The sequence below is a fragment of the Fusarium vanettenii genome, assembly GCF_000151355.1.
Source record: "Fusarium vanettenii 77-13-4 chromosome 8 genomic scaffold NECHAsca_11_chr8_3_0, whole genome shotgun sequence".
NCBI classification, from domain to species: domain Eukaryota; kingdom Fungi; phylum Ascomycota; class Sordariomycetes; order Hypocreales; family Nectriaceae; genus Fusarium; species Fusarium vanettenii.
The window spans coordinates 53,610-569,641 of record NW_003315873.1 but is presented as its reverse complement, the minus strand read 5'-3'; the positions used below and the strand labels follow the sequence as shown (position 1 = coordinate 569,641).

The 516,032-nt window shown below is 52.2% G+C and overlaps 154 protein-coding genes across 154 annotated transcripts; 72 read left to right on the top strand and 82 right to left on the bottom strand.

Moving 5' to 3' along the window:
• Positions 1 to 4,776: 4,776 nt before the first annotated feature.
• On the top strand, positions 4,777 to 6,351 carry NECHADRAFT_84094 (uncharacterized protein; the record flags this gene model as incomplete). Its single annotated transcript, XM_003048499.1, has 6 exons — positions 4,777 to 5,247; positions 5,303 to 5,327; positions 5,486 to 5,511; positions 5,550 to 5,565; positions 5,964 to 6,109; positions 6,295 to 6,351. 6 exons carry the CDS (start codon positions 4,777 to 4,779, stop codon positions 6,349 to 6,351), a joined length of 741 nt encoding a protein of 246 aa, XP_003048545.1.
• A 198-nt stretch (positions 6,352 to 6,549) lies between these two features.
• On the bottom strand, positions 6,550 to 8,079 carry NECHADRAFT_95779 (uncharacterized protein; the record flags this gene model as incomplete). Its single annotated transcript, XM_003048308.1, has 4 exons — positions 6,550 to 6,613; positions 6,701 to 7,602; positions 7,740 to 7,888; positions 7,965 to 8,079. The coding sequence occupies 4 exons, from the start codon at positions 8,077 to 8,079 to the stop codon at positions 6,550 to 6,552; spliced, it is 1,230 nt and encodes a 409-aa protein (XP_003048354.1).
• Positions 8,080 to 10,270: 2,191 nt separating this feature from the next.
• On the top strand, positions 10,271 to 12,075 carry NECHADRAFT_71364 (uncharacterized protein). The gene is made up of 3 exons (XM_003048498.1): positions 10,271 to 11,608; positions 11,658 to 11,737; positions 11,786 to 12,075. Exons 1-3 carry the CDS (start codon positions 10,724 to 10,726, stop codon positions 12,003 to 12,005), a joined length of 1,185 nt encoding a protein of 394 aa, XP_003048544.1. The 5' UTR covers positions 10,271 to 10,723; the 3' UTR covers positions 12,006 to 12,075.
• A 720-nt stretch (positions 12,076 to 12,795) lies between these two features.
• On the top strand, positions 12,796 to 15,312 carry NECHADRAFT_95777 (uncharacterized protein; the record flags this gene model as incomplete). The annotated part of the gene is made up of 13 exons (XM_003048497.1): positions 12,796 to 12,820; positions 12,878 to 12,910; positions 12,978 to 13,065; positions 13,116 to 13,164; positions 13,216 to 13,256; positions 13,308 to 13,335; positions 13,392 to 13,420; positions 13,528 to 13,679; positions 13,711 to 13,745; positions 13,823 to 13,995; positions 14,091 to 14,109; positions 14,160 to 14,888; positions 14,938 to 15,312. 13 exons carry the CDS (start codon positions 12,796 to 12,798, stop codon positions 15,310 to 15,312), a joined length of 1,776 nt encoding a protein of 591 aa, XP_003048543.1.
• A 2,301-nt stretch (positions 15,313 to 17,613) lies between these two features.
• NECHADRAFT_63097 (uncharacterized protein) lies at positions 17,614 to 19,851 on the bottom strand. The gene is made up of 4 exons (XM_003048307.1): positions 19,668 to 19,851; positions 19,123 to 19,619; positions 18,969 to 19,071; positions 17,614 to 18,921 (listed from the first exon to the last, which is right to left on the bottom strand). The coding sequence occupies exons 1-4, from the start codon at positions 19,789 to 19,791 to the stop codon at positions 17,912 to 17,914; spliced, it is 1,734 nt and encodes a 577-aa protein (XP_003048353.1). The 5' UTR covers positions 19,792 to 19,851; the 3' UTR covers positions 17,614 to 17,911.
• Positions 19,852 to 21,360: 1,509 nt separating this feature from the next.
• On the bottom strand, positions 21,361 to 23,630 carry NECHADRAFT_63095 (uncharacterized protein). The gene is made up of 3 exons (XM_003048306.1): positions 23,416 to 23,630; positions 22,737 to 23,342; positions 21,361 to 22,683 (listed from the first exon to the last, which is right to left on the bottom strand). The coding sequence occupies exons 1-3, from the start codon at positions 23,532 to 23,534 to the stop codon at positions 21,693 to 21,695; spliced, it is 1,716 nt and encodes a 571-aa protein (XP_003048352.1). The 5' UTR covers positions 23,535 to 23,630; the 3' UTR covers positions 21,361 to 21,692.
• Positions 23,631 to 24,963: 1,333 nt separating this feature from the next.
• On the bottom strand, positions 24,964 to 26,031 carry NECHADRAFT_47684 (uncharacterized protein; the record flags this gene model as incomplete). Its single annotated transcript, XM_003048305.1, has 3 exons — positions 24,964 to 25,197; positions 25,248 to 25,675; positions 25,734 to 26,031. The coding sequence occupies 3 exons, from the start codon at positions 26,029 to 26,031 to the stop codon at positions 24,964 to 24,966; spliced, it is 960 nt and encodes a 319-aa protein (XP_003048351.1).
• A 1,748-nt stretch (positions 26,032 to 27,779) lies between these two features.
• Positions 27,780 to 28,774, bottom strand: NECHADRAFT_63091 (uncharacterized protein; the record flags this gene model as incomplete). Its single annotated transcript, XM_003048304.1, has 1 exon — positions 27,780 to 28,774. One exon carries the CDS (start codon positions 28,772 to 28,774, stop codon positions 27,800 to 27,802), a length of 975 nt encoding a protein of 324 aa, XP_003048350.1. The 3' UTR covers positions 27,780 to 27,799.
• Positions 28,775 to 29,364: 590 nt separating this feature from the next.
• NECHADRAFT_47815 (uncharacterized protein) lies at positions 29,365 to 30,428 on the top strand (the record flags this gene model as incomplete). Its single annotated transcript, XM_003048496.1, has 7 exons — positions 29,365 to 29,408; positions 29,467 to 29,486; positions 29,566 to 29,616; positions 29,664 to 29,972; positions 30,010 to 30,011; positions 30,053 to 30,260; positions 30,310 to 30,428. 7 exons carry the CDS (start codon positions 29,365 to 29,367, stop codon positions 30,426 to 30,428), a joined length of 753 nt encoding a protein of 250 aa, XP_003048542.1.
• A 73-nt stretch (positions 30,429 to 30,501) lies between these two features.
• NECHADRAFT_101404 (uncharacterized protein) lies at positions 30,502 to 31,885 on the bottom strand. Its single transcript, XM_003048303.1, has 3 exons — positions 31,427 to 31,885; positions 31,030 to 31,375; positions 30,502 to 30,984 (listed from the first exon to the last, which is right to left on the bottom strand). Exons 1-3 carry the CDS (start codon positions 31,617 to 31,619, stop codon positions 30,537 to 30,539), a joined length of 987 nt encoding a protein of 328 aa, XP_003048349.1. The 5' UTR covers positions 31,620 to 31,885; the 3' UTR covers positions 30,502 to 30,536.
• Positions 31,886 to 32,813: 928 nt separating this feature from the next.
• DCL2102 (uncharacterized protein) lies at positions 32,814 to 37,209 on the top strand (the record flags this gene model as incomplete). Its single annotated transcript, XM_003048495.1, has 6 exons — positions 32,814 to 32,918; positions 32,969 to 32,997; positions 33,048 to 33,096; positions 33,146 to 33,395; positions 33,448 to 35,889; positions 35,939 to 37,209. 6 exons carry the CDS (start codon positions 32,814 to 32,816, stop codon positions 37,207 to 37,209), a joined length of 4,146 nt encoding a protein of 1,381 aa, XP_003048541.1.
• Positions 37,210 to 37,291: 82 nt separating this feature from the next.
• On the bottom strand, positions 37,292 to 38,237 carry NECHADRAFT_63086 (uncharacterized protein). Its single transcript, XM_003048302.1, has 3 exons — positions 38,044 to 38,237; positions 37,884 to 37,989; positions 37,292 to 37,830 (listed from the first exon to the last, which is right to left on the bottom strand). The coding sequence occupies exons 1-3, from the start codon at positions 38,181 to 38,183 to the stop codon at positions 37,324 to 37,326; spliced, it is 753 nt and encodes a 250-aa protein (XP_003048348.1). The 5' UTR covers positions 38,184 to 38,237; the 3' UTR covers positions 37,292 to 37,323.
• A 1,061-nt stretch (positions 38,238 to 39,298) lies between these two features.
• NECHADRAFT_84083 (uncharacterized protein) lies at positions 39,299 to 40,476 on the top strand (the record flags this gene model as incomplete). The annotated part of the gene is made up of 2 exons (XM_003048494.1): positions 39,299 to 39,669; positions 39,723 to 40,476. The coding sequence occupies 2 exons, from the start codon at positions 39,299 to 39,301 to the stop codon at positions 40,474 to 40,476; spliced, it is 1,125 nt and encodes a 374-aa protein (XP_003048540.1).
• A 641-nt stretch (positions 40,477 to 41,117) lies between these two features.
• On the top strand, positions 41,118 to 41,829 carry NECHADRAFT_47813 (uncharacterized protein; the record flags this gene model as incomplete). Its single annotated transcript, XM_003048493.1, has 2 exons — positions 41,118 to 41,466; positions 41,513 to 41,829. 2 exons carry the CDS (start codon positions 41,118 to 41,120, stop codon positions 41,827 to 41,829), a joined length of 666 nt encoding a protein of 221 aa, XP_003048539.1.
• Positions 41,830 to 42,035: 206 nt separating this feature from the next.
• On the bottom strand, positions 42,036 to 43,744 carry NECHADRAFT_95767 (uncharacterized protein; the record flags this gene model as incomplete). The annotated part of the gene is made up of 2 exons (XM_003048301.1): positions 42,036 to 43,007; positions 43,058 to 43,744. The coding sequence occupies 2 exons, from the start codon at positions 43,742 to 43,744 to the stop codon at positions 42,036 to 42,038; spliced, it is 1,659 nt and encodes a 552-aa protein (XP_003048347.1).
• A 326-nt stretch (positions 43,745 to 44,070) lies between these two features.
• NECHADRAFT_84080 (uncharacterized protein) lies at positions 44,071 to 46,566 on the top strand (the record flags this gene model as incomplete). Its single annotated transcript, XM_003048492.1, has 2 exons — positions 44,071 to 44,176; positions 44,231 to 46,566. 2 exons carry the CDS (start codon positions 44,071 to 44,073, stop codon positions 46,564 to 46,566), a joined length of 2,442 nt encoding a protein of 813 aa, XP_003048538.1.
• A 101-nt stretch (positions 46,567 to 46,667) lies between these two features.
• NECHADRAFT_71351 (uncharacterized protein) lies at positions 46,668 to 47,723 on the bottom strand. Its single transcript, XM_003048300.1, has 2 exons — positions 47,528 to 47,723; positions 46,668 to 47,478 (listed from the first exon to the last, which is right to left on the bottom strand). Exons 1-2 carry the CDS (start codon positions 47,704 to 47,706, stop codon positions 46,836 to 46,838), a joined length of 822 nt encoding a protein of 273 aa, XP_003048346.1. The 5' UTR covers positions 47,707 to 47,723; the 3' UTR covers positions 46,668 to 46,835.
• Positions 47,724 to 47,889: 166 nt separating this feature from the next.
• On the bottom strand, positions 47,890 to 48,915 carry NECHADRAFT_84078 (uncharacterized protein; the record flags this gene model as incomplete). Its single annotated transcript, XM_003048299.1, has 3 exons — positions 47,890 to 48,233; positions 48,312 to 48,577; positions 48,635 to 48,915. The coding sequence occupies 3 exons, from the start codon at positions 48,913 to 48,915 to the stop codon at positions 47,890 to 47,892; spliced, it is 891 nt and encodes a 296-aa protein (XP_003048345.1).
• A 9,109-nt stretch (positions 48,916 to 58,024) lies between these two features.
• On the bottom strand, positions 58,025 to 59,012 carry NECHADRAFT_84077 (uncharacterized protein; the record flags this gene model as incomplete). The annotated part of the gene is made up of 3 exons (XM_003048298.1): positions 58,025 to 58,266; positions 58,316 to 58,587; positions 58,642 to 59,012. The coding sequence occupies 3 exons, from the start codon at positions 59,010 to 59,012 to the stop codon at positions 58,025 to 58,027; spliced, it is 885 nt and encodes a 294-aa protein (XP_003048344.1).
• A 12,023-nt stretch (positions 59,013 to 71,035) lies between these two features.
• On the bottom strand, positions 71,036 to 71,628 carry NECHADRAFT_84076 (uncharacterized protein; the record flags this gene model as incomplete). The annotated part of the gene is made up of 2 exons (XM_003048297.1): positions 71,036 to 71,446; positions 71,530 to 71,628. 2 exons carry the CDS (start codon positions 71,626 to 71,628, stop codon positions 71,036 to 71,038), a joined length of 510 nt encoding a protein of 169 aa, XP_003048343.1.
• A 5,775-nt stretch (positions 71,629 to 77,403) lies between these two features.
• Positions 77,404 to 78,841, bottom strand: NECHADRAFT_84075 (uncharacterized protein; the record flags this gene model as incomplete). Its single annotated transcript, XM_003048296.1, has 2 exons — positions 77,404 to 78,329; positions 78,376 to 78,841. The coding sequence occupies 2 exons, from the start codon at positions 78,839 to 78,841 to the stop codon at positions 77,404 to 77,406; spliced, it is 1,392 nt and encodes a 463-aa protein (XP_003048342.1).
• A 3,076-nt stretch (positions 78,842 to 81,917) lies between these two features.
• On the bottom strand, positions 81,918 to 82,915 carry NECHADRAFT_84074 (uncharacterized protein; the record flags this gene model as incomplete). Its single annotated transcript, XM_003048295.1, has 5 exons — positions 81,918 to 82,143; positions 82,244 to 82,306; positions 82,455 to 82,501; positions 82,548 to 82,630; positions 82,789 to 82,915. The coding sequence occupies 5 exons, from the start codon at positions 82,913 to 82,915 to the stop codon at positions 81,918 to 81,920; spliced, it is 546 nt and encodes a 181-aa protein (XP_003048341.1).
• Positions 82,916 to 88,078: 5,163 nt separating this feature from the next.
• Positions 88,079 to 89,532, top strand: NECHADRAFT_84073 (uncharacterized protein; the record flags this gene model as incomplete). Its single annotated transcript, XM_003048491.1, has 5 exons — positions 88,079 to 88,214; positions 88,252 to 88,520; positions 88,622 to 88,921; positions 89,056 to 89,270; positions 89,331 to 89,532. 5 exons carry the CDS (start codon positions 88,079 to 88,081, stop codon positions 89,530 to 89,532), a joined length of 1,122 nt encoding a protein of 373 aa, XP_003048537.1.
• Positions 89,533 to 95,694: 6,162 nt separating this feature from the next.
• On the bottom strand, positions 95,695 to 96,526 carry NECHADRAFT_84072 (uncharacterized protein; the record flags this gene model as incomplete). Its single annotated transcript, XM_003048294.1, has 5 exons — positions 95,695 to 95,838; positions 95,881 to 95,922; positions 95,978 to 96,029; positions 96,070 to 96,268; positions 96,511 to 96,526. 5 exons carry the CDS (start codon positions 96,524 to 96,526, stop codon positions 95,695 to 95,697), a joined length of 453 nt encoding a protein of 150 aa, XP_003048340.1.
• Positions 96,527 to 96,782: 256 nt separating this feature from the next.
• Positions 96,783 to 97,903, top strand: NECHADRAFT_84071 (uncharacterized protein; the record flags this gene model as incomplete). The annotated part of the gene is made up of 3 exons (XM_003048490.1): positions 96,783 to 97,549; positions 97,607 to 97,831; positions 97,864 to 97,903. 3 exons carry the CDS (start codon positions 96,783 to 96,785, stop codon positions 97,901 to 97,903), a joined length of 1,032 nt encoding a protein of 343 aa, XP_003048536.1.
• A 1,123-nt stretch (positions 97,904 to 99,026) lies between these two features.
• Positions 99,027 to 100,064, top strand: NECHADRAFT_84070 (uncharacterized protein; the record flags this gene model as incomplete). Its single annotated transcript, XM_003048489.1, has 3 exons — positions 99,027 to 99,316; positions 99,435 to 99,614; positions 99,761 to 100,064. 3 exons carry the CDS (start codon positions 99,027 to 99,029, stop codon positions 100,062 to 100,064), a joined length of 774 nt encoding a protein of 257 aa, XP_003048535.1.
• An 8,096-nt stretch (positions 100,065 to 108,160) lies between these two features.
• NECHADRAFT_63081 (uncharacterized protein) lies at positions 108,161 to 109,591 on the bottom strand. Its single transcript, XM_003048293.1, has 2 exons — positions 109,022 to 109,591; positions 108,161 to 108,969 (listed from the first exon to the last, which is right to left on the bottom strand). Exons 1-2 carry the CDS (start codon positions 109,475 to 109,477, stop codon positions 108,289 to 108,291), a joined length of 1,137 nt encoding a protein of 378 aa, XP_003048339.1. The 5' UTR covers positions 109,478 to 109,591; the 3' UTR covers positions 108,161 to 108,288.
• A 3,280-nt stretch (positions 109,592 to 112,871) lies between these two features.
• NECHADRAFT_101401 (uncharacterized protein) lies at positions 112,872 to 114,946 on the top strand. The gene is made up of 5 exons (XM_003048488.1): positions 112,872 to 113,081; positions 113,356 to 113,383; positions 113,537 to 113,734; positions 113,813 to 113,947; positions 114,045 to 114,946. The coding sequence occupies exons 1-5, from the start codon at positions 113,014 to 113,016 to the stop codon at positions 114,201 to 114,203; spliced, it is 588 nt and encodes a 195-aa protein (XP_003048534.1). The 5' UTR covers positions 112,872 to 113,013; the 3' UTR covers positions 114,204 to 114,946.
• Positions 114,947 to 117,071: 2,125 nt separating this feature from the next.
• NECHADRAFT_95762 (uncharacterized protein) lies at positions 117,072 to 118,983 on the bottom strand (the record flags this gene model as incomplete). Its single annotated transcript, XM_003048292.1, has 4 exons — positions 117,072 to 117,100; positions 117,203 to 117,775; positions 117,829 to 117,991; positions 118,087 to 118,983. 4 exons carry the CDS (start codon positions 118,981 to 118,983, stop codon positions 117,072 to 117,074), a joined length of 1,662 nt encoding a protein of 553 aa, XP_003048338.1.
• A 934-nt stretch (positions 118,984 to 119,917) lies between these two features.
• Positions 119,918 to 122,008, bottom strand: NECHADRAFT_101400 (uncharacterized protein; the record flags this gene model as incomplete). Its single annotated transcript, XM_003048291.1, has 3 exons — positions 119,918 to 120,618; positions 120,671 to 121,763; positions 121,826 to 122,008. The coding sequence occupies 3 exons, from the start codon at positions 122,006 to 122,008 to the stop codon at positions 120,299 to 120,301; spliced, it is 1,596 nt and encodes a 531-aa protein (XP_003048337.1). The 3' UTR covers positions 119,918 to 120,298.
• Positions 122,009 to 125,189: 3,181 nt separating this feature from the next.
• NECHADRAFT_47308 (uncharacterized protein) lies at positions 125,190 to 126,221 on the bottom strand (the record flags this gene model as incomplete). The annotated part of the gene is made up of 1 exon (XM_003048290.1): positions 125,190 to 126,221. One exon carries the CDS (start codon positions 126,219 to 126,221, stop codon positions 125,190 to 125,192), a length of 1,032 nt encoding a protein of 343 aa, XP_003048336.1.
• A 290-nt stretch (positions 126,222 to 126,511) lies between these two features.
• On the top strand, positions 126,512 to 127,241 carry NECHADRAFT_84064 (uncharacterized protein; the record flags this gene model as incomplete). Its single annotated transcript, XM_003048487.1, has 3 exons — positions 126,512 to 126,601; positions 126,650 to 126,836; positions 126,892 to 127,241. 3 exons carry the CDS (start codon positions 126,512 to 126,514, stop codon positions 127,239 to 127,241), a joined length of 627 nt encoding a protein of 208 aa, XP_003048533.1.
• A 708-nt stretch (positions 127,242 to 127,949) lies between these two features.
• Positions 127,950 to 129,138, top strand: NECHADRAFT_105135 (uncharacterized protein; the record flags this gene model as incomplete). Its single annotated transcript, XM_003048486.1, has 2 exons — positions 127,950 to 127,969; positions 128,082 to 129,138. The coding sequence occupies 2 exons, from the start codon at positions 127,950 to 127,952 to the stop codon at positions 129,136 to 129,138; spliced, it is 1,077 nt and encodes a 358-aa protein (XP_003048532.1).
• Positions 129,139 to 129,412: 274 nt separating this feature from the next.
• On the bottom strand, positions 129,413 to 131,288 carry NECHADRAFT_47616 (uncharacterized protein; the record flags this gene model as incomplete). The annotated part of the gene is made up of 4 exons (XM_003048289.1): positions 129,413 to 129,809; positions 129,853 to 130,922; positions 131,001 to 131,137; positions 131,243 to 131,288. 4 exons carry the CDS (start codon positions 131,286 to 131,288, stop codon positions 129,413 to 129,415), a joined length of 1,650 nt encoding a protein of 549 aa, XP_003048335.1.
• A 917-nt stretch (positions 131,289 to 132,205) lies between these two features.
• NECHADRAFT_47750 (uncharacterized protein) lies at positions 132,206 to 133,843 on the bottom strand (the record flags this gene model as incomplete). Its single annotated transcript, XM_003048288.1, has 1 exon — positions 132,206 to 133,843. The coding sequence occupies one exon, from the start codon at positions 133,841 to 133,843 to the stop codon at positions 132,206 to 132,208; it is 1,638 nt and encodes a 545-aa protein (XP_003048334.1).
• Positions 133,844 to 134,626: 783 nt separating this feature from the next.
• Positions 134,627 to 135,890, bottom strand: NECHADRAFT_47760 (uncharacterized protein; the record flags this gene model as incomplete). Its single annotated transcript, XM_003048287.1, has 4 exons — positions 134,627 to 134,743; positions 134,786 to 135,690; positions 135,746 to 135,814; positions 135,863 to 135,890. The coding sequence occupies 4 exons, from the start codon at positions 135,888 to 135,890 to the stop codon at positions 134,627 to 134,629; spliced, it is 1,119 nt and encodes a 372-aa protein (XP_003048333.1).
• Positions 135,891 to 136,311: 421 nt separating this feature from the next.
• NECHADRAFT_84059 (uncharacterized protein) lies at positions 136,312 to 136,986 on the top strand (the record flags this gene model as incomplete). Its single annotated transcript, XM_003048485.1, has 5 exons — positions 136,312 to 136,404; positions 136,452 to 136,510; positions 136,564 to 136,666; positions 136,745 to 136,823; positions 136,880 to 136,986. The coding sequence occupies 5 exons, from the start codon at positions 136,312 to 136,314 to the stop codon at positions 136,984 to 136,986; spliced, it is 441 nt and encodes a 146-aa protein (XP_003048531.1).
• Positions 136,987 to 139,347: 2,361 nt separating this feature from the next.
• On the top strand, positions 139,348 to 140,254 carry NECHADRAFT_47748 (uncharacterized protein; the record flags this gene model as incomplete). The annotated part of the gene is made up of 2 exons (XM_003048484.1): positions 139,348 to 139,789; positions 139,839 to 140,254. The coding sequence occupies 2 exons, from the start codon at positions 139,348 to 139,350 to the stop codon at positions 140,252 to 140,254; spliced, it is 858 nt and encodes a 285-aa protein (XP_003048530.1).
• Positions 140,255 to 141,083: 829 nt separating this feature from the next.
• NECHADRAFT_84057 (uncharacterized protein) lies at positions 141,084 to 141,668 on the bottom strand (the record flags this gene model as incomplete). The annotated part of the gene is made up of 1 exon (XM_003048286.1): positions 141,084 to 141,668. The coding sequence occupies one exon, from the start codon at positions 141,666 to 141,668 to the stop codon at positions 141,084 to 141,086; it is 585 nt and encodes a 194-aa protein (XP_003048332.1).
• Positions 141,669 to 145,684: 4,016 nt separating this feature from the next.
• On the top strand, positions 145,685 to 146,518 carry NECHADRAFT_84056 (uncharacterized protein; the record flags this gene model as incomplete). Its single annotated transcript, XM_003048483.1, has 1 exon — positions 145,685 to 146,518. One exon carries the CDS (start codon positions 145,685 to 145,687, stop codon positions 146,516 to 146,518), a length of 834 nt encoding a protein of 277 aa, XP_003048529.1.
• Positions 146,519 to 147,659: 1,141 nt separating this feature from the next.
• NECHADRAFT_84055 (uncharacterized protein) lies at positions 147,660 to 149,894 on the top strand (the record flags this gene model as incomplete). Its single annotated transcript, XM_003048482.1, has 5 exons — positions 147,660 to 147,821; positions 147,911 to 148,330; positions 148,378 to 149,207; positions 149,264 to 149,459; positions 149,511 to 149,894. 5 exons carry the CDS (start codon positions 147,660 to 147,662, stop codon positions 149,892 to 149,894), a joined length of 1,992 nt encoding a protein of 663 aa, XP_003048528.1.
• A 975-nt stretch (positions 149,895 to 150,869) lies between these two features.
• On the top strand, positions 150,870 to 152,513 carry NECHADRAFT_95752 (uncharacterized protein; the record flags this gene model as incomplete). Its single annotated transcript, XM_003048481.1, has 1 exon — positions 150,870 to 152,513. One exon carries the CDS (start codon positions 150,870 to 150,872, stop codon positions 152,511 to 152,513), a length of 1,644 nt encoding a protein of 547 aa, XP_003048527.1.
• Positions 152,514 to 152,852: 339 nt separating this feature from the next.
• On the bottom strand, positions 152,853 to 155,365 carry NECHADRAFT_84053 (uncharacterized protein; the record flags this gene model as incomplete). The annotated part of the gene is made up of 3 exons (XM_003048285.1): positions 152,853 to 155,113; positions 155,166 to 155,302; positions 155,352 to 155,365. 3 exons carry the CDS (start codon positions 155,363 to 155,365, stop codon positions 152,853 to 152,855), a joined length of 2,412 nt encoding a protein of 803 aa, XP_003048331.1.
• Positions 155,366 to 155,675: 310 nt separating this feature from the next.
• Positions 155,676 to 157,394, top strand: ARP2105 (uncharacterized protein; the record flags this gene model as incomplete). The annotated part of the gene is made up of 2 exons (XM_003048480.1): positions 155,676 to 156,085; positions 156,134 to 157,394. 2 exons carry the CDS (start codon positions 155,676 to 155,678, stop codon positions 157,392 to 157,394), a joined length of 1,671 nt encoding a protein of 556 aa, XP_003048526.1.
• A 435-nt stretch (positions 157,395 to 157,829) lies between these two features.
• On the top strand, positions 157,830 to 159,329 carry NECHADRAFT_95750 (uncharacterized protein; the record flags this gene model as incomplete). Its single annotated transcript, XM_003048479.1, has 1 exon — positions 157,830 to 159,329. The coding sequence occupies one exon, from the start codon at positions 157,830 to 157,832 to the stop codon at positions 159,327 to 159,329; it is 1,500 nt and encodes a 499-aa protein (XP_003048525.1).
• Positions 159,330 to 159,607: 278 nt separating this feature from the next.
• Positions 159,608 to 161,024, bottom strand: NECHADRAFT_95749 (uncharacterized protein; the record flags this gene model as incomplete). The annotated part of the gene is made up of 2 exons (XM_003048284.1): positions 159,608 to 159,675; positions 159,731 to 161,024. 2 exons carry the CDS (start codon positions 161,022 to 161,024, stop codon positions 159,608 to 159,610), a joined length of 1,362 nt encoding a protein of 453 aa, XP_003048330.1.
• Positions 161,025 to 161,485: 461 nt separating this feature from the next.
• NECHADRAFT_71336 (uncharacterized protein) lies at positions 161,486 to 163,994 on the bottom strand (the record flags this gene model as incomplete). The annotated part of the gene is made up of 4 exons (XM_003048283.1): positions 161,486 to 162,342; positions 162,392 to 162,773; positions 162,826 to 163,125; positions 163,175 to 163,994. 4 exons carry the CDS (start codon positions 163,992 to 163,994, stop codon positions 161,994 to 161,996), a joined length of 1,851 nt encoding a protein of 616 aa, XP_003048329.1. The 3' UTR covers positions 161,486 to 161,993.
• A 2,431-nt stretch (positions 163,995 to 166,425) lies between these two features.
• Positions 166,426 to 168,224, top strand: NECHADRAFT_63067 (uncharacterized protein). Its single transcript, XM_003048478.1, has 10 exons — positions 166,426 to 166,496; positions 166,560 to 166,589; positions 166,657 to 166,753; positions 166,806 to 166,828; positions 166,905 to 166,923; positions 166,972 to 167,094; positions 167,147 to 167,169; positions 167,232 to 167,407; positions 167,461 to 167,880; positions 167,933 to 168,224. The coding sequence occupies exons 1-10, from the start codon at positions 166,473 to 166,475 to the stop codon at positions 167,961 to 167,963; spliced, it is 966 nt and encodes a 321-aa protein (XP_003048524.1). The 5' UTR covers positions 166,426 to 166,472; the 3' UTR covers positions 167,964 to 168,224.
• Positions 168,225 to 169,682: 1,458 nt separating this feature from the next.
• On the top strand, positions 169,683 to 172,950 carry NECHADRAFT_47331 (uncharacterized protein; the record flags this gene model as incomplete). Its single annotated transcript, XM_003048477.1, has 2 exons — positions 169,683 to 169,882; positions 169,941 to 172,950. 2 exons carry the CDS (start codon positions 169,683 to 169,685, stop codon positions 172,948 to 172,950), a joined length of 3,210 nt encoding a protein of 1,069 aa, XP_003048523.1.
• Positions 172,951 to 174,846: 1,896 nt separating this feature from the next.
• NECHADRAFT_47297 (uncharacterized protein) lies at positions 174,847 to 176,021 on the top strand (the record flags this gene model as incomplete). The annotated part of the gene is made up of 2 exons (XM_003048476.1): positions 174,847 to 175,194; positions 175,245 to 176,021. 2 exons carry the CDS (start codon positions 174,847 to 174,849, stop codon positions 176,019 to 176,021), a joined length of 1,125 nt encoding a protein of 374 aa, XP_003048522.1.
• Positions 176,022 to 176,666: 645 nt separating this feature from the next.
• On the bottom strand, positions 176,667 to 177,725 carry NECHADRAFT_95744 (uncharacterized protein; the record flags this gene model as incomplete). The annotated part of the gene is made up of 2 exons (XM_003048282.1): positions 176,667 to 177,526; positions 177,587 to 177,725. 2 exons carry the CDS (start codon positions 177,723 to 177,725, stop codon positions 176,667 to 176,669), a joined length of 999 nt encoding a protein of 332 aa, XP_003048328.1.
• A 424-nt stretch (positions 177,726 to 178,149) lies between these two features.
• Positions 178,150 to 182,030, bottom strand: NECHADRAFT_71329 (uncharacterized protein; the record flags this gene model as incomplete). The annotated part of the gene is made up of 3 exons (XM_003048281.1): positions 178,150 to 181,109; positions 181,157 to 181,671; positions 181,725 to 182,030. 3 exons carry the CDS (start codon positions 182,028 to 182,030, stop codon positions 178,301 to 178,303), a joined length of 3,630 nt encoding a protein of 1,209 aa, XP_003048327.1. The 3' UTR covers positions 178,150 to 178,300.
• An 862-nt stretch (positions 182,031 to 182,892) lies between these two features.
• Positions 182,893 to 183,471, bottom strand: NECHADRAFT_95742 (uncharacterized protein; the record flags this gene model as incomplete). The annotated part of the gene is made up of 3 exons (XM_003048280.1): positions 182,893 to 183,039; positions 183,096 to 183,262; positions 183,315 to 183,471. 3 exons carry the CDS (start codon positions 183,469 to 183,471, stop codon positions 182,893 to 182,895), a joined length of 471 nt encoding a protein of 156 aa, XP_003048326.1.
• Positions 183,472 to 184,315: 844 nt separating this feature from the next.
• On the top strand, positions 184,316 to 185,326 carry NECHADRAFT_84043 (uncharacterized protein; the record flags this gene model as incomplete). Its single annotated transcript, XM_003048475.1, has 1 exon — positions 184,316 to 185,326. One exon carries the CDS (start codon positions 184,316 to 184,318, stop codon positions 185,324 to 185,326), a length of 1,011 nt encoding a protein of 336 aa, XP_003048521.1.
• Positions 185,327 to 185,401: 75 nt separating this feature from the next.
• On the bottom strand, positions 185,402 to 188,312 carry NECHADRAFT_84042 (uncharacterized protein; the record flags this gene model as incomplete). The annotated part of the gene is made up of 5 exons (XM_003048279.1): positions 185,402 to 186,695; positions 186,755 to 186,840; positions 186,900 to 187,512; positions 187,614 to 187,930; positions 188,259 to 188,312. 5 exons carry the CDS (start codon positions 188,310 to 188,312, stop codon positions 185,402 to 185,404), a joined length of 2,364 nt encoding a protein of 787 aa, XP_003048325.1.
• Positions 188,313 to 188,686: 374 nt separating this feature from the next.
• Positions 188,687 to 189,735, top strand: NECHADRAFT_84041 (uncharacterized protein; the record flags this gene model as incomplete). Its single annotated transcript, XM_003048474.1, has 3 exons — positions 188,687 to 189,064; positions 189,155 to 189,171; positions 189,234 to 189,735. The coding sequence occupies 3 exons, from the start codon at positions 188,687 to 188,689 to the stop codon at positions 189,733 to 189,735; spliced, it is 897 nt and encodes a 298-aa protein (XP_003048520.1).
• Positions 189,736 to 189,950: 215 nt separating this feature from the next.
• On the bottom strand, positions 189,951 to 191,522 carry NECHADRAFT_2446 (uncharacterized protein; the record flags this gene model as incomplete). The annotated part of the gene is made up of 1 exon (XM_003048278.1): positions 189,951 to 191,522. A coding segment is annotated over one exon (1,572 nt), but the record flags the coding sequence as incomplete, so codon positions are not given.
• Positions 191,523 to 192,011: 489 nt separating this feature from the next.
• On the bottom strand, positions 192,012 to 194,973 carry NECHADRAFT_71326 (uncharacterized protein; the record flags this gene model as incomplete). Its single annotated transcript, XM_003048277.1, has 2 exons — positions 192,012 to 193,129; positions 193,177 to 194,973. The coding sequence occupies 2 exons, from the start codon at positions 194,971 to 194,973 to the stop codon at positions 192,200 to 192,202; spliced, it is 2,727 nt and encodes a 908-aa protein (XP_003048323.1). The 3' UTR covers positions 192,012 to 192,199.
• A 1,007-nt stretch (positions 194,974 to 195,980) lies between these two features.
• NECHADRAFT_47390 (uncharacterized protein) lies at positions 195,981 to 197,757 on the top strand (the record flags this gene model as incomplete). Its single annotated transcript, XM_003048473.1, has 4 exons — positions 195,981 to 196,213; positions 196,264 to 197,294; positions 197,342 to 197,594; positions 197,643 to 197,757. 4 exons carry the CDS (start codon positions 195,981 to 195,983, stop codon positions 197,755 to 197,757), a joined length of 1,632 nt encoding a protein of 543 aa, XP_003048519.1.
• Positions 197,758 to 197,918: 161 nt separating this feature from the next.
• NECHADRAFT_84037 (uncharacterized protein) lies at positions 197,919 to 199,123 on the bottom strand (the record flags this gene model as incomplete). The annotated part of the gene is made up of 3 exons (XM_003048276.1): positions 197,919 to 198,332; positions 198,689 to 198,724; positions 198,779 to 199,123. The coding sequence occupies 3 exons, from the start codon at positions 199,121 to 199,123 to the stop codon at positions 197,919 to 197,921; spliced, it is 795 nt and encodes a 264-aa protein (XP_003048322.1).
• Positions 199,124 to 200,719: 1,596 nt separating this feature from the next.
• On the top strand, positions 200,720 to 201,541 carry NECHADRAFT_84036 (uncharacterized protein; the record flags this gene model as incomplete). The annotated part of the gene is made up of 1 exon (XM_003048472.1): positions 200,720 to 201,541. One exon carries the CDS (start codon positions 200,720 to 200,722, stop codon positions 201,539 to 201,541), a length of 822 nt encoding a protein of 273 aa, XP_003048518.1.
• A 397-nt stretch (positions 201,542 to 201,938) lies between these two features.
• Positions 201,939 to 203,996, bottom strand: NECHADRAFT_47710 (uncharacterized protein; the record flags this gene model as incomplete). Its single annotated transcript, XM_003048275.1, has 5 exons — positions 201,939 to 202,306; positions 202,361 to 202,558; positions 202,611 to 202,676; positions 202,761 to 203,148; positions 203,199 to 203,996. 5 exons carry the CDS (start codon positions 203,994 to 203,996, stop codon positions 201,939 to 201,941), a joined length of 1,818 nt encoding a protein of 605 aa, XP_003048321.1.
• A 1,314-nt stretch (positions 203,997 to 205,310) lies between these two features.
• Positions 205,311 to 206,246, bottom strand: NECHADRAFT_47568 (uncharacterized protein; the record flags this gene model as incomplete). Its single annotated transcript, XM_003048274.1, has 2 exons — positions 205,311 to 205,954; positions 206,021 to 206,246. 2 exons carry the CDS (start codon positions 206,244 to 206,246, stop codon positions 205,311 to 205,313), a joined length of 870 nt encoding a protein of 289 aa, XP_003048320.1.
• An 883-nt stretch (positions 206,247 to 207,129) lies between these two features.
• Positions 207,130 to 207,899, bottom strand: NECHADRAFT_84034 (uncharacterized protein; the record flags this gene model as incomplete). The annotated part of the gene is made up of 3 exons (XM_003048273.1): positions 207,130 to 207,284; positions 207,335 to 207,490; positions 207,542 to 207,899. The coding sequence occupies 3 exons, from the start codon at positions 207,897 to 207,899 to the stop codon at positions 207,130 to 207,132; spliced, it is 669 nt and encodes a 222-aa protein (XP_003048319.1).
• Positions 207,900 to 208,888: 989 nt separating this feature from the next.
• NECHADRAFT_84033 (uncharacterized protein) lies at positions 208,889 to 210,586 on the bottom strand (the record flags this gene model as incomplete). The annotated part of the gene is made up of 1 exon (XM_003048272.1): positions 208,889 to 210,586. The coding sequence occupies one exon, from the start codon at positions 210,584 to 210,586 to the stop codon at positions 208,889 to 208,891; it is 1,698 nt and encodes a 565-aa protein (XP_003048318.1).
• A 298-nt stretch (positions 210,587 to 210,884) lies between these two features.
• On the top strand, positions 210,885 to 212,382 carry NECHADRAFT_84032 (uncharacterized protein; the record flags this gene model as incomplete). The annotated part of the gene is made up of 4 exons (XM_003048471.1): positions 210,885 to 210,936; positions 210,990 to 211,379; positions 211,426 to 211,834; positions 211,887 to 212,382. The coding sequence occupies 4 exons, from the start codon at positions 210,885 to 210,887 to the stop codon at positions 212,380 to 212,382; spliced, it is 1,347 nt and encodes a 448-aa protein (XP_003048517.1).
• A 72-nt stretch (positions 212,383 to 212,454) lies between these two features.
• NECHADRAFT_71324 (uncharacterized protein) lies at positions 212,455 to 213,605 on the bottom strand. Its single transcript, XM_003048271.1, has 3 exons — positions 213,193 to 213,605; positions 212,964 to 213,140; positions 212,455 to 212,909 (listed from the first exon to the last, which is right to left on the bottom strand). Exons 1-3 carry the CDS (start codon positions 213,559 to 213,561, stop codon positions 212,556 to 212,558), a joined length of 900 nt encoding a protein of 299 aa, XP_003048317.1. The 5' UTR covers positions 213,562 to 213,605; the 3' UTR covers positions 212,455 to 212,555.
• A 575-nt stretch (positions 213,606 to 214,180) lies between these two features.
• Positions 214,181 to 216,807, bottom strand: NECHADRAFT_84030 (uncharacterized protein; the record flags this gene model as incomplete). The annotated part of the gene is made up of 7 exons (XM_003048270.1): positions 214,181 to 214,189; positions 214,291 to 214,763; positions 215,003 to 215,361; positions 215,413 to 215,498; positions 215,547 to 215,710; positions 215,792 to 216,324; positions 216,389 to 216,807. The coding sequence occupies 7 exons, from the start codon at positions 216,805 to 216,807 to the stop codon at positions 214,181 to 214,183; spliced, it is 2,043 nt and encodes a 680-aa protein (XP_003048316.1).
• A 675-nt stretch (positions 216,808 to 217,482) lies between these two features.
• NECHADRAFT_84029 (uncharacterized protein) lies at positions 217,483 to 218,844 on the bottom strand (the record flags this gene model as incomplete). Its single annotated transcript, XM_003048269.1, has 1 exon — positions 217,483 to 218,844. The coding sequence occupies one exon, from the start codon at positions 218,842 to 218,844 to the stop codon at positions 217,483 to 217,485; it is 1,362 nt and encodes a 453-aa protein (XP_003048315.1).
• A 797-nt stretch (positions 218,845 to 219,641) lies between these two features.
• NECHADRAFT_101392 (uncharacterized protein) lies at positions 219,642 to 222,026 on the bottom strand. Its single transcript, XM_003048268.1, has 2 exons — positions 220,399 to 222,026; positions 219,642 to 220,346 (listed from the first exon to the last, which is right to left on the bottom strand). Exons 1-2 carry the CDS (start codon positions 221,838 to 221,840, stop codon positions 219,887 to 219,889), a joined length of 1,902 nt encoding a protein of 633 aa, XP_003048314.1. The 5' UTR covers positions 221,841 to 222,026; the 3' UTR covers positions 219,642 to 219,886.
• A 1,688-nt stretch (positions 222,027 to 223,714) lies between these two features.
• Positions 223,715 to 225,402, bottom strand: NECHADRAFT_95735 (uncharacterized protein; the record flags this gene model as incomplete). Its single annotated transcript, XM_003048267.1, has 3 exons — positions 223,715 to 224,320; positions 224,384 to 225,171; positions 225,255 to 225,402. 3 exons carry the CDS (start codon positions 225,400 to 225,402, stop codon positions 223,715 to 223,717), a joined length of 1,542 nt encoding a protein of 513 aa, XP_003048313.1.
• A 520-nt stretch (positions 225,403 to 225,922) lies between these two features.
• NECHADRAFT_47576 (uncharacterized protein) lies at positions 225,923 to 227,222 on the bottom strand (the record flags this gene model as incomplete). The annotated part of the gene is made up of 2 exons (XM_003048266.1): positions 225,923 to 227,133; positions 227,180 to 227,222. 2 exons carry the CDS (start codon positions 227,220 to 227,222, stop codon positions 225,923 to 225,925), a joined length of 1,254 nt encoding a protein of 417 aa, XP_003048312.1.
• A 1,593-nt stretch (positions 227,223 to 228,815) lies between these two features.
• NECHADRAFT_47315 (uncharacterized protein) lies at positions 228,816 to 231,942 on the top strand (the record flags this gene model as incomplete). The annotated part of the gene is made up of 2 exons (XM_003048470.1): positions 228,816 to 228,995; positions 229,147 to 231,942. The coding sequence occupies 2 exons, from the start codon at positions 228,816 to 228,818 to the stop codon at positions 231,940 to 231,942; spliced, it is 2,976 nt and encodes a 991-aa protein (XP_003048516.1).
• A 725-nt stretch (positions 231,943 to 232,667) lies between these two features.
• On the bottom strand, positions 232,668 to 236,739 carry NECHADRAFT_84024 (uncharacterized protein; the record flags this gene model as incomplete). The annotated part of the gene is made up of 4 exons (XM_003048265.1): positions 232,668 to 234,339; positions 234,388 to 234,730; positions 234,778 to 236,495; positions 236,582 to 236,739. 4 exons carry the CDS (start codon positions 236,737 to 236,739, stop codon positions 232,668 to 232,670), a joined length of 3,891 nt encoding a protein of 1,296 aa, XP_003048311.1.
• An 887-nt stretch (positions 236,740 to 237,626) lies between these two features.
• NECHADRAFT_101391 (uncharacterized protein) lies at positions 237,627 to 238,903 on the top strand (the record flags this gene model as incomplete). Its single annotated transcript, XM_003048469.1, has 1 exon — positions 237,627 to 238,903. The coding sequence occupies one exon, from the start codon at positions 237,627 to 237,629 to the stop codon at positions 238,776 to 238,778; it is 1,152 nt and encodes a 383-aa protein (XP_003048515.1). The 3' UTR covers positions 238,779 to 238,903.
• Positions 238,904 to 244,490: 5,587 nt separating this feature from the next.
• NECHADRAFT_84022 (uncharacterized protein) lies at positions 244,491 to 245,104 on the top strand (the record flags this gene model as incomplete). The annotated part of the gene is made up of 3 exons (XM_003048468.1): positions 244,491 to 244,514; positions 244,573 to 244,730; positions 244,840 to 245,104. 3 exons carry the CDS (start codon positions 244,491 to 244,493, stop codon positions 245,102 to 245,104), a joined length of 447 nt encoding a protein of 148 aa, XP_003048514.1.
• A 1,214-nt stretch (positions 245,105 to 246,318) lies between these two features.
• Positions 246,319 to 247,047, top strand: NECHADRAFT_84021 (uncharacterized protein; the record flags this gene model as incomplete). Its single annotated transcript, XM_003048467.1, has 1 exon — positions 246,319 to 247,047. One exon carries the CDS (start codon positions 246,319 to 246,321, stop codon positions 247,045 to 247,047), a length of 729 nt encoding a protein of 242 aa, XP_003048513.1.
• Positions 247,048 to 247,591: 544 nt separating this feature from the next.
• Positions 247,592 to 249,417, top strand: NECHADRAFT_63053 (uncharacterized protein). The gene is made up of 3 exons (XM_003048466.1): positions 247,592 to 248,468; positions 248,520 to 248,729; positions 248,775 to 249,417. The coding sequence occupies exons 1-3, from the start codon at positions 247,724 to 247,726 to the stop codon at positions 249,230 to 249,232; spliced, it is 1,413 nt and encodes a 470-aa protein (XP_003048512.1). The 5' UTR covers positions 247,592 to 247,723; the 3' UTR covers positions 249,233 to 249,417.
• A 1,286-nt stretch (positions 249,418 to 250,703) lies between these two features.
• On the top strand, positions 250,704 to 252,156 carry NECHADRAFT_101389 (uncharacterized protein; the record flags this gene model as incomplete). The annotated part of the gene is made up of 1 exon (XM_003048465.1): positions 250,704 to 252,156. One exon carries the CDS (start codon positions 250,704 to 250,706, stop codon positions 251,490 to 251,492), a length of 789 nt encoding a protein of 262 aa, XP_003048511.1. The 3' UTR covers positions 251,493 to 252,156.
• Positions 252,157 to 252,929: 773 nt separating this feature from the next.
• NECHADRAFT_47816 (uncharacterized protein) lies at positions 252,930 to 255,024 on the bottom strand (the record flags this gene model as incomplete). The annotated part of the gene is made up of 2 exons (XM_003048264.1): positions 252,930 to 254,829; positions 254,891 to 255,024. 2 exons carry the CDS (start codon positions 255,022 to 255,024, stop codon positions 252,930 to 252,932), a joined length of 2,034 nt encoding a protein of 677 aa, XP_003048310.1.
• Positions 255,025 to 255,309: 285 nt separating this feature from the next.
• NECHADRAFT_84017 (uncharacterized protein) lies at positions 255,310 to 257,998 on the bottom strand (the record flags this gene model as incomplete). Its single annotated transcript, XM_003048263.1, has 4 exons — positions 255,310 to 256,830; positions 256,883 to 257,555; positions 257,616 to 257,865; positions 257,914 to 257,998. The coding sequence occupies 4 exons, from the start codon at positions 257,996 to 257,998 to the stop codon at positions 255,310 to 255,312; spliced, it is 2,529 nt and encodes an 842-aa protein (XP_003048309.1).
• A 678-nt stretch (positions 257,999 to 258,676) lies between these two features.
• On the top strand, positions 258,677 to 260,492 carry NECHADRAFT_95726 (uncharacterized protein; the record flags this gene model as incomplete). The annotated part of the gene is made up of 5 exons (XM_003048464.1): positions 258,677 to 258,830; positions 258,880 to 259,367; positions 259,421 to 259,678; positions 259,731 to 260,348; positions 260,394 to 260,492. 5 exons carry the CDS (start codon positions 258,677 to 258,679, stop codon positions 260,490 to 260,492), a joined length of 1,617 nt encoding a protein of 538 aa, XP_003048510.1.
• An 81-nt stretch (positions 260,493 to 260,573) lies between these two features.
• Positions 260,574 to 262,655, bottom strand: NECHADRAFT_84015 (uncharacterized protein; the record flags this gene model as incomplete). The annotated part of the gene is made up of 6 exons (XM_003048262.1): positions 260,574 to 261,033; positions 261,088 to 261,381; positions 261,430 to 261,791; positions 261,844 to 262,243; positions 262,294 to 262,383; positions 262,435 to 262,655. 6 exons carry the CDS (start codon positions 262,653 to 262,655, stop codon positions 260,574 to 260,576), a joined length of 1,827 nt encoding a protein of 608 aa, XP_003048308.1.
• Positions 262,656 to 264,069: 1,414 nt separating this feature from the next.
• Positions 264,070 to 265,635, top strand: NECHADRAFT_12569 (uncharacterized protein; the record flags this gene model as incomplete). The annotated part of the gene is made up of 1 exon (XM_003048463.1): positions 264,070 to 265,635. A coding segment is annotated over one exon (1,566 nt), but the record flags the coding sequence as incomplete, so codon positions are not given.
• Positions 265,636 to 266,685: 1,050 nt separating this feature from the next.
• On the bottom strand, positions 266,686 to 268,575 carry NECHADRAFT_47830 (uncharacterized protein; the record flags this gene model as incomplete). The annotated part of the gene is made up of 2 exons (XM_003048261.1): positions 266,686 to 267,963; positions 268,012 to 268,575. 2 exons carry the CDS (start codon positions 268,573 to 268,575, stop codon positions 266,686 to 266,688), a joined length of 1,842 nt encoding a protein of 613 aa, XP_003048307.1.
• Positions 268,576 to 269,271: 696 nt separating this feature from the next.
• On the bottom strand, positions 269,272 to 270,552 carry NECHADRAFT_95723 (uncharacterized protein; the record flags this gene model as incomplete). Its single annotated transcript, XM_003048260.1, has 8 exons — positions 269,272 to 269,305; positions 269,351 to 269,770; positions 269,817 to 269,954; positions 270,000 to 270,037; positions 270,088 to 270,242; positions 270,290 to 270,331; positions 270,393 to 270,490; positions 270,530 to 270,552. The coding sequence occupies 8 exons, from the start codon at positions 270,550 to 270,552 to the stop codon at positions 269,272 to 269,274; spliced, it is 948 nt and encodes a 315-aa protein (XP_003048306.1).
• A 1,052-nt stretch (positions 270,553 to 271,604) lies between these two features.
• On the bottom strand, positions 271,605 to 274,093 carry NECHADRAFT_95722 (uncharacterized protein; the record flags this gene model as incomplete). The annotated part of the gene is made up of 6 exons (XM_003048259.1): positions 271,605 to 272,157; positions 272,208 to 272,373; positions 272,426 to 273,123; positions 273,465 to 273,672; positions 273,787 to 273,867; positions 273,931 to 274,093. 6 exons carry the CDS (start codon positions 274,091 to 274,093, stop codon positions 271,605 to 271,607), a joined length of 1,869 nt encoding a protein of 622 aa, XP_003048305.1.
• A 950-nt stretch (positions 274,094 to 275,043) lies between these two features.
• NECHADRAFT_95721 (uncharacterized protein) lies at positions 275,044 to 276,051 on the bottom strand (the record flags this gene model as incomplete). Its single annotated transcript, XM_003048258.1, has 2 exons — positions 275,044 to 275,840; positions 275,892 to 276,051. 2 exons carry the CDS (start codon positions 276,049 to 276,051, stop codon positions 275,044 to 275,046), a joined length of 957 nt encoding a protein of 318 aa, XP_003048304.1.
• Positions 276,052 to 277,350: 1,299 nt separating this feature from the next.
• On the bottom strand, positions 277,351 to 278,797 carry NECHADRAFT_95720 (uncharacterized protein; the record flags this gene model as incomplete). Its single annotated transcript, XM_003048257.1, has 3 exons — positions 277,351 to 277,410; positions 277,461 to 278,044; positions 278,095 to 278,797. The coding sequence occupies 3 exons, from the start codon at positions 278,795 to 278,797 to the stop codon at positions 277,351 to 277,353; spliced, it is 1,347 nt and encodes a 448-aa protein (XP_003048303.1).
• A 1,593-nt stretch (positions 278,798 to 280,390) lies between these two features.
• Positions 280,391 to 281,950, top strand: NECHADRAFT_84008 (uncharacterized protein; the record flags this gene model as incomplete). The annotated part of the gene is made up of 1 exon (XM_003048462.1): positions 280,391 to 281,950. The coding sequence occupies one exon, from the start codon at positions 280,391 to 280,393 to the stop codon at positions 281,948 to 281,950; it is 1,560 nt and encodes a 519-aa protein (XP_003048508.1).
• Positions 281,951 to 285,523: 3,573 nt separating this feature from the next.
• NECHADRAFT_84007 (uncharacterized protein) lies at positions 285,524 to 286,909 on the top strand (the record flags this gene model as incomplete). The annotated part of the gene is made up of 4 exons (XM_003048461.1): positions 285,524 to 285,594; positions 285,651 to 286,403; positions 286,455 to 286,523; positions 286,621 to 286,909. 4 exons carry the CDS (start codon positions 285,524 to 285,526, stop codon positions 286,907 to 286,909), a joined length of 1,182 nt encoding a protein of 393 aa, XP_003048507.1.
• Positions 286,910 to 287,907: 998 nt separating this feature from the next.
• NECHADRAFT_63052 (uncharacterized protein) lies at positions 287,908 to 289,282 on the bottom strand. Its single transcript, XM_003048256.1, has 2 exons — positions 288,619 to 289,282; positions 287,908 to 288,566 (listed from the first exon to the last, which is right to left on the bottom strand). The coding sequence occupies exons 1-2, from the start codon at positions 289,237 to 289,239 to the stop codon at positions 288,150 to 288,152; spliced, it is 1,038 nt and encodes a 345-aa protein (XP_003048302.1). The 5' UTR covers positions 289,240 to 289,282; the 3' UTR covers positions 287,908 to 288,149.
• Positions 289,283 to 295,262: 5,980 nt separating this feature from the next.
• NECHADRAFT_84005 (uncharacterized protein) lies at positions 295,263 to 296,111 on the bottom strand (the record flags this gene model as incomplete). The annotated part of the gene is made up of 4 exons (XM_003048255.1): positions 295,263 to 295,526; positions 295,632 to 295,706; positions 295,853 to 295,889; positions 296,050 to 296,111. 4 exons carry the CDS (start codon positions 296,109 to 296,111, stop codon positions 295,263 to 295,265), a joined length of 438 nt encoding a protein of 145 aa, XP_003048301.1.
• Positions 296,112 to 296,399: 288 nt separating this feature from the next.
• NECHADRAFT_8975 (uncharacterized protein) lies at positions 296,400 to 297,009 on the top strand (the record flags this gene model as incomplete). The annotated part of the gene is made up of 2 exons (XM_003048460.1): positions 296,400 to 296,660; positions 296,731 to 297,009. Coding segments are annotated over 2 exons (540 nt in total), but the record flags the coding sequence as incomplete, so codon positions are not given.
• Positions 297,010 to 299,279: 2,270 nt separating this feature from the next.
• On the top strand, positions 299,280 to 299,646 carry NECHADRAFT_84003 (uncharacterized protein; the record flags this gene model as incomplete). The annotated part of the gene is made up of 2 exons (XM_003048459.1): positions 299,280 to 299,376; positions 299,438 to 299,646. The coding sequence occupies 2 exons, from the start codon at positions 299,280 to 299,282 to the stop codon at positions 299,644 to 299,646; spliced, it is 306 nt and encodes a 101-aa protein (XP_003048505.1).
• A 908-nt stretch (positions 299,647 to 300,554) lies between these two features.
• Positions 300,555 to 301,400, top strand: NECHADRAFT_47658 (uncharacterized protein; the record flags this gene model as incomplete). The annotated part of the gene is made up of 1 exon (XM_003048458.1): positions 300,555 to 301,400. One exon carries the CDS (start codon positions 300,555 to 300,557, stop codon positions 301,398 to 301,400), a length of 846 nt encoding a protein of 281 aa, XP_003048504.1.
• A 243-nt stretch (positions 301,401 to 301,643) lies between these two features.
• NECHADRAFT_47646 (uncharacterized protein) lies at positions 301,644 to 305,115 on the bottom strand (the record flags this gene model as incomplete). The annotated part of the gene is made up of 6 exons (XM_003048254.1): positions 301,644 to 301,883; positions 301,940 to 303,165; positions 303,218 to 303,428; positions 303,477 to 304,803; positions 304,870 to 304,951; positions 305,079 to 305,115. The coding sequence occupies 6 exons, from the start codon at positions 305,113 to 305,115 to the stop codon at positions 301,644 to 301,646; spliced, it is 3,123 nt and encodes a 1,040-aa protein (XP_003048300.1).
• A 657-nt stretch (positions 305,116 to 305,772) lies between these two features.
• NECHADRAFT_101386 (uncharacterized protein) lies at positions 305,773 to 306,909 on the top strand (the record flags this gene model as incomplete). The annotated part of the gene is made up of 3 exons (XM_003048457.1): positions 305,773 to 305,840; positions 305,990 to 306,087; positions 306,174 to 306,909. 3 exons carry the CDS (start codon positions 305,773 to 305,775, stop codon positions 306,548 to 306,550), a joined length of 543 nt encoding a protein of 180 aa, XP_003048503.1. The 3' UTR covers positions 306,551 to 306,909.
• A 1,417-nt stretch (positions 306,910 to 308,326) lies between these two features.
• On the bottom strand, positions 308,327 to 310,247 carry NECHADRAFT_63046 (uncharacterized protein; the record flags this gene model as incomplete). The annotated part of the gene is made up of 2 exons (XM_003048253.1): positions 308,327 to 308,923; positions 308,973 to 310,247. 2 exons carry the CDS (start codon positions 310,245 to 310,247, stop codon positions 308,426 to 308,428), a joined length of 1,773 nt encoding a protein of 590 aa, XP_003048299.1. The 3' UTR covers positions 308,327 to 308,425.
• Positions 310,248 to 311,360: 1,113 nt separating this feature from the next.
• On the top strand, positions 311,361 to 313,097 carry NECHADRAFT_2566 (uncharacterized protein; the record flags this gene model as incomplete). Its single annotated transcript, XM_003048456.1, has 3 exons — positions 311,361 to 312,758; positions 312,811 to 312,961; positions 313,015 to 313,097. Coding segments are annotated over 3 exons (1,632 nt in total), but the record flags the coding sequence as incomplete, so codon positions are not given.
• Positions 313,098 to 314,663: 1,566 nt separating this feature from the next.
• NECHADRAFT_83997 (uncharacterized protein) lies at positions 314,664 to 315,530 on the top strand (the record flags this gene model as incomplete). Its single annotated transcript, XM_003048455.1, has 2 exons — positions 314,664 to 315,227; positions 315,261 to 315,530. The coding sequence occupies 2 exons, from the start codon at positions 314,664 to 314,666 to the stop codon at positions 315,528 to 315,530; spliced, it is 834 nt and encodes a 277-aa protein (XP_003048501.1).
• Positions 315,531 to 317,252: 1,722 nt separating this feature from the next.
• NECHADRAFT_101384 (uncharacterized protein) lies at positions 317,253 to 318,078 on the top strand. Its single transcript, XM_003048454.1, has 2 exons — positions 317,253 to 317,385; positions 317,445 to 318,078. The coding sequence occupies exon 2, from the start codon at positions 317,488 to 317,490 to the stop codon at positions 317,833 to 317,835; it is 348 nt and encodes a 115-aa protein (XP_003048500.1). The 5' UTR covers positions 317,253 to 317,385; positions 317,445 to 317,487; the 3' UTR covers positions 317,836 to 318,078.
• Positions 318,079 to 318,172: 94 nt separating this feature from the next.
• On the bottom strand, positions 318,173 to 318,961 carry NECHADRAFT_47567 (uncharacterized protein; the record flags this gene model as incomplete). The annotated part of the gene is made up of 1 exon (XM_003048252.1): positions 318,173 to 318,961. One exon carries the CDS (start codon positions 318,959 to 318,961, stop codon positions 318,173 to 318,175), a length of 789 nt encoding a protein of 262 aa, XP_003048298.1.
• Positions 318,962 to 319,302: 341 nt separating this feature from the next.
• NECHADRAFT_47739 (uncharacterized protein) lies at positions 319,303 to 320,703 on the bottom strand (the record flags this gene model as incomplete). The annotated part of the gene is made up of 1 exon (XM_003048251.1): positions 319,303 to 320,703. One exon carries the CDS (start codon positions 320,701 to 320,703, stop codon positions 319,303 to 319,305), a length of 1,401 nt encoding a protein of 466 aa, XP_003048297.1.
• A 1,647-nt stretch (positions 320,704 to 322,350) lies between these two features.
• NECHADRAFT_83993 (uncharacterized protein) lies at positions 322,351 to 323,819 on the top strand (the record flags this gene model as incomplete). The annotated part of the gene is made up of 3 exons (XM_003048453.1): positions 322,351 to 323,253; positions 323,316 to 323,463; positions 323,512 to 323,819. The coding sequence occupies 3 exons, from the start codon at positions 322,351 to 322,353 to the stop codon at positions 323,817 to 323,819; spliced, it is 1,359 nt and encodes a 452-aa protein (XP_003048499.1).
• Positions 323,820 to 325,080: 1,261 nt separating this feature from the next.
• Positions 325,081 to 325,766, top strand: NECHADRAFT_83992 (uncharacterized protein; the record flags this gene model as incomplete). Its single annotated transcript, XM_003048452.1, has 3 exons — positions 325,081 to 325,174; positions 325,245 to 325,387; positions 325,596 to 325,766. The coding sequence occupies 3 exons, from the start codon at positions 325,081 to 325,083 to the stop codon at positions 325,764 to 325,766; spliced, it is 408 nt and encodes a 135-aa protein (XP_003048498.1).
• A 2,025-nt stretch (positions 325,767 to 327,791) lies between these two features.
• NECHADRAFT_71309 (uncharacterized protein) lies at positions 327,792 to 330,257 on the top strand. Its single transcript, XM_003048451.1, has 4 exons — positions 327,792 to 328,430; positions 328,481 to 329,070; positions 329,121 to 329,234; positions 329,286 to 330,257. Exons 1-4 carry the CDS (start codon positions 328,325 to 328,327, stop codon positions 329,802 to 329,804), a joined length of 1,329 nt encoding a protein of 442 aa, XP_003048497.1. The 5' UTR covers positions 327,792 to 328,324; the 3' UTR covers positions 329,805 to 330,257.
• Positions 330,258 to 331,022: 765 nt separating this feature from the next.
• NECHADRAFT_47370 (uncharacterized protein) lies at positions 331,023 to 332,387 on the bottom strand (the record flags this gene model as incomplete). The annotated part of the gene is made up of 5 exons (XM_003048250.1): positions 331,023 to 331,476; positions 331,533 to 331,573; positions 331,624 to 331,988; positions 332,045 to 332,067; positions 332,122 to 332,387. The coding sequence occupies 5 exons, from the start codon at positions 332,385 to 332,387 to the stop codon at positions 331,023 to 331,025; spliced, it is 1,149 nt and encodes a 382-aa protein (XP_003048296.1).
• A 2,335-nt stretch (positions 332,388 to 334,722) lies between these two features.
• NECHADRAFT_83989 (uncharacterized protein) lies at positions 334,723 to 335,442 on the top strand (the record flags this gene model as incomplete). The annotated part of the gene is made up of 1 exon (XM_003048450.1): positions 334,723 to 335,442. One exon carries the CDS (start codon positions 334,723 to 334,725, stop codon positions 335,440 to 335,442), a length of 720 nt encoding a protein of 239 aa, XP_003048496.1.
• A 367-nt stretch (positions 335,443 to 335,809) lies between these two features.
• Positions 335,810 to 336,436, top strand: NECHADRAFT_47654 (uncharacterized protein; the record flags this gene model as incomplete). The annotated part of the gene is made up of 1 exon (XM_003048449.1): positions 335,810 to 336,436. The coding sequence occupies one exon, from the start codon at positions 335,810 to 335,812 to the stop codon at positions 336,434 to 336,436; it is 627 nt and encodes a 208-aa protein (XP_003048495.1).
• Positions 336,437 to 336,938: 502 nt separating this feature from the next.
• NECHADRAFT_105122 (uncharacterized protein) lies at positions 336,939 to 340,160 on the bottom strand (the record flags this gene model as incomplete). Its single annotated transcript, XM_003048249.1, has 6 exons — positions 336,939 to 338,129; positions 338,185 to 338,499; positions 338,551 to 338,850; positions 338,907 to 339,560; positions 339,614 to 339,804; positions 339,869 to 340,160. 6 exons carry the CDS (start codon positions 340,158 to 340,160, stop codon positions 337,650 to 337,652), a joined length of 2,232 nt encoding a protein of 743 aa, XP_003048295.1. The 3' UTR covers positions 336,939 to 337,649.
• Positions 340,161 to 343,603: 3,443 nt separating this feature from the next.
• On the bottom strand, positions 343,604 to 346,135 carry NECHADRAFT_47711 (uncharacterized protein; the record flags this gene model as incomplete). Its single annotated transcript, XM_003048248.1, has 1 exon — positions 343,604 to 346,135. The coding sequence occupies one exon, from the start codon at positions 346,133 to 346,135 to the stop codon at positions 343,604 to 343,606; it is 2,532 nt and encodes an 843-aa protein (XP_003048294.1).
• An 867-nt stretch (positions 346,136 to 347,002) lies between these two features.
• NECHADRAFT_101381 (uncharacterized protein) lies at positions 347,003 to 350,417 on the bottom strand (the record flags this gene model as incomplete). Its single annotated transcript, XM_003048247.1, has 4 exons — positions 347,003 to 347,607; positions 347,656 to 347,764; positions 347,817 to 350,252; positions 350,336 to 350,417. 4 exons carry the CDS (start codon positions 350,415 to 350,417, stop codon positions 347,010 to 347,012), a joined length of 3,225 nt encoding a protein of 1,074 aa, XP_003048293.1. The 3' UTR covers positions 347,003 to 347,009.
• A 353-nt stretch (positions 350,418 to 350,770) lies between these two features.
• Positions 350,771 to 353,804, bottom strand: NECHADRAFT_63039 (uncharacterized protein). Its single transcript, XM_003048246.1, has 5 exons — positions 353,584 to 353,804; positions 352,345 to 353,515; positions 351,940 to 352,290; positions 351,112 to 351,889; positions 350,771 to 351,060 (listed from the first exon to the last, which is right to left on the bottom strand). Exons 1-5 carry the CDS (start codon positions 353,664 to 353,666, stop codon positions 350,915 to 350,917), a joined length of 2,529 nt encoding a protein of 842 aa, XP_003048292.1. The 5' UTR covers positions 353,667 to 353,804; the 3' UTR covers positions 350,771 to 350,914.
• Positions 353,805 to 355,216: 1,412 nt separating this feature from the next.
• Positions 355,217 to 359,231, bottom strand: NECHADRAFT_71302 (uncharacterized protein; the record flags this gene model as incomplete). The annotated part of the gene is made up of 2 exons (XM_003048245.1): positions 358,316 to 359,231; positions 355,217 to 358,263 (listed from the first exon to the last, which is right to left on the bottom strand). The coding sequence occupies exons 1-2, from the start codon at positions 359,121 to 359,123 to the stop codon at positions 355,217 to 355,219; spliced, it is 3,855 nt and encodes a 1,284-aa protein (XP_003048291.1). The 5' UTR covers positions 359,124 to 359,231.
• A 3,073-nt stretch (positions 359,232 to 362,304) lies between these two features.
• Positions 362,305 to 363,764, top strand: NECHADRAFT_95702 (uncharacterized protein; the record flags this gene model as incomplete). The annotated part of the gene is made up of 4 exons (XM_003048448.1): positions 362,305 to 362,506; positions 362,592 to 363,291; positions 363,346 to 363,653; positions 363,709 to 363,764. The coding sequence occupies 4 exons, from the start codon at positions 362,305 to 362,307 to the stop codon at positions 363,762 to 363,764; spliced, it is 1,266 nt and encodes a 421-aa protein (XP_003048494.1).
• A 3,942-nt stretch (positions 363,765 to 367,706) lies between these two features.
• NECHADRAFT_105118 (uncharacterized protein) lies at positions 367,707 to 369,136 on the top strand (the record flags this gene model as incomplete). Its single annotated transcript, XM_003048447.1, has 2 exons — positions 367,707 to 368,702; positions 368,774 to 369,136. 2 exons carry the CDS (start codon positions 367,707 to 367,709, stop codon positions 369,134 to 369,136), a joined length of 1,359 nt encoding a protein of 452 aa, XP_003048493.1.
• A 382-nt stretch (positions 369,137 to 369,518) lies between these two features.
• NECHADRAFT_83980 (uncharacterized protein) lies at positions 369,519 to 371,395 on the bottom strand (the record flags this gene model as incomplete). Its single annotated transcript, XM_003048244.1, has 3 exons — positions 369,519 to 369,862; positions 369,924 to 370,633; positions 370,722 to 371,395. 3 exons carry the CDS (start codon positions 371,393 to 371,395, stop codon positions 369,519 to 369,521), a joined length of 1,728 nt encoding a protein of 575 aa, XP_003048290.1.
• A 3,375-nt stretch (positions 371,396 to 374,770) lies between these two features.
• On the top strand, positions 374,771 to 380,160 carry NhNPS7 (uncharacterized protein; the record flags this gene model as incomplete). The annotated part of the gene is made up of 4 exons (XM_003048446.1): positions 374,771 to 374,874; positions 374,990 to 374,991; positions 375,023 to 378,045; positions 378,139 to 380,160. The coding sequence occupies 4 exons, from the start codon at positions 374,771 to 374,773 to the stop codon at positions 380,158 to 380,160; spliced, it is 5,151 nt and encodes a 1,716-aa protein (XP_003048492.1).
• A 682-nt stretch (positions 380,161 to 380,842) lies between these two features.
• On the bottom strand, positions 380,843 to 382,871 carry NECHADRAFT_71298 (uncharacterized protein). The gene has a single exon (XM_003048243.1). The coding sequence runs from the start codon at positions 382,668 to 382,670 to the stop codon at positions 381,294 to 381,296; it is 1,377 nt and encodes a 458-aa protein (XP_003048289.1). The 5' UTR covers positions 382,671 to 382,871; the 3' UTR covers positions 380,843 to 381,293.
• Positions 382,872 to 386,431: 3,560 nt separating this feature from the next.
• Positions 386,432 to 390,114, bottom strand: NECHADRAFT_83977 (uncharacterized protein; the record flags this gene model as incomplete). Its single annotated transcript, XM_003048242.1, has 4 exons — positions 386,432 to 387,765; positions 387,802 to 389,470; positions 389,521 to 389,865; positions 389,944 to 390,114. The coding sequence occupies 4 exons, from the start codon at positions 390,112 to 390,114 to the stop codon at positions 386,432 to 386,434; spliced, it is 3,519 nt and encodes a 1,172-aa protein (XP_003048288.1).
• Positions 390,115 to 391,869: 1,755 nt separating this feature from the next.
• Positions 391,870 to 393,154, bottom strand: NECHADRAFT_83976 (uncharacterized protein; the record flags this gene model as incomplete). Its single annotated transcript, XM_003048241.1, has 3 exons — positions 391,870 to 392,106; positions 392,166 to 392,290; positions 392,323 to 393,154. 3 exons carry the CDS (start codon positions 393,152 to 393,154, stop codon positions 391,870 to 391,872), a joined length of 1,194 nt encoding a protein of 397 aa, XP_003048287.1.
• A 2,020-nt stretch (positions 393,155 to 395,174) lies between these two features.
• NECHADRAFT_95697 (uncharacterized protein) lies at positions 395,175 to 396,369 on the top strand (the record flags this gene model as incomplete). Its single annotated transcript, XM_003048445.1, has 3 exons — positions 395,175 to 395,283; positions 395,383 to 395,553; positions 395,588 to 396,369. 3 exons carry the CDS (start codon positions 395,175 to 395,177, stop codon positions 396,367 to 396,369), a joined length of 1,062 nt encoding a protein of 353 aa, XP_003048491.1.
• A 212-nt stretch (positions 396,370 to 396,581) lies between these two features.
• Positions 396,582 to 400,505, bottom strand: NECHADRAFT_47333 (uncharacterized protein; the record flags this gene model as incomplete). Its single annotated transcript, XM_003048240.1, has 2 exons — positions 396,582 to 398,701; positions 398,807 to 400,505. Coding segments are annotated over 2 exons (3,819 nt in total), but the record flags the coding sequence as incomplete, so codon positions are not given.
• Positions 400,506 to 402,081: 1,576 nt separating this feature from the next.
• NECHADRAFT_63029 (uncharacterized protein) lies at positions 402,082 to 403,591 on the top strand. Its single transcript, XM_003048444.1, has 5 exons — positions 402,082 to 402,223; positions 402,292 to 402,304; positions 402,385 to 402,774; positions 402,842 to 402,922; positions 402,991 to 403,591. The coding sequence occupies exons 1-5, from the start codon at positions 402,203 to 402,205 to the stop codon at positions 403,122 to 403,124; spliced, it is 639 nt and encodes a 212-aa protein (XP_003048490.1). The 5' UTR covers positions 402,082 to 402,202; the 3' UTR covers positions 403,125 to 403,591.
• A 325-nt stretch (positions 403,592 to 403,916) lies between these two features.
• Positions 403,917 to 404,960, top strand: NECHADRAFT_47804 (ribosome biogenesis protein BRX1; the record flags this gene model as incomplete). Its single annotated transcript, XM_003048443.1, has 3 exons — positions 403,917 to 404,038; positions 404,098 to 404,315; positions 404,365 to 404,960. The coding sequence occupies 3 exons, from the start codon at positions 403,917 to 403,919 to the stop codon at positions 404,958 to 404,960; spliced, it is 936 nt and encodes a 311-aa protein (XP_003048489.1).
• A 1,036-nt stretch (positions 404,961 to 405,996) lies between these two features.
• On the top strand, positions 405,997 to 407,336 carry NECHADRAFT_95694 (uncharacterized protein; the record flags this gene model as incomplete). The annotated part of the gene is made up of 2 exons (XM_003048442.1): positions 405,997 to 406,779; positions 406,830 to 407,336. 2 exons carry the CDS (start codon positions 405,997 to 405,999, stop codon positions 407,334 to 407,336), a joined length of 1,290 nt encoding a protein of 429 aa, XP_003048488.1.
• Positions 407,337 to 408,518: 1,182 nt separating this feature from the next.
• Positions 408,519 to 410,889, top strand: HDA2102 (histone deacetylase; the record flags this gene model as incomplete). Its single annotated transcript, XM_003048441.1, has 5 exons — positions 408,519 to 410,038; positions 410,093 to 410,156; positions 410,205 to 410,297; positions 410,347 to 410,518; positions 410,567 to 410,889. The coding sequence occupies 5 exons, from the start codon at positions 408,519 to 408,521 to the stop codon at positions 410,887 to 410,889; spliced, it is 2,172 nt and encodes a 723-aa protein (XP_003048487.1).
• A 2,184-nt stretch (positions 410,890 to 413,073) lies between these two features.
• NECHADRAFT_47657 (uncharacterized protein) lies at positions 413,074 to 413,871 on the top strand (the record flags this gene model as incomplete). Its single annotated transcript, XM_003048440.1, has 1 exon — positions 413,074 to 413,871. A coding segment is annotated over one exon (798 nt), but the record flags the coding sequence as incomplete, so codon positions are not given.
• A 640-nt stretch (positions 413,872 to 414,511) lies between these two features.
• NECHADRAFT_63028 (uncharacterized protein) lies at positions 414,512 to 417,156 on the bottom strand (the record flags this gene model as incomplete). The annotated part of the gene is made up of 1 exon (XM_003048239.1): positions 414,512 to 417,156. One exon carries the CDS (start codon positions 417,154 to 417,156, stop codon positions 414,847 to 414,849), a length of 2,310 nt encoding a protein of 769 aa, XP_003048285.1. The 3' UTR covers positions 414,512 to 414,846.
• Positions 417,157 to 419,081: 1,925 nt separating this feature from the next.
• Positions 419,082 to 421,508, top strand: NECHADRAFT_47393 (uncharacterized protein; the record flags this gene model as incomplete). Its single annotated transcript, XM_003048439.1, has 2 exons — positions 419,082 to 421,337; positions 421,392 to 421,508. 2 exons carry the CDS (start codon positions 419,082 to 419,084, stop codon positions 421,506 to 421,508), a joined length of 2,373 nt encoding a protein of 790 aa, XP_003048485.1.
• A 6,445-nt stretch (positions 421,509 to 427,953) lies between these two features.
• Positions 427,954 to 429,804, bottom strand: NECHADRAFT_47891 (uncharacterized protein; the record flags this gene model as incomplete). The annotated part of the gene is made up of 2 exons (XM_003048238.1): positions 427,954 to 429,678; positions 429,730 to 429,804. 2 exons carry the CDS (start codon positions 429,802 to 429,804, stop codon positions 427,954 to 427,956), a joined length of 1,800 nt encoding a protein of 599 aa, XP_003048284.1.
• A 685-nt stretch (positions 429,805 to 430,489) lies between these two features.
• On the top strand, positions 430,490 to 432,920 carry NECHADRAFT_71291 (uncharacterized protein). The gene is made up of 2 exons (XM_003048438.1): positions 430,490 to 431,139; positions 431,244 to 432,920. The coding sequence occupies exons 1-2, from the start codon at positions 430,876 to 430,878 to the stop codon at positions 432,519 to 432,521; spliced, it is 1,542 nt and encodes a 513-aa protein (XP_003048484.1). The 5' UTR covers positions 430,490 to 430,875; the 3' UTR covers positions 432,522 to 432,920.
• Positions 432,921 to 433,001: 81 nt separating this feature from the next.
• Positions 433,002 to 441,524, bottom strand: NECHADRAFT_105114 (uncharacterized protein; the record flags this gene model as incomplete). Its single annotated transcript, XM_003048237.1, has 4 exons — positions 433,002 to 433,922; positions 433,978 to 434,373; positions 434,429 to 434,548; positions 435,021 to 441,524. The coding sequence occupies 4 exons, from the start codon at positions 441,522 to 441,524 to the stop codon at positions 433,002 to 433,004; spliced, it is 7,941 nt and encodes a 2,646-aa protein (XP_003048283.1).
• A 1,049-nt stretch (positions 441,525 to 442,573) lies between these two features.
• On the bottom strand, positions 442,574 to 444,798 carry NECHADRAFT_47519 (uncharacterized protein; the record flags this gene model as incomplete). Its single annotated transcript, XM_003048236.1, has 3 exons — positions 442,574 to 443,570; positions 443,628 to 444,316; positions 444,367 to 444,798. The coding sequence occupies 3 exons, from the start codon at positions 444,796 to 444,798 to the stop codon at positions 442,574 to 442,576; spliced, it is 2,118 nt and encodes a 705-aa protein (XP_003048282.1).
• A 657-nt stretch (positions 444,799 to 445,455) lies between these two features.
• NECHADRAFT_47622 (uncharacterized protein) lies at positions 445,456 to 447,198 on the top strand (the record flags this gene model as incomplete). Its single annotated transcript, XM_003048437.1, has 5 exons — positions 445,456 to 445,703; positions 445,757 to 446,151; positions 446,205 to 446,266; positions 446,315 to 446,890; positions 446,944 to 447,198. The coding sequence occupies 5 exons, from the start codon at positions 445,456 to 445,458 to the stop codon at positions 447,196 to 447,198; spliced, it is 1,536 nt and encodes a 511-aa protein (XP_003048483.1).
• Positions 447,199 to 447,769: 571 nt separating this feature from the next.
• NECHADRAFT_47779 (uncharacterized protein) lies at positions 447,770 to 448,685 on the top strand (the record flags this gene model as incomplete). The annotated part of the gene is made up of 3 exons (XM_003048436.1): positions 447,770 to 447,998; positions 448,344 to 448,546; positions 448,596 to 448,685. 3 exons carry the CDS (start codon positions 447,770 to 447,772, stop codon positions 448,683 to 448,685), a joined length of 522 nt encoding a protein of 173 aa, XP_003048482.1.
• A 332-nt stretch (positions 448,686 to 449,017) lies between these two features.
• On the bottom strand, positions 449,018 to 450,879 carry NECHADRAFT_47433 (uncharacterized protein; the record flags this gene model as incomplete). Its single annotated transcript, XM_003048235.1, has 2 exons — positions 449,018 to 450,104; positions 450,155 to 450,879. The coding sequence occupies 2 exons, from the start codon at positions 450,877 to 450,879 to the stop codon at positions 449,018 to 449,020; spliced, it is 1,812 nt and encodes a 603-aa protein (XP_003048281.1).
• An 850-nt stretch (positions 450,880 to 451,729) lies between these two features.
• On the top strand, positions 451,730 to 454,734 carry NECHADRAFT_63014 (glycoside hydrolase family 13). Its single transcript, XM_003048435.1, has 8 exons — positions 451,730 to 452,072; positions 452,141 to 452,265; positions 452,319 to 452,418; positions 452,471 to 452,583; positions 452,645 to 453,336; positions 453,391 to 453,726; positions 453,776 to 454,406; positions 454,458 to 454,734. The coding sequence occupies exons 1-8, from the start codon at positions 451,985 to 451,987 to the stop codon at positions 454,494 to 454,496; spliced, it is 2,124 nt and encodes a 707-aa protein (XP_003048481.1). The 5' UTR covers positions 451,730 to 451,984; the 3' UTR covers positions 454,497 to 454,734.
• A 1,440-nt stretch (positions 454,735 to 456,174) lies between these two features.
• On the top strand, positions 456,175 to 458,458 carry NECHADRAFT_63013 (uncharacterized protein). The gene is made up of 7 exons (XM_003048434.1): positions 456,175 to 456,253; positions 456,355 to 456,490; positions 456,573 to 456,594; positions 456,670 to 456,755; positions 456,809 to 457,362; positions 457,486 to 457,529; positions 457,582 to 458,458. Exons 1-7 carry the CDS (start codon positions 456,243 to 456,245, stop codon positions 458,271 to 458,273), a joined length of 1,545 nt encoding a protein of 514 aa, XP_003048480.1. The 5' UTR covers positions 456,175 to 456,242; the 3' UTR covers positions 458,274 to 458,458.
• A 1,022-nt stretch (positions 458,459 to 459,480) lies between these two features.
• Positions 459,481 to 461,010, bottom strand: NECHADRAFT_47731 (uncharacterized protein; the record flags this gene model as incomplete). The annotated part of the gene is made up of 1 exon (XM_003048234.1): positions 459,481 to 461,010. The coding sequence occupies one exon, from the start codon at positions 461,008 to 461,010 to the stop codon at positions 459,481 to 459,483; it is 1,530 nt and encodes a 509-aa protein (XP_003048280.1).
• Positions 461,011 to 465,043: 4,033 nt separating this feature from the next.
• Positions 465,044 to 468,100, top strand: NECHADRAFT_47330 (uncharacterized protein; the record flags this gene model as incomplete). Its single annotated transcript, XM_003048433.1, has 1 exon — positions 465,044 to 468,100. The coding sequence occupies one exon, from the start codon at positions 465,044 to 465,046 to the stop codon at positions 468,098 to 468,100; it is 3,057 nt and encodes a 1,018-aa protein (XP_003048479.1).
• A 299-nt stretch (positions 468,101 to 468,399) lies between these two features.
• Positions 468,400 to 470,804, bottom strand: NECHADRAFT_101368 (uncharacterized protein). The gene is made up of 2 exons (XM_003048233.1): positions 470,396 to 470,804; positions 468,400 to 470,341 (listed from the first exon to the last, which is right to left on the bottom strand). The coding sequence occupies exons 1-2, from the start codon at positions 470,532 to 470,534 to the stop codon at positions 468,540 to 468,542; spliced, it is 1,941 nt and encodes a 646-aa protein (XP_003048279.1). The 5' UTR covers positions 470,535 to 470,804; the 3' UTR covers positions 468,400 to 468,539.
• A 1,618-nt stretch (positions 470,805 to 472,422) lies between these two features.
• NECHADRAFT_71273 (uncharacterized protein) lies at positions 472,423 to 475,939 on the top strand. Its single transcript, XM_003048432.1, has 2 exons — positions 472,423 to 475,033; positions 475,085 to 475,939. The coding sequence occupies exons 1-2, from the start codon at positions 472,429 to 472,431 to the stop codon at positions 475,627 to 475,629; spliced, it is 3,150 nt and encodes a 1,049-aa protein (XP_003048478.1). The 5' UTR covers positions 472,423 to 472,428; the 3' UTR covers positions 475,630 to 475,939.
• A 183-nt stretch (positions 475,940 to 476,122) lies between these two features.
• On the bottom strand, positions 476,123 to 477,478 carry NECHADRAFT_47465 (uncharacterized protein; the record flags this gene model as incomplete). The annotated part of the gene is made up of 1 exon (XM_003048232.1): positions 476,123 to 477,478. A coding segment is annotated over one exon (1,356 nt), but the record flags the coding sequence as incomplete, so codon positions are not given.
• A 505-nt stretch (positions 477,479 to 477,983) lies between these two features.
• On the bottom strand, positions 477,984 to 479,486 carry NECHADRAFT_95677 (uncharacterized protein; the record flags this gene model as incomplete). The annotated part of the gene is made up of 4 exons (XM_003048231.1): positions 477,984 to 479,180; positions 479,241 to 479,255; positions 479,311 to 479,425; positions 479,467 to 479,486. 4 exons carry the CDS (start codon positions 479,484 to 479,486, stop codon positions 477,984 to 477,986), a joined length of 1,347 nt encoding a protein of 448 aa, XP_003048277.1.
• A 1,958-nt stretch (positions 479,487 to 481,444) lies between these two features.
• NECHADRAFT_101365 (uncharacterized protein) lies at positions 481,445 to 482,692 on the top strand. The gene has a single exon (XM_003048431.1). The coding sequence runs from the start codon at positions 481,537 to 481,539 to the stop codon at positions 482,434 to 482,436; it is 900 nt and encodes a 299-aa protein (XP_003048477.1). The 5' UTR covers positions 481,445 to 481,536; the 3' UTR covers positions 482,437 to 482,692.
• A 272-nt stretch (positions 482,693 to 482,964) lies between these two features.
• On the bottom strand, positions 482,965 to 484,482 carry NECHADRAFT_83951 (uncharacterized protein; the record flags this gene model as incomplete). Its single annotated transcript, XM_003048230.1, has 2 exons — positions 482,965 to 483,603; positions 483,652 to 484,482. The coding sequence occupies 2 exons, from the start codon at positions 484,480 to 484,482 to the stop codon at positions 482,965 to 482,967; spliced, it is 1,470 nt and encodes a 489-aa protein (XP_003048276.1).
• An 802-nt stretch (positions 484,483 to 485,284) lies between these two features.
• On the bottom strand, positions 485,285 to 486,561 carry NECHADRAFT_95676 (uncharacterized protein; the record flags this gene model as incomplete). The annotated part of the gene is made up of 4 exons (XM_003048229.1): positions 485,285 to 486,103; positions 486,156 to 486,305; positions 486,355 to 486,428; positions 486,483 to 486,561. 4 exons carry the CDS (start codon positions 486,559 to 486,561, stop codon positions 485,285 to 485,287), a joined length of 1,122 nt encoding a protein of 373 aa, XP_003048275.1.
• A 1,579-nt stretch (positions 486,562 to 488,140) lies between these two features.
• On the top strand, positions 488,141 to 490,229 carry NECHADRAFT_47306 (uncharacterized protein; the record flags this gene model as incomplete). Its single annotated transcript, XM_003048430.1, has 4 exons — positions 488,141 to 488,180; positions 488,238 to 488,860; positions 488,917 to 489,210; positions 489,267 to 490,229. 4 exons carry the CDS (start codon positions 488,141 to 488,143, stop codon positions 490,227 to 490,229), a joined length of 1,920 nt encoding a protein of 639 aa, XP_003048476.1.
• A 1,913-nt stretch (positions 490,230 to 492,142) lies between these two features.
• On the top strand, positions 492,143 to 494,610 carry NECHADRAFT_47769 (uncharacterized protein; the record flags this gene model as incomplete). The annotated part of the gene is made up of 2 exons (XM_003048429.1): positions 492,143 to 492,200; positions 492,254 to 494,610. 2 exons carry the CDS (start codon positions 492,143 to 492,145, stop codon positions 494,608 to 494,610), a joined length of 2,415 nt encoding a protein of 804 aa, XP_003048475.1.
• A 9,703-nt stretch (positions 494,611 to 504,313) lies between these two features.
• On the top strand, positions 504,314 to 506,026 carry NECHADRAFT_95673 (uncharacterized protein; the record flags this gene model as incomplete). Its single annotated transcript, XM_003048428.1, has 4 exons — positions 504,314 to 505,130; positions 505,292 to 505,299; positions 505,406 to 505,598; positions 505,683 to 506,026. The coding sequence occupies 4 exons, from the start codon at positions 504,314 to 504,316 to the stop codon at positions 506,024 to 506,026; spliced, it is 1,362 nt and encodes a 453-aa protein (XP_003048474.1).
• A 735-nt stretch (positions 506,027 to 506,761) lies between these two features.
• NECHADRAFT_71267 (uncharacterized protein) lies at positions 506,762 to 509,194 on the bottom strand (the record flags this gene model as incomplete). Its single annotated transcript, XM_003048228.1, has 2 exons — positions 506,762 to 507,224; positions 507,295 to 509,194. The coding sequence occupies 2 exons, from the start codon at positions 509,192 to 509,194 to the stop codon at positions 507,079 to 507,081; spliced, it is 2,046 nt and encodes a 681-aa protein (XP_003048274.1). The 3' UTR covers positions 506,762 to 507,078.
• Positions 509,195 to 510,784: 1,590 nt separating this feature from the next.
• NECHADRAFT_47644 (uncharacterized protein) lies at positions 510,785 to 513,645 on the bottom strand (the record flags this gene model as incomplete). The annotated part of the gene is made up of 5 exons (XM_003048227.1): positions 510,785 to 512,506; positions 512,557 to 512,742; positions 512,795 to 513,301; positions 513,366 to 513,420; positions 513,485 to 513,645. 5 exons carry the CDS (start codon positions 513,643 to 513,645, stop codon positions 510,785 to 510,787), a joined length of 2,631 nt encoding a protein of 876 aa, XP_003048273.1.
• Positions 513,646 to 516,032: the final 2,387 nt, after the last annotated feature.

Here is a 516,032-nt window from a genome sequence, read left to right as displayed (position 1 = left end):
CTCTGTCTTTGCGACTTGGTTCTTGTCGAGGAACTGATCTATTGAGTGGCCAGGCTTCTGGATCAAGAGTAGGCAGAGGGCGATTTACCGGGGGGGGGAAAGGGTCAAGTACTTGGGGCGCCCGCTGGGAAGGCAACAGGCAACTTGCGAACCAGTGTGCAAGTCGTTCCCTTAGGTTGGGTTAAAATTGCAGTGGAAATGAGTCGCCTTGCAACGAGCCAGCTAGCTGACTGGGTCGCACCGAACATATGAAGGTTTCCAGAGAGCTAAGATTGCAGTAAAGGTGAGTTAAACCCAAGCCTTGACGAGGCTTACGTGTTTTGGGGGGTTAATTAGCTAGGAGCAAATGAAGAAGCTGCTCAAGCTTCTATAACAGTGATGTCCTGTCCTCAATACAAGTTACCTCTTAACTGTAGCAACTAGGAAATGGTTATGTGGAGATGGTGGTGATCTACCATAGTCTTTGACAGGGCTTAACACGGGGAACTACCAGCTGGATGATATGATGTTTCTTCACAGGTTAATCTGGAATACTATCTATCACGGCGCGGTGGAGGGCCACAACACCGTGATTCCCTGAGTTGAACTTGGCAGCTGTTCGCCCTGTATACAGGAATGAAGTGCGTATAGTCATAAACATGCCAAGAGTAGGTTGCCTCTCTCTCCATCTGGGTTCTTTGCTTCTGGGCTCTATCAATAACTTATTCTTGGAGGTGTTGCAACAAGACCCTCTTGGCTATGGATTTGGGAGCCCACTGGTCCAAGACTCAGTCAAGTGTGCGAGCGTTTCCTCGGGCTGGGTTAAAGTTGCAGTGAAAAATTGACGGATGAGTTGTCAATGAGATTGAAGAAGCACTGCACTGATTGGTTTGGCCATGACTTCCAGCTTGCCTCACATAAGATCACCTTGGACGGTTGACCAACAACTGGGCTGCTCTGAGCTCTGAAGGCTCTTGGGGCGGGTTAAAATTGCAGTGAACAAAAGGCCGGTGGTTCGTAAGGTATGGAGGTCTATCTCAAAAGTTTTGTCCTGGCCCTTAAGCCACACAAATACACGAGCCAATCAGAGGTCATTTTCTAAGCCCAGTTACATCGGTACTTATGATCCTCTTTCTTTGCTTTTGAAGCCCCTATCTTCTAAGGATGCAGCTCTCTAAGCATCACTAGATTTCCCCCTGGGCTTCAATAGCCCTCCCTATAGCTTTAGGGAGTAAATAACTAAAGAGATTCGCCCCAAAGTACCTCAGGTACCGACAGGGATAAGTGGCCTTGGCGCTGTTAGCTCCTGGACAAAACTTTTGAGATAGACCTCCGTACAAGACTGCCTCATGCAAGGTTGCCTTGCGCTGGCCAAGACTGAGGTGGCCCTGAGCGCCGGGGGCTTTTGAGGAGGACTGACGTCGTAGTGCAGAGAATGTGGAAGGATGCAGAATACATCAAGCCTCAAATCTTGATCCAGAATGGGTTGTCTGCCACGGCTTAGGGGAATGAATAGTGGTGAAACCGTCCTTCTCTAGGTAGTTTAAACCTGCCATTTTCCATGCCCAAGTAGAAAGAGTACGTACTCAAATGAGTATATCCCGCTTGGTTTCTCTGTGTGGTCCTGTCGTTCCAGGGAAAGACAATTAGAAGGCAGCTGAAGAGCCCTGCCAACACTATGACCGGGAACCTGCCGGCAGGCATCCATGCCGGGGTTCTCTTGTGAGAGGTTAAAATGCAGTGAAGGTATTGCGACGGATATGGGAGGGTTGCTTCGAGCTTTAGAGTCTCTCAGAGAGATTTAAAAATGCAGTGAATCCTCGATTGCGGAGCCACAAGCTTGGGTGTTTACATAGATGATGCCGGCGCCCATGCTGGGATTTCACAACATACAAAAAGCGACGAGATGGGCTATTATCCCCTGGGTGAAACATGTTGTTTTCCTTATACTAGGAGTCTGTCTATGACTTGGCTTTCGGTTGAGCCTTTATATTCCTATTGTCAGTGATTCAACAGCTCCAAGAGATCCCTCTTGACGGTGTAAGCGTAAACATGCCGGCTGGTGTAGGAGCATCGCCCTGTGTATGCACTGTAACCCTCGGTGTATGGGTGGACAGGCTGGCATATATGGGGGACTTCTGGAGAGCTCCTGTGAATGTGGAATGAGTCTGCGGAGCGTCAGAAGTATAGCGAAGAACTCATAGGTTGGGCTATGACCTATTTCCAGATAAATTTGCTTGTGTTGGCAAACACTCTGACGGCCAGTCAGTTGAGCTTCGAGGGCTCTCGGGGCTAGTTAAAATCGCAGTGAAGGTAGGGAGGGGGCCAGGCTTCAGCCGAAGCACAACCACCCTGCCAAGCCAGATGCTCGCATGTGCAAGTGATGGCCACAATAGTAAACCTATCATGGGGTTCTCTCAACTGAATACCTTCGCAGGGTGAGGTAGTGTTGGTTGCACAGAGAAGAGTCTGTAGCAAAGTCGATATTCGCTGGGCTGAACCGGCTACTTACTTACCTTGGCTCTCAGCTAGGGTATCTAGCTTCTAGTTCCATTTTCAGTAACTAATTCTAGGAGACAGTGAGAACAAGAGGCTTCTTGCAGGGCGATATAATTGTGAACCTGTTGACTAATGTATGAACGTCCCCTTTGGTTAGGTTAAGAATGCAGTAAGGAAAAGATATTTCGGTCAGATTTTCAGACACACGAAGCTGCATTTTAAGCCATGGTTGCCTTATGCAGGCTTTGGGCAGGTTGACCAATAGTTAAGATGATATCCTTGGAGTTTGCCCCCGAACGCTCTGGGGGTGGGTTAAAATTGCAGTGAAGATTTCTGAACAAGGATGGCGAGGCTGCCATGATTGTTAGCCCATCGCATCGAAGAGAAGCGCAACTGCCGTTTCCCATTTTAAAACCAGCCTCTCTCTGCCTCAGAACCAGCATGGAGGACAAGTGCTCATATGAGAATGTCTACAACTAACTTGCTGGCTATCTCTGGCTCATTTATATTTGTTGATAAGATTTTGCTGTTGGCGATTTTCCATTTCATTTGAAGAGCCCTGCTGTCAGCTTGATCATGAACCTGCTGGTAGTGGAGTTGTAAGGCTTACGTCTTCGGTAGGTTCAACCATGCAGTGAAAGGACCATAGACTATTTTCCAGGCATATGTAAGGCTGCTTTGAGTTGGGGATGTTGGCTAATAGACCGGCGGACGAGCCCTTGGGGTGGGTTACAATTACAGTGGAGGGAACGTACCTTCTGACTGCGTCTTGTATAAGGTACCTACCATCTTGGCAAAGGTCCCGTAGGCAGGTTAAAACTGCAGTGAAGGAAATGGGAGCCAGGAGGCGCCATGCTACTCAGCCAAGCCATGTCCCTGTATGTGCAGATGATGGTGGCAATGGTGAGCCCAGTATCATAGGATCCTGCCAACTAGATGCCTTTGCGGGCTGACGGAGAGTTGACTCTTTTCCACGGTACGCGTAGAGAAGGATGGAAAAGCCGCTGTTCCCTATGATGAATACCACCCGTGTGCCTCGTCCATGTCACAATGGAGGGCAGAGTAGCTCTTTATTACTGGCTTTGATTTCTATTTTTAAGATCGGCCTCTTCTTGAATATACTATTCCGTTTGAAGAGTCCTACTGTTCATGAAATCGTGAAGCTTTTGGTAGCTGTGAGAGTACCCCCTGGGCAGGGTTGTCAATGGGGTGAAAGGACGAACCACTTTTCCAAGCCTTTTTCCTCTGCTTCAAGTTACCTTGGGAAGGCCGTCAAACAGAGAGGCGCGGGAGGTAGCTACTGTCTTGGTAAAGGCCCTTAGTGCGGGTTAAAATTGCAGTGAAGGGGACGAACACCTGTCGACTATGTGTCCGGATACGGTAATACAAGCCATGGCCCCTAAAGTGCGCCCGCAGTAAGATTCTGCCAGCCAGATGCCTTTACGGGTTAACTTAGAGCCAGTTCCTTGCCACACCACGCAAAGAGAAAGATGGCAAAACTACTGTTCCTCGGGTCGAGTCTACTGTACTGCCTATTCATCTACGTTGCTGATGTGGGAACGGAGGTTGAGGGATCACATGAACACGTATGCCCCCAAGTTAACTCTCTAGCTTCAGCTCCTTTGTTTCTATTTTTAAGAACTTGTTCTAGAAGACGGCTTGAATTGCATTTGAAGAGGTAGGTCAACTTCAAACACAACGGCGAACCCGCTTAAGTGTGTGGGTGCGTAGCTCTAGACGTGGTCAGGATTGTAGTGAAGATGATCTTGGAGAACAATGAACATGTGCCAAAGCTGCAACGAATCAGGTCCCTATTCACCAAGGTGCACATGTAAGTGAAGGAGTCAGCAGCGAGCACATAATGAGGAGCCGTGAATCGGTTAGAGCGACGCGTTCTTTGAAGTTTGATCCATGGTTAATTCATAACATGCCAAGATAGACAAAGCCGTTGTTCTCTGGATCAAACCTCTTATGTGTCCAGTTCACATGATAACAATGTGTGTGGAGGACGACCATTGTTGCTCATGAACATCTCCACCACTCAACTCTTTCTCCAAGGGAACTCTTTGTTCCTATTATGAACCACGTACACTGATCGAGAGTTAGATCGAAGGAATTAAAATAGCCTCATCCCCTCGCTCATCATTCAGAATCATTCCAACCAACATCAATTCACAAACTCCCCTGTTCTAATTGTTCCAATTAAACTGATTCACTCATTATCCAGGTTATAAGAGCAACCACCCAGTTTCAAAAGACAACAAGTAAGTAATACACCCTAAAAAGAAATAATTCATCATGGCAATGTATATGGATCTCGACTACAAATGGGTACATCCCAGCGGCGACTGGACCTGCGAGTCGAGGCAGTTTGACCGCGACAACGACTACGTCAAGGTAAAGCTTCGAATCCCGTGGATCAGATGGCCCGTGTTCGAGAAAGACATCGGGAGGGAGAACAGAATCCCCGGGGCAGAGATCTACAACAGGGCTGTCCGCGCCACCGACAGCTGGGCCCTCCTCCTGAGGGAAAAGGTCGACGGCGAGGAGTTTCCCCGGCACGAGGCCATGTCGTGCATCATCCAGATGCACGAGACGCTGCTGCACACTATCTGCACGCTGCCTGTTGAGTTTCAGTATCTTAGGTTGTTTTACGGCTTTGTTGCTGATCACGTTGCCAAGCTTAGCGAGGTGACGGGCTTGGATCTGGGTCAGGTTGTCTTTTTTGAAGATGGGAGGTTTAGGATTGAGGAATTCAAGGGGTACAAGGTGCGACTCAGGGCAACTTGAGAAGCCTTTGATAGGATCATACATCTCTCCCTAGCCATGCAAGGGAGTGAGGTCAGAGTGTGAGTGTCACCTTGATGGTGACAGAGCTACGAGTTAGCTCGATTATATATATACACCAATCAATTTGGTGAGCTCCATGTGAGCAGTCTGCAAGATTTCCTAGTTTTTATAAATATATTCTGCTCCTGGCGTTGAGTGGTTGAACTGATTCTTTGAGGTGACGAGAAATGGTACAGCGTATACGTAAGTATCTGCAAAGAAGACTGTACTCCTTGGAATAGATACCATACACATATAGTAAGATGTTGAAATATCTTTGCCGGGAGCGAAAACACACACTGGGCACACGCCCTTCTGTATTGTTTCTCTGAAGCCTCGCGACTCTGTTCTTCCACTATACGAGTGAGCCTCACTTTGCTCACTTCAGACCAGATTTTCCATCGAGTAACCAAAAGACAAGTGCAATGATATTTCCTACCCATGACCAAGACTCCCGTAGAAGTGTTTTTGTTCCATGTACATGCATGCATGCTGCTTTGCCAACAATAAAGCCACCCGCAACCAATCCTCCTCCAATTCATTCATGCCCCTTCCATTCCCTTCATTTGCTCTGCATCATACAATGAGCTTCCGCCTCCGTAAAATTCCGTCATCGTCCCCCGATATAATATCATGTAGTGATTTCAATGTTACAGCTCCGGCTCCTTCACTTCCTAAACATGCGCATAACAACGCGCTTGGCCAGGCTGTACAGAGCGTCGAGGCTCGCCGACAGACCGGCTTGTACACGGATCGGTTCTTCAGGTTGGGTGAACCAAAATGGCCGTCCGTGATCCTGGTTGTGTGTATCGTCTTCTCCCGGCTGGAGTTGTCGCTTTCCTCCATTTTCGAATATCCAGGTGACCTGTGCATTCCGATTTAGATGGTATTGCCGTGGGCATATCGACGTTGGCGACTTGGGCTGCCTGAGCCGCCTCGTCTTGTTTATAGTAGTAGTAGTAGTAGATAGTGTTGATGTTGATATAGCATGTCTTTTTGCTCTCGTCTGTGTTTTGCTCCGGCGCACGGTTCTGCCGCGGGTGACGATGATTCCCTTTTCCAAGAAAAAATCCATTAGACTTCCTGTGGACTCGTATAGTTGCTTCGCGGGGGCGCGTTGACCACCGCCTCGGCGTCGCCCACCTGTTTCCGTTCCGAGACCTCCCGGTTCCGGTTCTGTAGTCGTTTGCGGAGAACCCAAGGGGGAACCTGAAGGTTCTGTGCGCCGGGGGCGTCTAATTGCTATTGGAGGGGCTCGGACGACGAGGACAGGCGGTTCAGGTGGAGGTAGACATCGGTGCCGTATCTGGAGAGCGTGTTAATCATGAACTTGGGTCGTCATATGCGGGGGAAGAGTGGAGGTCATGATGGGGCCTCTGAGTTGCAAACTTACCCTTCCATGCTGATGAGCTTTAGATCTCCGCCAAAGTAGCGCGCGTATAGACGTGAGATGGGCAATCCGTATCCGAATCCAGCCATTGGGGCCTTGAAGTCGCTCTTGTCGAAATCAGGGTCCAGGCTCGGCGTGCGGTCGACAGTGGTGTACATGTAGGTCCAGACGAGAGGAATGGCGCTTCGAGGGATACCACCACCCTCATCAGAAATCTTGATGGTAATATCCTCCTTGCCCTCGGCCACAATAACCTTTGTCACAGGGAAGGCCTGCTTGTCCATGCCGTGGGTTTCGACGACGGCGCGCAGCGAGTTCTTGAGGGTCTCAAAGAGCATGTGTGACAGGTGACCGGGAACGTACATAAAGTTGAGGCTAGGGTTGCAGACGAGCTGGACCTTGGGGGCTTCAAAGAGGCCGTAGTGATCTTCGCAGACGAATCGGGCGTTCTCAATGGCTTCTTGGGCGAGGTCCTGGACGTTGGTCTTTGTGCAAATGATTCCGACGTAGGTAGGATCTCGGTGATGGCTCTGGTCCGTTAGGGCGATGTGTTGGCCGATGAGCATACGAATACCGATACGGGACATGTAGAAACGGTCGAGGAAGGACTGAATGGTGCTGTCGATTTGCATTCGCTGGCGACGGCGCTTGTACTCGAGAATACCCTGGGCCATAGTAGTGACGACGCCATCATGACGGCGCTTGATGTCGTGGAGAGTCTGGGCGAAGCGTTGGTTGTAGAGGTGCAGGTCGGCGGGCCAATCGCCCGTGTCGTCGACGACGGCAAAGTAACGCCGCGTCACGGCCTTCTTTCCGTTGCCGTTTCCATTCTGGAGACCTCCCCATCCCGAGGATTCACCCTCGTCAATTGAGGGATTGGGGGTCGCGGGAGGGAGGCGGAAGGCCTGGCGGCCGAGGGTCTTTGCAGGTTTCATGAGGCGGGTGCGTACATCTTGGGGGAGCTGTGGCCGGGGGAGTTGGGTGATTTCCTGCAGCCAAGTCAGTTTGGCGCTTTTCAAGGGATTGGCTTGTGATCGCATACCTCAAAAGACTGGGCGTACCAGTCCTTGACCTTGATCACCGAGGGCATCTCATTGAGACCATCTGGGAGCTCGTCAAGCTCTTGCACGCGGTGGGCCAGGCGAATTGGTAGCTCCTCGGCGAGGAATTGGGAAGCTCGGAATAGGGTTCCTAAGAAAATCAAGAGTCAGCGTGCCTGTGAAAGGTCCGGGGGCCCTCAATGGGCTTGAGGCGAGTAGAAACATACCGACCGAGGGCTTCTCGCCAAACTGCACCATCTGGCGCAAGCTGACACCAGTGGCGGGAAACCTGGCATAATGCCGGATGGTATCCATCAAACGTTCTGAAGCCTTCCACGACATGATGGGCAGTGGATTTCTATGTAGTAGAGGCGGGAGAGCACGAGGGGAGAGAGGATTCGGACTCGGAGGCAGGCTCGGACGGACGGAGGGAGAGACCGGGATCCCGCTGCGGAGGGCGTCCGTGAGAGTTGCAGACGAAGGACGAACTCACGGCGTCGTCATTGAAGGAGAGCCCTCTATGTTGAAGCAGAGTAGACGGCGGGCGCGTGTCGTGAGGGAAAGGAATTGGCCTCGGCTGCGGGGGAGAATGGGAGAGTGAGTGAGTCAAGGATTTGGAGGAGGAAGGGTAGGTAGGTATCAATTGAAGGCGGCCCCGCGGTGACTAGACTGGAGGTGTGCGAATAGCGGGAGAAGCCGAGGCAGTCCGGAGGTACGTATTTCTTCGGTCAGCGGCGTGTTCCCTGCTTTCTTCTTCAGATGGAGAATGGCAGCTGCGGTTGAAAAAGAAAATATGGCAGAAATTGGTGTCGCGTGAGACTAGAGAAACGATAGACGCGCACAATGGAAGATCCCGGAAAAAATAGAGACGAGGTGAGAATGGGGAGCAAGAGCAGGTGGAAGAAGACGGGACTAGTAAAGCCCAAGGTCAGGTGCGGGAGTGCTCGGTTGATGAGCACCTAATGATGCTTTCGGGGTTTGGGGGGCCAAGCAGTAGCAACACACATTGCCGGGGATAGCTACGGGATATGCATTGCTATGACAAGGGGAAAAACGTCATTGAGACCTCCCATCTTAGAGAGGTACCCAGGACCGGCTGCTCCAAAGTGGGATCGAGTATGGGGAAGCCCATCCATTTTCTCCCTCTGAGGGGGGTACATGATGGAGACGCTTTTACGGGGACGCGGAGCTGTGCCTTTGCTTCCCGGGGTGAAGGATACGGGCCTACGGGACTTTAGAAGAAAATGTATATTTGCTTAAGAAGAGGTATCTGCAAGCGGTCAATCTCTAGCAGAGGCATCTTGTTGAATGGGCGTGTAGACTTTCTTTCCTTTTTACGGGGTTGACAATCTGAACCTTTTCCCCGCCGGTCTCCGAGCTCAGATGTCGGGGTACGGTCGACTCACCTCGGGGAAATCTCCGGGGGCCCGGGTCAGGCCATGGAGGCATGAACGGCGCACCACAAATCGAAGAGATCTGGCTACAGGCCGTCACTTTTAAGGGAGAGTTAGGGCCTGGACCTTGCTCGCCGGGGGGAAGAACCGCGACTCGCAGCGGCAAGCTCGGGGTGAGTGGAAGATGTTCTGCGTCGGAGACAAGGGTTGGCGAGAGGGTCGAGAACAGAGGCGAGGCGCTGTTGCGAACATGGCGTCCAAGAGACGTGTTGCGTTGCTCGTCTCGAGAACGGACTGCCTTTTTCGGATATTTTGAATCAATATTTGCCCGATCCTACTCCTGTCTTTTGATTTCCTAGAAAGGTAATCCGCTACTTAGGTGCGTAAATCATGAGATACACTCAACTATAAACTGCCCATCTATGCTCCCGGCAATCAAGTTCCCCAGACTCCATCGAGCATCCATCGTTGGAGGCGCCGCCAGGCCCTTTCACAAGCCGTCTCGGTACCCCACACCCCACCTCCAATCAGGCTCAGCTCGGTCACATGCCGACCAACCGCTTCTCAGTTTTTTCAAGAACAATGCAAAGGGCATGTTGCCGGGGCAAAAGACCAGCTGTTGTCAGAAGGAGGTGCGCCGCTGTTGATCCTTTGTCTCTGGTGTTGCTTTCGTCTTCGTTTTGTAAATCAGGTGACTTGTCACGCGGGGAAGAATCTCGCTAGGGGCCTGAGGATAAAAAATGAACAGATTGGAAATGAGACCCTCGAATGTCTAGGTATCTGTGCTGCAGTAAGGGGGTAATTACGACAGTGCTTTTTCCTTAATCGCGAGAGTGCATCCATCGGAGTATTTATGTCTCACCACTTTTATTGTCACCATTGTTACCGCTGAAATCCCCATTCCCTCTTCAGAGTCGAGTTTTAGCCACAACCTTACAAGGCCAGGCGCTTGGTGGCCGATACTTGTGTCGCAGCCAAAAATAGGCGAAGCATGACGTATCTCGATTTGATGTTACGTGATTGGTCCGGATTAAATATGGGGCTGGCCCCGACCTGCTTAAGCGCAGCCAAACAGATTCTCCTCCTCCACTGACTGCATCAACCCAACCCAAATGACTCGACCCAAAGCCAAAGGGAGAGACTGAGGCCGCACGCGCGACAGAGACGCAGATTTCCAGGCCTACCTCGTGGGCGCGAGTAGTCGATTCATCGTCTTACTTTTGACGCCCTTGCTTCGCTTCTCTCTTTGCGCCCCCTTTCTGGGGCCTCCTGTGGCCCACTGGGCCCTTCATTTGGCAGCCCCCCCGGCCGACCAAGTTTGAGGACCACGCCCAAAGCTACGTCTTTGGTTGGTGGACGGTGCTCCAGCCTCCCGCTTCTCCAGGGGAGTCGGTGAGGCTTAGTGCTGTTTTTTTTCTCTCGTTTGTGCGATCCACCCACGGCCACGTCGTTCGTCTCCTTTAGGCGGGTGTCTTGGAAAGGTTCTGGTTCTCAAAAAGGGCTTGTGAGGCTCTGGTGAGCTGTACAGTCAAGCCAGGTCAGGTCTCGCTGCACATACCGACCGAGTCCCTCTATTTTGTCCACTCGCAACCATGGATCTCGCTGCCATCGACGAGGATCCTGCCGCTGCCATCGCTGCAGCTGAAGCCGCCGCAGCTGCATCTGTCACCGATGAGCAGCTCATCTTTTCGACGCCTGATCGCAAGATGCCCATCTCAAAATCTTCGTCCGGCGCGACGACCCCAGCCACCGGGTATTTTTCCTATGGCAACGACTACCGCAGCGACTACCGCCATCGCTATCACGACGACCATGACTCTGTCCCGGATCAGGACCTTCCTGGCATGAGGACGCCCTCATTACTGTCTAGTCCGAGTGTTGCTTCTAGTCTCGGCTTCTCCACTGGACGTTTGAGCCCGCTGAGGAGGGAGCTCTCCGGTTCAAGGCATTCTTCTCATCACGACCAAGAGCCCGATGACGCCTCACCAACTGCCCGACGGGGTGCCCGTCTCAGCCGGAGCAACCGCGACACCCTCGCCCGGCGTCTGAGTCAACTCGCTCATGAACTCACATCCGGCAACGATGATGTTGATGATGTCGACGTCGACCTCCTCACCGCCCAGCTGGACCACTTGGAAGCATCCACCAGAATGAAGAAGACAGTCTCATTCTCATCTAACCCGTCCACTCCCTCACCTCGTCCCACTCCCCGACGGCCCCTGAGCGTCGACATGCGCAGTCCCGGTGACTCCTTGTTCAGCTCTCCGGGTTCATCCATCTTCCGGACCCGCTTCTCCGACTTATCAGCGTCTATCCGGAGGGACCCCGAGCCGGAGCCGGAGCCGGAACCTGACCCTCCACCCAACATGGGCATGACGGTGGCTCAGGCCAAGAAGGTTATCCAGGAAGTGACGCAGCTCAACGAAGAGATGTCTCAACTCGTCGCCAATCTCAAAGCTCGCCAGGAGGAGTCGGAAGTAAGCTGCAGTTCTTATCTTTGTCCCACCCGTCCTAACATATTCGCAGCATATCCAAGGTCTCCTTATTGAGCGTGCCGAACGTGCCGCCCAACGCATCATCTTTCTTCAGAACCGGGTATCTCATCTGTAAGAACCCCGGACAGCCTTCTGCCCTTCTTCTCTAACACAACGCAGTGAGCAAGAGCTTCGCGAAAACGACGACGAGCTCCAGCATCTACGGATTTGTCTCAAGGCAGTTGAGATCCAACTGCCTCCTCACCCGGACAAGGAACTTCAACGATGCCTCTCTTCTTTCAAGCAGGACTACCAAGCCATGAAGCGCAAACGTGTCAACCGCACTAGTATCGCCAGTCTTTCCAGTCTTGGTTCTCCGTACCCTGGTTCGCCAGCATGATGAAGTCCACGCTTTAAAGGGCAGTGGCACGCGCAACGCTATAACGACTTTAACGACAACGCATTATTCTACTACATCTCACGCGCCCAGCGACTGTTTACGCTTGCCATGGTTCACTCATGTCCCACGACACCGGCCTCAAGGTCGCCCATCTCATTATCCACATGTCATATCAATGTCATGTTTACACGCTCTGTCCGCGTCCTGCTCCCGAGCACCTCTACTAGCACAAATCACAGATACCCCCTTTCTCAATGCAAGCATTCACATTCACATATTTTTTCACCCTTTGCATAGCACCGGTGTAGACGGCACAGCAATGTTTTTTCCCAACTCGTGGCACAAAAAGTCCAGTACTGATCGAGTGGAGCCTGGCTATAGAAAGTCTTGTTTTTTTCCATTGTTTTTTTTCGGTGAGACAATAATTTTGGTGTTTGGTTTGAAGCATGAGGGACTGCTTCATTGGTTCATCATAGTAGTGTCCTGTGAAAGGATAAATTAACTGTTTATTCCATTGAGTTTCAACGTGAGGCAGATGAATCTGTCAGCTTCTTGAGCAAATCGGTATTGCCGAAAGTCAAAGCAGAGCCTCAAGGCTGACGATTCATGGCATCGAGGGAGAGTCAGCGTCGAGGTTTGATGCCCAGTGCACTCTGTGCTCGCACACTGTGCAGCCCCACCCGTATCTAATCTGTGCCTCTATGGAGCCTGGCAAGCGTCGAAATTTTTCAACTTTCACGAATGCTTCATCCGTCACCACCAACAAATCAGCTTATCCCCGACCGACAAGATGAAGTACGTTCTAGTTTCTGGAGGTATGTACTGAATTATTGTCCCATCTATCGAAATCCCCATATTAACTTGATCGTCAGGTGTCATCTCCGGCATTGGCAAGGGCATCATTGGTACGAAGTCAAAGCAACACCGTGCCCCTCCTTCACCGTAACTAACCTCTTGTTATCTACCATGCAGCCTCTTCGTCGGGCCTTCTTCTCAAGACCCTGGGCCTCAAGGTCACGGCCGTGAAGATAGATCCTTATTTGAATATTGATGCCGGCGAGTCCCCAACAAATGTAGTTCCCCAGGCAGAGCTGTCCTGCTGACTGGGAGTCAAGGCACCATGAGTCCCAAGGAGCACGGTGAATGCTTCGTCCTCAACGTAATGCGCCCCGCTCCATTTCGGACGCGCAACTCTTGCTGACTGGGTTAGGACGGTGGTGAGAGTGATCTTGACCTGGGCAACTATGAAAGGTAAAATCGCTATATTCGTGACCGAGAATGCCGTCTGACTATCGTATCAAGATACCTGGGCCTTAATCTCACAAAGGAGGTAAGCTCAGATTACGCCCACGTACTCTTGTATTCTCCTCTAACCCGGATCCGTAGAGCAACATTACCACTGGAAAGATTTACAAGTATGTCTGCGAAAGAATCCCTGGCCTTGAAAGTGCCAAGACTAAACCCTGTCAGCTTTGTGCTATCAGAAGAGCGAAAAGGTATACCGACCCAGAAAGACTTGCAGCCATCGCGAAGCTGACAAGTTTTGTAAAGGCACCTATCTCGGAAAGACTGTCCAAGTCGTGCCCCATGTCGTAAACGCTATCCAAGACTCGATTGAGCGTGTTGCCAGAATTCCCGTTGACGACTCGGGAGATGAGCCTGATGTGTGTATCGGTATGTTTTGCACCACAGGCTATAGATGAAGTGCCTTTGCTGACCATGTCCAAGTTGAGCTGGTATGTAACCACGAGCCCAGGCGGGGTCCTATGCTCTAGGACGCTTCGCATCTTGTGTTACTTGAAACTTACCATCCTTAGGGAGGAACCGTCGGTGATATCGAGAGCATGCCCTTCGTTGAGGCGTTGACCCAGTTCCGTCAACGAGCTGGCAAGGGCAACTTTGTCAACATTCACGTTTCCTACGTTCCCGTCATTCACGGAGAGGAGAAGACCAAGCCTACGCAGCACTCTATTCGTGGAGCCCGTCAAGCGTGAGTTTGCCCCGTTGTGGCTGGGTTCTTGAGTTTGCAAACTCGCCCTAACAACTCACTACATGTTTGAACCAATTTGCTAACTAGTGTTCCAGGGGTCTTTTGCCAGACTTGGTTCGTCCTTGGGACTGCATTATTTCCGGAATAGTAGCTAACCTGGGTAGATCGCGTGCCGATGTGAACGACCTCCCCATGAGGCCACAGTTGCCAAGATTGCCAGCAGCTGCCACGTCGATATGGAGCAAGTTATTGCCGTGCGAGATATGGAGACCGTCTACCAAGTTCCCCATCTGCTCATGACTGAGGGCCTGCTCCAGCAGCTCAAGACGGGTCTGCAGCTGGACAAGCTGACCATTCCCCCTGCCCTCGTCGAGAAGGGTGCTCAGCTTTGGGAGGTGTGGCAGAAGACTGTCAACCCCCGACAGCACGTCGACCGGGTTGAGATTGCTCTGGTTGGCAAGTACGTCGAGACGCACGACACTTACCTCTCGGTCACCAAGGCTCTCGAGCACTCTGCCATGCGATGCCAGAAGGCTCTTCACATCAAGTGGGTGGACTCTGAGCACCTGGAGGAGTCGACGCAGGACGCCGACCCCACAAAGTACCACAAGGCCTGGCATGAGGTCTGCACCGCCGACGGCATCCTGATCCCCGGAGGTTTCGGTTCCCGTGCCACCGAGGGCATGGTCAAGGCGGCGAGCTGGGCTCGCACGAGAAAGATTCCCATGCTGGGTATCTGCCTGGGCATGCAGGTGGCTGTCATTGAGGCGGCGCGCAAGCTCTGCAACCTCAAGGATGCTGCTTCGGAGGAGTTTACCGCCAACGCTGAGCACCCCGTCATCATCTTCATGCCTGAGGGTAGCAAGACCGAGAAGGGTGGCACCATGAGACTTGTAAGGAGATTTCGTTTCTACAACTAACACCTGCTGACTTGATATATAGGGATCTCGAGCCACTCACTTCCAGCCCGGCAGCGAATGGAGCAAGCTCCGAGCTCTGTACGGCAACGCAGACGTCGTCCACGAGCGCCACCGACACCGCTACGAAGTCAACCCCGACTACGTCGAGCAGCTTGAGGGCGCAGGCCTCCACTTCATCGGCAAGGACGACACGGGCAACCGCATGGAAGTCGTCGAACTCAAGGACCACCCCTGGTTCGTGGGCGTCCAGTACCACCCCGAGTACCAGAGCAAGGTCCTCAAGGCATCTCCCCCCGTCCTCGGTTTCGTCGCCGCCAGCTCCGGATGCCTCGAGCAGATCACCAAGGAGATTCTCCTGGAGTACCAGAACGGCGTCGGTGAGGGAGTGCAGTTTTAAAAACCTAGACTTTGTTTGATTCCCGGAGGAAAATGACTTTTTCGGCGTTTGAAGATTGTCAACTGGATGCAAAAGGGGGTACTAGATGAGAGCATACAGGAGGGAGAAAATGTATTAGAAATGACCCTTTTTTGTTTTAATAGGCTGAGGTTTTTTGTGCTTTGAGGTGAATGGTGGTGATTGAAACCACCGAGTTAGACAAAGCTATAGATGGCTGGGCACTGAACCTCTCGCGATTTTTTCGCGATGATGAATATACCATGTATCAATTCGATCGGATAGACTTGCTGTGGTGTATGCTCGACTTGGCTGAGGTTCTAACAGCCCGCTTACATCTGACCTCTATTGCCTTGGGCGGGGTTAAAATTGCAGTGAAGTAGGTGTTCGTTGGTAATGCATGGGACAGCCTCCGGCTTATGAATTCCCTTTCCCAAGCACGCTACCTAAATTAGGGGTATCGGAGCTACAGGCTGGATTGCCTATAGCCGGAGTAGAGACTGAAGAAAGAAGACGCCAAATGAAGGGGGAGGGAAGAGGTTGACGATATGAACGAGGAAGAACGCGAGCGTTACTTGTACATATAAAGGCGACAAAGTCAACATCTCGGTCTTGTATGTGAATATCTATCCGGCCGGATCCAATGTTAGGCCATGTTGAAAGGGTGGTACAAGCACACAGGGGTTGCTAACCAAAGGGATACAGAGGCATCGATTCAGGTGTATGTTTTCGTGTAAGTGAAGTCGTTATCGTGAACATCATCCAACACCCAATCACTAGAGCTTCCCTTGACGAATCTTCATTGGTGTTCTTACATCTCTTTATCTAACGATAATTTAAGAGTAGGAGAACAGAAGCTCACGTTTTGCCTTGTACTACCGCCGCCTTGGGCGGGGTTAATATTGCAGTGAAACAAAATCCCCTCTATGTATCCGTCAGTCATGCTGAAACGGCGCCACAAACACACAAGCGTCATTTGCTAAAACAGTAAATGAAAAAACGTCGCAGTCCATATTCTCCATCGTTTAAATGTAGCTGTTGTAATGTCCCGTAAAGCTCTTCAACACCTAACCTCTAGGGTTGTCTTTAGTGAACTCGTCAATCGTTCTTCACCCATATCGTCACTGCTTCAGAATGAGAGAAGAGAAGCCAAGGTAGATGGGAATTCCTACAGAGTTCTTCTTGGTCATATATGTGATAGCTATACTCCCTGGGACATAGGCCGTAAACGTTCAACAGTTGGTGTGTCACTTCTACCCTCAGGCCTTTCCTCCATTTCCCTAAACAGCCCCCCTCGTCAAGGCCACTTTGATGTGCTGAATCTCGTTGATATTCGACAAGGTGAATTTGGGCTCTGGTTTGTTCCCGCGGCTCAGGACTCATGAATCAAGTCATGAGTCCAGTCTTGCTCTGCCGTGGATACCCTTAACCATGCCCGAGAGCAACCCCATCTTTCCACCCTCACACTCGGCTGTGTCGCAAGGCAGGCGAATTTTCAATCAAGGAGGCAGCCTGATCCCATGATACGAAGTAGATCCCTTATAGAAGCCCAATTCCTGGGATCGCCCGTTGATGTTGGTGGGAAACACTCGCCACCCGAGAAAGTGGTGTTGTGTCGTGTTCATCCGGTTCAACTTACACGTTGTCACCTTTCCATCGTCTTGACCCTTTTCATCTACAAAAACAGTAGAGCCTACATTCATTACATCACCCACGACACATAACTGGCCAAAACACCATGCTATCGATTAAACTCTGGTCCCTGTCATGCAGCGGCTACATCCGCGCGACGCCAACGACGTGGTCAGCTTCCCTAAAACGCCATGCAGAATGTCCAACATGGGTGCACCAGGCAGGTGATGGGGGCCAAGGATAAGTGCATGGTCATGAAGGGTTACGATCTTCGGCTGGAGTGGCAGGGTTCAAGAGTGTTGTAGAGGAGGGGGACGGAAAACCTGATTTGACGAGGTGGCGATAAATTGGATGCCTGTTGACAGCACCTGGGTAATTGATGGTGTACGGAATGTATTGATTCCCAAGTACCTTAATTTAGCAAACTGGTGATGGCCTCAGTAGAAATTTTGATGAAAATGCGACTGTCAAGATGATGATGCCTGTTTGTGAGATGCTGTTGCTATATCAACACAAGTCAACATTGACAACAGTGACTCAAAACGATACACATCAACCCATGAACATCTACCCCTGACACAACATCGGGCGCATCACAGTTTGACTCACCATAAGACCACGTGTTTGTAAAACGTTTCCAAGAGGAACATGTGTATGTATATGTGTGCGTGTCAAACGTACAACGAAACTTGTATTCCATGACTATGAGCCTCCCCCCCAAGTGCAATCTCATGATTGATCTAAAAGTATTGTCCCAGTAAACAAAAGAAAATCGTTGAATCGTCGTCAATCTCGTAATGTAGAAAAGTAATAACCCAAAGGTCAAACTAAATAGTGATATGGTAAAGAAAAAATTAGGAAAGAAAATAGAGATCCTTTAATGAGGATCTTGAAAACCCCTTTTAAAAATGTGGTGAAATTACATCCCAAAAACAAGATCTTCCATGGATCTTTTTTAGTTAAAAACATATTAGCGAGACCTTTCATCAGTCCCGTTGGTGTGAGTCCGATAGTGGCCTCCATCGTCCACAACCACGTTTCTCATGGCTCGTGGGTTAAGACGCATGTATTCATCGTATGTGAGACCATGAGGGTCTCTTTCACTGCCCTCGACTATCGGGCTTCGTCGCTCACTTTCTCGGCGAGGGATTGAGCGTGGTGTTGCCTCTGTTGAGGTCTTTGGTTCCCGACCTTGGTAGTAGCGGTACTCCTTTTCTCGGTTTCGTCGACTGCTGGGGTACCCGTTTCGGTGGCTTGATGAGACGAGGTCGTACGAGTCTGGAGGGCTGGAACTGCTTTCGATAGCAGATGTTGAGTGGCGGTAGCGGTTTGACATGGGACTGCGAGATCGGTGGTTTGATGTTGTTGTTGTTGGGGGTGGGGAGTGTTCCTTGGATGGCTTCACCGTGTTATCCGAGTTGGCACGGGGAACAAAGCGACTTGAAGAATCGGTGCGGGATGATGATGACTTGTAGTTGTCTTTTGAGCCGCGGCGATACTTGGACGAGTCGTGGCTCCGATAGTCGTCAGGTCTGTACCGTCCTGTGCCTTCATCTCTTGAAGAGCTAGACTTGTGAGATTCATCAAAGGAAGCTCTTCGATACTCGATGTCGTTCTCATTGGCCATCTTGATCCAGTCAGCGATAGCATTGACGACAAGATCGTGTGTCTCTCTCTGTCGATCCGCAGGCAAAAGATGTCTCGAAAGCTGCTTCGGCAGGCGCTCTGGCTTTCCATCGACTAGAGGTCCGTCGGCGGTGATGGGCAGGTCAGCGATGACACGGTTTAATCGCTTGGCCTCTTGATCAGGAAAAGCCTGGATCTGGCAGACCATCCAACGCTCAAAGCCGGCTGGAGTAAGGGAGGGGATGTGAGGCATGCCAGTTGGACGTCTTTGGATGAGGTGGTTCTCGCAGCGGAGGTGTTGATAGAGAGTCTCCAGGTTATCGAGAGCTCCGTGAGGATTGCAGTCGAATATTTCTAACCTGTGTTAGAGGAGGTGTTGTCAAGTGTAAGTGAGTACTTACGTTGGAAGGGAAATGCCTCGGATTCGAGTTTGTAGGTGGCGTAGAATTGGTTGAGTTTCTCTGGTGTGACGACAAGAGAGTTGTGAGGAGCGTATTCAGCAATCTGCACAAGTTAGCACTCACTCAATCTCAAGACGCAGTGAGGGAAACTCACCAAGTAGTTGGCAATTCCTCTAAGAACCTGACCAAGCCGGGCAGTCGGTTCACCCCTATCATCAAAAAGCCTCCCCCATTTCTGGTCCACCGCGGACAGAGCATTCCCCTGCTTATCAACCACCGGAGGCTCCGGCCGGGGCACCTCGGAGCGGGTCGCCGGCCGAGCGTTCAAAATAACGGGCGCTTTATCGGAGAAGCGCACAGACTGCCGGATCTTGGGACTATGCTGGGGTGACTCGCTCGGGGAGTGGTTATGGTTGACGAGGGAGGGCTTTGTCGGTTTGGTCTCGGAGATGAAGGATGACGTAGGGCTGCATGTTGATGCGGCTGAGCTCCGGTTCGAGCTTCTTCTGCTGGACTCAAAGGATTGTGCCATTGGGTCTTCGGGATCGTCTTCGACTGTTGCTTGGAAGGAGGATCTCCGGTCGATGGGATTGGACTTTGGGCTTGATGGTTCTGATGAAGATGGAGTATCTGGTGAAGGATGCTCGACGACTGCAAAACGTCAGCAGGACATACAGACTAACTCGAAAGACAACTCACGCTCAGACTTGACCTTGGCAAAGATCTCGTCAAACCACTTGGTCTTCATCTCATCAATAGTAAGCTTCCTCACCAACTCCTCCACCTGCTCCTTGGACATGTCTGCACCAAGTCTCTTCTTCATCTGCGCATCGCTTGACCCCGAATCAACCGAAGAGGCATCATCGGGTATTTGAATCCGTTCGCGGAAGGCCGGCTTGTGCAAACCTCCTCGGTCCACGCCGCCTCCGCTCCGGACGGGATACGACGACGGATCGGAGAGCATGGTACGGGATACACGGGAAAGGCAAAATAAACGGTATACGATAAAAGGGTCCCTGCACGGTGCTGGGATACACAAAAGGGCAGAAATGACGGGCAGCACAAGAAAGGCTGCACAACAGTTTGAAAGGAAAAAAAGTTGAGGATCAAGTGAGGCGAACAGAATGGAAGGGCACAAACGGGCTTTTACATATTACGACTTGAACTCTCAGAGTCCTACTAGTCTCCCGGGCACACACATGCAGACACACGCACCGATTAACAAAAGAGTCGACCGATTGGGGTTGCTCAGCAGCCTCGATTGAGGCCCCCGCCTTGGGAGGAGGATGGGATGGCCGAGTTGCATGAGCCGGGCGCAGGAGGATGGATACCCCCTCCCTTGTCGATGCTTCTCTTTGTGCGTCAGGTCAGGCTTCAAAAGTTAAGGGTACTTATATTACAAGGCGTTTTATCTTGTTGCCCAGACTGTAAGAAGACGTGTGTGCATGTGTAAGTGCCAAGTAGTCGTCTCACACCAACCTCTCAAACTCACAAATCAACAATGTAAAAGTCAATCTTGACTGTCTCGGATACTCCCTTTTCACTAAGAAAATCACAAAAAAGGGTTCTATTTTCTACTCCCCCAACCCATCAGAGGAAAACACTCCCCCCTCCTCCATTGGGCCGCAATGTCCACGAGGGGCCGCCAACAACTGACAAGACCAACCCTGGTTCGCGCCCCGCGATCGCCAACGTCTTGTCCGCCTTATTCTAAACCCCCTTCTCCAATTGAACCAACGTGCCCCTCCCCCCGGTGCAGTCGTGCAGCACTGGAGCCGGGCGTTGGCTGTGTTGTGTATGGGTGGGCGTATTTGATCAACGGGAGGCAAAAAGTGGTAAACTGGGACCTTTACGAAACAGGGTGTGTGAATGACATGACTACTTCACCTGAGACAGTGAGGCTCCCCTCGTTCGTGAGAGACGTTACTTTGGGTTGCACGATGGGGACGGGAACCGTGTCGACGCGTAAGATGAGAATATTTCATAGGCAGCGGCTTATTGATGGCTTGCATGCGACACTATCGGGACAACTGCTCAAGAACAGAAACGGAAGTACTATTTTTGCTTATTGCCAGGTTTCTCGTGACTTGTCCTTTCCATGTCTTTCGATATGATGACTTTTCGAGACGCATGTTTCGATCGATCTGGAAGAAAACACATTTGAGTTGTTGAATCGAGATTTGACAAGTGTACAATCAAGTCAAACAAGGACTTCCCGTCTCTACATATACATATACGCATAGATGCCTTGCCCGGGTTGTCCGAAGGGGAGCGTATCTAACATCAACAACTTCAAATTTTCACAACGCAAGGAGACAAGACATGCATCTGCCGAAACACGACAACAGCCGAGTTGTGCAGATAAGCACAGGAAACATTGCACAAAAGCAATGCGTTAACAACTGCTTTTCGATTCGATATCATTGATTGTTGCCGACAGGAGAGAAGAGAGGATGCAGTTTCCCACCCCCAGACAGTGATAGAAAGTGAAGGAAACAAAAGTGAGGCTAACGATGTGTGTATGACGGTCCATCCACAGTACCTTATACCGTGTACCTGGTCCTCTGCCCGTCGTGATATCCCTTCTATCCACCGTATCCAAGGGATAGACAGCGCTCTCAAACATTACAATCAACACCAAACAAACGCCAACTCCAATAACCATAGTAAAGATGAGATATGTCACCAGCATTGCGCTCCCGTTTTCGCCAACCTCCCATCAACTTACGCCTTGTACAGCAAATCCAAAAAGCCAGTCGCAAGGTCCACCACCACGCTCTTGTTTGGCAACGATCCCGCAACTCCGTACAGTGCCGATGTGTCACCCATGGCCTTTCCGTGGGCCGTCTTTCCCTCGACGATTCGCACACGTTCCTTCTCGCGCTCCTCCTCGACGACCGCCTCCAGGTCGGCAATCAGCTTCTCCCAGACCTTGGTGATGGGCAGAGTAACAGCGACGTGAATAGCAGGGGGGTTCTGTAGAGCATTGAGATGCCATCCCTTGGCACTCATGCCGTCGGCAATATCGTAGACGTTAAGGTTACGGGCTGTAAAGGCAACCACCGAAACAAGGGGCTTGCCAAGAATCTCGAGTTCGCCACCAAGAGGCGTGCTCTGGATGGCATTGGCAATCTTCTTGGCGGTGCCGACAATGTTGGTGCAGGCCTCGATATAACCAGTCTCGCCAATCGTCATCAGACTCGCCCAGCAGCCGGCAATGAGCGCGCCAGGTCGAGATCCGGCGATGCCAGGAGAAGCGTAGACACCGCCAGACCAGTCAGGGGACACAAAGTACTGGTAGGTTCGGAGCTCAGCGGAGCGGTAGAGACAAGTCGAGTTACCCTTGGGCGCGAATCCGTACTTGTGGGTATCGCAGCTGATGCTGGTGACACCCTTCAGACGGAAATCAAAGAGCTGAGACTCGAAGCCCGCCCTCTCAAGGAAGGGAACGAGGAAGGAACCCAGACAGCAGTCGACGTGAAGCCAAATGTCCTTCTTCAGAGCGAGCTTGGACAGGGCAACGATATCGTCAATGATACCGTGAGGGAAGTTGGGTGCGGAGCCGACCAACAGGATGGTGTTGGGGTTAATGAGACGAGAGACGGCGCGAACATCGACCTGGTAGTCAGGACCAGGGCAAGAGACGAGGTGAATCTTGATCTTAAAGTACTGAGCAGCCTTGTGGAAGGCTGTGTGAGCCGTCTCGGGGAGAATCCTATCGCGATAGGTCAATATCAAAGCGCAATGGCTGCCAAGAAAACAACTCACATCTCGGGCTCCGTGACTCCCCGCTCGTGGTACGCCCTCTGGCGCGCCGCCAGACAAGCCATGAGAATACTGTCGGTTCCTCCGCTGGTGGAAGTACCAGCAGCACCAGGAGGCGCGTGGAACATGCTAAGGACCATGCTCACAACTTCGGCCTCCATCTTGCGAACACCAGGGAAGACATCGGGATGGATGGGATTGGCGACGGTGAACTTGCCGAATGCCTCTGTCTGCAGCTTCAGCAGCTCATCCTCACCGTGATACACGGCACCAGACACGTAGCCATCCTCCCAGCGCGTATGGTCCATGTTGGCGAGGTTCTCGAGCTCGGAGCGGACAGCGTCGTGAGGAAGACCGTCCTTGGGTAGGGTGAGGTAGCGGATCTGGTCCTTGGGGACCATCTTGTCGGACATTTTGCGCAGAGTGTCCTTGACCTGCTTCTGGACCTTTCCGCGCACACCGGGAGCGCGGAGGAAGTAACCGTAGAGGATGCGACGGATGTTGGTGTAGAGCTCGACGATGGAGCCGATGAGGCCGCGACCCTTGAGCTGCCAGAAGGTGCGGCGAGTCCATCGCAGGACAAAGAGGAAGAAGAGAATATTTCGCAGTCTGTGTATATCAATCGTTAGCTATCTATATCAATCGCAAACCCGCGCGCATTGCAGAATGCGATTCTACTGACAAATCGAGGTTTAGAAGCGACCAAGAAACGTCGTGTCTCCTGCGCTTGACAGACTCGAAGCTACCACGAAGGTTCGCGGGCAGACGAGCAAGGCCCGACATGGAGGGATTTGAAGCCATGATTAAACAAACGTAAGAGAAGCGATGCAAAGAGAAACAATGAATAAAAATGAGTGACAGAGTGAAAAAAGTATCACGAGAATTAGTACGGGGAGGAGCTCTCTAAAGATTCCGAGAAAGGGAGCTTGACGTCGATGATGGAGATGATGGCGGGGGGCATGGACGCTACTTGGATATTTTTTAGCGGGGGCCCACCTCCCGGGGACCATCACATGCGAAGGTCCCCGGGGGAGGTGTGGGCCTCCATTCAGCGCTCAAGCCCACTACAGATTAGGGGGGCCACAGGGCGTTGGAGGCGGCCGGTCCTTTCCACTGAACGTGGTCAAGAGCCGAGGAACGTCTGCAACTAATCCTGCAGAGGACGTGCCATTGTACATGATGGTTACTGCTTGTGGCAAGCCAGACACCAATTCGACAAAGATTCCCTCCTACTAGCTTCCCTATTCAGGGCCTTGTCCCGGCGCAAGCAAGCGTCTCGTCTCGTGTTTCTGGCGAATTGGTTCGTCGCTGCGTAGTCTGGATTCACGGAGGGTCCTCCGGCCCGTCAGAGCGAGCAAGCGATGGGTCAGGGTTAAGACGGTGGAGGGTTCCAGGTTGATTTGGTGGGCGTGACAGGGGTGTTGTGAACTGGTGGACGATGATATCAAGGTCGTTGAGTTTGCTCAAGATATGTACAACGTTGTTAATGGGAGGCTCTACTGCTGACATGAGTAACTATTAGACGAGCGTCTTGTGTATATAAAAACATTCTCATCAATAAGAAATCATCTTGAAAGCCATCAATCCAAGTACAAACCACCCCCCTGGTCCCCCGGCACCATCACGGCTCCGGACCCGGACCCTACAACAAAACCCCGTTCCCGTCCTCCTCTCGTCGGTGTTTAATCTACCAATGAGCTTCAACCTTTTATGTCCGGCAGCAAGCGAGCATCCCAGATTAGTGATGCATCTACTGCAGGACGCCCCGGCCAGCTTCCAGAATAGAATCCTTGACCTGCACGGGGTGACTCCCTGGGCTACGGCTAAAGTGCCTGGCCACATTGGTATCCCAGTCGCGCGATGCGAGGGTTACCGAGATGATGGGCTAGACCACAGACGAAAGATTGGTGATATCGTTAACCCATACAGAGGTCGTCTATCTGCCCACCATAGGGTAATGGAGACATGTTCCTGAAAGGGGAGTGGTTGAGGCTATTGGAAGGTTAATGCAGCTTCATGTCCACCTATGAAACAAGACTTGAACACCTCGACAGTCGCATCCAAACCAGAGTATACCCTTGGATGTGACTACATGGATTCAAAAAGACCGTCAACGCCATGATACTACACAGATACCTCGTAATTTTTCCACCTCCAGATCCCCCAAGAAAATCCACCAAGTCTATCGAAAAAAAGATCAAACGCCTGAATCACCGCGCTTCAGAAATGCTCATCTCCTCGCCGCCCCAATGTCACCGTACTTTGTCGTCAGCTGCTGCTGGTAGTAATGCGACAGCTTCTCGCAGGACATGGCACCCGAGATGGTGCAGTCCACCATGAGCGTGACAAAGTCGCCGTCCCGGTACGCGTTGCCCTCCTTGTTGCGTCCGTACGAGGCAAACGTCCGCTGCGGCACGAGCGCGAGTTTGGAGAGGATCGTGGGATGCCATTGCACAATGTGCTCCTGTAGAAGGGGGTCAGAACGTGGTTTCGGGTTGGCAAGATACTACTTACAAGAGCGTGTCGCTCGGCCTTTTGAAAGTTGTAGCTCTGGTACAGAGGATCCATCCAAGTCTCGATGAAGAACTTGGCCCAGTCACCGTTTCGGAGGACGTAGCTGTTAGTTACGAGCCCTGTATCGTCCTGGCTGATGATGAGAGCTGCATCACCTCCCTTAAGATGGCTAAAAGTCTTAATGATGCTATCCGGGGGCACAACTGGCCAGTCCTTGATCATCAGGCTTTCCAACTTGGCCGGCGCCATGACCTGCGCTTCCAGAGTCCGATCGAGGTCCATGATATAGGCATTCTGATCCAGGAACCAAATAAAGGTGGCATCGGGGTACTGCGACAGTGCATGGCGCATCGCGATGATCTTGGCCCACGATCGGGGAGATTTGCCAGTGTTGTAGTCTGTCGCCTTTACGACCATGGCCTCGTATCCTATCCGCCACCTGTCAGCACACGCGATGCGCAAATCCAAGGTGAGAGTTCGCCTTACCGTGCTTCGCCGCATACTGCTCGCGGTTGTTTTGGATCGACTTGAGGTATGCCGAGCTGTATTGCCTATTATCGAGGACCGTCAAGATCACCACTGGAGGGTTTCCTGATGGCACATGCTCGCGGTATGGTGTCTCTCCCCGCGATCCAAAAAGCAGCCATAGACATCCAATAGCTCCTAGAAGAAGTAGCACCAGTGTTCTCGGGCGAGCTCGTCGTAGAAACGGTGGTAGCTGTGTGGCTCTCGGTCGGAAAGGTGGAGGGTTCGAGTTCTTGCGAGGGGGGTATGCGAACTGCATCTTGAGCGAGCGAACCGATGCGATAAGGTCGGCAGTTGGTTAAACGTCTTTATTCAAGAGTCGCGATCGGTAAGAGGTTCAATTTCGAATCGCCGAGTCACTGATATGGCCAGCGCGACTGAATTAGGGGATCGGCGGTTGCTGACCCTCAGTAAGGGAGACCAAGGGACCTGTGTAACGTGCAAGAGGGCGGGCAGTCGAATATCTCGCGCCGAAACGAGGTATAATCCGTCGCAAATAACAGCAAATAAACGAGCGACGTCGCAGGAGTCAATCCGCAGCGATTCCAGAGGCAATCAGCAAGCCATTGGTGTTGCGGTTTTGGTGATAGATGGCCTTTCGATTCAACCGAGTTCATGAGGCGCCGGCCCACATGCCAGGCCATTTGGCTGCAGGGATATGAGAACACCACTCAAGTTCCAACGTCATCTCGGCTCGGATTCACAAATATCCGACCGAGACATTGACTTGAAAGAGTCTAGAACCAAGAGAAGATGCACTTCGAACAAGTCTGTACAGATGGCTGTGGAAAGATATTGGCAATGACTGCATTGCATATTACTTCTGGAGGCGTCCCTAGGTGGTTTCTGGGCCCTACGAAAATAACCAACAATTGAGATGGTAGATAGCAAAGAGTTATTCATGGGAACACTCAGAACACAATCATTGTAAATAGCAGCATGGTTCAGGTTGCTGATTATCTAGGTATCTAAGGTGAGTGTAGCCAATGGCTATCTACCCCTGAAGATGAAATATCCTAATCATTCTCATATCATCGTCCACTCTCAGGTACGGATAGTAGGAAATAGAGGATGCCCTGTGTTCCAAGTCGAACTAGTTTATGCTGTAGATGACAGCCACGTCCTCTTCAGTACGGTCATGGTCTTTATCCTAGTGGCTATTGACCACATATATAAATAGGAGTGCTTCGTTCATGCAAATCAGAATAGAGCACCCATTGAGGTTGCTCCTCGCTGTCGCCATCCCTTGCAGTCTTGTAAGCAGCTGGCTTAAAAGAGGCTGTGCCAAGGAAAATGCAATCACCCACCAGCAGACTAAATCACATATAGCCCCTTCCAGACAGCATCCCTTCTGTTCAATCATGCTTGAAGAACAGGGTGGCATAGGGAAATAGCAAAATGGATGACAGAACAGCGCGGAGAGAATTCATGAAGCAACAACAAGTCCTTTGCACTGTTATTATATATAATTTTCATATCATCTAGAACGAAGGCTATGTCTCGGCATCTGGGCAATAACAGCCAGAGGGCTGATATGCCCAGACAAAGACGGAAAACCGGCAGTGAACCAAGCCGTGGCTTGTCTCAGGACATGAAGCTTCTAAAACACTACCGCACAAAGGCTGAGACAATAGCCGCACATGCAAGGCGGGGATTTGCTCCGTATGGTAAAAGGAATGCCGACTTGACAGTCACGGACTAGCATGTATCAACCATCATTCGGCCTCTGCTCACTGCGCTGTACTAGGAGTGTACCCAGCAGATGCCTTACATCGTCTTGGACGCCCAAGGGCGACCCGATGCGCAAAGGATGGCTGATAATCTCAACCTGGCCGACGAGCAAGGAACCAAAACGGTCTTCGCTCAAGGCACAGGAAGAGCGTAGATCTTTGCACACAGACTAGTTGACTTGACAAGGAAGCGCAAGATCGAGGCAACTTAAGAGTGTGCAGAACAAGCATACATCAATAACACGCTTTCACTCTAATCGTGAGTAATGCTTCAAAACAAAAGACCCAAACTACCGTTCATTGATCTTTCTTACTCTCTTGGCTCGGCCCGTCGTTGGCATTGTCCCCTTCATCATCATCACCGTCGTCTTCTCCAACATCGAGAACTCTGTCGCTCACATTCTTGAGCACGCGAGCACTCAGCTTCTGAACACCTTTCCAGATACCCATGAGGAAAGTGGCTGCGCCAATGAGTACAAATATCAGGTTAATGTTTTCGACACGGTTTCGACCAGTCCCTTGTCTTCTGCCGCCGCCTGCCATGCCGCTGTTTCGCAGTTGCCACCAGTGGAACGGGTTGACGGAAATCATGGTCTTGAACAGCCCGACAATCCCCAGAGAAAAGAAGCCCTTGGTGAAGTGCTCGATCCATGACGTAGGCTCTGACGGTGGAGGTGGCTTCAGGGCTTCGATATCTGTTACCACGCTTGTGACAGTCTCGCCAATGGTTCCAATTGGGTCGGACCAGAGGTCAAAGAGAGGATCCGCAATGAATCCGAGAATGAAGATGCTCATGATGCAGAAGAAGACAGTCAAGCCGACCTGGGCCCACTTGCTGCTCAAGGCTGAACCCCAGTGTAGTCGAGAGATGCGATACGTGAACTTGCAAGTCGGACACTGCCAATAGTTTCTCGCCTCCATTGGATTTGCGAGTCTCCAAGCGTTGAGGCACCCTTCGTGGACGTATTTCTGCGAACCCTTACACTTGCATGGTGATAGCAATCGACCCAGTTCCGGATCATCGGACACGTAGGTCGGTCGAGACGACGACGTAGCAATGCCAAACGTAGTGGTCGGCTCGGGAGGAAACTTGGGCTCTTCGGTGTCGAGACAGATACGACACGTGCGTGTGCCATAACGCCTGTTTCTAGGCGCGGCTCGGGGCTCCGGGTGTGGTGTCGTGTCTGGGCGCCGTGCTTCAGGTTCTGCCGGATGTTGCTGAGCAGAAGTGTCCCCTACAGAGGACCAGTTCCATGTCGGGCGTGCATCCATGTTGATTGATGTAGACCTGCGGAGGTGAAGATGAAGACAGGAAAGGGGTTAAGTAGTAACCGGAGAACAAAGGAATTTGCTGAGTGATCATCGGCCGTACCAAATGCGTACGAGGCGCAACCTACATGTTTCTGCAAGGCTTGAAATAATAGGTATCAAACAAAGCCAGCAAGAGAGCGGGGGAAGCACCAGCCAAGATCATCACGGAATATGTGAAAAGGCCAGCTCAGCTTTCCGCAGCAGAAGGTCCAAGAAAGCAACCGAACCTGCCGAGCGAGCGAGCAAGCATTGAAAGCTGGCTGTGCAAAAACGACGGGACCATTTTGACGAGGGTGTTTGTGTGAGTGGAGTCGGGAGGAGCTTCCTTGTCCGGAGAGCGGATAATCTATTTCTCCGACCACAGCTCCAGGCGGGTGAGCTCGACGCGCAGCTAGGCCGTGCCTAGAGGCGACAGCTGCTTGGCCAAACACCAAAGCTCCATTTGTAGCCTTGCTTGCTTGATATCTCCCTGCCATTCCCACGAATTCCTACTCAACCGACGGCGGAACCAGAACATCACATCTGATTCTAGAAGAGCAGCATCTTGAGCGATGGCGGACCGATACTCCTTCTCCCTTACAACCTTCTCCCCCAGGTATGTCTATGGTGACGACACTGTTGCCGTGGGAGCATCATCACTGACAGAGTCGCAGCGGAAAGCTGGTGCAGATCGGTACGGATCACTTGGCATTTAGCATCTAAATGTTAAAGGCATGGACCCTGCAATAAACGAAACTGACATCCCACTTCAGAGTATGCCCTCAACGCCGTAAACCAGGGTATCACTGCCCTTGGTATCAAAGGTTCGAATCTCTCTTGACTTTGATGAATTGCTATTGACCTTGACAAGCTACCAACGGTATCGTCCTCGCCACCGAGAAGAAGTCCTCCTCCCCCCTCGCCGACCAGAGCTCCCTCGCCAAGATCAGCAACATCACCCCCAACATCGGCATGGTGTACTCTGGCATGGGCCCCGACTATCGAGTATTGGTGGACCGCGCACGCAAGGTCTCGCACACCGGTTACAAGCGCATCTACAACGAGTACCCTCCCACCCGGATATTGGTGCAGGATGTTGCGCGAGTCATGCAGGAGGCCACCCAGTCTGCTGGTGTTCGACCTTACGGTGTGAGCCTGTTGGTCGCTGGTTGGGATGAGGGTATCGAGCCTGAGGAGGAGGCCGCCGAGGCCGAGAGTGGTGAGAAGAAGGTCAACAAGAAGACTGGCGGCATCCACAAGGGCGGCCCCATGCTTTACCAGGTCGACCCCTCTGGCAGTTACTATCCCTGGAAGGCCACGGCCATCGGCAAGAGCGCGACCAAGGCAAAGACATTCCTGGAGAAGCGATACTCGGAGGAGCTCGAGCTTGAGGATGCTATCCACATTGCGCTCCTGACCCTGAAGGACAACATTGAGGGAGAGATGAACGGAGATACCATTGAGATTGGTAAGGCTCTTCTGCTCCTGACTTGAGGTCTCGTTCTAACATGACGCAGGTATCGTTGGTGCCCCCGCGGAGCATCTTCTGGGCCTTGAGGGTGTCGAGGGGGCTGTCGGACCCCGTTTCAGAAAGCTGACTCCTCAAGAGATTGAGGATTACCTGACGAGTCTATGATTACTTCTACGCGGACGATTACTAGGAGAAGCCTTGTACAATAGAGAGGGTTATTGGGCTCAATAGAGCTGGTTCCGGTAGAAAGGCGGCTCCTATGAGCTTTGACATCTATTTTGGCTTTGCCTTTGCCGTGACTATGAATGATGACCTAGGGCCTGCTTCGACGCCGACAATGTTCCAGCCTTGGGGGCTGTTGAAGGGCACTTTGAGCCAAGATTCGACTGGGCTTTTGGAGTCGCTTCCCAGACCAAGTTGGCCGTTTGTGTTGTCACCCACGACATAAACACAACCGTCGGTGGTTAGGGCGATGGCGTGAGACTCTCCAAGTGCAATATCCTGCACATCTTTCTCTCCGTCAACCTCTACATAGTTGGGTATTCCACTGAGATCAGCAAAAGCCTGGTGCCGACTTTGTGAGCCAGGTGATTGCATGCCCCAGAGGTACAGCCCACCACCCTCCGTCAAAGCAGCGAGGGTGTATCCCCCAGCCGCAACCATCTTGATAGGCTCACCAATGTCACTGAGGTCTGAAACGAGGCCGGGTACATCTGCAGGACTATGAAGGTCAGCCATAGCTCATGTAAAGGATATGGGTAAGTACTTGGACTCATCGACTTCACGACCTAGACAATCCCCAAAGCGTGGATCTCCCATCGTTGACAAAGAGGCGTCCTCACGTAGAATGACGAATCCTCCATCATAAGCAGCTATTTGACGGACACCAGACTCGCTGGGCCAAGAGTGTGTGCTTCTGTTGGCTCTCCATGCAGCCAATGCCGGATATTCCACGATAGCCTGGGACGGCCTTCCGAGGCCCTCCACCGTGAGAACTCTTCCATCTGCAGATATTGCGCTCGAATGATCGAACAGGTACCTTTGGTCGGCGTTTCCAGAGACCAGTGTGCCTGGGGACAAGCCAGCTAATGACCATGTGCCCTCGCGTTGCACTCGGCTGCGTTAACCAAGAGCTGGCAGTGATCATGGGGTGGAGAATATACCTGCCGTGTAGCACATCTGGGATACTACTCTGTCCAATCTTTGTGTCCCTAGGATCTTTGTGAAGGAAAAGATATCGTCCGGCTCATCTTTGACTGTGGATGGGTCGAAGGTGAGCTGGTTCCAGGCGTTGAAACCGGTTGCGTACAGCTCCATGGCATCTTCTGCCTGAGCGATACGCACCGGTAGCTCCATGAATGCTCGGCTCTAGCTCCTGTAAATGATTCGTGTGCGCCTTGGAGCTTTGTAGAAACTGAGGTTGTCGAAACCTTTCCGTGGTATGGTTGTGTCTAGGGTGTGAGGGGTGTGGAACGATGCCTACCTACCCTACTTATGGAGTGGTTTCTTGTTTTTTTTTCTTGTTTCTTCCTATTAAAGAAAATGAGGTCTTTTTGTCTTAGGATAGGGTATTCATTTAAATAGGTAGAGAGTGTGCATACAGGAGATAAACAATGTGTTGCCACCGGTGCAATGCATTGTGGTTATAAAAGTCGTGACGGGGAGCGTTCCCAACACCTCCATGATGGCAAGGGCACTGTTGTTCAGTACAGTGTGGATACCCCATCAACTCTTCATCAATATCTGAGCACGACTGACTCTTTTAGGGTGACCTGATGCTTGACGAGAAATAGCATTTGAATACTAACTTGTGATTTAAAAGAATCATGTGAATTAGCAGGGTAAAACAATTGCTGAGCTATCCTTGTAGAATCCTCAATTGCTCACCACTTGTGCACAGTGCAGAGTCGGGAGGAGACTGTGGACTCAACCTCACCACAACCTCATATCCACTTCAATACCACTGCACCTCACATTGACAGTGAATCATGGTCTCCCATGAGAGCTGGTCGGCCTCCCGCAGGCCTATTTCTCAGCCAACACCATAAAGCGGCCTCCCGCGTTCTCCCCCGTGCGTATATGCCTCGCCGGCCCAGCCCTTTCTTTGTCCAATGACTGGTGGGCCTCCTCCGATTTGACCTGCAGCGATATTCGCCCATGAATAGGCGCTCACAACATTGCTTTCTCACACGCTTGAATTTCAGACTACCATCCTCTTGGCCGAGAACCCTTGCATCCCATCTTTTGCCCTCTCTTGTCTTGCACCGTCCGACTCTTTCATCCTATCGTTGCGCGGGTGCCCAATCCCGTCGAGGTATCTTGACCTCGTGTACGAGAGCCACAAGGGGCACCCAGTTACCACTCTCTGTCATTTCTCAGAGGAGATTAATCATGACGACTCCGAGGCCACTATCCCCCGAGGATGGGAGCTCTGACTCCTCATCAGTTGAGAAGCTACCTGTTGACGAAGCTGCCACGTCTGCCCCGGAGATTGTAGAGAAGGTTTCTGTCATCCCGGCGGACGACATTACAAAAGCCGGCGGAGATGAGATGCTTGAAGACAAGGAAGAGTCGCCCGCACCAGAGATCATCAACCCGAGAGCTTACCAAAGAGAGATGTTGGAACAAAGTCTGGAGCGGAATGTCATTGTCGCTGTCAGTTCTTTGTCTCCTATGCTTTGCACCGTTTAGCTGACTCTGTGCAGATGGACACGGGAAGTGGAAAGACTCAGGTGTAAGACTTCGTCTAGATGTTCTTAGGATTTGGTTATTGACTATTCTCAGAGCCGTTCTTCGCATTCAAGTTGAACTAGAGAAATCCTCGCCAGACAAGGTGCGTATCCCACGGGCCCCCCAGTGAACACTCCATGAATAAGACCTAGATCATCTGGTTCCTCGGAAAAACCGTCAGCCTCTGCGAGCAACAATTCAAAGTCATCCAGAGACAGAACCCGTCAGTGTCCATGAAGATATTGACTGGGCAGCTCAACATCGACGCCTGGTCACCGGAAGTTTGGCCCAAGATTCTCAATGGTACTCGCATTGTCGTGTCGACCTTTGAAATTCTTCACGACGCCCTTACTCATGGCTTTGTGAAGATGAGTATGCTCTCGCTTATCGTCTTTGACGAAGGTACAGAACCTACCATTCCGACATCCATGGTTTTACTAACCATGATTTGTAGTTCACAACTGCGTCAAGAGAAGTTCCGGACGAAAGATTATGCTGAACTTCTATCACGAAGACAAGAATGCCGGGTTACCCGTCCCTGCTATCCTGGGACTGACTGCCAGTCCTGTCATATCATCTGATCTTGCCAGCATCGAGACACTCGAGAACACAATGGATGCGATCTGCACCACGCCGACAGTGCATCGGGAAGAACTGCTCCAATGCGTCAACAAACCACATCTGGTTCGCTCGGTATACGAGTATAAGAAACGTTCCGAATTGACGAACCTGATGCGGGCACTACACACGGCATACCAGAATATGGATATCACAACCGACCCTGAAGTGCTCAGGTTTAGCCGCTGCAGAAATGAGGAGAACCTGAAGAGACTCCGAGATGCCATTATGAGGAACGATACGTTCTCTCAGAACCAGATGAAAGGCCTTTGGAATAGGAGTAGGGTCATTCTCGAAGAGCTTGGTAGCTGGGCGGCTGATCGATACGTCTCGAGATTGATCGCCGACTTTCTCTCTCGGGTCGACGCACCTGACGATACCTGGTCCAACGAGAACAGAACATACCTTGCGGGATACCTGCGTGGGGTTCCGATCAGTTCTCTTGGGAACGAACCGCCAACGGCGACAGATCTCTCGCACAAGGCTGCAAAGCTGATCCATGAACTCCTGGCAGCCGGGGACGACGTCGTGGGAATAATCTTTGTCAAGGAGAGGACCACGGCCAATGTGCTGTGCGACCTCCTGAACAGCTCCCCACCCGTCCGGGCCCGGTATCGCGTAGGCGCAATGGTCGGCACCTCGAGTTCTAGAAGTCGGACACAGAACATGTACGAGTTCAACAATGGCACTAGTACTCAGATCCTCGAGGATTTTCGTTCTGGAGTAGTCAACCTCCTTGTAGCCACCAGCGTCCTAGAGGAAGGCATCGATGTTCCTGCCTGTAACCTAGTGGCGTGCTTCGACGAGACGACAACACTCAAGTCCTTCATCCAGCGTCGTGGCAGAGCTCGCATGCAAGAGTCAAAGATGATTGCAATGGAAAGCTCTCTAACGAGCTCCCGCACCTGGGAAGAACTTGAAGAGGGCATGAAGAGACGGTATCAAGACGACCAAAGAGAACTTGAGCGACTGGATGAACTGGCAAGGTCTGAACAGACAGACTCGATTTACTACATCATCAAGTCTTCTGGCGCGCGACTGGATCTTGACAATGCTAGACAGCATTTGGAACATTTCTGTCAAGTTGTGTTCAAGGCAGACTACGTCGACCGGCGACCAGAGTACATCTTCCAGAAAGAGCAGAACGAACTCGGTGAGGACATGCTACGAGCAGTACTCACACTGCCATCCGGCTTACCGGCCAATCTGCGCAAATTCAGGAGTTCCTCCTCATGGAAATCGGAGAAGAACGCCATGAAAGATGCCGCGTTCCGAGCCTATGTGGCCTTGATTGAGGAAGGACTCGTCAGTGAGAACCTGCTGCCCGTCAACTTTAACCCCGGCGCTAAGGAAGAAGACCCGGAGCCGCTTCCCGAGCCCCTATTCAACCCTTGGATCCATGTGGCACAGAACTGGAAGAAGACCGAAGACAAGTGGTTGTACGGGTTTGAGTTCTGGGATGAGGGGCTTGACTATCCCGTCCGTTTCGACATTGTCCTCCCCGCCGAGCTACCACAGCTTCGGGATATTGGACTGTTTCTTGATGCCAACTACCGCTGGACCGTCAAACATGTCTCGACAAAGAAGATTTCTCACGACGAGAACTCTAGTCTACCTGACCACACTTCGACACTGCTCGCGTTTCAATTTGGACATCGATGGTTGGTGGAAGACCGCGAGCATGTAGTCAAGGTCATCTATGAGGACAGAGACATCTCCAGGAAGCACATTGGAGGTATGCCTTTCCTAGGGAATGAGGATAAGGCAGCTAGCGGGCTAGCTCTCGTTCGAGATAACTCGATATGCCCCTTCTACTACATCAAGACCATCCCATCGAAACCTTCACCAGAGGAAGTCCAACATCCGTTCTACGAATATGAGCTGGCGCCGCAGGACGAACCCTACCTCGTCGTTGAAAAGTGGACGCGACGGGCAGACCTGCTTCATCCTCCCAACAATCCTAACCAGGAGCAAAAAGTCAACACCAAGCCATACGGCCGTGTGCTCCCCATTTCATACACGACTGTCGATATGGTTCCGAAGAGAGTTGTCAAGGTGGGAATGCTGATACCTTCGATCATCCATGAGATTGGGGTTCAACTCGTTGCTTCAGAGCTATCAACTACCTTGCTGCAGCCCGTGAACATCAATGACTTGCAGTTGGTGCTTGAGGCGATTAGCTCCCGAAGTGCGCATGAACCTGTGGATTACGAGCGACTCGAGTTTCTGGGAGACTCGATTCTCAAGTACTGCACAGTTATTCAGGCTTATGCAGAGCGTAAGTCTTTCTATAGTACCACCCATGACCACCACTGACTTGATCATAGACCCTCTCTGGCCCGAAGGTCTGCTCGTGCCCTTCAAGGATCAGTTGGTTTCCAACAAACGACTTCACCGTGCTTGTCTGGAAAGCGGCCTTTCCAAATTCATCCTCTCTAAGGCATTCACTGGAAGATCATACAGCGGTAAAAAGTGGAAGCCTCTTTATCTCGACGACTTTCTTCCGGAAGAGAGTGTTGAGCCTCTTGATCGTATCACAGGACACAAGAATCTTGCCGACGTGGTAGAGGCACTTATTGGGGCCTCTTTCCAGGACGGAGGCATGGACAAGGCCTTGAAATGCATTTCAGTCTTTTTGGGCGACAAGTGTCACTGGCATGAAGCTGGTAGAGGGAGGGATATTCTCTTTAACTCGGCTCTTGATGGTGTACCTCTTCCGCCTACCCTTGAACCTCTTGAGGAGTTGATTGGATACTCTTTTCGCAAGAAGTCGTTATTGATTGAGGCGGTAACTCATGGATCGTATGCGGGCGATACTCACCAGCGATCCTATGAACAACTCGAATTCCTCGGCGACGCGGTCCTCGACTACATCATCGTCACCAAGGTGTTCAACGTCAAACCGCCCCTCCCTCATTCAGACCTCCACCTCATTAAGACGGCAATGGTCAATGGAGAGTTTCTTGCTTTCGTCAACTTGGAGCATCGACTGCGTCGGGTAGAGACCGACGTCAACGCTGACGGAGTTACGGAAGACACCATCAAGACCTTGGCTCTGTGGCAGTTCATGCGCTACACTTCACCAGCAATCGGTAACGAGCAGGTTAGAACCGTGGAACGTTTCGAGACGCTGCGAAGGGAAATCGTCGATGCCATCGAGAACGGCACGCACTATCCGTGGACGTTGCTGGCTCGCTTTCAGCCCAAGAAGTTCTACTCGGATCTTTTCGAGGCACTCATCGGTGCGGTTTGGGTTGACTCAGGGTCTACCGAGGTTTGTGAGGGTGTCTTCCATCGATTTGGCATCCTGCCTTACCTGGAACGCATCATCCGTGACAAGGTGCATATCAAGCACCCCAAGGAAGAGCTTAGCGCTTTGGCTGTGGAAAAGAAAGTCGAATACAACTACACGGTGCTCGATGGAGTGCAACCCGAGTATGTGTGCCGGCTCAAGGTCGGGGACCGACTGATGGCGGACGTGAGAGGGGGATTGAACAAAGAGGAGATCATGACCAGGGCTGCTGAGCAGGCCGTGAAGGTTATGAATGAGGAGAAGAGAGCTGCGGAACTTGGGGCGGAGCCAATGGATATGGAGTAGATGACTTGGCTGATGAAGTTGAGGATGCACGGGATAGTAGGCGAGTGCTTGCATTGGATGCAGCGCAACCCCGGCTTTAGTAGAACTGGCATATCCAAAACTTTGAGGCATCGACTAGATCTGCCTTTTTAGTTCATCCAAGATGGTATCAACAGTCCACTCAAACGTCTTTTCAATATCCCCATCAGCACCAACCTTGTCCTGCACCTTGACCCTCTCCTTCTCTAAAACATCCATCTTGAACTCACCCTCCACATCACCGCCCTCAAACATCCAAGTATGTTGCTCCACATAGTTGGGCCAAACAATCTTGTCCACATAACCAGGCGGATCAGCCCAGAAGCCCTCTAGCGTGACATATCCGTCTCTTGCTTCTCTCCTCGCCTTGGCCTTTGCGTAAGTGGTCCTCAGGAATAGCTTGATATCCAAGTTTGGTTTTATCGCAGCCATTGAGGGCGAGTAGAGTAAAAATCCGTCTAGGAGACATAGACGGAGGGTTGAGCGGAGGGGATGGTTTGGACCGAGTGCTGCTTCGACTTTGGCTCGTTGGGCGGCGATTGTGGACTCTGAGACGGGACACTTGCCCACAGAGTTTTGATCCTCTTTCGACTCGAGAGTTGGCTTTAAGAGAAAGTTGGTTTCGTGCTATCGTAGTTGAAGAAGAGGAGACTTACAGGGAACGAGGCATGCTGACGGATATAAGCCAAGGAATCAGCCATGCCAGGGATGTCGATAGCCTCGGGACAATCCCAGTCCAGGAGGCCATCTTTCATAGGCAGTCTACGATCCAATGTCAGCTAAATCTTAGTTTACCAACGAATAGGATTGCCGCACTCAGCCTCCGGTCTGTAAAAGTCATCCTCATGCAAGATAAACGTGTTGGGAAAGATGTCCCGCAGCAGCCGAGCGAGAGTCGTCTTGCCGCTAGAGGAGCACCCAGAGATGGCGACAACGAGGGCCCTGTCCCCTGTCATGATGAGATCTGTAGGTGTGGATTGGCTGCAAGTTGTGTATCGTTGATGCTGTTGTTTGGTTCGTGAGTGACTTTTGAGATCTCGCTTGGTGGTGTACGGGATCTGCGAGACAACCCCACACATGCACGATGGCGTGCGCTAGATCCGGTGGCTTGGTCGCTGAAACCGGGAACTTGACGCGTGTCGTCTTTCTTGACATTTTCATGGTGTTATAATACAGATTGGAGAGAAATATTGTTCAAGTTGACTTTCTACAAACTAATTAACCCACTGTGGTTAAGAGAATCAACCTATGGCAAATGGTCTGCTCTCAAAATCAACGTGGACTCCGCCTTGAGCAAGATCAAGTTTGATCTCGGCTTTGAAACACCCCTGCACCAATCCCGCCCATCCACGGAGAAAATGCCTGATGGTGGTAACAAAACAGGGGATGGCAACGTCATCGAAGTTTGAGGAATTGATTAGGGACTGTTTGATCCACGTATACATTTTCCATTAACAGTTTTAAGTACAGAAATAAACTTGGATGATAGTTAAAAAAACACCTCTTTTTGACCATCTCCCACCATGTTGGTAGAGTTAAATCCATCTCGGTCTACGGAGTAAGCCCACTAAAAGCAAGACGAACCAACCGCAACAAGATCAACTCGCATATCCATCTGCCGGGAAGGGCTCGGCAAGAGCCAAGAAACTGACAACGTGTATCCACGCCACATTGCATCATTCCCCCTGATGATCTTCCCATGGGACCCCAGTCTAGGAAGAAGCAACGAGAAGGTGGTCTGGGGACCATGAAGCAGCGGACGCGTTTTCAGGGGGAGGGGGAGGTCATGAATGTCGGGCATATATCAGTTATATGTGAAAATCTTGTTTTACTATCTGATCTCGCCTGCTCCAGTTCTTGCGTCCTCCATCTCTCTTGTTGGCTCCTCTTGAATACAACAAATCGGAGCAAGCACCGAAGAACGTACCTGCCGATTCCAGTCAAGTGGCTGGGGTTTATTCAACGGGCATCCCACGAGGTGGAGTTTGGAAGGTGCACACCTTATTTGTGGTTCCTTAACCCCTTCTTCCAGGCTTCAACTCCGAGCATGATGAAGTCGCAAGAAATCAACATGGAGTCCGTCAAGCCGTTCAGATACAGGGTCGAAGAGTCTTGGAGGAATTTCACGTCCAAGGTGGAACTCAACACAAGACCCTTGAGAAGAGAGATTGACAATAGGACGCAATGGCTCAGGACGAATATCCCGCTGCTCGTCAAGTCTCGTGCCTTTCAACGGGCGGCCACACTCACGACGACATTTATCCTCACTGTCGCCTTCATCATTGTCACCATTCGCCTTACAAATGCGACCGCTCTCATTCCTCAGGTTATCAGCAAAATGACCAAGTTTCCTACTTGCTCAAGTATAAACTACACGGGCACACGAGAGATTTGGGACAAGTCGCGAAAGAAGTATGAGCATCTGGCAAATGACAAGTTTACGTACGTTGACCGCGCATTACTACGACCGATAACCTGACCTTAGTCCGATTTAGCATTGCTATGCAGACTTATCGTCGACCCAAGGAGCTTGAGAATACCCTCAAGGCTCTTTTGACCGACAAGATCCCCTCTCTTCAAGAAATAGTCGTCGTCTGGAATGACCTCGAGGCTGAACCACCAGAGAGCTACGTATCCAAGCACGGCGTACCAGTGCGATACCGAAAGTCAAAGAAGAACAGCCTCAACGAGAAACTCTGGCCGGACCCCGACTATAAGACGCAGGCGATCCTCCTTTCAGATGACGATGTCTACTACCGACCCAGCGATCTCGAGTTTGTCTTTCAGACATGGCGCAAGTTTGGTCGGAATCGACTAACTGGAGCCCTTGCGCGATGTTCTCCCGTTGATTTGTACGGAAATAGCGAGTACACATTCTGCAACACCGGGAAGAGCGAGGACAGATACTCAATGGTTCTCTCCGGGTTGGCCTTTTCGCACATGTCATTCCTCGATTACTACGCCTCCAACGACACCGCCATGAACCAGATCAGAGACTACGTGGATGAAGGTTTCAACTGCGAAGATATTGCCCTTAACTATGTCCACTCTATGCTGACAGGCGAGGGACCACTGCTTGTTAGTGGTAACGAGAAGTACGTCAACTATGTGCCGAAGGAGGGTATCAGCAGGAAGACGGGACACATGGATGCTCGCAGTGCGTGTCTAAATGAGTTTTCAAAGATGCTTGGGTGCTTCCCGCTGGTCGAGGAGACGGCATACATTCAGCGAGGTGTTGTGGTCGTGTAAATGGATGGCACGGAGTACATGATACTCTCAAGAACATGTTTGGTCGGCGTTGGGGAAAACCCCGGGGATGGATTCCTGTTTATCGATTCATAATCGGTTTTATATTTGAATAAAGAAACGGTCGCGCTCAAGGCAACATGGGTCATGGCCCTTGAGTTACCGAGTGCCGATGTCCACGTTCAGCGAATGGAGACGAGGATAAGGCCAATGGAAGCACCGGCTATGTGCGACGCTTTAGACCGGATCGCCCGGAGATTTTACTCCATCTTGTCTCAAGAAAACACTTGGCGGTTTCTTGTGTTCTTAAGAACCTGTTCCCTGGACTCCGGACTGCTCATGAGCTGTAGGTGCATACGCAACAACTTCGAGACGCCATTGAGCAACGACAACGTAGGTCCGGATAAATTCATGACTAGTAGTAAATCGATGAGGAGAAATAAAAGTGATCCAAGCAAACTTACAGCACTGAATCACAATTTTTATGGTATAATTTATCCAACAAAGCACCCATGATGCCATGCCGCACTTTGAAACACATCGCCGCCCCACGTGATATGACCAACACCAACCTAGCTCCCTCACCAACCATCCAAAACCACACCCTCCAAAAACCAACCACACAACCCCAAATCGAACACACAATGGCAGACACAGGCGGCCAACAGACGGGTTTAATCCTCTCCACGGCGTTCACCGCCCTCCTAACCGGCTACGCCTTTGGTGTCTGGACCATCCGCGGATACCTCATCTCCCCCGACCTCGTCGAGGAGCGCCGACGAAACCTGCACGATCCTGAGGAGAGCGAGGAGAGCGATGTCGATGAGGATGATTCTCTGCTGGATCATGCGCCTAACTGGGCTAATGGCCCTGACGCAGACCGCAGACAGGGATTGAAGGCGGAGGAGAAGAAGGAGGAGCCGGTTGTGAAGGATAACGGCGAGGAGTGCAAGCTGGTTCTTGTGGTCCGAACTGATCTGGGCATGACCAAGGGTATGTGCCACCCTTCAAATTGAAAACTTCGTACTGACTTTCTTAGGCAAAATCGCCGCGCAGTGCTCCCACGCTACCCTCGCATGCTACAAGACCCTCCTCCGAGCCCCCGCCAACTCTCCCCAGCGCAAGATCCTCTCCCGCTGGGAGCGCCTCGGCCAGGCCAAGATCGCCGTGCAAGTCAAGAGCCAGGATGAGATACTCGAGCTCCGACGCAAGGCGCGCTCCCTTGGGCTCACGGCCGAAGTTATCCAGGATGCCGGACGAACACAGATCGAGGCTGGTAGCATGACGGTGTTGGGTGTTGGACCTGCCCCCAGAAGCCTTGTCGACCAGGTCACTGGAGGACTCAAGTTGCTGTGAAGCACGGGAAAATGGGGGGTTGTATCATATGGGATCACGGATGAAAAGTATAGAGCACGGGAACTGGACTGGGTTCATATAAACGTTTGATGAACATATAGACCTTCAAGGAGTTTTTGGCACACCAGATTACATCTACCACCACTAGACGACCGTGACTTGAGCTTGGGGTATTATTCGCATTTTTAGTATAAGCAAGCCTGCTGCTACTCCTTTCTCGCAAACCTCGACAGCGCCGGTCCCAGATCCGCCTCGACCTCCTGTTTCTTCTTGTCCTTTTGCGCCTGCTGCTCCTTCCAGATCTCGTCGACGTGCAGCCTCTTCTCGTCGATGATGTTCTTCTTGCGTTGCTTGCGCAGGTATTTCTTGAGGGCGCCGTTCTTGCCCCTTGCGCGCTTGCGGATCTCCTCGGCCACGTCCACAGCTGGTGCGTCGAGGTCCCTCTCGGCACGTCGCTGCTTCTCGGATCGCAAGTCTAGGTTTCCGATAAAGTTGGGGTCTAGAGCAATCATGTCGGGTGAGAGCTTGTTGAGCAAGCCCTTGACTTCGGATTCCTGTCGTTGCTTGGCTGTCTCGAAGGGGTTCACCTCGAAGGCGTCGAAGTTGGCTTCACCAGCACCAGGAACGATGATGGACGAGAAACCAGAGTCGTGGCCAATACCGAGAACATCTTCAAAGGGGCACCAGCGCACACGCTCGATGCGCTTACCCTCACCGCCCCAGGCCATATAAGGGCTCTGGACCTTTTCTTGCACGGGCTTGTTCTTATCGAAGAGGCCCTTCCAGATGGTGGTTTGAGTACCCCAGCCAACGGCTGTCAAACCCGTATCTGAGATAGACACTGATGTTGCAGGTTGTCGAGTGAAATAGTTGTTGACCTCGCGGAACATTCTAACATCCCAGACCGCCATCTTTTGATCCTGACCAGTTGACACCATATACCGGCCTTCACGGTCCATCGCCAGATCTCGTACGGGACCTCGGTGGGCCAAAAGCTTGACGAGAGGGTCTTGAGAATTGGGCGACCATAATGTGACGGTTCCGTTTTGGTGGCCGACGTGTAGGATAGCGTTCCAGGGGTTCTGTCCCAGAGAGGTCGGTTGTCCTAACTTGGTCGGGATTTCGGCGACTAATTGACCTGTCGAGGTGTCTTGATATTTAAGAACGCCTGTAGATCCCTGAGATTCGTTAGTGACACATGCGACAGATTGGTTCGTACAACACTTACAATTGTCGCCAGGAGGAAGTGATACGGCAAAAACTCCATGTGGCTCACTTCCTGGTGTTTCCTCAAGCTGTGCAGCTCGACGCCATTGGTGTCGTAGATGTAGACGTACTTCTTCTGCGCCACGGCAAAGTACTGGTTGTTGTGCAGCCACTTGACGTCGCGCACCGTCTCGTTCAGCTGAAGCTCGCAGCCCAGCTTGCCCTCGCGCCAGTCCATAGTCGCGACGTGACCCTTGCGACCTCCCAGCAGTAGATCCCGACCGTTCCTCGAGTAGTCGAAGCAATAAGGGCCCAGATCATCAAGCTTGAGTTCAAATCGCTTCTGCGCCGTCTCCACCGCCACCTCCTTGGTGATGTCGTCCTGGCGCACCTTGTATGTCCGTTCGAGTTCGTCCTCAGCCTCGAGGAAGCCGGATGTGTTCTCGAGCAGGATTTCGGCATCCTTGGCCCTGATCGTGGCATCTTGGTACTTGTTCTCGAGGCGCTTCATATTGTTGCGGAGCTTCTTGTCCTTGATACCCCTTGTGTTGATCTTCTTTCCTCGACCGTAGGCCTTCTGGGCTTCGCGGTGCCGACGAGCCTTCTCCCGCTCATGGCGAGGGACAAGCTCTGTTCGAGCGCTCTTAACAACGAGGGCCCCATTCTCCTGCAACTTTGTTCGGGGTTCGTCAATCGTGTCGACCTCCATCGTTTCGTCTCGTCGATTCGCTGGCTGGGTTGAAAGGCTGCTTCAAGAGGCGGGAAGGATTGGCATAAAACAAAATTTCCAGGACGCCAAGAGTCGACTGTTATCGCTATAACACTATTGGCTGAGAATCGACCCACTTCTGTTATCGATAGCGCACAAAAATTTCCAGATAACCACAACCCCGCCATGACCGCCTGCGATAATCGAAGATATTGCCATCGAGATTTACCAACAACCTTGACGGGCACTTTTTTCCACCCTCAACCTTTTGTCCGTCCAATCTGGCCTCTCTACCGTTCAGATTCAAAGCCGGTGGTGACAGCAAGATGCCTGTCGCTGTGGCTCACTCGCATCGGCCAACGACAAAGGTCACGCACAAGGCGTTCAAGTCGAGGGCTGCTTCCAAGCATGAGTTGAGAGACCGTGCCAAGGGTATGAATTTTGTCAAAAATTCGGGTGATTGAAAAATCTGACATGCATGCACAGGTCGAGTCCCCAACGAAAAAGGCCAGCGAAAAACTATCCATCAACAAGTCATGTCCAAGTTCGACCGACGCAACCAGGCCAAGCAGGCCCGCTTGAACAAGCATAAGGAGCACGTCAAGGAGACCTCGGTTTTTGCTGGAAAAGATGGAGCGCCCAGGAACGTTGCGGTTATTCCTCTGTGCGCTGATGGAGACGCAAAGGCCGCTATCCAGCAGTTGAACGGCAGCGTCGATATCGAGGACAGCGCTGTGGATGGAAACTTCCGAGTCACAGTCGACCGATTCAAGCAAAAACTCCAGTACATTCCCCTCGAGCGAGATCTTACTGCCTGTCTGGATGCTGCGCGGGTGGCCGATTTTGTGGTTGTGGTTCTGTCGGCGAATACCGAGGTTGACGAGCTTGGTGAATTGATCCTGCGAAGTGTCGAAAGCCAGGGCATGTCAACCCTCTTCACCCTCGTCCAGGGCCTTGAAGCAATTGAGCCCGCCAAGCAGCGACAGGGAGTTCTTGGATCTCTTAGGTCCTTCATCACACATTTTCACCCCGAGCAAGAGAAGCTCTACAGCCTCGAGAACCGACAGGAATGCGCCAACCTCATGCGATCACTATGCAGCACAACACCAAAGGGCGTCCGGTGGAGAGAGGAGAGAAGTTGGATGCTGGTCGAGGATATCAAGTTCGCTTACTCCGACTCCGACCCCACTATTATCACTGGTGTTGTCCGGGGTAAGGGCCTCAAGGCTGATCGCCTTATTCAGGTTGGCGACTGGGGAACTTTCCAGATCGAAAAGATTGTGGCTGCTCCTCTACCAAAGCACATTAAGAAGAAGGGAGAGGAGATCACAATTGAACCCACAGAGGGCGAGAAGGTTCTCGACGAGCCTTCTGAGGACCGAGATGAGCTGGTTGAGCTGGCTCCTGAGGAGGTCATGATGGATGCTGATGACGATGCCGCCATGGATACTGAACCCGCACAGAAGAAGGGTGTTTTGCTGGATGACCACCACTACTTCTCAGATGAGGAGGCTGAGGCGAGGAAGATTAAGAAGAAGGTGCCCAAGGGTACATCCAACTACCAGTCAGCCTGGTATCTTGAGGATGTCTCTGATGATGAGTCCGATATGGAGGATTTCGAGATGAAGGACGAGGCTGGCGAGGAGGAAGCTCGCCCTGAGGATGGTCTCGAGGGTCGTGCTCCCGCCCCCCCTACTGAGGGTGCCCCTTCAGAATATCCTCAATCGGAGATGATGATTGAGCCCGATGAGGAGGAGGACGCCAAGCAGCTCGAGCAATTCCGAGCAGCACGAAAGCGAGATGAGGTCGAGGATGACAAGGAGTTCCCTGACGAGATCGAGTTGCACCCTCACGTGCTGGCACGAGAGCGTCTGGCCCGATACCGTGGTCTCAAGAGTCTGCGAACCAGTGTGTGGCAAGAGGATGAGGACCGCGCTCACGAGCCTGAGGAGTGGAGACGTCTGCTTCAGGTTCCCAACTACCAGTCTTCGAGGTCTCAGGCTACACGGGAGGCTCTTGTTGGTGGAGTTGAGCCCGGAACCCGTGTTCAAGTCTACATCAAGGGCATCTCTCCTATTGTTGAGAAGACTTATAACCCCAAGTCGCCCCTGACTCTGTTCTCCCTGCTGCGACACGAGAACAAGAAGACGGCCGTCAACTACCTCTTCAACCTCAGCTCTGACTTTACCAAGTCCATCAAGGCCAAGGAGGAGCTCATCGTCCAGTGCGGACCCCGCCGAATGGTCGTCAAGCCCCTATTCTCTCAGCCCGGGCAGACACCCAACGATGTTCACAAGTACTGCCGGTACTTGCACCCCGGCCAGTCAGCTATTGCGACCTTTATGGGTCCTTTAACATGGGGAGCGGTTCCTGTGCTGTTCTTCAAGAGAACTACGGCTGAGGAGGTCGAGACCGAGAATGGTCAACATATTGGCATGTCGCTGATTGGCACCGGAACTGCTCTGCCACCATCAACCTCTCGCGTCATCGCCAAGCGAATCATCCTCGCCGGCCACCCTTACCACATCCACAAGAAGATCGTCACCATCCGATACATGTTCTTCAACCGCGAAGACGTCGAATGGTTCAAGGCGATGCCCCTGTGGACCAAGCGCGGCCGCGGCGGCTTCATCAAGGAGCCTCTCGGCACCCACGGCTACTTCAAGGCGACATTCGACGGCCGCATCAACCCGCAGGACTCGATCGGCGTCAGTCTGTACAAGCGCGTGTGGCCGCGCGATGCTGCGCCTGTCGAGGGCCCGTTGTTGGAGATTGACCCGAGGGCGCTCAACGCTGATGGCGATATGATGATGGATGAATAGGCTTAGACATGACCACCCCAGTATACCTCTCTAGATGAAAATACAGGCGTTTTTGGTTTCTTTTGTTTGACGAATTTTGAGTATTCACTAGCCCAATGTTGAACGGATCGAAGGTGTTGCCATTAGTGTCGCCATCGTCATCGTTGTGATCGTTAGACCACTCAACCACCACCAAAAAGGAGCGGCAGTTTACAAAATTGAACAAGAAGAAGCAATCCCGCATCGTCACGGTGGTTGGCTCAGGAAACATCAGCTTTTGATTTGCGCTTTTATGCGTTGGTCAAGGCCTCCAAGCCCTCAGTCGCCCTAGGTCCTCCCTTGCTTCTCCTCTCCTCCTCTGCGCCGCTGGCCTTCCATGCACTCTTGATCAAGTTGATGATGTGATCCACGCCAACGTCCTTCTTGACCTGCGCAAACACCGTAGGACCTCCCTCTCTCATCTTTCTCGCGTCCCGCTCCATGACGCCCAAGTCGGCACCTACAATCTCTGCCAAATCCGTCTTGTTCACAACCAGCAAATCACTCTGCGTGATTCCAGGTCCTCCCTTTCGGGGAATCTTGTCACCACCGCTCACGTCGATAACGTAGATGATGAAATCCGCCAATTCACGACTATAGTTTGCAGCGAGGTTATCGCCACCAGACTCAATCAGAAGAAGATCCGTCTCGAACTCGCGGTGCAGATCCTCGAGGGCAGCGAGGTTCTGAGAAATGTCCTCTCGGACGGCGGCGTGTGGGCAACCGCCCGTCTCGATGGCTCGGATGCGGGAAGGAGGAAGGGCCTGGTGGCGGGTGAGGAACTCGGCGTCCTCACGGGTAAAGATATCGTTCGTGACGGCGGCGAGAGAGAATTCCTTTCGAAGGGCGAGGCAGAGAGCGAGCATGAGGGCAGTCTTGCCGGATCCGACGGGGCTGTTGACAGTCAGCTCTGCTCCTCGAATTGATGAATGACTGCTCTCACCCTCCAATGCCAATGGTGAAAGCTCGATCCGACCAGTCGCGGCCTTCGGTGATGGGCATCTCGCGACCGAGGTAGCTACCAGGTCCATCGAGGATCTCGTGAGAGTGGCCGTGCTCGGCGGCCGAGAAGCCCTCGTGCGAGTGCGAGTGCGGGGCAGATCCGTCGTGAGTGTGCGACATTGTTGCTGTTGTTGGTGATGTCAAGAACTAGAGGAGTATCTTGAGGAGGGGAGGTTCACGACGTCAGCTCCTTAAAGAGGGGGAGAAGCTTTTATTTGAGACAGTTCAGTTGGCGGCCGGCGGCGTCAGTAACCCTTCTTATCAGTGGACAGCTCCTAGGTCCACTGGATCATGGATGAGGGGCTACAGCTCAAAGCTGCTTCCATGTGGGGGAGGGGCAAGCGCGCCGGCCGCCGCCGCCGGGCCCGCACCGGAGCCGGAGGAGGAGTCCTGAACTGCCCATACTTGTTGCAGCCCAAATGATGACTGAGAAAAGTCCAAGTTACCTTCAAGAATGCTCAAATTTGCACTACTTTGGGATGGCTGAGCACCAACAGTCTCATAAGTGGTATGCATGTTCACTTCTGCATCATAGCTGGGGGCATTGGCTTCTAACAGCCCGTCCTGGACGGGATGCCAATCCACGTACAAGGGGGTTTGGCTGGCTTGAGAGGGTGGTTCATGCGATTCCTTGATGGGCTCAAAATCTGGGCGGGGAGATTAGTTTTAAGAAACGCCGCGGATCTTCGAAATGTCAGTATGTAGCAAGTACACAAGACTCTTACCCGGAGGGATTTCAACTTGGGTGTTTGGGAATATTAGGCGACACAGATCGTCCCAGTTCAAGACCTTGTACCCATTCCGTCGGTCTCTGAGCCTGGACGCCATAGCCTCCGTAATGCCTTTGTCGTATTCGTCAGGAGGCAACGATAAATCGGGGCACTTCCCGAGCTTAGAGTGTCGAGTGAAGTCTGTTTTCTTGAACCACCTCCCGCAGCTGTTGCATTGGGAGGTAAAGTCTTTGGCAGTATGTGCGTTAATGACATGGCGTCTGAAGAAGCAGTCACAGATTAGTTTCCACCAACGCTCTGACGCATGGATCCCTTACTTGACAAGAGTCATGTCGCGGAAAGAGCTCCTGGCACAGCTATAGTCGTTGGGATTAAATAACGCTTTATTCCGTGCGCGGAAGGGGCAGCTGTAGCGAAAGGCGTTTCCCGCGTTTTGTGATGACTCTGCTGGGTCGGGGCCCTGTTTTCCTCTCTCGGTACATTCCAGACCTACAGAGGTGGCGTTGTGCGGGATATTCGAAGAAGGATGTGGCTGAGGGAACAACGGAAAGTCAGGCTGACTGGCCCCAAGGCTTGAATGATCAGATGGGTGAGACATGATTGGCTAATGGAGATGGACAAAATATAGGTAATGAATGTTGATCGTGATGGTGTGGATTGCGGAGTTGGTTGAGGACTCTGAGCTGCAGAATAGGAAGTTCCTCGAGGGTATGAGCTTCGACTTATATATTGAGCATTTGGCCTTTGGGCTCACTCCGCGGTGTGGCCTCCTGATCGATCAACCAGGGTGTATTTCAGTCCAGAAGTATCGCATCGGCCCCGACACATTGGCCATATCTCGAAATAAAGACAAACAATTTCTTTCCACCCCGATGGCGGCCCGTCTCTGACACACCCTAGCCGGCACTGCCAGCAGGGATGCTTGGTGTTGGTTGGACGTCAGCCGGCACGCTCCAGCAGCGAGCTCGGCTTCACAGGGACGGCTCGACCTGTCACTCTAAGCTCCACTTGAGCTGAGCAAACTCGACTTTATCTCTCCCATATCAAAGGACCAATTCAGGGGAAAGCTACGCACGCAGAGACTGGCCAGCGCACGTCTTTTTGAGAACCGACACACAGGCATTTTACCTCCTCCCCAAACAGTGGTTGTCGTCAATTTTTTCGTCGACATCCATAATGTCGACGCTTGTCAGGCAAGAAAGAACACAGAGGTATTAGATTGCTGCATCCTAGAGAAGGCTCGTAGTTGTAGCCAAACATCACCAGCCTGAAGCAACCGAAGGGCATGTATTGCAGTGGCATGGTGGAGGAAGACAAGAGCCGTTCCAGGCCTCAAGGTTTTGAATCGCTACACACAATTGTTTTTGGCAGCTTCTGTGTGAAACAAAACCACCACTTTTCTAGAAGCATGCTCCTCCAGGTCAATTGCGTCAGCCAAGTCACCCGAGTCATCTGGAGCGCAACTGGAACTAAGCCCTACCTTAAATTAAGCCCATGTTGTTTCATTCGCAGGCCAGTGCGTGGGGTAGCATCCGTTGCCATCCTCTCAACAACTAGCTGCGGGGCCTACGGCGCTTGCGGTTCGTTCATACACTGCGAAACCGACTTAATACCTTCTTGACTTAATGGCAGCGGGTTACTGACCCCTTGTCAAAAGCCTCTCATTGGCCACATGCTCGGGAAAGATGCTGGTTGTCCAATTGGGAAGAGAGGCTACCGGGGTGCAAGGTGTATGGCGTTGGTGCCGAGCCGAGCGAGCATGTACAGTCCTCACCTTCTATCCATGCCAACGCTGGGATTAACACCAGACTACTGGCGGTGGACAGGCCGGGGAGCAAGCATTGCCCACAAAAGACAGCACACCAAGCTCGAATAGCCGAAATAAAGGGGCTTTGTAATCGAACGTTGGCCACACGGGATGCACTATTCTTGCGTCCCTGCTCGACTGCACCGTGCTTTCTAGGCGCTACCATGGGGTAGGGGCCGAAGCCCGTGTCAGACGGTGGCACCGAGCCGAAATGAGGTCAACACTACGGAGTACGCTGGGTTCCTTTCTCCTTCTTGTCTTCTTCCTGGTGAAGAGGGAGGAAAGCCATGGCTGATTGGCTAATAAAAACAGATACAGGGTTACCCTGGTCCCAAGATCTGAAGCCAAAGCCGGCCCCAGTAGAGGGGTGCGCCGCCCAGCGCCCTTGGCCTTGCCCATGATCTGCCACTCCAAGTACGCATTGTCCCTTTGGAAGTTTCGCCGAGTTGACGTTTGGGCTGGTACAGCACATTTGATCTGGTCACGGCCCAATCCGCGCAGGCACTGTCGAGATGCTCCCGCGTAGGTGTGGCGCTAATCCACAGAAGCACCGACCTCCCAACAAGCAGTTTGCAAGGACATACAGAGTACAGGATCCCTCTGTAAACCAGATGAACGGGGCCACTCGTGCTGTGATCTGTTGAGTGTCCCGGGAATTAGGGGTTGAGAACCAGACCCATTGGTCTATGGTCATTCCCCCACGAACTTCAGTTGGCAGACACCCAGTCAATGGTGAACAAGTGCAGACTGCCAAATTAGGCAATGCGGGTCGCCTAATAGCGGGCCGAAACGAAGTGCCCGCCCGGTGCGAGGTAGGTACTCGGAAGCTTCTGCTCCTGTGAAAAAGAGAAAGAAGCCATTGATACATTTTACTACAGGGTACTAAACTTGTCGCGATTCTCGGGCACTATGTAGATAGCCACTGCAGCAGTGTTCGTAAGCTCTCAGTTTCGCGTGTTGGGTAGACGTCCAGGTTGAACAACAGTACCTCGTCAAGCCAGCAAGGTCTACCCATCCCTGAGGGGTCCCTGGATTGCTGGTATGTGGCACCCCTCAGACCAAGCGACCACTAAATACTCATCATAACTAAGTAGTTTCACTGCACAAGTTTGAGGCATTTGGACTCGCCGAGATAGGGACAGTAGGTGAACCATAATAGTTGTTGTGCTATCTAGCCACATGGGTTCTGTTTCTGTCTTGTCTCCACCGGCGCATCACTGTCTGCCATCGAACCCCCGCACAATCTTGACTGGATGAGTTGGGTTGACTCCGGAACACTTGTCGGACTTCAAACGTTGCATTGGGGTCCAGTTTTGACAGCCTTCGGCAGAGTTACTCTCTGCCTTCGCCATGTTCACGGACAGGCACGAAATCTGACTCGAGCCATCAGCATCAGTATCACACCGACCATTGGGAGAGGCTTACCAGGGGTAAGGATGACTTGGCTGGTGGGGAAGATGGTGCGCCACAAGCTCTCCCACTCCAACACCTTGGTTCTGTTGCGACGATCCCGCAGTCTGTTTGCCATTTCCTCCGTGATACCCTTGTCGTACTCATCAATGATGAGAGGCTGAAGGCTGGAGCAGGTCTGGTGGCTGGAGTGCTTGTCCAAGGCCCTTTGCGTGCGAAACCAGCCACTGCACGTTCTGCATTGAAAGGTGAAGTCATGTGCAGTGTGTGTAGACTTTACATGACGTCTGGGCAAGTAACAGTCAGATGTGAACCTCACAGAAAATCTTTAGGAATGCAGCTTTTACTTGACAAGAGTGATGCTAGAGAAAGATTTGTGTGCGCATGTTGGAAAGTCGCGGACGTTAAACATTTGAGGGCTTCGCCGGCGGTAAGGGCAGCTAAAATTGCGGCTTGGTGGTGCCGACTCGGGTGGAGGATCCTGTGCAAGCTGATGCTGGCTGTCTGGGAAAAGCGGCGGCCAGTCAAAGTCCACATCAAACAAAATGCTGTCGAGCTCAGAGGAGGGCATATCGCTCAGTAAGGAGAATGGGAAGCTAGCAAGAAACAATTTTGATGATAATGAGTAGAACAATGCAAAAGAACGAAGCAGTTGGACACCAGAGGTCTATATACGCTCATTCAGAGCTTAGAGCACGAAACAAAACCGCAAAACACCATGCAAGAGGTCTCATGAAATCAGGCTCTGACATAGCCAGCGCCGACAGACACGCCTGGGATTCCCCAATCAATAGCTACGCTCGTAACAGGGGTTGCGCCTGGCGTTCTCCAGGCTCTGACAAGCAGCTCACAACAGGGGGGGACCGACAGACACGCCCGACATTCTGGGTGGTTCCCCCGCCCCCGCCCCCCGACCTCAGGCGGGCTTTGAAATCAGGCTGTGACCAGCCCTGCATTCTTGTCCTAGTTCTTGTATTGATTCAAATGGTCGTGCTACTGACTTTCCCTTTCTCAGTTTCTCTGGATATCTACTCATCAAAGGTTGGTCTGTGGCTCTCTCTTTCGCCGGATGTGCCGAACACTTGAGGACAGAGGATGAACAATGACGGGACCTCTCTGGTTCTGGAACTGGTCTGAATCGCACCCAACCCTATGCCGACTCCAGTTATTTCCAATTACCTGGAGTCCAGAAACCCATGCGAATGTAAAAAATCTTCTGTATTGACAAGCGCAAGCCAGCGCGACACTGAAAATTGGCCCATACGACTCACAGAGCACCAGCGCCAGGCCAGCGTGCAACGATGAAGGAAACGCGTTCATCACCCCGAGCAAATACCATGCCATATTGAATCAAGCCTGATCAGCCACGACAAATGTGCAGGCCAAGAGGTTCTATGACTCTATCCTCCGTGATTGGTTGGTACACCACTGAAGCAAACCACGCTGACATGGAGCAGAGGAGACGAGGCCTCCACCTCCACACACCAAAGAAAGAAAAAGAATCCTGGCTGTCGTACAATAAATTGTCTCTACAACTCTCATCTACTGGGAAATTTAAAGGAAAGAAAGCCTTGCGAACCGACCTTGCGAACCGACCTTGCTTCTCTGGCTTCCGGTCTCTCAGGAATGTTTCTGTTACTGTCCCCAATATCATTTTGAACCTCCAGGCCTCGTGCGGGAAAATGAAACCATGTTACTTCGCTACCTGTTATCATTGTGCGACATCCAGCAAATCCCCACGCTCCGCAGGACTCCCGTAGTAACCCCCAAACCGACAGTCAATTCCCCGTGTTCATGCTAAACAGGAGTGCCTCATCCAGCCAGTGGGGCCTCCCAATCCTCGACCTCTCTGTGACATTCGAAATAAAGCAACCGATCCAACGTATAGTGCTTCCAAGCGCAGCAAGAAAGTTTTGTCCTTGGCTGATGAGCATGTGCAGATGCACACGAGCCTCGTGCATCATGGCCTCTGTGGGAATAGAACGACTGTGTTCTCGGAGTCGCTGGAAAAAGTGGCACCAAGTCTCATGAGCCTCAACAACGGGGACGAATTCTGACGGTCGGTCGTATTAGCAAGAGACCGAATCGAGGTCGCATAATCGCATCAAGTTAGGACGAGCAATCGTTCGGGCGGCTTACCGGGACTGGGGATATGATCGCTCTCTGGGAAAATGGTCATCCAAAGTGTACTCCAGTCAGAAACACCATTCCTAGCCCCACGGTCGCGGAGCCTCTTCAGCATGTCCTCAGTGACGCCATTATCATGCTCATCAGAGTAACACGTGCGGTGCCTGAAGCAAAGCCCCGATTCCTGATGCAACTGCCGATCAAGATCCGCCCGAAAAGGAATACCGCAGTTGTTGCAGGAATAGGTAAAATCCTTTGATTGGTGCTTGGACACAATGTGACGCCTAGACTTTTGTGTTAGTCGAGGGAGCGAATGGGGTGTTATACAAAGAAGTGGACTTGCTTCAAGAGGGCGATGGTGGGGAACGAGTGGGTGGCACAGATGTGATGATCTCGAACGTTGAACATCCATGGATTGCGCTTCCTGTAGGGGCAGCTGAAGGATTGGTTGGTCGTCTGCACCTCTGGTTCCTGGGAATGAAACGCAGCACCATCTGCATCTAGTGCAGTGATTGTCGGGTCGAGGGTGTACTGCCTCTTCTCCTGGAAGTAGGATGGTCCAGGCCCTGCAGGTCCAGAAAAGTCTAGACCTTCCCCTGGAAAGGTCGGAAAATAGATGTTGTCACTCATGATTGACAGGTTGCAGCACTAGGCGCTGCAAAGAAAGGGAGAGAGAGGTGGGTGAGTTGTGAAGTAAACATGCCTGGGTGAGAGCAGTCGAGTCAAATATTAATTGCTTTACCAAAAGAGAGAAAGAAAGCCTCAACCAAGCCATGCAAGGGCCGCGTGGCAAACGCCGCCGCCCGTTGAAACAACACTGTCTGAACCTGGGGTAATTTGCCTCTGGGTGGCGAATCCCAATATCACCCCTGTTACGAAAGCCAGCCAGCCCTTCCAGGCTCCAGCTGATTAATGAACCGTTCCCGTTCAGCTGTGGCATACCTGCTAAAAATGGAACTGTTTCCGAAAAGAATCACCTTTTATCAACCGAAGCCTGTCACTCGTTGAATGCTCTTCGTTCGACACAGGTGTGGTTTAGCCGCCTGTGGCGAGAGACGGGGCGTGGTGGCCCTCAACTGGGCAGACTCCAAAGTCCCAATTGGGCTGGGCTGCGATGCATAACTCCGAAGGGCCTCGTTGTAATTACCTACCAGGCAGACACAGCACAGCCAGGAAAGGCTGAATTGCTTGTTTAATGCGTGACCAATCGAGTCTGTCGCGAGGGCCAACAGCTCATGCTCCCTCTCACACAAACCTTATTTCCTTTGACTCGTACATTGGGTATTTACACTGGCCTCACAGGATTGAATCCGTTCTTGTGAGGCCTTCACTCTGTTTACACGTCATCACCCCTCAGGCCTCCGCACTCTCCAGCCCCTAAGTTCATGATGGTTTCAACCCCATCAATACCCTTGGCCACGGCAATTCTTTCCAAAAATCGGATCCCGCGGACTTTAGCGATTAACATGGTAATTCTTTGGTGTGCGGATATCATGTCTTGATGAGCCCGACCAAAGCCCTCGCCAGCGCATCAGTTTTAGGCACCATGTCACAGATGATGCCTATCTACCGTATTTACCGCACGTACCGAATGACCCGGTAATAAAGTCTCAAAATAATTCAATGAACAGTCAGCGGTGCTGACGTGAAGAGATTGATGACCGGGGAAATAGAGATGAGACCCGGTGCCCGAGGATGCAACCACACAAGTCAGGGAATAAACGAGAAGCGAGAAAGCAGAACAATGAAGAAAGCCTAATTAGCATTACATATTAGAAATGAGCTATGTAAAACTGACAAAAATATAAACTAAAATATACTACTAAAATAACTACCTTGTATCGCTCCCTTATATCCCATTGTTCTTGTTCTATCTCTGTTAATACCCTTCGGTGATAACATGAGAATACATTTGTGTCACACCCGGCTTTCGCACCTCACATGCTGGGCACAGAGCGGCGGAGGGTTGGCACGGAATTAGGGAACTCGGCTGGCTAGTAAGAACTGGTCAAGAGTCATTTATTGGCATCGTGTGGCAACAGATGTGTCATGCAGCGAGTATGCGCAACAGACAGACACGCTTTACCTCGAGTACACGTGTAACGGCACGTCGACGGTGTGCGCGCCTGAGAGACACCCTATACAACGGTGTGGGGATGGGCGATTGCCACGGGAATGGGGGTTCAAACAGGGAGATCACCACCATCGTCAAATGCGCAACAATGAATAGTTAGTGCTTAGGCGTAAAAAAGATAATTATTAAAATGATTTTAATTACACAAAAATTCGTCTCCTTGATATGGTTCAAGATCGAGACATTCCTCGTGCACACCACGAAACACCTTCAAAGACGGCTGAGTGACGGGATTGAAGGCTTCATCAATCGCCACACAGAGCGCGTCTAAAACACGCCGGCCTCAACACACGTGTGATCCTACAACACAACGCCTGCAATAAGCCTAGGGGCCAAGCAAGTTACGGTTCGACTCTTGCCGGCCCCTCCGCACCACCCTGATTTTAATGCAGGAGTGTATGAAGTCAAAGGGTGTAGAGCCTCCTTTACAGCCGAACTTCCCCAGGCTCCCTATTTAATAAGTGCTCCCTTTCCCAACACTGTTCCTTTCTTTCTCATTTCTATCCAAGCATGGAGATAATTCAGACCGCGATCCCTGTTCCCTTATTTTCAATACCGTATTATCATATTATTACTCTCAAACACCCTCCTCCTCTCTCGCCTTGACACTTCATCGCCTCTGCCCCGACTCAACGGCGACTCTATCACATTTAAGAAGACACCGACTATTCTTCTCCACCTTGACACTTAAACTCCCAATTGCCTCCAAAACGGTCGCGTTTTTTCATCCTCTCGTCGACGACTGTCAACGACACAACGTAAGCCGGCCTCACATGGCGATGCCGCTCAACACCGACACTAACACTCAGCCGCAGAACAATGGATACCACCAAGATGATTGAGCCCTTCATTTACGATGCCTCCGCCGTTCAGGAGCGTCTGATTTGGGGCGGCGCACCCCAGCCCGGCCCCTCTGCTGCGGCCCTCGCCGCCATCGACAATGTGTCCAAGCGCTTCACAAATGATCAGCTGAAGCCGGCCCCCAACACCAACAACGCCGAACAGCAGGGCACCAAGAACAGTTCTGGAAAGAGCAGGCTGTGACTAATGAAAAGGTTATTTTTGGCTTGGGTAATTTGAGGGAGCGGTGAACCAACTGAGATGGCCTCCTGCGAGGCCCAGGGCTGATGTTCTGGAAATGTTTAATGTTTGATGTTGCTGGCCTGGAGCCAACCTAATGACGAGATGACGGTGGGATTGGGGGAGGCTCTCAACATCGCGAATGCGAGCGCCGGACGATGAACGAAATGGGATAGATGAGTCAACTTAATGAGACTCGATTACGCGCTCAAATTATCTCTTTTGTCGTGTGAAACTGTTGATGCCCGATGGCGGTGGGAGACGAACAATGAGACGGGGTCGAGCAGGCTCGGCATGCCCGGCAGAGCCGGACAACCACCACGAAGAAAAGATGGTGTCCGAAGGCAACGAAACATGAAACGAAACATTGAAACAATTCGAATACGAGGCAGCCTGCCGAAGGAGTAAAAAGGAGAGGCGCCTAAGGCGCAAGTAAACAAGCGATTGGGGGGCCCAGACGGCTAAGGCGCTTCGGGGACGCGCAAGTGGTCCGCCGAGGACTTGCACATTACCACATTTGAACATGTTGGTGACCACCCTCTTGACGATTTATCAGACGTCGTCGAGTCAGACGCCGTGCTCGTACAAAAAGGGCGCCAGTTACAGAATGGCGCGCGTCAGTTTTGACGCATTGGCCAAGGATGCCATAAATACTGTGAAACGGACCCTCTCTGCCTCTCACGTCAGCCTGTTCGCAGTGTGGGCCAATGGCCACGTCGAGCTGCAGTAGTACGGGTGACCACCCAAGAGGCCTCCTTCTTGAACTGAACTTGAAACCCAGACGAAACATCAGATGATAGAGACGATAGAGGGAGGTTGAGAAAGCCTTTTTTCGTTTGCTTTGACTAATTCAAGGTTTTCGGCCCGGGTGGGGCCGTGCCGTTCCCGGGTGGGACGGTGGATCGCCAGCAATCGTGTCGATTAACCTTAAATTGCATTCCCTTGTTCGTCTAGACTCGGGAACTAGCCCATCCTTGAGGGGGAGGGGTGTTGCTCGAGCCAGGAGGAGGACCATGTTCATCCAGTGTGTAACCTCTTGTCCGTGTGCCCATAGAAAATACCAAGACGTGCCCGCCAACTCCCAACGCCATCTAAAGACACCACCGATACCCATCCTTCGATCCAACCTGTGAACGTCATATGCTTGACCTAGAACCCGCCCCGGCCGCCAATGTAAGTTGTCTCAACGCCAAAATCAGGGAACCTGCCCGATCTCCTCTGCACATCGACCACGAACCCGTACACTCTTCGCAAAGCCTCTCCAAAGTCATCACAGTCGCAACTCGGAGGCATCATTGCCTGTGCGCGATATCTACCCGGCCCGTCAAGGCCGGAAAGACTCCTAAAGAAAAACTCGAGGGCTTCGGTGCCCTCCACAACAGGTCTGAAGGCTACACAAGGGTCAGCGACACTGGACTAGTCGGGTTAGGGGGTTCTTACCAGGACTCGGCACTTCGCCACACCCCGGAAAGATAGTCATCCAGAGATCGCGCCAAGTGAGGACCTGGTAAATGGCCCGGCGATCTCGAAGCTTGGCCTCCATCTCTTGGTCAATGCCCATGTCGCATTGCCTGGCAGATGGGCTAAAATGACGAGGACAAATTCCATTTCGATGGTGCATCATCAGGGCTTTTTCATCTCCAAACCATGAGTGGCAGTTTTCACACTGCTCCGTGCATTTCGACAGGAGGTGCGTGGACATGATGTGTCGTCTGCCGAACAATCAGCAACCAGGTTCTCGGCGGGAATTGGGACGATAAACTCACTTGACCATCGTAATGCTGGGAAATGACGCAGTCGCGCATGTTGGGTGATCGCGCACATTAAAAACCTCAGGATTGCGCTTCCGGTATGGGCAGCTGTAGTTTATGTCACCAGCCACAGTCTTTTTCTTTGGTTGAGGAGACCGAGGGGCCTCTGAAGATTGATAAGATGGCGACTCCAGTAAAAAAGCGTTGTGATTTCTCTTGGCGGGGTGAAACGGCGAGGGCGGCATGCATGGCCCTGAAATGGTAACTGAGGAAAGACACTGAGAAGTCGGGGCAGAAAACAAGGGCTGACCCATAAACTCGTCAAAATCCTCCAAAGACCAATCAGGGGTCAGAGGAAGAATGAAGGAGGGAGCAGACGAGGCCATGTCGGAGGTTCATCGGTAAGCTGGTTGGGTGAACGAGCATGGTAGGCCCGACAAATCGAGGTTCATGACCCAAGATGCTTTATACAGAAGACTCATGGGGTGGCGCGTCAGCTCTCAACCACCGTCATGGTTTGCGATTCAGCCCAACGTAGCTGAGGCAGCCCTGAGCCGCAAGAGGGTTCGTCCGAGACTGGTTCATTCAGATCTGAATCAAATGCCCCGGGTATACGATTCTAGCGTCGGAAACAAAGAGAAATGGAAGGAAAGCGCTGGAAGATTCGAATGGAAACGGATGACGGACTGCGCCTCTCATGGAAAGACGCGAATGTTCCATGACGGTACGTACCCCCATATACGTCAGCACAAAGCCGTCGGCTTATCCTCCTCCAAGGATAGTGGTGAGGATATGACGAGAATAATAAGACAAGAAATAAAATAAACAAAGAGTACTATTCTAATATTTTCTATTATTATAGTGTATTTAGACTAGCAAAGTCTCAAGCAGTTGTCAGTCATTTCCTGATTTGTGTGGTCTACTCACCTCGGTCTCACTGCTTACCCGTCTCATCACTGGCTGTGACTGGATTCAATCTCCGGTGCTCATATGAGGGGGCTGGGATGCGGGCGTCTTCACACTTGCATGCTTTTTGTCGCTTCGCAGACGACGATGATGATCGGCAGTGCCTCCCATGAGAAACCAGCTGAGCACTTACACACACCGACGCCACGTGGATGCAGATATGAGATAGTCTCAACAACAACGTGGTGTTTTGCTTCTTTCCTCTCCCTTTTTTTTTTTCTCCGTGTCACATGGAATCCTGAGACTTGGCGTAGATCGGCAAAGGGCGTTAAAGACCCTCAAGAACAAAAGAAGCAAGTTCGCCAGGGTCCAGCGATTCGAGCTAGTTGCGACGATTGAAGCTTCGGCTCCATGACGTGGCAGGTGCATTTTTGGCCCTTGTCCATCTTAAGTTCGGCATCTTCCTTTCCAGCCAGGATAAACCCTGAAGATTTCACGAGGATAGGACTTGATGGGGCTTGCGGTTCGGCCCCTGGATGCAGACACATGGAGTTTGGCGTCTGCAAGGTCGCCGTGGCGTATCCCCTGGAAGCAAAAAAAGGGTCTAGACTGAGTCTAAAATCCGGGGGCATGAAACGGTGGGAGGTTGCCAGGGAAAACAAAACTCGCAGAAGCGGTACGGACCAATAACAGCAGAAGATGCTTGCCACGAATAGGGGTTTGACGGCCTGCAGAATACAGCAATACAGCTCTGAGGTTTCCGGCATCATTGATCGCCTGTATCACACATCCCACTAGAGTGTCAGTTCAGCCGGACCAACTCCACCAGCTTTTTTCACTCTCCTGTCCCATTCCAAGTGGGAGGTAACAGGGCGTTCCCGTTCAATTTGAATCAGATGCCGCCACCAATAGATCGGCCCCTCAGTTCGGGTCGGACAACCTCGAACTCTGGCTGTCGCAGCTTGCTCACATCTTCCGCGGACAGTACTTGTCCCTCTTCTCAGAACAAGTTCAGTATGGAGCTGTTGAATCCATATTCCTAAGTAATGTGAGTTTGTTCCATTTCGATGAGGGCCAGGGGTTCATCGTTTGACTCGCCTCGTACTCTCAGGTGTCTGGTTTGCGTGACAGGGTGGCGTCCACTTTAAACACCCGAGTCACATGCAGAGATCTTCCGCCAACTCGTCACAACGTCAGCCATGCAAGCCAAGGGTGTGCCACACAAAAAAAACGTTGTAACGGCGGCTCGACTGCCCAGGTCGGCCTCTTGCGTCTACAACCCACCATATGAAAGTGTCCGACCCCAAGCGAAGTGCGTCGGGCAGCCCACTAAGGGGAAGCCCATCAAGTAGAAGTCTGTAGGTCCCTGGAGAGGCAAGCTACAAGCCGCGCTTGGCTCCTCGACGGCGAAGAAGAGGGTGTGAACTTTGTTCCATGCCCAGTGGGAGAGGGTGGGAAAACATTGGGGGGTTAGAACCATGGCCAGCCTCCGAGCGAGCGCATCCTTGCTTTCCCATGGCAGCTGAAAGCAGTTGCCCCTTCTGAGACTGCTACGCTGGCTTTGTTTTTTTGGTCCACTGGGTGACCCTTGTCCGTCAGTCTTGCACCAGATCCTAAGTCGGACCTTGGTGGCAGGGTTGGGTGCTACGCAGCAGAGCCAGGCTTGCATTTCTGCTTTTCCCCCCTCTTTTCCTGTGTTGTTTCTTTTTTTTGCTTTATATTACGCTTTCCTCCCTGGAGTGTTGATTGCAAGATCCATCCCTATTTATGACGTTCCTTCAGCTACAGCCACATCCAGCACATGCATGTGTTTTGTTGCGTTGCTTTTCATAGCAGGCAATTTAACAAATTCAGGTTGAAAACACAGGCGACGATTGCCCTTTTCTTCTTACTTTTGGCTGTTAGACACCTCATATGTGGGCTATCCAGACATTGTAGTCGTTGAGCTGTCTCCCTTTCCACACGCTGGCTTGCCCGGCGCCAGCCGGACCCGTGGACCTGAGTTACAAACGCCAAACCTTCAAGATCAGGATGGGCCTTGAGTCGTGCCAAGTTCCAGGAGGCGGGGATGACAACTGAGAACTACACTCGTAGTAAACACTTCACACCGAATACTCAAACTCGTGACACTTGAAGAGCGATGAAGGACGAGCTTGGAAAAAGAAACAAACTTGTTGGGCCTCAATTGTCTCGTCTATCCCACTAGCACACCTTCACACGCTCGCCTCCGCGACACCCCATGTGCCCCTTGCCGACCGATGTGTGCAAGCCGTCCAGTTACCCGCCTATGCCGCCCTATCTTCGCAAGTGGCGGCCAGTCTCACATCGTCAGTTATCACCTCGATGGGAGTGCTGCCCGTTTCCCGGCTTCTCCTTCCAAGGGTCTCAGGGTCCATCGCGATCACCACCAGCGGGCGTACCTGGGCCAAATGAGATCCTTATGCACCATTACAGAAAACGGTAGGGCTCGGTGCGACAGAAGTCCATTTCAGATAGAACTACACCAGCTTCACCCCCCTCTCACCCAGGGATCGGGCATTGCTTTTTCATGGACAGCAATGTTGATGGTTGTCTCACAACCTCCACGGCTTCCATTTCGGCCATTTCTACAAGAGAAAACAGAGGAGGAAAAAACATGCCATGATGATACAGTCCGTTCAGCCGTATATGAGATGTGCCTTTTCTAGGTCCAGTTCAAGACAGTTGCCTCATTACACCCAAGGTGGTCTACCTCTATCCAGACGCACAATCAAGACAAAACAAGCAAGATCATAATATAATACCATAGCCTCTCGCACTTCATTTTCGTTCTTTCCAAAATATTCTCCAAGTAAATCTGGATTGGATTCTGCCGTCATTGAAGTTGCATGGTTCCTCTTCATCTAGTTTGAGTTCTATCACACTGGACTTCCAGACCATCTTCCTCGTCTCTAATTCACGAGCTCTATCTGGGTATTCTCCAACTGCCCTTGCCACTCAAACTTCGTCTTTTGGCTGTTAAAACTTTCCTCTCTGCGAGACAGCAGGAATTGCCTACCATGGCTCCCAACCCACCATCAACCCACACAGACAGTGTGAGCGGAAAGGATAAGATGTCAGTTCATGGCACTTGACACGACCATTGACCGTACCTAATCAAAATTTATAGATCCGGTGAGAAAGGCTCGATGCTTTTGCGGTACCTTCACGACAATACCGCCTTTTCGGACCGTTTGGTCGAGCTGACCGTCAACCATCCCGCCACCAAGGGCCAAGCAACTGTCCCTGATAACTCCAATGCCGATACGGCCCAGCAGAAGAAGGACGACGACAAGGCTCCTGGTACTTGAGTCTGTCCCCGACATTTCTCACTGAGGTTACAGCAGACGGAGGGGCGTGTCAAGGTCTAGGGAACAAACGGTGATAATGTATACGTTACACAGAGGAGGGTTAAGCCTACGAGTACCTATCTTCTCGGTTTCATTACTATTTATTAAAACAGAAGCTGTAATCTTTCACTCTCACTCTCTCAAGTTGCAAGGCAGATGGTTCACACACTCGATGTACTGATGAGTCGACCGCCAGTTGAGAGAACGATCTCCTTCTTACCTGTCGATCAGCAACACTCCTGTGGCTTGCTCCCTCTTTAGCCTAAAAGACCATTTCGCTGCCCTTGCTTTTTTCTTTCTTTCTCCAGCCAAGGTATGAGAGTCGAAATGTGTCATCCGCTGATCGAGTTCATCGGGCTCGGCGTCCTCGTCTCATCACTCCTTCCACACCGACGTCTTTGATCTCACGAACCCACCGATTATGTGTCGGCTCATACTCTCTGTGATATTATCTGGTCTCTAGAATACCTTTTCTTATCGTGCGAGGATGGCTCACTTCTTGTTCGCCCCTACCCTGGCGTCCTTGATCTCCCAAGTCCGACGATCCTCACATGAACAAGCGGTCATGCACCGTCCTGAGTAGGGCTTGCTTTTGATCGGCAATACCACTCACCCTTTTGTGGCTCCCATTTCAATGAAATCTGTCTCTCGAGTCTATTGGTTTATAACGAGTGTGCGCAATCGCGATGATACATGCGTCGCCCAGGGTCAGCTCTTCTCCACCCACCGAGCCAGCATACCTCGACCGGTGTACACCCACCCCATGGCAAACCGATGGTTTCATTCCTTACAAGAAAAAAGTAAGGAGAAACAAGAATATTTGTTGGACGGGCGATAGATCTCTTTGCGAAAGCAATAAATTAACTTTAGTGCATGGGAACGGCTGGAATCCGCCTTGCTCTGTTTGACTGCCGTGTTCAACTTCTGAAAACTTCATACCTACAACAAGGGTGCCGACTCAGTAGTAGAGTCTCATCCGGTCCTGGGAGTCTTGGGCTCCTGTAGATCAACGAAAGACGGATGAGTGTCATGGAGCTCATGGGATGAGGCCCAGACGACAAGCAACCCCACGCTCGGACAGACTGTTCCTGCGACAAATGGAGAGGGATTTTGAGGAAGATCTACTTTGAGGCAAACAGTTCGCGAGAAAACAGCTGAGTTTGTGTGGAAAGAAACGCACAGCCTGGTCAGGCTGTCTGAGTTGCGCCGACGTTCGGCTAATTTGGTAAGCCAGCGCATGAACAGGGGCATTTACTCGTTCAGATCTCAGGCCAGCCAGGAGAAAACATCGCATCGACGTTATTAAGCAGCCGGTAGATGCGCTACTGACCTTCCCCGGCTGAGACGGTGACCCTAAACAGTTTGCAAAGTCAGTGGGTGTGGACAGGGGGCCTCGATTTCACCCCAGCCGCCGACCGTGTCTGGCCCAACACACTCTCCGAGGAGTCTTCTTGATGTCGCAGCCCGCTCTCGAGTGATGACACGGTGAGAGGCGATAACATAATGAGCACTCATGTAGTATTTGCTAAGAGACTGCTATCTGGCGTTCTGTAGAGCAAACATGAAGCCTCGGTCGAAGCTGGCAGTAGGTCATCTCCCACCTCAATCATACCATGAGCGCTCGAGTGTTGTATCCCTTGTTTGCTATTCAACTGACGAGATCGTCTGAGATGGAGTATAGAGAGAGGCCTGGCGCAAGAAGGAGCCCCAACAGCTTCCAGCCTCGCCCATTCTCCTTCAAGATATCTTACGCACCGCAAAGGAAGCATTCGTTCCGCCATTCCTCCGAGCCTCTGCATCCGTCACTCGTCTGTAGGGTCGAAGAACTGGGACCCTTTATTCCTGGGTTGTCAGTTGCCCGGAGAATGTGTAAGGCTTATCGCTCATTGATCAGCGTACCCAGGGTACGCTTATCCCCCTCCAAGTTCACGTCACTGCCGATGCCGGCACCAACGCAAGCTCCCAGGTACCCCTGTTGTCGCGGGGGCTTGAGGGGCGGGCCGAACTGTCCATCCCTAGATCTCTTGTCCTCTTTGGCGCTAGGGATGATATTTTAGTTACGGGTCTGGCGTTGCGCGCGCCCGGCAGGGATTCAAGTCCATGTTTGACAACAGCACTTGAGCACCTGAAAAGCACCACCGCCAAGGCTCTGTGATGGCAGCTACTTTCTTCCAATTTCTAGACCCATGCTCTGCGTCGAAATTCCCTGCTTCATTCTCGGTGATATACAGACGTCTGGGACGAAACGACAGGTAGGTAGGTGTAGATTTGGTTGCAGGAGCTCGCTGGTGGTGCCCTCTCTCACCCATAAGAGTCGTGTCTTTCTTGAGGTATACCTAGGCTCTGGCCTACTGTAACTTATGGAGGTCGCACTGACCTTGACGAAGGGAATCCAAGTACGTACCTATGATGTCTATACTCGCGGGAGCTTAGCCCCTGGGCCTGACGACAAGTTCTGTCAAGTTGTCTCTTCTCTCGGCTTCCGAGTACGAGATTAGACTGTGACAAGGACTCTTCCAATCAAGGGGCAGAAGATCGCCGCTGTTGGCAGACCTGGTGTCTGGTCACGGGGAGTACGTAGAAGCGAATTCTGGATTGACATGCGAAGGACGGGATCCATGGAGGGGAGGGAATCAGCCACAGCCCCAAACGCCAAGGAACAGACCACGTGGAAAATTAACCTGTGCGCGCCCAAATGCCAAGCTTGCGCGCGAAAAAAAAAAAAACTGGGCCCGCGCAAGCTTGACAATGAAGCCTCCAGCTGCGCGCGCGCCGAAATGGTTCAATGTCAAGCTTGCGCGGGCCCAGTTTTTTTCGCGCGCAAGCTTGGCATTTGGGCGCGCGACCAGTGGACCCAGGTTTCTCGAGCGCGCGCACGGTGGGGCAGATTTGCGCGCGCACAGGACCTTTCAAGCGTCTAGTCCCCTTCTGGATTTTCGTCTCAAATTTTTAAAACGATCAAAGATCCGTCCTCGATCAACGGTCATTCGAGTCACCTGACCCTTAACCGTACCGCCATGCTCAAGCCAATGAAGTCATTAACAAAGACAACATGTGATACATACCATCAGAGATAGGGGAAATAATACATGAGAAATATTAACCATTATGAAGTATACTGTCTTGTGGTGGAACGAGGCTCTTGGTCGATTGCAAAGCTGTTCTGCACCTATCGCCCTGGTAGTCCCGAATCCGGGACTGCAGGGTTTCTCCCGTCCAGATTGCCGGGGTGTACGGAATAGTCCATAAGTGAAAAGAGGAAAGGCGAGCTGACAGACACCCCATCGAGGTATGGCCAATACGCCTTCTGAATTGGGCCTTGCTACGTCATCACCCCAATATGCAGCGTGAACTCGATTCCATCACCAGGTGTGTGAACTTCGCGTCGGTCGATGTTGACCTGCATGGTCCCGGCCAAGCTTGACCGCCGCAATCCTACCCTTAGGTCTGATCTGCCACGCGTGTGCAACCAAGGCTCGCGACCCCTGAAAGCTCAACGACGCTGGTCCTAACTTTCATCTTGGGGACCCAGTGCATAGCTGTCCCGGCTTCTGTGGGTCTTGTTGACGGGAGCGTGGAGGTTTGCCAATTGCTCGTCTACTTATCCAACTGGCCAGCCAAGCTCAATCTGGGCCTCCTCCGCTTTTTCTGCATCCTGTCTTGGAAAATTGGGTCAAATTGTCCGGGAAATAGCCATGCATGTGTGAGCTCCCCAGATTCCCTAGGCCCAGTTCCTCAAAGTAGACAATTATCGGTGCGGAAACTCGGGCTGGAGATCATGTGAAAATAGGTGCTGGCCCGGTTACTGAGCGGCTACAGTCAACTCCAAAGGGGGGCCTCCCTTCTTTCTTACATCCCCAACGCAAACTTTTGGCTCACATGGTATATCGATCTCTCATCCACAGCCAGGGGAGCAAGACGGGCGCCGACCGTTCAGCCTGGCCAACAGTTGATTCTAACACCAATCATCCATCCTTGCAGGGTCTTGGGAGCGGCATGAACATTAGCACTTGAGCCAGTGAGCCCTTGAGCCAGTGAGAGTGAGCCATTGAGCAGATGAGCAAATGAGCAGATGAGCAAATGAGCAAATGAGCAAATGAGCAAATGAGCAAATGAGCAAAACGAGCGACAGATCACTGCAGCGCAGGCAGTTGGGACAGGGGTCTGATTTAGGTCATGACTACGCATCTCTCCCATGCAGTCCATTGGCAACGGATCCGGAGTCCAGGGACCGTAACGACGGCGCAACAAAGCAGGAAGACATCCATCACAACACCACGATTTGGTAACTCTGTACCTCCCGCAGCAACTTTTTCTTCGTCCCTAGGGCCAAGCTCTGCGGGACATGCGGTGGGTAGCCAGGCCAAGGTGCCTTGCTGCAGGAGACTTGACCCGTGCACTACACCAGCCTGACGGCGAAATGCCTGTTTAGGAAGGACGAAGCAACACCACGCTTCTTAGCACCTATCTTAACCTTTCCACATGGGCAAGCAAATATTGATGGCTTGTTGTGTCAAACCTGATAAGCTGTATGTCCGTCTTCCGACCAGGCTCAAGGCAACAACTCAGAGCTGAGTCTGCGGCGGGAAATGTAGACTATTATCATTACACAGAAACGATGAATGTGCTCGTGCCAAAATTCTCGTTGTGTTGTTAGTATTCCTGGCTCTTCAGGCGTTGGTGTTACTCACTGGCGACCAGCGTGCCCATTGATTCTTGGATCTGGCAATGACTTTAGCAGCCGCTCGCTAACCTGGGTCTTGAGGTGATGTCGTTGTTGTCAATTGCAGATTCACGGGGAAGCGACCCGAGCCGACCAGGGTCACAGCCAACACCAGAGAGTCAGATGTGGCTGGGTCTCACGTCTTGCGCAGAGGTCGTTGTAGGCGGGTCACTCCAACATGTCGGTGACGGCCACTGTCGGCGCCAGCAAGCGAGGCGCAATCCAGATCCGTTGCCGTAGGGTAGTGAGTGGGAAGATCTGCCATCTCGTTCAGGCTCGGTAGCAGGGGGGAGGGGTCGGATTTTGGAATGGAGGGGGTCAACAACAAATATTTTTAGCGTGAGGAGACGAGAGAATCCAACGGCAGTACTGGAGCTTGGCTGGGCTATAGCGTGAGGAGACAACCCCAAGTCGAATGAGATGTTTTCCGGTCGTTGCAAGGGTCGTTCGTACCCACCCAAGTCTAACCACCGTCCCACACCCCTCGCAGAGGCTGATTGGTGTTGACCGACTTCCAGTCAAATGCAAAGTTTGGTATGGGTGACAAGGGGACTATCATACATGCGAATTTTGGACAGCGGGTGGTCCTTCATGGGGTCCTCCATACTGACCAGCCGAGCGCATTGGTGCTGCAAAAGTAGTTTCCTGCTGCTCATGCAGCTAAATATCATCGTCTTGCTGTCGGAAGGTTGCCTCTTCTTCAGGATCACCTTGGCCTGACTAGAGAAGAGGCGTACCGCGGAGACAACAATGTCGGTCATTGCCATATAAAATCCATCGCCTCCCTCTGGCTTCTTCCATGCTTTTATCAGACAAGCAGAACTGGAACATTCCATCATTGAAGCATTGTGTGATTCCTCTCTCCTCATTCAGTCAAACTCCTCTTGTCCTGCCGTCCCTTCCGAGCCTTGCCCATTTCCAGACCTTACCTTGTTGTCTTTGGTATTTCCCTTTGCCTATCTAAACCACCAAGACCTACCAGCACTCCTTGTTCTCTCAAAGACAACATCGACTGCCCCTCATGGCCAGCGACTCGGCTTCCACTGATACTGGCCGTGTGAATGGCGACTCTGGGTCAGTTAATTACCCTCGGTAAGGCCGAGTCTTGTGTCATATTGATATATCCATAGGTCCGTTAGTCACTCCTCGATGCTCCTGCCTTTCATCTACGACACATCTTCTTTTTCTGATCGCCAAGTCCAAGTTGTCAACGGTGGTGCTACCCGCGCAGCGACCCACGAACCTGACCCCAGCCGTCCCAACACCAATGCGAACATTGATAACAAGAAGACGAAGGACTGCAAGCCTGTGGATAAGTGAATATGTCTCTAGGTTGACCATGGCTCATGGAGAGATGTTTCAGTGTCGAGGGTGGGGAGCAAACTGGCAATGGGGGTTAGAATGACGGGAGACACTTGAGTTTATATCACGACCTACTCTTCACACTCATATAATGTTGACTTTTTTTGGAGTTGGAGTCGACTAGGATCAAATATCTTGGAGTCAATCGAGCGGTAAAGCTCAGAGATCCTCTTCAAGGCGGGTCTGTAGAGTCTAGGATGTACCTCTGGACGCGGTGTAAGTGGAGTGCCACGCGGTGAGCACTCTAGCCTAGCGCAGCCGTGGCCGTCCAACCCAACAGCGACACAAGACAAGCTCGTCCGACTGACGCTTTTCCGTATGAGGAGCATGGTGATGGCCGCGAACTAGAACGAGGATGATAGCAATATAAAAACCACCATTTCTCGCGCTTTACTTTGCTATTTTTTATGGAATGACTTCCCCTCAAGTCATGATTGGATCATTTCATCATTGAAGTATTGTAAGATTTCTCTTCATCGTCTCGTCAGAGTCTAGTCGTGGACAACGCCCAGCCTTCTTCTTCATCTTGATCCCATCAGACCTTCTAGGATACCCTCGTATTTCTTCAACCACTCTTTCTGTCTTTCAGGACTAGCTGGTCTGCGAAATAGCATTGTTTTCGAACCATGACCTCCAACACAGCTCCTGTCAATAGGAACTATGTAGGTGGAGAGGATGTGCTGTCAGTCTATTGCCCCTTCTTGATCAACGGTATCCCATGTTGATCTTCTAGGCCTGTTTCTGACCCCCCGATGCTGATTCGATTCCTCTACGATACTTCTTCCTTCCCGGACATCGTAGCTCAGCTTACTGCCGGGAGCTCCACGCCGGAGCACACGGTCGTATAAAAGCTTGAGACACCAGGACGGATAATTACGCTTAATTAACTCAATAAAGAGTATTCAATTAAAAATATAATTATGAGCTAAATAAGAGATAAGAGGGGGGGGGGGGGGGGGGAATATACTAAATCTTTGAGTATTTTATTAATTATATTTAGGGACTTTTATTTGCCTCGGAAAATGGAGATCGTTGACTCTGTGTCTTATATTTTTCTGCGAACGCGTGGGAGCCCGTCCCGGAAGAAGACGATGGACTCACCACTGAACGCACCGGTTCTGGTGCGACAAAGAAGGGGGAAAGGAACAAACCCGCGGGAAGTTGAACCTATCTCGGGAAACTTTGGTTAGATTATAGCAGATGGAGTAGCTTTTCAATGTCTGAACGGTAATAAATGACACAGCGAACATAATAGAGCCATAAGGCTTAGATTTGGTGCTTCCGGGATGACTGGCCACCGCCTCATTCTACTAGACTACACATGCGGAGGAGAAACAGCTTCGGCAACAGGATTGTTTCTTTTCTGGCCTCTATATTCTTTGGGTTAAAAGGTGAGACCAACAGACTTCGTGTGGGTTGGTCTCAAATTCACAACACCGACAACACGTGAGAGCCAAGGGAGGGCCTTTTTGCGAAACAGTGAGGAATAAGAATGCCTACAGGTGTTGGCATGAACTGGCAGACGCTCGCTTCTATCGCCGTCTCTTTCCCATATCATCTACGTGAGCTTTCAACTCACCAGAACGTGCCATGGAGATTGTGAGAAAGAAGCTCCCCAAGACCCTGAGCGTGACACCCATGGTCAACGACTTGATCACCAAGGGATGGATGAGTGAAGCTTGGCAGTTTTGTATTATGGCAAGTCTCGCTGCGGAGTACAACTGAAGTGAGAGCTGGGCAGCTAACATGGTCTAGGGACAGGCCGCGTGTCGATGCCGGCTTCGCGAGTTGGCTTTTTTCTTGACTGTCTGGCGCGCAATGAGGCTGAGGCAACTTCCAAATGCATCCATCAGGTTGAACACTGATTGCGAACGAGCCCACCGAACTTTCTTGTTTTAGAACATTGCCGCAATGCAGAAATGAAGATGCTCCTAACAAATGTACTTGGGCAAGGATTTTGGTTGTGCCGTTGACAAATCTTTCCACCTACCTACAGCAAGCTGTTCTGGGCTTAGTCCGATTCATTGGCGATTCAGGCATCCATTAACTCTTATTTCCGGAGATGGCTTCCACGATCGCCCACCAAGAAGGGCCGTTGAGCGATGGAGCTACCGCCAAGTGTGGCATCAACTGTGGCAGTCAAGGCGGCAGTCAGGGCGACGGTCAGGGTGACGGTCAGGGTGGCAGTCAGGGTGGCAGTCAGGGTGACAGTCAGGGTGGCAGTCAGGGTGGCAACCGGGTTGGTAGTTAGGCGGTAGGCGTGGGGGGGTTTACAGCTCCACGACCCTGCCTGTCTTAAAGTGCCCAGGGTCACAAGCAGCATGATGGGACTGGGGAAGGTCGGGTGGTCGGACGGTCCATTCTCTGTTCTGTAGAGTAGTGGTGATTGTTGAGCGGTCGGGTTGATAGCGGTACCTTTACCGCGCCTTCTTTGACCACCCAAGCAATCCAACGGAAATAACTGTGACCTGAATCAGTGCCCCCCTGTCGGTACTGATAGCGGAAGTCTTCCACACTCTTTTGAGCCTCAACTGCGGAACTGACCGATGTCGCATCGACGTCAACGCAGGGATTCTGGGTATCTCCCCACACTACTTGTGCGAAAATCTGGAAATACTCACGATTTGACCACAAACTCGTCATGATGCCAGCACGGCGTCGAGTTGGATCAGGTGCTCTGCGAAACCGATCAGACTGACCATAGGTCGTGAACGAGTCACCTCCGAAACATTGTTATGATGTGGGAATGGGGATATCTCCAATGAATACTCAAGAAAGCGTCTTGCTTGTGTCGTGGAGGCCCCTCTCACCAGCAAGTATTTCATGCATCGACACTCCCCACCGGTGACCAACGTACCCATAGATTGGGTCTGGGGATGGCCGAGCTAGAAGTGTGTACTTCTGGGGAGACTCTGTGGCCCCTTTCGCCTCACTAGAGGCGGCCGGGGGTCATGCCCAACACGCTGGATTCTGAGGCGAGCCGATCCCACATTCTATGTGCGTCCTCCAGGCTTACCCTTTGTCTCCGGGCTTCTCAGCCTTGTTTCTTAATACTAGCGACACGTCCCTCGGCGAGGGTGTGCTGTGCTGCAGCGTTTTCTTGGAGTTTCTCTCTTGCAGACGCTCAACTTGATTTAGCAAGTGCCGAGGTGTTCACGTCGAGCCAACAAAGATGATCATTGATATAAATCTGTCACCCCCGTTGGTTTTCTTCCCTTCGCTCACCAGACAAGAGCAACCGTAGTATTTCATCATTGAGCACTCATGCGGTTCCTGTCTCTTCATTCAATTAGACCCTGAACGTCTTGCCCTCCCCAAGTCTTATCCTTTTCCACACCTTACTGAGCCTTCTCGGATATTCTCCTTGCCCTCCTAACTATTTCCTACCTTCCGTCTTCCGTCTTCCATTGCAAGATAAAATTGATTCCCAATCATGGCCGTCGATTCACATTCTTCGACCACGAGCTTCGGGGTCGGTGACTTGCCGTTAGTCCAGTCCATTACCTTATTGAGGCCGCACTTTGCCTCGTACTAACCCATTCACAGTTCTGTCACTCACCCCTCAATGCTTTTGTCATTCATCCACGATACCTCCTCCTTTTCCGATCGACAAGTACAAGTTGCCAACACCGCCGCCTGCGTGTCGACCATCATGAAGGGCAACGGAGCTGCCCCGTGTTGTCCCAACACCTCGACGAACCATTACACGGAAGGGCAAGGGGCTCATAAGTCTACAGACAAATAATTGCACTCAACGTATACTCCAGTTGGGTCATGGCTCCTGAAGGCTTCTTTTAATGTTGGTGGCGGGGAGAAGCCTCAAGTCAGAGGCACTTGAGTTTGTCCGAGTAGCTATTTTTATCTTCATCAAACATTAAACTTTCCTGGATCTGTGAAACGGCAATCATTCTCATCAATTGGAAATCCGTGGGCTCATGGACTTTGTGTACCTGAGCTGCATGTAAACAACGAGTGTCCTAAAGTTTTGCGACTCGCAAGCCTGAGCATGATAACTCTCATGTGCCATTCCCTACTTGAGTCTATCAAACACTCGTCACCTCTGTTCACTTTCCTTGAAGCCTTGCCTCTCAACCCCAGGTCTCTTGTGGATATTCCCCTCGCCTTATTCACTCCTGCATACATCTTACTGGGCCTTCTCTGAGCTTAGTAGAGTTTAAGTTAGCTTTACAGTTGTGTGCGATTATCTATGTTGCTCACCCACATCCTAAGCTTTGGCCATGCTCAACCAGACAATAAGCCGCACTCCTGAGAAAATGGTGGAGTGATGCCATACCTTCGGGATGTACCTCCAGGGGCTGTATTGGCCCGCTGGCAGTTGCTAACTACGCATGGCGTCTCCGAAGAGCATGGATGATTTGATTTATAGCTCGATGCTCGAAGGAAGGGGTTGGGGTATGATCGTGCTCCGGTATGTAAACCTTTTGGTCACAAGCAAGGGCGCATATGTACACCGACTCCACGTATGGCTTACGCATACTAGCAAGACACAGTTTCATCACTGAGATTGTTTCATTTATACTCTCGTGCGGGTGGCGACAAAAAGCGACACTGATACGAAAGTGCCGGCTTCTTTCCACGGGTAACTATACAAAGCACATAAAATTGGTGGAATGGAATATAAAAGATCAAGTATACCTGGTTCCGTTGTTGTTGGGATAGCTCTCTTGCTGTCCGAGTATCCTTGTGAAATAAGTTTCATGATATGGATCTGAGGACAGTTTTCGTGGCCGACACACGTTGATGGCTCACACCGCAATCCCGACCCCTCTCATCTCATCTACACCGTGATGGGTAAACTCTTGGTGTTCACAAGGATGAGTACTATACCCGGCTAGTGGGATCCCTGCGGGCACTTCGAGTTGCGTCTACTACGAGGCATCCGCAGTGCCGTCCCAGCATTCGTCAGCACACCGAGCCTGATTCAGGTCGGTATCCTGCATTTGGTCCAAAGTTTGGGTTCTTGAGGCGGCCAGCCATGGTCACGAGTCTTGAACCATGGTTGTAGGGCATGGATTCAGTGTTCCGGATTGATGAATTAGCTCCTAGATTGCCCGCATCATCCATCACCTGGTGTATCCTGTCAGCCCTGCTCAATAGTATCGTCGCGATATTTGAACATGCCGCGCGATTCAGTCCCGCCAGCATTCGTCATGGTCCTGCCTTAGGTGGAAGGAGGAAACGCGCCGGGAGACGCACGAGGCTATCAACAGCTACACTACATGTGGCAGAAATCATTCATGCAAGTCATGTCACACACACACCCAGGAGACATGGCTATGTGCACGCCTCCAACGGCAACCAACTGACAAGCGGTAAACGGGCCGCCCTTAGCTCCCCACCATGTCTCCAACGGCGACAAAGAGTTCCATATTGGGGAATCCTACAAAGCGGCCGTTGCTGCCGGCGGCTGAACAGTATGTGGAGGCTGTTAAACTCTAATATATACGCGAGCTGATCTTGGCTTCTCGAGACGAGCGGGGCCACGCCCAGCCTTACTTTTCCAGTCTCGATGGAATCCTGCCCTCGCCATCCTGTCAAACCGAACAGATGACGAGAAATCCTTATTGATATAGCTGATTCAGTAGCACTGAAGCTGTACCTTTGATGCCTATAGCCTAGGACATCCAGGGATTGGAGGTGCCTCATCTCGTGGAAGGAGGACCTGCGCCTATGTATACGCGCGAAGAACAAGTATAGTGACAATGCGAAATTAATCCTCACGCTTCGCTTTCATGTCTTTTGGAAGAGCTCCTAGGAGTGTGATTAGAATACATCATCATTGAAGGATTGCAAGGCTTCTCTTCACCTAGGTCGTCAGAGTTCCATCGTGCCAAGGCCTACCTTAGGTCAACAATGCAACACACCGCCAATTGCTTCCCGTCTCTGGGAAAGCTTTCGTCTTTCAGCCTTAGTTACAAATAAATACCCCCTACGCGCAATTGCGATGGCCGAGGCAGCACAGCGTCCAGGGTCAAGTCTTCCGCACAAACAACCTGCCGCAGCCTATCTATACCTCGTGGCTTGCTGGCACAACTCCCACCTTCCTTGCAGGGAAGCAAGGAGAACAAAAACAAAATCTCCCTTAGCGCATTAGCAGGGTGTATTTTAAGGATTGGTCAGCAAATGAGCCGTAGCGTTCGGTTGTGGTGCTCCCAGGATGGCTAAAAAGTACCTCGCCTTGCTTGACTGCCTCACACTCCCATCTGACACTTCTGTCAAGGGATGTCAGGTTCTCAAGGTACTCGGCTTCAACTTTCACAGCGTCGTGCTTTTGGTAGATCAAAGAGACACAGATGTGGTTCATGGAGCTCGCGACTTTTAAAGACCTGATGCACAATGCATATTAGTCTACCTTTATAAGGATAGAACACTGACCAACACCATACACAGACGAAAAGTTCTTAGGACGGATTAATGAGAAGCACTCATCCATTTTGAGGCAAATAGTTCCCCAGAAACGACTAGGACCGGTGAAGCAATCAGTGCGCAGCCTGGTAATGCTCCTTGCCTAAAGCAACCCTGCCCTCACCTGATCCAGAAAACTCACGTGTGAGCAGGGACACACGGCTAGGAAGTGCTCAATCGAAAAGGCTGCATGGGGATAGGAAATGCATCAGATGGGGCTGACACACATCATTTTGTCGAGAGGAAGACCCAGGTCCCCGGACTACGGACCCGTGCATCCGACAGGGGGGCTCGATCGGGATCAGGGAGAAAAAAGACATATCATAAACGCGATTGGAGATTATGCACTTCATTAGTTGATCTACACTATCCATGGAGGCTACTCGATGTCACCACCCACAGTCGGGTGCGGAGGATGATATGAGATGGACGTCACGTTGCAACGAGCACTCGTATTTGTCATTTTCAGTGAAGCAATGACTCCGAATCCTTGCATAACAGACACTAGAGTTCGGTTGAGGTTGGTGCTGAAGCAGCTCTCACTTCACTCTACCACATCGTCATGTATATGTTGCCGGCCAAGTGCTCAGCACCCGTTGCTTATCGCCCGGCCAGCGACATACCTTCAGATGAGGCAAAGGGACAGACCTGACATGACGTATGATCCTGACATGCAGGTGGTCCGCCTTCACAGACCAGCGAAGGTGGAGGGGGTGCTTCAGGACAACCCGCGGGAAACAAAAGAGGCACTGCGCTCAGTATCTCAGAGACCCTGAAGCCATTTTTCGTCTGTACGGTTAAGAATCGGATCGTTCATTCCAGGGTTGCCTCTGGTTTGGTTGGTGAGTGTGCAAGTCGCCTTATTGTGAATGGGAAGCTTCAGGGTAGGCTCATCTCACTTCATGTTCAAAGCCTGGACAGGCTGACTGACCTCTTAAATCGGTTGAAGGTAACAATTTGTCTCCCTTCGTCTCTACATTGTTTACATTCGGCCCAACTTATTCATTTCTCACTTCTGTTCTTGCTTTGTTGTTGCGGCCTCCTACATATTTTGAGACATGTCCCCCTTTGAACATGAACATGTGAGTAGGAGGTCCCCGCTTGGACTGATGCCCCCGGTGCCAGCTTACATTTTGTTGGTTGCGAGAGGGAACCGTCGGCACTGTCAAAGTTAGCTAGAAGAACTGACGCGGGGAGAGTACTTGAGTAGGTAGGTAGTATAGACTTTACCAAGCTGTCATAGACAGGTCCAAAGGAGCGCCTCTTTGCGGAACAGGGTTAATAATAAACATTACGTGTGCTAGTACTCGTCGATGCTCGCTCCCATTACTATCTCTTCCTCATATCCTCTACGTGAGCCTTCAACTCACAGACAGGCCGTGTGTCGATGCCGGCACCAACACAAACAAGCTCCCCTGCCGTCGCGGGAGCTTGACAGGCGACCCGAACTGACTATCCATCTAGCGTCATCTTTAGCGTCAAGAATGACACTTCACACGTAGCAGGGAATCATGGTCCATTCCCAAAGCGGCTGGGGCCACAACTAGCACAACAGTTGAGAAGGCTGGGTGGCCGGATGACACATCGTCTGTTCTGTAGAGTTGAGATGCCAGCGATGTGATATCAGTTAGTTATGGTTGTTCAACAGTCGGATTCCATGATAGCAGTGCTTTGCGGAGAGAAAGTACGAAGTACCGCAACTTTCATGGAGTACTGTCTCCCTCCCGATTTATACTTTTTCTCAGATGCCCAATATGTATGATATTCGACTTTCACTTTGGAAATTATGTGTTATCGGTAGATCAACGAGATGTCAATGAGTGTCATGGAACTCGCAGCATTCGGATTATCTGTTCATAGGTAACTGGGAGACATGAGCCCTGACGCTTGCCAACATCATGCAGCCGACTGAGCCTAGCCAAACAAACTGTCCAAGAACCCCCCTTGATTCCACCGCCCACTCTCGAGTGTTGATGATGGGGAGAGGCGAGATCAGTCCGGATCAAGAGGGAGGCTTATCCAGATATAATAGACCCTGCTTGGTATTGACAGCGTTGTGCCTGGTCCTAGAAGCAACCCAGAGCTATTGCACCACGTAATATCCTCCTTAACAGCTCCGTAGGTCAATGTTATCGTGACTTTCTCAGTGGTTGGGATAGTAGGTACGAGGATGCAGAGCCATCCATTAGGAACCCTCATTGCACCAGACTCGTGCCGAAAGTAAAATTGGTTCCCATGAGCAAGCCCTGAGCTTAGGATATTCGATTTCACCTCATTCGTTAGTTTTCTTCTTGACTTCGCTGGTGAAAGGCGACGTACTAATTTACTGTAGATGTGCTTAGCAACGATGCTGAGCCGCGGAGACCAGCGAAATCTAAAAAGAACTACACTGCGCATGTCTGGTTGACGAACACAGTTATCCTGGTCCTCTCCTGCTAAAGCTGCTTCTTTCTGGATGCCCTCTGGGATATCAAATACCTTGTAGCCGGTAATGCGGTTAGGGGTGGTAAAGATGACCTCTGTGTTGAGGTACTCAAGCAGATTAACATCACCGTCAAACCAGACATCCAGGACGGTATTATAGAGGCCCTTTCTTACGGAATGAGAATCTGGGGGGACGCGCGACAGTGTCTTTCTGTTTTCCAGGGCCTCGGCTAGCCTGAGGTGCTCAGACTTCGAAAGAGCACCGACATTGAGGGCCCCGTGGGCTTGTTCGTAGCTATTATAATAAGCCAGACTGTACTTGAGGGGAGGGGAAACATACGTGTATTGCTGAGGGTATCGAAGTACGATTAAGTCTGGCGGGGAGAGAGGAAAATACGCTTGCTCCTCAGATACTATCGTGCTTGTCGGGAAGCATGACTTGAACCTGTCTTTGTCCTGCCTGAAGTACTTGAGTAGGCTTATTTTGAGAGGTGCTAATCATTAGCCCTTAAGCAACCAACAAGTGCTCTTTTTGCTTACCATAAAGCAACATAATCTCAAAGACGCGGTGCTGCAAGATGGGATATAACTCATCCATCGAGGATATTATATCTTGCACCACAGACATATTGCGGTCGATAGTAAGTTCAGAGAGGTGCTCGTTATGAACACGACCCCGATATTTGCTATACTTGGCCTCATCTCCGCAATATCGACCTACGCAACAGGAAGCGAGATGCAAAAACTTCCGCAAGTCCTCGGGTAGTGATGGATCGTCCTTGATTATGGCTGATACCTTTGCGTGGATCTCTTCTGGGGTTGAGAAGCCGTGTCTTTCCCTTGCTTCTCGCCACTGGTCCTCGTCTTGGGGAATACATTCGCGAAGTCTTGTGAATGCCGCTTGCCGTGGATCCTGGGATTCCGAGACCGAGCGCAGGACTCCGGACTGAGACCAGTTGGTGGATCCCTGTCCCGAGCCGGTTGATGTTTGCTGTCGCCCGCTCATCGCTTCAAAGCTGCGCAGACCGAGTGCTTCAACAATGTTGGGAAGAGTAAGAACAAGTTTACGTGACGCGGAGAGCGATAAAGACAGGCCGTTGGTGGTTCAATGCGCATCAGCGATTAGACGGGGGGTTGTGAGCACAAAGAAAAGAATCTTTCCTAAAATGGCCGAATAACGGGGCGGCTGCAAGGATGGTTGGTTGATGGTGCCGTGAGCGCATCTCGCGCGTCCATCACCCTCTCGTGGGTCACGGATCGGCGGAGCGAGCTCAAGCCTTACCTTGATAATAGGAATAGTGGATCGATGCTGGGTGTCCTCGCTCAGTAGATACTGTAGCTTATCGATAAGAACGTACCTTCGACTCAGTGTAAGATGATTGGCCAATCACCCCCATCAGCATTAAAATCACACCACACGGGTCAGGAACCTACCAACTTCTTCCCAGATGTTGGGTGTGGACTACCGGATCCCGAGCCCATAACAAGCTGTATTTTGATGAGCCCTTCCCCGCACGACATGCTGTTCCCTTGCTTAATGACCTCAGAGCCTGAAGGCAACCGTCCTCAGATGACACAGTCGTGCGAACCACGATGGCCGAGGCCAGTATAAAGTCATGCCGAATCGCACAACTTGGCCGTGTATTTTGACAGAACCACGAGCAAGTTGGACCAGAGCATCTCATTATTTGGGCGTTGCAAGATCCCCTTCATCCAACCCGAGCACCATTGTCCCGAAATCCTACCCCTCTCCACTTTTCTAGACCATCAAGTCTTGTTGGACATGCCTCCTCCCACCCAATCCCTACCTTCAAGGACTTGTTGTTCTGCGGAACAAGACCCGTTGCTCCTCATGGTAGCTTCCACAGACACGGACGAAAAGAAGAAGAAGAAAAAGGACATGATGTTGGTTCATGACCCTTGGCACAAGCAAGGCTTCTGGCCCGCTGACCTTCCAACAGCCCTAACGCATACACAATGCTCCTGCCATTTCTCTACGACACGTCTTCTTTTTCTGACCGCCAAGTTCAAATCTCAATCGCTGCAACGACCCAGCCGGCCCTTGAGAAAGGATAACGAGCCCACTCCTCACCAAGCCAATGTCGTTAAGGCCGAGAAGGCACACGGCAAGTTCGTGTCCAAGTGATTCTACCCTATACACATGCTGACTTGCGTATGGCAATAGGGTGGCCTTTCAGAACCTGTGGAGCTAAGGCGGCTGGGGACAAAGTAAAAAGGTGCAAGCTGCTGAGTATACTTGAGTTTGTTCACGAGCATGCATACATTTGGGGTATTACTATTATTATTTGAGCCAGATGGAAATGGTAGCGACTGGCCCTCATTATCACACAGGTAGACAGTCCAAATCCTTGATGAACCAATAATTAGGCGAGCGTCCGAAGAGAAGCCCTTCACTTCTGTGTGCCGTTGAAGGGACCGTTGAGTCTCTGTTGCGGTTTGACCCGGTAAGGAGTCTCGCTGTCTTCTTTGCTCCAAGGGCAAGACGCGAGACTTACAGTGTGTGATTCGCTCCTTTTGTTCGCCAGGCTGCTGGGATTTCGTCATCTTTCCTCTCTCGGAGCCCAAGGGCAATGTCCCCCGGTCATCATTCTCATGGCTTATGCCCCAAACTGTCCTCGGCTTCTCACGCCGTTTGACACTTGATAGAAAGAGCAGGGGTATATCCCCACCAGCGCCAGGTTCGCCCTTACTGGTGCTGATGAAGATGGTGTGATGGAGGAAGACACTTGAAGCTCAAGTGGTCTGGATAGTTCCCCTCGGATTGGCCCATATCTGTCTTTTGCATCAATTCGCCCGGATGACGATTTTGATTCGGTCCGCTGCAAGAGACGATCGTCGGCATTGTCAAAGCTCACTCGAAGAACCGACGCTGGAGACAAAGCGAGAGTAATAGTCCGGCGCGGGCTCTGTTGAGCAGCCATATGCGGGCTTAAAAGAGCGCCTCGCTGCAGAACAGGACGAATAACGGTATTGAAACACAGGTTGAGGAGAGGATGTAAGACTCCACTGTCCTCTGAATGTGGGAGCAGTTCCACTAGTAAGTGTGAGGCTCCACTGTGCTGTGAATGTGGGAGCAGCTCCAGTAAAGAATGTAATGGAGGCTCCCGTCTATCAAGGGGCCAGTACAGGGCACATCCAATGGATGAAGGGTGTGTGTACGTACCAGAGGCGTGTAAACATGTATACCTAATCCCTGGTATCCATCAAGCTTAGCTGCTGTAATCGTATTCAGGAACCGATGGGATCGGTGTCAGTCCTTCCATCCATCTTGAGACGACCTTTTTGCGTGGTGACATTGGATGCTTAGCTATCCTTAATCTGGAAACCCGACCCTCGGCGGACCCCGTAAAGTTCTGAACAAGATGGATGACTTTCAGGTATCCATCGCGGCGATTGACGAGTCGTCGGTGTTGGGCTTTTCAGGTTTCGAAACGACGTCTCTGCTGCGCTCGGGCCAGCAGGGGCCGTTGTCGGGTCTTGGCGTCGGGTACTTTCCAGGGCAGCGCCTTAGAGCGCGTCAATCTTAGCGTACCTTCTTAGCGAACCCACGCTAAGATTGAGGTACAGCAACCAAGGTTCTCGGGGAGCTCTTAGCGTCCGGGCAGACTGGGGAGGCGAGTCCTGGGCATATGCCCAAGAAATACCCAGGAAATAATCCTGCATTACGGAGCACATGGGCAGGTTTCCTGGGTGCCGGCTTGGATTCTGTTGTAGCGACAACCGCTGACATGCTCAAAGTCGGTTCCACAAACCGATGCTTGAAATAGAGTTAGAATTACGGGCCGCACTGAGCGGCCATGGTCAGCTCTGAGAGCGCGCCTCTTTGCGGAATAGGGATGAATGAGAATATCTGTGCGTGCTGACTCTGAACGGCGCTCACGTTACGTCCTTTCTTCCTTGCATAGATTGCCTACGTGAGCCCTCAGTTCGCATTGTCGGAACCGTACCGGGCACGGTTGCTGACACTGACAAGAGCAAAGCAGGACCCCACGTCTATGGTCGCGGAAGCTTGGCGAGCGGGCCGACCTGTCATTTTGCATCGTTGCTGCTTTCTTTTTTCTTCATTGTCCGGAATTCTCTCGACAAAGTTCAATATCTCGCCATCTGCAACCAGGGTAGGAGCGATACACGCGGTGCAGGGTTGCTTTGCCCTGTGGGGGCTCCTTGGGATCCTTTGTCTCTCTCCGTCCCTCTGTTCTCGCTAGTCCCTCTTGTCCCTCTCTCGAGGAGAATGTGGCACGGGAGCCGGTCCCATGGACGTCGCATTGGCGTCGATGAGGGCCGGAGCTACGGAATAGCGTTACTTGGTTTAGAGTCCAGCGGGAAGTTAGGCTGGACCAGGTCCCGAAATGGATTATTGAGCAAGGATCGCCACTGCCAGACTCACGACAAAACACAGCTGGGCACAACAGGAAATTTCCTGGCCCATGCCAAAGCCTTTGGTGACCATCTGCCATTGTAAAAGAGTCGCTTAATTCGATTGGGGAGACAGTCGCTCACTGGACCATTCGAGTAGACTTTATTTGAGCCGTTGACAAGGGACCAGCTCGCAAGCAATCGACCCCAGCGTTGACCTTATTCAAGGGCGAGTGACGTACCCATCAACTCTGAGGTCTGTTGATGACCTCAACGCTCGCTCGCCCACCTGTGCCTGCTCCATAGGAAAGTTATCAGGGGTGCATTCTGCTGACCGCCAGGTCACCGAACAACGGTAGGTTAGGCTGGAAACCACGCGAGCCGCCTAGTTCCAAGCGGGATTGGAGACAAGAGGGCCCTGTCATTGGTTTATTTCTTGCATTTCTTTTTTTTTTTTTTTCGGTTGCCTCATGGTCATGTCCCTGTCGACAATCGTCGACTCTTGGCAAGCTTAGCAGTCCTGTTTGTCTCGCCCCTGCAGCCGAGCCACAATCGATACAATGGATTGGGATGTACTCCATAAGTTGACCGGAACGTCGTCGTCGTCGCGCGTCAGTGATCGCTGTGGAGTGCCGACAAGCAGCGGGGCGCCTGAAGCGAGGGTGTGCCACGCAGCCACGACCAGGACCGTCACCAACGACATTGGGAGATCTACCGCCTCGTCCTGATGGAGAGCAATTCCCTGACCCGGCAGTGGTCAGACGCAAAAATTAAAATACGTACTCGTAGCAAGACGCGACTTTTGGAAGTGATGACCAGGAAGGTGGAGGCAGGAAGTGCACCGACACCATAGTAGCAAGTGGAGGGAGGAAGTGCAACGAAGCCGCCATAGTAGAAGGTGGAGGGAGGAAGTGCACCTACGCCATAGTAGAAGGTGGAGGGAGGAAGTGCAACGAAGCCGCCATAGTAGAAGATGGAGGGAGGAAGTGCACCTACGCCATAGTAGAAGGTGGAGGGAGGAAGTGCAACGAAGCCATAGCAGAAGGTGGAGGGAGGAAGTACAATAGGGGACTTGAATGTTTGTCGGTGTGGAACCAGCGAGTGGGGGCCTAGCAGTACTTCATCAATATCTCAGCATCTAGAGAGAGAGAAAAGAATATAATAATCTAGATAGATAGAAAGTATTATATATGAACTTTCTAGATATTTTTTAATAATCTTTTCGCCTTTTTCGTTAAGAAATTATAGCCTTCTGAACTTTGGTGGCGCTGACCTGCTTCGTACTGATTAGACAAAAATACAGGGGTTGGATTGTATATAAAATTAGGGGGTGTGGATCATCGAGTCGAGGCCCGTGGGGGGGGTATGCGAATTTTGGCCTCCAAGCAGAGCCATAGTGTCAGACACGAATTTTGGGATGCTTTTCGGCCGGTAGTGGCAGAAACCGGGCCAGCCAGATAGGCACAAGCAAAGAGATCCCTACGACTTGTCCAAACGTATCCAAATGACGGCCCCCTTGTCGCGCTGCAGGGCTTGGAGGTTGCCTTCTCTCCGGTCCGCGATCTGTCTGTTGTAGACAAGGCGGAAACAAGACAGTAATGGCAGTCGTCTTGATATAAAGTCGTCACATCTTACTCTCTTTCCGGACCTCTCCCAGCTCTGAAGGACCACAGACAAGCTGAATTGAAGCGTTCCATCCCACGAGCGTTGCCTAGTTCCTCTCTCTTCATTCAGTCAGACCCCATCATCCCACTCTACCAAGTCTTACCCATCCCAAGCCTTACCAAACTTTCTTTGACTCTATTCAATCTTTCAACTCAACTACAACCCCCTAAGACTCTCTATTCTGAGAGACAATAGTTATTGCCCCTCATGGTTGTCGACTCAGCTTCCACTGATGCTGGTGGTGCGAATGGCAACTTGTCGTCAGTTCATTCTTCTTGACAAGACCAAACCTTGTCTCATATTGACTCACATTAACTCATTTATAGGCATGTCGGAAACTTCTCGATGCTTCTGCCGTTCCTTCACGACACGTCTTCCTTTTCTGATCGTCAAGTCCAAATTGCCATTCGCACCACCAACCCACCGGCCCCTACAGAGGGCCACGAACCTACACCCAGCCGTCCCAACGCCGATACGACCGAACATACCGATTCAAAGGAGGGCGACAAGCCCGTTGACAAGTAATTATATCTAGAGTTTACTCTAGGCGAGTCATGGTTCAAAGACCCGGGTGTCAACGTCGGGGAGCGGGGCACAAATGCGGCAGGCCAGAACGGCTGAAGACACTTGAGTTTATACCAATAGCTACATCTTTGCATTCATCCAATATTGACCCTATAAGATATGTGACACCCGGCTCTGACAGCCACGTCCAGGGATGCGATTGAGAGACGGTGTTGTGGACATGGGTTGCGGGCATAGCTGGTTCAGGCACGTAGACACGAGGTGATTTCTTGCCGCTGAGGGGGGATGAAGAAAACAGGTAGAGGATGTGCAGGAGAAAGGAGGACATCGAAGAGAATAGGCTTAATAAATGAGATGTACAAGAGGAGAGAAGATGAAATGCTGAGGAAAAAAAAAGAGTGGATGTAAGTGCTGAATGGTGTCGGGTCGCACGCTCAAGAAACAAAAGCCGGTGGTGGACCACATACTCTTTTCGGTCTTCCTGCTCGCAAGCCACCGTTTGAGTGGGACCGTCTCTAGGAGTTCTGTTCGTTATTATCCGCAAACCAGCAGCGATATATACTGGCATAAGGTGGTCGGCAAAGGATGCGCCTGCTCGGCATTCCCTCGCTTGTACACGGCAGCCATCTTGTCCTCTCTCACGTCGGAGTCAGAATCTCTCGCGTCTGTAAGGGCGATGTCAAAGCTCGCGATATAGGTAAGAGGCTCTGTCTTGCTCTTGAGGTTGGAGTACATGTCTCAGGTTGTGCACCCTGAAAGACATTCCTTCGAAAAATATCCGTGCGGGTCCCATGTGTTGGAAAGTTTGGAGCTCGAGATGGGCGAAGAACTCTTGCACAGGGATTGCTGAACGGATCATGGCCACTCGTATGCTGCACACGAATGAGAGGTGCATGAATCAAGCAATCACTGAGCCGCACTTCCTTCCAGCTCGTCCGCTCGAGGGAATCATGCGTTCTTTCAGCAAGACCCAGTTCAGGCGGGGCTCCGTAACTAGCTGCCGCGCGCCGTTCGGGACGGGCTCGATCTCCGCGCTCGCTTACATCCGCCCGACTTGTGGGGTTGCACTCACTTGGAGACAAAGATCGCCTGGAGGTACGTATACACCCATGCGTGTCAGAACATTGACATGGAAGACATGGAAGCTTATGTTGGGAAAACTAGAGAAGGTCCTCTTGACGCCTGGTACTTGAAGAGAACCGGCAACTTGGCTCTAAGATTACCGGGATCATTGGATAATACATAGACCGCGGCGATATTAGCTCGGCAGGCGGCGTATGGGTCTCTGATCCCTTTACCGGCAATCCGAGGTTTGAGCACCTGTCGCGATCCAATCCCCCTCACGACATAGCGGCTTTCACACCGTTGTGAAGATAGAGAGGGGAGATGGGAGACAGGTGAAATTGCAGGGATTATGGATAGAAGGGAAAGAACTGATGTGAAATTGCCGGGATTACGGAGGAGATGGGCAATTGACAGGGAATAAATATCTGCTGGACATCTACGGATCTATCAGGTCAAGAAAAGGTGGTCTTGCCTACAGCTCCACTCCAGCTGTGTCAACCGACCTCATGGAAAACGGCATGCGAGAGGGCCTGTTCCGGTTCAATCACAGTGCAATCATAGGTCAGGAAATGGATCAATCAATCAAGTTTGCAGGCCCCTCGACTTGCCGAGTCAGACGTGGAGCCGGAAGGTTCACCCCATGCTGAGGCAGAACCTGAGCCACCTGCTCGGGAGATGCACCTCGCTTCATACGACCGGCCAGTTGCTTCGGATGGGGGAACAAGGCGGGCTATTGCTCAGTACATACATCCCACGATCTCTTATCCCGGGATACTACACGGCCGGCACTAAGCGGGCGCGTCCCATAGAGCAGAGAAGAACCAGCCACCCTGCGCCCGTCTTGCCCCTTGATCAGGGTGCTAGGCCAGCTCTTCGACCAATCTCGATAGAGTCAATTGTGCTGGAGTGGATGCAATCACAAACAACATCATTGAGTAACAACTATGTGGATAGATGGGCTGGCTATTGCTTTCTCATGTTTTTGTCGCATCTAAATCTGTTTCTTGCGTCACACATTTGTGACCTCGCCGAAACAAGCCTTGCGTTTTTCTAACGGCGGTGCAGCTGCATGACTGTCGGTCTTTGGGCACACCTGACAGGAAAGACGTTTCAGGCACGGAATTTGGGGGGATGGGCAAGCCACATCGGATTATTACCTCTAGTCTCCAATTGTCTGAACCGAGACATTTGCGTCGTGCTCTAATTCATCAAACCGTCATCTTTACTTCAGTTGATTGCATGACCAGACCACAACCATCAAGCTTGTAGGAGCAAGCCTCCGATGGAAGCTGCAGATTGGAAGCATTAGATACTTACCGTATCGACTCAGCATATCTGGTAGGAACTGCTGATCCCCTCAGACCTGCTCTATGTCTCTTCACTGACTTGCAGAACGTATGGGGCACTGTTATCGTCCTGAAAGGGTTATTTTGCTGATGTGTCAACGAGATATGGACGGGTACCGTAGAGCTCACGGCAAAAGGATCACTTGTGTGCAATGCCATCCAAGTGTCACTGGAGCACTTCCGAAACTATTCTGAGACATTAAATTCTTGCAGAGGATAGAGATTGGGAGCCGAGGGCGGCAAGTTCAAGGAAAACGGTTCGCGGGATACGGCTAAGGTCGAGGCAATCAATCATTCCCCAAACCCGCCTGTGAAAGAGATGCTTGCCGTCAACAAAAGTTTCATCTGGAGACGAGCAAGCATGTAATCCAAGCAAAAATGTTTCAGTGGCTGACACGAACAGTTGGCCAAGTCACTGTGAAATGGATTTGAAACAGGGCCTACCGCTACCTATTTTAACGTCATCTTTGGCGCCAAGGATGAGCATACACGCATACGCGCCTGGCAGGGATTCTTGGCCCTGCCTCGGAGACATCGACTGGGCCACAACTAATGGAAGCTTCCAGGCTCCGTAATCGCAGCTGGGCTAGGTTCAGCGCGCTCAAGTTGCAAGCCTCTCGCTGATCGATATACATTAGGTCTGGGACGAAAAGAGATACATGCAAGTGTAGGGTTGCTGCACGTACAGGAGCTCGTTGGCGATGTGTTATCTTGTCTACAAGAGTCTCTTGAAGTGTAGGATCCGATCCCGTCAGGGCCGCAATGACGCGCGATGGGGGAGTACTAGGCACTTACCTCTACGAACTTATGCGTGAGCCTGGCCTCTCGACCTAACGACAAATTCGCTGTTAAGTTGTCTCTTCTCCGGTCCAGTCGCGTGTCGTTTGAAGTGACTAATTTGAAGTCTAGTCACCACCGCTAAATCAAGCTGGGGCAAGCGGTTTCAAATCTACTCATTAGTTTGGGGGCTGATGGTGATTGAGTCCCCCGACTGCCTTGTTCTGGACAATCGCTGTTATATAGAAACAAAGATGTGAATTCTACTCGTGACGTTGATACCTCTCAATAGCAAGCTTGTTGCAGGCCAGTCCCCTTCTTTGGCGACCGACCCGTTTATAGGCTCTTCACCGACCGAGCTATCTAATTAATGCAGCTGCCATCAAAGCAAGTTCTGGACAGCCACCGTGGAAGAAGGTCCGACTTACCTCAGTACCTTGCTAACGCCGGAGTGGACCTCGTATCAGCGCCACGCGCTGTAACAAACAATGGAAGTTGCAAATGCTATCATCTTGTTCGACAGTGTGGATCAGGGAAATCTTTCCAGCCCGGCCTCTTACCCAAGGCTGACGCTCAGCGTCGTGCCGCAACGTTCGCGCGACCAAGTTCGAGCCAGGTTGCAAAGTCAGTCAAGATGTACCAGAAACACCTAGTGCCAGAGTCACCCTCGTCGGGCTCCTCGCAACAGCGACGGCGGGGTACATCACCGCCGTCGGCAGATCCGCCATCTGGTCTTGGGAGGAAACGAATTCTGGAAAGCGAATTCTGGATTGGCAAGGGGGGATCGATCACTACATCATCGAGGCAGGGGTCCTTGGCGCCGGGATTGATGAGGGCAAGGGTCTGTGCGGCGAGGAAGAAAGACTTATTCAAAAGGCTATACAAGGCCAGGGGGCGGAGGCCTCGGAGCAACTCGACAAAGATAACACAGTTAGAACACAACCAAAGCTTATGCCCAAGCCTCAATAATACAGTGATAAATCGATGAAGTTTGCAACAGCTATAGATGACGCCGCGACGAAGAAAGACAGACAGGGGACAAGGATCCAGGCGTGGACAAGGATCCAGGCGTGGACAAGGATTTAGGCGTGGACAAGGATTTAGGCGTGGACAAGGATCTTCGCGGCGACGAAAGACAGACGGTCGTTAAGTCGAACGGCTTGCGAACCACTCCAGCTTGCAGTGTCAGATGCGAAGGGACAGTTGGGTCGGTAATATTTACGGCGACCAACGGCCAAGCCAAATTAATCATATGCAACCAGAGATCTCTCAGAAGCTCACGCAGTGGCAGGTCGTCTCCTCGCGGCCCCCGGGGCTTGAGGTTGCCTTTGGTAGGTACTGAAAAAGGCAGACAACAATGTGAGTGACTTCAATATAAAATCCGTCATATCCCGCACGCTTTCTTCATATAACTCACCTCTCAAGAACCACAGACAAAAAGAATTAAGGCATCCCATCCTTCTAGCATTGCCCAGTTCCTCTCCCCTCACCCCTATCGTTCCAACGTCCCAAGTCTTCCACATTTACAGGCCATATCACGCCTTCCTGGAGACAACCATTCTCTCTACTAGTCAACTGCTACCTTCCCGTACTTGATTCTTCCGCTGGACAATATCGATTGCCCCTCATGACTGTCGACTCATCTCCCACTGAGACCGGTCGTGTCCATGACAACTTGCCGTCAGCCCATATGCCTTGACGAAGTCAAACTTTCCGCATCACATACTAACCCAATCATAGGGCTGGCAGAGACTTTTCGATGCTCTTGCCATTCATCTACGACACTTCTTCCTTTTCTGATCGTCAAGTCCAAGTTGCCAACGCCGGTACCATCGTCGCGTCGACCGTCGTGGAGGGTCAAGCACCTGCACGTAGACACACCAGCATCAATGCGGCCGACCCTGCAATGGGAAAGAAGGGAGGCAAGGCTGTTGAAAAGTGATTGGATCTGGAGTATACTTCAAGTATGCCATGGCTTAAGGAGCAGTGTTTCAATGTCGGGGCCGGGGGAGAGGGGGAGTCGGAACGACTGGAGACACCTGAGTTTAGGCCAATAGCTACATGTTCACATTCATCTAATATTGACATTCTGTGATTGGCAAAAGCCGCCCCTGACAGCTCACCTCTTGTCTCAAATAGGAAAGAAGAAACTGAACAAGCAAGGCTGGAGCCTGGGCCGACAGGGCCCTGGTCTAGGCCGCAAGGGACTTCTTGGCTGCGTTTGTGAAAGAGGGGCCTGCTGCGCCTCCTGTGATCTGCAGAATTGATGCTTGGAACGGTGCTGGCTCGGAGTACCTTAGTTGAGATATGAAGTCGTGCTGTTGAAGAGGGATCAAGGAAAAAAAGTCAAGGATGGGCAAGAAAAACAAAGGTGGTGGAGGTAAAGAGTCGCACACCAAGGAAAAAAGACGGGGATTGGCCAACGGGCTTTGTGCACAAGCCATTGTTCCAGTGTGTGTTGTCATCTACCACCTCGTGCACCTCTTATTGAGACTTCAAGAGCCTCTGGTCCCGTCCCTTTTGTTAGTCATCATCGATGACCAGGCCATTGAACAGGGATACAGGGGTCACATCGTCCTCCGGCTTTTTAAGACCTACATTAGACGGGCCCCGTATTTAGCTGCCGCGCGCCGTCCGGGACGGACTCCCCACGCTCGCTTACATCCGCCCGGCTTGTGGGATTGACGGGCCCAAAAACGTGGGCCAAGATAGGTACGTACTCCACTCGAGCGTTGACAGTTGGAACCGTGGGAGCTCAGCGGAGCTACAGACAATCTTGAAGTTGAGGAAATGATAAAAGGCCACCATGTTCCCCCATGATGATCATTGCCGACATTTCAGATCGTGTCTGAAGCGCAAGAAGAGTTTGACTTGCGTGGAGAACCTGGCTTCAAGACTGTCATGTAGATCATGCTCATGTTACTTCGGTAGAGGGATCTCCAATCCCCTTGTCAGCAAATTGACGTCTGAGCATCTGTCATGATCCAGGACCCCTCATTATATTGCGGTTTTGCTGTTTTGAAGATGGAGTAAAGAGAGGAGACAAGCCCCCCTTTCTGGGGAACATGTCATGATGTCAAGAAAAGGCGGAAAGCAGCTCCACCGTCTCAACCGGCCTCCTGGGGAAAGCGGCATGCGAGATGGTCTGTCACGGTGCAATCAGAGACGACGCAATGGATCAATCAATCAAGGTTGCAGGCCTCCTGACTTATCGAGCAGGGCGTGGGATGGAAAGGTACTGTAAGTCCCCCCCACGCCGAGGCAGACGAAGATTGAGCCACCTACTCGGTAAATGTATCTTGTTTCATCGCGCTGCGGCCATTTAGTTCGGATGGGGGAATGAGGTGAGATTCTTGGCTACATGCATCCCGCGATGTCTTGTCCTGGGGATCCTGCACTGCCGGCACTAAGCGAGTGCGTCTCGCAGAGCAAAGACGGCTCCAGGCGAGCTCCTCAACCAATGTCGACACAATTAGGTGTGCAGGCATGGATGCAATTGCGGGCAACGTCATTGAGCAATATTTGAATGCATAGATATGTTGGTAATTGCGTTTCCCCATTTTCTTTTTCTTCATACCCCAAATTTGTGGTCCTGCACCACACATTTGTGATTTCACCGAGCAGAACTTGCAACTGCATGACCGTCGATCCTTGGGCACACCTGACAGGAGAGACGTTTCACACCTAAAAGTTGGGGGAGAATAGACACGCGACATTGGGCTATTACTTCCGGCCACCCGATGTTTTTTCTTAACCGAGGCATTTACGCCATGCCGTCATTCGTCAAATCGTCTCTTTCTTCAGTCGATCGCGCGACCATCCGGAGGCATCGAGCTGGGGAGTAGTTAGAGCCTCAATTGCCAAGTTCAGTATCATCCTACGTCTAGGCTCCACTCGATGCCAGCCTACTGGAACGAACACTGGTTCAGAGAATTCATTTGCTGACATCTGGTCCTTGCCAAAGTGTGAATTATCCTCTTCGTATCAGCAGTCGTTTAGGAAAACATTGCTGTGATGCTCATCTTCGTCCCATGAGCAAGCTGAGGCTCACTGCGAAGCGTTCATCGGCCTGCTTCACTGACAGTCGATCGCTGACTAGAGTCTTTGGAGCCCCTAAGAATCTCGTTATAAAAAGAGATAACTTCACTTTTGGGGTCGCATACTTGCGCCGTAGATGTCACTTGCGGTTATTTCGAGCTGAAGCGGTCAGGTTGGGGTGGGGGTTGCTGCACGCTGCGTTTCTGGATACTCCGCACAATCAACGCGACTTTCCTGTCCGAGTCGATGACCAGCAAGGATCCCCGCAGAGGATCCTTGTCAGTTTAAACCTAAGTTTCTCTTCTCTCATGCCCCTCCATGTTGTTTCCTTCTGGCTTGTATACGGCAGGAGCGCGGCCAAATGTGACGTTCGGGGTACCACTCATGCAAGGCGAGTAGGCCTGCGCAGGGAAGCTTCGGTGAGTTAACTGATTCGCTGACCTGGGGATCAAGGCGGTTGCCTCATATCGTGTCGAGGCTGACCTCTGCACCGATAAAACACTCTGTGCGGACAAGAAATCATGAACAAGGGGGTAATATAAAAACCTTGACGTCTCGCGCGTTTCTTCAAGGTATTTTGCACTGGCATTGGGAATTGGAGCATTTCATCACTCAAGCACTGGGATGTTCTGCCTTATCCTGTAACAGCCTCGCCATTCTGAACTCCCATACCTTCTTCATATTTCTTCACTTCAAGCCATCTTGGACATTCGCAAATTGCCCCTACCTCTCGAGTTTCACCTGCATTTTTTTACTTCTTGTCTTACAAGACAACCCTGACTGCCTCTCATGGATCCCAAGCAAGCTTCCAGTGACGTGGACTCTAACACTGAGGAGGAAGTGCTGTCAGTTCATGTCCCCTGACAAGATCGAATTTTTATCTCTTACCAAACCTTGCCAGGTCTCTCAGTGACTTCTCGGTGTTAACGCAATTCATCTACGACACCTCTTCTTTCTCTGATCGTCTAGTCCAACTCGCTATGGATACAGCCACCGAGGCGACCCGTGCAGAGGACCACGAGCCCGCCCCTAGCCTCGTCGAAGCCGAAAAGACTTTCGAGAACAAGGACACCGAGTCCGTGGGAAATTCACTCTATCCCAAACATCTTCTAATTGAGTAGCGGCAAATGGGGTGGCGTTCCAAGGTGCGGGGAGAAAGGGCGGTAAAGTGCAAGTTGCGTGGACGCACATGAGTTTGTAAACCTAGACACTTCCTTGCTTTCTTTTAAAAAAAAATGATGCGATCTTCTGGAAGCTACCAAAAGGGGAAGGGTACCTTCCATGTGCTGCTGTATGTAGTTAAGCTGTGACAGAAGAAAACGGTTCTACCAGGGCTGTGTGTGAAGGTCGCAATGTGTCATCGGCCACTTGATTCGACCAAGCCTCAACGGCGTCCTACATGCATTCAACCAAATGCGTGTCCTTGGTTTCCCAAAACAGCTGGGTCCGTGCCCGTCACTTGCAAATGATACACTCCCGAGACTCAGGTTCGCCCTCCACTCCAATGGCCTCAAGTCCACGCATTTACAGCCCATGCCAAGCGTATTAAAGCGAGCCTCGTTTCTTATGTGCCGAAAAGAGATGAGAAATATATTCTTCTCATCTGGCTGAGGAATTGTTTTCTCCGTGTTATCGAGTGAGTTAAGGTACTGGCATGGTGATTCCGGAATGTCTGGCAATTAAGCGGTACTCACACAGGTCGAAAGATGAAGTACTGTAAGAAAGGTCAGGTCTTTGCACTGGTGCATGTCATTCTGACAGCGCGCGTGGGGGGCATCTCCTTGCCTGCGCGAGGACTGTCAGAGCATATCGATTCCCACTATTAGAGCACTATCTAACCCTCCACAAAACCATACGAGAACGTGTTAATACCTTATCTGAATTTTTGTCAGCCTAGGAAGAGACTATCATAATTGGTCCAGATCCATCCCAGCTCGGTACATAATGACAGTCCCCGCGCAAGCAAGGAGATGGGGCCTCTTCATCATAGAGTGCCTGATGAAGTCACGGAAAATAAGCTGGTCTCAATTGGGCTAGTTCACACAGCAGAGCTTTGATGGCAGGTTCAACGTCCACACCAGCGGCATAAGCAGTACCACGTTTGAGGCCCACGATCACGCAGCGTGGTCCGCGAACATGGCTTCAGCCACGCTGATACATAGCGTACGAGAAGCACCACTGAAAACAGCTGAATCACATTCGACATTCAGATTGGTCAGTATTGCCCGTTCCTTTGACCTTGTCGCAGCTGAGAGGACCCTCCCACGCCTCCCTCCCTCCCTGAACTCCTCCACTATCCGGGCACGCTATGCAGAGACAGGGGTGAGCGAGATCGGGTCAAAAAGCGACAGGTCACAAATCCACATTTTAACCGTTTATCCACCACGCCCGGTTTCTCCCATGGATCTTGTCCTGAATTTTCCCGCATCTCACCGATCATTTCGCGTGTCTGATGATCTGAGACGCCAGGTCATAATGAGCACTCATATATAACATCTGCAAGGACACATGGACGGCTCCCGCGGAAAACTTGATCGAGGCCCACTGAATGAACGATGTCGATTTCCCCCGCTCCCCACGGCTTCAGCCAAAACGCTCATTAGATTCAGCTTCCAAGCTCTTGGTACTGTTTGTTTTCTCGAGAATCGAAGTCTCATGAGACGAACATATGCATGCACACATATACACAGCGCCAATGCAAGATGCCACTCTGCAGGCGCCTCACCCCAGGGTGTGCCTTAGATCCAGCACCTCCTCCCACGATTTGGCTTCCATGTCTAAGACCACCCCGTTCCCTTAGACATCTCAAATCAGAGAATCGGAATTTGATGCATCATTTCTGACACCGCATGCCAGGAACTCAGCTGCCCCAGTCCGTCCTCTCGGTGAATTGGGCCCCACCATTTCCCAGTTGCCTTAAACTGGGTTGGTGATGCATCGTGTGTAAGCCGCCTTGTAGTACGTCCACAAGCGTGGAGTGAGAAGACTTGTCCCCCCCCCCTCGCTTGGGGTTTGTGTGATATGCCACCTCCCGCATATACACTAGGCATTCTTCAGGAAATGGTTCATCGTCTTTTTGCTTCCGAGATGCACAGCCTAACCGATTCCTCCCTTGCCCTGAGTCTTTGCCTTATTATCTCTGGTTGCCTTAATCTTTTCCAGCATCCCAGTCAGCGTACCGTATTGATGTGTCTCTATAAAGAGCCGCATCTTCTCCATTTGGGAGACTTGACTCCTCTCATTCACAACGGAAGAAAGAGTTTGGTTGTCCCGACGACTGTCTATGGTAACCTATGCCCATCATCTCGCGGCTTGACTCAACGCACAGTCATCCGTTCGCCTCTTGGTTGATCACGAATCCGACGGCCACCTCGCTAGTGCTTGATCACATCAAAGCCATCCTTCCAAAACCCGATCGTCTTTTCCTCTCCCTGCTCGGTTCTCGAAGCGTTCAAGATGGACCCCGCTGGCCCTCCCTCCACCGTGTAAGCCGTCCAGTCTGTCCTGGTGGCTTGATATTAACAGTCTTCAGTCCCGTGCAGGATGACTCGATGCTTGCCTCCTTCATCTACGACACTTCATCACTCCAAGACCGCCTGATCCAGGGCGCCCTCATGGCTAGTACGGCGACAGGCGTACAAAAAGTCTCACGGGCCAAGTCTCGAGAGAAAACGGAGAAGAAGACTTCAGAGATGGCCAGACTGTAAATTGGGGCCATGGTTCTGCGAAGCGAGGATGGACACAATGCAGGGATTGATGTAAAGAGTGGATGAGTTGAGTAGAGGCTGCATCTTGCCTGGGGTTATTCCTCTTTCTTCTGAGAATAACATCACATGACAAGTTGAAGGGATACTGACGAGGGCTCCCCCTAAGGTGGATAGCTATTTTCACCGTGGACGAGGTAGCAAGTCTCTTATTTGTCTGGATGTGAGCTAGTACCATTGTTACTCTCTCGATCAGGCAATATCCTATCACCTTGCGTTCTGCTATTAGTGACCGCCACGTCACCGTCCAGAGCGGCTCCTTCGTCCTTCCTGCAGCATCCCGAGGACGTGGTTTTTGCACTTCACTTCAAGCAACTCTCCGGCTTACCGTAGCGCAGGGTGTACCGCTGTACTGATTCATGGACCTTTTCCCCACCAGTTCCAGCAGCAGCAGGACGCAGATATCCGATCGGAGGCATCGCCCGTCCAATAACCCGGTAGATATCCTAGAACAGATCTTTCAATGGCGTCACAAAGCCCTGTCTTACAAAGTATCCGACGTTGTACGTGTCGTTTTCTGGCTCATAAGGCTATTTGCGTCACTTGCATGCAGCGATCCGAGCACCCGCGCAACACGAAGCTCACGCAGAGGCACCGGATATCTCCGAGTCTGACAACCGAACCGGTAGGCGAGAAGCTGCATATGCGTAGGCATGCGAGTTTATACATTGGCCTACCTAATCGAGATGATGCCTGTGAGGTTGCTCCTTAGTTGCGTGGCCTTGGCACACAACAGTTGTGCCAAAGGGTACACAGTCACAACCAACACGCGAAGGTCGGAACGGCTCCGCGGCAGAGCCTCATATTCCATGCCAATCAGAGTTTTTGTACCTGCTTGACTCCGCTTGAGTGGTTCGGTTGAAAGCTCGACACCGACTGCAAACACAAATCGGCTACGGGTTTTCGGAGCGGTGCGATGAGCCGAAGTCACACAGGATTAATCCTACCAAACGGCAACATAGCTGGAAAATGGACTGTCCTACGATCGAGATGTGAAATTAATCCTAAGGAATAAAGTTTATGCAGTGTTAGATCCGATTGGACGAAGAAACACCGTTTTATTACACGCGTATTCAGAAGTGAGTGGTTCGAACCGTTTCCCTGGTCCTGACACTAACCTGCTACATAACACATAGAGGTATTAAATAGTTAAGCTAGCTTTTTAAACATCTATACCCTATTCTGACGCATATTATACTGTTTTAGATGCTCATGGTTCTTGGCCCCATCCCAGCCAAACCTACAGTCGCATGATGCAGGCTTCAACTCTAAGTTTGTCCAAGGTTTATTCCCCCAACAGGGTATATAAAGGCCAGCCGCCTCAAGATTCCTACTTTTCTTGTGTCTTCCAACAATAACATCTCGGTCAATCCCTCAAGCCCTAACAACCATGGTCAATCCCCCACCCCCATCCTACGAAGTGGCTACCCGTCGGGTTGACCGACATTACTTGACTTGTACGCGGCCAGGAAATGAAGAGATCCTCAAGCCCCCCACGAAGTATCAGGTTGGTACCTTTGCTGTGAGAGGCTGGATTGCCAGCAATGGTGGTACCACCGCCGCGGTCGGCCCTTGGTGGATGGATGGAGAATACCGCCAAACCTGGGAGGTTGCGAAGCCAACTCCAGACCAAACCACAAAACCAACCAAAGATCGAAGTACGAAGGAAAAGGTGATGCAAGCACTCCGTGGCCTACGCGGTCCGCGCCCTGAACAAGAGACGGTATCCATTTTCGCAGTAAACGGAACGCCCATACAGCCAGGCGAGATTGAGTATACCATGGACACGACAGAATCAGGCGATTACGACTGGACTGAGAAATGGGGTTGGAAGGTGAAACTCACGGCATATACCTATGCAAAACATGTGAGATGCTCCCAATGGACAATAAATTACACCATGTTCCTTGACGACCTACCATCCCTGTTGCAAGCGGGCGGCATCTCGTGGAAGGATACCATAACAGACAACGGCGAGGATCTCTTCGAACCAGACTTCCTCCCAAAGCGCCGGTGGAACTGGGTGCGTTCATCTTCCTGTTCGCCAGTATCGGCATCTGGGCAAAAGTGGAAAGCTTGTGTTGAGGAAAGACATTGGAAGAAACCATTTGTTGAACGAGATTTCCGGGACCGCCTATCTGCGGAGACAGTCCAAAGGTAAGCACCTTTCTGCAGGCCTCTCTATACTGAGATATGACTAATCTGTGTATAAAGGGCCAAGATATATCAGAGGACGGGTCCCGGGAGGTACAAGTTCGCCATGATGTATGATCTCGATACGGTCTATGGGAACGACATTTCGGGGCAGCGAGTAGACGTCTGGCATGATGGTCTTGCCGAAGAGTTTGCCCATTTTATACGCCCACTAGTGCCTTATGATCCGTATTCAGCGACTGGGTGTGATGTGTCGGATAAAATGGTCGAGAAGAGGAGAGAGCCGTGAGTCGGGGATCCTACCTCACCCCTAACAGGCAATCCGGTCATCTGAGAATCACGTACAGGCAGCAATAACAGAAGAAGACCCAAGTTCCAATCTATTCACCTTTCGTAAAACACCTTCATTTCACTCTTTCAAGGAGAAATTTCGGGCTGTGAAGTCAGCTAATCCCCGAATACAATCCATGTCAATCAAAGCAACGGCCCCCCTAGTTGTGAGTTCATGACGTGGCTGCATACACTTGATTGAGCCTCACAGCATCTGACATTACATAAACTCAATTCATTTTCACACTGATTGTCTCCTTCTGCGGCTGAAGAGCCATCCGCATCAAATGTAACCTTGGATCATCGTCCACATTCGAGGAACGAACTCCTGGTATCCCGTACCAAGCTTGACAACGAGCCTTACTTGTGCACCTTATCACTTGTGATTCTTTCATCTGCTGACATCTCTAAGAGTCTTTCAGTCACTGAATTCTTGGTGTTCTGCTTGTTGAGTGTTGAGTCAACTGTTGCAGACGAGATGAGTCCTTGTCACACTTACCTATTAGCCAAGTTGGTCACGGTGGGCTTGTGGGCCGGTATCTTCGACAGGTGCGGCAGAAGTGCGACGTACCTGGTGTTTGCAAGAGCCCGCTCCATGTCCACGGAGTTGGCTTCACAGTTGAGAGTGATGCTTGGGAGTGTGGACCACTGGCCAAAAGCTCCTGTTGGTCTTGGAAATTTACACACCTGAGAGTTTGTGTTCCAATATCCTTCCGATGAATGTTATAGTGGTGAATAAGAGTTGTTGTATATGTTGACCTGCAGGTGACCTTTCATCTTCGTGTCCCACCGAAGGGTTGACTCTTAATACAAACCTGCCCTGTAGCACAACCATGACTTGATGAAGTATAATCAGTTGCCAACACCATCATTTCCTATGATTCAATGTTTTTCTACAAGTATAAGAACCGCGCTTTCTTCCTCCCAAGAAGAAACTTATCTCTCCCTGCTCCATTCTCTCCCACAAGCGACCAGACTCAGAGACTTCTTGCTTCTCAGGTCACTTCCTACTCCCATACCAACACTCAACGGCCAAGACCTCGTCGGTTCACGATCATTGTGGTTACTTCTTTTCCACAATTATCAGACACGTTTGGGCCTGACCTAAAAAAACCAGGGCGACAACAGGGCCATTGACCACTTGGCAATCATGGCCGCCGACGAGGCCCCCAGCGACCCGGATCCCACAGGCGACAAGACCCCGCCCGCCATTGAAGAAGAAGAAGAAGAAGAAGAAGAGAAAGCAAACCCAAATAAGGACCACAAAGGTTCCATGCTGCCTCGATTCATCTACGACACCTCTTCAGTTACGGAACGCCTTATGCGACGAGCTGATGCCGACGCCAACAAGGACTCCGCACGCGATGGGAAAACTAGCAAAGGGATTGATCCAAACAACACCAAAGCCAAGGACAGCGACCGCGAAGAATCCAATCAGAAGTGACTTGATCTGTCCTGACTCTTTTTGCCATGGCAAAGTCATTCTCAAACACTACCTTGGCCAATCCTCCTCTCTTCATTTGGTCAACTCAGCTTCTGCACCAGCTCTCATCCCAAGATCAAATATGTTTCTTGCTCCTCCCTTTACATTTGCTTATTGGACTGCCTCCGTCGACCCATTTCCTCAGTCTGCACCACGTCCTGGCTGGGCCCCATTCAAGTCTTCCATTCTCGAGTTCACGCCTACCATGAGCTCCCAAGTTGTTTCTTCCAACACGACCTCCGGCAGCCCGTGCAAGTAAGTCTGATTAAGGCCTGGCCCAGATTTCATCTCATCTTTTTTTGTGTCCAGGGGTGATACCATCTCCATGCTCGGCCCATTCATCTACGACACATCCCTTCTTGGGGATAGTTTGATCCAGGACGCCATTACCGCGTCGACAGGAACAATTACAAGGACAGGAGCAGCAACAACAACGACAACTACACTAGCACCAAAAGAAAAGTCTTCGAACAAATTGCTTTCAGGGCCTTTGAGGGGTCTAGGGGATCTACGGCTGAGCTACAAGTCATTAATACACAGTTGATGGAAGATGCACAGCCATCGCTAGATGCTCAATACCATCCATTTCACCATGTGCAGTCTCAAGTCGATGGCTTCTACTGCCTGAACAATCGGATTAGTTGCTCAAGTAGTAAGGGAGAGAAAAATGCTGAAGCCAGACCGCAACATTCCAGTTATCTTTGATCCAACCCCGTGTCTGATGATAGATGCTGTGTGCCATGCAAAGTAATGTTGTGACAAGGCTGTCAATAGGAGATCACCCAATTAAGTTAATCACCAGAACATAATAGCTACACGAGCAGCTTATAATACGCCTGTCCTTGGGAACATGGCTTGTCCAAGATATGGTACTTGGTCACCCATGCTTGCAGCCTTGCCATGGAGCACTGGGAGAACGACTTCCATATTTCCTTCCGAGACCATCGGCTTCCAGGCAAAGCTATTCTCTCCGCTGCAGTATTTGGATCGTGGAAGGCAGCCTGGGATGCTACGGCGGAGGACTCGCTGTAAAGTGAGGGCTATGCTTGAGCTGTTGGCGAGTGTCACCAGATGACCAAGCCCTTTGTTATCGCGAAAAAAAAAGAGGCGAGGCCACTATCAGGTTCAATAAGTGTTGGTAATTACTGTTGGACACAAAATTGGCTTACGTTCATCGCAAGATTAGCAGAAGTGTGCTAAGGATGTGCAGATTGACTGATGTTGAGATAGGTGCCCAGGTGCCCAGGTGCCCAAGTACTCAAATGCTCAAGTGCTTAGGTGCTCAGGTGCTATTGATAGCCGGAGATGGCTTTTCCATCAATATTCAGTCCTGCCACCAGGCTCTGGAGGACCGTTAGATTTGACTGATCCTGGGTCCAGATGGCGTCTAACAATCACTGCACAAATGTCTCACTGCGAGGCTTCTCGCCCTCGTGTATCCTAGGAGGCTATTTGATCTCAGTTTCAGACACATGTGTCTGCAAGAGAGATACTCCTCACGTCCCATTCAGTGTGAGTACTATGAAGGCGGTGATTTTGTCCAATTTTTGTATCCGGCAAGGTTTTCATTGTATTTCATTAACAGTCAACCGACCAGACTTCCGCTCGTCAACACGTAGTACCACTTACACCAGAGATGTACGGTTTAATTGAATAATGTACTTTTCTGGGCTTGGATACTAGTAACGCGCTTGGTGCAGGTACCTCGCAGCCTCGTAGCCTAGGGGGTGGGCATACAGATTCCACCCCTGGCGGGCTGAAGGCGACAAAAGGCAACCAGACCTCCACGACAGGGATTGTAAGGCAATCTGCAAGAGGCGGCATGTGGCATACTCGGTCAGGGACCAACTGAGTTTGTCGTTTCGTTTCTTTTCTTTTTTGCTCGCTTGTTCGAAACGAAAGCGTGTAAGTCATCGCAATCGCGACCGTACCTAGGCTGCTCTGACTTCTTGTTATGCAGTAAACGTCGACATTCGTCGCATCATCAGACCTGGTATCTTGATCGGTTGAGGGAGGGCTTATGGGCCCCATATCGGATAGTAGATAGAGTATGCGCAAACCCCCACGACTGGAGGACGGTATTGAAAGGACGGCGGCATTGTAAGCTCTCAGGAACTGGTTCACACCTCACATAGCAAGGCAGCTCTGTTGGGAAGTGAATTGGTCCGCCAAATCTGAAATAGCCTCAGATCAAGGTCATGGCTGCCGGCGGAGGCTCCCCCCGAGCCGTAACCTAGCCGCAAGCTGTATGGCGAACTGGTTCGCAAAACGTCAAGAGCCTCATATAGGGTTGGCGAACCAGTTCGCAAGCCCCAGGAGGCCCAAGAAATGAGGCTCTGCGAAAAAAAAAGGCAACCAAAACCCGCTACGTCCTTATGCACTCGGGAGCAATGCCTGCGGGCTTAGACGCAGAAACCATCATCCCATGTCATATTACTTGGCTCAATCGAAGCTCACGGGTCAACCCCCCAGTCTCTGGCCCCTCAATTGGTTATGAGTGTAGGCCCTCTGTGCTCTTATGCTCTCGTCTCTCTTCTCGTCATGTCCTTGAGACGCTGGAATCCCGCTCTCTTCCCGGGGTATAAGAGGCCCGGGGTCCCTCGGTGAAGTTGGATCTCCTTCTTGATAGAATAGCAGACTCAGACCTGATCTTTGCACAAGTTTCTCATCTCTTCACTTTGGTACCACCCCAGTCTCTTCCGCTAGGTCCTGACCTGAGACCAATCCCTCTTTCTTATCGCCATTCGATATCCACTCCTCAAGACACCTCCTCGTGTCCTCTTCTTGAGGCAGCCTTCATCTTGACTCAGACGACACCCGTTCGAGCTTTCGCTATCCAGTCAGTACCAGTCATGAGCTCGTCTACTCCTTCTCCCAACACTACCCCCTCTGAGAGTCAAAGAAAGTAAGTTCCCACAAAGTCTTATTCAAGTGCCATCTCACAATGTTTTCTTAGGGGAGACGATAAGCCGTCAATGCTCAACCCGTACCTCTACGATACCTCCCCTCTCCCGGACCGGCTGGTCATTAGGGCGATGTCACCAAAAACATCTACAGCATCTACAACGGCAACGGCAACGGCAAAGACAACAAAGGGAAAGCCCTCTGATGATAATTTAGCGAAGGACTTGGAAGGGACTCAGGAAATCACGGCCAAACTATGAGCTATGGCCGGGCACCAAGGGTGAGGTGGACAGTTGTCACTGGATGTTCAATACCCTAGACGTCACCTCGTGGGCATTCGGACAACAACTTCCGCTTCTTGTACTACTAGACTTATGTATGAAGAAGGAAAAAGGCAAAAAAAAAGTTGAAACCAAATTACCACGGTCAAGTCGGCTCCATTGCCGCCTGACTTCAACAGCACCTAAAGTGAATTGTCACACGACATGTCTAACCGTACATGCGCCACGTCACAGCCCAACTGACATGGAACTGTTTGTGACACTGCCCTGACTGAAGAAAGCTTGTAGCCACATAGGGCAATGCCCTTAACCCTATAACCTTTGTATATTGTGATCTACTCATCAATATTGACGCCGGCGAAAACTGCCATTCCGTTAGAGATTTCGCAAATGCGATAACTTGATGCATTTGCCACCACTACGCGCATGCGCGCCTACTTCTCCGGACTATCTTCATCGTGTTGTAGCCTGATTTAGCCTTGTTTGAGCCACAACTTTCCCCAGAGTTTGAGTTGCACAAACGCAAGATTGATTCTTCTTGACCAGAGTGTTGGGTCTCGTGACACCTGGGCAAAAGGTGCAGAAACCCCTCTCAGAGGACAGCATAGTCACCTCATCCCCGTAGCCACAGTGCAAGCAGACTCAAGGTGTTACCTCGACAGCAAAATTAACGCAGTATTAATACAAAAGCCTTGAGGGGGCCCACGATGGCTGCATCTCCAAATAGTGCCATAATCACCCAAACCGTTTCATATAGAAGCCAACCATAGATGAGAATGGCCCCCTAATAAAAGAGACTGCTCTGAGTGGACGAAGAAACTCTAATACTAAATGTTGATAGGATACTCCAGCTCATAGCATGAAATAGTGTTGTGCCTTGGCCAAGTTTTTGACAACCATGTACAACACTACCCTAAATCATGGGCTGCCATGGTGGGATGCCTTCTGAGCCAGTTGTATATTAAAATGTCAATCATTGATTCAATTCAAGCGAGAAATCGTTTCCTACAGACGTATTGTTAACCAAGAAGACGGCATAAACGCCTCGAAACACCCAGTATCCATCATGTGATAGTCAGACATGGGAAACCACAATTTAGAGTTGTTGACTATTGGATCAAACAGATTTGTGTAGCAGAGCCTGTTAGGCCTAAATGGACTTCCTTTGCGCCGGAGAGTAGACATACGACGATGGAGTGGTATCGTGGTATGACCTTCTCTGCTTCTCCCTGGGGAGGATGAGGGACTTCCAACACCGTGGTCTATCCATAACAGACTCTGCTCTAATTTCCGATTGGCCGCACAACTAGCTATTGGAGGTCTTACGGCGGTTCTCCAGTAGCCAACAGAAGGCTGAACCGAGGAATAGAAACTCGCGGCCTTCTACCCCGTTCGCTGGACAGTGCATTCGCCACAACAAAAAGAGAGACAAGAGGCAAAAAAACATACAACAGCGGGGATTCGCTGGTCGTCACCGACCCAACTACTAATCCGCCCCTCACTGGCTTATCTATGGGAGAGCGGACGGGATCCCGAGTTCTCCAGTGGGTATGGTCGTATGTGGGAGTTTGGGGTGCGCAATCGGCTTATATCATCAGGCCGGGCACCTTTTCCCTGAGAACAGGAGCCGAGTTAGAACACCGTCATAACTCTGAGTTATTTGCCTTCCAAGCCTGCAAGGGGCATGCTGAAGTAGGGGATGATCAGAACCGGCTTAAAAAGATAGCCCCGGTCTGTCTGTGGAACCCCTGACTAGCGCAACTATTCAAGTTGTGACCATTAAGCTGAGGAATGAGACCTCCGAACGTACAGTCTGAACTCTCACGCAGAGCTGCCGAACTCTGTACCATGAGCCATTACATACACACAGCCGACGCCCAAAGCCCTCTTGGCAATAGGCGCCGCAAGGCAAATGGCCTCCGACCTGGGCATGGCTGTCCTGTCGTCACTTTCAGGGGGCAGCGCCATTGTGAAGGCTCACCTTTTCAATTAGGGCGTAATTATCACACTGCTCACTAGATGAACTGCTGCCAACAAAACTTGGTTTGATATCTCTGAGTTTGATAGAGTCTGTAGCGGTGACTATAGTTCCTCTTGATTCGAGGGCCCCTGAACCTTCCCCCTGTGCAAACATTGCCGCCATTGAGGCCCTCAACACCGCAATGAGGACTTCAGATCCTGATACGACTCGGTCATTCACAGCTACTTCTAGTTCAATTGATTCAGTCAATTGCTCCTGCTAGTATAACAGCCAGCATGACACTCGGCATCTGCACGTAGGCCCATGCAAACAGACCCAATCTCCAATCAGTCCTTCGCCAGCTACCGTGGAGGAGATGCCTTTGGCCCAAGCCGACTTGAAGGCTGCACCATCGGCATTGAGTACATCGTGGTGGATAAGAAGCAGACTGGTCAGCCCGCCCACCCTGGCCCCTGAAGTTCCCTTAGCCACGATCACCTCCGAGGGTATCCTCGTCAGAGAATCCAGCGGCAGGAATAAATCAGCCTTGTATACAGAACCCGCCGTCCAAAACGGATACTATCATACACATGAGACGTCAACGGCGTCAACAATAGCACTACGGCGCTGGGCTGTGCTGGATCGGCCTCACTTACACCCAGCCGCAGCTGTGTAACCCTTCGGCATGTCTCGAGACGGCCCGTTTGCGGTCCGTGGCAGGAGTCCCGAGAGTAATACCGGTAGTTTCAGAACATGTCTTAAAAACTCATCCTTGGAGGGTAGCCATGGAGTGTGGGGGAGGGGAGTCCATATAACTTCTTGCATAACTGACCGGGAGCACATGCCCTACGCTCAGGTCAAGAAGAAGACGACGTCTAGATAAGGTAATGCCTGATAATGAGTTGATGGTAGCTATACTAATAACCTCAAAGAAAGCAACCCACAAGGTAGGGACTTACATAAATTGCCTGTGACGATGTGAAATAGAAGTATCCCAGAGGAGCTTACTTGAGTGTCTCGTTTGTTTCTCACTCCGCGTGCCAAGTTACTCTCTTTCCTCGTTCCAAACTTTCCCGGCCTTAGATAACCGACAATAGGCATGCATGACCTCTTGCGGTTACCACCGGGCTGCACTTTGAGCTTTGGGAGCTCTCAACTGGACGGACATCCACCCCCGGTTCATCCCATATTCCATGTGGCTGCCTCGATCCTGCAGGCCTTTAAATCCAAGGCACGGAGAACGAACTACGACGAGTTGGGACAGCTGCACATCCATCCTCGTTCAGCCTGGCCTCGCCACCAGACACAAACGTAGCAATGACGCGTTGAGAGTCCAGGAAGTGCATCTTCTCGGGCGAATGGGCTATTCTTTATTCGACCTGCACAAGCCAACACACTACACTTGGAAGGATGAGGTGTTGACTTACACAACATTCGCCCAAAGTGCCAGCAGGGGATCGACTTGTGTGGTTGCTCAACCTTAGACCTGGATATCATGAATCCAGTCATTTTCAACAACCTCCTCAGACCGCTATTTCCACGATTGCAAATTAGATTGAAAGCAGTGAGATTTAAATCTTCTGCAGCATGCCAGAGCCAACACATTCGTGAGGCCTTCCAGCCCTTTTGCGGCCAACACCGCTACTTGAAGCCTCCCGGTGAGAGATGATCTCTCAGAGCCTCGTCCAAGTTTTAATGACAGCCTGACAGGACGCACGTCAACCGGACATGTCGGATCCAATTAGCTGGAATCTGCAAGTCGTACATGTTCACCGCTTCTCTAAGGCTGCGAGAAATGTCGCGAGGCCTGAATTGGAGGGTGGTTTGCTCTTTTGGATCATAGGGCCGCAAGACGCAACCTACAACGTGGGGGTTTCCATTTCCGGACTGCCCGTGGCACACCCGCACCCTCCTACATTTCGCTGCGAATCATCTTCAATCGACTTGTTTATACCGCTGTTTCTTTTGGACTTTGGGTGCATCTTTGCCCACACACTGAAGTTCTACCACACCTCGTCACCATCTTCTAGAACGGGCTGCCTCTACGCGATGATTGGCTTGCCTGGTCTGAGACTCCTCCATCATGGGATTCATTTCGTGTAGTTGGGCCAAAGTCGCCCAGGAAGTCAGGGACGAGGCTGTTCAGGCACTCACCGAGCACTTTAGCTTGTGATTATGCGGCCTGCTCAAGAAGGCCTCAAAGGAGAATTCTTTTGTCCATAAAGATGTCGAGTTCCCCGGGTTGATGATATTTGGTTTCCATCTCAGGCATGGCGCTTCAAGGCCCAGACACCTCCCTCGTCAACAAACTTCAACCTTCACGACACTCTCTTCCATGATCTTTTGGTCATCAGTGACTCTTTTCATTCCCTCTATCACTTAAAACTTCAACCCAACGGTTGCCTCTCCTTCAACTTGACGTTCTATAATGTCGTCCAACACAACATTCACTTACACCGCGGCAGCGGATATGCCTCAGTGAGATAACAAACTTCCACACGAAGAAAGCCTCCAACAACCAAGTCTCTTTAGGTCCGGTGTCGATGTCGATGTCGATGCCCCGATGCTCCTACGGTTCCTCCATGATACTTCTTCGGTCCAAGATCGCCTCTTCCAGGGGGCCGCCGCTCAGGACACCCAAGCGAACGACGATCAGACTTCCGACATCGAACTCGAGGATCCAAGATCAAAGCTCTAAGACCTTGAGAGCAACTACACGAAACTTTGATGCCGTCTTGTGGCATCTTATATATACTAAGTAGAAAGAGAGGCTCGAGTTACTGCCACTCCAGGGAGGATACATGTCACATAATGGTATACTCTACTGCAAGAGGGCGGTAGCTTTGTCAATATCCTACTCTCTGTAGCTTAAATTACACTCTTTTGTATCTACTTCGCTCCCATGTCTTGCCGCTTGCCCTGGCCTTACCGACCTCATCCGCCGCATCATGCTCAGCTGTTCCTACCATAGCCCTTGCAGATAAATTCAACTTTAATCCAATGGAGCCATCAAATTTATTCCCTAGAGAATCATTATTTCTCGAGTAAATATTCCGTGAATTGCTCCACTCATATCCAACAGAGGCCATGTCAGGAGACGACAAAAAGGGTCAACTCTATCAACTGAGTATGATCAAACTAAGAAGTCAATATGAGAAATACTCATAGCATAATTCTAGCATCTTACTAAAACTCATCCTCAAGTTTTACGATAGTTTTAAATCAAAAACTTGGGTCCCCTTTGCGCTGGTCGCTAAAGGGGGTTGATTGGTTGTCATCTAAGTGCATGAAGGAAGCATGGCAAGTTTACGACCTCAACTCCAAATAACAACGACATATTTGGGTTATAAGATGGTGAGCTGGTTCTTTTATGCTAAGAACCGCCTTGTCACACCGTGCCACTGGTTACACGTTGCCAAGCAATCCTCATTGGAACAGCCAAAGTGATGGGCCAATTCCGTCAACTCCCGCAACCCACTCAACTGCCAGAGAGAAGACCAACAACAACTCAAAACGGGAGCAAGAAATCGCCATGAAAGTGAGCGCGCCTTAAAGGCTGCCCTTTGTATCACTTGGACCGTGGAGCGTGTTCAAGCATGTGCCCAGGAGGTGAAGTCGTCGAGCATAATCAATTCGTTAGGAGAGCCATGATAGTGGACAGGAAATGCGTCTATCTTGCGCTTCGTGATGTACATTGTTACACACATATCATATAAGTACACGTGGTACCATTCCTGGTACATCTTCCCCGTCATCTTCGCCTCGAATCCCATATCCAAAACATTTATTGAGCTGGAGGTGTCGTCTCTGTAGGAGGTATCGAAGAATCCGCCACCACCTCGGACACACCAGCCTTCTCGAGGCCAGCCGCCTTCCTTTCGGCAAGGATGGCACCCAGCTTCTCCAACATCTCGTCGCTGAGCTCGGGCTCGCCCTGGGCGGCACGCAGCTCCCGCTGTTGGGCGTGGTACTCTTGGAGGGGGGTCTGCATGGACAGAATGGAATCCTTTTGTGCCCGTTCGGCATTCGCCTCGTACTCCTTCTGCTGGACGTACCACTCCTCGTGGCGTGTTCGGAACTTGGAGAACTTGTTTCGTAGTTCGTCGATGACGGTTTCGGGCATGGGGGCGGAGAGGAGGTTGTAGTAGAAAGATCGGTTCTCAGCAGCCTCACGGGGAGTGTCGCTGGCGTGTGTCTCATATTCTGGCGCCTCCACTGCGGGCCAGGGGATAATAACGTTGATTCCAGGGACGAGACGGTCATATTTCTTTCCATGCTCCCATCGGTCGAGGGTCATGTTCGGTGACTTCATGTTCGGGGGAACTGCCTTGAGCTGGTTGATAACAACATCCCTGGTGACTCCAGTCTCGGGGTTGGTGATGGGGTAAACGAGGCGGATCGAACCGATCGAGATAGGCATGGGTTGGGACCGGCTGTCGTTGCCAAACATGCCAGCACTGATAGCCTGTTGACTCAATTAGTTCCCGCAGCATTGCCAATGGACCATAATTTCTTACCCGGTGGTGAGTCTCAAGGGTAACAGACCCCGACTGAAGGTTGATTGCCCTGATACGATCAATCTTGCCCTTGTCCGGTCCATCCATAATGACCACTCGATCAGACACAGCTAGGTTGAGCTGCTTCAGACCTCCAGCCCAAGCACATCGCTTCTCAAGAATCTCGGGTCGTGGTGTATAGAAGCCGTAGTTGGACCAATCCGTCCGCACACTCTCGGAGAACATGCCATACTGATTGTATCCCAGATCACGCTTGGGGGCAAGAGGGCCCAGCTCCCAATCCTCCTTTCGGGCCCGGCGGGCATCTTTAAGATTCTGTCGGACCTCAGAGACGGCACCTCGGAAGGCCTGCTGGTTTCGAAGCTTGTAGTTGGTCTGTTCGGTTTTGGCAGCTTTTTGCGCACGGCGGCCGGCCTGGCGCTGGGCCTGGGCCACTCGCTTGGCGAGCTTCTGCATGGCGGAGAAGTCGGGGGAACGAGCTGTGAGGGTCGATTGAGGGGATTCACAAGCTCTAGCAACCCATTGGGCGGGAATGAGCTGCGGGCGCCGAGTTGTCGCTTGGGCGTGACGATGAATTCGTTGTGGAGTGGGCGATTGAGGTGGAAATTCTCAATCGTGAGAACGGAATTAACCGCGGTAGCGCTCGTGCGGGGTTCCATTTGCACTGTATTGGACACTGTCCTGGGGTCGTGATACCCTCATGTCGTTGGAGCTGCAAGTTGCCCTCATTTCGGCTTTACGAGACCACCCATGGAGATAGACCAACTTGACTTCTCCAGGATTGGTGGTGTTCGGTCCTCCGGGACTGGTTGAAGCAAGGCTCACTTCCATTGACCTAACATGACATGCATCAACACGCACCAAGTTTCAAGTCTGCACTCTAAACTTGACTCTCTGGCAGGACACAGGGGGCCTGCCATGGTTCAATGAAACGCCATGTAGCAGATGCCACAGTTTCGAATGAAGCATCATCGCATCCTCGCCAGAAGGGGTAAACATTGTCCTCCGAGATACGCGTAAAGAGCATCCACTTCCGAATTTCCGATATCAGATGGATGTCGTCAGACAACTCCGCTGACTACAAGTTGAGAAGGGATGAAAGATTCACATGACACAATCAGAGCTGCTGTTCTTTCGGCACAGTCCTCCGTTCCAGGGAGGACTTGGGTCACGATGTTGAGACAGGGGCCGCACACGTGCTCAGCTATCACGCTTCAGTTGAAGCGCCAACCCAGGACAGTGAGATAGATCAAACCTCCGTCAGAGGAGGCTCGCGTGTGAGGCCCAGACCGTATCTTTCACCCATGGCCAGCTCACGGTACCGATAGGTCAACAAGGACCCTGACGCCTTCAAAGATGAGGCGGGGGACGAGTCCTAGACTCTTGGGTACCGTAGGACTTTTCTCCCCGTCGCGAGCTCTCTGGCTGGTCCTCCCGTAAAATCTGGTTGGCCCCAGGCCTTGGGGAGCGGGGACGGGATGGCACAGGCGACTCCGCCGTGCATTGCATGACGGACCAGGGGCTGAGAAGCTTGTGCCAGCGTCACTTCGCCCAAAGCTTTTTTTGTCGAGATGGCGCTACGTAAGCTTTTGCCCTGTTGCCAGTGGTTGCTCGGTACGGATATGAAGAGTGAATCAGCAAAGGAGGATACCGGTCAGCAGCAGGGAGGTAAAGACATGCAAGCGAACATGCCTCTCGATTCATTCTCCAAGCATGATGAAAGGCAAGGAGGCCAGCGCAGGGTCATCAACATCAAACGCCGGCCATTTCCCCTTGGAGGCATGACGACAACAAGAGCCGTTGGCATAGCCGCCGGATCCCAGCTGGAAATCTCCCCCAAGACCAGATCCCATCCAGGGAGGTCGGGATCCAGTCTCCGATGCCATGGCCTACAGGCCCAGTAGAAGCAAATGTGATGATGCAGCCCGAGGCTGATTCTCTTTAGTGTCGTGCTGCCCGAATGACACAGGCTGAGCCACGGTTTCAGCCCCGGAGCTATGGATAGAGCCTCCTAGCCTCCCCCTCAAGGTGGCATCGGCGGTAGAAGGACGCAGCAAGCGGCGGCGACGACAGGACTCTGTTTGGTGGGCCAAGGACTGGCTCGCGCACGTCAGGCCGCGTCTGACGGGAGAACGTGTGCAGACGGAGAAGAGCGTGAAGACTCATGCGAATGGCGTGCCGCGGTGTTGATGTCCTCGACGCCTTTGCCGAGAGCTGCCTGTTCCAATCTGATGTAGGTTGTGAAAGACTCATGCAGAGTCATCAGAATGCGCCAAGGACTTTTGTTTCCGTATTATAAGAGCGTGAAAGATGGCGACAGATTGGGCGTGAAAACAGAGGCCATCAAAGCAAAGCTGCCGTGTAATCAACAATCCCTCAATCAAACCGATCAAACAGCCAACCCCATCAATCGTCACCCTTCATATCCTTTGTGGTTCATTCATTCAGCCGGATCTGCCATCTCATCTCGTCATTATCCGGTAATAATCACCGGCATTGTCCGCTCGAGAAAGACGTCGGGTGCACGTCCGCCCTGCAGAGTACAGCACAGCATAGCACAACACAGCACAACAAGGCCGCGTCAAGGCGCCAAACAACAGATCCATCCCACTGAAAGTTTCGCGGAGGGCTCCCCGTGTCGGTCAGAAATAAACTGGGCCAGTTCCATTGTGAGTTTCCCCCTCCTGGCTGGGAAATAGAGGCTTGTGACGATACCCTCGCACTGTTGACGCACTGGGAAGCGACTCCACTAACCGGTCGCTGGATAGGGGACGGTCTTAGCGGTTGTTGCCACCCACCAGCCGACGCCAGGGCCACGCCGTTGGCTGCCTCAGGATCTACCAACCTGACCGGATCAAAGGTACCGATTGTGTGTTGACGCCCGCAAAAGAGTACCTTTTTGGCCTTGCTTTTTCCGTCTGCCCAGCCCGGTCTGTCCAGGGGAAACACCACGCATACATCATCAAAGAGAGCCCAGTCCAGGCCCCAGCAACTGCTGCAGCCCCAGCAACAGAGGACCAAACAACAAAGCGTCGACGCAGCTCATCTGCCGCCGCCCCGTTTCGCTACTGCGAGAGAGCTCTGAGTGCAGTGGGAGCTCCATTGGTGAAGGAGACCGGCCGACCACCTCCCTGGGTGCATCCATTCCATTATCAGCAGTAGCAAACACCATCAGCACTGCGCTGCACTGCACCGCACGGCATCAGCATCAGCCTCCTTCTTCGCGCGGCGTTCCCTAAGAGTAAACAGGATTGGATTCCAAGCCCAACAGGCCATTCTCGAAACAGGCGTCCTAAGCTAGTTCCTCCCGTGTTTAAAGGACCAAAACTCCCTTGGGCTGTCATTTCGTCACGCCCAGCTGCCATTGCACATCACCGACCATCGATTGCACATTGCCCTCTCACTGCCAATCGCCTAAGCCACTTGGACGGCCCATCCCAGCCTGAAAAAACACAGTGCGAATCATAGACGCCCTCGTCCCAACAACCTTGCACCGTCCACTCGCCAACCCCAGCACGACGCCCGGCCCAGCTCAGCTACCCTGACCTCCCTCCCCTCTAGACAGCAGGTACCTGGCCGCTAGAGCTTCCCACCGGTGCGCCAGAGGTACCTCTTGTCCCCGTCCTGTCCACTCTTGGCTGTCCTGAGGTGTCCTATCTGTCCTCCTTGCCTGCCTGCCTGGCGCTGCCTTAACATTTCCTTTCCCTCTCTGCTCTTTTTCTTCCCTCGCTCTCGCTCTCCCACCCGCCGCTACCTTGCCTTACCTACCAACCAACAAAACCCAGGCCCCAAAACCCGAACCCCCTTCTGACGTCCTCTTTCCGCGTCCAACTCTCCTTCTTCTCCATCCCCCATCGACCCGCAGCCGCCGCTCTCCGCGAAACTCACCTTCTGCAACATCGCCCGAAGCTCAAGCTCGCATCCACGCCAGCACCGCCGTTTTCTTCTTCTCATATTTTATTAAACTTCATCACAACCTAACAGCAAACGTCATGGCTGAGATTCGCCGAAAGCTCGTCATCGTCGGCGATGGTGCCTGCGGTAAAACCTGTTTGTTGATGTGAGTTTGCCAACTTCCTCCCGTTGCCTATCATCCATCCATCGTGATGTCGATGGTCGCCGATGCTGCAGCCAGGCCAAGCGCCCACGGCAGGAGAACCCAGCAGCTGCTGGTTATCTGTTGCTTGAATGCTTGGGGATGGCCTCATGCTGTTGGCGCCATCAGCATCGTGATGACCATCGGTTGCCTCCGCGTCCCCTGTCGCCATATCCATCAACATCACCATCACCATCGCCATCGCAGACCACCAGACTGATGCTAACCCCTTTTGCAGTGTCTTCTCCAAGGGCACTTTCCCCGAGGTAAGCATTGGCTCGACGACAACGATGCCTTGAACATGCTCCGTCCTATCGCTCGGCTCCACAACGACGACCCATTCGCGGCCGAGCCTCGTTTCGATCATCAATACAAGTCATCAACATCATCAATGCTCATGCTAACGATGCATCCTTCAGGTCTACGTCCCCACCGTCTTCGAGAACTACGTGGCCGATGTTGAGGTCGACGGAAAGCACGTCGAGCTCGCCCTATGGGATACTGCTGGCCAGGAGGATTACGACCGTCTTCGACCCCTGTCCTACCCCGACTCTCACGTTATCCTGATCTGCTTCGCCGTCGACTCCCCCGATTCCCTCGACAACGTCCAGGAGAAGGTTGGTTGATCCTCAGCCTCGCCCGAGCTGATAACCTGCCCGATCGGCACAGCCTTGCTGACACGTGCTCTTTAACAGTGGATCTCCGAGGTTCTGCACTTCTGCCAGGGTCTCCCCATCATCCTCGTCGGTTGCAAGAAGGATCTCCGATACGATCAGAAGACGATCGAGGAGCTTCGCAAGACCAGCCAGAAGCCCGTTTCTCCCGAAGAGGTACGATCCGATCAAAGGAATGCCCCTGTCCGGCTTCACCCGACCAAGACAGGCATTCCTCCTTGCATCATAAAGTACCATGCTAACAACTTGATAGGGTGAGGAGATCCGTAAGAAGATCTCTGCCTACAAGTACCTCGAGTGCTCGGCCAAGACCAACGAGGGTGTCCGTGAGGTGTTTGAGCACGCCACCCGGGCTGCCCTGCTGTCCCGCAGCAAGGGCGGCAAGAGCCACAAGAAGTGTCTTGTTCTGTAGAGGACGGCGCGAAGCCCCTCTGAGCGAAGCGCAGGCATACGTGCTGCGGCTCGACCCTGCGTTGTAATCCATCGTCGTTCCAGTTCACCCTCAACTTGGCCCCGGCAGTTCGGATGATACGGGTTCGCGACAGCCAAGAAGGCGACGGCTGTCGACATGCATCGGTTTTCTCGGAATCTGGAGTTTGATATCGTCTCGCTCTTGTCTGGTCCATCGGCCTACGCGCCGACCTTTCTCGCTGGATTGATGGTTTTCTTGTCGGCGGAGCCCACGATTTCTTGGACCTCCTGAAGTCTTAGCAGCTGCGGGAGGTTGCTATACCGACAGATACCTCGTCTTTTTTCTTATCACCATGGCAGGCGAGCGGGACCTTTGTTTTATGTATCTGCGTATTGTGTATGGGGGAGGTGGGCCAGATGTCTTTTTTCTTGCTTGGGCTGCCGAGGAGAAGGATGAGGAGTGACTCCCGCCCCCGACTCTGGGGTCCTTTGCCTATCGGCGGAAGCTGATGGTGATGGATGGTCAAGATGGTTGGGGAGGCCATGGGAGGCTCCGTGGGCCGGTGACGGTGACGGCGAGAGCGTTTGTGTGTATGGAATTGGGGTCCGGCTGGGGGAACCTTGTCGGGCCAGGTCATAAATTTTTCATTTTTTCTCTTGAAGCCTCGAGACCGTTATTTAGATCATGGAGATGGGACATCTATTGCGTAGGGCCTGCCTGTTTAATCATTGTTTTTGTCGCAACTTGTTTCTGTGACGTACCTCTGCTTCGTTTGATGGTTATCTGGTGTTGTATCAACCTTGGCCTTGTATTGCTTGACTGCTCCTTATGCTTTGGGCTTTACTTGATACTAAAGAGTCGTCCACTGCTTTTATTATACCTGATGTTACTTTTCTCATCACTTCAGCTTTATCTCATCCTTTTGACTGTCTCCCCATATGTTCTTGGCCATTGTCCCACTGCAGATAGATAGCTCAATCTACAGACAAGGCTTATCTCTTGGACTATCCACGTGCCAGCGGCCGGTCATGTGGTCCATCCCACTCACACCTCCCCCCGTGCTCCCCTCTGATGACGCCGTGCCTGTTTCGGCACTGGTGATACAGGTGATGTAATCCCATCAATCACCACGCAGAGGATGGTCACCCACAGGTGTGGGCGTTAGTCAGGAGCTGCCTAGCTTTAGGTCCGGCAGTGAGTCAAGCGCGGGAACCGAGTGGCATTCATCGAAGGGCATTTCATTCAACAAGTGGAAGTTTGTTTGGATTCATTCTTGATCAACCTTGAATTCCCTCATCTAAAAACTGAGTCGAGTTCGAAAACGAAGGGAGCGTTTAATAAAGATGATTTCCCCGCCCAGAACAAGTTGATAAAAAAAAAAAAGGAGTGGTGCTGTAAAGTAAAGAAAAGCGACCCCCTCCGTTCACATTCATGCCTCCCCATAGTGTGTATCTTTATTTCAAAATTTCTAGGGGTTTTACCCCGTGCTTGAATCAACTCCTGCTCCCATCATGGTTCTCGTCATAAAAAAAGGTGTATCTTGATTGCGTGCTTAGACGGGGCAGTGCTAGAAGAGTAAGTGTCAGCATGATGATGATGATGGATGGAGGGAGAGGGGAGACGTACAGCACCGCAGCTGGAGCAAGTCTTGCCGCCGCCCGAGATGGCAGCGCTGCAAGAGGGGCAAGTGCTGTGGCTGTAGTTGACGGGCTGCATCTTGTCTGAGATGGATAGAGAAGGTGTACAAAGTTTACTTTAAAGGGGGCAAGATAAAAGAAGAAGTTGAGAGTGTACTAAAGAAGTCTAGGAAAGAAGAGTCACAGAGGAGGGGGGAGGTGGTAATATATGTACAAGTTCACACTGCTGCTGGATCGATCATACACACGAGATTTACGTTACGTGAAGCGGGGTCAAACAAAAAGACCCTCCCTCTTCCTCTAGCGGGCTCTCGTTTTTGTTTTACCCCCGCGTGCGATTCGTCGGGTGACACCCTACGGATATGGGGTGTGTGTGATGTCGGGCTCAGCTCACTTTCCGACGTTGGTTATTCGTCACAAATGTATGTGGGCCGGGTATATGCAAGGCTTTCAGATTCGAATAACCTCAACAAGAAGAATGCCCGTGGAATTGTTATCGAGTCTTTTGATGGATGTACTTGGAGCGGGGTGGGGGGATCCCGAGTATATCGTGTGAGCAACATGTCATGATGGTCTGGGCGGTGAAACTTGGGGATCTTGAAGCGAGAGACGAGGAGCCTCTTCTTGAAGATGTTAAAAAGAAAAGTCATTAAAAAAAGAGTATCCGTCAGATTGTGTATAGTGGCAGGCGGGGACTAGGGCAGAAACAAACAGATCATGTTCTAGAACTATCTGGTCATCTTCCTGTAGGTAAGCTAGCGTGAATAGGTGTCATGGAGAGATCAATGCTTCACGATCTTCCCAAAACGACTTGTTGAATAAAACACGCCACACGCCCTCTCTCTCTCTTTTCTTACTGCTTTCCCTATAGTAATACTTGCGTATAACAAGCCCATATCCATGTGGATCTCTTAAAACAACGCGCGGGTTCTCTCCCGTCGTCGATCACCGTCCATCTACTTACATACACATGTTTCTCAATACCCATTTCCACCTTTTGTACATGACAGCCCCTCTCTCCACAGTCCAATAATGTCCCCTTGCGCGTCTCGAAATCGTGCTCGGGCTCAGCAGCCCCCCTGTATATTAATCGTACACCTCCTCCCCGACGAATGGGGCAAGTCTATATGCTCTGTTTTTCGTCATGTTTTTATGCCCAATACATGTGAGGCCAAGTAATGCTTTGCTGGCCTTGAAAGCCAATAACCTTTCCATCCGACATCCCGAGTCTTTATGCGCACACCGCCGGTCCGTCCTTGTCTGGCAGGCAAAAAAAAGTCAGTTCATCGTTCAAGAAACACATGCTGAAAGGACCGACTGATCCCGAGGGATCTCGGATATCCATCGAGTAGGAAGACTTACTGCTTATCATCTTCTGCACTGCCTGGAGCACGCTGATGACCATGACGACGACTCCGAATACCACGACTGCATATGCCATGTATGTCCGCCAGCTCCGCGTCGTCAGCTTGATGTAGCACATGGGTGGTAGGATATACGCCATGGCTACTGCGCTCGTTGCGCCCACCAGCTCAAACACGGCACCCAGATCACATGTCACCAAGCTCAGCACCAGCGCCGCTACCACGAGACTCGTGCTAAACAGCAGATGCCGGTTCATGTTGAAGGGTTCATCCGGGAAAAAGTAGGTCAGCATCACCTCACGACACACAAACGCCTCGAGGGGTAGTGTCGTGAGCATGTTGAGGCCGAAGCAGAGACGCGCCACGTTGACCATTGTGCTGTCGGCGGGAAAGTTGTTGAGAACATTGCCCAGCGTCTTGTCGCCAAATGTGAGGAAGCCGCCTAGTGCAAGGACAAGGCAGAAGAGCATCGACACTCCAGTAGAGTAGTGAGTAACTCGGGAAAAGTTGTCGATGGTAGGGGTCTTGAGAGACCCGTAAATGAGTAATGAGTTGTGATGACAGACAAATGCTACAACCATCAATATGTGCCCCTATATCAATGTATAAACTCAGGGCACTCACCAAATGAAATAACGCCAATTGCTTGAAAGAAGCCATCGTTGACGAGGAGAAGCGAAGGGCTAAACGACCCTCGCTCCGACGCGGGCGTCAAGACACCCTGCACGAGCACAGTCACGACAATGACCACCATGCCGACGAGTGCAAACGTACTCGCCTTTGCCAGCTATTCAGAAGCCATTAGTCCGTTCCTTTTAAGAGCATCACAAGGGAAAGGAACACATCCGACACCCGAAACCCTCCCCCTTTTTTGGTTCTCACCTTGGAAATATCCCGATACAACGTCAACGGGTATCCAATGCCCAGCACAAACACCGTTATAGCCACCTGCCGGTTCGCAAGCAGGCCCAGCACGGGGACGTTCGGTAAGTCTGGCCATATGGCCTTTAACACGTGGGGGATCGTGTCTCCCACGATGACGCCGTACGCCACCATGCCGCCAAATGCAAAAACCCACTGCGCGACGCTGATGGCGATCAAGCCTGGCTGTCCGAAGCAGTGCTCGACCGTCCCCTGGAAGTGGCTCGTCCCGCTGAGCTTGCTGTTGATGACGATAAGACAAATAGTCCAGTCGACCACAATCGTCAAGCCGACCAGTAGCAGGATGCCGCCTACCAAACCGGCCTGGCGCACTGCATATGGCTGACCGATGATACCGGCGCCGATGATGGAGTTGGCCATATTCATAAAAGCCGACTTTAGACCTGACTTTGGTCGGTTCATCTCATGCTCTGCCAGCTCCCCGGGGTCGCCCATCGAGTTGGCGACAGTTACGCTCGGCGCCTCAATGCCCGTCAGGAGCGGCATGCGATGCGCCCGCGCAGGGCTCGCCGCCTCCTCCATATCAAAGTATCCATCGTCCTCGGAGCGCCGCGTTCCATGTCCGCCGAATGCATCGCCGTTGCTGACGGGGACAATCTCGGGTGTCAAGTCGAAGCGCACGCGGCCCGGCGTCCGGGGTGTATGTCCTCCGTTGGCATCCTCGGCCTTGCCGGAGCCGCCCTTTGTCAGGTCCGCGCTTCCGCTGCCGCTGCTCAAGGCATCGTCGTCGCCCACGCCAAAGTATTCGTCGTCGTCAAAGTCGTGGCCGGCTGCTAGTAGACCGCGGTCCTCGCCGTGAGGGTTCGGGGAGCCATTGTCCCTGCTGGCGTGCGTCATTGTCGGGGAAGGGGGGCAGCAGCGAGGTATCGCGTGCGCATCTTCTCCCCGCGGAATTGAAGAGTAGGTATTTTCGTTCGTTCGCTCGTGAAGGAGTAGCTAGCCGCAGTAAATGTATACACACAAAAAAAAGAGACAGAAAAAAAGATCGACAATCAAGAAGCAAAAGAGTTGGAGGTTGGAGGTTGGAGGTTTCGCGCTTTGCCTTGCCTCCCGTCTTTGCTGTCTGTCCTTCCCCCAGATAAGCAAGGGTAGCGTCACTGGACGCGCGAGGGCCGTGGGATGATGGACGCTGGGATTGGCTGCGCCCCCTGCTGTGGAAGGCCCGGAAACTTCCCTAGGGCCCCTGTGGAATCGGGCTCTCGGTGCTGGAACCGCCCGTAGCTCTAGCGTATGCAGGGGCACGGGTCCAGAGGCTGAAGTCGTTTTAGACAAAGAGGTTGAGGAGGAGTTGGTTTCTTTGCCACGAGGAGTGTCCCTTGCTTCTTGTGAGTTGGTTGTGAATAGCTTAGTGAGGCTGAAAGATGATGGCTCTCTAGAAATGGGATACAATAGACATGTTTACTCAGCATTGCCGCAGCGCAAACCATAGCCCAATACGAAGTTGTCGGAATAGGGGTCTAATTTACACCCCGTCTCCTTTTTTCAAGGGTCCAATGGTCCAGTGGGATGGGAGACACAAACTCCCCATTCCATACTAGGACCAGGTGATAGAAATAGTAGTATCGATTTAGTGAGGAGATCCTCATATTGTGACCGCTTTATTATGGCATGGCCACCTTTAGTGTACACTCGCTGCACCTCGAACGACGCTCACCAGATGTGCGCAGCCTCGGGGCCATGTAGTCTCCGACGAAATTTCATGTACGTATGAAGTCTGCCTTGTTAGTTGATGAATATCAATTCACGGGCTATCAATTCACGAGCAAAAACTGATCCAAAGACTTTGTCTATTGAGGCTGCAGGCTCTTCTCTATTAAGAATACCATTCAAGCGTGGCCTCAGCCATCTATTTCCTCCTCCTACTTATGTATTTCCTATCCCTGGGGCGGGTATCTTTGCCATCATGCTCATCTGCCCGTCACACCACGCATCCCGTCATCCCACGCGTCTATGGGGAGGCGACTTGCAACATGTCTATTCTGTCCCATCTGCACAGCTGCCATGTCCTTACACGAACGTCGTCGTGTCGTGTCGTGCATGATCTAAGTGGTGTCCCCCGTGTATATGTATATCCGTATCTGCGCGTCTCTGGTGCGAAATTGTGTGTATCGTAGGTGATATTAAAGAATGTACTGCCGCTCGTCTGGTCCCTTTAGACCAGGAGGGCGAAAAATGGTACTATACAGAAAATGAATGTGAAGCGGGCTTGTGAGAGCAGCCCTGTTGGTGCAGACGAGTCCTTGGTCTCGCTGGACTGGCTCGCGTCCGAGGTGGACGTGCCAGTGGTGATGGATTCCTTGCCGAGGCCGACGTCTGGTCCTGAGGTTGCTGTCGAGTCGGGGAGGGCGCTGACTCCAGTTTCCTCCGAGTCATCAGCAGTCTTTGTTGCCTTGGCTGAAGAAGTTGAAGTTGAGGTCTTGGTCTTGGAACTTTCCTTGTCAGAGCTACCTGTGATGACGTTGCTGGCGAATCCTGCTTCCTGTTAGCTGGTGATATCAAGTAAAAGATGAGTACTTCAACCTACCGATTCGTCGCTCGTCGGCGTCAAAGATGGCATAGACGTTCTTGATGAAAGTATCTCCAAGCAGCCAAGCTCCCTGAACAACCTCGTAGCCGTAAATGTTGCTGGTGCACTCGCCATCCTTGTTAGGGGGCGAGACCCAATCCTTTGGTGAGATGACATAGTCGACGCCAGAAAAGGTCACCGTCAAGTTTCCTTTGCTGTCGCAGGGGACCTTGTATGTCGTGTCGTCACTGCTCGAGGCTCCGGGGATAAGGGCGTGCAGCTTCTTGACGTTTTCAGACGAACCAAACATGAAAGAAGTTCCCGTGTCGATAAACGTGCGGATTCCACCAATGCTGGCGCCCTTGCCGTTGTAGCCCATATCGTCCATCTTGATAGCCCAATCATTGTCCTTGCCGTCAGGAAGAGAGGTGTATGTGATCTTGCCGCTGTACTTGTCGGTGTTGGGGGAACCAAAGCTGATCTCGCCTTCGTTGGTGCCATCAGACGCGCGGTTCAGGGCGATGCAAAAGATGTTCTTATCAATGTTGCCAGATGCTTCCAGGGTGGACAAGAAGTTTTCGTTTGCGCCCTTGTTCATGGCAAGACCCAAGATGCCGTCGAATGCAAACTGAACAAACTGATCCGAGGTGTTCGTTGCCAACCCAAACTGATACTCGAGATCCATGCCCGCCACGTGAATGTTGTCCTTTGCGAGCACACCGCTAACCTTGCCAGAGCCGTACGCAATGTTGAAAGGCTTGTTGATCAACTCCAGGGAATCCGAATCGTCAGGACCAAACGTGTTGTGCATCGCGCACGCCTTGCTCGTACAGTCGGCGCCCATAACCCAACTCGAACCAGCACCCGTGTCGATAAGCATGTACATTGGCTTCTTCTTGGATCCGATGTCGACCTCGATAAAGTAAGAGTAGTCGGTTCCATCCTGGTTGACACCCTCGGTAAACTTTCCCTTGGTCTCAACTGCCTCCATGACATCGTACTCGTTGGCTCGCTTGGCCAGTTCGCTGTCGCTCGGGATGTCTTGGCCGCTGTACTTGGCCACCAGTCGTGCTGCCTCACGGGCAGCTCTTTCGGATATGGGCAGTTTGTTCTGCAGCAGTGATTGGGTTAATGCAAAGGTGACAACAATGGCATTCCTGCAGTGAAACAAACCTCAGCAGCCCTCTGTTTGATCCCCATTCGCACACTTCGACCTTCCTGACCTCGAATGCTCCTATGGCTTCTTGTGACACTCTTCTTCTCTACATCTCGACGCCAATCTGGGTCATAGGGAAAAAAGGCATTGGCGGATGAGGCGCATAGTGCCAGCTGTGCCAGCAAAACTGATGGACGCATCTTGTAGGCGGAGAGTAGAAACCTCGGGAAAGCTTGAAACGCAGGCTTCCCGATGATATATCCGCGGATGAACCGGAAGATGCAGCAGTGAGAGAAAGATCCGAGTGGTGTAGTAAACCGGGCTGGACCAACTCGTCACGGATTGTCTCAGACGCGACCGGCTTTGGAGAGCGAACCGGAGCAGCAGTTGACAATCGAGGGAGCGAAGCCTCTGGAGAGAACCAGGCAAGCGGCTGGCGCGATGTATTAAAGGATTAGAATTATGAGGCCGGCATTGGAAACTGGAACGGCACAATGGTATCCGTATGCCGGATGCCACCAGACACAGGCAAGTAGAGGGATAAGCGAGATGCTGGAAACACACACAAAAGCCCGCACGCAGAGGAAATGCTTGGCTTCTTTGGCGGAGGTTACAAGTGAGACTGACGAGCCTTCTTTGGAACAAGACTTCTCTTGTCGTCGAGGCGGCCTTTTCGGATGCTACCGTCAAGGATTGGGACGGTGACGGAAGTCGGAGTAGGTACTTGGCCGAGGATGCCGAGGGAACGAGAAGAAGTACTTGAAGGAAGGAAAGACAGCAAGATGCAAAAAGGAAAAGAGGAAACAAGAGAGGGCAAAGAAGAAGGGAGGAGAGAGAGAGGGGATTATTACGGGTTAAAGGTAAGTAAGTGAGAGAGAGCGTGAGAGAGTGACGAAGAAGAAGGTGGATAAAGTATGGGGAGAGGGTGGAGGTTAGAGGTGGTTCAAGACAAGGAGGAGGACGAGCTGAGAACAGACGAGACGGGACGGGAGTGACCTGGGTGGGTTGTAGCTATCATCCCAGTCAGGCAGTCGACCTTCAAGGTGCTGATGCCCTATCTCGAGGCGCTCGGGCTACTACAGATGAAGGCTAGGGCCACCTCTTTAGGACCCTCCCCTGGTGAACGATCATCGCCAATGGTACCTGAAGATCAAGTACCTGCCGTCTTTTACTCTGTGCCTGAATCAGCGACGAAGCCTCCTTTTCCGCCTCGTTGACCAACAAGCATCGAACAAAGACAACGGGAAAGACAACAACAAAAACAAACCCGCCCCACGGGCTCCAGAGTGGCTTGTCTCCCGCATCGTCTGTCTGTCCATGCCAGTCAAACGACCGCATCGCCGGGGACCCACGGTGAGCATGGACGCATCTGGAGCATTGCAGCTCTGCCCATCATTCACTGGTGTCCTCCCCCCGGGCCACCGCCGCAATGTTCATCTCTCGCGGGGCCAGGGGGTGTCATTCACTGAGTGGTCCAATTGATGCTAGCCGACTGGGGAGCGACGGTGCGAAAGACAGCCGGGGGGGCATCAGAATGTGGATATTGCGGTGCAATCGGCCGAAGATGCCTGTCCTCGTTGGTCAGGACAGGTGCTTTTGGTATTGATCTCGTATTTTTCTGAGGATACATACGAGTGGTGCAGTAAAAAGAATTGGAAACAATTGCATACCCTTTGTCTGTCCGTTTGCAATGTCTCGCCTCTCTTACCAAGAAACATCCCGAGACGTGAGGCTTGCCGCCCAGAGTCTCACTGCTTCTGCTGCCCCTGACCCGACACGACCGAGTGCATGCAGCTTGCGTATGTTGGATGCATTCTCTCTCGTCTGTCAGTCCCCTCCCTTCTAGAGATCTACAGTGACACAGGTGCTACAACGTGGAGCCCAGCGGCAAAAAAGAGAACAAGCTTTGAGCGAACTTGAATCAGTTTACGAGCCCGTAGAAACAAAGTTTCCTTGGAAGACACGCGTCCCCTGATGAGACATTGAGCGGTCAATTAATTGATAATTGACAGCCAGACATGACCCCGTTCAAACCCCGTTTCAACATTGAGCAGAAAGCTTGATGCCTCTGGCGTTTAACACGTGAAGCAGCCGTTTGAACGCACATTCACCAATTCAAGCTGCAATGGACCAGAAGCTGCCAATGGAAGATAAGCCCCGTGGTCGTCAGTAGCCAGGCCCTCCCCTGTCTCAGCATCGCATCGAAGTCAGCCGCCATTGGACAAAGCGTCTACTGCTTCTCTCAAGTCCATCTCGATGCATGCACCGTCGTTACGCGTAGGTCCACAACAAAGCTGCTAGATCCCCTGACTATTTAGCCGCCAGCCAGCCTCAGTATCCCTCAGCTCTGTCTTGAAGCTCCAATTTTTCAGACGTTTTTTTTTTTTACTGCATGTCGTTACGCGTCGTGGAGACGGAGAGAAACTTCCAGGATGCTGCATGCTGTCCGCTTACTGTAGTAGCTGACATGCAACATCCAGGAGTCCCGTGGTCTGATGGATGCAACGGACCTCGTGGGCGTCAAACCTGGCTTGCCCTTTTTTTCCCCACACGCTCGAACAAAGATATCAGATATCAGCCAAACGACCTCGGCGACTGAGCAGGGTTGTAAGCGGTCAAAACGGTAAAAACTGGCATATCCCTGCGCATAAGACATTGTCCAAGTCAAAGCTTTTGCTGTACGGCATAAGATCCATTCTTAAGGCATTTCTAAATAGAAGTGATTGATCAGAATCCTATGTATAGCGAGACGCTTACAACATCGAGTCTTGGCTCCCAAACGGGCATCGCCAACTTCTTCCGATGTAGCATCAACTCTCGCGCCGCATTTCCACTTGATGAGATGCCCCTATATCCGTACTCCGTACTCCGTACACCTCAGTGTCCTACCACCGACCAGATGACTTCATCAACTCTCAAAACAAGTTTCATCCCACGCTTCGTCTTCCAAAGCAAATAAACCCACAGCTCCATCTCTTACCCGCAACCCAAGTCACTCTTGAAACGACGGAACCCACAAGGCCCGGCCTGGCCTCCGTAGATCTCTAACCCTCACCCCGGCAAGATAGACTCTTGGCCTTCCCCGTCGGTGCAACGCCATCACCTCGGGATCCAATTTCAATGCAAATCGTCCTTCTGCTCATCTCAATGCGTTTGAGCACAGATAAGCATGGTCGATAGATTAATTAATTGCGGGCACGTGGAATGGAAATCTACACTTGGAGGGACGGCAGATCTTCATTTTAATATACCTCCATGCTACGTAGGTTATCGGGGAAGTTGAAACGCTACTCAACATGTTACGCGCCATGACAGCATAGTCCAGCTTGTTTCTTCTTCAGCTTTGTGCATCCTCCATGTCTCACCGAGAGGCATCCAACCTCACGGCATCTCCTCCAGCCCAGCGTCAATAATGGTCAACCCCTGACTTGCCGACAGCCACTTCTCGGCCCTCTGCAGCGTCAGCTGCTCAAACCCATCCTCGGGTGCATTCTCCCACAGCGTCCTCCTCACAAGCTCAAACTCGTCCAGGTCGGCGTTTGTGGAGCCCCAGGCGGCCATGTGCCGGAGAAAGTACCAGACAGACTCGTTGTGCCACTTGAACGACGCCGCGAGGTTGAGCGTCTCGCGAAAGATGGGCGATGTCTCGGTTGGTGGTCGCATGTCGAGGAGGAATATGAGGAACTGCCATCCGGAAATGTCGTCGTGATGGGCGAAGCACCACTTTTGCGTTGCTGAGACGAGGCGTGATAGGACCTCGTTCATGTTTAGTGATGGGGTGATAAATGTGTTGGTTAAATATCTGGCATGACACCAGGCGTAGTAGTTTCGTGGATGTCGCTCTCCGGATACCATAATGATTCTCGTAACGTCTTCCTCGGCAGGGACGTCAAGTTCATGAAGGCGGAACTGGTCCATCAGCCATCGACGGTGATTCCATAGAGTCGGTGACTTGGTATGTCGGTGAAGACGGCTGGTCAGTAAGCTATCCATCAGATGCTTCTCCGTATGTAGTATCTCTTTCACGTTTTCCTTTTCTCCTTGGAGTCGTTTCCTAATGACTCTCTTTCTTGTATTGGCAGCGGTCAAGTGCTCCGGGTCCATCAGCAACATAACTGCTGTGGACCTCAAGATCTCGTCAATCGATATTGTGCTGCCATCTTTTATGTAGCTCATAAATATCTTGTGTGCTACCAAGAAGGCCTGGACTAGCCGTAGCTTTGGAAGTGCAATGGCATTCTCATCCTTTAGGATTATCTCATTGGGATCAAGCACATGGCTTTTGCCTAACAGCTCAATCTCGAGGAGCTCATCAGAAGGTTCTGTGAGGACGGTAGAAATCTCATCAAACACGGCACCGTGATCACCATGCTTGAGAGACTCCTTGACACTTGCATCAAGTGCCCTCGACATCTGAACAAAAGAGAATATGCCGAATAAAGTGGTGGCAAACTGTGAAATGAAGCTTTCCAAGTGACAAGTATAGGGTAAGCAAGAGGGAGGGTTTTTGGTGGTGTGGAGGGGTTTGAAATGGAGCCCTCCATGCAATGTGTCGGGGCTATGACATGGCCCCGACACCACCACGTTGACAAAAGAACCCGACCTTCAACACCGCCAACAGCATCGACGACGAGCTTCACCCGGCGCTCGAGGAACCACGAAATGCGCAGATAGCCCACGATTACTATACTAAATCCGTCAACATGGCTCACCCTCTTATGCTCTCCATCTTCCTCATCGAGGTGGTTGTCCACCTCGTCAACGCCATCGGAGCCAAGGCGATCAATAACCTGGTATGTGCCTCCGAAGCACCATAGGAGCTTCCACTGACTTGCTTTAAGCTCTGGACGCTCATCAACTTCCTCCCCGTCCCGACGGCCAAGGCGGCAGGCGAGCAGCGCAAGATGCAGGCAGAGTACCTCAAGGTCCAGAGGGAGCTCAAGGCCACGAGTAGCCAGGACGAGTTTGCCAAGTGGGCGAAGCTGCGCCGACAGCACGACAAGCTGCTCGAGCAGCTGGAGAAGAAGAGTACGTCTACAGACAAGAATATAGGCTTAGACACAGCTGACACGTGTGCCTACAGAGAACAGCATGGCTGCTACACGATCCAAGTTCGACACTTCCCTCACCGGAGTCCGCATCGTCCTCACCCGCGCGCCCCAATACTTTCTGCCATTCTGGTACGCCACCGAGCCCATGTTCTGGCTGCCGTACGGCTGGTTCCCATACTATGCCGAATGGATCCTCTCGTTCCCTCGCGGACCCATGGGGAGTGTCAGCATCGCCTCTTGGCAGCTGGCCTGCACAGGTGTCATCCTCCTCTTCAGCGACCTGATCATGGGCATCGCGGGCCTGGTGATGAACGCCAAGCAGAGCAAGACCAAGGAGGCGCCCGTCAAGGCTCAGGTCGAGACGGAGAAGAAGGAATTATAAAGCGAACAAATATGTAGATATATCTGTGCATACGCTACGGCGCAAAGAATGGAGCAAAAATTACAGTTGATTTTACGATTGGGATGTATCTCTTTGATAAATTTGACGCAAAGTTCTTCATTGCCGGAGCTGAGACTTTGTAACACGACAGAGAATAACCCTTGGCAGGGTATTTTGGGGTTCATCTAGGCAACATATTGACTCTAGCGACCACGGAGAAGTAGGATCGCAAAAGCTTCGAAAGTGCCAATTGGAATGGAGTGAATATCTGGACGTGTCACTGTCACACGGGACGCGAGTCGGGGACGTGAACAACGGGCGCGTAAGCCATGTGATTGCACTATCGAGCTATGATTAGGAGTAAACAGACAAAGAAGAGAGTGAATACTGAACAAAGAGTGAGAAAGAGGTGCTTATGGTTGGAAAAGTTTGTGTTGAAGAAGAAGAAAAAGTTGACCAAGAAGAAATTCTTCGAGCTTTTTGCTCTCGAAGAAAACGCTCGGCCCCACCTTCAATCTTCCTGGCACCCCACATTTCTCCCGGCTTAGCGACACCTTTGCCTTAATGAGAGTTGTAGGGTACTTGAGTAATCGCCTTCGACGTCACTGGTTCTGCCTTCGCCCTTTGAACACTTCAACCGTGTCAACTTTTAACCAAAACACCAACGGATAACAGAGACTCTCTGACTGAGAGCACTTATCCGCCATCATGGCGATTCCCTGGGATTCGTAAGTTCTCCTGTATCTGACCTTGTGTATGCTGGCTGTTCTCTTCTTGGAACAACGGCCACTTACACACACAAACTCACATGTGCAAGCCCAGCTAACTCTAACGTCCCAGCATCCGTTCCCTCGTCATCTTCTTCGGGCCTATGCTCCTCCCCAAGGCCATCTCTTACTACCGCTCCTTCCGCAACGGCTCGACCTCCCACCGAGTCCCCATCGTCCCCGTCCCGCCCCGCGTTCGCGTCGCACTCGGCCTCCTCGCCTTCCTCTCCTTCACCTACATCCTCAAGTCGCTGCCCTTCCTCGCGCCCGAGAACCTCTTCCAGGCGACGCAGAGCCGGCTGCAGATCCCCGTCGATGTTCTCTTCAACCGTGTTGCTGCTGGAAGACCTGGGAATGCTTTGACGAAGCAGGATGAGGCGCTGCGCATGAGATTCGTCAACCTCGAGAGCAGGCTGTTATATATCCAGTATGGACCTAAAGTTCTGGCCGATTGCCCATTCTGCCACTCCGACGACCCGAGAACATTCTTCTACTACGCCATTCCCCAGCTTGTTTGGCCTCACCTTGCAAACCTCGTCGCCGTGGCCATCGTAACGAGCCCCTCCTTCACAGGCAAGGCAGGTAATCAATGGCGGGCCAAGGCTACAATGTTGGCCGCTGCTATTGCTGCTCTTGACATTTACTTTGTCAACTCTTACAACTATCAAGCCAACGCTCGCGCGCTCCGCCTACCAGAGGTTGACTTTTTCTTCTGGACTTCCCGTGTTGCGCGTCTGGCTGCCCTTGCGGCCTTCAACGCCTCCCTTGCGTGGCTGCTTTACCTGTCCTCAACCAACAGGGCCTTTGCCGAACCCCCTTCGGCAGTTGAGCGTATCGAGTCAACATCCCGCGCTCTGCTATCTGTAAAGAGCAAGCTCAGTGCGCTGGGAATAGTAAAGAACACGGCGCTGCGCGACGACGAGCTTCGCTCGCGTAGCCACGCCTACTGGTCTCACGAGGTGCGCCTCATGGGTGAGGTCATGGAGGAGAGGGACGTGGTGGAGGGCGTCAACGATGCACTGAGCAACCGTATCGACATTGGCACAATCACAAGGGACGCAGATGCGTATGCGCAGAATGTGCTGCAGCCATTGCAGCAAGAGCCGGCGGATGATGATAGTGATAGCTAGTATCTAGCCCGCCAACCCCTTCTTATCCCAACCAATCCACTGAGAAAGAACCTATTCATACAGAGAGGTCTATACCCTTCAAGGGCCTTCTTTGAGCCCACAATAAACACAGCTCGTACCCTTTTTTTTTGCTTCTTCAAAAACCGTCCGGAAATCTTGTGCCCATCCCATTATCCGCCCGTTTGGCCAGCTCCCCTCTCCCCTTGAAACATGCACCGTGTCCACCTCCCTTGTCTTGTGATAGCGTAACACCATGTGAACTCTCCCTAGTTTATTAATTTTTGGAATCTGGTCGCGCCGATTCCGGTCTTACAGGCCCTGTGGCGGCACTGCTTGAGCTTCCCTTTCTGCTCGGCGTGTCTCCTGAGCCCTCTTGGGCGCTGCGTTCTAGGAAGTTGGCCCATAGCTCTGACAGCGACTCCTTGTCCCTAGAGGATGATGGCTCCGAGAAGACGTCGGCGCTGAGCGAGGGCGAGCTGGGTGTTCGTGTGAAGGGGGACATGGGTAGGCGAAGACTGTTGGAGGCGCCGGGGCGGGCGAGGCCGGCCTGTTCGCGCTGCTCATCAGTCCAGTTAAGGTAGCCAGCCATGACTTGGAGGACCTGGAAGCGCTTGGCGTCGCCGCGGTCGAGAGTGAGGAAGTGGAGGAGGTGGTTGGTGACGATTTGTCTGCTCAAGGTTAGTACGAATCGTGACACATCCGTATGCGACATACCTATCGACATTGTCCTCCGGCTTGGTCTTTTTCAGGTATCGCAGTGCCTTGGTCAAGTGATCATTCAGCACAATGGCCTCGTGTCTCAGCTTTCCTATCAAGAGGTTCTTCTCCTTGACCTCCTTCTCGAACGGCGCTGTCCTCTCGAGCTCCTGAGTTAAGGACTGCTTGGCCGTCTCGGCCTCGGTGGCGCGGGCGTCGGCCTCCTGGACCAACTTCTTTAGGCCCTGCACCTGCTCCTCAGTCGTCTCGACCATCTCGCGCAGCTCCCTCTTTCGGGCCTCTTGTATCTCGCGGAGGGCGTTCTGTAGGTTGTCGATGAGGGTCGCCTGGCTATCCCGCTCCGAGTTGGCACCCTCGTAGCCCTCCCTTAGGGCAACGACCTGCTCCTCCAGCTCCGAGACCTTGTCGACGAGGCTCTCCTTGATGGAGCGCTCTTCCATGGCGATGACCTCCCACTCGCCCATAGCGTTCGCAGTCGTTTCCATCTCTTCCTTGAGGTGCTGTACCTGTCGGACGAGCTCATCCTTTTCCTTGCTCCAATTCTGCGCTGACAGGTTGTTGCGACTTCGGAGTGTGTTGAGCTCTCTTGTCGCATCCTGCAGATCCTCCTTCAGCTTGCTGACGTCTTCGCCGGACGACACGGCCGTGTTCCTGAGCTCGTCATTCTGCGCCTCGAGCTCTTCTATCCTCTCTTTAGCCTCCTCTAGCTCTGCCTTGTCGCGCCGTAACCTGTCGCTTAGCGTCTGCTTAATCTTCTCGACGCGGCCGAGGAGGTTCTGATACTGCTCCTCGGCCGACTCCTTTGCGGCGTTGCTCTCCTCGAGGTCGGCCTTGAGCTGTGTGACCTCGCTGGCGTGTGATTCCTGGATGCTCTCGAGCTGCCTCCTCAGCTGCTCGACCTCAGCCCGCAGGGCCTCTCGTTCCTGGCTCATGGCCTCTAGCTTGGCAGAGGTGTCTGAATCGTCGGGCTTTTCGCCATCAACCGTCGGGGGTGAGAGCCCGTTGCTCTTGGGCTCTACGGCATGCCCGTTGCTATCGGCGGGTACGTCTGCATCGACCGGAGTCTCCTGCAAGGGGATATAGGGTCAGCGCGAGGGTGCATTGGTGGAGGTGGACGAGGAGGGGGGTCATGAACTACTACGCACAGGCTGAGTGGGTGTATCTGGCTCCTCCGGGGTGCCGTCGGACGCTTGGTGTGGCTCAGAGTTGTTGGCGGGCTGCTCTTGAGCCTTGTTCTTGTTGGCGTTCTTCTTCTTGTTGTTCTTCTTCTTCTTGGACGAGGCTGCACGTGGAAAGAGGCGAGGCCCCCCATCATCAGGACACGTTCATTCTCCATCTGCGAGCGAGCGATTGGATTGATTTGCAGGGGGACAGGGGCCGCACGCACCTGAATTTGACGCCTGGGTAGGGTCTGTAGTGGGCGTGGACGACATGGTGAGGTTGCGATGCGCCAGTCAGAGGCATCGAGAGGGATCAATGTCGTGCAGAGATGCCCTCTTTTTCTAGTGTAGATGTATGCAGAGGGACGTGTACGTGTTAGGTACGCCTGTCCTCCCTGCGGTTGATGGTGCAGGTCAGGTAGATTGGGGTGGGTGGATGGATTCCAACACGTCAGCTCACCTACAACGGCATTTAGTGGATGAGCACCTGGAGCTGCCCTGGAGTTAGCGGGAGCGGGAGTACAACGGCCGCTGCCAATGTTGAGATACGGGCTGGTAATATCGGCTCGGAAATGTCAATTGCTTGGCGTTGGCCTTATTTAACTGATGCACGACTGAGATGAGGCATGGTTCTTGTGATGTGACCACATACGAGGGGTTTCCTGGTCTGTTATTTGAGCTAATGATGACCCATGGCATTGACTTTATGACACGAGATATCTCGACGATGGAGGGATCCTCTTAATGCTCGTACTCTATAGACGTCCGGAATTAGAATCATCTTTTTCATGTGATTTATATGCTTACTCTCATAACCAGATTCAGCAGCTGGATGAGCTATATTCTGCACATTTTCGTATCCATCCTCATCTTCAATGTGGGCCTTCAAACATCGTATCTCACCCAGGTCATTTACGGTGCTACATTACCTCTACCCCCCCGCTGTCGATCTTGAAAGATGCAGTCTTGGCTCCAATGTTTGATGCAAGATCTCGCGAGAGACATTTTGTCATTACACCATTCGACAGATAAAATGGTATTGTACCTGTTTTTGATTCTTCATCATGCTGGATGTGCAAAGTGTCACCTCGTATAACATCATCACGTGTGATTGTGAAACTCGTGTTCAACACTGTCAGATGTGCTTTATAAACAATTGGTAAATCTCCTGTTACAATCTGACAACGCTTCTAATTCAACACCTCAGGCTTTGCTTGGTAAACCACCTTACCCTGGCTCCAAGTCTGATATACCCTGGCCTCTAGTAGAGACTCTGGCGTCCACTGCGTATCCAGCGTCAAGAAATCCGCCCTCAGACCTGCCTTCAAGCTTCCAGTCCACTCCTCCGCGAAACGAGAGTACGCCGCGCCAGATGTAGCCGCAGTCACGGCCTGAGACAGCGTGAGCGCAGCATCGGCGTTGCATTTGGCGCTTGATGTTGGCTGGAGTGCAGACTTTCTCGTTGTGGCATTGTACAGGTTTGGGAACGGTAGGTGTCGAGCGGTTGGCGCGTCTGTACCGATGGCGACGCAGGCGTGTCCCTCAAGAAACTCACGGTAAGGGAAAGCCCTCTCCCATGTCGCAGGCCTGATGAGCTTGGCGTAGGCAGAGTTGAGTGAAGGATCACTGTGGACGGGCTGGATAGATGCTGTGATTCCCAGCTTACCGAGACGTCTGGCATCTTCAGCACTGGCAAGCTCCAGATGCTCGATGCGATGTCTTCCCCGGGGACTGTTGGCGCTGGCAATGCCGTCGATTGCTTGTGTGATTGCGGCATCTCCAATGGCATGTACCGCACACTGCATTCCAGCTTCAACAACCCGCTTGATGACTCTCTGTAGGGCGTCTCCTGGCCACAACGGCGGAACAATCTCCTTGCTCTTGCCGTATGGGTAGCTCATCGCCGCGGTACACCCATCCACGACACCATCACTTATGATCTTCACTCCAACGACGCAAAAGTCGGGCGACCGTGAAGGATGCCACTTCTGGTTCATGGCGATGGCCTCCTCAATGTGTTTAAGCTGCGCCTCTTCGTCTGACTCGTAAGGGATGAGCCAGTGAGCGGCAAAGTGAACGGGAAGACCCTTGGTTTTGCGATACTCTTCGAGTGCCTCCCAGTAGTTCATGTCCATGGCCATGTCGATGACTCCGGCGTATCCAGCCTCGATGTACGCTTCAAAGGCACTTTGTAGTGCAGCTTGCTTCTCTTCAGTCGTGCAAGCACCAACCAGATGAGGCCAGACAAACGCAGACACGGCTGTTTCAGCAAGCAGGCCAGTTGGATTTCCAGCCTCATCGCAGGTGACGTGCTCTCCACAGGTAGCCTTCATCTCTTCCACAGGCAGCTCTTTCAAGGCTGCTGTGCTTAGCCATGAAGAGTGTAGATCGAAAGCTTCGATGTAGATAGGACGGGGGTCCAGGTCGTCCAACCATTTGGCTAGACCCTCGCCGTCTGTGACGGATTGCATCCAGCCCTTGCATAGAATTCGAGGCACCTCAGGATGCTCCTTGGCGTACTTGGAGATGGTGCTCTGTATATCCTCAAGTGATGCGCATTGTGATACGTCCAGCTTCTTTAACGAGAGGCCAAAGAAGAGTAGGTGGACATGACTGTCGATAAAGCTAGGAACCACAACTCGGTTCTCTAGGTTGACGACATTGGCGCCCGCTTGTTTCGCTTGTTGTACGGGTTCATCGGTTTCCTTTCCAACATGGACAATCTTGGATCCATTGATGATCATGGAATCATGATAGACGGCATCTTCTGTTGCATCTTTTGCGTCACCAAACAACCTTCCGTTGATAAAGATTGTAGACTGTGTCATTGCTTGGGTGTAAGCGATTGATGAGAGCTGTCGTATTGAGGATTGTTGCGAGACTGTAGATGAAACAAGAATCAAGAAGACAGATCATAAACATTGGGTAGCAGAGCTTATAAGTACAAGATCCTCATACACATCGAAGCTTCCCATGAGGCATCATCCGTAAACGGAACCCCGCATAGAAACTTCCCGGCTCCCAGGAACGGATAACTAATTGTCTAGCCATGTTTGGGAGCTGTCTTGCATTTCGCTTCAGACATGTATACGCATATGCATTCCCCTCCAATAGAGATAACCTCACATGAGAAAGTCCTAGCCGTATCTAGTCAATATCTGTCACACCTTGTCAAGGTTTCCCCAGGGTCGCGAGTATTGACCTTCCAGGGCAAGAATAGGCGCGGGTATTCTTAGTCATCAATCTAGGTGGGACCTTGAAGTGATCCTCATTTGAACACTTTCTCGCGCCTCGCTTCCAAATTTTCTCTTCTTCATCTTACATCCCCTTCGCACATCAAATTTTTGAAAAAGACCATTGTATGCCGTGGCTTCTTCATAGTCTTGCGCGAAGTAGACAATCGATCGCCTTTCATAATCCCATTGCTTGCTCTTTTATTTCCTATGAGTGCTATGGGTTCGCTTATGTGCGTACATATCAACATCAAAACGTAGAAAAAGAAAACTTCTCTCAGACGAACATCGTGACAACTGGTCCAGACATGCAATTCATTATGGACTTTTAAACCCTATATCTATGTCGCTGAACTCCTAAATCATTGAACGATTCACTCAAGCCTTTGCCTTGCGGCCCTTTGCTTTTGTCCCCTTGGCCTTCTTTGCCTTGGGGGCTGGCTTTGCCTTGGTCTTCTTGACCTCGGGCTCCTCGACAACAGGCTCAGGCTCAGGCTCCGCAACCTCAGCGGGCTCCTCGACCTTGGGCTCCTCGACCTTGGGCTCCTCAACCTTGGGCTCTTCCTTGGGCTCTTCCTCGGCGGGAGCAGCCTCAATCGCCTTGACCTCCTCTCCGTTCTCAATGGCCTTGGGCGCAGGAGGGGGGACGTCCTTGATCTCAGGCGCCTCAAACTCGTAGCCAATCTCCTTGAGCTTGACAGCCTTCTTTGCTCGCCTGCCTTGCTCCTTGGAAACCTTCTTTGTCCAGCCAGCCTCAGTCAGGGGTTTCTGGAGCTGATAGCCGGCCATTTTGTTCCAGGGAACCGGCTTGAACCGCCGGTTGGCGCCCTTGAAGAGGTCGTCGTGCACCTGCTCCTTGGGGATGACTCGGCACTTGAGGATGTGTCCGAACAAAAGGTAGTTGTCCATGGTCTTTGCGACAATCTCAGCCGTAGTCGCCTCAGCGAACTTGACAAAGGCGTAGTGCTTGCTGGCACCCGTCTTCTTGTTGCGCGAAAGTCGGAGAGCCACAATGGTGCCAAACTGCTCAAAGTACTGTCTCATCTCGTGCTCGTAGAAACCGTGGGGGATTCGGCCGATGTAGATGACGCCAGCGTCCTCGTCGGCGCCCTCAGCGGCCTTCTGAACCGCCTTGGAGACCTTGGGGATCTTGCCGACATCCTGTCCGGGCTTGAAGACGACGTCGCCCTCAGTGATGTCCTCGTCACCAGAGTCCAGCTCCTCCACGATGGCCTTGACCTCGTTGCTCTCCTCGGCTTCGGACTCGGACTCGTTGGGGATGTCGAGCGTGGTGGTTTCCTCCTCCTCAACGACCTTGACCTCCTCGACGGCCTTGCTCTTCTTGGACTTTTGCGCCGGCTTCTCGACCGACTTGGCGGTGACGGCAACCTTCTTGACCGACCTTTGCTTCTTCAGTGACACGGGCGATCCATCTTCGGCGGCTATCGAGATGTATTAGAGACGAGAGGTGACTGCAATGGAGTTGGATGGATTTACCCTTCCGCTTGCCCTTGGCGGCCTTGACAGGCTTAGCAGCGCCGTTGGGCTTCTGCACGTCAGAGACGGCTAAAAATCATTAGCGCATGAAGATTGACAGACGTTCGATATACTCACACTTTCTTTTCCTGAGTTCTGGAGCCATTGTGTCGTGTTGTGCTTGCTGGAGGTACCTGCGCAAAAGCTGGACGGCGGCCGCAGAAAAAAAGATGGAGGCGTGGAAAAATTTGGGATTCTGCCGCGTCTGATGTGGGCGGTGAGAGACCGCCCACTATCAGCGCGGGGGTTGGGGTCCTTTAGTGGCTTGGTCCGCTAAAGGGTCGCCTGCAGCTTCTGGAGCTTGGTGATAGGCAGTCGACGCGACGACCAGACTTACACTTGGAACTGGCAACAATTTGAGTCGCAAACCAGTTCATCGCCCTTGTGAATACTGGAGATGAAGGTAATCTGAATTAGATAAGGCTCGTATATCCTCGTCGGTTCTATCAGCACCACCTCTAGGGCGCCCCTAATCACTTCACGACGGCATATTCTGGACCTGACAGTTGGAGCTCTTGAATCTCAAAATGTCGGCCAAGCAGGAGAACCTGACCCACGAGGAGTTGTGGGACGATTCGGCCCTCATCGACTCATGGAACGAGGCCTTAGAGGAGTACAAGGTAGGTGAGTCTGAGAAGATTGGAGAGCGTCTGCTAACGGCCGATAGAAATACCACAGCATTCACGCGAAAGGCGGCAGTGTTCGAGATCTGGAGTCTAAGAGCCAGTACGTTGTCTCGAGATAGCAGCACTGGTTACTCTACTGACATCTTTTTCTAGGGCTGCGACCAAGCACGAGTCTTCTCCTGATCGCCTTCAAGATGTCGAACTTATTCAGCCTGAGCACCCATCCACTTCTGCGCAAGAAGCTGTGAAAGAGGAAGTAAGCTATCTTGTAACCCCTTCCCATACTTTTTGACGTGAGGAAAACACAGAAATTATTCAGCAGCTAACTAAATAGACACCCTCATCACGCAACGAGCCTCAGGCTACGCCCCAAGGACTCCCCTCATTCCCTGTGCAGGCTGTTCTAGGCTCTGGTAAGTCAACCACACCCGCGAACACCTCTGACCAACGGCTAACAAAAATTTGCCAGTGCAAGATGAAAACCTCAAAAAGCTTCTCATGTCATGGTACTATGCCGGCTACTACACTGGCTTGTTTGAGGGTCAGCAGCAAGCTCAACAGAACCGGGGGTCTTGACTCGACACAATTGTTTTGTGCCCGAGGCATCCGAGTTCAGATACACTGGCAGCCTGTGTGTTGGTGAAATGAAGTTGACCAACAAAGTCGCGACTTCGGGAAGCCAGAGACTCTTGCAAACTCGGCTTTGGACGCCGGGTTGAGACACTACAACTTGGCTTACCCCATGGTGAACATGGGGTGTGTCAATCTCAACAGCCAGCGATCCGAATAGCGACCGGACTGTTGTTTAAATTACACGAGGAAAGAGGGTTTGGGGGTACATGGGTCATAATGGCGATATGGATGGCGAGGAAAGGCTTTGTGAGTCTTCTCCCAGCAATGATAGGAGGCAAATATTGAGTACATTCTGTGAAGGACACTGTAAGTTAAACTAGTAACCCCGAGAACAATAATATCGAAATCATGGGAGAAGTAACACTAAATTCCGGATAGGGCTTCGTATGTAGTCTGGCTGGGTCTGCTCCAGTAAACGGTCGAATGGCAGCGTACGAGGACAGAATTGATCGTGATGCTCGACTGACCCTCGACGTTCTACGAAGAATACATATGTGAACTGCGCGGGGCCCAGCACCACACTATGTTTGCACGCTGGTGCAGCGATGAACTATACCGGAGGATAAATGATGGCCGATTCTGCGCAAGCGAGAATGCTGGCCTGGGAGGACCGAGAAGGCTATTGCCGATCGCCGTATCATAGTCAACGACTTATCCTGGATCCACGATTGCTTGTCAGACCTCATATCGTGGCCGCTCAAGTCAACGGCTCCAGGTCTAATGACGCCCGTGGAAGACTGTCCGTCCTTGAGAGTGTCGGTAGAGATTGCTTGTATACAGGGAGCCACCGTAGAGGGTATACTCGCCTCAACCTAGAGCCTTCTTTCCTGCTCATATACGCAATAAAGGAATTGCATAAACCATCTCCGCCAAGACATGGAGAAGTGGGCAGCCGAGCAGGACATCGACATCGAGCGCTTCAGCAACTGGTACGGCGAGCTGGAGATTATGCAGGAGGATCTTGAGTCAACGAGTGAATGCATGACTGCCTTTATCAGCGTGTCAGATGGTCTAGCTAGGAGGGACGACATTACTGAGGTCACTCGGCGCTTGTTAGCCGGTAAGTGTGGACGGTGCCTGAGGCTTTACCCAAGTCAGAACCGATAGATGAATGGTGAGACGGAGACACGTGGGAATTGATCTGGTCATGAAGTTTACTCCTGGATGGGATGAAATGAGGGAGGGGCTGTTTAATGTGATGGCTGGTCAAGTTTGACTGAACTCGATCATTAATGGCGCACAACTATAGCAACGCGATAACACCTAAGAACGAATTTCTCATCAACTTTTGCAGTTTTGGGCGATATGTCCAATTGAAACTATAACAAACCTCGCTTAAACGGCTATTGTTGGCGACTCGCGTTGAAACACCATCTGTTCCACCCTAGCAGATCTAGACTTGGGCCCCCCTCTTCTCCCCCCCAGGCAAAAAATCGACCACTGCCGTTAAAGGCGACCTATCGGTTCGTTAGCTTGGAAACAACGGGTGAAGAGACTGCCGCCCTTGGCTTGTCGGAGGTGGTGTCTCACCAAAGGGGGACCTGGTCAACCTGGGGCGGGCTGATGCAACTCACACGGTGCTATTAGCCGGCCAAGGATACTACTCTGTAGTTGAGGCTACCCCAAGAAGTGCACGTTACTACCTCAAGACTCTTCTGTGTGGCGGCGGCCAAAGGGGGTCACAACTCAAAACACCAAGCCCAACTTCCGAGACGCTTCTGTCACAGCGGCCTCCCCCGCATCGCGAGCCCGTCTCGAAAAATTTACAATGGGCGGCGCTACGTGATCGGAGGCACCAGCAGCCGAACAGAAGCGAGGCGAGGCGAAGCAACCGGTTGCTGCAGTCGCCGTGTTTCGACCTGGGAAGGGGGTTGTCTTGCCAAACGATCTGTGATGGATATAAGTCTCGGTTGTTCCGCAACCTCAGACGAAATGTTTCTTCATCCTCTTCATCCTTTCTTGCAAGTTCTTCAACTTCCGCGTGCTTCATTCTTTTTTATCGCACTCGAGATAATTTCCTTCTTTACGAGCAGGCCCTCGCCTTTATTTGATCTCCTACCAAATCACTAGGTCTCGACAACCTATCTACTCTCCTTTGACAGGAACTGTTCTCCCTCTCCTTGCGCAAACTTTAATACCCACAAAAAAGACATCATGAAGTATTCCGCTGCTATCGCCATGGCCGTCGCGCCTCTCTCCATGGCTCGCTTCCTCGACATCTTGCCCGGTGGTCAGCTCGACCGACGAACTCACCCTGAACCGGAGAAGCAGGCCTGGTACCCCTCTGGAGATGAGTGGCAGGGCATGAAGGGCCACGGCATCACAAAGGACTCCAAGACCGAGATCATCATCATCTGGGCCAACCCCGGTAACGGTGCTGCTACCACCACCATCAACGAGAAGGTCACCGTCACCCAGACCGTCACCGCCGGTGCTGGCGGTGCCACCGAGGCCCCTGCAGGAGAGCCTGCTGCTACTGCTCCCGCTGAGCCTGCAAAGCACACCGTCACTGTTGGTGGCCCTGGCGGTTTGGTCTTCCAGCCTGAGGAGCTTGACAATGTGCCCATCGGTGACACCGTCATCTTTGAGTTCCTCGCCCAGAACCACACCGTCTCTCAGTCTGCTTTTGATACCCCTTGTGATATCCTCGAGGGCGGTATGGACTCTGGCTTCATGGCCAACCCCAACAACACTGTCTCTCCTCCTCCTCAAGTCGCCATGCAAGTTATGGTTGACACCCCTCTTTGTAAGTCACTCCCCATTAACGCATGTCAACTATAAGCTAACCCTCCCAGGGTTCTACTGCAAGCAGGGCAACCACTGCGGTCAGGGCATGGTCTTCTCCATCAACCCCACCGCCGAGAAGACTCACGCCAAGTTCAAGGAGATGGCCATCCAGCAGAAGGGTACGGGTGAACAGACCCCCATCACCGGCGGCAAGCCCGCTGAGCAGCCCGCTGCCGAGAAGCCCGCTGCCTCTCAGCCTGCTGCCGAACAACCAGCTGCTGAGAAGCCCGCTGCCACCGAGACTGCCAGCGCACCCGAGAACACTGGCTACGTGCCCGGCAAGGGTCAGCTCGGCAGCGATGGCAGCTGCACCTGCGTCGTGTCCTGCTCCGCCGGCTCGTTCCCCGCCGCCAACGCTCAGGGCATCGGTGCCTTTGGCGGCATGGCTGGTGGTCTCCCCATGAAGATGGCCGGTCTCAGCTAAGTTGGTGGCCGTTGTGAAATATGATACCAGGAAAGCTAGGGGTTTCTAAGGTGGACCAGTTTATGATTTAGTGTACCACTTATGGGATTTAGACGGTTCGGAAACTGTACGGGCGAGCCTAGATGGCTCTGGTTCAAATCTTCACGGGTATGAAGATGGGTATAACCGGCGAGTTTAGTGGGTAATACGACAAGTGTTTATGAATAGTCTTGACTCTTTTGCGTGAAGGTGGGACAAGTTCTAATATGGTATCTTTATTCAATTATCCAAGCGCTTGAGACTGTCCCTGATTGTGAGCATTTGTGAAGAAGCACGCAGTAGTAACAGTTCAACCCCTGATCACTCTGAACCAACATGTGTATACCAAGCAATTCGTTAAACTCCAATCTTGAACCATAAAAGCAGTGCGGAGACATCGGGAATTCGTGCGTGTTATCAAGGTCATGTCCTCCCCTTTAGCGCACTTGAAAGAGTATTGTGCCAAGCAATTGCTGAGGTTATCCAGCAACATACACCAGATTCATTGCATCCTGAAGATCGCAAAATGAGTGTTGACAAACTCGTGAACACCACGTGTATACATGTTCACCTAGTTCCATCACTAACTTCCCGGAACACCATTGAGTTCGTCGTCATCATGGATGACAGTCTTGTGGGATAGGTTTGGGAGACTCTGAATTATGGGCTTCAGGACCCTCGAGAGTCAGTACCTCGACTTTCGCAGCACCACCCACGTCTGGTATCACTTTAGCCTGCGCATGTCCCGGTCCAAAGTCGGTATCTGACCGAAGACCCAGATCGTCTCTTCGGTAATGATGGTTCAAGTACTTTAGTAGTATCTGGGGATCGTTAAGGGGCCTGAGCAATGAGCCGAACAGTTCAGGCGTGATGCGGTCTCAGCAATCCGTGCCCTGGGACACCCGGTAATCTCGAACGTGACGTCCTTTGAACAGTCGAACTCGGGTCGCCAGCGGCTGAGGATTCGGAAGAGGTATATGAGCGTCTCCGAGACATTTGATCTCTCATAGGAAAGAAACCTCATGTCGAATTTCTTGCGTGCTAGGTGGTCAAAGGCCTTCACGTCGACGTTGAGCCTGATGTGCTTGACGAAGCACCTCTGTCGACAGACAAATTGCTCAAAGTCGTAGAGAGATACTCGGTCGACGCAAAGGTGGCGGTAGAGAAGCCGTTCGAAAAAGATCTGCCAGGCTCTGCAGACGAGAGAGTACTGGGTCAGTGGGTATTTTGAGAACTTGGTTTTCTTTTTGGGTGCTGGATCATCGGCTAGCAAGTCGAGGACCATCAGTCGGAGCTCCGGCGGGAGTAGTTGCCAGGATTCCATGGTGTATTCCATGGTGTATATAGGTGCAATGTAATGGAGCGCCGAGCGTCTGATAGGTGATTCAGAATGCATGATGGAAGCGTGCAGGCGATGAGTTGGTCAGACAGCTATGGTAGAATCTACCACTTATATGTTTGACAGCGATTTTGACCTCTTCAAGTGGTCGAGAATTGTAAGGATGGTGGGAAGGCTCATGTTGGAGGGGAGCCGCTGCGTGAAGGGGGTTTTAACCTCTTCAGCTGGTCAAGAGGCAAGCTGTTCATTGTGAACAGAGCTGCTTTCAGCGTGTCATAGAAGCTATTAATGATGATATGCATAAACCTTGTTGATTTGAGCGCATTGAGACCTCAGGCTTTAGCCATAGAGCCTTTATTGTTGAGATTACTGAGATGTTAACTAAGGTACTTTGATCCCCATTTTGGGGGAGATAAAGTGATAAAATGCTATATTTGACACGTTCAATTAAAATCCGATACCACGTCTTAACAACCTGCAACCATAAAGCCGGAGGTTATTCTCTAGAGTTCATCAGAGCGACCGAGGCCTGAGTGTGCACGATTGACATGCTTTCAACGGCCCGCAACGTTAATACACAGACCCCAACGCTGAAAATAAGAGATGGCAGTTCTATCATTTGCTGAGAATTAGACTTGCCGTGAACGTGAGGCCACGTCGTTTAAATCACCGAAAAAAGAGTATAGAAACGCCAGAATGAGTCACATCGTAGAAAAAGATGTATTCAAGAGGCTAGTGTAGCTTTATCTTCCAAAAAGGTATCCCATACATTTGCACCACTTCGCCTATGCTGTCCAAAATTGATTCGTCTCGTCGTTGTACAAAAGGAGAGGCTGGTTGTCAAACATTTAATCATGCCCGCGTCTCGTCTCGGAGGTTATGGGAGAGGAGGATCGGTCGTCTGGTCGGGCAGGATGGAGTGTTTTTACAGCATGGTCGCGACATCTATTTCTTGTCCTCGGCAGCCTTGCGGGCCTCGGCTAAGCAAAACATGTTAGTCCATTGACTGTATGGGGGCTGGGCGTATATCGACGGTGTCTCGTGGGATTCGGTGATGGGGTGCGTACCGGCAGCCTGCTTCTTTCGCATGATATCGGCGTTGGCCTCCTTAGCATGCTGCATCTGGGTGCCGCTCATGTTGGTGCCAGACTTCTATAGAAGGTGCAAACAAAACCATGTTAGTCATGTGCTCGCTGATGACATTGGAGGCTGACAACGGACCTTCTTGGCCTGCTCCTTAAGGTTGGCCTGACGAGCCTTTTCACGCTGGTTGCCGCGAGCCATGCTGATGGACACAATAGGGGGGTTGATTAATACAAAACTCGTACAATGGTAAAGATCTAAGGGTGATGGATCGTCAAGCTGTCGTATTCGAGCGAGAGATGGGGGGAGGGAAGAAGAAAAGAGGTGAAACCAGCGGTCGCGACACCAGAGGCGAGACCGTCAGATATAACCTGGGCGACAAGAGGTACCCCCGTACCCATACCCAAGCCAATGGGACAAGGACGGGAGGCTGTGTCCTTGCCCGGTTTGGCTGAAGATTTTGGCAACGGGCCAATCGGAAGGTCAGCCACTGGAGGCCTGAGATGCCCTCAGCATTGGGGCTGCGCGCTCGGTTGACCCGGGGTACTTTGCTCTGCCTGGTGACTCGCATACAAATCCATGTACCCCGTGTCAGCCCGCGAACCCCCACCCGAGGTTTCGCTTACAAAAAAAACTCACCTCATAGATGAATTCTTCCCTCCCAAAAGTATCATGACTTCAAGGGAGCATCATCAACTGCTCTGTTTGTCATCTCGGTCATTCGCGTATATTTGTCAATTCGCTCCGATTTCATCGCATCTCTTATGCCTAAGACGGAAGAGCCTGTTACCCACATTCCTATCCCATCTTTCCCACAAATATCGAGACATCCTCCACTCGGAAAATGTGTTCGCAAGAGTATCTGCTCTATTCTTGTGGATGTACTCTCAAGGGTGAATTCAGCCAATGTGACGAAAAATACAACGCGAGGAGCATTCTTCAGTGTGACAAGACGGACCGAAAGGAGAAAAGCCTACGAAGCTATTGCCCAAAACACCTTATCAAGGAAAGCAAAGCTTCCGAGGCTGTGATAAACATGCGGCGGCAGAGTGGCTAGTTATATAGCCTAGCCGTGTGGACCTAGGAAAGAACACTAGCACAAAAAGGCACCGGGCACATGTATTCCCAACTACAAACACCAAGCAATTTCCATTCCCGAACTTCCTAAACGAGTAGACGCCCAAGGACTGGTTGAGCGCGGTGGTGTAATAATCATGAGATCATCAGCGGCCTCGTGAAGAACGGCCTGGGCTGCGGGTTGTTCCGAGCCCGGCGCTTACAAAAGTCTTTGTCAAAAATAGCATCGATTCGCGGTTACCAGCTGGATGGACAAGCGCCTGGAGTCGACCCGCGCGGCCGAGACGTAAGCGACCAACAGGACACGAAAACGAGAGTCAAAATTACCTACCAAGCTGAGATTAACTCTAAAAACAGATCAAAATTGGGAGAAACACTAAGTATTGTGGGAGTTGGATAGAAATTAGGTATTCAGAACGATTCCAACGGGCGCCTAATTTTCATTAGGTACCTAGGTACCTAGGTAAGGTAGGTAGGTAGGTGATCCCATTCTAGTAGGGCTGGTCTTCAACACCAAACAGTTCTTTGAAACCGAGACCTCGTGTTCCGGTCACAAAACGGATGACTCCTAACAGCCATGAGAAAAGCTCAACGGCCAACTTAGAGCCTCAGGTCTTATTTGTGCATCATGTCGAGCTTCGTGGCACCCAAACGTCCCCCGCGTGTGAGTCGCAGGTCCCCGGAATCTCATGTTCTTCAGTGGCGTGCCACCCCTGTATGCGGCTCACTGCCAGGCCACTTAGCGCTGCCCACGCGGTCCACCTCTGGGCTAGAAGAGCTTCTGAAACGACGTTTTGAAACTGCTCGTCCAATCATTCCCTCCTTCAACCCTGGTCTTGAGATGCGTAGAGTAGCAAACCATCCAGCGACGCCCGCCCAAACATCAAGAGTCGAGCCGCTCGTTGATGAAATCGCCCAAGTCCCAGAGTTAGGCGCTGGCCTGGGTCGACTGGCCCAAGTCGCTGCGACCTGTTGCTGTCCACCCAAGGCACCTCCGTCCCTTCTAGTGAAGTGAGACGGACCTCTCTGTTGGGGAGCGCGTCCTGGGCCTGATATCGCGGCCATGAGACAACAGAGCTGGAAGTTTCTTTCATCCTCTGACAACAATACGGGCCCGAGTGGAGCCTGACACCTAGAATGCACCTCAGAACGAGTCGATCTGGACGAAACGGCGAATCGCGATGCGCCCCTCCACATCCCCCTCCACGCGACACCTCCAAGACTCTGCTTCAGCTGCTGCTTGGTTGACACTGGCGAGCAGGGATGGGGACGCCTCTTCTGCATGCCCGATTTACCCAACAAGGGCGCGTCGACACTGATGCACAATACACAGCTGTTCTTAAAGGCTGCATGAGCCTGCCCGTTCTGTTCAGTGACAGTCAGCCCTCCCTCACTTCCTATTGTTCAGTTCTATTCAAAGCCTCGACAATGGTGTTCAGGAACCACCATTGACGCCACTTTTTTCAATCATTCAAAACTTCCCCTTTCGCTTCTATCGTCATTGTTGGAATATTGACCTTTGGACTGGATCCGTCATCAATACTTATTGCTCTCTTTCAGGCACTTTTCCCCTCTCGCTCTCAAAACCCCTTTCTTTCTTCCGATCTCTTCCTCTCTCCTGATCACTCTCTCTTATACAAACATCAGCTTCACCAAGAGAACATCACTGCTCACGCAAACGCTTCCTGATTCATTCTCACCACCAAGGTCATTTGGTAAGAGCCCATCTGTGAGCTCCTTCTTCTTGTGCTTGTCACTGACTCCTTCTTAGAACCGCACCTTCGCTCCCTCTCTTCAGCCCAACGAGATTCGTTCACGAAGAGCATCTATCAAAATCATCCACATCTCGTCGATCAACGCCAATCGACCAAAATAACACACCACTTTTTCTTTACCAATCTACTACACCCATCATGTTTGCAGGCCTCCGTGGTCCGGGGATGATCTTCCTCCAGATCCTCCGCGGCTTTACCATCATCGGTCTCCTCGCCGCTGTCGTGGCGTGCTGGACTCTTATCATCAAGATCGACACTTCCAACGGATGGTTCTTCTTTGACGCCACCTCTCTCTTTTTCACCAGCACGGCCGCCGTCTTCCTCATCGTTTCCGAGCTTCCTATTGCCAAGTCGTACTTCCGTCAGACCTGGCCTGTACTTTCCGAGCATCATGGCCTTACCTGGCTCGGTGTCGCCATGATCCTCATCGGCTGCAACGTCCTGGGAAAGCTGAACCAGTCCGCCAACTCTGCCGACAACATCGGACTCCCATTTTGGCGACTTGTTCTGGCTGCTGGCATCCTCAGCCTCACCTTTGGTGTCGTGAACATCATTGCCTCCCTCATCTTCCGCGATTCGGCTAACGGCATCAACGCTCGCATCGTCCGAATCGAGGGCGAGCTTGCGACTAGCCGCGATGACGAGTCTTTCCACAAGCCCATGTCCAGCCACAGCAGCTCCCTTAATGAGAAGCCTCGTGCTAAGTTCATGTCGGTCTTTTGGAAGAACCGTGGCGATAAGAACGCCTCCACTAGACCCAACATTAGCCAGCCCATCTCTCGCGACGTCGATGTCGAGCGCAACGCAGGTCCTCACTTCGACCACAGCCACATCAACGGAGATAACGAGTACGAGGAAGAGCGACGCAGCCCCATCGTGCCAACCGTTCGACGCCCCGACACTGCCCTCCACCCCATGAACAGTGGTCGTCGCAGCAGCTATTACTCTGAGGCGCACATGTCGCGGTTCTAGGAGGACAAAAAGAACGAGCTTGGCGAAGAAGAAAGACCAAGCATGCAGCAAGGCTCAGACTGGGAAGAAAGCGAGGCAAGCACGGAGTCAACACTCGTTGCATGGAGACAATGAATGAACAAAGAAAGGCGTTTGGAAGCAAGCAGGGAGTCTGGCTTAATGTTTTAATGAAATACCCAGCGGCTCGTTTGGGAAGGACCATCGGATTTAGTTACGGCTTGCTTTGTCCTTGCCAACAGTTCTTTACTAGTCACCTTTACAGAAAATCGATCGTTCTGAAAGTTTTTGTTCGCTTTGTTAATTGTCGTGATATCGTGAATGGTGCCCAATGGTGGTGTGGCCGTGGAATGTGAGGCGATGATGCCGATCTAGAACAGGTACGTACCGGCAACTTCGACCCGGGAGTCACGTGGATGGGCGCCTTCCAACCTGCGGGCAACGACGGGACGCTTCGTCAAGAACCCAAACTCGTTTCTCTTCCCTCCCTCACATCATCACCGACCGATCACCTTGTCTTGTCACGGGCCTTAATTCGACACCTCGGCCAATACAGCAAACGCGTGACAAGGTTTCCCCTCGACTCATCACCTCAGATAGACTTGGCGTGCGATTTGCAAACAGTCCCTTCGACACGCGACACCTTTGACTCCCCAAGGTCAGCAAAACCCGATAAGCGCCTGTTCGGATCCCGTCAGAGCTTCTCTTTGTCTTGATCGCAGCGCTGCGCACTCGAGAGCCCAAAACAGGCGTGCGCGCGCGTTTATACTGGTGACGTCGGGCTATGTCTGCTGGTTCTTGATTGCAGCGTTTGTTCGTTCGCAAGGGTTGCTCTGGGAATACTGGTACTGGTACTAGGGCTAGACGAGCTGTGCGCGTGCCGTGCCAGGAGGGAGATCTTGTTTGGGAATAAACTTCTGCAGATTAGAACGCACTGTTGTGCCTTGCACCGGAAGCTTCTGCCCCCTGCTGCAAGATCGTTTGGGCGTCTGCTTCTGGAGATATCTTTGTTTTCGCCTTTGACCACTTTCATTGTTGCCACCACTTGGCCTTTTCCCCCTTCCTCCAGACATCCTCTTTACATTCGTACCAATCTCTTTTCTTCTGTCTTGCAACTTGATTCACGCCAGATTCATCCATCATCATGACTTCGGATTCTGCAGAGGTCGCGGAGGATTACCGCCTCGCGCTGGAGGACCTCTCCTCCAACATGCGATTCGAAATCAGCAACTTGACTACTATTGCTCGCGAGAATACTGAGCATGCGCTGGCGATTGCCGAGGTTTTGCAGCAGCACATCTTGAAGGTAGGCAGACCTCTCATGCCAACGACTCGTCTAGATTCATGCGATATTTTTCAATCTCTTGGTGATACAAGGCTAACTTGCAATGGTAGGCGCCCCCGAATAAGAAATTGCCAGCTTTATACGTACTCGATTCGATCGTCAAAAATGTCGGAACGCCCTATACTCTCTACTTCGGTCGCAACCTCTTCAAAACATTCATGGAATCATATGCGGTAGTCGACCAACCTGTTCGCCGCAAGATGGAGGAGATGCTTCGGACGTGGAAGGAGCCGGTTCGTGGATCAATGGACAGCAGGCCTGTCTTTACACACGAGCTGGTGCGTCCTATTGAGAATGCGCTCATGAAGGCACGAGCGGCAAGTATGCCTCAGCCAGGAATGATACCTGGTCGTCCACGTTCGGCAATTCCTCATCGTGATACTCCTACACCTCCTGGAATGCGAGGGCAGCCCGGTTATCCAGCTCAGCAATACCCTTCGAACGGAGGGCAGCCCTTCCCAGGCCAACAGGTAAGTTGTGTATCCATAGTGACAAGGCTCAAGCTAACTCTTTGCAGCCCCCCTATTACCCCCCTCACTCAACACCTCAACCTAACAACTCTGCCCCTGCACCTTTCCAAGCTCCCTATCCCGGGGCGTACGGGGTCGGTGGGACGCCCACCCCCGCTGGGATAAGCATAGAAACATTGAGCAATGACATTCAGAACCTGATTGTGGCGATGCAGGCAGAAGCCTCGCGGAATCCTCAAGATGCTAGTGTTCAGACCAGACTAAGAGCGCTGCTGGACCTCCAGGGCATTGTGAAGAGCACTAGCTTGCCTCCGGACCAGCTCGAGCTCATTAAGAACAAAGTAACTGAACTTGCTGCCGTAAACATGATGGCGCCATTGGCCCAGAAACCTACACCTACACCAACTCCTCCCGTACCCGTCCAGGCACGTCCAATGCCTCCGGTGTCCGTAGCCCCTTCATCAGCCCCCGCGGCTGCGGCACCGGGAGGTGTGACGCTCGACTCTCTGTTGGGCAAGGGTGCGTTGGCGGCCTTGATGGCCAGGCAGTCAGCAACGCCTCAGAACTCGACACCAACACCACAGCCTCCAGCGTATGCCAATGTGGCCATTCGATCACCACCTCCAGTTCATGCTGAGCTTCCAAAGCCGGCACCGGTACCGGCAACCGGGAGTGCGATGAGTCTCCTGGATCAACTTCGACAAGCAGGTTTGCTTCCACCGTCATCTGCGCCGGCTGCTCCTGTTGCGCCGCCCCCAGCACCGATTGTCCCTCCAAACATTGCAAGCCTACTGGCCTCGAGCAAGGCAGCTGGCATGTTGGCAAACTTCAACGCTCCGCCCGCTGGTGGTATCAATGTGGCCGCTTTGAAGCAACCGTGAGTCTTCCGTATCAATATATTCGTTGTAGTGACTAACACCCATTTCTCACCAGATTCCATCCTTCTTTAGTTTCACGTCTCCATGACGAACTTGGACCTCCTTGCACGCAGTGTGGCAGACGATTCCGAACTGATGAAGAGGGCAAGAAGAAGAAGACTGCCCATATGGACTGGCATTTCCGTGTGCATCAGCGAGCCAACGAGGCCGAGAAGCGAGGCATGCACCGGAGTTGGTATGTCGACCAACGTGTAAGTTTCAACCCATCCTGGTTGCTGTAAACCATTACTAACAAGAAACAGGACTGGCTGAAGTCGAGGGAAGCTGTCGACGTGGACCATATCCCTGGGCCAGACGAGGTGGCAGCACAGGCTTCGAAGGCGTCAGAGGCCGCCAAGCCCAAGTATATTCCTGTGCCAGAACCGTCGCGTGGGATCAACACCGTGTGCCCGATTTGTCAGGATCGGTTTGAGAACAAGTGGCTTGACACTGCGCAGGAGTGGGTGTGGCTGGACACGGTCTTGGTAGGCAACCGGGCATATCACGCCTCATGTCATGCAGAAGCAACAAGAGACCGTGAAAGCACACCTGGTCTGGGACGAACACCAGAGCCGGTGCTTGGAAAGCGCAAGGCGGAAACGAGTATTGCATCACCCAAGGTGCGATCGCTGAAGACGTCAGCTTGAGGAGGGATCATCATGTACCCCTATTACGACCAAGACTGGTGGGATATTTTTGGCCAGGGCGATGTGACAAGACTTGCAACATTGCGACAGCATCGAGGCAGCACGAAAAGGCGTTATGGGATGCATTACCAACAAGCATGAAACGGACGGCGGGCGGTCAGCTGCACCTCAGAGGTTTCTAGCATTGGGAGTTGATTTTATTCATGGAGAGGGGGTTGATGCGAAATAATCGGATGGAATGATTTACGTGGTGGATTGAAGAGAGCGGAGTTATACGAGGCGAGAACTCGTTCAAAAGAGAGAATAAACAGACGTTGACATGAAACTACTGAATGGACCAATGAGCTCTGTTTATGGCGGTTGCCTTGGGGGCAAGGTGATCTAGCTGAGGTTGTTAAGGAGGCTTGGTACTCAGCCAGCCAGAGAGAGCCTTCATCCATTCTTTTACCTGCTTGAACCCTGTTGCTGAGGTTTGAGAGGCTGTATTGGGTTGCTGCGGATGGACGAGCATGACATGAACCTGCATGTTTTGTATGCAGTCATAGGGGGTGGAAAGGGAGAAGAAGTGTACAGAATCATGTAAATAAAGGTCTGTGATGTGGATTTAGGCCTCCATTGAATGAATACTCATCTATTCACTCTACCATCCAATATTTCTTCCCTCACGTCACATTCGAGTCTTCTCCTTACACTAACACTAACAATACCGAATCTGTGGAGCCGAAAGCGGCCCGCCTCTCATGGATTGGTCCCCGCGATTCGGTACGTATCATTGGCGCGTCTGCGTCCCGTCCCTGACATTTTACAGCTGCAGCCAAAATTCCTACGCATCGCGTCACTCGAGCTTCAACACCTCCTCCACGAGTAACAGCAACAAAACAACCACCACACAAGACGGCAGCCGCAAAGTCGCACAGCATCTACACCCTCGCCTTTCGTCATCCGGCGATCGGCAAATCATCTTCTCCCCGAACCATGCCCGTCGACTGTCCCATCTGCAACCAGTCCGTAAGGTCGTCCGACATCAACGGCCACATCGACTCGGGCTGCGAGAGCTTCATAGTCGACAAGGACAAGGTACCTACTCCGCCACAGTCGCAGACACCTCAGCCGGGATCGCAAAAGCGCAATGCTTCGAATTTCTTTTCCACGCCCGCCCCGAAGCGACAGGCTGCTTCTGAGAATAGGGTGTCGACGCCTGTAAAGGGAGCTCTGCAGCCGATAACGGGGAGGAAGAGGACTTTTGAGGAAGGTCCTGGGGCTGGAGCGAGTCAGAAGACGGAGAATGCGACGAATGGCAACGAGAACGTGACGAACGGGAGGACAGAGCAAGATGGAAGAGCTATGAAGAAGACAAAAACACAAAGGGCAGCTCCCTTGGCAGAACGAATGAGGCCACGAACACTCGACGATGTTTTCGGCCAAGACCTCGTTGGGCCAAACGGCGTCCTCCGTTCCCTGATCGAGTCGAGCCAAGTCCCATCCATGATCCTCTGGGGCGCCTCAGGAACAGGCAAGACAACAATAGCACGGTGCATCGCCCAGATGGTCGGCAGCCGCTTCATCGAGCTCAACGCCACTAGTACAGGAGTCGCCGAGGTCAAGAAGCTCTTCCAAGAGGCGGCCAACGACCTTGCCCTCACCGGTCGCAAGACCATCATCTTTTGCGACGAGATTCATCGCTTCAACAAGGCACAGCAGGATGTCTTTCTCAAGCCTGTCGAGGCCGGCACCGTGACACTCATTGGCGCGACGACAGAGAATCCGTCTTTCAAGGTCGCTGCTGCTTTGCTATCTCGATGTCGAACTTTCACTCTCCAGACTCTCACCACCGAAGACGTTGTCAGTATCCTTCAGCGCGCCATTCGTGAGGAGGAATCCGTCTATCCTTCTACACCACTCCTCGACGAAGCCATGATCACGTACCTCGCTCGCTTTGCAGATGGTGACGCCCGAACCGCTCTCAACCTCCTCGAACTTGCACTCTCCCTTACAACCAGAGAGGGCATCACGCAAGCCGACATCAAAGCTGCCCTCACAAAGACTCTCGTGTATGACCGCGCAGGCGACCAACACTACGATACTATTTCTGCCTTCCACAAGTCTGTACGTGGAAACGACGCCGATGCAGCCCTCTACTACCTCGCGCGTATGCTCCAGTCTGGCGAAGATCCGCTCTTCATTGCCCGGCGCATGGTTGTGATCGCCTCTGAGGATGTTGGTCTCGCGGACAACACACTTCTCCCCCTAGCAACCGCCACATATACGGCGACCCAGCAGATTGGTATGCCCGAAGCGCGCATCCCTCTCGCCCACTGTACTGTTGCGTTGTGTAATGCGCCCAAGAGCACCCGCGCCTACCGTGCCCTCAACAACGCCTACGCCGCTCTGCGTGAACCTGGCGTCGCAGGTCTACCCGTACCCCTACACCTGCGCAATGCGCCAACACGACTCATGCGAGATCTCGGGTATGGCGCCGAGTACAAGTATCCCCCGAACTATCGCGACGGGCAGGTGAAGCAGACATATCTACCAGACGAACTTATTGGACGACGATTCCTCGAGGAACGAGATTTAGGAACAGAAATTGATCCCGACTTGGAGATGGCCGGCACATGATGCCGTAACTTGTGTAAAAACGGAGTAAGACAAGCGTAGGACAATTGCATTGCATTGGAGTAAGGTTGGGTTTGGATATCCCTACATAGGTTTTTGTAATTATAGTATAAGCCCTTCAGGATAAAGGCGAGGCATCAAAAGTCATAAAATGTACAGATATAGCAAGTCTATTTGTAACTCCCTTTTCGTATGCATGTCATGAGGAATATGCTGCCTTTCAAAAATGCTAGTATCGTGATATCCTTCGCAAACGCCATGATGAATAAACCAGTTCCTCCAACGCCATCACCGTAATGCAACCAATGCCGCTTGTATCATGTATCCATTCCATTCCATTGTTCAATCCTCTTGCGTCAAGTCTATAAATCCAATATCGCTCACTCGTACCACACTCGCTTTGATGCCCCTGCGATTTAGAGCGGCTGTCTCCCTAGCCAGCCGCTCATCACGCTCGTTGGCGTCCACCTCGACCTCTTTGAAGAAGCCCACGTCACTGGCCCGCGGGATGAGTAACTTCTTCTTCCGCGCGGGGGCTGGACTAGGGCCTGCATCTCGCTCTTGCGGGATAGATGGCTGATGCCGCTTAGTGGGGGATGTGGGGGAGCGTGAGATGAGTTCGGAGAGGGGCACGAGGCCATCAGAATCGCTGTCAAAGGGATCGTCGTCAAAGGGGTCAACATCTTTTGACTGGACTGAGGCCTTGGAGCGTGGAGGTGGGAGCTTTGGGGGAGATGGCTGGGAGTTTGAAATGTCAGTCTTGGACCTTTTGGTAAACATGTCCATAGATGTTTGCTTCATCTTCGTAGGTTGAGACCCCTGAGACCCCTGAGACAAGTTCGATAGCTTCGGAAGCTTTGAGCCCCGCGCCGTATTCCTCACCCTCTTCGGAGAGCCATCCGAAACAAGGATTGAGCGTACAGTATCAGGGAGCTCCTGAGCACGAGCCCGAGGTTTTGGGGACGGGGACCCGGGAGGTGAATCCAGCGGGCGGACGGGGCTAGATGTGATGAAAATCGCTTCTTGTTCATCTGCTGGAGGAGGATTTCGCGGCCTAGGCATCACTTGTGAGCTGCCAAGTGTCCAAGGGGTCGTCTGCCTGGCGGGGCTGCCCAAGGTCGAAGACGTGGGTTGGTGCTTACTTGGCTCCAGGGGGGAGGGTATTCGGAGACGTCGCTGCGGCCGGGTCGGCGATGGTCTCATCGGTCTGGCGAGTCCGGCGTCCTCCTTTGTCGTCGTCACTGGAGCAGGTTGCGATTTCGAGATTTTAACGTATTTGTCAAGGGCACCGGCGGGCATTCCAGTCTTGGCCTTGGTTCCAGAGGTCTTGGTACCGGACTTGGACTTTGTTGTGGTATTCTTCCTTTTTTGAAGAGCCCTTTCTCGAGCATTGTGCTTTAGCTCAGCTTCGGCAACAATCTCTGGCACGCTCCTCCTGGCTAGCACCTCCAACGCCCAAATACCATAGCGCTCTGAGGGATCAAACGGCTTAGACTTGGACTTGGAGCCCGAAGCTTCCTCAATATTCTCGGCCTCGTCGATGTCGTCATCACTGTTAAGTGCCAACCCGGTTCGGCCTTGAGTAATCGATTCGTCTGCTTCCTTGGAGAGATCGATTGGTATCATCTCCAGAGGAATATGCTGCATGCGAACTTCAGGAACGAGATCACTCATAACGTGCGATCTAAATCCCGTGATCCCCTTGATGTAGCCAGCATCGTCGTAACCGCCCGCGTCAAGCAGCTTGTTGATGAGCACGGCATGGGAGAGGACCCGAATAAACTTGATCGCGCCTATTCGATAGTCCCAGCCAAATATCTCGCGTGTGAATTCTCGCAAATCCTCGATTTGGATCTCTCGCTCTTGGTAGATGTTGTCGCGGATTTCCCCCAAACTCGACTCTGGCGAAACCACAGGATGCGTATAGTAACGTAGAATCTTGAAGTCGGGAAAGGTGTCTGGGATAACCAGCGCCTTGTTTCGTCTTTTAAAGAAGCCACTTTCATTGGTACGGAGCTCGTGTACCAGCGACTTCTTCCAGGCCTGGATCCCTTCCTCGTCTGACGCTTTCAAGCGACATAGACTCTTGCCAAAGCCTCCCTTGGCAGCCTCAACGGCGACCTTGGGTCCGCATCCTGCGATTCCAACAGGATCGTAGTCGCCTCCGCTCATGAGGGCGACAAGGACCATGCCTTCTCGGTCAAGGCCTTGTTCGACCAGACGCATCTCTTCTTTGTCGATGAGTGACACATGTGTTGGACACGTTTGGCGCTTCGATTGCGGAGACCATTGCCGCAGCATCTTCGTGCATCCAAACATCAGAGTGTCGACATCCTCGCTCATGACGGCGTCGACAATACCGTGCTGTTGCAGCAGAGCGCACTCTGCTTCTGCCTCGCCCGGCGCATCGTGAATGGGGAATCCAAACAGATGGATTAATCGTTTCGCTTGAGCATTCGATAAAGCGTCGCCTCGACCGGATCGCTTATTTCGCTTTATTTTGGGCTTGTAGGGGCCGTCGAATACAAAGACGGGCTTGATGGGCGCTGCCAGAAGTCGAACGAGACGGTAGAAGAGGGTTCGAATCGCAGGGTTGGTGCCGCCTGTAGCGTTGTCAGAAAAGCATATTGTAATATTGTTGTGAGAGTTAAATACCTTGAGCTACCTGGCTCTGGAACTGCCAAATAGCAATGTCAATGGCGATTCGAAAGGGCCGGCCCTCGTGGACCAGAGTATCGGCTGCAAGCTTTGCAAGGGCGACTCGTCTGCCCTCGCCGATCTCCTGGTAGATGCTGCAAGAGTCAGCAAGGCATACCTGGCTATGCAGAAATCAATATTTACCCCTTGATTCCCATCTGGCTCACAGAAAGCCCCCGAAGCGATCTGCTCACGGCATTCGAGGTCGATGATGTAGGTGAAGATTCACGGTGCAGCGCTGCCCCACGTCGCTGCGGTTACCAAGTCGGCGTGTTTTCTTTCTTATCGGCGCATCGGCCTCTCAAACGCCGACACCGACTTCAACACCCAGGCTCTACAGGTACAGGCACCCACCAACCAGCATCTTGCATAAAGCTGTACCCAACAAAGAGCATCGCATCACCATCAACCTCGAGTAAAACACGCTCAGAATCAAAGAGGACAGCCTGGTAACATACTCTTACTACCATGGCCTCGGGGGCAGGTCCTACGCTTGCTCATCGCAGCGTGGCCAGCATCCGAGGAGGTCCTCCTCAGGGGTCAGGCCCCTCCACTCCACACACCCCAAACCGCTCCATCACTTCCACCTACGGTTCACCGTCCACCATACGAGCTGATGACGATGTCATCGTGATTGAGCTGGGGTCACGCCACATTCGGGTGGGCTTCGCCGGCGACGCCTCCCCCAAGGCCACGCTCCAATGCAGTCCTGAAGATCAACGCCGTGCTGGCGACTATCGAGGTTGGGAGCAACCGAGACGGCCACCTGGGTTGGAGTGGTCCAAGGAGCATGAGTTTTGGCGGTTTGATCTGCGAGAAATTGATGTTGGCCTTTTTCAGGACAAGTTGGAGCGCGTTGTGCGAGATGCATTCACCAGGTATTTCTTCATCAAACTTTGGTTGATCCTCACTCACTCTCAGTCTAGATACCTACTTGTCGACTCTCGGCCTAGAAGGCTGGGCCTAGTCTTGGATTCCGCTGTCCCGGTGCCATTACTAACAGCTGTACTGGACACCATGTTCAACAAATTCCAGGCTCCTACTATTTCTCTCATGTCAAGCCCAGTCATGTCCACAGTCGCCGCTGGCGTCCGATCTGCCTTGGTCGTCAACCTGGGATGGTCCGAGACAGTTGTTACCAGTATTTACGAATATCGAGAAGTCAAGAGTACACGAACTATTCGAGGAGGAAGGACACTCCTCGACTCACTCTACGAAGCTATTCAGCCATTACTCCCGGGGGAACATGACGACAAGAAGCAAAGATCCATCACGTTTGAGGAGTGCGAGGACATTATGTGCCGCCTAATATGGTGCAAGTCCTCTGAATTCAGGTCATCTCAAAGACAGTCGACGCAATTAGAAACTGTGGACGAGCAAGAAGAACTCGAGGCCGAGTCGGCACAGGCTGGTGTTCCTACTGGAGTTGCCCAAATACCCATCACCACTGGCACCCGGCCGACAACGATAGAGGTCCCTTTCGAAAAGCTGGCCGAGATTTGTGACGACACCTTTTTTGACCCTTCAGCGAACCGAGCAACCTTCGATGATCACGACCTTCCGGTGCACTTGCTCATATACCGCCATCTTCTGCAGCTTCCGATGGATGTGAGGGCAATCTGCATGTCGAGGATCATGTTTACAGGCGGCTGCTCAAATATCTTGGGCCTTAAACAACGAATTATTGATGATCTGTCAGCTATCGTCGATAAGAGAGGCTGGGAACCTGTCTTTGGCAAGGTCGTGGATCAGCGTCGAAGCACTGTCAGACTCAACCGACAATCCAGCAGTTCATCCCCCAGTGACGGATCCTCATCACCATCGCAGTCCGGGGAGGAAGTGGAAAAGCCTGTCAAGACTGCTGCTGATACCAAGCTTGAGTGGGATCCGATCGGAGCCAAGGTCGCACGACAGCGAGACACGACACCACAGATGAAAGGCCAGATCCGAGTGCTTCATTCTCTCGGACCATGGATTGGGGGTAGCCTCCTCTGCCAGCTCAAGGTGCCATCAATAGCCATAGTTGATCGTGAGATATGGTTGCAACAAGGTGTACAAGGAGCCTCTCGGCCGACGGAGGTGGACCTCAAGGCACAACAGCGACAAAGCATGCAAGCTGGTGGTTACTCTCGAGGCGCTGGAGGACACCACGGCAATTGGACATTGGGAACATGGGGATTCTTGTGAGAAAGCATTGGTGTTTAGAACTTTAGATGTGGAAGCTGAGATGTCATGACATGAAATGAGCTTTATTATGAACGAGTCAAAGCAAAACGTGTTGTGCAGGTCATGAGTTGAGAAAATGAGAGATTTACTAGACACATCAACCATTGAGGAAGGACCAATATACCCCATTAGCAAACAAGATTGAATTTAATTTACCTCATCTCATCTCTTTAGCCCGACAAGATTGGCTCACGAAATGTCAAAACTTCATGATGTCCGAGGCTTGGCCTTGACGATAGTCGGGGTCGGATCGGCGCCGGGCTCGGGTTATTGCATAAGCCGAGTTCCATCGTCGCATGGTCACCCGCCAAAGCTTCGGGGAGAGCCGCAACTACCTCTAGACCTACGTCAAGCCTTCGAATCTCATTGAGCATTGAGGTTAAACCAAGCCCAACCATGAACAGGACATTGACACGCTTGACGTGTCGCAACCTTCAGGCGAGGACTCATCCGGCCTTGGTCCGCCGCTTCGCCGACGTCAAGAGGCCACCCTCGGCTCCGAAGCCAATCGTCGACATCAAGGAAATCCGTCAGAACCCGGACCTGTATCAGCAGACATGCGTCGAGAGGAACTACCGTCGCCAGGCTCAGAACCCAGCTCAGATTCTTGAGCTGCATGCCAAATGGCAGGATCTTCAGCGGCAGGGTCGTGCCCTTCGTGAGCGATCTAATCTGCTGAGGCGCCAGCTTGCGAACCCGGCCACTAGCAGCGACGATGAGGATCTCAAGGAGGTGAAGCAATTGACCCGCGAGCAGATCCAGGAGGAGGCCCGAACTCTTAAGCAGCAGCTTTCTATGATTGAAAAGGGCGAGTCGCAGGCGGTCACCAAGATGGAGGAGCTGGCGCTGGAACTTCCCAACCTCACTCACCCAGATACCCCCAAGGGTGACCAGCCTGAGGTGCTCAGCTACATCAATGATCCTCCTATTTTCCAGGAATCCCCCGAGGATAAGATCTGGCGCTCTCACGTTCACATTGGCTCTGAACTCGGCATCTTTGACTTTGCTGGAGCTGCTACTGCCTCTGGATGGGGATGGTACTATCTCCTTGGTGAGGCTGCTCAACTAGAACAAGCCTTGGTTCAGTACGCTCTCGCTGTCGCAACCCGTCACGGCTGGACACAAGTAGCACCTCCAAGCATGGTCTACAGCCACATTGGCGCAGCCTGCGGTTTCCAACCTCGCGACCAGAACGGCGAGCAACAAGTCTACACCATCTCCCAGTCAGCCGAAGATATCGAGCGCGGCGTCCCTGAGATGTGCCTCACTGGAACATCCGAGATTGCACTTGCTGGAATGAAGGCCAACACCACTATCGACCCCGAGGATCTACCCCTCAAGCGCGTCGCCGTCTCTCGATGCTATCGGGCCGAGGCCGGTGCCCGTGGCGCTGACACCAAGGGCTTGTACCGCGTTCACGAATTCACCAAGGTTGAGATGTTTGCATGGACAGCTGCGGATGAGGACCTCGCCCAGGACCTCTTTGACGAGATGCTCGACATGCAGACCGAGATTCTCTCCTCCTTAGGTCTTTACTGCCGCATCCTCTCCATGCCGGCTCACGACTTAGGAGCGTCAGCCACCCGCAAGATCGACATGGAAGCCTTCTTCCCCAGCCGCAAGGGCAACTGGGGCGAGGTGACGTCGGCGAGCATGTGCACCGACTACCAGACCCGCCGTCTCGGCACACGAACCCGCGTCGACGGCAGACTCTCCTTCCCCTGGACCACCAACGGCACCGCCCTCGCCGTGCCGCGCGTGCTAGCAGCCATCCTCGAGAACGGATGGGATGAGGAGGCCAAGACTGTCGCTGTGCCAGAGTGTCTGCGGCCGTGGATGGATGGAAAGGAAAAGATTGGCCTTGGAGGTCGGAGGTCGAGCGTGGATCGCGTGTAAGCTTGTTTTGATGGTCAAAGTGTGGCCTGCGTGTACGAGTTGAGTTTTGTATGGGACGGTGGCATGAATTGCTGTATTGATGAAAAAGAAAACTTTGATGTCTTGAGTAATAGTTGCAAGGGGAGGCGTAATAATTTAGCCATGACAAATATAGGCACTCTTCTTGCGAAGGATGACTATCTGATCTATCCATCTAATTGTGATGCTCTACAAACAACTCTTACATGAATCTACATTCTGGGTATATAGCAGCTAAAACCATCACCAAATCAAATCCTTCACCTTCTCCTCCCACCCCGGCATCCGAAACTCGATCCCCTGAGCTCCCCTCCAACGATACCATCCACTCATCTTCTTCACAGCACCAACCCATCCCAACTCCCCCTTCCTCCACGCCTTACTCCTCGTTCCATCACCGCGATGCTGTACGACATATACGCCTCCATCAGAAGCAGTCGTTAATCTCGCCTCTCCGCGCTCTGGATCTCCGCCGCTAGTGCGATACTGTCGTCGACGTGGTTGACGACTATAACTCGTGTATCGATTGGCCTGGAAGCGGTTCTCGCTGTGATGGTGGTCTAAATCTAAGCCTTCAAGGACTTCTCCTGCTGCGACTTCCATCCATACATCGAGTGTTCGAAGATGATCTGCGTAGATGACGAGCAACGCAACGATAGAAGATAACCCAGATGCAAGCCAAAACACCCAGAATGCAGATCCTTCAGGACCATATGTTCCTTCGATGGAGAGAATTCCCGAAACAACAGTCAAAGGGAGGAGAAGACCTCCTAGGTATGCGATGCGGTCGAGACTCCGTGAGTTTGTATCCTTGGGCTCGTCATGTACTTCCTGAGATTGTATGCTCAAAGCAATAGTTGCAGAGAGTTGAATCCGTCTTTGAAGACGTTCAGAGAGATATGTCCAATCTGCAGACGTGACAGTACTAAACTCTCCTCGACGCTCCATAGCCCTTGTGGCGTCTGCATTGGTCTCGAGGGCTCGAGCAATCGTCCACTGAACATCCACAGTATCGGATCCCAAAGGCGGCAAAGAGTCGAGTTTCTCAAGCCAAGAGTCGTATACAATCTCTGCTACGAGATCTTCCAAACCCCGCGTGTCGACGAGGGCTTGCCAGAGTGCATCTTCGAGTTCGGATCTCTGTGGTGGACGCTTTCCCTGTGATATGGATTCTGGACGTGTCGTGCTTGGTGGCCTAGTATATTGAGAAGGTCTTGAAGGACGTGGGGGTATTCGTAGGGGAAGGCCGTCGAGTAAAAGGATAGGCAGCCGATTCTTGATCGTGAGCGAGGCGCGACAGATGCGAATGCCTTCATCATCATCCATTCCCCCATCATCATCTTCATCATCTCTTCCACCCCTTCGTCTTCTTTTCTCCGTCTCAGCAAACTCCCACGTCCACCCCCTTCCACTCTTCTCCATCTCCATCTCCAACACAACACCCAAATCACACTCGCCCCTCATAACCACCATCCTCCGCCACCCCGGCCGTTCCGCCGTCGCCATCTCTTCCCTCAAGTCCTCTGCATCGAGAATACCTTTTTGTCGACAGTTTTGCCCGTTCCACTCAAGAAGATAAGGCCGTGATTGGAATTTCTCGGCGCCGGGAATGCCCCGCTCCGAGGACCGCCGACGGGACCGGTGTCGGGGCTCCGAAGCCGGACGATGCCGCGACATGATGAAAACTTGCTTAATTCTTCCTTAAGAGAGTGACTAATACGCAATAGATTGATAAGAGTACAGATGGGAAAAGGAAACTCTGAAACCAATTCTGTGAAACTCGGGGAGTTTCGCCTCTTTTGTGTCTTTCCGTACTATCCCGCCGAGACGTCAGCATAGATCCCATGAGCGCCATACCCATCATGCGAAAAGCTCTCAGGACGTGACTTCTCCATAATTCCATCAGGCAAATGCGGTCTCAACTGAGACTTTGTGCTTATAAAGGGTCTCATCTAGGCAGATGAACCCCTGCGCCTCCATCAGCAAGACACCCGAGAGTGTCTGGGTGTGGTCATGTGTGACTCTCACCGCGCAGATGACCCCTATACGATAGGAGCTTCACCACGCGACTTGTACACGCTTCCACACACCAAAGCTTCACAAGGCTGACTTAAATAAGCCCAAGGCGACTGCTACGTCAAAAGAAAAGATCATTTTTGCTCTATTGATTGATACCTTCATGCACTCGCTCTCCGTCTTGGTTCAAACGGTCAAGACCAAACATATCATTGCTTTCTTTCCCGCTCTTCCCCAAACGCCAGACCAGAAGACGCCAATTTTGACGACAAATAAATGTGGAATGCCGAGCATTTCCTTTCCTACTTTCTTTCTCGCTTCTTTCTTTCTTGAATCTCTGTCCACCGACATATATCAACCGCTCAACTGGTCTCATCTTCCTTCTCCTCCTCCGCTGTCTGTCTTCTCTTGGCTTCTCTTCCGCCCGCTGGCAAACTTTCGTCTAAAGGAGTGGCATCGAGTCGAATCATGGTGCAAATGCGTAACAGGCGTCCCAGTGCAAGAATTTCAATCCGTGGTCCCGTGCGTATACATGTGGTGAAATAGCCAGCCAGTAGCTCAAGTTAACTCGCCATCAACCCCTCCGGCTCTTCATATCAAATCTTGTTTGTTGACTGTTCGTTGGCCCATCTACCGATGGTCGTCGTCACCATCGTGGTGCAGGGTGACGCTGTTGAACTCAAGGAAGGGGTCGGCAATATCACCGCCAGGTGTCGCCAGTCCGCTATCCAATGGCACGCCCTTCATCGCCCTGGATCCAGATAGGTCGACACTCTCGCTCTCCTTCACGTTACGGAAGTTGACTGTATCGATTCCTCGGCCAGCGTGGGGAACGATGGGTGGCTTCATATGGCGGATCAGCGCCCACTGCGTCGTCCGGAAGAATGGATGCGCCTTGATATCCGAAGCACCAGCTCGGGCTCCCAGTCGTCGGTTCTCGTCTTTGATAAGTAGCTTGCGTATTAGTGACTTGCAAAGGCTGCAGTCTTTGTTAGTCGTTATCCGCATCATGTTGACGAGAAACTTACTTGGAGACCTGGGCCGAGCCCGTGTGGTCTGGGAAGGGGATGTCCTCTCTCAAAATGTTGGCAAAGGTGGCATTGCGGTTCTTTCCCTTGAACGGCGTAGTTCCGTAGAGCATCTCATATATGAGAATACCCAGTGTCCACCAATCAACGGCACTTGTGTGTCCGCTTCCCTTGATCACCTCGGGTGCGATATACTCTTCGGTACCAACAAACGAGTTGGTTCGGAAGTTGGCAATACATGATCGCGTATCGATGGTTGGCAAAGCGTCCGTTCGAGCACCATTCTTACCGACAATCATGGTCGGCTTGCCACCAGGGTCTGACTGCTTGGACAAGTCAAAGTCCGAGAGCATAATATGACCCGATTGGTGAAGCAGGATATCTGTTCCAACAGTCAGTCGTGTATTTGTCAGCATTGGGTTTGGTGTACATACTCTCTGGCTTCAAGTCACGGTAAATGAATCCCATGAGATGCAGATACTCCAAAGCTGCTGTCACTTCTGCGGCATAGAAGCGAGCGTCTTCTTCGGGAATGCATTTTCCTGGGCGTGTTTGGAGGGCGCGGAAGAACTCGCCACCACTGCAGTATTCCATGCAGAGGTAGAGGTAATCTTCCGACTGGAACGAGTGGTATAATGTGACAATGAACGGATGGTTACTTGTTGCCAGAATCTCCTGCTCGGCAAGGGCTCGCTTGATCTTGTTGCGCTTGATCATCTCCTTCTTGCTTAGTACTGTGACGGGTTAGTGACGATTGCGGCTTGTAGAACATTTGGGACATACTCTTCATAGCGTAGAGCCTACTACTCTTCTTCTCTCTCACGAGATACACCTTTCCAACGTCTCCCTTTCCAATAAGCTTGATCTTGTCGAAGCTTGACGGGCTGACTTCCACATTTCGAACCTTGATAGAATTGGAGCTGTACGTCCTGCGGAAAGCCATGGCCGTGTTAGGGGCAGGGAGAGCAGCAAGGACGTCTTCCTCAGCAGCCTTGGCCTTGGCCTCAGCTTCCTGTGCCTTTGTTGTCTCCATGAGGCCGAGGGAGCCCGAGCTAGCGTTGGCCAGGAGAGGATCCTTGCCCAGCTCGGCAGTCGCAGGACGTTCGCCGTTAGGGGCGCCCTTTGAGAAGAGACCTTGGGCATTGGGAGCACTAGCAACTCTCCTGAGTCTTCGGGCAAGCTCTTCTTTTGTTTCGCTGGTTGCTTGGTCGACATTGGTACCATCGGGACCCTCTACCTTGAGAGTAGGGGTATCGGGAGGGCTCGGGGGAACAGAGTCGGCATTGTGGTGACGCAGGCCAGGCTGGCCCTGATGAGCAAAATATGGGTTCGCATGGGCCGTAGGGCTCATAGCCTCGTCGAGCTGATTGCCCTCGCTGGCGACGGTGTGTGCGCGCAGGCGACCGACTGTATTACTAAAGAACTTGGTATGGCGGGACTTTGAGCCAGAGGCGGCATCGGGGGTGGTGGCAGCCGAGGTCTTCTCTTTTTCTTTATCGCTAGAACCACTGCCAGTACTACCACCCGTGTTCATGCGGAAGAAGTTGCGCAGGCGATGGCTGACCTGGCCGCCGGTGCCATTGGAGTTCTTGGTGGAGGGCATTTCGGCGGTGTTAAGCCGGCTTTTAACAGCGGCAGTTTTGGAGGCAGGCTTTAATCGATCAGAGAGTCGCTTCCATATTCGACGGAAGAAACGGCGGGAGACAGATAATGGATTCTTTCGATGACGTTGAGGCCGGATACGAGCTCGATGCTGCGTGTGGAGCGGGGAGCGGTTGCGCCGCGGCGAGGGCGCGGATGAAGGCGCCGACGAAGGAGAAGGGGGACTCTGACTTTGACTTGTCTGGGAGAGCCGAGTTCGAGGGGCGACGGTAGAAAGACGAGGGGATTGAGAAAGTGATGAGGCCGCGTGGCCAGTAGTATCAGTATCAGCAGCGAGATCTTGGCCAGTGCCGCTGTTGAAGAAAAGGGAGGAAGAAGGCGAGGCTTCAGTTTGGGAATGACGCTGGCCTTGGGACTGGGGCTGGCTAACGTTATGGGTCTCGTTGGTCTCCAGCTGGGAATGGGATTGGGAATGGGCCACGGGAATGGGGGCGCCCTCGGAAGAGGTTGATGCCTGAGGCATAGAATGAGGCACGGACGGAGCCATCATCCTGCAGGTCCCTCCCGCCGTGGAGCGTCGGCTTCAGTTCTGGAGGAACTTCCACGCACCGCGCGCTAGGGAGGTACAGCGCTGTACCGTATCCTCCGGCTAGGCTAGCGGTCCCCGGTTAGCAGGGTCTCACTCCTCTATCGCCTCTTCGCCTTCACCTTGGCCGCCTCACACCTCGTGGCTCGGCCTCTCTCCAGGGATCCTTGGGCACCCTGCCGGGGGTTCGATGGCCCTTTGCCTTACAAAGCAAAGTTCGGGGGCTCGGTGTCGTCCCACCTCCCGCAGGCTCCGAGGAAGCCAGAAGATGACGCCAAAGCCTCTGGTGTTGGAGCTGCCAGCCAGTGCCAGGCCACTAAGACGCCCCCAAATCCTGGCGCAGCACCGGGGAGCGATGGCGGCCGGGAGGAGCCCCCGCTGGCGTGGTAGCGTGCTGCCGGCTGGTGCGTACGCCTGTACCGTCTGTAGGTTTCAAATCGGTCGTCTCGCTTGAATCAGGGCGCCGATAGCCTTGTTGAGCCCAGAGACAGGTGGTCTTGGCGCGATGGTGTGTGTGGGTGATGGCGATGGCGCTTGATGCTTCAGAGCTTAGTTAGGTTGACCTCGTGGATTCTCAGTCTTTAGTTCCTGCTTGTCGGATCGGCCCCTAAGAAAGAATGCTTACCTAGGTACTCGTGTGCGGCTCTCGTGATGAACAAGTTGAAAGCTGGCCAGATGAATGAGATGACTCGAAATTCGACGTGGTCGGAGGAGGACCCTGTGGGGAGATATGAGACGGGGCTCTGAGAGGGTCCCGGCCTGTCTGTCGAACGACACCCACGATTGCGAAGGCCCGGGTTGAGGACACGACACGATACGGACGGCACGATGGATTGGGAGGAACTGGTGACGGTACCGGCACTGGCACTTTTGTCGGTGATTGATTGATTGATAACACGGCTGGATGTAAGAGATTTAAAACAAAACAATACTTGTTTGTGGAATCCAAGTGACCTGCTCCCAAACTCATTGACGCGTCTCTCTCTGGATGAACAATGAAAGCCACTAACCAACATCCACGGTTGACGTTTCTTATTTCCTCTTTGGGAACTCAAATATGCCAACCATCCGTTACTTCCGGTTCAAGAGAAGATTTCTCCAGTCATTCCGGTGCCTGTGCCTGTGCCTGTGCCTGGTGCCTGCTTACCCATCATCTCAAGCCTTCCAAGGCTTGCTTTCGCCTGTGCTCCCTCGGCTACGTGTGCCATGGGCTACCCTGCAGAATGGGCATGACAAAAGTTTGACCCGTTCGCCAGTGTTTGTCTGAGAATGGTGGCTTTCTCATTTGTGTCCTTATGCTTGTCAATTTGCTTAATTCGCGTCTAGCCTAATGAAAATGCCGCTCTGTAGGTGCGATTGTGTGCAAAACGCCTTGACATTTGTTAGGACTGTAGACAGATGAACCCGTTCGTTCTCCTTCTGTGGCCATGACAAAGACAGGATAGAATGGGTAGATCAAAAAGGAGATAACTAAGATAAATTCCCCTATTAGACTGTGTCTTTAGTTTTAGTATTTTCCATACACTATCGAAAGCGGAAGACGTTCAGAGAAACCAGACCTCAGACAACTTTAGCTCTCATCTATTTCTTGACCCCCAATCTGCATTCAAACTCTAATACTTCTCAGCTCAAGCCCCAAACCACGCTAGACGAGTTGATTCCGCTTAAAACGCATAATCTCCAAAGCCTATTATAAAAGACGATATAAACCTCGTAGCCGCATAATGCCCCTGCCACATGGCTTACCTGCCTACCTGGGGATGGGATGAATGCGAAACCGACATAACCCACGGACCCATTTTGATTCCCCTCCTCACAACATGTGACGGTTCATCCCTCCCACTTACCGAATCAGTTGTAGGATCGACAACAGAGTCTGTGATATCGTTCAAGATGGTAGACGAGCATGAGCATATTGTGAGAACTCGCCTGTTGATCCAGAACAGACAAACGACTTGCTAACCGCTGCCGCTTCAATAGACCGCCGACGATGACTCGGCTCTCGGTGTGGTAGGTTCTGGGTGCCGCATGAACTCTCGTCGCACTGCATCTGCTGACGGTGATTATGCGCCTCTAGAATCTTGAAGAAGAGTCATCATTGGCGTCTCTGAGAACAAGCATCCTGGAACACAAGGAGGAGAACGGTCGGACCTACCATTCCATGAGTGAGGGGAGTATGTATCTCAGCCACCTGTCGCACATGATGGATGAACTGACACGCCACAGAGTACAATTTTCCCAACGACGATGTAAGTCTTTGGCCGGGCAAACCAGAAAGAGTGTTAGTGATTATGTCAATCTCGATTGCTGACATTGTCAATTTAGCAAGAGAATGAGCGCCTCGGTACGTGATCTAGTTAGATAGTTTTTGAACGCGAGCTGATTATCTCAGATCTGCAACACCACATCTGGAAAATCCAGTTCGATGGAAAGCCAGCCCTTAACCCCGGAGCCGAAAATGCAAAGAGAGTCCTTGATATCGGCACCGGTACGGGAATGTGGGCACTTGACTTTGGTGAGCTTAATTGACTCGGAGCATTTCTTCACGATGCTAACATGAGGCACAGCCGACGCCCATCCCGCTGCCGAGGTAGGGATCAGGAACAGTGACATATTCTCCCAGATGGACTTAACCACTAACTACCTGCATAGGTAATTGGCGTTGATCTCAGCCCTGTTCAACCTCATTGGGTTCCCCCCAACTGCCGATTTGAGATCGATGACTTGGAAAAGGACTGGACTTGGTCACAGCCCTTCGACTTTATTCTGTGCAGAGGCATGTCGGGTTGTTTTGCCGACGTTCCAGCTCTTATCCAGAAGGCTTATGAGTAAGAATTTTCTCCTGATATTGGCAATGCAATGTTCCCTAATTCGGTAATAGCAATTTGACTCCTGGAGGATACTTCGAAGTTGGTGATCTGTCCCTCCCAATGGGCTGCGATGATGGCACCGTATCCAGGGACTCGGCTATCTGGAAGTGGCATGATGCTCTCTATGAAGCATCTAAGAAGATCGGCCGCACTATTCAGAGTGTCGCCCACGATACCACGGTCCTTGAGAAGGCCGGCTTCGTCGACATTGTGCACCGCGAGTTTAAGTGGCCTTTTAATAGTTGGGCTCTCGACCCTAAGCTCAAGGAGATTGGTCGCTGGCAATGTGTGAACCTCGACATGGGCCTCGAAGCTTTCTCGCTGGCGCTGTTGACGCGTGTTGCGGGTTGGTCCAAGGAGGAGGTCCTGGCGTCTTGCGCCGAGGTGCGCAAGGATATCCGTAATCGTAGGATGCATGGGTATTGGACCCTGTAAGTGAGCCTGAGACGTTTCGTTGTGAAGATGCTAACTGTGTTTTGATAGCCATGTTGTCTACGCCAGGAAGCCCGAGTAGGCGTACATCGACGACGGCGATGTACTGTATGCCGCCACCATTTATTCACAGCCAGCGTTTATTTCACCGACTTATGATGAAACGGCCTTGCGAGACATTTGAACTGAACATGTGTTTGGACATTTGCATGGTGGCGAGGCGATGGTAACGACAGGCAATTGAGTGGCATGCCGCCATTTAGTCCTGCATTTCCCTTTAATCCCGACTGTTTTTCCCCTCCGAGAATGACTTTAACGAATTGAACGAATATTTGACACTATTACTTTCAGTAGAACTAGTGTTGTGATCCCTGCCTGACGATTCTGTGAAGGAATGGAATGGCCCACGGAACTCATTAATTCGAGTAGCCGGGTGTGGCTGGCCTAGACAATGTCAATTCCATCGACGAAGAAAGACAAGAAGGCATATGTCGGAGCACACCAAGTCTTGTTACGGTGAAACTTATCTAGCAATCGTCACTAGATATGCGTGGTCTCACAAGGGCTCATGCCGAGCTGTGTGGAAAAGGGAACTCCCCATTGGGTGGCACAAAACACTGTATCTTTCACACGTGGGCGGTATGCAAACTGAATTTACCTCAGAGAGTCTGAAGAGTTTCCGGTTACAAACATGCTACATTATCATGTGCATGTATATCAGGAAACTTGACGCTGGACTCTAGAACTCGCCTCGGCTTGTTGAGAGGGAAGTCAGAAGCGAGATGGAGCAGAGAGTGAAGATGAGGGGACATCATACACTAGTTACCGCAAATTCCCTTCTTTTCTCATCATGTACTTCGCAACTTTCATGATAGTTCCCTGCTTCAGCGCCGCTCCCAACTCCGGGACTTGAACCGGAAACCCGCCGTCTGCTAGCACATACGACCATACCCACTGGAGAACTCGGGATCCCGTCCGCTCTCCCATAGATAAGCCAGTGAGGGGCGGATTAGTAGTTGGGTCGGTGACGACCAGCGAATCCCCGCTGTTGTATGTTCCTATTTTTGCTGTCCCTGTGAACTGGATAGTTGGTTCAGAAGAGGACTGAGCTGGATACTCACTGGCTCGTGTGGCCTTGCAGCACCTGCTCTCCTTTTTGATCGGTCTCTGGTTGATATCGCTTGTTGTGTTCCTGAGCCAGCTCTCCACTGTCATCTTGTAAGATGCCGACTTTTGTTTTGGATATTGAGCTCCCTACCACGCTATGGTGGGTCTCTTAGAGCCGATCTAAAGATATTCGGTAAGTACCTAAGCGAAGACGATAACCTACTCCTCTGTACGAACCATAATGAGTATATGTATACGATTTGTATTCCATATCTTTAGGAATTAATGAGTGAGTTGCTGTGCTGTAGACTGCTTAGGTGGTCACGTGGTCCAAGGCATCCCGCCCAGATTCCTTTGATTTGCTCGACCACCACACCATCAAAGCGGCCCGTCCCTCAGCTCAACGGGCTTATACCTTGGCTTATTTTAAGATCAAGACTCTTCAATACCCGCAGCACGATTACTATTGAAATCTGATTCGAGGATCCATGCCAAGGCTGTTGAAACATGGCCCTGCTGCACTCAACCAACACCGGCGCTTAGGAGGCGTCGTATGGTGTTTGAGCCGGGCGCTTAGCAGAGTACAATACTGTTTTAGGCCCGACTCTTTCGACACGAGCAGCTTAAACCTGTATTTTTCAGTTCAAATGAACTATAGCGCTTTGTTTTGAGCTCCAAGCCATATCCTGCGGCCATGCTGTCTTCAATACGGCGTCGGATCTTCCGCAGCAAACCGGACAATGGTCGGACCACCAACGGAGTTACGGCCTCTGAGACCCGGGCCCCCGGCGCCTCAGCCCCTGAAGCTCCGTCCGAACCGCCACCCCGACGGGCCAAATCCTTCTTTTATTCTGGCATAAAGACCCTTCACAGCTCACAGGACGATAAAATTGAGTAAAGACTCGCTAAGAATCACAAGATTTAGATCACCTTCTTCTAACAAGGGTAATAGCATCGTCTTCATCCATGGTCTAAATGGTGACTGTGAAAAGACATGGACCGCTAAAACTGAGGTACAACCTTGGCCAAAAGTTTTCCTTCCATCACAGGTTCCGAACTGTCGTATCCTTTCGTATGGGTACGATGCGGGCTTGGTCGACTCGTCCAAAAATCGAGTTTCGGATCATGCTCACACATTGTTGACATCTCTGGCCTCACAAAGGCAGTCTGACGATACAGCAGAGAGGCCCATCATCTTTATCTGCCATAGTCTCGGCGGATTGGTCTGCCAAGATGCCCTGGTGACAGCGAAACAGCGTCCCGAAGCACATCTCCAAAGTATCTTTCACCTGACTCGAGGGATCATATTTCTTGGAACGCCGCATCACGGATCTAGTCTTGCCAAATGGGGAGAGATGTTATCTCGTTCTGTGGGGATGATGAAGCAGACCAACACCGACATCGTCCAGCTCCTCACGCGCGACTCCGAGGTTCTCGCTCGCATCCAAGATTGCTTTCACACATTGATCATGACCCGAAATAAGGAACAAACCAACGAAATTGACATCACCTGCTTTTACGAAGAGCTGCCCATGAAAAGGATTGGTGTCGTTGTGCCAAAACACTCAGCCACCCTACCCGGATACATCTCAATTGGCATCCACAGCGATCATGCTCAAATGACAAAGTTCGGCAGTCGCACCGAGCCAGGATTTGTGGCGATATGTGGCGAGATTAAACGTTGGATCAAGAAGATTGAGCAACAGGGGCAGGATGAATCAAAGAAACACACTGAGCAGGTTGATGAGGCCACCCCGCATTATCTCATCCCTTACACCAGCAATCCGGACTTTGTTGGGAGATCAGAGGTCATAGAATCATTGAAGGATCAGCTGGGCCACTCGGAGCCTGCGGCACGGAGCAAGGCACACCTCCGTGCTTCACTATGTGGTCTCGGCGGTGTTGGAAAGACACAGGTCGCACTGGCGTATGCCTACTGGCTACAGGAGGCTCAGCCAGACATATCTGTCTTTTGGGTTCATGCCAATAGTGCAGAGCGCTTTGCCCACTCCTATGCTAATATCGCCAGAGAATGCGAGATCCCTGGCTATGATGAGTCAAGTGGTCTCGACAGTCTGTCGGTTGTGAAAGATTGGCTTGAAAGCAAAGCTAGTCGGAGATGGCTGATGGTCATCGATAATGCCGACGACATGCAGCTATTCTTTCCTTCAGACGCGGGAGAGAAGCTTGGCGGCTTCATACCCGATTGTGCCGACGGAACCATTCTGTTCACAACGAGGAATCTGCAGGTGGGGTCAAGGCTTACGAAAGGGAAGCGCCCCATCGAGGTCAACAAGATGGATGAAGACGAGGCAGTTCAGCTTCTTATCCGTGGGCTTCAAGGCATCGATGAGGACCCCAAGGATCTGCTGCGACTTTCATCTCGGCTGGAGTTCCTACCCCTGGCGCTCGTTCAAGCATCCGCATTTATCCAGGAAAATACCATCAGTGTCAACAAGTATTTGGAGCTATTGGAGGAGAGCGAAAAAGGCTTGGTCGATCTACTAAGTGAGGATTTTGAGGCAGCTGGGAGGGACTCGGCAACACCTCGTGCCGTCACCGAAACCTGGATCCTTTCTTTTCGGCAGATCGAGCGACAATATCCCTTTGCAGCCGAGCTTCTCTCCCTCATGAGCCTCTTTGACCGACAATCCATCCCCATGGATTTCCTCGAGTTCTACAGCGAAGAGAAGAAAGGGGAGTCCAGCAGTGCTCTGCAACTTGTTAAGGCTCTTGGAGTTCTCAAAGCTTTCAGCTTCATCATTGCTGAGAAACGCGGCGATCACAACATGCATCGTCTGGTACAGTTGGTAACCCGAGCTTGGTTGAATCGAAACGGTACCAAGAACGAGTTCACAAGATGGGCGCTCCTTGCAGTCTCGGACGCCTATCCTTACGGCCACTTTGAGGACATTCCGACATGCAGCGCATACCTTGCACACGCCTACGCCGTCTTGAATTCGGATGGCATTGATTCACAGACGGAGAAGAAGGGCAGTGACTCAGAGACAGAGGATAAATTGATCAAGGCATCTCTTCGCCATAGGGTTGGCGGGTTTTTCTTGTTCCAAGGCCGATATACCGAAGCAGAGGGGCTGCAGCGAGAGGCGATTCGTACCCGGGAGGAATTGCTAGGACCTGAGCACCCCGAGACGTTGACCGTTATTTCGGACCTTGCCTCTACTCTCTGGCGTCAAGATCGACTGGAAGAAGCAGAGGAACTAGAGACTCGCGTCATGGAGGCCTGGAAGCGAGCAGAAGGCGAGGAACATCCCAAGGTGCTTGATGCGATGAGTAACCTCGCGAGAACAATCAGTGATCTGGGCCGGTCAGAGGAGGCAGAAGAGCTGGAGACACGAGTTTTCCAGACAAGGAAGCGTGTTTTGGGTGAAGAACACCCCGATACACTCATCAGCATGAACAATTTGGCAGTGACTATCCGCGACCAGGGACGATTGGACGAGGCGGCACAGTTGCAGCGGGATGTGATGGAGATAAGGAAGCGGGTTCTTGGCGAAGAACACCCTGACACACTCACAAGCCTAGGAAACCTAGCAGTTACGCTGTACGAGCAAGGTGACCTAGGCGAGGCGGAAGAGTTGCAAGTGCGTGTGATGGAGGTGAGGAAGAGGATACTCGGCGAGGAGCACCCGGCCACGCTTCTCAGCATGCAAAACCTCGCAGAAACGTGGAAGCTGCAGGGTGAATTGTGTGACCCAAGCATGTCTATCAGACTCGAAGTCCTCGGCGATGCCCTCGCCCTCCTGGAGGATTGCTTTCGCCTTCGGCGTCAGGTGCTCGGCGAGGACCATCCGGATACGCAGGAGTCATGTACGTGGCTTAACGAGTGTCAAGAAGCACTCAAGATTGCAACCAAGGAGTTTAATGAGGAGGCAGCGAAGGAGAATAGCCAGGTTGACATTGGTGGGTTTCTAGACAGGACGGATGATGAGACTGTGTAATGATATGTTTTAGATCCGTTTACGGAAAACTAGGCAGAAAGTAACGATTACTATGATGAAATCTTTTCTTACTCCTTCTCACATTTTAGGCTGGTGTTTTGCCCTTTTGGTGTTTTGTTCTTCAACTGCGTGTTAGAGTTGCTATGGGCACTGTACCTTTGGTTTGGTCCTGGCCCGCTCCATCAGAATCTCTACCGGGCTGTAGCTCAGTTCCACCATGTGTCGTCCATTTACTGCCTTTATGATCCTTTCCAAATAGAAGTCCCAGCGGTTCCGGTTCGCAGCAACCTTTGTCATCAGAGATTGTATAATCTTGTTCGTCACCTCAACCATTCTGACGGACCGCTGTGATTTTGATGGACCGGTTACCATAGTGTTTCCCAACTGAGCGGCTTTACTCCTGAAAACCTCCGAGGTGAAGGCGGATCCAGGGTCAGTGTACAACACCAGCGGTGTAGTACCTGCGAAGCTCTGGCACTCGACGGGCATGCCGATGCTACTGTGGAGGCTGAAGGTAATGAGGCTTATCCATAGCAGCCAGGAACACTGTCACCAAGGTCACTGGCGTAAACCTTGTCATCAGTCTGGGGAAGCGTCCCTGATAGTCAGGTCGTGAACAGCGAGTGAGAGGCCGTGGAAGAGCCATGGAACAACCCGTGTCTAATTTCGTACAAAACAGTTCCATCTCTGGAGCCCGAGATGAAACAAGTCCGAGGTAAGAAAAACAAGCTTACTACATACGACGTTGCGTTGGAATGTACCGTTGGGTTGCATAAGGCTTCGGTCCGAAGAGACAAACGATCGAGACGAATCCGATCGCAGTTGTTGTGGGATAGGGAGTCCGTATTTGACCTGATCGGCCATTTAAGCTTGTTGACACAAGATAAAGACGCATTATACTCCAAAGAATGCGAAGATCTAATCAGTAGCTTTCAATAGTTTCGTCTGGTGGTGAATCCTGTTCTTAGAGAGTGGCTGTAAGTCGACATCATGACATCACGTAGCTGCACGGCATCACACTTGGGTATGGTTTCTAGATGAGATACGAGCCTGGAGATTGAGAAGAAGCAACAATCTTACTGAAAACCCATTGGAAGATCCTCCGAGTGTAATCGGATGTCCCAATTGATGTTTGCTTCACAACGCCTTGCTTACCCGTGAGAACCGGTCCCTGACGGAAGGCCCTCCGCCAAGACACATTCTCAGCCCTATTTCCACATTCGGGAAACAGATCTGCCGGAGGATAAACATCCCCTGGCGCTAGGAATCTCCGCCTCAAGGAAACACGATAAGCGCGCCTTGGCAAGCCTACTCTTGCACGATGCACTGCCATGCAAACCATGAAGTTTGTAGGAAAAAACCTCGCAGTGTTGCATTGAACAGCACGCCATTGAGATGCTTATTTCATGTGGGAGGCGTTGAGATTTGCAATTGGCTTTTTCGGCACATGCGGTAGATCCCCTCCCTCCCTCCTTTAATCTGTTTCTATATCGATGACGGCTCTTGAAATACCGAACAAGGATGGAGGTCTAGTACCGTCAGCTTGGAGAAGCCGTGCTAACCGTCTTCCCGTCCGAACCGGGGAAGACCAAGGTCTAGACCTGGAGATTAGTCTTTCCAAATGGAGGGCTGATGCTTCCTTCGGATCTTGCTCAGACCGAAGGATGCCTTTGTTGCATTGGTCATTCTATGTATGGCGTCATGATACTCCTAAAGTAAGCACAGCAGTGCCTCACTTCTCACAGTAAACTCAAATGTTTGATGCACCGGTCTCCTCCGTTTTGGCCACTGGAGGGGGTAACTCAATCTCAACTACATAACCAGACCTCAAGCCCATCCCCTCACTTCAAACCATCATCACTCATTCTCTCTTTCATCATCCATATACAAAACAATATGCGTTTCTCAACACTCTTTGCCGCCGCTGGCATCGTTGGCTCTGCTGTTGCAGGTGCCCTCCCCAGAGGCTTCAGCATTCCCAGCGGTAATGGCTTCCCTAACCCGAATGCTCAGCAGGAGCAAAAGATTTCTCTGCAGGCTGGAGGAAAGCTTCCTGGCGGTCCTCTTCCTACTCAGTTGGGTCCTGGATCTACTATTGCTTTTCAGCTCATCGCCTTTAACGAGCTCTTTGAGACAGCCTTCTTTAGCTCGCTGTTGTACAACATTAGCAACAGCGTCAAGGGCTTCGAGGTTCCCAAGGATAAGCGTTATGAGGCTGAGAACGTCATCAAGACTGTTCTAGCTGTAAGTTGTCCCTCCACTCATACAAATATCACTCACCAACGCCATCACAGCAAGAGGAGCAACACGCCATCGGAGCCCTCGCGACGCTCAAGTCAGCCAACAAGTTTGCGCCTTCGCCCTGCAAGTACAAGTTCCCCACTTCGAACCTCAAAGACGCCATCTCCCTCGCCGAGACTTTCACCGCCGTCGTCCTCGGCGTTTTGCAGGACGCCAACGTCATCTTCAGCAAGGAGGGTCTTCCCGAGGTTGTCCGTCTCATCTCGGCCGTCATCGGTCAGGAGGGTGAGCAGAATGGCTTCTACCGTCTCTACCTCGACCAGATCCCCTCTGAGTCGCCTTTCTTGACCACGGTTCCTGCTGCTTTTGCTTGGTCTGCTCTTCAGGGCTTTGTTGTTCCCGGCTCTTGCCCTGAGGATATCAAGCAGATCAAGCTCCCCATCTTCCCTCCTCTGCTGGTCAACGGTGGTGCTATTGCCAAGATCAAGGCCAAGGACCAGACTCTCTCCTTCGAGGCAACCCTCAAGGTCACCAAGGCTGCTGAAAAGGTCATCGCCTACAAGGCCAAGACTGGTGGTCTGTACATCACCTACCAGACGGGCCTGCAGCTGCCCAAGAGCGTCAAGGCCGAGAACGTGCGCTGGGTCGGCAACACCATCAAGCTCCAGGCCAAGTTCCCCTTCAACGAGCTCGTCGCCGGCGGCTTCACCCATGCCGCGCTGACCACCTCCAACAACTTCCAGAGCGTCGATGATATTCCTGCTCACACTCTGGCCGCCCCTGGTCTCATCCAGGTCCAGGAGCCCATCTCTGGCAAAGGTTACTACTAGACGGCTAAACCGGCCAATCTGACGATCTATTGGGAAAATTAAATCTTGTTTGGTGCTATTCTAATAATATTGTAATTGATTGATTTGCTACGCTCAAGTACCGGAGAGTGACTGTTCCGATGCAGCGTGTAAGCTCCCGCCCCTCCATCTCGGGTAATCGGAGTTGAAGACGCCCCTAAACCAGTGATATGCCGGGGTTGAGATGAACTAGCCAGGGAAGGACTGGGCTAGTCGCGGTTGGGTGAAATCATGTTTCTGTAATTCATCCAAGGCTTGACTTTTTGGCTTCCGCAGGGCTGAGCCTGGAACACAGCCCCCGGGGAGTTGATGGCCGTTTCAACACCAAAAAAAAGCTTCATCAAGATATTAATATTGGGACTGATGGGTATCCTATCAAGCCGAGTCTCTTCAGCCTCATACCAACCGGGAGAATAACCACCGGATCAAAGTCTCCGTATTCATCATCTCGTGTGAATGGTCGATCTTGATGGTCAAGCACAACTTCAAAGAGCAGGGTCGTACCCGCAAGGTCCCGTAACTTTGATCAAGAGAAAGATGGGCGGTTTCAAAAGTAATCTTGATCGATAAATTTCCACGTGCATTGAAAAACGCTTGTGCGCGACGATATTACCCAGAAAACCATCATCATGCAGCGTCGTCGTCGATGATAATGTCCACATCGGGATCGTCTGGGAGGTTCTCGTTCATGCGGATCAGCAGCTCCTTTAGCTTGCGTCGATTCTTCCTCCATGTCATAATATCCTCTTCTTGCTGATCTCGTATTGAGGGCGTCACCTGGTTCCCATTCTCATCTTTTAGATAATCTGGTATCTCGTTCTCGGCGGTTTTCCGGCAGCCTTTGTTGTTTGGTCCATCGCCGACGTGCCATGAGAGCGGTACCATGTGCGCCTCTTCAACATGCTTGTTGAAGCTTTCGTCATCGTCAAACTCGTAAGGTTCCTCTCGACGCCCACACGACCCCCACAGACACTGAATCGAGTCACCGTGAACGACGTAGACGTGCCGCCGTAATGTTTCAAGGTTGTGTAGCTCCGCCTTGCAGTTATTCCACTCACACAGAAAGGCGACAAACGGCACGTCGACCTGGTGGTAAATGTCCCTCGGTGGCGGTGACGGGTTCTTTGGTGGCCGTCCTCTTCGTTTCGGGAAACCGTTGAGATGAGGCCGGGTCTTGATTTGCCGGGCCTGACGGGAGGCTGCGGCTGTGAGCTGTCCATCGCGCTTCTTGAACGAGCCCTTTGGTCTTCCCCGACCGCGAGCGGGAGTGGTTGAGGCTGTGTCGCTGGAAACTGCCGTTGATGGTCCACTCGGACTCGGCACTGCGAGGGCGCTGACTGGTTTGAACAATGTTCTGGGCTCTCCCCGTGGCGTCAAGTCCGAGATGACAGGACCGTCGAGGTTCTCATCCGCAACGTTGACCTCATGAAATGAGTCCCAATGTCCCGGAGATCTGGTCAATACGACGGCGATCTTTGTTTGACGGCCTGGTGTCAACGAGTTTTGTGGTGGGTTGGCGACCTGCTTGACTGGGCTCTGAGTGTGACTTCTCGTTGGTGCATCCCTAGCCAGGGGGTCTTCTGATTCGATACTTCCAATGTCTGAATCTGCTCGTGAAAGGTGTCCTGGTATGTTGAAGGGCTTTCTTTGATTCCCAACGCCGTGGTCGAAGCTATTAAGGTCCATGTTGCGAGCTTCACACGCGCTCAAGCAGCGCGTCGTATTTCAGGGAGACGCGTCGTATGTTGGAGAGATATATACTGGTAGATGAATTCCTGACGGAGAGAATGATCGACAAGGTGTTTTTGAGAAATAATTACTGGTGTGAGTCGACTATTAAGGATGTTGAATGATGAATGGTTTGGTTCTTGAAAGGTGAGTGAGAGAAGGCGATGATTGGTGGTGCGACTCGGCTCACGTGCTCTGAAGCATCTCTCCTTCGGCGGCATCAAACGGGATCAACTTTAAACAACAAACACCCTCCTCACTAACATCTGAGCTCTCTCATCACGATCGAAACACAAAGGAAAATTCATGCATGAAGGGACGAGCTGCTTGCTTTTCATCCCAATCTAATCTCCAACAGTCGGATCACGTGCACACTCGAAATACCTTCAAAGGTTGTGAATCATTCTGCAAGAAGCCTACCGAGCAGTATTGTTACAGGAATATCATAATCATCAATCTCATCCAGCCCAATCCGTTTGCCTCCCCATGTACCCAAACCAACCCAATTACACCCCCTTACAAAAGAAAAACCGTTAGACCTCGGTCTCAACATCAGGCTTTCGCCCATCTAGCGCACCCAGGTTCACCACCTTTCGTACGGCATACTTGGCCTCGTCCTTGGCAAACTGCATGTTTCGCATTGGTCGCCACTGCATGAGACCCCTGTGTCGGCGGTGCATGTCGCGGCTCTCGGCGCGGTAGGACTTGATCTTCTTGATGGGGTTCAGGCTGTGGCTGCTGGCCTGAGAACCGCTTGTCGCGCTCGTGTTAGCAGTCGCGTTGGTGTCCACTGAAGGGCGGCCATTCTCTGAAGGCTCTGAAGGCTCAGTCTCGGCGTCTTGGATGCCTAGATCAGGATCATCATCATCATCATCATCATCGATGTCGTCCTGGTCAAAGTCGTCGTACTCCTCACTATCTTGAGAGGCACGAGCGCGCCTGGCCATCAGAGCAGACGGATCTTCGCCAAAGGCTCCACTCCAATCAGTACCATCCTTGGCGAGCCACTTCGCCTTTTGCTTCTCGTCAGCTTGCGCGAGAATGTCTCGGCCATGAGTCAAGGACTCGTCGTGAAGCTTCTGGATCACAGGAGGAACCTCGGCGTGCACCTCTTGCTGGCGCACACCCTCGGCGTAACAGGCTTCCCAGGTCTCAATCGTCTCGCGTGTATCGTTGGAGCTGACAAACTTGATATGGTCCGAGTCTGTTCCAGCTGAGAAACGGCCTTGAAAACGGACACGGCCAACCTGCTCCATCTCAATATCCGGGACGGTGCGGTAGTTCTCCTCCGTGATGTAGTTCTGGGAGAGTCGCATGCTGTTGTTGCACTTCCAGACGGGGATATCAAAGTCCTTCTCCTCGCCATCAGCGAGCTCCAGAAGCCACAGGACTGCATATGCGTCGGGGCTTCGCTTCCCGCTGGGGTAGAACTCGATGAAGATGGGTGAGCTGTAACGGTGACGAACAGGCAGACGGACGGTCTGGGCACCATCTTCACCACTAATGTCGAACTTGAGGCCGTCACCTTCGCGAGAAGAGGCCTGCTTCTTGACGGTGGCTGATGAACCACCGGTCCTGAATCGGAGTTTGGCCTGGTTGGCGGGGGCATAGTTGGTGGTGATGATTGTGTCAGAGAGGAACTCAAATGTGCCGATGTCCCAGCCAAGCTGAGGAGGGGGAAGACGAAGCTCAACCGATCGGAAGAGGAGCGAGATACGGATACGGCCAAAGCCGATGCCTCCGTCGAGAGGATACCATCGAGTGGACTCACTGCTCGTCAGGAGAATATCGGTCAGCTTAAGAGGCACAACGCCGATGATGGGATCATGCTGTCGGTTGCGCGAGTCGCGAACAGCCACAGTGACGATGCAGGAGCGCCAGTCACGAACAAACTTCTCAGTTCCGGCGTTGAAGATTGGCTGGGAAGAGACAACCTTGGTTCGGGTCTTGTAGACAAGATCGTCGTTGACCAAGATGGTGCAGTACGAGCTGGGCAGAGACTTGGCTTGTTCCTCCTTGACCTCGCCAGCCTCGGGCCGTGCAGGCTCGTACTCCTTGCCCTTCCTCTTGCCCTCGGAACCCTTGATGTTGGCGAGCTCCAGACCAACGATCTGATGGACAACAACACTGAGAACACCAGAAGGCCAGAGGGGGTCGGGAGGAGTGTGGATGACGGCATCTTCCTCCTGGGTATCGATCGAGCCCTTGTTCTCCTGAAGCTCGGGCTTGTCAGCGAGTTCCTTGGGAAGGTTGAGATCTCTGCCATCGGTTCGAAGCGCCTTGCGGAACTGAGTCTTTCCGAAGAAGCCGACTTCCCAGTGGAGTTCACCAGGCATCTCACTCTCAGCCTTCACACCTCGGAGCTTGGAAACCTGGGGGAACATCTTGCCGGGGTGCTGGATCAGCTTCTGGATGCTGAGCTCGACCTTGCCGACAACATCATCGGCAGATGATCGATCGCTGTCCCAAAGTTCAACCGAGAGCTGCTCATCAGCGATGAGAAGGTCGCTGGTGACGAGAAGGCCACAGCTCTCCTCAAAGACGGGGTTGAGATCGTCCTGGATAACACGCGTGCAGAACTGGGGCTTGGAGAACTTGCTCCAGCTGATGGTGATGTAGGGGTCGGAACCACCGCCCTTGCTGCCACGCTGATCCTGCTTGCTGAGACCAACGGCCTTGTGGATACGGATAAACATGACACCAAGTGCAAGGGTCTCCTTCTTGATATCATCACCCTGGAGCATCTTGCTGAGATCAAGGGTCAAGCTCTTGGGCGCCACATACATGGATGCCGCTGCGCCAATAGCCCAGTTGACAAAGTTGGAGATGAGGGGCAGATTAAGAATGTTGACACCCTTCTCAATCATGGGAGTACATCCGGCTTGTACCTTGGGGATGCCCATAAGAGTGAAAGTGAGCGCCTTGAGGAAAGGGGGGTCGGGAGTCAGCTGGACGCGGATTCGAGCCGTCGCAACAAGACCGATGAGCTCGACCCAGATGGGCAGGGGGACACCGAAAAGACCCTTGATACCAAGGTAGAAGACCAGCTGCATACCCATGTTGCGAGCCTTGGAAGCAATATCTGCGCCGGAAGGCTTGGCGTGGTAGGCAATGGCAACTTCGAGGTTGTAGAAGGAACCGGCTTGCTCGTTGGCAGCCAGCTCCTCGGGGTTAGTGTTCTTCTCGTTTTGTCGGTGCTGCTCGTCCTTGATGTCTTGAACGTGGGAGTCGGGCAGAGCTCGCATGCTGAGGATACGGAGGGGGTTGTTGCCCTGCGAGATATCGGCGACGCGAACGTGTTCAATGACACCGGGAACGGAAGCGGCCATGACATCTTCAAGACTGCTTCTGATTAGCATTGCGTATCGCAAGTCAAGGCATTTACTCACGTGTCGGCCACGGCGGCAAACATCTCGGGATTGATAAGCCCCCACATGATGCCCAGCATGGTGTTCATCCATTCAACCGACTCGGGAATCAGGTTCGCGGTAGCAGTTTCACCACGCTCTTGCTCGCTTGACCACTCGAGATCTCGACCTTGTCGAATCAAATCCTTGGTCCAGAGAAAGACGCCAGAAGAGACGCAGAAAGCAAGAGGAACCAAGCCCAAGAGGCGACCGCCAAACATCTTTCCAATAAAGACAACGGCGACAAAGATACCGATACAGAGGATGATGGAGCGCTGCTCGAGCATCTCGAACATGGGCTCGTAGCTGATAGAGGGAGTCTTGTAGAAGAGTACTGAAGTCTTCTCGCTGCGAATTGGGACATCAGAGGTGGCGCCCTCCTGGACGGGGTCTGGGGGCGCGGTGACATCCTGGGCGTAGCGATATTCTTCTCCGGATTGCTTTGACGAGGTCGCGATGGTCGCGGGCTTTCCTAGATTCTCATTGGGGACGGACAGCTAACAATGGGTGTTAGATTTACAATTGCATGTCGCACAGTTACCACACATACCTGTGGGTTCTCGACTGCTTCAGTAAAGTCAAGATCGGCATCCCGGATATCGACATCCTTTCCCGTGACAGGATCTCGCACGTTGCGAGTATCCTTCTTTTGGCGAATGGCCTCGGTTCTATCGTTCTTGTGATCCTTGGTCTCACCGTGGACCTTGTTCTGCTTGAGCTCCTCGTCGATGGCGGCATCGCGGGCCTTCTTGTCCTGGTCCAACTGCTCCATGAACTCGCGAACGTTGGGCACACGGTTCTGGCCGCTGTAATGCTGTCGGCCCGAAGGCACGACCTGCTCCTGGAAGTTCGACATTTGGGCGAACTTGCGAGGTAGAGGGAGAATTAGGTGTAGGTGAGCTCACCAACTCGGGTATAATGATGATGAATAGGAAGAAAGGAAAGAGGAGCGCGCAAGGAGATCAGGAAGAGGAGAGCAGAAATATTGACAGACACCAACTCAGCTAGCGTCACACAACAGCCTCCCCTCTCTCTCCTTCGAGCTTGATTCATCATGGGAAACGCAAACAACCAAGGAAACTCGCATCCATAGCAGGCCATGATGTAAATGTCGATGACGTCGACGCCGCGGGTACGTACCGGAGATAGCTCCAACAGTGGGGGAGCTTTGAGCAGCTTGCGGCCGTGATGGCGCTACACGTCGATCCGTTTTTGGTGCGCGAGGAGCCGCGTGGAGGGGGCCAGCGGGGGCCATAGTGGGAGAGCTCCCTGCAAGACCTTCTAATGTCTGGCAGGGTTTCAGCGCCACGAGAAAGCCTGTGACGTTGATGGAATTATCACCAACGGTTAATCTCCAGCATCAGTTCTTGATACATGCTTCACGCATAGGATAATACGGGTTTAATAGTTTGAATAACCATCAACAACTTGATTCCTGCAGGCCAAGGGCTGAATCAAGTGGGTTCAAGGTCCCGGATTCTGGCCCAACTGGACAAGGAACATGTCAGTTGGGGCTAAAACCAATGATGGCGCGGATCTTGCGTAAATGGCTTGCTACAGTACACACTGCGACGATCGGTGAAACGACGTTGATCTCGATGCATTCCTCTATTCGTCTATTGGCGTGCCCCCAGCCCCCTTTGCACGACACCCACCGGATATCTCCAACTGCACACCAAAATAACGCCAGGTGTTTCTCAAAAAATCACTGACAGCTTCTATTTCTGGGATCCAGAAGATGTGGGCTCGCCTGTTTCTGCATTGATCTCAACGCCTGACAAATCACCTGCCGGCACCATCTTGTGAATGCCGTCAAACTTTTTGTACTTGAGTGAATCAAGGTCCACATCGTTGAACTGTCTCACCTGAAGCATTGTCAGTCTTTGACACAACGTGAACGACTCGGAGGGAGAATACTTACACTGATTCCGTAATATGGCTTATCGGGCTTGAATCTCTCAAAATCAATGCCGATGCTTGCGCCGCATTTGGGACAAAACATGTGGTCGCGCGACTTGGTGTTGAACTCGTAGCGCGACACACGTTTTTCCGAGTCGTGGTGCCATGTCACCTTTGAGTGAAACGGGTCTTGGCAAGTTAACGGCCCGTCCTGTAGGAGAATCTAAAATTGAAGACTTACAAACAAGGAGGTACCCTCCACGACGGCAGATGGAACAGTTGCAGTGAAGGACTTCGTGCTCAGGTAGAGGTGGTGAGAGCGTTACTGAGAGGCTGATGTAGCCGCAGTGGCAGCCTGCCTCGTACGTCGCCTCGGCCTTGGGTTCTTCAGTTGCCATGATGATAATTGTTGCAAAGAAAAGTAAGAGTGAGAATACTGGTAGTTAGAAGTTGCCAAAATGACTGGGCGGGTGGTTATTAACTCCGCCTTGGACTCTGTATTAATAGATCTCCAGCTTCCTATTTGGGACTCCGAAACTCCTGGGGACTTTTACCGACTGGGTCTCGCTAGATAAGGAGGGGTTTAAAAGGATGGAGATCCTGGGTCAATATATAAATGCTGCTGTCCTGCATCGCTTGAGAAGGCGCTGGTCTTTTCCTTGAAAGTTCATCCGTCGGATTCTATATCCGAGTCTGGAACGGCTTCCCGATCACCAAGCCGAGGCGATGAGCAGTGTTCCGAGACGACCTCTGGATATAGCAATCGGAAGTAGCTTATCAATTTGCTCCTTTGGAAGGACCTTGGATTTATTTTTAAGAACCCTCAACATGTCTTGAACACGAAATAGGGAACTGGTGCGGTTTGCAAGACTGATCGTAGTAGATGACCAGCCCACCCTGGACAATATCGCCATCTCAAAAGTTGAGGATGACGACAAGAGGAAGGCGATTGAGAATGAGAACCGACTGTGTTCGCATAGTTTTCCAGTTATTTTTGGACTATTTAAATTCTCGCATTCATTCTTTGCCGTCTTGCTTCACTCCGCATGTCTTTCTCAGCATCATAGATGGCGGGCGCCTCGTCAGCCGTTAGCAGTTCGAGTCTTAGCCAGGCTAGCAATCCAGAGCTTAACATCGACTGGTATAAATATGTGCTAGCGACTTGAGTTCTCTCATCCACTCGAACCTCAAATTCTTTTGTCACACTACTCTTGATTGGCTCAGGAGCTAGGCAGGCGCAAGATGGGCCAGACGACACCAGCGCGGATTGCCAGCCGCGATCTCACCACAGAAGCGTCCCTGGAGCAACTGGAGAGAATTGGGATGAGATTCTGCGGCAGCGTCTGGGCCGATGTGAATTCTTCAGCGAACGAGACTGCTTCATGCATGAAGCGAGAGGATGGCGGGCCCAGCAGATCGATAACTAATGAGTACCATATTCATCGGCTTGTGAACGATGCTGTCAATTCAAATCCCCGACACGCCGCCAGCTTTCGCATACCCCTATGCCGCGGCTTTCTGAACAAGAGCGACACAGACTGGTCAAAGATCCTGCTACGACTGCCACCCGGTTCCACGTCCTGCAACGCGCTGCTTAGCGAGAAGGTCCAGCCTATATCCGAGAATACCCGGAGATTGTTGGCGGTCAATTACGCAAAGGACCATGATAGCGACGTGATTATAGGCGACAAGAAGAACGAGCACTGCCTAATCCGACCGTACCTTGGTCGCAGGAGACATGGTTGGGCCAGAAGGCCAGGGAAGCCTGGGTTCTTCAGTCTGCGGAATTTTCCTCTGCATATCGACCAAATGGAGGAACTTGGTATGTCGATCGAACCATACGCAAAGACAATGGCAGAGGGCCTCGCCTTTCTGCTCTGGGTCGCGAGGATCGATGCTAGCGACGTCGAGTTTGTTCTTGCCCGCCCTCGCCGGTCAAACTCGGAATCTAGCAAGTTTGAAGCAAACATCCTTGGACCTCATTCCATGTGGATCATAGACTTTGACTGTTGCAGCCCGTTGCCTATGGATGAAGAAGGTGTGGAGATTGCTGCTCGGTGCTTCTGGAGGAATGACCCCTTCTATCCACGGCCTGGGAGCTCCAATGTCGCCGATGAGAGACTTTGGGATATTTTCCGGCAACATTTCTCAAGGGTTAGTGAGCGGATGCTTGAGGAGGAGCCGTCAGGTGTGAGGGATCTCCCAGCACGTCTGATGAATAAGATTGTCGAGACTAGAGCCAAGCTTGACTAAAGGGCTAAAGCCAACGACTGTTGCGATTAATCTCTCATATTCTTCCTCATTAGTGTCGCCGTAAGAACAATTCTCCTATCCAGAACTTTCATAATCCTTCTCAAGATCTTGGACCTCTCCAACCTTTGGTTGAGACACGTGCCTGGAAGGGAGGTCCCAGGCCGAGCTTTGTATCAGTTCCCGCAACTCCTTGATGTAATCCACGATGCTCTCGATGACGGTATCCAACTCCCCTTCTTGTACCTGCCTAGCAAGAATCCGATACCATTGGTGAAGACCACTTGCCCATTTTTGCTTCTCTTCGATTAGAGTGTGTAGCAGGGAGCATGCAGTGGTGGTTTCTTGCTGTGATAATGCGTGCAGAACTTGCTCGAGCTGGCTGATGTCTTGCTCAGCTGTCCTATTGCGAATGCCTTCATATAGACTAACAAATGCTTGCTGCTCTGCAATCAATGGACGTCGACAAGAGCCAAGGTGCACTGGAGATACAGAGATGGCGATCTGGAAGATATCCCATGGTGTACGCCCATAGTTGTCGTGATGATTGAGATCGATCCCCGATAAGTACAAACTATCAAGGTACTGCAAAGTTTCTAGGTTGAACAATGACGCAGCATAGTGAAGAAAAGTGAAGCCTCCATTGTCAATGGCTTGCAAAGAAGCTCCTTCGTTTACAAGGAGCCGGATAGCCGGGATTCTGTTGGTGATCGCTGCCATTACGACTGGGGTTTGCCCCAAGTAATTCCGCGATTCAATACCAGCTTCCTGGTGTTTAAGAAGAAGTCGTAGAGTCTTTTGTGCGACTTGCTCATCTTGAATCTGAGTGGCACCAAGAAAATGTAGCGGCATGTCCCCGTCAAGGTTTTGAGCTGTCACTTGGGAGCCTGAAGCAAGCAACAGCTGGACTGCCTCAAACTGGGTAAACATGGTAGCCCGATGCATTGCCGTATTACCGAGCCAGTCTTTCGCTTCTAAGGACGCTTTGGTCCGGGATAGAATGCATATACACTCCAAATTACCCCTTTCTGCGGCTATCATGAGCGGTGTCTGACCCCAGAGGCCCCGGAGATGAACATTGGCACCCATGCCAATAAGGAGCTCAAGAACGTCCATTGGATCCCTTAGATGATAAAGGGCTAGGTGAAGGGGCGGGTTACCAAAAACATCACACACATTGACAGTCCAGGGCTCGTCTTCAAGTGCTTGACGGATGAAGGAAATATCGAGGCCTTGCTTGATAGCTTGGCAAACACGCGTTTCTTCCAAACCTTCATCCGCCGAAGACAAGACCTGGTCTAGCAAAGACTCCAGCTGGCCAGGCAAATCTTGATAGGTTAAGAGTACATCCTTGATGTGTGCCAATAGGCTCCTGTTCAGGAATCAGTCTGTGCCTGGATGTGATGAGGCTTAACCCAACAGGAGTTTTACCGTGGAAAGTTTTGCCCTGGCAAGAGTTGCCTCCACAAATTGAGAAGAAACTCTACATAGTCGAATCTTCTGAAAAGTATAAGGAACTGGCCAGTGTTAATAGTAGTTAGATTACTTTGGATGCCCTCTTTAGTTTGCAACCTACCTCAATGAGGCTCAATTGAACCGCGACTTCGTCATCTGGATAGATGCGTATGGTTTCAGTCCTGATAGCATCGCAGAAATTCTCAAAGGGGCTATCAATAACGGCGATGACCAGGTCTGTCCTTGATAACACTCTCTTTGGGCGTAGAGCGACTCGTAGCCCTGCCGCGTTGTGATACGAGGCCCCGAAAGACATCATACCTTTCCATAGCCATGTCGGTGAGTAGTAATTTAATTCAAGAACGGATTCGGTGGTTGCACTGCAGTGAATATCGCTACAAGCCGTCTGCTGAGTTCCGGGTGCTGATCGGTAGTCGACTAGCAATGATCCAAGGAAAGGGACTGTCCAATTTGCTCTTCGACTCCTTCTCTGGCTGGAGTGGCACCGGCAGCGACATAGCTTAGAACATCTAATTTTTCTCATGGGGGCGATTTGCTGTGATTGGCTTGTACTGACATATGTTGATAATTTGCTATCATCATGACAAGCAAGCTGAGCTTCAGTTGAACTGTCCAGCGATGAAGCGGACTCTGCAGCATCAGTCTCAGACCCTTCAGTTTTCTCTTCACCCGAAAAAGTACTGGGGCTAATTCGTGAAGATGAATCTGACGGTCTGCGACTTGACATGTGTAGTGTAAACATCTCGAACTGATGTTGAAGTGCGTTGACTCTGCTCCGTGTTAGCCAACATCCGCACCTAGATCCAACACTTACTGTTCGCAAACAAGGCCCCTGCTTTGAGAAGTAAGAGCAAAATGAAGGTTCATTTTGGCGTCCATGGACTTTTCACGGAGCTTTTGCAACTTGTCGCTTTGCAATATCCACTTCCGCTTCTTGGCCTTGACTGCGTTGTTGTCTGTTGACTCCTTTCCACAATGTTCCAAGAAGCGTTGAAGCTCGCTGTTGATTTCTTCAAGTCGCTGAGCAGTGCGTTCTAGGAGCATCTCTCCCGCTCTGCCCGATACCGAGCTTGATCCCCATGTGGCAATTCCACTCTGGACATCATTGAGCATTGCTGTGATGAGACTGATCTGTGTAGATGTGAGCATTCTTACGTTAGTTAACCGGAAAGGGTGACCTGCGTCTTGCCTGAGCTCATTGAAATCATGCTGAATGTCTGGAATCTCATGCACAAGCCTGGCGATATGCCGGCCGGCGCCGATCGCTTGGCCAAGAGCCACTGAGCTCGCAACAGCCCCTAGGATTTCCATGGGATTGAGAAAAGCCGCGTGATCTATGCAGCTACCAAAGATGGCCTCAAAGAGAAAGAATGAGGGGAAAGAAAGCAGGCTATGAAAGAAGGTCTTTAAGAGGTCGAATGAACCAAGCTGATGACGCAGTTAGGCTGATTCAACCTACAGTTGCTGTAACACGCAGACTGCCTGCTGCGCCTTGCCTGTAGTAGGGTACCATCTTGGGGCGAATTTAAAGGAAAGTGCATATAATCTTGGGGGTGGCTGTCTGACTCGCTTTGGTGTCGTACAACAGAACTGACGTGGCGATACTTTCAAGCCTGTAAATGAAGATCTTTGGCAAAGGATAATAGGACTATGCATAGCATAATAGGACTGGAGCCGTAAGCCGTTTGTGATTTGAAATGACAAAATGATAATGCAGGTATTGGGCAGGCTGCTGAAGAGCCCCAGGCCGGCACGTGTTTGAGACAGAGCCGTGGAAGGTATGAAGCATCGTCAGAGCCCACCTTGACTGTTTCTCTTCTATTATTTAGATCACTGGTGCATTTCTTGACAACCCTACTTCAATTCAAGCAATGTTCTCTTGTCATCATGGTCAACGTCATCGGCATCCTCGGAGCCGTCGTAAGCGTCTTCACCATCCTCGACACCGCCTTCAACTATGTGCCCAAAGGCCGCAACTCGGTGGTTTCCGTCCGCGCAGCCCTCGACAAGAAAGGAGGAAGCGGTACGATGGGAGGCAAGATCGGTTTGATCCGGACCTGGAACAACAACCAAGAAAAACTGGGGGAGGAGTCTAATCGGAAGATTGGAACTGGGAGCCTCATAGAGGTGGAGGTCTCTCAGAAGACCAGCCAACAAGCAACGTACGTCTCGCTTCATGCCAGCAACGATGCCGTTTGTATTGCGTATGTTGCTGTTGCCTGGGTTGGAGGTGAGAGATACGCCTGGCTGGGTGATTTTGGCAAGGTGTGTGGATTGCCTTGGTATCCAAGCAACGTCTATGTGAGTGAAGCCGAACTATCGAAGCAAGTCAGGGTCTAACTACTCCAATTAAAGGTCAACAACGGGAAGCAGTAAGTCCTCATTTTACCGCGGCTTGATCAGAATTTGATCACAACCTAACAATCGCTCATAGCCAACCTACCTGCACATGGATCGACGGCGACGGTACCAACGGACTCTTTGCAAAGTCTTTCAGCATCCACTTCCCTACTTTTGCCCACGATCCCAAGAAACCATACTCGAAAACCCCCAAGAGCTACTGTGGAATCCATGGCTTCTTGGGATACCGAGACCTTCAAATGCGACAACCTGTGCCTGTGCCGAACAACAGCAAGAAACCCGTCGGCCCTCAACGTCGATCCATATCTGGCACGCGAGTCATCTTAACTAAGGAGGCTGGCTATAATACCACCGAGTTATGCACGTCTGAAACTTCCTGGGGTCCTGACTTTGTCTCCCTTGATGAAGGCCTCTACTGTGACATGGACAGTCGCGAGCTGTTGCCGGTTTGTCACCAGGACAAGGACATTGTTCCATGCTTTGACGCCAAGGCTATGAAGGTTGAGTACGGGGACAAGGTTGAAAGGGATGCAATTCCTCAACAGAAGGAGTTTACTGAGGTTATCCAGTGGTAGACTGGAATTAGTCCATCACGAGGTCATATTGGCCACCACACTCATTTCTTGTGAATGAAGCGCTTCAAAATTGACATTATTACATCTGGAATACTTTCTGAGGGGACTCATTGGGAGCGAGTGTTTGTGACGAGTACCTAGGTAGGAATTGAACAATCCAGTCTGACTTATTGACTTTCACCAATCCAGTTGGTGAACCCAGCGCCCAGCGACTCCGTAGCCTTGTAAAGAGCCTCAATCTCAGATGAATACTCATCCACAGTGAGCTTGCGCTGGACAGTTCCTTTGCCTGCTCTTAGCATAGGCTTGTCGGCGGATGTAAAGATGATCATGTCGTGGTGAATCCTGCTGCTCGGATAAACCGGCTTGTTTGCAGCTTCAACTGACGGCCAGATTATGTCAACCAAATTCTTCCGTTCCTCTTCGTTTTTCGGGGGATTGACAGCCTCCACCAACAGGCCTGATCGAGGGTACCCAGCACCAATGACCAGTGCCGCACTGACAGCAGGATTGGAATTAATGGTGCTCTCAATATCAATCGGGTTCAACTTGGCTCCACTAGAGGACACAATAACATCATCTGTGCGTCCCCGATAAAGCCAAAGGTCCTCTTTAGTCGGGTGCTTTGAATAGAGGTCCTTCATAGGCCACTCGTCCAGTTCAGGAAATGTCTGGAAAAAAGATTGGTACAGGTCGAGCTTTGGGTCCCGAACGACGAAGTGCTCGTACAGGTCTTCCGAGATTTGACGAAACTCTGAACCGATGACATGGCTATAGCTCACGTATTGCCAATCTTCTTTGTCGAGGAGATAGGAGGGAAGAGGACCGCCTTCAGTCATTCCGAGACAGTTGATTAGCTGTGTTCTGCTGGTAATGGCGTCTCCCACAGCCTTGGGAATCGAACCTCCTCCAAAGCCGACTATATCTAGACGACCGAGGTTGTCTAGATACGTTGGGTTCTTGACCAGATCGCTCAGAATGAAGGGGACATGGGCGCATTGCTGCACGTTGCCATGGACGTGAACCGCATTGGCAGTCTCGGCCGAAAGGGGGAACGGCCCGAGGACTACAATGAAACCAGAATAGATGCACAGGGGAAGAATCATCCAAATACCGGCGCAGTGGCAGAGGGGAAAGCCCAGGTAGAGGCGAGCCCCAGCCCACTTGGAGAAATACGTGTGGGGATAGCCCAAGGATGGCAATTGCATGCAGGCATCCACTGTAGCGATCGTTCCGTGTGTCTGGACCAGAGGTTTGGGCATGCCGGTAGAGCCAGAAGTGTGCAAGACGATAAACGGTTCTGACCTTGCCTCCTCAAATGTCTTTGTGTAAGGGTACAACTCAACAGGTCCGTCTTCTAGCCAATGCTGCAACGCGGGCATTTCCAGGACATTCATGCCACGTGCCTGAATGAGTTGTCCCACGATAGGCAAAGGGAACTTGGGAGGGACGAGAAACGTGTTGCAATCAGTCTCTTTCAGGAGGAAAAGACTTGCTTCGAGGGTGTTTCGCGGCGAGAGTAGAAGAAGCTTGTACCCCGTCTTGACACAAGCGAGCGTGAGGATACCATAGACGACATCTTGCGGGCCAATGAATGCGAGGGTTGGAAAGTTTTGACCTCGACCGAGGTGTTTCTCGATATACCAGGCACATTTGTTGACGGCCCGGGCAAAGGTTTTGGCGTCGATGTCTTGGAATCCGTCGGCGGGGTTGTTGGTCTTTGTCATAGAGTAGAAGACACGGTCTGGATCGGATATGGCGATTTCGTCAACGAGAGAAGGCAGAAGACGCCTGCCATGTTGTATTGGTGACATTGTGAAAGGTTGATGGTGAAACTTGGAGAATGATTATCCGAGAGAGGTTGCTTCGCCACTCTTGTCGATGAGGAGATACAGGAGATCTACCAGTTTCTTAAACGCATCTGAAAGAAGCGGGGACTTGGAATTTATATCCCTATGAAGTTACCTATCTAAGTTCAGTGACGCGCTCTAAGCCTTTCTTCCGAAACCTGATCTTACATGCATCTCTATAGACCAAGACGGTTACAAGTTGCGGCTACAATTATGAAGCCCCTGCCCTCTGAGGCGGTGGTCTGATTGAGCGGCCCGAGATGCTACAAGCGATCGACGCCAAGCGAGTTCGTCAGCTTACCTGGGAACTGGGCGCCGTGTGGGACTTGTTTTGGAGAAGTGCTGATGATCTTTTCTGAAATGGAGGAGGTAATTGACTGCCTCAGTTAGAGAAGCATTCGCTGTTCACTAAGAACAAAATGTTTTGAGGCAATACGACTCTTGAATTGAAAGGCTTTTGTATAGCAGCCAATTGCTAGATATACCATCTAGCGTGGCATGGCAGGTACAGGGATGACCTATCTAAACAGTCTCAACGCTGCGTCGTCACCAAACAGGGTATATCTTGACTGTAACCCCCCGAGCCACATCATTCATTCGCAATGCCAGCTCATCTACTCCTCCGGCAATCCAGGTAGTGTCGAGGGAATAGCCTTGACTGGCCACACATAGTTCTTCTCGTAGCGAGTGCTAAACGACCACTTTCCAGATCCGACAACCTCGGTCTTTGGTCCTTCGGGTGCTGGGAGGATAACTTCCATTGTGGTTGTTGGCGGAACGACCACGTCGACCTGGAGTGTGAATGCACCCTTCTCGCCCTCTATCTCCTTCAGGTTCCAGGAGCTGGAGACGATGCCGTATGGTGTTAGGTGCTGTGCTGACGCCCACTTGAACTCGCCTCCAATCTCAGGTTGCACTCTAGTCTTCTTCCAGCCTGATTCCAACTGTTGGAGACCGGCCAAACGCTCGACCATGAACTTGGCCACGGCACCATAAGCGTAGTGGTTGAAGCTCGTCATCTCGCCTGGGTTGATGGTGCCGTCGGGCAACATGCTATCCCAGCGCTCCCACATGGTTGTTGCACCCATGGAGATGGTGTATAGCCATGAAGGACATGTCTCGTTTAGGAGTATTGAGTAAGCGACATCACTGTGGCCAGTTCGCGTGAGGGCTTCGCAGATGAAGGGTGTACCGGCGAATCCTGTACCAACGCAGAAGCCGTTGCGTCGGACAATGTCGACCAGACGCTCACCAGCACGGGCGAGCTGATGTGACTCAAGCAGATCGAAGCAGATAGCAAGACAGTAAGAAGTCTGGCACTCTGACAGAATGCGGCCACTAGGTGCCACGTACTCGCTCCTGAACTCGGCACGGGCGCTGGCAGCTTCAGACTTGTAGCGCGCAGCATCCTCAGTTCGGCCCAGGATCTCTGCAACACGGGCTACCAAGTCGAGACTGCGGACGAGGAAGGCGTCGGCGACTAGATGGGGGTTCGCCTGGGCCTTGTGTGGTGCGTCTGGGGGTGCGGTGGGATCAAGCCAGTCCTATCGCCAGTTAGTTCTGATATATAATCCGGGGAAATAATTCTTACAGCAAGCTGGGCCGAGTTGGAGTCCCAAAGATGAGTAGCACCCGTCTTGTTTCTGGGAATACACTTCAGCCACGTCTCCATGGACTCATACTGATCCGCCAGAACAGTAGGATCCGCCGTCTCCTCCCACAAAGCCCAAGGGGCAAGGACAGTTACATCATGCCAAATGGCACACGGCCATGGGTTTCCCCAGAACTTGTTGTAGCTGAGGATATTAGGTGTCACCATGGGAGGAATACCCTTCTGCTTCTTCTGGTCGGCCCAAACATCTTGTAGCCAGTCTCGCAGGATGGAGACACATCCATAAACAAAAGTTGCTGTGGGGGCGAAGAGAGCGAGATCGCCGGTCCAGCCGAGACGTTCGTCGCGCTGGGGACAGTCTGTAGGGATGGAAACGAAGTTGCCCCTCATACCCCAGCGGACGTTGCTAAAGAGTTGGTTGAGCTTGTCGTCAGAGCAGGCAAATGTGCCCTGCTCCTCCATGTCTGTGTTGCAAACCACAGCTTCTAGCACATCCAGCAAGTTATCCTCCTTCGAAGGCCAGTTATCAATCTGCGCGTATCGGAAGCCGTGGAAGGTGAAACGAGGCTCATATGACTCGCCCTTTTCGTCTCCCTTGAGGGTGTAGACATCCTGAGCTGCAGCAAAACGAAGAGGCCTAATTCCTAGCTCCTCCTTTTCCATGACTTCGGCGTGAGTGATGGTGACGGAATGACCGCGGGGTCCCTTGATGGACTTGATGCGGATGTATCCGACCAAGTTCTGTCCAAAGTCGAGGACAGTCTTTCCAGAAGGCGTTGTGATGAATTTAGTGGGCTTGACAGTCTCAATTCTTCGTACAGGCTCCGAGAAACCAGCATTGAGAGTAACAGAGTCGGAAATCGGCGGGAGGATATCGACGGCCTTCCAGTCTCCGGAAGCAACGCCAGGGCTCGACCAACCGGGGATCTCTGCAGTCGCGTCGTACTTTTCTCCATCGTAAATCTCTGCCAACTTGATAGGCCCTTGCGAAGCTGTCCAAGTCTCATCCGTCACGACAGTGTAAGTAGTACCGTCCTTGAGTTGGACTTCAAGCTGTGCCTGAAGACCGGTGCGGGAGCCCCAAATGTTGCGCTGGCCTCCCTCAAATCCGAGTCGACCCTTGTACCAACCTTCAGCGACATGCACGCCGAGACAGTTCTCCCCAGAAGATAGGAGCCCCGTAACATCGTAGGTTTGGTAGTTCAGCTGCGAATCGTAGCAGTTCCAGCCAGGAGCCAAGAAATAATCACCGACTCGCTTTCCATTGAGCTCGGCTTCGTAGATTCCTTGGGCTGTGATGTAGAGTCTTGCAGATTGAATATCTGCTTCCACCTTGAACTCTTTGCGGAACAGATCTGGAGGCTGGGGCTTGTCGTTGTTGTCGTCTGACCAGGGTGCTGAGATGAGCTTGCTGGTCCATTCTTTTCTGTCAAAGAGGCCAGCCTCCAGAGTCGCTGGTTCGCTCCATGCTGTGGGTTCTGATTGTCCCTTTCCACGGGCTCTGACTCTGACTGTATAAATCTGGCGAGATTGAATAGACTCCTTGTGTGGCCAAGCAACCAGCTGTGAATCGGGAGATGTCCTCTTGACGGAGCAGACCTCCGCAGCCTCTCCTCGAGTGACCTTGCTCAGCTGAAGCTCATACTCTTCCTGGGTAAAGTTCTCGTGCGCATTTTCGAATCGCCATGAGATGCGAGGTTTCGTCTCATGCACGCCCAGAGTGTTTTCCGGGCGGTAATGCTCAAAGCGAACGTCGACGACCTTGAGGGAGGACATGGTGAAGCGGGGTTACATTGACTGGCACTTGGAGTCCAGGAGGGGGATAGTTTGGACGACTTCGGAATATATTTGCCAGATGTTGGTTTTAGCCTAAAGTTCAGTCTCTATTCTTTGTAGAAGTCGTACCTTGTTGTATCGGTTGAATCGAGGCCGAATTATCGTGTCAAGAACGATTAATGTAGTGTCATCATCTGAGCATCAAGACGACCCCTCATGTCAGGTCGGCCTATGATGGCCCGAAACGGCGACCTTCTGAGACAGCAGCCAATCGCCCATTATTCGGAACTAGTAGTGGATCTAAGGTTACAAATGTCTCCATCCTTGTCCCCAGCTGTCGGGTTCTGTCCTTCTCCGCGAACGCTTCACATTGCCTGATACGGCAATGTATGGTCAGATGAGGTTGTTTTTGGTGGATCATGGTTAAACCACGGGAAGGCTTGGAAGCTGATAAACCCGCAGTATCACGCACACAGCGAAGAGGATGCTCAAACTGGATAGTAGAGGATGGCTTGTTCGGTCAAGATGGGCGCGAACGTGGGTTCTTGTATCTGCCATTCCGCTTCGTCCCCACCAAACTAACCATCACGAATCGCGCTGTTTCGGTGGATTGACATGCCGACCAAACGCCAACATAGCGATCTTCATTTCTTTTACCACCCCGAGATTCATTGCCGATGCCATACCCATGTAAAGTTGTCACCTAAGCCCCACGCTCCTCCCCGCGCTGTCTCTTGAGTCTGGGGAACATGACTTATGACAGCATGCCCAGCTCACTGGAAACCTGGGGTTAGACCTGGGGTATCGTTCAGAAACAGCAAAGAGTTGGGCTCTTTTTTCCAAGAATCGCCAAGGTCTTGGGCCGTAATTTAGGCCTGGAGAATGCGTCAAGCTGAATGGCATTACTCATGTTGAGCTTGTATATATAGAAGATGCTATTCCCATTTGTTCAAGTGTGGAGGCATTATTGAGCCACACCTGTTGAATCATCCGTGATAACACCCACAATGACTCGTGAGAGTATCGAGCCTAAGCCCGGCGTCAGTCAGCATGACAACCCGGCTGACAATGAACATGGCATCACTCGCAAGGACCTCGCCTTAGATGCTGCCTCCAAAGGTCAGGGTGTCTCTGGCTATGAGACGCTGTCTTTGTGGGAGACTGTCAAGGCCTTCAAGGTCAATGCCGCCATTTGCTTTGCAGTCACTTTTAGTGCTGCCACCGATGGGTATCAGATTGGGTACTTACAAGCTTTTCCTACATATCGTTCAATCATGTTAACCTGCGTAGCATCAATGGAAACATAATCGCCAACCCAGGCTTTGTCCACCAATTTGCCACAAAGCTCAACGATGCCGGCGAGCCCTTCCTCGCTTCCGACATTCTTGCCGGCTGGAGCTCCATCATGTCGGTCGGCCAGATCATCGGCATGACCCATCTGACCTTTGTGTCGGACCGCTTCGGCCGCAAGGTTGCCATGTACTGGTACTGGTTCATCCTCGCCTGCAGCGTTCTGTGTGAGAGTCTGGCACGGAGGTGGGAGGTTTGGCTTATTGCTAAGCTTCTTGCTGGTATTGGCGTGGGATGTTTGCAGTCTACTATCCCGACTTATATCTCTGAGGTCGCACCTATTCGAATCCGTGGTGGATTACTCATGAGTTATAGTCTTTGGTTCACCGTGGGACAGTTCATGGCACCTGTTGCGTTGCAGGTCCTTTCTCAGACCGACCGCCATGACTGGCTCACGCCTATCTATACCCAATGGGCACAGATCGGCCTCATGATTATAATCTACCTCCTTGTCCCTGAATCACCTGCTTGGTGCGTCAGTCGGGGCAAGCACGAGCAGGCAAAGAGATCTCTTCGAATTCTCCATCACGGCGTCAAGGACTATGATGTTGATCAGCAGTTTCAACTCTTATCCATGGCTATTGATCACGAGCGTACTTTCGCGGCAGAACAGCGTCGTGAAAAGTGGTACGCAATCTTCCAGGGCATAGATGGGCTGCGCACTCTCATCGCCCTGTGGACCTTGCTTACCCAGCAATTCATCGGCCTCACACTCTTTGGAACGTTTGGAAGCTACTTTTTCCAACAGGCTGGCATCTCTGACCCATTCAAGTACACTTGTATTACTTCTGGCATCAATGTCGCCGCCGGTATCGCCTTGATCTTTGCAGCGGATTGGGTCGGCCGTCGCAAGCTTTCTTGCAGTGGCACGACTCTCTCTTGGATCTCGACTACCGCTATTGGCATTCTTGGGGTAGTTCCTCAAGTTTCTGCAACCAATTATCTCATGGTGGTATTTGCCGTCCTTTGGAGTAAGTAATAATGCCTCCAAGATTAACTCTTGCTCACAGACTTGTAGACCTTGGAATGGTCTCCAATGGAGCTACCGGCTGGGGCTTTATCGGTGAAATCTCATCTCAGCGCTTGAGGCCATACACAGCTGGTTTCGGTGCCGCGTCGACATGCGTTGCCGGCGTGGTCATGAACGTCCTCACTCCTTACATGGTCAACACCAACCAGTGGAACTGGGGTCTCAAGACGGGCTGGTTCTACGCAGGACTGGGCCTGCCTTTTACCGTCGCCATGTGGTTCTTGATTCCCGAAACTGCTAGGTTCGTTTGGTCCTTCAATCTGTTAATCTCGGTCTGACATTTATACAGCCGCTCACCTGCCGAGTTGGACGAGTTGTTTGAGAGAAAGGTTCGCCCTTGGCGATTCCACAAGACGGAGACGGCTACCCAGCGCATTGTCAGGGTTGATGAAGTTGATGAATAAGGCAATGTTCGCACAGCAACGAGATTTCTCATGCCTGGTAGTACAATCTGCCAATTAGGAGGTGGGATCAGTGTTGGGAAAAGAAAGCACCCGGGACCATATTATCTCTCTTTTATGCCTATCTCCCCAGGCTGTTCTCCATTTGTGTCAATTATACCTCATCAAACGAACCTGTCCTTGATCTCTTCCGTCTCTGCTTCTCGACCGACTCCCAACAGCCGTTGCCCCTTTCTCGTCAGATGCGTGATCCCATACCGGAGTCGCTCGCCTCTCATCATCTTCGTGATATCTATTGCCGCCATGCCTCCAACTTCAGGCCACAACTCGAGGAACTTGGAGTCCCGCACGGCTGTCGAAGCATAGCCGAGAATCTCAGGACTGTCAGCAAGATGAGCGAAGACCACGCTGAGCACACCACTGCACAGAAGCACGATGCATGACACGAAGCAGAGAGTGATCCAGGGCTTAGATATCGTGTATGCTTGAACCAAGTTGCTGACCTGAAAGGGATCTTGACGTTTCCCCAGAGATCCATACTGTCTGTCTTGGCTGTCGTTGGAGTTAAGAGTAACGCACTGTACCAGTTGCCCAGATATCTGATGTCATCGTCAATAATCCCGAACTCTGGTCCTCCTATTGTCCTTAGCTGGGAAAAGATGGAGGCAGCGTCCGAGTCGAAATGAATAATGGTTGAGTTCTTTACGACGGGTTCCAGACGTGAGCCGAGAATACGTAGCAGAGACTGCCCACCCAGAGGTGAAAAGATCCATATGAAGAGCAGCCCGGCCCCCAGAGGGTTCATTACACAGAGCTTGGCATGGGTCAGAACGGCTGAGCCAACTATCTAGCTTCCCAGGAGCTGCTCCAGCGTGCCGAGGGTGACTCCCTGCTCGAGTTTCCATCGCGCAACCTCGTATACGAAGCGACCGACCGTGGAGGCAAAGATGATGGGGAATAGTGTACCGAGCTAATCGGGGTTGTTAGCCAGCTTTGTTCTGTACACATTGAAAGGGCCACCTACTACGGTGGTCGCGTTGTTCCATTTCGCATAAGAAGTCTCGCTGGCTTCTGAACCGTCAATACATAAAACCATGACTGCGAAGACGATGAGGGCAACTGGTGATGCAACGGCGGCCACGTCTCCGAGGATCGTGGCCAAGTCGAGGCCGTGGCGCTCCATTCGCGGCATTTCACTACCCTGTGGATCCCCATTTTCGTTCTCAGAAGTGTCAGGCTCGCTTGTTATCGGATCTAGATTAGCCTGCTGGCTCTCTTCTTCCTCATGACCCTGTGTCTCTCGGTATGGGACAGGTTGGTAGTAGGTAGTAGCAGGTGCAGAGGAGGAGTGGCTGGATGCGTGATCCATTCTGAAAAGCTTAAAGGGCAAGCGTATGTGTTCATTGAAGACCTCTAAGGGCAGCCGATGGAGGACTACTGCCTTTAAGACATTTTCCAAGCAGGTTTCGGGCTGGCGTGGGCCCTTCGCCTCCAACAAGGCCAGTGGCACACGGCAGGTAGGACAAAAATCTCGCCAAGGCCCGCAGATCGTGGCCTGCATGTCATTACGTTCAGAATGATAGGCTTAGGGGAATAGCAGTACTACCTAATGGGGGAATCATAGCGAGAAGACGTACAGGAATCTTACATTGATTACGACAACTCCGGTTGAAAGCAACGCTTAGCCACAGACGAGTCTCGCAAGCCTTACACCATCAGTAGCAAGATGCAGTGTAAGTGATACAAGCTACTAAGCCGGAAACCACAGCGAGCTTATTATTTCTCACGCAGCACTGCCTGATGTCTTCCCCATGTACACGATCTACGAGTTCAACCTGAATAGATATCCGTTGGAATCAACACCAATCCCCTCCTCAATTTGACCTTCGAACCTTTTCCCCATCAACTCCACATGCCTCACACGCCCACTTTTCTGCCAAAGTATTGGCTTCACATACATCCGTCGAGCTACCGTTGCCTATAGACAGCCGCGTGCTCAGGGTCTATCTCGACATGATCTGGAGGCAAAAAGCTGAGCAATCAAGCATACCATTCTCTCGGAATGGGCACCTTGAAGCGCGGAATTAAAGGTCTCGGAGGGAGTCGAACCCTCGCTGGCGGAATCAGAATCCGCAGTCATGACCGTTAGACCACGAAACCTGAAGGGTTGTAAATACAGGTTCTGAACTGCACTCATGCCATCACCATGTCGGGCCCGAACAGCTATGGCCGGATAGTCAAATAGCAGACTTGATATCACGGCCATCGAAGTCAAAGTGTCTGCAGGCGAATATAGGTAGTTGGCCGCTATTGGGATATCAGAATTTCGGCAATTAATATTTCGAAAGCTCGAGATAAGAGGTTGAAAAGAGTGAGAGCTGTTTTAAATAGCTCCACTTCTTACTGAGCTTATAGGTTTCATATTATCCTTGGCAAGATACCGCTCAACTCAGGGCTGTCTTGACAGAAGCCGACCTCTGCCAGATCGCCACTTGAGCACAAGGAACGCGCAGTCTTGATAATACTCTTTATCTTCCTTCTGCAGACATTCTACCAGAAGACTGTCCAGACCTCATTCTTTAAGATCAACATATCCTAATAACATTTGACTAATCAAGTTGAACCAATCTACCTTGGGGCTGACTAGCTCTGAAACCCCAGGGGACTGGAAGCGCTACTGATATGTAACAGATTGCGTCAGGGGATCTATTCGATCAAGATACGCAGAAATATGGGCCTTGGCCTTATTTTTACAAGTCTCGACTCTTTTAGAGGACGCCTCGCGCCGTGTCTCTCGCTGTGAAAAAGAGGCTATCTTCAACTATCCAATAAACTAGTGATTTCGAAGTGGGCCTGGTAAATACAACCCCTTCCAGCTCTCATATAAGTCTCCCTTATTAATGACGGGTTTATTATCTTGTTTACTTTTCGGAATTTCCGTGAAATCACACAATCCAGCAGCATCATGCAGTCGCGCGTTATCTACGGCTTCATCGCCGCCGCGTCGCTGTTCAGCAGCAGCATAGCTGGGCCTTGTCTGCCATCCGTATCCTCCCTCTCTGGCACCTCTAGCACCGAGAACATCCCATCCAGCACAACCGACAGTGCTTCATCCTTGACAAGCACTACCTCGTCACTAAGTTCCACCGAGGACACTACATCAACTACCGAGATCACATCAGCCACTGGGATCACGTCGAGCACCGAGATCACCTCAACCGCCTCTCAGGAACCATCCGCCTCAACCACCGAGACTACCACCCAGCTGTTAAGCACCTCGCAAGCCACTTCAACCACCAGCTGCGTTTCCAGCTCCACCAGCAGCGTGGAGCCCATCCCCACGTTCTACATTTACGTTGCCAACACCGACGCTAAGAGTGTCAGGGGCGCCAACCCCCTCTACCGGGACGATATTCCCGACTCAGAGATTCGCCTGAACCTTTACTCAATAACGCCAGGCGATGACCTCTACCGGTTCGGCGAGTTCCACGTCCAAGAGTCCACGAACCGCCTCATGATGGGCGACTTCTACGTCTCGGCCAATTCCCAGACGGATGTCACACTCAAGGCCAGGCCACTATCGGATGTCACAGGAGATGAACAGTTCGTCCTGTGTGAGCCTCCTTTGGAGTATGGGCAGAAATTTCTTTGCTCGGTCGACTCGACTTCAAGGACGGCGTGGTATGTTCTCACCGCGCAGACACATGATACTGCCGTCTATCTTTTGGATCCGGGCAATGTTCCCGACGAGTACACTTCCTTTGAGTTCCTTGTGGACCGGATTTGAGACGGCCTCTAGCAGAAGATGATGACAGAGTGAGGTTGGGTTTTTAGGACACGAGCAGGAAAATAACTGGGTTAATATATATGATGCCTTAAAGGAAGCTGTGTTGTACGTTATAAGCTGACTGAATATTTATTTCATAACATAAATTAGATTAATTTTCTTTACCAATGTCTCTTTTTCTTTTCACCTTCCTTGCGTTATGAAGACTGTCTGTCCACATATGGCGCCGTATTATTATTCAAATTGGGTTTCAGGACTAGGATCATGTTGAAACCCACATTTTCTACTCTCTGACTGTCTTTTTGTCTCTGTGGGGAGCAAAGGGGCTGTGTATTTACTCCTGAGGGTTTTGTATGTGTCCTTTTGACCTCACGTTTCCCCATACCACGAATCTAGGTCAGCCCTGCGTACCTAGGACCTTGGAACCTCTTCTCCGAATATTGAGCACAATGTCCAGATGACGCACACCAAGCGGTGCAACTTCATTACTTGCCATGATCCGTGCAGTCTTGATGGCGCTTTTTATTTGCCTCCCGTTAATATCCCACTGCGAGAGGTTGTCCAAGTCCGCGTCATCAAGATCCACAGAGCCTGGAGGTAGCCGACTGATGAAGTTGGACCAGATTTGTCTTCGGGCATCTTGGCTCAGGTGATCGTAAGTCAGTATAATATCGATACGAGACTCGAAAGCTGAATCGATTTCCTCGGTCCTGTTGGTGGTGAGGATGAGAACGCCTTGGTAATATTCCAGTGATGTCAACAACACTAGAGTCAGTCGTTAGCAAAGTTCTTTCTGAAAACTGGGTTTGGTATGTTGACCTGATACCAGCTCGTTTTGAGCTAGTCTATCGCTAGATCGCTTTTCCAGAAACACATCGGCCTCGTCAATGAGTAGCACTGCGTTCCAGTGCGAACATCGACGGAAAGCTTCTTTCAGAGAAGATTCAACATTTTCGGCAGAAAGGCCTAGGTCGCCAGCCCCGACCCTGTACAGGGGCCTCTTGAGCTCTTCGGCTACTACACTAGCAGTCAGTCTCGAACTGGCAAAGCTGCTCTTGAATAGAAGTACTTGATTCGGCGGTCAAAGTCTTGCCTACTCCTGGTGGCCCAGCAAGAAGTAAGATCAACCCCTTTCCTAGATTCCAAGAGGTTAGTACCAAGTTGCATATGCCCGAGCATATAGGTAAACGTGAAGAAAATAATGGTCGGTTTGCAATACCTTTTCCTTCTATAAAGTCATCAAACCCTCCATCCCCCTCCTTGGCAGTATGTGCAACTAGCGCTAGAAGCAGCTGTTTCTCTTCATCTGGGATGACGAGATTGCCCAGTAACTTCTCATTCCAGGTGATGGGAGTGATATCGCTGACGGCGAATTCGAACCACTTCTTCATACTGAGGGCGAATCCCTTGACGCGTGGTACAGCCAACATGCACTGCTTTTCCGTCAGGGCGGTTTTCTGTTGACTCCTCGTGTGAATGCCACCAGGGTCATTAGCGGAATCTGTCTCCTGTTTCCCCTCCTCACTTTCAAGCTCTGTTAGGTTCGGAACCGAATGGTGCTGGAACCTGTAAAAGGCATTGGCGTCGACGATTATGCGCTCCGATATCTAGAGCCAGTAAGTAATGGGCGTGAGAGTAAGAACAGAAACCCACATACAAAGATCGTCTTTCGTTCCCATCCAGACTCTAAATGCACCAACCCATTGTAGTTTTTGACGTGCTGACCGCATAAACCCTCAAAGGCCCTTCCTCTGTCAATCAAACGCTGCTTGATTTTCTCTTGATCTGGATGAGTCCCGAGAGGGAAAACGTTCAGCTCCGTCGCTTTACGGAATCCCTGAAAGTTCTCAATCTTCCAAATCTTTTCTCTGTACCCAAACCCCTTCCCATTCCAATCCAGCATCTGGACCCTGAATATGCATACAAGGCCTCCCATAAACTCCTTCTCGATGGACGCATGCCTCAGGATGCCGGCCGAAAGCACACCATCCTTAGATCTCAGTACGATCTCGCCAGGCATGAATGCCATCAGAATGTTGGGAAAGGTGGTGTAGCCCGTCTTGCGGAACTCCTGAATGGACTGAAGAGAGCTATGCAGCTCCATCTCTAGGGTTTCTCGTAGAAGCTGGAGGAGCTCCTTTGACTTTTCGTTGGCTGCAGTCTTTTCTGCCAGAAGCAAGCGATCCCAACGTTGTATCAGGCCCATGAAAGGAGGTCGAAGCTCAATGGTCGGGGCTGCAGCATCGATATTGACGCAACCAGAAAGTATATCCGCTAGACATCTCTTCAGCTCTGGACTCTGAACAACGATAGAGTCTGTCTGGAGAGTGGCATTGTGGTAGTGGATGATGGCAAAGTCCCTGGCCTCATCCCTTCCGCCAACGGCTCTGCCAAGCTTCTGCTGGACACGAATGGCAGTTGGAACTTTGGTCGAGTAGATCGCTTCTCCGGCCATGTTTTTCTCTTTTGTATCATAAAGGTGCCTTATTTCAGCTTTCCCGCCGAGTTCGTATTCGTCCCCGTTCTCAACTTCGTCTTTGTTGGAGGTAGAATGGTTCGATGAATAGTCCATCGTAGAGGAACGGCTGCTAGCCTCTGTGTCGTTTTCCCCAGTCCTGGTTCCAAGAGATGCATCTATTTGCTTCGACCGGGTCGATTTATTATTGACGGGTGCCTGGGAATGATGGAGATCGTCTTGTCGAACACTGTCTTCAGTTCTAGGCGCAAAGTCGTCATTGTGGCCTATTTCTGATTGGAGCGCCTTGACTGTGAACTTTTCGTCATCAAACACATCTTGGATAGCAGCTAGCCGGTCCTCAAGCCTGGCCGCTTTGGTGCCCTGCATTCTCTGTGATATGCTGTTTGCCAATGGTCTTGGGACTGGGTTCCGGGGTTGAGAGGGTTATCCACAGCGAGCCAGGAGAAAAAAATGGTCGGGAATGGGCGATGAAGATGGGCTTACGGAAAACTTTTGATCAGTTGATTTTCTTTACCCTTAAAGGGGCAATTCTGCTCTTTTCTTTTTCTTTTGGGCCTCAGGCCAGATATCTCAATTCCAGATTGCGATACCGAGGCAGCTGAAGGTCTACTTATTGGGCCACCTGCATGCAGCCTGAACATACCTGAGCACCCTTCTTCCGGGAGATTTCCCAAACCCTTGTTCGAGTTTTATTGAAAACCTCACCCTACTGGCCGCTTTCCGACCGGCCGAGTCAAGTTGAGGCCTCCTGGGATAGACATGCCAGCTCACTTGGCGTACCTCAGCTGAAGCCCGTCCCAAAACCTCACTGGCCTACGGTTCTGTGTTATGATATCATATTGCTTGCCGTAATTGAGCCGTTTTTCTTTTTTATGACCTGTCACATTGGTTAGAATCTCGGAGTTGCATGGATCGTGGATAGCTGAAGAATAACCCTGATCAGCTGATGGCGACCGTTTTCAGCTCTACACCGTACGCCATCTTGGCTCGTCTTACCCTCTTTTCTTATCAGATATCGGTTGTTCCCAGAAGCTTTCATGTAAGAGATTATAGTAACGTCTCACATTCCATACCTCTTCTAAGTGAAAATGGATCTTATCAAAGTCTTAGCCCAGCCGGCTCCTTCTACTTCTGTCCAGGAGACATTCGCCTATGGCAAAACCTAGCTCAGCCCTGATCAACTCTTGGTGCTGTTCCTTCTGACCGAATAGTATGAGAAAGACGGGAAGCTTCGCACGGCAGACCAGATGTAAAAAAACTGGCTCTTGTTTATAACTATTTTGACACAAGCTATAGAAGAAAGTCGCCTCCACTCCGTTTCAGTTCATACTGATACTCAGGCTCAAACTGCAGATACATGACCTCGGGAGTTCCAGTCCCATCTTTAGTGTACTGCGCCTCTTCATCGCTCACCAAGGTCTTGGCCAGCTGCGATCCATCAGGGGCCACGGCCGACTCAACGAGCAGCTGAGCCTGGCACGCCCTCTCCAAGGCGATGAAGAACGCAGCAGCTTCGCCAATGGTGCCTCCTGAAGTCAGCAGGCCGTGGTTCTGCAGAATGATATTTTTCTTGGTGGCACCGAGCGCATCAGCAAGACGGGCACCCTCCTCCTTGGCAAACACGACACCGCCGAAATTGGCGTACACGGCAAGATCCTTGTAGAACATGCAACTGTCCTGGTTGATCATCTCAATCGGTTTACCAAAGGTTGACCATGCGCGGCCGTAGGGGCTGTGAAGGTGGCATGCGGCGTTGATGTCGGGGCGACGCTTGTGGATAGCAGCGTGGATGATGAAGCCGGCTTTGTTGACGAGCTTGTCTGCGCCGCCGATCCTGTTGCCTTCTTCGTCGATGTGGACAAGGTCAGACACTTTAATAAGACCAAAGTGAACGCCGTAGGGGTTGATCCAGAAGGTGTTTGGCTGAACAGGGTCTATATACAGTCGTTAGTATGCGGTGTCTCGGTGTATCACAAGCCTGATCATAACTCGTAGCCTACCTCTCAAGCTAATGTGACCACTGCTTCCATCGGCATAGCCAAGTCTCGCGAAAACGCGAAAGGCTCCGGCCATTTGCTCTAGTTGCCATCGTCTGGTTGCCTCCTTTGTTGCAAACTGTGGAATCTTTTGCAGACGCTTCACCTTGCCATCCTTGTCTGTCGAGACATTCAAGCTGGATTGACTTTGAGGGGCGGCTGTCGCTGTTATGGTTGCAGTTGAAGACATGATTGATAGTCTCACGATCAAAAGGAGTGTGCAGTTGATCTATCTCTATCGCCTGATAGATACGGGAACGATAGAATAGGAAATGTTTACGGACGAGGGGGTCATATATAACCGGTGGCTTCTGAGTGGTGAGTTGTGTTTAGTCACCCGGATGTGTGCCGTGGGTTTTCGGGTATCATCCGCATGTTACCATCTTGAAGGGTATGACGGCATTGATGCTGTGTCCTTATCCGTGATAGGTGCAGACTCAACTGTGGACATATCCGCCCCTTATCCGTGGTTGTGGATGGAGCCTTCTACCGCCCAGTCATAACCCATTTGAGTTCTTACAAAGCTAGTTAATCGCTAGTAGTAGCTGCTTCTCATCAAGATAGATATACTAGTATAGATGGCGGGTTCATTATCACGTTAACATCGGACCTGATACCGCACAGCACTCTATACGCAAGCTCTTCTAGGTCAGGATGAGTTAGATAGAGTCTAGGTTTAACATAGAAGCCTTTTTCAAATTATTATATCGACATCTATACATCCTTTTTAAAAAATTCATCAAAGGTTCGCTAGGAGGGTTGTCGATCGTTTCATGGAAGGCCAATACCTCCCCCTAGTGAGAATCGTTGAAAGTGAAAGGAACAAAAGGACACACTAATAAACGCATGGCATCATCAAAATGTAACTAGAATTGGGGTTCGATGCCGCCATCCTTTTATTGATGTGTTCTCTGATATTGCGCACGACAGAGACGTCTTTTCATTTCAATCAGTTTATTCACTGAGGTTCTATATTGGTCATTGACTTTTCGCGATCGACGCGAATCATATATACTGGCTTTTATGCAGAATCAACACGTAAACTATATACTAGAAGAGACCCAGATACCCGCTTAGAAGGTGTGGGCGGGAATGTTGATCTCGCTGGCAACCCAGGTCTTGCCGCCGTCGTCACTGGTCAGGTCGCCGGTGACGCCCTGGCCCTTGCCGAGGGTCTGGACGTAGTTGGGGTCGGGGGAGTCGAGGATGATCTTGGTGTCAACCCACTCTGAGGAACGTGTTAGTTTTTGTGCAGGTTGATAGGTGGTCAAGACTTACGGTGAGCTCCGATGGAACCACAGTCCTCGGCGCCGCACTCGACGGCACTACCCCAGCCCATGGCGTGGTGGCCCTTGGATGTGCTCAGGGTAGAGACCTGCTGGCCGTTGATGGAGACGTACTGGACGTACTCTTGGGTGGAGTCGTCGAACTTGTCTGTCGGTCCTTGTCAATGTGTTTCTACTCTTACAAGTTGCGGTGTCTTACAGTGCATGGTGATGCGGTCGCCCTTGCCAGCAGGTGTAGGGTTCTCATCCTGAACGGGCATCTGAGAGTTCTCTCCAGTCTTGACCAGAGTGTAGGCAAAGATGCTCCACTTGTCAGACTGCCAGTTGTCGGCGATGGACTGGATCAGATCGCCCTTGTCGGTACCCATACCAACCCAGAGGGAGGCAACACCAGATGATCCGCTAGGGACGTCGGGGAGGACAAGAGTTGAAGTAGCCTCTCGGATCCACGAGTTGGCGCCCACGGGACCGGTGCTGAAGGCAGGGCCCATGGCGGCCTGCACAGAGGCGACGGCCATGGCGGCGAGGGCGGAGAGGATCTGGCTGGAGGAAGGCATCTTGAAGTGATTGAGTCGTAAAGCTTGTTGATGATTTTCGATTCCAACTGGCAAGAATCAAACATCTTATATATATCAGTCCAAGGTAGTTTCATCAATGAACAAACACTAGCCGTGATTGGCGGACCATCTCGACTCTCCACGTCCGAGTCCCGTTAATTCCGGCACGCGAAGCGAGTGGTGGAGTTATTCTCCGAGAGGGCCCCAACCACCAGCGTCTCAGACTGGCCATGTCGCAGGTTACACGCTCCGTTGATCGTCGTTCCTATTCCGGGAGGAGTAATGTTTCAAACAACGTCGCAGCCGTTTATAATACGAGGTCTCGGTGGATTCAATGCCACGAATGACTTGGCAAGGTTGAAACATGGATGAGGCCGACTTATCCAGGAGTCTGGGAACATTTGCCGCTGATCCCACGTGTTTCAAGCCCTTGGCAGGGGTGTTTGAAACTAGGAGCCGTCTCGTCTACGGTTGAGATGATCTTTTGTAGAACGATTTTGGTTCTTAATCATGGCTCCCCTGCCCCTGGGTCACCATATACGGGCGATAGGACCGCGAGGGCCCGAAGTCTCTACAACTGCCGTTAGTCCTGGTTTCCACCAATGCTTAGCAGTTCCGCCTTTTACAACCCTTGAATATGCTCTGTAGCCTGTCCCATGCGGGTGAGGAATATGCTGGCTACCGGAGTCCGAAACTCAGGGCTCTTGATTATTCTCTTTGACTCTATTGGTGCTCTCGTATTCTTGTCTTGATTAACGACTGATCAATCATCGTTTTGCAAAAGGGCGTAAAGGTTTTCCGGAGAAGGACAAATCTTCCGAGCGGTGGTCAACCTTGATGTCCATTTATCCCTGAGGGCCCTGACAGAAGATACTCCACTGGCACTCTAAATGGGACAGTCGGTGAGAGCTTCTTCTGTACGCCGTCATTCTTCGTAACAATCCTTTTCCCAGTATCTACATAAAAAAGTACCCCTGATCCTACATCTCTCAAGCCTTGCACGCTCCGGAGCTCTTGCACTTCGACTCAGTCTCTAATCTACAGAAACAAGACGCATGAACAGGCACATCTGCTGCTGTAACTGCAGCCGAAAGCTTCCCTTCCAGTTCTTTGGCCTCTGACTCTCGACCCAGCTTCAGCAAACACTCATGAACACCGTGGAGAGCCCAAACGTTATTCTCATGCCGCAGCGCACGAGGGAGAGCGTCCGTCATGCCTAGATCGGCCATGTATACCTCAAGAGCTTTCTCAACGTGTCCTTGCTCAAGCAAGAGGGCGCCATATGCGTGCCGTGTGGGTTGCATCCAGCCCCAGGGTTCATCGTAAGGGAGGTTATCCTCTCGATGGATGGCTTTGCGTAGATGCTCGTACGCTGCGTCAAAATGCCCCAGCCGGTATTCCAGTTCTCCATCCAACATGGCTTCGGCAACCTGGAGGATATCCGAACATGTGTTGTTGAAGAGAGTCCGTGATGGTGCTACCTTCTTGACAGCATCCTGGAAAAGACGCCGTTGATTCTCAGCTTCCTTGACTCGCCCCGAGGCGGCAAAGGCAACTCCTTTTGCGTAATGCGTGATTGCCGTGGTCATGCAGTAGAGCTGCTGATCTTCTGGTAGCTCTAGCTTGATAAGGTCCTCCCAGCGCCCAAATCTGATCAGGACATGGGCACGCAGCGTAAGGAATGCCTCCAACCAGTCTGCCATCGGGGGGGACTCCACCTGTAAAAGGCTCTTGGGCATGGAAGATTCCAACCGCTCAACGGTCTCAATGGCGACTTGATACTTCCCAGCAAACATGGCGGCGTAGACGCGGAAATGGTAGTCGTGTGCTCGGTACAGGGTGTAGAAGTTGATCGGTCCAGCCTGGGAGAGAAACCTTTCGTCTGCGACGATTGCATCCGAGTTGGAGATGATGGCCTGTTCGTACTGGCCACAGAGCACGTCGAGATGAGTCGGCATGTGGTGCAAATGGCCGCCATCGGGAACAAGGCCTCGGAGATGGTCCGCGATAGGTAGAGCAGATTCAGGAGACGGAGACATTTCCATGAGGTGGATGTACATGTGCAGCAGTCCAGGATGCTTTAATGCCCCGTCGAGAGTCAAGGCGTGGTCGAGAAGGTTCTTCATCTCGATTGTTCGTGCCCCTTCGGTCGGTTCGCATGTTTTCAGATCCCACATGTTCCAAGGATGTAGATTCATGACGGCGTCGACGTAGAAGGTGATAACATCGAGGTCGTCGGGGAATTCCTTGTATACCTCCTCCATTGCGTCGGCGAAGCCTTGATTCCAATGAACACAAGCCTCCGCTCCTTCAGGTTTATCTGCGGGATATCGGTACTGGACTGCTTTGATGAAAGCTTTTTCGACTGGGGTGACTCCATCGGTGTTTGCCTCGGCAAGCTTGGCTGCTTCATTACCGCGCTGGACGACAGCGGCGAGATCTTTCTCGTCAAAGTAGCTCCATGGCTTGTTGTAGTTGGGACCGACGCAATACGCCAGTCCCCAGTATGCCATGGCGCAGCTGGCATCAGCCTTGATGGCCCTTTCAAAGCAAGATGCTGATTCCTCATGGTTGAATGCGTACGCCCAGATCAACCCGCGGTCGAACCAGATTTGGGCTTCGTCATTGCGCGTGGTGATGCGACGATGGTACGACCCGAGGTCAAAGATGTAGTCCTGAGTGGACATTGTGAAGCTCAAAATTGAATGCCGATCTTTAAAAATCGTTAGCTTGGTAATCCTCGCCTTAAATATTCAGCTCGTATGATAAGAAACTTGACGATGATTGTTCAGAAGTCGAACGTCGCCGACCTTCTCCGTCAAGCTTCCACTTTAGGAAACGCGTCCCCTCTTTGTGACTGATTGCTGCAATTGGTTGGTCGGCCTTCTCCTCATCGGCATCCATCTTCCCAGCTTGCTTCTTTTAACAAACCATGCCGAGCCGTTTCGCGCTGAAGAATAAGCGAGAGACCAAGTTCTGACGCAGATGCCAAATTCGAGTGTTGCCAAGAAAGGGAAGAAGAGGCCCAAGGTCAAGGGTGCGAGAGCCACCGCTGTTGTTTTCGTGGATGAGACTAACAATGGCTGATAGGATGCCACGAATGTGCTCGGCGCCGAATTGATTGTGATCGAAATGAGCCCGAGTGCTTTAAGTGTCGAGCAAAAGGCGTCAAGTGTAGCGGTCTTGGAATCAGATATCGCTTCAACGAGGGTGTGGCTTCTCGAGGGAAACTTGCTTACAAGCTTGTTCCCGACACACTTTCATACAAGAAAGATCCGAATCCAACGGTCAAAAAGGACCAAGAACCTTGTTCACCCGATGACAAGGCTATCGAGACAACGCCAATACCGAAATCAAATTCTCCTGATGCGGATAATATAGCCGAGGATGAAGATATCGCAACAACTGACAGCAAGCTTTGGGACTTGGATTGGGGGCTTGATCACATAGACGGAAGGACCCGTTTCTTTCTCCAGTATTGTAAGTGGAACTTCTACTATAAGGCCCGGGACCTAATATGTCACAGTCTCGGATCACATCGCCCAAATCACGGCAGTCATCAACCTTGGCTTCAATGGCTACCGAGACTTGGTACTTCCCTACGCAGAGCTCGACTCCATGATCAGAAAAGCCATCGTAGTCGTCGCAGAACAACATCTTGCCTTGAAAACCAACAGCTGTGCTCCTTACTCGCCTACTTACGGCAGCCTTCTTCGTGATCTAGTCGAGCGGTCGAACCAGTGCCCGCCAGTTCAAGATGAGCTAGCTCAGACGGCGCTGCTCTTGCTGCACATCAGAGAAATGATCAGCGGGAGTGACAACTTCAAGTTGATATATGGTTCATTACGCATACTTATCAAGAACATGGTTCTCGAGCAGAACTTGGAAAGTGAGAATTTGGTGCTCGGCCGCTTTGTCAAGATACAAATTCTACGGTAGGTCTCATATCGGCTATGATAAAACCGAATGTATCTAATTGTCCTACAGGGTCTCTCTTTTTGGAGAATCACTTTTTGACGAGGCAAACGGATCAGAATTTCTCCTGACTCACGGCGAGGCATGTCTTGAATTTCTGCGATTCTGCCTGAGACTTCATCCCGAGCATGAAGAACTGATGTCGTACATCTTTGATCTCATCACCATGGCCTGCAATATTTACGTCCAAAGAGCAACGAACAACCCTCCAATGGATCAAACAGTCCAATCGGTCGAGAGATTCAAGCAGATCGCAGAAAAGGTCAACATATATGACAATATCATTGGCCGGCACCTCTTAGCATGGGCATACTTTGTCGTCGCAGCCGAGAGTTCCACAGACAGCCACAGGGAGTTCTTCCTAGACCGACTACAGACACTTCACTCCATGACCGGCTGTGGAAACGTTCTCAAAGCGATGGAGCAGATCCGGGGATTCTGGGCTGTTCAAGGAACCACTAGATGGACTCGACTTCTTGGAGGACCAACTCAAGCGTTGATCATGTAAAGTAATACTTGTGGGTGGAATGCATTGTGTCAGAAGTGAGGGCAGAGATGGACACAGATTGTTGAAACGATTTAGCGACGGAGGAGCCATTGTGTTTTTTGAATTTGGTCTAATGATCCGTTCAGAGACTCGATCTCGCAGATAGTCTGCACTAATACTACTCGATTTAACATTTAGTTAGTGTACAGCTCTCGAAGAGTGTCAACCAACTCAACCCGCCCCTGGACAGTGTCATCATCATACACAAAGTCCTTGTCAATAACTCCGCCTGGCAAGCCGGCCGTAGTCATGTCCACAAGTTCTTGCACATAGGGTTCTGGAAGCTGTTTCGCAAAGAACTCGGAAAGCTGATCTCTCTCAATGAGCTTGAGCTCAACCGTCTTCCCAGTAACCTCCTCGACTGCTTTCTTGAGGTCGAGCGCGCTGTAGGATCTGGGACCAAACAGCTTGAAGTAGTGAGGACTGGGCTTGGCGGTCTCTGCGAGGAGAGAGTTTGCACAAATCTCGCTGATGTCCTTGAGGCTCACCTAGTTTGGGATGTTAGCATGCGATTCAGCTGTTGATAGGAATATTTCTCATACCATGGGAATCTTGTGATCTGCAGGGCTGAAAATCGAGGTGATAACCGGTGGGTCTGCCCGTGCTTCCTCAAGCACAGAAGCGAGGTCTTCCTGGAAGTAAGAGGGCCTAATGATTATAACCTCTGGCACTGCATCCTTGAGAATATTCTCAGCGATGTGGTTGAGGCGCAAGATACCCTAATGCCCATTTTGTTAGGAATAAAAAGTCAAAATTGGAAGAGACACTCACAATGCCGTGGTCATTTTGAGCACCGATCGCGGAAAATAGGAGAAGTCGCTTGACGCTTGGGGATGCTTTCAGAGCGTTCTTGATGTTGTTTCCAGCACGAGTAGCAAATTCTCCCGAGTCTGTTCCGTCGTAGATTGGCGGCGGGATGTAAAAGACGGCGTCCGAGGTACCAAAATCAAGTCCGGTGCCGGCTCCAACGTCGCCCTGGACGGCCTTAAAGTTGGAGTTTTGCACAAACTCGGAGGGAGCCTTGGATGCGTCTCGATAGATTCCGCGGACGAGGGGTTTGCTCTCAGAGTTGAGAAGTACACGGATGGTTTCTCTGCCAGCCTTTGTGGAAGCAGGGATAACAGTGATGTGAGGAGCCATGTTGAAAAGAACAGACGATGTTGGTTTTAATGCAGGGTGATTTGAAAGGCACGTAAAAGGTTGCTCAATGAAATTTTAAATGATAGGATGTTCATCCTTATATACCCCCTCATATGAGTTACAATTATGGCGTCAACCAAATCAATCTGAGATACATGAGTCCGAAAGTCCGAAAATCCCATACAAGGTGAATCATTGTCCATATGAGGACAGACACACAAGGCCCGAAAGACCGAAAGCCCGACAGCATGCCAAGAATTATGTTATTAACGATCCTTCGAGCTGAATTCGACCGTCAAGTGGCGGGTCCTCAAGGGTGGTAAGCAGTAAGGATGGGGCCACTCATGGGTGGTCAAGCGAGAAGGATTATAAATCAAATAATCAGTCTTGCGTCACCGACAGAATCTGGAAGAAGTTTTGATCTTCCTGATGAGCATTGTTTGATCCTTTTATTGGAGAAGATCTTCACGTGCATTTACCTCAGTGCTCACACAGGATGCAGCGCTCGTTGTGCCCAAGATCTGGATTAGCTTAATTTTAAGGTTGACGTAGCTCATCGCGATGTCTATTAATAGGTTTTGGCTATTGCTCCTTTGGACCTACTTTGGCACTGCATCCCTCAATATGCCTGGGTCAAGATGTTAGAATCGTTGTTGATAGCATCAGTGCTGATAAACATGACGGCCCTGCCCATTCACTTCAGCCATGCGCCATATCCCTTGCACTCACCTCCTCGAGCCTCTTCGACAGTTCCTTCACCATCTCCTCTTCAGTCACCTTCGGCTCACTCTCAGGGGTAGTCGCCCTCTCAGCCTCCTTATCCCGATCCTCCTCCTCTTCCTGTTCCTTTTCGGCATTCTTGACATCCTCTTGCACCACCGCCTCCGCTTCGTACCAACTCATATCATCAAAACTATACCAGCTCTCGTTCCCACTAGCTGGTGTGGTCGCCCAGCTTCCAGCATCAAAATCCTTGTTCACGATACTTTGTATGAGCCTGTCCCAAGCTCGACGGAAGCCTTGAGGGACTTCATCGCGTAGTTCCACCTTTTTGGCAGGCGTGTGACCATCACAGTTTCGAGCATCCAGATCGAGTCCGTACATACGTGCTTTCGCCAAGATGCTAAGCATTGGGATCTCTCCAACATTGGCAGACAGGTGCAGAATCGTATTGCCAGCGTTGGTCTTGGCCTTGTAGTCAGCTCCAGCTCGAGGAGTAGTGCAGCAGTTTCGACATTGTTCTCTGCGACAGCCGAGAGTAGAGGTCCCTCTCCGAAATCCTCTCCTTCATCCAAATCTGCTCCGGCTTTGATGAGGAATGAGGTGGTCCCTGTGCTGTTGTACTGAGCAGCTACACGAAGTGGCGTGCACCCGTAAGCGTCCTTTTAGTTGATATCCAAGATCTTATTCCCCTAGCAGAAATTCAACAGTTGGTTCACACAGAGTGCAGACGTGCTCTGAGCGGCCAGATGCAAAGGCCCCCAGTTCTCGTTATTGGTGAGAAGAAAAGGATCTGCACCATGAGCAAGCAAAACTGCAACGGCATAGCTGTTACCTCTTCTTGCAGCCCAGTGAAGTGGTGTCCATCCATCAATATCTTTCTCGTTGACAAGTGAATCGTCAACCGCAAGGGCGTCCTCAAGGTTTCCGTCCTCGAGGCCAATGACGATGTTGTGAATGTGTGTGAATCTTCTCTCTTGAAGGTACTCGGTTCCGGGGAAGAGGACGGCGTAAGCTTCAGCTAGCTTAGGCGGCGCCTTCAGATGAAGGATATTGCGCCAAGCAACTTCAACAGGGGACCTGTTTGATATCAGCTCCGTGGCAAGTAATAGAGCGACAATGAAATCTCACGTTCCAGTATTGTCCTCCCACTCTGGGTCAGCACCACAGTCAAGAAGGAACTTGCAAACTTTCAGGCATCCGTGGTCGATCGCAAACTAACATCGGTTTAGCATAGTTCAAAAGCCCTATCTAGAGAAACAAACATGCAATGATGTCCATCCGGCCCTGTAGTCAAGATCATCTGGAGAAGCAGCTCTTGTTGAGAACAATTCCTTAATACCATCAACACCCTCACATCGACTCAGGGCGAAGAGTCGGTTTGCCTCCGAGCACGGTCTTCGAACTTTGATGTTTAGAGAAGGCGTTCCTACACACTGAGAGAGAACAACTGAGATGGAAGTATTGACAAACCAGCGTGGAAAGAAGTAAGTTAGTCTTGTAGAGTTACCTTGCTTCTGCTGGCATGTCTCCAAGTCACAGCTTTGATTTCGAACAGACAGTCCGCTGTACCCAACGAAAAGTCTCCCAATGACTGTTTCCAGGGCAGGGATTACCTGAAAGGTACGGCGAGAGTGACAAGCACATTTGCAGTCGGGAGCGCAAGACAGCCCTTTTGGGGAGACTCGGCTCATTGGTAGAGCAAGCAGTGTCGGTGACACTGACTCTGGCTCCTGCACAATAACGGCCCCTGAAACGGGTTCTGGACCAAGAAATCGGACTCTTGCTGCACCACCCTCTGGAGAAGGTGGCAGAGGAACCACGGTGGCCTCCGAGTCCATTCCTGCAGACAGGCTAGTCCGCTCGAGGAGTGTGATGGCTCTCCGCAGAAGCTCCACGCTTTCTTGAGAGTTGTCGTGGATGGTAGAGATTGGCGATATCTGATCAGATATCGAATCGAGTGAGTCGGAATGACGACGATATATCCTAGCGGTCTCTGAATAGAGCTGCTCGATCTCGACCGAGAGACGCGTCGATACCGAACTAATTTCAAGTCACCAATTGAGTCCCGAATCTTGCACAATCATAGTTAGTATCATCGACGTACGGGGAATTAGCTTCGCTCAGGACAGTCAAATTGGTTCGAATCTCGCAAATCTCTTGCTGCAGCTGCCACGCCTTGGACGATCGCCCCCGCCAACCAATGCGACCAGAGAGCTTGATCTCAACCTTGTCACCCCAGTAATTGGTTTTGCACCACTTCGAAACAGTATTCTCGAGCTGATCAAGCTTCACCCGAGCCTGGAACAACAACGGGCCAAGCTGGCGATCAAAGCTCTCAGCCGTATCTTGGCAACGCGTCAGGTCCTGCACCGAATCGAGCACAAACTTGAGGTTGCAAGTCTCGTTTGAAAGGGCTAAACGTTGATTCGGAACTTCTTTGAGATCGGTGATGATGCCGTGGAGGACGTGTACTATCTTGAGTGCGGAGAGTGCGACGGCTGTGACGCCAAAGGGATCAGCCATGTTTATTACTCAAACTCGGCGGCAGTCCGGCCATAAATCATCCGACGAAATGTTGCAGTCGCAGGACCAACACAAGCGGGGTACAGGAGTATCTGCATGGATCCGAGCCAAAGATATACTTGATGAGGCTCTGGGCGGGAGAGCCTTGGGGGCATTGTGGGAGGCAGTGTAACAGTGACCAGGCTCGGATGTAGCAGTTTCATCTAATTGATTGAAAAGTTATTGCGCCTAAATCACAATTCAGATAAGACTGTTTGCTCTTCAGATCTGCCCGAGTGTTGCGAGCCCTGCAGGCTGTGGCTGGTTCAGAGCCTTACTGGTTCTGGTACGGCACTTGGCCGGGTAAAGTGCAATTGCAGTCAGATTCATGGCTTGATTTTGATCAGGTGGCCATGGATATTTCTTGATCGAGAGGGCGAATTCGGTGAGAGGGCGTAATGTGTACAAAGGGTGCCACTTAGGTGTGACAAACAAGCCGCCCACTCAGTGCTTGACAGATATATCGCACACTCTCATTCATAAGTAAGTCAATACTTCGTAGTCTATGTAGAAGAGCCAGGCTGATCCAGAGCATAAGATTCAAGTAAATCAGGCAAAGGCTCTAGAAGCGTCCAAAGTAACGCCCAGGGCCTTAATGTTGCCTATCGCCTAGCATACTACTCGCCCACTCAGCATCTAAACATGCCTCCTTGTAGCAACCTTTGCCCATCTACAAAAGTCCACAACCTCCAACTCTTCCAACCTCTCATTAGAGTCCTGATAGACAAAAACCAGCCTCCCAAAAATATCAACAAACCACCGATGGGTCCTCCCTCCCTTCCGCAGGATCTTTGAGCCAAGCTCCTCACCATCTTTGGCGTAAATCTTTAGTTCCGCGGGCTTGGGTACCGTGTCTGCTTCTTCGTAGTCAATTATTTTGATAACAGTAAAGAAGAACCGGTCGAGCAGGATACCCGCGTCGAGCTCATAAGGTTCTTCCAGGTTGGAGCTGTAATAGACGGCGTATAGTTCTCCGCCTTCTGGGTCGCAGAGGGTCATTTCCCAGGGATATGTGACCATGGTGCCATCTGAGAACTTGCACCATGATGAATTAGCACGCGTCACTAATTCCGCCCTGGGTCTCGTGACGGGGCTTCCGTCTGTCGTCCAGAAGTCTGTGAACCATATGCCTATGTGGGGTTTGTAGAAGACAATGTTCTGGTGTAGGTCCAAAATGGCACCCGGGCTGTCTTCAGGGGCGTCGTACTCGTAGACGCACTTCAAGGTGTCGAGATCCCAGACCCTGATATGTCTTTCGCTCCCCGTCGCCATGAGATTCTCCCCTGGCTTCTCCAGGTCGTGAAACGTGCATCCGTCTGGATGTACTAACTCTCCACGCTTCACGCCATGAGCATCCCAGACCTCGAATATTGTCTTGGATGTTTCACCTTGTTCAATTACGTGAAAGGTCAAGACATGTCGATCTTGTGTCCACCACTGCTGCAGCGGCCTATAGGGTCCAAATGAGCCAGACAATGACCAATCTTTAATGTTGCGGGCCACTATTTGGTCGTCCTCGTTGCCCAAAAGGCGGGAAGAGTTGTCAAAGCAACTCATAAGGCGCATATTTTTTCCCTTGTGCAGAAGTTTCAAACCCCGATGGTCCAGGGTGTAAATGTCGATTTCATCCTCCACAAGTTGACGAGACAGGTAATGAACATCCTGCTTGCCCATACACACCAAACTATCGTCTGGATCATCGTCGCGTAAATCTATCCGCTTGCATTTAGGGTTTGTCCCGCGGTTTATGGCATCAGCCGAGCGGCAGATACGAAGATAGATATCCCGTGGGTGGTATCTGTCGGTGTACTGATCGATCAAGCTGTCCGCGTAACCGAACCTCCTGATGTACTCTCGCCATGCAGAGACAGGTTCCCTACTTTTCCACAAGGCTTTGGTGATGCCCAAGGCAATAAAAAGGTCCTTTTCTTGCAGGTGATGCACGATGTGCTGCGCCAGCTCCAAGGTGTGAAAGACTCTGTCGGCAGGGTGAGTCATTCTGTTGAAGCGGTGTAACGATTCGAACGATAAGAGAGATAGTATAGGGCCAAAAGAGGTCCCAAGAGTAAAAGATTATTTTGAAATGGAGTATTGGGACCTGAGTAAATGAAAGTGCTGAGAAGCAAGTCAAATTAGGCAGCCAGAGAGGTAAACTTGGTCTTTTGTGGAGGTCAGCTCTGTGGCATCTGCTTACTGACTAGGATGCACCTTAGCTGCGCTAAGACTACAGTAGTGAAGCTATAGCTATGTTCTTACGATCAAGGGAAAATTATAATGTGCGAGTAGAGGCGGTTTTTGGGTTTCTGAAATTGGCTTTGATAGGATAGTCACTGTTACAAGCTGGGTTAACTACCCGAGAGTCAAGGCAGTTTCATGCATGTTATGACAATATAGAGGCCAACAGCAGGCGTTTAGAGCAAAATTGTTACAGAAAAATACGCAGATATTATAACAAGCTCTACTTGAGGGGAGCGCAGTAAATATAGTACAGAACGACGGAACCGGAGCGGCGTTCCAACGACATTGGGTCATGGAATGCAAGTGACTGCGCACAAGGTAACAACAAAACGACAACTCACACAATACTCAAATGTATGAATGTTAGAATTGGATAGATAAGTAAGTTCTCAACCGAGTAATAAACAAGTGCGTGTCTATTATGACCTAGTATAGCGAAATATTAGTTGTGAAGAGAAATGTGCCTGTAACGCAAATTCCCTGAAACATCACGGCAGCTAGTTGAACCATCACACAAAGATTGACCTGTCAAACATAACCAAATGCTTGATCTTTTTATAAAAGTTTGACATTTTTATATAGGGTATTACATTACGTGTCAGTCAGTATACCACCATCTCGCATCATGTTCCCAGACATGACCAGGCGAGATATCGTTTTTTAAGATCCGCTGCCTCCCCCATGTTGCCGGTCCCCATGAACATGACATCATAAAACGCCATGCCTCCCGGCAGATGCCCGACAACTCCGAATGAAACAACATGCTATACAATATTAAGCAAAAAAACAGAGAAACAACCGCTTAGACGGTCTCCTTGTTGGCGTTGCTAGCCACGCTGTCCCGTCGAGCCACACACGAGGCGAGAGCTTCGTTGTTGTTGTTCTCCTTCTCTTCTTCCTCGGACGAAGAAGGAGCGCCCATAGGGGGGCCGGTGGGGGCGTAGTTGCTCTTCTGTCGGATCTTGGCACCATACTTATAGAAGATGAAGGGAATGGGAGCGAGAACGGCGGCGACGCAGCCGAGAAGAGTGGCAGCATACTGGATACCCATACCGTCAAACATCTGACGAGCAAACAGAGGGAATCCAGCACCGCAGAGAGATCGCAGGAAGGTGTTGCCAGCGATGGCGGAGGCGGCGAACATGAGGTAGGCGTCGACAAGATAGTTGAGAGATTGAAGGAAGATGGACATGAGACCGAAACCGGTGAAGAGACCGCTCAGAGCGGGGACGATCCAGTGGACGCTGCGAGTGTATCCAGTCCTGATAATTGTTAGACATTGGGACTCAGTGAGGGAGACAAAGAGTAACTTACCATCCGAACCAGAAGATACCGATAGCAAAAGAGACACCACCAGCCATGACGTTGGGAAGACGCCACTCAGGGATGGGAATGCCATTGTTGGCCGCAAGCTTGCGGAGATACCAGGGCTGCTGAGCAATGACTGAAGCACCAGCAATGAGCTGACCACAGATCATACCAAAGAAGGCCAGACCAGACTCGCCCATGTTGAAGCCGTGGACACCGACAAAGACGAGAGGGTAGGCAGTGAGGAAGAGGTAGAGCAGGCCATAGATGAAGCTCATGTAGATGGAGAGAAGCAGAATGATGGGCTCGGTAAAGAGCAGACGCAGAGGTCGGGAAAAGTTCTTCTGGACGAGCTCCTTGAAGTCAACCTCGATTTCCTCCTGCTTGGCGTGGATGCCCCAGTTCTTGGTGCGTCGTCGCAGATCAGCGGCCTTCTCAATGAGAATCACAGGGGGGTAGGTCTCCTCGAGGAAGATGCAGTCGAGAATCAGAGCAGTGAAACCCATGATGGTGGGAAGGTACTCAGTCCATCGCCAGCCGAGGTGAGACTCAACAATGAAGCCGCCAATGAAGGGAGCGAGCAGAGGACCAGTAAAGACAGCCATTGAGAAGAGTGTAATAGCTGTTCCTCGAGTTCGGTTATCAAACATGTCGGAAAAGACAGCTGCGACGACAGCAAGAGGACAAGCACCAAAGAAGCCACTAAAGAATCGGCAAAGAAGGATAGTCTGGATATCCTTGCCAGTAGCACAGCCAATGGAGAAGACGGAGAAACCAAACATGGAGATGAGCAGAGGAAGACGTCGACCTCGCAACTCGGAGAGAGGAGCCCAGAGTGAAGGTCCAAAAGCGAAACCAAGAACGTAAAAGGTTGTTCCCAAAAGACCAACCTCGGTACCCACGTGGTACTCCTTGGAGACGATCTGAGTAGCGGCGGAGAAGATGGAGGATGTAAAGGCGGAAGTCATGGTGGTGAAGCCAAGCACAGCAGCAGTGATGAGCTTCTTCTTCAATGGCCAATTCTGCGAATGCATTGGGTCATCGGGACCGTCAAACTCGACGACATACTCCTCCTGCTCAGGCAGAGGAGGAGGGTACGGTTTTCCGGCGCCAAAAGCAGGGAGAGGATGTCGGGAGGCACGAGAGCTCGTGCGGGAGCGCATACCACCACCGACGGTGGCATTGTGCTGGCTGCGGGCGGTTGCGATACGGCTCAGCGCCGTGGGGTGACGCTCGAGATCGCGCTGGGTCGAGATGCGGCTGATGGTATTGTATGGCTGGGCGAGAGAGTTGCTCCGTCGGCGGTTCGAAGAGGAGGATGAGGATGATGAGACGGTGGAAGTGGAGAGGACGCGCTCAATCTCGCCGCTGGAGCGCTGCTGGTATTGCTGAGGAGATGCATCGCGCTCGGCGTCGATCATCCCCTGGTCTACGGGATCGATAGGCATGGTGAATGTGGTTCCGCCCAAGTCTGTGTGTATAGAGTGCTCGCTCTCAGAGATGAAGCAAGTTGGAGAGGAATTGGTATGTAGGATCGATTATGTAGTGGAACCGATTCGAGTCGAGAGAGATGGTGTAAAGGCGGCAGAAAGTATAACCAATGTCGAATGGGCGCAGAGCAGAATATACGGGAGCTGTCCCCCTCTTGTTCGTTCGGGTTCGGGCTATGACGCTATAGCTGAGGCCGGTCTGCGCTTTCCGGGTTTAAGGGTTCGCTCAAGGTTGAGAAGGTCGGCCGACGCTACTGTAGAAGGGCGAGTCAAGGACGGATGAAGGATGCCGGTTGCGGTAGAGTAGGTATGAGTGAGATGAACAAGTGTGATGGGTATAGGTAGTCAAAAGACGAGACACGCTCAAGCACTCTTAATTAAACAGGTAAGAAGATACTGTCATGAGATCTAAAAGTAATGGGGATAGCTTGTTTGAGTAAAGTAGGCAACATGATCATGGGGTGATGGCATCTATATAATAAACAGAGTCCAGATTTCTCCAAGCTCCCTCCCCACATGTCAGAGGCAATCTCGTTTTTTTCTTGTCTCAAGCGCGAGGACCCGAAGCTAAAGAACAATTACTAAACCCATGACTGACAATAGCACGAAACCCTGTCAGTCAATTGGCAAGAAATCTCTTCTGTGGCAACCCTTTTGCAGAGCGAGCAAGCATCAGAGGAAGAGAATGCATGGGCCCGGAGCAAGGGACCCCACTCTTTTCTCGGCAGCCGCTCTCGGCACCGGCACCGTCTCCCTCGTGTTTTTTTTTTTTACCAGGGGGTGGAACTCCGTAAGTTGACCCAGCAGATGCAGGACACGCAGGGCCAAGCACTCGATATCCGGAATAAAGCTGCTATATCCGCTTAGATGATCCCATGACGACGCTTTACATCCAGGGGGAAACAAATTCGTCAATTACTCAGCCCTCTTGGTGAGTTGCTCACTCATCAACAAATGCACCTCGCTCTCTCGCTCTCGGCCGCGGCGCTCACCACGGAGCCGAGGATCCGTGATAGACTCACTCTCTTGACCCAACAAACTCGAGAAATCTTGATAAGCCGGTCCCCATTATTGGGCTCCAAAGGGCCGCCTGATTTCAAGCTCCCGAAGCCCCACCGTTCCCCTGGGAATCTCTTAAAGAAAGTGTAGGGAATGAATTCCTCTACAACAGCAGGGGCCAACAGCTTTATCATCAAATCCAGTCAGTTCCCCCGAAGCTTTCATGAACCCCCTGACGGAAAGTATCCTTGCCTGTTCAACTGCCTAAATCCCAAACTTTCAATCATGCCTGTCCGGCTTTTCAACTCAGCAAGCATGGCTTAAACCCGATGTTGGCTCTCCCTTCAAACATACCATGCCTGAAAGCCGTCACGCAAAAGATCGAATGGCTTTAACGGAAGACGCCGAGCGCGGTGCCGAACAACAGGACCCCACTCTTGCAGGTGTCTCACCTTGCAGATTCTTTTTCTCGGCCCTCGCGCGCTCTCGCACGACGGCGATGCACGGTGATGTAATTTCTTGAGCCGTGATCCGCTAACTGCATCCGCCATCCAAAGTCTTGGCTATGGATCGCGGGACTGTCCCGTTTTCGTTCTTAGAGCCACGGGAGCTCCCTCTCCCTTCTTTCTTTGAAACGCCGGGGATTGCCGCTTCTAAGCCGCAGCTCTTCATGAATTTCTTATCTTGGCTTGTTCTTCGAGACGTCGAGATGCTTCTAGACGAGAAGAAGAAGCAACCTCATACCGCCAGTTCCCACAGTTGAAGAATTTTATTGATGTGTCATTCCTCAAGTCTAATTGCAACACGAGTAATATCTAGACCCTGTACAGGTATCATCGTACTCCCCACCCATCATCCAATAACGCCGTCGCTTCTTCTAGAGTTAACCCTGCCGTCTCAGGATAGATTCTCCAAACCATAAAGTAACCAATGCAGCATACCACTGCGTACAGGACAAATGTCCATGACGGACTCATCAGGTCCATCAGCGGAAGAAATGTCAGACCGACTATAAAGTTGGCTCCCCAGCATGTAGCTGTCGCTATTCCACTTCCCAGTGATCGAACAGCCAGGGGGAATAGCTCACTCTGCATCCACGGCACGTTGCCCATGCCCAGCGCGTACGCTCCGACATAGATCATGATGGCCACGAGAATCGTGATGGCTGCAGCCTCGTGTCCAGCGGTAGCAGGAGGATCCTTCTTCTCTGATGGCTGAGCAAGTGTCATGAACGAGAAACCATGTGCCGACAGCAACAGGCCGATGATCATGAAAGGGATCGAATAGAGGAGCACCCTTCGGCGTCCAATACGATCAACAAGTCCCAGGGCAGCAACAGTGCCAAGGAAGTTGGTGACTGCTACCACCAGCGAGGTAAGAGTTGGGCTCTCAAACCCAACAGCCGTAAAGATGGTTGCAGAAAAGTACATGAGTGAGTTCTATCGCATTCATGTTAGCAACCATTCGTAGCATAACTCGTGGTTCAACCGGGGCTCACTCACAAAACCACAAAGCTGCTGGAAGCCTTGGAGGAGACAAGCGATAGCCAGCGCTCGACGGTTCCTCCCCTCGCTGAACAGAGCTTCCCATGCACCCAGCCGCTTCCATCGGCCAGACGTTTGGTGATCCCGTAGCCGTTGCGCCTCGTACTCTTCCCGCGCCTCCAGCTCAATCTCTCTGACCACCGCATCTGCGTCATGTTGTGATGCGCCGCCGTTCACCCGCTGGATCACGTTCTTGGCTTCCACGGATCTGCCGACCTTGACAAGCCAGCGTGGCGTCTCGGGCATGAAAGCAATCATGCCGCCCTGAACTAAAGCCGGCAGAGCACCCAGACCAACCATCCATCGCCATCCCGTCTGTTCAGAGCCGTAGGTTGAGAACAGCCATCCGATGATGTATGCAATCACCTGGCCGCCCGTGACAAATATGATGTTGGTTGTAATCAGCCGTCCGCGATGTGCTGCGGGTGCGACCTCAGCAATGTATAGCGGTACGACAAAGCTCGCAGCGCCAACTGCCGCACCGATGATACATCGCCCAATGGTCATGGTGAAAACCGTAGAGCACCATGCTTGAAGGATGGCTCCCACAACGAAGAGAACATCGGCATAGAGGATGACGCGTTTTCGGCCGAAACGATCAGCGAGGACAGAGGAAAAGGGCGAAATAATAAGAGCGAAGAGGGACGTCGAGGATGTAATGATCGACTTGTCCATCGAGGTCAGTTCGCGGTTCGAGAGGGACGTTCCGATGGAGACGAGGGTAGCCGACACGACGCCGGTATCATCTGGAATTGTCTGTCAGCGAAATATTCCACGACGCAGAAAAGGCACATCCAAAGCCTACATCCAAACAGCAAGCCGCTAATACAAGCAGCAAAAGTCAAAGCCAACACAAACACCGTAGGCCTCTCACTCCCCGACTTGCCGGGCTCGACGGGAGACCCCTCGGCGACATCATACTCGAGCTCCTCGTCGTCGCGGTTGCCCGCAATAAGCGGCGCCTGAGAGCTGTCCATTCTGTCGCTGTCTAGATATTCCGCGCAGGCCGATTCAACTTCCTCAGAGCGAGTCCATGAAGCTGCGCTGCGGGATCATGGAGAGAAATCTGGGGTGTCGTGGATTCGGGGTCCTTATGATGGATGGAGATCAGCACCCCTGGTCACATGGGGATGGGGGTGTCTCGGTGTTGTCTCCGACTAGTCATTTTGATAGTGAGAAACGTGGAACTAAGTCAGGCTCCCGCGGAAAGACATGTATCGCACTATCGTCAATCCCAGCATTCCATGATGTGCAACATCAGCCATCATTCAGCTCAGGTTAGGCCTGGCACGCCAAGTAATACGGGGTTGTGGATAAAGCATTTATAGCTTTCGATGCTTGACAAACAACGCCTTCATTGTTCATTAAACATGTATAACGCAGTTAACTTTATTCTATGAAGTCCCCTCCCTTGCTTGTCCATTGCCCGCTTCTCAACTATCCCTTGAGTTGTTTCAGAAAGTCGGCCATCTATCCGTGATGCTTCCCTTCAAGCCCCTATCTCACCCATCCCCTATTCTTCAAAAAGTAATAGCTATGCACAGCTGCAACACCCAACGGTTGAAGCACCCACGGTAGTTGATGTCTAACATGCCGACTCATCGACACGGCCATGACACTTTGCGGCGCACCGGGGGTCATCATCCAGTCTTGCATCAACTCGGCTGTCAGCTTCTGGACAGGGCCAACCCGAGCAAACATTGTCTCTTCAAACTCCTGGATTGCCTTGTCCAGCGCCTCGTCGTCTTTATCGGCTGCTCCAATGATTGCCTTTGCAAGCAGTGATGCATCGTCGAGGGCCTGGTTCACGCCTTCGCCGGCATAGGGCGTCATGAGATGCGCAGCATCGCCAATGAGTGTGAGACCCGGCTTGTGTGTCCATTTCTCGCCGACGGGGAGCATGAACAGTGATCGAGGTGTGCATCTCCCATCTGCCATCTCTATCGCTCGCTTGAGACGAGGATCCCAGTCTTTGTAGAGACCGTTGAGCAGGGCTGGGGCGACTTCTTTGATGTTTCCGGCATCGTATTCGCACTTCTCAGGTTTCATCCAGTCGGCTTCTTTGATGACGTGGGAGCAATACACACTCAAGGATCCGTCTCCCATTTGTTGGATGGACATGCGCTTTCCCTCCCAGCCAGCAAAGACGCTCCCACGGTTGACGAGCTTGTAGAGATCAGGGGCTCTGTTTTCGACGTCTGTGACTTCCAGCTCCTGCAAGCCTATGCCTGAATACTCGGGCACCAAGTCGGGGTCGATCTCTTTTCGGACCTTGCTCCAAGCTCCATCTGCTCCAACGATAACATCGAAGCCGTCGAGTGTGGTGTGCTCAAAGACAAGTGTTCGTCCTTCAACCTTTTTCAAGCGATGGCCCCATTTGATGACGTCCTCCGGGAGCGAGCTCGATAGAAGCTCACGGAGTTTGCTGCGGTCGATCTCCGGCCGCTCCTGAATCTTGTTGTATGGCCCATCTGCATTTTTCACCAAGAGATACTCAAGGTTCTTGTCAACAATGGCAAGATATTGTCCGTCGTATCGAGCGTGCCTGAGAAACTCATTAAAGAGTTTTGCTTCTTTGAGGGCTGCGAGACCTGTTGCAGTGTGGAGGTCTAGGGTGCCACCTTGAGATCGGAAATTCGGGTGCTCTTCTCCTTCAAAAACGGTGACATCTACACCGCCGAGATGAAGAAGTCTTGCCAGCATGCAGCCTATTGATGTTAGGAATTGAGTTGGCGTTGAATTGGGGCAACTTACCGGCTGGGCCAGCGCCAATAATAGCAACCTTGCGGTTACCCATCTCTAGGGTATTGAGTAGAGTATTGTACAAGGTAGCGAGGTAGTTCAAGGGAAGCTGAGACAGAAGGGAATAAGGTTTCAAATGTATTCAGGCCTAAGATGCAGCTTGCTGAATTATGACGGAATGTTACGACAGGAGACTCCTTTGTCTTAAATAGTTTGACATTTCCACCAGAACTTCCTCCTCGGAGTTGAAGCTTACGCGGTTGACAACACCCACCATTAGCTGACAACCAAACTCAAGAGTCGAGACAAAGCCAGTCGGGTATGCCGGCACCTTGGTTCAGCCAGAGCGCCTCATCGTGAGGACAGAGAATAGTGAATGGAACCAGTGCTTGCTGCGAATACTTCGTGGAATGCCAATGGCACGTTTCAAGGCGCCGTTGCATCACCCACCCAGTGCTGACGACTACACTCGGCTAAACGAGCTTAAACAACGCCTGCTGGAGATTCTCAGCGCCACGGCTTCAGCTCTGGATGGCACACGATGACGGGCGCGTGAGGCTATGCATGAGGGCGTCTGCTGGACCATTCAGCTCGAATTAATTACCATTCGCGGATAGAGGAAGCGGAGGACGGCGTAACCATTCATCCCTGTGGTCATGTTCCATCACCAGGAAGGCTGGGAGAGAGAATGATTATGCGCGTGTTTCGAGATGCATTATTTTACATCCCATCTGCCGGTTTCCAAACAATATGGGGTATAACAGCGATGGGTTTCTTTCTGCGACAAGCCCTGGCTGCGGTTGTCATGCCAGCTTCTAGTCTCTTCAAGCCGTTTCCTCGCCGACAGGGTATGCAGCGATATCCATGTACGTTGACTTGGAGGCTGGATCTGAGGCCATCAGTTCGAGCAGGCTGGTTGAGAGCGACTGAGTTTGGCTACGGCGCAGGTTCATTCCAGAGGATATTCAACGCTCAACGGTCATCTAGCATTGAGAGAATGTATACAACAGTCTAGTAATCATGATCGTGTCGTCAAAAAAGACTCTTTGGCCCCAGAAACTCGCATTCACAGACCCAAGATGCCAAGATACACGCCATGGTGGCACGTGCTGATGCAGGGGTTCACGGGCTGGCGGGTGCCCGTCCACTACAGGTAGCAGGCCCTCTATTCTCAGCTCTAGCGGGCCTCTGCCGCTGGCCTGCCGCTGCCGCATCCGCTTGCTGCCCACTCGCTGGCTGAGGTGCCACTCAGGTCTACAGCACAGCACAGCACATCCACGGCATCCCATCACCATCCATCATATCAACATCCTCCCACCATCATCCTCCCTCCTTCACCGTCAGCCTCGCCCGGCCTCTCGCTGCCTCTAGCTGCTCCCACAGTCTCTTGCGCCCGCCGTATCGCTCCGCCTCCGACGCCGACCTTGCGCACCATCTCGACCTCTTTTTGTCGCTCGTTCTGATGATGCTACTTGCCCCTCGACAGTCGCACTCAAAATCCCATCGTTAAGCGTAATCCTCCGACCGAGCTCCGTCCGCGTCCACCCTCTGGGAACAGGATAGAGCCTGCTATTTGGCCATCGCATCTATCGCCGTCGCAAACACCTTCAACGCCCAGCAGGACCGCCCAAGCCCGATATAACCCGCCATGCAGGCCCCGTCGTCCGGCTCACAGCGAGCCTTTGCCCACCGTCGCTCGCCCGGCGCCGAGCCAGGGCCGCCACCAAATGTCCCAGTCCGCTCCATCTCCCCAGCCCTTCAAGCTCGAACATCGACCGCCTCCACCAGATCTGCTCAGTCCACCAGCTCGCGAAGGATGAATCGTGAAGTGAGTAGTCGCCTCGTCTCGTCTGACCCATAGCCAGAGCCCTCGCAGACGGCGTAGTGAGCGTCACCAAGAGCTTGCCTGTGCCCCTGCCGAGCCCTGCCCCACGTCCACGCCCAATGGCAGCATGCTAACCGCGCTCTGCTCTCTCCAGGGTTCCGGCAGCGGCGCCAATATGCCTCTGTCGCAAATCGAAAAGAGCGTCACCCATCTCCTCGTCGCCACCAAGCAGCTTCTCGAGACTCTGACGCAATGGTCGCGCGGCCAGGCTACCGACAGCCAGGTGTCGGACGTCTATGTGCGCCTGGGCTACGAGTTCAATATGGCCTGCCGCGCATTCACGGCCATCAACGTTGATACATCCGATCTAGGAAATGTCCCCGACTTACTCAGACACATACTCGAGGCTACGCTCAGCCAGGAGGCTAGCTCGGAGAGTCTAGAGAAATACCTACCCAGGATCCGTGATATCATCATCAACCTGCTCCATGGCCTTAAGCGAAAACAACAGAAACTCCGTCAGAAACAGGCCCGGGAGCGCGAAGGACATGCACCTCCCGATAGGACAACCAGCGTCAGCACTGTTGGCAGCGGCCACAGTGGGCTTACAAACATGTTGGAGGAGGGTCTGGAGAATGGATTTCAATCCGAACCTCAACGGACTGAGTCCTTACCTCCGGCCAGCTCGTCTCCGCGCCGATTTGGCGCTCAGCGGGAGCAGTCTCGAGGATCCGTTGCCTCAGAACAGTCATCTCTGTCGAGCAACACGATGCAGAGCATGCCTGTTGTGCCACCCTACCCAGAGGCCGGCGATACGATCCCAACAGGGCCAGGGCCCTCGACGAATGGAGAACTGAATATCGATTCGTTCCCTCCACCACCGCCGCCTCCTCCCGATAACACTTCGAGCGCTCTCGCCGCTTTGCAGAAGGGTGGAGATCTCGAACGACGAGCCTCTCGAAGATACTCGCAGTATCAAATATCTAAACATCTCGGAGGCGCAAATGGAGTCCCGATCCTTCCTCCACAGAACACGCCAGTACCGAACCGCGGTAGGAAAGAAGTGAGGGAATCGTTGCGCGCAGTGCAGGGTCGCCAGTCTATACGACATAACCGCAATACCTCGAGCCAGTCGCTGCGCAGCGCTGCTGTTGAAGCATCCCCTGTCAGGATACCGAGCAGCGTCTCTGAGGAGCCCTCAGCAGCAGAGCCCCCTGCAAAGACAGAGAGCCCTGCTCCTCAGAGCCCAGAGGACAAGTTTAGGGCCAGCGCAACGCTTAGCGGGCCGCCTGTTGACCCCATGTTCTATCAGGAGGATGAGACTAGGGAAGAAACACCCAAGAATGAGCCAAAGGTTGAACCGGAACGTCCGCCCACGCCGCCTCCGAAGCCAGCAGCCGAGCCATCTTACTTCCAGGAGTCTCCTCCTCCGACACCTACAAAGGATCTCACTTTGTTCCTCCAGTACAAGTCCAAGGTGAAGAAGTTTGTTCTGCCAGAGGGTCGGGCCGAGCTTACAATTGGACGGCTTCAACTCGCATTTATCGAGAAGTTTTCGTGGAACACACAACAGAATGGCGCAGATCTCCCAGAGATTTACATTCAAGATCCCATATCTGGTGTGCGACATGAATTGGAGGACCTGGCTGATGTGAAGGACCGGACTGTTCTGGTCCTGAATGTGGAGGCTCTCGATGAGGTCAAGAAGCATATCGATGATGGTCTTGCCTCTTTGACTTCCATCGTGCGTGATGTTAAGCAGACAGTCACGGATCAAGGGGCGGCTATCCAGCGAGTCTCGGATCGACAGCAGGAGGCGGCAAATGAAATGGCTCGATTGGCACTGGCACCGCCGGCAGCTGCTCCCGTGTCTGATGGGGCCAAGCATTCACTTGCCCCTGGAAAGAAGCTGGATAGTGGCCATCTCACGGAGTTGCAGAATCTCCGTCGTGATTTGGCTGTTATGCGTCAAACTTACTCCAAGTTCCAGGCCGAAATTCAGGATTCGATGTCGACTATTCGCAGCAAGGCCGCCAACGTCAAGGTTGCCGCGGCCAAGGCCTCGATTCCTGACGTTGAGGGTGATGCCGGCTATTCATACGTCACCAGCGGACGTAAGCAGCTCAACAATGACTCTGATCGGCTGGTTGGAAAGGTGGACGACCTCCAGGATCTTATTGAGGACCTGCGCAAGGATGTGGTGCACAGAGGCGTCCGACCTCTACCACGCCAGCTGGATTCTGTGGGCAAGGATATCGCCCTCTTGACCAAGGAGCTCAAGAGGATGGAAGATTACATGGACCAGGAGAAGCCCATCTGGACCAAGATTTGGGAGAAGGAGCTCGAAGACGTGTGCCAGGGTCGTGATGAGCTTCGCCTTATGGAGGACCTGTTGGTGGATCTGCGGGATGACCTGGAGAAGGCCTCTGAGACTTTTACGCTTGTGGAGCAGGCGACGAAGGAACAAATGAAGGACAACGGCACTGGCGCAAGCGCAGGATCCGCGCGCCAGTTCTCCAGAGGCCTCAACAGCCTTGGCAACAGTCTCGATCAAAGTGCAGCAAAGGAGGGCGTCCTAGGCGAAGTCAGGGCGCTCCAGCCCAACCACGAAGATCGTCTCGAAGCCATCGAGCGAGCCGAGAAGCTTCGTCAGAAGGAACTTGAGAATCGCCGCGGCAACCCCCTGCACCGTGAGATGGTCAGCTTTGTGTCAGAAGGCAAACTCAAGAAATCCGGTGGCTTCGAAGAGGTGGAGCGAGCACGCAAGGCCAAGGACGACCGCATCCGGAGAGAAGTATGGGAACGACAAAACGGAATCATCCCCGAGAATCCCATCGGAGAAGAGGAAGATGAACAATTCGAACCGGATGAAGAAGTACCAGGAAGTCCTCGACCAGCTTCAGCAGATCAAGAGGTGGATGGAAACGCGGACCTGCCCAACGGCGCCTAGTCAACTTCCATTTTTATACATCAAGACTTTGATTCGGGAATCAATCACTTTTGTTTCATGGAGATAATGCCTGGGGAAAAAAGGGATGAGAAGACGTCCTCTTTGTTTTTTTATGCGAAAATTGTTTGATATGGATCATGGCAAACAAACGATGGAAGAAAATATGGGATGCGTTTCACGGCTGTGGGACATGGGGATGGATGGGATGGGATATAAGCGGGCAAATTTGGCCTCTTCTTTTTCTTTCACTCCTTATTTCTTTTTTCCATAGCTTTTTTTTTTTTTACTTGGTAGTTTTTAGTTGGGTTTTTCTTTTTTTTTACTTGCTTCATAGCGGAGGCGAATGGGAATTGTGGTTTTTTTTCGTCAGTCTTTTTTTGCGTGTGAATAGCCTCACTTACATTGACTAGACTGAACTGGAGTTGGAGCTCCTTTGATCTTGGTTGATAACTCGGCGTTGCGATTTAAGCTCGAATCTATATGCGCCGCCAAGTGAAGTTTCAGGAGTTGTAAGCATGGAGTGTGATACGTTCACTTACGCATGAACACCTCGTCCTAGCATCTTATGCGTCACTTGTATGGTTCATGCAGAGAGAATCCTACTGCCAGTGCAGATATAGAGTGACATTTTATTCAGTGTCACGGCAAAGAGCTTTTCCGTTCCTTAGATACCTTCCCTACCAACCCATCTATCATCATCAATCGTTGAACCTTAATAACAACTCTCATGATCCCAGTAGTGTAAGCTTGCTCAACCCTGTCACTACAGGCGGCTCCAGTTTCTTACCCCGTCCCAGCACGAAATCCTGTAGCACCGCTTCACCCCCTGTAGCCTGCCATGTCGGCTCCTCCTGCTGTGGTTTCTTGTCTTCGCCCTCAGGTGAGTTAAACACCTCTGCAACAGCAGCAGTGCAAGCCTCTGAGACATCAGCCATGAGGGCCTCGGCGGCACGGGCACGTTCAGGCATGTTTCTGCGGACGAGCGCAAACACAAGGCGCTCGACATCAGGGGCTGTGGCGCTTACACGCTCGATAAGACGACGGATACTGTTGACAAGGTACTCTTCCTCGTAGACAGTACCCTTGCGGCCTCTGGCACGCTTCTTCTCTTCTCGTCGGCGGTTCTTGCTCGTTGCACGACTCACACCAGTACCGGCGGTGCCCACACTGCCGGCCTTGCCTGTGTACCGTGTGAAGAGGGAGGCACTGGTGCTGACGCGAGACGAGGCGGCGATGGAGATGTCATCAGGGATGTCACCTCCGCCAGCACGCTCACCCTCGTAGAAGGCCAGGGGGTCCTCAGCGGCCTTACGGCGGAGTTCAGCAACACGGGGTACCTGGGCTTTAAGCTGGGCCTTGCAGTCAGCTAGGAACTCGGTAGTTGTGCCCAGAGCGTCAGCTAGGCCAGTATCGACGGCTGTGGTGAGAAGATCAGGGCGGTTGCGCTGAATGACGATACGGATGGCGTCCGCAAAGTGGTACCCCTTGCAGAGACAACGGACGGCCATGTCGATAGCTCCTAGGGATTCGAGGTGGATATTGGCAGCGGCCGCATAGTCCTTGGCCTCCCAGAGAGCGTCGGCGAGGGCGTTGGCGAGTTCAGCCATTGCATCAGCCGACATGGGGGGTTGTTGCTGTGCTGCGGTGTAGAGACATTCCTGCCAGCATGTAGCACCGGCAGTTCGGTAGCAGCTGGTGGCCTTGGCGTAGTTCTCGAGAGACTCATATGCAAGACCAGCTTCGCGGTATTTCGAGGTGGACTCGAGGTACGCGGCGTATGCATCTGTAAGGGCACGTAGTCGAGGGGGGTCGTAGCGGTAAAGACGGAGGGAGTCATGGTAGAGAGCATGCTTGGTCGTGTAGGCCAGGAGCTCGTCAAAGACATCCAGGGCCTGGAGATGGTTGAGAGCCTTTATACGACGCTCAAGGTGATCGTCGATCTCGAACTTGCGTCGTAGCTCAGGTTGAGCGTGGAGGTGCTGAACAAAGGGGAGGTATTCACGAGGATCGCGCTGAGACTGCTGAGCGACCAAGAGGGCGAGTTCTAGGTTGTACAGGCCAAGAGCGTTTTCGTACAGCCGGTTGACGTCAACCAAGAAGCAGATGTGCTCAACAGCCTTTTCAGCAACCTTTTCATCCTCCTTCATCAACTCGGAAACAAGGAGAAGGCCATCGTCGAGGGCTGGTGGCGACTTGCACACGTGCGCGGTGATGATGTTTTGGAGGTTGGTGTCCTTGCGGCTCTGGAGGGCCTTGATAAGTGCATCACACACAGTGTTGACCTTTTCCGGGGAACCTCTAGGCGCAGGAGGAGAATCAGCTGTGGGGAGAGCATCTGCGTCGAAAGCCTTGGGCCGCTTTGTGTCTTGGTACATGGTCTGGGTGACATCTTCGGCTCTGCTTTGATTAGCCCCTTTTCAATACTTAGGAAATAAGGTAACTCACCGGAGAGAAGAGAGGAACAGATCAATGAAGGTAACATCTGGGATCTGGTCAAGGAACAACCCAACATTGGCCAAGAACTGTTCCGGCTGATGATCATAGAGAATGTTCATATCAACTCGTTGCGTCCGGCAGTAAGAAAAGGCTCGCGCATAGTTCTTCTCATCAATGAGACTGCGGATACCCGCCACAACCATGGCTCTGGGGAAGACGGTCTCGAGGTTTCCTCGAGGCATTTGCAGAATGATGCTCATGTTGGCAGGAATGGCAGTGACAAGACGAGATCCCCGTTCCACGCTTCGGCATCGCTCATCCTTTTCAGGGTCGTCTGCAGGGACCTCGAGTTCTTGACAATGTTAGCGACTATTCCAAAAACAATGGTTGATGACTTACCCTCGACATTGGCAGATAGATGCACAAACTTGACAAAGTGGTTGTTGGTAGTAAAGATGAGATGGCTAGGCGTGAGGACAAAAGAGGTACAGTTCTTTGCAAGGAGCCGCGAGTTGGCATAGATGTGACCGTTCCTCGAAAGGCCAAACGCAACAATCTCGCCGTCAACCTTGCTAATCTCGAACCAGGGCATCTGCATATGGAACCGTACAGGAAGAAGCTGAAGTCCACGGTCGGTGGTGATCTGGAGCAGCTCTCCTGAACTGTTCTGTCCATAGGCTTCAAGGGAAGAGCCATCTTGGTACGTGGTCGTGGCCAGCACAACATCGTCTGGCTCCTGCAGGTGGGGAGGGCTATCATCTCCGGCTCGCCTGGTAATGTGGACGAAGCCCATTTCTTCCTGGGCAAAGATGTGAAACTCATCACCGACGGCGGTGATGCGCAGGGGCACACCATAAGTTGGTATCCCGAGTTCGGGAAAGCTATGCTTGTGGACAAGCTGCGGCTTGATAGACCTCCCATTCTTCATGGGCCACTCGTAAAAATCGACACCCTTGTGATGCAGGACCGCAAAGGTGGTGTTGCTAGGTCCAAATGCGACATCAACAGCCGCTGAGGCAACTGAAATCTCAAACATGGACATGGGCGGGGGTATGTTGGCTGTTCGAAAGGGAGTCAACTTGACTGTTTCGCCGTCAATGACAGCCACGGCACCGTTGTCGTTTGGCGGTTGACAAGATCCCCTCGCTGTGTAGAAGATGTACTCGCCAACTAGCACGTTGGTTGTCGACGCAGCAGCGAAACGAAGGGCCTTTTCAGGATGCCAGGCCAAGCATGTAGAGTCTGGCTGGATAGGGATCTCTTGCTTGAGATACCAGTGGTAGTTTCCCATTGTCCATAGCTGGACCAGGTCCTTGTAGATAACCGCCAGGACAGTCGAGTCTGAGTTCCACTCCAGCCGTATCCTTTCGTGAGCAGTTACTGGTCCTGAAGGTGAGTGGAGTGTAAAATGTCCATGCCGCAGGCCGTTCCTCTCAAAAAAGGCAACATCTATCCGGTCTGGCAATCGTTGAATACCAGCCATGAGGTTGCCAGAGGGCCTCCAGCTTAGACTACCCTCGAGGCCATCAACAGGCTCACTTGCGCTGTCAAGCTCGCCCTCTCGAGAGTACACCCGGATAACACGGCGTTCACCCTCCTGGACAGAGTTGATGGCCACATATGCGCCGTCTCCTCTCCAGCTGATGGTAGTCGAGCCATCTTCATGGGCGCTCGGCAAGCCCTGGTCAACCTTCTCAGGGATGGTGGGATCACGCATAGCCTTGGCACCACGGCCCTGGAACTGCGTCTCCTTCTTTCCCCATCCCACAGAGACGTGCTTTGACGCCTTAAGGTCCTCGGCCGTCATGGTAACCTCAGCCACGGGGTCAAAGGTTGCGCCCATCAAGATGACTGTGCTTGCCTTGGTGACAACGACAAGCAGCTCCTCATCTGGTGACCATCGTGCAGCAGAGATGCCGGCATCGATGGAGCCGACAATCTCTATGTGAGGATCTCCACCAGAGAACTTGTCCTCTTGAACGGTGTAGATGTCGCCGCCTTCAAGGACGATACATGTGGTTGCTGAACCACTCAGATACTGCAAGCTCACGACCTTGTCGACGAGCAAGTCCGGGGTCGGGCTGGGTGCATCCCAACTCGCCACCAACTCGACGGAACTGTATGAGCATCAGCAACCATTTAAGACTCCAAAACACATCAAGGGTCAACACGTGATAAAAGCCCTTGCCTGACTTTGACTTACATGTCCTGATCACCCTTGAACCTCAGCAACTCGATGCTGCTACTCTCCTCGGTAGGCCCCGCGGTGCAGAGAACCTCATCGCTCTCAGGATCCCAGCAGGCAGCTGTGACATGTTGGCGATGGCATCGTCCAAATCGAATGTTGCGAAGGTTGCGCATCTTGCCCAACAGAGAGTATTTTTCTGTGCCTCTGTTTCCCTTTTGTGATGCCTCACAACGCTAGCGTGACAAAATGGCGAGACGCTGGACGCATGCGTCGTTCGACTTTGTTCTTCCTTCCTGATTCTCGGTGACGCCGCCGCCCGGGGACTTTTCTTGGGTAGCAGTTTTTCGCTCTGGGTCGGGTGAGGGTGTGTATCGGATCGGCAGCTGGCGGGCGAGTCGATGCCCGCATTTGAGATTTTCGCCGACGCCTGGTCCGGGGGGTACCTTACGAGGCTGGTGGGGGAAGGTATCTAGCGGGGTTACTCCCAATGTTGGGACGTGGACGGGATCAGCCGAAGTACCTCTTGTGGCTGAAAACACGAGTACCGTTCTTGGTAAAAGATCTGATCAACGGCCTGGCCATTTTGTGAGTAATAGCAGCATTTTACTTGGAAACCGGCGCCTGCACCAGTCTCGATTCTGAACTGTGCCGTTTTTTCTTCGTATGGGATGGGATCGGCTCTTTTCACAAGCACCTGTGGCACTCACTCTAATGTACTCTTTGACACTCACTAAACTAGAAATTGAAAAAACCAACCTCGTCCCTCGGTTGAGTTCAGACGCCTTCATCACCTCATTCTCTTCCTTCTTCTCAGCCACATTCTGCCCTTCTTAAGCGACTTGACTCCCTCGTCCGTGAGATTAGGTTGTTTTCCCTGCTCCATTCCCCTGGTCGCATCAATCGCATCACATGCTCTGCATTCATTAGTCGTCTTTGCCGCTATCGGTGCAATTGAACCCATTGACTCTCTCCATTTGCTCTCAACGACCTCCTCTAGACTTGCATCGTTATATATCAATCATCATTATTCACGATATAAAGAATCGTCCCCTCCATCATCATGGATGTCGCCTATAACCAACACGCCGATCGCGCTCGCCGCAAGAACCGCTCCTCGTCCAGTCTCAACCATCTCTCCCTCGCCCCGTTGACGGCCAAGCTCCCCCTCAACGATGATGAGCTCATCGCCGATGCCATCGCGTCCCATCCTCAATCGCCTGTCCATCCAATTCCTTCGTATATCCAGGGCAAGTCAGCACCTACGACCCCGCGTCTCCTCGCCCGCTCGCCCACCACGTCTCGCTCCCGATCCCATAACCGAACGCCCTCGGTACCCCTTGCCAAGAGCAAATCAACTACACATCTCGCTGCCCCTGCGGTTCGAAAGTCTCTCTCCGGACGCGTTACCCCTAGCAGGCGTAACAGAGATGACCCGACGATTCTAGGCTTTGGCATGCGACATCGCAATGACAGTGACTGGCTGCTCCGAACAGGCGCGCTCATGAGCTCCGAAGCTCGCGAGTCCAAGGGCCAGGCTTGGCTGATTTCGCGCCAGAGCTCCACCAGTCTTGCGGGAATGGATCCTGACGAGGAAGCTTTCGAGTTTGAGCTAGCTCGCGAGCGTGACATGTCTGCTGCGGCGAGCCGCCGCGCCAGTCGCCGTGGCAGCACCGCTCACGCTGACGAAGACGCGTCTCCTTACGCCAGCCGCTTCTCCAGCCGCAATCACAGTCGCAATCACAGTCGCTCACACAGTTTGGCGCGTCCCCGAAGTCAACTATCCCCGCTCGATCGCCCTGGCACCGGTGACGAATCCTACTTCCCCAATCAGGACGATCAGAACGAGCTGCCCGGTCCAGACTTCATCAACCTTGACGAGCGGCTTGAGGAGCTTGAGCGCGATACAGAGCAGGACGATGAAGCTACTGTTCGACGTTTGGTCCGGCGCGGCCAGGCTGGCACAGCAACTTGGTTTGGTAGCGTCTGGTCACTCTTCTCCGTAGAGGAGGACGAGGAAGATTCGGAAGACGATAGCGAGGATTCCCCCATAGATGGGAACTCTCAGCTAAACCGCTCTCGAAGCTCGTCATCGCGATACCTGGCAGGCATTTCGACTGCCCCGGAAGAACGTATGCCCCCTCCTGGGGATAATGATGGTGGCTGGCGGGATGCGGCGTGGCTGTTAAGCGTGGCGTCCAAGGTGATGTTTTAGATCATGTTTTCTGTAATTCGGACCCGGCGTAATATCATAAGAACATACAGGCCGGAGGGGGACAAATGGGCTTCAAGGGTGAAGTACAGGATATGCTCCAACACGGAGCGTTATTGGGCAATCATATCTTGTCATGGTGCAATATGGATAGGTAGGATGACTCGGGGTAAAATGGACTTTCGGCGTGCTTGGCCTACTGGTACTTGGGATATCCACGTCTTGCAAAACCTGTGCCTCACTGGGAACGGGATCATTCCCTTGTTCCCCTACCCAAGCCAAGCCGTATCCTCGGCCGACCGCCAGGCCATCCGGCCGTGTTGTCTGGGCGTTTGTGGATATCCAAAGCTTGGGAGCAGGCATCCGCTTCTGGACCTGTTCTATCCAGGGTCTATTCCACAGTAACTGCCCCCTAGCTCCATCGCAATAGCTCCCGTCGCCGTTGAATGGAGCTCGAGGTCGGCGCATGATCACCGGCCGGGTAGACCCCGGTGAGCTCCGGCGCCCCCACACCCGCTCCGCGGCCGGGGGCTGACAAGGAATGCCCCCGGCCCGCCGGGAAGGACGGGGGTACGGCTCAGGACCGTCTCGAATGCGACTGGCTGCCACGTAAGCTTTGTTTTCTCCTTTCTCAACTGGACCAGAAATGTAGCGCGGTTTAGCGCACTCTCAAGCAGCTGCTAGTCTGAACGAGACAAATATCCACCGGAACGACCAGGCGCAACGTGGTGGTGATGGGAACAGGGGCCTCACGACCATGCTGTGGCGGGCTGAGCGTGGAGTGAGCAAAAACCGGTTTGTCGGGCTGGGCTGTCACCTCGCAGAAGGATCATTGCGGGCCTCGAACAGGCCCTTTGCAACCTCTTCCTTTCCGCATCTATCGGATGGATAAAGAGTCCCGGTCGCCGAGAAATCTCCCATCCCCTCCCCTCCCACCTTTTCGAAATCCAGGGCATCAGGGTGACAAATGGCACGGGATGCTACGTTGTAGACGCAGTATCCGTCCGTACATACTCGCGGGATACTGGATCCTCCTGGTATTAGATGTGGTCCGTGGTTCCTTTGCATTTCTCCGCTTCTCTTTGATCTTTTTGTGATCCATTACCAGAGGCGAGGGCGCTTAACCCGTGCAAGGCAAGTCTTGCATTGCATGCCCGTGCTACATGCTTCCCGGGAAATGGGTCATTGGTGGTTCGACAGTGATGTCGATGCTGGTGATGCTGACGACCCTGTCCTCTTGTTCGACCCTACTTTATCAAGATACAGCCGAACATTGCCGTTTTGTCACTGAGCCCTGTGATGTGACAGCAGTCATCTTACATCGACGCATGTCTGCTCGAGTCTGCGGCTGCGAAACTTGTGCGTCATAGGCTGCACAAGTTTGCGGTGAGGACTAGACAGACTGTGAGTGGAGTCGGCGTGCGGCTTGCATTGTTAGGACAATGCTAACTGACGGTCAATATCAAAAGTGCTGTTTGCGACAGCATGTGTGTAGGCGACGCTCAAGAATAAGACCCTTTGCAGATCCTACGTCGTTGGGACGTTTCATAAGAGACCCGACTTTAAGGGTGATATGTAAAGCCAAACGGACCCAATATCTGGGCCTAGGAGCACCAGTCAACGTGAGACCACAACTATCCCGGCACCGGCACGGCAAACGTGAAGTGGCTGTGTGCGAGTTCAAACCTCGATTCTGTCTCCAAGCTTACCGAGCGGGATGATGCCAAGAGCGTCGCCCCTCCACACTATTGTGTCGGTACAGCACGTGCCGCTTCAGCTGTCATCCAGCCAAGGAGATTACCAAGTTGGTATTTCGAGTCAGATCACCCAGAGACAATCTGAAGCAGTCATGGTGCCGAGGAAACGGTAGGTAGTATTCCAACATCCCAAAGGTTCCTGAAGCGTCTGGGTGTAGCCCCTGCCAACAAGCCATCGAGGAAGTGAGGGACCCCGCCATCAGGCCGTGAACGAGGGGTGAGTGAGGGGTGCGGAACGGGGCCCGTCAAGCTGTGAGATTTGATCAACGGACCCTGCATCAGGACATGGGAAGGGAAACGGCCAGGACTCAACGGAAGCCAGCGCCAACAACGAGTATAGTGTGGCGGAGAAAATGCCGCACAATGCTTGCCCGTCCCGTCAGTTTTGGCAAGCCTCGTGATGGTTGGTGCAGAGGGATGCTTGGCTTCGACAGGTGCCAAAAAGGATGCGACAGCTTGGAGCTCGAGGGGTCTGGTCAAGTGGGAGATGCTGTGTGGGGTGTTCTGGTGGCGTCTTCGGGTTTACTTTTCTCGAATTCAACCGGGCGGTGGGCTGTGGACCAACGGGAACGAGACGCGGCGTTGAGCTGTGGTGTCCTGGGATTTGACTTGACCGCGAAGTCCAAGGCCTGCAGGCAGATAGAACCTTCCGTTCCGTTGGCACGGACAGCCGGAGCTATACAGAGACCAGGGGGAGGCTCTAGAGTCTCGCGGTCGAAACAATCTCGAAATCTTGCGGCCGAGACCGTCGATCATATCCAGGCTGGGCCATGCCAACACTCCAACATGTGGACCGGTGACTCGGTGAGCTCTGTCATGGATTGGGATTCGGCGGAGGGAAGAACATGGTGGGAATGATGACATGTTGGGCTTTCAGCATTCGGCAAGGGCCTGCTCGCCATGCTCGAATAACCACCGAGCATCATGTCTTGACCAGTGGTGGGAGCACTATCGAAGTGGCAAGGTCGTAAAAGAAATGAGAAAGCAGGGCTGAGTGGAACCTCGAATAGAGACGACATGTGGGCACGGCGAGATATTGCCGGCTCTTGGGTGACAGACGATTATGTGGATGACCCGGAACGACGTTGGAGTTGTGAGGCTGGGGATAGGGCGAGTTCCTAAGGCTTGCACGTATGGATGGATGTCTTGAGTTTGAGCTGCACGTGATAGAAAGCTAGAGGTTGAAGTTGTATGCGGAAAGTACAAACCGGTTAACTCCTTCCACGTTATTGGGAGGTACCTTGGAGGAGATTGGGCTGTCGTGCAATGGAGTTTGGGGATCAGCCCAAATCCCGGGAATAGACCGCCTCGAAAAACGAGATAGTAGTGGAGGTAAGGCAAGATGCTAACTTCCGATAGCTCACTCCGTTTTCAAGGTCGTCCTGGGTATGGAGACAAGCCGAGAGGGTCAATCATTGAGTCTCGCTTGACAATAGTCAGGTCTCTTGGCTCTCTCTCAGCCTCCCAAACAGGAGATACCCAACGTCAAATCGGAGTCAAACCGAGGGACAAGTCATAAAGTTGCCTGACTCTTGCTTCTAGCATTGTTTTCGCGCAGTGGTCAGTGACCTGTCTTGCTGGTGGTACATAGTTCGAGACTAGTGTGAGAATGCTTCTGCGCTAGGCGGACGCGGTATTGAGCCCCGGAACCAGAACAAAAAGTCGTTCGTTCAAGGGGCCCGTGGTCAGGGTAGTGCTGTTGGGATAATTAAGCGGTGACATTTTGGATATGAGCATTGCGGGAAGGGCTCAGGGGAGGAATGCTGGATTGCTTGTCTGCTCCCACGGGACAGACTCTCGTGGTCGACTAAGGCTAAGCTGTCGCGTGGCACAGGCATGGCACTGACGGGATAGAAGACTGGCGCGAGGCTTGAAGCAGGGGGACACCCTGGAACGCGTCACGCTCTGTAAATGGGGATGGGGAAGGGGATGGGGGATGGAGGATAACGGCCGATGAGGATGGCCTCAACCTCAGCCTGGGCTGGGCTGGGCTGGCACCATCATCCGGCAAAGATTGTAAAACGGCAAATCACAATCTATGCTCTCGTTGTCTCTCCCTCCCGATGATAGCTCAAAGGAGCCCCAGTTGCATAACCGAAGATCCTTTTCTGTTTGGGAATGGCGTCCCCCATTCGAAGCCGTGGAATCTAGGCGCGTCCTGTGCTGTCTTGTCGGATCCAATGATGCAACCGCTGCCCCTCCCCATTTTTTTCCCTCTCTTCTTCTCTTCTTTTGTCCATGTGGGTTCTCCCACAAAACAACGACGTAATCGGCAGGGCCCCCTCCACGACTGGGGACCAGGACCTGCCTGGGGCTCATGCTCATCTGCATGTACAGGAGGCAGGTAGAGGTAGGTAGGTACTTCTCGCCAGAATAGGTCCACGTCGTTGTCGGCAATAGCCCCCGTACACCGAGTGTGAGCGAGCTCGATTCCAGTGATCTACCTACTTCCACTGTCTGCCTCCCCTTCCTCTCTCCCCTTCTCTTCTCCGTAGCCTCACACCCATCCTGAGCATCCCCTACGGCCTCGTCTCCTTCCACCGTTTGTCGCGCACGCATTCCTGGTGTCCCTGTACCTCCGGCGCTATATTCAGCCACTGTCGTCAGTCGTACCAGAACAGCCCGCTTCGGGATCTCCCGCAGAGCACACAACCTGAACTCGAGACGACACAACTTTTTAGTGACCACGCGCTCGGTCGATAGCTGCACTGCGCTACACACGCAACCAAGGGCTCGCAGAGCACACAAAGGCAAAGGGCACGGACTGAGTCAAGGGACAGCCGAGGAAAGGAATCTCCAGTCTTCCCACTCAGTTGCTGCACTGACTACACCTCTCACCCGCGCTCAACGTTCGTTGGGAATCCAATCCTACCACCCCAGGTCCATCCATAAACCCACTCGAGGTAAGGAACATGTCTCTCCTCCGCACTCAGGGCAGATATTCCCGTCCTTTATGCTATTCTGCTTGTTATTGCTCGTCTCTGTTTTGTTCCGGAACGGCAGCTGCTTGACTTGAATTTTCACACTTCCATGGACCCCGCCAACACTAAAACACCATCCACCCATGGCATCCCCTCCCTCGCGTGGTCCCCAACCGACATTGGATCCTGCCGCCGCCGCTCCTGCTGCCGTTGCCGCCAGTCGACAAGCACCGTCGATGGCTCAAGGTCCACGGACGCCCTGCGTCAGCTAAGGCACTTCAACCCCACTCGACATGGCTCGCTGGCCTGCTCCGAGCCTTGAGGGCTCTTGAATGGATTTGGATGGACCCCCCATGGCTAGCCCCTCATCCATGAGTTGACTGCCCACATACCAGCAGCCGACATCACAATATCACACACATCTCAACCGCCGCCTTCAACTACCACCGAACCACACGGTCAGAAACACCCTCAAGCCATATCTCAGCCTCCCTGGGCCAAGGGTCCAGCTTATTGTACTCACTCAACCGTTACCCGAGCCGAGGGTTGTCATCACTTCTCTCCGCACTCCATACACCTTGCCCATCACGCAGCTTTCCACCCGAGCTCAAGGTCCACGATCTGCATCAGGTACACACAACTCTCTGAATAGTCTTGAACGACTCGTCCTTGGTGGCTTGCTGCCGCCCTGACAGCAAGCGTCACTTCCGCGCCATTTGAACCCCCCCCCGCCAGCCACTCAAATGTTGTTCAGCGCAGCCAAGCCGTCCCAACTTGGCCTTGAGCGCCGCCGACTCTCACCATCTTCTTCCTTTCAACTGGCTCAAACCCGGACCCCGGCTGTCTCATTTGCACCACTCTTTTGTTCTTGTCGTCGGCTCCTCTGACCTTCATCCCAGGTCTCTCCCTCTCTACCCGTGGATCGTTATCCTCCGCCGGCCCCACGCTGTTGTTCCGGAGCTTCTAGCACGGTTCCTCTCCATCCACGTCAATATACCCCTCTGTTATAGGAACACATAGAGATACCCACCAACAAAATGTCACCAGCTGAGGATAATAAGGTATGTGGGCTCTGTTCCAAGATTGAGTCCCAGTGTAGTCCCTGACAAGCCAATACAGCTCAACGAGGGCTCTGACCTCGGTGACGGTGTTGACATGGTTACCTTTAGCCAGATTCTTGAGATGGACGACCCCGATGATCACGATTTCAGTTCATCTATTGTCTTTGGCTTCTTTGAGCAGGCCGAAGAGACGTTCACTCAGATCGACGAAGCTTTGTGAGTTTCAAATCACCATTTGCTAGGCTTTCGGCTTGCACATGGTTGGCATCGATACTTGTACGCGCGGGGTCATGGCTAACCACTTGCCTTCCGGTGTTGCCAACAGGGAGAAAGGAGATCTTGACAACCTGTCTTCCCTGGGTCACTTCCTGAAGGGCTCATCGGCGACGCTAGGACTCGTCAAGGTCAGAGACGGCTGTGAAAAGATTCAACGATACGGAAAGCATGAGAATGTTGACGGAACCCCCGAACCCGACGAACAGGTTTGCCTCGCGGGCATCCAGGCAGCCTTCGATGCAGTCAAGAAGGATTACGCCGAGGTCGAGAAAGCTTTAAGAAAATATTACGATGGGCTCGAGAAGAATGACTAAAGCAGCAACATTTTCACATGGAGATGCTGGAAAGAGACGAGTGGCATTCGCGATATTAGTATCGGGGCAGCAACCGGTTCAGGACGCAACGTTCCGTCCAAGAACCTCTGCCAATGTCTTTGGAGCGGACGATTTCGATTCGACAAACCCCTCATTGTGTTGAAGAGCAAGGGGAAGAAAAGGTTGAGGGTGATTTGAGGCAGATACCCCTGCCATTGAAAAGGCTTGAGACTCGGCGTGGCAGACCAAGTCAAGGAAGGATAAGGAGAGGCATTGCACAGACGGCGCGGAAAAGGGCCAGGGTGCCCCGCGATGAATTGAAAACTATTTCAAAAGATATACTTGTGACAGGTGGCAATGGCCTTGTACGTAGCAGTCTTCACCCAGCCCCTTTCGGCCGTCATGACAAGATTGATGTTGGATAACTACTTGTCAGTATCACGAGGGTGGTGTTTTTCCAGCATTCCTGCTAGGGGTCATGAGAACGTGGCTAGCAGTCCGGTATGAGTTGGGCTCAGGATTCTGACATCGACTGTTCACAGTTATTAACAGACATCAAGATGGATGGGGAGAATTCAGAAGTCTCTGGATGGGCACCTGTTGCTGAACGGTCTCAAAGCCCAAGCCCAAGTAATTGTGGGGTAGGCTCCCTGACAGCTTACCAACGGTGGACGAATTGGGCAGCGTTTCACAACACCAAGACCTGACATCATCCCAACGGTCAGCGTGACACGAACCGACACCGGATACGGCGTGTGCGACTCTCGAGTTCCGTTTTACAGCATCAAATACGTGGAAGGTACGTCAATATACATTTCTAGTGTCTCCTATGACGATTGTCCCGTGAAGGGCTTTGGCTTGCGGAACCACATGTCAGTTACATCAAAGGATATTCTATACCTGCTATCGAGGGGTAGATACTTTCAGGTTTCTATCGTTAGATGCGGGACTTTTTCTGTTCTCTCTCATTTATCTAACGTCATCCCAAGCTAAACAGGAGCCTCGGAGCTTTGAGGCTGGCACATATAGGCAGACAAGCCTAGACTACACTCGCACAACTGAAGACTCGATCTCTCTCTTTCACATCCTCAATCTCATCCAGAGTAACGGGTATACAAACTTGGTTCAAGGTCAATCAGCCCGTTCCCTGAGCCATCTCAGAAGCCTTTCTCGGAGGGAACAAAACGCCACTCCCTTGATCGAGCCGTTTAACAATGCCGCCCAAACCAGCTAGGGCAGCTCCAACACACTTTGTGTGTATACCCCTGGCAGGTCCGCAGCTTTACAGGAGCCTGGCTGCTTTCGAGGCAGATGTCACCAGTCCCATGAGTTTCGGGGTGCCGCCTGATGCGGTTCGCCCTCCAGGCACGATGCATTTGACCCTGGGTGTCATGAGCTTGAAGGATGATGGCATCGAACAAGCTACAGAGGTCTTGAAAAGCCTACGACTACGAGATATGCTTTCCAATGCGAGGAAAGCCTTTCTACAGAGTAGAGCTGTCCAAATGGGCCTTGCTTCTGCAGAGAACAGCTCTACTGCCAGAGAGGGACCGCTTTCTATAACACTTCAAGGCTTACACGCTATGCAAACACCATCCAAGACTTCAGTCCTATACGCACCCCCCGTTGATACGGAGGGAATACTCTACAAGTTCTGCGAGCAGATAAAGAACACGTTTCAGGAGGCCGGGCTCATGGCCGAGGACAGCCGTCCGCTGCTGCTCCACGCAACTGTCATCAACACCATCTACATCAAGAATGGGCGGGGACGGAGACGCGAGAAGCTGACGATTGACGCGCAGGACATGGTCAGTCGGTACGACGACTACGTCTGGATGGAGAATATGCCTCTCGAAAAGGTGACGCTGTGCCGGATGGGCGCAAAGAAGATTGAGGGGACGGATGACGAGGCGTACGAGGTTGAGGCCGAGGTCGAGTTTTAAGCTGTAGCCTGGCGGCTTTAGAGGCATATCCGAGATTGGATTTATCAGCATCTAGCCACGATGGTGTTGAAGACACATGAGCCTTTTGATTTTTCATCTCGTTACGATTTCCATATCACGGGAGCCTAGTTGTGGTTGCGCGTAAGATTGGCCGCAGCAAGGCAGCAAGGAATTGATCTGATATCGATTGGCCGATATTTTGATCAAAAGTGAGTTCAATTAAATGCTAGTCCTTTGGAAGCAACACCCTCCAACTTGAATAATGCGCATAATTCTTTCAACGTTGCAATGTATCGCAAATTCGTCCATGAGAGCGGGAGATAGGCCGGCGGGAACGCTTACATGCCCCGCCACGGCCGCTAAAATCCCCGGGGTTCCGGGGGCCTTCAGTGTCTGACGGAGGTTACGTGATGATTTGACTACGCTCCAGCTCCCCAGGCACCGACTCAACAGCGGACGTCATCAACGGCGCATCCCCGTCAACGTCTCATAACCCCTGGATTGTTTTATCCTTCCTTCATACAATTGTTTCCACTACCTACGTGTACTTGACGACTGCAACCATGCGGAACCAGCTTCGTCTGGCCTCCGACTCAGCCACCAGAACGACTTGACCATCCTCCACCGTCCGTCATAAGCCTAGTCATCCCCTCCGCAGCTCCGCCTCCTCACGACCATGAACACCTCTGAGAAACGCCGTCCTGGGCCCGGCAACTCTTCCGCCCACACCCTGCGCACCGGCGTATCGAATCCCAACCGAAACAGCATGCCCGCCCTCCCTCCACGAGCCGCCATGGCAGCAAACACCGTCTCGAGCCCTGAAGAGAACATCGAGGGCGGTGCGCCGCTGACGGAACGCAAAGAGAAGGATGCTACTGCTACGAGGAGCGGTAGTATCAAGGATAAAGACCGCGAGAAAGAGCGCAAGGAACGAAGGGAGAAGAAGGAGAAGAAGGAAAGAGAGCGTGAGCTTGAGGCCGCCCTCAAGGACAAGGACGAAAGGATTGCATACTTGGAAAAAGAAATGGGCATTATGGAGCGCGAGTTCCACCGCGAGCTGGACAAGTTGAGCCAGAACGAGAGCGAGACGGCCACCTTTTGGCAGGCCAAGCACAGTGCGCTCAACCAACAGTTCCTGCGAACCGACACGGAGCTGCGGTTGCTACGCGCCGAGGTCGAAGTGAGGGAGGGCGAGCGAGAAGAGCTCCGCGAGGGATGGGAGGTTTTACGCCGAGAGCTCAAGGAACGAGATAATGAGATTCGGGGGTTGAGGGGACAGGTAAGAGGGCTGAAGGAGTGGGTGAGCAACAGCACACGAACAGACGGACAAACTTGCGATGAGGTTTTCGGGGATGGGATGGCAAGGTTGGGCAATGGCCTGCAAAATTGGGTCATTGTCAACTTTCGAAAAGCCAAGATAAGTGAGTGACGTTTGCTGTTGCTGGCATGAATAGCTTGCTAACTCCTAGCAGGGCTGGACGAGCTGGACGAGGCGACGCTGGCCGAGATTAATGACCTCGTGCCCATGTACGAAGACCTGGCATCAACAGCCAAGGTACACCTCTTGCAGTCCATCGTATCGAGGATCTTGGTCGAGATGGTGTTTGACGCCTACTTTGTCGGTCTCTCGAGTGAACAGACTCAGCAGTTTCGACAGATGGAGAAGATGCTATACTCATACGGTTCGTCCCCCTGTAGATCTCGGAGCTCAATGCTTACTTGTTTAGCATCTTCTGATGAAGCTATTAACCAATGGCGATCATCAACCCTTGCTTTGCTTCGACGAGATTCGACAGTTCTTGATGAGTCGATTTCATCACTCACTGAAGCTGTACTCGCCCGAATCACACGCATCTTGGATGCCCTATGTGGCACATCACCATCTGAAGCGCGTGACAGCGGACTACGTGTCCTTGTAAACAACTCTATTGAGCTGGCACGCCTACTCGTGGTCCAAAAAGCAGTGCTTCGAGTGCATATGCCAGCGGTGCTACCTCACCAACGGGTCATGTTTGAACCCGAGACGATGGAAGATCTAGGCGGCGAGGATGAAGAAGCATTGGCAGAGAGGGAGATTTGCTGTGTCGCATTCCCCGGCGTGATCAAGCACGGTGACGAGAATGGCGGACACCTGCAGTTCCGGAACATCATAGTCAAGGCGAGGGTTCTGTGTAGCCCTGAGTAGGACATCATGTTGGATCACATGAGCTCCTCGTCGGCTGCTTTACTTTAAAAGGTTGATATCTCCTGTCATGGAGAAACCGGATACAGCTTTCCATCAGGACGGATGAGTTCTTGAGATGGATTTACTTATACCCCAGATGTTGTGATTTAAATTCACAACTGATATACAGATTTATCAAGAGTTGGATACAGATGATATCCACGAATTACAAGACATGACTCGAATTGGCCATTTGCATCATCACATAGCTAAGATTACGACATCATATCATGACCGTATGAGATTCAATTGGTCTAACCCTGAATATCCTCCATCAACTGTACCACCGCACCGTTCGGCATGTCCGTCTACCGTTGCACAGACACCTTCTCTGTCTGGCAATGGATTGGCATTGCATGTCCCCGTTGCCACCATAGGGCTGAGGACGGCGCCCTGTTCCCCACAATATCCATTCCCATGCAACAACGGCCAACGCAGCATCATCCTTTTTGCATTCACGGGATGGCTCTTGTTGGAAAAGATGTAATCTGCTGTAGCCTGCTTGGCGATGGGGACTCGGGGCCGAGGGTGCAGTAGAAGTGGGATGGGTATCGCAATTCGAGCATTCGTCTGTACCTCGGAGGGCAAAGAAACTCTCGATTCAAGGTCGGCATTGATATCGTCTCGATTCTCCGGTCATGAACGAGTCTAGCTCTATCCGTCGATTAGCATCCTTCACAGCCAACTCATCCAACTCCAAACCTCGTCAAAAAAGGAAGCCATCTGACAACCACCACCCCACGTCAACAGAGTAGGGTCATTCCACACCAAACCCCGATATTGACAGAAGCATCTGATCCTTGCTGTGACCCCATTTTGAGCCTCAACCCTCTCACTTTTTCAGGGTCTCTTGGACTCCCCCGCTCTGGTATCCTCCCCCCCTTGTATCCCAAAAGAAGCTTCGTGTAGTGTCTTGTGACGCATCCCTCCATACTGTCCGGGCGAGTTAGCCACATCGACACCACCGAGTTGGGTATGGTGACACACGCAAGCTTGACTTTTCCCAGTAGAGGTATCATCCTCCGTGGTCGTTCACTCAAATAATCTTGATGCACGTCCGTTGACCCTTGTCTTTCACTGCATTCGCTGTCGTTTTTGGTGTGTCGCCGTTCATCGATTTTGGGGGCCGGCGGCCGACGGTTCGTCGAGAAAGAGCTGTCAAATGTTTCGAGGTTTTTCGTAATTGGCCTTGTTGGTGCTGACGCTCGGCGTTGTTAGCAGCAAGAGGGGGGAATAAGTAGATTGACTTTCCCATTCTCATCCCGCCAGCTTCTTTTTCCCAACCCTTGTGGTCTTGAATCAAACTTTATCATTGTCTTGTTGGTATCACAGCTGGTCTGCTCACTCGGGTACCGCTTCCGTGTGCCTGCACTTGCTGTCATTCATCATCGTGAGACGAACGACATACCTCAAGCCCTTTCTTCTCTCCAACATGGTTGCTTCTGACCTCTGCGCCGATGTGAATGACTTCCTCGGTGAATTCAACGCCCACAAGGGTATGCAACTCACTCGAGATGCTTTCCCTGCCGTTCCCGCGAGCCATTATCCTCCCAGTCTGATGATCTCGGATCAGCCCACTGCCATATCCTCCCCTCGCAGTTTCAACAGGTCCATCAGGAGCAATTCAACATACATGTCGTCTTGCTTCCAAACCAGCACATCCATCTCCACTGCCCCTCCTCCTCACGGTCCTCCTCCACCACATCGACAACGTCCATCCCTACCCACGACATCCCTCCTCGTCTGCGAGTTCGTTGGCTTCCAAACATGTGACGCCCTCTTTGACCCTGACGATGAGGAGAGTTGGATCTCACACATTGTCGACGACCATTTAAACAACATCCTTCCCCGCGTCAGCATGTGCTGGTTCTGCAACGACGTACCGCGCTTCAAGGCCGTTTCGAAAAGTCGTGAGGATCGCGAGGTGTGCTTTCGGGAGCGCATGAGACATATCGCTGGGCATTTTCGTCATGGATGTTCGAGGGAGCAGATGCGGCCTGACTTTTTCTTTCTCGATCATGTTTATCAACATGGGTTGATCTCTGAGGAGGTGTTCCAATGGGCAAAGAGGTTTCACGAGGTTCCGCAGATTCCAAATCTCTACCCTGCTGGTTGGCGACCAGGTCAAGAGGAAGAGGTTGTGGTGGAAGCCGAGGTCAATCGTTCGCATCGTCGTCGTCTGTCCGGTCGAGATCGTGGCCCGCAGGGATATTACCGGTAGCCTTCTCGGTGGCTCTTATACGTTTCACGTCAACGGTCCGTCGTCGATCCGGGGCCGATGCCCACTTATTCTCCGTCCGGTGGAGTTCCGTCTCGGCCGGCGATCGGTCTCGGAACCCGGGTTCGGTGCCGGGCAACTCATTACGTTATGGCTTTCAATCAAGCAGGCATGATTCTCGTTTGCGTTTCATCATTTCATCGGTTCGTCGCGTTCATCCTGGGGGTCCCGTGGCATGGGTGGCATATCATTCGGTCGGGGGGGATCTACCAAGGTTAGTGCCCGGTAACCCGGGATACATGGAGGAAGCATGGGAAGGGCAGAATGATTCATGGTATCATCCAAATATTTTGTCAAATGGTGGAGGTTTCGGTTCAAGCATATCAGCGATATTTCATAACGAGTCTGGCTATTGGGTATGGACGAGGAGGTTCTCGGAAGGGAAGCAGGACGCAGGTCTTGTTACGTTCGGTGGGGAAAAGAGAGGAAAAAGAAAGGACAAGAGAAAAGGAGAAGGACTAGGCAGCAGTAAGAGAGGGCTGATGATTTCCTCCTTGGCCGGTCTTTGCTTATTTATTCGGCCGAGACGGAGGAACTGACACGGGGCTTGGAGAATCATGCTGACTTGGAAAGAGAAACGAAACACAACCAAAGAATGAAGCCAGAGCTTGATTTTCTAAAACAGAAGAACACCCATCTCATTTATTATTTATATAAGAAAATTTTCCCTCTCCCAAGAAATCATGTGTCGTCACCGCGGTTCATAGGGCTACCCTCACCTCATTCACGGGCTTACATGGACCGCTGCCCAAACAGAGCTTCGCCTCACTACCTAGCCCAACCACACAGACATCTTTTTTACCCTCAGCCAATGCCATTCAAGGATCAAGGGTATTGGTTTCAGACGTCAAGTAAAAGGTCGACTCTTGACGTTGTCACGAGATGACTCAAAGCGGAGCTTGGATGGCAAGCCGATTGGAGCCAGCGAATTAAACGAGTCATTGCGAGGGGTGAGTCACGCACTATGAGTGTTTGATGCTATTTTTTAATGGCATACTTTGGTATTTTTGAACGTATTTTTCGTGGTGTTTTGGACGACGATGGGAGATTTGATCCAATCATTCGGTGAGGGTTGACAGCCCTGCGAAAGTGCAGTCATGTTGGGAATTTGATTCACCTGGGTTGGTAGATTGACGTTACAATAGGGCTTGCCTTTCACAGATGAGTTATTCTGAGGCGAAGAAACAACACGGCTTCTTGTCTAGTCACACGTCCCTCCGTCTGCCCTGTCAAGTGACGTCTTTTGTCCACCCCAACTGACTCTCTGACATATCCCACATGCACCTCATAATCACTACCTGGTCTCAAATCCATGCATAATTTACAAACCGAGGGTATCCTAGTCTCCATATGCTACATAGTCATACATGTTGTACATGATCATCGCCGAGGTCCATGCTTGCCCATCAACCTCAACCTCTGTCTCCGCGCCGGCCCAAACAGCGGCCGGTAATACGAATGAGACGTCCTCTCTCCCCTGGGGTGATGTCCCAGCAGGGTCTTGTCGACATTTCTGTACCGAACTTCATACTTGACCCACCGCTCCAGACCGGGGATATGGATGCCCAGCGACGGTAGCGCCAGTAGCGTCAACGTAGTTGTCACATGCTGCGAGTAGTGATCCCTCTCGCGTTCCACGCCGTACATGGCCGGCAAGGAATATCGGATCTTGCCCGGTGCGTAGTGCTTAAGCAGCTTTTCAAGCCGAGCCCTCCGCATGGGGGGTAGCGCCTTACGGAAAGCCTTGGCATGTTCTGCTCGATAAGGCTGCACAAGAAACAAAGGGCGATTGTTGTATCCGATCCGAACCCAGTAGCGGCCATCAAACATCTTGGACCTCTTCCAGCCCATGATGCGGGACCCAGGGTTGGCCTCGGCAATCTGCTTGGCCTCCTCCTTGTCGAAGCGAACACGATGGTCCAGAACTCCAAACAGCTTTGCCATAGGTAGAGGTTGATTGGATGTGTAAGGAGCTCGGGAGAGGAGCCACTTGACTGAGTTTCCTTGTACTATCGGATCAAACAAGACACCGGACATGGCAAAAGCCTTTGGGGGGGATGGGCTCGGGTTAGGAGCCAGGTCAGGGATGAGTCGATTCACGACGTTATCGAGGTTAGCCAGTGGTGGTAAATGATACTCGGGAGTGACAAAGTCTATCAGCTTCCGAACTGCAATAGCCATAATGAGTCTCCGATGCTCCTTTCGTAGTTCATTCTCTGGACTCAATGATCGCCTCTTGCGCCGCCCCTTGAAAGGACGTGAGTTGGGAAACTGAATCAACAAAGTTCCAGCATTTGGGTCGAAATCCTTGATGATGGCTTCTCGCACGAGATAGCGATGCGCTTCAGCTTCTTCAAGCTTGGTTCTTCGCTTTGCCCTTTCGGCCAAGGCTAGGATAGCAGGCTTCTGCAGAGCTTTCGGGAGCTCATGATTCCGGACCAGGTATCTGATGGCATTCCGTGTCGTCAGAGTAGGATCCTTGTTAGTCCGGTCCTCAACCCAGGGGATATTGTTTGCCTCGCAGGTGGCGATGAGCCTATCCTTGTCAAACTCAAGCAGCGGCCTGTAAATCGTGACCCCTCCATCTTCGATCTCCAGCGGCTTGAGAAAGGGCCGGTTAGGTTCCCTTTCCGTAGGATTGTGTCCCGGGTATCGCTCAATAAGTTCTGTTCCGCCAAAGGGTTTGAAGCCGTCCCATGATTCGGCCTTCTTCTGGTCTCGAAATATGGATCGTAGGCGCCTCATTTCCCGTATAGGCGGCCTAAAACTGAGAAAGGGGGACTGATTACGCTGGTCATCGATCAAACCGCTCTTGTATACACCGTGCATGTCGTAACACTCGGGGATCGAGTTTGCCTCCCGTATCCCCTGTAGCCCTCGATATCCATGTCCTCCAAGCAATCGCATTAAAACCGTTTCGTATTGGTCGTCTCGATGATGCGCAAAGAAGAGACTCGTAGCGCCTTGATAATTGCAGTGGTTCCCGAGAGCTCGGTATCGATACGTTCGAGCAAGTCCCTCGAGGTTCGGGAGCTTGCGGGGATCGAGACCATTGCGTTTCTCCTCCTTCCAGGCGAGTGCCGTGACGGTGGTCTTGAGGTCGAGCTTCCTCAGCTCCTTTGCGACCTGCATAGCCTCTTCGGTGCTCTCATCGCGCAGTCTGTGGTCGATGACGACGGCAAGGGCGCCGTGGGCAGGATTGTCGGCGATCTTTGCGCGGCGGAAGGTCTGGAGCATGCGAGAGGTGAGATAGGCGAGGGCCATAGAATCAACGCCTCCGCTGATGGCCAGAACTAGCCCATTAATCAGTACAGACACTCAATTAAACGTCGTAGAGCAACATGCCTACGCGCTGAGGCCTGGCAGACCGGGCCGCGGGGAATCGCGGTCGGCACACAGCGTCGACGGCATCTCTAAACTCGGCGATGGAGATGGGCCGAGGGGCATGGTGAAAGACGTGAGCTGCCGTAGTCATTCCATCATATTCCTCGAGGGAGCTCTGAGCCGTGATTGGCCATACGAGATAGCAATTGGTTCGGGCAGGGAGTGCGAAGCTGAAGATCGTGGTTTTAAAAAAAAAGTGGTGATCTCGGAACTGGAGGTTGGTCCGGTCGGGTTTGCGAATCCCGGCGGGGGTGGATGGTGGGGCCGCTGTATTGTTAGTGCTCATCCGCTATCACCACCGGCTATCCTGACTTCCTCTTACACGTTGGCTTTCTCGGATTCATCTATTCATCAATATCCTATCTAACTCTAGCTCTCATATGCCTTTCCACTCCAAAGAGGTCGCCACGTGAAAAAGACTTGACAGCGGAGTAAGTGCGCTGCTATTCCCAACCAACACTTCAAAGCTCCCGCTCTCCATCAACCAAGTCCCCGACGTCTCGTCCCAGATACTCGTGGCATACTTGAGAGGGATGGTGATGTAAGCCAACTTTGTCTCTCCAGCCGGAACAAAGACCTTGGTGAATCCCTTCAGTTCTTTGATGGGTCGCGAGACCTTTGACTCGCTGATCCGCTTCACGTAGGCCTGGCAGGTCTCGCTGCCGTCTATGGTGGAAGTGTTGGTTACAGTGACTGAGATGTGTAACTGACTGTCAAGGCCGGATCCATCCATGGTCAATGTCAAGTGATCCAGCTCGAAAGAAGCATACGAGAGACCGTGTCCAAACGGCCATTGAACAGGTCGTTTGGTCTTTTCGTAGAAACGGTAGCCAACGTGGATATCCTCGGTGTAGTAGCATCTTCCAGCCTCAGATCTGTAGCTGAGGAAAGCAGGCGTATCCTCGATATGCATTGGCCAAGAAAGTGGCAGCTTCCCAGATGGACTTGTTTTGCCCAGGAGAACATCGGCGATGCTGTGGCCGCTCTCGTTGCCGCCATACCACGCCTGCACCACAGCAGGAACCTCGTTCCATGGTCCCGAGACAGGAGTGCCGGATTGGATGACAACGACAACGTTTCCGTTGACGGCGCATACTCTTGATATCAACTCGGCCTGTCGTCCAGGGAGTCCAAGTTCAGTACGATCTGAACCTTCAGACTCCCACTCAGGGCCCAAGCCAACAGAGAGCACAACTTGATCCACTGTCTTTGCCAGCTCCACGGCCTTGTCAAGATCCGATCCTTGATCAACGCAAGGGGCACAACCAATGCGTACACCGCCAGCTCCAAAGACTGGTGCTCCGGCTTTGTTGAGGTTGGAGGTTGCAGCGCTGCCGAAATCGACTCTAAGACGGTACACTTTGCCAGCCTCAAGTTCAGTGTACCCAATCTCTTCCACACTACCCGACCCAAAGAAGCTTTCTCCTCGAATCTGCTTCTCTGCGTTGTCAACGATGAGATTATCATCGAGGTATAACTTGGCTGTACCGGCAACCGTGAGGCCAAATGCATACGTCTCGGCTTGCTCAACCACAAAATCGGCTTCGATGGTAGCAAAGAGAACGTTGTCAGGGGTAGCAGCGTTGCTATAGTCGTATAGGACAACATTTGTGTCATCAAGTTCGAATGTTTCCAGCAGAGTGTGCTTGTCCTCCAATGGCGGTGAGCTGTAGATGCTCATCAAGAAATGGCCGAGCTTCCCGCTCGTTGGACTCCGGACTAGATCCCCCAGAACTGGCAGCATGTTGTAGATCCGCCAGGCTTCAGCATATTGAACTGGCTTCTCTAATTGGGCGTTTAGTCCCTCGAGGATGGATACTGAGCGGTAAGGGCGGAGTGATGCTGATCCTCCGCCGCAGAAGAAGGGTTTCTTCAGGTTGGGCCCAATGACTGCCAGCTGCGTATTTATTAACATCAAGCGAGAAACTATTAAGACCTTGCAAACTTACACTCTTTGCGCTGTCTAGAGGCAGAATGTTTCTCTCATTTTTGAGAAGAACTATACTTTCAGATCCCAACCTCCTCAAGACATCGCGGCCACTCTCAGAGTCAAGACAAATCTCGGGGCCCGACTCTGGGATCCCCGACTTGGAGCACCTCTCAATAAGCTTCAAGACAGAAGATGCCCTCTGGTTGATTGTGTCGTTGCTTATCTTGCCCACACTCATGGCAGTCGACACCTTTTTGCCTCTCCATTCAGTTGGACCTGGCATCTCAAGGTCTAAGCCGGCGTTTATGGCCTCGACTGTCGAGTACGTTCCAAACCAGTCGCTAAGTATGCAACCATCATAGTTCCACTCTCTTCTGACGATGTCTTGGAGTATCTCGGCGTTCTCGCACATGTGGGTGCCGTTGACCCTGTTGTACGCCGTCATGAGGGCCCAGGGGTTGGCATCCCGGATGGCCAGCTGAAAAGGGAGGAGATAGATTTCACGCAGTGCTCGTTGACTAATGCGGCAGTCTACGAGAGTTCGCTCGTGTTCCATGTCATTCGCCACAAAGTGCTTCAGAGATGATGCGATGCCGCCCTTCTGGACACTTGAGATTACGGCACCGGCCATGATCCCGCTGAGAAGGGGGTCTTCAGAGAAGGACTCGAATCCTCGTCCTCCCAAGGGACTTCTGTAAGTTCACCCTTGTCAACAACTTTCAGATGTTGGTTGATGCCCTTCGTTGACGTACCTCTGGATGTTGACCGTAGGCCCGAGCCAAACATGAGCACTCTTGGCATGACACTCGCGAACTATCAAGTCTCCCGCCTCCTTCATCAATTCCCTGCTCCACGTCGCACCCAAGGCCGTCCCGCAAGGTAGGCAGGCAGCTGGAACACTGTCAAAGAACTTGGTGCCCCGAACGCCATTTGGGCCATCCGACATGCGAAGTTTGGGGAGGTTGAGGTGTGGGATGCCAGCCGTATGCCAAAAGTCAACACCTATTAGTCTGTTAGTGAAGATAAAAAGATAGTACAAGGTGCTACTACCTGATAGCAAGGCTATCTTTTCGCTAGTGGTCATGTCTTGGAGAAGTTTCTCCCGGGACGGCGTTGTAAAATGCAGGCTGCCCATGGTGTAACGTAGCTGAGGGTACGAATAGGGGGTGCGTGTTAAGTTGTCAATGAGACCTTCTCACAAGCTACCAAACAATACTCTCATTCACTGAGAAGTAATCTTATTTGCGCAGACTATGCAGCTTGAAGGCTTGAAGAAGGAGTAGTTGGTTCGGGCTAGTTCTGTCCGAAGTGGTGGGAGATGGAAGGGGTCACATTTTATCGAAAGGATTTCCAGACCTTGTGACTTGATAGTCAAGGAATCACTTCAAGGGGTCCCCCACATAAATTTCTTCATTTGCCTCAAATATCAAGCCCTTATTCGCAACATTGGTAGTGTAGCTCCTAGCATGGTGTTGCTTGCCGACGCTCCCCGAACAGAGATCCACCAAGGTGCTAGGATCACGAACGGCGATCTCAGAGCTCCTATTGGGCTGTCAGGGGTCAAAAGACGCTTGCCGACTCTCCCCGAGGAGGATGTTAGTCCAAGTCATTGCTTGCCGACTCTCCTCGAACCAAAGCTAGGTTTCTGGACCAACACTCGAGCTTACAAGACAGTATAATGCGAAAATCTAACCCGGGGGAGCTGGGGTAACAACAGTGGGGCCCCGCATGCATGTTGCAGATATAATAGACATTCTGCTGCACCTTCAGACGAATATTCAACACTCGAATCTTCAGCCAGCATCTCTACGCAATGGGCCTTAAGAAGAACAACGAGCCTTCGGGCCATGCTTTAACAGAAGTGCTTCCCCGTGACTCCAAGCCTTGGTATCGCGTTCCACATCTCCTGAAGCTCAATCTATTACTCCTGATCCCACTCATGTCCTCCTCCGTGGCCGGCTTTGACGGTAACTCTCCTATACCAAACTCATTCCGTTCTAACATTAACATCTCCAGGTTCTTTGATGAACGGACTCCAAGCACTTCCATCATGGAAAACCGACTTCAACAATCCCAAAGGTCACACTCTAGGCTTCGTTAACGCCGCCCAATCTTTCGGTTCCATCCTCGCCCTGCCTCTCTGCGGTCTCCTCTCCGACAAGATCGGCAGAAAGAAGACGCTCCTCCTCGGTGGTGTCGTCATCACTCTCGCTTCGGTCATCCAAGCTGCTGCGGTCAACTATGGCATGTTTGTAGCTTCACGAGTGTTAGTGGGTGTGGGTGCAATTACCATTATCCAGCCGAGCCCGATGCTTATATCTGAGTTGTGTTATCCTACTCATCGTGGTATCTACACGGCTCTTTTCTGGACTTTTTACTACTTTGGGTCTATTATTGCTGCTTGGAGCACCTATGGCTTGCAAAAGCACATGCCGGACAGTGTTTGGGCATGGAGAGGCCCTTCCATCTTGCAAGGTGGTCTTCCAATCCTCCAGCTCCTATTTGTAAGTTCCACAACTTGAACCCGACTGAGACAAGAGGCTAATGTGCTCTTTAGTGGTGGAAGCTCCCTGAGTCTCCCCGATGGCTTATCGCAAACGATCGAAGCAACGAGGCCAGGGCTACTCTCGCGACATTCCACACGGGCGGCGACGAGGACCACCCCCTTGTCACATTTGAGATGAACGAGATCACCAGAGCTCTCGAGATCGACAAGGCAGCCGAAGGTGTCAAGTGGACCGCCCTTGTGGCAACCCCTGGCAATAGGAAGCGAACCTTGATCACCTGTCTACTAGGCTTCTTTTCTCAGTGGGTTGTAAGTAGCTAGATTATCTCCTAGGTTAAAGTCAGGCTAACATGTGCAACAGGGTAACAGCGTCGTCTCGTTCTACCTTACTCTAGTTCTCGACACCGTCGGAGTCAAAGACCCCGACACTCAGACACTGATCAACGGTCTCCTCCAACTCTTCAACTTTGTCGCCGCAATCATCGCAGCATTCTTAGTCGACCGTCTTGGTAGACGAACTCTCTGGAACTGGTCCGGTACCGGCATGCTCATTTCATTCGTCATCTGGACCATATGCTCAGCCAGATTCACTATCGAAAACTCGAGCGGACTGGGAGTCGCAGTTATTGTCTTCATCTTTGTCTACTTCTTCCATTACGACTTGGCATACACCCCTCTTGTCTTTGCTTATCCAACCGAGATTCTACAGTACTCAATCCGGTCCAAGGGCTTAAGTCTTGAGCTTGGTATTGTGTATGGCTCACTTGTGGTCTTGTCTTTTGTAAACCCTATCGCACTTGATGCTATTGGCTGGCGGTACTACATCCTCTTCTGCTGTATCACAGCTGTTTCTGTTGTTGCGAACTGGTTCCTTCTTCCTGAGACGAAAGGCCGTTCTTTGGAGGAGATTAGTGAGTTGTTTGATGGACAGGATGTTGCTGGGGCTGCGAGAGAGGCCACGAAACTTGAGCTTGGAGATGTCAGTCACATTGATGAGAGGGACTTGTCCAAGGCGGATGAGTAGAGCGTGGTTGAATGGGCTACGATAGGACGACAACTTGACTTTATTGGCATCAATGACGTCGCCAAGGGCCTTCGGGCACAGTATCAAGAAGAACAGTGACGGCATAGCTTCATACTCAGCCCAGGGTATTAATATATATCTATAGCTCCATATTCAAGAGATATTCACCTCCCCTACTAGCTACTCGCTCACCGCATCCCATTCCGCCCTCAGAATCTCAAGACTAACCTGCAAATTCCTCGACTCCGGGCTCCAACGACTCAAAACATGCATCGCCTGCTGAACAGAAGCCTTCCACCCCGGCGGCATAGCTATAGAATTCACCCTCGCCGCAGCAAGGAGACACAAGGCAGCTCCAAAGGCGATGCGAGCCGTGTACCAAGTTCCGTGGTGTCGATGATGGTGGGTCGCGTCGTTGATCATCCCCATTGAGGCTTCCAGACAGGTAAACGCCAGAGGTTCAATGTCTTTTCTGTGCTTGAGAATCTCGGTTTGGGGTGCGTGGATCATGAAGTAGAGGAATGGTTGAAAGATCCAGGCTTGGCTTGTGAGGTAGCGACTTCTCACGTGTAGACCGAGCTCGTTTCTTGACTCGAATATCGGTTCTTCAACCCGAAGAGCTTTGGGTAGGTTGTTAACCCTATGATCCCAAAATCAGTGGCTACTCGAAAACAAATACCATTGTGTCGCCTACCAAGCTGTTACTTTCTGGTCAAGCTGTTCTGCTTGTCTCTGCGTAGTGACAATGTCCCTCATCCAGGCTGTGGGCGACTGGTCATACAGATTCCAGATGATCTCATTACCGATTCGTCGCAACGACGTTTCTGAGAGATAATACATCCAACTGTTCAGCTGGGAGCGATTCCCAGGTGATTCATCACCCAACTCGGCAGGGGAAGTGGAAGATTCTGGAGGATGCGGAAAGGCGTAGGGGAATGGGAGATCTTCGAGTCCGGAACTCGTCACGCGAAGTTCGTTTGCTAATTCACTTGGAAGGGTTAGATATTATATATTGTTCATGAGTTAGAAAACATACCATTCTGACTGCATACAAGACCAGTATAGCCTTTGAAGCAGCCGTCCCTCGTCTGTCTGAAACTCGTTGGGCGAGAAAGATCTCGACTGGATATGCAGTTTCAGTTGAAGGCTTGCCTGACTAAACTGCAGCCAAGCATCGACTGGCCGGATCGAGTACATCTCATACACGCCACAGAAGAAGTGACATTGCGTCGATAACAAAGACAGCGGTTGATTACTGAGTATTGTTCGACATCTGGCGAAGCAGCTTTCTCCCAGTTGTCTTGAAGTGCCAACTTTATTAGGGCTCACTGGGGAATACTTATCAAAGCTTGAGGGCGTGTAGGGTGCCGAGATGATTCCAAGGGCACACGCAATGAGCTTTGAACTGTAAGTGACAAAGAAACGAGTTGAGTTTGAAAAAGGTACTTACAACGAGGGCAGCCTGGACAGAGTTCCCAATACCATTTTTAATACAGTCCTTAGCAGCCTCAGCGAGAGTTGTCGGGTCCAGAATGGGATTCTTGGTGTGGACATTGGCAAGAAAATCCTTTATGGCTGATTCGATGACTAAAGAGCTTGGAAGGGCATCTTTGAAAATATCCGCACCGGCTGAGCTTTGCATTTGGCCATGACTTCTTGAATCGACGGGTGAGGCCCCTGGATTGGAAGGAAACTGGTGGTTGTCTTGGTGTATCAAAGCTAGAGATCGACCGTGGAGTTGTAGTCCAAGTCCCTCAAAGACGGGCCATTCGAGGATTCCTTCTGCAGCTGGATACTGTGCTGTAGGAAAGACGGAGGGCTTTACAAAGGTTTCCTCAGGCATGCCGTTTCTGGTAGACCATTTAGCTACCTTAGCCACGAATGTATGTGATTAACCCACCTTTGACTTGCAAGTCCATCGAAGCGCTCCTCCATACGCCTCTCCAGATAATCAAGCCGATTAATAATGTGCAAACTTGCCGAATCATAACTATTTACGACATTCAGTTACAAGTCCACGTCTCTTATCCAGATTTCGTACTTGGAAAAATCCGAACGCAGCTCCTCATAAACGCAGGTTGCGCCTACGCTGAGACAGAAACTACATGATGGCCTCTTGTTGTCGCATTTGCTCTTTCGGCCGCGGCAAACAGTGCAGGCAGTGACTGAGCGTCTTCTTGGGTATGAACTCTCTGTTCTCTGGCGTTTTCTGATTTGTTGGACGGGGTTGGGCGTTGATGATTGGGATGTGGAGTCAGGCATGGTGAAGAATTGGGCTGGAAATTTAAAGAGTTGGATTTACATTCATCTTTGACTAGAATGAGAATAGAATATGCAAAGCAGATGTATAGATTTAGACGAGAGAATGGGGCAGCAGACGATCAGTGGAGATGGTTCGTGCAATCAATCAATTGACTTGAGGTTGTATTAGAGTCGGTCATCTGGCCAAGGCGGTGAGGCCGAGCAAAATTACTACAGTCAAAGAGTAAAAGTGACCCATGCTCCCCGGCTCCTGAGGGTTTTTGAGTTTCCTTGTGGTTTGGGATGGAGTAATCTTGGCGTGGGTGAATGAGTGACTCGAGTGTGCAGCGTGAGAGGTACGGTAGGTACGTCAGTGGCGGGTCTAGAGTGAAAGCATGCAGGGGAATAATTGCAGGGCGTATTATTTATGGAAGAGAGTAAAAGAAAAAGAACGCGGTGTGTGTTTCCGTAAAATCCATGGATTCCCAACGGTGGCCGAGTCGTCGGTAACAGAACATGGGGGCACTTAACATCCTGGTCTACAAGGGGGCGTGATTTTGTCTCCGAGGCACAAGGCACAAGGCACAATCAGAGGCAGCCAGTGGTGAAGTGGTGGATAGCTCATTCTTGGAACACTAGGGCGTGACAGAATAAAGCACTCTCCGCTCTGTCTGCATCCAAAGTTAGGCACGCATGGGAATGACTATGACTATGACTATGCATGGGATGGGTAATGGATGTTGATATGGATTGGACATTAAAGACTCTCTTGTCCCCTTTGTCCCTCCTTTGCCGTGTCCTCGTGCCACGGCCTCTACCTCCACCCATCCATTAGGTATTCACGCCCCCATCCTTGTCACTCCTCCTCTCTGCAACCCTCCCTCTGCATCTCCGTGCAGCACCTCTTTTCCAGTCCATCCGTCTCGTCTCGTCTCGTCTCGTCGTGTCTGTCTTTCTTAGTGCCAGACATTCTGTTTATTTGTTTTGCACATCCTCCTCTTTTTTCTCATCATTGTCTCGTCTCATCTCGGTCACTCCCGCAAAACATTGTCTCTCTTGACACTCAACCTCAAGCTGCCTGAATGAAGTCTGCGCATCAATCAATCACTCTCCTCGACAATAACAAACCTCCAGCGGATGGATCCCATGTGATACATCCAGCCTGACTAACTTGAACCCACCACCGACTTCGCCTCCCGCCATAATCACTCTATCTATTCTTTCTCCTCTAACTCCCCTTCTCCGCAATCCTCTTTTATCCCTCGAGTCTAGTTCGGCAAGCTAAACAAACAAACAAACATTACATCACAATCAACAACCCGCTGCACTTTGCGCTGCGCATCCGCATCCGACCGTACTCATGGTCTCCACACTCGAGCCGCCGGCTTCGTCGTCGCTCTCCCGCCGCGGTCCGTCGTCCGTCGTCTCTCGTCAATCCATCTCGCGAACGAAGCGCTACAATCGCTCCCACGCCGGCGGAACCTCTTACGCGCCCCAGAATGACTTTCCCGTATTTGCGAGCAGCGGCGACGTCGAGATCATAATCACCGCCCGAGAAACCGCACCCGGCGCCGCGCCCGTTCAGAATCGCTACCTTCTTCATCGCCATACCTTGACGCGCTCCAGCGGTTTCTTTGAGGCCAGCACTTCGAACGAGTGGTCCCGCGCCCGAGCTCTGCCTGCTGGCAACGAGCTGTCCCGCATCGGCGAGGACGGCAGTAGCCTCAATGGTAGCGACGATGGCACCTCGTCGTCCCTGCTGGGAGGTGCGACGCCGCCCAGGAAGAGATGGAGATATGAGCTGGACCGAGGCTCAGGTCCCAATGACATACCCATGCTGGTTCAGAGAGACGAACGAGAAGAATCCAATCAGTCCATCTTTGGACCTGCCTCGGCACCACCCACAGTCAACTCTCGAGAGTCACGATCTTCGCTCGCCCGCACAAAGCTCTCACATTCGCACTCTCGATCGCTTTCCAACTCGACAACCGCGAATGGCTTCTTCCGCTCCGTCGCCAACCTCAGCCTATCCTCAAACCAACCTCCAGCCCCCACGCTCTCCCAGGCCGATGAGGACCTCCTCCGCGACTACGACAACCTTTTCCGGATCTTCTACAACTACCCGCCCAACCTAGACGGGGTCAACGTCGCAGATGCATATGTGCAATGCAAGAGCCTCCTCAACCTTGCGGACCAGTACGACGCCCTGGCAGTGGTGGGACCGCGGGTCGACCACCACATGCTCCAGTTCCAGTCCCGTCTGTGGAAGCAAATCGCCAAATACCCCATCTCCTACCTGCGGCTGGGGTTCCTAGCGCGAAGCAGGGTCATCTTCCAGGAGGCGCTGATCCACGTCGTCGGGCAGTGGCCCATGGGAGAGCGCAGCCTGCGGGCAGCCCTGCCCGACATGGTGCTGGACATAATCGAGGACAAGGTGGAGGAGCTCGAGGAGACGGTAGGCCGGGTCGAGGGGCGTCTCTTCCGGATCGGGCTCACCAACAGCCGCGGCGAACGTGTCGGCCCAAGCAACAATTATCTAGACTGGCTGGCCGTGAGCCTGTTCCGCCAATGGGTGGCTGACAACACCTCTCCGCAGCCGCAGCAGCAGCAGCAGCCGCAGCCCGATCAACGCCGGCGGACAGCAGCCGCAGCACCTCCAACGTCTCGCGATGGAGGCCGCAGCGTCGCCACTCTTCCCCCTGCCGCCCCGCCTCTGACTTCTGTCGGTCGCGCATACCGCACCCTTGGCTCGAATAATCCCGCGGCCTTTCTCGGGCATGATGAGTGCAAGAGGTTTCTCAAGTTGACACCGGAGCTGTACAGCCGAGAGAACCTCCGTCGGTTCGAGAAGAGGCTCGACGAGCTCAAGGCCATGGCTCGAGAAGTCGTCCGACCTCTGATGGGGAGCAACCTCGAGCTCGACATGGGCGGAACCTCAAGGACCCCCGACAGCATCACGTATCTAACCTGCACTAACGTCGGGACGAGAGACTTGCCCTGGCTTATGATGGATGATCCGACCGTTGGCCTGCAGATCTCCAATTAATGTCACCGTCCGGAGTGATTCCGGGGTCCTCTGTCAATGTCACCTCGGACTGCATGTCATGGAAAAGAAGGCGAGAGAAAACAACGCTTCATTTCATCTCGCCTCGCCAGACGGACGGACGACTGTGCTTCGACAATATGCAACGATTTTCTTTTCTCTATTGCAACGCGTCACGACGATATGTTCTGATTTTCTTCACCTCTTCTTTTTTTCTGCGGATACCCCCCATGCTTGGACACATTTGATGATGCCCTCTGTGTCGGTTTATTTCATGTTACCCCCAAGGTTGGCACTTGTGTTTTTATGTTGGCTGTTGTGTATTTATCTCGAGTTCATGGTCAAGGGATCAGGTGGTTATATATACATAAGGATAGAGATGTGTTATTCTGGATCACCGCATGAACTGGTTGGACTCTCAACTTTACTCAATCTTGATCTTGAATCTGTGCAATGCATTCACATCTTGTTGAACCAGTTGTGCTTGTGTCTTGTGCATGCCGTGACAAGTATCCGTAGGGCCATTGGCACTGTCATATCACCCAGGCCGTGCTTGGGCTGCGAAGTAATTAGACTCTTCCACGTAGTCGCTGCATGATGTAGGTGTAGGCACATGTATGTACTTGGGTATGGATGTAAGGTATATGTATATGTACGGTAAGTCGACCCAATACTATAAGACGATGCTTGCAGAACTCGTGACTCGTGTCAAATCCATGGGTGCCATGATGCAGAAGGAATCCTTACCCTACCGTACCTCTCTCTCCACTGGGCTGGCCTAGACAGCAGCACCTAGTCATTGGATGCAGAGAGCTAAGACCAACAAATCCCTGGGCAGGCAGGCAGGCATGCATTTGTGTCCTCTCTTCTCATTCATTAATCCATTAATCATCAACGAGCGATATTGCTATCTCGATCCTTTCTAACGAGCGGGTTCATCTGGCCCCTCTTGGGAAGCCTTGCACACAAATCATTACCTTTTCCGCCCAACGCCTAATGCTCAGTTCATCACTCTTCACCCACCAAGACATACTCGTCCCCAGACACGCTAATCACTTCCATCTGCGAGTTTCCTTCTCCCTTGCGTCCCCGGGTGCGTCGAGAAAACGGCCCGCCCTCGTGCGTCACCTCCAACCCTCGCCCGCGGACGTCTTGAGACCCCGAGACCGTCTGCGCAGAGACGTGGCCCTCCCACGACGATGGGTACTGGAGCTTGATGGTTCCGCTGATGGAGTTGTGCTTGGACTTGAGAGCTGACAAGGCCGGTGTCTCATCGCCAGTCGCGGTTGTCCAGAAGGGTTCTAGTATTGTTACTTGAGAGGTTCCGCTCTTTGTGTCTGTTTCCAACGCTGGGGTTGTTGATGAGTCTAGAACCGGGAGGATGCGGAGTTTGAAATCACCGGATTGAGACTCGAATCTTGCGTGGGAACTTGCTGCTACGTCGGCGGTAATGTCTCCGGATGCCGTACCGACGATGACGATGTAATCCCGAGGCGGGAGTGAATCCTTGGGTTGACTCAAAGGTTCGTAAACTTCAATTTGTCCAGAAGCAGAGTGCACATGGAGGGAAGCTGGCTTTGCACCTTCTGCTGGCTTTGGTCCGACGTTTACAGTGATGTCGCCAGAGACGGTGTCAATGTCGAGGAGGTCGTAGAGCGGATACCATCCCTTGACTTTTCCGCTGGCTGTGTGGATGTTGATCTCGCGGGATGATAGCGTATAAGGCACTGTTGCTTTCTTAGGGGCCACGGCTGGCGTGTTGATGTGTCCAATAGCGCTGTGGATTACAGTGCTCTTGAGAACCTGCAAGTCAAAGCCTGTCTCAACGTCGACGTTGAGATGAATGGTGTTGATCTTGAGGGCTTTGATGATGGACTTTTGAGGTACCCAGATAGTTGCACGGATCTGAATACAGGGTGCTTCAGTCGAGTCCCAGTCTATCGTATCCGGCGTAATCATCTTGAACAGCTGCGTCTTTTCATCAAAATGAACATGAACCCCAAGATTCTTGTCATTAGAGATGACCTGCAGTTCAATAGCCGCAGACGAGCTATCCTTTGCAGGTTGCAGGATGACTTCTCCAGAGACATGAGGTCTTGCACCTCTATGACCACGATCCCTTTGAACCGTCTGTACAATCTCGAGGTTACTCGTACGGTCAAATTTCACGGGCGTCGTGGTCTTGGGGAAGTTGTGGGGAGTGTCGAGACAGATCCGTGAGGGATTCCATGTGAACTCGCCGTGACTCCCGATAGGGCCGTCGTTGATGTAGTCGGGAGGTTCCCACTGTAAGAGTTAGCAAAGCTATATATGCATGAGGAGTAAGAGACCAACATTAGAAGAGTCATCAAAGAAAATACCGAGGAGTATGATGATGACGGATAGAATGACAAAAGTACCAAGAATGGTTCTAAACTTTCTCCGTATGTTGGTCTTTGCAACAGAAGTCTTGACTCGATTCCATCGTGATGGTTCCTCATGAGGAGGACTACTCATAGACTCAGGTCCATGATTCAAAAGCGGCTGCTGCTCCTCTCCCCTCGGAAACTGTTCCTGAACCTGACCCATTGGTGAAAACGTCGAGTAATTTGTCGTCGAAGAAGGTGAATAAGCAGGAGGAGCCTCGTGCTGAATCAAAGGCGAAGACATGTGTGTAGTCTCCTGATGACCACTAGAAGATTCACCGGCGGTGTCACTGTTTAATAACTGCCTCTCCCTCTCGGCCTCCCACGCCTTGGACTCGCGGCTCGCAAGGGTAGGATCCTCTACGAGGATATTCGGCACCAGGGGTCGAGGACGTGATGACGCCGACGACGCGTGGAAGTAACCATCAGTAGGCGATAGGGCCTCGGACTCATCGTCGGCCGAGTAGAGGTTGTCAGAGTACGGAGCGGGCATTGTAGGGCTGGTAGGGCTGATTTGGGAACACACGGGCAGTGGGGTGACTCTATTCGCGCGAGCTGCGGCCGTGGCACGAGAGCATACGTGGCCCCAAGAGAAAGAAAGGGAAATCCTGGGGTTGAAATAAGAGAGGGGAAGAGTAGAAAAGTTGGTTGTTGGCTGGGGATTGGGAATGGATGTTATCTGATCATGTAAGGATTGTAGCCGATCACGCTATGGCTGTTTGCGGGAGGTGGTAAGCATGAGGTTTTGGAGGGATTGACCAACAACTGTTTAATGACCACGGACGACAGCATTTTTAATATAGATATATCTCATTTAATAGTATCAAGATGATCATGATAATTCTCACATATCTTCAATTCTTCAAAACCATCAATCCCGTCTTGACTCTTCAAATCTCTCAAAAAGTTGTTATCTCCATGGATATCTCCCCTACAAAAGTCCCCCCCCCCCGCCGCTTGAATGCATCAACTCACACACACACACCACTACACCCCCGCAGCTGCATCCCTCCCCAAGCGACGGACAGATGCGTAAGCCGTGCATCAAGGCCGCGAATGGCTGACGAGTTGCTTGATTTTGATGGCCTGTTTTTGCAGATCTCAAGTTTCGAGTTGATCATGTCTCTACACCAACCTTGATTGTCATGACAACTGCATCTTTCCTTCATGTTGAGCAACGTACTCTTTTTTAAACCTCGGGTTTCCTTGCATAGATTGAGTACCTGTCACAATTAGCAAAGATCAACACGCACAGCAGACAAACTTACACTGGCCAATACGCTTGAATGCTCGTATCATTCAGCTCCCTCCTAACATCAACCAAAAACAGCGTCACCCTCTCTCCATTCCACCCATGCGCCCTCGTAAGCGGTGCCATAGTAAACGCTTCAAGTCCGCCCTCTAGATTCGCCCTGCTCCAGGCCCCGAGCTCTTTAAGTCTCTTGTCTTTTGGCCATGTGCTGATTGGCCATCTACGTCGTGTTTCGACGATGTCTATGAAGCCTATTGCTGCGAGGATGTCTTTGAGAGGGGGGATCTCTTGGTAGGGTCTGCCGGGTTTTACTGAGGCTTCGTACATGAGTTGGAGACAGCGGGGGAGGGCTTGTGTTGGTTGGAGGGTGCCATCGTCTGAGAAGAGGAAGAGGTCGGCTTCTTGGAGTTCAACGTAGCCGCCAGGGTTGAGGTTGCTAGAGAGTATTAGAAACAGCAAGATAGGATGGTTTAGATGCTTACTCGTAGATCTTTTTGAGATAGTCTGGCCAGTTTCCGATACTCGACGTCATCATTCGACTGTGAGTATAGTCGAAAGGCGCAGAATGATTCCACTCCTCGTCGATATCATCGATGAAGAACTCGACCTTGGGAGGCACACTGGAACGTCAGCATAACTTCTTGATGATGGAAATTGGAACATACAAGGTAGGTTGAATAGGCAACAAGTCGACGCCAACGACCTCACAACATCTCAATATTTAACCCAGAACATTTGGCATGCATGATTTACATGAGCTTCTAGGTGCTCGTCTCCAAAGTCCATGGCCCAGATTCCCGTGCCCGTGCCCAAGTCGAGAACCCTCTTGACCTCTGACTTGGCCTTATTTGGCGGTGCGAGACCGAGACTGTCGTCAAAAGTAAGGAGAAAGAGGTGATGCTGGAGATCTAGACTAGGTCAGTCAGCGTTCGCGGTTGCTACATGTTCTGCATACCTAGTCGTTCGGCTTCGAGTTCGTCGTTAGGAAGGCTATACTCTAGACTTGTAAGTATTGACTGAATCCTTTAAGAATGTATAGGCGGTTTTAATTGACTCACTCCCGTCTTTGTATCGATGATATGTCCTTCCGTTCTCGCGTCTATAGTCCACGATGGAGCTACTCAGACTCTGAGTCGAAGAGACTGTCTCCTGCATTCTATGAGCACAACGCTAAATTGTATGAGCAAATGCTTACCTCTCCAAGAGAAGACTCTCCATCTTCAGTCAACTGTCGATTCCCAGAGTTAGCAGTGATTTATGGTATAGTGCCCAGACAAGCCACCCACTGTCTCATCAGGCACAATCTCCGTCTCAGGGTGCTGGGTCGTCATATCAAACACAAACACAAAAGCAAGCTTTTCGAATCTATGAGACAGTCCAAGAGAAAAATCAGGAAGAAATGCAAAATTTAAAATATCACTCCCCATAAGAACCATGCTCGCCCAGAAACCCCCTCTTCTCTCTCCCCACAAGTCGTCTCACATTCAGACAGCCTCGCATATGTACACAGCATGTCCAAAAGAAAAAAAATACCCGCTCTGCACAAAATGCATACATGTCGTGTTGTCTTTGCAGGTTCGGGTCCTCATTCGACGGCCCCGGCGCCCCGGGCATCCGCTCGGCACCGAAGTGCCGGGACGGAGTGGGGATCCACACTTTTGCACGGCGCGGCGCGGGCCGGTGAGGGAATTGAGAGCAGAACGCATCGCATCGCATTATGCCGTGAGAGACCATCTGTAGGATGAATTGGCCGAGGGATTGGTAAATTGCAACGGACTCGAGCCTCCGAGGTTAAGACTTGCATGGCATACATCACAGCCGTGGCACCATACCAGACGTCACCATCCATCACAGTCAATGATATGGAATCAAGAAAGCTCAGCTTCGATTGCGAGATCTCCCTAGCCTCGCCTTGGCCCTGCCTCTATCTCGAGCAACAAAAAAAGAAAAAAAAGGTATGTCATCCAATTCTAAAAACCGCCGACTCCTGCTCCGCCAAAGAAAATCCGAGAAACGTTCGGCGGTAATCCCATCACCTCGTGGCGTGGTGCTTAGTTTTTCATCCACTGATATATCAATCCCTTTCCCAACGCCTTGATATTTCCCCCCCGTCGTAACGCAATGCCCGTCCTCCCGCTAAGATTCCCCGCTTGCCTAAATGTCAATGTGAAAGTTGCGTGCGCGTGTTTGTTGGAGTGTCGGTTCGTGAGAGTGCAGGGGAGACCCCCTAAGTTTTGTGTATAGTCGTCGTCTTCCAGTCGGATTCATCCTCAACTCAAGCCGAGCATTCTCTTCGAATTCTCGTACACCACCCAGGTGATGCTCAGAGCGGGTGCAACCTTGAGTAGATTGGGTGTTAGACCCTTGTAGAGACCTCGGTAACCCTCCCGTTGGATCGTCTTCTTGGTTACATCCCAGATTCCCGTGTACGTCGCAGGGTGCATGGCAGTTCCTTGGGTTTGAAGTCGTGTCCGCACCACGTTCAATGGATAGACAACGCTGGCTCCGAAAGCTCCGGATGTTGCACCGATGATTCCGGTAGCGATATTCCCCGGTTTCACATCGTCTTCGTGCATACCGTCGCGCTTCGCATAGTAGTTCTTGTAAGACTTCTTGAGCAGCTCGAATGTGCCCATGTCGATGGCACTATAAGGGAACATTCCCACCAGTCCCATGGTCAAGCCTCGGTAGCATGCTCGAACACCACCATCTGCGTACATCTTGATGGCCGTCTGCCGAACCAGGGCCAAACCCTGAAGACCGTCTTTAACAGTTTCGCACTGTAGTCGAAACTTGAGGGTATCAAGTGGATATACAGAGGCCCTGCATAGCTGTCAGTTTACTATCAATCCAAGACCCGGACTGAAACATACTGCGCAATCATGCCAGCAAGACCGCCCGAGGTGAATTTGGACCACGAGCTGAGCTTCTTGGGATCTCCATGGCCCTCAAAGTTGGCGAGGGCCCGCTTGGCCGCTTCGTATGAGCCAAACTTGATGGCAGTCTCTGGCATAATCTTGACCACGTTCAGGCCATTTCCTTGGCTTGTCAGCGTCTGTGACCCAATCGTCACGCTGTTACCGCGACCTACCTGCAAAGAGACTTCGAACACCCCCTGACCTGACAAGTTCCCGGATAGCATCGCTGAATGGTTTCGCAGCATTCTTCAAGGCAGCAACGGGTCGCCCTTGCTTGAGCGCCGCGCCCGCCGTCTCGGCGCGAATAGTCGTATTAACTAGCAGATAAACCTTTAATCGATCGAGAGGTGCAGTAGCCGTCCGCGACACCCCGCCTGCGATGGCACCCGCAACAAAGTAGCCTGGATCAGGTACAAAGTCTGTTAGTCTATACTTCTTGTGTACTGTTGAGACTCCAGTGGTGTGTCCATGGGTGCCATCGCCGACGAGCTGTGACAGGGATTCGGCCACTTCCGGCGGCGTCTCGGTAGCCGGGTCGTCATAGTCGGGGTACGGGACTGCGGCAGCGGTGGCCATGTTCTCGGTCGCGTCTTGGGGTTCGTCATCCAGTATCGAGGGGACGGCTGGTTGGGCAGATATCGTCCGGTCGGCAGGGGGTTTTGAACCGTCGAAGGGGAATGCGACTCGGAGAAGAGAGCCGAAAAGGGTTGAGAAAAGGGAGCGGAAGCCGTCCGTACCTAGACCCTCTAATGTTTCCTCGCTCACAAGTGTGTCTCCTTCTGGGGTCACGCTGACCACTGAGTAGTAAAAGTCGAGGACGGCATGGAGCTGAGAATCGTGATCGTGGGGGGGCATAAAGAGGAGGAAGTTTCTGAGGCAGCATGATTAGTGAGTGGCTGCAATGACTGATCTGGGCTTTGCAAATGAATAAAAAGGCGAGATCCGGTAGAAACAAAATCTTGAATAGCGCCGAAGGGCTGCAGTCGAGAACAGAGCATATCGCGATCCGGTGCGAGCTCGGGCTTGGCACATGACGTTATGAGGTTTATCCCCGCCAAAATGACTGACGGTCAGTAGCCATGAGCATCATCTGACGGGGAATGGGTGAATGAGACTCGCAGATGATGCAGTGGAGACGACCAGGGCAGATTTTTTGAAAGAAAAAAAAAAAAAGAAAAAGAAACAGAAAATATGGAAAATGGTGTGACTAACCGCCATTCATCGAAACTGACGTAGCCGTCGTTGTTGAGATCCATGTCGTTGAAAAACTCGGCGAGGCGGCGGTTCGACAATGTGAGACCGGCGTTCTTAAAGGCCGTCTGGAGCTCCAGCTTGTCGAGCTTTCCGTTTCCATCCTTGTCAATTGCCCTGAAGAGGGCAAAGAGCTGCCTCTCTGCCTTTTCGACAAATTTTCGAAACTCTAGAGTAAAGAAAAACTGTGAGCCTGCTTGTTTGTCTTGCGGGTTGAGCTGCCGAGCGAGCTCCGGAGGATCGGGAACTTCGGGCGTAGAGATGGAGATGGAGGCATGCGTACCTTCGTATTGAATCTTTCCATCGCGGTTCCTGTCCACCTCATCCATGATGCGCTTGAGCATGTCGTCGGCGTTCTTCATGGCTGCGATGGCCCATCAGCATGTCGTCGCAGAGGTCCATCTCTTTCAAGCTCCCGCTCGCTTACGATGATCAATCCTCCGGAGCCCCTTCTGCAGGCCTTTGAGATCCAGCTCGCCCGTCTTGTCGGGCTCGAGGCTCGTCCATAGCTCCTCGACGCGGGCATCGCGCGAGTTCTGCGACTCCCTCAAGCCATCTCCGACTTCATTAACCAGCTTGGACACACTCATGACGAAGGAGGCGCCGGCGGCATATCTCGCCGGGAGGTATATGTCCGGCGATTCGATGTTCGAGAGGTGATCGAGGGGCGGTCGCAAGAGGAGTTGTAGTCGTCGTCGTCGTCGACAGAGCGGAACAGGTCAAGGTACGGCGACGGCGATTGTTATCGGGGTTACGGAGAGGACATGGCTGAGCTGGAGGACGGGAGATAGCTGAAGATCCAATGGGGATGCCAATCGACGAGGGTTCGGGAGAGGGTGACCAGGTTGTGACGTTGGTAAAAGAGCCTGAAATCCAATCCAATGCAGTGGAGAACAGAGCACATGCCGTAGAGGCCCCATAGCTGAGGTGCCGTAACAGGGCGTCAGGGCCCCTAAAGGCCCTCCCGCTGCCAACGCCGGGGGATTCAGGGAAGCTCGGCGATCAATCAGAGCCCTTGCATTATGTCTAGCGCCCCGGAAGGACCCGCCGACCTGGCAGAGAAGTCGCTCTGTCTCGGCTCAAGGGCTTTGAACGAATTTCTTTTCAAGCCAAAATATTCGCTTAGCATGCATCTAAACATGCTGTTAGCCCGTCTTGTTCTTCAATTGATGCCCTGCGGTCGGATCCGGAGGCGTTTTCCCATCCCTGCCTGACCTGCAGTTATTCCCTGTCTCTTTGATTGGTTGTGTAGATCCGAGGTACCAAGACCTTGAAGTTGGAGTCCGGTGACATTTCGTGGCTGGTGGTGGCGTCGATTGATTCGATTCAACCATGGAGTCGGATTCGGATCTTATCAAACACCATCCAAGCCATCAGCCTTATAGCGTAAAGTATGCCAATGTTGCATTCTTAATCTATATGCCACAGTATAAACTGGCACGAGACACCCAAACGCCGCATCGATGCTATGTATGTATAATTCCCAAACCGTCCCAAAGCTTCATGTCTCGTTCCTCATGACATCCATGCTAAATCCTGCTTACTTATCCAACCCCCGAGCCTTCACAAACCGGTTGATCTGCTCCCGCGTAAGCTTGTCGTTATATTGCTCATAGCATTCGTAAAAGGAAATGATTTCCTGCGTGGCGTCCACCATGGACGCGATCTCTACATTGCTCTCGACCAGCCAGGCCGCGAACCTCTGTACACGCGATACTCTAGCCTGCTGCTGCTTCTCCTTGGGCTCCGCAGGGCTGGCATCCGAGAAACCTGTCTGTGAAGACTGTCCCTGGGCTCGCAACAGCGCTTGCTGAGCAGCCGCGAGACCCGCCGCAGCCGCAGAGCCAGAGCTTTGTCCAGGTGCCGAATTATTCGGTCGAAGCACCAGGGCCAGCAGGATGGCCACCAGCGCAATAATATGCGGAGCGTATAAAAGGGGTAGGTCGGTCATGTAGTGGTCGTTGATGACCGATCGGGCCAGCTGAACCTCGTCCTCCACCAGCGATAGCTCAGATCGCAGAGCACTGATGCTCCGGTACGGCTGGTGCACGATGAGCTGCGACCGCATCTCGCTGATCATGAAGAACTCGCACTCGCCCAGCTTGGACGTGTCGATGGCGACGAGGTCTCCCCACATCTGCCGGGCCTCTGTCACGATCAGCCTGATGTGTTGAGGCGACTCCTCCATCTTGCATGCCAGATAAATAGCGGTCGCGATGACAAGGTATGGGTTCGTTCGGCGGATCTCGACTTTGGAATAGAATCGCTTCATGTAGACTTGGGCCGTGGCCATGGACTGCTGTCGGATCGTGAGGCGCTTTGCTAACCGTATCAACTCTGCAGAGAAGTCAGCGACAATGTCCACGTAGCCCGGGGTGAAGAACGCACGTTGATTAAAGTAGATGTTTAGATGACGCTGCTGCGGGAGCGGAAACATGCGGACGAGTTCGGCGTTGTCGTCTTCGAGTTTCTGTCGCATCGTTACCAGCTGATCCTTGGTGAACTGCCAGAAGCGACGTTGCGTCGACTCCCAGTAGTTGGCCGACATGGCTTCTCGAGACGCGCCCTTCAAGGCGTCTTTCCGGTGAAGCTGCGGCTCTCGTAGATGGGAGAATGAGACCAGCTGGGAGGCTGATCCGAGGTGAACAGGGCAGGTTGAAGAGGGGAGAGTCCGGTCTCGTCGAGGCGAGGCTGGCGACCGCCACCGCCGATCGGAACATCCGGTGGCTGGTGCGGCGCCAACAAGGCTGAAGGCTGTTGTGGCTGATGCAGGCGCTACATAGGGACATTCACTTTCACAGATGCAAGCCAAACTGGAATGCTTAAAATTTTCCCGAAGTAGAATGAAGGTGCATGAGGTGGCAGGCTACCTTGAAGAAAGATTTGTTGAGGCAATGGCGGTGTGCATTGTGATGCAAACGGGCGATGACAGGTCTCATCACTAATACGGATGACCCTTGCGCCCTTGAATGAATTGATAACATGTTATCCTGGTTTTAGTTCTCCGATGACGGTTTTGGCATTTCTAAGCCTTTTGATTATTTTATCATGTCCTCTTGGGTTACCAAATTGGCGGGTACTGAGTTTCGCCAATGAACAAGACCGCAATGTCAAGCAACACACGCTGAGTGGCCTGTTCAACCAAAGCAAATTTGGAAACTATGCATACGTCAAACAACTTTGTGAATTATGGTTGCTCAAATGCTTTCTGGTATTCGGGCTTAGTTGATACTATTCATATATATCGATCCATTCCTAATCCCAGTACTTAGGTAGCTTTAAGTACGTCGACACTGGAGGGTTCAGTACCTATTTTTCCGAGCCCCTGAGTACATATATACGCCGTGTCATGGCTAATCTCAGCTTTATTATTTTCCATGCTTGAGTTCCTATCGTTCTTTCACAAAATCTGCCGCCTGTTGGGCCCTTTCCGTTCCAAAGCCCTCAACGACGCCAGCACGGTCTCCAGCTCCTCCTGGCTCATCTTGAACTTTCCTTCCGTGCGCTCAACGTTGATCTCGACTCGAATGATGGCCTCCTTCAGGAGCTCGGTGTAGTTCTCGGGAGAATCAGTCACCTTCCAAGCCTCGGGTCCACCATTCTCGCCAGTGTGTTCACGACGTTGACCTCCATATGTCGGGTGAGGGCGTCGATCTGAAAGTTGAGGTATCATAAACTGACTACACGGTATACATACAACACTCATTACAAAAGCTCTGAACGAGAAATCATTACCCGTCCAACAGAACAGATATTCCAAGCCGATTCGCCTTGGCGAAGGGATCATACGAGGCAAGATGATCCTGTCGCTTGACATCTCAGTCATGATGAGACTCTCGACACTAACTCATCGACCAACGCTGCATGAGAAGGGCCTACTGATAGAGCCTGAATCAAACTTTTTGATCTACCAAGCCAATTAGTTCGCCGTATTAAAGTGACAAGAAGTGAACTCACGATTCCCACCACACTGGCATAGGTGCCGATGCAAAAGACTGTGACCCCGAGGATGAACACTGTGAGGTTTGCCATCGCCGTCCAGAGGTTGTGCTTTTCATACCACTTTCCTTCCCTCAGAAGGTAATACCACATAATCGGAGGAATATAGAACGAGGTTCCCGCCACGAAAAGAGCACCAATCAGTGACAGGAGTTCCGAGAAGAAAGGGATCGCCTCAGAAATAATCCAAGCGACAAGGCTAATGATAGTCACAACCACTATCCAGCTAATCCATCCCTTGACTGTATTGATGTATCGTGCGATGGAGTTTTTATAGATTCTCCCATGAATAAACCGGGCAACGACAGTTGTGTTGATAGAGCCCGAGATGTAGATGACTGGGATCGCGAGGCCAAAGGCGATCTTTGAAATTAGGGGACCAGCCGAAAGCAACGCAGGAGACTTGACGTCCTGCCCAACAAAGACGTAGATGAGGGACCCGGTAAGCGTGTAAATGGTGGTCTGGATCACGCCAAAGGTCGAGATGGACTTTGTAAAGTCCTCTGGCGTATGCATCTCGTCCATGTAGGATATTTGTCCAACTGAGCATTCTGGGTTAGTATATCAAGTGGCCAAGGTTTCAAGGACTTACTAGCAAACGCATAGGCAAAGACAATGTTTGAAATTGCAACAAAAGCTTCAGCAAGGCTGATGTTTTCCTTGGGCCAGGCGGACCAGGGGTTCTCTGGCTCAGACGACTGCACCCCTGTGGCGATGACCGTGATTCCGATAGCAATCAGGATAGAAGCAAAGTCTATGTAGCCCAAGATTGCAACTTCTGAGAATGAGGGTGGGATGGCGAGGATCAACAAGATGATGGCCGAAATGGCCCCAAAAACGAGTGAACACACATCGCTTTCTGTCATGGTGACAAAGGCAATGGTGCCAGTTAAGCAATGTGATCCAACAACTAGAGTAAGTACGCACACAAAGATGCTACTGAACAATACATCACCCCACTTCCCCATCAGAAGAGTTCCTACATCGACATAGCTCTTGGCCTCGGGGTACTTGAGTTTGACGAGGCCGATGATATAGCTGGCGTAGATGGCAACAAATCCGAAGACGATTGTGACTATGACTCCTAGAATCATCCCCAACGTTGCGTATGCTGCAGGGAGACTCAGGCTACCGAGGGCGACGGCAGTGACGATGAGAACGACGGTGAGGCGTTTCCAGCCCAGACGATGAAAGTAGGCATCGCCCTGGGCTGTCTTTTCTCCCTCGAAGTCTAAGCCCATGACTTGGCCTAGGGCTTCGTCAGAGACTCGACGAACAGCTTCGATCTTGTCCATGTCTGAGATTTTCTTGTTGTCCGAGGAGCTCTCAGGGGCAGGAGGGGTGATGTATTGATCCATGACGACGATATTAGGCGAATGATAAAGCTGCAGTCCTTGTCGACATGCAACGCAACCGATGGCTTTTTATAAGCTTTCCCAGAAGAGCCGGAAAACTGCAAGACAAGCAATAAGGCGTCCAGGTCATGAAAAGGCGTCCAATGCGAGTCTCGTTATTCCGTGACCCTTGACGAAACCCCAGACTGCGGGTCTACTTCTTCCCCATGGGGGATTAGAATCTCCCCACAGTCCCCGCAAGAATCTCGTGTTTGTAACGAAGAGAGCGGTTTTTTGTTTTTGAGTTCAAGGGAGGTTTTTAGTTTGTTTGTGTGCCTCGTTCATTGGGAGGAGTTGAACGTTGTCAAGTTTTAGCACCACGAACTTCAACTTTGTATAGTGTCTTATTATCTATCATCGAGTATGAACAGAATTCTTGATGTTGCTATCAAGGGAGAATCCAGTCAAGTTGGATGACCGGGCCCGGAAGAAACATCCCGTATCCGCCGGCAGGGACGAGGAAACTTCCCATATAGGAAACAGACTAGCAATGATCAAGGGATAATAACGTAAAAACTATGTCAAGAAACCCCACTCTCGTCTGTTTAGGCAGGTGAATGTGTCTCGAGGCTGTGGGTGCTTCCAAAATGAGTTGTTTCTGCCCTGGTTATTGTGTGGTTTGAGGTGTTTGTTTGCTGCTCAAGTTGAGAGCTCAAATTCCAATGGATCTCGGGTCCTGGAGGGGAAACCATCATGGTGATCAAGGAATGAATAAACAAAAACGGACAGATGTAAACAGGGTGGGATCATAGGGTTCTCCTTCTCCACCAGGTCGAAATGAATGAATCAAGACATGCGAGTTGACCCCTGTGGATACATATCCCATTGTGTATGATATTATCCCTCTTTGTTAAGTGTGTCACTTTCCTTTCCGCAAATACAAAGAGTGTATCGGGCATAGTAACAAAAAACACGGTCTTGATATCCTCCTCTAAAGGGCTAGCCACAAAGGGGACCAAAGTTTCTCACAGATGGCCAACTCAATGGTGCATTAACGCCGGAATATGGCATATCTGCCTGCCTGTGCCTGGTGAACTCTATCCCCGAGGAGTCTATCTCAGATCACTTGACTCAAAACCGCGTCCGTTGATGAAGTGACTGTATTCATGAAGCCTATTCACGGCAATTTTATCGTTTGTACAGGGAACTATAAACACCAACAAGGCAATGTGCTGCGAGACAGAACTCTATGCACTTAAATTCCAACAAGAATAAACAGAGCGTCTCCTGTCAGTATTTCATTCCCTCCTTTTTACTTCAACAAACAAATAAAGCCCTTTTTTCCTCTAATTATTACTTCTTTTTACGAAACATGTTCAACAGTCAGCCTAATCGCTCCTCGCATCTTTTGTTCGACATTACAAACAGGCATCAGACTCTGTTCGCCCACTTGCTCATACTATTTCATCAACCACACACAAGCTCCAGACTCTGATATAAAGCAAATCATCTCAGTCCCAAATGTCTTCCGCATAACCATCACTGAACATCATCATGGAGGGACCCAGGGGTGAGGTCAGAGACCACGCCCTTCACGCCACAAACTTCAACGAGGTGTATCCCCTATACCCCCGGGATCGCAGAGAGAAACGTCTAGCAATCTTTTCAACTTATCCACCGAGACATGCCCATCGTTGCCCCGATGGTGTCCATCCGATTCTGCTTTACCAATCCGACAGACCGTTCAGCTGGAACAGCATCCAGGTCGTCGGTCTCCACGTGGAGACGGCATTTGGATATCACCAAGGAATCCGAGAGCTGTACAAGTGCGCCCGAGAGGTTTTCCGGAGCCAGCCGACTCGTTTATTTGTGCATGGATACTTTGTCTATGGTTCTTCTCTCGAGCGGTGGGTGTTTGACCGATCTGGCATGTACTGCTCTGGGTCAACACCTTTTGACCCAAACTCGATATGGCCCGGCACCATTATAAACCAGTTGATTATCGATGTGGTTAAGAACTACCAATGGATGACCGACATCGAGTTGGGCGTGAATCCAAGCGTTCGCTATGATGGTATAGGGAGTTATATCCCGGCCCATGGTTACTATCCTCAGCCTAAGCTTTACCTGGAACGAACGCCGCTCGTACATCCCCACAAGATCGTGAGCCGATGCACCATTTGCTACCGGGCAAGGACGTTTAGTTCCGAGTACAAATATGTGGTCAAGTTTTCATGGCGTTCGCGATCCCGAAGCCCGGAAGAACAGATGCTACGGCTTGCCGAGCGGCGCAACGTCCAGGGAGTAGTGCGACTAGTCAGCTATCATGTGGTTGACGAATCCGCCAATCGCCGCCAACGTTTGGAGCTCGTAAGGCACAGAGAATTCCCGCGCGCTGATCCAGCGGCTACATCGACCAAGGACTTGGACATGTCCTGCCTGGTTGTCACTCCGTCCGGACGCCCTATATCGAAATTCGACGACATCCCAGAGCTACTCGAGGCCTTCCGCGATGCCCTCGAGGCACATCGGTCTCTGTACTTTGACGGTGGGATACTCCATCGAGATATCTCTACTGGAAACATTATCATCCCCGACGTTGAGAAAGAAGGGGAGCCACGTGGGATGTTGATCGATCTCGACTTAAGCAAGGAGGTAGCAGATCTCTCAACCATATCCGAACAGATTGCTGGGACCAGACCATTCATGTCAATTGACTTGATGAAATACGGACAGCACTCGTGCCTTCATGATCTAGACTCTTTCTTCTTCGTCTTTCTCTGGGTGGTCATCTGCCGAGACGAAGAACCCTCATCAGAGAGCGTGCTCGATGGTTGGAGCGACGGGAGCTTTGATGACCTAGCGAGAAGGAAATCCAATGATATCTCGTTGGACAACTTTCACGTCCTTGTATCCGAGTTCCCGCCCATATTCAAGTGTCTCAGCAGGCTGGCATATGAGCTGCGCGACATGGTTGACACACCGTGGAAATACATTTCCCGCCCTGGTCAGACACGCCAAATTGAGCGTCGATATGATGACATGATCGACGCGTTCGAGGCGACCTTGGATGACTATATGTCGGGAGGGCTTGGGGAGATGGACGAGGATTGAGCTAGCGTTGTGATAAGCCACGACGAATTGACAGGGACTTACAAAGCACGATAGACATCACAACTACCCGTTGGCTCATGTGGGTCTATCGACCCAGGCGAGCCAACCTAGCAAGCTAGGTTGGCCACAAAATTATGATATATTATGGGGCCCTGATTTCCCCCTTAAAAAGCCGCCTTTTTCGGTCTCTTAGTTTTAGAAGCTATCTAGAGTAATTTATAAAGGTATAAAATAGTAAGTTAAAGCTATTAGTAATATCTAAAGTGATAATATTAATGATATTAATAATATTAATAATAGCTATAATAAAAGCCGCTGCCTAAGCCTCTAAGGCCGCCGCTTTCCTAGATAATTCCTTATATAAATTTAGCTATAAGAGCGTCTTTTTAGCCCTCCGGGCTAGCTTCTTATATAGCCCTTATTTATATAATAATTCTCGTGATCCTCTATATCCCTAATATATAGTATTAAGGCTATATTAGGTATAGTATAGAAGGGGGTTTAGGTAGTAAAGATAATAGCCGCGGCGATAAGGGTATAATTAGCGGCGATAAAGGTATTCATAGTAAAGGCTTAAATAGAGGGAGTTCCTTATTATCTTTTTCTTCCTTTTCTTTTTTTTCTTCCTTAGTAAGAGCTAATTTAAGCTAGAAAGTAATATTATTATTACTTCCTATGAGAGCGGTTTAATTTATTACGCTAAGAGGTTTTAAGGTAAAACTAATATTATAAATAGCTTTATTAATTTCTTATAGTAATTATATATTTATTATAAAAGGGTTAGACTTTTAAGTAAGTATTTAATATATAGTTAAATATTATATCTCTATAAAATAATACTTAATATTTTTTTTTATATATTTTAATTACTAAGACTATAATATTTTCTTTTTTATATTATTAATAATAATCTCTTTCTCTTATTATTATTAATCTTTAATTTTTTTTATTTCTTAGATAATAAGACTATAAGTAGTCTAGACCTATATTTTCTCCTCTTTTTATTAGGCTTTAGCGATAACCTCCTCTTATTACTCTTAAATCTCTTATAGACTAATATTATAATTAAAATCCCTTATTAGCTTTACTTTTTTCCCTCTCTTCTTAATATTATATCTCTTCTTAATCTAAGCCCGGCGGTTATTAATATAAGTAGTAATTATAGATTTAAGAATTATAGCTTCTATAATAATATTATATATCTAATAAAGCCTAATATATATAGGGGAGCTAAAGATATTATTATAGCGGTCTAAGAGTTATTTAGCGGTATCTATAGCGGCCTAGAAGCGAGATTTATTAGGGAGAAGGGAGGCATAGGCTAGGTTAATAGCCTATTTTGCCTAAAGCTACTTCTTAGCTAGGTATATTATTACTAGCTTAGGATTTAGTAGATAAATACTTAACTTCTCGAAGCCTAAGATAATATTATATACTATAAATCTTTCTTTAAAAACTTCTTACTTTAACTTAATAAGTCTATTAATATAAAAGAAGAGATATAACTTATCTAAAAGCTATAGATAAAGTTAACGCGGGAGAAAGAGATATTTCCTTTTTAAAGCTACTTATTAAGAAGCTTTTAATAAGTATTCTTTAATAGCTAAAAGACTTTAATATCTATTAGCTATAATATATATATAAAGTAAGGCAATAAAGAAGCTATAATAATATAAAACTTAATATAATACTCTCTAATAATAAAGACCTTATATCCTATAAAGCTATTAAAGATAATAAGTCTCTAGATAATTATATTAATAGCCTATAAGATAGGAGGAATATTATATTAAATATACTTTTATATAAGATCTCTAAGGAACTTATTATACCTAAATTACTCCTTAAATATCTTTCTTATATACTATGCCTTAGCGGATTTAGCCTAAGAATATTAATTAAAATATATTATTTACTTAAGAGTAATCTTATTATTAAAAAAGGCTATATTAGACTAGGTGAAATAGATATTAAGATCGGTATCTATATATACCTAATCTAATATAGGCTATATCTTAAAAATAAGCTATAGCGGTATTATATTACCCGCCGCATTGCCTATACTAATAAGGGTATAGGTCTCCCGGTTAAAAGGGGAAAAAACTTATTTCCTTATCCTCCGCTTTATTTATATAATAAGGACTTTAATATTTTCCCTAAGGATCTTAATCTTAATACTAGCCTAATTAATATTTTAATATTTAGAGGCGCTAATATTATAACTCTAGATAATCTTAATAAGGTTCTTAAATTATTATTTAAGGTTATTAAGACCGCTAGCTTCCTAGGACTTATAAGACTATTTTATAGCTTTAAGAAATACCTATTTAAGCTTAGGATAATTATTATAAAAGCAAGTATATTATATCTTACTAATAAGATCGGTATTAGGGTTCCTATATTAATAAAGGGTTATAGTAATATCTTCTATCTTAGGCTTAGAAGTAAGAAATCTAGACCTTTTTATCTAGATAATAAAGGCTATAATAGCTTTCTCTTTTTTATCTATAAAGACTCTTAGTCTATTAACTTAACGAGGCATAGATCTAATCTCTAGCCTTCTTATAATCCTCTAAATAGAGGCAAAAGAGGATCCAGGGTAGCGGGTATTAGCGGTATAAAGTAAGAGAGGTTAAGTTATACTAGTAGAAGTACTATAATAGAGGCCCTAGGTATACTACATATATAATACTATGACTTCCTAGGCGGCCTTAAGATTTATATTACTTAGCATAATAAAGATAAATATAAGAGAGGTATTTTTTATTAATTAGTATTATAAAATATAGCTAAAATAGGTAGTAATTATATATAAATAAGGATATTACTAAGTGCGGGGTCTATATTATAATTTTGTGGCCATATTATACTTTTGTGGCTAACCTAGCTTGCTAGGTTGGCTCGCCTGGGTCGATAGACCCACATGAGCCAACGGGTATATCGATGAGCAGCATAGGGCTATCGGCTTCCACGGAGTCGAGGTACCAACATTTGGCGGCACAGAGAGTGGCATTGTATATATTGTCTCTGCAGCCAGACATTCATCATACTATTACATTAGATTGCCGAAAGTAATCCGTTCAGGTCTAGACCATTCATTCAGAATGCCGTGTATGTGCTTACCCCCTGCAGATGGTGACAGCCCTTGACAATAGGGCGCAACGCCATGACATGCCACGCGGTGGGTCGCTCCCCACGAACCATTCATCATGATCAGTGGTAACATGTACGGGAATGCGAGCAAGTGATGCTTTGATTACAATCTTATCCAGTAAATACCATAGCTAACGCTTATAAAACCGAGTGTTCACTAGAGTCTTGCTGAGCAGTCATGGTTACCAGCCAACTCGCAAGTGTTTCCAACTAATGGCCAAAATAATAGCCATGACCGAGCCATTCATATGAGGCTGCCCACCTTGTGCAACTCCGGCCGGCGGCCTACCTGGGCCCGGCCCGGTACAGCATGACACCAATGAAAACTAGGCTAGCTATCAGGTATAAAAGCCAAGGTACAACCAAGCATGTACAGTCATGGATTTATCTCGTCATCGTGTCGTCCTGCTCGCTTACACCATGGCTTCCACAAGGTCGTCGACGAATAAACATGAGCCCACGTCACCTGACCTGGACAAGAACCAGAAGAGGTTTGTATTTATCATATCCAAACTTTGTACACACTCGCTCATTCTTTTGTGTCAAGGAAACTCCGTAACCGTCTCTCCCAGCGCGCCTTTCGTCGAAGACAAGCCGAGTATCTCAGAGATCTAAGAAACCGAGCCGAAGCCTCGCAGAAGCCAGACAATGAGAGAGTCGCCGAGCTCGAAGATGAGAACGGCCGTCTACGCGCTCACATCACCGAGCTACAGTCGCGGTTGGAGGGTGTACAGGTCACGCTTCAGATGATAGCTTCATCATCTTCCAAAATCCTTGGTCGATCTAAGAGTTCTCTGCCTCGCCAATCACGGATAGAAGACAGAGACTCGAAGCAGGAAGACAATGAGGCACCAAGGGATGACTCCATTACTGCTAATGAAGCACAGTCTGAAGCAAACCTCTGGCCACCCTTTTCCTCTGCTGCCCTCGAAGCTATCCAAATCCCCGACCTATCCTTTCCAACCAACGTCGATTCTACCATAGAAATCCTAGCCAGTGGCGCTGTTCAAGCGAGATCCAGTCTTGTCCGCGACGTCATGGACAGCGTAGACCCGATCGACCCGAACCTATCCAAGTCTCCTCTACAGCTACAGAGAACGCGGAGTGTCTGGAACTTCAACTATCAGATGGGGAACCAGGCATATATCGATGCTATCGAGTCTTGTGCGTCCTCCAAACCCACGAGCGGCTTGAGATGGATTGATTCCAACTCGCCAATCTTGGACCACAGGCAGATCTTGAGGAGACTGTTGCTGACCGAGCTGAAGCCGATGATTCGCGATAACCGATCTTTCCAGGCGTGAGTCTATTAGCCTCGAAGGCTAACAGATCGCTCTTGCACGTCATATAGGCTCTACCAGTCTGTCTCTGCTGTGCTGGCCATGTTCAACAGCGTCACTCGCCCCGGTGTCATGAACTGGTACGCGAAGACGAGGCTCTATCCACACAATCGAGCGAAAATCTTACCCTGTTCCCTCAGGTTTACATCTGTGGAGCAAACCTCATCGCAAGCATAGCTCTTCAACAAGGCGAAGGCATAGACAACATGGCATCCCTCCCAGCACCCGACATCAAGACACTCTTCTCATCCCCCGAGTGCGCGTACCTCAAGATGAACTGCGGAGCCAGATGAACTGTGGAGCCTTTTACTACAAGATCGGTCCCGTTTTCTTCAGCAAGTACCCCCGAGCTGTGGGATCCATCCGACGAAATAGTGGCCTCGGGGGTACCCCTGAAGCCGGGGACGCAGACGACGTTGGCGAACCCCAACTATGTCGATGCCATGACAGTTGCGACATATTGTAGTTTTATCAATTTTTTCTTTGATGCGGCTATAGCATTATCTCGGTTAGAGTATGTCTGATTAGTGTCTAGCCTTCCAACTGTCTATAGCGAGTTGGAATTAGCAATATTGGCGTTTATGATACCACTCTTTCTGTCATATGAAGGTATTAATACTAAGGTTCATATAGAATAACATATATTTTAAGACGTTGAAAGTCCATAGTGAAGCCATTTGTCAAATTAAGGAATACCTTCATCTTCACTTAACCTCATCGTGTCACTGTCATGCCATATCCTATAACTCTACAATCCCGTCCTAGTCTTGGCTCCCATGATGACTCCCCAACTAATGTCTGACGTAAATGCGCCGCCGGCGGGAGCGTCGATCTCGGACCGACCGCATGCAATATTCAACTGACACTTCTCCGCATTGCGTCAAGTTGTACAAACTACATAGCATGGACTCATCCCCTGTTCAGATCTTTCTCGCCAGATGACGAGTAGGGAACAATCTTTCAGGCAGAGACTACCAATCAGGAACGCCACCGCCAAACAGTCTACTAATAACGGAGGGCGTCCATTGCATAGGGCGCCTGACGTTGACAGTGAGGCGCTTACATCGACACTAGGGCGCGCTTCATGTCGATTCAAGGGCGTTTCTTCTCCACGACTTGACAAGACACGCGCAGGACGTCACAGACATCTCTGGTATGGACTTTGATAATGGCATGGAATTTGGTTTCCCTCGTCCAGATGTTTCATGTAGTCGAGCGGAGTGGAAGCTGCGGTTTGACTCTTACATCTCGGGTCATCAGTATCCTTAAGGGTATATGTTGAAAGTATTTTATACCTCAGAGACGAGATTATCAGCTATTTGCTCTGAATGATTGGCAATGAGAGATCAGTGAAGGAATTTGAGTATAATATATAGCAATGTCCCGAAACAGGAATAATCAAAGAGGGCACATAAGAGATAGCCGATAGGTTCAAGTCACCTCGTGAACCGGAGAAACCATTTTGACTACACCTTTGCATTCTATTTCCGGACTCTTCTGTCTAGGTAGTGATAGTCATCAGATCCCATCCACCTCAGCTTGCCGTGCTGTGAGAGTAGGTATAAAAAAAGTAGTTCAGAGGTAAACCTAGTTACCCAAACTCATAACTAACAAGAACACATCTTTGGTATTCACCTTTTTGTGATTACAATCCAGTCTTCTACCGATGATTTTAAGTAAAATTTCGACATCTCGTTCCGAAATATTCACTTCATAGGGCTGAGGAAGAAGTGGTCGTTTGTCATGGCCGTAGCCCGAAACTTCATCCCAACCTCGATCGTCCCCTCGGCTTTGGGTGCGCAGAGCATTCCAAAGCTCGGCTTAAACTTGAGTCCCGGGTCGATTCTTCGATACTTCATCAGCTGGTTCCAGGGCTGCCGTGGGTGCTTTTCGGCTGTGTCTGGGTCGACATTGGGTACGTGGCATCGCAGACAGCGGCATACGACGTCCATGTCAAGAGGCTTTTGATCCTCGTTGATCCGTAGTGATTTCCAGCCGTCTTCGTTCCACGGGATACTGCCACGGATGATGATGTTGGGGCGGAACCGTTCAATATCAATCTTGTCCTCTCCCGCTTGTGTTAGTCTCTCATTGAGCTCAGTGATGCTCGCCATGGATCCAACCTGTATGTATTAATAAGAGAGATCGATTTGCCGCAACCCCCAATGAACTCACCAGTACAGGCATCATGTCAGCAAACTTGATGGCCTCAGTACGTCCTAGACGATGAGGCGCACCACAACCGCGTAGCACACGAGGTGTCGGCCCCTTGTACACAAGACGAACGTCCATCTTTAGGAATTCCGATATCGGCAGGGTAAGACTCGCGGGATATTCCCAAGCGTCTGTCTTCTCGCCCCAAATCTCGGCCTTACTCAGCTCAGCGTTGCTTTCCAACCACTCAACACTCGGATGAGCCGGTATCTCAATCTTGTAATCATGCAGAGTAATAGTAAGCATGTCTGTATCAGAGTCCCAAGCCGTGCGGATAAGAGTCATGTCCGAGTTCTGCCGGATGGTGATGAATTCACGGTTCACGGCTGACATGAACATCCAGTTGCGATCCAGGTCCAGGCCGGTGCGCAAGAGCTTAGCAGACTTGACTTCAAAACCGCGGCATGATTTAACTGGATACACACGAAGGCCGATAATCTCATCAGGGTCGGGCAGCGGTAACGAGTTTGATGCAGATTGGCGGCGGAAGATGATGAGGATGATGAGAGGCAGAGTGACAGAGGTCACAATAAAGAGAATAGACGCCAATGAAGGGCTCTCCATAAAATCCAGGAGTACCATAGTGATCTCGCCAACGACGTGATGACAAATGGCACCGGTTGTTGTAAGAAGAGAGAGTTGACGTTGAACAGGTTGGCGAAGCGCCGAGTTTAAAGCTCCGCAAGCGCCGAGCTACGGTGGAGACTTGACCGTCATTCCTAAGGCGCAGAGTGACATTGGCTATTCACTTTGAAGATTAGATATATCATGCATGAGGCATACAAGCCAGCTCTACAGATCTGCAAAGAGACAAAATAAACTCCATTGCAGATATCAGACTGACTTGACGACCAGCAACATCGCCACCCGTATCATCACTCCATTCAGGGCCTTTCTAATCAACTCAAGCACAACAACTCGCATATCCCCATGTTCTTCATCTCGAGAGCATATTAAGCATACCAGGTACCCCTACAATAAGTATCAGTCCAGGACTAACCATGGACTCTTGCTTGATCCTCCTCCATAACTAACAAGGACACCCAAACAGGGCCAACCAGTCGACCGATCGTCAGGATCTAATATTCTAGCCGAGAGATCCGGCGACGGTGCTCTATTTCTGAGGAGTTACATAAGTTAAACATCACGTAAGAGTACAATGATGGCCGCGTTCAGTGGGGCCATCCAAGATGTTGAATCAGTGTTTTTTTAATCCAAGTTTGTACAATCATTTCTTATTATCTAAGCTCTAGCTGCTTGTGAGGTATACTTTAAATAGATCCCTATTGTTGAGATACTCCGAGGTGAGAGAGAGCCGCCCACGTGGAGTTTAATTCACACACTACGTTCGCAAGCTTCGGTCTTGATAAAACCTCATAGAAGTCCAAAAGATTAAAAATCTCAAATTATCAAATATCGTAACTTTCATATTGTCCTCTCGTCTCATAGAGGTAGAGCCAACGTGTCTAGAGTCCGCATACTAATAGCATCAAACATCACTATTGATAAAATATTAACATCCATACGAGCCAATTTCACTTATCACTACAGCTAAATATCACTAATGAAATTAAATTAACAGGTCGGAATCCATGCGGTCTTGTAGAAAATATGAAAAACATTACTCGAGGAGTAAATAGTTGAATGTCGCTGGAGGCCTCAGATCCATACCAACCAAATACCTGGATACGAGGTACTCAAACTCAAACGATAAATCCAAAGTGACCGTAATGTATTTGTATTCACTAAATACTCCATTCAGTCGGCTGTCGTACCAGGCAACACGGACCGAGACATATTGGTGCAGGCTGAAACATCTTCAACATTCTTAGCGACGTCGTCAGCCAAGGGAGAAACTGACTTGCCAACAAAAGCCATTACGTGGCACGTCAGTTTCCCCTTGCATTCAGATCGTCTATCTTACATCTCGATCGAAATGCGGTATTTCTCCCTCGGGTCATCCCAAGAACTTGGGATCGCTGACGCCATGGGGCTTGTCTCGCCTCACTCTTGTTCCCTTCGTTCTTACACGTGATGAGATATGCGGAAAGTTCTTCCCTAGTTAATAAATTGCCTCGGGTCTATTATTAGTCCAATGTTCTATGTGAATACGTCGAGATAGGCATTTCAAGGGTTTTCAGACATAGTGCAGGTGATATAATTGCTACTTGATAGATCAACTTGAACATCAATAGTAGCGTTTGGGGCATGTGATAGCCAATCCTAGTACAAAGGGTAAGAATTAAACTGTTTATGGAACGAGAATAAGCAATTCCCGGGTCTTTTCTCAAAATGCTTTGGTATCATCGATCTCACATTTCCTCACCGTCGAGGGCAGGATGATCTCAACTCATCGACGACCAGCAAGCACTGACTCGCTCGTGAACAGGCCTTTCGAGACTCCCAAGGCCCACATAGAAACAATACTCTCAACTAGTTGAAATGACAAGGCAGTTGTCTTGACTGGTTGCGGAGGCGTTTCATGTTGCAAACGGTTGAGACACTTGTAACCTCGAAATTGATCAGTCACCATAACTTCAATTCCATTGTCAATTTGCTAAGCGTTAGGGCCGTTGCCATCTGCTACGGGCCTGGGTAACAGGCCGAGGAGACTAAGGCCGCATTCGGGGTCGCCGCTCACCGGCCTCATGGTTGGACAAAGGGCGACCAACTGTCTCCGAGGCAACAAGACCGTTGACAACGTCGCACAAGTTTCCCGGGTACACGGTACCAAGACACGAGGTGGGCGAAGAAGGTAAATTAACTCCTTTCAAGGAAAGTTTACAATAATAATCGAGAGATATCCAGATGTAATACAATTGTAGGACTCTTTGCTTAGCCCAGGAGCCGGGCTGTTGGTTTCGCTCCCTGGGGGTTTCAACGGGATCAAGTTGGTTGTCTTTAACCTCAAATTTGAGTGCGGATTGGCTGGAGGTGAAAGCCCGCGGGATAAGATAGAGATAAGCAACGGCGGGGCACAACTCGACAAGCCATGGAGCCTTGTGTGCTGCCTCGTCATGCAAAAGAACAGGTTGCGAGAATTGTCATGCTAAAGGGAGACGGCCGTTTTCGGATGGTCGAGTCATATCGGCATGACGCATCTTTTGTCTGCAACCGTTGAAAGCTGAACCCGGATCCATCCAAAGGGAGGCTCATCATGAGACTAATCTTCCAAGGACAAAGCAAACCAGACCAAAAGCAACTGACATCATCTCTCCCTCCCGCTCCCGGATTGTGGCGCGCGGGGTGGCTCGCCTTCTGTGACGGAGTTCCGAGACCACCCCAGCCTCAGCCCAAGGGTGGCTCCGCGTGGGCTGAGCTCGGACTTGCGAACGAAGAAGCGCGTTTTTCCTTTTTTCTCCGCCAGGTGAGACAGGCCAGTCGAATCGGCGAGAGGAGCGCCGTAGCCGACGAGACACGCCATAGGCCGTCCGTCGGAAATGGCGGTGTGGCGATGAAGAAAGATGGCACGCGGTGTGTATCAAATCATGGCTCGTCTCATGTCTGGGGGGAGGGAGGGCACAACTCAACTCGACTCGTGAGTGATGAGGTTTTTCTCTTTCAACACTGTGACTGGACTGGACTGGACTGGTTGATGTGTGCGTGCACTCTTGTGCATGGTCTGTCAATGCAGAGATCACGGACGGAGGATGAGGTCTTGATGTTGTGACTGGTTGCGCTGTGATGCAGCTGGTCATGGTGGTGAGGAGGCTTGGAGGCTTTTCCCCTCATCGAGTGTTCTCTCATGGAGTGATCTCTCTCGCACAGTCTCTCCATTGTGCTCAACATCTTTCGTGGGGTTGAGCCGGCCGTTCACTCGATCCAGTGGGAGCACCTGTCAGTCACCTTGAGTTGTTCAATGCCGAGACCATGTTCGACAACGTCCGAGCAATGCCTGAGACTATGCAGGGATCGTTCTGCAGGGCGCCCAAACGGGACATGATCTCTGTCTCTCTTGTGTCTTCAGGGTAGACAGGATTGCTTCGTCGGTCAGCGCCCGTGTCTGGGCTGTCGCAGACTTTGAGCCTGGCAGGTTTGACTTTTGTGGACAATCCAGTGCAGAGTTGCACCATCCGAGCTCTAGATTCTCCCAGGCTTTGCGCTAGGTGAACTGAAGCACAAAGCATGGCCATTTCGGGTGGTAGTCCCGAGATCTGGAGAGTTCAGGGACGAACAGTTCTCGTAGGGACCACACGTTTGACGGACGGATCGGCGTGGGCGAAGCCCTCCCCCTTCAAGCCCTCCCTTCCCTTCTCTCCCCAACCCCTTGGCCCGGACGACGAGGAACAAAGAAGCACCAGGTTTAAACCTCCGCTAGCAGGCTCAAAGCCTGCCCAAAATAGATAGTGCCATCGGCCAACCCCTCCCCGCATGATGCTCTGGCAAATGACACACAGCGTCTGGGCATGCTCGTGGCGTGGTGGACGGGACGAGGGAAGCCTGACGAGACGCTTGGACGGGGGAGGCCACGATCAAATCATCAAAGACCAGTCCAGTGGCAGGGCATGATAAATCAGTGATGATCTAACCGAGATCGATTGGACGTGTGCGCCAGAGGAGGCGGTGGTTGGTGGTGGCCAGCGAGCAGCATCAGAACTGCCAGAGAACAACCCGACGGCATTCGAGAGGGTGTGGTGCGTGCAGCTGCGCGGCGGCGGGCATGAGAACCCGTTTGGCAAGGCGGCAAGGCAACCTCTCTGGCGTTCTCTACATCTTTGTTTACTTTGCCGCCGTCGTCACTCCTTATCGCAAACGCCCGGTTTTGATCTGATCGTCGACAGCGAGCGATAATCGTTGGAGACGGGACATGTCCCAGCGCACGCACAATCTCACCCGTCCTGCATTGGCGATGCACCCGCTGCACCCTCTAGGGTTGACCTTGACACAGTGAGTGCCCATACACGGCATACAACACTGTACCTAGACGCCCGCGCTGCGGCCGCTGTGGCCGAAGGAGTTCCTGCGTAAAGGTTGCGTGGAGCGTGGGCCGTCCAGGGCGCCAATCCAGGGCACACAAGAGAGAGCGTCCCATCAGAATCCCCTGCTCGGGCAGGGCGAGTTTACAGGGTGCGGGTGCGGGTTGCACGCAGAACCTGCAGGCGTGGGTTGGGTATGGGATGAGACGATCCGTTTCTGGCGGACAGCAGGCCAACTCAGGTACCGCAGGCGATGGCTAGATCCTATCCCTGGCCTTGTCTGGGTTACCCGTGATGGTTGTCAACTCTGAGAGGCTGGTGATGGTTGCTGTTGTTAAAGAAAGAAAAGGTTTGGGCTTTGCTTTGTCCTGCCACCGGATCTGGCATCATAGCGCTACCCTACAGTTTAAGTTAGTACACGGACAGTTCGGCAACCAACATCACACGGCACTTCCAGAAGCCCCAGAGATCAGAAAGCGACAGTTCATCTCGCTCTCTCTCGATTTGCCTCTCGTGGCGATGGCTTGCGAAGTCCCAGAATGGTCCGACTTTTTTGGGGGGCACAATCAACGGCGTCCCATTCGGTGGCTGTCCAGGGCACAGGGTCGCGATCTGCAGAGCGTCTCCCGACATGTCCACAATGACAGAATGGTACAGTGAGAGAGTGACTTTAGTCTTTCATCTCTTCCCTGTCAGCCCGCCACGTTTCCAATGGACCCATGCCCAGACGCCGATTGACACAACTTTGGGCCTCGTTCGCCCGCCGCTCATTCACTGGCACAAGAACCTGGAAGGGTCTCGAGGCCGCCAGTCACGGCCGGTGCCAGCCCTCCATCAGGTGGCCCAGAAGCCGGGAATTGCTCCACGGGCTGCCCACAGTGTAGGTCATGCACCGTGCTGCCCATCCATGGCTAGTGCTCACTGCCTCAGTTGGAGCGAGAGCGAGCACACACACAGACACACCAAGCATCCCACCGCAGCCCACTCGCCATCCATCACACAAGGGCTGCATCACCCCAAACCTGGCAGCCCAGCAGGGTTCACCATTGTCTGTCGCTGGAGCTCAGACCGCGATCGAACGCGAATGGATGTTTCCTTTCTTGCTCGGGGCTGGGCTGTGGGCGTCGGCACTGCAGCTCACCTTGCCTCGTTCACGGCCTCACCTCACACTCTCTGCACGATGCCGTTGGATTGGCAGCGGCAACGATAGCGGGATGATACACTCGACCTCCATCTAGATCGCATTGGATATGTGTGCCGTGGTAATCAAAGATTGCGGGGCACCAGAAGTCAGAAGTCGCAGATGAGAAACGCAGTCCCGTTCCTCTCCCTCACGCGCACTCGCTGTGGATAATAACAATTTCAGAAAATCAACAAACAAACCGTCAAACAATCCAATCAAGGACCGCGACGGGAGCGCTGCACCAGGGGAAAGCGCCTAATTACACGGCTCGAGGGCCCTGAAAGCGCTCTCAGAAAGGGGCTTGCTGCACTAGCACAGGGGAATTAGAGGGGAGCCGGGAGTGCACGCGGCCAAGACGGTGCCTGAGGATGGAATTCTCTAGATGGCTTGCCATCTCTCACCTGACGAACGATGCGAACCCCTGGAAGCCTGCCTGGCAGCCCTGTTGTCGGATGGGATGTTCCAACCATGGTAATTTTGGGGGACGGGAGGATTGTGGATGGACTTCAGGTCGTCAACAAGAGGCGCACGCTTGCACGGTCTAACAGCTTGGGGAACAAAGCTGAGAACCAGCGCCCATTCAGAGCCCATTCACAGAGGCACCAGTCCAGGACAGAACCCGCTGGAGTGTGCTGGGGGCACGCTTCGGCCAAGCTGGGTGCGGTCAAGTGACAAAAGACTGGAATGGGGAACACCGAGAAGGCCGCGTCGACCTGGCACTGGGCGTGCCGGAGTTGGAGGGCATGGCCTGGCACGAGGTCGGGTAGCCGCTGGGTTTCGGATACCACAGGTCATGCATGCCAGCCCCGCGAAGGCCAGGTATTGTCAACAATAGCTGCTAGCAGTGGATGGAGCTGACCAGCCCTTGGACGCACCAGCGACACCGTCCAGAGGTTTCGACTCGTCACTGTGCCGCCTTCAGTAACCCTCCCGGCAGGGACAAGGGTGGCCTGTTAGCATGCCACCAAGATTACACTGTGGCACATGCTAGTTCCAAAGAGATTTAGCGCCCTGTACGTCAACCCAATCATAACAAGGTGGCAAAGCAGGCGGGGCGGGCGTTTGCGGGCAGTGATTCGCTAAATTTGGGGCTTACCCTCATCTCCTTGTCCAGCAAGCGGTTCAGGTGGGTCCTGTGAGTGGGTTTTAGTGGGGTAGTCTGTGGATCCCTTGTCTAAACGTCCCCAACCAACAAAACCCGCCGCCCGCCGTCCCCGGTGCGTCCTGCGTCCTCCCACACTCAGCACCTTCTTATCAAAGCCAGCCGTCACCTCGCACCCTCACCCCTCGTACCTTCCTCGCCTCGCTTCGCTTCGCTCTACTTCCCACAATTCTCCCCCATCCTCCAAAAACATACTTCACCCAACAAACTTGCTTCTCTTTGCATCTTGATCCAAAAAGACGATATTCCCTTTTGTGACGCCTCGCACTTTATCTGTCCATCAACCACCAACGACGATAACGACGACTTGCTCAAGCACATACTTGCCTGTCTGTGTTTATACTCGACTCAATTAATCCCGCACCAACTCCGAATTCCCCTCCACGGCTCTCCAACTTGGCGCAGTCACATCTCACCCGGACGTCTTGGACTTTGACAACACAACACATCTTGAAAGCAATCACGCGACAACAGAATCATAATGTCTGCATACTACCACTACAACGCCCACCCCGCGCACCCTACTCCCGTGTCGCACAACCACCATGGCGGCCGAAATCGCAGAGCCCCCCGCCTGTCCGTCTCCCAGAATGCGCAGCGCCAGTTCCGAGGTGTCCGCAGCATGAAGGAGCTCAACGAGTCGGCATCACTGTCTGCCTTCCGCAACAAGTTTGAGACAAGTCGATCCTTTGATCTCGAAGACGACATGGAGTTTTGCCCTGGTCTGTTGACCGAGAGCGACGTGAGTTACCCTGGCGCAGCGCAATCCGTACCGGCGCATTCGCATTCGCATTCTTACTCACCCTTGGCAGTTGGTCTCCATCTCCAGTTCATCTGAGCGATCCTCACTAGCCAGCAACTCTCCCGACTCTTCCCCTACGCAACACGTCAACACTGTTGCTCCTGGCTTCTCACTCAACTCGTCCTCCCCCGCCTTCATCCCTCCTAGCTACCACCAACAGTCCAGCCTCAAGCTCCACCAACCCTCGGCCACTCGCGGCCGTAATGCCATTCCCATTATCAACCCAGCCACCGGCATCACCATGTCGAGCCCTCCCCAATCCGTGTCACCCGGACGGATGCAACAGCCGCTCCGCGGATGGTAAATGGTTCCGGACCACCCTGCATCACTGCAGGGTTGGCTCGCATGTCACTTCTCCGGAGGTGCATCTTGAACTGTAAACTATGTCCATTCGTTCTTGGCAACTGTTCATCTTGGCGGACACACCAAACGGCCGGGCTTGATTTTTGACATCATCTTCTCTTACGGGCTGGGTTCCTCGAGGCTTTGGATCTCCGCTTGACGCGGTGGTCCTCCCTGTTGGCTCCAACACTACGACAACCACGACTACCACCACATCCATCACTCACATTACTACCTCACCTGTACAAACATCCTTAATCAACATACCCCCCCCTTGTTTCAACCGACAAGTTTCAATGAGGATACAACTGGCGCGGCATGAGAAAGATCGATACCATTTTCGGCTTGGGTCACTTCTGTTTTTTTGCAACAAATCAAATACCTAGGGTTTGGGTGTCCGCCTCGCAAGCTGAGGCTGTCTGACACGAACGGGGCGTTTTTTTAATCCGCGGAGTTTGCATTTCAAGACGACATTGCATCGGTGTTTGACGGCACGCGGACGGGATTCTGATTTCGGCATGGGCAACTGTTTTGCTTTTACACTGAGGGACGCAGGGTTGGCGTCCCTATACTAACCAAAATGTCTTCTCCTCATCGAGGTCATGGGTTCATGAAGTCATCAAGAAGAAAAAGAACAACATAGAAGGAGTGCTTTTCACGAGCGGGGTCTTTACGGGTATTTTGATCGGTCGCATCTGGGAAATATCTTTTGGGCGGGGTGGTTAGGATCGGATTGAGACGAACGGTGTCGGTGCTTTGCAACAACAACTACTACAACAATGCCATCCCTTTGAAGTGGGATGAAAAATCTGGGAAACCATCGGGGAGTTGGTCGAATTTTCGGTTATCCCGCTGCTGCAAATGAACGGGAAAAAGGTCCATTTCTGCCCATTTTCATCCTTCTTTGTACCATTCTGGGACAGCCTATATATTTGTCCTCTTTTTTCTGTCTTCTTACTTGATATTGGTCGGGCTTCTTGAGCGGAATGGACGTGGGCTCATCTTGCTTTGGGGGACGGAGTGCTATGGAGCGTTGCTTGCTTGGTCTGTCTCGTCTCATCCAGGGAGGACGGCTTTTTCTTTACTTGTTACATGTTTGTCTCGCCTTCGCAAGCATCTGGAGTGTTGGGTGGTGGGAAATGACATGATCAGAATCAGTTAAGTTTAGTTGCTGGGATGGTTTTTGGGATTACGGGAGGCCCTCGTGCCTGGTTTTGCACTGCAGCGGTAGACTGCAATGTGTGGCTATTGTTAACTGGGTATTGGCGCTGTCTGGTTGCGACGACGCGGCTTCAGAGCTGCGAGACGAGAATACACGATTGTTCAAACATTTGATCATTCATCTGCTGTGAATTGAATTATGGCTCGAACTGTGATGTGGTCCTTGTAGCTGTCCAGTGAGTTGTGTATGCGTCTTTGTGTTGTATGTGTTGGTGTTGTAAAAATGAGACATGTGAAGATGAAGAGTATTGTCATGTCCTCTTTAAATCTCGAATGGAAGCTATAAAGGTATCCTAAAATAATAATTAATTAGAATATGTATGAGTTGAGTATTAATTAGAATATCTCTGCATTATCTTAGAATTATTTTCATAAAGTTCATGAAGAGCCTGAGCTTGCCCCTTCTGGTGTGTCGTGGAGCACAAAGATTGACATCAGTAATCAAGCAATTGATCTGGTCAATGGCTTTCATTATTCAACAGGAATTAAACTCTAGAAAGATCCTTCCTGCCTGTCTTTGGAGCAATTACTTGCTCAGATGTTCATCCCCCACATGTCAAAAACCAAGCTTTCCACGATCGTGATCATGACAGAAAACACGCTCAATTAGCGCTGGCGCTCAACAAAAAAAGACAGCACTCGATCGAAGCTTCCATTATCCTCGGTAACAATTACGATCGATCTCTTCCCGATTGGCCCGAGCTAACTCCCAAGGGAATGAAGGAAACATGAAGAGTGACGATGATGGTGACGTCACGGACGTGTAAGGGTAAGTGTCCCCTCTCTCCACCGAAAAGACGTAAAGAATGCGCCCGAAGAAAGGTATTAAGCTTGGATGACCGCCGCCTCGTTACTATCAATGATGATTCCTCCTCCTCTTCTTCATACTCATTGCTAATTGCACCTTAATCCGCCCTTTTGGAGAGAATACCCACGTGCAACACACGCGACGTACATACAAGCACCTTTAACAAAATGATGTCAGCGAGATCCATCATGGCAATGCGCACGGCGCACGCCAGCAGGGTCGTCCTGGGACGAGGCTTCTTCATCTCAACCTCTTCACGATTCGGACTCAAAGAGTCATCGACACGTACGTTTTCCCCTGTACCTGACTACCAACGCGCCGCTGACAATTCGACACCCCAAAGCAGACACAGACTTTGACAAGCACAAGCAAGACTCCCTAGCAAAGCAAAAGAAGGGAACAGGCCACTGGAAACCCGAGCTAGCGTCCGACAGCGAAGAGGCCGTCAGGGCGGATCGGTCGGCTGATGAGCCTGCTAAGGATTTGCAGGAGAGGACCAAGAGGGCTGCTGAGGAGACGGCCAAGGCTGGTACGAGCATGAGGGATAACATGTGATGTGGAGTTGGGGGGGGGGAAAGCTACCAAGGTTGTTACATGGGTTGGAGTTGGAGGTTGTAATAGCATCAGTCTGAATATTGCGATTCACCTTTGATTGAGTTGCTGTCATTGCTCATGTCTTGTTGCTTGGTCGTTGAGAGGCGGTTATGCATACATTTATTGACCATTGGAGGGAATAGGCATGCTGGTTTGCCTTTAATAGCACCAGACTGCCATTCTTCGTGGTACGGTATGGCATTTCCCTTGGTATTGCAAGTTCAATTGCGCAGTGTTTCTCGCGTCGCTAATAACTTGGGGTGCTTGTAAATGTGACGCTAACCACCACAGTCATTCACCGGGTCAAGGAATAACGACTACAGTATCTATCTCAATTTAATATAACATGGATGAATAAAGGGGACAATAGGCAAGATATAATAGCTATTGACCGTTCTATTGAGGTTGTTTTTTGGTAGTTTCTCGTGGGTATCATTTGATGCTTCCATACGAGAACTGCATTGAGGCAGAATGGATGAGGTGCACAGTTAAGACGAATCCCTCACAACCGTATCATCCCAATGTCAAGATACAGTCTCCCAACTCCATAAAGTTGTTGAAATGGCCTCAAAATATCCTCTCACTATTTCTAATTAATTAATCTCCTCTCAAACAAGACAATTCACCCAAACACCTCCTCATGCCTCTCCTCCAGGGTAAGACAACGCCAACGCAACACTCCCGCATTTATCGATAAGCAACCCCTCACTAGCTCGAGCCTCGATCCCAATTTATTTCCTCGCCGGTCTCGGTGATAACCTCCGAGGAATCCGTCCCAACCTCCGGCCTCTGCGCTTCTTCTCCTCACGGGGCTTCTCCAGCCCTTTTAATTCTTCTCCCCGAGGGCAAACTCCCCAGTCGTCGTCGCCATGTCGAGTCCTCATCCATCCTTCCAGTCCGCCCTCCTCGCTGGTGCGCTCGCTGGTACCACCGTCGACCTGTCCCTCTTTCCTCTCGATACCCTCAAGACTCGGCTACAGTCTTCGGCCGGTTTCTTCCCCTCGGGCGGCTTTCATGGCATCTACCGTGGTATCGGTTCTGCCATTGTAGGATCTGCACCCGGGGCTGCTTTCTTCTTCTGTACCTATGAGGGTGTCAAGGGTCTGCTCGCGAGGAAGGATGATGGTACGCCCGTGTCGAGGTGGAGGGATCCCCTCGTCCATATGGCCGCGGCTAGTGCTGGTGAGATAGCTGCTTGTTCTGTGCGAGTTCCGACAGAGGTTGTCAAGCAACGTGCCCAGGCCGGTCATCACGGCGGTTCTTCAGGTGCTGCCATCCGCGCTATTCTCTCCAAATACTCGTCCCACGGCTTCTTCTCCATGTGGCGCGAGCTATACCGTGGCTGGGGAATCACAGTCTTCCGCGAGGTGCCATTCACCGTGATTCAGTTCCCCCTGTGGGAGGCCATGAAGGCCTGGGGTCGCCGCCGTCGTGGTGGCCGTGAGGTTACTGGAGCTGAGAGTGCCCTCTACGGCAGCATGGCGGGCGGATTTTCAGCAGCACTTACGACACCGCTCGATGTGCTCAAGACAAGAGTCATGTTGTCCAAGGAGAGAGTTTCAGTCGCAGAGATCTTTGGCCGCATGGCTCGTGAGGAGGGTATCCGGCCATTCTTTGCTGGTATTGCTCCTCGTGTGACATGGATCTCAATCGGAGGCGCCATCTTCCTGGGAAGCTACCAATGGGCCATCAACACCATGTCCGGCTTGGCATGAAACCAGATCATGTCCAAAATCTCGTTTACACCTATACCTGTATGATATGACGCATCAAGCAAGGAGTCAAGAGAAGGGCTGCATGGTATAAAATGGGGAATCGATGCTTGTTTTTCGCGCTAATGCTATCTACTACGCCTCTGGGGCGTCTGACCTCTGTATATAAATGTATACACGATAAATCAACTCGCTGGGGATATAACAAAACGGGCTCCTGACACGACAGCAAATGAGTTGTGCTGATCAGGTAGCTGGAGTCTGCGGCTGAGCTGGTGCCTGTGCCTGTGCCTGGGCATTGTTGTCTGTCTCTTCCGTAGCCGAGCTTTCCTGAGTTTCTTCAGGCTCAGTCGGTTTCGGTTCTGGAGGGGGAGGGAAAGGTCGAATCTCCTTCTTGCCATTGGTCTTGTAGTAGAGGACGATGTCGTTACCTCCTTTCCAGAGATGCGTTCTGAGGGTGGCCAGAGTCGTAACGGGAGATAGAAGCTGAGCAATGTTAGTATTAACTTCGTCACTAAGAGTAAAAAACAAACTTGACTTACCTGATCGTTGCAGTACAGCTCCAAGTACTCCTCTGGCTTGTGCGTCTCCTCCTCGCCCTCCTCCAGTGGAGGCTCAACCCTCTCGGCAATGTATGCGAGAATCTTCCTGACCCGTAGCATGCGATTTGCGTTTAGTCTATTGTTCCCGTCCGCGGCAGTAATGGCAATCAGACTGTCGTCCATCGGGTGCAGAACAAACGAGACCTTGACTGGTTCCTTGATAGGCACCTGGTTGTGTAGGAGCACCTCACCGAGCCACATGGGCGCCTTCTGTTCAATAAGGTCTGCATCCTTGCCAATATCTTCCACTGTGCCCTGGTAGAGGTTCGCGCTACCGCCCGACGTCTCCTCCTGAATCACCACCTTGGTTCCCGGAGGAAGCTTCAACACGGGTGTATCGTTGGGCAGACTGGGTGTCACGCTCGTCTCGACTACCTTTTCAGGAGTTTCGACCAGTGACCGGTCGTACCCTTGTCGGATTTTCTGAATTACGCCGAGGAAGCTGTCATCAACCTCCTTTTCCTTCTCATGAACTGAAGAGGACTCGGATTCCTCTGCTTTCTCCTCGACAATCGCCGGCTTCTCCTGTGTCGCCTGTGACGCCGAACGCGCGAGCTTCTTTGTGCCAAACGACATCCTAAACTTTTTCTTACCGAAAGGCGTGCTTGGGGATTTTGTACTGTCGGCCCTCTCTTTGTCACCGTCCATAGACTTCTTCGAATCTGCATTGTCCTTGTCCTTGTCCTTGTCCTTGTCCTTGTCCTGCCCCGGGGCTGACACTAGACTTGCCGCCTTGACAGCCGACTCAAGCATTTGCAAAGGGCTTGTGAAATAGTCTTCCTTCTCTGTTGATGGTCGACTGACGTGTGATGCTCTCTTCTCTATAGGGCTCATGGGGCTTGAAGCAGCGTCCTCGGGGACTCCAGGCAAGCTGTTAGGGCCTGACATGATGCTAGGGCCAGGTGTTGCTAGACCAATACCAAAGCCGGGAGTGTTTGGGTACAGATTCGGCTTGGGCGTCACTTGGTCGGTATTGTCCCAGTCTGGTACTGCTGGTTTCGGCAAGGTTATTGATAGCGGTGCAGCAGCATCAGGGGCAGAAGCAGCGGCTGCCTGCCTCGCCTCGACACCTTCGTTGATGGTTTGGCGGTATGCCTCATCTCGCCTGATCTCTTCGTCGATGAGGTCGGCGAATAGATATCGAAGGATCCATTTTCCGAGGCTGACTGCGAGAGGGTCAGTCTTGTCCAGTTGCCAAATTTGTGCAATCATACTTACTTCTCTGGTCCTCTCGAAACTCGCTCGTGTCTGGTAGCTCGAGCTCATCGGCATATACTTCAGCATCGAAGCAGTTGAATGGCTCTAACACTACAGTGAGATTGCCTGAACTGAGATCGATTGAGCACCACGGTGCTACAGCCTCTACAGTGTTGACGAGGTGCTCTACGTCTTCCAAATGCTGTTTTCCAAAACTTTGAATAGGTTTGCACTACAGCAGTTAGCAGAAATCACTGACAAAGAGTTTGGTAAAGCAAACCTTGATAAGATCCCACAGAAGAACGTCTCCGGCAGTATCTAATGTCAGGACTCGTCTCCTATCGTTGAGCAACCTGTGCTTAAGCAGACCAAACTGACCCTCGATGGTCTCTTCGGGCTGATCATGTATAGGCTTGACTTCAGGCTCTGGTTGGTCTAGTACAACCTCTGACCCCTTGCGTGCAGTGTTTTCCGTGATAGTGTTGGAATCGGGATCCGGAGCGCTACGCGAAGGCATTGTGGCCGCTGCTGAGACTCGCAAGATGGAATCGGCAGGAATCTCCTTCTTCGACGTCCCATTAACAGTCGGAGGAGAGGCCTCACGTGGCCTGCTCGAGGCATTGGACGTGGCCCTATGATGTCGGAATGACTCTGGAAGCTGGATGTTGACGCTGGTATCAATATCCTCCCATCTGTTGATCGAGGACCTGTTTGTCGCAGTCCAGATATGACCTCCGGCGGCAACAACCTTGCCTACACCAATATGATCCTGTGCCACAGCAAGACTGAGACCGTCGTCCATGTCCTCAAGGCTCCCTCGTACATCGGTCTTGGCTACAAGGCCTGAACGATCGGAACTGTAGAAGACGCCTAGTCTAGGATCGTCTGAGAAAAGCGACCAAACACTTTCGTCGTGCATGGTAAAGGTGTACATGCATCGACCATTCTTGACACTCCACAACTTGATCGTCTTGTCGGCACTAGCACTTAGAATCGTATCGCCAGCGTCGTCAATAAGAATGGCGCGGATATTGTCGACATGACCAACGAGCTTGGAGACCTTTGAACCTGTTCGGGGATCGTATAGGCGTATAGTCTTCTCGGGGCCGCCACTAGCCATAATGTTCCGGCCAACTCGAAGAGCATATACCGATCCCTTCTCGGCAATTTCTTCACCTTTGACGTCGATCTCAAGCGTCTTGCCTGCGCCATTGAGATCCCATAGACAAATCTTGCGATCAAGGCCACCGGAAGCGATCCAGTTCAAGCCCATATCCTGGGGCGGGGTTGTCACACATTTGACGTAGTCGGCATGCTCGCCTATCGTGATAGCGCGCGTATTATCCTCCTCCGAGTAGGGTCGCCAGACCTTGACAGTAAGGTCGGATGAGCCAGAGACGAGGGCGGTATTATTATGGGCGAGGGCAATATCGTTGACCCAGTGCATATGGGCGTGTGTTTGGGCGTGGAACTTGGTCGTGTGCTTGGGTTTTTTGTCGTCCTTCTTTTCGTCCGAGGCGGGGGTCGAATCGACGACATCACTGCGGCCTTTGAGGTCGAGGTTCAGATCCCAAGCGCATACAATGCCGTCTCGGCCACCCGAGTAACTAAGCGGAACATGATATTAGTTCCAGGTCCAGAGGTGGCTGGGGGGTTACGAGGAGAGAGCTCACAGAATGGCGTTGTCAGTGTCGACCGCGAGGCCATTGACACCAAGTCGATGGCCACCAGCCGAGGCTTTGGCGTTCTCGAGGACTGCAGCGCATGTTAGGACTCAGAACCAGCACGTATAGCGCATCCATCGGTTTGAAGCCGATTCCAGGACCTTGTCTCGGCGAGCGGGGTCGCTGGAAGCTGAGAGACGCTGGGGAGGAGCTCTCACCATAGCTGATTCTCTGACGAGCCTTCTTAGCAGCCATGGCGTCACTGGAGAGACCAGACGGTCAAGTATGCGCCAGGGGGCGGAAGAAGGTAACACAAGCAGCGGGAGGGCGCAGTAAGAGGCGAACACGGGACGGGGTGGTAATCGTATTATGAATTTTCGGGTGCGCGGTGGGAAGATGGTGATGATTGCGGGATGTGGAAGCTCGAAAGTGGAGGAACCGAAGACATGGCTGGGCTGGGCGCAATCCAATGTGGATGGTGGAAGGCTAGCTCCAAGTGCCTGCCCAGGTGGCACCTGCCTCCGCGGGTCTGCAGGCGGTGGGCAGGAACATCCCAGGATGTTTTAGTACCTCTACCTGGGCTACTGGCCTGGAGGGAGGGAGAAAGTGGGCAAAATCTGCCTATATCCAGGCCTTCGACAGGGCTGTTGGGCCGTCGAACCGCCTGTCCTCACCTCTAGTTGGCAGCCGACCCTCCATGGTTGCTAATTAGGGCAGGTAAGACCTCGTGAGTCTGGGGGAAGGAATCCATTTATCCAGGATGGGAACCTGGAACCTGGACAGCTTCTGTATGCAACGCAACATTGGATGGACGGCCAGCCTTGGACCCCTTGAACCCCTGTCGCTCACTCGCTAGAATCAAACTCCGAGGTCCAGGTCCGGGTCCAGCCAGCTCCAGGGCGGGGATGGATCATGCCGGAGTTTGCTTCTGGCCCCCCGCCAGCCGTTGGCGAGCTGGCGGGGCCTAGCGCGGCCTTAAGGTGCGTCCTTTGTCCATCACCTGTCTCTCATTTGGCGGGCTGGATTTTTCATCCCAAGTCCACTTCTGTTCTAGAAGAAGTGGACGAACCTGACGACATGGGGCACGAGGGCTTGATTGCTTGCAGCGACATCTCGGGATGTTTCACAGAAGTTCCCTGTTGCTGCAGATTCCCGGCACTAGCAGGATGAGAGTCTGTGTAGAGCTTGTACTTGCGGGTTACCAGCGGAGGGTTGATATTGAGGTAGGTATCAAGTATATTCATTCGGCTGAGTGAGAGTTTTGGTGTTGACTAACTCAATTCTATACACAAAGTGTTAAATATGTGCTCTAGAAACTGCCAATGTCCTGTCCTGGTATCATCATGTCTCGAGACTCGAGGCTTCCTGTTCTCCCCATTACCTAATCGACCGGATCCCTCTCAACTATCCGAAAGTCCGTCTGCCTTTTGTTCTCCGTCTTGATCTCCGTTTCCCGGCGGACACTCATCTCCCGTATCGCGTGCTCTGCTCACTGGCAGACGCAGCATCCAACGCCACACCACCTGGTCGACTTCCAGCGCCCGGTCTTACCCTCGCACTGCGCGCAGTCGTCCTCAACCTTGGTGATGTCTTCACGCCTGCCGGGGCAGTCGTCTTTGTAGCATCGCGTGTGGCCACGCAGAACGCGGTGGCCACAGCGGTGCTCGATTATAACCGTGCTGCACATTGAGGTGATGGCTCTTTGCACCTGAAGATTGTCTATGGTTGTGTGAGTCAGATCGACAGCCAAGATGGGGAGAGACGTACGAATTATTTCAGCTCAATGCTGAAGATGAATAGATTACGTATGTGCCAAGCGATGATGTGAATCGCTTCAAAGTCTTGATGCAGATGACGAGCAAGTTGTATGCCAAGTCCAACAATTCATGATCGGCTGCTGCGCTTTTGTGTAGGATCCAGGTGCGAGACAAAGGCAACTGGCACAAGTCCAATATGATGAGTTGAATGTGAGGTGATGAATGGAAAGATGGTGGTTCAGATTGCTTCCGTCAGCTTAGCCTGATTCTTTCCAAGGCACGCATAGGTAATCAATATGTAAATGTAAAATCGAACGGCGAAAACGGGGGGGGACGGCCGGCAGTTATGTGTGCTGCAAGCCATGCGACACCTCGTAACAGCCTCCCCTCATCAGAGCTATTGAGCCTCAGCTATTAATCCGCCCCCGGGAAGGGAACAAAAAAAAAAAGTGACGTGGACTCGGACTCAAGGAGCGAGTTCGAAGCCCGTGACGCGGCCCGGACCAATAAGTGAATCTCGCTGTGGTGGTGGCCTCGTGCCCGATGACTTTGGCGTTTGCCGAGCCCTCCGGTTGGATACGAGCATCCCGTTGCTCGCCTTCTTTGACTTTTCCGTCCTGGCCAAGGGAAGTTTACGAGGATGTTGACCTTGTTAGTGGGTTGATCTGGTGTTACGTTTGAAAAGTCACGCCAATGGCAAATGAAAGCTCGTTGTTTTCCATTAAACATTATGCTATTTAAGTTGTTCTGAGATTGAGTTCTCCATGAGGTACGTCCTCTATACACCGTTGTCCATCGCCTGCATCATGTCTTGGCACTATTCACCATCTACAAAACGCCGTTATCCTAAGCTTGGCCGTCAAGAATATTCTCTTTGCTGAACGGCACCAAGAGCGGGGCTGCTTCTGTAGTGCATCACACCACCGGCAATTTATAGTGAGTTGTGTCTCAATGGTTTGACTGCTATTGCATTTCCATGGTTGGCGGCACCGAAAGACACGCTTGACCTTGGTATGGCCACAGGCGCAGATATCAACGAGTCGGAAGCACATTGTGATATTATCAGTTTCGGCGTGATTAGAGAGTGGAGGAAGCTTTGGACGAAGGGAACAATTTATAATTCTTTCAGTAGAGAGGCACGAGGTCTGAAGTGGGTTAATGTTCTGAGAACATGTATGATATTGAATCAGGATAAAACAAAGTGCTTGTCAATCTGATGAAAGAACAGGACAAATGGAATACGAGCATCATTTCGCGTGGCTATTTGAACAAAGCGCCGCCTTGCCAACCTTCTCAGATGGTTTGTCTCCGGTCTGGCTGCCTTGTTTCAGTTGGGCTGGCTTCAAGGAAAAGAATGAAATTGGAACAAAGCTTCTATGTAACTAGAAAATGACTGCTTTGAAGAATGCGAGTCTTAGACGTGGTCTACTTGCTCACCCTATGATGATCTACAGAAGCTGCCTACACAATCATGGCTCTACCCTCTCTTGTATCTCAATCCTCGAGGCATTGGATGCATTTGGATGTGAACATGTCCCACCAATCATGCAACTAGTTGCTGTAGTCAATTGCCCAAAGCACGCCCCAATCATCCCTGAACAAATGCGGACAAGGCCTGGGGTCTGAAAGTCAACATAGCACAGCATAGGTAGATAGGCACAAGACACTAAAGAGCAGCGAAACATCGTGGCTTTGATGCGACCACATCTAGGTATAATCATTATATTTTGCATACCCTAACGCCGTGCTAAGAGTCTTCCAATCGGCCTACTCTAACATCTTCCGACTTTTATAGCTGTACCCGCATTCTACCTGGTAAACTTGCCGCCTCGGCCTCCTTGTCGAGGCTGGCTGCCGTACGCCCTGCGACCCTGGTTCTTCTTGTCCCTGCTCATGCTGGCGCCGAGTGTGATCTCCACTCGGGGAGGCACCGAGAAGCCAAAGCTCTTGGCCACCTTGGTCAAGTCCAGCTTGTTGATGTCAAAGACGCTGCGCAGCGAGTGCGAGGCGTATGCGTGCAGGTAGCTGCGATAACCGTCCTTGGCGCTCTTGTTCAGGTAGTAGTTCTGGCTGATGAGCTTCTCGAGCTGAGACTGCACGTTCTGGATCTTCTTGGGGAAGTCAAACTCGACGACGGGGACGCGGGCCGCCTTGAGGTGGGAGAGGAAGCCGACTTCGCTGGGCTGGAGGAACATGAGGGATCGGCCCTTGGAGTTGCTGCCTCGAGCGGTACGACCGACACGGTGGATGTAGTCGCGAGGGTCATCCGGAGGGTCGAACTGGACGATCCAGTCAACGGCAGGAATCTGTCGCTGGTTAGTAAACTGTCGAGAATATTTATCCAGCAATACTTACATCAAGTCCACGGGCGGCGACATCAGTGCAGATCAAAGTGCCCTGCTTCGCGTTGCAGAACTCGAAGAAGGTGTTGGTTCGCTTCTGCTGCTTCTGCTTGCCGTGGAGGTCGAGGACGGGAAGATCGATGTAGTTGAGCAACTCGGCGTGGTACTTGACACATGCGCAACTGCTGAAGAAGACAATGACCTTCTTCTTAATGTTGCGCTTTAAGAACGAAAACAGAAGAAGGAACCGTCTATCGGCTTCGCAGATAACGTAGCCCTGCTCGAGACCCTCGACTGTGCTGAACTGCTTCTCCTCGTCCACGTTGATGTACAGAGGGCCGGGGCGCAGCGAGATGCGCGCCAAATCCTCGACCTTGGTAGTCTGAGTGGCAGAGAAGAGCATAGTCTGTCGGTCCTCCTTGGGAAGGATCTTGATGATCTGTCGCATTTCATCCTCGAAACCGATCTCGAGAATTCGATCAGCCTCGTCAATGACAAGAGACTTGAGGTTCTTGAAGACAAACGGGGTATTTTGCAAGTGATCGAGCAGTCGTCCAGGAGTAGCGATAATCAGGTTGACACCCTTGGAAAGCTTCTCAGCTTCGGCGCGACGGTTTGCGCCTCCAATAACGATGCCGTATGTTTGCGAGTGGTGAGCCATGAGCTCGCGGGCAACGCCAAAGATCTGAAGCGCCAGCTCACGGGTGGGAGAGACGACAATGACACCGGTTCCGTTGCGGGGCTTGAATCGGAGAGCGCTCAGCATCTCAACGACAGGGATCAAGAAAGCCAGAGTCTTTCCAGAACCAGTCTTGGCGGCTCCGAGGACGTCGCGACCAGCCAACGAAGGAGGAATACCTCTCCTCTGAATCTCCGTCATCTTGGTGAAGCCCATCTCCTTGATCGCCTTCATTGTCTTGTCGGAAAGTTTCAGCTCCTCGAACGATTGAGCTTCGGCACCGGCGACGGGAGGTAATGTGAGCTGTCCACCGTCGGGGAGATCTGTGTTGCCCTCCTCGGCATCATCCTCCTCTTCCTCATCCTCATCTCCCGACTTGGCGCCATCCTCTTCCTCGTCGGCCTCGTCACTCTCTTCGTTGTCCTCTACCTCGTCCTCATCTTCCTCGTTGCTGGAAGACTCGATCTCGGGTTCTTCGCGGGGCTCAGGTTCGGCGCGCTTGACTTTCTTCGATTTTTGAGAAACACTGGGGGCAGACCTCTTTAATTTGGCCGCCTTGACGCCATTGGCGTCCTTGAACTTGCGCTTCTTGCTTCCAGTGAAATCCATCTTGGTTGCGCGTGCGGTGGTGATTTGCAGCAACTCTCCTCTCACGGCTCTGTTGGAAATATTTTCTTATCGCAAAAAAAAGTCATGGATAACGCATACAAGTTTTTCCGTTCCTCTCCCATTAAGGCGGAAGGAGCGAATAAGGTTACAACAATTCCCCTTCTGCTGAGTGACCCTCCCCGCAGTGGGCCAGCGGCAAATGTTGCTTTGCGCTTGCCTATTCAGTGCTAGCGCTGCGTCTGAAGGGACGCAGAAACCAAAACCAATTCCTGCGGGCTGGGTCAGGTGATTTGCCAAAATGTGCAAGTGAGAATCGTAGAGAAGCCAGACATTCAAGATACAAAGGTACTATGCGAAAATCAATAGTGAGAGTAACCATGCAGTCTCTTTGACGTAATCATGAGTCAAGTGATCAAGTGCCCAGGTCAAAGCTCAAAGGAGGTCGGAGCAGTTGACAATATCAACCGGTGAGGCCCTCCAAAGGGAGCAGGGCGACCAGGGCTATCACCAGGCGCTATTTCCAATTATAGTTTAGTGCGCAGTCACGCCGCCTCAGCAAAATGGAAGGCTGCACTGCAAGGTACCTACCTCGAGCGCTGGCTGGGTCGTCTCGACTATTCCTTCCCACTCAGATTTCCTTCCTTCGTCACCTGCCCGCGCTCAACCTCCCCAAGACATCAACCGCGAGCGCAAACCGCACACTCCTTTAGCATCGCGGCAGTGTGAACCCTCAATAGGCGACCGTGCCATCTTGTCCGCGACACGTTGCCTTCTGTGCACGCCTTCTTCTCGGTCCGCGCAAAGTCTTTGACCTCATTGTCATCTACGAAAATTGTGACCCCGGCAGATCCGTCCACTGTTTGCGATCACCTACACTGAGCGTCTTTGTTTCGCTGTCGCCTTTGTCTGCTCTTCCAGCTTGAGGCTTTGCTATTAATTCTTCTCACCTCGCCGAGTTGCCTCCCGTTTACTCGCGTGCTCCATCAGCCACACAACACTCTCAGCTTCACTCTTCTGCTTTACCGATCGCACAAATGGCGGAACCACGCCCTGATATCCAGAGTATTCTGGCCGCGCTTGGTATGTTCATCAGACTCGCCTGTATGAAGTTTTCTGACTGACTTGTTCACAGCGTCGCAGCGCCCACCAGCAACGACCCCTACTCAGACACCTCCTGGCGCACCCAGCCAGGCCTACCCCCCACCCGCGTCCACTCAACCCGCGTCCGCATACCAACCGCCCCCTCCTGGCGCCAACAACTATGGCGCTCCTGGATACAGTGGCCTACCCGCCCCAGCGTCGAGCGGAAACGTTGACCTGAGCTCGATCCGACCGGTCAACTCTGGCACCATGAGCATTGCCGATGCTATTGCCCAAGCCAAAGCGTTCGCGGCCGAGAAGGGTGTGGCGTCCTACGATCGCCCGCTCGTTTACGCCTCTGACTCCCGAGGCTCCGATCGAGGCTATAAACGGTCGAGATCGCGATCTCCCGCTCGGGATGAGTTTCGCGATGGCGTGAACCCATATCGCGATGAACGACGTGGCGACCGTGGGGGTCATGGTCGGAACTACGATCGGGATCGCTCTTATTCCCCCGGTCCCCGTGGTCGAAATTTCTCTCCTCGAGGAGGAAACGGACGGGAGAGGTCTCCTCTTCGAGGGGGCGATGACAATTCTGAAACTATTCAAATCGAATCCAGCCTTGTCGGTCTTATCATCGGTCGACAGGGAGAAAACCTCCGACGTATCGAAGCCGAGTCGAACTGCCGAGTGCAATTCTTGACCTCTACCGATGGAGGTCCCTTCCGGCAATGCAAGATTTCTGGTCCGCGACACCGTCGGGCTGAGGTGAAGGAAGCTATCAACCGGATTATCGACGATAGTGGAATGGGCGCCCTGAACCGCCCTGACAAGCCTCGTGATCCCAACAAGGGCGGCGCGGCGGCTCTTCGAGAGGGAGAAGATCATATGCAGATCATGGTCCCTGATCGTACCGTTGGATTGATTATCGGACGTGGCGGCGAAACCATTCGGGACCTCCAGGAACGATCAGGCTGCCACATCAACATTGTAGGCGAGTCCAAGAGCGTGAACGGACTACGACCTGTCAACCTCATCGGCACCCGAGAGGCGGCTGCCCGAGCGAAGGACTTTATCATGGAGATTGTCGACAGCGACAGCCGGGGGGACGCGCCCGCTGCTAAGAGGATGGGAGGAGGAGGTGGCGGCGGTGGTGGTGGTGCCCGACATGATGGCCCTCCGCGAGATATGGGCGGTGCCGGTGGCCCTGACAAGATCAACGACTCGATCTACGTGCCTTCTGATGCAGTAGGTATGATTATAGGCAAGGGTGGTGAAACTATCCGTGAGATGCAAAACAGCACCGGGTGCAAGATCAACGTTGCACAGTCGACAAATCCTGGCGAAACCCAGAGGGAGATTGCCCTGATTGGCACGCGCGATAGCATTGCTCGAGCCAAGCAAGCCATTGACGAAAAAGTTGACGCTGTGGTAAGTGATGGACACATGCCTGATGTTTATAACGTAACTGACAACTTGACAGCGCCAGAAGGGAAGTGGAGGCCGTAGCGGCGGCGGCGGCCGTGGACACCAGGACCTCGACCGGCCGAACTACTCTCAACAGGGATCCGGTGCTCCTACTAACCAGCCAGCTCCAGCAGCTTCAGGTGACGAGCAAGATCCTTACGCCCAATGTAAGTTGCTCCGCGTCATTTACGTGTAGGATCAACAACTAACAAGACGATAGATGGTGGCTACCAGAACTACGTGGCGCTCTGGTATCAGTCCCTGATGTACCAGCAGCAACAGGGCGGACAAGGCACACCCCCGGCTCCTGCACCTGGGGCATAGTGATGTCCTGTTGGCAACTGCACGCTCTCATGCTTGGGTGACCATGATCGAGCTCTCGTCCGCAATGCCGCGGATCGAGTGCACCATCTGAGATGCCTGGTTTGATTGACGTCGATGCATCCTTCTGACGCCCTTTGACTTTTTTCTGGACTGCTCCTCAGAGTCTTTTGACGAGACCCACGACTGTACAGCACCCCTATTCGTTTCTTGAGGATCCCTTCGACTCAAGGTCCAGACTCTTTGATGACGTATACCATTTGACCCGACCATTGACGACATTAATACTGAGGTTCATGAGCGGGGACGACGTCCATGGTTGTCCTGCTTTGGCCTCGCTCGTTCTTACATTGCCGAAAACTCAAGCAGATGCTGAATGCCTCCACGGATGAGGACCTCGGCCTCTCTACAGTTGACGGCTCTACTTCCAAACCACAGACAAACAAACATGATGGACGCGGGAATGCCGACCTGGCTACTCACGACTAACGCGTTGGTGATGACTCGCGACCTTTGATGCACCTCGGACATGAGCATGACGTACATCCTGAAAGCTGCGACTCCAGTCGTGGTGTTTCTTGCCTTGAGGCAGTGAGCCAAGTTTTTGATTGGATTCATTTCATGACATGACGTTTGAGCTTGTGCCTGGTGAGCTGAGCTTGCAAGCCATGGCAGCAAAGCTCGGAACCTGGAACGGTTTAGTTCAGCTGTGTCTATCTGCTGGCCCCCTTTTCGAAGCGACTCGACTCATCTCGTGCGTCTTGGATGATACAAACGTGTCTTCTCTTGCAAGTGGATTCATCGTTTCTATACCTATGTACCTATGCGTCTTGCCTCGTCGTCGTCATCTGCATCTGCATCTGCCCTCTCGCTATCGTCTGCGTTTTTCTCCGGGTTTTGATTCTAGTTCCACGACCCGTATCTGACATTGCATGCATGCCATGAGGAAGGGAATGTATACATGTACTTTTGGTGGCGGTGGGGGAACGGAGTTGGGGATTTGATTGCCTTGTACATCAGTTGACTTGCTTGCTTAGCATAGGCTTTATATACAACCGGTTTATCCAGTAAGCATTGTCGTTGCCGTGAAGTTTGTGTTTCGGGTGGTGTTCGTCTAAACAAGTTCATTAAGATGGATCTTGGATAAACCATCTATCGACTTGTGTCTGCCACTCGGAGTAAGTACTTGGAGAAGTGCCTTCCCAGCTGGGCCATGTTTACTTGCCTGCCTCTCTGGTCAAGTAGGCAGGCACTTTGGGATGAACTGTTAATGATTGCTCTTCCTTTCCACCTGCGAGGCATTGACCCGCATGAGCAACCTCAGACAAGCAAACCTCTAGTCTTTATTCACGCTGTCGACGTGAACATCTTTGTTATCACAGCACTTACCACCGCTCGTTACGCCTATTCTTATACCACGGCATTCTTTTTACTCGCACTCGTTATCCTCTATCCGCCATGTCTGAGCACAACCCCGAGAACGAACTAAACAGCGAGGACGCCCATGACTGGTCCCAAATGGATTAGGAACCCACCGATGAAGCACCAATGGAGGAATACATGCAAGATCTCACGCACGACCTGGACGAGGATGCTTTAGAGATTGAGGATACGCCTGAAGTAGATGACTTGGAGAACGCTCACAGGCCCGACGACGATGTCACAGTTGATGAGCACACATCTTACGAAGATGTCCCTGAAGATGTTGTCGCACCCGACGAGGTTGTCCCGCCTGCACCTACGACGCCTGATCGACCTATCCAGCAACACCCTTTGCCCCCGACGGTGGATAACACTGACTTGAACAATGAACATATTGCAAATCACTGGGCTACTGTGGAAGAAATGCGGATAGCTCAAGCACGACGATATATGGCTGCTGAGTACAGGGATCACCTTCACCGGCAAGCAGGGCCACACATGCGCCGGACTCGAGATGTTGCGGCCAGGGACGACAGGGCCAGATTAAACGCCGAGCTCATCGAAATCGTTGCCAGCGTCCACCCCAACGCTCCTAGAGCTCGGCTCAGAGCGATCAGTAGATACCGGTGCCAGACCTGCGGTTGCTGGACGGGCAGAACGAGGGCCACCCCAACTGAATGTATCATATGGGTATCCGACGCATCTTGCTACTACTGTACCTAGACGGTATCGCTGTCACTTGCCACAGACGAAACACCCGATTTGAGGCAGACCCTCGCCAACGCTGAAGATCATGTGCGATCGGGGCGAGCGGAGTGTGGAAGAGAACGGGACGAAGCCGAGGAGAGAGCGGAAATCTTGCGACACAGAAGGGTGGCAAACGAAAACAACACTGAGAGTCGTGTGAGGGAGCTTAGACACTACAGGCGGGCTGAACACTACGGTCGGCTTGAACAAGAAATGCTCTTGTTCTTTTCGGAAGGTGTTGAGTGATAGGTTTGGAGATGAGAAAGTGTTGGAGAGCGATGCGTATGGCAGTCTAGGTATCCATGTGGAAGCGTGTGGTTTGGGAATGTTATAGGATGGCTTGAGTAGAATGGAATAGAACAGCGTAATGTGATATCATTTTGATAATATGCGGTTCAACGAAACTTGAGATGGGAAGTGTAGGAGCTGAGGCATCCCCTTAACCCTCAGCACTAAGTTGAGTAGCCCTGACATCTAGCCTTGCTTGGGAGAAGCTTAACCCATATACTTATATTGGCGGATATGATAGGGACGATGTTACTGGAGACAGAGTCATAGCTTCTAATCTTCATCTCATCTAGTTTCGTCTCATCGAGGCGTGTCTGGTGCACGGCCAGCACAGTAATCAGCACTGATGTTTTGGAGTCTGCAGTGGCGTCTCGCCTGATGTTGAACCACGACACGACCTGCACAGTACCACTGAGTACCGTGCACCTCATCTACTGCAAATACGATCGCCAAAGATGGCACTGACGTGACGAAATGGTCCTCGAGCTAGCGGCGCCTGGGACATCCGTATTGGAGCTGGTCTGGTGTAACCGAACTCCAGGCACGCAACCGCAACGCACCGCCCGGCGGAAGCTGGCTTGCCGGGGGAGGAGGCTAGGGGGATCCGGGGATCAGTAAAAGGTGGATGGGCGGGCAAAACGGGATCCCGCTCTAGGGAGGGAGGGAGGCGGGCGTTGCCTTGCTGGCTTGGTGCTTGGGAGGGACGGTTGGCGCTGATCGTTGAGATGCCGATGCCTCGGCCGGGTAGTCTCTTGGGGTAGCAGGGGGTGGTTGAGTGTTGGTTACACGAGGGCGGGTATTTTGAGCATGGATATAGTAGACGAGATGTCATGTTGGAACAGTTCGATACAGCATTGGAGTTGTTAGACGAGCACATACATACAGTCCTGTAACGGTGATAAGTAATCATTTCAGGGCCATCATGATGAAGCTAAATAGAGAGACGGCATGTTCCGGAAACACCGGTTCGGCCAGAGGCTTCTCGACCAGGAGACTCCTCAAGAGGCTAGTGGTCCGGTCTAGAACGCGAGACGAAGGCGTTCGGTTCGAGTAAGACTGAGGGGGAGGGGAGAGAGAGGGGAACGAACGGCCGTCAGTTCTTGGTCAAAAGGACAAAAAGCTTGACATGACTTGGCGGGAAAGCTTGTCGCCAGAAGCCGACGAGACGAGACGAGATGAAAGAGGCGAGAGGACGAAGCGTGTGCAAAGTGGTGTTGACGTGATGCGACTGGCTGTGGTACGTACAGTAGCTTAGCTCTCTAATGCCGCCTGAGAAGAGGCGCTAGATCAATTCCTCCTTCTTACACATTCATTGGGGAAACTAACGTCGACGAGGCATCCCTACAAGTGATGAGCACGATGCATCCATATGCTTTTTAATTTCGATTTCTTCTTTTGTCTCTCTTTTAATTCTTTCATCTCCATCTTCAATCGAATAAACTGTCACTACCGGGCTCTCTCCACTGTTTGTCTCCCTGTGGGCCACCATCACCACCAGCCAGACCTAGAACCCCCCCGACCCACGAATCGATACCGCGCGCGTTCTTGGCCCCAAAAAATATGACAAGTGCCTTTTCGCGTCTGGCCTTGATCACCGTTGATCCTTGAGCTGCCACTGCCTGCCTTGTCTGTCCCGTCCGTCTCGTCTTGTTTCGCCGTCCCGTCCGGACAACTCGTGGCATCTTTTTTTCTCAACAACATCATCACCCTCTGAGACAAATCCCTCTCTCAGGCCTTTTTTTCTCTCCTGCGCAATCAAAAAAAAAAAAAAAGCTGATTGCCTCAACCAGAGGCTAAAACGTCTGATCATCAGGTTAGCTGCCTTGGGTCTAATTCAACCATTTTCCCTGCCCACTGACCCTCGAAACTTAGGCTAGACCAAGGTAGGCCATCCTTCTGGCCACCAAGAAAAACCATGTGTCGCATGGTCGTCTTTGAAGGCCTCTGCACGCGCTGCGGCACGCCCCAGACCTGGACAGACTTGACCCAAGAGCTATCCTGCCTCGAGGCCAAGAATAAGGGCTGCTTTGGCCAGTGCTCGCGCGGCATCCACGTCGAGGAGCACGACTTTGACCAGGAATGCAACACGTGCGCCGACGAGGACGAGGGCATCGGCGACCTCGACGAGGCGCTGGCTCCAGCGGGCAACAACTCTTTTCAGCACTCGATGAGCTCTCACCAGAGCAACCCCGGCAAAAGCAACCCCAGCAAGAGGGGCGCTGCCGAGGAAGCCGGCGAGGCGAGCAAGAAGCAGCGCACCTAATCAACTGATGATGTACGATCACGAAACTGGCGGTTTTTTAATCTCTTTGGGATTGGATCTTGTTGTTTACTTGCTGGGCAAGTCTTCTAATGGCGTTGATTATTGGTCTGGGAATGCGTTCTAGCGCAGAATGGTTGGCTTTTTTTTTACTCCAGTGTTTCTGGAATGTAACATTAAACCTTGTCACGACTATGGGCACAAGGAAAGACTCGAAATGAGTATGGAAGGGAAAGAAGAAAGAAAGGAGAATGGGCCCTTTGAGGCAAAGATACCCAAATATATCAGCAGATACAACTCCACAAGAAGATGGAGAAAGAAACTTAATACGTAAGGCTCATCACCTTGTCTTCCCTTCCCACGTCTCCTTGACTACTCGCCAGTATCGTTCTCCGTCGACCCTTGCGTGGGTAACATGCGTTCCCCCTGGAAACATCTCCATCTTGACACTCGCTCCCATCTTCTCAGCCTGCTTTCCATGTTTTTCGACATCCTGCCACATCACTGACTTATCCCCATCTCCATATATATACACCCTCTTCACCTCGCGGGCGATCCTCCCCGCCGTGTTGAGAGCCAAGGCGTTGGCTTCTTGCGGTTCCACTCGTCCCCACGGTATATAACACGCCCACGCAGCACCTAGGAATGCCCAGACAAGAGGAGACGCCCAGAAGGGGAGACCCAGCGAGAGGACGTGGTGATTGGTCTTCCAGTGAAAGACTCCTGGGCAAGAGTCCATCACCACGACGTGTCGAGGAACATCTTTTCCGTCGAGGGCTTCTTCCCAGAGATCCCAGAGCGTCACGGCAGAGCTGACGCCACCGTTTGAAAAGATGTGTAGCAAGAAGCTTGGCTCGTCTCCCGAAGTCTTGGCGAGGTCTTGGAGGATGGGGACTGCGGGGGAAAAGAGACGACGGCGGAGGGAGGGCTGCATGTACATCTTGAGGTTGGAGCGGAAGACGAGGATCGCGGAGCTTGGGTAGAGGACTCGATGCTGGACAATGTACTTTTCGATATGCGACTCTCGGGCATCCATCCACGCCAGGAGGATAATGAGTCGTGGATCATTCTCGTTAGGGGTCGACAAGGGGGATGACGAGTAGGCCACGGCCGAGCTGAGAACATCCATGGAAGGTATCGTCATGATGTCGGTTTTTCTTGACAGATACTGCTACGTTTCTCATCTTTTTACTAGAAAAGGGGAATTTGGTAGAAGAAATAGAGCCTCGAGTGCCAAGACGGGCCCCTTCCGGAGGCGTTCCGTTGCCGTCGGCGTCCAAGAGGGGCCGTGCTCCGCTGGGACCGGAGCCGGCGCGGAGGAAGTGTTGGTTGGAGACGGAGAGGCGGAGAGATTTTAATGCATGCATATGCACAATAATCGATGTAACAATAGTGTATAAATCTAAAAATGAATTGCTAGGATAATGCTCGGTATCTAATCAAGAAAAAGACGCCTCGTAAACTTCCCCATTAAGCATCCATCTCTCTAACCGTCAAGATCTGCCTCTCTACAACGTCAAACACCTTCATAGCCTCATTCTCAATCTTGATCTCCTCGACTCTCTTCTTGAAGCTATCGTCTCCGAGAATTATCTCTACGCCGGCCCTCACTTGCTCAGGGCTTGGCCGTCCGGTGCGCAGGTTGACGGCCACACCGCTCCACTGGCCGCGCATGGCGATCTCGGGTTTGTCTTCTGTCTCGCCCGCGAGAACCAGAGGTACGCCGTTTGTTACGCCGTGGAGGAAGCCTCCGTAGCCTGCGTTCATGACAAAGACAGACGCGTGAGGGAGGAGCACGTCGTAGGGGAGATAGTCGATGACTCTTGTGTTGGCGGGAACCACCACATCGGCAGGGAGACTGGCCTCCTTCATGCCGAGGATGGCCACCACGAGGAGATCGTCACGGTCAGCGAGGGCTTGGATCGCGGGGATGAGAAGGTCGGTGTAGTCTCTGGCGATGGTGCCCTGCGTCACGGCGACGATGCGGCGGTCTCCTCGCTTGACGTCGTCCCACCAAGTGGGATAAACAAAGTTGGCGGGGATGGGCTTGGGGGTTAGACAACCGGCGAACTTGACATTCGAGGGCATGTCGGAACGGGGGTACTCAAGGCTCGGGGGGCACATTTGGAGGGTCACGTCGTGGATGAGCATCCAGTGGTGGAAGGGCACCTGGGGCTCGAGGAGCTCTGTAGTGCCAAGTTGCTTGAGGATCTCGTCCTGGTAGGCGATGGACTCGGCAAAGGGACCTGCAACCATCATCTGGTTGAGCAACTGGTTTCGTGCTCGGCCAGACTCGGATGAGTCAGGAGGAAGACCAGGACCACCAGGGCCTGTGTCAATGCTAGTGGCCACGTAAGGCACGACATGGAGGTTCACCACCTTGGGTCTGGTGGTGTAGCCCTTGGGGAGAGGAGCACCAAGAGAGAGGGGGTTGACACCCATGTAAAAGGTCTCAGGCACAATAACGACCTCTCTCTCAGGATCCTTGGCCCTCAACCCCTCAAGAACCTCCTTGAGGATCCTCCAACGCTCAGGAGTCTGACCGATAAAGATGTACTTCACATCATAGAGCAACCTCGGGATACCTGCAGGGATAGCGTTACGCTCCGCCTCCATCTTGGGGTTGAACATGGGAGCAAGAGGCACAAACTCTGACCCAGTGCCCTTGATGAGGCCCTCGAATTGGGCACCGCCGATAAAGGTTACCTCGAAACCACGACGGACGAGCTCTGCTGCGATTCTGGCAAGGGGGTTTGTGTGGCCATCGGCAGGAGCGGCGGCGAAGACGAGGTGAGGCTTTCTAGAGGTAGAAATGACCGTCTTTTCGATACCGGAGGCCAGTTCGGCCACGGTAGAGGTGTTGGAGGGCATGGTTCTGTGAAACGGGGAAGTAAAGGTGAATGTAGAAACAACTCGCTGTAACTCGCTCCGAATCAGAGGAAGAGATGGAAGAAGCTGGAGAGAAGAGATCTGCAGTCTAGACAAAACGACAGATTAAAGATGCCCACTATATATCATGTCCATCTCAATCTCCAGCCCCGTATACGAAAACCCTCCAGAGCCACTATCAACCTCCAAGGCTGACTTTACCAAAAAAGTCCACATGAATCAAAAATCTGACATGAGATTTTGGCATGGGCCAGCAATGTAGCATCCATTTCACAAGCATACCCAATAAAACGAGGATTCTTACCCACAGCGCGGCGCTATCATGGTCCGGGCATCGTGATCTCCGCCCGTACCATCAGCCCTATCAAAGGACGACGGACGAGGATAACCAACCGCCTTGCCGCTAGGCTCGGCGGTGTTTGGCTCCGTGCTTATGACGACTTGGTTCTAGATGCCGAATGATGTTTTGAATGTTCCTTCGCCGCGTGGCTGTGTTTCCTTTGCTGACTTTGGTGAAGCACTAGCTAAGGGGGGGGGGATTTGTGCAACTTGGCGATGCGTTGGCATTCCGTGTTTGTCTTTTTGTTTAGCGGCAGGCCCGTTGGTAAACGTTTCTGTTTCATCTCGGGCATTTGCTCTCTTGTGTATTAGTTGATAGTGATACCATAGGCATGATCAACCAAGCAAGCAGACGGGTTCGATGCCGCGGTCCCACCCTCTCCAACTGCCAAGTGAGCCTGCCTATAGTCTCATCCAGTCAGACATTCTTGCGGTTATCTACCTGCCTGTAGATGAAACGCGTGGGTGGAAGAGCAGCTTAGTTCGCTGAGGTTGCCAAGTTAGTCGTCAGCAAAGAAATGCGAAAAACTAGTCTTGGCTTACGCGAGCCAAAACAACGCACACCCAATGTTAATAGTCTAATCTTTGCTGACACTTTGAGGCTGAGGTGAACAACCTGCCAAAAACAAATAGAACAAGGGCTTACCAGTGACATTCCATCCCATCTCTCTCGCCTATTGTCAGATGTCAAGCGCTTATCGAAGGGTGGCACACGATCCGGGGTTTGCTTCTTGGTGGCATCTATCAGTTCGGTGACAGTTTTCGGAAGCGTTGCCGAAAAGTCTTGGGGACGGGAAGGTTGGTGCAACGGGGTGTTGTATCGAGAGACAGGTCTTGATCTGCATTTTGAGAGTAGTTGATGATCTTCACTTAACAGACTCTGTTAACTGTTAGTTCATATCTACCATCCAAGTATTGATATATCCACGTACCGTTTCCATGTCAACACGTCATTCTTGTACGAGATGAAGATAGATTCCATCGCACTCGGACTAAAAGCCACGAGTTCAACGTTTCTACCTCTCACAAATCCATCAAAGGCACACGATCAAGTAACGATTGGCTCGGCTTCGTACATGTTTGGACAAGATGCCGTGCCTTCCTCCTCGGCATATCCATGCTGTGACACTTGCCATTTGGGGTGCTCCATGACGGCAGGAACACCATCGAAGTGTCAAAAGGAGATCGTGCCTTCCTCGATTTTCGATGTTATCTCGGGCTTGTTCTGACAGTCGCTGCACGTTTTCCTTCTACCAACTCAACCTCTTTTATCGCTCGTTGTTGTTCAAGATGGCCTGGATTTACCGCTTCCTTCTCTTCATCTCGACTCTCGCTTTCCATGTACTGGCAGCTGCCGTAGAGACCGAGCCAGATAAAGCGGACTTGGACCTCACGACACCATGGAATGGATTTCACCTGAAGCGAGCCGTGCCAATCGTTGCTCGATCCCCTGATGTTCTCAGCACTCGCGTGTCGAAACTCAAGAAGCTCAACAGAAAACATCAACTCCATCCAAGATCTGCCGCCTCCCTACTCGCAAAACGTAACGAGGGACCCTTTTCTCTCAAGAAGGGCATCCAGAACATCTCAGCTGTGGGCGACTTCTCAACCTCGTATGCGATCGAATGCGTATGGGATTCAACCCCCGTCTGGCTCACCTTCGACACTGCGAGCTCTGACACATGGGCTGTCAAATCTGGTTTCCGGTGTGAGAATAACCTGGGAGATAAGCAAGACCAGGACTGGTGCGGATTTGGCCAACCGCACATCAAAGACTTTGGATTAGGAAGCCTGACAGAGATACACCTTCATCGGAGCTACGCATCTGGGGAGAACGTGTCGGGCCCAATGGGTGTTTCCGATATCACTTGTGGCGATGTCGCTGTCCACAATCAGCAGGTCGGACTAGTTAACAGGACATACTGGCACGGTGACAACGTGACGGTTGGTGTTCTGGGTTTGGCGTATCCATCTCTCACCAGTGGCTACTTGGGCGGCCCCAAGGACGAGACGGAGTGGAACAATTACCCCTACACGCCCTGGCTGACCAAAGCCATCGCTCAAGGCGAAACGAGCCCCATGTTTAGCGTCTGGCTTGACCGAAACTCGAGCGATGGGATGCTCACTTGGGGCGGACTTCCGCGGCCCGCTGCCAGCAAGCTTGGGCAGCTTACAACCACCGGTCTCATCATTGTAAGTTTGAAGTATCGCCGACGATTCTACCGAATCAGGTCACTAATTATATATCCTCTTAGGCAAAACTCGACGACAGGGAAAAGACAGCCTGGAAGCCGTCGTTCTATACTATCATCCCGGACGGGCTAAGATGGGGATCAAGAACCGACACGGGAAAGTACCCGTACATTGTCGACACGGCCACAACCATGATTCACGTGCCTCCGCGTAGGTTAAAGTCCTTTCTGAGCTATCATGTCCGCTAACCCCCCATAGCCCTTGCCGAAGCCATCGCGGCGGCGTTTGAGCCGCAGGCTGTGTACCTGTATCAGTGGGGGTCATACTTTGTCCCATGCGACTCAATCGCGCCAAGCTTTGCCATCACCATCTCGGGGCTCAATCTTTGGGTTAACCCGGCTGATATGATATTCAAGGACCTCGTGGATCCTGGGACGGGGTACTGCGCCACGGCCATCACCACCGGCGGATCGGGGCCGTACATCCTAGGTGACGTCTTTCTCCAGAATGTCCTGGCCGTTTTTGACGTAGGAAACGCCGAGATGCGCTTCTATGCGAGGAGGTGAGCGGGCGTAAACTGCGGGCGATCCTGCAGTTGCGTGGCGTGATGATGGCTCGGTAAATCAAGGCATGTGGTCGGTTTATGGGTTGATGGGGAACTGAAGTTGATGGGCAATGTTATGATGATGGAGAGACGATGGAGTAATTGGTCAAGTAGGAGTCATCTCGGTAGTTGAAGAGTTCTTTGTTGTGTGATAATTCATCATCTCAGCTATCGTCGCCGGCAGATCAATACATGCATCCGTGACCGGGATCTTTCACAATGATTTTAACCAAGGCGCTTTTCCGGTGCAAAAAAGGTTTTAGAGTTCCAGATTGAATAAGAAATGAAGCTATTTTACCACGATCAATAAAAGGTGGACTTCTTGAGGGTTGAAGTATAGCTGAGTTGGCTGTGCCACCCCACAAGAGCCAATTCGTAAGTAAACAAGGGACTTGGACAGACAAGGTTCGCTTCAGTCACACATATGTTTTTTTAGTTATTCTTTCACTCTGAGTGGCCAATTGGTCTCGTTATAGCGCCTTCTAGAGCCATGGGTCCATTCGATCAATGGAAGCTTGAAGCGATCAGTTATTCCACCCGTTCCTATCAACTTAGACGGGTACACAGAGTGGGTAATCCAATGCAATCTTAAAGATGTTAGTATGGCGTTAGTATTATCAGAAATTGCATAGACTAGGAGATGATTAGTCCAAGTGTTCTTGTCTGCCCGCCATTCATTCTAGGTTGAACTTGAGCTTTCGGGGACGGGTAGATAGACTACCTAGACATATTGACACCCGGACAAGGAGAGCAATATTGCTTCGCAACATGTTAATGAGCATTGGCATATTTCCTACGTTTGAGCAAAAAAAGGACTCAGATAAAGAACAGGTGGGCGCCCACCAGTCGCTAACAACCAGCAGTTTTTAGCTACCGTTTGTTCAACAAAGACCACTCGGCAAATAGCGACTCACAGACTACTTGCGGGACAATGGTCGAGGCCTCTTTAAGCCAAACTCTTGATGCGAAGGCTTCTTTCAACTCGTTCTACCGAAATAGAAGAACACTCGGTCATGGCCAGCGTCTTTGTCCTAGGACACGTTGAGAGGGCCATGAACATGTCTTGAATCTGTTCAAGTCTCCTCTTATCACTATGTTTAAATACATTGACTTCTCTCCCAGAGCATCTGAAGCGTTCGTTACCAGGTAAGAAAGCATCTTGTTAAACATTTCATCACAACTCCACAAACCACCCCAAAGTTACCTACTATATACCCTTCGAAATGAATCACCAACAGGCTAAACTGGGGCAAGTGGCAGAGATTTTGACCCCGTCAGTCAACACAGCCGTCAGGGCGATCCTGGCCTTTTTAACAAGTAAGAACCCCCCCCCTCCTTTCCCCTTATCAGAGAGTAACTCTTTTGCTAACTTTTGTCTGTCTCACAGTTATGTTTTTGAGAGCTATCCTAGGATACACGATCCTCGCCAAGATCATCATTATCTTGATCTCTGGTGACCTGGAAGCAGAGCACCTCCCGTTTCCGTATCTGGTCATGAGCTTTCTTGTGTATTTCGGCCTGTTTGAATTGGTGTGTTTCTTGCTCAGGTTCTGCAGCAGAGTAGCCCGTCACATTGTGGTCGGGGCTATCAGTGCAACCCTTCTTGCCCTTTTGTACCGGTGGATCCTCGAATAGTTGGGTATTTTGATCATGAATCTGAGAACAACCATGCTGGCATGGCTTGCTAAACAACAATACAACTTACATACTAAGAATTTCATAAATTTAAGCAAATAAGTCATGTTCTAATACAAACCTGTTCTGTGCCTCTTACAACTTCTGTGCCTCTTACCGCAAGAGAAGACATAACTTCAATCCCCTTATCGAGAACGAGTCATGGTGGGATGCTGATCGCGATAGACTCAAGGAAAAGCTCGTGATGTCAGTTAATTACTCCCCATTTCGCTGACCTTGTCGGCTCGGTCACGGGGCTCCACAGCTCCATCCTCACCGAAACAACCGTATCCAAAAAAGGAAAGCAGCTAGCATCACCGAGGGCGCCAAGACGGTCCGTCTCGCGATGCTCACCGACGGATTGAGCATCACGAGAGAGGTCTAAAGAAGCAAGGATTCGGCGGGCAACAGGTTCTCAAAGCTTCAAAAGCGGGATTCTTATCCGGCTTCATCTCGCTCAGGGCGGGCGAAGCCGGTTATTGACAAGGCCTGGGCCTGTCATGGATGCATCATGTTGTCGTTATCGTCAAGAGACAGGGCAAGGCGGTGTGAGAAGGGGAGGAAAACCCCACAGTCACGATGCAAGCAATAGATCCATGGGTATGGGTATTTGCCGTCCAGGTGAGGTAGGTTTCCCCTGGACAAGTCAAGCAAAACCCCCCTGGACCTAGGGAAAATCTGGACAGGTCAGAAGATAGATGACCCAGTCGCGATGCAGGCATCGGTCGAGGGCGGCGTCCGGGGAGCCGTGGTTGACCTTGAAGGACGGCGCTGCGCTGACTGGACTGGACCGGATGGACAGGCGGAAAACGAGGACAATGACACGACAGCGGCGCGAGTGGTGCCAACTCGGACAGACCCGGGAGAGGGGAAGGGGGGTCTCGTGGATGATGTTGGGACTTGGGTGGCGGTTCCTGCAGCTTTTCACCCCAGACTTCTCTGACCTTTTGGTTTTGCTTTGCTTTTTTGGTCCCGGGACGAGATTTCGGATCTGTCAACGGGTGACAAAGTAACCCAAGCCTTCGGCCGGGAGTCGGTGACCGGCGGTACAAGTCCGAAGGTCCCCCAAGGTGTGTGTGAATGCCTGACCAAACATCGCCTTCCCCGGCTCAGACCGGGAGGATCCGGAGGCACGTCACGGGCTGAGCTAAGGTCAAGGGAGCTTTTACTCTGGCAGCTCCTGTGGCTTGCTGTCTTGCTTGCTTGCTGCTGTTACTGCTGCTGCTTGATGTTCCCCCACCCTCGGCAAAAGACACAAATAAAACAAAATAGTGGAGGTTTCTGGGGGTCAACCCGGGGGTTCTTTTTCATTTGAGGGCATCCCCGTGAGAAGCACCGACCGGATCATGAACCGTAACTCGGTTCCAGGGGGTAGACAATAAACCACGAGGTTCACCAAGTGGAAACGAAATGAATAAAAAAGCCAAAAGACGACGACTTGATGAGGCACGAGGGCCCTTATTGACAAATTGCCAAAGGAAAAAAAAAAACCAGCCCTGTAACGGGGACACCTTGCAGGGCATCCGCTTGCCTTCTACGTCTCCCGAGCGGGGGTTTGGCCCGCGATGGTGGATCGCAAACGCGGGCGTTGGCGGGGCAGGGACGTCCTAGGATTGGTTCCCTCTGATGGGTCATCCATCCATTTTCATCGTCATTGGATTCATGATGGAGCCGCGACCACGAGAAAGACGATGCAAGCCGCCGCTAAACAATTTTTTCCTCTTTTTTTCCTCTGCTCGTGTCTTTTCAAAGGAAGAAGAAAGAACCGTAATTAACTGCTGCTTACAGCTTTAGTGGTCTGCTGCCTTTTTTGCTCAGCTGGCCTCGCTGCTCGCCGCTTCTTTACACCGAGAATAGCTCCTCTCCCTCAGCCCGGGAATCACTGACTCCTTTTTCTTTTCCCCGTCCCTTTTCTTTTTCCTTTCTTGCATTGACCTGATATCTATTCATACTGTACAGGGGGGTAACCATAGCTTGTCCATCATCGTATCATCCATCCATCCCGAATTTCTTATACATACGGTACAACGCGCTCCCCATCACTCGCTCACATACAACAACCCCTCATCCCCCCCCCCCGCCTCCGCCTCCGCCCTCCCTCCAAACAGCTTCTTTCCGAGTCCGGTTCCCTTCCCCCGGAGTCTCTGAGTGTGTGTGTGTGCGCGCGTGTGTGTGTGCTGCAGATCACATATCGTTTGATTGTTCTCGTCTTCGACTCAGACTGCTACTGTATTACAGTTTTATAGCTGCAGTCCTGAGGCGTTGCATCCCCACATCGAGAAGAAAGGCGCTGCTGCTCTTATTCTCTGCAGTCGCACCTGCAGATAACAGACCGTACTGTACTGTACCTTCCCTAGGTTCAACTACCAAACGTAGTTGGATCCATTGGGCCTGTCATCGATTTGGGAAAGAGCCATCTTTGCCCGCTTCCGCCTCATCTGATCTCAGCTGAGCTTCTCCCGCGCCTTCCAATTATCTATCGTTGCTTGCTGCACCTCGCCCAGCTTGCTCTTTCCTCCTCTACATCTACATACCCGAGGCTCACGCGATCCCATCTCGTCGCCCATAGAATTCAACCTCCACATTCTATTGTATTCGTTCTCGCCCTTCTCGACTTTTACTCCTTTCGCTCTATGTCTCTGCAGTATTGGAGCTTTCGTACACTCGATCAATCTCCGGCTCGTCTTGCTCTCGGTCCTTGAGCGCTCCCGCTCAGTCGCATTCCTCACCGTCGCCCATCTCCGATAATACCCATTCCACTTACATCACCACTCCCACAAACCAACGCCCACCATGCCTTCTCGAACCAACGGCGTCGGAGTCCAGGTCGAGGACACCAAGATCTGTGTGGTCATGGTTGGCCTGCCTGCCCGAGGCAAGAGCTACATCGCCCAACGAGGTCAGTATTCCCATATCCCCCATCATCCAGCCTCGACTAACCACCAGCAGCCCAGCGATATCTGCAATGGCTCTCCATCCCAGCTCAGACCTTCAACGTTGGCAACTACCGCCGCAATGACGCCCCTCAACCCAAGGCCGACTTCTTCGACACAAACAATCCCGAGGGAGAGCGAAAGCGCCGTGCCGCCGCCGAGGCTGCCGTTGCCGACATGCTCGCCTGGTTCCGCACTGGAGGCACCGTCGGCATTCTCGACGCCACCAACTCGACCCTGGAGCGCCGCAAGTGGGTGCTAGAGGTCTGCAATGCTAACGGCATCGAGGTTCTCTTTGTCGAGAGCAAGTGTGATGACGAGGAGCTCATCATGGCCAATATCCGCGACGTCAAGACTGGTAGCCCCGATTATCGCGGCCAGGATCCCGAGACTGCTGCCCTCGACTTCCGCAACCGCATCCGCAACTACGAAAAGGTTTACTGCACAATTGACGCCAACGGCGAGGAGGCCCACCTGACCTACCTCAAGATCATGAACGTTGGCAAGCAGGTCATCATCAGCCGTATCCGGGACTACCTCCAGAGTCGAATTGTCTACTACCTCATGAACCTTCACATCCGCCCCCGCTCTGTCTGGCTATCAAGAGTAAGACATCTCTCGCCTCATTACTCAGGGATGAATGCTGACCCCTGTAGCACGGTGAATCTCTGTACAACCTTGATGGAAGAATCGGCGGTGACACGCTCCTTTCTCCTCGTGGCGAGCAATATGCAAGGAAACTCCCTGAGCTCGTCCGAAAGTCGGTCGGAGTACGTCCACCCCAACCTCCTTACAGGCATAAAAGCTAACATGACTTTCAGGATGATCGTCCTCTTACCGTGTGGACCTCGACTCTTCGACGAACCATCGCCACGTCTCGCTTCCTCCCCCAGCACTACAACCAGCTCCAGTGGAAGGCCCTTGACGAGCTGGACTCTGGTGTGTGCGACGGTCTGACTTACCAAGAGATCAAGGACCGATATCCCGAGGATTTCGCTGCTCGTGATGAAGACAAGTACAACTACCGCTACCGTGGCGGAGAGTCATACCGCGATGTCGTCATCCGTCTTGAGCCTATTATTATGGAACTGGAGCGAAGTGAAGACATTCTCATCGTCACTCACCAAGCTGTTCTGCGCTGCATCTACGCCTACTTCATGAAGAAGGACCAGTCTAAGAGCCCCTGGATGAACGTTCCTCTCCACACCCTCATCAAGCTGACCCCCGGCGCCTATGGCACCGAAGAGGTTCGCTATGAGGCCAACATCCCCGCTGTCAGCACCTGGAGAGGCAAGGGAAGCACCGCCAAGCACGAGAACCCAGCCCCCGAGGTCCTGTAAGCCAAGAAATGGCCATAACCGAGGTAACCGGATAAGGGCTCCCGACTCGAGCCATCAGTACATATAGCGCCCAGGGAGATGATCACAACGAGATGATCCTCTCTGGTGCCAGTGGATGACACCTTTTTTACGAACTGAAATGAGCAAGCATGTGGAATCGGTTGAGCTGAACGAAGAAACGACAATAAAAAATTGGAGGAGCAGAGCATTCTATGACTACCAGCGAAGGGGAAGGGAACTTCAGAGGTGAATGCTATCCTCTAGGACTATGCCATTGGGCTTCAGGACATCAAAGCATAGATCCATTTGGCCGTCACCAAACGATACCTGGACGGTCCTGTACTGTACAAGAACGGAGGCGTTTTTGCCATTTTGTCAATTTGGGGCGAGGCTGGATAATGACTCTTGGGTCTTGAAAATGATATCAATTGATGAATAAATTCAAACAATTTGACAATATCCCAGCTCACGTTGGTGAAAGCGAGATGTTTAGCCTTGTGATCTTGGGGATGGTTGATGTTGTCTAGACTCGTTGAGAAAGGCTGCAATGATGGACTTCATATCACGATCCTCGTCGAGTTTCCTCCAGAGAGAGCATGGTTTCCGTGTGGGATGGCAGTCTCTCGAAACGGCCTGGTATCTCTCGATTTGGTCATCTGAACATTATCATCAACGCTGCGATGATAGCCTATGTCGTTCATCAACAAATAGTCCTTGACACACTCAACAAGACACATACCAACAGCATGGATCAACAGGGCTCCCGTGAGACAACATGGCCTAGGATCCCTAAGCGCCCTCAGCGCTGGTCTTCAGCCGGGACCAACTGTCCACGGGTGCTCATCAAGTCCTCTCAAGGTCACGCCGGCTGTGGGGATTGCGGGGGAGACAATGCCGGGGTGAGCCGAGCCGGTAGATGAGGCCTGGCCGGTGGGGCCGCCGGTCTGCCGAGCTGAGAGCTGAGTGCGAAATCTGAACCCTCGTTGAGGCCAAGACCTGGTCTTGGCTCTCATCCTCCAAATGGTGAATCTCGGCTAACAGTTGAACACCTTTGTTCTTCTCTGAAACACGGGCGTCCAGAGGCAAAGGGTACCGAAGTATTGGCGACCAATTCGTTTGGAATCAAAATGTGAGTCGCTAGGATGCATGTCCTTCATGACGTAGGTATATCGGGCTTCTCCCGTCGAGATAGGTGAAAGTTTCCATGAATCAGACATCTCAGTCGTTGTGGTCGTTGTGGTCGTGTGTACTTCTACTCGACTGCCCCATGGAACTCTGCAAGCTGGACAAACCCCAATCTGAAGCTTTATGAGCTTCAGGAGTCCAGGTCACATTTCTCGGCTCATTGTCTGCTGTTCTAGGTCGTTTGCGAGGAGGTGCCTCTTGCTCTGACGGATTCTGTACTCGGCCTGCGCGAACTCGACCATCTCTCGGCCAGACCGGCCAGGAGCGGCGGAATCTTCCGGTAGTCGGTGCAATCGTACCCGGACGAGATAGAGAGGTGTGCCTGGGGTGAAGATTGTTGAGGAAGATGCGATTCGCATGGCTATGACAGTTGCAGTGGCAGGACAGGTCAGGGCCCGAGGCCTTGACAATCTTGGCGATGAGTTCAGCCATGGAGAGTTCGATATGAAGTTTGACTAGATATGCGACAGGGTGGAATTCGACGTATCTATAAACACCAATTAGTGAGAGAACATGCCAAGACCTTCGGGACTCGGGACACACAGGAAGGTATACTCAAATGACATGCTCGCAATGATTAGCATCTACAGCTGTTAGTCAAGCATCACCAAGTCCAACGAAGAACATGACCCACATCCATCGAAATAGAAATGGTAACCATGACCAGGTTGTAGCGATACAGCACCACGTACTTGGTGAGGCCGTAAGAGATAAGTGAGGAGCGCACGAGATAGACAAAGTAAAGATTCAATGCCAGATCGATAGCCGCGAATATGCCCTTCTCGACTCGGTCCCAGATGTCGTTGATGTAGATATAAGTCTTGTTGATCTGCAGGCGAGCGGGGAGCCAGACACAGAAGACAGAAATGTTGATGACGACAAGTATAGCGAATGTTCCCCATTTTATTCGACGGACAGTAGTCTGCGAGACTGCAAGGAGAGCGATCCGGTTGATGATGATTTGCATGATGCAGTGAATCTGAAAGACCCAGAGAAAGACTGGATGAATGTCAGCCGGGGTCTCAAGGCAGTCGACAAGAGGAGCTTCGTCATACGAATTGCAAAGTAGATTTCGAAACTATTCAGTGAATGTTAGCCATGTGAAAGGCAAAAAAGGCAAGGTCCATCATACCCAGGAGGAATATTCCCATGAACATAACCCCAGGCAAGTCCTCCGATGATGGCGCTCGAAATTAGCTCCAGCCAGATGAGGACCATGTACGTAGTAACTCTTCGAGCACGTTTCCATTGGCGATATGTTTGGGTAACGACTCGAATAAGGCCAAAGGCAGTCAGGGTGAGAGCCATTCCCCATACGATGCTGACAATGGCCAAGTCTTCACAGCTTGGCTGATCGAATTGGTACCATGGTGGGATTAGGGCGCCCTTTTCCGGCATTGTATCATGATCGTTACTCAGGTTGAAGGCAAGAAGTTGGTAAGAGAAAGCGTGGTGGCGGAAAGTACTGTTGCAGCAAGAGTATCGAAGTGGAGGGCGAGTATATGAAGGAGCAAACTGGACCAGACAGGACGGGTTTCAACATGGGCAAAATTGCAAGAGGTAAAAATATGATCTCAACAGGCACGGGACCTTTCATCTCAATTAAAGCAGCAGCAGCAGCCCTTGGGGTATTTCCCGAGCCCCGACCCTTGTCGAGGAGGCGGGTTAAGCGGTTCAACAGCGCAGGCGAGTGCAGCAGTGGCGTCGAGCGAGGCTTGTTGTGAAACTAGCGCTGAATGGCGACTCTGTGTTGAGGGCGTGGCGTCTGCTTGGGACTGCCCGATGAGCCGGTCGTGGAGGGTGAGCAGCAAAACAAAGCTCAGTAATCTGTGCGATCATAGCTTGTGTGTGTGGTGTGGATGGTGAGGGCTTGAAGAAGGCTTCGGGTTGGCGTCTTCCCGTCACCGCTCAATCGTTGACAACTCGCCCGGCGGCAACGTGTGGCTCGGCTCGAACGAGATGGATCAAACCCTAGGTCATCAGATCAATTGCCTTGCCAGCAGAAAGAATTGCTGCAGACTTGTTGGTGGCACGCAGGCAGGCTTGAGTAACCCTGGTCGACTGAGCCTATCGTCAAGTGTCTCACTCGCAGAGGTCGTAACCATCAGCAGCAGGTAACGCCATATCGAGATGCGCTTTGATGCACGTCGATATCCGAGAGGGTCTTTTCCCTTATTCCGCTGCAGCGTCGTTTCCCACCACACCGTCATTGTGCTCGTCAACGAGGACAAGAAGCACCAATGAGCTCGTGTGGTCTATCAGCTGGGTCAAACCCCGGCTTGATCCCGCAGCAACGGGTCATAGCCAACTCGCAGCAACAGCCCTAGTCGGCGATCGTGGGGGATCCTGCAAGACCAATGATGGATACATAAGGCGGCCAGCCGCTGGGTCCGGCACTTGGAGGGTGAGCAAGGGAGGTTTAGCGGGAAACGATACGTCAGATAAGTTCCGTAGAGTGAGCGCTTGTTCAGGGCGATGTGTAGATGACGTCTAGATTTGACTTTGATAGATCGCGGGAAGGATTCTGGATATCCGGGCGACGGATGGTGAATTGGAGAAATAGATCAAAGATTAGATTGAAGCTCAGTACAATTGTGGAACAAGATAACACGTGAAAGAGAGAAACGTGACTTGGTGTTTAACGGTTGATGCTCAAGTGGATGTGAATAAAAACGGAAGGATCGACCTTGACTTGCGGACGATGAACACGATGCCTTTCAGAGGGCCCAAAGGCTTCACTCGGTGATCAAAATCAAATTGATAAGGTTTCATACCATCAACAGTTTTAAGACGGACCATTGATACCCTCTTGATGTCTTGAGGGCCCTGAAAAGGCCCTCGCTACCATGAAATCGCCAGCACTCTCCCCATTAGCGTCATGGCGCCATGTCAGCTATGCACGCCTGCACTTCTGCTCCTCCTCGGTGAAGAACTTGGAATAACCCGAGAAGACGAGATCGCGGCTGCAGCTGTTGTTGGGTAGGAGGCCTGTGATCGTCCAAGTTGGCGATAAAGGTTGCCTCATGCTTCTTGAGGGCGGCCGCTGTGGGAAAGTCATGGTTGCAATCGTCGCATCGGTGTCGAACTCGCTTGTCGGCCTTCCTCTGGGCATCTAGGTGCCTCAGAAGATGTAGTGCTCTCTCATCTCTCTTCATCTTGAGATACCCTGCCTCATCTCTCATCTTCGCCCTCTCTCGCCATTTTTTTCAGGGTAGGTGAACAGAACACTAACCTACAGCAGCAAACAACTCGTCAAGGTTATCGCAAGTACCATGTTTAACACGAAAATTTAAGTGTCACGTTCATTGTTGGCTAAGTGATTGACTCCAGTCGAGTTACCTTGTTACTTTTTTTGAAGTCACTGAGTTGCAATGCTTCGACCTTGTTAGACGAGGTTCACGAACCCAGGCTTCAGAAACCCCGATTTTGATACTACACTCATCTCAACACCAACGTTCAACACTGACAACATTTATTCAGAACGTTTCTACTTTGCCATGTTGACACTTGATAAGCATCTAACTCTAGAAATATCCTATTACTCATCCCATAGATACTATAGAACGTATTCTATTCACCCATACCAAATGAACTGCATCAGAACCTACTCTACTTTAGTTATTCTATGACTAGACTCTGTGTTACTTGAACCTGACTGAAGATATAAACCTGTATGCTTGTCTCTACTTAGACCTTACTCCTTAATTTCCAAACATCAAGACCTCGCAAAACCATGTCGTATTATTTCCAGCCTCCCCTCGTTGGCCTCCCTGCATACTTCTACCCGGCCACCCCCCTCTACTACCAACTCGCGCCTGTCCTCTTGCCTCTACCCCGTACCACCATTGTTCCTTGCATCAGGATCAAGGTAATCTTCCACAGAGCCGGAATAGTCCTTGGATCGAACGACGCTGTTTACCATACTCCCCCATCTCGAGAGACACTGCTAGGAAACCTTGCCTGGTGGTCCAAGAATCATGGCCTAGGAGATAGAGTATACTCAGGACAAGCAACTATTTATCTAACAAGTAGTTTGCTGTCCACTCTATCGATCCTGCCCGAGACTGGAGTTGTGAGACCTTCGAATACTGTAAAGACAGTTTCGCTTGCAGAACAACATTCGGTCTGGCAATTTGAGACCATGATGTCCGAGATAGGGACAAGGAACCTTGGGGCATTTATTGTTGTGGATGTAGGAGCCTTTGATCAGTTTCACGGGGCTACAAGCCAGAACAACATCGCGCAGCAACAGAATCCTCGAACGACAATCCAGCAAATTGACCAAGGTGCTCCATCGGATGATGAACCCACAGATGCCGCACCTACAAATGGCGCACCCACAGATGATGCAGCCCCAGGAGATGGCCAACCACCGCAAGATCAGAATGATGGGCAGACACAGCAGGGCAATGATGAGCCGGAGCCAAGTCAAGGGGGAACTGCAAACGGTTGAAAGAGAATGAATTCGGTTGATACATGTCAACAACCTTTTCAGAAACAGTGAGCAAAATCGTTTGATCTTGATGAAGAATACCAAGTAAACGTTTGCAAATGTCAATACATTGAATTGTCCCTTGCCTCATCCAAGTATTCTCTTCTACTATTACTACTTTGGCTGTAGCCCAACCAAAGCTACACCCCATTGAATCGCAAACCAAGTTTTGAACAATAGTTAGACCCAAACCAGACGAGTTTCCAGACAAGATTGATCCTGAGCTGCCAGAGATTCTCTTGCCCCCCCTTTCACAACCGCAACCCATCCCCATCAACACAACTTCACAACTCACAAACTCCCACCAAAGCAGAAACAACAAAAAACAATGGACGTCTGCATCACCGCCCAAGAGCCCTTCTCCTGTGAGCCCATGGGCTCAAAGCCCTTTGAGCCAGTGCAGACCTCCCAAAAGGCTGCCAACGACGCATCCGCCTCCGCCTCGGCTCCTCTCCTCCTGGGAGGCAAGTCCTCCCCCGAAACCTCCAAGCCCAAGGAGCTCGAGTTCGAGCTCATCACCTACGATCCATCCAATGACAGCTCCCTCACTCATCCCTGGGACGTCGCCTCGGAGCCCGTTCGTCTCCCCGTCGGCTCGACAAAGAGCCAGCTTCTCAACTTGCTTCGCACTCAACTCCCAGTTCCCTCGGCCTCGGCCAAGAAGACGGGCACGTTTCGCCTCAGCCGCACCATTCGCCGCCAGAAGCTCGACGCTGCCACTTTGTTCCTGACGTTTGGCGGTGTGATCGTTCCCCTGGGTCCCAAGGAGGAGGACTGGCACTACCGCAACGCCATTACCAAGACGGACCTCCTCGAGCGTACCGAGGGGGAGTGGTACTTGATCAAGGAGATGATTGCTGCGTCGAGTGGTTCGCTCAAGTGCTACATCGTCATCCACGGTGAGGCGCCCTCGAACAGGAAGTCGTCTGGTTGGTGGTTTAGCAGCCGCTCCTAACACACACCTTCAAGCCTATCAATGCAGAGATTCTCGCCTCAAGACAAAAGTTCAAGACATTAGAAAAGGGGATAATGGCATCTGTTCGGACATGACTGACTATTTGAGAATGGGATTACTCGCATGTGAAGAATAGGATCTTGTGGTGGAACTTGTGGTTTGACCGAGAATTAGGGAATACATGGAAAGGAACCCAACTAGTACTAAATGACATATGTTGTCTGATGTCTTAAATGTGAATACTAGCCAGTTGTCCTTTGCGTCGCTGGTGAATGCATAGCTACTACTTACCTACCACGCATTCATGGCGGCTCACTGCCCCAAGTTGACAACCCTCATCATCATACACATACACACACACAAGCTGCGAGAACAAATAACTTTGGGCGAGCAAAAAGATATTAAACTTCTGCTATGCAAATGCCTCTCTGTTGAATAGCATCAACAATGTTACCAAGTAACAACGCCTCAACTATCCCCAGATCGGATGCAACAACACAATAAGACCAAACGCCATAGTTAGCCTAGGTATAATCTGAACAAACCCTTGATATCCACGCGCCCCCCAGACTGCTCATGAGCCAACCTCTTCATCTCCATGGATCTCTCTCTTGTCTTTGATACTTGGTATAGCACACCCTTTCATAACAGCAGCATGCCCGATCCAATCCTCTTGTCTCTGTAAACTCCCCCCCATCCCAATACACCGGATTGCTTGCTGGGTGTCTTTTTCAAAACAAGGAAAAGAAAATACTGGTCAAACACAAAAGTAGTCAGGGCTTCCGACGCCAACCCGTGCCGTGAGCCTCTGTAGTCGTACACGAGTAACTGCAACTCCGTTACCCAAATTAAAGCCCGGGATCCCCCTTTCGCCTCTATCCATCCACCCTGCCCGCTCGAGAATCCGAATATGGTGGCATCGTCAACCGTCGGGATGCCCATTGTGCCTCGTGCAGCCTTCTGAGCATCCACCATGCAATAACCACAAACACGGCCAGGGGTAAGGGATCGTGACAACGGCGAGCAATTGCGCCGAACCATATGCTTTCCAATCTCCCACATCCACAAGATTTTCCAAGAGCCAAGTCCAGAGCAAAACCAACCTCGCAAAGACGCCGCCATGCAACATGATGCATAAGAAAAAAACAAGGAGCCGCAACACGCCTGCTCAGACGCCTGCTGCTTATAAACAAGTTCACCTCGTCCGACGTGTCTACGCCGGCGGGTTGCCCTTGAGGCGCTTCGTCATACGCGGTGTGGGAGGCTTCGCGTTGCGTGGCATTCCGTTCGTGGCCGGTGTGGGAGCCCCAGATCCGTCCTCTTCCTTGACTGCTGAGGGCCTTCTTCGCTTATTCGATGCTGGCGACGTGTTTGCGCTAGGCCCGCTTGAACCAGTACCCTGTTGGCTTTGCTGCATCTGCATTCCAGGAGCCTGCATGTGACCAGGCGCCGGGCTTCCAATGTGAGGTGATCCAGGGAGGTTCATGTGTGCCGTGGCTGGGCTGGCACCCATGGGAAATTGTCCGAAGCTAGGCGTACGAGCCCCCGGGGGCATCGGCTGTCCGTTCATGGTGGGAGGGACTCCGTTGATTTGTGTCGCGACGTACTGTTCGAGAGCCTGATAAGGTCCGAGGCCGGGATTCGAGTGGAAGAATCCGAATAATGGGTTCATCTGTCCCATCACTTCAACAATCTGGACGTAGTTTATTAGCCTCACTCTTTACTTACGCTGAGTGAGTCACCCCTACCTCAAGAAACTGGAAAACCGCTTGTGTTACACCCTTGCTGTTGACTGCAGCCTCGGGGAGATCTACGAGAACCTCGGGAGGCTGGGTCTGAGGGGACTTAAGTTGTCGGCCCTTGCCCTTCTTCGATAGTTCTGGCGACTTGCCGTCCTGTGAGTTAGTCTTGTGCCATTCCTTCATCCACATGTGGGCGGGCTTCGCGGCATCGATGACCTGCTTTCGCGAAATGTATTCCTCGTGGCTGGTGGTTAGGAACTCGAAGAGTTCGATCTTCTGCTCAGCGTCAAACTGTGCCCGAAGTGTTCCGCTCGCAACCAGCTATCAACCCAGTCAGTCTTGGTTTGCATTCAACACATTCATGCAACTTACGTGGGATCCTGTCTCGAACCAATACACCAGACTAGCCTTGGAGTTTTCTATGCAGTGGCAGTCTCCAGGCAGAGGTCGATCTGTTACGCCCTTGTCCATAATCAATTGCATGTTCTTCACGCCGCTGCCAAAGTGAGTATGGAAGTATCGTGCGATGGCGGGATAGGCAATCTCGTATTGCTTGTCGGTTGTGTCCTCGGCGTCCGTGATGTGCAGCGAGTGTCGGAAGACTCCGTTTTGAGAGAAGAATCGAGCGACGAATGCGTTCCAGTAAGAGAGATCATCTCGACCCTTGGAGCCCTGTTGATGACTTGTCAGTCTGAAACGTGCCGCGATCGGGTGAAATAAGGACTTACCGGATATCCGCTCAGATGCTCGCTGAACTGCATAAGCTTCAACAAGCACTGACCCTTCATGTTATCCCTTCGCTGCTGCTGCTGCATCATCGAATTCTGGATCGCCAGCTGTTGCGCCGCCGCATTCATTTGGTGCTGCTGCTGTGGTGTCGGAGCCTGCGGCTGGGGTTGCGGCTGAGCCTGTGGTTGAGGCTGGGGCTGCGCCTGGGATTGGGCGGGTGTCTGGGGAACTTGCGGCTGGCTATGACCGGGCGGCATCTGGTTTGGCTGGGCTGGAGTCGAGTTGGGTGTTTGGGCTGGAGTTTGGGGACCAGTGGGAGCTGGGGTGCCGGCCTGAGATGATTGCTGAGGGGTTTGCTGGGGTTGCTGACCAGGTTGTTGTGGTTGCGATTGAGGCTGTGGCTGAGGCTGTCCTTGAGGCTGCTGGCCCTGTTGGTTCGCCATCTGGTTCTGGAGGGAAGCGGCAGCGAGCTGATTCTGCTGCATAGTCTGCATGTTCTGAGCATTCATCTGCATCTGCTGGTTTGGGTTAGGGCCACCCTGCTGCATCTGTTGCTGAGCATGAGCCGCTTGCTGCTGCTGCTGCTGATGTTGCTGTTGCTGTAGAGCAAGCTGTTGAGCCATGATAGCCTGGGCTTGAGGGTGTTGCTGTCCCTAGAAGTGTTAGCCTACAATGAGCTGCGCGTTTGCGAATCACTCCCACTCACCGGACCCATCCGGGCAGCTCTCAGCTGGTGAAGTTGCTGGGGGTTGAGGTTCATCTGGGCCATGTTCATGGGCATGCCTCCTTGCGCCATGTTGGCCTGGAAAGCTTGTTGAGCCATCAGGTGTCGGGCCTGTTGCTGGTGCTGGAGGAGTTGCTGTTGTCGCATCGCAGCGATCGCTTGCGGGTTACCGACTGTTAAATAGGACGGTTAGCAGGTGCAAAAGCATAATGACAAAGGTGCCGAGAGAACACGTACAGTGCTGTAATTGCTGCTGCTGGAACATTTGTTGTTGCGCGGGATTGAGGTGCTGCAAAGCATGAGCATTTGGGTTCGCACCCGGCGGCATACCGCCCATCAAGGCAGGGTTTACTTGTGCTCCGGGAGCAGAGACCATGGGTCCGCCAAACTGATGAGGCATCCCGGCGTTGGGAGCGCCTTGCTGGCCTGGGTTGTGAGGCATGCCGGGGCCCATAGGGTGGCCGGCGACACCTGGATGACCCATACCGGCGGGATGCCCAGAGAAATTTGGGCCCATACTGGTTGCCATCATGACTGAGTAGTCGGGTCGATTATCCACGGCGTGGATATCGACAGGCGCGTTGTAATACTATCGCATGCGCTGGCGTTGAGCAATGGAGATGACCGGGCTTTGGCCTCGGACGCGGATGCGAAAGTCGAAGGTTGGGTATTGGGTGGCGGAGGTGATCTATCCTGTTTCGCGTGTCGCGACGGGACAGGGTCGGGGGCCCAATGCGATAGCGGTCGAGTCCGATTAGGTGAGGTCGGCGACGGCAAAACAAAGAAAGAAGAAGCAGAAACTCTCTATCAAGACGTGGATCGGCAAGGCGAAGAGGATCGACGAGGCATCGGCGATGGTGGAAAAAATGAGGTTTGGGTTGAATTGGTGGTGTGGTTTCGCGATGCGGATAGACAAGAGAAGTGGCCGACGGGGGGAAGACCGGACGGCAGGCGAATGAGGTGACGATGGGGCGAGTGGCACGTCACGGGATTCCAGAGGTCGAGACCGGCGGACGGATTAGAGGAGCAAGACGGACGTGGCCGTCGTGGTGGTGAGGAGCGATGCCGAAGAGCAACGCGGATTGATGAGAAAGAGGTTGATGATTGTCGGGATGGGAAGGGGTCCAGGGGAATGGATGCGAAAGACGCGGGAGTGCGATATGCCACAATCAGACAGCCAGACGAGACGGGAGAGCGATCCGCTTTCAGTGCTTGCTTGATGGGCTGGGCTGGGGGGAACGGGGCACGGGGGGGAAGAGGGAGAGACGGGAGTCGCAGGGACTTGGGCTGGAGAGTGGGCGAGTGGGTGGACTCTGGGTTGAATTGCCCGCGCGGGCGCGCTTGTCCTTGCTCTTCTGGACTGGACTCCAGCTGGCACTGAGACGATGTGCGACGTGCGACGGCGGGCCCGGCACTGAGGTACGCTGGGCTGGGCTGGCTTGCCTCGACCCAACAGTGAGGGAACCAAGAAGTGAGAGACGTCCGGGGGGAGTCTGACGTGACGGGGGGTCGGGGGCTGACCTCTTGTCGAGTTGGCTGGCTTGGTTGGGGAAGAGGAGAAGAAAGAAGAAAAGAAGGAGGAGGAAGAGTGAGGAGCTGCGAGTGCGAGAGCAAGACAGGCAGAAGGTGGAAGAGAAGGGCGCCGGTATCGTTGCGCGGTTGGTGCCTTTTTGGTCAAGAGTGGACGGACCAAGGATAGAGGTCGGAAGAGGGACGAGTCAAGGAGGACTGTCGCCAGGCAAGGCAAGACAAGGCACGGCGGCCAAGATACTCTGTCTAGCTCCCGAAGGCTATCTCACCCGTTCCGCTGTAATAGTTGCTTGCTGCGATCGGATCGGCCTGTCACAGCAAAGAGACGCAGTTGACAACAAGAACCGGCTGCGCAGTTCGACAGAGATCGACCGTTTCTTACAGACCGGGGTGGTGGGCAAAGTGATGGCCCTCTTTGTCTGTCACAATCGTCCTGGATCGATGCGCGAGCGGGCTTTCGGGGGGGGGGGAACCAACCCTCACAGACCTTGAGGCGTGGGTGGGATGGAGTGGGTGAATGAATGAGCACAGTAGTTGAACGAGTGAGTGGGCTCAAGTGGCAGCACGGCGAGTCCTGATACGTGAAGGCAGACAAAGAGGTGGGAATTTTTCGGCCAACACGGACCAGGGACCCGAGACTCAAGGTGGGTACAATGCAGTTAAGCCGTAAGAAGCCCCCATGTCGCATCCGGCGATGGACACAAACAATGCTTCAGTGTCTGTGAGAATCTGTATGAGATGGTGATCCTGCAATTTACTTCCCCAAAGTCGGTGGCTGGGAAGTGGCCCCTTTACCCATCAATGCAGAAAGCCATAACCCGCTACAGTCATATACGCTCCCAGAGTAGAGATCCCTGACGACACGCGACGATTCCCAGAACCAGGGTCCGCGTTTCCCAATCCTTGGAATCGCATTCCACAAGCGCGTCTTTGAACCAGAGGTTTATCCGGACCAAATTTCCTTTCTTTTGCTGCAAGTTGCCGACGGGAGCAGTAGAAACAGACAAAGGGGAAGGAGTCAATTAGCTGCGAAAAGTCAAAATCTAGATCAAACTCTCCTGTCGGATTCCAACCCGTGAAGGAAGAATTGTCAAAAACTCTCCGGTCGTCACGTGGTCGCAATTAACCGCCTCCTCCTTTTGTTTGCCAGAAAGGAAAGACCTTAGGTAATACGCTCCGTAGATAAGGTCAGCGACAAATTTGTTCCATGCATCTATCGCGGCTCCGGCATTAGAGAACTGCTTGGCTTCCGCCGCTAGAGCGTTTAGGGCTAGATCACCGGTCACGTGCGGGGACACAGTGCAGACAAACGAAAATTTTCGCCGCACTGTTGGGCAATATCTTCACTCGTCGCGAACCTCGAATTCATTCTTTCCAACAACAATCCTTTCACACTCTCGACAAACCCGCCTTCTCTCTGACCATTTCGTGAGCACCACGCGCGAAACCGCACAGCAACGATTTCCCCGGAGTAAGCTGTTTTGATTTGGACAGCTGAGCGATCTTTCTGCGTGTTTCTGGTTGCAATATCGATGGTCAATTTGAGGGATGGCTTGAAATTTTTCCATGCAGCCTTGAAATGGTAAGACCACACTTCCCCCTTTCTCCTGCGTCGCCGCTTTCCCTCTTCCCCTATCTGAATGATGACACTTGTAAAACAAGTCTTCTTTTCCCAACCGAATCGACCATGAAGAAATTCAGTTCTGTTCGGGCCCTTGGCCTGTTACTTGCCAGTATCTTTGTCTGACTACACACCACACTTTTCACCTGATGGCAGAAACGTGCTTTTGCAGCTTTGCTAACGAGACTGCGCAGATTTTTCACTTGCTATCACATCAACTTTTTGCGACTAACCACAACAGCTCAACGGGCTTCCTCTCAACGGACAACGTAAGTTTTTTACTTTTTCTTTTGCAACAGCACAAACTACACGACAATTTGCATGATGAAATTTCCATACACATTCGCAGTTTCCACTTGAGTCCCGATCGAGCCTTTTTTGGGACAAATGAAGGTTTATTCTTCCTTGGATGTCTGATCATTGTCGATGTTTTTTGCTGTTGCTCTTGACGACATTTCTAGAGTCGAAGCTAACAAAACAAAAGAATAGGTCCACCTTGAGTATTTGCACTGTCTGTAGTATACAATGAAATTTTATATCAATCTTAAACTTGCATCCACTCGTGAAAATTCTGAATGTGACTGGTTCTTCTCATCTTAAATCCTTGTCTCTCACTGGATGCTCCAAGAGCCACTTAACGTCCCGTTGATGATCTTGATGTAGGGAACTCATTCATTTCCAGATATGGTTTGGTGTATCTTGTCATTTCGGTCTTGTTCATCTCAACATGTCGTATCCCAACGCTCTAGCAACTATATCCATATCCACCTTTGACGGGCACGCTTCAACTGTTCTTCATCTTCAGAGGCCGTCGTCACTTTCTAAGCAACGCGTACCTCATCTCTCAAGTCCTCCCTCCTAACCCTACCACCAACAATTCCTCTCCTATTCCTTCCCGTCCGACCCCTTCCAAGCCAGTTCAGCTTGAGCATCTTGCACAGCTCTATGACCTTTTCGTTCCCATCATCGTCCGCATCCCCGGCAGACACCCCGGACAACACGCTCATGCACTGTAGCATCCGACCGACCATGTCGGTCACGTGCTTGGAGTCCTCGACGTTCTGCTCCCTCTCACGTAGGCTGCCCAGCGATGGAGGGGGAGGCATCCCGCCCGAGGGTGTAAATGGCCGAAGGACGCCATCGCTGGCGTGGCTGCCGAAGCTGACGTTGCTGATGGCGCGGCTGCGCCCCCCTGCCGAGCCCTCACCGAGAAGCGTCGTGCTGGTGGAATTGTACGAGGCGACTGAGGGGTCGAGGGACATGGCGGTGCCGGGGCGGGCCATGGAGTTGAGAGACTCGGAGGGAGACGTGGAGAGAGCGGCCTCGGGAGGGGGTGACGACAGGGCCATGTTGGCCAGTGACGAGGGGAGAAACTCTAGAGAGAGCCTCGAGAAGATGGTCTTGAGCGTCTCATAGCGTGGTAGAATGACGATATCTCTGTAAGCGATGAGGACCAGCCTCCTCACGTCGAGAACCGCCGAGGCCGGAGCCACGCGGGCAGGCTTGTCCGACGAGGCCGATGACGCCAGGGCACCGCCCCAGAAGTCTCGGGCCTGCTCTCCGGTCATGAGCGTACCGCACCCTGAGACTTCGAGGTCCAGCGGGAGGAATACGGCCTGCATGTACGGCAGGATGGACGTAAAGGTAAACATCCAGAGCTCCACTAGTGTTGGGATGAAACGATCCTCGGGCGTATTCCGTAGCGTCCGGTCAAGGGAAGAGAACCCCGTAGCTAGCAGATCACGCAGGTCCTCCACCATCGTATTGGGCGAGCGTCTATGCATACACCACTGAATATGCACCTGCACCACCCGGTTGAAGTCCTCAACGGGGAGACGCAGGTCCTCGCCCTCAAAGATGACCAGCAGCTTGGCTTTGAGGTACGGCCACGCGTCGTCGGCGGACATGTGGTGGTGAAGCCCGAGCTTGCCGGGATCCACGGGGTCGTAGATGCTCGACTGCGACGGCAGACTGCTCGGCCCGGGCCATTCGCTCTGCAGGTTGAAGCTCGACTCGCTCTCCAGGCGGCTGTCGGATCTCTCGGCGAGCTTCTTGTCCTTTTTGGTCTTGACGAACCCGGACGAGTTGGGTCCGGGGCTCGGGGGTATGTTGAAGTTGTACAGGGGGTTGGGCGCATTTGGATCCGTGGGTCGAGAGTTGCTGGATGCCGAGGAGAGCGGTAGATGATACTCATCCTTGAGTTTGTGTTTCTGCCGGGAGAGGAAGTGATGCTTCTTCTCCTTTTCCTTTCCCTTCTCTTCAGTAGGAGTCTCAATTGGTCGGATAGTAGCTGAAGACGAATTGTTGAGGTTGTAGATAGACTGATTGCTTGGGTCGACCAGACTGCTCGTGCTAAAGTTCCCACGCTGTAGAGCAGACAGAGCAGAGCCAATCTTTCCAGGACTCGGCAGCGGCTTGTCCTTCGTCTCGCCCTTGGTGCTAATCTTTCCAGGGCGTGAAAACAGCTTGACCTTTGACTTTTCCGTCTTGAGCGGCTTCTCGGACGCAGGCGGCGGAGGTGGAGGTTGCGAATACGGCTGAGGCGACACCGAGTGCGGCCCTCGCGGGGAGCTATGCCCCGACCGCGGGAACACAACGTTGGCCGCGGCCGTCGCAGCGGCAGATGAATGAGCGCCTCCGACGTGACCCCCGTGGTTCCCAAAGCCGCTATCTCGCGGCGCGCTGGCCTCGGTCAGGCTCAGCATCGGCGGGCTCGTCGGGCCTTTGCCCCCGCTGCCCCTTCGGACCCCGTCGTTCGGGTCGCCGGGGAAGGGGACCGTCTGCGAGCGCTGTCGCGAGTGGTTCTGATGCGACATGACTGCGGCCTGCGCCGCTATCTGGCTCGCCGACATGCCAGCGTTGGACGCAGACGCAGCCGCAGCTGCAGCGGCCGCCGCGGAGGCGGAAATAGAGGATGGGCCAGCGTGGTGTGTCATTCCAATATGCGACGACAGATTCGACGTGCTCATGGACGGTAGCGATGGCTCAAAGGAGCCCTGCGTAGCCGAATGCTTTCGCGAATGTCCCTTGAGCAGCGTCGCCGGAGACCCCTGAGTAACGGCCCGTGTCCCCGCCGGTCGGGAAAAGTTGTGATGTCCGAGGCTCGCGCTGCTCGAGCTCGCGGCAAACTGCTGGTATATGGGGGTCGCTGGGGAGGCGGGCTGTCCCTGAGGCTGCCTTGACTTTGGTATCGTGATGGAAGGGCGAGGGGTGGTGGCCTCTTCGTCGTCCGAGGCGTCGACGCGGCGCAGGCCAGCAGCGGCGGGTCGTGAGGAAGTCGAGATCTGGGCGGAAGAGTTGGATAGGGGGGAGAAGCTTCCTGGCCCGCGGGGCTGAGAGCGTGAGGGTTGCATTGTTGTTTATGCGACGACGGGGTCCCGTTACATCTTCATCATGGATAGACAGGGCTGTGGGGAGGTTCGGCCGTTTCGAAGGGGGGGGGCCGTGGATTTTGTAGATGGTCTGTGAGGCTGTAGATGTTTGTGCGACGCTAATGGTCAATGTTTATCGATTGCAAGGGAGAGAAGCTGAGGTTGAAGTGTCGTCAACGGTGAGAGCTGAGCCCCATGTTCCGTTCGGTATCTTACCTTATCCTGGGGTGCATGGATGTCAAAATGTGGCGTCCCTCGATAAACCCCGCGCCAACAGCTCCAAAATCTCCGACATCACTTTAACATCACCAACAATTGACTACATGCTCAAGTTCGGATTACTTCTGATCAATTAAACCGCCAACATGTCGCAGCCAGCTCTCACCGCAGACTACTCCTCCCCTCTCAGCGAGCCCTTCAACGTCTCCCACACCCTCCCCGCCATCTCTTCCTCCTCCTCCACAACCGACAAGACGTCCTACCTCGAAGCCCTCCGCGCCTCGATCGCAGACACACAGGCCACGATAAACAAGGAGCTCACAGCTCGAATGGAGCAAGACAAGGCAAGAGACGCCGCCGCCGAGGCTAAAGAGGAGGAGAATTACGGCGAGGAGGTGCAAGAAGAGGAGGACTGAGACTTCAAGACCAAAGACACACATATCTCGTCAACGACAACATGTGTTTATTTACGAGGGGTATTGCAAAGAAATATCATACTGGCTGCCACCGATCCAATCCATGCAAATGCTCATCAACACCAACATCCACTCGACCGTGGAGTCGAGCTGCGCATCCCCTAAACGACCCAAGTCGAAAGCAAAGAAAAACTCCCAGACACAAAAAAAAAAACGACCTTCTAAAATCCCCTACCCCAGCTTGGCGCCCGCGATCTATCAACCTTGTTACCCGTTGCCTGGTTCAGGCATCCATAGTGTACCACGGTGTTGTCCGGCAATACCGCCACCACGCTTCCGCCGATGCGCATACCGCCTCCGAGCTTCTTGTGGCAGACGAAGCAGTGCCGTTCATCTGTTATTGATACGTGCCTGTTGCGTCCACCTTGGCCGCCCTGGACGTCGTCACCCAGGTGCAGTCGCGCTGCGATGGAGATTCCCTCAGCTTGGCGCAGTCCTGCAACGATCCTTGCTTCGTTCACGAGGCTGTTGGCAGAGCGGATGCGGCCTCGGAAGTAGGACTCAAGTGACCGTACCGGGAGGTCATCAGGGATAAGTCCTAGTGTTGACTTTGCGGGAAGACGAGATCCATGCTTGGAAAGGAGGTCCAGTGCTGGCTCAAGGTTGGGCTTGTTCGGTGGTGATGGCTGCAGGTAGAGCGACAACAACGTGTGGTAAATGGATGGTGTTGTGTTTTCTGGATCCTCTCCTGCATCATCCCTTGCATTCGGCTGGGATGATGGATTAGTATCCTGAGTCAAGTTGACTCGATTACAGTAGCTAAGAAGGTTAGCTGTGACACAATACAAGGCACCTTGTAAGACATACTCTTCGGCTTTCTGGTAATCCTTCATCTTGAACACATAAATCTCAAGTGCCTGTTTGTGCTGGCCCATGTTGCTCAGCACTACAGCCTGCGCCTCGTAGAATGCCGGGTCTGTCATTGTTAGTACAACCACCACCCAGATAGCAATAGGGGTAAATCTTACCATCCCTTGGAATCAGCCCAAAAGCTTTGCTTAGGCTGTAAACCTGCCTCGATTCCCGCAAGAAGGTGATAAACCGGTCGAGCAAAGCATCCCACTCGTCACCCCGCTGCATTTGCTTCAAGTTCTTGACATAAAGCTCTACCAGGCGGTTGTGAAGATCCGGTGTCATATCCTCCAACTCGTTGATGATGTGCTCCAGATATCGACCCTCCAGCTGCATGTCCACGTCATGTAGGAACGCCACAACCTTCTCCCTTGGTAGTGTTTCTGCGTTCTCTGTATCGCCGATGAATATCTCTAGGGCCTCATCGGGACTGGTCTTGAGCGTCCACTCGGCATGTTCCAAAATCAGGTCGATTTCAGACGGAGGTAAGTTCTTGAGATACTGGATGGTACGCTCTGGTCCATGGAGAGTTGGCGCTGCCTCATCTGGCTCTTCAGCAGAGCCAAATCTGCGCAGCAACTCCAATGCCTCCTTATGTAGCTTTTTGCCGTAGAAGAAATCCACCAGCTCTGTGTAGCGGTTGTGTTCCAAAAGTTTCTCGTTGACCACGTTAGGATCGCAGAAGTTGGGAATTCGGAACAGTGAACCCGCCAGAGTTGGCCGAGAGAACATATAGGCACGGAATAGAGTCGTGTCAACCAATCGAAAGGTATTCCGTAGCTCTTCTTCCATCTTCTTTTCGGACTCATCGAGTCCCATCCTTAGGAAGTTCTCTGCCACATCTTCTGACGAGCCATTGCGTTCGCTTCGGGGCTTCAGGTTTCCAGTAACAGGGTCAATGACTCTTTGAAGTCGAGCACGAGTCCCTGCAAGGTAGCTGTTCAGCTCCAGGACAGCATTCATCAAATCCTTGTCCTTCAGTGGCTTATCCTCGTTTGACTCCGTCTCTTTGACGCTCGCGGTGTCATCGGCCTCAGGCGTTTCCCTCTTTGAGATAATGGACGCCGTGTCGGATTGAGGTTTTCTGTAACTGCCGGTAAGATACCGAGCGAAGCCCCCTTTAGCTACAGGCGAAGGTGATTCGTGAGGTGGCTCGGGAGACTCTGGAGTGCTTGGCCGTGTCCCATTGGTCTTCTTCGGAGATCCAGGGGCTTCTTCCTCCTTCTCTTCCTCCTCACGACCGGCCCATGCTGATAATTCTCCTGCAATTTGAGGAGGGTACATCTTGAGCACTCGCTCAGGGGGCGCGTGCACAGTGTCCTCATTGAAGAGATCCATAGACTGTCGATATCTCTTCTTCTTGAACAGCATCTCGGCTTTGAGCATCTTGACTTCCCGAAGCGTCTGGGTCTTGTCCTTCAACAAAGCGTCCTCAAGCATCTCGAGAATACTTATGGCTTCGTCAAATTTGCCACCATCCACCAGCTCCTGAATTTGAGAATCATAGTCTGTTGCGTCCATCTTCCACACGCACCGCTCGCTCGAGATGTGAAAGCCCTTGCCGGCATGGGCCAAGCTCACTGTGGGCGGAGGGAAGTGAAGCTGTGCCGCTCCTGGAAGAGCTAGATTTTGCAAAAGTGAAAGGGTAGACGGATTCCGGACTTCGAGGGAGCCTTTGGACGGAGCTTGTAACGCGAGGATATAGGGGTACGAGTACCCTATCGACTCTGGAGCTGACTGCCAAGGAATCTGCCGCCTCTCCAAAGGCTTCCCGTCATCGTCAATGAACAATGTGTTGATATCCTTGGCAAGCAACATCTCTCCTTCTGCCAGCTTGGCCGCCAACGGCTTGGGCATGTATCCCCCCAAACCCATATATCCCATACCAGCACTGCTCATAGCACCGAAGCGGCTCGTCTGTCCAGCTGCAGGGCCTGCCCCGGGGCTCACAATCTCCTCTATTTCACGGGTCACGACGTTGACCATGACATATCCACCGTTCATGCCGCACACCAGTTTCGTTGCGCTCGCCCATGTCACGCACCGGATCGACTCGGCCAGGATGACCTCCCCAACATCCTCTGCTAGCTCGCTCTCGTGCCAACTCCATAGCAGTAGCTTTCTCTTGACCGCAACCGCCAATCTGCTTATAATCTCGGGAATGCCCGTGTCCGGATCCTTGACGATATTGGATGTTACAGCAAAGCACGACGCGTTCTTGGTCCGGCTCAGTGTTTCGACAAGCTCGTAAGTCTGTAGATCGTACAACGAGACGTGATAGTTTGAGAGCGACACGATCGTGTTTGCTTCCTTGATTATGGCGAGCTGCTCAATGGAGCGCGTCGAGAAGCGTTCTACCTCACGCAGCAGGTCGGTGGGCTTCGTGGGCACCGTGGGTTCCGCGGGCACCTTCAAAGGGGCAACATCCCCGTTCGTAGGAGATTCCGGGGCGGCATTTTTATCGGCGGAACCGTTGGTAGGTTGGTCGGGGAGCTCGTTGAGGCGGTATACACGTAGGGCGCCGCTATTAAGGCCGACGAGAACACGGTCACCTAGGATCAGGTCAATCACAGCTCATGCAGCAACAGCCATTGTCTACAAAGAGACAACACAGAAGCCTGGAACAGTCTCGTACCGTACGCGAGGATCGTCTCGATCTTGGACCTGTCCCGCTGGCGCAGCTCGATGATGGGACGGGCTGTGAAGGCGGAGAGCATGGCGCCGGCCAGCTCGAAGCTGTGATGGCTATCCGGAGAGGAGGCGCATCAGATGAGGGACAAGTAGCAAAGGTGCAGAGTTCCCTAGAGCCGAACAAGGACACAGAGATGTTTGGTATCAGTTGTGTTGCCGCCTGGACAATCGCGAATTTGTTGGGTGCCGGAATCTGGGGCAGGGTCATGCCGCCCTCGGCGGGAACATCGACGTCAACGGATGGCCAGAGCTTCTTGCATTACACAGTAGCACAGTGCAAATTCGCACTCATACCAGGCAGCTGTAAATAAGACAACTTGAATTCCAACAAATTCCTCCTCTACATTTCAAAATGCAACTCGTCTATCGCGCACTTTGTCTATACTTGCTTGATAATATTGTAATTCTTCCAGATGCCAATAAAAACCATCATAGCCGAAGCCATAAAAAACACCATCAGTTCGAGCCAGAACCTCATGTTCATTCTCTCATCCACAACCAAAACTCCAAATGTCTCTCCCCTTTAGTCAAGTCCAGCAACTTGCATAATTCCATATCCCAGGGTCACGACTACAATAAGAGTCATGATACTGCTTGGCACACCACGGCTGATGAAATGCTTGACCTGCAGATACCGCTGGCCAAAGGGATCTTCCTTCATGATGGCAGCTATAACATGTTAGCTCAAGTTCAACGTTCAAAACAGACAAAAAAACTTACTCATGTTGGGGAAACCACTCGTGGGCAAGCCCATGGCAGCACTGCACATGAGAACGCCTCCCATGACAAGCAGGTTGGGGTGTGGCTGGTCCATAGCAACACCAACGTCAAACACGAGTGGTAGGAAAATCAAGGCAGCCACCGTGTGACTGATGAAAGTGGCAATGACCAGGATCAGTCCCGAGAAGACAACCAGCACACCGTATAGGCTCATGCCCTCCACCTTCTGGGAAACCAACTCGGCAAGTGTATGGAGGAGACCAGACGACCGGACAGCCTTGCCCAGAGACAGACCTCCAGCAGCGAGGATGATGATGGTCCAAGGGAAGTTGTTAAAGTCCTCCTTTGTCAGGATACCAATTCCGAAGAAGAGTACAATGGGGATGATGGCAATGACTCCCATATCTCCAAACTCGGCCTCAAGTTGATGGCTGGCACACCATAAAGCAATGGTAGCAACAGTGACAATGGTCACAAACCACTGGAGACCCGTAAACTTCTCCTTGACCGGTCGAATCGGGGCAATCGTTGTGCCCTTGCCGGGCTGGAACGTCACAAGTAGAAGAAGCCAAATCAGGAAGATTGAAACAGCGCCAACGGGGATGACGATGAAGAACCATTGGAGCCAGGTAGGAGCAGGCTGCATGATGCCCATAGCAACCACGTTCTGAGGCGACGCAATGGGAGAAAGCATGCCACCAATGTTGGAGGCGAGCGCAATACCAATGATGACTGCCTTGGACATGTTGGAATCAGACGGCAGAGTTCGAAGCATAGGCTGGTCCACTGTCAGTCTTGTTACTCATTGTATGTACCAAGTTAACTCACCTCAATGATTGAATAGCAAAGAACTGGCGCAGCCACATTGCTAATCAGCATTGATGCAAAGGCAGCCACAAACATGTTGGCGATCAGGACCGTCCTAGGCTGGGTACCAGCCTTGCTAAGAACCAACGTAGCCAATCGCTTATCGATGGTGCACTTTGACAGAGCCGCAGCCAGAGTGAAGCCACCAAGCAGAAGCATAATAACGGGCGTCCACATGGCAGCAAAGATGGCTGATGTGGCTTGCTTGGAATCAAGACGCCTCTGGGGCTTGCCGGGGGTCTCGTCGCGGACAACACGTAGGACGACAGAAAGGAAGGGAATCAGTAATGAAGTAACAAAGAGAGGAATAGTCTAGAAAGCTGTTAGCACACTGCCATTGAGACGAGAACTGTCGTGAAAGCTTACCTCGGTGGCCCATAGCAAACTGACAAACACCAACATCGCAAGGCAGTTTTGCTGCTCGGCCTTCTCCATGATGGGGAGCAAAAGAAGAAGGAAGAAGATGGTCATACAAATGATGAGAGTCCACAAGGACGAGCTGGCCAGCCACGGCGGCACCGTGATCCTGCCAAAAGGCGTGGGGATCTGAGACTTGATGGGCGTCTTCGCTTCATCACCTTGGAGTCTCCTAGTGATGTTGCCTCTCTCCTGACCGAGGAGCGCCTGGCCCAGTCCTGCAGCTTCAGCTCTACGCTCAATGCCGATGAGATCTCTCCACACAGTATTGCGTTCCCAGACAACGTGCTCTCTAAGGTGGGAGCGGAGGTCCTTACGGGCCAGTTGCTCATCTCCACCAGTGACGACCTCAGCGTATGCCTTTTCCATCTTGGCAATGTTCTCCTCAATGAGATGCTTAGTCTCATCCTTGAAGGGATAGGCAGAATCGACATAGGCCTGGAGATAAGACGTCTTGAGCTCCTTGTCGAGGATCTTGTCAAACTTCTTGAGGACCTTGCTGAAACCGGTGCGGTTGAGCTGGATATACGACTTGAGCTCACACAGCGACACGTAGAGGCTGATGATGCGCTTTTTGAGCATGATACCAGACGAGAACATCCCAGAAGAGAACATGAGCGACTGGTCGCCGTAGTCGTCAGCCGTGGTACTGTGCCTTCGCGCTCCAGCCCGACCAAAGTCGCTTGAAGCATTGAGGTCGTTGGAAGGTGGCTTTATGTTAGGAAGCGTCCTCCTGCGGCCTCCACTGCTTCTTCGTCTCGTCGTCAGACCGGTCGTCTCGTCTTCGTCGCTACCGCTGTCCTCGTTATCGGAGCTGCGGCTCTGAGGACTCCTGGATCGGAAGCCGTTTCGACCATCGCGGCGGCTCGACGAGGAGAGGCGTCGCATGTAGCGATTGTCGGCGATGGCGGATTCGGCTTCGTCGCCTACATCGCGTAGGAGCTGAGCAGCCTCCTCAAGAAGCTCGCCTTCCTTGGAGACATAGAAGGAGCAGATCTTTTCGAGCTCGACGTCGAGGGCCCTGGTGAAAACCTCCTCTGGGCTCTCGTGATTTATGAGAGGTCTCGACTCGGCATCGCCAGCACGGGCTTGGTGAACAGTCTTTTCGAGCTGGTAGATTCTGCGGGTGGCAATCATGTTAGCCTAGAGATGATATGATAGCAAGCAACAAAGGGAGGGCTAACGTACAACTTCTTGAGGTTGCTGTAAGCAATGTAGTGGCTGCTCCAGTCAGGAACAGCATTGAACTGGATGCTGTGAGAGAACTTCATCTCGTCCTGCTCTTCAAGCCAGCGGCGCTTGTCGTCTCGTTTGGCCCGTTTCCGGGATTCGCGATCAGCGGCGTCGTGTCGAGCCTGGATGGGCGGGTAGTCGACAAGCTCAAACTGCTCTCCGTCGTGGTCGCGTGGCAGCACGGGGGCTGTCTCGTCGTCGTGGTCTAGCAGGGAGACGGGTCTCCCTCCTCGTGTCGGTCGGTTGTCGTTGTCGTTGAAGCCGGGTCGCGGGCTCTGAAGGGCGGAAGGGACAGCGCCGGGTACGGAGGAGGGATTGTCGGGGGAGGATGGGGTCGGAATGGTTGCGACTCCAGAGACAGAACAAGGGAAGGGAGAAGCGAAGAGGAAGAAGGATTCAAGGTTAGGGCTTTTTCAACGGATCAAGAACAAGAGGCGGAGGTTGTGTGCCTGTGACGAGCGGCATGTGGTCCTGTTCGGTGCAATTGTGCGTCCAGTCAAGCCCAGTGTCCAGTGTCCAACGAGCAGGCGCGGCGCCAAAACCCAAGCCCGCCAAACCTAGGATGATATCCACCTTCTACCGTTGGAGATGGAGATGGGGGCAACCTTGACTTGAGGTGGGTGATGGTAGCCTGTACTGTACCCAGAAAAAAACTTGGTGTGTACAGCACTAACACCCACCCTTTGGGTCCGTAGCGTCGCAACCCGTTGGTGGATGTTAGATGGTGACCTGATCCTTCTTGCTGCACTGTGATGATCTTGCAACAACGGTATCAAGTCAAGTTTTGGCAGGCAAAAAGAAGTGAGGCTTGGCTGCAGCACAGGCAAAGCAGTGACGACACGTCTCGTGAAGGATTAAAAAGAGCCAGAGAAGAACAAACTGGAAGAGTGACAGATAGACAGCAAGGGGTACGCAGTACTTGCTTGAAAGGTACTTGCGCTTGGCTCGTAATAGGCTGGGCCTGATTCGCACCCATGTACACTGACGTCGATGCTTGTTCTGGACACCGAGTCTTGCATGGCGTACCCACAGCGAGACCCTGGAATGCGATTGACCCTGTGCGAATGCTTGAAGTGTCTGTGTCTATTCAAAGTGCATGACTTGTTCCTGAGGTTGTTGATTACTTCTTCGTATTGATATCGGTTCAGGGGACGGCTACCAGCAGGAGCTAAGAAAGGCGGTAACAACGTGTAGGGTGTCCGAGATTCATCATATGATAGCCCCCGTGGGCAAATCCCCTGAATTGACAGGACAGCTTCTCCATGCTGTGCAGCCTCTACGGCTCACGGCTGAGACACTGAGACATGCTTCCCAAAGGGGATCAAGGTCAGGTGCCGAGTTGGAGGCGTGGGGGCCATGATCACTGGGAATAGCGCGGTATCTTCTGTACAGCTACTCCAACATAAACATGCCACAAACACCAGACATGAATGAAACTATCAACACATCAGGCTTGTCTCGTATAGTTAGTTGTTATTTCTCTTGTACAATGTCCAATCTCGACTAGGTAGGTAGGTAAATTACATATACTGGTATCTCAAATTATCTCCTCGACACATCAACTCTATGAAACTAAAGTGCAAATCCTCTAACTGCCCAGCATCTGCTGAAGAGCATTCGTGCGATACGTCTCACTTCTCTCCACAAGCTCCTCGTGCCGTCCCTTCTCAACGACCTTGCCGGCCTCCACCATGAAGATGACATCTGCCTTGCGTACTGTATGCAATCTGTGAGTGATGGCGATGACTGTGATACCACGTGCTACACGCTCTAACCCTTCCTGCAGAGCACGCTCGCTCTCGGCGTCTAGCGCACTTGTGCTCTCATCGAGGAGTAGCAGCTTTGGCTTACGCACGAGAGCACGGGCAATTGCTAGGCGCTGACGTTGTCCTCCCGAGAGCCGTGAGCCGTTTGGTCCGCACTCAGTTTCATAGCCGTCAGGCAGCTCCATGATCATGTCGTGAATGTTGGCCAGCTTGCATGCTTCATGGATCTCCTCGTCTGTTGGGCGGTGGTCTGGTGTAGCACCGAGTGCCACGTTAAATCGAATTGTTCCATCAAAGAGAGCGCAGTCCTGGGGCACCACAGCAATATCGTGGCGAAACTCGGTGCCTTCGCGGGCGCAGATATCGTCCCCGTTGATCTCAACAGTTCCACTCAAGGGTCGATACATGCGCTGTACCAGGGACATGATGGTTGACTTTCCAGCACCCGAAGGGCCAACAAGACCAACAAACTGTCCTGCTTGGATGGTGAACGACATACCCGTGAGAATCTGGATATGGGGTCGCGCAGGGTACGCAAACTTGACGTCCTTGAAGACTATAGTAGCGCCCGTGGTGCTACCACTCTTGACAGGAGCTTCTGCCCGTGCTTCGATATCCTCCTTCTCCGTCTCGTCAATAGCCAGGGTCAGCTTGCGCTTCTTGGCCTGATCCTTTGAAGACCCGATGTCGATCAAACTCAAGATTCGCGATGCCGCAGCTCTAGCTCGAGACACTTCAGGGGCAAGACTGAACATTTGACCCCAGAGCTGTGCGCTGACCAACATACAGATGAGAATGATGAAGAACTCTCGCTGCGTGGCCTCACCCTTTGTGATTCGGTTAGATCCCCACCAGTATGCAAAGGCATAGATCAGGTTTCCAGTGCTGTTTGCGATGGCAAGCCATAAGTTGGCATACATAGACGCAAAGGTCATCTCCTTCCGGGGCTCCTTAAGCGCACGTCGGTATGATTCCATGATCTCATGCTCGATAGAGAGCGAAGAGATGGTCTTGAACGAGTTGACAGCCTCCACGGAGATGCCCACAGCACTAGAGAAGGCGCCGGCATGGCGACGCTCGAACTGTGAGAGGGATCGAAGTTGCATGATGCCAGAGCCGAGAAGAAGAGGAACGACTACCAGGCACACAATGGCAATCTTCCAAGCAACGATGTGCGAGAGAATGATGGCGACGAGGAAGTTAACCACGATCGAAAAGATGGTGCCGATAATAGAGCCGCTGAAGCCACCCACGGCAGCAGCATCACTCGTAATGACGGACATGAGGGCAGTAGGGGTACGTCCCTCGGACTGGTGCCAGTCAAGATCCTGCTCATACAAAGACCGGAAGCAAAGAACTCGGATCTTGTACAGCAACTTTTCGGCAATCATACCAAAACCAGTCCAGCTCGTAGTATTGGCCAACAGCTCCACGCAGGCAACCATGAACCACATGCCTCCAAAGAACCTGCCGGCCCACAAGATGTCATCGGCAGTGTTGCAGGGGCTGACGTTGTCGATGGTGTAGCCAAAGATGAGACCAGCAGACGAAAAGGTCAGTCCGACGATACTGGCAGCCAGGAGGCAGATCAAGATATGGAGGATGTATGGTCGTGCCATACCACTGATGCTCTTGATAACCACCCAGGCTGACTTGTTAGAGTCCAAGGCGGCATCTCCATCAGGGCTAGTTTCCTTGTCCTTGTCCTTGACCGTTTCCTGTTCCTTGACTTCCTCTTTCTTTGTCTCGACAACTTCCTCCTTCTCCACATCCTTGATCTTGATGTCGCCAATAGTTTCCTTTTCCGAGTAGATGCCCTCACTCGACTCTCCAACAGTGCTAGTGATGGAACCTGCATCCTCTGCGTCGACAGTCTGCAGACGAACCATGCTGGCATATGAGCCGTTCAGCGCCATGAGCTCCAGGTGATTTCCTTGCTCGATGATATCGCCATTGTTCATGACAATGATGTTGTCAGCGTTCTTGATGGTTGACAGGCGGTGGGCGATGGCAATGACGGTTCTGTTTTTGGCGATAGATTCGATGGCTGTTTGGATCCGACGTTCACTAGCAGAGTCCAAAGAAGCAGTGGCCTCGTCGAGAATGAGAATCTTAGGGTCTCGAATCAAAGCGCGGGCAAGGGCAAGTCGCTGTCGCTGACCACCGCTCACGAGCTTTCCACCAGTACCGACTTGTGTTCCGTATCCATTCTCAAGCTTCTCAACAAATCCGGCTGCATCTGCCAGCTTAGTAGCCTCCTGGACCCGGTCAACGAGATCGACCATGTCCTGACCGAAGCCCTGGGCAGCAGTCTTGAGGTCCTCGCCGTTCCGTAACTTAGTGGCCAACTCAGCAAGACCAGTACCCAGGATAGTAGCCCTAAATCGTTGATGGTCAGGCTGAGGAGAGTTCATGATACCAAGGGCGATATTTTCGATGATCGAACGGTCCAGAAGAGAGGGTTCTTGCTGCACCAGACTCATGTGGCTTCTCAAGCTCTTGACATTGAGATCCTTGATGTCGCGCCCGTCCAGGTAGACAGTTCCCTCTGTGGGGTCGTAGATGCGAGAAGTGAGACCAGCGACAGTCGACTTGCCGCTTCCAGACAATCCAACAAGTGCTGTATGCTTCCCGGCAGGGCATTCAAACGAAACACTCTTCAGGACCTTGTGGTGAGGTCGAGAAACGTAGGCGAACGAGACATCCGTGAATGACACGGTTCCTTCGACTAAGGCAAGCTTCTCGCCATCCTCGGAGCCTGAATCAATTGCTGCCGGAGTGTCCATGTCCTGTCGTAGCTTTTCGAAAGCTCCAACTGCGCCAGCGATAATAGGTAGTAGCGGTGCGATACCTCCAAGAATGACACAAGCTAAGATACATGTCAGTAAACGGGACTCACGACGGGTAGAGGGAATACGTACCATCGACCAACAGCAGAATAACGGTATAGATGTCACCAACAGAAATATCGCTCTTCCCCTCAACTGTTCTGGCAACCTGCTTACTACCCTGCCAGAAAGAGAGAGCATTGGCAGAGTAGGCAATGAAGTAGAGCATTCCAGCCTGAACAGCAGCAACAAAGGCCTTGTTAGTGCCTTGCTTACGAGCACCCTTCATCCTCTCAGCAAAGATGGCTTCAAGACGAGGACCGGCACCAAACGCCTGGACAACAGGAATATTGGACAGAACCTCGGAGGCGATTGAGGAAGCCGATGCGATCCTCTCAGACATTGCGCCCGCGAACTTGGCTGTAAAGAAGCTACCGACGCCTCCAAGTATCAAAAAGGCCGGTACCAGTGAAACAAGAATTCCTGCCAAGGTAGAATTCTTGATAAAGGCAACAACGTAGGAGGAAATGAAGAAGGATATGCAAGCCATGCAGATGCCGACCTTTTCAGAAGTACCCGACTGAATGGCTTGAATATCGGAATTGAGGCGGGATGAGATCTCGCCGGCTTGTCTCTCGTCGAAAAAGGTAGCATCCTGCAAGAGAATGCTCATGAAATAGCGATCGCGAAGACGGGCCTCGAGGCGGCGACTGAAGAGGGACCAGCTGACAATGTAGATGTAGATGAGGGCGAAGCTCACGATGCCGATGTAAGTAATCTGCAGGACCTTCTTGTTTATGCTATCCTGAAGCTCGTCTGGCGTCTGCTGGCCCACAATGTCACTGCTGCTGCAAGAAGCTTTGTTGAGGTCGTTGACGACCTGACCGAAGATGATACCCATTAGAGGGAACGGCGCACCGGCGGCGATGGCGGCAATGCTGCCAACAATGAGGAGAAGAATATCGATCCATGATGGCTTGGCGTAGAAGAGAAGTTGAAAGTAGGTAAAGAATGACTGAAAGGTCTACGAAAAGAGGTCTTAGCAGATAACCAGGCGCTTTCCCATATTCAAACTGACCTTGCGCTTTTCCGCTGGAGGGGTCTGAGAGGTTGCCGACATAGATGATGATCTTGTAGACGGCCGCGGCGAGTGAGTAGGTTGGCGCTCGATGGCAGCAGTGTTAACTACCTCGGTTGCGTTCTCGGTAGGGGCCGGCGCGTCCTTCGTAGTCACGTCTTTGGCTGGCGCATCATCCACGGTAACATTCTCGACAGTGTCCTTAAGACCATCTACAGGCGCGAAGGCAGGAGTCTCGTTGGAGGGTTCGTTCTTGTCGACAGCATTGTTTTGCTGCTCGGGTGAAGCTGAAGCCATCTTGGCCAGGTGTTGCTTGTGATCGTAAGATGAAGCTCCGAGGCTCAGATGGACAACTCCCAAACCATGATCCCCTTCGTACAGTAAAAGAGGCGCAAAGAAATGAAAACTCAAGAGACCAAAAGGTAGAAAATTATTCTGCGCCGCTGGCAGTAATGGTGGTGATGAGCCAAGGAGATCCTATTCGGTTACGACGCGCAGATCGGTTCTTTACTGTATCTTGGCGCGACCTGATGAACCATGCTTTAACAACAGGCCCTGCATGATCCTAGGGAGGAAGAGGTAAAGTAAACGGAGACGGAGACGGAGGCGGAGACTGTAGAGCCTCTGATGCGCCGAGTCAAACAAGCATAACGAACTGACGGGTCCTTGGTTGTCCCTTTGGCTCATAGCTTGGCATCTCTAACGGGAATCGAGCCGACGGAACTAGACGAGGAGGGGAGGAGGCCCCCAACCAGATTGACAGCATCGACATGACATGTGCTGGTGTGTGGTCCGTTGAGGCTTTACTCGGTTGGGGTTTCTGTGAATCAAGACCATGGCCGGCTCAGCCCTTGGAGGACGAGTAGCCAAATTGGGGTTGACAGGGGATGAACTTTGAATGCGAGTGAGTTTTCCTGGCTGAGAAGAAGGGCAGGCGAGCATGGGGGGCCCACGGATATGAGCATGGATGGTCTGCTTTAGATGGTCCGTGAAGAGGGTGAAGGTGGTGGTGGAGTTGTGCTCGAGGGTAAAGGTTGGATGTTCAGATGTCAAGGAAAGTACCTCGCATGTTCCTTCCGCACCCACCGAGCCCGGCTCCGCTACGGACACGCCCCTCTCCGGGCGCCCACTTTCCACTCCCTAACAACTCACCGGGAGCCGTGTTACGGGTACGCTATACCAGTTTCCCCTCTGGACCTTGACGGACGGACAGACGGCATGGACCCTTTGTCGCCTGCTTCTTGGCTGGCTGCCAATGACGGAAAACACTGAGCGGCGCAAATTTCCCAGCGTGGAGTCATCCCAAGGGCTTCAAGCCCGGCCTCATCCTCGTACTGGCCAGGATTGGCTTTCTCCAGGGGCACAGGCAGACTAGCCAAGGATTTTCGGATCAGATAAAAAATTTCGTCTCGTGGGATGGGCAATCAATCAGAGAGTTTTGCCAAGTTTGTGCCACCCCCTTGAGTTATCTGATCTTCCGCCCCGACCATCGGTCACCGAATCAATCTCGGCATCCCCAACGCCTCTTTTCATGGTTCGCCGGCATTACACTGTGGGAGAAGGATCCGGGACAGCGACTTCGGGACTCAATGCCGGCATCGCAATGAAGGGAAGAGCATGGGAAGCTGTCAATGACCACTCATGCTGTAGGAAGGGCTCCTTTTTCTACCAAAGGGGACCAAGGGGGCTTTCCTGCTAAGTGCAATGTAATGTGACGCTGCAAAAATGGCTCAGGCCCAGTCTACGGCACTGGGGCTTTCGGATTTCCGGTCGACCCATTTGGCGTCAACACTTGGCAGAGCGGTTGAAGGAATGGCTACAGAACCTTTTGTTTCCTTCCTTTCCATCCACGTGAACAGAGCATGATGATGGCATCCACGCTAGAAGGTCGTATTTGTACATACGTGGTCTAGTCTGTAGATCGGTCCTCTTGGTCGGTTCGGCCTTCGATCAGATAACGGTATGGCACTGTGTCCTCCCGTCGCAGCCAAGCATTCCTTCGCAAGGATGGAAAAATCAGATCAGGTGGAACAAAACAATCCCGGGTGGAATTGTTTGCTTTTTTGGTCATTCATCCTAGTTCATTTCAGTCAGCGTCTCGTCATTCTGCTTCAATTCTCCTGCGTATTCGTTCTGTCTTCCAGTCATGGTGAGCTGGCACGGATGCACGTGCTCGGGTACGTACCGGCCCTCCGAGGTCGTCCCCAGGGGCTTGCGGCGCCTGGGACGGATCTGATAACTTTAACTCCACAATTGGGAGCATCACCAAATCCCAACGCCCGCGCCGTCCAAGGAGCCATGGAGCCTGCCCCACGGCGATGCCTCTGTCCGACTGGCTCCGGCCCGCACCGGCTCCTCAATTCTCGCTGTCCCGGGCACTCTGAGTAGGCCGCTTGTCACGGAAATCCGATGGGGAAGAGGGCTCGTTGTTTGTTAGCCAATTCCGAGGCCAGGTTACCCTTGATCCGACATTGGCGCCCCTTCCTCTCGGTCCAAGGTCACTCGCTGTCCGCTGTCTCGGAGAGCCTACTGGCCTGTCTGTCAATATTGTACTGTGCGAGCGAGCCAGCGGTAGCAGAGACCGCCCTGCCGCGCTGCGTCACCAATCCCGCCGCTGTCGCCTTTTTACTCTTGGGGAAACTTGTTGAGGGGGGGCCTTGCTTTTATTTCCGCTCGTCTATATTCCCGTCTTTCCTCTTCCTCTCGACTATTTCTTCTTCCTTCCTCAACCTCCTCCATCTTCCCCATCTTTCAGCTCATGTTCATCTCCCGAGTCTCTACCAGATTCTCGGAACAACTGCTGACGGCCCCCCACGTTTCTGCTTGCACTCACACCACGCGAGCCTTTTCATCCCGTGCCTGGACCTCATCTCGTCCAACTGCCATCGTACAATCGACGCTTCAGCTCCGTGCAAGAGCCATTCCCGTAGCGTCAAGTCCCCCGCTTGCATACCAGAATCGTCCCATATTCCACCATCCCAAGTTCTTTGCCAGCGCCACCACAATGGGCTCACTCCCCGATGCATCCCACGCTGTGCGTGTCCTCGTTCTCGGCGGCTGCTATGCAGGCCTGTCTGCTGCTGTCAATCTGCTCGATCTGAGCCAGGGATACTCGCCCCGCATGAGCTCCGAGCCTTACATCCACCACCCCAACTTGCCTCACTTTGACATTGAGATTACCATTGTCGATGAACGAGATGGCTACTGTAAGTAACATTCGTCCGTGTCTCCACTTTTCAGCTGGGCCTCGGCATCGTATAAGAGACCAGACTGCTGACTGTGATGTTGCAGACCACTTGATCGGCTCGCCTCTGGCCCTGGCCGATTCGGAGTACGCCAAGAAGAACTGGGTCAAGTTCTCGGACATTCCTGGACTTGACTCCCCGAGCATCAAGATCATCCAGGGCTCCGTCACCGACGTTGACCTTACCTCCAAGACTGCCACCGTCGCGGCCTACCTCACCCAGGAGAAGAGCACCCACCAGTATGACTACCTTGTCTCTGCCACCGGCCTTCGACGTGTCTGGCCTGTTGTTCCTCAGTCCTTGACCCGCAAGCAGTACCTGCTCGAGGCTGAGAACCACATCCAGGCTGTCAACCACGCCAAGGATGGCGTTGTTGTCGTTGGTGGAGGTGCTGTCGGTATTGAGATGGCTGCCGAGCTCAAGATGGTCAAGCCCCACGTCAAGGTGACCCTTGTCCACTCTCGAGACAAGCTTCTGTCCTCTGAGGATCTCCCTGATGAGACCAAGGACGTTGCTCTTGAGCTCCTTCTCGAGTCTGGCGTGGAGGTTCTCATGAACCACCGCCTAGCTTCCACCAAGAAGATTGAGACCCTTGACGGCAGCGACAAGCACGAGATTGAGTTCACCAATGGCCACAAGATGTTTGCCAGCGAGGTCATCATGGCCATCTCGAAGAGTGTCCCCACCTCCAAGTACCTGCCCGCCGCGGCTCTTGATGAGGAGGGATACGTCAAGATCAAGCCCAAGTAAGTAGAGGCGTCAAAGTACATCCCGAACAGCTAATAACCTCTCTTCTACAGCCTGCAATTTGAGGATGGAACTCCCAACAACGAGTACCACTTTGCAGCTGGCGACATCGCCAAGTGGTCCGGTATCAAGCGCTGCGGTGGTGCCATGCACCACGGCCACTACACTGCGCAGAACATCCACCAGCACCTCATCAGCCACCGAACTGGCGAGGCTCCCAAGTACCATGAGCTTAACCACTTCCCCCCCGTGATCGGTCTTGCTGTCGGCAAGAAGGCCGTCGCCTCCAGTCCTGACTCTGGCACCATCTCGGGCGAGGATGTTGCTCAGGCCTACTTCAGGGATGATCTTGGCTGGACAAGTAAGTTGAATACCTGATTTAATATTCCGGTGGTTGGTAACTAACAAATCCGCAGTTTGCTGGAATTACATGCAGCTCGGTGGGCGCAAGACTGATGAGGCTAAGGTCTAGGGTTGGGAATACAGGGTTTTCAGGGGTTCGGCGTTATGGAATACAATAGGGTAGAACTTTGTTATGCCACGATGAGCGCATGTCGTGTATGACAATGAATAAGTTATGACATTCCATCAATTTATAATTGCCCAGAGGATGATAGTGGCTTGTTTGAATGGTTGCAGATGTCTTCGCATGGCGATGAACTTGACCCTAAACTTCCAAGGCAATCATATCCGGTAAGTTCTGAGTGCAACTATCGCCATGTCTATGATGTCATGTGTTAAAAGACAACACCAGTACGATAGATATTCTCTAATGCAAACACTTGTACTGCTTTTTTTATGGTAAAAGTGTCTTCCGAGCCGAACTACCCCATGTCAGAACCTGAAGGGGGTTATTCATTGAATCATAACTTTGATTTCATAACTTAAAAAGTTTCGGTCTAGGGTAGGGATGCTCTCCAAGATCTTAAGAAGTTTTTAGATATAAACATATAAATAAGGCTGGACAAATCATCTGGTGTATTTATTGTATTCTTTATTCAATTGCCTAACCTGGATTTAATCGTGTTGATGGGTGGATGAAAGACGACTTGTAATGAACCGTGCAAACGATCAAAACTATCATTATGACTATGCAACTACGACTGACGATTCTGAATCCAATTACTTACCTTGTGTCTTCCAAGGTCATGCTCATGATACTGGTATATTTAAGCACCATACTGATTCCCTCTCTTTTAGATAACCCGACCCCTGACCTGTTTGCGTTCCCCAACATCGTAGTCACGCCAAACAAGTACCGAGACAACCGCAGTGCCGGCAATCAACATCATCTTCTGGGCTACGGCGCACGACTCCTGGATGGCGATGCGCTCTGGCGAACCCCAGGGGTAGAACAGCTGCTGGAGAACATGTACTAAATGGTGAGGATGACGGTAACGGACTGATACTTAACGGAAGCCGGGTCCTTTGAGGAAGGCTGTGGTCATGTCACCCGTGATCTAAGTGGTGATGATGTAAGGAGACGAAGTAAAGGCAATCATCAGGCCTCGATTCTTGAGAGCAGATGTATCTGTGATGAAGATATGGAGACTAAAGTCGACGTCATTGTATCTAACCAATTGTCAGTCAAAATGGAGAGTCAAAGTGATAGATTGATAAAGACATCAGCCCAAGTCCCGATCGGGTTACTCCCTGGAGGCTTGAAAAGAGGCGCAGCCACATCCCACCGAAAATCCGGGGATGCCAAGCACAGCTCGTGTAGGGCTGAACTATCGACGACCGAGTGTGAATGTAAGCAAAGAGACAAAAATTACGTGTGACCCAGTAAAAGACCTGAACTGCAGTATACGTCTTGGTACCGTTACATCCAGCCATCATGACTAGGCCCATCGTGAGAAAGATGATCGACGAGAGATAGCCCCGAGGGTGGCATTAGACATCGAGGACCGTTGCCAGCGTGAGCTTGAAGGCACCACCGGTAATGGAGCTAAGAATGTCCATAGTTTGCGTGAGAGAATGAGACTGGATCGCCGAGGTAGCGTAGGGCTTGAGGGCACCCGAGTTACACTGCTGGATAGAATTGTTAAAGTTGATGACCTAGATTGAGATGTACGCCGTGATGATAGCCAGACGAGTCTAAACGCTGGCCATGGCTTGTATGATCTGCACACTAGCCTGAGCCTTGGAATCGACGGTATCGTCGGTATCGGAGCCGCTGTGGTTGATGTTGGCTTCTTTGTTGTGACCATTGTCTTGGCCGGCGACTTTACAGTCAATTCGGCCATGATTGAGAATCTGTAAATTGAGACGACAATGAAACCATGGAAAATGAGACACAGGAGGAAAGATTGAGACGGGCAGGATTGCCAACTAACATATATGCAAATAGATTAAACTAGAAAAACAGATCACTACTTAATAGAGAGCTTGCCAGGCAGCCGGGATTTGAAGTTTCTGGAATCCATACTCGCGTCGAGATGGCATGCCGTCTCCCTTATAGCCATGGTGCAACTGTTGCAATGAGTGGACAGAAAAAGCAGGATCACCAAATGGATCAGGAACCCTGAGCCAACAGACATGATGAGTTTGATCAGCTGCATGCATCCCTTTTTCGTCCATAGCACGAGGGTCGGGAATAAGACGGCGGGAATACCAACTCTCCATGAACTCAATTGATCGGCTATGACGGCTCATAGGTTGTCATGATGAAGGATTGATGGATGGTAGGGGAAAGCATCAGATCGAGCGTCTCCTTCAAGGAGTGACATATAGCCGCAATCGAACTCTGGACTCCACAAGCCCTAGATCCTAGGGCAAGTTAAGATCCCACAGTCCTACAAGAGTGTCAGCCATTATTTTATCAGATAATCAGTACCGTGCTGCTGGCCACTGGTGGTGAGGCTCTTCGAGATCAGCGAGGAACGATGGGGGCCATGATGAAAACCCACTGCTGGTCGGCAAGTAGAATTTTGCGAGAGCTAACTTGGCGCATGGGGGCCCCAGGAAAGGACGGCAAGCACATGTCACCGACAGTCGGGACGCCGTGAAGGCACCGAAGCTTGGTCTCTTTTCAAACAGTATGTCCCACGAACTACCGGCGTCGAGCATCGGCTTAGGCGAACGCGTGGATAATACGTAGGAGGACCCTCCTATTCTCTCCCACGTCCCCCACGAAGCTGTCGTGCCGTCCAAGTGTCTAGCGGCGCGCGACAAACCATGGGCCCCTAGAGTGGGCTAGTGCGATGTGAAGTCTCTGGTAGCAGTCGTGAACCTTGGTCATTGTCAACGTTCCAAGCGATGAGGTGATGTAAATCAGATCAATTGCCTGAAGCGGAATAAGTCGCTGGGCCCTGGAAAAGCGGGTAGCTGGTCCAAGATGGATTAGCGTGACGCCGGTCGATTCTTTGGCCAAGGTCTGGTGGAGGCTGCCACGAATAGCATCCCTTGACGGCGTGGATGAGCGTTTTATCAGATCCCTCTAGTTTTGGTAGGCGGTGAGAACACCTCCAGAGAGATTAGATAATCAGTCCCGTCTCCGACAACCGGCTGGCCGAGTGGCATGCATCGGGGGTGTGTCGATATTGGCTTGGCTTGGCCAGGGGATGCCGGCCCCTTTAAGTTATCAGATCCGCTTTTGCCCACGCTGGCGACCCAAGCAGTCGCTCTGGTGCAGAGCATGCAAGCCACCATGCACCGGCCGGTACCGAAGGGTACAATCTCGTGTCTTTGCGCCCTTGGTGGTCCTTTTCCCCGTACGAATCGCCAGAGTCGGCTTCGCCTGGAGCTTTTGCAGCGTTGAAAGTGCTTGGCTGCTGGGTGTGCCCCATGTGGCCCGGTAATGTTTCCGTCCCGAGGTTGTCCGTCCGTCTGGTGTGGCCGTGCTTGAGGCCTGGCCGATGTTGATATATGCTCAACTCTAAGGACGAATGCCTTCATGAGGTACTTGGCCCTTGGCGCGGTAGGGGTCCCCGATGATGGAGAACTGATCGGAGCTGTTGGTTTGCACATCCCGCGGGAGGGGATCTTTCGGCACTGGATAGCCAGAGACACGGCTCGACTAGCCGGTGCCTGGAGCGGCGACCGTGGACCGTTGTCGCATCGTTGACGCCCTTTACCGTTTCGCAACTGGACCTAGGCATATTGCTGCAGCATGTGCCCTGTCTAGGCCAGGCCTAGTCCAACCGGCCGGCTAGCCTAGCAACGGCCTTGGAGCTGGGGATCGGATTGATAATGGTTACTGCACCCACACGCCGTGCAGGAAGCAAGCGGAGTTGACAGCCCCAAGAACTGAGCTCATCCCGAAGTGGCGTTTGCGACAGACGAGGTGCGGAAATTCTCCCACGGCCAGTTTTTCTTTTGCGAATAGCTTCTCGGCGCTCGGAATCCTTTTATTTCACTTCTCCCGGCCTTGCTTCTTTGTCTCGATAATCCGTGTGTTCTAATTCCTGTCAAAATGTCAGCGCCAACGGGTACTTTTTCTGCCGTCAAGGCTGGTGAGGCCATCATCAAGCTGCCTCATCCATACCAGACCGAGTATGCCATCGAAAAGGCCTCAGCCCCTTCCGGTGTCGAAACGCCTGTTTACAAGCTCGTTCACAAAGCTTCTGCGACCGCCAAACCCCTCCCCTTTGAGCTCCACAACTCTTCGCTCGTCTTCTCAGATCCGGTTGACCTCAAGTCGAGCGAGCTTCCTTCTCAATCCAACAACAGCCCTTGGGCTCGTGCTCGTCGCTCGCCCGGCGTCACCTTTTATTGGGATGGCGCTGAGGCCCCGACTTTGGGCCAGGCTTGGCTGGTCGTTTACACAATCCTCACGCTGAGGCCATCCGTGGAGTCTTTTCGCCTGGAGCTCCGAGGAGCAAACGCCGCCGTCCTGGGGCAGCAGCTTGTCGCGGTCCTGCTTGCCATTGACCATCCTCTCAAGGCCCGTGAGAAGCGCCAGCCTTCCAACAAGACCGACGAGAGCCTTGTGCTTGTCCTGCGAAGCACATTCTGGCAGGGCGCTGGCTCACCATTTGGCCCCCGACCGGTTTGGTGCCCTGCTGAGTCGCCGTCGTCTCTGCCCGCGTCGAACCCTCTGGGATCATATCCTCTGACACCTTTCTACAACACCACAACCATTGCCTCGGCCGGCGATCCTGAGGATCCTGAACGATATCAGCAGTCATGGCACCCAATTCGGCCAGCTAAGCCCGCGCCGGGCGCGGTCATCTACAGCCGATGGATTCCCCATCTTAACGAGACCTTTTCCATGGTTTCGCTCGATTACGAGGATGCTGAGCATCTGCGCCTTTTCCATGAATGGCAGAACGACCCCCGTGTCTCGCAGGGCTGGAACGAGACGGGTACTCTCGAGCAGCACCGCGAGTACCTGCGTAATATCCATGAGGACCCCCACCAAGTTGCCATTCTGGCTAAGTGGGAAGACACCTACTTTGCTTACTTTGAGGTCTACTGGGCCAAGGCATGTCCCACCCTCCTTTTCCAAGCCTTCCACGTTTCTGACCAAATGTTTTGTAGGAGGATCGCCTGGGTGGCTACTTCAACGCTGGCGACTTTGACCGCGGCCGCCACTCTCTGGTTGGCGATGTACGCTTCCGTGGCCCGCATCGCGTGTCAGCGTGGTGGAGCAGCTTGATGCATTACCTGTACCTTGATGATCCGCGCACCATGTACGTCGTGGGTGAACCCAAGGAGACAAACACGACCGTTGTCATGTACGACTTTATTCACGGGTTCGGGTTGGACAAGTTTGTCGACCTGCCACACAAGCGCAGCGCTTTTGTGCGATGCTCTCGTGAGCGCTTCTTTCAGCTGTGCCCGCTGGCAGAGAATGAGAAGGTCGTTGGTGGCATGAGGTTGGGTCTGGTGCCCAAGCTGTAAATATTCAGGATACCCATGATAGCTGAAGAAAGTGTTTCTGTGTGATGGATGGATAATTTGGAAGAGGACAGTTGGTTGTTGGTTGAAATGGATGTTTTGCCAAGATAAAAAGTTCAATTCTTAGCGGTCACCGCGCTGTGTCACTGTGACTTCCGATGGGAAGGTGCATGTCGTGAATGGTGGTTGGTTGTACATTCGGCAAGTGCGAAATGGAATTTTCATGTTTCCTTCCTTCTGACCCAACCAACAATCGCTACCTGTTTTTATTTGACCTTGTCATTCTGCAGACTCCATTTTAGACCTTACAAACCCATTCATTCTGTGTAACTATAGTTTTCCATAAACCCATCTACTCCTTTTTGAACAGAAATCTACCAAACATCTACAACTTGGAGGTATTCGCTTCCTTTCGCAGAAGCTCGTCACCGAGCTTGGCCATCTCAAACTTGCGCACCTTGCCGCTGCCAGTCAAAGGCACCGTCGCTGGCACGTCGTCATGGCCCAGCCAAAAGACGTGGGCTGGTGACTTGTGGCCACCAAGCCTCTTGCGGCACCAGTCTTTGAGCTCCTCGAAGGTGGGCTTTTGATGACCCTCAGCCAGCTCGACGAAAGCACCCACAACCTCGCCATAGTGCTTGTTCTTGAGGCCAACCACGATAGCCCGAGAGATGTTGGGATGGGCCATGAGGCGCTCCTCGATCTCAAGTGGGTAGATGTTCTCTCCACCTGGACGCTGGGGTTAGCTGGACGTCCTCCATTAGGTACGTGAGAGAGAATTGAAGCTTACCTCGAATGATAATGTCCTTGAAGCGGCCAGTGATGGAACAATATCCAGCCTCGTCAAACACCGCCTCGTCACCGGTGTGCAGCCACAATACGCCTGAAGCATCCCGCATCATAGTCTCGTTGGTCTTCTCCGAGTTGTTCCAGTATCCAGCCTGAAGCTGGTAACCACCAATGCACAATTCACCTCGGCTACCAAGAGGCACAATATTGCCGTCACGGTCAACAATCTTGGCCTTGGCATGAGGCATCAACGTTCCGACAGTGGTCAGCCGCTTGTCGATGGAATCATCGGTGAAGGCATTGAAGCAAGTTGGAGAAGCCTCAGTCAGGCCATAGCTGCTTGTGAACTCGGTCATGCCAAAACGGTTGACAAGAAGTTCCATGAGGTAACGCGGCACGGGAGCACCAGCGATGATGCCAGTGCGCAGGTTATCGCAATTGAAGTTCTCTGGCCACTTGGCCTGGAACAGCGAATCGAACATGGCAGGGACACCATGAACAGCGGTACATTTTTCGTCAGATATCGCCTGGAGAGTCGCTTGAATGTCAAAGACCTCAGCAGGATAGACAATCTTGCCGCCATGTGTGACAATGGCCAGGAGACCGAGCACCAAGCCAAAGCAATGGAAGAGGGGAGGAGGGCAGCACAGGACATCGACCGAGCTCAGTCGCATACGGTCGCCGATGAAGCGCGAATTGTTCACCAAGTTACTATCGACGTATTAGCCGGGATCCCGCATATACCTGTCTATGTGCGAGTGACAAGGTTACTCGATTGGTGGTTGTTTTCTCCACTTACTGGTGAGTGAGCATAGCAGCCTTGGGTAGTCCAGTTGTTCCGCTTGTGAACTGAAGGTTGACCACTTGATGGGGCAGAACCTTGCTCATGGCGCGATAGAGCCTTTGGTGGTTTTGTCGGCGACCAGCACTCACGAGGTCGTCGTAGGTCTGATACTTGCCCGACTCATCCCCTCTCAGCATTACGACCTTGGGGGACGTCTTCTTATTTTCGAGCTGCTGCAACAGCTGTGTCTGATCGAGGCGACCGATGCGTGGTGTTGTGAATAGAATTTTGCTGTCGGAGAACTTGAGGCCGTACATGGCTTCGGTCGGAGTGTAGGTGTTGTTGAGAATGACGAGGATTGCGCCGATTTTGGCCACGGCAAAGAAGACAGCTGCGTATTGCTCACAGTTGCCAGCCATGATGGCGACTCGGTCACCAACTCCAATGCCCATGTCTAGCAAGGCCTGCGACAAAGATGAGCTCTGCTGGTTGAGCTCATTGTATGTCCAACGGGCGCCCGTCCACGGGATGACCAGACATTCCTGGTTGCCATGCTGATAGGTTTGCAGTTCGAGGAGCTCGCCGAGTGTCAGGTCGACGAGAGGAGGGTCGACAGGGCCTTCAAGCACAGAAAGTTTCTGCGTTGGCTGCGTGGGCTCGGTATGGATATCTGCGGTAGCAGTTGTCATGATGGCGGCGGTACAAGAAAAATCGACAATGGCTTCCAAACACAGATTCAAGATTTGGGATGCTTTGCGCAAGTCAGATCGTTCATGGGACTTGTTCGCAAAATAACATTCGCCAGCAGACTACAGAAGAATCGAAACTCCAGAAAAAACGCCAGCGAACGCCGACAAAGGGCTCTCCCACGCAATTATGCATGCCCCAAATTGAACAGCCGCTATCCAACGCTTGCGCATCCGTCTTATCCCGTCCTACCAGCCATCGCCAGCCGGCCCCACTGCGAATGCCGCTCTCCGTCGAGCTCCATGCTTCTGGGACGAGGTGGACGCCAATTACGGAGTCGAGAGCGCACATCTTTAAGAGCGAGCCGAACGATGTGGGATTCCTGCACCGCGCCGGTGCGGCAATTACCTCAAGGATTTGCTGGTGCAGCAGGGACGGAGGCCGGTCAGACGCCATCACCAGTAGCATCATCCTGCACCATGGTCCGTTGCAACTCGACCCTGGCTCTCTTGGGGCTGAGAATGCTTGCCCGCTTTCTGAACCTGGTCTTGAGTTCATCTGAGTTCTCATCTTCATCTACTCCGAGGATACGGTGCAGCGTGGCTTGTGGTAACTACCGGTAGCTCCATCTCCGACGGAGTAGATATCCACACATCCATCCCACGCTTGTTTTGTCCCTGGTTCTCATCTTGCATTGCCCTGGCCCATCCCGTCATCGATACCATACCTCATCTGTACTCGTTATGACTATTCTTCCTTGCCCCCATCGGCCCCGGCTTCCTCTCGAGGGTTGAGCCGTCTCAAGGTCGACTTTTTTTAGCGGCTTTTCTGGCGGCAAGTATCTAATCTGATGATCAGATAAGATGAGTCTCTGCACGTTTAACCGAGGCGTTGTTTACTACGACCACACCCCGGGCCGACGTCGGCAGGAAAATTTTATCTGATCAACACTAGACCGTGAATTGGAGGTACATCCGCCCGACATCCCACTCTCCTTTCCACCTTGACCTCCACGGACTCCCACTCTCTCGTTAGGCGCACGTCGGAGTCTGCCCAGACCATCCCTCCTGATGCAAGAGGAAGGCGATTCTTCAAACTCACCAAGGCAGAGACGCTTTGGCCTCTTTCGGTGGCAAGCCGCCGGCGTGCTGCAGGTGAGTGAAGCAGGGATGGTGGTTTTCTCGGCCAGCCCTTGAGGTCGCATCATGACCTCCATCCAAGACTTCGACAAACAAATTTCCGCTTCGGACTTGGGTTCCAGCGATCCCGCTCGTGTCCAAACCTCGGCCGGAAATACCGTATCCCACACGTGTGAGCAGACCCGTTCGTCTCGCTTTCACTTGGCCGAATTGGAATAGAGGACGAGACCTTTCAGGTTACATCGCCTTGGGCCGGTTCAATGGAGAACAGCTTGACCGTGGGCGAGCGTGGGTTCAGCGTGGGTAGAGTACAACCCGAACTCCGTAGCCGCTCACAAGTGGATGGGATCGCTCAGCGTTGATTGCTGAAAGCTCAGCAAAGACCGGTCAGTGGACAGTGTCAGATATACGATGATCCGATTTCAGCCTTGGATATGCTGTCTATTCCCGAGAGTTTGGGCCCGCATCAGCTGTTGTGCTTCAATATCCTGAGTATTGTGCAAACAGCAACCACCACAAGGACAAGGTCTCGGACTGACAACACGGCATAGATCGGACGGTACTGGCGGCCTCAGGAACTAAACTGCTGAAGTACTGTCGAGGTCAGGCGCCACAAGAGGGAGCGCCCACCATGGAGTTACATGATGGCTTGTCAGCCCCAAAGCTTGTTCGTCCATGGAAGGTGGATGAATATGACCACAACTATACAGGCCGGCCTCGCCTCTCTTCGAATGCAGAAAAAGGTGCATTGCCAGGGGTTATCCCCGGGTTAGCGCTGGCCTCATGGCGAGACCCCGGTGAAGAGAGGGTGGGGGGTGGTGCACCAAAAGAGCAGTCTACGGTCCGTCATGACGAGACTGGTGACAGGACGAGACAGGTCCAGACAGTGACAAGCACATCGAGCTTTGATGGAAGATTCGGGGCCCCGCAAGCAGAGTTGCTTCTGATGTCTATCACTACCTACCACATGGCATGGCCTCTATTTGACACTTTGAGAGGCTTCTCCATCCATGCGCATCGCGTGTTCCTGAGCTATCCGGCTCCATGTGGGCTCACGCGCTTAAAGTTAAGTGCGACCAACCTAACACCTGAGCCTGAGCCTTATGAGCCTCAGCTCGAGATGTGGTTGGCTCCTCCGCTTGTCATGACCCTGGCAAAGCTTCAGATCTGTTCCGTGCCTCTTCCCCATTCAGCTGTTCGTGTAGACAGCCAAGCATGACCCCACCCCAGCTGGACAAAGTGGCCTTGGGTCCGCTAGCGAATCTGATGATCCTATAGACAACCTCCATCTGATGCGAGCCCAGTCCGAATCGATTCAGTCACTGCTCCGTGGCTACTCGGATTCCGCAGCAGGGGCAATGGAAGTGCTGGTGTTGCCGAGGAGTGGATGGAACCATTGTCTGGGCCAAAGCTGCCAAGATGCGGTCTTTGCGGTGGTAGTATGGCTCCCATCGAGCCCGAAAGAGGCAAATTCGTCCAAGGGTACTCATGAAGGCCGTTTTCACAAGCCAAGCTGGCCGGGGTTTCTTTCCGCGGCGGTCACGCCCTCGGGCAACCGACCCGGTGAGGAAGTGTTCAACGGCGCATTCTTAATCATAGACAGGTCTTGATGGAGGAGTTGATTTTGCCGAGACTCTTGAGTTGGCAGTCTTCTGTTGTTCTTGTTCTATAACCGCTCACTCTATCCTTTATATCACTCTCCTACTGTCCTTCAAATACCCCTATAATTGATATTACTCCTTACGAGACAATCATAATGCATATTATCGACGGCGGCGGAGGTGGCGGATCAGCCATTTCCATCGATTCCCACGAGAAATCTCGCATCTTTCCAGGTGTCCCTGTTATCAAGACCCTTCCCCTTGGGTCAACACGGGATCCTGCGACATTTCAAGACGAGCTCTTGCTTGCATGGACACTGGCATGTTCCCCCAAGTTGGAAGAGCTTCCTGGGAGTTATGACTGGGGATACATCCTCCCTGATGGCAGTGTCCAACGGCAGTCGTTCCGCATCGACAACTCGACCTTTGAGGCCGAGAGGACAACTTCACAAGCACTTGAGGGCATCAAGAAGAACGAAGCTTTGTCAGAAGCGTCATATTCACCTTCATCAGGTGCAAAGCTATTCTTTGGACAACTTCCCTACTCTCTCAAGACAGAAAGGGATCCGAAGGGAGACGAGGATGTAAGTGCCGATATTAAACTGACACATGATGGCTTGTGTGTCACCCCGCTAACATGATGTTCAGTCTCTATATCTCGAGGTCTCCGTTACCGACCAGTCGTTGGAGATCTCTGGACGACACTCTACCTGGAGCGGATCGAGCGATGTCGACCAAGAGGTCAGCAACTTCATCTACGTTCTCAAGAACGTCCTCGAACACCCGGACCGGCGGCTGGGAGACCTACTCGGAGCTACAACCAAGGACCTTGACCAACTGTGGCAATGGAACCAAGAGGTGCCGCCCCTGATTGAACGATGCGTCCAAGACATGATTTCCGATGTCGCCCGCGACCAGCCAGACGCCATTGCTGTGCAGTCTTGGGACGGAAACCTTACATACAAGGAGCTTGATGACTTGGCAACGCGCCTTGCACGCCACCTCCGATCCCGGGGAGTCGAGATCGGTACCAGGATACCACTTTGCTTCGAGAAGTCCCGATGGGCCATCGTTGGGCTGCTAGGGGTGATGAAAGCTGGCGGTACCTTTTCCCTCACTGACCCAAGCCAGCCTGAGGCTCGGTTAAGGACCATTGTCGAGCAGACTGGCGCCGAGCTGGTCATCACCTCGGTGGCTCAGAGCCAACTTGGTCAGAGGATCGTCGGTGGTGGCCAGGTTATCGCTGTCTCTGCCGACTTCTTTGATGCCATCCCCGAGGCTTCTGACGAGCCCCTGCCTCAAGTGCCTGCCTCGTCGCCCATGTATGTCATCTTCACTTCGGGCAGCACGGGAAAGCCAAAGGGAGTTGTCATCTCCCACGAGAACTACACCAGCGGTGCCATCGAACGAGCTCGGCAGGTGGGCTACAACTCTACCTCTCGATGTTTCGATTTTCCGTCGTACGCTTTCGACGTCAGCATTGACTGTATGCTCTGCACTCTATTCAGCGGTGGACGTGTCTGTGTTCCATCTGATGAGGCCAGGATGAACGACCTCAGCGGTGCTATCCGAGAGAGCAAGGCCAACATGGTCCATATGACGCCGTCAGTGGCTCGCGTCCTAGACCCCGACATTATCCCTGCGCTTGATGTCCTGGGGCTTGGCGGAGAAGCTGTCGGAGCCAGTGATGCGGCTGAATGGAGCAAGCATGTCCAGCTCGTCATCGCCTATGGTCCATCTGAATGTACTGTCGGTTGCACGATCAACAATACTCTTCATATCTCGACCGGCATTGGAAAGGCTGTTGGTGGAGTGTCGTGGATCGTTGATCCCGATGACCACAACCGGCTTACTCCAGTTGGAAGTGTGGGCGAGTTGATTATGGAGGGCCCTGTCGTTGGTATTGGATATCTCGGTGAGCCCGAGAAGACCGCAGAGGTGTTCATTGAGGATCCTACATGGCTTTTGGCAGGTCACGGCGATGTACCTGGCCGCCATGGACGATTGTACAAGACTGGTGACTTGGTCCGATATGACCCCAAGAACCCTGGGGCCATCGAGTTCGTCGGCCGAAAGGACCAGCAGGTTAAACTCCGTGGTCAGCGTGTCGAGCTCGCCGAAGTTGAGCATCACATCCGGGAGTGTCTGCCTCCCCGAGTGAAGATCGCTGCTGAGGTTATCAAGCCCGAGAACGGCGCACCAACATTGGTTGCCTTTCTTGTTGAACCCATCCAGGCCCAGTCTGATGCTTCAGGTAGTCTTTTCACAGAACCTTCACAGGAGCTCAGCGCCTCTCTCTCCCACATCGACTCAGCTTTGGGTGCCAAGGTTCCTCGTTACATGGTTCCGGCTGCCTTTATCACTCTGCAGTATATGCCATCGCTGGTGTCTGGCAAGACAGACCGCAAGAAGCTCAGGGAGATTGGAAATTCAATTCCCCGAGAGAAGTTTGGCAGCCTGCAGTCTGGTGACGGACAGGAGGATGAGCCTGAGACAGAGGCAGAGAAGAAGTTGCAAAGGGCCTGGAACAAGGTGCTTGGCGCCGAAGTCAAAGTCTACAAGCAGAGCAACTTCTTTGGCGTAGGCGGAGACTCACTTCGTGCCATGAGGCTTGTTGCTGCGGCCCGTGAAGAGGGACTCGGTCTGACAGTTGCTGAGATCTTCTCCAACACGACCTTTAGTGACATGGCTGAGAAGGCTGTCGAGATTGCCGAGACCTCTGAGGAGGAGAGGGAAATTGCCCCGTTCTCGCTTCTTGACCAAGATTGGGACATCAATGAGGCACGAGCCGAGGCAGCTACTCTCTGCGGTATCAAGGAAGACCTTGTAGAGGACGTTTACCCCTGCACTCCCCTTCAGGAGGCGCTTATGGCTCTCTCGGCCAAGGTCAAGGAGGCCTACGTCGCTCAGAGAGTGGTTGAGCTACCTGACATGGAGACTGCCGAGCGACTTGTCCACGCATTTGACGTTGCTCAGCAGGACTGCTCTATTCTACGGACTAGAATTGCCCAGGCTTCTGGTCGTGGCCTCGTTCAGGTTGTGGTGAAGGGCCATCTTGAGTGGTATTCCGGAACCGACCTGAAGGAGTATCTCGTCCGTGACCGAGACGAAGCGATGGACCTGGGCAAGCCTCTTGTTCGATACGCTGTTATTACCAATACCGAGGCTGGCACCGTCAACTTTGTCTTGAGCATGCACCACGCTCTCTATGATGGTTGGGCCATGCCCCTGATCGTTGAACGTATCAACAAGGCCTACACTGGTGGCTCAATCAGCCGGCCTGCTGAGTTTAAGCACTTTATCAAGTATCTCAACGGCATGGATCGATCAAGCTCTGAGGTGTTCTGGAGGGAACGATTGGATGGAGCCAATGGCCCTCAGTTCCCTGCCCTTCCTTGGCCTGGTTATCAGACCGCTGCCGACTCTCTCCTTGAGGTCTATGTGCCTCTTGAACACCCACCAACCAACTCCACTACAGCCACCGTCATCAGGGCTGCCTGGGCTCTCGTCGTTTCCCAATACATCAACAGCGGCGATGTGGTATTTGGCGAGACGCTTACAGGCCGAAATGCCCCTATTGTGGGAGCCGAGGAGATTGAGGGACCCATGATCACTACTGTTCCCATCCGGGTACAGGTCGACTACGAGTCTCCTGTATCTGAGTACCTGCAGGATGTCCAGGAGGGAACAGTTTGTCAGATCCCCCACGAGCACTATGGTCTTCAGCATATCCGCCGTCTCAGCCCTGATGCTCTAGAGGCGTGTGAACTCCGTACTGGCCTTGTTCTTCACCCGAGCACGACAGGCGATGATGTTTCTGGCGAGGATCTGCCTGCGGATCGTCTGGTCCCTGCTGGTGACGAGGAAGCTGCTCAGGAAGCGCTCAAGTTCAACACATATGCTCTCATGCTGGTGTGCTCCATTGACCCTAAGGGCTTCCTCATCATGGCGAGCTTTGACTCCAAGTGTGTAGCGAAGCCTCTGATGGAGCGGATCCTGGATCAGGTCAAGCAAACTGCACAGATGCTTGCTGAGAAGAGTCAGACTCGTCTAGGGGAACTGGCCTATCTCACTGAGGACAACTGGAGCGACATTCGTGAGATGGCGAGTGCCTCTGTTAGTGATGAGGCCTTGAAGGAGTACCCTGACCTCGTGTCTGCTTACATCGTCGACACACATGATGCCAGGCGTGTTCTTCCTAAGGGTGCTATGGGCGAGCTTGTCATCCGAAGTACTGCTGAACTCGAGTATCCTGCGATTGAGTGGCCTGCCTGGCTAAACACCTTGTATGGCGATGAGACCGCCAACCTCGAAGGCACTCTTTACAAGACTGGAAAGCTTGCTAAGTTCAACGCCACTGGCTATATCGAGTTTATCGATCAAACGGCCAAGACCAATGCTGCCTCCCTCACTCAAAGACGACCAGCGAAACGAGTGTCGGCCACGTCACGCAAGCAGCGCAAGCTTCGTGGACTCTGGAGCCGTGTTCTCGGACTCTCAGAGGAGGATATTGGTCTCAACGACAACTTCTTCCTTCGTGGAGGCGATTCCATCGCTGCTATGAAACTTGTATCAGAGGCTCGCCTTGCGGGTGTCAAGTTGACCGTTGTCCAGATCTTCCAGAAGAGAACCCTGTACGATATGGCCAACGCGATGGAGGAGGCCGAGGTTGTCGATCATGAAGTCGTTGAGATTCCTGCCTTTTCACTGCTCGAGACTGAGAACAAGGATGAATTTATTGACAAGATTGTTCGCCCTCAACTGGCAAACCCTAAGTGGAAGATCTCCAACGTCCTCCCCGCGAGACCCCTTCAAGAAGTTGCTGTCAAGGGAACTATTCAGATCCCTCGATTCTCAACACGTTACGAGCTCATGTACTTTGGCTCGGCAGTCGATCGAGCCAGGCTCATGGCCAGCTGTCGAGAGCTCGTCTCGCGCAATGAGATGCTGCGGACTGTGTTTGTTGAGCACGAGGACCAAGGCTACGGTGTCGTCATTGAAGACCTCGAGGCAGAGTTTGTCCACTATGAGATTGACAGCGAGGTCGAGGCCTTTGCCAAGCAGCTCTGTCAGCTTGATGTGTTGACCAAGATGCCTCTCGGCTCTGTCTTTGTCAAGTGGTTCCTCGTCGAGGGTGAAGATGATAAGGCCTGTCTCGTCTTCCGTATCTCGCATTCTCAGTACGATGAGATCTGTTTGCCCTTGATCCTCAAGCAGCTCTCAGCGCTATACGAGGACAAGCCTGTCCAGGAGACTGTTCCCTTCTCGTCCTACGTCGGCCACGTTGTTCGTGAGAACATCCCCAAGGCGGTTGACTACTGGAAAGAGCTTCTCGAGGGTTCTTCCATTTCGATACTCCGACCAGACGTGCCAGTTGAGAAGAAGAACCACTTTGCCATCCAGAAGACGGTAGACATCTCGTCAAGATCCAAGGACGTGACCGTAGCCACACTACCTACGGCTGCTTGGGCACTGTGCCTTGCTCGCCGTCTCTCAACACGAGATGTCACGTTTGGCGAGGTCGTCAGCGGTCGAAACATTGACTTCCCTAATGCTGATCTTGTCATGGGGCCCTGCTGGCAGTATGCCCCCGTGCGCGTCAAGTTTGCCCCCAGCTGGACCGTGTCAGACCTTCTTGGCCACATTCAAGATCAGCATATCGCCTCCTCGGCACATGAGGGCATCGGCCTCAAGGAGCTTGTCCGTCTCTGCACAGACTGGCCCAAGACGACGGACTGGTTTGACACGGTGGTGCATCAAGATGTCGACCACGTTGAAACCCTGGACTTCCAGTCCGCAAGCAGCAGAATGGAGACGGTCTACGTCCATGAAGAACCCCTGCGCGAGTGGAAGATTCAAGCCTTCCCCTCTGGCAATACACTCACACTCGAGATCGTCACGGTGCAGTCATGGAGCGGCTACGCAGAGGAGCTGCTCGAGGACCTGGCAGGCGTCCTATCATTCCTAGCCAAAGACCCTGAGGCGAGGTTGTTTGAGGATGAGCCAGCACAAGAGATTGTTGAGTAACGTGGCAGTTTCTAGCTCTGATTGTGTTTCAGAAAAATGGGCTATGCTTTTATGCCTTGATGCTTTACGTTACCTTGGTTTCTCGACTCTATGCTTTCTGGTTCTCGCTTTGGTTTCCCTTTTCTTTTTTATTATAATTCTCAAGATTCATCAAGGCCCAGGCCTATTTATTATTACAGTTCCTCCAACTCAAAACGACACAGGAACTTTTTTTATTTTTTCAAATCATGTCTTGATAGATTTTGGAGTGGGTCTTGTTAGTCTAGTTATTCATCTCAACGTGACAACTGTTTGTTTTATGCGAAAAGCCTCATTGTGATCGAGACTGGACAAGCTTTTGACGGAAGGATCCGTTACATCTCACATCATTGTCTTGACACGTCGACCTGCGTCTTTCTTGTCTTTGTTTGTTGGTCAGCTCTTGGAATCATGCAAGCCACTCAACAGCTTCACATCTTCCATGCATGAATGAGTGCATACCTTGACTTGTACATATCTGTCATGGAAGCTGAATGGAACAATATCGTTGAGGCATGTGATACCAACGGAATGTTCCGAGTCGAGCATCGATCGACCATGACAGACGCCATCGCGAGTCAATTGCATCATCTTCAGGAACGTAAAAAGTCACTACACCCTCTTTACGGCATCTACTCTACGGTGGACACGTGAAAGATAAAGACAATAAAAAATTGGGTGGTATTTGTGTGTAGACAGAGATATACTAACAAGACTAAAAAAAAAACAATTCGTCAGCGCTATCGTAATGCTGGCACCACATATCCATCCATCCGTACTCAAATGCTGGCTAAGTTATGTACCGCCTCCGCCTTCTAGGCCCGCCACGTAAGAAGCCTGGTATCGATATCGTGGGTGATTGGGTAGAGACCTGACCTTGCGCAGAAACTCCAGGCTCAAAACAATGACCCTGCCGTGGAGAGAAAGTCCGATATGACAACGTAGATAAGAGAAAACACCAGAGAAGCCATCTTCTCTCCAGTATGCCAGAGGCCGAAAAAAAATAAAAATTTGTGAAAGAAGGTACAGATCCAAGCGCCGTGCATCAGTCGTCAACGATAGTCCTCTTCATGTGATCGTAATCATCAAAAAATCGTGTTGTAGGGTTCCAACCATCATGTCTCCCTAGGCCTCTCTGTTGAAGCATTCTCTGGAGCGCCGATGCCGAGGGCCCGAACCAAACTACGGCGGATACCCTTTCCGGCCCCGCTCCCTGAGACATCGTCCTTGTCGCGCCCAAGCAGGCCAAAGCTCATGCGACGAGCCATGTTGTTGGAACCATCCTTCTCCTGGGGTGGAGTCGAGGGCTTCTTGGGCTTCTTCTTCTTAACGATTGGCGCCGGGGGAGCCATGGTCGGTCTCGGAGGCCATTCACCGTCGCGCTTCCAGCCTGAGACACAGGCGCGGAGCATGTCGGAGAGGTTGATAGGGCATGATGGTTGAAGGCTGTGGATGATGACCTTGTCGTAGAGGCTGAGGTAAACGGAGGGAGTGATCGAGGCTCGAAGCGGGTTGTTAGGAGGGAGAAGAGGCGGCGCAATTGGCAGCAACACCTCTACTGGATAATTTCGGCTCGATGGAGTCGTCGAAGGGGTGGTGTCCTTGGACTGCTGTTTTCGGAGGTCGTCGCTCCTAGCAAGAGAAGAACCATCGGAACCGTCGCTGGTCTGAGGTGGCTGAGTAGACGCTGTAGAAGAGCTGGGAGGAGATCCCGACATGGAGCGACGGAAAAAGAAGCGGCGGGGAGATCGCGGTGACACAGCGGGAGGTGAGACAGGCTTGCTGCGGATACGGACAGTTCGTGCGCCGGTCCATGCGGTTCGCCGTGCCTCGAAGCAGGCCAGTCCTTCGTTCCATTCCATTTCCTTGCGAACCGCCCTCCGTCGCTTGGCGCGCTTGGCGAGGACTGCAGCCTGAACAGCTGAGCCTACCGTGTTGGGGCTGTCGAAGCGGAACGGGGAGCGCGAAGGCATGGGCTCATCATCATCGGAAAGATCTGATGTCCATTCCATGCGCGGACGGTAGTGGACGGGGTCTTCCGAAACAGTGCTGTAAGTCGACTCGGCGTCGCTATTGTCGTCGTCATCGTCTGACGACTCAACATCGTCTACTTGATACCCATCGTCGTCGCGCGTCTCATCCAGAATTGGCATTGTAGGCTCGACTGCATCCAGACTTGTGAGCCGCTGGTGGGCTTCTCCAGATGGTTCGGATGTGGATGTCGTGTCTGCGACAGAGATGGAGCCGTTTGCGGGAGGTGGGTCAACCACACGAGAGGGCCATGAGAAATCCCAGTCATTCTTGACCTTGACCTCGAGATATCGCCTGACTGCCTCTTTTTGCTTCACCTTGTCCTTGCTGAGAAGGTCGGCGTGGTCATCGTCGCACCAATCTGGGGTAGAGGTGGACAGTGGAGCCGGCATTGAAACCGAGTGGTGCCTGAGCTTAGCGATGGGAGATCGCGGGCTCTTGTAAATGTCGGAGAATATCATGGTGGAAGATGAGTGTGAGTGTGAGTGTGCCTGGGCGTTACGGGCCCTCGAGGCAACCGTAGCCGAGCTTGCTGATGCTTGTTGTGAGGAACGCGACACACAAGGTGACTCAGAAACCGCTGTTAGACGTGGGATGGTAGTCGGCGTAGCGGCTGCGATAGCGGTAGCGGTAGCGGCAGTTGTCGACGGGGAATGCGGGGGAAGGGAGGCGACTTGGAGGAGAGGATGCACGGTTGTGGACGTGGGTGGTATGATGCCGGTTCTTGATAATGGTTGTTGCTGATCTTGTTCTTGTTCTTTGTTAGCGACTTAAGCGCCGTGTATTAGAGGACGTCTTGTCCCCGAGAGTTGTAAGTAGAGTTTGAAAGAGACAAGGTCCGTGTATGAAGGGTAGACACAACGGACAGGACAAGAGGGTAGGAAAGAATGATGAATGATTCAACAGGACCAACACCAGAGGGGAATGGGGTGGTGACTTGTCGTACTGGGGGTGCCCAAAGCTATATATGGGAGGCGGCGGTGGTGGTATCCTTGAGCGGAGGTGGCGTTGCGAGGTCAGGTTAAGGTAAAGCGCGAGAAGGATGGGACAGGGAGTGAATTAGACTGTTGGGTTGGCAGCTAGAGTAACAGCTGAGTGGCTTTCGACTTGGCCATAAACAAGTGGTTCTGCGCCTAGTCTGTTGACCTTGTCTCCTCATATGACAAGTGACGTCGACTTGTAACGCGGGGAAGAGGAAGGGAAGGGAAGGGAAGGGTAGACAGGGAGACGAGGCAGGGTCAGGGAATAAGAGGACGGGCCAGGACAGAAGCTGTCATGAGCCAAAGCCATGACTACTGGCAATTGGGATCCAAGGGTAGGTACGAGACAGTAGCCGGGTGCAGCAGAGAGCGTTGAAACGAGGCAAAAGGTTGTGCTCACTTAAGAAATGATCAACAGCGATGTGATATGATGTGAGTCTGCGTCTGCCTGAGCTGAGACTGAGACACGCTGGGGAAGCCGAGGAATTCGAGAAGATGGGGGATCAAGACAAGACACAAAAAGACGAGCTAGAACACGGCGAAAGGCGAGACAAGAGGAGAGTCTTTAATGTCAGGTAAGGTTTGTACAGAATGCACCTCGGCCGTGATTCAAGGGGGGGCAACAGAAGCTTGGATGCTCATGAGGTCCCTGTCCATGCGCGCTTCTCCAGTCTCCGGTTTTTGAATCTAGCGGTGATCGACCTTGGGCCGCCTTGACCCTGTCTCTCTGTGCTGTGCAGGACACGACGAGGAGAAGATGTAGAGATGGGAAAGGTGAGCTTGTCGACGACGGTGGTGGCCGAGTGGACAGATTATGGAGACGCGTGAGGGTAAAAAAAAAAACGGGTGACACCATGGGAGATTTGGGATATGGCCATAATACGAAAAGAAGAGAGATCAACTACTCACGGACGGCGACAGTCGCATCGATGGGCGCCTGGTCACGGACGGAGCCGACGACGGCTGATGCGACAGACGGATTTGGCGTCCGAGGCGACATGGTTGATCGGGAGAGGACGCCCGGACTCTCACTCAAGCTCGAGGATCGCGGGCAGGGGTCCAGAACTTGAACAGAGTCAGAGTGTAGCACGCTGCTTCTGCCGCTGTCTGGTCTGGAACCTGCTGAGCGACTCATTGGAGGTCTGGATGGTGGACGGACCCGTTCGTTCGTTCGTTGGCGCCCTGTTGCGTCGGGCGACAGCCGCTGCTTCTTGCTTTCTCTTGGCGGCTTGTGACCCAGGTCTCACGCCGCAAACCAAGCAAGCATTCAACGTCTGTTCCCATGAACCGGTTGGGGTTGGGTTTTTGGCGAAGGCGCGGAATTGACTCTTGACGGACCACGACCTAGCAAAACGTCCATCGACAGGCGACGGGACGCATGTGCGACTTTGCGGGCCACAAAATTTTTAGCAGCCACTAATGGACCCCAGACGAAGCAACCTAAGATGGGAACCCACTCTAGAAGTGCGACGCCCCAGCCTTGCCTTTGCCTCTGGCGTGTCAGAGAGCGGAAGCGTCTGTGTGGTGCGTGGTATTTTTCGGAGCGAGGGCGCCCGGCCGACGAAGCGATGGATGGACAAGATGGCGATGATGGATGGTGGTGGTGAGTGATGAAAGCGGAGGGGCTAGGTTCAAGGTCCAGGTCTTTCCATCCATGGATGAAAATGGCCACTGCGCACAGCCCCCAGCTACAGCGGATAGAGCCCTGTAATCGTAATCCATCCCCTGAAGCCGGACCGGAAGTCGATAAACAGCAACTGCTTTTTCGCCCTCCCCCGACACAATCACCATGTTTGGTAATTCTGTAGATACCTACAACCCATTCTATTACAGCAGGTTTCCTCTTAGGTCAGAAGCTACGAGTGGATCTCTTTGTCGTGTGACTCTTCTTTTTTACTCAACTCTTGACGACAGTGCCTCTCAGCGCGAGTGCGGGCGCGAATGCAGAAGCAGGGGTGGACGAGACTTTTACAGTGGGAACCAAGCCCAGCCCAGCCCAGCCCCCCCAGGGATGGAACACACACACACACGCAAGACACTTGAAAGCCGGGGCGCTCAATTGGGGGCTCTGATTGGTGAGGTACGAGTCAGCCGCTGGTTTACGCCCTGTAGGTGCACGGTCAGAGGCGCTGAGCCAATGTCCCAAGTCACATGATGTGTGAATTCCCGTCGAGACTTTTCGTGAATGCCCTCACTGTGGACGTTCCAGTTACACAGAGTGAAACAGAACAGATGGCACGCAATAAATGCATCAGCCAAAACACTCATTTCCCCAGTCTCCACATCTTGTCCAAGACACTGTCGACAATGACATGGTGGTGCCAAGACATTCATGGGTCTAGAGTGCAAGGCCCCCTCCCCCTCCCTTCAAGTCCACCTTATCCCCGGCAGAGCAAGGCTGCTTGTCTTGAAGGGCCCTGGTTCATTCATGCGTTGTCTTCTCCTTTTTTTCTTCTTTTCCCTCTTGCCCGTGCTCTACTTCGCCTCCGCAAGCACAGCCTTGTCTGCCAAGCAAGTTAGAAATCTTGATCAGATGGACTTGTCGTTGACAAAGCCCGCGGAAATCTGCCTCCGTCTGATAAAATGTGACTCTTGTTTTTCGGTAATCAGTTCCATGTGACGACTGACGTAAGGTATACGACGGATACAGAGTGTACTACGGTATGCATCATATGTGCGAGGGTCGCCTATCGCGGCTGTCGTTCAGCCTGATTTGATCGTCTCTTGACCGATACATCACTCCATCACTTGACAAAGCAAGTAATTCACCGCTGTCTGTGAGCAATCTATGCTAGTGGAGACTATCAGCTGTCAACCATTATCCTAGTCAAGGTCTAGGGTCTCTTCTCTGGCCGTCATCGCTCTATGCTATCATCCTCATCCGAGTTGGGGTTGAGCACGGTTGGATTCGTTCAACTGTCCAAGCCAGGGGAGGCTCTGCCAACACCATACACTTGATACGACACTCTATACCCTCACATCACGAGTCAATACATTCTCACATGTAGTCAAGGTCAAGTCACAAGAAGGTTAGGTAGAGTGTCTAGTCATTGCCATTTGATTCATGTTCGTTATCCTCTATCCTCATAACCATCACCGTTGTTAATCCATCCTATCCTTGCAACCATCATCACCCTTTTGATCCATCCTATCCTCATCACTATCATCACCATTTTTGTTTCCATCATGTCCTACCAGCCATCACCACTCTGTTTCCATCAATCATCACCTTGTGTCATCCTTCAAAACTTAGGCCAGTTCTCAGCGTTGAAAGAGTCGACAGACATGGGCTGGCCGAATGAGTCGAGCTGCTCGTACTGGTTGTTCTGAGCGAGGAGGTTGTAGTTGTACAGCTCCTGCTCCTCCTGCATGCGCTCGCCGAAGACGCCGGGCTGCTCCTCAGGGACCATGTACTTTGCCCAGACCTTGTTGTATTCCTCGTCATCTTGAAGGTTGACCGGATCCTGTTCCTGGTTCATCGTCTGTTGGAGGAACAAGAGTCCATCCTCGACAGTCTGGGGCGCCTCACGATTCTCGTCAAGGGTCTCTTGGGGGTGGGAGAGGAATGACTCGTCAGTACCGTGCATGAGCATGTTGGCGAAAGCCAGGTCCTTGGGATCGGACTCGGGCCAGGGAACGAAGTCATGCTGGGCAATGGTCTCAGGCTGGGTAATGATCTCAGACTGGACAATCTCTTGGGTAGCCTCGGGCTCAGTAGTAGTCTCGGGCTTGTCGGTGCTAGTCTCAAAGTCGAGAGAGATACCAAGACCGAAGCGGTAGTCAACGTTGCCGGAAGACTTGGAAGGGACATCAACCATCTCAGTGTCAGGGACCTCAGTAGTAGGCTCGGTGATAGCATCGGCAGCAGGCTGAGTAACTTGAGTAGGCTCAGTGACCTCGGTAGGCTGAGGCTGGGTGATGATAAGAGGAGCGTCGGGCAGGATCAGTTGAATGCTAGGCTGAACAGTGGGAGCGTCAGACTTGTCGGTACGAGCCTTCTTTGACTTGGTGTGATCCTCGGCATCGGACTTGCGCTTGTTGTTGGCAGTGGTCTTGGTGGGAGCGGCCTTGGTGGTAGTGACCTTGGCGGAAGAGGTCTTGTCAGTGATCTGGGTCTGAGGCTGTTCGATAGTTTGGGGCAGAGTCTCCTTGGAGACGGTGACGGTGTCGTTCTCGTTGTCGTTGTCGACAATCATGTCGCTCGCGGGCGAAGAGGCAGGGGGGGTAATGGCATCAGTGCCAGATGGGACATGCTGCTGCTGGAGATGCTTATTCGCCATGAGAATTCCAATGACGGCAATGTTGCTCTGCTTCTCCATCTCTGGGAGCACATTCATGGCAGACAGGCAAGTACCAAGAACCTGTTCGGGGTTGGCACCATCAGGAACCTGGACCTTGAAGCCGCAGATCGTACCAAACTGGTGGAGGTTGTTGGTGGTCTTGAGGAGGATGCTGCTCTGGGCATGCTGGGCACCGAGAAGGTATGCCTGATGGACGATGGTGTGAATGGAGTCCTGAGAAGTCTTGGAACCTTGATCGTTGGAAGAAATAGCCTTGAGTTGAGGATCGATGTTGTCTCCAGAGACAGGTTGCTAGCCAGTCTCAGAGGTACCCTCAGGCTTGTTGGAAGTGTTGGGCTTGACTTCAGAGGAAGAGACCCGGACCTCGTGGTCGCTCGACTTGCGGTTGATTTCGCCGTTCTGAGAAGACTGGCGCTGAGAAGAACCCTCGCCCTCGACGGTGACGGCAGACTGCTTGCCACGCTTCTTCTTGGACACGACGATCTCAGAAGGAACCTTGGTGATGGCCCGAGTGGCGGTGGGAACAATCTCAGAGGCAGTGGGAACAGCCTTGGAAGCAGAAGTCTCTTCGAGATCAGAAGCATCGGTAGAGGCAGAAGCATCGCCAGAGAGAGAAGCATCGCCAGTTGTAGAGGCATCGTCGGTGGCAGAGGCATTCTCGAGGGCAGCGAGTGGAGCAGCCTCCTCCTCGTCCACTCGCTTGGCGGCCCGGGCCCGTTCACAGAGCTTTTGAAACTTGGCGTGATCAATGGTAGGATCGAGAGTAGGAGGGGGGTTGACAAAGTTAGCTGGATGGGGGGCGACGGTCTGCTTAGCAGGAGCAGGAGCAGGGACAGCAGCAGGGACAGGATCCTTGCCGGCGGCAGTCTTCTTGGTGGAAGCAGGAGACTTGCGAGCAGCACGCTGCTTGGGGGGAGTGGGTGTCTTGGTATGTCCAACCTCCCGGATGAACTCCATCGGAGGAGTCTTCTGGGCAGAGAGTGTCTTCATATCAGAAAACATGCTTTCATCTTTGCCGGTCTTGGGTGCCTTGCCCGGGCGGCCTCGTCGGGCAGGCACTTTTCGCGAGGCCACGCCGTTGTCGACAGTAATGAATTGAGTCTCGTTGGCAGCCTTCTTGGAAGTCTTCTTGTAAGGCTTCTTGGTAGGAGATGCGGAGACCTGAGGGAAGCAAGGAGTTTCCTGCTGGGTCTGGGGAGTAGCAGGCTGGTTCTGGACGAGAGCAGGTTGCTGAGCGACCATGTGCTGCTGGACAGCAACAGGCTGCTGAGCAGAGACAGGATGCTGAACCTGCACAGGCGCACGCTGGACGACAGGCTGAGCCTGCTGATGGTTGACTTGCGCGACAGGCTGGATAGCCTGCTGGTTCTGCTGAGGAATCTGCTGCTTGTTCAGGTGAACAGCTTGCTCAGTGTTGACAATGTTCTGCTGAGGGACAGAGTAGTGCTGACCGACGCGGCGAACAGGCTGGACAGGAAGCTGGCGAGGCTGAATAGCCGCCTGAGGAGCAAAGCTCTTCTGGGGCTGGTTGACCTGCTGCTTCTGCTTGAGCTGCTGGAGCTGAGCGGCAGTGAATGCGACAATGGGACGGCCATTCGCGTCAAACATCTGCTCGCGCTGAGCGGGCTGAGCGGGCTGAGCAACAAGGAAAGGGTCGATGTTGGAGACAGGAGTCTTGACAATGTTGTGGGTAACGGGAGGAGGCTGCTGGAACTGGGTTCCATTGCCATGACCCTTGGGAGCAGAAGCGACAACGTTGACGAAGCCGTTCTGGGCGGGGGTGGGAGTGGAAAGACCATTGGCAAGGTTGCCAAGGTTGAAAGAAGAGGTGTTACCTGCGGCGACGTTGGCAGAAACAAGAGCCGGGTCGACGACGCCAGAAGTGACAGAAGTCTTCTTGGTGTTGTCCTTGGAGACATCAGACTCGGAGCCGTCAAGGTTGAGCAACTTGTTGACCGCATTGTCGTCAAGCTTCTCAAACTAAGATAAAGTTAGTGAGATGCAAATGCCAATTCGGGCGCGCGACTTACCTCCTGAGCGGACATGACACGCTTGTTCTTCTGAGAAGCAGCATCGTTGTTGCCAGCGGCGACGAAGTCGTGACCAGCAAACTCCTTGTTGTTGACGAAACCGTTGGTAACGTCAAAGTTGTTGGTGGGGTAGAAGCCGTTCATGGGCATGCTGTAACCGTTCTGGGGCATGAAGTTGTTCATAGGCATGAAGCGGTTGTTGGTAGGGAACTGGTTCGAGGCAGGGAACCCGTTCGCAAAGTCGTTGTTCTGCTTGGCCTGAGCCTGAGGCTTGTCGGCAGCCTTGGAGTAGTCGATAGGCTGCTGGGCATAGTGACCCAGGGCATCGTGGTAAGTCTGATCGACCTGTGAAATGCGTTTGTCAGTCGCCGCTTTCATCTCATGTTGTGCCGCTCCGGGAAGGGGGATGAAGATGATACTCACGCTCTGGCCAGGAAGCTGGGGAATGAAGGCGGTATCGAACGGGTAGCTCGCGAGAGGCATGCCGTTCGAGGTGAAGGCACGGTGCTCGACGCCGTGATAAAGGGTGTTGGGGTTGTAATCAGGCCCGTTGACCAGCTGGTCGACGTGCTCATGAGAAACGTGCTTGGACATGATGAAAATGATCTGATTCGTGTCTGTGACTGGAAAGAGATCTTTGTTGGAAACAAGCGACGTAGCAAGTCTCGAAAGAAGGGGGTGGTTATCGCGTCCGAAGACTGAAGTCGTAGAGAAAGGGGAGGTAAGGCGGAAGAGAATGAATCGAGACTGCGCGGCAGCAAGATTCAGAAGCGAAGAGGAGATGAAAAAGAAGCTCGACTATCGATGATAGAGAGCTAAGAAGGTAAAGTGAAGCAAAGAGCTCGTGTGTGTGTGAAGATCGTGATGTGCAGAAATGCGATTGATGCAAAGAGCTTGACTCCTGTGTTCTCGCGCTTTTCGCTTCAAAGTAAGATCAGAGTAAACCTCGAGAAGAAGTAAGACGATGATCCAGTCGTGAAGACGAAGAAAGATTTGATAGACAGAAGAGAAGTGAATGATATCGCAAAGTGTCAGATCGGTTGAACGTGTGCTGCGAAGCTTGGTGTTCAGGAATCTGACGATGGTGGTGGGAGAAGAGAGGAGAAGCAGAGGAAAAAAAAGTCCCAAGGTGGAATACCCGGCTGGCCTTGGAGGGGTCCGTGTGTCGTTCTCAGATTGTCCTCAGATTCGGTGGATCGTCCTGGCAGTGTCAAGGAGCTGTCAACACCTGGCGAGGTGGTGAGAACCCGGGCGGCCATGGCGTTTACAGCCAATGGGTGTGCAACCGGTTTCTTTATGTTTATCCATGTTTGAAAACGAGTGTTCGGTCTGTTTGGACGTTGTTCTTGGTGGTTTGGCATCGTGGTGTTGATCAGGGGGCAAGTTCGTGATGTTCAAGTTTTGGTGTTGAGATTTTGGATAGGGGGCTATATATACTACAGATATCTACGCATTGAGACTTCCAAAGGCACAATGATTAAAAATACATGTATTGATTTAATTCAATGACTTCCTATCACTGTCTTCTCATCACAATACGATTTCAATTCATGGTGTTGAGAAAAAATCTGCAACCCATTGTCTGCCTGCTGCACTGTCAACCAGCCGTCAGAAAAAATTTGATATTGACACCCGCCCACGACAAAAGCGGTAGATTAAAATGCACGCACTCAAGTCCATGATGTCATTCCTAATCCATCTGAGGCGCGTCTGAGTTTCCTCTGGCCCTCGCTGCGCCGATTGAGCCAGCGCCTGGGAGGCGGACAATGGCATGCAAAGGGGTCATTTCAGATTGCGCATGGGTCGATGAGCTTGAATTCTACGACTTCAGGAATTGCCAGAACAAGAGATTAAATGCTTCTGAAGATAATGAAATTCTTTTTATCCCGTTTGAAGCTCTGGTTGTTGTTCACAATGTCTCTATCAATGTGGTCGTTGCCCTCCTTTGAACCCAAACGGGCAAGTGAGGTTGTTCGTGACGCTGAGCATTAGGTACGTATCCTCAACAGCATTTCAAAGAGCTTGCGCGCGCGACCGTCCATGCATCCACTTTAGGTCTTTTAATAGCCATGACGTATTTGGTAACCATTCGGGTGATTTACGCCTCAGGTGGTCACTTGTCGCTCGAGGAGCTGCCATGTCCTGACCTTGAGCACGTGATGGTCAATTTTGTCTTCGAACCCACGATGCATCCATTGTAAACGAGTAAATACAAAGAAACCATGTGAACACCTATTGATCCCATCTGTCCGACTGTTTCCCATTGTGTAATCCCTGTAACGAGAGAACAAGCAAACGCTCGTCAAGTGTGCGCTTGTGCATGCGATCAAGCATGTCTGATTTTGAGCCTCAGACTTCCTCCACCAGTTTTCTAGAGACTGGCTTGGAAGCCGGCCCAAAGATTGTCCCGGCCGGGCTCTCGAGCATCTCCTCTGTCACTGCAACCCGCACACCACTCTTGTTGCTGACCCATCGAACAAAGGCTGGGTTGGGCTTCTGGCTGTCATCGCCCCCGTCTCCGTTCCCGGCTGCCTTGCGGCTGACCTTGGGCGCCTGCTTCTTGAGGAGCTTGTTGATAGTTTCCATCTGAAATTAATGTTAGTCCGTGTTGCTTCAAGACTCGAATTTTAGTCGCGCTGTCGTACCTTGACTTCCTCATTTCGTTTCTCGCTGAGGTTGCGGCGTCGTCGGGCCATTTCTTGGCGTCGCATAGACAGCTCTTCTGCCGTAAACACCTTCTTGGCTTGAACCTCTGCCCAAATTGTTAGTCCTGATAGATTCATAATATCACCTTAGACATACCATCGGAGAGTTTCATATACTGTTGCGGCTCATCCTCGAAGCGGGCTCGCTGACGCTTTGTCATCTTGGTGAGGTCGGGAGACTCGTCTTGGCTGCCTTCGTCGTCGCTGTCTGCCTCCTCTTCTTCCTCTTCCTCCTCGTCGCCCTCTTGGCCAGCAACTTCTATCTCCTCGCCCTCGGCGTCCTCGTCGGCCATGGTTTCATCTCCGAAGCCCATAGTCTCGTCGCCAGCATCGCTATCGGCTGGGTCGCTGAGATCATCATCGTCGTCGTCATCTTGTACCACCTTAAGAGCCGATCCTCTAGGCGCCGGCTTGGACCTAGATGGCTTGGAAACGGTAATGGTGGGAGGAGGAGGGGCGAGGTCCATGTCGATGTCGCCTTCGGCATCCTCTCCCTCGGCGTCGACGTCCATATCATCCTCGCCTTCAGCATCCTCCTCCATATCGTCGTCATCCTCCTCCTCTACCTCAATCTCTGCCTCTTCCTCCTCCTCCTCATCTTCATCGGGGCTGGAGTCGACTACGTAGCTCTTCTTTGCGCCCCGGTTTCGCTTGCCTGAAACAATTTCACCACCCTCAAAGCCACGCCCGCCACGTGTCGCCTGTCGTAGCTTGTTGGATGGCATCTTGACAGTCAAACTGAGATGGCGGTCACCGCCCGGCGAGGGGGCATCTCGGGAGACAGACACGCCCGAGGCACGACCAGACCGTCTCGACGACATGCTTCGTTCGCTTCGCTCGTTTCTTTCGGGGGAGTCAGCCATCCTGGCGTGAACGGAAATAACCTCATTCGCCCTAGTGGCCGCTGAGCGGCGCGGACGAGAACTCATGTTGGCAATATCCGCACTAGCGGGGTATTGAGTTTTGGACACCTATCTAAAGCTAGAGGGAAGAATGCAGGTGCGATAATAGATATTAAGAATGAGTAGGATGTGACGGGGTTTATATCTAGTCTCGTAAGGCTGCAAGTATCTCCAGATCAAAGATCAGATGCGCGCATGTGCCCGATGAGTCGAGGTTTAGATAAAAGTCGGACGATGCAAGAAAAGGGCGATCGGGAGGCAAGTTTGGAGTTTTGGTTGTGACGAGGCTGAAATAAGCTCAATTGTTGGGGGCGTCAGACCAAAGGGCAAGAGCCAACCAAGGAAGGATCCAGGGGACAAGCCAAGACCAAAGGTTGAGGCAAGGCAAGGAAGGAAGGAAGGAGCCCAAGGGCAAGCAAGGGTGAGATGGACTGGGAAGGTGCAGCTCCGTGGGATGTCGGTGGCGACGGAAAGTGCAATAAGTTGGGCACTGTGATGATATCTGGTGTCTGGTGATAAAGGGGATGGGACAAATGCCGCTTCACTGGTGATTGGTGAAGATCCGCTTGAACCCAAGATGGAGGAGCATGCAAGGCTGATGTCTGGACAATCGAACTAACCAGTGCCAGTTCCCGCTCCCGCGCCCGCCGCAAGCCAAGAAGAGGAGCAGGACGTTAACGCGAGACGTCGAGGCTGTGTCGCTTGACTGACTGGCTCTGAATCAGGGATTCGTACAGGCGGGCTTGCTGCACGTGGCTAATGATCATCCAGCATAGAGTGCCCCAGAAACAAGCATCCAGCATCGAGGCATCCAATGGTTGGATACGCGGGTGAGTCTGCGGGTGAGGATGGATGTTCCTTTTCCCACTTGTCGCCCAAGTAGGTGCTTCCTCCGTGCGGCTGCTATCTGACAAGCCCGGCACTTGTCCCTATCATTTGGCAATGGAAGGAATGGGCAATGTTGCAATGACGGCAGCCACCAAAAAATGACGAACGATGGTATTGGTGTTGATGCGCCCCAAGGAAAGGAGACGAGACAAAAAACGAATGACCACAACTCACCTGTCACAAAATTCGGTTCTCCTGTCGCACAAAGAGAGCTCGGATTCTCCCGCAATTCGCTGATTCTACCAGGGGCGTTCTCTGCAAGCAGGTTCTGCAGCTTGGCTTTAGGTGATTCAATGGCCTTGAACAGGGTCAGAGGCCAAGCCTACGGAGCGAGCGGTAATCCAATGGCCCCCGCGCGCAAGAGAGTTCCCCTACTGCTCCTCAACTGCTAAGCTGCCGCAGGTCCTCTGAGGCTTGAGACGGATCGCCGTTACACGCTGGTGATGTGTCGGCTGGTTGGTGGTTGACTGGTGCAGTGAGATTGGCTGATGCAGGTGGACGATGGCGTTGGTTCCTGCTGTCGCGTAGCTTTGCAGGCTGGTTCGGTGTTTGAGGTGAGTGTGGATGGCAATACGCATACGAATTGTTCACTCGGCAAGGTTCCAAGCCCCTAGCAAAGTCCTTGAAAGCGTGGCAAGTCGTTCACTTTGATGTTGATCTAGATTTGATGAGCTCTGAAGCGAATGCGCGTTTGAACCAGGTCACCGTTTCCGGGCGACCGTTCCGTTTTGATTCCGCTTTGGACGCCGTAATAGACGGTCCGTGCTGTACCGTCTTCGGGATACCTTCTCACGAACCAGTACGCGTCGCATGTATTCATGACCTCCAAAACATCGCAGGGAGCCAAAGAGTAGCATCAATACAAAGTATCACAGGCACATGTATAAATAAATATTGAGTTCCCTAAGCCTTTACCAGGTAAATCAATATTGGTAAAGAACGGCAGTTGCGACCTTCCCTCCCCACAAGAACCCCAGATTGAACCAACACGCGCTAGCTCCACCGTTTCCCGGCAGGAGACGCCGAGGCATGTGCGTGCCTACCTCGCCGAACCTTACCCGCGTCGGCATCGGAGAGCTTCAACTCGCCTCCTCTTTGTGTGATTCATGTTTATCGATCATCTCAGTGTTCCTGTGTCAATCGCGAAAGACGTAGCAAGATGAGCGACTCCGACTCGAACCCCGGCCAGCCTGCCATTCCCGACTGGCAAAAGACACAGACCGAGGACAACGAGAGCCAGAGCACCGAGCCGGCACCTACACCGAGCAGTTCGGCATCAGAAGTCGATGCGCCAGCGGCAGAGACACCCGCTGAAGAGACACGAGAGGCTGCGCCTGAACCATCTCCCGAAGAAGACAGCCTCACAGTTGCGCGACGCTTCCTCGACAACGATGCTGTGCGCCATGCGCCCCATGATAAGAAGGTCGCGTTCTTGAAGTCCAAGGGCATCGACGATGCCGACATCGAGGCTCTCCTTGGTCATGATGAGCCTTCCTCTGCGCCAGAGGTCCGTCCCCTTAGTGAAACTCATAGAACAGGTCGCTGACATCTCCTAGTCCGACACCAGGTCAGAAACCTCCGACTCGCGATCCTCCTTCGTCCCGACGCCGACCGAAACCCTCTCCCCATCACCATCATCCCAACCACCCGTCGACCGCCCTCCAATCGTAACATACCCCGAATTCCTAGCAAAGTCACCCCGTCCTCCTCCTCTCGTGACAACGGACCGTCTCTTCAACGCCCTCTATGCCATCACTGGTCTCTCCACCCTCGTCTACGGCGCAAGCCGCTACATCGTCCGCCCCATGGTGGACCACCAGGCCGAGGCACGCACAGAGTTCCATGATCTCACATCCCGAAAGATGGATGCCCTTGTCGCAAAGCTCGAAAAGTCCGTGTCAGAGGTGCCTCCCAAGAAGCCCGTTGCCGACGCCGCAAACGCCGAGGACAGCGATGCGGAGGATCCGACCGAGATGTTCCACCGGGACATGGGCACTCAGACAACCTTTCCCATCAGCTCTGTGACAGCCTTGTCGGAAAACGGCGGTGCAAAGGGGTCTTCTACCAAGCACAACGCCACCCAGCTTGCCAGCTTGAATAAGACGCTCTCTGGTCTGAAGGATGAGTATCGCTCACAGAGCGAGGGGATGGACAAGATCAAGACGGCCATCGACGTGCTGCGGGACGACCTTGATAACCTTACCTTTACGGGTCAGTCAACTATGGGCAGCTACGACTTGTATGGTCGGACGCGTAAGAACGAGCCTGATGACGAGATTCGCAAGGTGAGGGACAACATCCGCCGTGTCAAGGGTGTCCTACTCAGCACCAGGAACTTTGCCACGGCAAGATGATGGAGTGAAGCCTTTCGAGAACATAGATATTAATTTGCATCTTCTCCCGCCCCACGGGAATGCTGATGCTGTATTCATAGCCAGTTACAATGCCTCGGTACATACATGAGTTCGTCCAATATACCCTCCATCCATTCCTTCATCCGTCCATTGTGATACAAGAACCATCATCTCGGTGCGACCTGACCGGATGTGTCATCTCGTATCTCATCTCAGGCCTTCTTAGGGTCGTCGATCTTGTACTTGTTAAAAACTGCCTCCCACGGTGTAACCTGAAGTTGCTCAAAGCCACGCCCCTCCTCCACCTGCTCGTGGTACCACTCCATTGTTGGACGAAACTTGAACTCGATCCTATCTTGCTTGGTTCCTTTGGTGACTTGCTGGTAGAGACGATTGTTGCAATTCGTAGGCCTTCTCATTGGCTTCCCACGAGGAGGGTGGAAGACTGTAAGTAACCCATCCTCAGGGTCCTCGTCGATTAGTTCTTCTCGCTCATCAATATCCATTGGTTCTGGAGAAAGGGTTCGAGCGCCAACAGGCGCGTCCCCAGCCTTAATAAGCCTCCACCCCCTAGCTGACATTGAGTGGTATGGAGCCGGGACGTACGTCTTGAGCTTGTCCACGAATGTCTTGAATTGGTCAACGGCAATGTCGACCAGTTCGGTCAAGCCTGGAGGCTTGCTGTTGAGACCTGCGACCCAAACCTTTTCCAACGGTAGTATTGGAGTGAGTTCTGTTTGCACGGCATTTATCAACTCACGCTGTGCTTGAATAAGATCTCCCTCATAGATATCCGGTCGGTCCTTGTCAGCAAGGTTTCCCTTCCTCGTAGGATCCCAGATGAGTAACTCAGCAGTTTTCCATGGCTTCTTGTGCGGTTCGACAGGCCGGTACACCATGATCCAGGGCCGACGAGTCTTCCCAATGACCCTTGGATCTCTCTTGGCGTCCCAAGTTCCATCTATCGTGTAGAATAAAGCCATGGCAGTGTTATGGAACCTGTGTGCAGACTCCAAAATAAAGTCGCGGATAAACCTCATGCACTTCCCGTAGGGGTCAAAGGCGTTGTGATAATCAGCAAAATCAAAGGCCATGGCCGAGTCCCAGTATGAGATTGGAAACTTGTAGATGATGTGTGGGCTCCAACCAGACTCCTTAGTCTTGTCATCAAGCTTTGCCAGAAATGTCTTGAAAGAGTGGGCATCGTCGCTAGGAATGAGCTGCAATTGCGCGCTGGGCTGGCCGGTAGAGGGCTGGGTAGATGATGAGGCTATCACTGAATCCTTCTGGTCGAGAAGGGAATAGACGTCATCTGGGCTGGCAAATGTCGATGACAGGTACTTTCGCCGTGTAATGTAACGAGTCATCCTTTGACCGTCCGGCTCACTGGAACCCAAGACGCTGAACTTTCGGAACCGATTCATGTTCATGATGGACCACCATCCGAACCAATTGACCAAGCTCTGTTCATCGTTGCCGTCTATGCACTCAGGGGCAAAGACAAACGGGGAATGCTCATCGCTCGCCGCGTCGAGGAGGGCCAAAACCATGGACCAGGTCTTGTTTAGCGCCTCAACCCCTTCCTGACTGTTGACGGGAGTTTGTAAGTTGCGCGACAGCTTGCTCAGCTTTTCGGCCTTTTCAAAGGCCAAGTCGCGAAGCCAAGAGTCAAACCTAGCGCAGACCACAAGTCGGACTGCGTCGTTGTCATGCTTCCAGGCCTTCCAGAACCATTTGAAGAAGTTCCACACTTGCTGGGGCTGCGATACCATGAAGCTTGGCGTAACCATGATGGCTTTCCGGTTAGGGCATGTAGGTTGAAGGCTGATGTCCCCAATCTCAGCTGCATTGTCGCTAGAAGGGAACATGGCCGAGGGGTGTGTAGACTTGGAGAAGAGCCAGAACTGGAAGTGTGTGGGCGAGGAATGAAGAAGGAAGTGTAGGTTGGGGAAGAGCCGGACAGACCATATCGCTTCCTCAGGAATAATGACCACTCCATGCTCCATCTTCAAAAAGGTGAGCCAGTGTCCAGGAAAGACACTTGTAAAGATTCTGCAGTCAGGGTTACAGCTTCGGAGCCAACGACCCAAGAACATAACTTCTAAGTCGGCTTGTGGCGGGAAGGCGAGGAAGAAGTGATGCTTGGTTGGTGTGTTGAGGGCATTCTCTGGCAGCAGCCGCTCGTAATGGAAGTTGAAGAGTCGGTGCATCACCGTCGCTCCAATGCGCGGCAGGACATCACTGGAGGTGATTTCGCCCGGGATCGATATTGGGGCAAGTGATGTTAACCATTGAGGAGCTGACCGGAATAAGAGGTACTTTAACTCGGGCACTGTATGGTCAGAGGGGATTGCCTGGCCACCCTCTGGTGCGTGTAGCAATATACACAATTCTGGATGTTGGAAGAGAACAGCCACAGATCTAACCCGAAGCCAACTACAAATTGATGCAAGGCTGGACGGGTCGTCATTTGCAGTCACGACGCCACTGACTGGCTCCACGGTAGAAATGGAGGTTATACAGTCCTGGAAATCTTTCAACATGCAGGAATGTGTGAAGGCCAGCTTTGGCTCGTTTTCCAGGACACAGGACCAAGTCTGTCCCGGCTTGGGTCGAGGCCCCTTGAATGTGACAGAAATTGACGCTGAAGTTCTAGGACCAAATTGGACGTCTTTGGTAATGGTGTAAAGGTCCTGGTGTACGTTGTTGCTGGTGACAGGCGACTCTTCGGCCCAGCGAACACGTCTCGCTGGAGGGCTTGGTGGTAACGCAACACTCGACATCTCAGGCTCCTCGATCTTTGTGACTCTTGAAGCTGAGGGGGGATCTGGGAAGAAAAGACTTTCGTCCTCTTCGGCAATATCCATCAAGTCCTCCACCGGGGTAATGGTTGTTTCTTCCACTTGACCCCAGCTGATCGACTTCTTCTTTTTCTTGGGCTTCGTAGGCTCCCGGTCGCTCGCAGGAGAGTCTGCTGGTTGAACACTGTCGCCATTGTGAGCCACCGAGTTTGCCTCCTCTGCCTCAGCGGCATCCGGGTTTGAATCATCAACAGGATGTTTCTGAGAGGACCGCCTTTTCTCTCTGGGATTGAGGGAATAGAGAACAGCTGGTTTTGGCGGTGCCACTACGCCGTCTTTGTCGCGACTTCTTTTTTCGAGTATTCTTGTAAAGCGATGCTTGAGCATCTTTGGTTGTTTTGTTGGGTCTTCAACAGCCTCGGCCAGAGTGGTCCGCTGCTTTCTCACTTTCCCGCCTGAAAACACATTGCCAGTGAAGGCGTCGGGTGCCTGGGCCTTGCGGATGACTACTTCCTTGCCATTTGTCTCGGAACTGGTGCGCCGAGGCGGGTTTGGACGACCAAATTTGCTGGTCAGACCACTTAATGGACGGACGACTTGTCGACGTGGTCCATCAGGTTTCCTTGAACCATCTCCTGAAGCTCGTCGAGGCGTATCCTTTTTTGTTGCCGGAGGTGAAACAGGCTCAGCTTGTTCAGGTGACTTCTCTCGAGCAGGAGCTGTGCGCTTTGGGCGACCTCTTTTTGGGGAATCATCTGCGTCATCTTTGTCTGGTTGTGCTGTCGTGACCGTTTGGCCCACCTCGGGAGGTGAAGGAGGGGGTTGATCGTCGGTCTTGATATCGGCTTTTTGCTCAGGTGAACTCGGTGTCGATGAATCGTCAGGATCCTCGCCTATTGGCCAAAGATTGAGCGCTTCGATGTGCTCCTCAAAGGTGGTCGGATACACCGTAGGCTCGAGGCCTCTCTCGAGACGTTTACGATTTCGTTCCTCGTGCCGAGCCAGCTTGGACCTGAACCTCTCTATTGAAGCCTTTCTCCACGCACCGATGTTGCGGTTTGACTTTCGTTCATGGTCGTCTTGCTGCTTGGTCTCTTGCCAGTGAGTGAGAAGACTCGCGCTGAGGTTTTCCTCTGGTTCCCAGGATGCGTCAAATAGCTCATATCCTTCCCATCTGATGAGGTAATACAACTTTCCACCATCTTCATGTTCGGCGAGAACAGATGAAACAGTCCATTCTTCCTCCGAGTCAATCTCAGTCTCGATGGTGGAGGTGATCGAGGCTGTCTCGATCTCGTCAACGCCAGCGTTGCCGGGGGATAGCTCTTCCATGGCTTTCTGAGTGGACGAGGGCCATCAAACCATTGGATGTGTGTGGTGAGTGTCCCCAAGGATGGAGAAGGCGTTTGTGATGGACGTGGTCACAGATTGCAGCTCAGTTGCCAGCTCTCTTGCGGCAGAATAACGACGGAGAACTTGCAGAACGAGTGAAGTAGGCAAAGCCTTGGTGAAAGGAAAAGAGGGCAAGCGATACTAGATCTATTGAGGTATGTGACTCTCGCCCCGTGCAAACAGCCAGCTCCCTGCAATCACTGAAATCTGCTCGCGGCTCGGGTACTGCGGCGATAGCGTTGAACTTGCCCTGTAAGCTGTTAGATACTTTATATCCGAGAGTGTTTGTTTTCGCACGTTGGATACCCTCAGGTGCCGAAAATTTCAGATTGCTTGGCCGATTTATTTGAGCAATTCAACAACCCTGAGTTCTGGAGGCGAATGTTCATCCCAGATCGCGTGTGTTGGCGCGGCAGCAACTAGCCGCGCTAGCACGTGACCCCGCTCTCCATTAATGAAAGTGGCTGCAGTGGAAGCTGGCAGCCACCAACTGAAGGCAGTTGCCCCGATGGACGATTTGCATAGCTTGGAATTGATCATCTCGCGATCAAGGTTGCGTAGTGGATAGTAGAGAGGCTGGAGAAAAGCCATAGACTAGAGATAGGCTCCTTGGTAACCTTGGTAGAGGCTCTCGGCTCTTGGTTTAGGTTTGGCTCTCGCGAATTTCGTGTCCTACCTGACGCAACCGGCGAGTTTGCGACTGGGTCTAAGCTATTTGCTACATACAGGAACGGGCAATGAAGGAGTGTTGATGAGTCTTCCAAGTTGTCGCATCATATGCACCGTCGTTTGCCAGTCCAAATCTTCATCGTTGTGGTACCTGTTACTTAGCTGCCGTCGCTTCGCTTAGCGAGACCACAATGCAACCATGGAGCTTTAAAAGGCAGCCTGAATATGGGGGATGTTGACCAGCAAATCTTGAAGAAGTTGTAGCGTTCTCGTAATAAGCCTCTGTCAAGCCCGTGTGGCTGGAAATGACGAACAAGATCCCCTGGTGTCCCGGACAACACCACAGCTTGACTGATATCCACGTGCCTACAAGGCATCATTGATTGTCAGTTGTTAGTGAGGGTCTCCTCCTGCCGGCTCCGGATTAGGTAGCCAATTAATGCGCCCATGACTTCAGCACTCGGTCCCCTTTATCGTTGCCTGCTCCCTACAGAGAGCTAGCTACGGGGGCAGGAAACCACTCGGGCGCTGTCTTCTAAGGGGCCAGGTTGCATTTTCACTGCATTCCCTGGATAATGGATCCATCCATCCATTGTTGCTAAACTGAAAGCGAACTGGACTGGACTGCTGCCATGGAGCACTGGCTGGCCGTACTGCAACATGGTGGTACTTGTGCTACCTGGCCTTACTGGGTGCCACCGCCTGGCATTTACTGGTACCTGGTACTGGTACGGAGCACTCCCCTACAGGAGACCAAGCCCAGCCTTTACGCTTCCATTTTTACCCCTCGGCACGGGTTAAGGTACAACAACCGCCTATCGCCAGAGCCGCGCATTCTCTCCCTCTCCACATCCCACACCTCAACGACGTCGACTCTCTCTTCTCGCAGCGCCAGCGCACTCGCCTTCATCCTCATCCTCCATCCTTGAATTCTTCCTCGACGCCTTCGCCCGAGCTACAACATCGCAACCATGGCCAACGACGAGTATGATGTGCGTCCTCTTCCCCTCCCTAGCCTTTTCTGTCCCGCCAGTTGCTGACCAGTGGGCCCCCTTTGCAGTTCCTCTTCAAAGGTGCCGTCATCTACCATCTCCAAGGCCACGCCTGGCCCGTCGACCTGCCGCCGCCCGTTGCTGACATTGTGAACCTGCAGTCGTGTTGATCGGAGACTCTGGAGTCGGAAAGTCCAACCTTCTCAGTCGATTCACCCGAAACGAGTTCAACCTAGACTCCAAGTCGACTATCGGTGTCGAGTTCGCCACTAGGTCCATCCAGGTCGACTCCAAGACGATCAAGGCCCAGATCTGGGATACCGCTGGCCAGGAGCGATACCGCGCCATTACCTCCGCCTACTACCGAGGTGCTGTGGGCGCCCTACTCGTCTACGACATCAGCAAGCACCAGACCTACGAGAACGTCACGCGATGGCTCAAGGAGCTGCGAGATCACGCCGACGCCAATATCGTCATCATGCTGGTTGGAAACAAGAGTGATTTGCGACACCTCAGGGCTGTTCCCACCGAGGAGGCCAAGTCCTTTGCCAGTACGCATTCCCCGCGAGCGCCGATTTGTTTCGGGGAAGGAATCTTTGCTGATAGTTGCATTTGCAGGCGAAAACCACCTGTCCTTTATCGAGACTTCTGCTCTCGACGCCAGCAATGTCGAGCTTGCCTTCCAGAACATTTTGACCGGTATGTGACCCCTGCCCTCTGCTACCCCTCTACGATCTGGCCAGGGCTGCGACTAACTGCTCACACAGAGATCTACCGCATCGTCTCCAGCAAGGCCCTCGACAGCGGCGACAGCGCTCAGGCCACCATAGGTGCGGGCACCAACATTTCGCTCAGCAAGCCGGCCGACGACGATGCTTCAAAGGGCGGAAAGTGCTGTTAAGTTCTCTGAGGGGACCGTTTCCCAATGGTCATAGGGCTTTGGGGGTTTGGGATACCTGGCGTCTCGTTTGTCCCCGGAAACGCTCGTCGCCGAAGGAGAGACTGGAGGAGACGAGGAATCGTGATACGTCTTTTTTTGATATCAGAAGGCGCGGTTACTTCGGCTTTCCTTTGTTCTTATTTTTGTCATGATGGTTGTCTGGGGTTGATGCGTCCAACGATCGCTGCGACATGGTCATCTTAACGTAGCTGAATGAATTCTTTATAATGTTTCCCCTGATCATGTCTGAGCTAGACACACGTCATCACTCCTCAGTTGTTCCAGAGGCGCAGGAAGCTCAAGATGTGCTCTAAATGGATGCCTGCTTGGTAGATGGCGGGGTTGAAGGCGTCAGATCATGTAATCTCGTAGACGACGTCAGCATTGACCTCTCTACTAGCAGTTCCCACGATATTCAGACCTTCAATATCTACCCGTACCACAAAAAGAATTCCTCGGTCCAGGCCTGCAACTCCTGAGTGGCCCTGGCCAAGGGCATACCTACTGCATGCCTACCTTACCTCCTGTACCCGCTCGGCTTGTCTGAGTTCTGAAGCGGTGTCGCGGCTCCACCAAGTCCCCACTTGCGATAAGACCCAGCTCCAGGCTTATCGCAGCGGAGAAAATCCGCTACCGACCAAAATTTTTGGAAAATCGCCAGCCCGCCGCGTCGCAAATATTGGTCCTTCTATTGTTTGCGACAACTGCCTTGACAGGAGATTGAAGACCCCCCACAACTCTTGTTTATTCACCATGGCAGCCGTCTACAAGTCCATCTCCAAGAGCAGTGGCTCAAAGGCCGAGGCACCTAGCAACGGCGTCAAGAAGAACAAGCAGAGAGTCTTGATTCTCTCCTCGAGAGGCGTTACCTTCCGGTGAGTTGCACGACTTGGCTAGGGGAGCGCATTTAACTGACTTGGCAATTCTCAAATAGACACCGCCATCTCTTGAACGATATTGCGTCGATGCTCCCTCACAGCCGAAAAGATGCCAAGTTCGACTCCAAGACGAAGCTCTACGAGCTGAACGAGCTGGCTGAGATGTACAACTGCAACAACGTCATGTTCTTCGAGGCGAGGAAGGGAAAGGACCTCTACGTGTGGCTCAGCAAGGTTCCTAACGGACCTACAATCAAGTTCCACCTCCAGAACTGTAAGGGAAAGACAGCGCGGGACCGGATCAGGGTGCTAACGTGAAATAGTGCACACAATGGAGGAACTTCACTTCACCGGTAACTGCCTAAAGGGCTCGAGGCCCGTCCTTTCGTTCGACGGCGCTTTCGACAAGCAACCCCACCTGCGAGTTATCAAGGAACTTTTCCTCCACACCTTTGGCGTTCCCCAGGGCGCTCGGAAATCCAAGCCTTTCATCGACCACGTCATGGGCTTCAGCTTTGTCGACGGCAAGATCTGGGTCCGAAACTACCAGATCAACGAGGTCGAGGCTTCGTTGACCAAGGAGGGAGAGGAGGAAGATGAGGAGGCCGCCAAGTCCAAGTCCCGATCCGGAAACAAGGACACCGACATCAACCTGGTCGAGATTGGTCCCCGATTCGTCCTGACACCCATCGTGATCCAGGAGGGATCTTTCGGCGGACCCATCATCTACGAGAACAAGGAGTTTGTGTCACCCAACCAGGTGCGAGCCGACCTTCGGCGGTCAAAGGCCTCGCGACACAACTCTCGTGCGGAGAAGCAGGTCGAGAGGTTAAACAAGAAGGGCGACCTCGGACTGCGGTCGGTCGGTGGACAGCGACCGGTCAAGGACGACCTGGACACCAAGATGCTGTTTGCCTAGACTTTTTGATACCTACCTGTCGATCGATACACTACTACTACCTACTGGCTTTCTGGGTCTGTAAACACCGGGACGGGGTGTGGGAGTTTGGGTCATTCTGCGCTGATATTAACCAAAAAGAAGAAGCAAATCAATTCAATATTGCCCGTCATTTATCGTCTTACTCGCCATGGGATGTTGTACTAACCCGTCTATCTGTTTATCTCGTTCTGACGCCATAGGTCGCATCATCATTTAACCCGCTCGGAAAATGTTCGGTGATTTGATATCAGAGCGCGACCTGGGGGTGTGTCATGGCCGGGCTCCCGTCTATATCAGTCATCCCCCTTTCCCTTCTTCCACCTTCAAGCTCTATTGCGCCTTCTACTCGAGCATCTGCGGAAGAAGCGCTGCTCGTGAAAACAGCCATGGGAATCTTGTCTGTTTTGAAATTGATGCCTGAGTGCATCCCCGCTACCGTGTCAAGCCCCAACGCTGGGGTGGCCGGACAGTAAACCACGATCACAAACGCTTCACGGTGTGTATTTACACTTTGAAGCGACGCGGAGCGCATTGCTCTTTCCCATCATATCAGTTCCTTTTGGTCTCTCCTTTGACCCAAAGAAACGACCCAGACCTTGGTTGTCACGCTTATCATCCGTGTTGACAAACCGCACTCAGTTTGAGATCCAACAACATCAACAAAGACGTGGGCTTGACGCGACGCCAACCCATCAATTGATTGCTTCACTAATCATATCAACTAAAAATGCAAATTCCATCAGGTCAGTCATGCATAGCTCTTTGTTATAGGCATACTCACTCACCCAATAGATACCGTCTTAGTGGTCATCTTGCAGCTTTAGCAGGATTGGAAGCAGATTGTTGTACAAAGGAGAGCCTTCAGGAAGTAATCTTTTGTCCCTGGATACTCAACTACATTTAACTACCCTTCTATATCACATACGACTATCGACCCCCCAGTTCTTTACCCACCATCCAACTCACCATTCTTAAACCACCAATTCTCAACGAAATCTCCATCATGGCTACCAACATGGCCAGCACACCTAATACGCCTTACCTGACTGGGCTCCCCAACGAGATCGTCCTCGAAATCTACCATCAACTGGACCTGGATGGAGTTTTCAATCTCGCCGCTACTCACAGGACTTTCTATGAGCTCTTCAATAAGAGAAAGGCCTCCATTCTACTTCCTGTCTTGGTCCGGGATTTTAGTCCTTTTGATGAACTCTTGCAAGTTTATACCGCTTCAGCCGATGACCTTGATTCTCTTGGAGGCTTGTATGCTTCTCGAAAAGTCGTGTTCAAGCGCTTCATCGGGGACACGGGGACCGTCCTTGCTCCGCGAACAGAGTATCGGCCTACTCCATCAGTGGCTTCCAGCAATGGATTCACTGCGGTCAGCAAGACTGGAAAGCCCACGCTTCCCCACTTTCACGCCATGAAGACGGTTGTCTTGACTGAGCAAGACTTGAAGCCTCTTCTTGGCCACTGCCACCTGGTGTCCAAGTGGCAGTCTCGGTTTCCTCAGATGAGGTGGTATCACGAGCCCGAAAATTGCCGATACCTCCGCCACCATGAGGCTGAGCGGTTTCGTAGAGCCATGTATCGGTGGTGGCTTTACGGATTCTACTTTCACGGCGACTTCCCACGCCCGCGTGTTGGTCTCCCTGAGCCTGGTGTGGATGACCCGCGGCTGAGCCAGCTCCGGCGATACTCTATGAGTGAACTAGTGGAGTTGATGGACCTGGTTGAGACTATGAAGGATGTAGTTCTTCATTATCTCTGCCCCCGCCTGGACCCTAACCAGGAATATGTGAGTATCTGTCCAAGACTGCTGCTGTATGATTTCTAATGCCCGCCCAGGAGACCTGCGACTCTTATCTGAATGACGTTACTGATCGACCCGAGTCCCTTTCGAGGGGGTGGCGGGACCAGAGTCGATGGGGCCGTATCGTCAAGACATACTGCAAGCTCGGTCCCAAAGAGCTGATGCATTTGTTTGACAATATCTACAGCTTTCCTCGGAAGCGTCTGATCGTTGAGGCTCGCCTCATGCAACCCAACCTCACCTTTGACCAGGAATCCATCTCAGTCGCCATCCAATGCGTCCTGGATGAGCGACAGTGGTCACTGAACATGCCGAGTCTGCCCCAGGATGGCTCAGGAGGTGTCATTGACTGGGATGATGAGCGTGATGCTGAGAGGGTCAAGTTTGGAGGTGATGCCAGTCCTGATGGATTGCTACAAGCGGGCGCTCGGCTGCTTCGGTCTTCCTCACATTACTCGCCTCGAGGAGATGACGGATCTTGTTTGGAAGATATGCCGCGGCAGTCTTGGGTCGAAGGGCGATACATGATGTCGTTTGCATGAGTGCTGGTTTGTGTAGCGGATAGATTGTGGCTGGTGTTGCGTTTAGATGTGTGGTGTAAGGAGGCATGGACTATTAGACTAGATGATGGCATATCCCATATGGCGCGTCAATATTATCAGGGAAGCATGTTCTGGTCGATCATTTCTGTTACTACTCATACCCATTTCCAGCTTGTGATAGTACTCGATTGGGAGTTCTACCCGGATGGGCGTTGATCAGGAGAAGCGCGTCTAACTACTGGAATAGGCACTGGCCCTCCCAGCTATCCATTCAACCAAAGTTCGGCATACGAATAATCACTTAACAGTCAGTATTAGACCTGACTAAATCATCAAGACTCCCTGCATATCCAAAATACAATGTTTGCTGTTCCGCTTGGACGCAACCAGCCCAGGTATCAGAGATAGCACACCCCCCGCCCACTGGCACGTCTGGCCATTCAGTGGCCCGTAGCGCCTGAACCCAGCGCGCGCGCCAAAATTCACCTCCACCGCCCGAGCCTCACCTTCCGTCCCTTCATTTCAGAGCTAATAATCCATACCTACCAACCAAACCATCACCACGACGCGCGCTCAAAGACCTTGACCACAAGACCCTCGTTGTCCCCATCCAGCGTTGACTTCTTCTTATTTTTGTTATTCTGATATATATTCTACTGCCTTTCTGAGCGCTCCCAGATAGCCGCGACACCATCGAGATCGCGCCATCTCGTCGCATCGTGGATGCTGTTGCAGGGGTAAGTGATATGGCTCTCTTTCTATGCCTCTATTCTATAGCCCGCATTATTGGCCCTGTTGGGCGCCTTTCTCATAGGGCGCCTATTTATTGTTCTTGCATGCGCTGCTGCAAGTGGCTTGCGCGCCCTAGCACAAAGGGCAAGCTGGTGTGAGAGAATCGACTGCTCATGGAAAGAGAGACGTCTTGTTACCATTCTCATTGCAATCCCTTACCACCACGATTCTTGAATTCAATGAGTGGTGTGAAAACTTGCTTATTGTTCGCTTCTCTAACCGCAACATAGTCAAGTTTGCCAACTGGTGTTTGCTGCTGAGACCGGGCCCGGGTTTGCTCAAGCACTGTCTCAACCTCCTTTACAGCTCCTGGGGTCGCCAGACCCTCAGTGAGGGAATCATTTGCTGCTAGAAATGGATTCAAGGGCCATGGAGGTTGTCGACCTACCCATGAAGGACGTCGATGCGCCCAACGGACTCAAGACGGACAACAGCATCGACGACGACGACACTGCGTCCGAGGATGCCAACTCCAGTGAGGAGGACCCCGAACCTCAGGATCTCGCACTTGATCAGGTGCGGCGGCGAGGTCTACTTCCTACAGGCTGCTGTTATGATGACAGGATGAAACTCCATATGAACGCAGACTTCAGTCCAAATACCCATCATCCAGAAGACCCCCGCAGAATCCACGAGATCTTCAAGGCGTTCAAGAAAGCGGGCCTCGTCTATACTGGCTCCGAGGCAGACCTTCCAAGGATCATAAGAGAATGTCCTACACGATACATGTGGCGGATAGCTGCCCGGTCGGCGACAAAAGACGAGATCTGTCTTGCTCACTCAGCCGACCATTTCAGCTGGGTTGAGAATCTAGACAAGATCAGCACCGCGGAACTTCGAGAGTTGACTAGGAGATACGATCAAGGACGCGAATCTCTCTATGTCGGCAGCATGTCGTATCCCGCAGCCCTCCTCTCCGCTGGAGGCGCTATCGAGACCTGCAAGAACGTCGTCACAGGACAGGTGAAGAACGCGTTCGCCGTGATTCGACCGCCGGGGCACCACGCTGAGTTTGATGCGCCCATGGGCTTCTGCTTCTTCAACAATGTTCCAGTGGCCGTCAGAGTGTGTCAGCAAGATTACCCCGATCTATGTCGCAAGGTCCTCATCCTGGACTGGGATGTCCATCACGGCAACGGAGTGCAAAACATCTTTTATCAGGACGCCAATGTTCTATACATCTCCCTCCACGTGTACGCCAATGGAACATTCTACCCTGGAAAGCCACCGAATCCCATAACCCCCGATGGAGGCATCGAGAACTGTGGTAGTGGTCCTGGACTCGGCAGGAACATCAACATCGGTTGGCACGACCAGGGCATGGGAGATGGTGAATACATGGCGGCCTTTCAGAAGATCATCATGCCCATCGCCAAGGAGTTCAACCCCGACTTGGTGGTCATCTCTGCCGGCTTTGATGCTGCGGATGGTGATGAGCTTGGAGGTTGCTTTGTTTCACCAGGCTGCTATGCTCACATGACACATATGCTCATGTCTCTAGCCGGCGGAAAGGTCTCTGTGTGTCTCGAGGGAGGCTATAACCTGAAAGCTATTTCCAAATCAGCTGTCGCCGTCGCTCAGACACTCATGGGCGAGCCGCCACCCAAGATGGAGCTTCCCAAGATCAACAAGGAAGCTGCGCGCATCTTGGCCAAGGTCCAGGCGCACCAGGCCCCGTACTGGGAGTGCATGCGGCCTGGCATTGTGGATGTGCCAGAGGTTCAGTCGCTAAATGCTAACCGCCTCCACGACGTTATTAGGAACGCCCAAAGGCAAGTCCTGCAAACCAAGCACAACATGGTACCTCTCTACATCCAGCGCGAACAGCTGTACAAGTCGTATGAGAACCAGGTGCTGGTGACTCCGAGTCTGCATGAAGCGAACAAGATTCTGATTATTATTCATGATCCGTGAGTTGTTACTACCGTTCACGAGCACAGTTCAAGACTTTTGACGCTCTTCAGACCTCAGCTCCTAGCTCAGCCGGATGTTATCGATACATCTCTCGATCCGCATAATGCTTGGGTTGTGAGTAGATTGAGAACCACAGCTTCAGAATTAAGCTGACTGATACAGGTTGACGGTGTAACCGAATACATTGATTGGGCGATTAGCCAGAAGTTTGGTGTCATGGATATCAACGTTCCTGCGTATATCACCCATGAAGAGGTACGTGCTTCGTTTTTTTACTACTACGCTCTTCTAACTCTGGGATCAGGATTCGGATGCATATATCCCAGGCTTCAAAGAAAAGGCCCTCCAGGAACAGATTCAGTCTCTTGTCTGCTATCTCTGGGACAATTATCTGCAGCTATACGACGCAGAAAACATCTTCATCATGGGCGTCGGGAACGCCTATCTAGGAGTCAAGGTTCTTCTCGTAAATAGAGGTGAGCTGTCCGATGTGCTCGCTATTCTGAATGGCGCTAATGTATTAGTGATAGACTGCAAGGCAAGGATTTCCGGAGTGGTGAATTTTGTCAATGGAACACTCCGGCCAGTCAAGTCAGACATCGATACGGATCTCTCGTCCTGGTACAAAGACAACTCGCGCGTCTACATCGCGGGCGACCATGCGTGCTGGTCCGATCCTGACCTGACACGGAAAGTCCACAAGCGCCGCTTCGGAACAGTCGTGCGAAGCCCAAAGTTTGGTCTCAACAAGATGATGCAGGCCCATGCTAACGAGGCACGCGCGTGGATCCTGGAGAGAGTTGTTGAGGCATCAGATGCGGATATGACAGATGATGAGAAGCAATGATGACGGTTGAGGACGTACGCAGGAGCGCTCTCGTCTTGGGAGGATTACTTATTGCTCAGGGGACAACATATCTACTTGCTGTCTGCGTTTGACTTGGGAGGATTTTTTGCATGGATACAAACCCTGGCTGTGCAATTGTACCAACAGATTCCCTGGTCTTTTTAATTACAAAACCCGTTCGAAATCTTCCAGCAAAGCATCACTCTCGTTGGTGAATAGTTGGGGGAGGTAGCTCGGTGTAAGTTAGGCGTATAGTGCGATTTAGTACTGTCACACTATCCGCACTGTCCTTATCGCTTATCCGGTAAATCTCCGAACCATCATTTGGATAGCACCTACCATCTTGCGAAAGACAAGCACGCGTGCTTGCGCTCTCCTGAACGCATCATATCACACAACCTCTACTTCTCTTGTTCACGAGAAAAGCACCTGCCGCGAGTTTCGCGGCGCCGAGACAGAAGCTATGGAACGTGATCGAGGTCGAAGGTAAGCGATTCAGCTCTGTTTCTCTTCTTTTCATCCCCAAGCATCATTCGCGCCACCATCATCCAGCATCCATCATCTACAACATAGCATCCCTGCTTGGACTCGACACTCGCTATTCTCTCTTCCGGATCGATCGCGCTAGCCTCAGGACCCTCGAAGATTCATATTGGCCACTGGGTATCTGGACTGGGCCTGGAACCGACTCGACTTCGTCTACGACCGAACCTTTCACGATGCCCACAACCGATCTGTCACCTGGCTTGACCAGGTCTCTATTCGACGATGTTTTTGGCAGATTTTCGCTCGAGGATATCATTCGAATCGACAGTCCACGCCCGCCTCAAACTTGCCGTCAAGTCGTCAGACCAGAGACAATGAAGCTGTACTACGTTGGTCAAATGGTTTGGGTCCTGGACGTCGACTATCCACTTGAGGGGTCAGAGACGGACCCGTATCTCTGCGTCAGCATTTACTTTATAATGCGCTCGAGGTAGCTCTTTGAGTTGCTTGTGTTTAGCGAAGTGATTGTCAACAGAAAATACCATACCCAGACAAGGGCCTCAGGACTCTTCGCTCCATGGCAACAACCAATTTTTGAAGAAATGGTTAGGCCGCTGGTCGTGCGCATGGACGGTCCAAATGTTGCAGCAGAGCGCCGTGTGCCGTCAAGGCCCTAGCTATGTCCTCGGGATCAGCTACTGTTGCAGCAGCTTCCCCGCTAGATCGATTTCTTCAACATCTCAACTACACCACAGCGAACAGTTCTGCTTTTTTATCGACATTCCTTTTTTGGCCCGCCTTCACTTTACATCAGCGCGTTTTTTCGTTCATATCATGTTCAGCGTCATGGCACAGTTGCTAACTATATCAAGGTACGATGATGGGGAAGTCGTTAGGTATGGCGCGGGAGAGTCGTGGAGGCCTACTCCTCGGGACCGCTCACCTCGGCGGGCCAGGAGCCCGATTAGGGAACGGGCAAGGAGTCCACGACCTAGAAGTCCGCGTCCCCGAAGTCCAATTCCTTCAGGATCCGATAGCTACGTTCCGGGGAGATATCCACCACGCCGTAGGTCGAGAAGTGGAGGGGATCGATACCGGCGAGAGCGATCAAGAGAACGCGAGAGTCCGCGCAGAAGAGAGCGCAGCAGATCTCCAATGAGACGACCATCATCTCGACGTAGTATGTCGCGAAGAGGGTCGCCTTTGCGAGGTGACAGGTATGAACGCCCAAGATCTCCAGTCAGAGAATGGGAACGAGATCGTGAACGAGACCGGGACCGTGATAGGATCCGAGATAGGGACTGGGATCGTGATCGGATGCACGATAGGGAACGCAATTTCGAGCGTCGTGACGAGAGGTGAGCATTGTCGAGTCTTGATGACGAAGTATAACTAACTAACAACAGACGGCGGTCTAGGTCCCCCTTTGGTGTTCGTCGAGACAGAACTCCTCCTGCAAGATCACCTCCACCAGGTCCTCGGGGCGGCACCTACAGGCCCCGTTCTCGGTCTCTCAGCCGACGTGGAGGTGACCGATATCAATCATATAGGCGTGTCAGTCCGCCTAGAGAATCTGCAATCTCGTCAGCAATCACTTCTCAATCAGCATCTGGACGATCATCCCCTCGCCCAAGTTCAGTGAGAGCGAGGTCACCACTCCAATCTCGAGAAGAGTCTCCTCATCATGCCGTTGCACCCGGGGCTCCTCCTCTGAGAGACGTTCCCCGACCCGCGCCGTATGAGCCAGTTGCATCTGCCCCCTCTCGATCACCACCACGAGGTCCCGCTGCGTTGAGAGCTCCTCCAACTGGTCCTGCGGCGAACAGAAATTTCACAGCACCAGTGTCGTCGCCAGCACAACCTCCTCCTGTGCGAACACAGACACCAACAGCCCCTCCCCTTCGCTCCGGCACAACAAGCCCGACTATCCCGCCAGCAGGTCCACGAGGTTATGTGCCTCCAGCCAGAGGCGGCTTTCCTCCACGTGGTGGACGAGGCGGGTGGAATCAGACGCCAGCGCGACACATGCCTGGACCCTCTCCCACACCTTCAACACCAAACGGCCCATCTACGATTCCTACTGGCCCACGGGCTACTCCTTCAAATGCACCATCAACCTCTACCCCAGTTCAGCCGCGACCATTCAACCCTCCGACTGGACCATCAGCTCAACATGCTGGTGGTGCTCGACAAACTCTGGCGCAATCTATGCTGGCAACATTGCCCCCAATCATCCCAGGCGGCAAGCTAGATCCTTCCATGACTCCCCTCGTTTTGGGCGTCACTCGGGAACTCGAGCCACACTACCGCAAACTTAAAGACGAGGAGGAGAAGCTGCGAGACGAGCTACAGGCCAAACAGGAGCGACTGCGTAAGAGCTTGTACACCTGGAACCGGCTTGAGCGTGACTCGAGAGCCTGGGAGATGCGCAGTGACCTGAGTGAGAAGAGCATGAAGAACATGGCTGGCGAGGGCATGGGCGGCGCGGCATTCTAGAGCAGGGAGCCGGCAGTATTTCTGTTTTCGCAAGCTTTGGCGCAGGAGGTTTGGCAGTGTTCAGTTTCGCACCTTGTACGAGTGCAATTCTTGGAAAGGGGGTCAGGCAGCATCTGGTTCAGGACTGGAGAGCGGTATTTTATCTGTACTTTTAATCCCAGCCAGCCCCTAGAGTGTGAGCAGCAGTAGGCGGGTAGGTAGATGTTGGTAGCTCGGCAAGGCTTGTATGAGGAAACTGTAGATAGATGTAATGACGACGTGTCTTGTCAGAGCCTTCTTAGCTTCGTACATGTGAGAAATGCCGCTCTGAGTGTCCCTGCGTAGGTACATACAGCAGGTATGCAGGTATCCAATCCTTGGAAGTGACCCAGGCCTTGTGCAACAGGCGCCTTTGTTAGCATCCATGATGTCTTTCCTAGGGCTTTCATTCAGGCAAGGAGGCGATTTTTTTTAACAAGTAGTTAATATACAGAAGCATACTGTACATTCCCATTCATTTCAGGTACCTATTGTGAAAATGTAGGCACAGCAGCTGCTTACTCGCAGGGCGCTGTCCAACGTCAACGTCATCCCCACACAGTTCCGATATCGAAGCGCTACGAGCAAACACACACGAGCAAGACCAACAAGTTTGAATTTTCCCGGCTTCCCACGGGAGATTTAATTCTTGCGCTTTCAGTCAGCGGTCAAGTAGCTTGTGAGAATATACACTATTAGACATGAGCGCAGTAAGCTCGTCGAGTCGGCCAGGCAAATGTCCCCTGCTTCAGTCCATCCGTCCCCCTCAAAGGTGACTTTCTTGGTTAAAGTCTGAGCAGCAAGTTGATACTGCTAAAGTCCTATTCTGAACGGAGACTGGACCAAAAAAAAAAATATCATATTTGTTTCTCGAGCAAATGCCCGTTTTCGAAGCACCAAAATGTGTGTTAGTGACATGTTGGGTTGCGTCGAGGTAAGACTCGGAACGTCGGGCGGCTAACGCCAGACAAAGACGGGATCTTCGTCATCATCTTGATCACCATCCCACTCGTCGTCTGACTCGGCACGGTCTTCATCCATGAAATCTTCCATGCCATACTGCATTTCAGTAGGCTTCTGATTGTCAAAGACAATGGAGACGCTGGTACAGAGTCCCTGAATAACTAGGGTCTTGGCGGGTCGAGGCTCTTTAGAGTCTGCGCGTTCGGCTTCGTTATCAGACTGAGTTGAAGCCGGACTGTCACCTGCACCTCGTTCTTCTTCCGATTCTGAATCAAACTCATTCTCGTCAGTTTCGGGCTCGGCGTACGTTGGTCTGCCATGAAGACTGCGTAGACCCTTCGAGTTGTTACTATGCCTCGAGTCGGAATCCGAGGCTTGCGCGGCAAGTCGGGTACTCCGACGAGACGGTCCATCAGACAGACGCTTCGGCTTGATCTTCTTCTCAACTACTTTTTCCTTCTCCTCTTCTGTCTGGCGTAGCGAGTAATGCTTCTTTGGTGGCTCGAAGCGGCGGAGGAAGACCCTATCCAGTTTTCGCCGCCAATCGTGGCGCATGGTAGCACGGGCCTTCCAGGGTATGTTGAGCATTGTCTTGACGGCAAGATGTCGGAGATTCGGCAACGATCCCGCGCTGTCGATGAGAGACTGGAGAAACATTTCTGCAGTTTCAACACTCCAGTGTCGAATGTGCTCAAAGTCAATCACGCGGAGACTCGATGGCCATTGTGGTATTTGGTGTGGCAGCAGAGCCTGTTCATACAGGGGATCGGCGTCATTGTTGACGAGGGACAGGGAGTCATGGTGGCGGAAGTACGACAGGTTCATGTAGAGCTCTTCCAGGTAAGGACACGCATCAGCCAAGGTGGTCAAAAACACCAAGTCCAAGGACTGGTTGTGCGACAGGTTCAGACTGCGAAGATGTCTGCCGTGGCTGTGAAGAAATGACGAAAACTCTTCCGACTTGACCTCCCAGCAATTGATCAGTCCAAGATGAACCAGATCTTTCGGGAGGAGTGGGAGCAGCCGTTCATTCATGACAGTCGAAGATTCAAACACCAAGGAGCTGAGTGATTTCAATTGCGAGATGGCTTCTGCAATCGAGTCAATCATGGCTCCATCTTCGTTGTATAGTTCGAGCTCCCGTTCTTCGTCCCCTGGCTTAGGCCGTGGTTTATAAAGCGACGGAACTTGAAAGTTAGTGAAGCTTAGCTTGGTGAGATGAGCGAATGAAGGTTCTTGGTGGACAAGACTGATGTCTTTGGCTGTCGTGACAGGTCCTCCCAGGAGGCTTCCGCTCCACTCCCAGCTCTTCAAAACGGTATAGAATGGCTTTTCCTCAGGATGAACCGAGTCGACTTGGCCGGAGCTTGGTCTGAAAGAGTGCAAGATCTCAGGTGAGTATTGCCATCTTACAGTCCGATCAAGCTCTCTGTATGGTGGCTGGTCAGACCGAGTGAAAAGGATGACTTCTGCTAGGCGTGGTAACACATGAATAATCTGAGGAAGTAGTGTTTGAGGCACAACTTGGACATCTACATAGAGGGACTCGACTTTGGCGCGATAGTTGAACCGAGTGCCAGAAGGCGGAAGCTCAAGCAAGGCAGCAAAACGACGGGCTTTTCCGATGGTGATGAGTGGCGGACAACGGTAGATAGCTGTCAAGGCAGGTTCTGAGAAGGCCTTGCAAGTCGTGGCGGTACTTATCAACCAGTTGACATCAAAGGTGTCATGGACACCTGACACAGCGGCGTAGTAGAAGATGTCGACCCAGGCGCCGTAGGGTATTTGGGGATCCTTCCAGTTCGGTATGATACCCTGAGGAATTTGTTCTGGCTCAAATGATGTGCGCCGTTTCTTTGAAGACCTTCCCTTCCTATGGAGTGGCTTCGGTCGTTTCTTTGTTTGCCGGCGTGCATTCGACCTCGTGTCAGAGCGAGCGGGGACAGGTTCAGCCTGAGCCTGGCCCATTGCTGCCTGTCGGGCGCTGCGACGACTGCTAGTCCTCGCGGATGCATTCCCTGTGGAACGATTCTTGTTACGTCGTGATCGTGTTTGAAAGTGTGGTTCGTCACCCGAGTCCGAGTCGGTTTCCACGTCTGGCTCTGAGGGGTGACCGAGACTGTTGTTTGAAGAGTCCGAGTCGCCATCATCAGAAGAGGTGTCTCTGGGGTATACTAACGCTTTTCGCGATCGTGTTGAACGAGTGGGTGGCGCAGAAACATGTGCGCGGGATGTTCGGGAAGGGTTGCGACGGGTGGAGGGTTCAGTGACATCTTGACGATCGGCGGCTCGTGTGCGGACCATGTTGGCGGTGTCTGTAAAAGAAAAGGTGTTAGTTAGATGATAGAGACGTTAATTAACCTTATTGGTACGAATGTGTAGCTAGAGCTGTCGTGGATGACATGGCATGGGTTGGCGCAAGATGGGGTTGTTCACACCTGCAACGTCTTGCGATCTTTGGCGCCCCTCAGGTGATTACCGACGACCAAGCGGTGAGCAATGGCGGGCCGAAAGAGGGAAAGAAAGATCAAGAACGAGTGTCTGCCATCTGTCTATGAAGAACAAAATGGCTTCTGTTGTGAACTTGGAGGGTAGTTGGCAATAAACAAGTCCGGGTGAGGTCAACGATGTAGTTGTAAGAGAGATGGAGGGGCAAGATGGGACTCGGTGCCTGGAAAGACAGTCAGCCTTGCCTTAGTGCATTGGGGCGTGGGGCTCTGGTGAGAGGTGGGGCATATGCTGGCCAATTACAGAGTGTGTGTATTTGAGGGCAAGCTCGGCCGACGAGGCTGTGAGTAAGAGACATGGTCAGCATGTGGCTACAAAGGAGATTTGTGTGAATGGACGAGATTGGGTTAAATCAAGTAGATGATTCTCTGTGTGATTTTCTCATTTCGAAAATTGAATGTTTTCATTTTTCATGTCACCGCTTTGAGCACGCAAACAATCGGTCATGCATGCTGGAGATTGCCGTGATATGATTTCCAGCCCTGAAATTAGAATTTGTTTGCCTGAATACCAAAGACACCACGTAGCAAACCGTCTTTGATTTTCTCTCGCCACGTAGAAAACAGTCTAGCAAATCTCCGGCTCATCATTGATAGCGTATACCTGCAGGAGCCGGACAAAGAGAAGTCTCCCAAGTTTGATCCATGATGGCACCAACCATCCCATGATGGATCGAGACCGCGCAATGTGCATAGAAGCCCAGTTAAGCCGATGAATCTGTCAAAGGGGGCACCCCGTTGGCATGCATTGGAGGATTTTTTGACCACTTTTCCCCTCGGACACGACGTATTGATTCGCTGAGAGCGGCGTGTGGAGTAGCTCGGGTTCTGCTCCCGCTGGAACAGGTAAGGAAAGTGGCCCCGGCGGTCGCCTGCGCGAGCCGTGAATGGTTCATTTGCCCGCGGCTTCCCAGGATTAAGTGGCTCTCACACTAGACCTCATTGGGAGTCGCGATAGAATCTCCCTGTCCCTTCACCTGCCACTGGCACGCGTCTTTCGCCTGTTGCCGCCGCCGCGCTCCCCCAGCCAAGCATCAACGTCGACTTATATGACGGCGTCTTGGAGTCCTCGTTGTCGCCTCTGCCTTTTTGCATTCGATGCGACACGTCTGCCAGCCTGTAGATGAGCCTTATTTCCGCTCATACTCGGGCGCAGTGAGGACAGCGACGCAGCGACTGTGGCGGCAGCGGCAGTGACGGGGGGTCCTTCTCTTCTCACCACACGCGACCGGGCTCGCATCTCCTCCTTATTATTTACATCCACAGAGTCACGACCACGCTCAACAACATCGCCATATCTCATCGGCAAACGCTGCACCTCATTCAAACAGCTCGTATCCTTTATTTCTCCTTTAGGCCTTTTCCACGCGCTTCCCTCTCGTGGTTTGTGGCGTCGCCTGTTTGCCCGCGCCTGTTTCTATCCGCTGTCTCTTTTCCTTCCATTGACCTTCCTTTCTCGCACTCTTTCTCTACCATCATTTTTCTGGCCCAGCCAACACCACTCATCCGGCTTGCATGACGACAACAGGTGATAAAGACAATGAGAGCCAACGCATTGTGTCTTTGAGAAATCCTCTGCAACCGCGACAACAGCAATCACATCAGCTGCAATCATCATCGCCGCATCCCTCACCCTCAGGCGCCCAGCAGCAGCACAGGCCCGCGCTCCTCACATTCATCTCGTCATTTTTCTCCTCCTCCCATGATCTCTCTCCCTCCGCCATGAACCTGAAAAGGCGCAATCAAAGGACGGGGCCCTTTCTTCAACAGACCTGGATCAACGGAGTCGCACCCTTGCGAAATTCAGTCATGGGTGTGAATCTTTCCACCCCAAAGCATTTGTCGGGTCAAGATGATGGCGCCCCTCCGCAGAAGCGCCTTCGCCTGTCTTCTCCGGACCCTCTCGAAAATGACCGGTACCATGCTTCGCATGACACGCCAGAGTCCCTCTCCGCTTTACGCGTCGAGGTTCTTAAAGTTCTTCACAAGGACTCTAAAAAAGTCCGAGCCCTCCAGACCACTGTTGTTGAGCCCCGCGATATTGTCACCATCAAGGGCAGATGTCGCATAACCGTCTCCGACGTGAGTGAGGGCTTCCCCAATATCTTGTACCGCTGCTGCAAGAACTGCGACATTATCACCTACAAAAATCCCGTTGGCCCTCACCGCGTCGCCCGGGTTAGCCTGCCCCAGCCGTTCCTCGTGCCTGAAGAGAGCATCAAAGTTAATAGGCATGATGATGTGTCCAATGACTTTGCTCAATCCTACAGGTTGGACGTTGAACTGGAATCCATCAATGATGGCACATGGCCTCCCCTCGACTCTCATGACTTCGGCATCCCACTGGGCGAGCAGGGTTCCTTCTCCGATTCTGCCAAGAGCCGGTGGATTTTCCACAGCGAGGTTGGGGGAGTTTTTGGCAGAAGCAAGACCCCCGTGCGCCTCACAACTGGCCATCGTCCCGATCGCCATTCGCGTCCGACAGACTATGTCATGGACGTGGATCTGCGCTGGACGGCAGGTTTCCGGCCGATAGCCAAGGGTTCAAAGGCCTGCATCACCGCAATTGACCCAGATACTGAGCCCTACACTACTGGTCAACTTGAGCCTATCCCCGATGACCAACTCAACGGCGCCGACGTGTTGAATGGCGCCAATGGTGTCAATGGAGGTGTCAATGGCACCACTCCTACCAACGGCGTGAATGGCCTCAATGGTCTAAATGGTGTGAACGGCATCAACGGCGAAATTGGTGTGAACGGCGTTCACGTTCATGAAGATGTCAACGGCACCAATGGCATCAACGGCCACGCTCATGAGGACTCATCGCATGAGCCGGACGATGAAATGGATGGTGAACACACCCCCAACCGCGCCCTGAGAACACGAGGGGTCAAGCAGCAGTATAACCTCAAAATTCTTAGCGACAAAGCGCAAGGGAAAGAGCGAAAGCCGCGAGCAAGAGCTGCCCAAACGACGCCGGCGGAAGGTCGCGTCACATACTTCTTGCCGATTGATCAGCCTGTGTGCTTGGATTACTGGCGATGCGTTAGCTGTGGCACATTCCACGACTCGCTGCCTCTACTCCAACTTCACCTGCAGACTTATCATTTAGAATACGACTACGCACTCGACATGACGAGTCAAGGACCGCATTTCCGAGTGACGCATCGTAACGAGTCTGTCGCTTCGCCCACGAGGACATACCAGCTGGGAAAGCCGGTAAAGCCCTGGCATCTGGAGACGTATGTGTCGGGCGACCAGTCTTGGGTGACTTCGCGTCTTGGCCCAGACAACAACGAAGAGCCGGCGCGGTCTCCGTCGAAGCAGGCGACTGCAAGGCAGCTCTTTGACTCGAAACCTTCACTACCGCCACAGCCAACGCTGCCACCAATGCCACGACCTAAGAAGAGAAAGATCGCCATCCCCGAGACTAATTTTCCCCTCTTTGATCCCGTGAGCAAGGCGCGCCTTGTACCGGGCGAGGACCTGCCGAGGCCTGCGATTGACAACTCATGGCTGATTCAGAAGCATCGAGAAGACATTGGGGAATTTTCGGATGTTACAACCGACGAGAAAGAATACATTCGAAACTGGGACTCATTCATTCTCCAGGAAAATGTCACTTCTGGAACATACTTCCCGCGCGCCTGGCTTAAATTTGTCAAGGAGCACGCGTCATGGCTGGTGGCAGCCAACCCTCGGATGGTGGAATTTGGCAAGCACATGGGTGTTTTGATGGCTCGTGATGTCCTCAATGACAAGATAATCGACCAAGCCATGGAGGTCTTTGATGAAGCAAGGGCCCAGTTGAAGGCCAAGGCGAAGGAGCAAGCGAACGGCACTGAGGACGCGCAGCCTGCAGATGCAACGCTGAAACAGTCACCTCGGGCTTCTCAGATCATGAAAGGTGCAAACGGTTGTACAGTGTGTCAACTGCCAGTTCTCGGGCCCAGTCTGCTTGTCTGCTCGAACAAGGTAATGCGAATGAGTGTTAATCTGAAGCCGGATTGTGCTAACATGCTCGTGCAGAACTGCTCAAGCCGCCTCTACCACGCTGGGTGCATTCAACAGACTGCCACCCTCAGCCCAGCGGCTCGTGCCAAATGGCTTTGTAATGAATGTAGCAAGTCGGGAGGATCCTCGTAGGGTGAGGCGTCCTCAGTATTGCTGGGTACACCGGAACCCCCTACCACCACTGAAAGCACTACTCAGGATACCATGGTTGTATCGCGAGGTGCAGAAGCTGCGGGATCCCCCATGGAGTGTCGTGCGTTGAGGAAGAGGTCCGAGAAGGCGGCTGCTGCCAGCCCAACTGATGAAAGGCCTGGTCCAGATCAACAGTCAGCAAAAAGGCGCAGAGGGAGACCGCAGAAGATCAAGCGTGAGCTGAGGGGGTGAGCCAGGCAGGGCAGGGCAGGGGCTCTTGCGAGCGAATAGAGGAGCGTCAAAGTCTGGCGCAGGGGCGAGATATATGGAAACATGGGGGAAAATACAAGCGGAGAGGAACGACATGCAAGTTTTATACGTGTTTGGGGCGCTTATTGGGAATGCAATGGACATTACATTGGCCAAGGGCTGCTAGGAGTTGGCTGATGGAGAGAGCTGGATCTTCTGATGTGGGGTTCCTCGCGAATGCCACCTAACTCGCGAGGAGGCCTTGAGAGCGGATCGTGCGTTCTACACTAAATAGTTTATAGTTATTTCTGTTGTTTGCCTGTGTCCCTATGCGTGACTGTAACTGTAAAAGCCAGTTCTTTCGGCTATAAAGATGTGGAGAAAAGGAACTTGATGCCTGTCTGACCGGGCCAGGAAGAGCCTGCATGAGCGGAACTCGGGACAGGTGATGTGCTGTAGAGTTGTAAGAGCAGGAAGACGAGGCGGAAGACGAGGCGGAAGACGAGCAGGAAGACGAGGCAGAACAAGCAATATGCCTTTCGAAGAACCTATTGGCCGATATATGGCACATTCTAGACCCTCCATCAAACTGCTCTCTCACACCAAGCCCGAGGCACCCCAACCCAAGTTTTGACCTCAGCTTCTCCCAACCAAGACACGGAGGGACGACCTCTTGCACATGTATTTGCTTCTACCGAGCAGTAAGAGTACATGGTGAAGCAGTCCAGCTCCTGGAGCCAAGATGACGACAGCATATTTTCAAACTAGTTCCTGAAGAAGGGGTACAAGCCGTCAACTGTCCACTCGCAAGACGGGATAACGAATATGGTCCGAGAGCCTATACCAGATTCATTGGATTGAATATGGGAAGTCAGTCTCTGATCAACACGTGTTGACCATTATCTCGAAGAATCATCGAGTGAGAGTGGCTGTTTTTTGTAGGTGTGACGCTTTTGGATACTCCAGCCGTCCTTTTCAATAACTCATTCAAGAGTCTTTGTTTTTGTTTAATTTGGGAAAAGAAAAGAAGAGCTTGTACATAATCACTACCACTAGAATGGAACACTATTCTACGTGTTTGAAGCGTAGTTTAGCATTAGATGTTACCAGACCAACACTGAGGGCTTTGGTTTCGACAGTGATTCATCGCCCCCCGTCGTCTTCCGCTTCCGCGTTGGCGCCTTTTGGACCCGGTCGGATCCCACAATCATTTTCATAAGCTTCGAGATACTAGTCCTCCACCAGAACTTGAGCATTTGCCGCCGTAATACCGGTTCGTTCCGGAGTTTTTAGTGTCGGAATCTAGTGATGGCTCATCTGGGTGGGAGAGTTGATCGCAAAAGGTGACTTGAGATAAGGAAGGGCTAAGCAAAATGAAATGAGTAGATGATGAAAGAAAAAAAAATTACTAAGGGAAACGACAGGTCTATAGTCTCATATCTGTCGCCCACAGTCGGTAATTACGGTAATTGCTGGGGTTGAGAATGTGTCCATGGTGGCTTGATAGAGAGGGTGTATTGATCTTGAAGGCGCCATGTTTCCCTAGTCCCATGGGGCACTTTGGGGGAAATCACACTGTTGGTAGATAGAATGAAGACACCTTTGAAAGCTCAACAGGAAACCGTGATGAGATCATCTCAATCTTGGGTTCAAGAACGGTTCCTCCTTTGGTGCTGCGACATACCACATTATGTCTCGTCCAGGCAGTTAGTTACACGGGTTGTTTACTGATCCGTTCAATTTCTACACCTCTTTTTCTAGGCTCTGAGTTGTCTCGAGCTCCCTGATCCCCACGGCCAACGGCATTTAAGCCTCGCTGATACTTGTGACGGGTTGCACTCTGAGAGGGCTGGGGTATAAGACATGGGATTTACAACCTGTGTCTTCCATGACCCTTCCCGGTCGAAAAAAACCCGTGTCTTTACTTCCATATCGAACTCAGCTTAGTCTAGATACTCATGAACGAAGATGGTTGTGGGAGTCGCCAAATCAAGGTCGACGATACTAGCGACCTAGAACGGGTTGACTAGCGAAGCTCTTTCATAGAAGGAAGATGAGATGACACTGTCTTCTCTCCTTGAAGAAGAACATGAAAGTATAAAGGCTGCTGCAAGGGTTCCCAGTTTCACCAGTATCCAAGTCTGGGTACAAGATGTTCAGGTTGCAATGTGACCGACCTCGTGCGAAATTGCCATTGTAGGTCGAGATAGAGCGAGCTCGCGAGAGCCACAAGTGAGTATGTGGGCCATTTTGCTTGTTTTTGATCCATATCCATCGTTCCTCTTTACAGAGCTGGCTCTGTGATTAATGGGCATACTGGGCATTGCCTCTTTAGTTATGAGCGGATCTGGTGGCTCTTGTCCTGATACGCTATTGATGGTCTCGATGTGGGAAACCAGCGATGAATGTTGGGGACCCCAAACTAGAGTTCAGCATGGGAAGAAGTAGAACAGGATGAGATGACGAGCTTAAATGTTCCCGGTGGCTTCTTTTGAACGCGTCGTCAAGTTCACAGTCGATCCCAACAAAATCGACCATGTTCGGCCTGCGTAGAGAGCCTGCTCGGTTCCTGGCTCCTCCATGTCGGCGATGCGGCTGTTGAGGAGAGAGAGGAAGTGGTCAAGTGGTTTAGCATCTAGCTAGTGGCATTAGGGAACACATTAGACATGAAGAGGGAATGATCCATCAGACATATATGTGCAGTAAAAGGCTTTGTTCAAGGTACCCCAATATCGAGCCGAGTGACGACGCAAGTTCAAGAGGCACTCGGCAACGAGACCCAGATTATCGAAAACTGTACTAGGACCTCTTTAGAGTATTATAGGGCTATTGCTGCTGCTTCCAGAAGAATGGCCGCTATCATGATCTCCCTAGTCGATACTTTCCTTGTCGCAGGAATGAACGACAAAAGCCTAATAAACACTGATGGCAATATAAAGACAAATTGGAATCATGCCGCGTGTGTGGGAGTCAGTGGTCCCAATCACAAATCGGGCCTTTATGCTAGAGAATTAGCGACAGTGCAGCGATCTATTGTGATCAAGAACGGCTTGGGTGACACCATGACCGTCGGACGTGAAGATTGTCCTACTTCAATAGTTGCCGTGTCCTTTCAGATGCTCTCGTACTTTGGAATGCGCGATGCCAGAGTAGTAGTCATAGCCAAGATGCATTCAACATAGCGTGGCGTGGCCATCAATCTGGAACTTGATGAAAGGCCATGCTTTGTGCAATCATTCTTCAAAAGCAATGCTAGGAAGACGCTTGGATACACCTGACAACGTCTTGCATGATGAATACAAGTGCCCCATTCATGAGAACACTGGAGGGCGCAATGGTTATACCTAGTTTTACTAATGAAAAGGCGGTCTTGTGGCTGCCTCGGTCATAGGTGCCTAGGTAAAGCGCATGGGCTACCAGAAAGTCCCATGATCGCTTCAGACCCAAGATCTCGTGTTCCTCATAGTCATTTTGGGGACCGTGGGAGGGCCGCATCTCTCGTAGTAATAGCATTTAAAATAGCTCGTCGTATGTGTTGAAAGCTAAAATTCTTGAAACACTATTCGGAAGAGATGGAATTGATGGAGTACGGCTTCTATTGGGAGCAAAAATGACCGTGGAGACCTATTCATGGTCGCCAAGCAGCAGCCAGAGTGATCGCGCGAGATTACGACGCGCAGACCGCCAGGAGTGGCCAAGATCAATTGATGACGGTTGCAAAAAGCGCCCGATACCAGCCAACAACCAATCAGCCTAGTCAAATCCAATGGTGTTGGATTGTCAATCGACGGATGTGTTGAGATGGGCATTGCCAGCATGAGGAGATGTGTAAGTATGCGGGTTCTAGAGTGTTGTGATGAAGATTGCTCTTGCCTCGTTCGTTGCCAAACTCCATCACGATCAAGTTCTCTCATCGGCGACAATCGATTGGCATTCGTACCCTTCCGTTGTTCCCTCTAAGCTCACGTGCTCCACATGAGGAACGACCTCCAGCGACACTGTCCCTTAATTGAGGGTGATCAAAACTAGGTATCTTCTGCAAAGCCAACATTGACTACGGTGTACTGGACGCGTTCGACAATCATCCAATACTCTCGTTGAGCAATCCCAACAACCTTCAACCACAAGGTAATGGTCTCAAAGAACCATGTGCGGGGGCGAATGGACGCCATCAGTAACCCACAGTGCGACTCCGAGAGACCTCCATCATGACCTCCATCAAGTCTGGCCTTGCAGCGGTGAAAATCAGGTCAGGCAAAGTTTCAAGCTAATTTTGAGCATCTAAAGCACATCGAGAAGGAAAAAAACTATTCAAGAACAGGGCTCGGCTGTAATCGTGGATGCTCATGCTGAGAGAGATGCTTGCCATGACAACCATCACCCACCCACATTCGCGTCCCCTCTCCATAGATGATGGATCGACCAGCACTGATGTCCTCGCCAGTTGGGTCACTTGAAATCTATCAAGCCGGATTGGAAACTGCTAAAATTGAATACGTTTCTAGGAGATTATGGTCCAAGTTCTACTCCTTACTTACTGCATCTCCTGGAGCTGCGATGAAGGCGGGTCAAAGTGCCAACGCCATGAGTCGAGCATAGTCCAACCTGAGAGGTTGCATAGATTCCGTCTATGAGGACTTTTTATATATCATGTGAGTACCTTGTTTCTAGCATTTCGAGTTTTTTAGTGTCAACATGGATAAGCATTCCGTTACCACTTTCGTCCATTCTCGGTTGTCATGACTAGAACCAGACACACTGCCACCATCAATATCACCCTCAACGACACAGTCGCGGATGCTTTCACGGTTAAATTTCCCAAATTACTACAGGCCAAAGTGTTTCTGGGCTTGGCCTACACTTCAACACCCTAGCCCAACGAGTGTCAACGCCTTGAGGATGTTGCTTTTCTTCCACGTCAGGGATCATTGCATCTTCCACTTTTCCATCCAACCTTGCAGCCTTCACTTGGGCTGCCAGTGCATCTATACTCGAGACCTTATGAAGCCTCGATACTCCATACTTCGGTACACCGACTGTATGTGAAGGCGAACTTTCGCTTTTGGTCCCGGCTGCAGTGCGGAGGCTACGCTGCTGAGGATTGCTAAGTCGAGAGACTTTACCCTCAAGAACAAGCTGTAGGTGGGTGCCAACACCCCAAGTGTATCCCTTATTCAATATTGGTATCGCAACAGTATGAGCTGATGCCTTTGCTGTGCGTTGACCCAGAAGCGTCCAACGCATCTGGGGTCGTACGAGGCTGGTTGCGATTAAGGAAGATGCTCCGGCTCCATTGAAGCAGGCTTTGGACACGGCAATAACAATGCAACATGATGTTTGTCAAGATGGGCTACTAAATACATGCATAACTTTACCGTCCCCAGCATCGAATCCGCCGAATCCGAGAGGGGGTCGATCTCGGGCTTCCATAGGAGGCAACCAGCGTCTCGTAACCTCACTCGATATGAACAGTGGAGTGGTGCTTATACTGGTACTTCATCTGCTTTACCTTGATGACTATACCAAACGCAAATGACTGACTCTGAAAGTGACAGGGGATTTCAATGGCATCTTCCAGACCACCAACGGTTCGCCCAGTCTTGAACTCCACAAAGAATAAAGTCAGCAGCTTCACCAACTGGAGCCAAGGCGCTCTCTCGATGTCCATATTCAACTCGATACAGGGAGCTGGTCCTCAAGGCGGCTCGATATCTTGAGTATTTTGCCTCCTCAGCTGAGGTTGTTCAAACTCTAACCGTGGCTGGCGAATCGGTACCGCTGATTTGACAACCTCTACAAAGGGTGTCTTACATGACAGCCTTGCTTATCCTCAGGCTTCTCGATCCTTGATGCAACGTTGAATACCGAGTTCAGGTCACCATCAAGTGAGTCAATCATAGTCCTCGATGCTTCTGGCGGAAGATGAAAGGCAAATTACGGTGATACGAGGACCTGGGCCAAACCCAACCACTTAACTCTCGATGGAAAAGCATCTTCAACATGTTTGATATTTACACTACTACCATGCCTCGAGGGCACTTTTCAAACCTCAACAAGCATGGTATTTGTCCTATTCTTGCCATTAAACGGCATCGCAAAAGAAATAAACGCCAGCCAAGACCCGGCCCCGGCCCCAGCACCCATGATACAGATTCACCACCACCCAACCCGCTTCAAGCTCTCGACTATCAGTACATTAATATCTCCTGCCTTCCCTTCTCTTGTCGTTCCGCTCCGCCTCCGTCTTCTGCCTCTTGCGACTCTCCTGGGCAATCATCTCGCTCAAGTCGTCGTCGTACGCCCACTTGGCACCGATGCCTTCCTCCTTCTTGCCCTCGTCGAACTTGCGCCGCAGGTCATCCTTGCTGATGCCATCGTTCTGGTGCAGTGAGTCCACATCGAGGGCAACGTCGATATCGCCAGGCTTCTTGCGTTTGCGGGTGTCATCGTCGGCACCCAGAACCGGCACGCCGGATCTTTGAGCCTGCTTGAGGTCATAGACACGGTCGCTACCGAAGAAGCCTTCGGCGCGGACTTGACGCTCGGGCAGGATGGTGTAAGCGGACCGGGGCGCGCTTGACTCCTCCGTGTCGTAGCCGCGGCGTTCCTTGCGGAGATCCATTTCTCCGGCAATAGACGTCTCAACTCCTTGGCCATAGTCAGGCTGTACTGTGCTGGCATAACCACCAGGAGTCTCAAGGCCACTCGGTGTCTCCAAGCCACCAGCTGTGTCCTCTTCTTCCTCTTCCTCCTCTTCTTCGTCTGACTCCTCCTCCTCCTCGGACTCTTCTTCACGGGGTTGGAGCTCACCCCAGAGAGTGCGCTCAACAGGCTCACCGGAAGCAGCAGCTGCTTGAGCCCCTGACTGGCCCTGTCCGCCGCTCTGACCAGTGAGGCCAAACACGTCACCACCGAACAGGGGGCGGTTGAACTCGTCAACTGGTGGTTTGCCCCAGCCGCCGGGGTGGAAGCCCCATGAACCTCCTGAGGGTGGTGGCGCATTCAGACCGGGGATTTTTAGTGTAGGATATGACGGAGGAGGGCCAAATCTTTGTTGGTTGATAAGCCAGGGTGGTGGTGCGCCAGGAGGCATTCCCAGGGCTTCCTTGGTGTTCTCACTCAGGTCGCCGGGGCGGAAATGTTGATAATCAACCTCGGTCTCCTTACCCTCGTAGTACACCTCACCAAATCGCGTCAACTCAGGCTTGGTCTGGAAGCGGAAGAAGGCATCGTAGAGCTTCTGGTAGTCAATGTCGAGCTTCCCCATCTTGGGGGCGACACGTTCGCGCTGCTTCTGCTTCAACGACTGCTCGGCTTGCTTCTCGAGGACGGCGTCTCGCATCTCGGTGATGCCGGTCTCGGCGATGAAGGTGGGGAGGCGGAAGGGCGGCTTCTCGATACCCCTCTTGGAGGAGAGGTATTCTCGCTTCAGAGACCAATGGGTTGGAACCGGTACCACGTTTCGCTGAGCCTTGATCTGGACGAGCAGGCGGGGATCCGATGAGGAAACGTCTTGCCACTCCACCACCTCGGGGATCTTGACCAAAGCCTTGAGCTCGGCGATGGAGAGCTTGTTGAGCTGCTTTCTCTTCTTCTTGGACATCTTGGGCTGAGCGGACTCCTCGTCTTCGTCAGGGATATCGTCGTCGTCGTCGAAAAACACGGTCCCTTGGTTTCCAGCATTGGCCTCCTTGGCAACCTCATCTTCATCCATAGACGCGCCAAACTTGCTGAAGATGTCCTTGTACATTGCAAAGACAGGGTCCTCCTCCAGATCATCGTCAAGAATCAGAGCATCGACAGGGGCGGCTTCTGTCTCGGGCTTGTCCTTGACTTGGAGATCTGACGCGGATTCGGTGGCGGATTCATCTTCTTTCGGCTTGGAGTCATCGGTGGGCTCTTCGGTCTTGGTAGTGGCAGCCTGCGTCGCGTCAGTATACGACCGAGGGAGAGAAAGATTGGGTAATGGTACCTCTGCTTGCGCCTTCTTCTGTTCCTTCTTTTTTGCCCTCCGCATCTGGTTCTTGGTCATCTTTGGGGCCGCCATGGTGAATGTGGATTGGCGACAAAGTCGTCGCGACGAGGAACTGGCTTCGGCCCGCGGCGGGATTGGCGACCTGGGTGGTGAGCTGGAACAGGGCGTAGAAGGCAGCGAGGGTGATGATGTACTGCTTCGGGTCCCTTCCCATTCCCGAATATGAGACGAGGCGCCCGATCGTGTGTCAAGGAGGCGATGGAAGGATTTCGAGGTTGATGCGCCAGAGGTTGATGCTCCAGTTCTGGTGCTGGTGCTTTGAGGTGGAGTCTCGTTTTGCGCGACTCGTTGATGGGCAACTTCCCTCCTGCCCTGCCTAAGAAAAAAAAGTCGGCACGCGCCCGCGCGGCTGTAGCTCGCTATCAGCTTATCGTGATTAGCGCGGCACCGCGGCTAACGGATCAACCGCGGCTAGACTTGACGCGCCACGTAACCCAACCCCTCCCCCCCCTTGTCTAACTTGTCCCCCTGTAGATGACCCCCGTGGCCCCCGAAGTTGCAGTTTATCTGTCTTCGATTCGTATGGAGCTTGGCGCCCCTTTGGTTTAATTATAGCCTTGGTATGCCCGCCCGCTTTGACGTGTGAAAGGCCATCCATCCCAATAATTAATCGCAGTTGGTTGTGGTTGCATCAACAGCTTCCTTCTCTGCCTCTCTTCGTATCCGATCTTGGATCCGGTCACCAGTCAAAAAGTCACGAGCAATTGCGACGTTCCCAGACGTTTTCGGAAACCATCCCGCTTTTTTTTTACTTCTATTTGTCTTGGATTTCGTCTCCAAGGTCTCGGACGGACCCGGCCTCGTCATCTAACAACCAACATCTCACCTGCTTGGTTTCGTTCGATAAGCAATGAGTAAACGGATTCCTTGACGACATTACGTTTCTCCTGCTATCTTCCCTCGTCGCTCGTTATCGAATCACGCTCTCGCCCGTCGGCTGTGTGGCCTCTCTGGTTCACAGCTCCAACCTCCAACTCCTCGACCATCTCTCTCGTTGCGCCTCGTTAGACGTCTCCTGGTGGTCATCACGCGAACCGTCCAATCTCGTCCCTCTCCTCGAGACCCCCCGCGGTCCATACTGTGATGGAAAGGTTCCCCGACTTCATCGACACGCCTGTGGGCAACTCGCGATCGCCCAGTCCTCGAAACCCTCCTGGCTGGTCCAACGGCGCGCCGCCTCGCCCCTCGGATCGATGGCTCCCCGTCTCGACGGGCTCCCACAGGCATAACCGCCAGAAGAGCCTCACTGATGCCATCCGCACAATACGCGCCCGCAATGGCAGCGTAAGCCAGAACGCCCAGGAGATCGCCGATGCCCTGCGCGCCCCCGTCTCCCCAAAGCTCGTCGTACGCCCATCCCCCTCCGTCCTACCTTGATCCCGTCTCGAGTCTCCAAGATCTCGAGGCCAAGACCTCTTCTCAAGTGCTAACCTGCATGTTGCACTACGCAGGTCCTGTGCCTGCTGTGGTACACCTCGTCTGCCCTCACAAACACCTCGTCAAAGTCGATCCTCATCGCCTTTAACAAGCCTGCGACGCTGACCCTCGTCCAATTCGCCTTTGTCTCGTCGCTATGTGTCTTCATGGCATGGCTTGCCATCCTCTTCCCCGTCTTGCGAACCAAGATCACGGCTCTCAAACACCCGATTCGAAAACCCTCGCGTGAGGTCATTACGACTACTCTCCCCCTGTCCGCCTTCATGATCGGCGGTCACCTTCTCAGTTCCACGGCCACCTCCAAGATCCCCGTATCGCTCGTCCACACCATCAAGGGTCTCTCGCCCCTCTTTACCGTTCTCGCTTATAGAATCGTGTACGACATCCGCTACCCCAAGGCGACATATCTGTCTCTCATCCCTCTGACGGTTGGTGTAATGTTGGCATGCTCTGGCAAGGCGAAGTATGGCGGAGAGCTCAGCGGTGTCATTCACGCTCTCCTGGCGACAATGATCTTCGTCACTCAAAATATCTTCTCCAAGTATCTTTTCAACGAGGCTGCCAAGGCCGAGGCTGAGGCTCCAAACAGTCGATCAAAGAAGCTGGACAAACTCAACCTGCTCTGCTATTCTTCTGGTCTGGCTTTCATCATTACCTTGCCCATTTGGTTTTGGTCCGAGGGATTCGCTCTGCTCAAGAACTTTTACAACCAAGGCTCGATCGACTTGTCTGAGAAACCCAATTCCATGGACCACGGACGACTGACGCTCGAGTTTATCTTCAACGGCGTATTTCACTTTGGCCAGAACATCCTCGCCTTCATCCTTCTGTCGATAGTCTCTCCCGTTACGTATTCGGTCGCCAGTCTGATCAAGCGTGTCTTTGTCATCGTCATGGCTATCCTCTGGTTCCGAAGCCCCACGACGCCCATCCAAGCTGTTGGAATCGCCCTCACCTTCCTTGGACTATATCTGTACGACCGAACGAAGGGGGGCAACAAGGCGGACCACAAGGCCCAAAATATGACAGATTCCAACAAGACTTCAATATTGCCCATCTCTAACAAGGGGATACGCCCGATTGTGGCCTCCCCTCTGAGCACTGAGATCAACCCCCACCCTTATCACGAGGGTTACTATGGCCGCGATGCCTCCTCAGACGACTCCAAGAAGACGGACGACAGCGGCAGCCGTAACCGCGGTCGTGTCAACAGCAACGGAGGCTGGCTTCCTCCAGGCACCAAGCAGGAAGATACATGGCGGACTGGGGACAAGATCGCCGGTGTCTCATGATGGAGACAGTAGAAACCTCCCCCTGGGTTTTGAAGTTTTGGGTTCCTCTTCTCCGCCAGTTCTCTCGGCGCTTCTAATTGTTTAAACCTCTTTTTATTTTTCAACAACAAAAAGAATGGAGCTGGGATCTTTGTTTGAAAGAAAGGAATGTTTTTTTTTCTCGTCCGGATATCTAGACTACCTATGGACGTGGACAAGTTTTTGTATGACATATCATGGATTGGCGTTTTTCTTGAGACGCAGGAATGGACGGATGGATGGATGGGATATGCTCTTTCAGCTCCTCTCAGGAGGCGCTTGATGATGCGCTGTATCATTACGTGGATATGGAATGGAATGTGGACGTTTTTTGATAGACGGGATACGGTTCGCAGCTCATGCAATACATGAATGATATGGAATAACCTCAGGGGTAGTAGATGTGACAAGATGATCAGGTATTAGAGATGCTGATGTTGTTTTTACATCAGGCATTAGTAATTAATCTATCAGCCACTCTTCCACCTCGACTCCTATACTCCTCCCTATGCCTCGTATCACTTCCCATGCGACATTGATCCTCCACTTGCCACCACGATCCATTACATCTCCAGCGCCACCCACGCGGGTTAGTAATCGTAGGCTCGCGAGCGTTGAGATGGCCATGCCCACATCACAATCCAGGCCAGCTGTACCCACCGCTGTGCCGTCTGCCCACTCGGTCCTCACAGCCGTAAAGATGGCCATCATGCGTTCCAAAACAAAGGCGTGGGCACCGAGTAGTTTCCGTGCAATTTTGCGGTGCTTAGTACGAGAGGGCCCTCTCGCGACGATGCCACCACGCCGTCGCTTTCGCCCATGATTATATGTAGAGAAGAGTGTAAGATCGTGACGAGTAGCATTGTGAGAGGCGAGGTAGGCGGCGAGGAGAAGGAGACGGGCCGTAGTAGGGAGGAGATTTGTGATTTCCGTAGCCGAAGCTGATGGTCTCGTAGTCGCAATAGCATCGGCAGGCTTGTCCTTTGGCCTAACCGAGACAATGCTTGGGTTCAAGAGAGACTCGTCCTGGAAGTGTACCCTACCCGCGATGAGCAGCTTCGAAAACTCCTTGGGTGTGTGTGTTCCAGCCATGATCGGCGCTATGAACCGTGGCCAGAGAGCATGGCAGCTATGACGGAAGGAAGGGAGCGTTCGGGAGGCGGATTTTGTCAAGGAATCGTGAACGGCAGCGCAGAAGCGTGTCCAGAGATCTGACGTCTCTTTCTGTGAGTGCCCGAGGATGGGACTTGGTGGTGTAAGGGAGAGGATGCGGACGAATTCGTCTTTGACGTAGGGAGGAAAGTTGAGATGTGCTGATGTAGGTGATCGTAGGAAGCCGGCGGGAGGAGATGTGACGATGAAGACGCAGGTAAGTCGAGGGATCTAGATGGGTTAACTTCCACTCCATATGTCCAATGTATAACATGCAGCAACTCACAATCTCTGATAACCGTGCTAGAGCCGGCAGAAGTGTAGGCGGCGCATCCCTCTGCCCATCAATAGCATCCAAAACCAACACGAACCTCCACCTAGGATCCCTCTCAGGATACCCAACCATCTTGACCATCTCAACCGTCAACTGCGCCAGCGTCTCGCACCGCCGCGGCACATCCTCCCATTCGAGCGCCTTAGCCACCTCCCCTACGATGCGCTCAAACAGGTGTCGTCCTGTAATGCACTGCACAGAGTTGACCACTGCGGCCTGGAGACCGCCCGATTCGGCGTCGGCGTTGACGTGTGTGACGAACTGGGAGACGAGTTGGGTTACGATGGCGGATTTGCCTGTTGCTGTTGCGCCGTGGACGACGAGGTTTCGACAGGGAGCTGCATCGGGCTGTAGAAATGGTCAGCTTTGGTAATATCGTGAAGAGGTAGCTTGGTCGACATACATAGAGGAGCGTTGCTAGGGATCGGATCTGTTGTTCGCGACAGGGAAAGGATTGGAATAACGGGGTCAAAATGACCTCGTCAGGAAGACGAAAGAGGGAAGACATGGTTGACTCCCTATTCTGACGATAAATGACTGTGTTTGAATGGAATTGGTTGGTGTTGAAGTTGTCAAGGTCGTCCCCAAGCGCCTCGAGGGTCAAGGGGAGACGCGTTTGGCGCGTCTGTAGCTAGGTACGTCACTCGGGAAATTCTCGGCCGAGACATGGATTTGGAGACTCACCATCACATGAACTCTCACAACTTGTCTCCTTTTGCATAAGTTTATAAAATGAATTTAATTGAATTCATTTTTCAGGTTTGGTCAATTCTTAGATTCTTTTGGGCAAAGCCCTATGTCGTGAGACGCCCCAATCCAAGTGGTATACTTTATACAAAACCACATGCATAGCTTTTGACCCATCGTCTAAAAGCATCATTCCCCAACGCCTAACTATGCCATGCTCTTCAAAACAATAAAACACATGTATACGACTTCGTACTCGTTGACTCTTCCCCAAACACATCATCCCACCAGTGGTTCCATGTTCTCACCCGCTCGTACAAGTCCTTCACCAACACCCAGTCCTGCCAAACCGGTGCAGGTGTCCCCTGCCCGGACTGTGTTGAAGGGAACCCTCGTCCTTTTCCGGGGGCCTGAATAGTGATCTTGGGTCCCGATGTAATCCAGTTCCTCCGCACGTCGTTAACAATGTTGTCGGCGAAACTCTTGACATGTTCATCAACTTGAGGTGCCCTCGTTGTCGGTCTTCGGAAACCTGAAAGAAGGAGCCCTGAGTCGAGCGAGTAGTCCTCGAGCTCCATCGTCTCTGATATGTATGACTCGGCTCTAACGAATCCAGATCTTGCCTCCTTGAGCAACAGAGAGATGTCCTCCCAGGACTCGCAAGTTGCCTGCGATAAAGCTAGGCCTCGAATGGACGGCCAGATGTAGTTCGACATTGATAGCAATTGTGCAATCAAGTGTACCCTCTCAGCTTCCAGTAGCCTGCTGTTCTGTCCAAGTTGATTCAGACAACCGACAAAAGCCTGCAGCGTAACGAGTAGATGAGGCGTGTCAGCTTCAGCCAATACGTGGGGGAGAGCATTCTGAGTCAACAGTACTCGGAGTGCCTCCACATAAACGTCAATCATCGGATAGGCTGAAATCTCAGCAGCCGCGGCATGTATCATGGCTGGCACCATCTTGCCCAAGATAAACGACATGATACCCGGGTTCTCCATCCCCTTTCGCAGCAGCACAACCTCGTCTCGCAGCTTGTCATTGATCAGAGACATCTTGAAGTTGTTGAAGAGGAAGAAGAAGAGCTGGTGAACGACCCTTGTGTCACCCTCGCCCAGCCGAAGCCCATAAGACATCATACCAGCCACCTGAAGGTGGGGGTCTTGAACCGAGGGTGAATACTCCTTGCTGATTTGGTAGAAGAAGTCGTCAACTGTGCAAATCTCGGATCCGTGAGCCCTGATGAGGGGGATGATGTCTCGGATGAAAACCACATAATCATGATGTTCCGATGCATCTTGCGCCATCGTTCGCAAGTCCCCCTTGATTCGCTGCATCACCGACTTGAGCGTCTTGGAGTGTTCCGAAAGGATGATCTTTCTGAGCGCCGGTCCAGCATCTCGCAGAGACTTGCGCATCCAGGATATCATGAACTCGAACAGGTCCCGGTTGGTGTTGTAGTCGGGGTTAATGGCAAGTCCGGTAACTGCTTCTGGAACAAAGTCTTTCTGCTGTCGTCGGAGCTCTTCTGCAAACTGGTTCTCGTATGCCAAGTACCGCCGCGGTTTGACAATCGACAATGCCCAGATATCTGATGGTGTGAAGCCAGCTTCACTGAAATCATCAAAACCATGCTTGAGGAGAGTTGTCATGAACAAGACCAGTGATCGCCGTTGCTCGAGGCTGATGCTGGCCGGCGCATCTTCAAATAGACCATACTTTCCATACTTGAACATGTCTGAAAGCCGAAGGAGGCCGCCGTTGATGAACCGCATTGCAAGTCTTGCTGATAGAGTAGTGACCTGCTCAGTACACTGTGATTTTTCAATGGCTGCATTGTAGGACAATTGGCCCTCTTCGGGAGAAGAGAGAATGCATCTTGCCATTGAAAAGTAGCTGCTTGACAGGTCATGGTCGAGTACCAGGATGGCATCGTCCGCCTGTGCCGAGTTCAGGATCTGACTCTCACTCTGTTGGCTTTCCTCATCATCCTTGAACTCGTCGACACGAGACAGGAAGATCTCCAGAGTGGCAAGTGAGGCTTGAAGAATCGACCAGTCCAGTTGAGGAGGATAGGTGCCAAAGTGTTTGAATACTTGCTGCAGTTGGAGGGTATTCAGGGCAAAGGTGGCAGCCTCCAGATTTGGAGCATGTCTCATGACATCCAAAGAGGCCGTCACAGAGAGATGGAGTACATCCATCACGGCTGCCCTATTTATCGCCACCATGGCATCAAGCATATCACGGCTGACTGCTTTACTCGAATCCTTAGACAAGGCCAAGAATTGCTGCTGCATGTCCGACTGCACTGAATCAAACTGCGCCATCATGGCTTGGAAGAAGGTATTCCGCCACTGAATAAACGGCTTGAATGAGGTCGTTGCTTCACCAGATGAGATGATAAACCTCGCCAGCTGATTCCAGGCCCGTAGGTTGATCAAACACGCCTCTTTGTGAGAGGTTGCGGGGGCCACAAGCCGCTCAATCAAGTGAGCGCCTGGGCGAAGGTCAGGTGGGGAGGCCCAAAACAAGGTGCAAAGGAGGTCGTGATGATTTCGCAGAGCAGCCAGGTCGCGTTCGTGGATTGTCTGTTCCTTGAGGAGTTGGCGATTGTGGTTCGGCATCGTGCGGGCGATCAAGTTGCGGATGTCGTTGAGTGACCGGATTTCACTCAACTTCTTGATGCTCAGAGCAACGAGCTTCAAGAAGATATGGAAGCACTTGTCGGCCTTTTCGACTGCCAACGAGGGCCTGCCTCCTAGCTCTTCCAAGAATTTTGGAGACTGATACACCTCTTCGTTGCGAAGATGGGCGAGATTCTGCGATCCAAAGAAGTCAAAGATGACTCCTATCACCGCCACACACTTGCGCCAGCCCCATTGCTGAACGAGATAGTGGCAGCGTCCAACCAAAGCACGACAGTAGTTGTTGAAGCTGGGCGATTGGCGAGGATTGTCCTTGTAAACTTGGAAAACCTTCTTCAGCAGCTTCTGAGGAAGTGCCCAGCCATCAATAGCGGTATCATGCCTGCTGCCAGCAATGAGGATGCCCTTGTCGTTGAACTCTGTGAGTGGGAGGAGAGCAAACATGTTCTTCCAGAGACGCTCATGATCGCTTGCGTCGATACTCGTAACAGCCTCCGGGGTGGCCATGACAGAATACATGACGTCCCAGAAGGACGACCGAGGAATCCGGGCTTGCTCGAGCGCCTTCAGGACTGTGACCCAGGAATGAACGACCGGCATATCGTCCCTCAAACCTCGATCTCGTACCCGAGAATTCCCAAGATCACTGTATGCTTGCCTGAGCTGGTCCGTACCATTTATGATGAGCGACGTGATGGCGGTTTTGGACAAGTCCTTGAGCAAATCCTCCATTTGAAATTGCTCGCCCACCAAAGATGCGTCGTTCTGGCAAAGTTTCAGAGCCAGGAGGACATACAAGATCAATTGATCATAGACGCTTGCAATTAGAGAATACCGAGGTTGTGTGGTGCCATCATGACGTCCCAGGAGGGCTTTGATGCGGTTGTTGAATCCACCAAACACCTCGAGCGTTCGGCAGCCAAATGATTTGGCACTTGATTGTTCAGTGAGGCTAAGTGACTCCATCATGAATTTCAAGATGAATCTGGCCGCGCCTAGAACGAACGTAGAGTCTGGAGGGTCTCCTTCTATCGTGATACGCTCCAGCTGATCAGCGATCGAGTCAAGAAGAACGCCAAGCTCTGAGGACACTTGGGCATCCCAAGGGCCCCATCGAAGGACCTGGTCGCCAAAGTTGAATGATATCCGTGATCGGAGCTCACTCAGATGTTCGTGATGGTTCAACACTGACTCAAAAACACCGCTTCCAATCAACGTTGACTCATGGAAGTAGACGCGAGAATCCAAGGGAAAGGTCTCAAAGTGATGAGTGTATTGGGTGCCATATGGCCCCAGACCCCGAAGCTTCTCTCCATCTACCTCGACTGGCTGGATAGGGTCGGGGATTGGGATGGGCTCAACAGGAATAGGATCATTCGCACGGCTGAATTGGGGTGCTTCAATATCAATGCGTTGGGGCTTCGTCTTCTTCCGGAAGCGGGACCTGTTGTGGTCAGGGGGTGGTTCCTCCACAACGCGGAGTGGTACTGGATTGTCCTCAGGGGGTGGGCTCGCCGGATAGTAGGTATCAGGGGCATTATCGAATGTCAAGATGCTAGATGCCGAAAGGTCACCACGCTGTTTTCGATACAGTTGGTCAAGACGTCTCTTGGTTGTTCTGAAGGCAAAGCTGCTTGACTGGTCTGTTTCTTCCATTTCCAGTTGAGCCGGCCGTGCAAAGCCAGAACCGCTTCGAGAAAGGTTGGTATTGGTGCGTGGCTGCTGCTTCATTCGAGGTTGTGGTGCAGTGTTGTCAGACTGGTATCTCACCGAGCCGGCCTGGCTGACCTGTTTTACAAGGCGGCGGGCTGGTCCTGCAGAGAGCATAGGCAATCGCCTTGAAGTTGACGAGCCGTTTCCAGAAGTTTCACGTAAGGGTTGTTTCGGTGCCCTCGGTTTTGTCTTCTTGGCTTTTCGGGCCGCAGTGACTGATGGGCGCTGAGGGATAGAGCCTGCCCTCCAATTGTTCAAGACAGACACGGCGTCGACATGATCCTCTCTGGTGGCGAGTTGGATGACTTTCCTGCCTGGACTAGACCTGCCCATATCCTGACGTCGAGTTGCAGACCGAGCGGCGATCTTGAGGAAACGGGGAGCATCTGGCTCAACCACATCGAGAATGCTGAGCCGAGGGGCAGTTGGCCTGCTTCCATGTCTCCCTGTCCGTTTCTTTCCATGCTTCGACGTTTTGCGTGAGGTGGGCTGGCGATACTTCTTCACAAGCTCAGCAGCAGGCAGAGAACTGTCCTGTGATCCAGGAAACATGCTAGTAATTCTAGGTTGATGGGGGCCTCTTGGTGGAACACGCTTTCGTTGCGTTGGTGTTGTCTTGGGTCGTTTTTGCGATGCACCAAAGGATTCCGAGAGCTTCAACTGTCGTTTTCTTCCAGTAAACATGGGGTCGATGTGGTCCTCCTCTACCACCGAGGCCCCATCGTCAGAGAGTTCCTCTGGAACAAGAACCATCGGCTCCTCTTCAAGAACAAGCCGTGTCTGGTTGTGGAACACATCATCGGTGGTTTCTGGTGGTGGAGCAGGGGCTTCGTCATCAGAGTCTTCGAAGAAGATTTGGGGGGCTGTGGAAGTATGCGGGGAGGCGATTCGTCTCTGTGCCACACCACGCCGGATCTCTCGCTCCGGAGAATGGTGGACTGGGCGATTTTGTGTTGGTTTCGGAATTTTATCACGGCCAGCTTGCTGATCCAGACGAAGCCATGATGCTGGAAGGACGCCCCTGATTCGGCGTCCCACGGTGTTCACGAGTTCTGAGCCGCTCTCGGAGCCGCTCTTAGATTCCGTCTCCGATACAGAATCTTCGTCATCTGGCTGAACACTAGTGTCTGGTTGGGCAAGTTCATCTTCAGAGTCGCTTGGAATGAGCAAGGCAGGCCGTCTGAAGAGGCGTGTCGCAGGTTGTTGGGAGGGTTGGTCTGCAGGCAACGATGTGGGGGTTTGAAGATCGTGCTGAGGGTCCTCGCCACTTCGTCTCGAGCTGCGCTGTGCAGCAGGAGAGTCTGTAGTCCCCGGTACCAACCTGAGAGCTGATGCAGGCTCAAGGGGGTCGCTGTCAACAACATCGTATCTCTTACGCTTTCGCGTTGATGATCGGAGAGGAGAGGACTTTCTCTTTGTACGCTGCTTTGTAACTGAGATCGGGGGACGCCTCAGGAGGTCTTTCAGGCTTGGAAGATCGTCACCAGCCAAGCTTGTGTTCTCGGTTTCTCCTGTCGAGCTCGCCTGGCTACTAAGCCCAGCGCGGTCGTTCAGGGGTGATGTCTTGGGAGGTGAGGGTGAGGGTATGTTGAGACTACCCAAGCCATCCAGAAAGTCTTCCAGCCCTTTCAGCTGACTCTCGTCAGATACATCTGGGAGCTGTGACTCCTGGCTGTCATCCTCGAAATCCTTGTCTTGCGAAGCCTCCTCGGCCAGCTGTCGGCGTCGCTTCTCTCCTTCGAGGGCAAGTCTAAGGGGACGAACACCATGTTTCTTGAGAATGTTGGAGTAGTATGACATCTCAATGGCGTAGGGTCGCTCTTGAATCGGTTTCCGGGGCCGCAGAGATCGCTCGTAGCGAACAGCGGTTTGGCGAGCCGTCTCATGTTCAACATCATGGCCCAGTTCCTGGCTTGGCATAACGGGATGGTTGTCGTCCACTTGGGGCAAAGAGGACAAGGGGTGGGCAGGCTCGTGACTGACGACAAGCCGAGGGGGTGGCGATGAACGCTCGACATAGCTTCTCGATATTTGGTCGTCATTCGGGGGGTGAGAATCGGTATCTATCGGTGGGTGTTCAAGGCTGAGAGGGTCGATATCAAGCAGGTCGACATCGGAGTGTATGGACGATAGAGGCGAAGACAGTGGAGATACTGGATCAGAGATCAAGTCGACTGCATCTTCTGGTCTTGGCGTCGTATCGGGGATCCGTGAAGGCGTCTTTGTCGCAGGAGCAGGGTGATTCTGCCCTTGGGAGGAGTCGGGAACATCCCAGATGTCCTGTTCCTGCTCTTTCTGCGTGTTCCCTTCTCTGTGTTCTTCCCTTTCGTCCTCATTTTCTCTGTCGTTGGTCGCATTCGCAGGGGTAGGCTCAGGCAGGGACGGCAATTCCTGGCTCTCGAATCCATCTTCTTCCTCAGAATCTGGGACTTCTCCCAGTTCCTTCCAGTTGGTCATGGTCCGCGTATGGCATTATCCTATCGAAGGCATATTCGGGGTCCGAATTCGGCTCGGTCGTTGAAATTTTATGCGTATATGGGAAATGTTCATGTAGGAAGAATCATGATTTCACCGTGATCGAGGGTGGTTCAAGCTGGCGTAAAGTGGTTTCCCTGTTTGGCGTGGCGGGAACGCGGTTGGGAAACCGGGGAGACGCGTTCGGGGAGGAAGGCGCGCCAAGCCATGGACGTCGATGTGGGGCCAAATTCCGGGGACCTTCAGCGCCGCATCCATCCCGTCCCATTAAGCCGGGTCATTCCGCTCTGAGAGACGAGACTCGCCCCAATTATTCCGAGTTCAAGTCCAACGTCAACTCGGTTTTTATACTCGATTGCTCACTTGACGCTCGTCGAATAAATATCTTTACAATGGCACTACATGTCTTTGAGAGGGCCTTGCCATTGGCATTGACCGTCTTTTGCGGCGTCATTGGAGGTTAGTCTTGGCCATGAACCCCTCAAGCAGAAGCTCACAATGACCAGGATACTACACCTTCCAACCAGTCTTTGCACCCGATGCTCTTAAGCAGGTCGATCCCCCGCAGATGTAGGTATTACATCTATATGAGTGTGGGCATGCGAGAAACCAAGTGCTAACCATTTGCCAAGTACCGAGGCCAAGTCAGAAGCCTCGAAAACTCTGCCACCGGCTTCAAAATAACTGCACCATCTTAGAACTCGGAAGACGTCCAGATAAATTCCATGTAAAATTAGAGCTATTTCATGATAATGATAACCGTGACCTGTCTTAGGGCTAGATTATGAAGTCATTTCTATCATCGTTATGCTCATGTTTTGCGCGAGTGTTCAGTCGTTTAAGACAATGTCAGCCAACCACAACGAAACCAAGACTACAGAGATAGGATAGTAAAGGTTGTTCATATCTTTCATCTAAAACTACACCAAACGCTTAATGACCGTCCCGGGCCACCTTTATTGCACAATGTCTATAGTTTGCCTTATCATGAGGATCAGGTCCTTCTGTCCCAGGTACCCTACACCAAATCTCTAAATCAGAGGGGCATCCAAACCCCAAAGCAGACCTTCCCAGTCCATTCCATCAAGATCAATCATTGATCCAAGCTCGTCCCAGGCTTGAGAAGAAGGACCACCATCATTGGGCGTCGCCCCGGTTGGGATCGGTGCAGCTGAGCTGGGTGTAAGAGGAAGATTCGTCTCCTGCACAGCCGGCCTCACTGGAAGTTGACCTCGCTCTTCGTCCACACATAGCGATACCTTGTGCTTTCTCATAACCTGCTTCAACAAGTCCTGTATTCGGGCCGTCGGCTTGGAGTGCTCCTTTGCAATGTCTAGGATCTTCCATGCCTCCACCAGCTGTTGCCGCCTCGCCTCCTTTTCCTGTGCGGTTGTTCCCAGGCAGAAGTCGAGGATAAGTATAATGGTAGCTAGAAAGACGCTGTGTAATACCAGTGTCGTTCTGAGTCGCGTGGAGGTGAATGCAACGTTCTCCTTATCAAGGAGATGCTCTGCGTGAAGAATGATTTGAGCTGCGTTTAGGCAGACGTTTCGTGAGTGGGCATAACGGGGCTCGATGGAACCACGGGCCAGATATGGAAGATGGAGCCTGCACCGCTGACCCTGAACGAACAACTTCATGATGTGCCGTTGTATGATAATCGCCGGTGACCGTCGAATGTCGTTGGGGGGTAGCTTTGTTAGTTCTTCGCTTTCCATGACCAAGAAAGGAGGGATTTCCCTTATGAATTGATCGATTGCAGCATCCAGCTCGAGAACAAGGTCGTATGTCATGGTTTCCGAGGCAGCTGAAGAGAGTGGCATTCGGTCCGTGAACTTGCGAGTTAATTCGGCCAGCCGAATTCGCTGCAGGAAATAAGACATGCTCGTCGATTCAGTCAAGGGTTTCCCCGGCTCGTCGCCGTCGACAAGGTCCTCATCATTAAGATTACGAGGTTTCCTCACAGCCATGTGCTGTGGGTTTATTAGATAGGTACCCTCGTGGGGGCCTGGGAATCGAGCCAACATGCTAGTTATACGTTAGACTTGTGATCAACAAACGAGACAGACGATGTGGTAAACTTACCAATCTAACCCAACGAGGTACCACCAGACTCGCCGAGCAGCTTCAGCCCTTATCCCAGTAAAGGCCTTTGGGTGACCTGTAGTTGAGGTGAGGGGATGATCGAGGCGATGAAGACCCAGTTCACGGGAGATACATATGGCTTGAAACAGATAGGTTCGAGCCCGAGTGGAGATGCCCTCGATGTTTAGCAAGACAAAGCTCACAATGATGAGACCCTGTGCACTCTCCAATTCGATCTGCATATTTCTCTGAGCCACATCAAAGACATCCATGGTTCCTTTGAGCCAGATGATTGCCTGAGCATTTGCCTCTGCAGCGTCGGTGAATAGCTTTGCCGTCTCATTGTCCGCTTGCGTCCAAGAGTACGTGACGTTGGCGCAAACCGCGAGGAGCAGAACCACAGAGCACAAAGGCACCTGTGTTCCCTGATCCAGGGTGTCGTAAACCTCATCCACGAGGTTGCACAGAGAAGGGTTATGCACAATGTGGTGCATGTAAGTGATACCTGTTGTGTACTTTTCCACCAGCATTCTGGTTTCTTCTCTAGTGGGTAGCCATACACACTTGGTTGGTTCCACGGAAAGGAAACCAGATGGGATGCTTGAATTTTGAAAGATATAACATGATGATTGCGTGATCATGCGTATAGGACAGGTGCGAAAGACGATCTTGTCACCTAATACGGTTTCCTGTTATCGTGTTAGCATTTAGGAAACATGACAAAGACTTGCAGACTAACAGATGTCTTTGGACCAAGACATGTCCTATCCAGCCAGAGAGCATCGTCCGTCAAATTTTGAACATTGAGAGGCAATGCCAGTTGCGAGTCCTGTTGTGGCCGGGGTGGAGCATCTGCCTCTGAAATAGGCGGTAAGACTGAAGACGACTGGGTCTCAGATGCAGGCTGTTTATTCTGCTGTGCAAGCAGCGCCTCCAACTTTTCCAGACGGCTCAGAATATCTGTCTCCTTCTCCTTCTCACCGGCACCGGCCGCCGTCTTCTTGGCAATCGGTCTCTGGGCCGGGGCCGAAGCGCGGGGTGGATCTTGGGGTTCCCGGCAGGGAACTCCGCGGCTGGTGCAATTTGAGCAGGGAAAGTCACGACTGCACCGCAGCTTGCGCACGCGACAAAAGTGGCACGAAACAGGCCGCTGGCGAGGCTGCCGGCCCATGTCTGTGGTGGTCTCTCGGAGGGTACCTTACTGATAGCTGTAACTGGTTGGGTGAGAGAGAGGAAGGAATTGTGTTAATGAACGGGACGGAAGTTGAATGTCCGCGGACTTTCCGCCCGGAGTTTCCGCGGGCCCGACCCCGGATCGGGGATATCAAGATGCACAGGACCAACACGTCCGCGCATGTCTCGCTGATTTCAACCTTGTCTAATCAGAAGGGTTGGCTTCAGATGGGTCTTGTGGAGCAATTGCTTATAGATTTACTCATCGGGCGGCAGGAATCCTCGCTCTTTTGCTGTCAGCATGGTCACAACCTGCTCATCTGCCCCCTTTGATGACTCTGAATCCTGGCAACCAGCATCACATCGGGCTCAGTTTGGCGTTAGCGGATTTAAGAGAATTTCCCGTTGGGTAGGCGAGTGTGACAAGGGTGTCGGGAGCTGCATTGATGTGCTTTTGAGACTCACTAGTTTCTGCGCGGATACATTTAATAAAGCTTACCCCGTCTCTCCAACTCCTGTCTTGGTATGCAGTCTCTTGCTCAGCTACGACAACTTCTCCGGTAATCGGCCGTGAGCATACACGGCTTTTCTTTCACCTTCGTTGGCACGACTCAGAGAAACCACCAATTTGGTCAACCTCCAACTCTTCAACAACATGGGTCACATCGATATCGAAGAGCAACTGGCCGGTGCAGCTACCCCAGCACCGGTACTCAATGACGATGAGAAATATGAGAAGGATCTTGAAGATGGATCAACCTCAGTTGATCTCGAGGAACTTGCTCCTCGTGACCCCAACATTGTTGACTGGGACGGCCCCGATGATCCAGCCAATCCCCAAAACTGGTCGGCAAAGAAGAAGACAATAACTGTTGTGCTTGTCTCGTCCATCACATTTGTCACGTAGGTATCCTCGAGACAAACAACTAAGGGCCACCCCCTCTAACTATCCGTAGACCGTTGGCTTCGTCTATTTTCGCGCCAAGTATTGATCAAGTGATGAGAGAGTTCCACTCAACAAATCAGCAACTGGCGTCGTTTATCGTCTCCGTTTACCTTCTTGGGTACTGTTTCGGTCCATTGGTTGTTGCGCCCTTGTCTGAGATGTATGGTCGCCTTCCGCTTTATAACATTTGCAACGTTCTCTTTGTCGTCTTTAACATTGCTTGCGCCAAGGCTCCCAACTTGGCGGGCCTGATTATTTTCCGACTCCTCGCAGGTCTCGCTGGTTGCTGCCCGCTCACACTTGGAGCTGGAACACTGGCCGATATGATCTCTAAGGAGAAGCGTGGAGCTGCCATGTCCTCGTGGGTTTTGGGACCTCTCCTGGGACCTGTCGTTGGACCGATTGGTGAGTATATCTTGAAGCTATACCAAAGTGACTGTGAAAGCTGACAAGAATAGCTGGCGGATATTTGTCCGAGGCTAAAGGTTGGCGTTGGTCGTTCTGGGTGGTGGCTATGGTGGTAAGTTGACTGTGGGCTCGACCAAACTAAAGCTAACATGTCCAACAGAGCGGCGCGATTGCACTGGCAAGCTTTATCTTCATGCGAGAGACATACGCCTATGCCCTGCTAGAGAAAAAGACTAAGAAGCTTCGAAAGGAGACCGGCAACCCTAAGCTCAGGTCTGCTCTGGACAAGGGAACTACAACCAAGGAGCTGTTCAGCTTGGCCATGGTTCGCCCAACCAAGATGCTGCTCTTCTCGCCCATCGTCTTTCTCCTCTCGCTGTACATGGCCATCATCTACGGATACCTGTATCTCATCTTTACTGCCATGCCCATGATCTTTGAGGGGCAATATGGCTTCTCGAGCGGATCCGTTGGCCTCACCTACTGCGGTATTGGCGTTGGTTCCTTGATAGGTCTTGCTATTGCAGGAGCCACATCTGATCCTCTCGTGAGATATCTCACCAAGAAGAATGGTGGAGAGTCCAAGCCAGAGTACCGACTCCCGGTCATGACTGGAGCATGTGTCCTGATCCCGGCTGGCCTGTTCCTTTTCGGATGGTCTGCTGAGAACAACAACCATTGGATTCTTCCTATCATCGGAACTGGTTTCTTGGGCACTGGCATGGTTGCCGTATTTGTAGGTCTCCCCGAACTAGTTGCGCTTGCAAATGTAACTGACTTCTTCGATAGATGTGCATCTCAGTCTACCTGGTCGATGCGTACCTGGAGTATGCTGCATCCGCCATAGCTGCCAGCACCGTGTTCCGCTCACTGGTGGGAGCACTGCTGCCCTTGGCTGGTCGAAAGATGTACGACACGCTGGGTCTCGGATGGGGTACATCGCTGCTTGCCTTCATCGCAGTGGCGGCGATTCCAGTGCCGCTGATCTTTATCAAGTATGGTGAGAAAATTCGAAGTCGGAATCTGTTTGATGTCGAGTTTTGAGTTAGGATAAAAGTCAAGTGATTTAAGGATGGAACCGGATCTTATCGCATGGATGTTGCAAGGTACGGGACGTATGTAGGACCCAGGTACAAGGATCAAATAGAGGATTGCGGCAGGAGGATAGAATAATCTCCAATCTGGCATATATATATAAAGACATAATAAATGGGTATAGGAACAAAATAGAGGACCCTCCTCCAACTCCCATCACCCAGAGATCGTTATCAATGATGGACTTGTCAATGGCGATGCTGATTGTCTTGTCAGCTCAGATCAGAAGCTCCAGCCAATAACCAAGGCCTTGATTCTTCTTAGCGAGGTTTTCCGGAATGTCGGATCCACATAACGTAAGGCGAGCCAATCAAGCTACCACCCGTCCAGCCGAACCTCTCCCGGACAGCGGGCACGGTCGTACGATTGCAGGATGCTCGAATTCTTTCCTCAATAAACCCATCCTTCTTTGCGAACCTCTCGAACTACCTCTCCTCCCCGACCCGCCCACGACGTCAATTGAGCTCCCTCCGCCTCGTCTCTCCGTCTGTCCTCCGTCCCTCGATCGAATTCGCCCACCATGCTGCGCACCCCGGCCTCCAACCTGCTGCGCAAGAGCCTGGTGCGCAGCTCGCCCGCCCTGGCCTCCCGAGCTGCGTCGACTCACGCCATCTCCAACCCGACCCTCGCCAACATCGAGAAGCGATGGGAGGGCATGCCTCTCCAGGAGCAGGCCGACCTCTGGATGGCTCTGCGTGACCGCATGCAGGTCAACTGGAAGGACCTGACTCTCCAGGAGAAGAAGGCTGGTGCGTACAATTGTCTTGCCTCCTCCACCACGAAAATACCTCCCGCGTAGCCGAGCCGCTGTGGTCATCATCACCACCAACCACAACCACAAGCCAAACCACCACAGTCCATCAATCAGCCTCGTCATTCATCAATTCACACCACAACTCCGTCCATTTCACACTTCAGCCTTGCATCTGATTCTCCGAGAGCCTCAATTGCATCATGTAGACCCAATTTCCTCAATTCGCGGCCCTGATTGGTGGGCCTCGGCTCTGAGCCATGGCTGACAAGCCATCAAACAGCGCATCCCCTGCCTTGATGCTGCGTCACGTTCAGAAAACTAACTCAAACTGTCTCAATAGCCTACTGGATCGCCTTCGGCCCTCACGGTCCCCGCGCCGTTGACCCCCCCGGTACCAACGCCCGTGTCGCTTGGGGTGTCGTCGCTGGTCTCGCCGTCAGCGTCGGTCTGTTTGGCCTCATCCGCCTTGCTGCCAAGCCCGTTCCCTACACCATGTCCCAGGAGTACCAGGAGGAGAGCAACGAGTTCCTCAAGGTGAGCTTGGTTCCCATCCTTCCCTCGCAGAGCACCACTGACAGCTGTCCCCTCGCAGAACCAAAAATCCGACCCCTTCACTGGTATCACCTCTCCTGGCTATGCCGGCAAGGGCATGGTCCAGTCTCCTCCCAAGGGCAGCTCCTAAATTCAATACACACCGTCTTTTCTTTTGTGCTAGAAGTTGGGGTGACTCCATGGAGACGTCATAGTGTGTAAAGCGGCCTCGGGGCAGGGCGTGACTGGGGGTTTCGAGGTCGCTCCAGAGTTGATATCAAATCATCTTGGTGTAAATACTGTACTACAACAACGGAACCCGAGTCGAGTCATTTGTTTGAACATGTTTGCTTGTCTCTCGATCCGCCTGGAGAGCATACACCAGCGTTTCCAAGCCAGTTGTTACCCAAATAATTCCCACCCAAACAATCATGCAGTTGCTCCAATACTCCCTGTGCATTATACATTTGATCAACAGGGATCTTATCCCCCACTCTGCCCAGCTTCCCGGTATCTCTCAAAGGTATCACTTGGCTGCGTCTTGGGGTTCAACTCTTCCTCTTCCATCTTCCTGTCCACTTCAAATCTGCCGTCCTTGCCCCAGTATGCTGGTTTCTCCGTTCCCTTGACGCTCGCCTCGGTGATAAGTACGTAGGGCATAGGGGCGTCAAACATGGGCTCTGCCAAAACCCGTTCCATCTCCATCTTGAGTCCTCGAGCACCCGTTTCTGAAGCAGCAGCCCTTTCAGCAATTGCATACAGGGCCTTCTCTGTAAAGAATAGCCGAGAAGGGTATGTCTCAAAGAGAGCTGTGTACTGGGCAACGAGACTATTCTTGGGCTCAGTCAAGATGCGGAAGAGGTCATCCTTGGACAGAGGACTAAGAGCACAGATGTTGTGTAGTCGTCCAATCAGCTCTGGAATGAAGCCAAAGCTTTGGAGGTCGGCCGGAGTGGTGAGATCGAGTGGGGTAAAAGTAGGAGCCGATTGGGGGTTGTGATGAGGGAGGTGAGTGTATGTCTCAGCCGGGAGAACCTGCTTGCTCCCAGACATGGTTGAGCGGCCACGGAGCTCTCCTCCAAAACCCATGGACGGCCTCGCGACTCTCCTTAAAACAGCCTTGTCCAATCCAACAAAGGCGCCGCAGAATACAAAGAGGATGTTTGTTGTATCAATGGTATACTGGTCGACTTTGCCACCGGGCGGGGCTGCCTGAGGGGCAGAGGAAGAGGGCCCGGATGCATTATAGTTGGTTGTAATGGGTGGTGTTGACCGAGAAGAGCGATTGTCCTTAACATTGATGGTGACCTTGGTTCCTTCAACAAGCTTCAACAGCGCCTGCTGGACTCCTTCGCCCCCAACATCTCGACCGGTTGTAGTCTCGCGTCTCGCTATCTTGTCGAATTCGTCCAGAACAACAATGCCGTGCTCTGTCGCCTTGATGTCATAGTTGGCTTCGATGAGGAGTCGCTCGATACAGGTCTCGACGTCTTGTCCGATATATCCAGCTTGTGTAAAGGAGTTACAGTCGCAGATAGAGAAGGGAACATTGATCTTTTTGCTAAGTGTTCTGGGCATGGTGAGTATGGGCAACGAGACATAGGAACCATGGCAACGTACTCTAGGATATAGGTCTTACCAACACCAGTTGGACCTATCAAGAGAAGATTACTCTTGTCGATCTTGACATGCTCGGGGATGCTGAGGTCCTCGGCAGCATAGAGATGATCCATGGGATCCTCGTCATACTCGTGATTGTCATGAAGACCACGAACCGACTCATTGTGGCCCGGGAACTCATCTTGTAGAGCATCAGTGTCTCTGCGCTCAGGCATAGGACCATGCACACGCTGACCTTCGACGGGGTGCATCTCGCGGCGTTTCTGATGCAGCTCCCTGTCTCTAGCAAACCTCTGACGCATCATCTTGTCACGCCGATTCCTATCCTCATGTTCATGTTGATGTCGCCTTCGTAGGTTCTGGTAATGATTGAATATGGTCGCACAGATTGTCTTCTTCGCTCGGTCCTGGCCAACAACATAGTCGTCCACACGCTTCTTCAGGTCCCGTGGGTAGAACTGCGGGACGCCGAAGCTGGCCTTGTTGAACATGGGGCCACGCCCCGGATCGACTGACGGGTCATAGGTACTGTTGAAACCCGAGTTGAAGTCGGCATTTCGCCTCGATACGGCGAGGGGGATCGATACAGATAGACGTCGACAGCGCGAGGAAGGATTGTAGGATGGCGGTCGGGACACGGCGATGGGCAGCGGTCGCAGGAGAGGAATGGAGACGGAGCGGAGACCACGACGGGTCGCAGGAAGTGCCCTTACGAAGGGCGTCATTGTTGTATATGCCCGAATCACATAATAAGGGCGATTCCAAGCAGAGAGTCAGGAGACAGTCGACCGAGATGACCGTGTGTCTGGGCCGACGATGACGGGATGCGGGGGGTCGGAGACGGCTGGACACGGTCGAGCGGTAGAGCCGAAAGCTGGAAGTTTATCGCATCATCAATTGGCAACAGAGATGAAGCTTTGTACGAGGGCAATCCCGGCAATATACAATAGGTACAGAGTTGACTTGGAGATGACAATGAGTGATGAATTACGCGATGTCTTCTTTGGATGATCCGGAACTGTCCAGCCGGAGGTTCTAGTCAGCCGCAAGCAGCAACTTCCGCTATCGGTGCGACAGTTCAGAGGCCGAGGACGCAGGCATCTGCAGGCGACTCACAGCCACTAAAAGCTCCGAGTTGCAGCTCGTCCCACTAGAGAAGCCGACTGGGGAATCAGATAAGGACGCCCGCCTAAGCACCCCCGACTGTACTACCGGACGACCATCAATCCTTCCCGTGCTGCACAATGATTCCGACAAAACCTCATCATGGCACGGCAAACCCGAGTGGCGGGATGGCGAGAACTTCACCGGGCCCGCTCTCCCACTCCCTCAACCACAACGCGAGCGTCTCAAGGTGCACAGCGGCCACACGCCTTCCACATACGGCACAGCGTACAGGATACGTACCCTGGCCGTTGGGAAACCCACCCCATCCGCGACGTCATCTCAACTTATCGATAAAGCTGCCTGAGGATCAGGTCAGTCAAGCGAAGTGTGCAGCGCCAGGTTAAGGGAGCTAGTAGACGAGGTTGACAAGGTCTGAGATATCGCCATTGTTTTTTTTCTTCGCCACAACCTCGACCTGTTCAGTTCATCTGGACTCGGCGATATTAAAATTCTCATTCCTGAAGTGCAATTGCTCTTTCTCCCTCCGTTGCAGCTGCCCTCTCGAGTCTGGATTGCGACACGTCGACTTTGTCTCACCTGAAGCTCAACAATTGCCTGAAGCTCAGCTCGCAACACCACATCTACCTACTACCCCGCCCACGACTCCCTCCAGCACCTTCATCCTCCCACACGCGTCGTATCCTTCCTTCACTGAGCGTTACAATGGCTGCAATCGTCGAAAATTCGTCCAATTCCCTGGACCCCAACAATACCAATGGTGCTGCGGATGGCATTCCCAATGATGGTACAGGTTAGTAGTTGGTCCTGACATGTGATGATCTGATGGTCAAAGGGGACCCATATTGACGATAGCTTTAGGTGTTGTCAAGCTCGACCCCTGGCTGTCCCCTTTCAGCGACGCTCTGAAGAGACGATTTTCAAAGACCCAAGATTGGATCAAGACCATTAACGACAATGAGGGTGGTCTCGAGAAGTTCAGCAGGGTAAGCTTTGCCTTTCAGCACCCTGGCCCTGGTACTGATGCAAAAGAATCTAGGGCACCGAAAAGTTTGGATTGAACGTCGATGCCAACAACAACATTATCTATCGCGAATGGGCACCCAATGCCACCGAGGCATACCTAATTGGAGACTTCAGTAAGCCTGCCGCTTTCCAGCTTCCCCCTTCAAGCTCTTACACTGGTGTTAGACAACTGGGATCGTACCTCCCATCCCATGAAGAAGGGACCCTTTGGTGTCTTCGAGATCACTATCCCAGCCAAGGATGGTCAGGCTGCCATTCCTCACAACTCCAAGATCAAGGTATGCTGCATTTCTAGTTAATTGTCAATTGGTCTGTCCCATATACTGACACTGCCTCAAGATCTCCCTCACTCTGCCCAATGGCGAGCGTGCCGATCGACTCCCCGCATGGATCAAGTACGTGACACAGGACCTGAATGTGTCGCCCGCCTATGACGCCCGCTTCTGGAACCCCCCCGCCTCCGAGACGTACAAGTTTAAGCATGCGCGACCCAAGAAGCCCGAAAGCGCTCGTGTGTACGAGGCCCATGTTGGTATCTCCAGCCCCGACCAGCGGGTTGCAAGCTACAAGGAGTTTACCCAAAATATGCTACCCAGGATCAAAGATCTTGGCTACAATGTGATCCAATTGATGGCTGTCATGGAGCATGCCTACTACGCCAGTTTTGGGTATCAGGTCAACAACTTCTTCGCGGCGAGCAGTCGATATGGCCCTCCCGAGGACCTCAAGGAGCTCATTGACACTGCGCATAGCATGGGCATCGTCGTACTCCTTGACGTCGTCCACAGCCATGCGTCCAAGAACGTCCTCGATGGCCTCAACGAGTTTGATGGCACTGACCACCAGTACTTCCACGGGGGCGGCAAGGGTCGCCATGATCAATGGGATAGCCGACTCTTCAATTATGGCCACCATGAGGTGATGCGATTCCTTCTGAGCAACTTGCGCTTCTGGATGGACGAGTACCAGTTTGATGGATTCCGATTTGACGGAGTCACTAGCATGCTTTACGTCCACCATGGCATGGGAACGTATGTTGCTTCTACTAATGAACCCTTTTTATGATTGAATACTGACCGAAATAGGGGCTTCTCCGGAGGTTACCACGAGTACTTTGGTGCAGATGTCGATGAGGAGGCTGTCGTCTATCTCATGCTGGCGAATGAGATGCTTCATCTTCTTTACCCAGATGTCATCACCGTTGCCGAGGATGTTTCGGGCATGCCTGCTCTCTGTCTGCCACTATCACTCGGAGGCGTTGGCTTTGACTATCGTCTCGCCATGGCCATTCCTGATATGTGGATCAAGATCCTGAAGGAGCTCAAGGACGATGACTGGGACATTGGCAACATCTGCCACACCTTGACAAACCGACGTCACGGTGAGAAGACGATCGCATATGCCGAGAGTCACGACCAAGCGTAAGCTCATAACCCGGCCCTTCTCAGTGCCAGTTACTAACTGTCGCAGGCTTGTTGGTGACAAGACGCTCATGATGCATCTCTGTGATGCCGAGATGTACACCAACATGTCGACATTGTCGCCTCTGACCCCAGTCATTGATCGGGGTATGGCACTCCACAAGATGATCCGCCTTCTCACACATGGCCTGGGAGGTGAGGGTTACCTCAACTTCGAAGGTAATGAGTTTGGCCATCCTGAGTGGCTTGACTTCCCCCGAGAGGGCAACAACAACTCGTTCTGGTATGCTCGACGACAGCTCAACCTTACGGAGGACCCTCTGTTGCGATATCAGTTCCTCAACAACTTTGACAAGCAGATGAACAACAGCGAGGCCAAGTACGGATGGCTCCACGCACCGCAGGCGTACATCTCACTGAAGAATGAGAATGACAAGGTGATTGTGTTTGAGCGTGCCGGCCTGGTATTCGTCTTCAACTTCCACCCGACCAACAGTTTCAGTGACTACCGGATCGGCATCGATGTTGCTGGAACATATAGAGTAGTTCTCAACACGGACAGCAAGGATGTTGGCGGATTCGGCCGCATCGACGAGGGCACAAGGTTCTTTACAACCGCCATGGAATGGAACAACAGGAAGAACTGGACACACGTGTACATTCCTTGCCGAACTGCTCTGGTAAGAAACCCCGTCCCACATGAGATGTTGAAATCACTAACTCGGGCATAGGTCCTGGCGCTTGAGTCGACGATTTCTCAGAACCCCTAGGGCTCGCCTTGAAAGACAAGAGACGGGAGTGAAGTCGAGGATACCTAGAAACAGTACTGAAGCTACTAGAAACTCTATGGTTTGGTGATTCTCTTCTTTGGCGGAGACATGATGGACCTTGACGAGGTGAACAGTTAATTGCGGTGGGGCACTCACTAATATGACGTCTATTTTCGTTCCTTTCTGCCTTGCAGACATACAATATTTGAGTAATAAAAGAAGGCAATTGATACCTATGAACTAGTGCCGTATTGAAATGAGAATTGGAGTGATTCGAATGAGAACCTCACACCTGGCTGTCGCAATGCTGTTAGATATTGCGGTGGTAGACTTTTGGAGGTTGATGGCGGTGGCGCATCGGGATCTGGCCCATAGCTTCTGCGGGCCTGGCTCTGGGCATTGCTCGGACTTTTCGGCTCGGGCGTTCGGGATAGCAAGGGGAGAAAGACCATCAAGTGAGAGCGACCACAGGAGGAAACAGTCGGATGCGTTTTAATTAAAACAACCATGGGTATCACAGCATTGATATACTGTAACGTCGAGGTAAACGAACTTCAATTGAATATTCACTGCTGTAAAAGGCTCCCACTCGAAGCTCGACGATAACCATATATCGGTCTGAGTGCTCATGAGCCGGGGCAGATTTTTGGCACGGGCATGGGGAAGGGAGAGGGGCCGACGAGGGAAAAAAAGTTGGAACAGAACCTGGCAAATCTCATCAGCAAAAAATAACTGGATCCCAACATCCCCTGGGTGCCCCAGCTTCATTCAATTGCCCCCTATGATTGGGCGTGATGAGGGGTCTTTCGGCGTGGGATGCGAGCTGAGACCAATAGGGGCAAGGGAAGGGGATGCATGGGAGATGGAGATCCCTGATCTGTCTTTGTTGCCCGGGGGCAAACTGGAGAAACAGCTTTGCTTGTCTGCTTGTTGAAAGAGCGCACGCATGCATCTTGGGCAATTGGACGTCAGGGTACTCCGTGCACTCGGAAACTGTGATACACTGTACATCGATAGCCGCAACTCGCTGTAGAGGTTCCGGCTGTAGCCAGGACTGGATGCTGCTTGTGCTTGGGCTTGGCTCAGACACTCTCTCACACCCATCTTCTTCCTTCCCTCCATCTCGCAGCCACAGCCAGGTCAATGCTACTTTCCCCGCTCTATTGCTGTGCTCTCCCGTCCTGGAGAGATGCATAGCATCACCTGGGGGCATTGCTGGCTTCGCTGCGAGATCAATGATGCGGTTGATCTCATCTTTATTAGCCGTTGTGAGGAGGGGTACTTTTGCTTGCCTCAATCCATCCCCAGCTTTTTATCGTCTGTCCCCTGTAATTCGGTCCCGTCGATTGAAATCTTACCCTCTGTAATATACTGCCTGCTGGCTTGGGCTTCAGCAATTGATCCCCCAAGAATTGCTCCGCTGTCGCTCCCGCAGTCTCTCACAGCCGGCTGTTGGCTTGCTCTGGGCTGGTCCGGAGCTGGGTGGCTCTGAGTGGCTCCCTGACGAGGCAACCACTGGGTCGCGAATAATCCCGCCGCGTCGTCCCGGTAAATTGCCGGCATCGCAGCTTCTCAGGTGGGGCAGAGCGTAATTTCGGGACTAGTGCCACACGTGACCTGCCGCAAAGCTCTAACCGACGAGAAGTCGTCCCCGAGCAAAACTGCTCACCTCCGTAAAAGTTCTCCCTCAGCTTCAACCAACCTCTCTCCACTCCCATCTCTGATCGCTCTTTGTCATCTGGCAAGATGTTCAAGAGGTGAGTATCGAACCCGAGAACGACTGTCGACATGTTTTCGACGACGTTCCCGCTCCAATTGAGGCCCAATTGAGCTGACCAACGTGTTTTTCCCTCGGCAGCGGCATTTCCTCCTTCGCCCGCGCGGCTCGCCCGGCCGTCCTCCCTCGACGTGCCCTCCGACCTTCCTCTTTCCGACTCCCCATCAGCAGCCGATGGGCGAGCACTGCGAGCGTCGGCAGCGGCAAGATTCACCAGGTGAGTTCGAGCTCGTCCCCGATTCCGGTCGCCCGGCTACACTCAATTCAATGGAACCCCGTGCTAACCCGACTGCCCGCAGGTCATCGGTGCCGTCGTCGACGGTCAGTCAATCATCCACGACAGGCTCTCTGCCAGCCTGCCACGACCCGACAAACACTTTACTGACTAGTTTGCAGTCAAGTTCGATGGCGCTAAGCTCCCCGCCATTCTCAACTCTCTTGAGACTCAGAACAATGGCCAGAAGCTCGTGCTCGAGGTTTCCGTATGTATCAACTCAATTGCCTCGTCTGGCTCATCAATTCTAACAGCCAACAGCAACATCTGGGTGAGAACGTCGTCCGATGCATTGCCATGGACGGTACCGAGGGTCTCGTCCGAGGTGCTCCCGCTGTCGACACCGGTGCTCCCATCACCATCCCCGTCGGTCCCCAGACCCTCGGCCGTATCATGAACGTCACTGGTGACCCCATTGACGAGCGTGGTCCCATCAAGTCTGACAAGCGCCTGCCCATTCACCAAGAAGCCCCCGAGTTCGTCGAGCAGTCCACCTCCGCTGAGATTCTCGTCACTGGTATCAAGGTCGTCGATCTTCTTGCCCCCTACGCCCGTGGTGGAAAGATTGGTCTCTTCGGTGGTGCCGGTGTCGGCAAGACTGTCTTCATTCAGGAGCTCATCAACAACATCGCCAAGGCTCACGGTGGTTACTCCGTCTTCACTGGTGTCGGTGAGCGAACCCGTGAGGGTAACGATCTGTACCACGAAATGCAGGAGACCTCCGTCATTCAGCTCGACGGTGAATCCAAGGTCGCCCTGGTCTTCGGTCAGATGAACGAGCCCCCAGGTGCCCGTGCCCGTGTCGCCCTTACTGGGTGAGTATAGTTCCTTCCCTTTGTACAACACCTTCCCCAATACCCGGAGATCCGCCGTTTATACACCATAATTTCTACGCACTACGCCGTTTGGACGTCTGGCTAACGCCATCTTTTGCACAGGTTGACTGTAGCTGAATATTTCCGTGATGAGGAGGGTCAGGATGGTGAGTTATTTCGAGAGCCGAGCAGCCAGACTTTGATACTGACGATTCCCAGTGCTGCTCTTCATTGACAACATTTTCCGATTCACCCAGGCCGGTTCCGAGGTGTCTGCCCTTCTGGGCCGTATCCCCTCTGCCGTCGGTTACCAGCCCACTCTTGCCGTCGACATGGGTGGTATGCAGGAGCGTATCACCACCACCAAGAAGGGTTCCATTACTTCCGTCCAGGCCGTCTACGTCCCTGCTGACGATTTGACTGATCCTGCCCCCGCCACCACCTTCGCTCACTTGGACGCCACCACTGTCTTGTCCCGTGGTATCTCCGAGTTGGGTATCTACCCCGCTGTCGACCCTCTCGACTCCAAGTCCCGTATGCTCGACCCCCGAGTTGTCGGTCAGGACCACTACGACACCGCTACCCGCGTCCAGCAGATCCTCCAGGAGTACAAGTCTCTCCAGGATATCATTGCCATTCTTGGTATGGACGAGTTGTCGGAGGCTGACAAGCTTACCGTCGAGCGTGCCCGTAAGATCCAGCGTTTCCTGAGCCAGCCCTTCACTGTCGCCCAGGTTTTCACTGGTATTGAGGGTGCTCTGGTCGACCTCAAGGAGACCATCAACTCCTTCAAGGCCATCCTTAACGGTGAGGGCGACAGCCTTCCCGAGGGTGCCTTCTACATGGTCGGTGACTTCGCCTCGGCCAAGGCCAAGGGTGAGAAGATTCTGGCTGAGCTGGAGAACAACTAAGGGGCTTGAGTATTGAGAGTTAATGCCGCGGGAGACGGGAGGAGAGAGAAATCGGGCCTATGTATAGAGAAGAGGAACAAGGCCCGGGGAGGTTTCTCATAAGCTCCATCAAGTCTCTTTTGTGAGCTGTGTACCAAGAAATCAACAAAATTCCTCTTGTAGCCATATCAAGCTTTCTTTTTTGACGTGATCGTTCCAATATCTTGTGAAGTATCGTGCCATTGTCTAAGAAATCTGTGCCTCACTATTCTATCGTTCCAACTCCTAGTATTATTGTCTTGCTCGGATTGTTCTCCTAACATGTCAAGGGTGGCAGTTGGTTTGCGTCAGAAGTGAATTGTTGCTCTTTCCCTTGAGTATAGTACGGTCAAGTCTTAATATATTTAATAAGTTCTAAAAAATATACAAGAGTCTCTTAAATATTATATTGTTTTATAGTAATTGTTATAAATTGATAACTTATATATACAAGGAGTTAGGTAACTCTCTTCATCCTGTAGCATCTCGTTTGGACCTACCTCACGTCCAAGGCCCTCGCGCCGTCGCACGCCCTCACAAGCTGTTGCAAGCCGCCTTTGAATGCCATCGCAAGCTGTTGTAGGCTAGATGTAAGCCTCAGGCATTACAATCAGCATGGCTGGCCCTTGACAACGGCGCTGCCGTTGGTAACTTCCCTGGTCTCTGATAAAGCGTTCCTTAATATACCAAATGTAGCGCTGTCTAACTAATTCTGACATATTCATAGACCATGGTTAAAGCGAGGTATAGTTAATTCTGCAACATACGGTTTAACAACTCTGGAACTCGTTATTTCATCCGAGAACTCGTATCACTATATTGGCCGAATAGGGTATAACATTTTCTACACTCCCATGGTGAGCATTGGTAGAAGCGATTGAAGAAGGTAGATGAGTAGGGATGGCATGCCATGTAGCCAGTTCTTCCATTTGTAACAACATCAACTATCTCGAAAGGTAGAGAGACTTCTCGAGTCTCTTGGGTATTCAAAAACCATTTGTAAAGTATTCCACATGTCCACGTCACTGATTCACCACCCGTGCGACCTGCAGTATATCACGGACGTCCGTTTACCATATCTCGCCAAACCAAAACGCCTGATAGCCTGAACACGACGTAACGCTGTCCCATCACTCCTTTGCTCTAATGCGAGCATTCCTCAGAGGCCAACAACTCTAGGCAGACCCTTTCAATCTGCAGGCTTCCACAGCTTGGGATCATTTCTCCACTCATCGAGTGTGTTGTCTTTCCTAGGATCCAGGAGAACAAGCTTTTTCTCTGAAGGTGTCCATTCAACTCGCCGCCCCTCGTCGTCCAGGAACGTAATGGCCGCCGTAGGATCTATGCGGAGGTTGGTAGGCGTGCTGGGCACCCAATTGGGATTCTCAAACAATACTCTTGCAATCCCCATGTCTGTGTCGACTAGGCGGGCCATCTGCGGCACTACCAGGAGATGCTGCCACTCCGGTCCGAGGTACTCGCAAAGATCGTTTAGGGAGCGGTCGCCAACATTCTCGAGCCACCAGACGACTTTAGTAAGCTTGAGGAAGGCAGCGTAGTAGGCGAGGATGACGAGGGCTCGGGGACGTCGCTCACGGGCGAGTTGGATGAAATGACGAGGGACGAAGGTGAACCAGGTGATGATGCGTAATACCATGACGGGGCTGATACCGTCGTTCATATTGTGATAGAGAGAACCCAGGTACTTGAGCGTCTCGTAGTAAGTGTCGACGTCAGTAAAATCTGGGTCGTCGGCCTTGATTGAGGTAACCATGAAGAGGAGGTTGTTGGGGATTGCACCGGTGGCCTTTTCGAGGTCTATTGGCGGGCGAGAGAAGAGGGCGTAGAGACCAGAGTCAAAGAGTCTCTCGACGCCCATCAGGTCTATGACAAGACCGATGCCGCGCCAGACAATCATCCAGTCGATAATATATAGTTCTTTCGAGTCATCATCTCGGAAGGTCTGAGAGGAGAGGGCAGTTAGGAGGAGGGAGTTGGCGATGAGGGCGGGATATGTCTCTGGCCGAGCCTGCTCAACAGCACGACGATAGCCTTCAAAAGAGCGAGCTCGATACGCGAGGGCGCGGGAAGGGTCACACTCCTGGTTGAGGCTTTGCATGTGAAGGCTGGCAAGGGCGAAGAGGGAGTCCATGAGAAAGGGATTCTCAAAGGCGACCTGCACCATGCGAGTCTTGAGGATCTCGCTGACGGGGTTGAAGCGGCCATCATCGATGGAGAATGAGGCACTAGTTGCGCTGGTATAGAACCATAGGAGCTTCATGTCGGCAGTGTCCATTTGTCCAGAACGGAAGAGTGGTTGTGATACCAGGGGCCCAGTCTCCTCGACCATGTCATCACCTGATGATATAGAGACGATATCCGGTGATACAGCACGCTGAGTGGCAGATGAGACACTTGAGGCCGAAGGAGAGGTTGGAGGTTCATTGTTTGAGCTTGAAGATGAGGCTGGAGGATGGGGATAGACGCAATCAGCCTTGCGTAGCCGGCACGAGCGACAGACTGGCCTGGCTTCGTCGCATTTCACTTTTCGCTTTTTACAGTTTTTGCACCCTGTCCGAGACTTTTTGTGAGGGCGTTTGGAGTGATAGGGTTTATCCCCGGAGCCCAGTTGTGTTGCTGACTCTGGTAGAGGTTGTGACTGAGGTTGTTCGGATGTCTGAGCTTCTTGAGAAGCCGGGGCTAAGGTTGAAGTATCCATGGTTGATGGGGGCTATATCATGGCCAAGAGAAAGAGAGCCTGAGGAGAGAATGAGGCAGCGAGACAAGACGCGAAGAGCGAAGCGATACGGCAACGACACTCGGGCTGTCCCAATTACATGGGATAATATGAGGCAGATGCGAGAGAGAGAAAGGGAAAGAGTCCCGGTTGATACAGGGGATGCCCCGGCTGATGACAAGGCGCAGAGGAAACGACAACGGCCCCCGCGTGCCTTAGTCGAGCAACGCTTAGACGATGAACTAGGGCTGTGAGTGGGCGGTAGCGAGCGGCTGATGGGAGTCTATGATGACGATAACGAAGTCCAAAGAAAGGCCCGCATCCGACGGTGGTCGGGATCGGCAGGCTTAAGCGCGGCGGCTCGGACCCCGGAGGAACGTTGAAAGCCGGGGTTATGAAACGGCCAATGGGCATGGGGTAGACAAACGTTCAGGGACGGGAAACCTTGAAGAATATAGACTTATTAAATGAAGTAAAGGAAGTTGAGTAAGAAGCCAAGATTCGAGAACATGAGGAAAACCATAACGTAGGGTCTAGCCAATCACACAGAGACTAGGATTCCCCCTCTCTCTCCCTTAAAACGTCAGCCTGAGTGAGAGGAGGGGTGGTGGCCGCGCCGTTGCATTACGCAACAGACGGATCAAACGACAAATACAAAAATCACGAAAAGAGCGAAAAAGGGCTTCGGTTAGAATAAGCCAAGCCTTTAGAGTCAGGGTCAAGCTCCTGAGCCTTACGACTGCCCTGCTTGATCATTACGCAACCCTCAGCCCAGTTTGTGGGGAATCCCTCGTGTCTCCCCCTTGAAAGGTGATGGTGATGACAGGGGACGGGGCGCAGCAGCGGGTTTTTAAATAACCTTGTGTGAGATGGATAACCAAAATCCTATTGTGAGGCTGGAGCCTGTTTGGTGTCATGGATTAGATGAAGGCCGCGTATTGAAGAGCCACTCTTGCAGCACTCTACTTGACCACTTGAGATACAGGCAGGGCAACCGACGAGTCTGTGAAGCAACCAACTGTTTCCGCCTGATATCTTCTCTAGGGCCCGTTGCGTTTTCCGATTGGCCACTACAAGTTACCGAGTACGTTTGAGTTGCCTTTGTCTTTTAGTGAGTCTGGGGAAACTCTTCAAGGGAGCATTCATGGTCTCGAGGTTACAGTCAACAGGGTATCCAATGGCATGTGAAAGAGCCCTGCTGAACATGGTCATTCGAGTCAGAGCTGGATCGAACGCTGGGGACGGGATCGTATGGCTACCTAGGATAATGACGACTGGTAATGCCATAATGAACAGTGCCGCCTCCCCTCTGCTGAGGAGGCCACGATTGCCACGATTTGAAAGTGAAGCGAAAGCGCAAGCGCAAGCGAAAGGACTTGGGAAAGGACTTGACATGTTGAAGGAGTTGCAGACTTGCGGTACTTGTAGAGGAAGGCAGCCAGAACGCAGTGAAAGGCTTGTAGTTTCTCTGCAGTTGGAACGGCATTGGCCTGGGCTCTCATCAACGTGCCGACACTAAGACATCTGTCTCCTGGTAATCGCTCTATAGGAGGTCGATAACCTAATAGATACGAACAGAGAAAAGAACAACTGCGTTGCTGCAGCTAATCCTTACCAAGCAGACAGGAGAGCCTCCAAAAGGGATGGGAGTCTGGCAGCCAGGATAGCAGGAGGAAGGACGGAAGAGCCAACCTAGCTCATCTCTTTCTTACCAAGAGCTCAACTTCCCATCTATCAACTAGAGCATCCTCCAGGCATCATCTCAGAAGACATGTACGCTGTTGTCTCATCGCCAAGCCTCAGCTCAGTTCGACATACACAGCAGTGTCTCATCACTGATGAGCTTCCAACATCAGGTACGCACTTATCGATGAGCTGGGTGGATCTTGGATGAAGAATCCGCTAATCTACTGAGCGCAAATCTATGGTAAAGGCGTGTGCGGTACAGACAAGTGTCATCCATCTGAGAAGTGAAGCCTCGGGGAGATGGAGTCGGGTTCTTTTTTTTCCCCTTTTAGGTTTCCTTGATACCGTGACGTTCACGTAGGGTTAACAAAAGGAAAAATGGGTTTTTAGGTTTCCGATCCTTCGCCCCTCGACTACCATGACTTCAGAACTCTAGATCATGCATTTGTTGGGGAACGGGTCTTCCCAGCAGAAGTGGCCGCGAGAGAGGGAATCGTCGAATGGCTTGGGTCTTGGCAGTAGATGGAATGGTACAATGGGGAACTGTATTGTAGAGTAGACTCCACCCAAGACTCTTCACTTCCCTCTCGATAAACAAACAATCATTGCATTACGGTTTTTGCTTCACTTTGCTCCATTGTCTTGACTACCTAGCTTCAAGAGTCGACGGGAGTTTGTTGCTTTTCACGAATCGGCATGCATCCCGCTGCCCCAGGTTGCGTAGATCCTTCTGTAGCCGAACCTCAGACCCACATGTTTGGTCAAGTTAGTTACCCATTTCCATCTGCCACGAGCAAGACAGTCTCATGGATTATGGGCCACCTTAGTCCCTCTTCATCCCATCGAGTTGTGTCAGACTCATCCAGGCCATCGCTGCCCTTTCGTCATTACCTTGTGTGCTCAAGTGCCGTAAGAACCGTGGCGTCGAGAGGATATCGTCTGAGCTGCACTCTTCCTGGACAGTACTCAACCGCATCTAGGAGGACGCTGCCGATCGAAGCAAGTCATTTCCCATAGGTTCCAAACCACATATCTCGGATGTTGACGCCAGCAACAGTTCGGTCGTCCTCCAAGTCGGGAGTTTCATCGCAAAGTACCAGCATGACCTGGACGATGAATGGGCAGAATGACGGAGAGGATGCGTACAAGCCTTGACGCCCATGAACCGACATTGCGACTGGCCTAAAAAATTCTAAATCTGTACGTGGCGATCGTCTATGCCACTGCGTGGGACAAGGGTGATGTAATTCTCTTACATGACGGCCAGAGAAGTAGAGGCTAATACAGCCGAGATTCGGAACGATAGGCCCTCCATCAACCACGACGTGGCTCGGATGCTCCAAGAGCTCATCAAGCTGCAAACCAGACCATTCAAACATCTCACCACGCCTAATAATTCCATTTTGAAAACACTCTGGGGGATATGACAACCTATGCTGACCAGACATGGGGCACCACGCTCGCAACTCTCGAGGATGGCATTGATAGTAGCTTTGGAGAGTTGTCGTACACATATAATCAAGAGGAGGATAGCATATCTTGCAATCGCCGGTTCGTCAGAGCTCAATATTAGGGGAATCACAGCCATCATCGCAAGTCAACCACAGCATGGTCCCTCCACATCCATGCCCTGTTTGGAGTCTTTGATGAGATGAGGTCCACGTACCCCGGTCTTGAATTGGCGCCACTCTTGGTGGACTTTTTTACATGTTGAGACACAGGTAGGGAAACCAAGCCCTCAAGCCTGTGAAGCAACCGATTCCTCAAGAGACCTCGTTATGCGACAGTCGGCACAGTATGCAGCGATATGCAAAGAGCCTTGCGCAACACGTTGGTACCGTCCTTGGAACAAACTGAGCAAGAACTGGTAAAAGACCAAGTGAAGACCATGCAAAAGTCTCAGCCATGACGTTGCATTCTAACCGTTACAACGGTCATTGAATGCTGCCTCTATCTGGTCTCCGAAGTCGCACCATCATGAACCCAAGTATGGTAGCAGTGTAAAGAGACAAGACTTCCCAACTTGGTTCACCGCAACTATGGGTATTACGAATCAATGAGTGTAACAAGGATATTGAAATTAGGTTCCTGCATCATGGGTCATCATGTTACAAGACAAGTTCAGAGACAATTAACTGTGGTTGTTGCAGTTGCACGATTACATAATCTCCGAAACCCGCTGAACGCCAAGTCTCCGACCATCAACCGCGAGCGAGAATCATATGCTCGAGAATTTGTTAGAAGGTCCTTCGCTGCGATTAGAGCCTCCTACTCGCTAGGACTTTGCCATCCTCCTCTCCCTGGTCGCCTACGACTATAATCCGCTCGGATGCACTCGCCAGGGCTTCGAGCCCTTGTCCATCCCGCTGCTGCCGTCGCCGCCAGAGCCCCGCGGTCCCGAATCCTCGGCGTCGCCTATCGATCCTTTCAGACTTCGTCTACTTGGTTGAACGGTAGCGGGAGTGGCAGCGGCGCAAACAATGGAGATAAACCTGCGGGTGAATCTTCGACGGTAGAAGGAGAAGATGTACAACCGCAGAATGGGACCGAATCATCGTCAGGTCGTTCACGACTTCGAACCTCGAGCTCTCTAAAGAATCGTATCGCTCGCAAGAACGCCGCTCCAGCTCTACCCCCCGTCAAGATCCCCCAGAACTTCCTCGACGAAAATGTGACTCTTCACAATTTTTGGCGTAGGCCTAGCCTCCCAATTGCTCTCGCTGAAGACGCAAAACACCCCAAGACGTCGTCCATCTTTATCGATCCTCGACCGAGCGAGAACACCCCCAGGGTACAAGAGTCCAACAAAGCGCTCGAAGAGTACTTTAACAAGACTCTCGATGCATTGATAGAAAAGGCTGGAGACCGGGCCGGCGAACTTGTCAACCCCGAAATCGACTCGAGCAATACCGAAGAGCTCGTTCATAAGCTCACAAGCATCACTCGCGTCTACGACATGCTCCTCGACTCGGCATGGCACCTTACCGATTCACTATATCCAGCCCGACATGCGCACTATACATATACCTCTCGGCCGTTTTGGTGGTGGAATTACTACAAGGACTTTGACCGCCATAGTCAAGAGTTCCGCGACCAATTCCTGTCTGTCCAGACTGCCATTGACAGCATCCTCGACTACGACTGGAGGCTGGACCATTCCTTGTCTCAGGCCATCGCTGACCTGCCTGTCCTCACCTTCTCCTCCATACGATCCGCTCTTCGTCGCGAATTGACAACACCGGCCCCTGTGGATTCCGAGTCAAGAAATCTCAAGCGTCAAATCACTATCCTTTCTATGTCTGGTTATAGCGGTCAAGCTATATCAGAAGCAGTTGCGGAACATGCGGCGTACTTTAATGATGCCGACTTGATCCGCTTAGACGCCCAAGACCTGTCAGTACTGGTGGGAGAATATCTCGGACAAGACTGGGCTTATTCGAGGGGATCTCTGTCGACTATGGGGTTCCGCGCCGCTGAGATGAACGGAAAGCTATACAAAGATCCAGAACCTCCATCACGAGCAGCTGAAGAAGATGAAACCGACCAAGACACTGTGAGCGTCCGTACAGGTGGAGGCCAGCACGAGGATGAACATCACAAGATAAAGCCGGGTGTCTTTGACCCCTTTGATAAATGGGAGAATCTCAAGATCGACAAGATTTTGGATCAACTCACACAAGCTGCCGAGTTGAAGCACGGCTCGGCTCGTGATAAGCCTCTTCTCATTCATATCCACGACTTTGTGGAGCTGAACATGACCCTCGAGGGATCGATGCTGATTTCACGGTTGAGGAGCTTGGTGGATGCAGCCTGGCAACAGGGCGCCAAGGTTGCCATCTTTGGAACTTCTTCGAGTGAGCAGCCCTCGGATGAGTATCAAAGTGTTCTCCGAGAACTCTCCTTCGGAGACTTTGTCATCTCTCGACACGTTGAGCCGCATCGCACGCTGAGGCAACCCAAGCCATCTGGCGGCTCCCAAGTCTCTGAAAAACCCTTCCCTCTCCAAGACACGGATCTGTTTGTGGAGAATGTGCGGAATGTGAATAGGATGCTCAAGTCACTTGGTGGTCATCGACTTCTTGACTTTTCAAATGACCACATGAAGATCTTTATGCGTGCCACCGACACTCGCGCTCAGATGCTCAAGAAGTCGATCCTCCCCCTGCCTGAAGTGTACAATATTGCCTGCGCTGCGAAGCGGCACGAGGAGGAAGCAGAGGGCGCCGCAGCAGGAGGAGTGTATGAAAGACTTCTCATGGGACCCCTGAGGCAACGGCCTGGACAACAGTTCTTGGATGATCCAGAACCAGAAGGCAAGGCAACCGCCGAAGAGACACAGAAGAAGGCCGAGGATTCACAAACCGCCGGCCGGGCATCCATGAAGCTCAATGAGTATGAGAAGCGTATATCCTCTGGGCACATCAACCGTCAGAACCTACGAACCACATTTGACGATGTCCACGTTCCCAAGGACACCATATCTGCCCTCAAGCTCCTCACATCTTTGGCCTTGGTGCGTCCAGATGCCTTCTCATACGGTGTCCTGGCCCAGGATAAGATTCCTGGATGCCTCTTGTATGGCCCCCCTGGTACAGGCAAGACTCTCCTGGCAAAGGCTGTTGCTAAGGAGAGTGGTGCAAACATGCTGGAGATTAGCGGTGCCACTATCAACGACAAATGGGTGGGTGAGAGCGAGAAACTCATTCACGCCGTCTTTACTCTGGCAAAGAAGATCTCACCTTGCGTTGTCTTCATCGATGAGGCCGATTCGCTTTTGGCTAACAGAAGCATGCTTGGTGCTCGCGCATCTCACCGCTCACACATCAATCAGTTCCTCAAGGAGTGGGACGGCTTAGAGGAGACGGAAGCTTTCATCATGGTTGCTACAAACCGACCGTTTGATCTTGATGATGCTGTCCTTCGACGCTTACCACGCCGTCTCCTTGTCGACCTCCCCCTTCAGCCTGACCGCACTGCTATTCTCAAGATCCTCCTCAAGGGCGAGGAGATCGATCCAGCTGTCTCTCTCGAGGACCTCGCCAAGCGCACGCCCTACTACTCGGGCTCAGACCTCAAGAACGCCTGCGTGGCAGCCGCCATGGCCGCGGTCGAAGAGGAGAACGAGGCCGCAGCCCGGCACACGGGGCCGGAACCCTACGAGTACCCCAAGAAGCGCACTCTGCGCCAGGAACACTTTGACAAGGCTCTGCGGCAGATCCCCGCCAGTATCAGCGAGGACATGGAGTCTCTCAAGCAGATCCGCAAGTTTGACGAGGAGTACGGCGCCAAGAAGAAGGGTGCCAAGAAGACCATGGGCTTTGGTGTCGGTGCTGAAAAGAAGTTTGCTGATGCCGAGGAGGTGCGCATCCGTCGAGGAAGTCCTTGACCAAGTCTAACACAAGCTTGGTTTTCTCTTTTTTCCTTTTTTGTTTCAATGGGTATTCATTTACAGGGGATGGCGTGGGGAGCTTTCTTTTACACTATCATAGACTCGGGTAGCTTTGGGAGACATGGTGGATGAACTGATCAGATGGAAATAAGCATTTCAGGTGTCTTTTGTTTCTCGTCATCTTTTTGGGCATGAGTTGAATATAGCATGGGCTCAAAAGGAACTTGTAACTACTGTAAGAAAAGTGTACTATATCATATCAGAGACAACAACGTCTAAAGATGCTAAAGACTTGTGGTGGGGATTGGCCTGAGCTGGTCTCTTTATTGAACTACCTATTATTATACAACTGCCTGCTCTTTCCAAGTTTGGTGCCATATTTGTTCTCCTATTACCAAAAGAAGTAGATGGATGATGTGCTACTCTCCAGCTAGCCTCATGCTTCTGTGGACACCTTGATTCCCTCTGCGGCCAGAGCTCTCTGGTAATCCGCCTGGGCTTTCTCCAGGGCATCAATAGTCGGCTGCATCAGCGACATGACGGCTGGACGGCCACCGCCAACTCTGTCTGCCTTCCAGCGGATCTTCTTTCCCGTACGCTCAAAGTGATCACGGATCTCTTTCTTGCGGGTACGAATGATTTCCTCTCGCTCATTGTCGGCCTCATCTGCAACAGCGTTGATGCGTGCGATGGAGCGGCTCAGTGACTCGGCAAGGTACTGCAGTTCGGCAGCACGATCCGGGTCTCCTGAGAGGAAAGCGTTCCAGAACTGGTGTAGGAACTCGATGGTTGTGGCATGAGTTAGGCTGCACTTCCGAGCAAGTTCAGCAGGAAGACCCATGGGTGTAAGGGCATCAGAGTCATGTCCATACTTTTGGGCACGTTGTTGACGAACGCCCTTCATGACGTCCTTGTCCGCAGCTTTCAGAGCAGACCGTGAACCAACGTGAGCACGCTTAGGGGCATCGTCATCGCTATCGCTCTGTTCATCAAACCCAATGGCTGCTTGGAGATTGATGCCTCCTGCACCGTCGCCCTCGAGGGTCTCGAGATCACCCTGAATCTCGAAGAGCACATCGCTGGGGGCCTGCTTTTCGAATAGGCGGGCATTGGACGAGGGCGCTGTTTCATGTTTGGAGAAAAACTTGTTCTGCTCCTTAACGTTGAGCATGATGCGATGCTCCTTGGCATCCCCCTTGAGATCACGGAGTGCAAGCTGGTTATAAGTGTCGTAAGCTCCACTGACATCCTCGGCGTTGGCATCAGATGGGGCAACGTTGGCCATAATCTTCTCACTGAGGCTGTTGAGGGTCTTGACAATGGGAACATTAGTTCTAGGACGCATCTCAATATCCTTGGCATTGCCGCTCCTGAATCCGCCCTGGTTCTCCTCGTTGGCCTCGATGTCGATGATGTGAGGAACCTGCTGTGCCATGATCTTGCTCTGCACAGCTACCGTATTCTCGCTGGGGTCGTACTTGTCGAAGAGGGGATCATTGGGATCATTCTCAGTGACTCGCTCACCCCGTAGCTTCTTGGAGAGTTTGCTGAGAAAGAACCGAGACCAGAACTCGGCCTCGGAGAGCCGAGGCACATTCTCGTTGTAAACGCGCTTGATTAGGGGATGCTGGGCGAAGATCATCTGAACCTGCTCAACACTAATGTTGAGCTTGAGCTCTCCATCCACAGTCTTAGGCTTCACTGTCGAGAGAACGTTATAGGCTCCCTTCTTCTGGTTGGTCTCGATGGCATGAGCTCGGAGAAGGGTTGTCCGCGTCGACCAGAACTGCGCGTTGAAAGCGGCTCCCGAGATAGAATCGGGTTTAGTTTGCATAGCTTCCATATATGTCTGGTTGAGACTTGTGTCCTTTGACATGAGGGACCGTTGTAGTTCAATGTCGTTCTTCAAGTGAGCATCATCAAACCAACGAAGCGAGGTAGGTTGCGAGTTGACAGCACTGGCAAAAGCCATAGATGCTGAGCCACTACCCACGTTTCCATTTGCTGTTGGAGTTGAAGAGCCGCCTGTGCCAGGGGCAGATGGTTTTGGTACGCCGGCATCGTTGGTGCGAGAAGAAGCCAACAGGCTTGACAAGAGGTCCTTTACAGCTTTGGCCTCTGCTTTGGCCTCTGGGGTGTTGAAATGGAAGAGATATGTAGCAGGTTCGGCACTCTCAGAAGCCTTTTCAAAGACCTTGAGCATCACCTTTGCCGAGGTGTCTGGTGTCTGTTGAAGGTCTGGGACCGACGTTAGTGAGAGAAAGCGCGTTCACGCAGGCTGCCCCGACTCACTGGTGATGTTGGAAACAGAGAGGGAGACGGTGGGAGGACCGCCGGAGTTTGGAGTCCAGGTGACAAACTGATGGTCACTGGTGAGCGTCAGGATGCCATCCTTCTTCTTGAAGAGGGTGCGACCAGCTGGGATGGCCATGATGGAGGCGATGATGACGCGACTTGCTCGACGCGGCTACGAGTAAAGGCACGGGAACTCGACCCCCTGAGGGGACTCGCGTCGTGGATTTCTACGCTGAAATTCCGTCTCAGAAGCTCTTGGGGATGGATGGATTCGCAGATGTCGTTGAAAGGATCCCCAGGCAGAAGGCTGGGGAAGCAGCTGATGAGAAGCAGGCGGCCTTTGTTGGCGAGGATAGCGACTTGATTCACGTGAGTGTCTGATACAGCTTGTCTCTGAGGCTGTCTGAGACTAGAATTCTCTGGTCTGTTTGCTTGCTCTTGGTAGCTTGAGATGGATTGGATGTCGTCGTCAAGGCTTCAGCTTCCCCCAAAGCTTCGAGAATATTACAATCCCTAGAGTACGTAGGTAGCCTTGCACTGCTGCACTAGAGTGGGGCCTGAAAAGTTGGCGCCCGTGGAAGTGGTAAGTGGAGCCGCCGCCTGACGTTGGCACCTGCTGCAAAGCCGACTCCAACCTGCAGGGCCTGCCTGACCTGAAGAGATGAAAGAATACACCGCAGGTCAGCAAGGTGGGAAATGAGGGATAATGATGAGTGTGACTGGGAAATGCGTGGTTGCAGAGGTATCAGGAAGTTGAGCCATTTATTCTGCGTCATCTTTTCACTGCCGAATGCCTCGACAGCTAGGTATCTACACCTCACACTCACCGAGGAACCGTCAGGTACACCTGGCAGCTACTCCAACTGTGGCTGGTGGATTGTCAGTTGCTCGCTCTCCCGTGGCTGACCCTTCCCCTGACCTGCAAACCCTCCCACTAAAAAACCTGGAATGCACGTCCCACCCGACACCGAGTCGCTGACCTTGTGGCGTCGGCTATTGACCCTGTTTAATCCACGTAAAACTTCACGATGGTTACTCCGCAATCTTGGTCGTTTCCCGTGCGCCCCGATGCGCCTGACACCTCCCATATCTGTACCCTACCTTAGGAGACCGTGCGAGCATGGTGCTCTCCTTTTCAGATTTACCGCAATGACAGGCCACTCTTCGGCTACTCGCAGCCTACGAGGGCACGATCCTTCAGCCATGATCCGTTTGATCCTGCAAAGAAACCCCCCAGCGGCGCTCAAATCGCGGGGAAATACACACGCACAGCCTTGGCGACGAGCCGGGTAGACGGACGTCATGACGGTACAGTGTGTCCGGAGATCGGTACGGTCACGGCCAAGCAACGTCCAGGGAGCGGTGATCCTCGGTAAACACACCTCAACCCCCGAGCCAGACCCCCAAATGCCCCGAAAATGCGAGTGGGCTCCCCCAATGATAGCGGTCACCGCTGCCCACGGTCACCTCCAAAACACTGTGCGGCAACTGACCCCGGAGGTCAAAGACCGAGTGACTTGCCGCGCTGTAAACCCCTGCAAAACCTCCTGCAAGTGGCTGGGCCGCGCCGTGCGCCTCCCTCCAGATCCGCACTGCTTTTCTCGGTCACGGCTGCCTCTGGCCAATCAGCGCCTGTATCCCTCACGGCCAGAACCGGGTTTGCCGGGGGCGTCATCGTATTTTTCCAAGCAGCAGGACATCAAAGGCCAGCAGTGAGCTCCAGTCGGTCTCGTCTCGGTGGTCACAATTTCTTCTCCCGCTGGGTCCCTCCAGTTTCATTCCTGTTCCTGTTTCTCTGTTTTTGACATAATACTCCTCCTCCCGCACTATCCTCTCTGCTCCCCCTCCAATTCCTCTCTCCCGTTCCGTCTGAGCTGGGAACTAACCGTCCGCAACGACTTACTCCGCCGTTCCTTTGTGTCGCCATCTAGAGCTGCCGGGGGATGCTTCCCATCGATATCCTCTAGTTCTTCAGCCCGCCCCCCTTGACCTGTCCTCGTTCCTCCACCACACTAGACTACTCGCCCATCATGTTGAGGAATTCGCTCTGCAGAGCTAGCTCTCAGCTCCTCCGCGGTGCTAGATGCTCCGCTGCCTCGTCTTCGGCCTCCATCTCGACCGTCTCGGCTCGCACTTCATCATGGAAGCTTGCTGCCTCCCGCCGGCCTCTGGCCCTCGCTGCTCGTCGCGGCTATGCGACCAGCGCCACCTCGTCGCCTCCCGACCCCAACGATAACTTCCTCTCCGGGAGCACCGCCAGCTACATCGACGAGATGTACATGCAGTGGAGACAGGACCCGGAGAGCGTCCACGTCTCGTGGCAGATCTACTTCAAGAACATGGAGAGCGGCGAGATGCCCATCTCCCAGGCCTTCCAGCCTCCTCCTAACCTGGTCCCTAACATGACCGGTGGTGTTCCCCGTCTCTCTGGCGGCCTCGAGTCTGGCTCCGATGTCACCAACCATCTCAAGGTCCAGCTTCTCGTCCGCGCCTACCAGGCCCGTGGTCACCACACCGCAAAGATCGATCCCCTCGGCATTCGAGGTACCAATGACGCCAAGGGCTTTGCCAACATCAAGCCCAAGGAGCTGACCCTCGAGCACTACCAATTCACCGAGAAGGATCTTGACACCGAGTACACCCTTGGCCCCGGTATCCTGCCTCGCTTCAAGCGCGATGGTCGCGAGAAGATGACCCTCCGTGAGATCGTTGATGCTTGCGAGAGAATCTACTGCGGCTCCTTCGGTGTCGAGTTCATCCACATTCCTGACCGTGAGAAGTGCGACTGGCTTCGCGAGCGTCTCGAGGTCCCTACCCCCTTCAAGTACTCGGTTGACGAGAAGCGCCGTGTTCTGGACCGTCTCATCTGGAGTTCCAGCTTCGAGTCTTTCCTGGCCACCAAGTACCCCAACGACAAGCGATTCGGTCTTGAGGGTTGCGAAACCCTTGTTCCCGGTATGAAGGCTCTCATTGACCGCAGCGTCGACTATGGTGTGAAGGATATTGTCATTGGTATGCCCCATCGTGGTCGTCTCAACGTTCTCTCCAACGTCGTCCGAAAACCCAACGAGTCCATCTTCAGCGAGTTCGCTGGTACGACAGGTGCCGAGGATGAGGGCTCTGGTGATGTCAAGTACCATCTCGGTATGAACTTCGAGCGACCTACTCCTTCTGGTAAGCGTGTCCAGCTCTCTCTGGTCGCCAACCCTTCGCATCTGGAGGCCGAGGACCCCGTCGTCCTGGGCAAGACCCGCGCTATTCAGCACTACAACAACGACGAGTCGACTCACCGCACCGCCATGAGCGTTCTGCTCCACGGTGATGCTGCTTTTGCTGCTCAGGGTATCGTCTACGAGTGTCTCGGCTTCCACTCTCTCCCTGCCTTCTCTACCGGCGGTACCATCCATCTCGTCGTCAACAACCAGATTGGTTTCACCACCGACCCTCGATTCGCCCGCTCTACCGCCTACTGCACGGATATCGCCAAGGCCATCGATGCCCCCGTCTTCCACGTCAACGCCGATGATGTCGAGGCTGTCAACTTCGTCTGCCAGCTTGCCGCCGATTGGCGCGCCGAGTTCCAGCACGATGTCGTCATTGACCTCAACTGCTACCGAAAGCACGGCCACAACGAGACCGATCAGCCTTCCTTCACCCAGCCTCTCATGTACAAGCGCATCACTGGCAAGGAGCCCCAAATCGACATCTACGTCGATAAGCTGATCGAGGAGGGTTCCTTCACCAAGGAGGACATTGATGAGCACAAGCAGTGGGTTTGGGGCATGCTCGAGGAGAGCTTCACCAAGTCCAAGGACTACACTCCCACCTCCAAGGAATGGACCACCTCTGCTTGGAACGGCTTCAAGTCTCCCAAGGAGCTTGCCACCGAGGTCCTCGCCACCAACGAGACCGCTGTCAAGCCCCAGACTCTGGAGCATATTGGTGAGGCTATTGGAAGCGTTCCCGAGGGCTTCCAGGTTCACCGCAACCTGAAGCGAATTCTCACCAACCGAACCAAGTCTGTTGTTGAGGGTAAGAACATCGACATGTCCACTGCTGAGGCTCTTGCCTTTGGTTCTCTCGTCACTGAGGGTTACCATGTCCGTGTCTCCGGTCAGGATGTCGAGCGTGGTACTTTCTCTCAGCGCCATGCTGTCTTCCACGACCAGGAGACCGAGGATACCTACACTCCCCTCCAGCACCTGAGCAAGGACCAGGGCAAGTTTGTCATCTCCAACTCGTCCCTGAGTGAGTTCGGTGCTCTTGGCTTCGAGTACGGTTACTCTCTGTCCTCTCCCCATGCCCTCGTCATGTGGGAGGCTCAGTTCGGTGACTTTGCCAACAACGCTCAGTGCATCATTGACCAGTTCATCGCCTCCGGTGAGGTCAAGTGGATGCAGCGAACTGGTCTCGTCATGTCTCTGCCCCACGGTTATGATGGCCAGGGCCCTGAGCACTCTTCCGGTCGTCTCGAGCGATACCTCCAGCTCAGCAACGAGGATCCCCGAGAGTTCCCTACTGGTGAGAAGCTCGTGCGCCAACACCAGGACTGCAACATGCAGATTGCCTACATGACCTCTCCCGCCAACTTGTTCCACATTCTTCGCCGACAGATGCACCGACAGTACCGAAAGCGTGAGTTGACCTATTCCTTTCTTATCTACGACTTGTACTAACTCTGATTAGCCCTCGTTATCTTCTTCTCCAAGTCCCTGCTCCGACACCCTCTGGCCCGCAGCAACATTGAGGAGTTCACTGGTGAGAACGCTGGCTTCCAGTGGATCATCCCCGACCCTGAGCACGAGACCGGCGTTCTCAAGCCTCGTGAGGAGATTGACCGAGTCATTCTCTGCAGTGGTCAGGTCTGGGCTGCTCTCCACAAGTACCGTTCCGAGAACAACATCGACAACGTCGCCTTCACCCGCATTGAGCAGCTGAACCCCTTCCCCTGGCAACAACTCAAGGAGAACCTTGACCAGTACCCCAACGCCAAGACCATCGTCTGGGCCCAGGAGGAGCCTCTCAACGCTGGTGCCTGGAGCTTCACTCAGCCCCGTATTGAGACCCTGCTCAACAACACTGAGCACCACAACCGCAAGCACGTCATGTACGCCGGCCGCAACCCCAGCGCGTCGGTGGCCACTGGTCTCAAGTCGGTGCACAACAAGGAGGAGCAGGAGTTCCTCAAGATGGCTTTCACTGTGAAGCAGGACAAGCTCAAGGGCGAGTAAAGAAAGAAATGGACATTAGCAGGACAGGTTATGGGGAGGTAAACTGAATGGGATTGGTACTGGATGGATGAATGGGCTATTATACATGGACACTAATCGTTTGGGAGGGAAGAAGCAACTACAACAACTACAACAAAAGCCGTTGGATCTGGGGAGTAAGCAAGCAAGCTAAACTCTTCATGTAAACCACTTGTATCATACCCTCCTAGATGAAGGACACAGACATTTGCGCCCTGGGTTTCCATTAGCATTATGGGCCTTTGGAACGAACGACAAGGCATGACATCTTTTTTTTGTGCGATTGAGCTACATTACACTACGTTGCTGTTTTGGGATATACCGGCGATTCATGATATGATATACATGATATGATACAAACAAGGATATATCTCTTGACGACGGAACCTCGGGAGTTGATTGATATGCATGTTAATTTATTTATTGTGCGTGTGAATATTTCTTTTTTAACTGTCTTGGATTGATAGATGCACTGCTACCTTGGCGCATCGACCTCAACCTGCCACGGCCGCACTATCCCGTCATCGCCCGTAGTAACCAACATCTCCTCCTCGCCGCGACGCTCGGATCCGGCATCGTATCTCCGACACCAAGTAATGTGGTTGACCTCGTAGGGGCCGTGAGCTCCGGGGTGGGTCGTGAGCAATCTCCATGATGCAGATGCAGGTGCAGATGTAGATGCCGAAGATTGTTGGACTTCCTCGGCGTTGGTCGAGTTGTCCTTCCCCGGGATATCTCCGCCCGAGTCATCCTCCGTGTACAGCGCCACGACGCCGTCGCTTCCGGTGCTCGCCACGAGTCCCGTCTGCGCGCTCCAGGTTACCGAGTAGATGTCGCGGGTATGCGCCTTTGGAAGGATGGCTGTGCATGTCCACTCCTCCCGCAGGGACCGACGCATCGTGTTGGGGATGCCTCCCAGGGCACTCCTCGAACCTGTGCCTGTACCATCCTCATTGTCCTCCTCTTGCTGTAGCGTCCACACGCGAATCGTTCCGTCGGCAGAGAAAGTGAGTAGTCGTGGGAAGAGATCTCCTGGTCGTGGACGAGATTCCCATTGGATTCCCCAGACTGTGCCCTCGTGGCCCTCGAGGACGGCGACGCACACCCACTCCGCATCTCCGTCCTCGCGCCAGATGCGCACCGTGTTGTCGTAGCTAGCACTAGCGAGCACGTCGGATGAGTAGCTGCGTCTGGCGTTGCGGCCGGGCAGGTCCGGACACCATGCCACAGCTTTGACGTCTCCCTCGTGCTCGTTGAGGACGGCGATCGTCTCCCACTCGTCATCAGCCTCAGAGGCGCCAATGTCTTCCCAGATCCAGACCGACTTGTCGCGTGAGCAGGTCGCCAGGTAAGTACCCGAAGGGTTAAAAGCGCACGACTTGATCTCCGAGTCATGACCCTCCAGCACCAGCGTAAACTCCCAGTCCTTGTCACCAGGTGAGTCGTCGTCGCTATCGTCGTCGTTTTTCCTCCGCACGTCGCGCTGTGTCACCTCAACCTCTAGCTCACCACCCTGCTGCGCCGCCTCATCACCATCCCATCGCCAGATACCGGCCGTCGAGTCGAAGCTGCCCGTGACGAGGCACAGCCGGTGCGGGGGGAGATGAGGCTTCCATGCCGCCGAGCGGACGGAGCGGGTGTGGCCGCCGGTGAGGGTGCTGTGAGCCGAGGCTGTAGACAGGGAGAATACGGTGACGGCCTTGGAGTGGGCGGTCGCGAGGAGGGGCAGCGTCGGGTGAGGGATCGAGGCCCAGGCGCGTTCGTGGAGGTCGGGTTTGAAGGGTGGGAGGGCGATGATGCGGGCCGAGGTCGGCGACGTCATGATGGGCAGCCGGGGGCCTCGAAGTTTGGACGATTGAGATATTAACAGTGGCTGAGTGAATGCCTCAGAGTAAATTTCGAATTGGTGTCCGGTATATGCAGGAAAGAGAGCGTCGTGGTGCGCTGGTGGTCGAGTTCTAGTGGTGGTTTAGGTCCTGCTTTTCCCCTCCCTCTACCAAAAGTTTAGCAACGGGGTTGATTGATAAGATAGTGATCGCGCTACTGACAACCCCTCATCCGGTTCCGGGGGGAAACATTACAACACACGATATCTCACTGGATGGACAAACTATTTAGGCTCGGTTTTTCAATGTCCGAATTACTAGCTTAGCTTATTGCTTGGTAGGTATCCATTGCTGCTGCTACCTTTATGAGTCTATCCGTTAATCCGTGTCCAGTATCCATTGATCCCCATGTTGCCCAGTGTCCGTTGATCCCTATCCTGTGATGATCCCGCCGTCTATAATCCTTGTCTAATAAGTCATTCATTCGTATCTTAGAAACTGATCATGTCATCATGGCAAAGCTCGTGGTCGTCCAGCTCTCGCGGCTTTCATTCTGATCCATGACCAGATCTCCCTCACGTTCCCCCCGGGCTTGAGCTTTTGCTCCCGAGCCATCTCAAGTCCGCCCTTTCTGAATCCTCCCGGAAGAAGCGTCCATACTGCGATGATGAAGGCTAGTATTCCGAGGACGATAGGTTGCAAGACTTGAACACCAGTCTGTTGAGCGATGGCTCCAACTGCAAAGGGGCCGATGGCAGCGCCGCCTCCTCCGACAGCAGATGCGAACCCAAGCGCACTAATGTGGTAGTCGGTCGGAAGCAGCTTTGTCGCTGCAACAATCGCAGCAGGGAACAGAGGTCCTAGGAAGAAACCAAGGAGCATCACAAAGATTACCGAAGCTACAAAGTCTGGAACCAGCCAGTACAGTAGCTCGAGGAGAATGGAGAGGGCCAGGTAGATGGTGATGGCCAGCTTCTCACCGATGCGCTCCGTCACGAACCCGAGCACGACACGGCCCAGCGTGAGGCCCAGCCAGAAAAGAGTCACGGTGAGGCCCGCGAGGAAGGGCTTGGCGTGCCGGACCCGCAACATGAAGGTGACGATCCAACCGCCGAGACTGACCTCTGCCGCCACGTAACCCAGCAGGAAGATGGCGACTATCCAGGTTACGGGCTCCTTGACGGCCATGAGCGTCGTCACGCGGCTCTTGCCCTGCTGAGAGTGCATGCGTCGCTTGTACTCGTCGCCCGTCGCGCCCCAGAATGCGGTTGTGCCGATGATGAACTCGACGAATGTCAAACCGATCATGATGTAGAAGAAGGTGTACCATTCCAGGTTAGCTTCCGTTATCATGGCGGACGCGATCAGGGGGCTGATGGTGGCCCCGACGCCGTAGGATCCGTGGAGGAAGCCGAGCAGTTCGTTGGCGTGGTGCATGTTTCCGATCCAGGCGTTATAGGCGCTGTCCTGCACACCGTTTCCGAATCCAGTAAACATCATGACGCAGGGCAGCACGGGGAACGACGGGTGGAGGGCCATTGGGAGGTAGGCGAGGAGGCGGGTGATGGGTCCGATGAAGGCGGCGCCGCGTTGGCCAACGGTGTAGTGAATCCAGTTGTTGACGAGGGCGGCGACGATGTAGCCCGCAAAGGGCACGACGAACAAGGTCGACACAGTGGTGTAGTCGATGGAGTAGTAGGTCTCGATCTAAAGGGTTGGCTTGTTGGTGAGAGTGTTGGTGGTGGTCAGGGGGTTATATCAACTCACGTATGGCAAAAGAGCCTATAACACAGTCAGTTAAAGAAACGGCGATACAGGTTCATCCAGGGACACTTACACCAAGACATCCATCATTCATGCCCATTATTAGAAAGGATATGTTGGTCACGTAATAGCGGTAGGCATTAATCCGTGTGCTGTTCCAGCGCTCTGGTTCCGCGACCGAGTCTGCGCTGTCATCGCCTGAAAGGCAACCCGTTCCGGTTGGAGAGACGGGGGGTTTCTCTGGGTCATAGTCTAGGTGTAGGTGTTGGTTCGTCATCCGTCCCGCTGGGAACGTTTCGTATGCTGGACTCGGCATCGCCATTGTATCTAAGTTGGAGTAGAGACGATGATGAGAAGCTCTAGCAGCAATTCCCCTTCACGAGCGAGCAAAAGATATAATATACTCGCTCACACTCCAGTCCCGTGGGCAGCCAAGGGCCTAGCCGGGGAAGGGTCATGGGCCATCCATAGCTCTGTGAGGCCCGGTCAAGCTCGTCTCGCTAAACAGGAGTCACCCTCTCCGTACGTATTACAGATTTTTTCTCCTCTCCTCTCCTCGTCTCAACCTCCCCACATCACATATTGCAAGACGTCGTCAGGTAGAAATTGTGCCACGTCTTGGATAGCGGTGAATGTAAGGATCAACTGATGCAGTATATTAAAGCCTTACGGGACACGTCGAAGCGCCAGGGCTGGCGGGACGCATGACCCGACGTGGGATATCGCAGTCCTGTGGCCCTGTGCCTGTGCCTGTGCCTGTGCCCGTGCCTGTGCTCCGGCATTAGCATCGGAGCAGCAGGGCGGGTAAAAAAGCAAACAAGGGGGTGACGGAGACGCGAAAGCAACTGATCTAGCCGCCCGGGACAGGGGACGGGACAAAAGCAATGAGAATACCGCGATCCTACCACTGGGACAGGGGACGATGAAGAGTTTTTGCGACGTGAGCGGTGAGATCGGTGAAAGGATATGAGCAAAGGGCTGGGCAGAGAATTGAGTCGAGCAGATAAATACCCATGGGAGAGAATATGGAATTGTTTTAGAGTGTGAAACCTCGTAGCAAGCAAGTCTCCATATGTGAGGCAATCGTGAAATGAAACATGTTTGCCATATAACCCGGTTCCTACAGTATGATTAGAGTAAAATGTTGAAACCAACAGCGTCTCATCCGAACTGAACGGTTCGGACGAGACACGTCCTAGGCCCACTGTGAATGCTCCTTGGATATGCCTGGTAGTAGGGATGTGATGGATTACCACATTACCTGTCCAACGGGACGGGAACAACGACAGAGCAGTAAAACCAGCAACATGCCAGTCCCCCGTCTCATCAGTATCCGCATCCGCATCCGCGTCCGTGGATCGATGGCCTCTCCATTGCGGGTCTTGCACTCCTCCCAATTAGCTCCCGACACGGAGTGAGCCTCACTCTTCTTGCCCCGGATTGTTTTGTACGTGTAAGACAAGGTTGGGCATTCAGACGTCGGCAGAGGCTGCAAAATGTAACAAGACTACCGCAAAGCAGGTACCGCTAAACGAGAGACTAAGGCAGCAAGGATGCCGTGTCGGTGTCGGGAGGCGTCGCTCTCGTAACCGGGAAAAGCAATCAAAAAAGTGACGAGATGTTCGGAGAATTGCTTCTTCCGCAGCCATCTTTTCTCTTTTGAAAGAGACAAGATGAGGCTGATGACATGGGGCTGTGCAACCCGTTAGCTTCGCCACACGCGGGGCAGAGAGCGTGACGTGCCTACGTCATCGGCCTCGCCGATACAGTCTTGTATCTCCATCTTCTGAGCTCTTCCATCAGAGCGCCCAACGATGCGCCTCGTGCCCAACGAGAGCCTTTCTCTTGGATAGCTTGCCAAGCTGCGAAAAGAACCATCACCACGTGCTCAGTCGTTCCGTGGCTGTGCGAAACCTTGTCGTGACCGTTGTAGAAATCTATAACTCTATACATTGTCTCTCGGCATTGTCTCAACTTTGTTAAAACGACCATCCATAAACAGCCAGCCTCACTCGCAAGAATTACTTGAAAAAAACAATTGTCTCCATCATCAGATTCAACTTCCAAGCTCAACCCTGCAGGTGGCCCTTTCTTTCTTTGTCTGGGCTCCAGCTGACGTCGGCCCTCCATATTAAGCGCTGACTGAACTTGACTCCTCCTCCTCTGTCCAGCCACCCACGACATCTCCCTTCATTTTCAACCACTACAAACGAAACACTGACGTATCTTTTTCCTCCATCTCATCCAACCATCGACTTTTACCCACAGCAACAAAGCAAAAAGATCTGAAAAATCTGAAATGTCAAATTATTACGAGTACGAAGAGTACGCTTCTCGTCGTCGCCGCGACTTTTCACCTGACAACTACTCGGGTGGCGCCCCGGCTCCCAACCCCAACAACCCAGGCGCTCAAGGTCAGGGACCCCCTCCTCCTCCAGGAGCTCCCCCTTACGCCTCGACTTCACGCCTCGATGAGCAGTACGGCGCTGGTCCTCCCCGCGATCGCATGACCCTTGAGCCTCCCCCGAATCAGGCCCGTACCCGCTCCGTCCCTCCTCCCAATACCACAATGATCCGGCGATCCCGTTCCCGCTCCCGCCCTGGCTCCGTTACCTCCTCCCAAGAAGACTATGACGACGACCGTCGTCGCGACAGCCGTTCTCGCGGGCGTGGGCGCTCGCAGAGTCCTCTCTCCCGTGCTCGTGGCGCTGTTGAAGATAACTTCTCCAACTCGGCCACTGGCATCGGAGCTGGTCTCCTCGGCGCTGTCGTAGGTGGCCTCGTCGCCCGGGAGGCTTCTGATGCGGCTACCCGTCACAAGCACAAGACACGAGGATACGATGACGATAATGAGAATCGTACTCGTCTTGTTTCTACCATCCTCGGTGCCGTGGCCGGTGGTCTCGGCGCCAATGCCCTCGCCAACCGTGTCGAGGACTCGAGGGACCGAGACCGTCGTCGCCAGCTCGACTGGGAACGTGAGCGCAGCTACGTGCGGGAGGAGGAGATGCCGCGGTACGATCGCCGGAGATCTGGCGACAGGGATCGTGATTCCCGCAGCCGTGACCGGTATGATCGCGGCAGAGCGCTACCCGCAAACGATGACGAAGAGTATGACTTTGTCTATGACGACCCCCGCTACGACGACCGACAGCCCCAGCGGCGCAGGAGTGAGGACGCTCCGCGGTACCGGCAATAGTTTCTCTCTCTTGTATCCTCTCCTTTTGCCACGTTGACGGGCTCTTTCTTTTAACGACTACTTATGACTCTACGGCTGATTGTTAACCATCCAATGTTAAAACTATTTCAAATCTCTTGGTTGGGTAACTAGAACAGTTCCCTCCCTCTAAGGACACACGGAGAATACGTTTACTTGAAGAACATCTAATGAGGAATGATTTGATGCTATCTACATACCTGTACTTTATCTTTTGAATTGATACGTTATTCCGCGATCCGTCTTCGCGCTTTCTGTGGCTCACATGGATCAGAATGCAACTTCTTTCTGGTTGTACACTTGATATTAAAGAACTCATACAACAATCATACAGATCCCCAAACTCTATCTCTACCATCCTAGCATCCATCCACTTGCCTACTTTCCCAGTTTCCCAATTTCCCCTTATCCTCGCCTAGTTTGGTGTCCATGAGCAAGAAACTATGATCCTCCATCCTCAAAACTTCCCGAAACTAAGTTGATGTCTCCAATTGATACCATTAGCAAGACTCAGCCATTGACTCGTCTCTCCGCGTTCATTGTCCACTGGGAATCACCATGAGCGTGTGAGGCCCTGTCTCGTCCCCCCTGCAGCTCACGATGGTCACGACGATCCATCTCCCGTTCGACAATCACTTTGAAGAACTGCGCAATCTCGGCCAGTGCCATTTGCTGCGCATCCGAAATGCCAAGCATCTTGAACAGTGATTGCGCATCCACCAGCTGCTTCGCAATCACCGAGTCGGGCTGGCAAAAAGTGCGGATGCTCATGGCTCGCGCGTTAACCTTCATAGTATGCAAAAGCCCGCTGATCTCGACGGGGTCGGCCTGTCGACGGCCATAGAAGCGAAAGTCGTCGACGTGCAAATTGATCAGCTCGAGCTGCGTCTCGAGGTCGTACCGAAACCCAACAATCTTGGGACGGCCCTTGCTCTGCCAGGCATCAGCTACCTTTTTGAGCTTATCTGGAACCAAGCGACCCTTGTCTAGCTGCACCGTGATGTAATCGTTCAACGCAGTGCTCAAGTGAAACTCGAGCTCGCAGTAGAGAAGGCTCTGCTCTCTCGAGTCTAGAGAGACAGCCATCCGCGATGTTGGACGGGCTCGAACAGCAGGGTGCGTGCGACGATTGCTGTGGTGCAACTCTGTCTACATACGAGTCAGTGGCAGAATCTCTCCATGAGGTCTCAAACTTACCATGTCCTTTGCAATCTTCTTGATACTGTCAAGTATTCCCACCTTCTTCTGTGGTGCCTTTTTGGCCGCATCAACGCCCTTGTCGGTACGCTCAAGCCATCCATTGTCGCCAATCATTGTCTTTTCACCCTTCTTCACACTGGGAAAGTCGGGTCCCCTGAAGTACAACTGCAGTGGGGAGAAGAGGGGGGTGCTTGGAGCATTCTCGGCTCGGAGGTTGGCCACCTGTGGCATCGGTGGGTGCTGGACCTCGATAGGTCGAGACAATCGCATACCGTCCCCTGAGCTTTTGGATCGTCGGGGTCTGTTGATGAGGGGCTCCGGGTGACTTGCCGACTCTTTTATCATCGAGTGTTGGTGCACTTGAGCCCAGCCTTGGTATGCATTGACGACGGCAGCATTGACATGAGATCGTGACCGAGCATGGTGGCTGCCCCTAAGCTCCAGAGGCGATGGATGAGCAGTATCTGGGATGTTTGGCGAGTAGAAAGAAGAGGAGTCATCTTCAGTAACATGAAATTGCTCATACCTCCCTTGGCCCAGAGGAGAAACGGGGTCGGGAATGTCCTCCATCTCGGCTGGACGGGGAGCGCTTGCATTCTGTCGCCCAACTCCAAGCTGCAGTGGAGGAGGAGGAACCCTATGCCTACGCTCAGCGAGACTACCAGCGAATATATCCCGAGGGGAACCTTGGTGACGACCTGGCATTAGGTCGGAAAAGGTTGTAGAGTCCACCCCAGAGCCGTCATCCTCGCTCAGCGCCCAGCTTGGAGGGGCTTCGGAGCGGGAGGTTGATGACTTGTGCTTTCGCGGGGTTGACCTCGACGTCATTGTAGACTTTTTCTTGGATCTATCAGACTTGGATGGGCTGCTGCTGGCTTTACTACTGAATCTGCAGAGTGTCAGTCTCTTCCAAGCTGTGGTGTAGAACGGTGGCATACGCGTCGGTGATCTTGTCCATCTGACTCTCCGTCAGGTTCATGCGAATATGAAGCGGTTGCTGAACGAGGCGCTTGCGTGGGGATAAGGAGCGAGCCCTTTCTCCTGGTGATAAAGACTGAAAGCCGCCCCGGAGAGGAGTCGCGCAAAAGGTCGATGGATCAGAACGCCGGCCCCTGTCTTGGGTCGGGCTGTTGTGTTGCATCGAGTCCGGCCCGCGGCCTCCAGAGAGGGCCTGAAGAGACCAGTTCGATTCAAATCAATTAATCGGAGTGAATCATGCAAGCCGCTTGAAGCAATCATGCAAAGAGTTTGGAGTCCGGAGCAGGTGGTGTGGTTAGAAAGCCCAATGTGCAAATCACTGGTACTGCTGATGGGGCAAGATGAATGTAAACAAATCACGCTTTGTGACAGTGAATCAGAATTTGTCCTCGCCAGAAAAAAAACCATTGGTTTGGTTCAAAATCCGTTGCTGCTCCCGCCAGCTGGCGGCAACTGGCAAAAACAGCGAAGAGGTGGGTAGCAACTTCTGCCACTGGCAAGATCTGGGTACATAAAATCGACAGTAACCACATTCTTTCTACTCTTCGTCAATAATCGGTTCTTCAATTTTAGAGAGATGAGTGCAGAGGTCTCACCGTAAGGATGAGTCGCATGTGCCTTATATAGATCCCAACCTGACCATCATGGACGCTCAGCAGGACGCACATTTCCATCGATAATCCAGGCCGCTATCGAACCATAGCTGTGGTGTAAAGGGCCCTTGAAATCCACGTGAGCACACCAGTTCTCTCATCGCTGGGCCAGTTGCCAGGTCCATTGCTTTATCTTCAGCAACTGGTAGCTCCCTGATGAAAGGGGGCAGCGGCCCGCTGTCTGTGTACAGGCCAAACTTTCTCGCAAAATTAGCGTTCGGTATATCCCAGTCACTGACTCTGTGATTTGATCGCTGCTCGAGCATATCGTAGAAAGAGGTTGTCGCATCATAATCTAGGCGATTCGAGGGCCACTCAGGCTTCGGTAGGCGTATGGGAGACTTTTTGGCAACACGAAGCTTGTTCGTGATCTGCTCCATCTTACTCCGTCCCCTGAATAATCTCGAACTGAAGGGAAACCGGGGGGTGGTCGCATGTTTCTCGTCTGCCGGTTCACCAATGTCTCCTTTCCGTAAGAACTCTCCCAAATCAATCGACTTCTCTCCAACGAATCGTCCTGGGCAGTTGGTTTTCGAATTCCATTGCATCTCGTGAAATTCACTGGCAGTTATCTGACGAAACGGCCGTGTTCCCCCGTTGCGGGACGAGACGTACATGGTATACTCTATCACCCAGCTCTTCCGAGTCCGTATGCCGCTTGAGAAGAGCGATGACCTTTCAAGGGTAGGTGAGTAGTCAGAGAGCCGCGTTTGGTACCGGTGGGGGTGCTCTTTCCTCCACTTGGTCAGCATGGCAGTTGGGATAATTGTGGATGTGACCGTCGTGAGGTGCGGGACGTGAGGAAGCTCGAGATCTGCCTGTATCGCTTGTTAGGGCGAGCTTTGGTCAGGATGTTGCACATGTCCGCACATGTCTGTTCATGTGGTCGTGTCTCCAACGTTGGAACGCGGCACCTGGATCATCTGAATGTTGGCAATCAACCTCGATCATTTCGTAAAGTACGCCTGCCGCGAGCCCGAGATGCTCGTCGCCCATGTGATCTCTCAGCACCAGAAACACCTGGACCATGTTAGATACTGTTCATCGGTCAAGCATTTGGTTTACTCACGAGTCGGATACCGTCGCTGTATCGGTAATTGCGAGGGACGTGGGCACAGTATCTAACAAGAACGTTACGACATTCTTGAGGCTGGTTAGCTGAAGTGATTTAACGATCTCCTCGTTCGGTATGCTAACTGTTTTCATCAAACACTTGGATAGGATCGACCGGTTGGTGCCCAGGATTTGACGAAGACGGCTGTGAGATATTGGCCATTCCCTGGCTACAGGACCAGAAACTTCTTTCGAGCAGAATGCTGCTGTCTCGGAACAGGAACTGGACGATAAAGGGGCAGGGTGAATTACGACCCAGAGGTGAGGATTGGGAGGGCGCCATGTGAACTGAGGCGTGAGCAGGTGTTGTTTAGTTGGAGGCTTTCCTACGCTAGAGTCACTCGGGAGACGGAATGAACTTGGTGTAATGTGTGCACGTATGATTGAGGAAACAGCGTATCACGAGGGTGGAAGGTGTGCCCTTCCTATTTCAAAGCGTTGAAGCTGCCCGTACTTGAGATCTGGGTGACGCCTGCCAAGCACAACTCTAGGATCTCACCCCCACCAACCAATTTACTGCGGGTGTCTTGAGCCATCAAATATGAGCTCCCTCCCAGAAAATAAGCACTTGATATCTTCATGTCGATAACATGAAGCACATGTGAGGTGGGATGAGGAGAGTTGTAAGTCTCAATCGGTAGATAGACTCCAGGGTAGGCTAACGAGTGATGGAGAATTGAAAAATGAAACGCAACTCTACGCGAAACCAATCCAATTGAACTCTCAGAGTTTCTACGTTGCTTGATATGCAATTCCTCTGGAGACGTCTTATGGGTTTGGGGAGGAGGCAGTTGGGCTTGATAGGCTATGTCTCGTCGATGGTTTAGCGATGAGATGAGATCTCTGACCCCGTCTTCGAAGTCTTGGTCAATGTGGCACAGCAGATCGTGCAGATACTCCGCTTATCCGACCACAGTAACCGTCCTTTTACGAGATTAGAGCCACGAAATTGACAGGGCCAGGTTGTCAGCGTAAAGTACGGCGTATCATTGGAAGAGGTCGTCTTGTTGCATGCATGGAGTTCTTTGGCGTCCATCCGGCCCCTCATCTCCGCCACTTGTGCAGTAGCGCATGTTTGTCCAAGATAGAATCCAAGAGTTAAAGCAGTGTATGCACTAACAAAAACCATCCATGTCCCAATTATCCGCTCCCGAGACAACAGCCGTCCCTGTGGTTCAGTCCCGAAGTCAACTCCCGGATCCCAAAACGGCATCTGCGGCGGTGTCTCCCCCAGATACCCCACTGGAAACCGCGGAGGAGAGTGGGAGCCCATGACGCCTGTCTGGCTGGCAACGGCTACGGCAAGTGCGCTGGGATTTTACCCATGGTCATTGGCCTTGATGTTCAGGTGATGACAAGACAAGCAATGGCGGCGGTAGCGATTGCCTTCCCGAGGCCTAGGCCGAGACTTCTTCCATCTGGCCCAGCTGTGAGAGTGGTCCCTGGAGTCAGCAACCTCGTACCTAAACACTCTCCACATCCCGAGCTCGATGCCGTGATCAATTTCGTTGTCTCTGCGACCCGGTAAACCCAGCCTGTTCGGTTGCCTGCTCGGGAGCAATCCTCGGTTCGCTTCGAGCTGCTTCACACCGTTTCTGACAGCCAACCTACTACTACTATCTCGAGGCGATCTGTTGCTTGCATATATTACCCCATCCTGTCCCTCCGACTCACTCAGATCCAACACACCTGGCTACTCACGTCTAGTTACACAAGCCTGATATCTCTATACCACATTCACCATGGCACCAGAAGCAGACCGATCGCCCTACTATGATATTGGTAAATGAACCCACCCCCACCGGTCACAGTGCTCATACCTGACATCAATTCGTCTAGTCATTGTCGGAGCTGGGCCCGTTGGCCTCATGCTCTCAACATGTCTTGCCCGCTGGGGTTACAAGATAAAGCACATTGACAACAGAGCCGAGCCAACACCGACAGGTCGAGCTGACGGTATCCAACCACGTTCGCTGGATCTTCTCCGCAACATGGGCCTCAAGTCTGACATCATGGCTCACCACCCTGCCCGCGTGTACGAGGTTGCTTTCTGGGACCCTGCTTCAACAGGACGCGGCATTGTCCGGACGGGGACATGGGCGAGTTGCCCCGACTTTATCGACGCTCGCTACCCCTTCACAACCTTGCTTCACCAAGGTCTGATTGAACGGGTCTTCATCGCAGACTTGGAGAAGAATGGCGTGCAAATTCAACGTCCATGGACCATCAAGGGTTTCACATCGGATGAGCAGAAAAACCCCGAGTACCCTGTTACCGTCGAGCTGGAACATGTGGACGGAACAGCCCAGGAGACTCTGCATGCCAAGTATCTCTTTGGCGGCGAGGGTGCGAGGTCATTCATCAGGAACCAGCTTGGCATTGCAGTTCAGCATAAGGACCCCATTGCGCACGTCTGGGGAGTCATGGACGGCGTTGTGATCACCGACTTTCCTGACATCAAGGTGAATTTACTCCCCTAGATGTTCCATACTTCTTGCATTACTGACCAACTACCAAGATGAAATGCACAATCCACAGCGAGCACGGTTCTATCATGGTAATCCCCCGGGAGAACAACATGGTCCGCCTCTACATTCAGATTGCATCCTCGACAGACCCAGACTGGAACCCCAGGCGAACAGCTACCGAGGAGCAAGTGCAAGAATCAGCCAAGAAGATCATGCAACCATACTCCATCGAGTGGGAACGCGTGGAATGGTACTCGGTTTATCCTATCGGCCAAGGCATCTCGGATCGATACACTCTAGACCAGCGCGTGTTCCTCGGAGGCGATGCTTGCCATACCCATAGCGTAAGTTTCGTTCTCAGTCTATAATGATGATGATGATGATGCTAACATTAGAGTAGCCCAAGGCTGGCCAAGGCATGAACACCGCCTTCCTCGATGCCCAGAACCTCGCCTGGAAGATCCATGCTGTCGAGTCTGGTTTCGCAGATAAGGAGATCCTGAAGACCTATGAGACGGAGCGCAAGCATGTCGCCGAGTCCTTGCTCGACTTCGATAACCGATATGCCAAACTATTCTCGCAACGGCCCCCGGCGGCTGATGAAGTGCACGCAGCCTCGGCCAACCATGGCAGCAACCAAGAGGGCCAAGACAACGACTTTATCAAGACATTCAAAGAGTCGTGCGAGTTTACGAGCGGTTACGGAGTGTACTACAAGCCCAATGCCTTGAACTGGTCGCCTGAGCACGCAGTTCAATCGCCATTGGTTCACCCGAAGGGCACCAAGCTACGGACGGGACGTCTCTTCATCAACTCGAATGTGACAAGAGTGGTTGATGCCAATGTTGTGCATCTAGAACAGGAGGTCCCGCTGAACGGCGCATTCCGAATCTTTGTCTTTGCAGGTGTTCCCGAGACGACGCGCCAGGCACTCCAAGACTTTGCCAACAACCTCGGAAGTCAGCGATCATTCTACGCGACCTACCAGCGACCGGATCTGGACAAGGTCTCCTATCACGAGAAGCATCTCCCTCATAGCCGCTTTTTTACGCTGTGTACAATTTTCGCTTCCAAGCGATCCGGCATCGAGATCTCACGCGACGTGCCTGGAGTTCTTTCTCGATACCGAGACCACATTTACGCCGACGACCGATCGGACTCCCGGCTACCAAATGCGAAGGCTGAGGCACATGCCAAGATGGGCTTGGATGAGGAGCGCGGCGGAGTGGTAGTGGTCAGGCCAGATGGCTATGTGGGCATCGTGGTTAGCCTCGTCGAGGGCAGCGGGACCGTGGACGCACTGAACGAGTATTTCTCGTCTTTCTGCACGAAGAAGCTGGGACAGACGATGGCGCAACTGTAAGATGAGTTGGCGGTGATGGTAGACTTGGATAGGGACGGTGGGTTTTGGATATTGGCTGGTGAATGTTTACACGCATCTACGGAGATAAAGAAATAAGAACAGCATAACTATCAGATTCATGTATTAGAATCTATTCGTTGTTAAGCACGGAGCATTTGACCCGAAGGATGACGGTTGGACATGCGTGATGCATCGTCATACCTAGCAAAGGCTTGCATCTAACCTACAGACGAATATGTACAGTGGATGCATGATGCCGTCTAATTGGAATCTAAAGTAAGAGTCTTCTGTAGTTTCAGCCTTACCAAGTGTCGATCCCCAGTTTGATGGACTTGGGACACAGTACGTAGTTTCACCTCTACTCCTAGTGCGCGATGGATGTTTGGACGAGATGGATACGACCACTTCCCTTGGAGACCCCGACAGAGCGAGGGACCGAAGATCAGTAGATCAGGTACGTACTGTCCGTTCTGGGGTCAAATGATTGACCAATAGAAAAATAGAAACCTCAGGCTGGCGCGACTCTTCAAGTCGGGCCAATAATAATTGCCCATGAGCGCCACATTGGCCCCGCCCGAGCTGCCAGCGAGTGCTGCGCAACTACCACACGCAAACTTCACTGAAGCTTCGCTATTCTTTCACCTTACAAGCGACCTCTCCAGCGACTGCAGCGCCCCGACGACACACGCCATGGCCACTTCCATGACCTCAACGTCTCCGAATCGAGTAATACCAGAGCATTAAATGCTCAGCGAATCATACACGTCATTATTATTGACTGATCCCGTCGGCGCGTCCTCGCGCGGGCGAGACTAAATTGGTCGACGCGCCTCGACCTCCCCTCCTGCTTCTCCTCTCTCCTTCATCATCAGGAACCACAACCGCAGTTTCGATTCACCATCATTGCGCTTTCGCATCCAAATCAACTTCAATTCTCGTAAGATAACCCGCTCTGGCTTATTCGCTGCTTCTCGTTTGAGTCACTACACTTTTTGCTCTCGCCACTGCATTGCACTGTCAATCACTGTCAAGCACCTGCAGCTTTGTTTGCTCTTGCCTTTATTGCTGTCTGCGACTGCATCCCAACAATCTTCTCTTCTCTTCAAACTCGCTTTGTCTACGATTCGGAAGCTATCCTCTATCATCTTCACTGATTTGGGATTCGCTCCTGCTTTCGTCAAACCAGTTTCCACTTCTCTTCACTTCACTTCTTGATACACTCTTCACTTCACACTTTCCATTTTTGCGCCTGTCTTTGTCGCACCTTCACGATGTCTTTTTCACCATACGCTCGCGTTGTCATCCACAACTCCGCTGACATTAACGGCTGCCCAAGACCTGCGTGGCTTCGGAATCATCCCATCCTTCCAAAGCAACGTCGCTCTCGGGCTGTTTCTAAGCAGGCGCCCCCAGCTCCTCAGGAACCAACACCACCACCCATCACACCTCCCAGACGTATCAGACGACCCAATAGTCGTCTTCAGATCAACAGCCCGATACCTCGCACCGATACACTCGCCGATCCCACAGTTCGCGCCCGATTTGGTGTCACCGACTCTCCCATCCCATTCAATCTTCCGCCTCGCCCATCGCGAAAAGCGCCCAAGACTCCCGCACCTCCCGCGAATCCTGCTGTTTCCGATTCAAACTTGGTTGTTGTCAATGGCATCCAAACCCGCAAGCGCCACGCCGAAGACACCGAAATCGAACTTGTTGCCGCAGTCAACGGCATCACAGACACTTCCCACCCGATTGTTACTATTCGAGAAGGCGAGACCGTTCCCAACGTGGAACCTGGCCAGCAGGCCCATGTAATTCCTTCCTTTCTATTATGTTGGATTCGTTACTGATATGCTTGGCAGAATTCATACCGTATGCTCGGGTTTCTACCAGGCCCCCGATCCCTTACCAGGATGATATCCAGCATTTATTCGGCCGTTTCCGGCCTGGGGGACAAGATCGGCAGAATCAGTACGCCATCACCTCTGACTCGACTCTCAGGCATGCGCTGACCCGTGTTGTAGTAAATCCTCAGTCGTATCGAGTCGCCGAGTTCCGCTCCTATTTAAACGACAAACAAGTTACCAACAAGCGTATCAAGATCACCAGCGACCAAGATGACGGCAAACCTGAGAGCGCCGCTCGCGGCGATGTTGCTCCTGACGTTGATGGATTGCGATGGGTTGATCGCGATGGCCTGGGCGCCTTGATGGACGAGTACAAACTCTTTGTCAGAGCTATCGCCAGAGTCTGGGACTGTCTTTCTAAGGGAAGTCGGACGGACGCGAACAAAGAACTGGAACCCCTGCGCATCTTTCTGGCTGACAATGCGAGCGACCGTGCCATGTTGAGTAATGGCGACGGTCACGACCTTTGCGAACTTTTCGCCCTGCAATTCAAGCGGGCTTTCGAATTCCTGGACAGTATCTACGAAATTGGCATCATTGTCAAAATCCGAGACGGCAACGAGACTGTTCCTACCGTTCTGGACTACAAACTCTCACCGACTGCTATCGAGAACATGACCTCGATCAAGAACTTCTTGTCTGCCCCAGCACTTCCTGTCGTTTGCAAGGATATCCTGCAGAAGCACAACGAACTCGAATCTATGGTATCTCAGGCTTTCCTGAACACCATCATACTTGACCTCGAGGCCATCATTCGCAACATTCCAGCCCCAAGCTACGTTCTCTCCAAAGATTATCGTGACAGGCTTCAGGCTACCTTCCCCCCGCCCCCACGAACTGATTTGGACACACATCTTCTACTCCCGGGGTCTTTCCCCGATTTTGATGAGCTTAAGGAGCCTGTCGAAGCGCCAACTACGCCCTCTGTTGAAGAACCCCCCAGAGAGCCGATAAAGGTTGAGCCACCTCAGCCTGAGTTTACACCACCCGAAATCCCTCGCCCCAACTTCTCAAAGACCGACTTCATTCGCACAGACATTGTCAAGAAGACTATTGACCGGATAACATCCGAAGACTACAGATCGACCTTTTACGAAGACAGTGAGGAGCATCGTGCAATCAAGGACTCCTACATCACCGACTTTGAACCCAAGGTTCCCCTTACTGCTAAGGATGTGGGATCTCTCAAGTCGATTTTGCGAAACCGAAGGAAGCACCCTTCCAAAGTCACACCCAAGCGGCTGGGAATAACACGCCCACCCAAGTCTGTGCGCTTCACCGATTCTACTCTTAGCCCCCGACAACGGACGCACATGGGACTTGATGTTCCCAAACGCATCAGACACGACCAAAAAGGAGAGCCAGTTGCGCCCTCCGAAGAATTCCAAGAAAACCGACCTGCCTGGGCGCGTAGATGGCTCAACCTCCCATCTGTCCCAAGCAATGAGCCATCCAAAGACCGTATCCTCCCTACATTTCGTCGTCTTGAAGAGAAAGACGGACTTGACCCTACTGCTCGTATCAATGAGCTATTTGCCCTCCCCTCGCTCAAGCTGCTTGAAATTAGTGATGATTCAAGGGCGGGAATAGAATTCCAGAAAGAGCAGGCTGCGTTGAAGGCTGCCGAAGAGGCACGCCTAGCAGCCGAGGCAGAGAGGCGAGAGGCCGAGGAAAAGGCTCGAAAGGAGCTTGAGGAACGTCTTGCTCGATCTGGTGGACTACGGGTGCCCATCCAACCATTTGTTACACCTGTATCTGCATCATGGCAGACAAGGGCACAGGACACGCTCCGTGCCGCCACTACAACTACCCTCGCAAAGACGATTGAGGGAGTTGATTTGCGTCGCCACGACTTTGCCAAGGTGGTTTCTTCTACAGAGTGGCTCAACGACGAGATCGTTAACGGATCTCTCATGTGGCTCGACCAAGCCATTAACTCGGCTGCTGGCATTAAGGATGTCAAGAGAGCCACGCGGAAGTGTTTGACCATGTCGTCATTCTTCTTCAAGAGACTCCAAGACCAGGGAGTAGCACGAACTCAGCGAACCCTTCGGAGATACGGAGTTGAGAAGAGGAACTTCCTTGATGTCGACACCATCCTACTCCCCATATGCGAGCGCGCTCACTGGACGCTGCTTGTTGTCCGCCCATCAAAGCGGACTGTGGCCCATATGGACTCTTTGAATTCGCGAGGCAACCCAGCCTACACCAACCTAGCTGTGTCATGGCTCAAGGATGTTTTGGAGGATAAGTTCATTAAGGATGAATGGAAGGTGATCGTCCACCAGGCTCCACTGCAGAATAACGGCCATGACTGCGGAGTTCACACCATCACAAACGCCATGTGCGTCGCTCTGGGTCTCAGCCCCGTCGACTCGTATACGGCAAGCGACATGCCTGCGCAGCGGATCCGCATCGCATGTATGCTACTCAACGGCGGCTTCAAGGGAGAATTCGATTTACGAGTATATTAGTATCGATCATTGGCTTACAGTCCATCATGGCTTATCACTGTATGACTTATGCAGGCGTTTCGAGGCACAGAGTGCGGTGGCCTCTGTTGGATGGTACCTGGTGTTTTGGGACGATACCACGAGCAGACAGTTGCATAACTTTGGCGTTTATCTTTTTTTTTTTTTTTTTTGGATGAGATGGATTGCATGAGAGAGGAAAAGCTCGCCAGGAAGGCTTGAGCATGTTGTTTGAATGAGTTGACAAGAGGTCGGCATGGGGGGACAACAGTACAGTTTTGAGATTTTGTCTGTAGCAGATGAGAGAGAGGCAGAGGCCAAGAGAGTGGATGAGTAGTTGGATCTGGTCCCCCAGTAAGAGAGAGAGAGAGAGCTTGAATACAGAATTCAGCTGTTGACGAATTTCTTGGCTGCATATCTCGTGTGATGTCTTTCCATGCCACGTCCTTGTTGTCATTGGCGCTATCAATTACGATTCGTCATGTGAAGGATGCTGAAGCCGTCACCAACAGGCTGTCGTGATATGGCGTTTTTGGACACATGGACAGGACAACAGGGTATACGATAGCCTACCTCAGGGCAAGGCATACCACGCGCCAAAGCACCGACTCTGGATGCCTAGACGGTGGTAAGCTATCTGCACCCTCCAACAACATCCATCCTTGACACAGGCATGACAACGTCTTGAAACAAAGGAGCCGCATACCCACGAGCCAACACCCATGACCATGGTTGGCGGGGAATTACTCATTCCGTTACGTACACAAAGAGGCAGACCCAGGGACCTGTCATGCTCCGCGTAAGCGAGGTATGAGGCAGTGAAGAGCCTCAAAGGACCAGCGGGCTTTGTTCCTAGGAGGAGTGTCTTCCCATAGGTGGATAGCAACGGTGGCACGTGGGTCCCTGGCCGTGAACGGGATGCGCCAAGGATGTGATTGTTGAGGTCAGAGGTTTCTTTCTTGTCTCTTCTCCCATTTCAATGCATGTGCTGGGGTTAGTCTGCTGGAATTAACTCGTGCGTATGTAATATGTAAGACGTGCTCTCGCCTGATGCTGGTGGATAGCTGGCCCGGCCCCCCTCTTCTCGAAGGAACAAAGAATATAGTTTCTTGGCTTCTTCGTCTTGGGACGGAGCTGATAACCGGCACCGCTGCCGAGACACGAAGGTAAAGACGAGAGACACCAGAACATCAAGGTGGGCCATTGACTACAAAGCCAGCACGGTTCAAGAGTTTGCACATTACAAGGTCAGGAATGCCTTTGGCGAACGGGGCTTGATACGGGGAGGTCTAGGTAGTGACGTTGGTGGAGAGGTGGAGAATAAACGCCATTTTCGAGAAAGTTCGACAGTTGCTTCTAGAAGGGAAGACAATAAGGGCAGGAGACTGGGCCAAGGGCCAGACTGTTGAAGGCTTCACGGCGTCAAAGAGCCAAAAGTTTGTATGGTACCAGTGCCAGGGGAACGAGTTCTTGTGAAGCCAAGGCCCCTGAAGAGCTGGGAGGCTGTACTAGAGCAACTGGTTGGGTCTTCCCTCTCAAGCCGTCAAATGTTGGATGAAAAGTTTGCGTCTAGTCTTCCGAAAACCCATCTCGTGGGTTGCACCAATGCTTGTTTGCTTGCCAAGTTACATGTTAGCTCACCGGTGTTAGTTGTTGAATATGGCTCCGCAAACAAGGCGTTGTGGCACCAAATGCCCATCCGAAAACGCTCATAGTTGCGAACTGCTCTTCGGCATGAACTGCAAGTTTGCCACAAGGGACAGGGACACAAGGCGCGAGGCGACAAAGCCATCTGTATCTCGGTACCGCCCTCCAATCACACACCGTCTTGAAGACGAAAGAGCGCTTCTAGACGACTACTATGTGAGCGGGATCGTTCCGTGGTGGGTGCTCAATGGGGGCACGGGCAAAAGATGGCTCATCATGTCGGAGATTGGGAGTTTGCCCAAGTCTGTTGCGATGGGGTGGGCGTGCGTGGACGACTCAAGTAGGCCCTTGCCGGCCTGGCCGACTCGTGGGTATACCCTCAAGAGCTGAGTCTCAAGATGCTGAGCTATTGTCAGGACCCAAGCTCCTGGGCAACCGTCGTCCGCCATCGCCGATCCCTGAATCCATCTGCCGATGCGCCGAGATCGTAACGGCGACCCAAGGGATGGGAATCAAGTGTTGCGCGGACCTGGCGTAAACCGCGCCATGGGGTCGCCTAGCTTTCATGCCAGCAGTGCTAGATGCCTTCTCGATAGGCACCTGTCAGAAACCCCCTCCGTTGACGTCTGTATTCGGTTCTGACTGCATCCCTGGCTTGCCGCTTGCTTGTCCAAGTCCCGTCCGTCGGGTCGCGGACCGTCACGGCAGTGGACTAATAGCTGGACACGAAGTCAGTTGTGTCGCAGAATAGAGACAAGCGGCGTCCGTATGGATATGCCGAGGGAGAGAGAAAAAAAAAACAAAAAAACCAATAGTTCCAAAAAAGCCCCGGGCGTTAAAAAAAAAAGTCTTCTAGAATACGCGGAGAAGATCACATCGGAATTGGCTGAATCTGGGTCCGTGGAGGGTCTCTGAAAGAACTACCGTGAGAACAACCGGGTCTTGTCGGCGCCGCGTAGGATGATTGTGGCAGGTTTTTTTTTCTCAGTCGTCTCCGTGGTTTGGTGGTGAGGCGATGGAGACACGGCGAGGCCGGTTGGATGAACGAACGGTTGTCGTGTGGTGTCACCATCCGACAAGGGGTTAAAACACAAGGGCATGAAGTGGTGTGGTCCGTGTCAACGGCCAACTGGCTCGTTTCGCCAGATCGGGAAAACTTCTAGAACCCGAACGCCACTCGGGTGATTGCTTCTAGAACGATTCCGACAGGCCTTCTATTAGGCTTCCATCAGGCTTCCAGAACAAGCAAATCTGGCCAAGAACGGTGAGATGGGTCCAGGGGCAGCCATCAACTTGTCGTGGCACCCCCAACAAGGCGCCGTCACCCTATTGTCGTGGCCTGTGCTTTGTTGTGTGATGCTGCTCGGGTTTGATACGTCGTACAAGACCCGAGGTTGCTAGAGAGCCAACCAACAACCCACGGCCCGTTGCAAGAGTTGGCAAACAAGCACGGCTTCCTGCATGCCTAGACCCCTGGCACCTTCAACCCGTTGTTGCACACAGGGCCTCGATCTTTCTAGACCTGCCAACAATACGGGATTGCTGCTCCCGTCTGGTTCACCACTGCCAAGGCATCCCGAGAGATGGAGCGCTGTTGAGGAATGAACTCTTGTACTGTGGCTGGGATGCGCGGAAGCTGACTGGTACAGCATGGCTGCTGTATGTATCACCTCACCAGACAACTCCTGCCGTCCTTGGCAGCCCGGGCGGCTTGGCCAGGTTGGCGCATGCTGAGTAAAGGCAGCTTTCAATATCCAATCCGACTTGTCATCCCCGAGACGAGTGGCTGGCTGTCCGCTCAAGCATGCAACCAGAGCTTAATCCAAAGAGGAGTCGGTCTCCGGTATGTAAGGCAGCCTTTCATATGGCAAACGAGACCCTGATCCACCAAAGTTAGAACGGAATCCTGGACCAGTCAAATCATAGGACCGAGACCTGTCATCCGGAAATGAAACTTGGGCACATGACAGGTGTGTTGGTGTGTGTGGGTTTCTTTCAGAGTCACCATCTTGCCCGTTTGCGAATCGACGATCGGCAGGACTATCCTGTATGAGAAGGCTTGGTCTCAGCCCTGTGTCACTTTTGTGATGGCCTTGTCACACCGGAAACCGTTTGCCTTGATCCAAGTTGAAGGATGGGATGACGGCATGGTCCATTCCAACACACTGTTCACATTCTTTCCTGCTCCAGGATGTGAAACAAGGAATCGCAGGAGCAGTTGGCAGTTTATGAGGTTGCAATTGTCGATTCCATTGTCTTGCCAGTGGATCGACACTGATCAATCCGTCAAGGTTGAAGCTATCTTGCGTCAGTTGTGTAACTGGGTTCTCGTCCTGGGCCACCTACTCACATTGCCGGGGATAGTGTATCATCGCCTTATCCATATTGTAGGCCCCTGCGGCCAAGAGCATCCTCTGGACTATATCGCGCCACAATTGATCAGGCGTGGTGGTGAGCTCGGGAAGAGCCTCACCGACAAGTGCCGATCCTGGTGGAAACCATCGACAGGAGAAAGCTTAGGTGGTGTCAAGAAAAGCTTCATCGCGTGCTTCGACGTTGCGGCACACTGCGGCTTCTTGAAACATGGATTCCAGTAGCCGGCCCAGTCGGTGTTGTGGGTTGATGGGGCAGTCATGGGTGCACGGCTTCACGCTCATCATGAGATCAGACATGGAACGGCAACGGAGTTGGGCCACCGGTCTGCCACCATTGGGTGGACAGTCGCCGCGATCCCGACAGCACCCATCGACCCCATCTTCTCCAGTCCAAGCCTTTCAAGGTGTTTGCTGGAGTTGAGGTGGTGAAGGGGAAGGTGGAGAGAGACGGCCCAGTCGCTTGCCGCTATGACACATATCTGGGCCATGGAAAGATTACCATGGCAAGGATGGGGGAGATTCTGTTGCTAAGAATTGTTCGATTTGAGACCCATCTGATGCCGCAATCGCTCGCCTAAGCGCGGTTATTCATGGTGTTTGCTGTGTCGTCCCTGGGCGAATCTCCAACCTGTTCGCACACCTGGCTGTCGCTGTCGCAATTGGTTGTCTCAATGGAGAGACTTGAGACTAGTAAGAGGTCTGCAGTTGCACGGGTTCTGAACGGCTCGGCAACTCACAGAGACATGCAGTGATGGTCGTGATACGCGATTCGGTGTATGGGCCTGTTGCGGTTCGGAGCGAAGTCGGCCACGGGGTGACGGGACGCGCCGAGCTGTTCACCATCCTTCACCGTCATTTCCAGGGGCTGACGAATTACGGAGTATAGCATATTGTGGGTTGCCATCCTGGTGCACTATGTATCATCACCAAGGCGACAAATGATGTAGCTGACTGTTTTCCCTCCTCGTGCGAATAGTGTACTCGCTGACTTGGACCAACGCCGCAAACCCAAACGGCCGGAAAGGATGGGATGGGATGACGAGCCGTAAGCAATCGCATCCACTCCCCCAATGCCAATGTCCCGGGACCAGAGTGATGGTTAACGAGGCGCTGAGTGCCGAGAGGAGGCGCCCACATTGGAGAAGTGCCCTTTAGCCCGCTTGGAGAAGCGGGCGTTGCCCATCTTCTCCTCACGAGAGATCAGAGACGACAGAGCCAGTCAGGCTCAGCGAGAGGTGGGAATGGTACGGCAGGGGAGGCCAGGAAACATCCCTAGTGCTCATCGCGATCGGCCGAGCTACCGTCCTCTAGCGGCAAAGCCAAGATGGTTTGGGGGCCGGGGGCCCAGTCAAGGCGCGTCGCTATTCGTGCTGTCTCGGCCTCGCGCTGCACGGCAAGGGGCCCATGACTGTGAGGCCCACCCCTGAGAGGTTCCTGGAGGGTGCCACTTGGCGCCATGATGGCCCTGAACAGCGCAGGCCCACGGGGTGCTTGGTTAGGACACAGAAAAACAGGCCTGGTGCTGTGATCCGGCGGAGATGGCAGGAAAACAGCGCCAAGCCGAGACAAGAGAAGGGCGGCGGCGGCGGCTAACGATGACAAGCTGAGATTGACCCGAGCAAAACGAGAAACCTTTCCCCAGGGTTCATGGCCTCATCGTCCTATGGTCTTGGCCGATGCGAGCGTTTATGGCTGGCTGCTGTAGAGGTTATTGGGTCGGAGACTCCCATGTCTTTGACGGAAGGAAAGGAGTGGTGACGGCGATGATGAAAGGGCGCTGGCTGTGCTATGGCCGTTGCAGCATGTAGGTCTGGGAGATGGTGTTTGATTTGCCGCAGCGTACCATTAGGTTGAGACACAGGAGGTGATGTTATTGAAAGGGGAGCAGGATCGTCCCTTTGCACGTGAGGATAGCGCTCTGGTGCAGGCGTGACGCAGTGATCCTGCCCAAAAAGACACCTAGCGGTCGATGACGATCTTGGGACTTGAAGATCACAGGCTAACTAAGTGAAAATCTCCTATTTCCGAGTTGGGACCCTTTGGACGTGCAGCTCTCTGACGTCTGTGTACGCACGTCTCGTTAACGCCATCAACTCTTTTCAGATGGAAGTTGAGTTGTGAATGACCCGACTCCCTGATTACATATGTCGATATTGCTAAGCAGAGGACAACTGCGCGGTTGACTGTGCCAATTGCTACACGGCCCACGTACGCACACTACCTTGGAGGCGTCGACTAAGGCGGCGTTTATCTGCAAATGTTGCTGAATCCCTGGCTCACCCAGATTACAAAAGGGCAATTGGGGTGAGAGCGTGCGGGGAACGCGCCCTTCCTTGGACTTCTTGGAACTGGATTGGTTCTGGTTACCACTAGTCCCCACACCATCGCCTGTGCAGCCCGATCTCCGCGTCCATGTTACTCAGACCTCTTGGGTGGCTTTCGGGCTTCCATGGCGACGAAAAGGGAGGATTGGGAGAATGTGCTGGACGATAGCGAGACAAACAGTCTAGGACAAGGACTGCAACAAGAGCGGGATGGGCAAACTTCATTCAGCTTAGGGACTGGGACTCGCAGCCTGATCCAGTTGGCCTCCACCATTGGCCCCCTTCGCGCCCTTCTAGCGTCCTTCTAGTTGACCATCTCCACTGCCAGTCCCTGTCGTTTTCCTTGTCATGACCTTGTTCTGAATCTCACCCTTTCTGTGTCATGTTCTTCAGGCCCGGCCCACCAGGTAAGTGGCTTCGCCGGGCTGGCTTGACGAACGAACCCTTGTGGGATCAACGTGGTGCCCGATCGTATTCCCGTAGGACGAGACAGACGAGCTCGCTCAGACGAAAGCATGCATGTTTGCATATCGTGTGGAGCATCAATGATCGCCTCTGTATCCATGCCATGGCATCGTCGTGGTTTTATGTTGTTCGTCTTACCGATGGCTGCTCACACGTCTGTTTTTTCTCGTGCTGCTTGTTTGGTCCTTGGCTGCGTCACGGTCCGGCCACACTGATTCGCCACACTCGCCTCGGACCTGCCAGCGCTCGAGCCTTACCTGTTGTTGTGTAGGCGCCTTACATAATCGCACGAGCGCCAACATAGCTCTCGGCGTTGTCCGTGACTTGCCTGACTGAAGATATTCGTCCGGGATTGACTGAACTTTTTCCCTTCACGAGCCATCATGGCCCAAGTCAATTCGGCCACGTGCCTGAACCAGAAGCGATGTCCTCCGTTCTCCTCCGCGTCGTCAGGTTGTTTGGCTTTTCCGTCGACGTTGGATGATGTGATGGATTAGGGAATTCTGCGAGCCTGCTACAGTATCCATCGCCCACTTAGATCTCACCCCAGTGGCCGAATTCCCCGCTGAGACGGACAGGAGCAAGAGAGGACGGGACACGTACCCGTGCACTGCCGTTGGCTCTCTGGATAGGCATTGGAATAGACTACCCCTTTACCAATCGAGGAAGCCTTACACCGTAGTAGTGGCACACTCTCAGTGCTTTGGTGTCTTCCTGGTCAAAGAAAAGGGAACAAAAAGAACCACTGGATGCCTTCCTCACCCTACCCCCCTTCAAGCGCCAGGCTGCGAACCGAGCCCCTGTTCAAGTACCCATAATGGAGCAAGCTGCTGTGTGACCCCTGCTGGCCCTGACAGTCACCAGCCCTCGCGAGCCAAGCAATCAGCCTGGGCAGCCAACCTGTGCCGACGGGATGCTCGACAGGGGTACGTACCTTACGTATGGAGATCCATCCCGTGCAATGCAATGAATTTGATCTGTGTGGAGTCATGCCGACCATCGTGGCTTGGATAGTTCATGGGTTCTATTGGCTGTGTCGGGGTTGGCTTCTGGCCCTTCCCTTCCTTGCACCTTCCATCGTCGTCGTTGTCGCCGCCACCGTTCGCCGCCGCCGCCTCCGCCTCCACCTCCGCCTGGCAGGCTGTCTCTGTCTGGTCCCTCTGTTTCCGGTCGCGTCTGGGTTTAATCGACTTTTTTTTTTCTCCCTTTCCCTTCTTTGCGGGTTGTTCTTACGTAGGCTTGGCACATGCCCGCACCCCCTTACGGTAACCCGGTCGTCTCCCGATCGTCTGGTTTCCTCGCTCCCTCCGCTGCAACCGTACCCTCCACTCGCACCTGCCGTCCCTCCCTCTTGCCTGTTGTTGACGTCGTTTTGGTTAAACACACACCTGCCTCTCCACTGACTCCTACTCCTACCTATCCTGGTTTGTTCTGTGTATCCCGTCCTCTTCATCTCCACATCCACCTCCACCCTTGGCTTCTTTCTGTCCCGACTGGCTTCTCCTCATTCACCAATGGTCAGGAAAAAAGGCGAAGAAAAAAAAAATCCCATCGGGTGTCTTCTGCTTAAAATAAGCTCGGCCCCAACCCCCGTCACCCATTCTGGTCGCCTTCCTTTTTCTGGGTCTGTTCCCGCAAATCACGAGTGACGACACACAACCTCTACAGCTTCGCTCTTGACCATCAGGCACATTCATCAACATTGCCTGTCTCATTCTCATCGCAATTGTCCCACAGGCGGTAAACGCATCATCAACATACCTGATCGCATCGCTCCACGCTTCAACTGTAAACTACTTTCCCCTCTCTCCCCCGAAGATCCCAAACCCTAAATCAGGACAAAGCAGCCAACCAGCCAGAAGATCTGCCGCCTTCGACTGAACCTTAGCGCTCCTCCGACGCCGTGCATACGCCCGCTGCGCTTACGCTCTTTTGTCCTTCACCTCTGCCTTCACCTTGGGTCTGGACCGTTATTACACTTTGGATTCCCCAGGTCCGCATTCCTGACACCGACTGTGTCTCTTTTCCCAGCCAGGTCTCTCGCTCCAGACATTCGGCTGTCCGCTCGATAGACGCACGACCGACTCCACGCCACTAAACCTTCGTCGTCTTCGTCCAACCTTGACATTCTCGCTCCTCTCGATCCTCTCTGGTTCATGCCAAGCCCTCTGGCATAACCCACCATCCGCGATCCGTCTGCGACCTGTCCCGCCGCCTACCGACTCCATTCGCTGGCTTGCGGCTTCCACGACCATCGCATTCCAGTCCCTTGGGACCTCCTAGCAACCTCGGCACCTCAAGTTCGACGGCCTCGACCCAACCTTGCGCCATCACCGCTTCGGGACTGATAGCCCTTCAAACGTCACGCCGGCCAACCCCTAGAGAGCTGCTTTGCCATCTCGTCCCGGCACCAATTCCGCTCTCCGTCCTGTTCGTTAGGACATTTCGCTCCTTTGTTCCGCGATTCGTCCCTGGACCCTCGTTGTTGGAACCCTCTAAACCCAATTTTGGTTCCTTGTGGTGCGGATTGACGCCTTAGCAAAGCCACCTTCCTCCGCATATCTGTCGTCACCATTGCGGCCGTCTCTGAGCATACTCCTCTTTGATCTACATCGACAAGCGCTCCCCTGGCCTTATCGTCCCTGCGGCAGCCCTACTTCTAGACTCGGCGCCTCTTTCTGCCTCCAACATATCAACATCTACACCAGTCTAACTGCGTCAGACATCGATTACCCGCTTCGGCCGACACCTCCTTCTCCACTCCGTCTGCATCCATATTACTTGGACTGGCCCCCTCCCTCATAAACGCTTCAGAACTTCGATTCGTTCTTCTACTTGACCTTTTCACCATTCTGCCACACGGCTTGGGACGCACCAGAGCGCCCCAACCCTAGAATGATGGGCTTGTCGCGTTCGCGGAGGCAATCTCCCGAGTGCCTGAGTCCCACTCTACCGCCACCATCCCCCCAGCCCTCCTCCGCCTTTGAGGACTTCTTCGAGATCGATTCCGCTCCCTCGAGGCCTATGAGCGAAGCCTTCATGTCCGGTACTTCAACACCCAACGGTGCCTTGGGCTCCCGACCGCCAACCTTGACCGAAATCCTCCTCGATGCCGCCTCGCCACCATGGAGCCTCACTGCCTTTATGGCTTACCTCTCCAACAACCACTGCATGGAGAGCCTTGAATTCACCCTCGACTCTCAACGCTATACCGCCATCTTCAATGAGATGATTACCGATAATCCGAACCCAACTCAAGAGGACCACGATCGTGTTTGTGCTTTGTGGGAGAAGCTTATGCAAGTCTACATCATTCCGTGCGCCCCGAGGGAGGTCAACATCCCCGCACGCATCCGTGACGAGCTGCTCAACCTTCCTTGCGGCCCTGCTCCCCCGCATCCATCACAGTTGTCTGAAACAGGTCGGATTCTCTACGAACTCATGAACGATTCACTACTGGTTCCCTTCCTCCAGTCTGTAGCTCCCATGCAGCTTGATGGGCCTTCAGATGAACATGCCCGTGGATCCCGACGATCTTCAAACAGCAACGGCCGCATGGGCGCGCCAGTCCGATCGATGAATTCGATCCACCACATTGAGTCCGACTCTATGACCGATGATAGCGACTGCAACTCTCCCCCCGGCATGGAGCCAATGACTCCCCCGACAACCCCGCCCATCTCAGAATGGGGCTTCACCACCTCTCCTGGAGGTCTTCAGCGTGCCGTGGCTGCACACAACAAAGGCTGGAAGAAGATGGGTGCCAAGTTGGGCTTCAACAGAAAGAGCTCAAGGACTCGCTCTACCCCAACATCATCTCACCCCACTCCGGAAGGCCTTCACCTGCATCATGACTCTTTATGAGGGTCACAGGTCGTGTCGTTACCTGAATCGCCCAACCAAGCTGACTGGACCGATGAGGACTCGCAAGAGGACCAGAGGCCAGAAAGCTCGCACCCTGGTCACCTACTGCCTGGCTCCATCCAGACAGACCTCGGTTGGAACCGCAACCCTGACCTCAGACAAGATGGTGGTTCTAGGGACGGCACGGCCGCAAGACCGGAATCTGCTCGAAACTGTGGGAAAACAACTCTTGTCCAGAAGAATATCAGGATGAGAAGACGAATTCCCAAGACTTCGGAGCCGATGGCTTCCTTGCAGCCAACAAGTATACCTACATGTAACGGGCAAGAACACAAGGTACCAGCCTCTTACTACCGTTCTAGGCCCCTTGTGGCATCACTTTCAGCGTCTTCGCTCGCAGCGGACAGCGATCAAGAAAGCATGATGTTTTGTTCGACACCCTTGAGCGACGTGTCCAACTACCTTCCAAGTCCCGTCCATAGCAGTGAGGACATGTCGTGCCCAACGACTTTGGATAGCGAATCATTCCGCTATGCATCCCCTATCCAGGACATGTACGGATGGGACGCTGAACTCGACCGACGGAACTTCACGCCCAGCCGTTCCTCTATGGGTTCCAGTGAAGGATGTGACGACATCGCTCTCAGCTACAGACGGGCCAACGGCAGCAAAGCCAGCTTGCTCCAGCGAGTTTTCCGCGTTGGCTCGTCCTCTTCGATGAGTAAGTACGAGACGGTGGTCTGAGGCGTTCTCTGACCTGACCGTCCTCGTCTTTCTCTTTTCTTGTCTTTGCTTTGTTTTCCCCAACTTTTACTTGCTTTATCCAGTGTTGGATCTTTGTTGCATGCGCGAACATTATACAGGATACTCATAGAAGGTCATGGCGACGTATAGCAGGCGAGGCGTTGTGGATACATTTGTTTTCTTGTTTTCACGGAGCAGCATTATCGGTTTGGGTTGGCCAGGTTCTTCTCTTCTTTGGCGAGATTATTCGGCACTGGATGTACGCACCAGGCCTCTTTGGGAGTTTTCAGGAAACGATGAGACTACATTTACACGGGGTGATAAACGACCAGGCGGGCGCAAAGGGATGCCCTGGATTGCCGGTCTGACGATGATACGGCCTTTTTTACGCATGTTGGATGAGGTTAAGGAAAAGAAAGAGAAGGACAGACAGGCAGTCTTGTCCGCCTACCTAGGTAACCATGGCACATCTTGATACCTCCCCTTCTGGTTGGGAGGGGATTGACTAGACGTAATGTCTAAAATATACAAAAAGAATCTGCCTCGCCACTTTTCCTATCCCGGCTGTCACATTCGTGAAGTTGAATAACCACGCTCAAGATGTTTATCAAGAGTAGCGTGACCTATAGTTGAACCTTGGCAAGGGAGGTATGTATGAGTGGCGCCAGCAACATGTCAGTTGAGCATTCTGTGGAATGTCTCGGGTCGATGGTGAGCGAAATGGGCACCTCAGATCCAGTCTGGATTTCCTTTTCTTATTCTTTCCAGTGGGAGGAGATACTGCCTATCCAAGTTGAAAACTAATTAGATACTTTTACGTCCTCAATGGTGTCTTTCACCCCTCCGCCTCCGGGGCTGATGCTCCGGTGTGATGCCCTCCAACCCCTTTTCACTGAGGTTTGCTGATGCTAAACTCGGCCTGACTCAAGAGATCCAGCGTCGTGGCTATTGGAGACGAGTATGGCGTCTTCTGTATGATGCATCAAGTCGATCGACATCCTAGTCGCCTGTTGGTTGTTCATATGACTGTCCTCGCAACTGTAGGCAACCCCTCAATCGTCCTCCGATGGCTTATCGTGACGCGAATACATCTTCCACTCAAGAGAATTGGCAAAGTCGAGCTTCCCTTGCTCGACCTGCTTACGCGTCGTTGTGAGCATGGGCTTTGGTAGACCCATCGACTCTAGGTAGGCAACAGCTAGAGGAGTGAGGTTAGCAGAGGTCCCACAATAGGCAGAAGCAGATAGGAACAGAGAAACAACACGTACCTTCTTTCCACTCGTGATCTTGTCTCTTGCGATCCCACTTGAGCTCTTCAGTCATAACGTCCACGACCTTGGGCAGGGCTTCGAGAGCAGCCTGGGCGTTGAGGAACGCCAATCGTGTGCGCCGGGCGAGGACGTCAACAGCAGTTTGGGCATACTCGTGTCGAACAGCGTAGCGAATTTCACCATCAACAAAGGGGTACAGCTGGGAGATGCGCTCGCCGCGAGCAGGGAATCGCTTGTCTGTGAGCTTGCAGAGAGAGGCAACAGTCCAGGCACGATCGCCATAGGACTCAGTCAGATGCTTTGCCACCTCAGTCTCGACGCCAAAGTGTTGAATGAGAGGGATGAAAAGTGTGTTGCTAAAGCCGTGAGCACCAACAAGGCGGACCTTGTGCGTTTGGCATGTACCGTCAAGGATCGCGCCGTCGTCAATCATCTCAGTTCCGCTGACTCGAGGAGCATCTCGGACCGGCTTCGGCTTGAGTCCGAACTCATCGATAGCAGCATCTACACACTCCTCGGCCATCTGACGGTAGGTTGTCCACTTACCACCAGCACAGGTGAGCAAGCCTGACGGGGCCACATCAATCAGGTGGTTGCGAACCAGAGACTCCGTGTTCTTAGCCTTAGGATCCTTGACCAGGGGGCGAATACCAGACCAGGCAGCGAGGACATCGCCTCGGCGCACATTGATTTCAGGAGACAGATAATGGCTAACCTCGCTCAAGATCCACTCGATCGACTTCTCGTCAGGGAGGGGGTTAGGTGAAATGGTGGATGGGGAGTCGGTGGTACCAGCGATGGTGTTGCCTTGCCAGGGGAGGAAGAAGATAACTCGGCCATCTGACGTCGAGGGATCGATCAAACCCATCTTTCCAGGGCTGAAGTAACCAGGTAGAATGACGTGAACTCCAGAAGCCGGGGCAACAATTTCCTTGCAATTTCGGTCGTCCATCTTGCGAATCGAGTCGGTAAAGGGTCCAGTGCAGTTGATGACACTCTTGGCGCGGACGGTGATATCCTCCGCAGGCCGACCATCTTTGGCTGCGACGAGATCCTTGACCTTGGCGCCGCAGAGCTTTCCCTGATCATCCTTCAAGAGACCCGTGACCTCGGCGTGGTTGACAACAGTTGCACCATAGAGAGCGGCAGTCATGGCGATGGATACATTCATACGTGAGTCGTTGTGGGCACCGTCATAGTAGACGAGAGCGCCAACCAGGTCTGTTGGCTTTAGCATGGGAAAAGCCTCGAGAGCTTTGCTGCGGGTGAGGAAGTAGGAGCTTTCGATGCCTTCGCTGCCAGCCAGAAAATCGTAGAACTTGGTACCAGCCCAGTAGTAGGGTGCTTTCCACCACTTGTCGAGGGGTAGCATGATGGGCAGCCAGGAGCTCAGATGAGGGGCCGTCTGGAGGAAATACTTGCGCTCCTTGAGAGCCTCCTTGACCAGCATGTATTGGCTGTAATCGAGGTTCCAAACTGCCTTTTCGAGGTAGCGCACTCCGCCGTGTACAAGCTTGGTGCTTTTGCTGCTGGTGCCGCTACTGAAGTCATCGCGCTCGACCACAGCAACTTTGAGGCCACGAGTAGCAGCGTCGAGGGCGACGCCAGCACCAGTGGCGCCGCCTCCAATAATGAGCATATCATACTCCTGAACGTCTGGGCGGGAGCTCTCGCGAAGGTGGTTTAATTGTTCGTTGCGCGACTTGACGCGGGGGAACCGAGGAAGTTTGAAGGTGCCATCTGCGCCGAAAGTAGGGGGCGGAACAGCAGGAGACGAATGTCCAGTGAAATCGCGGGGCCGGTAGCTGTAGAGCAGGACAGCACCGGATGTAGCAACTGCACCGGGGAGTAGGAAGCGGCGAAAGATGCCGGATCTTGCCCCACCGGCGGGCGACATGGCGAGCTTAAAGCCGCGCTGAAGCTGAAGCTTCGAAGCTTAAGACGATGCTGGAGAGTGTAGGATTCGAGAAGAGCGGGAGCTCCTAAGGCGTAGATGAAGCAATTGGTAACTGTAGGTATTCAAAATATCGCGAGAGTGATTAGGGAGAGCTCGCAGGTTTCTCGGCGAGGGAGGATGATAGGGTGGGTGTTTGAGAGAGGAAGAATGATTAAGATGGTCACCAACGACGCATTGCGAAGTAGGAGAAGGAGATGAAAGAAGAAGAATAATCGAAGTGGAAACTAAAGAGCTAATGAGAGAAAATGAAAAGGAGAGTGGGGGAAACTGAAAAGTGAGAAGCTGATGGATGGATGCGCGCGAGTCGCGACTCGGGTCGAGTCAACTGCTTTGCTTTGACACATGCAAGACCGGCAGCGCAACTTCTCTTCTCATTGTGCCTGCCCTGCCCTGCGGTACAGGAGGAGGTGGTGGACTCGGGGGTACGTCACTGGATCAATTGTTGTGGGGGAAGGTGGGAACTTCGTGGGAACGGCGCTTCCCTCTACTCTTCCCCTCAAGGTTTTATCCCGCGTTCGGCCCGGGCAGCAAAGCATGTGGCTAATTAGATTACGCATACCAGAGGTAATCCCTAGCCAGATGTACTTTTTCTCACTCGACAATGGAGTCGTTGACGCTCTTTGTTCATCACGAGGTCCAACGCCGGCTCATGGATGGATACAAGTGCCGTTTGAGGGGAATTGGAGATTCGATCCGCTAGGACAGGGGTAGTTTGGTTGCTTCCTGTCCGTCCCATCACTTGGCTTCCATGCTTGCTTGTGTGGACCCTCGTTGGCGGCTGAGTGCTCTCAACTTTGGGGGCAATGTTATCTGTCAATGGGGGAGACTGTGCCGTTGTGCCTTGCATTTTCATTCCCTCAAGCTCCGGATTATCCCTCGCATGCATCCGATGCTCACCCGCCTCGTCCCACATCGCCTTTCATTACCTTTCAACGCCTCGTGGCTGGCGGGTGAGGCCGTAATTACATACATACATACATACATACATCCAACAGGTAGGCTGCACTTGCCTGCTCATGCAACGCAGATTGGGGGCATCTGCTCTCGTGGTTGAGACGATGCTTTTTCCACCAATCAGAAGTCCCACTTAGCCCTTCCTTCGTCCATCCAAACCCCCATTCCCCTCCCCCATCTCATTCTCGCTTCTCCCCCAAAATCGCAAAAGCAACTCCCCGCAACATCAACCCTCCGAGCCTTACGGATACTCGCATTGACATTGTCCCGTCAGCTGATGTTCTCCGGAGTTCCGGTCTTCAACAAAATCATCAATTGCCTGATCCATTATTCCGGTTCGAACCGGCGACCAATGTTATGTTATGTACAAGGTATCTTCTATCCTGGTCCCGTCTATTGCCGTTCATTTCATCCGCCCCAACCAACCAACGCCATCGAATCAACGGCCCAACACATCTCTGGATCCTCCATTCAGAAATTCAGGAAGATCCAAAAGGGGCAAGAAATATACAAATATTCACATCAATGCGTGCGAGTGCACAAATTACTCCTGGTTGGAACCCCGCGTTCCACATCTCAGCGGCTCTCCACCGTCTCTGCAAACAAGACATCCACAAACGACGCGAAATGGCCCGGTCCATTGCGTGACCCTACATCGGCTTGCACATTGGTTCCGATGTGACCCATTGACTGCAGCTCGATACCTGCTGCCGGAGATGTCGCCGAGTTCGTCTTCTCCAATGTGATGGTATCCGAACTTTCGGAGCCCTTGCTCTGAATCCTTCCTGCTTCTTTTCCTTCTTCAACATCAATGGTGATCTCCTGGAACACCATAATGCCACCATAGGACGGTGCCGTCTGAGACGGCTCATCCCGAGCTTGATACGTTCCGGAGCCATCTGTTGAATCGATCGAACGAGTTCGGTTGACGTCGGTAGGTGGGCAGAGGTTGATGGTCGAGCTTGATCTTGTAGAATCGGGTGATGAAATCCGCCTTCCGGCAATGTTTGGCATCGATTTTCCTTTCCGTCGAGGTCCCTTTGGAGGGTCTGATCGACCAAAAGGCCACAGGTTAGACGACAATCCTGCTCCGCTGTCCGGGGATCCTTCACGGCGATCTGCTGTTTTGACGACATGGCCGAATTCCCGATGGACGCCTCGTGCAAACTCCTGATAGAACTGCTCCGATACCTGGCGCATCTTGAAGAAGCCAAGGGGTACAAACTCGCAGTTGGGACTGGTCAGAACTGAGTGAATGGGGATCACAAGCCGCATCGCTATCATGGTCGCTTCCGCTCTTCCTTCTTCTCCGCGACAAGGAACGCGAACTGTCGTCGATGTCAGGACTGCATCGTCGAAAAGGGGCTCTTGGATCCATTCTCGCAGAGATTCGATGGTCTCTGTCAGCTGTCCCGCAAATTCTGCCTCCCGAGTGCTTCTTTGGGAATCTTCCTTGCATCTCTGAGCAATTTTCGATAACGGCATGTTATCAAACTTTGCGAGGTAATGCATGTGCCAGTCTTCCAGAGATTTGAGCGAGAGGGGCATAGTCGGGAGAAGGTTTCGTGCACCCTTCTTAACGAGAACCTCGAATCCAGAGCTCACCCGAGCTCGAATTGCGAAGAAGCCAAGATGAACGCCCGGGAGGTTCTGGTTCTGCTCGCCCGTGTAAGTCGACATGTCTCGGAGTTTCGTTTCGAATTCGTGACTTTGGATCTGCATGCTTGACCTGATAATGTCGCTGACCTGGTGCAACTCAGCAAAGCGATAACCGGCCGACACGAATCGTTCAGAATCACGGTCCGACTCGGTGCGGTGGACCAAAAACATCAAAGAACCACGTCCGTAAGCTTGTTGCCAGGCACCCACACCCTTCTCAGCCAGGTCGAGGCTGCCATGGCTGTCCTCGTTGACATCGCTACCATCCGAAGTGATGACACCTGCACTGGATGGCTTCCGCAGTTGAGGCCGTGCCCGTCTGCCATTCGCACCTGTGGGTAGGATCTCGTCCCATAAGACTCCAATCGAGGCGAGGTCTTCTCGAAGTCGGTCGGCCAGAGCGGCGGCGGCGAGGCAGAAGAGTTCTCGAAAGATCATGTCATAACCCTCGATCATCTCACCATGCTCGCTCACAAGTTGGATGCCGTGGCGCCCGTCCTTGTGGGTACGAGTATGTGGGAGCTGTGAAATATGCTGCTTCATTCCGCCAACAAGGCTCGATATCATGCCCCAGTTCCTTGATGCTTGGAACATCCAATGGAACAAGGGGTGACCGATACTGAATCCCTCCTTGGTATTCTGCGCTGGTCAGCGGTCGAACTACGTGTATAATGAAGCTTCGATCTTACCTTTTCCAAAAAGGAGTCGGTAACAACCGTACTGGGAATGTATCCATCTGGGTCGACGAGGATTCTCCCTGATTTGTCGAAAACGGCGGCAGCAAGTGTGATCTGCTGGGCGCGGAGGGCTGATCTCCTCATGTTTCTCGCTCTGAGGATGGCCGACACTGCGATGATGAAACAGGCTCCCAGCGACTTCTCAAGGTTAGCAACATCCGCCCGAGGTCGAGCAAAGCCATAGACTTACCAAGCAGATGACCACAACCACCGTGGCAGTCCTCGACGGCTCATTGCCCTCGGGCTTGATCTTGACCAGACGGTAACGGGTTCCTACGGCGGCACACCAATGCATTCCCGATACCGCACCGGCGAGCACCACCGCCGAGATGACTCGCTTCCACCATGAGTTGGCCCACATGGCTCTGAAGACGAAGAACATGGCCAAGGCAACATTGCTCGCCACGACGGCGATGATGGAAGATCCCACGACATAGGCAGGTCGATAAACGCATGTATAGTTGTCGATGGAGGCGTTACCGAGGTAGTGCATCCCACAGACGGCAGTGCCACAGAGGACACCACCACTGATAAGCCTCCACCATGAAACGGTATTGTTGGTGCCAACGGCGATGAAGGCAGTCAGGAGGACTAGGATGGGAACGAAGAATGAAACGGCAGTGAATCCACTCGAGTACGCAACTTGCATCTCCGGCTCCCCGTTGGCGAGATCGATAGCTCGGTTGCCGATGAAATGCTGCGAGACGGAAAGTTTGGTAAGTCATGGTAGGTGATTAAACATGGGCAGCACGGTTACCCACCATACACCAGATGGACACTCCCCCCATAGTAACGGCCGAGCTCATAAGTAGGAGACTGTTATGGTCAATGTCTTGTCTGATGGGGTTCTAGACTCGACAATGTCGAGGGAGAGGCGTACTGATTAAAAAGACCCCGAAGGCCCGTCCGTCGGTTGATGAGCTCGAGCGTCGAGCCAGCACCGACAAGACTGACGACGTAGCTAAGGGCTACAAAACCGGCATTGTAGCTCTGGGGCACGATGTGGCCCTGATACTCACGAAGCAGGTCCTGGGCAGACATGGTGGAAAGGAGTGGCCCGAGGGGGAGCAACTGCGAGTTACTGCCGCCGTGCTGAGAGAAGAAGACGATCCTTGACCCGAGGAGACGTGACGGGAAACGGGAGGTTCTTAACCGACACATACATGCCAGGGACCAGGCATTTGCGCATTGCTTCTGGTGGAGTTTTGCCATATCGGTCTAGCCACTGCTCATTCGCATTCACCTGAGGTGGGTTGCCCATCCAGCAGTCAGTTGGGGCCTCTGGGTTTACCCCAAGGGAGCTAGATGCACATCGAGTGCTCACTCTGTGACTGGCACTAACACAACAAGACGTGGACATGGGGGCTAGTGTGATGGGCTTGGCGCTCAATCGGGGGCCGTCGGAGCTGGACCACAGATGCGATCTCTCCTTGGACTTGGCCAATAGAGGCAAGATTGCAGCACAGCCGTGGCTTGAGGGCTGCGGCGCTGGATCAAGGCGAGGGCACTAAATCAAGCCAAGAATTCGTACAACGGGCGCGGGATACCTTGATTAGTGTCGGCAAACCTGTCAACATGCCTCGTCAAGTCACTAAGGTGACGGGGTGGCTCCGCTGGGGAGTGACAAAAGCTCCGATCACTGGAAGATGCTTCGTCTGGCCAGCGCAATTGGATGGGTGCTTTCTTGTGAGATGAAAGGAGCACCCCCCAGGTCCACGCCTTGGACTAACAATGATGCAAGCCCTCTCTAGGCCAGGTCCACGTACCTGGGCTGGGGTTGGGACTCGAGGCCTTGGGCCGGAGGTTTTGTCATGTCTTTTCTTTTCTTTTCCCTCTGCCTTCCTGTCAAGGCTAAGTGAACTAGGGAGTTGAGAGCTGAGAGCGGGGAGGCCAACATGGACTGGGACAATGCTGCAGGGAGAGCGGGGAAGACGGGAGAGGCCAATGTCTGAGAAACAAGCTGGCCCTTGGATTCCTGTCGCTGCTATTCGTCAACTTCGGGCACCTCGGGAGTTGAAAAGACAAGCTTGGCATTGCACAAGAGGTCCAAACAGCACTAGCCATGACGAAGGTCAAGCGGCTGCTGTCCTCTGAGGGTGGTCATGAGCTATCGGGCAAGCACCACCTTGTCAAGGGAGTCCTTGAATGATGGGATGGCAAACACAAGAGAGGAAAAAGAAAAACACAATGACATACAAGGCACATTGAAGGGGGGGCTGAAAGCGAGAGGGAGAAAAAAAAAACAAGGACAATATGCCCCGGCATTATGGGTGTTGACGTGGCTCCCGTGCCTTTCACGACGCTTCCGCTTGTGTCCCCGAATAGAAGCCAGGATATCTCTGCACGGGCTCTCCGATCCAGGTACACAGAAAAGGAAACGATGTCACGATGAAGTGATGTGTGGAACCTGCTGGAGACGGCTGAGGGTCCGCCCAACCATGCCGTCGGGAGATTGCAAAGACGATATCCGTAGAGCTTGGCCTGTGAAATCCGGAGGACAGGGATCGTTTTGGGTTGAGATTTTGGCAGCTCGACGTCGATCATCACAGTGACCCTGACTGCTGGGAACTCTGGGTGGATGATCTGATCTGTATCAGCATCAACATCTGACACTCGGTACCGGCCAGAATTGCAGAAAACGATGGGGCCCGCCGCAGCAGGCAGGGTTGGTTTCTGTGCTCGTTCATGATCTGCACGCTGTGGCTTGCTGAACGACGCCAAGGCCTGTGATGGTGAGGGTTGCTTGGTGATGTATTTGAGATTGGGCATTGTTTACACGAGGAAGCGCTGACAATAGGACAGAGGCCCTCGAATCGGGGGGGGGGGGGGGGGGGGGGGGGTTCACAAAGCCTGCATAATGTGGTAATTGAAATGGCGCCTGGCGTCAAAACCTCTTGTGTGGGAGCGGCGGAACCTAGTCGAGGCCAGCCGATTTGAAATCGAGATGCAAAAAGTATTATACCGCGCGTCCGGTCGGGATAGATAACAAGGCTGTTCTGGAGTCTTGCTCTGCCCACACTCTCTCGTGCCGTCTGCACCGCATGTTTCGGAAGCTCGTGGTTGATGCGCATCTTGGGAGCGGGACGCGCCAAGAGTTAGAACAGCGCGTCGATCCGAACGACTGCTCGGTACTCGGAATCTTGTCTAAGGGCTCAGACCTCTCCTGGAATGGGCATCAGAAACGGCCAGCCCAAAGCTTGGTAGAGGGGAGGGTCAGCGACTGTCAGTTCCTGGATCTATTCGCTCCTCTCTCCCTCGCCCCCGGATCTTTTTCCCTTTTCACATCTCCCTCCATGTGCTGGTTGGAAAGACGCTAGCATCAGAGTTTTGGTTCCTGGCGCTGGTCACGTAGGTACCTTAGGTATGCATTGCTGCTATTGTTGGTCCAAGCCTCAGCCCCGTCCAACAAGGCTCATTCAGGTCCATTC

What these genes read in the sequence shown, in the direction of transcription:
- NECHADRAFT_63081 (XM_003048293.1), bottom strand. Translation starts at nt 109,477, where the DNA reads ATGCAGAAGCTCGCCAAGCGAGTGGCCCAGGCCCAGCGCCAGGCCGGC. An exon ending in CCCTTGAGACTCACCACCGG is followed by an intron (nt 108,970 to 109,021) that starts GTAAGAAATTAT and finishes TTGAGTCAACAG; the next exon opens with GCTATCAGTGCTGGCATGTT.
- NECHADRAFT_63086 (XM_003048302.1), bottom strand. Translation starts at nt 38,183, where the DNA reads ATGACAGGGGACAGGGCCCTCGTTGTCGCCATCTCTGGGTGCTCCTCT. An exon ending in TTTTACAGACCGGAGGCTGA is followed by an intron (nt 37,990 to 38,043) that starts GTGCGGCAATCC and finishes ATTGGATCGTAG; the next exon opens with ACTGCCTATGAAAGATGGCC. An exon ending in GTCAGCATGCCTCGTTCCCT is followed by an intron (nt 37,831 to 37,883) that starts GTAAGTCTCCTC and finishes TTTCTCTTAAAG; the next exon opens with CCAACTCTCGAGTCGAAAGA.
- NECHADRAFT_63052 (XM_003048256.1), bottom strand. Translation starts at nt 289,239, where the DNA reads ATGGTACTCCTGGATTTTATGGAGAGCCCTTCATTGGCGTCTATTCTC. An exon ending in CTGACATGATGCCTGTACTG is followed by an intron (nt 288,567 to 288,618) that starts GTGAGTTCATTG and finishes TAATACATACAG; the next exon opens with GTTGGATCCATGGCGAGCAT.
- NECHADRAFT_63067 (XM_003048478.1), top strand. Translation starts at nt 166,473, where the DNA reads ATGGTAGACGAGCATGAGCATATT. An exon ending in TAGACGAGCATGAGCATATT is followed by an intron (nt 166,497 to 166,559) that starts GTGAGAACTCGC and finishes CCGCTTCAATAG; the next exon opens with ACCGCCGACGATGACTCGGC. An exon ending in ACGCCCATCCCGCTGCCGAG is followed by an intron (nt 167,170 to 167,231) that starts GTAGGGATCAGG and finishes CTACCTGCATAG; the next exon opens with GTAATTGGCGTTGATCTCAG.
- NECHADRAFT_71298 (XM_003048243.1), bottom strand. Translation starts at nt 382,670, where the DNA reads ATGATATTCTCCGACATTTACAAGAGCCCGCGATCTCCCATCGCTAAG.
- NECHADRAFT_63097 (XM_003048307.1), bottom strand. Translation starts at nt 19,791, where the DNA reads ATGAAGAAGAGACTTGGTGCAGACATGTCCAAGGAGCAGGTGGAGGAG. An exon ending in GAGGAATTGCCAACTACTTG is followed by an intron (nt 19,072 to 19,122) that starts GTGAGTTTCCCT and finishes TAACTTGTGCAG; the next exon opens with ATTGCTGAATACGCTCCTCA. An exon ending in CGAGGCATTTCCCTTCCAAC is followed by an intron (nt 18,922 to 18,968) that starts GTAAGTACTCAC and finishes AACACAGGTTAG; the next exon opens with AAATATTCGACTGCAATCCT.
- NECHADRAFT_71351 (XM_003048300.1), bottom strand. Translation starts at nt 47,706, where the DNA reads ATGTCGCACACTCACGACGGATCTGCCCCGCACTCGCACTCGCACGAG. An exon ending in TTCACCATTGGCATTGGAGG is followed by an intron (nt 47,479 to 47,527) that starts GTGAGAGCAGTC and finishes GACTGTCAACAG; the next exon opens with CCCCGTCGGATCCGGCAAGA.
- NECHADRAFT_101392 (XM_003048268.1), bottom strand. Translation starts at nt 221,840, where the DNA reads ATGCCTATCGATCCCGTAGACCAGGGGATGATCGACGCCGAGCGCGAT. An exon ending in GGTATCTTCTGGTTCGGATG is followed by an intron (nt 220,347 to 220,398) that starts GTAAGTTACTCT and finishes AACAATTATCAG; the next exon opens with GACTGGATACACTCGCAGCG.
- NECHADRAFT_63039 (XM_003048246.1), bottom strand. Translation starts at nt 353,666, where the DNA reads ATGAAGTTCTCTCACAGCATCCAGTTCAATGCTGTTCCTGACTGGAGC. An exon ending in GTTTGCTATGGGCCACCGAG is followed by an intron (nt 352,291 to 352,344) that starts GTAAGCTTTCAC and finishes ACAGCTTTCTAG; the next exon opens with ACTATTCCTCTCTTTGTTAC. An exon ending in TTTGCTATTCAATCATTGAG is followed by an intron (nt 351,890 to 351,939) that starts GTGAGTTAACTT and finishes ACAGTGGACCAG; the next exon opens with CCTATGCTTCGAACTCTGCC.
- NECHADRAFT_63013 (XM_003048434.1), top strand. An exon ending in GCCCGTGTCGCCCTTACTGG is followed by an intron (nt 457,363 to 457,485) that starts GTGAGTATAGTT and finishes TCTTTTGCACAG; the next exon opens with GTTGACTGTAGCTGAATATT. An exon ending in TGATGAGGAGGGTCAGGATG is followed by an intron (nt 457,530 to 457,581) that starts GTGAGTTATTTC and finishes GACGATTCCCAG; the next exon opens with TGCTGCTCTTCATTGACAAC.
- NECHADRAFT_101401 (XM_003048488.1), top strand. Translation starts at nt 113,014, where the DNA reads ATGGCTGAGATTCGCCGAAAGCTCGTCATCGTCGGCGATGGTGCCTGC. An exon ending in GGTAAAACCTGTTTGTTGAT is followed by an intron (nt 113,082 to 113,355) that starts GTGAGTTTGCCA and finishes CCCCTTTTGCAG; the next exon opens with TGTCTTCTCCAAGGGCACTT. An exon ending in AGCCCGTTTCTCCCGAAGAG is followed by an intron (nt 113,948 to 114,044) that starts GTACGATCCGAT and finishes ACAACTTGATAG; the next exon opens with GGTGAGGAGATCCGTAAGAA.
- NECHADRAFT_71364 (XM_003048498.1), top strand. Translation starts at nt 10,724, where the DNA reads ATGGATCTCGCTGCCATCGACGAGGATCCTGCCGCTGCCATCGCTGCA. An exon ending in CTCGCCAGGAGGAGTCGGAA is followed by an intron (nt 11,609 to 11,657) that starts GTAAGCTGCAGT and finishes ACATATTCGCAG; the next exon opens with CATATCCAAGGTCTCCTTAT. An exon ending in CAGAACCGGGTATCTCATCT is followed by an intron (nt 11,738 to 11,785) that starts GTAAGAACCCCG and finishes AACACAACGCAG; the next exon opens with TGAGCAAGAGCTTCGCGAAA.
- NECHADRAFT_71324 (XM_003048271.1), bottom strand. Translation starts at nt 213,561, where the DNA reads ATGGCTCCTCACATCACTGTTATCCCTGCTTCCACAAAGGCTGGCAGA. An exon ending in CTCAAAATGACCACGGCATT is followed by an intron (nt 213,141 to 213,192) that starts GTGAGTGTCTCT and finishes AATGGGCATTAG; the next exon opens with GGTATCTTGCGCCTCAACCA. An exon ending in CAGATCACAAGATTCCCATG is followed by an intron (nt 212,910 to 212,963) that starts GTATGAGAAATA and finishes ATCCCAAACTAG; the next exon opens with GTGAGCCTCAAGGACATCAG.
- NECHADRAFT_63014 (XM_003048435.1), top strand. Translation starts at nt 451,985, where the DNA reads ATGGCTGCAATCGTCGAAAATTCGTCCAATTCCCTGGACCCCAACAAT. An exon ending in CTCACAACTCCAAGATCAAG is followed by an intron (nt 452,584 to 452,644) that starts GTATGCTGCATT and finishes CACTGCCTCAAG; the next exon opens with ATCTCCCTCACTCTGCCCAA. An exon ending in TTCCTTGCCGAACTGCTCTG is followed by an intron (nt 454,407 to 454,457) that starts GTAAGAAACCCC and finishes ACTCGGGCATAG; the next exon opens with GTCCTGGCGCTTGAGTCGAC.
- NECHADRAFT_71273 (XM_003048432.1), top strand. Translation starts at nt 472,429, where the DNA reads ATGTTGAGGAATTCGCTCTGCAGAGCTAGCTCTCAGCTCCTCCGCGGT. An exon ending in GCACCGACAGTACCGAAAGC is followed by an intron (nt 475,034 to 475,084) that starts GTGAGTTGACCT and finishes AACTCTGATTAG; the next exon opens with CCCTCGTTATCTTCTTCTCC.
- NECHADRAFT_101404 (XM_003048303.1), bottom strand. Translation starts at nt 31,619, where the DNA reads ATGGAGCTACCGGTGCGTATCGCTCAGGCAGAAGATGCCATGGAGCTG. An exon ending in CCAGATGTGCTACACGGCAG is followed by an intron (nt 31,376 to 31,426) that starts GTATATTCTCCA and finishes AACGCAGCCGAG; the next exon opens with TGCAACGCGAGGGCACATGG. An exon ending in CGTGAAGTCGATGAGTCCAA is followed by an intron (nt 30,985 to 31,029) that starts GTACTTACCCAT and finishes TGACCTTCATAG; the next exon opens with TCCTGCAGATGTACCCGGCC.
- NECHADRAFT_101365 (XM_003048431.1), top strand. Translation starts at nt 481,537, where the DNA reads ATGTCAAATTATTACGAGTACGAAGAGTACGCTTCTCGTCGTCGCCGC.
- NECHADRAFT_71291 (XM_003048438.1), top strand. Translation starts at nt 430,876, where the DNA reads ATGGAAAGGTTCCCCGACTTCATCGACACGCCTGTGGGCAACTCGCGA. An exon ending in CCGTCTCCCCAAAGCTCGTC is followed by an intron (nt 431,140 to 431,243) that starts GTACGCCCATCC and finishes TGCACTACGCAG; the next exon opens with GTCCTGTGCCTGCTGTGGTA.
- NECHADRAFT_63029 (XM_003048444.1), top strand. Translation starts at nt 402,203, where the DNA reads ATGGCCAACGACGAGTATGAT. An exon ending in GGAGGCCAAGTCCTTTGCCA is followed by an intron (nt 402,775 to 402,841) that starts GTACGCATTCCC and finishes TTGCATTTGCAG; the next exon opens with GCGAAAACCACCTGTCCTTT. An exon ending in CTTCCAGAACATTTTGACCG is followed by an intron (nt 402,923 to 402,990) that starts GTATGTGACCCC and finishes CTGCTCACACAG; the next exon opens with AGATCTACCGCATCGTCTCC.
- NECHADRAFT_63053 (XM_003048466.1), top strand. Translation starts at nt 247,724, where the DNA reads ATGAACACCTCTGAGAAACGCCGTCCTGGGCCCGGCAACTCTTCCGCC. An exon ending in CTTTCGAAAAGCCAAGATAA is followed by an intron (nt 248,469 to 248,519) that starts GTGAGTGACGTT and finishes AACTCCTAGCAG; the next exon opens with GGCTGGACGAGCTGGACGAG. An exon ending in GAAGATGCTATACTCATACG is followed by an intron (nt 248,730 to 248,774) that starts GTTCGTCCCCCT and finishes TTACTTGTTTAG; the next exon opens with CATCTTCTGATGAAGCTATT.
- NECHADRAFT_71309 (XM_003048451.1), top strand. Translation starts at nt 328,325, where the DNA reads ATGCCTTCTCGAACCAACGGCGTCGGAGTCCAGGTCGAGGACACCAAG. An exon ending in GAGCTACATCGCCCAACGAG is followed by an intron (nt 328,431 to 328,480) that starts GTCAGTATTCCC and finishes AACCACCAGCAG; the next exon opens with CCCAGCGATATCTGCAATGG. An exon ending in GCTCTGTCTGGCTATCAAGA is followed by an intron (nt 329,071 to 329,120) that starts GTAAGACATCTC and finishes TGACCCCTGTAG; the next exon opens with CACGGTGAATCTCTGTACAA.
- NECHADRAFT_63095 (XM_003048306.1), bottom strand. Translation starts at nt 23,534, where the DNA reads ATGGCTTCAAATCCCTCCATGTCGGGCCTTGCTCGTCTGCCCGCGAAC. An exon ending in TCGCTTCTAAACCTCGATTT is followed by an intron (nt 23,343 to 23,415) that starts GTCAGTAGAATC and finishes TGATATACACAG; the next exon opens with ACTGCGAAATATTCTCTTCT. An exon ending in GGAGTCACGGAGCCCGAGAT is followed by an intron (nt 22,684 to 22,736) that starts GTGAGTTGTTTT and finishes CTATCGCGATAG; the next exon opens with GATTCTCCCCGAGACGGCTC.
- NECHADRAFT_101368 (XM_003048233.1), bottom strand. Translation starts at nt 470,534, where the DNA reads ATGGCCATCCCAGCTGGTCGCACCCTCTTCAAGAAGAAGGATGGCATC. An exon ending in CTCTGTTTCCAACATCACCA is followed by an intron (nt 470,342 to 470,395) that starts GTGAGTCGGGGC and finishes CGTCGGTCCCAG; the next exon opens with ACCTTCAACAGACACCAGAC.
- NECHADRAFT_101384 (XM_003048454.1), top strand. Translation starts at nt 317,488, where the DNA reads ATGTGTCGCATGGTCGTCTTTGAAGGCCTCTGCACGCGCTGCGGCACG.